Here is a 576716-nt window from a genome sequence, read left to right on the forward strand (position 1 = left end):
TCTGCTAATCTTTGCTTTATATATTTAGGCACTCTTATGTTTGGGTACATAAATATTGAATATTATATCCTCTTATTATATTGACACCTTTATCATTACCTAATTACCTTCTTTGTCTCATTACAGTTTTTGTCTTCAAGTCTATTTTGTCTGATATAAGTATAGCTACCCCAAATTTCTTTTGGTTTCATTTGCATGGAATATCTTTTCTCATTCTCTTACTTCCAGTCTGTGTGTGTCCTTCTCTCTGAAGTGAATCTCTTGTAGGCAGCAGATAGGTGGGGTTTTTAAAAACTTTTTATTTGAGTGTTACATGTAACATGTAACATGTAACGATGTTACATTAGTTTCAGGTGTACAAAATAGTGATTCGACTTTTTTATATATTATGCTATGCTCATCACGAGTGCAGACTACCATGTGTCACCATACAATACTATTACAGTATCATTGATTATATTACCTATGTTGTGCCTTTTTATTCTCATGACTTATGATTCCATAAGTAGAAGCCTGTATCTCCATCTTCCCTTCATTCTGTCCATCCTCCTACCTACCTTTCCTCTGACAACCATCAATTTGTTTTCTATATAAGTCTGATTCCGATTTTTTGTTTGTTTAGTAGATTATACATGAAGTGACATTATACAGTATTTGCCTTTGCCATTCTGACATTTCACTTAGTATAATATCCTCCAGGTTCATTGTATTGTCTAAAATGAAAATACCTCATCCTTTCTTATGACTGTGTAATATTCCATTGTATGTATATACCACATCTTCCCTATCCCTTCATCTATTGATGGACACTTACGTTTCTTTCATATCTTGGTTACTGTAAATAATACTATAATAAACATAGGGTTGCATATATCTTTTCTGATTGATGTTTTCATTTTCTTTGGGTAAATAACCCAGTAGGGGAATTATTGAATCATAGGATATTTCTATTTTTAATTTTTTGAAGAAATCTCATACTGTTTTCCACAATGAGTGGAAATTAATTTCCACCAACAGTGTATTAGAGTTCCTTTTTCTTCACATCCTCACTAACACTTGTTATTTCTTGTCTTTTGGATTTAGCCATTCTGATAGGTGTAACGTGATATCTCATCGTGGTTTTTATTTGCATTTCCCTGATGATGAGTGATGTTGAACGTCTCTTCATGTGTCTGTTGGCCATCTGTATGTCTTCTTTGGAAAAATATCCAGGTCCTCTGCCCATTTTTTAATCAGATTATTTGGGGGTTGTTGAGTTGTAGAAATTCTTTATGTATTTTTGATATTAACCTCTTATCTGATATATCATTTGTAATTGTCTTCTTCCATTCAGTAGGTTGCCTTTTTGCTTTGTTGATGGTTTCCTTCACTGTGCAAGAACTTATTCTGACATAGTCCCTTTATTTTTTGGTTTTGTGTCCCATGCCAAAGGAGGCATCTAGAAAATGTTGCTAAGGCCAATGTCAGTGACATTACTTCCTGTATTCTTCTAAAGGATTTTTATGACTTCAGGTCTCACATTTAGGTCTGTAAACCATTTTGAGTTTATTTTTGTGTATGGTGTGAGAAAGTGGTCCAGTTTCATTCTTTTATATGTAGCTGTCCAGTTTTCCCTAGGACCATTTATTGAAAAGACTATCTTTTCCCCACTGTATATTTTTTCCTCCTTTCTCATAGATTACTTGGCTATATAAGCATAGATTTATTGCTGGGCTGTCTATTCTGTTCTGTGGGTTTATGTGTATCTGTTTTTGTGCCAGTGCTATTCTGTTTTGATTACTATATCTTTGTAGTATGTCTTGAAATCTGGGATTGTGATGCCTCCAGCTGATCTTCTTGCTCAAGATTGCTGTGGCTATTCAGGGTCTTTTGTGCTCGTATACAAACTTTTGCATTATTTATTTTAATTCTGTGAAAAATGCCATTAGTATTTTGACAGGGATTGTATTGAATCTGTAGTTTCTTTGGGGAGTATGGACATTTTAACGATATTCTTCCAGTACATGAGCATGGAGGATCTTTCCATTTGTGTCGTCTTTAATTTCTTTTATCAGTGTTTTAGAGTTTTCAGAGTATAGGTCTTTCACCTCCTTGATTAAGTTTATTTCTAGGTTTTTATTCTTTTTAGTGCAATTGTAAATGGAATTGTTTTCTTAATTTCTTTTTCTGCTTTTGCACTATTGGTATATAGGAATACTACTGATTTCTGGGTATTAATTTTGTATCCTACAACTTTACTGAATTCATTTATTCAAATAGTTTTTTGGTGGAGTCTTTTTTTTTTTCTATGTATAGTATCCTGTCATCTGCAAATAGTGACAGTTTAATTTATTCCTTAACCATTTGGATGCCTTTTTTTGGTCTTATTTCTGTGGCTAGGACTGCCAGTACTACATTTTGAATAAAAGTTTGAAAGTGGATATCCTTGTTTTGTTCCTGATCTTAGAGAGAAAGTTCTAAGTTTTTCACTACTGAGTATATTAACTGTGGGGCTTTTTTATGTATGACCCTTATTATGTTGAAGTGTGTTACTTCTAAACCCACTTGTGAGAGTTTTTATGATGAATAGATGTTGAATTTTGTCACATGATTTTTCTGTATCTATTGAAACGGTCATATGATTTTTATCCTTAATTTTATTTATGTGGTATAACATGTTGATTGATTTGCAAATATTGAACCATCTTTGCATCCCTAGAATAAATCCTTTTTGTGGTAAATGATTTTTTAATGTATTTTTGAATACAGTTTGCTAATATTTTGAGTATTTTTTTTGCATCTGTGTTCATCAGGATATTGGCCTATAATTGTGTGTGTGTGTGTGTGTGTGTGTGGCATCTTTGTCTTGTTTTGGTATCAGGGTAAAGCTGGCCTCATAGAATGTATTCGGAAGCTTTTCTTCCACTTCTGTTTTTTGGAATAGTGTGAGGAGAACAGTTATTAACTCATCTTTAAATGTTTGGTAGAATTCACCTTTGAATCCCTGTGGTCCTGAACTTTTATTTTTTGGTAGTGTTTTAACTAACAATTCAGTTCTGTTGCTAGTGACCAGTCTCTTCCAATTATCTATTTCTTCTTGAATCAGTTTTGGAAGATTGTATATTTCTAGGAATTTATCCATTTCTTCTAAGTTGTCCAATTTGTTGCCATATAATTTTTCATGATATTCTCTTACAATCCTTTGTATTTCCATGGTGTCCATTGTTAATTCTTTTTCATTTCTGATTTCATTGTTTTGGGTCCTTTCTCTTTTTTTCTTCATGATTCTGGCTAAGTGTTTATTAATTTTATCTTTTCAAAGGACCAGCTCTTTCATTTTTTCTATTGTGTTTTTTAATCTTTACTTTCTTTACTTCTGCTCTGATTTATAATTTCCTTCTTCTACTCACCTTGGGCTGTATTTGTTCTTTTTCTAGTTCCTTTAGGTATAAGGTTAGATTCTTGATAATCTTTTTTTGTTGTTAATATTTTGTTTTTTAAGTAATCTTACACTCAACATAGGGTGCAAACTCACAACCTCAAGATCAAGAGCCACTTGCTCTACTGAATGAGGCAGCCAGGTGCCCCAAGGTTAGATTCTTTATTTGAGCTTTTTCTTGTTTCTTGAGGTAGGTCTATATCACTATGTATTTGCCTCTTAGAACTGCTTTCATTATGCCCCAAAGATTTTGGACCATGGTGTTTTCATTTTCATTTCCTCTATGTATTTTTAAATTTCTTATTTGATTTCTTCACTGACCCATTGTCTGTTTAGTATCATGTTATTTAGCCTACACATGTTTGTGTTTTTTTCAGTTTTTTTTTCTTGTGATTGATTTCTAGTTTCTTACCCTTGTGGTTAGAAAAGATGCGCAGTATGATTTCAGTCTTAAATTCTTAAGAATGAATTCTTGGGGCGCCTGGGTGGCGCAGTCGGTTAAGCGTCCGACTTCAGCCAGGTCACGATCTCGCGGTCCGTGAGTTCGAGCCCCGCGTCGGGCTCTGGGCTGATGGCTCAGAGCCTGGAGCCTGTTTCCGATTCTGTGTCTCCCTCTTTCTCTGCCCCTCCACCGTTCATACTCTGTCTCTCTCTGTCCCCAAAATAAATAAACGTTGAAAAAAAAAATTAAAAAAAAAAAAAAAAAAAAAAAGAATGAATTCTTAAATTTATTGAGACTTGTTTTGTGGCCTAATCTATTCTGGAAAATGTTCCATGTGCACTTTAAAAGAAGGTGTATTCCATTGTTTTTGGATGGAATGTTCTGTATGTATCTGTTAGGTCCATCTGGTCTAATGTGTCATTCAAAGATACTGTTTTCTTATTGATTTTTCTGCCTGGCTCATCTATCTACTGATGTAAGTAGGGTACCCCCTACTATTACTGTATTATCACAAATTTCTTTATGTCCACTAATATTTGCTTTATGTATTAGATGCTCCAGTGTTGGGTACATAGAGTATTACAATTGTTATATCCTCTTGTTGGATTGATCCCTTTATCCTCATATAATGCCCTTTTGTTGTCTCTTGTTAGAGTCTTGTCTTAAAGTTTGTTTTGTCTGGTGTAAGTATTTCTACCCCAGCTTTTTTTCCCCCACTTCCATTTGTGTGGTAAATGTTTTTGTTTGTTTGATTTTGTTTTTTGTTTTTATCCCTTCACTTTCAGTCTATTTGTGTATTTAGGTCTGAGGTGAGTCTCTTATAGGCAGAATATAAATGGTTGGGGTTTTTGTTGTTGTTGTTTTGTTTTGTTTTACTCATTTCACCACCCTGTGTCTTTTAATTGGAGCATGTAGGCTATTTACATTTAAAGTAATTATTGATAGGTATGTACTTACTGCCATTTTGTTAATTGTTTTCTAGTTGTTTTTGTTGGTTCTACTCTGTTCTTTTCTTCTTCTCTTGCTCCCTTTCTTTGTAATTTCTTTTAATTTTTTTAAGTTTTATTTATTTATTTTTGAGAGAGAGACAGAGAGAGTGAGTGGGGGAGGGGCAGAGAGAGAGGGAGAGAGAGAGAATCCCAAGCAGGCTCCACGCTGCCAGCACGGAGCCCGATTTGGGGCTCGAACTCACACACCATGAGATCATGACCTGAGCCGAACGAAAGCAAGAGTCGGACTCTTAACCAACTGAGCCACCCAGGCGCCCCTCTCTTTCTTGTAATTGGTAAGTTTCTGTAGTGTTATATTTGGCTTTCTTTCTCTTTAATTTTTGTGTATTCTTTGATGGGTTTTGGGTTTTTGATTACCATGAAGTTCATATATAACATATTAACTATATAGCAGTCTGTATTAAATTGATTATCACTTAAGTTCAAAAAATGTTAAAAAAAAGTTTTACTCCCTCCATGTTTTATGTATATGCTGTCGTATTTTATATCATTTTATTCATAATTTTCTTACATCTAATTATGGCCACTTCTTTTTCCTTAAAGTCCCTTTAACATTTCCTATAAGGCTGGTTTAGTGGTATAAACTCCTTTAACTTTTGTGTGTCTGGGAAACTCTTTAGCTTTCCTTCAGTTGTCCATGATAACCTTGCTGGGTAGAGTATTCTTGGTTGTAGGTTTTTTCCTTTCAGTACTTTGAATATATCATGCTACTTCCTTGTGGCCTGCAAAGTTTCTGCTGAAAAATCAGCTAATAATTTTATAGGGTTTCTCTTGTATATAATTTTTTGCTTCTCTCTTGCTGCTTTTAAAATTCTCTCTTAATAATTAAAATATTAAAGATTAAAGATAATGTGTTATGGTGTGGACTTCCTTGGCTTTATCTTGTTCAGAACTTTCTATGCTTCTTGAACCTGAATGTCTATTTTTTTTCTCATAGGTTAGGAAGGTTTTCAGCTATTATTTCTTCAAATAAGTTTTCTGCCCCTTTTTTTCTCTCTTCTCCTTCTGGGACTCCTATAGTGTCAAAGTTTATTTCCTTGATGTTGTCCAAAAGATCCTTTTACCTGTCCTCATTTTTTTCTTCCAAGATTTTATTTAAACTCAAGTTAGTTAACTTTTAGTGTTATATTGGTTTTAGGAGTAGAATTTAGTGAATCATCACTTACATATAATACCCAGTGCTCATCACAAGTGCCCTCCTTAATGCCTTTCACCCATTTAGCCCGTCCCCCCATCCACCTTCCCTCCAGCAACACTGTTTGTTCTCTACAGTTAAGAGTCTCTTATGGTTTTCCTCCCTCTCTGTTTTTATCTTATTTTTCCTTCCCTTCTCCTATGTTCATCTATTTTGTTTCTTAAATTCCACATATGAATGAAATGGTATATCTTTAACTAATTTCACTTGGCATAATATAGTCTAGTTCCATCCACATTGTTGCAAATGGCAAGATTTCATTCTTTTTGATGGCTAAGTAATATTCCATTGTATAAATATACCACTTTTTCTTTATCCATTCATCAGTTGATGGACATTTGGGTTCTGTCCATAATTTGGCTATTGTTGATAGTGCTGCTATAAACATTGGGGTGCATGTGCCCCTTTGAATCAGTATTTGTGCATTCTTTGGGTAAATACCTAGTAGTGCAATTACTGGGTTATAATATAGCTCTATCTTTAACTTTCTGAGAAACCTCCACACTATTTTCCAGAGTGTCTGCACCAGTTTGCATCTCCAGGAGCATTGTAAGAGGGTTCCTCTTTCTTCACATCTTCACCAACATCTATTGTTTCCTGAGTGGTTAATTTTAGCCATTCTGACAGGTGTGAGGTGGTATCTCATTATGGATTTGATTTGTATTTGTATTATGAGTGATGTTGAATATTTTTTCTTGCATCTGTTAGCCATTTGTATGTCTTCTTTGGAGAAATGTCTGTTCATGTCTTCTGCCCATTTCTTGACTGTATTATTTTTTGGGTGTTGAGTTTGATAAGTTCTTTATAGATTTTGGTTACTAGTCCTTTATCCAACATATCATTTGAAAGTATCTTCTCCTATTCCATCAGTTGCCTCTTAGTTTTGTTGAATGTTTCCGTTGTTGTGCAGAAGCTTTTTATCTTGATAACATCCCAATAGTTCATTTTTGTTTTTGTTTCCCTTGCTTCTGGAGATATGTCTATAAAGAAATTGCTATGGCTGAGGTCAAAGAGGTTGCCGCCTGTGTTCTCTTCTAGGATTTTTATGGCTTCCTATCTCACATTTAGGTCTTTCATCCATTTTTTAATTTATTTTTGTGTATGGTGTAAGAAAGTGGTCCAGTTTCATTCTTCTGCATGTTTGTGTTCAGTTTTCCCAGTACCATTTGCTGAAGAGACTGTCTTTTTTCCATTGGATATTCTTTCCTGTTTTGTTGAATTGACTACACAGTTATAGGTCCATTTCTGGGTCCTCTATTCTGTTACATTGATCTATGTGTATGTTTTTGTGCTGGTAACATACTGTCTTGATGAGTACAGTTTTGCAATACAGCTTAAAGTCCAGAATTGTGATGCCTTCAGCTTTGTTTTGCTTTTTCAACATTACTTTGGCTATTCAGGGTCTTTTGTGGTTCCATTCAAATTTTATAATTGTTTGTTCTAGTTCTGTGAAGACTGCTGATGTTATTTTGATAGGCATTGGATTGAATGTGTAGATTGCTTTGGGTAGTATAGACATTATTTTTTAAAATTCTTTTCTCTTTTTGCTGTTAAGCTTAGGTGCTTTTCATTACCCTCTCTTCCAGATCCCACTGATATGTTCTTCTGCATCAGCTAATCTGTTGATTAAATTTTGTTTTAAAATTTTTAATGTTTATTTATTTTTAATAGAGAGAGAGAGGGAGCATGGACAGGGGAGGGGCAGAGAGAGAGGGAGACAAAGAACATGAAGCAGGTTCTGGGCTCGCGGGGCTAGAACTCACAAGCCATGAGATCATGACCTGAGCTGAAGTCAGACACTTAACTGACTGAGCCACCCAGCTGCCCTAAATTTTGTTTTAAATTTCAGTTACTGTATTCTTCAACTCTGATTCGTTCTTTTTTTGTATTTTCTGATTTCTGCCAGTCTTTCCTCCAGCCCAGTAAGCATCTTTACAATCATTACTTTATATTCTTTATCAGGCATATTGCTTATCTCCATTCCATTTAGTTCTTTTTCTGAGGTTTTGTCTTGTTCTTTCTTTTTGAACATATTCCCCTGTCTCTCCATGTTGCTTGACTTTCTCTTTTTGTTTCTATAGATTAGCAGAACAGCTGCTTCTCCTAAACTTGAAGGAATGGTCTTATGTATGGTCATCCCCTATATAGACTGTGTGCTTGGTGACTTTTGCTGGCTTTCTGGAGCTGTGGACGGTGTGGGCCAGGGGTCTTAGGGCTCTCTGTGCTGTAGGCACCTGGAAAGACAGCTGAAGTTGAAATGGGGGCAAGCTGAGGGTCCCAGGGCTCTATGAACAGAGGGCACCTTGACAGGATAGCTGAAGCTAAAGTGGGTTTAAACTGAGGTTTCCAGGATTCTTTGCACAGAAGATGCCCTGTAGCAGTGGCTGTAGCTAAGGTGGGGTATAGGCTTGATGATCCTCCATGAAGCCAAGGTGGGGTATAGGCTAGGGTATTCCATGCAGGGGGCAACCTGACAGGATAGCTGAAGCTAAAGTAGGCATGGTCCAGAGTGGTCCCTGGGCCAATATGCCCAGGCAGGAGAGCTGAAGCCAAGGGGGAGCAAGCTGGGGTGTCTTGGGTGCTCAGCACAGTGGATGCCTTGGCCAGGTGACTGGAGCCAAGGCTGACATGAGTGGGATTGTCTCTGAACAGAGAGTGCCCTGGTGGGGTGGCTGGAACAGGCACAGGTGGGGTAGGCACAGGCGGGGAATTTCCAGGGTGCTTCATGCAGGGAGCACCCTGGTGATGTAGCTAGATTTGAAGCAGATGGAAGTCAGAAGGTACTGGAACTCTCTGCATTGGAGGTACCCTGGAAAGCTGTCTGAAGCCCAACTGGTGTAGGCCTGGAATGTTCCAGAGTGCTTTGCTTTGCACCTTGGTACAAAAGCTGTTGCTATAATGATTGCTAACCAGGGGTTTCCAGGCCCTGTGGCCACCTTGGTGGAATGAGTAGGCTGATGTGGGCTAGAAGCCCAGGGTTCACTGACAGGCAGGCTTATTAGGATGCCTGGGCTGTACCCTGGTCTGTGCTTTGAAGGTGGAGGGAGACTGTAGACTATGTCTAGCAGTTCCTCTCACCTAGAGATGGTTCCAGAAGCTCTCTTGCTGTTTGGCAGAATTCTAGGGCTCGTTCTTTTATATGATAGCTATTCTTTTAAATTGCAGGTTTGTTTGTTTGTTTGTTTGTTTTGTGCCCATGGACAGATAGATCTGCTCCCAGTCCCTCAGTACCATCCCTCCCCACTACTGTTTGCAGCAGTGGAGGGATCCTTTGCTACCATCTCTTGCTGTTCTCTTTTGCCATATTTTGTTGTGCAGAAGCTGTTCAGTTGGCCCTAGTTCTTCTTCAGGAGGAATTGCTCTATAAATAGGTATAATTTGTTGTGTTGCATGGAGGAAGTGAGTTCAGTGTCTGCCTACATCACCATCAGACTGGAATTCTAGATGGGTCTTGTAATTTTATCTATTCAGTCACTCTGTGTCTTTTGACTGGAGAATTTAGTCCATTTACATTTAAAGTAGAGCAACAGGTATGTACTTATTCCATTGTGTTAATTGTTTTATGGTTGTTTAGAAAATCCTTTATTCTTTTCTTGTTCTCTTCCTCGGTGACTTGATGATTCTCTTTAGTGGTATGCTTAAATTTCTTTCTCTTTCTCCTTTGTGTATCTACTATGTGTTTTTGCGTTGTGATTACCATGAGGCTTACATAAAACAACTTATAACAGTATTTTAAGTTGATGATGACTAAGTTCAAACACATTCTAAAGCTCTACAGTTTTTACTTCCCTCTGACTCCACAATTTGCTTTTGATGTCACATATTACATTTATCTTATGTAGCCATTAATATTTTTTGTAGTTATGGTTATTTTTATTACTTTTGTCTTTTAACCTTCATACTAGTTTTATAAATTAACTCACCATTTTTACATTAGATTATTCTGAATTGTATAATATATTTACTTTTGCCAGTGAGATTTATACTTTCATATGTATTACTCTCACTAATTAGCACCTTTTCCTTTCCTTTCAGCATTTCTTAGAAGGCATTTCTAGTAGTGATGAACTCTACAGCTTTTACTTGTCTGGAAAACTATATCTCCTTCAATTCTGAAGGACAACTTTGCTTGATAGAGTACTCTTAGTTGACACTTCGTTTCAGCACTTTGAACATATTTTCTTGCTCCTTTCTGGCCTGCAAAATTTCTGCTGAAGAATATACTCATAGTCTTATAGAGTTCCCTTGTATGACAAGTTGTTTTTCTCTCTTTGCTTTAAATATTCTCTCCTTGTTGGGGCGCCTGGGTGGCTCAGTCGGTTGAGCGCCGACTTCGGCTCAGGTCACGATCTCGTGGTCCGTGAGTTCGAGCCCCGCATCAGGCCCCTGTGCTGACAGCTCAGAGCCTGGAGCCTGTTTCAGATTCTGTGTCTCCCTCTCTCTGACCCTCCCCCGTTCATGCTCTGTCTCTCTCTGTTTCAAAAATAAATAAACGTTAAAAAAAATTTAAATATTCTCTCCTTGTCTTTAACACTTTAATTATGTGTCTTGGTGTGGATCTCTTTCGGTACATATGTTTTTGAACTTTCTGGGCTTCCTGGATCTTGCTGTCAGTTTCCTTTCCCAGGTTGGGGAAATGTTCAGCCATTATTTGTTCAAATAAATGTTCTGCCCCCTTTTCTCTCTTCTTCTGGGACCCTATAATGTGAATGTTGGTCTCTTTGATCTTGTCCCATAAGTTCTTTAAGCTTTCTCATTCTCTTTTCTTTTTGCTGCTCTGATTGGATGAGTTCCACTGCCCTGTCTTCAAGTCCACTGATTCTTTCTTTTGCTTTATCTAGCCTGCTATTAAACAATGTAGTGTTTTTGTTTTTGTTTTTTTTTTTTTTAGTGCAGTTACTGTATTTTTCAGTTCTGTGACTTCTGTTTGGTACTTTTTTATATTTTCTCTTTGTTGAAGTTCTTACTGTGTTCATCTATTCATCTCTCAAGCATGGTGAGCATCTTTATGACAGTTACTTTGAACTTTTTATCAGGTACATTACTTACCTCTGTTTCATGGAGAGCTTTTTCTAAGATTTTGTCTTAACCTTTTGTTTGGAAGGTATTCCTGTTTCTTCATTTTCTTTGACTCTGTGTTGGGTTTTTATCTATTATTTAAAATAACCACTTCTCCCATTCTTGAAGGGGTGACCTCATGTTACCTTACTATTGAAACCTATTGTTCAACCCTGCCCTAGCTCTTGATTGTCTGCCAAACCTTTGTGATTGTCTAAGCAGCCTACTATAGTCTTGGTGGCTTCCAGTAGGTGAGGGTGTACCAAGATCTCTCAGTGCCCTAAAGGAGAGTATCTCAGTCAGCACCTAGATTCAGGCTGATTGGAAGCCAGACAGACAGCAGCTTTTAAAATATGCCATTATTCCTCTTTCAGGGGAAGACTGGACATTTCTGTGTGCTCCCTCTGTGCTGATCCTTGGGATAATAGCCAGTTAAGAACTGTTTCTTTGTTTGCCACCATTAACACAAGAACACAAGCCCTGTGAACACAAGTACCTCTGGCCACGAAAGCCAGGCTATCAAGGGATGTGGTATGGCCACAAATGCTGGAAACTCTGTTGATATGGGGCAGGACAGAGGCAGGAAGATGATGACACCTGCCAGCCTCCCTGGTCTCCAGAGGGGATTGTAGTTTTCCCTTAGATGTGTTTTTAATGAGAAGTTTGCCCCTTAGGCCACAGTGATGAAGATAAGCTAATAGGCCTCTTTCACAGAAATACTAGAGGTGCATTTCAGACTGCTGTCTCTGTGTTGTGCCCTGGCGAGGAGGGAGCCGCTTAAGAACTGTTTCTCCATTTGTTGCAGTCCTATGAGACTCACAAATGTAAGTCCCCCAGGTCACCAGAGCCCAGTGTGATCAAGGGTTGCCCTTAGGCAGCAGCTGCAAAATCCACGGCACCAGATGTGTGAATGAATGCCTTTCCAGGAAATACTGGTGACACGGAAGGAGGCAGAAGGAGAGTGTGAAAATGGCTCCCACTGGCCTCTGTGGTCTTTAGAGTAGTTCAGTAGGCTGCTATGTGTGTGTTAAGTTAGAAGCCTGTCCCTCCCTCAGGACAAATCTTTAAGATAAGCACACAGGTGTTTTTCACAGGAAGACTGGGTACTTTTCAGTTGGCTTCCTCTCCGCCGAGCTCTGGGGGTGGCCAGAGCAGTCTGCATGAGCCCTTTAAGAACTGTTTCTTGGGTGTGTGAAATGGGTGAAGCCGTCACAAGGCATACACTTCCAAAAGTTTTGGGGATGTCATGTCCAACATGGTGACTATAGTTAATAGCACTGTGCTGTACATTTGTAAGTTGCCGAGAGTAGATCTTAAAACTCTTAGAATTTTCTCTATTCTCATGGACTTTTCATCTTTCAAATTAAAACTGTGAGTAGACTACAGAAAACAAAAGTACTTCTCATTTTGCTATAGCCTCCGGGTCTCATGGTCACAAACACCATTGGCTGTCAAAGCTAGATGCTTTGGGGGCTCGTCTCTTAGGTACAGATCTTAAAAGTTGGGGTGCCAGATGTGGGGTCCAGACCCTTCACTCCTCAGGAAGAATCTCTTGAGTTGTGAGTCGCCCCTGGGTGGCCGTGCTGGGCGTGGGGGGTGGTTAAGGTAAGATTGTGTCTCAGCCTCTCCTGTTTCGATGTGTGTTTTCTCATTTTCCCAATTCATAGGACTTATCTACTTGTGTTTCTTTTAGAGGACGTTATTCTGTATGTAGCTGTAGATTCAGTGCATCTGTGGGAGGAGGTAAGTTCAGGACCCTCCTATGTCACGATCTTGAACAAGAACCCTCTTGTTTATGATCTTAGTACTACAATAGTGGGTAAGAGTACAGACTCCAGGGTCCAGCTGCCAGGGTTACTGCCCTGCCTGTTCACTTCCTGGCTGGGGAACTTAGGTCTTTGTTGAATGGGGGTAAGGGTAGCAAATGGCTTGTAAGGTTGCTTGAGGACAGAGTGCTTAGGGCTGGGGGGCACTGGGGACTCAGCAAAATAATTTATCCTCTGTCTTCTCCATCTGGAGGGTCAACTTCTTGAGGGAAGACTTTTTTTCTTGGCACCCCTGCCCCCTAGAATGAATGGATGGAGACTATGGCTAAATATTCCGTATTCATTGGCCTCAGCCCTCATCCCACTGGCCTGACTATTGCATTCCAGTCTGATCTCTGCTTTTTTCTGGGCCCCTCACAGCTTTCAATCCTGTCTTTCATGCACCTTTGGGTCTTTGTAGCCTTTCTGGTCAATGGCTATGTGGTCTGTCCCAGGGAACTCCCCAAGGCTGGTGAAACTGTGTATAATACACAGACCGGTGACAGGCTTTCTTGGGTGAAATTTAATCTTTCCAGCGAGCAGCACCATTTGTGTGTAATTGCCGAAGTTCTAGTGGGAGTATTAGGACACGGTAATTGCCAAATTTTACACTATTCCAGGTGTGTACACATGAAGCATGGTAAATGTGACTATTTCACAAAAGCCACAAATGCTGTATGGAGTGTGTAGCAAGGCCCTGTGATGAGGCAGTTAGACTACCTGTGCAATGTGTGCAGCTTTGTTTTCAAAACACCGTAGATCAGTGTAAGACAGAGCAGAGGGGCAGAGCACTGGACAGGAGAAGGTGGCATCTAATAGGGGAGATACCTGAGATTTGGGAAGGAGCCAACCTCATATACTTCTAATGTTTAAGGCTTGAGAAAGCTACCTGCAGGGGTGCCTCAGTAGCTCAGTCGGTTAAGTGTCTTTGGCTCAGGTCGTGATCTCAGTTTGTGAGTTTGAGCCCCCCACATCAGACTCTCTTCTGTCAGCGTGGACCCTGCTTCAGCTTCTCTGCCCCTCCCCCACATTTTCTGTCTCAAAAAAAAACATTAAAAACAATTAAAAAAAAAAGCTACCTTCAGTTTGTGGGCTCAGTTAACCAGCTAAAATCTAGATGTGAGAGAACTTGCAATTAGAGACCAATTATTTGGTAGGCATTTTTATAAGTGTACCGTATTGCTTATTTCTCATAATTACCGCTCACTAAGTGAGAGTTGGGATTTGAACCTGGGCCTGACTGACTTCTCCTGAAGCTGAGACCCTACCCACTGCATTTTCACTTTCCACTGTTAAGTAGGAGACCTCAGCGCCGAAGTAGGGCTGGATTTTGTGCCAGCTTGACAATGCTCTGGACTGACTGGGAACAACCCAGTGGTTCGTACCTCAAATGACCCAACTGGTCTAAGGGAAAGGCTGCCTCTAGCTTATCTATGCAACTGTATTTTTTTCCCTGCCATGCTGGTCAGCAGGTGCATGGTAGCTAGTGTTAGCATCTCTCCTGGTAGGTGGTGGGTGGTGGTGATGTCAGTCTGTACGTGCTGATAGCGGGCGGCACACTTTTCTCGGGGGGAGGGGGATACAGTGCATCACATGTTCGATGACAGCCACACTGTATACATTTCTTATTGAAACTCTGATAGAATACCTGATTCTAGATGAGAAAGTAGCCACCTTTCAGCTAGGCTTGCTATGTAGTGATATATACTTGACAGAAAACGGTGTCTAATTTCAGACCTCAATGTGAAAGGCAGAGCTCTAAAGAAAAGCACAAATATGTATGATTGGAAAATCGGACTTATCTGGGGAAGTACAAGTTAATGGAATAACGAGGTGATCTTTTAAACTTTTTTAAAGTTAAGATACTTCCTACAAAGTAGTGGTTTTATTTTAGTCATCTGATGAAGCAAGACAAAGAAGAAACTGTTTTCTTCTCATAAATTAGATCAGCATTTCCCAGACTGATGCCCAAAGGAACAGTGTTTCATGAGATGTTAATGCCTTGAAATGTTATGAACTATACTTTAGGGAATGGTATATCCTCCTCCTAAAGACGTGGGGTGGCAGGGGTGAGGGACTGAAACTGTTTAAGTCTGTTCCTAAGTGGTCCGTGGGGGGAAACAGCTTGGGAAATGCTGAAATTTCTGATTTTTTTTTTTTTAATTTTTTTAACGTTTTATTTATTTTTGAGACAGAGAGACAGAGCATGAACGGGGGAGGATAGAGAGAGGGAGACACAGAATCCGAAACAGGCCCCAGGCTCTGTCAGCACAGAGCCCGACGCGGGGCTCGAACTCACAGACTGTGAGATCATGACCCGAGGTGAAGTCGGACGCTCAACCGACTGAGCCACCCAGGCGCCCCTGAAATTTCTGATTTTAAGGTAAGTTTGGATAAATGTATCTGGGTAGTTCACTCGTGTGATCTCTTAGTTTTATATGCTAGGTACTCTGATGTCCAGGATAGTTTGTAACCAAACTGATAGGTCAATAATCTGAAGCTTCTGGTCTGCTGCTTTTTAAGAAGAGGTGTCCAAAGCAAAAGAGCCCTGGCTCCGATGATCGGCTGAGTGGTTAATACAGAGGAGAGTGAGCCTGCCTCTAATGGCCGCATCACAATAAACCAGGGAGCTGGAATGGATGCACTCAACCTCTTCTCAGGGCTGGCCTTCTAGGACTTCCTTGTTTGGAAACTAACTTGTACAGAAAGGCGAACTGCTTTTCCAACACAAAAGTGATGTGATCCAGAATGCCCCTCAACACAAAGGAACCAGAAATCAAGCCTCCCATTCTTAAATAACATTTATTATTGTTGTAAAGAAGTCTTTTTCATGAGAACAGCTCTCACATTTAAAGCTATATTGGTTACTGTTACAGAAGCACATTTCACTGAGTGCTCTATATGAAGTGTGCCCGACTACGGCTCTGAATTCAGCGATCTATTATTCACGATGTGTTGGCTGCCATTTAGCTATTTATCCAAACATGCCTTTTTAATTTTTTTTTTTTTTTTTTTAAAACATGTGCCTGCACAGGGTGGAAAAAGAAACGCCAAGGGCTTGCTAAAAAGGAGAAGCCTAAAAAAGATAAAATTCCCGCAGCAGTTCTGTTCAACTGCAGTCTGTGAGTGCGGGAATAGTGTCCATGTGGGGAAGCATGATGCCCAGTGGTTTCTCCGGGTTAACGGTGTGAAAGCCCTTGAGGTTTTCCCCGGCTGTCAGGAGGGAGTGGGAAATTCCATTTACTGAATCCAGTCGATGTTCAGGCACCGTGCTATGAATGCAAACATATCCGAGACTTCTTCTATCACTTTGGCCGTGGGCTTCCCAGCCCCGTGGCCTGCCTTGGTGTCCACGTGGATAAGCAGGGGGTTGCTCTGCTTCCGGCTACGGCCCACGATGTACTGAAGGGTGGCAATGAACTTCAGGGAGTGGAGTGGGACCACGCGGTCATCGTGGTCGGCGGTGAGGAGAAGCATGGACGGGTACTGGATGTCGTCTGCCTCCGGTAACTTCACGTTATGCAACGGAGAATATCTGAAAGACAAAGGCAGTTTCGTGGGGCCAGATATCTAAAGCAAAGTTGTTTGTTCGCTAGGCTCATCAAGGAGGACTGGTGGGCCCAGTGAGCGAGGCAGTGTAGCAGCTTAACTTCTCCAGCGACGGCTGCAGCTAGCTGGCACACGGGGGACCGCCACAGACCCTGCCTGCATCGTCGGCTGGGCCCTAGCGGGCTGCGCTGTTGGAAACTGGGCAGCGGTGTCATGTATTTGCTCGTGCTTTGGAAGACTGTGTAAAAAGCAAAAAACTCACGGGGCTGTTGAAATGACCGTAACTATATATGCACACTTACGGTCTTGAATGATTCCCATACTCTTTAGACTTACTTTTTCGCGACTACAAAGCGGACTGACTTTAAACCACTGATTGTGGACGTCATAGGTGCAAGCCTTTCTTTTGTTGGAAAACTTTGAATTTCAAGTTACAGCTTTTTGCCCCTTTAATATCTATGAAACTTTTATTCCAGGCTCAGCTTGGCAGTCTTGGGAAGAACACGGGTCCCCTCTGGGCCTCTTGCCGGCTCTCACAGGCCAGCAGAAAGAAACGGCCTTTGGCCGATGCTGATGGAGTTAGCGGAGGAGCAGAGAGGAGGCGCCTTCTGAAGCACAGCCTTCCAGGTAAGCTAACAAAAGGGTTTTAAGAATAAAAGTGTAGCCAAATTAAACAGTAATTGATAGTTAGGTGAGCAAGAGGTCTTATTTTTTCTTCACATCTGACTCAATATGGACATCATGTCTTGCAGAACGTTCGGTATTAATGAATACCATCAACTATTTTAGTAGAGTTTTATTTGGAGGGTGAATAGTCAAAAACAGTAAAATTTCTGCTCACTTAACCATATCAAGACTGAAAAGTTCTGGAGGTAAGCCTCCCAACAGAAAAGAGGGGGGTGGCAATGGGTCGGTTTTCTGGTTCATTTAAGAGTGCTCTTGGATCAACCCCAGATAAGGGTTAGTTCTCGGGGAAAAAGGTTTGGAAAACTCTGCCTACTCAGAATACCAACCCCTACCTGTGAGATTCACACACATGCCACACTTATACATCAAAGATTCTGAGAAGTTCTGTAGAAAATTTATTGAAGCTATTCCCAAACTTGGAAATTCAGCTCCTTCATTGGGGAGACCCCCTTTAGTCTCCGGACGGTGCTTCATGGGACACGCTGCAGGGTTTGAGCAGCTCCCGGTAAGGCCCCCTCTGGCTCAGCTTGTGGTGTAGGGCTGAGTTCTCTGCTCATTTGGGAACAGGAGGTATGAGGAAACTACTGCCCTGCGAGTGCCAGTTTGGAAAATTAAAGTCTAAAGTAGGAGTATCCCAGACATCTTGAGAGAAAAAAATACTTAGAACCTTCTTTCCCCCCAAATTAATTTTAGAAGTATTAAGTTCCATTGAATATTTTGTTGCCTTTGATAAACAATTCAGTCAGTATTTTCAACTGAGTTTAGATGGGACTTCTCTCCCTACGTGTGTATTTTCTTTAATTTGAACTAGAGCCTCTTTAAATATTCAGCTTTTACTGGTATTTGCCAATGAGGTTATCTGTGTGTTTAAAAGTATTTAACGAAAAAACTTTAGTCATTTTAGCTGAATCTCTAAGTGAGGAGCTAGCCACAAAAAGCACTGAAAGAAAAAGTTTTTGGAGAAATTATTGTACTGAAATTTAAAGTTGACTGAGAAGGTTGGGACAGGGGACACAGAGCTCTTCCACCATCCTAAGGGCAATTCCTAACTGCTGCTGATAACGGTCTCCAAACCCCTAAATGTGGGAAGTGAAAAGAATGTAGCTTGCAGTCTCGAAGAGTCTAAACACCTGCCATTTTCTCACTGTTCTTGCCAAAGTGGTTGAAGGCAAGGAATGAAGCTGTGCAATACTTTCATAATGTGATTTGTAGTTTCAAATATACATGGTTACACTGAGAGAACAAAATAAGTTTAATGTACTTGCATACATCTCTATTTCCTTCTTAAAAAATTCCATATATAGATGTAAAGTATGATGACACCTTTTTCTATTATTTTGTGATTGCTAGGATAACAAATTACCATAAGTTTGGCAGCTTTTAAAGCAACACAGATATCTTTTTTTTTTTTTTCCTTAAGAGAAAGAATCCTGAGCAGGGAGCCTGCTCAGTGCAGAGCCTGATTCATGGGGCTGGATCCCATGACCTTGGGATTATGACCTGAGCTGGATGCTCAACTGACTGAGCCACCCAGGTGCCCCACATAGATTCTCACGGTTCTTTCGGTCAGATGTCTGGGCTGGCCCAACTGGCTTCTCTGCTCTGGGTCTCAGCTGAAATCCAGGTGTTGGCTGGCTGGGCTCTTATCAGGAAATTCTGGGAAGTAAATCTATTTCCAGACTCATTCAGTTCCCATGTGGTTACAGGACTGAGGTTTCCATTTCTTTGATGACTGAATGATGGCTGGGGACTGTTCTCAGGTTCCACAGGCCCTTCTCCCATTTTCAAAGCCAGCAGTGGCAGATCTAGCCCTCATGATTCCAATCTGACCTCCCTTTCTGCTGCATTCCCTGACTCCAGCCAGAGAAAGTGCTCTGCCTTTAAGGGTTAGTCACTAGACTGGGCCCACTTCAGTAATCCAGGATTATCTCCTTATTTTAAGGTGAGCTGACTGGTGACCTTAATTTAATCTACAAAGTCCCTTCACAGCAGCACCCAGATTAGTGTCTGATTAAAGAAACCAGGGGACGGGAATCTGGGGTGGGGTGGGGCTTATAAGTCTGCCTATCACATCTTTATAGTTTGTTGTTGTTAGAGATCAAAACAAGGAAGACACATAGGTATTCCCATCACTTTCCCTACTTTTGCAGTAAGTTATATGCAAATATGAGAAACTGTAGAGGACAAAGAGTCAAGCACTTATCTTTTTGACTCTGTTCAGTAGTATAATATCACACGGACACGGTTAGCAACACACACACACACACACACACACACACACACACACACACACACACATATACACACACATATACATATACATATATCCGTATATATACGTATATGTATATATATCAATATGAATTCAAACCTTACTTGATAAGCCATTCGAAGTGTTGTTTGCTGTCTGAGCACCCATAATCGGTGGTCCAGGCATGACCAATGGTATATTTATGGAACTTCAGCATGTCCATTACTCCAACTTGAGCAATAACACAACCGAAGAGGTCAGGACGCTGATTTGCACAAGCAGCTGAAAACCAAGATAGAAAAGGGAGGCAGTCTATCATTAAACATCTAAATAAACAAAAACAAAATAACACTTTAAATATTTTCAGAACCATGGTTATCCTTTTCCTAGAGCACAGGAAGAAACCATCATAAATCCCCTGCCTAATGGCCATAAGCTTTTCTCCCTCCTTTCACTATATCTGAGGGGTAGGGTATTCTCACCAGGAATAGAGCTTTATTCCCCAAAGTGAATCTCAATAGGGGAGTGTTATTTGGAAAAACTCAAGGACTTCCTGGAAAATCCGTGTCTCCTGCTCCCTTTCCTTTTTTTTTTTTTTTTTTGTTTTGTTTCCACGAAGAAAACTTGTTCAGGATCTATGACATAATAAGAAATATATATTTAGTCCCTGTCCCCAGTTCCTAGCACAGAACTCCTAAAACTCTTGGGATTTCCTGAGTGATAGGGGTAAGAAATAACTGGCCCCTTTCAACCATACCTGAGTTTATGCTAAAGCGGTGACTCTTGGTGGCTCCCTAGATGGCTACATGGTGGGGACTGGTGGCCGGAAGAGCCAAGCATGTGATTGGAGAGGTGGATCTTTAATCCCCACCCCTGACCTCTGGGGAGGGAGGGGTTGAAAACTGAATAACAGCTAATGATTTAATCTGTCATGCCTGCACAATAGAACCTCCGTAAAACCCCTTAACAGTGGAGTTCAAAGAGCTCCCAGGTTGGCGAACACACTGAAATACTGGATGGGTGGCATTCCCGGAGAGGGCATGGAAGTTCTGTGAGCACCCCTCTACCCCATCCCCTACTCTATGCATGTCTTCCATCTTACTGTTCCTCAGGTCTATGAACTGTTCTGGCAGATTCTCAAACCTGAGGAGGCAGGTATGGGAACCCCAACTGATAGCCAGTCAGTCAGAAATACAAGAGGCTTGGACTTGGGTGTCTGAAGTGGGGGCAGTTTTGTGAGTCGGAGTTCTTGCCTTGTGGAGTCTGTGCTGACTGTGGGCAGTATCAGAACCGAACTGAGCTGTAAGACATCCAGTGGGTGTCTGGAGAGTTGGAGAATTGGTTGATGTTGGGGGAAAACCCCACACACGTGGTGTGGGAAGTGTCGTGAGTACAAACTGTTCATACAGCCCAAGGCAGGGCCTGAAACCCAGAACGGGCTCTAATTAATCAACTAAACAGTACACATTCTTGTACTGTTTTAAAATATTCTTCTTTGTATACTTAAGTTATATAAATGTATTTCTTTGTTTTGATAATTCAACAAGTGTTTATTGAACATCCTGCTGTGTGCCGGCACTGGAGATATACCAGTAAATGTTTTAGTGGGAAAGGTAAGTGAACAAGCAATTCCAGTATGGGCAAGTCTGGGTGCTATGGAAGTGGGGGGTAGGGGTACCCAACCCGGTGTAAGGCAGATAGGGAGGCTTTGCAGGGGAGTCACATCAAAGCTGGCATGACGAAGAGTTAGTCAAGAAAATCTGGGCTTTTCCTGCCTCTGGCAAAAAACCTAGTTCGCACCCTAATTCTGATTTCAGTCCTCATTCATAATGCCAGATCCTGAGTCCTACCTCAGGGGACCCTGGGGGACCCTGATTCTCTCACTCAGATGTGAGAGGGGCTTTTCATAAGCCCCTTTTTAATAAGCATTCAACACAATGACAAAGGGAAATCCAATTCTGCAAGTTCCTCATGGGACCAGGTTTGCCAAAAGACATAAACCAGTTCCTGAATATCAAACTGAAAACATAAAGGAGTTATTGGATGAAAGAGTAAATTATAGAACAATTCTCCCACTATTAGAATCAGATGGTATTTTCAATATCCCTTCTCATTAAATCTTAGATTTGCCCTTAATGCTTCTCTTTTACACCTTCACATACAATCCATGTGCAAATTCAGTTCACTCAAATTCAGGACACACCCAGAATCTGCTCCCTTCTTGCTACCTCCATCGCCACACTCCAGGGCCACGCCACCACTGGGCCTCACTGGGATGGAGGCCTCCTCCCTGGCCACCTGCCTTTCTGCCCTCACCTCCCCTTCCGTCTGCCCTGATTGATCCCATCACAAAATAAGTCAAATTATGACACTCCCCCAAAGGCTTCTTATTTCACAGAGTAAACTGGGTCCTCTACACTGGCTACGGGGTCCTGCCTGCTTTCGCCTCCTGCCGTCTCTCACCTCTCCTGACACTCTCCCTCGCTCACCATGCCCAGCAACAGACGTGGGCCTCCTTACTGTCGCCAGAATGCTCTGTGCTCTTGCTGGCCTCAGGGCCTTTGGTGTGTTGTCTGCCTCCTCCACTAGAACAAAAGCTCCGTGGGGTCAGAGGTGGTGTCTGTGTTGTTTGAAACTGTATCAATGCCCTGTCTAAATTTGAACAAATTATTTTGGACGTATGTATTTTACCTCCATGGGAAAATTTCTTCACAAGGACTATATTCTATTTTTACAAGACTACCCCTCCTTACAAGAGGGGTAAAGAGTAAAAACAGGTAGGTATTCAGGTTTTGCAATGACTCAGTACATTTCAAGGATAAGGAAACTGAGTGAATGTGCTGTCCTCCCTGAACCCTCTTCCAAAACAGTGGATTTTCACATGTGTTTTTAACTTGTGCCTGTAAGTCCAGCCTACATTTGTACAACGGCCTGTCATATCCTAATGACGTTGGGTGTAGGACCCTAGCAAGCAAAGCCCATAAATGTTCGTTACCAAGTGAAATTTAACTACCGAAAATTAGGACAAGCCACTTTGAGCCAGTGCCACTTACAGGTGAAAGGAGACTCTAAAACCATAGTGTTGGGGTGCAACCCCAGCATCACACACTTTCCAGCTGTGTGACCCTAGGCAAGCTACTCAACCTTCAGTGCTCCTGAGTCATCAGGAAAACGGGACTAACCCAATCCCAGTCAGTTCCTGTCTCTTGGGCTGTGTGAGTGTCAAATGAGAATATGCATGAGAAGAGCTCAGTCCTGGGCCCAGCACAGGTGCTCAGCAAGTGAGAACTAACAGTATGAACTCGCTCATTACTGTTACGCTGTGCATCCATCTGTATGCTACCTCATTTTCTCCACCTCTCCTCTCGCTGCACCCACAGCACAGGTGTTCAACAAATGTTTCATGATGATCATGCAAGTTCTGAGTAGCACAACCATAGGGGTTATCAGGCTCAGTCCCGTGATGGCTGAACTCTATAAACCTGTGGATCCGTGTGGGGACAGGGTCCTACCCAGTGTGCAGCTCAGAAGAGCTCAGGGCAGACAGGTGGGACAGCTTTTCAGGCTATCATGAATCAAGTCTACGTAAGATGGGTTCAGCAGTATCTTTTTTTTAATGTTTATTTACGTTTCAGAAAGAGGGAGAGAGACAGAGTGTGAGTTGGGGAGGGGCAGAGTGAGAGACACACATAAAATCTGAAGCAGGCTCCGAGCTGTCAGCACAGAGCCTGATGTGGGCTCAAACCCATGAACTATGAGATCATGACCTGAGCTGAAGTCGAACGCTTAACTGACAGAGCCACCCAGGTGCCCCTCAGCTGGGTCTTTATGTGTCATTTATCAGGTACCTACTCCAATACAAATGGGTTTTGTTATCTTTGGACCACTGCTCCCATCCATGAGCCAAGTAAATCAAGAGCTGTCTACAGTGTATCTGAAAACCCCCAGAGTGTTAACTAGTAAGTACAATAAAATCCAGTTCTCACCCACTAAGAGGCCTCCATTTGAACCTCCATTAATAGTCAGCCTCTTGGGAGATGTGTAACCTTCCTTGATGAGATATTCTGCAGCATGCTGAAAGTCATCAAAGCAGTTCTGTTTGTTTGCCAAGATACCACCTGCAATGTGCCAAAGTGAGACTGGTTAAGAAACAAAACATTAAAAAAAGACAATTTTAACCTAAATGGAATTCAAATGATAGGGCAGAGTTTCAACTATTGATCACTTAAACACAATGGGCTGACACCACATTAAGAACATACATCATGGAAATCCATCAATACCACAATCACCAAGCCATACGGTGGATTTGTATTTTTCTAAATACAATGGCAGTGCCCCAAAGAGAAGAGATGATCTGTTATGTCAGAGAACCATGAGGACCAAAGTATGAAAGCATGTAATCAGAATGAACCCAGGTTTTGGAGAAGCTGAACTTAACCTCGAGCTGTGCTCAACCCTTTGTGAGCTCCACCTAGTGAACAATGATGGGGCTGTGTGTGCCTCCCCCACCCGGGGACGACGGCAGCGCTCTGCACAGGTGTGCTTCTCAGCCCTCTCCCCTTTGCAGGAGACTGAAATCCTAACGATGAGAAAGAAGTTCTTCGGTTTTGCTCTTAATTAAGGAATGTAAGCAGGAATTAGGTGGGAAGGTAGTGCTGCAGAGAGCAGCCTATTACAGTTCCTCAGTTCTTGAATGAAGATCTCAGACATCTCCCCAGAGAATCCGGATTTCCTCATCTAGAAGTCATCCAATGTATACAACCATGCAAATTATGTAAAGAGAGGAACATTTGTAAGGTCTTGGAATATCTAAAAGTGAAGGCCAAAAGTCAAAGATATACCCTCAAAAGAACAGATGTCTGAAATAACTGCCTATGAAATGAACAAGAAGCAGGCATAGCTCTAATTAGATATCTGAGATTAACCACTTCTACAGAAATTCAATTAAAGATGAAGCAGTGCTACGAAGAAATTTTTTCATATCAAAACAAATGTTATTAAAATTTTAATCAGAAATTATCAGTGAATTAGAACAGCTAGGATTACTTAGTTTCCAGAAATAATATCATTTTGGGTATATGACTATATTTTCTAAAGAGCACTAAATTTTAAACTCTGTACATAAACAGAACGGAATTTAGATATATCAATGTTCAGTATACTGGGGTCTAACTGGAAAAGTACATTTCTGGTCCTATGCCTAAATCTGGAGAAGTTTATGAATCAGTTTAAACACGGCACAGATCGTCTACTGTTAGCTGCCCTCAAGCTCCAAACTCCACCCAGGGCTTTTGGACAATAAGTTGGTTCTAATTAATACAGAGATGAGAAAGAGCACTGTGCCTATCATACATAGCATGGTAGACACCTGACGACCAGAGGGGTTTTATGGGGAAGACTCTGGGTTCTCCAGGAGAGGGCCACAGGACCAGGAGTCCACGTAGGGGTGTATGTGAGTTAAAACAAACGTTGTCATTAGTAAGTCAGGTGTTTCAGGTGATCCAGACTTAGCATACGGATTTGGGATATATATGGTCAAATATATGGTATGTAGAGATTTTCTTATTTGATCAATCATCTCTTAATATCACAGTATGATTTTAATGTAATTAAACTCTTAATATCAGGTCAGGGTCAAAATTACACAATGACCACTGATAGTCTTTGGGGATGACACATGGGAGTAGTTGACCTAATGATGGCAGGCAGGTCAGGAGTCCATTTGTTAATGAGAAATACTCTTGCTAAGATGCTCAAATAATTTATCTGATGTCAGCCCTTGGGGTGCTTGGTGAATGTTCAGGCAGTCAGACCTGGCCTTTCCTACATCTTGACATGTAACAGGTACTTCTGAAAAATCTCTTTACAGATCTATCCTCATCATTGCGGACTGGATTTGATGCAGAAAAGGCCTCAAATTTGGGAACAAGTAGATATACACAGATCTGCTGTTCCTACTGTGGGAAAAGACCCCTTTAACCTGGGGCTGCTGACCAAGCACTGGTGGCCACCTTTGTCCTAGCAGGCTTTCTCATAAATGATGGTCAAGGGTCAAGAGAGGGGAGAAACCTGGGGCTGTGAGGGTAAACGTGTGTTCCTGCATCCTCCTCCAGCTATTGGTTAGTCTATGAATTCCAGATACACAAAAGGCTGGGAGAAAGGATGTACCCCATATATAAAGAAAAGGAAGAGTTAGGGCTTTAAAAAATTATTACAGTCTGGAGAACGAAGTTTCATATAGAAGCAGTATTCTCAGCCAACTGGAATACACGTTTCAGGAGCCCAGAGACCGGAGCCTAAATCATTAAAACCAGAAAAGACAAAGGACGGAGCTCCTGGGTCTAAAACCTGCCCATCATGGAGTCACAGCAGCAAGGCCAGGAGGATGCTACTTCTCAGCAATCATGGGAAAATCAGAGAAAACAAGGAAAGAAATGCCCAGGAAGCTCTATTTTAGATTGCTCTTTTTCTTTTAAGAGAAAATGACCTATTTGAGAGAGCCAAATAATGCCACACAACCAACCTGGTATTTACTAAGAAGAGACAGAATAAATACCAAAAAGTACCCTGCAGATTCACTTTCGACAGTGATAGATAAAAAATGTACCTAGTGCATTGCTAAAAAACAAAACAAAAATGAAAACAAAACAAAACAAAAACCAATTCTGATTATGGTCTAAAAGGAATGTTTCTGAAAAATACATACTTCATTAGATTAAAATAAACAGATTACAAAGGGAAACAAAATGTGAAAACACAGACTTGTTTTTAGAGGGGCAGTGGTGCCTGCAACATGTTTGAAAATACCTTATTTTTCACTTGTCTAGCCAAACACTTTTCTGCTCCTGACCCCATCAGCTCATTCAGACGTAGCTTTTGCTATGCCATGTCTGTGTTTCTGTAGAGAAAATACTTCACCTTTATGCCACGTCTCTCCGTATTCGCCGCCTCCTCTGATGTTGGCCACTGCAAGGACACCGCCCATGTGTCTCACAAAGATGAGCCTGGACACACTGAGAAACAGAACAAACAGTTAACCTTCTGTTAACTGCCTGGTAAGGACCATGTTGTCTCCCTCCATCAAAAAGAAAATGTATCCCTGAAGACATTCCACATGTAAAATACTGAAATGGGAGATTCATATTTTTGTATTATTTGATTAAAGTGAAAAATATAAAAGTTCTGATTAATGTTTAACTGCAAGGTTCATACATTTTCATGAACATTCGGTTTATCTCATTTTTCTATACTGGTAAATATTTTACTATACGAAGTGGGAATACATAATTCATTTTTTAAACTTTATTTTTAGAGAGAGAGTGTGTGTGTGCAAGTGGGGCAGAGGGGCAAAGGAAGAGGGAGAAAGAGAGAGGGAGAGAATCTTAAATAGGCTCCACAGTCAGCATGAAGCCCCATGTGGGACCTGATCCCGCAACCCTGGGATCATGACCAGAGCCAAAATCAAGAGTTGGACGCTCAACCGACTGAGCCACCCAGGCACCCTGGTAATACATGATTCACAATGCAAACAGAAAAAGAACCAGAAGCCCTCATTTCATACTGAGTCCATCTTTTAAACAACCGTATCGGCAAACTGAGTATCACCAGCCACATGACACAGCCCTGGTGTGAATAGCTCTGGGCTGGCAGGAATCCCTAGTGGTGGTCTCTGCTCCACTGTTTCTGGTATCTTTCTCCTAACTATGCAAGTTGGAAGAAAGAAACCTCTTTAAAATATGGGTTTTAAAGAGTGTTTCCAGTTTTACAGACATTAAGATGCTAAATTAGGTAACACAAGGTGTGAGAGAGGTAGAGGAGACCAAGGACACAGGCCAGAAAGCAAGCATGGAGGTCTCAGGGCTGGAGAAGGTTTTCTGGAAATAAGCACTAAATAAGCACTATAAATAAGCACTAAATAAGACACTATAGCATAAAGTTGCTAGGAGAAAGAGTTAAGTAAGTCCTTTGGGAAATTTGGATTTTGTTTTCTCTTCCTCTTTCCAGTCTGACCCTCACAGTGCTGAATGACATCTATTTGCTGTTAGCTAAAATTAATTGTGTTTTGAGAAATGTTCATGAAAATTTTATCGTTCTCCCCTTTTAGTAACTGGGGAAATGCAGGTCTCTGTAACCTGGGACTCTAGATGGCCTGAGTGGTAATTTCCCGAGTCTTGAGGATGCAGAGAAAGGGAGTCTGGGGAGGCGGTCATACCACACGACTGGATTGGCCAAATGGATTTCCAATCATTTGGTCTTCTCATCAAAATTTTTCATGCACCCTTGATGGTCTCTACGGAAGCTCCCGGCCTATCTGCTGGGTCCTGGGATAAAAATGGTACAGGGACCCTCCCTTATTCATCTCTCAAATCCCCAAAGAGCAGGATTAATAACTGTTTGTACAAATGAACGAAGATAAGCAGTTTTAGCTACAACAGATCAGCGGAGAAATCCATGTTGTCTCTATCTAAGTCCCACTGTAGCGACTAAGGGAAGCGAGGCTCAGGGTGCAAGTCTCTGACTTGTTCACTGAAGCTTGGATTTCATCACTTTGAGTGATAAAGAGGGGCACACAATGACATGGCAGCCCACCTGTAGCTCAGGCCCTGCCTAGAACAATGGTTGGTGTGGAGGCGGCTTGCAGGACGTAGAAATAGCACTGTCGCTGGACAATGAATGAAGAGCAACCATTACTCCACTCATCTGACTGGCTTCCCTTCATTTTATTCACGTAATGATGCCTCACAAATCCTCTGAAAATATTGGTCTACATGATGATTTTACAACTTCATCAGCTTCTCACTAACAAAAGGATAAAATCAAACTCTTTAAGCAGATATCCAAGGCAGTTCATAATATCAAGTATTTCAGGGCAGGGACCGTGTTTCATACTTGATCAAGTCCTAAGTACTTAGCTGTCAAAGGCTCAAAACAAAGTAACAGTTTCCTTGTCTTCAAATTTTGGGCAGCTATTTGAATCTACTCTGAATTTATGTCCTGGTAGTCACCTGTCCATACATTTCTTCCTGAATATGACCAGATTTCCTATGAGGCTCTATTTAGAAGTTGGCTTAAAGCTGGTCTTGCTGGTAGGAGACTCCTCGTTTTTACCAAAAATGTTCACCACAAACTCCGTTTTATACTGTGAATCGGATACTGAAATCAAGTTTGCAAATAACTGACAGAAGATGTTTAAATAATAGCAAATGTACCAATGCAGATTTTCCCCCCTTGAACAATACTTGTTGGTAAATCATCACATAAACCGAACAGTTTAAAATGAAGTAACAGAATATACAGAAAATATACTGTGGTAGAATGTTAAGATGGTCTATTTTAAGACTCTGTGCTGCTGAAAAATATAATCATTAGCTGAAAAAACATTCCCTCTGAAAAGAATACTGAGGACAGTGGCGTGACAGCAAATGATAAACACTGAAGGTACAAGCTTCCTTTCTGTAAGACCTCAGTTGATGCTAACCTTCTGTAGCCTGGCAGCTATATACAGCCTCAGCATCTAGTTCTCAAACAACCCGTTCACTGAAGACATAAAATTAGCTTGTAAACGATCCTGAAATTCCTGACCCAAAGTATACATACTTAACACACAACCCTGCTCCTCCACAAAAACAAGCAAGAAATATACAGTTAAATATACTTTAAAAATGAGTTAATAGTCTAGTCTCTGGTCTCTTCCCACTCTATGGTGAGGATTAAATATACGCTGAAGGTCCAAGAGTATCCTGTGCTTACCTGTAGTTGGGTGTGATAGATATGTTGAAGCCGCCGTAGCCATATAAGAAAGCAGGATGAGAGCCATCCAATTTTATGCCCTTTTTATGTACAATGAACATTGGAATCTTTGTACCATCCTTACTGGGGTAGAAAATCTAGAACAAAAGAAAGTAGAGTAGATTTAGTAGAAGTTAGTCAACAAACACTTGCATGCTTTTAAATGGAAAAATGTGCAGGTAGTGAATTCTCTCTTGAAGATAGAGAGGAGCACAATGGATATCCAGTACCATTCACTGGCTATTTAGTGGTGAAGCATCTTTCAGTTTTTATGGAGATAGTGTGGAGTCAAGTGTCTGAAAGTAGGGACACCTGAACTTGAATTCTTATTCCACAACTATCTAATCAGGTGACCTTGGGCGAGCCATTTATTATCCCCTGGCCTCAGCTCTTCAGCCCCTGATGGGGCCACTGTGCCTACTGCATGGTCCACGGAAGAGAACAGGCATTCAGTTCTCTACTCCTTGTCACCCTCCCAGCACTGGAAAAGTCAGATCTGGCCATCCTACCAAACAATTCAATTTGGGGAAACTTTTCTAGGAGACAAATTTCATATTCAACTTCCTCTCTACATGTTAAGACAACTCTTCATTTCTTCTGTGTTAAGATATTAAGTAACTGTTAGCAACTACAAAGCATATATTAGGTTACAGTGTAGAACAACAACGATAAAGAAATCCTATTATTCCTGGTTAAAGACATTTTCTCCAGCATTCTTAATTAAGGCTCATCAAACTTGCCAGAGTCTGGGCAACCTTGGGCAAGTTCAGTCAACATTTCTATATTCATTACTTCTTGGATAAAAGGAGTAAGAGAAAAAGCATAAGGAAGAGAACATTGACTGCTAGTCAAGTGATAAGCCATAGAATAACTGATAAGCCACCAAAAGCTGATAATGGCTTCTTCCAGACAGAAAACCTGTAAACAGCTTTCTGTTTGGGCAAACATGGTGTGTTTACCCCAAATGACACCTGGAAAGTGTTCCAGTTCAGAAACGTCTTGCTGACCTTCCATGGTACACTCAAGGACATAAGCCTTTGCGCTCTGTGGCTTGGAGCCATATTTTATCCAAAGCTTTTTAAGGTAGTTCTATTGTAGGAAGTTGCCACAAAGTCCTTGGAAATCAACCAGGGGTTGGGAGGTAGGGGTGCAGATTTAGAGAAAAGCACTACAGGGCCACCATAAATGCCTGCAAACTTGGTAGTTTTTGGAACCCTGCCAAGAAATAATAGCAAAAAAAGAAGCATTTGTTTTTGACTTTGGAGACAAATACTAAAAGGTAAATTTGAGAGTTTAGGGATCATGGACAATACTCTGCAGGGTTCAGAATTATCAAAAGGGGCACACTTTAATTTAAAGTTGTTAGAGGCCAGTTAGCAGCCTCTAATAGAGTGTTAACTGTGTGGGTGCTACAAGTAAATGCACAGTAAGAGGAGCAAGTTCCAAGTCCAAGTTCCGAGTCCAAGTTCCAAGTCATTGGCTGGGGCTAATGAACTCAAGTGTAGGGCCTTCAGCTCAGACTTGAGGAGAATTTGGAGCAGGGGAACAAAGTGTCTCACACAATTCTTTTTTTTTTTTTCTTTAAATAAAGTTTATTTATTTTGAGAGAGATAAAGAGAGAGCAGGGGAGGGGGAGAGAGAATCCCAAGCAGGATCCCTGCTGTCAGCACAGAGACTGATGTAGGGCTTGATCCCACGAACTGTGAGATCATGACCTCAGCTGAAATCAAGAGTTGGACACTTAACTGACTGAGCCACCCGTGTCTCACGTGATTCTACCTTAAATGAGTCATCTGTTCAAAAATAGCATTCCCTCCAATTTACACCTATCCTCAAACCCCTGATCTCTCTCCAATCCAGCTCACCCGTCCTCAGGCAATACCCTCGTCTGAACCCCACTCTTCACCCAGTCAGCAGGGCTGATGGCCCTCTAGTCCCCACTAAGCTGACTCTCCTTCTGTTCTTAGAGTTCCCATCTTGTTGCTCTGTGACAGTTTGGCTGCTCTGGTACCACCCTTCTTGTGGCCGCCTGTACATCTCCAACACCTGCAAGTCTCCCCTGTCTGGCTCCAGGACAAAGGAATCCTTTTAGAAGATACCATCAGAAGCACAGAGTCCCCTTCGGGCCGTAGTTGCAAAAATATATCCAAGCTTAAGTCTGTGTCATTCGGATGTTAAAATAACAACATTTTGAACGCTGTCCAAAAGTGAAAGGGCACTGTGAGATGATTACAGTAAAATCACCTTCAAGAAAACTCCTTACAAGAAGGCTATTTCCGACTTGAAATAAATATACACACCATACAGATATGCGTGTATACAGATTTTATCACATCTCTACACACACACACACACACACACACACACACACACACACAGCAGTGTTCTATGCCATTTCTGTTTATGGAACGGAAATTGATAATAAACCTTAACCTGACTCTTCAATAAAAGGGCAAATGGAATCTTGAGTCTCTTCATAACCATGGAATGAATCCATGTGAACATTTTAGAAACAGTCATTAAAAATAGCCCTGCCATTTTCCATCATTTGCTTTGTACTTCTTTGACTTAACTGAAACTGATTTCCTCTTAAAGCCGCTTCCTTCAAAAACTTTTAAGATGCTTTGGGGTTGTCTTTCCCACTGCTCTGGATTTGCTTGGATAGGAGGAGAAGCTGGCAGACTCCTTATTTCCATTTACTTCTCAAACCCAGTCTTAGTGGGTGGGCCTCAGCATCTATGACAAACATGTTAAATATGCAGTTTCCCAAACTGCATTCCCAGAAATTCTGACTCCATAGGTCTGGGGTGGAGCGCTGAAACCTGAAGATTTAGCAGGTCTCCTACCTATTCTGGCACAGGTGGATCAGGGCTCAAAAGCTAGTCACACAATTTACTTTTATCACCCCCTCTCTCCTTGTCAACTGTGTCAACTAAAACCAGGTGTGTCCCCACCATCCTTGACAATTCAATATGGAAGGCTATATTTCTCTTCCCCCTCGTTTTCATGCGATTTTCTTTAGCGACTTTCACAGTGCAACTGAGGACCCATCCGGCATCCTGTCCTTACAGATACCTTAGCTTCCATGCCACGCTGGCCACTTGTTCAGATGTTTGCTGTGTGTCCGTTACGTGCCAGGCACTGGACAAGACCTGGCTAACTTCTTCCCTCATGGGACTCGAGGTGCATGGAGACAAACCAACGGGCAGTGCAAACACCCATCACCTGGCTCTGTCTTTGCCCTCAGAACCTGAGACTCTCTGCAAGGAACTCTGATGTTCCCCCTGTGTGACTCCAACTTGTTTTTCTACCACCTCCTTCCCTCCCTTACTCCTGGGGTATCTGTTTTTTTTTTTTTTTTCCAACTCTTACTACAACATTCAGTCCCTTATATTCTCTTGCTTTGTCAGCTTCACTTGGGCTTTCTTGCCCAACTTGAGACCCTTAGCAGCCCTCATGGTGTCACTATGCCTGAAATCCTCTAATGCTAACCTAACCCCCCTGGATCCCTTCTCCTTCTCCGAGCTGCTGGCACTCAGAAAATGTCCACTCACTTTGCTGCAAATCAGTAATACCTGAAGTCATGGGCTCTGAAGTTATGCTTTAGGTCTTTTTTTTCCCTTCCCCTAAACGAGTTCCTTGCTTCTCCTTCCTTCTTTTCCTCCCTATGTCTTTTCCTAAATGTCCTCCTTATACCCTTTTTTTGTGCCTAAATCAACTCCAGAGTAGCTGTTCCCAACACTTTCCATTTTCTTCCATTCCCAACACCACCCATTTGCATCCCCTACTCTTTGTCTTGCCTGTCGTCATAGAGGCCATCTGCTTGGAGTTCTTAAAAAACCTTCTGCCAACTTCACTCACCCTCTGAAACTCCAGAGAGAGATTCCAGTCCTTGACAACCCCCCACCACACTTCTGACTACCACAATGTTTTCTTTTTGTATTTTCTCCCTTTCCTTGGCATGCAAACACACTCCGACTTCTCCTATCCTATGTAACACAAAACGAAAACCTTTTGCATTGCCCTATGTGCCCCTAGAGCTAAATTTCCATTTCCCTCTTCCTTCCTGATCAGTCATCTCCACAGTAACCCACACCCCCAGCTCATGCCTTCCAACCTCATTCACTCTTGTCTCCACCACCACCCTTAAAGGGCATCAGCGAACGTTTCTATCTTTCTCCTTGCCCCTCTACCTTCACCTCTGCCTCGGTGGTGCATAACCTTCACAAGTTTTTCATAGGCTTATAGAGACACATCTATTCGTACATATTCGGGTTATTGTTATATGGTGATACACAGAATCAGGCGAACATTGGCCTACAGTGTACTCCTCCTCTCCTCACTTAGCAAGATATCATGGAATGCTTTCCACGTTAAAGCACCCAGACTTGCCTCATTAAAAGAAACCACAAAAAATGAAAAACAAAACAAAAATGGCAGCCTAGTATTTCATATAAATGTACACAAATACATTTAATCACTTCCTCACTGATGGATATTCAGACTATTCTTTTTCTCTCATCAACAATGGAATAAATCCCTTTTAGATAAATCTCATATACTCATTCTATGATTTCTGTAGGATATATTCTTAGAAATGAGATTGCCAGATCAAAGTATATGTCCATTTAAAAATTCAATATATTCTGAAAAATAATTCTCTAAAAACAGTGTATCAATTTAAGTCCTTAGTGACAGCAATTACCTCAGTGTACATTTCTTATCAGCAGTGGATGTTAAAATGGATTTTAATTTTTGCTGGTCTAATAGGCAAATATTACCATTTCATAATTGCTTTAAGATTAGTTTTAAATTAGCAAACATTTTCATTTTAGTCATTTTATGTCTCTTCCTCAGAAAACAAAGTGTATCTGTTCTTTTATTGTGTTACTTTTCTGATTAGTTTATAGAAACTATTTTTTTTTAATGTCTATTTTTGGGAGGTGGGGGGGGGGGACAGACTGTAAGTGGGGGAGGGGCAGAGAGAGAGGGAGACACAGAATTGGAAGCAGGCTCCAGGCTCTGAGCTGTCAGCACAGAGCTTGACACAGGGCTGGTACTCACAAACCAAGATATCAGGACCTGAGCCGAAGTCGGACGCTGCTCAACCGATAGAGCCACCAAGGCATCCTGAAACTATTCTTACATTAAAGATACTACCTTTTTTCCCCCTGCCATGTTTTGCTTGCATTTCTTCCCAGCCTATAACCTGTCTTTTAATTCTCTTTGTGGTATCTTGAATATATATACCACATATATAGACAGAAGTTTCTCACCCCAAGTTATATAAATATTTGTCTATATTTTCATTTTGAGTTTTTACATTTACATTTATAATCCAAATGGAGTTTATTTTTACATATGGTCTTTCCCCCAAATGGCCAACTATTATGTACCATTTACGGAAGAATTATCCTTTCCCCCACTGTTCAGAAATGCTATTTTTTAACTGGTTTCTTCCCAGGCCTCATCTGTTTTGATCTCTAGAATCTGGCAACTGCTTTGGGTTCTTGGGCAGAGTATCTCTTGGGTCCTTCTGTATTTCCCTAATTCTTTTCCAGCCTTCCTAACCAATCCAGACTAACTCTTCTTCTTCCCACATGCTACTGTTTTCCATACTCAGTCTCTTCTTTTCTCCCTGCAAACCCACCTCTGCCATCTCAGAGAGCTTTAATAAATTACTCTCTGCTACGGACCTTCAAGATCGCACTTGCAGGCCACACGAGGGGCTGTGATCTCACATGGCAGGTGGCCCCTCTATACCTGCAAGACACCATGCCCTGGGTGTACGTGGGATGTACTTCCTTGGGGTTCTTTTATTTTGGTTAGTAACAGTGCTCTCTCATTTCTCTCTCTTTTCAGCCACTCAACTGCCAACTCAGAATCTGGTCTTGTGCCAAGGACCTCTCAGTCCTTTCAGTTCCCACAGCCAGGCCTCCCCTCCACCATCTGTACTGGTGGACCTGCTCAGGGTTCCATACAGCACTAGCCTCAAAACCAACTGTCTCCCTGACGCCTCTCATTTGCTAAAGTGGCACTGTGGTAGGAATAGAACCTGAAACTACTATCAGTAACATACAAAAATTAGAATGTAATATATATATATATATGTACAAAAGCCATTAGTGCCTTATGAGTAGACAACTGCCAAAGTTTATTTATTTTTTTGTAATTTTTTTTTTTTAACGTTTATTTACTTTTGAGACAGAGAGAGACAGAGGATGAACAGGGGAGGGTCAGAGAGAGAGAGAGGGAGGGAGACACAGAATCTGAAACAGGCTCCAGGCTCTGAGCTGTCAGCACAGAGCCCGACGCGGGGCTCAAACTCACGAGCCACGAGATCATGACCTGAGCCGAAGTCGGGCGCTTAACCGATTGAGCCACCCAGGTGCCCCGCAACTGCCAAAGTTTAAATCCATGTGTAATTCTTCCATTATTTAATAGCCTATTGCCATGACAATACTTAGGTTCAAGTTAAAAAGCAAAACGACTTACTTTTTCCCCCCTCATACTTGTAACCAAATGAGAGGGCGCTGGCAATACACATCCATTGTTTTTGAGTGTCCACTGTGGGCACAGCCCTTTAATGGAATGCCAGGGCTCTTATGGGATCCTTAATGGACAGGAAAACAAAGTGCTCACACAAGATCTAACAGGCGGCTACTTGAGTAACAGAAAGTCTCTCTATCACCCAGCGGTAATGGCTCGTCATGTGAAGCTGATGGGCCCTGCCTTCCCTTCTTCCTGTCAGCAGCAGAGCAAATAGGTTGTGCAATAGAGCCAGTTCCACAAGAAGCCCGCGACACCAATGTAACAGGGTCTGTCCTTGGGCACACGCTTCCCCTTAACAGACTGCAAGTACCACCGAAGAAGCTCCTGGGAGATCTCATAAGAGGGTCTACTTAAGCATGTGGCCACATGAAACCTTCATCAGGGACAGCACAAGTCAAAATAAACATCATGACAGCCATTCAAAGCCAAAGTAAACATCATGGCAGCCATTCAAAGTCAGTTAGTTCTAAACATTAGTGAGCCAGCCAAAGGTTGCTCAAACACTAGATTAAGAAAGCTTCCCTCCTTAATTTTATTTCTCTCCCCTTTAAAACTTAAATGCCTCATTTTGGAGACTCTCACAGCAGTGTAATAATGTTACTCCACATCTTCAACCAAGAACATTCAGCACAACAAGGCAATGAAGGTCTACATTCTCTGTGAAGCCCGCGCTGTTTGTCGATAGAGGACAGTGACGGGTCTTTTCTGAGCAGTCCCAAGACCGTGCCACTTGGTTAAAAAAAAGCTGGTATCAGTTCTTTCTCAGCCCCGGGGAGTTAATAAGATAATCCCAAATTCTGGAGATTTGCAATGTTTTAGATACAAGGAGAGACTGTCCCTCTGGGACCTCATAAGCTGGTCACCCTCTCTTATTATATGAATGACAAACCTGAGGTCCATGAAGATAAGATACCTGCCAAGGTAACGCTGCCAGTTTATGGAAAATTACCACCATGCTCTCCTAAGTCCCTGGTCCAGGTTTTTTTCCTACTCTTATCACAAAGTAATTCACTGTGTTATTACTTCCTTGTAAATATCTTTATTGGGTGTAAACTATCTAATATTTTGCAAATGTTAGAAGCTTTGGCACTGATTTAATAGATTTTTTTTCCTCTCAAGACAATGATCACCAGTCTCTAGGGAATCCAGGGGACAAATATTCTGCCAGAGATACAGTGATTTATTGGCTTTTCTGTTTTTGTTACCCTCTTGAAAAGGAGACTCATTCAAGTATGTCAAAAGCCACATTTCAGATACAGAGGTTATAATATTTACTATTTTTTAAAGCAAAAAAGGTCTTCTTGGAAAGATAATCCTTCTCCAAGCAGTCATCAGTGTTACCATCTTGAAGGCAGATTACTAAAATAATAAAAATCTCAGTGTCTCTGCAATGTCATTCTACTAAAATAATTCAGTTTCAATGATATTTTTTTTTTTTTTTAATTTTTTTTCAACGTTTATTTATTTTTGGGACAGAGAGAGACAGAGCATGAACGGGGGAGGGGCAGAGAGAGAGGGAGACACAGAATCGGAAACGGGCTCCAGGCTCTGAGCTGTCAGCACAGAGCCCGATGCGGGGCTCGAACTCCCGGACCGCGAGATCGTGACCTGGCTGAAGTCGGACGCCCAACCGACTGCGCCACCCAGGCACCCCTCAATGATATTTTTAAAAGTGTAACAGATACAATTAACTTCACAAATGAAACACAAAAAATGCTTATGACAATCCTAAAGAAAGCAACCCCAACCTTCTAAGCAATCAATTAAATTTAAAGCAGATTCCAATTCTGTATATTGAAGCCCATATTCTAATGAATGATTATTTAACAGATAAGATTTCACAGATCCTCAAGTTGAATTCTTTAAATTAAAAAACTACTGAAGAAAAGAGACAAAGGGTTTCAACTTGTATAAAGTATATAGTAAACAAAACAAAACAAAACACCAGAAATGACTACCCTTTATTGTCAAGTATGACTTTCCAGAGGCGCCACCGAATATAAAGTAGTATCACTCTGGAAGCATGCTTAGGCATGAGATGATGGTCACTGAATACATGCCCAGTTGTCTTAATGTGTAGTTAAGAGATGGTTTTTGAAAAGATGAAATAAAAACATTTTCCTTTAAAAAAAAGTGGAGCAAGGACACATAAACAAATCAAGGAAACATTACTGCTCTTCAAGAAAACATCAGTTATGAAAAGACTAGCCATCTCCACTAAAACGATCACTTTTCTTGAGATGAATACCTTTGGTAATAAAATCAATTTTGCTGAGACATTCAAACATGGGCAACCACTGAAGCTTCTGAAAACAATCTTCAACCCACATTTGTTCTAGTTCAGATCTGGTGCTATCTGAGACAAGTGCCAGGGCTCTCAGGATCACCAGTAAAGGGACGTGCTCAGAGACGACAGAGGAAAAGTAAACTGCAGAGGGCGGGCCCTTCAGAGAGAAGAATGCACCGTGATAGCAGCTCCTTCCTAATTTTAGGGCCTGACAGGTTAAAAGGAGAATGTTCGTAAAAGGGTGCTGAGCTTCCCTTTTTATCAGAGTTGACAGAGGCCACTTGTGTGGCCTGTGCTAAGTGTGGCAAATACATGTGACAAGGAGCAGAGCTGCTCAGAAATATCATGGTCAAGGCAAACAGGGATCAAGACATTCCATTTCCCAAAGAATTGAGCAGAAGGCCATCTTTGTGCCTCCATTACCTTGTAAGATGAGTATAGGAAGGGCTTCCCAGGGTTTCGAGGGGGCACTGCTCATTTCTGTACTGTGCTTAGGTTAAAAATACCCGCCTGGCATTAGAAGGTTGTAATCCTATCTATTTTCCAGACATTTAACGTTGGAGAAGCGGGGAAGAGTCACCTTTGGGCAGAAAATATAAAAGGAAATTTCTATTCCAGGTCCTTTTTGTTTGCTTTTCGAAGGATGGGTAGACATTTTTCTAACACTGGAGATTTAAAAACTCCCATGGGGGACCTCCACAGTAGCAACATCAGTCTATTTAAAAACCTATTTTAACTTTTGGTACATTTCTTGAGCACCAACAATGTGCTAAGTGCTATACTGATAATCTCTGCAAAAATGCACTCAGCTCTCAAAGGCTGGCCATCTGTTCTTTGGAATAATAAGCCCACTCCCAGTCTCAAACTATGGAGCAAGAAGTGAAATAGAAACTGGAAGATTCTGAACACAAGGAAAGAAAGACAGTGGCACAAGTAGATCATGGTACTTTGAAGTCTGTCTGGAGTTTAGAGGCATTCTGGGCTATGATGAATAAATATGGCTTGACCACAAACATACTAGCCATCTTCAGCTCCACTGATCTGACCTCTTTGTGGTCACTGCAAACACAATCAGACCTTTTCATAAATGTGAAGGACCTACTGCATGCACAGGTTCAGAGAAAGCAGCCTCTGTTTTTGTAACAGGCATTGTTTCTGCGGGTGCTCTCGCAGAATGCATAAATTGCCGGTAATGAGGCTTACTACGGTGGCATTTAGGCTGCACGTCAAATGCACATGTGTTTGTTTTGTTCTTTATGAAAACAGCATGAGGACTCCATCACCAGGGGTTAGGAGCTCTGCACCGCTTGCATTCAATGAACATTTGCTGAATGAATAAATGGGTTAGAATTGCGTATCAAACACTCTTTCTGATCCCTCCAAAACCTATACCAGCTCACCTCAGTTCCTAAGCCTCAAAAGGTATCCTGGATGCCTCTAGCACACTATCTTATCCCTGCCTGCCTGTCTCCTAACAGGACTCCCACTTCCAGTTTTTGGGCACTTGTTACCAGATTAATCTCCCTGAGATTTAAAAAAAAAAGAAAAAAGAGAACCTTCCTTTTAATCTTGGTCACTCCCCTACTCAAAACATGCAACACACCCCCATCCTCTATAAAATGACTTTCATGTTTTAGACCAGATATTAAATCTCTCCACCCTCTAACTTCAACCTTTCTGAATCCTTCCCAACTGAAACTGTCCTCTCCACCGAAAGTGCCCAAAGTTGGCACATCTCCAGATGCCCAAAGTTGCAAGGGTTTACAGACTAAAGCACAACTGAAAAAAAAAATTTCACTGGCTCTTAGGAATTCCCTTATTTGACCCGGGTCTCATGCTCCTACCCAATGTAGGCATCCCCAAAGCTACATCTCAGGCAGGTTCAGCCTCTGCTTGGCTATTTCTAGTGGTAGGAAAGAAATTTACAAGAGCACAAGTGGCAGCTTATTTGACTTCAGGAGCCTCTCTTGTTGTTACAAAGTTCCTCCTTACCTGCAACAGCAGAATAACTAAAAAACACAGGGAATAAGTTAGCTAACGCGCTGGAGATAGAACCCAGGGCTCATAAATTTCCACACAGACTATCATCTAAAGTTCTATACTTTTAAAAACAAATACTAAAGTGCCTGCCAGTTAGTTTCTGCATTTTTCACAACAGAATTTTCTTTAGCCCTTACTTCAGTCAAAATAGATGTTATTTATTTTACTTGATTTAAAACATTTAAGCAAGTCTAACCCTGAACCAAGCACTACTGTAAGAGTTTATAAATATTCCCTCATTTAATGAGGTATATACCATGAATACTCCCTTTTTTGGGGGAGGGGGGGTCGTCACTCAGACCAAGAGAAGTAGCTAGTCCAGATCATGTATCTTGTAAGTGACAGAGTCAGGATTTGCATCTGGGCCAGCTGACTCCAGACTCCATCCTCTTAGCCACTATAAATAAAGGATCAGCAAATCCCCTGGTTCCCCTCCAGGGACCCCTCCCGAGTCCTGTGTGGCACCGCTGCTGTGCCCTCATGTGCCCCCATGGGTCTGTTACCTCTCTACAGCTAGCACAGTGCCTGAAAGAGAGCGAGCCCTGAGGCAAGTGCTGGATGAATGCACAAAGAAAAATGCTCACACTGGACACTATGCTTCAAACAACACACCAAAAAGTATTTTAAGTGGCAGATATTGAAATAAAACTCCTTACAAATAAAGCAGTCAAGAGTTTGGCGTCAAAATGCTTATAAGCTGAAAAGTAATAAAATACAAAAGAACTCTGTTTGGGGCACTCAAGAGACTGTATAAGCCTGTATGAGGTCACAAATTTCCAACGTATTACTAATGAAAAATATTTAACACCTGACATTTTCCTTATGTGTAGCTGTTAATCTGTTAATTCAGCAATGCGAGGGCGGGTGGGCTTCATGGCTCTGAAACCGTTTACTTATGGTCATTTACTGCATGGGACTGCACCTGTGTCATAAAAACCCTGGAAGAATACATGAAATCAATTTCGAATTCTCATTAACTCAAAACTAGGGTGGACCACCTATTTATTTTATTGCCTTAGGAAAGCAAAGTTAATAGGCAAAATGCTGACAAGACAAATTCTGGCTAGAATGTTCAGAAATAGAAGAGAACCACAGAGCTTTAAGGGTCTGTGGCTGGTAGCTGAGCATGCCTTCCTTAAAAGGGTGGACTAGGAAAGACAGACATGTTAGTGAGGAGGAAAGAGCAGTGTTTGTGCAATCAAGCATTTCGTGGCGGGGGGGGGGGGGGGGGTGCTGGAACAGAGCTGTACACGGCCAAGAGTGGCCCTGGACTAAGGGCAGTCCTGACAAAAGCCCCAGAACCAGGAAGCAGGCACAACTGTCCAATTGCCATTCTCTCGTCTGTAGGTATCCAAGGGGCAAGTGAGATACAGCCGAACACTGTAAGGAGCAAATGCACACAAAATCATTTCACTGCAGAAAAACGAATGACTGGAATACTAAAGAGGTGAATTTGGAAGTACAATTCTCTGGCATAAAGACATTTATGTGAGTGTCTGTTGGACACTTCCAGTGCAGCTATTATGCTGGTCTGCTTCTATCTAGCGTCTCTCAGACAATGCAAATGCAAATCACCAAAATAAACCCCTCTGGTGAGCAAGAGGCAAGAAAAACCTATCATAGAGGATTTCAAGTCGCTTTCAGAACAATCCTTAAGAAGCTCATGAGCACCTCAGTGCATTTCACTCCCCCACACCGGGAAACGTGGAGCCGGAAACGGGCCCCTGCTGGTGAAGGCAGGCTGCAAAGAAGTGGTCAGTGAGAACACGCAACACAAGGAGAGGCCTCCAGGGGCATCACAAACAGCTGCTGGAGGCAACTCACCAGGGGGCAGAAAGAGAGGAAGGGGAGCAAATGAACACCAATCACAAGGTTCAGAAATCCTGCTGCAAAATTACAGGCATAACTTCTTTGATTTACATTTTATGCTCTGCTGTGTGAAATGTTTCAGATTTGTGCAGTAGAATCGGTAGCAAAAATCGTAGCAGTGAAACCGTACATAGTATTTTTTTTCTTTTTTGATGGCTGTGAAATGCCTCCCTCCACCTTGTTCATCCCAGCAGTGTCATGACAGAAAGACAGCATTTTTAAAATGCTTTAAATTTGGAAATAGTGTAATTTTAAATATGCATACACATACACACATACCTTTTTGTGTATTTTTTTTTAATTTATTTATTTATTTTTTTTCAACGTTTATTTATTTTTGGGACAGAGAGAGACAGAGCATGAACGGGGGAGGGGCAGAGAGAGAGGGAGACACAGAATCGGAAACAGGCTCCAGGCTCTGAGCCATCAGCCCAGAGCCCGACGCGGGGCTCGAACTCACGGACCGCGAGATCGTGACCTGGCTGAAGTCGGACGCTTAACCGACTGCGCCACCCAGGTGCCCCTGTGTATTTTTTTAAATGTTTATTTATTTTGAGAGAGAGAGAGAACACGAGTGGGGGAAAGGGGGTGAGAGGGTGAGAGAGAGAGAGAGAGAGAGAGAATCACAGCTGGCTCTGCACTGTCAGCATGGAGCCAGATGCAAGGATCAAAGAACCAAAAGGCAAGATCATGACCTGAGCCAAAATCAGGAGTCAGATGCTGGTCCGACACTTAACCAGCTGAGCCACCCAGGCGCAACCCCCCCCCCCCCCCGCCACCTTTTTATTATCCCTTGTAATCAAGGTAGCGAAATACCAAAGTCGAAGGAAAATGCAAGTTTCAGATGAATAACTGAATCATGTTCGTAGAAGATCTGGAAAAGAACACTGCTGTTCTGATGATAGCATTAAGGATGGCACACAGGGAACTTGAGGACTATGAAACATCAGGGGTGTGTATAGAAAAGCTGGCTACAAAACCAGCACACTGAGGACAAAAACTTTCATCTAGTGAAGTTCTTACATTATCTCTACTGCCTAGTTACTAACACCTAAAGCCCAGGGCTGCAAGGAGACTCCTCACTCCCAGACAGCCGGGCTCAGTGGCCCCACTCACAGCCTCTTCAGTCTGCTGCTTTCCTGGCAACCTCCCTAGTCCTTAAAAGTTGTGCTCCCTTAGGTCCTCTTCCCCCTCTACATACACCGCTGGGGGTTTCAAGCTGTGCCCATGCATTCGCTGACTGCCAGCACTGCCAGGCTTCATGACTCTCCTTGACTCCTGACCCTATAGAGGGGATAAAGTCTCATCCCATTTGGATGCATACCAGACCCTGCCGGTTTTGACCTGTCTACACTTCCAGGCCCATCTCCTGCCAATAGGCTCCAACCCTGGTGCTGGCGGTGCCTCTGCTTTTGTACAAGCTCTCCTCCCTCTGGTGCCCTTCCCCTGTCTGCCCAAAGCTCCTTTCCTGGAAGCCTTCCAGGAGCAGTCTTAGATGTTCCTCCTCCTCTGGGCTCTCCCTGGACCTGGGACCACCTTTCACAGAGTTTCTCCCACCACCAAATTGCTACAAATGTTTGATCACATCCTCATTTCCCCTAGTAAATCCTATTGTTCCTTATAGTGCCAGCACTCCCGGAAACAAGGTAGCAGCTTAACAAATCTCTGTGAAATAATTATTTTCATTTACACAATCTTCTAACTTAGAAATTCCAGTTTATTTAAATTAGTATTAGTAGAACTATCACTGTCTCAGGCACCCTCTGCCTTCTATGAGGCACTGGGACTTTTGGGACCTCACTTAGGCAAACACAGGAAGGGAATACATTACAAGAAACACAAACAATGAGGACAAGAACCATACATACAAATCAATGAAACTACTGAGGACTGAAGAAGGAAAGGGAAAGTGAACGCATGAAACAAGAGGCTACTTTAGAAAACATGCTAGAAAAGCCAAAGGGAGAAAAGTAAGCTTCCAAAGTCTGAAAACATTAATTAAAAAAATCCAAAGGAAGAAAAAAATCCAAAGCAATGATCACAAACCCTCATAAAACATAGCAAGGAATTGGTCAACTGAACTTACATGTTAGTAGAATTGCTTTTTTATTGTTCAGCTTGTCTAAAAGTTTCCTGGACACTTGCAAGCAAGCAAAAAAAAACCAAAAACCAAAAAACAAACAACAACAACAACAACAACAAAAACACACACACACACACACACACAAATGTGTGCCAGGAAGATATAAAAAAAAAATTAAGTTTGATGCTCTAAAAGGAGGGGTAGTATGATTTCCTGCTTTGGTCATAGACCACGACCCAAATACACTTAAAAGACTAGATCGTACACAAATTCCATAGAAGTGCAAATGGTAATAAACATTCATTTTCTGACGCTATTTGCTGGTTTTGAATAGACAGGACCAATTACCTCTGGAAGGGAGAGGGAGATGGTCTGATAGCAATTTTACAGACAGGGAATGATCCATTCGTATAGGTTTCTGGCAGTGATAACTAGATCATTTCAGAGTGCATCATTTATCAAGGCATCTCTTATTTATCTGCCAAGTATTTATACGTATCTACTCTGCTCTGGGTTCTGGGGACACAGCAGTGGGGAAAACCACTTTCTGAAGGGAAAAAAGAGGACCACATAAATGAAAAGACAAAGCTGGATGCTGGAAGAGGGATCAGGAAGGGCCGCTATCTTACACAGGTGGGAAACCAGAAGGGATATGGGAACTGTGCAGTGGAGGAAGTGAAGGAGTGGGGGTGAGCATTCCAGGCAGAGTGAGGGGGTCAGTGTGAATGCAGCTGAGTGCTGAGCCGGAGAGGACAGGGGCCAGCCTAGGGGCGGGGGCATTACTCAAGGCTGGTCAACTAGCAGATGAACATAATCCTAAGGGAAATGCTATTTATTAAGAAGCTACGTTCTCCTATGAAACAACAGCAGTCTCTCTCTTCCTTTGGACCACTGATCTCAGAACTGGCTGCCCAGCCTGAGAACACCGACCCCAGCCATGAAGTCTGCCCGCTAATGTATCAAGAACAACATAAATCATTCCCTCAAACTGACCACACCACACATTCTCAGTACATGTACTCTGTTGACGGGAGGCTGTAACTCACAAATGTCACGGCAAGGGAAGAGTTCTGTTTTTCCAGTGACGGAAGAGCACCGTGGTAGAGGCGATCTAGCCCCAGTGTCCTCTCTCCCCGACACAGGCTGTGAATGTGGAGAGAACAGTCATGGAGGTGGGGAGGGAGACACAGCTCTCCAGCAAGATCTCTGCTTGCAAGGGTGGGTGAGGGAGGTGGCCTGAAGGGGTAGGACAAAAAGACACATGGATATGGAAGTGCTGGAGCGAGTGGATGGGGAGACTGAGGAGAATAGAGACAGGGCCCGTGCCTGCCATGCTGGGATGCAGCCCAGGGGTCACTGGTGGCCGGTGAGCCCCGTGCTGCTCGCAGCATCGCCCTGCCCTCCTAAGAATCAGCAGGGCAGACCTGCGGGACAGGACTGCACACGTCAGCCTGGAGTTATCAGCAACTCATGCCAAGTGGAAGCTCAGCTGGCAGTTCTGTACAGTGTTTTTATTAAGTAAAGTAGGATAATAAACGTTACTTAAAAAACAGTGTTTTCAGGACACAAACTGTCCTACCGTTTTGAGTCCACTAGAAAAAATAATGTCCATGGAGAAAAAAAGGTAATGAGTCACTAAGCTTTGTGTGGCTATTTATATTTTTAAACAAGATATTTGGAAAAATGAAAGCGTAGAAATAATGGAATGGATTTCTGACAGAATTTCAGGTGCTGTGGTCAAAGGATGGGGCCAGGGGCAGAGACAACCCCTGTGCTTCTCCAAGGCCCCACTCTGCCTTCTCCGGGGAGGGACATGTGATGTCACCAGGGCATGGCTATTCTCTCTGCTTCCAGCACGTGGAGGACGGCCATCACCCTCTGCTACCTCTGAAGCTGGTGCGTCCCCATCACGTGGTTGTTGGCCAATGATACGTGGCAGTGGAGGAAGGCTAAAGGGCTGCAGGGCTGGGGTGCGCTTTCTTCTGTGTCACAGGGACAGCCAATGCTTACTGGGGGAGGCTCCTCAGAGGGCCTGCAGGTGGCCCTGGCGGACAGTGTGTGGGATTTCTGACATCAGGCCTCTGAGACTGGGAAGGTGCTGGTTAACTGCAATGGCCCAGCCTATCCTGACTGATACAGAAAAGAGCAATCAGGAAAGAGCTCATTTGTAAGAAGCAGAACATTCTAAATTCTAACACTCGCTATGTGAGAGCCTTCCTGCCCCTACACTGGGTACAGGACAAAAAAAAAAAAAAAAAAAAAAGCACGTGTTTCAAAAGTTCAAAACCACTTGTTAATATTTAGTTGAAACTCAAAAATTATTTGGAAAAAAAACCCCAAAAATAGGTAAGAAGAATTCAGGTCTGAAGTGGGCTCCCAGAAGGAAAGAAAGGAGGAGCTGGTGTTTGGGAATTGCAGCTCTCATACTTCCTCTTTCTCCCTTCCTGCCCAAAGGGAAGGAAGGGCCTGCTTCCACGAAGGCCAGGCCTTCCACCGGGGCTTGGGACCTGCTCACCTTCTCAAGGAACTTGGACTCTGTGGTTGTTCCCTCCTCCTGGAGCCAACCAGCCACACACCAGAATAATCTGGTTTCTCCCCCCTTCGTAAGACAGGCCCTTGACCTCGTACACCCCTCTCAGCCCATGCAATTAAACGTCTCAAGACCATCTACACACACGGTTCCTCGCTTCCCTCTCCTCTCCTCCCTTCTCCCTGATCCTGAATTCAATGCCACAAAGGGAGGTTCCATCTTTAAAATGTCCTATGAAGTTAAAATTTGATTTTTTTGGATTGATTTGTTTTCTTAGCACAGCAGTATTCTACAGGAAGCTATTCTACAGGAAGAAAATGACAAATCTGAAAAGAAATCTGAAGGAGGATGAAGGGGGTAGGGTGTGAAGACAGAAACCACAGTTGTTAAAAGAGATGTTCAGTTAACCTCACAGGGATTATTTTTTTTTTTTAACATTTTTTTTAAGTTTTAATATGTAAGGCTTTTCAGATTACAACATTAACACAAGACTTCTAATTGGCATAATAATGCAATACAATAATGTATGAAAAGCAAAGCTAATCCCCCAATCACACCCACCCATAAGAAATCATTAAATGAACACCACGAATGTCTTCTCCCCTCTTCCTCAACACACGCCGTTCAGCCACCAGTCTGCCCCACTCTTCCAGAAAGTGTCCTTGTCAAGATCACCAATGAATCCACCTGGTCAAATCCAAGAACTCTTCTTCCTTCCTTATTTGACCAACCACACTGAGTGTCGTCTGCCACTGCCTCCTTTTAATACCCTTTCCTTGACCTCCTGGCTCCCCTGGTCTGAGGTTTGCTGGTTTTTCATGTACCTCCTTGGCTACTCCTTCTGGGGCTCCATGCTGGCTCTTCTTCCTGCAGCGTACTCCTGGCTGTGAGGCTCCTCAGGGTGCAGTCTTGAGCCTCCCTCACTCTACTCCATGTGATTCTGTCCAGATTTAAACAACACCCTTATACTGAAGATGCCCACACTTTAACTCCAACTCAGATCTCTCCTTTGAGCATGAGGCTCAAATATCCAACTCTACACTTGACATTGCCACCTGGCTGACAATGTAACATGCACCACAAACTTGACATATCCAAAATATTTTTCCTCCCAAACGTGTCCTCCCTGACCCACTGCCAACAACTTTTTGCTGCTCAGATGCAGAATCTAAGAGTATCCTTGATGTGTCCTTTTCCCTCTCCCCTCCACGTGCAATCCCTGAATGTGTCCTGTTGATTCTACCTTCCAGATGTTTTCCAAACCCACTCTTCCCCACCTCCATAGTCTCTCCTTTGGTCTAGGCCACCTTAAGCCTCCCCCAGTCTACTGCTACAGAGGTCTTCCAGCAGTCTCTGCATCCACATCTGCCCCTTGGATCTATTCTCCATAAAATGGAAGATGGCTTTCTTAAATCAGCATAGGTCACATTCCAGTGTTAAGACCCTGCAGGGACCCCCACCACACCTGGGATCCTCAACAAACCCCAACATGACCATGACCCTGTCTTCCCCCTCTCTTACCACGTATCTTCTCTCAGGTCCTCTCTGAGACCAAGTGCTTTGTTCTTAGGGTCTTCTTAGCTCTAACAACTGGGCTGCTCTACCTGAACTTCACATGGTTAGTTCCCTCCTATGTAGCCTTTATGTTTCCACTGTCCTTACTCAAGGGCACTTTGGTTGACCACTTGATTCACACTGGGCCCCTCTGTCATTCCTGGCAGCAATCCTTATTTATTTTGCTCATGGCTCTTCCCCCAAGTTAAAATCTTCACATTTATTTTCTGTTCACTTGGGTTTCTTTCTTTCTTTCTTTTTTTTTTTTTTTTTTTTTTTTTTGCCTGCACTCCTCAGAGGGGCAAAGACCACAGCTCTCCAGGTCACTGCCACATTCCTAGTGTTTAACACAATTCCTGGCACAGAGTAAGTTCTTAATAACACACAGACTGGATGAATGAGAGTGGTTCTCTTCCCCATCCCACCTCCCACACCAGTGCTGACAAATTTCTGATGGTGGGTGAGGAAGACACCCATCAGAAGCTGAAGATGTACTTGGAGGAGGAGGCAAGGTCCAGGCAGGGGAGTAGAGGTCACACCGGCAACACCCGACACTCGTGGCCCCTCCTATCTCCGAAGATTCTGAACAATGGTTCAAAGTTGGCACTTCAACAGTCAAATCTGCAGATTCTCAAGCAATGTGCCAACCACAGTTTAGAGTATTTATACTCTTCTCTGTTCTTTTCCAAATATTTAAATTAGCTATGTGCACATTAAACTTTGGAGCTGAACTAGAAATATCCTATGCAAAACACGGAAGGCTCCAAGGTCCCGATGAAGGCAGCGCATGCACAGTGACTTTTACTTGCACCCTAAATGGTTTTCTGTTTTGAGTGTCAATTTCAGAATTACCCACTACCTGATGTGGGATCAAAGAGCATATTCTCTGTTTAAAAATATGTTTGCATGCACATTAATATTTACATCTACTCAGATACATATACATGTATACAAACAAATGCAGCTGGAGGCAGGGAGGACACAGGTGTCTGCTGTTACTTAACTCAACAGAACCAACTAGCAGATGATTTTCAATGTGTTAAGAATTTATATTGGCTGTACTTATCAATACAGCTTGAGTAGACAATTTACATTTCCTTCTTTTGAGACATTAACCAAGGTAAATGACAAGGTTTCTCTGGGATCTTTATAAAGCCCCAGCATTTTATATCAATTCCTGTGTGAGACCCAGGACTGCCTACCTCAGGGGGCTCAACTGCTGGAACTGGGACAGTATGGTGATGAAGCCAGCCCAGCTTCTCAGGGCAGGGAGTACCCTGTTTAGGAGCATTGCAGCGCTGGAGACCAGAGATTAAGCTCCAGCTACGCCATCTAACTTCCCTACACTGCAGGCTCTTCATCCTGAAAACAGACATCACGAGAGTACTGATTCTCTGAAGAAATGAGATGTGCTGAGAACACGGACATACAATCTGGTATAGTGTGTGTACACATCCGTGCTATATTTCCAAGTAACAGCTGAATATCCCCTCTCCCTGTTTTTTGCTTTAGACTGAGCTTCCAAGGGCAGGGACAAGAAGAGAAGCTTCTATAGAAGTTGGGACTTAGCTGAGTACTCAAAACGTGTAGAATTTCAGACAGTGGAGTAAAGAAAATGAGCAGTGCCACAATGGAGCACAGAGGAAAGAGAGCCAAGCGGAGGAAGTACATATGGTGGTCAAGGACTTGGTTTGGAGTTGAGCCTTGATGATGCTGAGTATTTGGGAAGAGGACTTGGTGAGGCAGCACCTTAGCAGGGATGGATGAAGGAGGGCATCAAGAGTTGGGTAGAGGAGCTCACACTTGACACAATGACCAGGAATCTGTGTCTCTGTTTAGTACTCTCACAATGCCTTCCAACTGGCAATATTCTGCCATCACGTTTACCGCTATTATAACATTTCTAATCTACCACTTAAATTCAGTCAGCCCTGGGAGTGAGTAGGGAATGATCAAGTCTACTTCTCTAAACTTAGGTCGATACTTGACCCCAATCAAAAAGTTATACTTGGGGAAATGGAAAATGTCCTCCTTCTTTGTGGACCAGTGAAGTTAGGCCATAATGGTTTTTCCTCCGGGGAGATAATAGAATATCTGCAGTGCCAGGTTTATTTTTACTCACTCTATCATCCACCCGCCATCAGTGTGATGCAGGCAAAGGGGAGGGGAGGGAAGAACTGTGTAGCAGGTGGAGAGACCACCGTAAGCTCCTATGTTCTCTTCTCCCCATCTGCCTAAAAGATAGAGCACAGCAGGAAGCCAAAGAACACTTGTCTAAGTGGCAGCCTACATAAAGACATACCCCTGGGGTTTAGAAGTGATACTGTCACAGAAAAGCAGGAGAAAGATTACTCCAACCCTCTTCTATGGAGCCTTCTCAATGCAAAGAAAATCAAAGCAATTTTCAGGTTCCAGTTTCTAGACATCCACCTAATCCTCTATTAATTTTTAATCTAGCTTCACCAATTAAGAAGGCAGATATAATGGACAGACACTGGAATAGATGTACTTGTCTAAGGAAAAAAACTGAGAAGGTCATCTGCTTTGGGCATAGAAGTGTCTTTCCAGGTTCACTGCACAAGAAGCAAAGGTCCTGGGCTAGCGTGTCCAAAGGAAATCTGAGCATATTCTTCTGAATTTGAGTTAGAAGCAACCTGATGCCAGTGCTGGCATTAGGGCCAACCCTGAATAAGATCTTGGGGGAAGTCCAGCAGAGATAAGAGGACAAAAGCAAAACCATACACACTTCAAGTTTTATTTCACTTTAGAACATACTTTAAATGGAGTTTCAAGCTGCAGTATGGTGAGCAACATTTAAGACTTACATAAAACTCCTCAGATTAAAATACAAATGTATGTATGTATGTATATGTGTATATACATTATATATACGTATATTTATATATATATATATATGATACAAATAGATAAGGAAATTAGAATGTCAATTAACATGCAGTGAGAGATTAGAAGTGAACACTAAGATAAATTGTAATATTTATAAGTGATTTTAAACATATATTTATGGGCCCTTAGTGTCTTCCCTTTTACATAGAGAGTATTTTTATCGTTCAACCCGCGCCACAAGAGTCTACAAAGTAGTCGCTGGATACTTACATGATGTAGAAACATACTTTTAGAGGTAAGGGGGCATAGGAATTTAGAAACCTTTTAGTCTATTTTAGTTGCAAAAAAAACCAAAAAAAAAAAAAAAAAAAAAAAACCAACAACAACAATTGAGCTACAGAGAGTGCATCTAATTTATCCTGATAACAAAATGTGCAGATTAGCACAGTTGTGGAGTTCTGCCTTCTAGTCTTAGCTCTGTCAATTATTTACGGTGTTACTTTTGTTCAAACACATTGACTTTTAGTTTCCTCATCTCTAAAATGAGAGGTCTCAATTATATGAACCCTAATGTAAATGCAATTGAAAGGCATACAACTTTGTCCACAGCCCAAAACACATTAGTGGAAGAACAGACCACCTAGCAAAAGCAAAGAGGCAGCTATGAAATTAGAGACTTGACTCCTCCCCAAAGGCTGATCTGTGATGTGCAGGTCCTACTGAGCAGGTCCTACAAGGATGGCTTGTGCCCACATCCTTCATAGGAGGATGGTTAGGATTTGGTTTTCCCAGTCAAAAAGATAATGCTAGCATGGAGTCAAACCTCTGGAGAGTCATCTGGCCCCCAGCTTACCTGGCTTCCTCATCCTGCCACAGAGATAACCCCTGACACTTCATCTTGATTCTAATTCCCAAGAGTCTTATCTCCCCTTGCGTTACAATTGTGCTAGAGTCAAGACCAGAGTTCAGGAAGTACATATACTCATGTTCTGGAAGCAATATTAAAGGTCTTTCTTCCTGGGAGAAGAGCATCTTTAAAGGGTGCTTCTCTCTTTGTAGAGCGTGATTTCTGCTGTCCATAATTACATTTGAATATGGACCCTTTTCAAAAGTCTTTGTTTTTCGAATCCTGACCCCGAGGTTTAGGTACCTGGCCAGCAGGTGGCGTTTAGGTTCCTTGGTCTCAGGGTCCAGACCAAAAATTTATGCTGAGGGCCTATTTTGTCTTGTGTGACAGACTGCTACTTGTTCCTCAATATCTATTCTCCTGTTTCTTCAAAAAAAGGCCCCAATTTTTAGCTGCACACATTTCTTTCCTGGGACTAAAACAACATCTTTAAACCTCCTTGTGATACACGTGGCCACACGAGTACTTTTTCACCAATAAGACAAAAGCAGACATAACACATGTCACCGTTAGCACACATGCTTATAAGACAGCTGGCATGTACCTTCCGTCCCCCTTCTTCTTCTTCCCTACTGCTGCCTTCCTGTTGGCTAGAAAGTAGACATTAATATGGCTGGATGGCCAGCAGCGTTCAAGGACCACGAAGTGATGCTGGAAACAGAAGCCACATGTGACAAAGCAGCAAGAGAGGAGGAGCTTGGATTCCTCACACCTCAGATGCCATGTCAGCCCTGGACTGACTCCTCCTGCACTTCTTTTATGTGAGAGGGAAACACACATCTCTCTTCTTTAAGCCATGGTTATTTTGATTTCTCCTGCCGCTCACAGCTGAATCTAATCTGAATAACATGAGATTCAGATTCATTTTTAAAAACAATTAAAATGACAAAGGTAAGTGCCATTAGCACATATGCCGTGATTCATAGATGATACCATGCTATTGATTTAGCGCTAATAAGAAGGAAGTTACTTGCTACTTTGTTTTCTATAAGATAATGAAATAGGACATTCTTTTGGCAATCTAACTGCTAGCAGTAGCCTGGAATCTACCCACCTGCACATGAGCAAACTTTTAGGGATCTCAAAAGCCATGACTCTTAGAACAATGTAAACAAAATGTGAATCTACTTAAGTGGCTTTATTACATATAATAGCAAACTCAGTATTATCTGTAGATATCTGATATATTACAAATTGTGTATGTACTAAGGATGAACAAATCTCCAGAGTATAGTCATGACCTATGGTACTGAGTTTACACGTAGCCTAATCCCTGACATTTAGGGCCTCTAATACAACATTACTAAAGAACAATAAACCTAGATGGCCTTCCAGAAGCAAATCTGAGCCATTCAAATTAAATCAACACCTGTTCACCTCATTAATATCTCGGCAAAATAAGCTGAGCAAACACCCCTGATGCGGAGTCATCACCACGTCCCTGAGAAGAACCAACCAATAGGGCTTCCTTTTCCTGGTTGCCCATGCTTTAAGTCACCAGGGTGGGTGCAGCTGTTTTCCTGGTCCCCATCTCAATGCAAATCCCATTTCCTCAGAGTGAAGTTCAGAGAAGCTCTGAGCAAGGCCAGCACAGGCTTCGCTTTCACCCACGTTGCCCTAGTGAAGCCCCACAGAAGGCTCAAGAAACCTCCCCAGGCCTCTCCTTACGGGACTGGCTGCTCAGTTCTCAAAGCCACCTTGTGATTTCTACTGAAAGAGGGTTACATAATGGCAGGTCGCTATACAGTAATGTCCTCTTAAAAAAACATGGAAGGGGATTTATTTACGGTGGTATGGGGACTGCAGGAGCTATTGACTTGGGCCCCGGAACTTATTTCTGTATTATAAGGTAACAAGGAAGCAAACTCTTTATCACCCGTTACAAATTACTTTAACACAGCTGATACCAGAAGGGGAAAGAGACACACACACAGTACCCTCAGAATGTGAACATTATGCCCTCTGTCCAGAATGCCGGCATGACAGAGATCTAGAAGGGTGGGGATCTGTTCATGCAAGAATATCCCACTGCGAAGCTAACATCACACAGAACCTTGATGCACAGGCGCTAAATCATCACCAACAACTGGTTTGACTTAAAGCAGTTTCCTAATCACACACAAGCACAGTGACCTCTCAAAAAGTTCTTTATGAAAATGCTCCCCCACTCACTCTTCCCTGACATTTCTGAAGATTTCTGATCAATACCTAACTGTGAGAACACAGCACTAGAGAAAAACATCATCGCCAGTCCAGTGGTCAGCTCACTGAGGACGCGGATGAGTCAATATTCAAAAACTGTGATGCACCATGCGCTTAGCGTGGAACTTAACAAATGTTCAAAGACTAATTAACGTTCTGAGCACGTATTCTCTGAATGGCAAAGTCTGTATATGCTAGCAACCACAAATCAGTGATCACCAAGGTTAGAAAAATCTACACTGAAGAAAAAAATTCCCAGTCCTTCTACCCCAAGGAGTCTTGGTAAACCCAAAGAATTATTTAATTTTAACATTTCTTTTCAGTTACACAGCAAACCACCTTTGGGATGTTCCTGATGTTTCATATGCATTACTTCAGGTAAACCTCAGAAAAGTCCCTACTAAGCACCAGACAACAGGAAGTAAGATAATTCAATCTGTTAAATACTTAGAATTCTTACTATTTTCCTACTATATTGTTTGCTTTCACCCATAAAATTGGACCTTCCTTCCAATGTTTTGTCTTTTATGAAATGCAGAAACTGTTGATAATGGAGCTTATTCACAGTACACTCAGTTCACTGTTCTTTTTCAGGTCTGTAAATTTTGTCTTTTATTTGGGGAGGAAAAAGGCCAATCTCTCAGCTGGCTGGGCAAAAATGAGATACTGAGAAACCAAAAGGTGCATCTTGCTACACTACGTATTATGCCACGTTCAACCACAGGGCAAACACTATTCCATCCACAGGTGACAAAAGGCAACCTCACTGCAGAGGATACTGAGAGCATGATTTCCTTCTTTAATTTGCTGTAAAATTATGAAAGTAACCTGCAACAAAAAGGCGGAGGCAGTGTCTGAATGAGGGTGGTGGTAAAACTGGTCAGGAGTGTCCTGGGGAACTGGGAATCATGGAAGCACCAATCCTTCAAAGCCCTACCCAATGTCCACCCCTCCCCTGAAGACATCCTCCTCTGCCCAGCCAGGGTGGTCTTTAACACTGCAGCACTGACCGAAGGCTGCACCTTCCCCTTGCTCACTGAGAGAAGATGTCTGACCTTTCAGATTTATGTGTCTCAACTCTCTGTTGAGTTATAGTCTGACTGTAAATTTCCTGGGACAATGCCTTGTGTCTAGAAGTTTTCTGTATTCAAACAGTACCACCAGCATTGAAGGTCATGTCATACTTGCTGACAGACTAAATTTAACTACCACCTCCCTATTACCTCACTTTTGTTTAAAATGAAACACATGGCTGATTATAAATGTAGACAGATTTTTTCATGCAAATCACTGATCACCAAACTTATTTTATAAATGTAATTTTTTAAAAATGTTTTCACTTTTATTTTTGAGAGAGAAAGAGACAGAGTCTGAGCAGGTGAGGGGCAGAGAGAGGGAGACACAGAATCCGAAGCAGGCTCCGGGCTCTGAGCTGTCAGCACAGAGCCTGACGTGGGGCTCGAACTCACAAACCTCAAGATCATGACCTGAGCCAAAGTCGGACCGAGCCACCTAGGGGCCCGTTATAAATGTAATTTCTAATGTTCAGTATTTCAACTTTTTTTTTTAAAGATATGGGCACAGAGGTTCTAATCAATATTATGTGGATGTGGCATTCACAAAAAAAAAAGAAAGAAAGAAAAATTCAAGATTAGTCAATTGCAGATTTGATAAATCTATCTAAAACTAAACCCCCAACTGGAAGAGAAACAGTTTTTCCAGGATCTGATTTTCAAAATTATATTTCTGATACACATCAATTTTCTACTCACAGCTGTAGTCAGAAACGGATAAAGGCTGTAACAGACAGCAGCTTTGTTCTATGTCTGTTAGCAAAATACGACACCATATGGTCAACCCCACTCCCTGTCCAAATTCAAGATGGGTCCTGAGTAAATATATAGCAAACACGAATCGTCCTCTGTGGGTTATATAGCCATGTGTGTCTTTGACCCTTCCTTTTTCCTAGGCTTGGTCTATCTCACCAGCTATACCACCGGGTACATGGGCAGAGTCATGACCACCGTTAACTGCATGGACCAACCATGCAGCATAATCTGTGCCACAGTCCATGCTCCAAACCATAACATACCTCACAGAATATAAGAAGGAACAAAAAACAGCCCAGGGGAGCTTTTAAAATCACGTATGGAATAAATACAAACAGTAGACTCAAGAGGAATCAAAAGTGACATTACCCTAAAGTGACTAAAAACAAAAAGATTTTTTTTTTTTCTTCAAAATGCTGTGGTTTTTATTACACACCATCAGGATGTTTTCCATTCATGTACAAATCCCCCTCTAGGGCCTGTTTTTACAACGGTGGGTCATTGTTGGCAACACCACTGAGAGCCTAATCACAGTGTGAGAACATCTGTCACGCTCCCATTTCATGTCAAAGCTCTGCTGATACACTTGAATCTAAACCACCGCACAATGGATTTTAAAATGATACGAGTCTATGGTTTTGTGACATCAAAGGGCATTTCAAAGGCACCCCTAAATGATGAAAGAATTCTATCTTGCTAACTCAATGCAATATGTCTGATGAGTATAATCAATAGATACAAAATCTCCTATTGGCATTATACATATATTCGGCCCACAGACACATCTCTACTCTCTAAAATATGGGAATAAGGAATAGTGCATCAAGATCTGTAATGTAATGTGTTCTGTCCAGTTACCACCCTTTTTTTGTTTTTCAAGTTTATTTATTTATTTTGAGAGGGAGAGCCCACGCACAAGTGGGGGAGGGCAGAGAGAGACAGAGAGAGAGATCTCACACAGGCTCTGCACTGTCAGTGCAGAGCCCAACTCGGGGCTTGAACTCATGAACCATGAGATCCTGACCTGAGCTGAAATCAAGAGTTGGACGCTTAACTGACTGAGCCACCCAGGCTCCCTATCCAGTTACTGTCTTAAAATACTTACCATCTTTTTTTCCTTCCTATACTGCAGCAGTAGAAACAAAAGGTTGTTTTTGAGTAGCTCAACATCAGGGAAGTTTTCTTTGTGAGGCAAAGAGTTCAGTTTTCCAATGATACAAGCAACCAGCATCACCCAAGCGCATCTCTTCCCCAGTTAAATGTGGGACTGTCAGGCTATGTACCTGGCTGAGAGATTTCTACTCCAACCAAGCATTTGCTTAATTGTAAAGTTTTATCTTTTCACTTCTAAATGAAAACAATACATAATAGGTGATAACCAGCTTCTTTGTGTATCCCCTATAGAGAATGTTACTATTACCAGCACGGAAAAAAACAGCTACTTGACAGAAGAAACAACCCCAACCATCCTCACTGTAAGAAGAGTGTTACTTCTCTGTAAGAAGCCGCCTCCCTGGCAGCTGCCGTTATTACAGGTGCCTCGCCCTCACCCAAACTCCAAAGACAACCACATATTTGAGCACTAATTATTTGTGAGAGGCTGGAAAAGAGAGGAGAATAATGTGTCATTTTTTAATAGAGAGCTGCAGGGCTGCATAGTAGCGATGAGAAGACAAGGGGCTTGTCTTGGGTGACTGAACAAATTCTAGGGCAGCCACGGCTACACCCCTGGGGGCAGAGGAGTGATGGTCACTGGGGGCCACTCGGGCATCCCTGGCATTACTGATGGGAGAGGCAATGGTGTGCATTGGTGCGTGCGCACACCCTGGCCCCGGGGATACTGAGGCAAAGACTAGACATAGGCCCTGGGGAGGTCAAATGTTACATTTGATAGGAGCAAACACTCTAGACGTGGAGAAAAGGGATAACAGCAAAGAACGGCAGCTTAAAAATGATTTTTAAAGTCTAATACAGGACTAGGGTGAATTAGCGAACCATGTAAGTGCCAGACGGGCTACTGGCTCCCACAGGATATCTCCCCAGGCAACGGCTCACCTTGAAAATGAAAGAAGCAACAAGCCAAAATAGATACAGAAGACTAACAGTCTGTTATATTTATTTCTAATATTGATTGAAAAAAATCAATTTATATTCTATGTGCCAGACACTTAATATGCATCATCTCAAATAATCCTATAGGAATCCTGTAAGAGAGATATCATCCCTATTCTACAGCTAAAAAAAAATTGTGGCAGAAAGGTTAAGCGACTCACCCAATGTCACCCAACGAGTATATGCACATTTCAGGCCTGACAGAGCTTCATGACAAAGGACCTGAGCATCTACTGGGAACATTCTGATTTTATAAGTGCTTTTTACCATAGACCAGGGATCAGCAAACTCTTTCTCAGAGGGACAAATGGTAAGTATTTTACACTTTGTGGGCCATAGAGTCCCTGTTGCACACACCCCCCCCCCCCCCCCCCCCCCCCCCGTTAATGCACCAAGACAGCCATCGACACTACGTAAACAAATGAGCATGGCTGTTCTCCCATAAAACCAGAGGCCAGTCTGCCAACTCCTGTTCTAGAATGAGGGTCGACAAACTGCAGCCCTGGACCAGGTCCAGCCCACCATGGGTTTTTGTAAACAATGCTTTATTCGTTTATGATCTAGATCTAGGCCGTCATCTAGACCGTTTCTAGATAGTTGAAGGGTAACTCAAGGAGCTGAAATAATGCCCGAGTTTCACAGAAACATTCTCGGCAGCATCCAGCTCTTTGTTCTAAACTTCCTTAACAAACAGTGTTCTGATTCCTAATCTGTGGCCTGTGTGATCCAGCCCTCCAGGTGGGAGAGCCCTGATACACACCTGCTACCTGACAGGTGACCTCTCACTGCAAAGGAACAGTGACATTCTACATCCTCAATTAATAAGTCATCAGTTTCTGGAAGACTCAATGCCTTTGGGGAGCTGAAAAAACAGAAACAGAGATTCTTAACCTGAAAGGATGGGTGGTCAGAGACTGACGAATCAGTTAATATGTTCATTCTAATTTTTAGGAAGTGTCTCCTCTGTGCCAGTGGAAATACACGTGAACGCCAGACGGAAAAGACTGACTCGCAGCACTTGAGTACTTTATGTGCAGCAAATCTATGTTGTTACTTGTGACACCACAAGACCTGAGCTGAACTGTAACCCACTCTCAAGCAAGCAGACAAGTGGTGTTGCTGTGATAGCTACTGCAGTAAGATGAGGACCCTGGCTCATCTTGTTGAGAGCAGCAGCTACGGGAGCAGAGCCCACGAGCTCTAGGAGGAAGGGACTGTGCTGGCTCAATGCCCAGAGAGATCAGGAGCTCCAAGACCTGTTGTCTATATTACTATGGATTACCTCCATGGCTCCTGATGAACTAGGGTGTGAATGGCCTGGTCTGACAGTCAGATTTTTCTAACTCTCATGTTATCAGGATCAAATGCTCCATACCTGGACTGTCTGGTAATCGGAAGCATCGATCCCTTTCACGGTAACCTCTCGGAAGACTCGTGGCTCCAGCTCCTCTTTGGTGAGGTCACAGTGATAAATGATACCTAGAAGGAAGCGGAAGTCCTGATTTAGTCCACAAGCTCACTGGCTGCAAGGGGGCAAGGGCACACAGCACAACTGGATGCCATGAATCACAAGAGAGGAACATGAGTTGGGGACCTGCTGCCATGTGAGGGTCACTGTGCCAAGAGTGCTTATTAGAACAGTCTGCGCATGGAGTGTTCACTTTTCCTCACTGCCACCACACACAGCGTTTTGACGACCATCATCTGTCGTATACGTTTTAGAAGATTCCATAGCATTCCATGAGTATGAGAAGAGGTAAAAACTGTAAGAGTGAAAACTTAACAGGTCTTCCCTATGCTGGGTCACTTAGGAATGCAGGTCAAAAAAGATGGGGAACTTCATGTAGGGCCACTTCACCTTGAGAGGTGAATTAAGGTGGAAAACTCAAATGACTGGCCCCAAGTCAACAACCAGCCAGAAGCCTCCTGATGGGAACTCTGGGGCTCCTGACACCAGACACCCACCTGTCCGTGCACACACACGTGGACAGCAGTCAGGGACCAGAGATGACCAGGTACCATTTTAGAGCTACTTTAAAAATTTTTATTATCCCAGGAATTGTGCACAACACAAATGAATGAATGTACACCAAGAATGCCAGCTTATTTAAACACTAATTAAAAATCCATTTCCTGAATTTAATGCTATTACACTTTAACACTTAAGAGCTAAATCAAAGAAACAATAAGACGAGTTGTTACTATTTGAAAACTGCAATGGTTTATGAAACAGAATTAGTCATCCAGAGTGGCTGGTGCGGAAACAGCCCTCCCACACGATACATTAAACATACACTGTCAGATAGATGAAAAAATCGATTTAGCGATCCCAATACTTGCTGGAAAACTTGAAACTAAATGGTACTCCCACAGGGTACATCTGAAGTGACTGATCAGGTATTAAAATGGTGGCTCTCTTTCTTCTCAACTCCTCTGTGCATGTATTTCATTAACAGATGAGAAAGGATACTCTGCACCCCCAGTGGCAAAGAGTAATAGTTTACACTCATTAACAGCAAGGCTGCTGATCCCTATGAATGTCATTGCAATTCTCATGCTTACAGACAAATTATTTTAAGGTACTATAATTGGAAGTATGATGAATATTGACAGAGAGAAGATACGTAACATGACCCAAGTATTGGCTTTCCTGGTTTAAGTCATACTTGGGTATTTATTAAAATACATCTTCATACATACAGTACTTCCAAACTACGCTCTGGGCATACATTCTAATGTACCAGATATACTGATTACTGTCCTTGCCTAGAGGAATGTAATCTTGAAGGCAAGGCTATTTTCAGATATATGTTAATTTTTGAATAGCTTCTTGATCCGTACTTGCTTCCCTTCCTCAAAACACACAAAAAAGTCCAAATCCTTGAAAAACAAAACCCAAACAACCAAACAACTAACAAAAATGGCTGCAGACTGAGCATGTGCTATTTGAGCACCTGCCTCACTCTGGTATCGCTGCAACCTGTACTGCAGTGAATGAGAAAGCACCTGGCAGCCAGGATTCCCACCTCTGACAGTTGCTGGGCCAGTGACCTTAGACAAATCACCAAAGTATTAGAATGCAAATTCCTTTGTGAAAGACAATAAATAGGAAATGTACTCTAAGCTCCTGTTTATCTGGGGGTCCCTGGGTGGCTCAGTCAGTTAAGCGGGTTCATGAGTTCAAGCCCCTCACTGGGCTCTCTGTTGTCACTGCCCAGCCCACTCAGACCCTCCGTCTCCCTCTCTCTCTCTGTGCCCCTCCCCCAGTTGCGTGCACACTCTCTCTCTCAAAAATAAATAAACATTGGGGCGCCTGGGTGGCGCAGTCGGTTAAGCGTCCGACTTCAGCCAGGTCACGATCTCGCGGTCCGTGAGTTCGAGCCCCGTGTCGGGTTCTGGGCTGATGGCTCAGAGCCTGGAGCCTGTTTCCGATTCTGTGTCTCCCTCTCTCTCTGCCCCTCCCCCGTTCATGCTCTGTCTCTCTCTGTCCCAAAAATAAAAATAAACGTTGAAAAAAAAAATTTTTTTTAAATAAATAAATAAATAAACATTAAAAAAATAATACAAAAAAATGCCTTTTATCTGGAAAAACTACTATATCAAATCCTCTAACAGCAGAATGAAACAAGTAGGCAACAGGGGCTGGCTACTACTGTTCAGAGAAATCATGCCAAATACCTGACTTCTATCCCTCGGTCCTGTGCCAAAGTGGCACCTGGGAGGAGACTGGGTTAAACTTGAAGGTGCCAGTGCTTAATATATTTGATCAACACTTCCTTTTAACAGGTCCATCTGGGTTACCCCAAGGTTAGCCTATGGCACATTCACATAATGTGAATCGCTATAATCTAATGATGTTTTGTGTCCTGTCTGATTTGGCTTGGTAAGCCCAAGGAAGGTGGGGTTTGAAGAAGTCATCTTGGAATCATAAACCAGAGAGGACTGGTTAGGTGATCTCTAGGAAATAAATTTCCACATTTCAGGGTGAAAGAGAATTGGGTTATAGAAGAAGTCCCCTGAGGCCAGGGGAGGTGTCTGGACTTGAGGAGATGGGTCTCCTGATGAAAGCAGTGGTTTAACAAAGCCATTCTAGTAACAGGAAGGAGGCGGGGATGATTAGCTCATATATCCCCAATAATCCAAAATAAATGTAAAGGGGTAAAAGAAATGGGAGTAGGAGTTAAGAGGAAGGGATGACTCTGGGGGAAACTGTGAAAGAAAAATCCAAGGCTCTGACACACTGGTGTGTACAGGGAAGGCAAAAGAACTTTGGAAAAGATGATCTATACTGACCCACCTGTGTAGGGTGGGTTTTAAAGTTATTAAAAGAAAAAAAAAAACATAAATGTAAACTAAAACAAGTCTTGAAAATGTCTGCACTCCTTGGTATTTACACACAGGAGCTGAGAAGTTATGTCCACACAAAAATTTGCACACGGATGTTTATAGCAGCTTTATTCATAACTGCTCAAACTTGGAAGGTGCCAAGATGTCCTTCAGAAGATGAATGTGTAAATAAACCTCAGTACATCCAGACAATGGAATATTATTCAGGGCTAAAAGAAATAAGCAATCAAGCCCATGAAAAGACACGGAGGAATCTTAAATGCAGAGTAGTAAGTGAAAGAAGCCAGTCTGGAAAGTCTGCATACTACTGTATGATTCCAACCATATGACAGTCTGGAAAAGACAAAACTGTGGAGACAGCAAAAAGATCAGTGGTTGCCAGGGGTTGGGGGAGGGGTGAACAGGGGGAGGATTTTTAGGGCAGTGAAAATATTCTGTAGGATACTATTATGATGGATACATGTCATTATGCATTTGCCCAAACCCACAGAACGTACAACACCAAGAGTCAACCGTAATGAACACCAGGGACTTTGGGTGATTACCATGTGTCAGTATAAGTTCATCAACTGTGACAACTGTACCACTCTGGTGGGAGATGATGATGGGGGAGGCTGTGCATGTGGGGGCAGGAAGAATACAAGAAATCTCTGTACCTTCCCCTCAATTTTGCTGTGTACCTAAAACTGCTCTAAAAAATTAAATCTTAAATTTTTTTTGCCCTTCCCAAGGCTTCTCTGCTCATCCCGTTTCCTACCCCCATGCACCTCGGACTTGCTGTACTGGATTATTACAACGTGCAAGTCTGTCTGGAGCTAACCTTAGACAACCCTCTGAGGTTCCATGAATACAGAATTAATCAGCACAAACCACTAAGTGGTTTGAGCCAGAGGGAATAAGTGCATCGTGTTCCAAATTGCCCCGTATCCTCATTCTCTCCCAAGTTTGACTCAAGGTACAAAAGTCCTCAGCAGCTTGGGCTCAAGACACACAGTCTTCACCATGAGCCTCCAGGAGAAACAAAGTCAGCTCGCGCACAGTGGCCAGATGCACCCATGTCCTAAACAGCTGGAGTCATAGTTAATTTTGGCCCCAGGGCTTTACTTGTAATTTAGTATCTCTGTTGTTTACCACAGTAGTAGATAGCTAATCTTCAGAGACCAGGGAAAGACAGCTTCTGAGCTGGTATGTATGTGCATGTATGTATGTATGTATGTATGTATGTATATGTGTGTGTGTGTGTATGTGTGTGTACACACACACACACACACGCACACACGCCGATAATTGTTGCTTTCGAGAGATCCAGTTTACTGATCTGATGGGCCGTTTTTACTTTGGACCAGAAGGCCTAAGTCTGGAAGCCCTGTTCTCTCGTTTTAGGTATCAAATTGCATTAAGGGGAGAAAAGAGAAAGATGGAGACAAAATGAGTAAGAAAAGATAAAGGGCAAGAACAAGGCATTACAATAACAAAGCCTGTTGAGAAACTGCCCAGCGGTCTAGAACTATTCAACCTCTCAAACTTCACAGCCATAGTCGCAGCTAGTATTTCATTCCTTGGCACAGAACCCATCTTTTTACTCTAGGACAATGAGCCTCTCTCCCCCAGGTAGTGATGAACTTGTTCCTGAAATAAATGGTCACATGGAGTCACCGAAGGAGGTTTACTGGCCTTTGGGAACTCTGGCTTTTATTAAGAATGGGTGAGTCACCCCTGCCCCATTCTCCTCATCGCCCTTTGTCCGTTTAAACTGTTTAAGCTATGAGATTTTCAAAGTAAAATTTCTGGAACCAGAGTAAATTGGGGAAATACATCACAGAGCCTGCAGAACAGCAATCTGGAGGAAATGGATTTTTTTCTTGGTTCCTGTTCACTGGCAACCACTGTACCCTCAGGCCCCAGGGCAGGACAGATGTGATGCAGGATTCCCTGACACAGGGCTCCTGACCTGTCAGTTTGACTCCTGGCACTGGCCCTGGTTTCCACAGGGTTGTGGGCACTTTTCCTCACCCCCCTGGGTCCTCTGAAAGGCACATGGGACAGTAAAGCTTGCTAGGTGTTCCGGGTATACCAGCAGATCTATTTATAGAAGAACATCACTCTTTTGGTTTTAATAGCCCTAACAGCAAGCTGTCACGACGAGAAGACTCCTTGTGATTGCCTGCTCCATGACTCTGAGGTGCGCACGTGTGTACACAAATGCAAACACACGCACACATAGACACACACACACACACACACACACACACACAAGTACATGCACCATCACTGTCATCTGGCTGAACCCCACGAGGAAGAACCACTTCAGCACCTGCCTAGCTTTCTCCCCTATGTCTGCTTACTTTGCCAGGGACCGAACCATTGCCGCAAAACCAGACAGGGCTGTGAAGGAGCTCGAAATACAAACAAGGAAAGTGCGGAAATTTTTTCAGCCAGATTGCTTTTAAGACAGGGTGTGCTCGGTCAGCAGCAAGCTGCCAACAGAGCCAGGCTCCTGGGACAAATCAGAGTATGTGTGTGGCTGTGGTTACAACAAAAACCGTGCAGCCAAGTGGTGAAGCAGGAAAGACCAAAACAGCAAAATGAGCGTGACCAACTGAAAAAAAGTTAAAAAGACAACTATGTTTACTTTGGGGAAAATCAACCCAGACCATGGAACGCAGTATCACAATTTATAAGCATTTTTTTTTTCTTTTTGCCTTGAACCCAGTAACAAGTTTTTTTCCATATGATGTAAGACTATACCCTCAGAATTATATTTTAATTTGGTTTAACAACAACAAACATCACTCTCAGTCTGTTTTAGAAAACAAGTTTTTAATGTCAGACGGAACTATAGATTTTTATTTTACGTTTTTAAGTTAATCTGCACTGCGTGTGTCCTGATCCATATAGACCAAAGTTTGAATCTAAGGTTATACTTGTTCATACTAATTTTTTTAAATCAACCTAGGACAACAGTTGGTCCTGTCCCCAGAACACAGACTCAGGATATAAGATGAATGAGTTTGCTGTTTTAGGCACTCACATTTCCCTGTGTTCTAAGCATCTGTTTTACTGTTTTATTCTCATTATGTAATTCTGGCTATAATACAGCATATGTGATTTTCAATAACACAGCATTACATTTCCATTTCCCAAAAGAAACCCAAACATTAGTCTGATTTTTAAGATGAATAACATTGGTGAAAAGACTCTCTCACCTGGAGATAAAAAGGAAGTAAACTGATAGAAGATTTCGGTGTCCTTCTTCTGACCGCTGTACCCCACAACACTGCCGACCTCCAGTGGGAAGGTCTTGAGGAGAGCGCCCGTGGCCAGGTCGTGGAGCTGCAGAACGTTCCTCACATCATGGAGGTAGCATAACACCAAAAAGTTAGACCTCACACAAGCTACCCATTCTGAAAAGGGAAGAACAGATAAAAGCTTACTTAGCTTTGAAAGTAACGAGAAGCATAGTTATTTCATTGAACAATAGCTCTTGAGCTATTATCCATTGTGCTATGCAGCAATGCGACTTGCAAAGTGATCTTATAATTGACTTTAATCGTTCATCTAACTCCAGAATATTCCTTTAGTAAATGATTGTCATTGTCACGTCTGGAGGAAACAAAATATTCTATGAAAACTTCTGTGATACAAATAACCCTGGCCTACTTATTTTGTGTCCAATCTTATGGTAGGGGAGATATAAGGAAAACAACAAAAACCAAGTCATGATCCACGTCTGCTGGGAATGTTTATTTGACGAAAATATATTATGCTCTGCGTATGTGCCAGATACCCTGCAAGGCACTGGAGAAACAGGCAGGAAGATGATGTCACTTCTGCCCTTAAGACACAATCATATAAAAACATAAGTAGTAACATGTAAGCAGAGGTAAGTGAGAAGTTGGCTGGGGACCCAAAACACAAGAGCCCTCAAGCGAGCACTGAACTGCATCTTGAGCACGGGGGTGTGAGACAGTGGGTAGCTAGGGTGGTGTCAGAGACAGGACAGCTCTCTGGGGGATGAGGCGGTGGGAGGGCAGTCAACTCAAGATGACAGCCAGAGCTGGGAACAGAGAGAGAAGAGGAATACAAACAACCAGTAGGGAGGGAGGCAGACTGGTGAGGAGAACAAGCGACATCTTGTTTTCAAGAAAGAAACTTCCATTTGCAAGAAGAAAAAGGCTGCTTAGTGTGGGGTCGGTGAAAATGGTGGTGGTGGTCTGCCGAGGATCTGGTGAGCCAGATGGACAGGAGTTTAGTTCTGACTTGGCCGTTCCTGTGTGGACTGTAGGGTGACAGAAATAAAGATGGTATCTAGGAAGGAAGCCAAACAATGGAGGTATATGGAAGGATGGAGGGGAGACGAGGAGGAACACTACTGCCATGAACCTGTCCTATCACATCAAGCTGGGACAAAGGCTAGGGAGGGAAGAAACGAAAGGCATTTCCCAAGAAGAGTCATCAGGATGTGGTAACTGTGGGGAGATGAACAGTAAGGCGGAGAATTGAGTCCTCCTCAGCTCCCAGGGCTGCAGCTTCAGTAATGGTGCCGTTGGTGACAGAGCAGGGACAGGAGGTGAGCTGGGTGATGGGGAAAGGAGAGAACGGGAGGGCAGGCGGACAGCACCGCCCATCCTGGTGTGCACAAGATCAGCTTGAGGTGAGGACGGGTCCTCCCAGAGGGAGAGACACTGGAGTAAATGGAAGCAAGGGCAGGGTGGCAGGTAACCGCTCAGATGTGGAAAAGACAAGCCTTTCATGGTGTGTGGTGAGTTTCTTGACATTTACTACAACCTACGAAACTAGCAGTTCATGCTTATAACGTTATTATCAATATGAATAAGACATCGGCCAAAGGGAACCCTTGAGGATCAGCCGGGGCCTCAATGGTGCTGGGTTGTTTGGATTAGCACAGTAAGCATTTCTGCCAAGTGAGGACAGAAGAACTCTTATATCTAAAAGTAATTTGCTCATTATCCAATGCAATTTTTTTTTAAAGTGCCTCAATCAAGTGTTATATTTCAGGTGGCCTTAATGCTTTAAAGAAAGTACGGGGGTGGGGGGTGGGGAGTGGGGGGGGTGGGGAACTGAAGTAAATTATTTCTGTCAAAGAATAATCACTCTGTGTTAACTGCAAGCACATCAGAATTATAAAACGGAGACTGAATAAGAAAATGACAAGGTGATTTGCAGACTGTCATTAATAAAAGCTCTGACTTTATGACTCATCGCTAGTTTTTATTCTCAAGAGGGCATTCTGAGCTAATGATATATAGCAAATTCAACAGCGCTTCTCTTTGAATTGATGAGTCCTAGTGAATATTGAAGGTTTCCCCTTTCTAGTCTAAAGAACTTATAACCTTTCAGAAGGAAGATTATAAAAATATATCACCCCCCACCAACCCCCGCAAAATCCCCAAGCACTGATGGTACATCTCATTAGATCTACAAAGTGAAAGAGGATGTCACCTTAAGACATACTTAAAACCACTTCTTTGGGACTTTAAAAGGCAGAAAACTCACATGCCTTGGCAAATATTTCTATCTAAGATAGCTTTCTACATGAGGATCGTGAGTGCAACCTGACTTGCACCTGAAAAACGCCAAGGGCACCTTACGTGAGGATTTATAACACTGAAGGCTCACCTGGACCCACCAAATATGAAGTCAATTCACGTGGGTACTTAGGAAGCACTCACTAAACACTGGCTTTTACTATCCTTGGACAGACATTCTGTCTCAATTTGGACAGAAGCCATCAGCCTACCAATGTCAATACAAACCAGATTCCTCACATCAACAACCAAACCCCTATTCCTTGGCTCATGGATCCCTGAACAACCAACCCCCCCCCCCCATTCCTTGGCTCATGGATCCCTGAACCAAATATACATGAGGGTCAGAGGGAGAATGGAAGATTTTGAGGAGAAAGGTGGAGGAATTTCCTTGAAGAGAGCTCCTGCCATGCTCTAAGTCCCCCTCCCAATTAGAGCTTATTACCTTGTTAGCTGATGCCTAATCCAAACCTGAGAAGCTAAAGGGACTATGGCTGAACATCTAGAAAGCAAGGGGAGGGGCCACCTAAGTAGTTCTGGGGAATGGCCCAGGATGTGCTGCTGCCTCAGAGTTGCAGATGTGGGTTTTGCAGGAAAGAGCAGGCATGGGGTCATCTTGGATCCTATCCAACAGAGATGCCCAGAGCGGTATGGAGTCTCAGTACACAAGATGGTGGTGGGGTGCAGCCAGATGCCCAGGGGCTGAGGAGAATCTCAAGCAAACACCCAGAGTATTGCTTCTTCCAAAGCCAAGGGCCTAGCAGGAGGCCATCCCTGAGATGGTCAGTCGTAATCACCTGCCCACATTCCCCTTCTCCCCCTGAGCAAGGCCAGGTATAATGTGCTAAGCACAGAACGTACTGGCTTGAGCCAAGGGAGAAAGAGTCCCTTACTTTTCCAGGATACGAACCTGGACCTAACACTTGTGCTTTAATTCACTGGAAACACATTAAGAACTGCTTTATTGGCAACAGAACTGCTTTGCATATCTCAAAAGAAGTTATTTTCCTAATTTTATATCTTATACCTTCACATTTTGGGATGGCCCCAGATTTTGCCCTAGTCAATCCATTAACACAAGTTCACCTCCAATGAGTAAACTCTTCATTGGCTTGAAGGTACAGGGACTCTCCTTTTGTGTAAAAACCTGTAGCAAAATTAGTGAGCCTTATTCTAATCAAACTAGCTTTCAGGCAATGAATAATTTATAAAGCAGCATATCATTTTTCGAAAATCACAGAGAAAAAGAATAAAAGGGAACTTAAGGGCACTCTGAAACAATTGATAAAGAAGGGAGGGTCTCAGGAGGCTAATGTAGCTCACTGCACACAGCAGCAACTGCAATGGATTCCAATTAAATATGACAATAGTCTATTCTTTTTTTAAATTTTTATTCATTTTTGAGACAGAGAGAGAGACAGACAGACAGACAGAGAGAACATGAGCAAGGGAGGGGCAGAGAGAGAGGGAGACACAGAATCCGAAGCAGGCTCTAGGCCGTAAGCTGTCAGCACAGAGCCCGACACAGGGCCTGAACCCATGGACCATGAGATCGTGACCTGACCCGATGTCAGACGCTTAACTGAGCCACCCAGGCACACCCCGTCTATTCTCTCCTCTAATAACAAGACTGTAAATCCACTCTGAGATCTACAACAGGTATAATACAAACAGCCAAAGGTTATTCAAAAGCTAAAAGCTAAGAATTCTAAATAGTTTAAAAAATTAAATATTAATGATTATTATCAAACAATAATTACACAGAGACAACTGATATTTAAAAAGACTACCTTTGAAAGCCTGGATTCAGGGGCACCTGGGTGGCTTGGTCGTTAAGCGTCTGACTCTTGATTTCGGCTCAGGGCATGATCTCACAGTTAGTGGGATTGAACCCCTGCTATCAGTGCAGAGCCTGCTTGGGATTCTCTCTCCCCCTCTCTCTCTCTGCCCCTCCCCTGCTCACACACATGTGCACGCGCTCTCTCAAAATAAATTAAAAAAAAAAAAGGAAAGCCTGGATTCATACCCCCACAATTTTTACGAAGGCCCTGCATGACATTGTACTAGCCACAAAGATGTCGTCTAGTAAATACTTGGTTACGCTACTTAGACACTTCATTCTCAAAGACTGAAGGCTGAAAGTTCTTTGCCTTCTAACAGGTCACCAAAGAATGAGAGATGTAACAATGTGTTCACCTTCTCACCAAAACCCAAAGCGCGCCGTGTTCAAGTAGTATGCAATCTTACCTAAGACATCTTTCTCGTGCTCAGGCACAAGCACTTTCCACTTAGACTCCTCAGGATCCGTGAAGTCGATGTTGATCAGGCGATAGTTGGGCGAATGGCGATTTGTCTTGAAGGTGAACAGCGTCCCCTCATTGGTCACATAGTCATATTCTCCTTCAAAGTTGTCGATCAGTTTCACCCACTTCAGGATTCCTGGTGAGAGAGCAAGCATCCCTGTCACCTCTCCTATGTTTAAAATGGTGTGGTTTACATGTGGCGAAGGGAGGGCAGGTTTTCTCTGTCCACAGAACGTAAAGCAGACAAAATATCTGGAAAGATCTAAGCCTTGAGAAAGAGCAAAGACAAGTGCAGGTAAATTGTAAGGTTTTAAAAATATGAGGAAAATATTTTTCATGAGAAACCTGAAAGAGACTAAAGGACTTCTCCTCTCAGCCCCCTGCCCCAGGTAATCTGATAAATCCTCTTCTACCCGAATATCTCAAAGCCAAGCACTTCTTTCTACCCGGACTGCCACTACACCATCCCACATCTTCGCCATTCGCCTCCATGTCTTCGGTCTATGGCGGCGGCTCCCAACCAGGACGATTTCACACACCAAGACACGCACACCCGCACACTCATACCTAGACATCCCCCTCCACACACACACACTCAAACCCAGGTACAAATACAAACACAGACACACATCCTCCACACAGACACCCCTTACCCCCCCCCAGCGCACACACACACACACACATCCACACCTTAAATGCCATGTATAAAAAATAAAAAATATAATAAAAACCACTGGGAAGACATGTTTCACAATGTATCACATGTAGATATTCAGAGAGTACATTTTAAAAGTTTTATAAACAAAAGAGCTCGATGATTTCTAAACTACTAAAAGGCACTGCCAGATCTTAGCTCTTCTCTAATTAATCTCCTACCTTAAATTTCTCAGTGAAATTGCTCAATATTAATTTGGTAGTTCATTTTTATCCTTGAATCTTTCAAGGTAATTTTACATTGTCTCCTTCATCTCCATAGCATAGTATCTTTATGTGATTTTTGGTCGAATTAAATTTATCAAGAAAAATATACTCCCATGGAGGAAAGAGATTTTTTTTTTTTTTTTGGTCAGACATAACTGAATTAAAACCCCAGCTCCATTATTTAGTTGTGTGACCTTGAGCAATCTCTTTATTCTCTACTAAGCTTTATTTTCTCAACTGTAAACTAGGATGAGTAACTAAATTAAAAAATTATCGTAAAGTGATTACTAATACCTACCCCACAACAAAAACTCAACAAATATTTAAAAATGAATGACCAGGGGCGCCTGGGTGGCTCAGTCGGTTGAGCATCCGACTTCAGCTCAGGTCATGATCTCACGGTTGGTGGGTTCGAGCCCCACGTTGGGCTCTGTGCTGACAGCTCAGAGCCTGGAGCCTGCTTCGGATTCTGTGTCTCCCTCTTTCTCTGCCCCTCCCCCGCTCGCATTCTGTCTCTCTCTCGCTCTCTCAAAAATAAATAAAAATTTAAAAATTTGTAAAAAAAAAAAAAAAATGACAGAATTAAAACTAATAATAAGATAAGCTAAATAAAATCTATAGCTTTCTAATATGCCAGCAATAACCAGTCAGAAAATATGGGGTGAGGAGGGGCCCTCTTGTACAACAGAAGCAAAATTAATACTTAGGAATGCACTTAACACGAAATGTGGAATCTATATGAAGAAAGCTCTAAAATCTTCCTAAGAAATCCTAAAACAACAACAACAACAACAAAACCCTGAAGAACTAGAAACACATACCATACCTCTAGATGGGAAGACTCAATATTTCAAAGGTGCAAATAATCCCAGAGGAAATCTATAAATTTAACATAATTCCAATCAAAATTCAAATGAGATTTTTAGGGAATTTGACAATATCATCCTAAGGTTCATTTGAAAGAACATACACGTTAAAACAGTCATTTTTCAAAATAGAGTGAGGGGGAACTTTTTGCACCATGATGCTCTGAACAAGCCTCTCCCCCACCAAAGGTAACCATCATTCTGAATTTTACATTATTTACTTTATTTTTCTTTGTTCTTTTCCTGCTCCAATATGTATCCATAAACACTACAGTCTAATTTTATCTTATCCTTGAATTTCATGTATGGTGAAGTCATACAATATGTATTCTTTTGTGTCTGATTTCTTTCACATGACATGTTTGTGAGATTTTTCCATCCTGTGGTCATTACGAGTGACTTCTGGCTAAATCCAATTGTGCTCGAAAAACACACTGTATGATTTTTAATCTTTTGAAATTTGCTAAGAGAAACTTTTAGGGCCTAATTATTTTTCCTTTAAGGATTTTTAAATGTTCCTGTGACTGAAAAGAATATATATTTTGTAGATTTTGGATGTGATATGCCAAATATGTCTATTAAGTCATATGTTAATCACATTGTTCAAATCCATGTATTTACTGATTTGGGGAGCCATTTTTTTTCTAGCAGGCCGAGAAGAGGTCTTAAAATGTTCCTCTATGATTATAGATTAGATTTGTTTAATTTTTACTTGTATTTCTGTTAATTTCTGCCCTCTGTAGTTTGAAAGCATGCTGTTCAATACATACCAAATTAGAATTATTATATTTAAATAAAACCCAATTGAACTCTTTATGGTTATGAAGTTTTAACTTTAGCAATGCTTTTTACTTTTTATTTTTAAAGTCTACTTCGATGTTAAGACAACTATGTGATTTTCATAGTAACATCTTGGGCAAGTTGTCCTCTGCAGAATGACTGGTCCCAATTATGTCGTTTATCATTTCTGAAAAGATTTTTTCTTTCTCATCTCTCTTAACCAGTCATGCGTCCCACTGCTTGGTGGGAAGTAAAATTTCTTTACATCCATATTCTATTTCATTAATTCTCTCTTCAGCTGTGTCTAATTTCTTCAACCTAATAACTCAATTTTTTAACATTAATAATCATATTTTTTACAGAAATTCTACTTGGTCTTCTTCCACTCTGTTGGGTTATTCTTTACAGGATGTTGTTTCTTGCTTATGCTTCCAAGCTCCTTGTTTATTTTTTGTAAAAGTAGCATCACATTGTTTACTTTTTAAAGTGTATTTAAATTTAAAATGTATTTACGTTAGGATGTGATAATTCCACTCGGTGCTTCTGTTGCTCTATTTCTCATGCTGGTGAGTTTCTTTGTCTGATTTGTGATTTCTTTGTGTGTGTGTGTGTGTGTGTGTGTGTGCGCGTGTGTGTGTGTGTGTATGTGTGAGTTTTGACTGTGAAATGATTTCCCTTGAAACAATATCTATGGGAATTCTTGGAGGCCTGAGTTAAAGTAGCATTCTTCCAGAATGCTACCGTATTTGGCTTCCGTTTGCCTGCTGAGAGGCAACCAATCTGGGAGCGCTTTAAATTAAAATCTTAGCCTGAGGATTTTTGGACCTCAGAGGGGACAATCAAGATAACCTGTACCCATGTCAGCCTTTCTCATGTTTTAGGAGAATTCACATCCTGCCTCTCCCTCTCCTTCCCCAGTGCTAACGTAAAGATAGGTGGGTTTTCTTCCCATACCCTCCCTTTCCCCCACCTCTTGCTCCCAGCTCCACCACTGGTAGTTTATTTCTTAATCACCATTACATCGAGGATATCTCTCATTAGACTCTCCAATATGGAGAACCAGAGGCCTTTATCTTCTATCCCCCTTGCCCTGGGTGGCCATCAGATGGAAACTTAACCTGCAAAACCCAGGAACATTCTGGAACAATCCAGGATTCCTGCATTCATTTTGTCTTTGGTCTCTATGGTTTCTCTTTTTTTGTGCCAACTTTGCAATATATTTAAAAAGATATTTTATAAGCTTTTTACAGCATTTCAGTTGTTTTAATTGGGAGGTTACTCAGAATATATAATTTGCTGAACTCCTTCAAAGAGAAATCCTTACAATTAATTTTTATAAAGGTTATGCTGTGAATTTAAGTTTCAATTTTCTTTTCAGTAACAAACTGCTAACCTCAAACACAGGTGACCGCTCAAAGATAATTTCATTTTAATTTACATAAAACAATGCTTTAAAAGGGGAAAAACCCAAAAACCATTCCTTAGAAGACTAAGTAAATAAGTAAAAAATTAGCTGGCAACGCAAGAACTGCAGGTAATCAGAAAGGTACATTTGTTTATACTAAGAATGATGAATCACAATTTTCTGGACTGTGACATTTGTAGACACAGAATCTTGGTTCAGAAAAATGTCAGATTCCTTAAATGTCCCCCTGACAATAAAACATTTCCTGATGTGCAACCTTTACTTCTCAAAGTAACCATCTTATGGTTTCTGCCTGAAAAGGTCTTGCAGGCATTCTAGTGATATTTATTACGACCCTAGCCACCCACCCCCAACACAAAAAGTCATTGAAATATCTACTAAAGGCAATACACAGAAATTTCCTTCAGTACCTCTGTATAATCAGGTGAGCCTGAAGATGTGGCACACTCGTTTTAAATAATCAAGCCCCAGGGAACACCAAAACAACAAAGTTTGTGGTCATTATCTACCATCAAATCCTGGAGTATTAACCTGAGTCATAAATAAATACTACAAGTCATAAATTCATTTGAATTTAGGTATGTGGCTGGATTTATACCAATGGGATTCAAAGTACTGGCCCCCATGGGGCTGCATGTTTAAAATGGCGTTCACGGAATCTTTTTGCTCTCCTGAAAACCTTGCTCCTCAGGGATTTGGCACAAAATAATTCAAGAGAAATGGTATTTCAGTTGAACAATGGGGCTCACTCAGTTTTGCTATTCGCAAGTTAGAACGCTACTGGTTTAAATGGAAAATGGAAAAATTACTCTTAAAAAAGAAACATGGCTTAACTCCCAAACCGTCTCACTTTTACCATCCTTTCCTGAGGTTCTTTTTTTCCTAAGTGGCATTATTCACTCTGACGCCAACAGAATTCAATTCCCAAACTTCTCCCTGTGTAAGTTAAAATGACTTTTTATAGACCTGATTCTTGGTGGGAGAATGATTTGTTTGCTGAGGGAAGGTTAGCTTAAAATAAGTCATCTTATGCTTTCCCTAGAGCAAACTCATTACTTTTTATTGCTTCCTTTTAAAATCAATGGTATTAACTTTGTTTCATAGAAAATGTTTTGTAAGCTCTCTAGCAACAGGAGCTAAAAGTGCTTTTATACTTTATGAAACACTATACAATAACAACAAACAAATGCAAAGTGAAGTCAGGCTCTGAAACTTGGAGGGCAGAACGCTGTTGTTCTCCTTGGCCTGACACCTTCCTTCCATCCCAGCTGCCTCACAGTGACAGTCAGAACACGGGCTTGGGAGTGTCAACTGACCTGAGTCTGAATCTTTGCGTGGCATCAGGGAAGTGAACTGGCCTCCCCATCCCCAGTTTCCTGGAGATAACAACATGTGCTCCTTAGAGGTTGTTGAGAAGACTAAATGAATTATCTACAGTTGTAGCTCAGAATCTGGCATGCAGAAAATGTTAAATAGTCAATACTTACTACTATTCCAAATAATCCCAACATTCTTCAAATGGCAAAAATAAGCTAAATGTGGCTTCTGAACAGCATGACTTGTTAATAGTGAACTTTTAAAATCTAATTTCCATCTGTCACAGCACGTAGCTATTTTCCTAGAATAAGCCTTTAGAATCACTAATTTTAAAATTAGAAAAAAATACTAGTTTTGTCACTATTACTTATATTTTTATATCTATTTATATTTTACTTCAAAATTAATATTTTGCTTATTTTTATGCTGTCTTTTGATGTTCCAATTCTTTTTGCTTTTTTTACATTCCCACTCTGAAACACATACTATTTTTTAATAACTCCCTGCCTTTCACAGAAGCTCTCCTCGCCTGTTGGGCTGGCTCTTAACACTCAGGTGAGTTTGCTAAACTTTGGACAACTTGTTTGTTTCAAGTTTCCCAAATTTATTTCCCCCTTTCCACACCCCCCCCCCCAAAAGATGCCCAAGCCCCGTAAGGCATGAAACACGAGTCAGCGTTGTCTCAGCTACTGAGAAACAAGAGGTCACGTGCCCGGCATTAGCTAGAGACAGCTGAAGGAACAACTTCAGTGTCCGAAAACACCGAGCTTCCTTGGTATGCGTAGCATGTAGTGTAGATTAATTTTTTATGCAGAAGAGAGCCATTTTTCATTAATGACACGGAAGCACTAAAACAAAGACAGGCTGAGTGCTGAAAACTTCATCAGTCTAAAAGGATCGAATTTTCAGCAAAAAATGAAAAAGCAGAGACAGGTTAGTGAAAGTCTGGATGAAGTAAAGATAAGCTGGTATTTCCTTACAAAAATCAGTCATGTCAGCACCATCTGTCATTTCTGCCAAATGCTCCATAAATGCTGAGATAGGAGCAAAGACCAGTTCAGGGCTGTCCTAAGATGGCTACGTTGGCGTGCTAAGTGTGTTACGTTACTAACAAGGACTTTAGACATTGATAGTGCTTTTCACCTAATAATTGCTTCCTAAGGATTCTATTTCAAAACTTCTAACACAAGTTTAAATGCATTCAGAATAGGGCCAAATGGTCAGCATCTCTTTTGTTGCTGTTCACCTTAACAATAGGAAATAAAGGATCTGAACTTTCACAGAAAAGTGAAAGAACCAAAGAGAGAGGGAACAAAAGAAAGAAAACAGAGGGGAAAGGGAGGGCGTTTAGAGTCTTCAGACCGCAGAGATGTCCCAACTGTGAGCCTGCGCTGTGTGCTAGGTCACAGCACTGCTGATAAGCCCTGAAACTGTGCACTGGCGACCTCACAGAGACCATCCAGCAGGAATGACGGCGCAAAGTGGGGCACCTGATACATGCTACACACGTGCTTTGTAACTAAATATGTAACACTTAACCCAATCCCACAGTTTAGACTGAGACTTACATATATTTGTTGACAGTGTGAGACAACAGAAGCAACCAAATTTTAAAATAGTGGTCTCAGACTTTTCCAGTAAAAATATTTAGAAATATAAGTTAAATATTTATACTGAACACTAAGATAAATATGCATAAAAATATGTTGAAAACCATCATTTATATTTTTAACGTATAAATGAAATTTTAATAAAAGTTTTTTAAGTCCACATATTTGAAAAAAGAGCAAATCTAAGGCCTGATACTTAACTATAATATAGAAAATTTGTAAAAATTTATTCTGAATTTAGTTGATATGAAGTAACTTTATATATATGTTGACTCCTGAACAACGTGGGAGTTAGGGATACCAACAACACACTGCAGTCAAAAATCCACATATAATTTTTGACTCCCCTGAAATTTTACTAACATTCCACTGTTGACTAGGTGCCTTACTGATAACACAACCAACCCATTAACACATATTTTGTATCTTGTACGTATTATATACTGTATCCTTAGAATAAAGTAAGCTAGAGAAAAGTGAATATTAAGAAAGTCATAAAAGAAAATACACTTATAGTACAATACTGTATTTATTCTTAAAAAAAAAAAAAAAAAACCCAAATATCCACGTTTAGTGGACCTGCAGAGTTCAAATCTGGGTTGTTCAAAGGTCAACTGCATATTCAAATTGGATAATAAACTTAGGAAATGAAATATATATATAATTTTGAAAATTCTTAAATACAGAAAATATAACTACGAAAATCCAGACACAAATCATTTGCTTCCAAGGTTCAGGATGATTAATTTCAACTAATCTGCAGGCATGAATCACATTAAGAATCACAGGAGTCAAGACCCAGCTGTCTTTTCTCCTGCAGACTATTAAATTGTCACGCCAGCCTGGTGTCCTAAGTGGTTCTTCACTTTTGATCTTAAACAAGGAACAGAAGAAGAGAAAGAAAAACTTCTGCCCATACAATATACACAACTGGAGAAGCATGGTCTGTACTTATTCATCATTCTCAGGGTTTCATAAAGGATAAAAATTTAACTAAGAAAACTTTAGGAGGCCAGAAAAGAGAAGATTCAAAATGCTTACAGGAACATGACCAGTGACTGATGGAGGATGGCTTATAAAGCAGGGCCACCTGAGCACCATGAGCCATAAACAACAACATCATTCAAGACAAACTGGTACCCACCTTCTAGGAGTCTATATGAAAGAAAAAAAATTATCTCACGCTTGTTAAAATGGTAAAGAAGGCTTTATTCAGGACTCCCGAGAGAGGTGTTAAGACTACAGCAATAAGAGAGAGAGAGATCAGGCTTAACTCCAAATACAAAAAAGGGAGCTGGGGATTTATAGCCAATGAGCAGAATGGACAGAGGGGTGGTCACTAAGAGGACACATGGAGTAGGGGGGATGCTAGTTAAAACAACCTACTAATATTCGTGGTGAAGGCAGGTCAAGGTAATCAGATATCACATAGGGGAGGAATGAGGAATTTGATCAGATATTAAGAGCGATCAGATATGGAGGGTAGGGGATTCTCTTTAAACTGATTTAGTGAGATTCTTGCTACAACTGAGCTGTGCTGGCCCAACAAAGGAGAGGAGGCTGAGGAACCAAGGCTGAGGATTGGTTGAGAAGAGGGCTTAGGGAAGTCTGACTAACATCTGGCCAAGGACAGACTCCTTGTTATCTGTTAGGCACTGTTCTAGGTGCTGGGCACTCCAGGGAGCAAGACAAAGTCCCTGACCTCATGCAGCTCACAAACACTCACACAAAGTGTTTCTGTTGTTGTTGTTTGTTTTTGCACAGTGAAAAAAAGAAATAAGAATAGGGGAAAGGAAGAGAAAAGCCAACTGCAGAAGAAAAGGTGTCAACCCTGTGGTAACTGCTAGGGCAAAAATCCCTCCTCCCCCAGAGAAAGAAGATAGCAACTCAGAACATGTCTCTGGAAGCCAGAATATCACACAGAAGGGAGTGTGATATATATAGATTTTTAATTTTTTTATGTTTATTTATTTTTGAGAGACAGAGACAGAGTGTGAGCGGGGGAGGGGCAGAGAGAGAGATAGAGACACAGAATCAAACCAGGCTCCAGGCTCCGAGCTGTCAGCACAGAGCCTGACGTGGGGCTCAAACTCGTGAACCCGGAGATCATGACCTGAGCTGAAGTCAGATGCTCAACCGACTGAGCCACTCAGGCGCCCCATGGAGGGGAGGGGGTGTGATATTCTTTGGAAGACATTTGCTTAGCTGTTTGGAACACCTAGGAAATTGTTTAAACAAACTTCTAAGGCCTAGATGATCTGTCTGGTGCTGTTTCTACACAATGGTAAATGGGGGAGGCAGAGGAGTTTCCTGCTCAGAAAGGTCAGGAAAGGAGCAGCCACCAACCTGAAGTGCAGTTCCTGTGGAAAGGCCATGGGCGCCTTTCCAGATGTGTTCATATTATTAAGTAAAAATACTACACATATAAATGGCGGAAATGAAGTTCTCCAAAGAGAGGCAAAGGGTAACAGGTTGAGAGATCTGGCAGAGTGGTGAGCAGGAAAATGGTCAGCAGGTTGGGAAAGAGAAACAGAAATTTACACGACAAATGTAAATGACAAAGGAATCTAGTTTCAAAGGGAACTCCTTTAACTCTCAATATTCTAAGACTTTTTTTCCATCCTGTATTTATGTAGTTTTGTTTTCTCTATGTGTTTTCCCTATGATAGTATATAGCCATTGGCCACTTTTTTGTGCTTTTTGTGATTCTCATTTTGAAATGCACAGGGGTAGAGGATTTTCTTGGGAGACAAAGTTCACAGAAAAGTTACAAAGTGCTACCTAAGTGAAATTATTTAGTTTTTCTGACAAGCAATTTAGCCCCGCCCTAATAAACAAAGAATTAATTTACATGAAAATGCTGAGAATTCTCCCTGCCTTTAAGGTAAAAAGGATTAAAATCACAGCAAAAAGGCTTTAGGTTATAAAAGGGATATAAATTTCAGCAATATAAAATGAAAGATTTCAGAGGTGTCTGAGTGGCTCAGTCCCTTTTGAGCCTCCGACTCTTGATTTCAGCTCAGGTCATTATGTTCTGGTTCGGTCTGTGGGACTGAGAGCCCCGTGTCGGGTTCTGTGCTGACAGCATGGAGCCTGCTTGGGATTCTCTCTCTCCCTATCTCTCTGCTCCTCCCCTGTGGGTGCATGTGCGCGCGCGCTCTCTCTCTCTCTCTCAAAAATAAATAAATAAATAAATAAATAAATAAATAAATAAAAATTTTTTTTTAAAATGAAGGATTTTATAACATTGGATTCAGTTTTCAGTCACCGGGTATCCAAGTCTAACTCATCTAATAGTTAACTAGCACATTTAGCGTTTAAGTTAAATGTTAACTATTCTTCCCCTAGTTTAAAAGTATAACAAAAATGGAAGAGTAGGTAAGGAAAGAGCAAGAAAAAGATCCCTGGCAGTAGTCATGGTTACCAACTGGGCATATAAACTCCCAAAATTTCAATTATCAACCTGTACAATTAGACCATTTCCCACATAGTCTCACACTTCGAGGCACACCTATTTACGTTTTTGTCAATGAAAGGACCTTTTTTTTTTATTATGAATCTGGTTTTGCAGAAAATAAGTCAACACCAAGATCTCTGTTTAGAGTAGCTTTGATACTGAAGATAACCATTTATCCTAGGATATTCTCTATCTATTTTACAGTGTTACCCAAAACCAAAGTGTCCGGATTCCAAGTCTTCCTCTTTCAGGCAAGAAACAAAGGAAAAAAGAAAGGAGGACTCCTTGAGAAACTATTATATGCCAGGAACTCTGCTAAGCCCAGCCCCATACCTCTTCATTATTCCTCACAATTCCTCATGAAGTAGGTATTACTTCCCCATCTGTAGTCATGGAAATAATGGAAACATTGAGAGAAAACATTCCCATGCCTGGTTCACCAATTATTTAGTTATAGAGCTGAGACTGAAACTCAAATCTGATTTGAAAGTGTTCTGGTTATTGTTCCAATATATCCAACTGTAATTAATAGAGGTTATTTAAAAATTTTTAATGATCACTATCTCAATATGCTATGTGTTTCCTGTTATAAACTAAATATGCTTTACTTAATGTCTTCAACAGTTCAACTGACACATAGTACTTGTTTCTTTAAATAGTCATAATCCTATCACTGACTCATAATGAACAAGCAATTAATTTAAAAAACCAAAACACAAAAAAACAAGATCTCTCTGATCTTGTCCTATGCAACTGAGTTTGAACCCAAGGATGGAAATGGATTTCCATGTCATTGTATTAGCAATGGCCAATCACTGTAACTGTGGAGAGCTTTCAGAATCCCAGGACTGCCATTTGAAAGAGTAACTACTCTGAGGTTTACATTACCCACAAACTTAATGCTAGTAAAGCAATAATTAAAAAAAGATGGCAGGCCCAGCTACCCCCAGAATTTAGCAGCTATTAGTGGAAAACATTCCCTAATGCGTTCAGTATGCATATCAGTGTATAAATCAACAGCTTCAAATCCACCTATCCTATTATACACTTCAAAGTCTATAGGATATCACATATTTTTCTAAGTGCCTCAATGAATGCCAAACACTGGTCAGTTTAATAACCTTACCAGAAAATGAAATCAGGTTAGTGTTGTAAGACTTGTTAACTCTATTCTTCTCCATGTGCTTTTTCCATGAGGTCACCCGTGATGGTGTTTTTGACAAGTCAACTTGGCTAATGTCCTGAGTTAATGATTAAGATACTAATCTAGGTGTTATTGTGAACGTATTTTGTAGATGTGATTAAAGACCATGATCAGCTGACTTTAAGCAAAGGAGACTATCCTAGATAATCTAGGTGGGCCTGATTCAATCAGTGGAGCTGAGGCTTCTCTGAAAAGGCAGAAATACTACCTGTGGACAGCAGCTTCAGCCTGTGCCTGAGAGTTCCAGCCTGTTCTTCCTGATGGCCTGCCCTAATGATTTCAGACTTACCTACCTAGTCCCACAATCACATAAACCCATTTCTTGAAATACATGTCTTAATGTAGATCTCCTACTGGCTCTGCTTCTCTGGTTAAACCCTGACAGACACCTTCACAAGCCATCAATAGCTCACAAAAATACAAAACACCTAGGGATAACTTTAACAAGTAATATGTGGTTAGGGGGCACGCGGCTGGGTCAGTCAGTAGAACATGCAACTCTTGATCTTGGGGCTGTGAGTTCAAGACCCACATTGGGTGTAGAGCTTACATAAAAGTAGGAAAAAAAAAAAAAAAAAGACCAAGAACAAAAGAAATATGTGGTTCCACCGAGAGACCTAATATCAAATAAATTTATAGGTTTATACACAGTCCTAGTCAAACATACAGCTGTTCAGATCATGACAAAATAACCTTAAAGTTCCTCTGGATGAATTAAAAAGAAAAAGAGAGAACAATTTAGAAAATAATAATTGCTAACATTTACTGAATGCTTACTCTGCCCTAGGCTCTTTACCCAAGTTGCAAAAAAAACCCAAAAAAACAAAAAAACAAAACCACCTAAGAAGCAGAGAAGACAAGGTAATTCAAGGAAAAGATCAAGTTGGGAGGGCAGGCCACGACCTGGCTTATTTTGTAAATAGGATCTTCCTATCTGAATGCATCATAGCCATTTATGGTTTCTTAGATGTGTCCCTTTTTTCTCCTTCATGTTCATCCAGGGCTACAGTGTCTGGAATTTTACTCGTGATGGCCTAGTGAATCTCTGCACTGTCTTCCCTCCAGAATCTCAGTCTCTGGGTCCTATAGTCTGTTTTCTTTTTCATGTTTATTTATTTTTTTTTGAGGGAGAGAGAGAGACAGAGCGTGAGCTGGGGAGGGGCAGAGAGATCGGGAGACACAGAATCAGAAACAGGCTCCAGGTTCTGAGCTGTCAGCACAGAGCCTGACACGGGGCTCGAACCCACAAACCTGTGAGATCATGACCTGAGCTGAAGTTGGAGGCTCAACCGACTGAGCCACCCAGGCGCCACCCGACAGGCCGTTTTCTAATTCCTCAGTAAAGAGGCAATGATAAATCGTGAAATAAAAAGTATATAAGGTGAAAACAAACAGATAAGGACTGAGAGGTTTGGAAGAAAACAAGGTTTCCTCCAGTTCTGCCAGCCCTTGGAAGTTTCACTCACTGCATTACTATTATTAAAGTGGACACAGCAATCCAAGCTCAGAGTACCAGGAAGAAATTCTCTTCTCTGTATTTAGAGTAAATTAAGCAACCTGTGTTTTTTGTAACCTGTATCATTTAATAACAAGTCTATCTAATAATTTAAAGATATAACAAGGTAATAAATAGGAAATGAAACCAGCACTCTCTGGAGGGAGGTCGCTGTAACTGGAATTTTTAATAAACTGGAGAAAGGCTAAGTCCTTCCCACCATCTTGGACTCACATAGGAACACTGTCAGGATGACAGCACAGAAACAGCTAGTCACTGCTCCTTTCGGATTTCATTCTTCAGAGGTCCACTTCTGGGTACACCTAGGATCGCAACTCAAGTGAATAATTCTTGGGTGCTGGCTTTGCTCCTGTCAAAGAATGTGAAAACTAATGTGGCTGACCCAATTTTCTCTTGAGATCAAAATGGGTGCATCTTTTTTTTTTTAACAGAAAAACAAGAAACCAAACCCACACGTATCTTTATGAAATGGATATATATTTCACACCTGAATAAATCTGTGGACTTCATGCTGCTGTATCTGTGAATGGCGCTCTGCAGTATCTAAGAATGTCAGGATGCCGATCTTGCTCAGGGACGTTTAAAAATGATGCAATGCCCAATCAATAAGAAAAAAAAAACTGTATATTTTCTTATCATAATGTAATATAAAATTAGGTACCGATAATGAAGTAATCTAATTAATAATTAGAAATGTACTCAATATTGTATAGTTTGAAAATCTGTGTCACCATATCTAAAATATATTTATTTTACATTAACCATAACAGAGGGTGATTAGTTTGGTGTCCTTATCTGAGTGCCAGCATATCTGTAGAGTTGTTGGGTCTGGGAATTCTCAGCATAGTACATTAAGCAGCTGGAAAGCTTTAATGCTCGAGGATGGTGCTGGCATGACATAGATGTTCAAAGGGAACAACACTTAAAATGAGCCACCTCCACAATTTGTAACTAGCTGGTATATGCTTGCTATCATGATGTAGAAGGCTTTCCAGGAAGCAAAACTAGCTGTTATTGTGCATGCTGCTCAGTGCTAAGAAACTATAAGAACCTGTTAACCGGGCAAATTCTCACTGGTCTCTTACCTTAGCCTGTGACAGTTTGCACCATTACATCTAGACAATTATAATGCTTTACAGACCAAAGGGCTAGTTTCTCCTTAACACTCTTCAACTACAATATGCACAGGACATTTTCACATTCATATGCAAAGCATATGGTTAACCTCAATCTATGGAGAAAATGCTAAAGCCAACAAAAAGCTCCATTCAATTTTTCTTCATTTTATGGAACAATACTGAAAGAAAAAATATGAACTGAGATGATGTGGTTGAATGGAAGGTTTCTTGGGAAATCAATTAGAAGACCAAAATAATTGCTTTTTTAATTGAGCTTTCTGGAATAATTACCTGTTTGAAAGATAACTTACCAGTGATGCCATTGGATTCCTGCTGTAGGTCACAGTACCAGAGTCGGTTTACTGGATCACATCCCTCCCTTATTGATAATAAGACATAGCGACCATCGTCAGACAACTAGGAAGGAAATAAAAACAGTGCAGGGAGGGGACTGATTAGAAAATATTTTCTGCGAAAGCACGGTTAAGTAAAAACTAAAGGTTAACCTCGAATGCAATACGTTCATTCCAAATTTATGTGTGGCTAAGAAAGTTAGAAAAAAAAAGATGAACATCGACTTTAACTTATTTTACTCTTACATCACAGTTTAAAAAACAGTGAAATATTTAAGTAGAAAATATCAATAGATAAAACTGAATGTCATGACTCAATGTGATTTTGATTTAAATTTATAGTCTATTCTTTAACTGAAAATACACGCAATCTGTCATTTTGAATATCAGTATCTCTGACTTTGAAATTTTGTCACGGGTTACAGATATTAACATTGTTGTGAATGAGTAAGAATTAGCAAAATGGGCATGATGCAGTTTATCTGTGGTGCACACTGCTGGCATCAGCCGGTTGCCGTGGAACAACTCTTTCTGTGTATCTAGTCACCTCTACAGCAAGATGTCGAAGATCAAAAGCCTGTGCTTCTGTAGATTTCCTTTACAGAATCAAATACGAGAATCTCAGGCAGCAAAAAGAATCTTGGTAAACTCATAAAACAAATGATATATTATGATTTTGAGTTGTCAAGTTGATATAAGTGGTATCAAACTCTCTCTCTCTCTACACACACACACACACACACACACACACATCCTTTTGTAACTCACTTTTTTCAACAGAATTAAAAAAATTAGTCCATGTCAATATATGTGTATTTAATTCATTTGTTTTAACTGTTATGCAGTATTTCAATCTAGAAATATACCACAATTAATTGATCCATTTTCCCACGAATAGATGTTTTATTTCTATTTTCTTCCTATCACAAGCCACACTTTAGAGAAGTTTTGAACACGTTTATTTGTGGCCTTATGTGTGTTTCCAGGTGTATAACTAGAAGTAAACTTGCTCAGTGGTAAGACACTCACATACTCAACTTTCTTAGATGTGGCCAAATAATTTTCCAAGATGATTGTACCAACTTATATCTTACATTTCACAGTGAGTAACAGTTCCTGTTTTCCATATCCTACTGTGATGGCTAATTTTACATATCAACTTGGCTAGACCACGGTACCCAGGTACTTTGTCAAACATTACTCTGGATGTTTCTGTCAAGGTGTTTTTGTTTTTGTTGTTATTTATTTATTTTTGAGAGAGAGGGAGACGCAGAATCCGAAGCAGGCTCCAGACTCAGCTGTCAGCACAGAAGCTGATGTGGGGCTTGAACCCATGAACTGTGAAATCATGACCTGAGCTGAAGCCAGAGACTCAACTGACTGAGCCCCTGTGAATGTGTTTTTTAGATGGGATGAACATTTAAACTGGTGGACTCTTAAAAGGTGATCACCCTTCATAATGTGGGTGTGCCTCATCCAATCAGTCCTGAAGGCCTTAACAGAAAAACAGTGACCTTCCCAAGCAAAAAGGAATTCTGCCTTTGCACTCAAACTGAAAACTCAGGATTTCCAGCCTGCCAACCTACCCTTCACAATCACATTAGCCAATTCTTTAGAAATAAGTCTTTCTCCTATAGGTGTATACACACATTCTGTTGGTTCTGTTTCTCTGGAGAATCTTAACATACTTACTAACAACTGTTAATATGTTTTTTCAACAAATAGTTGCTAAGCAGCCATTATGTGCAAGACATTTAAAGATATATCAGTGAACAAATCAGGGAAAAAAAGTTACATTCTACTGGAGAAGATAAGTATGGAATTATGTAGCATATTATAAAATGATGAATGCCATGGAGAACATGAACAGGTGTAGGTAAGGGAGGCAGGATGTGGGGAGAGGAACTGTAACTTTTTAAATATGGTAGTCAAGGTAGGCCTAAGAAAGTGTCTTTCCATTCTGTTCTGCCTTGCATTGTTTCAGATGAGAAGTAATTTTCTATCTTTTTCTCACTGCATGTAATTTTGTGTTTTCTTCTTTCTGGCTGCTCGTGAGATTTTTTTTTTTTTAATCTTAAAACTAAGATTTTTATCTTAGGTTTTAATGCAAATTAATAATGGGCTTTGCTGTAGTAGCTTGAGATTTGTTGAACATTTTGGATCTGTGGGTTTGTCTATTTTATCAAATCCGTAACGCTTTTGGCCTTTTTTTTTTTCCTCCTTTATATTTTTGTGTCCCTTCACTTTACTGTAGGACTTCAGATACACAATGTTAGATCACTTAGCACTGCCCCATAGGTCAGTGGGGCTGTGTTCATTTCTGTTTCAGTTTTTTTCTTTTTGGTTTATTTTCAATTGTCCTGTTTTCAAATTCACTGACATTTTTGTAGTATCTAAACTGCTGTTAAGCCCATGCAGAGCATTTTTTGATTCGGATGGTTTATTTTCACATCTAGAAGAATGTTTGGTTGATTTTTGAATTTTTTGTTTCTTTGTTCATTATACTGTTTTCTTAAATCCTTTAAAAATTACTTTATAAGTTGTTTTTTAAAAATTTTTAAACATTTTATTTATTTTTGAGAGACAGAGACAGAGCATGAGCAGGGGAGGGTCAGAGAGAGACAGAGACAGAATCCGAAGCAAGCTCCAGGCTCTGAGCTGTCAGCACAGAGCCTGATGTGGGACTTGAACCCACGAACTGTGAGATCACGACCTGAGCCAAAGTTGGAGGCTTAACTGACTGAGCTACCCAGGTGCCTCTCAGTTTTTTTTTTAAAGTCTCTGCTCATTATCCTGCCTGTCACTTCGAGATCTGTTTCATTGGCTACTATTTTCCCTGGTTATAAGTCACATTTTTCTGCTTCTTTACACACTTAGCAACTTTTTAAAATTGGATTCTACACATTTTGAATGTGGTCTGGATTTTTTTAGTGTTTTGTTTTTGTGTTCCTTTAAAAAGTTTTGAGGCAGTTAATGTGTTAGTGGGTCAGCTCGATCACTCGGAACTTGTTTTCAAGCTTTGCTGGGAAACATCTACAGCCTCACTGCAAAGGCATGGCCTCTCTGGGGTAGCCAGTGAACACCCCAGATGTTCACAAGGTCTTTTCACTTTGGTCAGAAAGCGACAGTCTCTCAGACCTGTTACTTGTTGGCTTATAGCACCCTATAAGCTTGAATCACGAAGTTTCATTCTATGCATATACTTAGTAGTCCACAAAGACACAAAGGGATACCAAGGCAGATTTCTGGAACTTAGTGGTAGTTCCCTCCTTTTGGTACTCTGCCCGCAAATTCCAGTAGCTTCAGTCTTCCTGAATTCTTTGGATACCAAGTTCAATGAGACTGCAGTACTCTGTGGGTTCTTCCTTCCTTGTGCCAGGCTCCAGAAAATAGCTCCAGAGAGGCAGAAATACAGGGCAATCACAGCATCTGTCTTTCTTACAGATGGTGGTCCAGCAATGCCTGTTGACCAATATCTGCAAATGAATGCTTTATTTTGTATAGTTTTCTAGCTGTTTATGGCAGGAGGGCTGCTCTAAGACCGGTTACACCGTCATGGCCAGAAGCAAATAACTGTCATTATATACATAATTTTTTAACTCATTTAAAAAAAAAAAATTTTATGGGGTGTTGGGGGGGGGGAGAGCGAGAGAGAGCACAAGCAGGGGCAGGGGCTAGAGAGAAAGGGAGACAGAGAATCCCAAGCAGGCTCCATGCTGTCAGCGCAGAGCCCAACACGGAGCTCAAACTCACAAACTGTGAGATTATGACCTGAGCTGAAATCGAGACTTGGACGCTCAACGAAGTGAGCCCACCCAGGTGCCCCGTTAACTCATTTTTAATTCTTTATTGTATAATTACACTTTCTTTTTAGAGTATGTTACTGTGCATGATTGAAATACACAGATATAAAAATTAAGACTGTAATTAAGGTAGAACTAATTTAAAAGAGAATACCCATAATTAATAAAAAACATAACAGGGGCGGGATTCTGTCTCTCCCTCTCTCTGCCCCTCCCCTGCTTGTGCGCGTGCTCTCTATATAAACAAATAAACATAATACAAAAAGTTTTAAAAAACATAGTGATATATTTCTTTCTGTCTCATTACACAGTAAGGTATTTTTACTGCTTCTGTTTTCTATTCCAATAATACTTCTGTGAACTACCTGCAGCCTTTGGGGCATGCTTCTTTTCTTTCACGTAGAAGTGAAACCATCAAAAGTTCACTCTGACTTGTTCCGCTGCCCCCATCACGCCCACATACGCTGATTCCTTCTATCAGTGCAATGTGATGATACCGAGCGAAATGTCATCTAGACAAGAGTGCCTGAGCATGGAACACTTAGGATTTTACTTACCACCAGCAGCAAGTGCTTAGACTTGTAGGAATTAGGTTCCAGCTCTCCAAAAATGTCCATCCACTGTCTATCTACAGGGTCATTTTGGTAGACCAGCTGTTTGTCAATTTGGTTCTTTGCATTTATAAATTAGTCATAACAGCTATGCATGTCTAAAATGCCCATTGTTTTAAACACCTGGCAGCACGCTGGATGTCTTAAGTTAAGCATTGCTTTCTCAGAAAAAATCATTTTAAAGCACAGACATAATTTGTACTTGTGAAATAGAAGCGAGATTCCAAAGAAGTTAGTTTCATCAAATATTCTAGAAAATCCTGTTCAATTTGGCTGCTCTTTCTTGATGACATTTTTTTTTCTGAGTTCAGAAACAGTTTCCTTTCACAAACATGAATCATACTTTGCTGTATGGGTTTTTGCCACAAATGATACATAATACCAAATGATTCTAGATACATTCTCTTCTATCTTTTGCTGGCTCCTTATAGTCTTTTCAGATATCGTCAGTTTTGGAGAATCCTTACATAAATTTCTGATTTCCGTTAATTCTTTTCTCCATTTTCATCCTCACTGTATTTCCAATTTACCTGTCATTATGTTTTAAGTGGGTCTCTTGCAAAAGAACATTAGATTTGACTGAGTTTTAAAAAAAACCCAACTTCAGAATTTGTATTCCATTTTCATTAATTGTCATGCTGAAGTACTGGCTTCCATGTTAATTTTGAGTATTCACCTTGCTTTCCCTTCTTTCCTCTTTGCACTGTATTAATATAAATTTCTTTTTCTTTCTTTCTTTCTTTCTTTCTTTCTTTCTTTCTTTCTTTCTTTCTCTTTTTTTTTTGAGAGAGAGAGAGAGAGAGCAAGAGCTGGGGACAGTAAAGAGAGAAGGAGAAAAGTGATCTTAAGAAAATATTTTTTTAATTTTTAATGTTCGATTTATTTTTGAGAGAGAGAGAGACAGACAGACAGACAGACAGACAGCATGAGTGATGGAGGAACAGAGAGAGGGAGACACAGAATCTGAAGCAGGCTCCAGGCTCTGAGCTGTGAGCATAGAGCCTGATGTGGGGCTCAAACCCACGAACCATGAGATCATGACCTGAGCTGCAGCCAGACACTTAATTGACTGAGCCACGCAGGCTCCCCTTGAGGGAGAAAAAGTCTTAAGCAGGCTCCATGCCCAGCACAGAGCCCAACATTGGGCTCAATCTCATGACCATGAGATCATGATCTGAGCTGAAATCAAGAGTCGGACACTTAATTAAGCTACCCAATTGCCCCTAATATAAATTCATGAACGTTGTCCCTTCTTTGACTTTGGGAGTTTTATAACCTATTTCTAGGTTTTTACATACTTTCCTTAAGCATTCCATATACATAGTGAATAAACTCATGACTAGAATTTTAGTTCTACCTTATTTTTATTTTTTAATGTTGTTTTTTTAATGTTTACTCATTTTCGAAAGACAGAGAGAGAGCACAAGCAGGGGTGGGGCAGAGAGAGAGGGAGACACAGAATCTGAAGCAGGCTCCAGGCTCTGAGCTGTCAGCACAGAGCCCAATACAGGGCTCGAACCCACGAACCATGAGATCATGACCTGAGTCAAAGTCGGATGCCTAACCGACTGAGCCACCCGGATGCCCCAAGTTCCACCTTATTTTTAAATGGTCCTATATTAATGTCATCAAGCAACCTTACATCATAACTTTATTAAATATAATGAAAAGCAGCCTCATTAATACTTCAGACTTTTGTTCTCTTGTCCTTTAAATCAAGACAGAATTTTTATAGCTTAGTGCTTAAAGTATCGCAATCATAAATGGTGGTTAACTGAGTTGTAGTGATTCAGCCAACAGAAAGACAGGGCAGTAAAACTCACTGCCAGAATCGCACCAAACCTCTGATGAAAGCTGTGTCTCAAGCACATCTAATGAGGTTTTCTCAGGATTTCTGGCTGAACTAAATATTGTAGCAGTTTATATTTAATCTAAGGCAGGAAACCCCAAGGTACATTGCTGTTGGGATGCCAATTAAGTCTCTCTTTTTCACTGTAACTCTCTTCGTCACAGTCCAGTGATGTTCCATAGCCACTAAACAAATCTGCTAAACTGGAAACTCTGAATTTTCAAATGCTCAAGGTCTCAGATTTCAAAATCAGTGTCATTTCAAAATGACAGATTTCAAAATACGTGTCGTTGTTGCCCCAAAATATATAGATTAGAAATACACTTTGATCCACTAAAATTGTAGCAATGCATGTTTAACCACGGCTTCACATTCAGACTACAAGGCAATTTAAAAAATGTATTTTGGAGCTCACTGGGAGGAAAAGAGAAAAATACTATTGATGAGGAGGACACTTAAATCTCAACAGAAAAAAAGTAACTTTTCTGAGATCCACATAAAAAGAAAACAGAAAAGCAGGTGAGTCAAGGGCCCGATCTGGCCTTCACGAAACACTACAAATTCTAGTTCACAAAATACCGTTTTTTTTCTTTAAATAATGATACCAGCAAGAGTACTGTGTTCTCTGGAAGCAATTAACCTGATTCAAAAGCACTGACTTGTTGCAGCGAGGCTGGGATAACGCCAGTGTGGCCAATTATGAAATACATAATTCTTAATTCTGTGCCTTCCACAGCTTCCTTCTACTTTATGTCTATATTGTTTCAAACTAATTTTCCTTAAGTCAAAATGATCTTACTTCATGAAAATCTACCTTTTATACAAATAAACATTAACTAACAAAAAAATTCAAAGAATCACTGTAAATCACGTATTTACATTTGTGGTTATTAAATCCAGTAACTAACTGCATTCCATACAATACCAACAGGGATGAAAGCTATCATTCTTTCTTTAAAATTATTTTTAAGGTCTGTTTATTTTTGAGAGACAGAGAGAGCACAAGCAGGGGAGGGGCAGAGAGAAAGGGAGACACAGAATCCAAAGCGGGCTCCAGGCTCCGAGCTGTCAGCACAGTGCAAGACTGCAAGATCATGACCTGCGCTGAAGTCAGATGCTTAACCAACTGAGCCACCCAGGTGCCCCCATAAATAACCATTCTTTACCATGTAGCTTTTCATTATCCATAACCAGGAGAACCTTAACAGACAGAAACAAATGCAAAAGCCACCCCAGCCACCACCCCTTGCTTCTGGGTGGGTGGGACTGGAGATGGCTAATGTCACCACAGTGGTCGGTTTTCACAGGAGTTGAGGTGCCCAACAACTTGCCATCCCCTTTCCCAAAGACACGATTTAACTAACATGCCACCAACACAGCCATCCAGTATTCAGGGAGTCAGAGCTGAGGCTGTTTATTCTCCTAATATCTACTGAGAGTCTGCCGCTGCTGACCAGGTTCTGAAACACACAGATCAACAGGGCCTTCAAGAGCTCATGCTCGGGTAGGAGCACTGATAGCACGAAGTGCAAAGTGTGGCGGGAGTGCAGAGAATGCAGCTAACAGGGAGGGAAGCTGGAGAAAGAATGAGATCTGAAGAGGATATGGGGGTGGGATGGCCCCCAAAAGAGAAGATTTCTCTTTTAAAAGAGAAATAGAATTCCCCTCAAAATGGTTGCTTGAATTTTACCCTCTTACAACCGCCTCATTGGTATAGCTATCTGGCTCACAGAGCAGTACTTGACAGGAGCTACATAAACTCATTCTCAAGTGCACATCCTGCCAATGGACATCAGCATGTGCAGTGGATGCCGTGGTCTGCTGGGTGCTGGGATGCTCAGCTAAGAACCTCTCGGCCTGTCCTCCGGTCGGAGAGAACCACCTTTCCCAAGATCGAATTCTTTCGGGTTCTTCCCACAGGCAATGACTGATTAATGCAAGGGTATGAAAGCCCAGACCCCTCAGCCCCCAGTCGGGAAAATGCTGAAGGCCAACCCAACTGGAGAGCTCCCTGCAGAACTGGCTGAGGTCTTTGTAATGACTGCACACAGTTCAGCCCCTCCTCTTCTGCTCTCACTTCCCCAGCACAGGCGGAGATTTCCAAAGCACTCCCTTTCAACTTCCGAGTCTGCTTCCCCAGGAACCTGACCTGTGGCAGCATGCAAGGCACCACGACACCCTGTACACACATGGTGTGTAAACTAGCACAGCCCACAACTGCTGTGCTTCCACACAGTCCCCAGGCAGAGGCAACAAGCAGTGCATTTCTCCCAGTTCATCAGCTAGAAATGAAACGAGTCAGCAGATGCAGAACCAGATTATCAAGCTGATCCCTGATAAGGTGCTCACCTAAGAATGCAGCGCAGGGCTGTGAATCAACTAGGTTGAGAACTCCCAACCCCCCTCAGATCTAGCCCGGAAGCAGCCCTGATCCAGGAAAATTCCCAAACAAGGAGGTCACAGGAGCGTGGAAAGAAGTGTTCCCTTCTAACTTCTGTGGTTTCTCATTTTGGCATATTTTATGCTAACCGGAGAAAACCTTTGTTAAGTGTGGGCTTCTGTTTTTGAAGAGGGTACCCAGTAACAACTGCCATACTCACTGATATTTACCAAAATGGCATAAGGTATGGGGTTTTCAGACTATACTTTCATTAAAGAAGCCACAGTCACTCACGAAGAAATTTTAATTGTGTATATTGTGGTGTTAAGCTACACGGAGATAGTATTTACCAAGGAAACTCTTGACAGACACCATTCAAACTATAAGATGGAGTATGTATTTCATTATTTTATTCTGTTATGTTATATGCTGCTCCAAGAAACACAAAACTCACGTGACTCAGCACATTCAGGAATATAACTTCCACAAACCCAGGAGCCATTAACATCACAGAATTTAGAGAAATACACAGCAACCAGAATACACCTCGGGGGAATCTAGTCCCAAATAAGAATGCCTAGTGTAGGTGTGACGGTAATCCACTCAGAACAGGGTCTGGGTCAGGCTGCTCCGTATTTACAAGATGTCAGCAGCTTCACCATCCATTCATTTATAGAAAGGAGTGTGATGGGGCGCCTGAGTGGCTCAGTCGGTTGAGTGTCCGCCTTCAGCTCAGGTCATGATCTCACAGTTTGTGAGTTCGAGCCCCGCGTCAGGCTCTGTGCTGACAGCTGACAGCTCAGAGCTCAGAGCCTAGAGCCTGGTTTAGATTCTGTGTCCCCCTCTCTCTCTGTCCGTCCCCCACTCATAGCTCTGTCTCTCTCAAAAATAAAAATAACCATTAAAAAAAAAAGGGGGAGTGTGAAACAGAAGTTATATGACAATAATAGTTTCTCCAGAGAACGGGATGCTTATACTTTATTTTAAGCAATAAACCTGTATTATTATGTATTATTATTACCAGCATCATAAAAATGTTAAAGTCACTGGATTTGGCTATTCTCAGTCTCAATACTATACAATAAGAACAGCTGGGCTTTCCAAATGACCTGAATCAACTAGCTTTTCTTCATCTCATGTTAGGAGAAAACGGACAGAAGATCACTTATTAATGTTTTAAACTCCTAATCATTTATCTACAAAGTTGTCTTTCAAAATGAGAGGACACAGAGCTGATATTTATATAGAGGGAGAGAATAAGTGGACTTTCATCAAACAAATTACCATTTTCAAAGAACGACTCATGAACGATCTTATGCTAGAGCTACTGAGCTCCAGTCATGTGGTCTTGTGTTAATAACCGAATCTCCACAGACATGAAATTTCTTCGCTACATATAATAATTTCCATTTAGAACCCAGGAAGTAAAGAAAGGTTTTTTTTTCATATTTTGAATCTACATGTACCTTTTCAAACTGGGAAAAGTATTCTTTTTTATGTATTATGATAAAAGAATTGTGTATGTAAAAAAGTATGCTAAAAAGCAGTGAGACTTAAAATTGTCTGGAAAGTTAACAAAAGGAGTGAAAATGGATTTTAATAGCCTTGAGAGTTAATCATGTGCCTTCAGAGCAGGAAAAATTTATCAATTTTATTTCAGTTTCCTTTGGATTCCTCTCATAATAGTTGTGAATCATAACATCATCGCTTTAATATTAAGTATGTTTCCAAAACTTAATCTATGAAAACTTTTAAAGGTCAAACTATCATCTACATTTATGGATGTCTTTTCACTTAGGGAACCGATTAGGGATTTGTAAGAAAAACAGGAGACAGATTCGTACAGAACAACAGGAGTAGTCTTTTTTTTTTTTTTTTTTTTTTTGAGACAGAGACAGAGCATGAGCAGGGGAGGGGTAGAGAGAGAGGGAGACACAGAATCTGAAGCAGGCTCCAGGCTCTGAGCTGTCAGCACAGAGCCCAACGCGGGGCTCGAACTCACGGACCGCGAGATCGTGACCTGAGCTGAAGTCGGACGCTTAACTGACTGAGCCACCCAAGCACCCCAACAGGAGTAGTCTTAAGCTCATGTGGTATGTGTTAACAAAAACATTTTCAACAGGCAGTCATTAAACCAGATTTTGCAGCTCTCCCAATACAATGTGGTATTACAGCAATGGGGGAATAACAGAAATCGACCCAAATACTATCCGATGTGTTCCTCAATACGCCACAAACAGATGTGACAAAGAACTCTAGGAAAAGAAAACGCATTCAAAGTAAAATGAGCAATGTGGGTCTTGACATGATGTAGCTGCCACTGTTTCCAATCTACCTGGTTGTTTGTCTGGCAGAGAAGCTTGATTACTTAAGAATGTGCCGTTTGTTTTCTTTTCTCCCTTACTGATCAAGAGGGGTCAGGTGAGAAGTGACTGATCAGCAAATCCAACCCTACTACTACATAAACCAACAAACTCCAGTCAGGAGCTAGTTCACGTATATAGAGTAGCACCGCTTTCTAGCTTTTTACTCACATTCAGGTCTTTTGTGTGGTTTCCTGACTTTTCTTCCCAACCATGCTGCTGGGATTTTCCCGCACGCTAATCAGCATGATGGATATTATCACGCCATGCAGTGCTGATGAAAGAGAGGACACAGGTGATGAGCCAGGGACATGCCAAGTCTGGTTAGGAATCCACCCCAGGACTGATATAAAGACAACCACTCAGCCACTCCCGTGACGAACAGAGAGAATCATCAGTCTCTGGGAGCTAGTAGAGAGTGCATGGCTCTCTGGTACAGCACAAGGAAATGAAGGCTCACTAATGACACACTCTGACAGCCTCCAGCTCAATTACTGAAGTTAAGGTCAAGAGGACAACAGTCCCTTAAGAATGACACACAAACTGAACATGGTGGGAATTGTCATGAGCCCCTAAGCCCCTTAGTAACGTTTAAAAATGTTTATACGTAATGGTTTCCTATGACAAAAACATATTCCAAAAGGCCTGAGCATGCCTGTCTCTGCTCCCGAGCACTGCCTGGCCCTGGCACAGTGCTGCACCCAAGGCAATGGCTTATTGGGCATCTGGGGAATGGATGCAGGAACTGGGCTGACCAGGAAGAAAGCTGCTGGACAACTGCAGCTCCAAGTCCAAACTACCCAACGAGGACGGGGCAGGTGAGGCAGCATTCCCTGAGGGACAACTGGACATTACTGTGTAGGCTTCATCAGGCAGAGCTAGATGCACACCGGGCCTCGAGGGTCTTCATGTGCCTAGACCTCAGCAGAGGGAGGGAGGGTGAGGAAATTAATGTTAGCTTTGTGCCCACAGGGTCAAGCATCAGGCAGTGATTTTACATGTTAATGTAGTATAACATGTGTATATATAAAATAGTGCAACATATACGTACATTTATAATACGTGTATAATGTATGTACAATATATAAATGTCCACACAAATAGACACATATTTGAATTATTAGGGATCACAAGTGAACATATAAAAATGGCAATAGGGATATGTGATAAACATTAAGATTAGGATTACCTTTGTGAAAAGAAACTTTTTTTTCAAGAATTAGCTATGACAGAATTAGGTTCTCAATATAGAATTCAGCTAGATGGTCACAAAGAGGCTGGGCATTTTCTCCTTAATCCTTCCTAAAGGTACCGGATACATTTTCAGAATCTTCATCTAGAGCACCCTCTGCTGGGAAAAGTGCCTCAAAATACTTGATTTCCTTGTTCCCCCAAATGCTCTGCGAATCTTTAAAATAAAATAAAATAAAAGTCATTTTTTCCTGATTCGGTAGAATCTTCTAAAACATGACAATTTCTATTGTCCCACGACCCTGCCTTCCAACTAAAGCCTCACAGTCTATGTTAAATAATTGACACCACTGTCCCTTGAAGGCAAATGCTAGACAGGTTTCACATTACCCCCAAGGGAATGAGGGAGCTGAGGGGACTGAGGGCCAGAGGGCCTTGGCTGGCAGGTGAGGAGAAAGAACAGTGGTGACCACCACCCACCTTCCAGGATGGGGCAAGCCCTGGATGTCACTTTCCCTGGAATGAGAGGCACCAGGAAGGTAGCTGGCCTCCAGACATCTTGAAAGGTCTCTGCAGAATAAGGATGGAAGAGGGCAGCTGCAGAGAGGCGCAATCCCAAGGGAACCCTGCTGGGAGCAGAAGCCTTGGGAGGCAACACAAATGTGAGCCAGAGAATTTATCGTCCACATCACCGAACAGAATTGAGGGGATCTCACTACAAAAGGATGCCATGAGGGAGGCGGCACCAAGACACCCATCATGACTGCAAGTAGACTGTGGCAAGGAGATGCTGGCAAACAGCTCCAGAGGAGCAGAAATCCCCTTCCCCTCCTCTGATTCCTCCTTCTTGCATGGCGGCTGGAGAAACTAATCCATGATGACTAACTGAGGTGAGATACCTGGAGTCACCGTCATTGCTGGGAATGGCCTCACCTGCACAACATCAATTCCAATGTTCCAGTGTGATCGTCCTCCAGAGTTTCCCTCTGCCCCTTCATATTCCCTCCCTCCCATTCCCCACCCCCATCCCCAAGCAACCACTGACTGTTTTGTGCCGTTACAGACTAGTCTGCATTTTCTAGAGTGTTCTACAAATGGAATCCAACACTGTCTACTCCTCTTTTCTGGCTTCTTTCACTGAGCATAACTGAGATTCATCCCTACTGTTAAGTGTATCAACAGTTTGCTCCTTTTTACTGCTGAGTAGTATGCCATCATAGAGATGTACCACAATTAGTTCATTCATGCACTTGATGATGGATATTTGGGCTGTGCTAGCTTGGGGCTACCTTTAATAAAATCTTAATGTGAAAAAAAAAAAAAATCACCAAGCTGGGCGTTGAGTAGTCCCTCCCCCCCATCCCCCATGTGCTCACCAAACTGGAAGGAGAGGGAAGAAGCCTGTCAACTGGAGAGCCTGCTTTGGACTACGAACAGTTCTAATTCCCAAAAGCATCCAGAAAGTTATGGGTTCTGTTGCATAGAAGTCAGTCATCCTGGGGAGAGGTGCTGTCATAGGCAATGATGCAAAAACTAAAGCCACTTCCTGATTACAGGTAATGGACTGCTCAAGCAAGAAAGACCTGTTCCTACAGGAAGGCAGAGGAGCTATCGGTGAAGGAAGAGTCATAAGGAGATAGTATCAAGGATAAAAGGGAAGTCCTCAGGGAACCTGGACTGCAGCAGCCCAAGGAAAGAAGGATGGCAGCTCACCAGAGAAATTCACACACATCCACACACTCAGCCACTCACCCCAGAGGGCCCTCCAACCGTACCCACAATGCCCAAACTGCTCTCACATCCAGCAGCTACTACCACGTCGCCCAGGAAGCCTGCCTCAGCATCTATGAGATGTTGTGCTAAATCCTCTAGCCCAGACTTTCAGAGCTAAACAAGCCCTGGAGGAAATGAAGGAAACATATCTGGAGAGAAGTGATGTACTCAGGGCTACGCACACAGGACCAGAATAAAACCTCCTACTTTGTGTTACAGCACACCATCACCGTAACACCAGCTCTCTGCTCAGATGCTGGGACAGTGTTGGAGGTATTAACCAAACACAAGGTTCGAAATGACGATCCTAAAAGCAACTCCATGAAAAGTGAAAGAGCAATGCAGCACATGCACTGGTGCATGGTTATGAAGCAACCAATGCTAGCAAGTGGCGGGGTGACACCTGTTGTAATGAGACTCCCCTGGCAGCTGCAGTACAGCTTCGAGGAAGACCACATCCAGCTTGTGTTTACTAACCCCGCTCACTCTCTTATAGACTTCCTCTGCATCATCCACTTTTGAGGCTCTGATCCAACATCAAGTTCCTTAGGACTCACCGTATAGGTCTTTAGTTCTTGTGTTTTTAACAACTTTAGTACCTCTGTGCAGTAGAGATGCATCCCTTCAGTCACTGCCATCCTTTCAACAATTATTGTTGCTGTTTTTGCAAGAGCTCTTTCCTTTTGACCAAAGAGGCAAGCACGTGTGGTTAGGAAGACACAGGCTGTGGAGTCTAACACACTCAGCAGGCAGTTCCAGCCACAGGCCTGCAAGCTAATGCCTCTAGCAGGCATTTTACTCCGTCCATGCGATGGAATGATCACCTCCTTCGCAAGGCTCTGGTAAAGATTATATCAGACAATTTACATAGAGTGAATGTCTTTTTAAAGAACGGTAGAAGGATCACCTCAACTACTAAAATCTGCTTTTCTTGTCACTTGCCCGGTGGAACTGAATATACATATGTTGAATACACAGATGATAGATCTTCACTGTATTTCTTGAAAGCTGGATTACTCACAATAATGCTACGGAATGCCTCAAGCACCCATCAACAGATGAGTAAATAAAATGTGGTGGGCAACACAATGGATTATTATTCACCATAAAAAGGAAGGAAATTCTGACTCGTACTGCAACATGGATGAACCTGAGGACTTTATGCTAGGCCAAACAGCCAAGTCACAAGAGGACAGATACTGTATGATGACATTTATATGAGGCACCTAGAGTAGTCCAACATAGACCGAAAATAGACTGATGGTCAGCAGGGGACGGGGAGAGCTGGGGAGCCAGGAAGCTGGGAAGCCGGGGGGTTACTGCTTTAGCAGGCCCAGTTTCAGTTTTGTAAACTGAAAAAAGTTTTGGAGACGGATGCTGGTGATAGTTGCACAATGATGTGAATGTACTTCATGCCACTTAACTCTATGCTTAAAAATGATTAAACTAGGGTCGCCTGGGGGCATAGTCGGCTGAGCCTCAGACTTCAGCCGGGGTCATGATCTCATGTGGTTCATGAGTTCGAGCCCCGCTTTGGGCTCTGTGCTGACAGCTTAGAGCCTAGAGTCTGCTTTGAGTTCTGTGTCTCTCTCTCTCTCTCTCTCTCTCTCTCAAAAATAAATAAACTTTAAAAAATTGATTAAACTAGTAAATTTTGTTATGTCTATTTTACCACAATTTTTTTTTTTAAGTAAAAAAAAAAATTGGGGCACCTGGGTGGCTCAGTTGGTTAAAAGTCTGAGGGTTGATCTCAGCTCAGGTCATGATCTCACAGTTTGTGAGATCGGGCTCCATACTGATGGTGTGGATTCTCTCTCTGCCCCTGCCCTGCTTGCGCGCTCTCTCTCTCTCAAAATAAATAAACTTTAAAAAAAAGTAAAAAAAGAACCTAACTGCTTCATCCAAACGCTAAGAGAGATCCAAGCAACTTGAGTTGCACGTGTATTTTACTATGAAGTTTGTTTTCTTTTAGACCACTATGCTAAATCATATAAATATTCTGGCATTTATTTCCAGTACCCATGTTACTGTATCAACCAAATAAGATTACTTTAATTAAAACAGTTCTGCTGTAATGAAATTATTAGCTTTGAAGCATAAGAATTTCTCTAGAAGAGTATGTCTTTGATTTTATGAAGAATTCAGAGGGAATAAAACTGATTAAAATATACTATTTTAAGTTTTCCTCATCAATACCTTCCCCCCCACAAAAGGTAAAAAGAAACACATGAACTGACATTAAAATGTTTTGGGGCAGCATGTTTATCTCCCTAATTGTTACACCTGGATGACAGTAAAGATGTGTATTATTTTATAAACAAACACCTATTATCCATAGTAACTAGAAGACTTATGCAGGAGGAGAAGCTGAACTAAGAAGAAAAGAGTAGAAGCAATCTCCACATAGAGTCAGAAAAGCCATTAAAAACAAATAGGTGAGAAAAATGACAACAGCAACTACAGACGGAAAGCTCATGGGAGGCGGCACTTAAGTGAGAAAGAAAAAGCATGAAAAAAGGACACAGTCTCAGAGAATGTAAGTCCTAGAAATTCACTTTTAACACACTGCATTAAAGTCTGACAAGTTTTGTGTTTTTTTTCCTACGAAGGGCCAGAAAGTGTTCCCAGCTTAGTGGGTCGTGGGCCTTTTGTGGCAGCTACTCATCTCTGCTACTGAAGTCTGAAAGCAGCCACAGACAGTACGTAAAGAAATGGTGTGGCTGTGTTCCAAAATTTTATTTACAAAAGCTGGCAGGAGGCCAGGTTTGGCCTGAAGGCAGGCAATAGTTTGCCAACCCCTGGTCTACGGAAACAAAATAAATAAATGTAAGGACAACTTGGAATAAGGTGTATCAATGCACATGATCTCAAATACTGTGGATTCCTATTCTACCCCCTAGTCAATCAGACCCATGGGCTGAAGTTTAAATATACAATGTTCCTTTTTTACCAAAAAAGGTAAGTGGTTCCATGAGCTAAAGACTTCCTAGTGGATTTCTCACTCCCATTAAAAATGGGCCGAGAGCCCACCTATATCAAAACATTTAGAATGCTTTTTTTCATTTAAAAAATATTTCTCAGTATCCGGAAATGAACTAACAAGAGTTACATTTTTACTCCAAGTACCTCTAAGTTTTTCCATAGTTGATTCTCAACATACAGAGTAAAATCTAAGCCAGTAACTTCAGAAACTTCAGTACAGTTGATTATGGTCAAGACCCCCAAGGTATACATGAACTATCTATATATATGATGGGAAAATGTCCAAAAATATACATTTTAATGTAAAAGGTGAATAAAATATGAAGAGGCAAGCTGTGTAAAAAGGAAAACACACACACTCTTGCTCCCCACATTCTCATTTAAACAAAGAAAATGTTTGGAAGGATATTCTCCTCGCCTCTGAGAAATAAGATTCCGAATTTCAAAATGTTTGTGTTTTGCTTTATGTGATTCTGATTCTGTACTATTACATTTTCCACCATAAGCAGGTATGGTATTAAAGTTTTCTATGGAGGTTGCAGTTAAAAGGTTTATCACTTTCAAAACTGAAAGTCAGTTTGAATACCGATATTTTTAAGAGAATATTCACTCACAGGACTTATCCATAAGGATCACACAAGAATATTTACATACACAATTCATGTGACATCATTTTTGTGGGGCAGTTTCACAGTAGCACAATACCTCAGCTCCACCCATCCATTTGGGCTCATCAGGAAACTCAGCACACAAAATATCTTCTGACTGATCAGTCCCCAACACGTGGTAACAGAGTTTTTGGTGGAGATTGGTGGATGTCTCTGTACCTGAAGAAGTTAAAAATGTATACACTGAAGTGGCAGTTGACAATTTTAAGAAAATCTATTCCACTGGTATTGTACAATGCTAGAAATATTTAAAAACTTACTTATCTGGTCACAGGATATAAAGTTAACATGTAAAACTTAATTGCTTTCTTATACACCAAGAATGAATAGTGGAATTTGAAGTTAAAAACACAATACCATTAGGGACGTAATATACACCATGGGACCATAGTTAGTAATAGTAATACTGTATTGTATATTTAAAAGTTGCTAAGAGAAGACAGGTTAAAGTTCTCATCACAGGGTGCCTGGGTGGCTCAGTTGGTTAAGCATCTGACTCTCAGTTTTGGCTCAGGTCACGATCTCAGGTTTCGTGAGTCAGGCCCCCATCGGGCTCTGGGCTGGCAGTGCGAGCCTGCTTGGGCTTCTCTCTCTCCCTCAGTCTCCCTTCTCTCCTCACGCTGTCTCTGTCTCTCTCAAAATAAATAAATAAACTTAAAAAAAAGAAAAGTTCCCATCACAAGAAACAGAATTTTATAATTATGTATGGTGATGTGATACATGTTAACTAGATTTCAATGATCATCATTTCATAATATATACAAATATTGAATCATTAGGTTGTATACATAAAATATGTCAATTATACCTCAACAAAAAAAATTTTTTTAAACACATCACCATTTACATTAATACCCCCTAAAATAAAATGCTTAAGTACAAATCTAACAAAATATGTATTAAGACTTATATGAGAAACACTACAAAACTGATAAAAGAAATCAAAAAAGAACTAAATAAAGGGAGACATGATCCATGTTTATGGATAGGAATACTGTCATGTCAATTCTTCCTCACTTGACCTACAGATTCAATTTAATTCCAATAAAAGTCCCAGCAAGTTATTTTGTGGATACCGATGAGTTGGTCCTTAAGTTCATGCGGAGAGGCAAAAAACCCAGAATGGCCAACACAGTATTGAAGGCAAAGAACAAAGTTGGAGGCTGACACTACCTGACTTCAAGAGTTACTGTAAATAATCGAAACAGTGTGGTACTGGCAAAAGGACAGATAAATCAATGGAACAGAGTAAAGAGCCTAGAAACAGACCTACATAAATACAGTCAACTGATCTTTGACAAAGGAGCCAAGGTAACACAATGGAGCAAAGATGGCCTTCTCAACATATGGTGCTGGAACAACTAGACATCTATGTGGAAAAAATGAATCCAGACACAGACCTCACACCCTTCACAAGAGAGAATTCAAGTTGGATCACAAATCTAAACATAAATGCAGAACTATAAAACCCCTAAAAGATAACATGGAAGAAAATCTAGACGACCTCTGGTTTGGCAAGGACTTTTTAGATACTACGCCAAAGGTACCATCCATGAAAGAAAGAACCAATAAGCTGGATTTCATTAAAATAAAAAATTTCTACTCTGTAAAAGACGCTGTCAAGAGAGTAAGACATGTCACAGATGGGAGAAAATATCTGTGAAACACACATCTGGTAAAAGGACTACTACCCAAAATTTACACAGAACTCTTGAAACTCAAAAATAAGAAAAGAAACAATCCTATCAAAAAATGGGCCAAAGATCTTAACACAAACCTCACTAAAGGAGATATGCGAGGGCGCCTGGGTGGCTCAGTCAGTTAAGAATCCGACTTTGGCTGAGGACACAATCTAACAGTTTGTGGGTTTGAGCCCCACGTCGGGCTCTGTGCTGACAGCTCAGAGCCTGGAACCTGCTTTGGATTCTGTGTCTCCCTCTCTCTCTGCCCCTTCCCCGCTTGCACATGGTCTCTCTCCCTCTCTCAAAAATAAACATTAAAAAAATTAAAAAAAAAAAGAAGGTATGCAGATAGCAAAGAAGCATATCAAAAGATGGTCCACATCATAGGTCACCAAGAAAATGCAAATTCACACAATAATATACAACTATACTCCACACGCCCCCGCCCAGAACAGACAAAATCCATAACAATAGCAACACCAAATGCTGGTGAGGATGTGGAAAAACAGGAACTCTGATTCATTGCTGGGGGAATGCAAACTAGTGCAGCCACTTTGGAAGACAGTTTCACAGTTTCTTACAAAACTAAACATATTCTTCCAATACAATCCAGCAATCACTCTTTGGTATTTACTCAAAGTATTTGAAAATTTATGTCCACACAAAACCTGCACACAGCTGTTTATAGCAGCTTTATTTGTAACTGCCCAAACTTGGAAGGTACCAAGATACCCTTCAATAGGTGAATGGATAAACTGTGCTACATTCAGACAGTGGAATACTATCCAGTGCTAAAAAGAAATTAATTATCAAGCTATGAAAAGACATGGAGGCAATTTAAATGCATATTACCAAGTGAAAGAAGCCAATCTAAAAAGGCTACATAGTGTACGATTCCAACTATGTGACATTCTGGACAAGGCAAAGCTATGGAGACAGTAGAAAGATTAGTGGTTGGGGCGCCTGGGTGGCTCACTCGGTGGGTGTCTGGCTCTTGATTTTGGCTCAGTCATGGTCTCATGGTCATGGGGTCGAGCCTGGCCTCGGGCTTTGTGCTGACAGCGCAGAGCCTGTTTGGGATTCTCTCTCTCTTCCTCTCTCTCTGCCCCTTCTCCACTTGCTCACTTGCTCTCTCTCTCCCTCTCTCAAAATAAATACATAAACATTAAAAAAAGAAAGAAGATGAGTGGTTGCCAGAGGCTAGTGGAGAGGGAGGTGAATAGGTGGAATACAGCATTATGAGGCCGGTAAAACTGACACTACAATGGTAGATAGATATCAAGTAGCATACATATGATTAATCAATCACATTTTACATTTGTCTAAACCTACAGAATATACAACATGAAGAGTGAGCTGTAATGTAAACCCTGGACTCTGGGAGAGTATGATGTGTCAATGGAGGCTCATCAATCTTACCTTGTCTGGAGAGGGATGTTGATAATAGGGGAGGCTCTGCATGTGGGGACAGGGGAGGTACGGGAAATCTCTGCACTTCCTCCTCAGTTCTGCTGTGAACCTAAAAATGCTCTAGAAGGTAAAGACTTTTTTTTGTCTTTTTAAGTTTTGGTTGGGCATCACTCTGGAAGTAATTCACACATATCTGCTGGCTTTGGAGGCTGTTGTGAGACTGAACTATTCTTTTTTTCATTATGAAAAGGCACCAAGCTTTCAGGACAATGAAAAAGGTAATACCATAATATAAAAGAAAGTTGTACAGAACTTGGTGACTTTCCATAGCTTTCCCAGGAAGCACATGGTCAGAATTGTTTAGCCTCATTGTAAGTCCCTCCATCACGCAACCTGAGTGGCCGTTGAGGTCCTTGTGACAAGAGGGCAGCAAATTACAGCTGGCAAAACATGGTAGCTTTCCGAAATCAATCACAATAACTAACCTTCACTATTTTTGCCACTGAAAGCTGAGTCTAAATAATAATTTTCATGTTTTTCACAAATAACATTGTTCTCCAACAAGAAATGGCCAGTGAAATACTTTTTTGGTCTCCCACCTGTAAAGACCAACCAAGACAACAGGAAAACACCACACGCCAGAGATGGTAGAGCATGAAGAAGGTGGTGTTAAAAGCTTATATCAGCAAGGTTCAAGGTACCTGGCCCTTTCTATCTGGGAAGATGAAGAGTAAAGGGGGAAAGAAAAGAGACTACTTGAACACAATAGGATCTTTGTGCAAGTGAAAAGAAGAACAAAGGTATGTCCTGCAAGTTAACAAGGAGGAAAATGTCACGATACATCAACCAGGTGACCCATAACTTCTGATCAGAGGAAGAGATACGATCACCACAGTAGGAAAATTTCATAATCACTCAACGTCATTAAATAAATTGGTTTTGTAGAAAACAAAAAAGATCCATCTTCTCCACGACTCCTTGGGAGATATAACACATCTGTAAAGGACTGATTGCAATAATGGCTCCGTTTGTCATGGGTCCTTATATCTGTTTCTCCACCCCTTGAACTGGGGCTGCTGGCCCCACGACTTGCTTTGGCCAACAGAATGCAGCAACACGATGCAGTGCCAGTAGCAAACCTAGGCATCAAAGAGGCTTGTGCCTTTTGGCTCTCCCTCTTGGAATCCTGCTGAGCTGCCATGCAAACCAAGTGGCTAGCTTGCTGGAGGATGAGAGACCACATAGATCAGAACCCAGGGCCCGACACAGGAAATAGCCAAGCCGAGATCAGCCAACTGATCCACAGCCGAACATGGAAACATGACAGAACTCAGCTAATCCAGCAGAACTGCCTGGCCAACTCACAGGCTCACAAGCAAACAAACAAACAAACAAACAAACAAAAAAACCCAAACATGGTTATTATTCTGAGCCACTAAGTTTTGGGGCAGTCTGTTACACAACTGATACAACATCCTTTGAGGAAACTGGGTTCTACACCAAACAACTTCCGTGTAGGTTTAGCTTTTAAAGTCATATGAAGTCACACTTCTATTTCATGAAAAAGGTGCTTCACCTGATACCTTAACTTACCATCACTTTTTCCATCCTGTTGGGGATATGAGTTGTAGAACATCCCCTTCCCATCATGGGTCCATGCCATACAGCTGAACTTGACTCTCTCAAGCACATCTGGAAGCTCTTTGGCACCATCAACTTTCATGAACTTGATCGTCACCCAGTCTGAGCCGCTGGCACTCAGACCATAGGCAAAATATTCACCATCTTCACTGAATGCATAGCCTATGGGACACAGGATAAATCCTCAGTGAACCTGGGGACACAACCCCTAGACCTGCCCACTGCCCTCCGTGCTGTCTGACAACGTTCTCTGCCAGATGTGCAACAGGAGCAGGAAACCTGCAGTGAGGAACCCAGAGGGCTGAGCCCAGGCCTTACAGGGATTCGCCTCACGAGCTTGGACAAGTGTCCGAACCTCTCTGGGTCTTAGTTTTTTTAACCTGTAAAATGACATCTTGGATTATATGACCACTAAGATACTTTCATTGTTTATATTTCTATAATTCAATAAGCAGTTCGGTTAAAAGCAGAGCTCATCTGAGACTTTCAACATATTTTATTTATACTCTAAAGAGGAAGGGGAAAAAGAATAAGGAAACTACTTTTAGAGTATTGACTAGATTATGACACGTAGCATGTAACAGAACTAAACGGAAGCCATTAAGTAATTTTTGGAATGGATTCCAAACTATTTGAAATCACTCTTTACAACCTCATTTTCTGAGCATTGTTGGCACTCAAGGATTAACGTCCACACCATCTGACCAGCACAAGCCCAGGTAAATAAAGCCCAAGGGTTGCAATGAAGGCTCACACAGTGCATATTCCAAAAGTGACCGTGAAAAAGAAAAAGCAACACCATTTATGAACTGTTACGCATGTCCAATTCTTTAAGCCCATGACAGAATGTTCTAATCACTACAGAATATGTGTTGAGAAATTTTATATGTTTCTATCAGCTTTCATAAATATAAAGTAGGTATAGATAGCATTTGTTACCAGATACTGACACTAGAGATTTCCTCTTACAATGTTTGCTAAACTTTACTAGGGATTGAAAATTAATCCTCAGAAACTCAACTATTTTCAGAACTGCCCTACTATTTGACATGGAATTTCTATTAGTGGTAAATAAGTTTAAAATTTCACAAAATCTCCTTATTAATCATTTTTGATTCCTATGAAGTATGCAAGCTCATCTCTATATAAATACAGAGAAGAGTCTAGAAGGTGATGGAGAGAAAATACTTCTTACTCTATATAAATTATTTCTATATAATGAAATTTTTCAGGAAAAATTTAAATAATTGATTTGAAATGTATAAAAAAATCACATGCTATCAAAATAATCAGTATGTTTACCCACACTGTAACCTCCCTATAATATCATTTTCAGAAAACTTGAAGACTGAGGCCAGGTCCCATGTCTAATTTCCCTTTTCATCTATCAGGACCTGTATATGGCAGGCATTCCATTAAAATGTTACTGGAAAGAATTTTCAGAGACTCTCCTATAGTGAAGTTCTTCTGGATGAGTTACAAGACAGACTTTAGTTAAAATTAAATGATATCCTACACAGGGTATGTTCTTACATACCGAACCAGTGTATTAACTTCATTTACAAGTGCAAGCTCAAATTCACGGGAGGATATTTTTGGTTAGCTGGCTGGCATCTTAGTTTCAATACTGATTACTTTCAACACGAGTTAGATAAAGGACCATCATTTACATACACAGCCTATTTAGGAAGAAGAGGGGAAGACCCATGAAGTGGCTGAGTGGCTCCACAGAAGGGTCTTCCCAAAGCGCTGCTACAATAGGGCCTTTTGATTCCCACCTAATCGATTACAGGACGACCGTGTTCCAATTGCTCAATTCCGCAGGCTGAACCCCCACCTGTGCTTTCTCTACAAAACAGAGGATGCTACAGCCAGGGAACTGCAGGGAACAGTCAGGGAAATGCTGAGCCAACTTCATTAAAATCTAGGATACCAATGAGAGATGATTCCCAGAGTATACAACTATTAAAGCATAGAACCAGAGAAGAACCAACTTCCTTCCTTAGAACCAGTGCTCATGGCACAAACCAACAGTAATGGTTATGGACTGTGGTGGTTATCTTGGGGTGGAGTTATTGAGGAGACATGTGGTCACTACAGGCCAAACTTAATGATTTGGGTTTTAAACTTGCATCTTCAGGCAACAGGGTATCAACCAGTCTAATTTCTACAAGACTGTGTTTTTTTTTGTTTTTTTTTTTTACTTTTAATTCTAAAATACTGACAGCTAAAGTTTAAAACTCTGATCACTTCCTCCCCACCAAGGAAAGAGATCTTGTAAATATTCTTTCCTATTTTATATTTATAGTCAGAACATTCTTCGTAGAGCTTAAATTACTTACAGAAGATTTTTTTTCTAAACGCAGATAGGTCTCAGGGATGTTAGAAGCAATGATGTTGGTACTTAAATATCTCAGAAGCCCTGGAAGCTAATTTGGGTCCAGTGTGAATTATTCTCCAGTTCTGCTTCATGCCACCAAAACACGTGGCTACTCATGTATTCCAAAGATACTGTGCAAAAATTAGCTTTCCTGATACTGCATGTGCATCTGTTGCACAATATGGTCCATCCCGTCTGGTATTTCAGAGGTGAGGGGACTGCAGCAACGTCAGAGCCGTGAGTGAGGACCCTGGGACTCCTGTGGGCTTGGCTGTGTAGCACTCACCTCGGAGAGCCACCGTGCCATCGTCAGAGAGTATGTTGGGGTCGAGGAACACTCTGGCTTCACCTTCTAAGGAATCCTGTACGTATAATACTCGCTGGTTCTGCAAACCTGTATTGTAAAAATAGAAATACCTGGGGGACAGAGATGGTCTTTATTTAGTGGTAGAGTTTTCCACTTGTGGGGTACAATCAAATACAGACAAGCAAAAAGAAAACAACACACAAGGGTTCAATTGCAAATGGGCTATGCCAGGGACATACGTACGTGGGGACTAGGATGGAAGGTCCCACCACCTCCCTGTGCCTAGAGTTAGTTATCTGAATTGTTTTAGGTACTCAAATAATTTATCGTAATTCTGCATATTAACTAAATGGGAACAAATAAAGCCTGCTTCATTTGCTAAAATGAAAACTGATAATCAAAGAAAGCAGTAATTTTTTTTCTTTTTAATGGAAAAGAACACAGGTATTCTAAAATGACATGCTGGATCCTGCCCTCGGCAAGCCGCTAGAGCAGGGGTGGACAAACCCTTTCTGTACTGGGCAAAACTGCAAATGTTTTAGGCTTTGTGTGCCATAGAGTCTCTGCTGTTGCTACTCAATTCTGTAGTTGTACAAAAGCAGCTATGATAATATGTAAATGAATGGACAGGTCTGTGTGCCATTTCAATTTTATTTACAAAAACAAGCGGTGGGGGGGGGCAGGCATGTAGACGGTACTTTGCTGATGTGTGTGTGGGCGTGTGTGTGTGTGTGTGAAGGCGGCAGAGGGGGGTCTAAGAAATTCTCAATAAATTTACGATGATGGTTCCAGAGACTTAAAAAAAAGAACAAGAGAATATGTCTAAGTAGGTGTGAAAGGGAGAGGAACAAGAGAGGTGAATTAGTAATAGGTGCCGCCTCCTGGCCATTTCCATTCCTGGGTGAAAGACACCCATACAATAAAATCCTTTCTAGCAGTATAAGCCAAAGGGAATCTTAGAGGCAAACAAATCTCCACTGCTGTCTGCAAATCATCCTATCTCACCAATTACTAGCCATAAGACAACAATAACTTCCTATAATCTAGATATTTTTCCCTAGGAAGTATCTCTACCAAATTTCTTAATTATAATTTTAAGAATATGGACAACAGACCAGAAGTTTTTATTCTCATACTCAAGCACAGAAATGATTTGACTTGAGAGTGAATTAATTCCATCAATGGCAAGTTATTTAGAATTTGTATTTCAAGATTTAAAGAAAGCATTCAATCAGACAAGTAAAAAGAAAAATAAAAGCAACCTCACATACCGTTTTCCCTTCTTGAAGTGGCAACTATACTTGGGATAATCATACAGTTCAGTCATTCTCTCTTTGTATAAACCTCTGATAGGACATTGTTCAAGAAATGGAACAGTAATCTTGTTCTGGGCCTCAACAAAAGCCTATAGAGAAAATTTAAATGGAAAAAGCAAGTCAGACATAAAATTTTCCATATGGAATTTTATCCACTGATATATATCCATGAAAGCATATTTTTCCCTCAATAAATGATAACTAGTCCTTTCATGGCACTAACTACATACTGTTAACTCATTTAGAACTCACAATTATCTTATGGAGAAGGCTCTGTTATCAGCCCAACTTTACAGAGGAGAAAACTGAGTCTCATAGTAGATGAAAAGCTGCCCAACATCAGACAGCCAGGTAGGGGCAGAGTTTACTCTTGAATCTGTTCCCTTAATACAGTCTGCTGTACTAAGATCATGCAGTCAATCGACTACGTTCACACACTGCCAAGGTGCCAGCCTTCCTAGTCAGTAGTCTGAGATCCCACAAACCATCAGAATTAAAGAAACATATACAAAGGTGTTATTTTACCAGTTTTGCTTTTGCCTATGCTGTCTTCCTAAGGCCTCCTACCTTGTCAACTTCAGAGAACCTTGTTAAAATTTGAAACTGAAGAATATTCTTTAAAAATTGGAGAACGGGTGGCATTAGAATAGAATATCAACAAAAACAGTTTGTAAGAAGGGCAAGAAATGGTCTGCAGGAAGTCAGGGGACCCTGGCAGCAAAGCAGGGCAAGGGGCAGGTTTCACAACAGATCAACTATACCCAAGCCTACCCTGTTTGTAAGTAAGCAACTAGAAAGTTCTTCATACTATGAAAACTCAGACTCAGAATATTCACCTCTGGCTATTAGTAAGAAATGAAACAAGAATAAATATATTAGCTCTAAATTCAGTTGAAGGTTCAATCTGATGTTTACAAACGGGTAAGTTCTCAGAGGAAAACTTCAGGAAATTAAGAACATAATATATTTTGAATGACAGATGAAAATGCGCTATCATTGGCCTCTACTTTTGGATGGATCATCAAGGTCCAAGGGCCCACCCTAACTCAAAATGGTCTTCAAATGGGATCTCCTACAATAACTACCAACTGTGCTCTGGAAAACCATGATTCTGTGTTGAGAGAAAGCTGTTCTAAAATTCACTGATATTTATAATGTGCTTGAGAATATGAGAGAAAGAGTAGAAAGTAGGACTAAAATAATGAACAACCCTTTTTGCAAGATGATCCATTCAAGAAAAAAAAACTGTTATGGGGGTACCTGGGTGGCTCAGTCGGTTGAGCATCTGACTTGGCTCAGGTCATGATCTTGCAGTTCGTGAATTCAAGCCCCACCCTGGGCTCTTGGCTGTCAGCACAGAGCCTGCTCTGGATTTTCTGTCTCCCCCTCGCTGTCCCTCCCCTGCTCGCCCTCTCTCTCCCTCTCTCTCAGAAGTAAATAAACGTTAAAAAAAAAAAAACAAAAAAACAAAAACCTGTTATGGGTCACGTTTCTTATTTCGTTCAAACAGAAAATAAAATGTATTGAGTCCCAAGGAAATATAATGCCAAATGCTTATTGCCAAGGAACTGGCAATTCACCCTGGCCTGCCTTCCTACGGCACTTAAGCTAACGATAGTTTCTATACTTTTAAAGAGTCGGAAAACAAAAACAACCCAACAGAGGCCTATGTGGCTCTCAACATCTGAACCATTTAATACATAGTCCTTTATAGAAGAAGTTTGCTGATTCCACTGCGCCTCATTAAAAAGAGTGTCAAAGAGGAAACGGGCTTTTATTTTGGTTACAATATCAGTGTACAGCCGGAAAGCCACTCAGGGGCAGGACTGTGGAGATCACAAAGTGTGTGCAAGAGCATTACTGATTTCATGATGGAAGGAAATGCCTTTTCTACTTTACAGACACGGAAACTGAGGCATGCAGTATTGAAGTCACCCGGTCAAGGTGAACAGTGAGTTAGCAAGAGCACTCAAGCAGAATTACAGTTGACCCTTGAGCTACATGGGCTTGAGCCAGGCAGGTCCACTTATTTGTGGATTTTTTACAGTACTATAAATGTATTTTCTCTTCCTTATGACTTTCTCTGTAACATTTCTTTCCTCTAGCTCACGATAGTATAAGAATACAGTACATAATACAAAAAACACACAAAATACATGTTAATTGGCTGTTTATGTTATCAGTAAGGCTTCCAGTCGACAGTGGGCTATCGGTAAAGTTTGGGGGACTCAAAAGTTATAAGGAAATTTTCGACCTCACGGGGGGTTGGCACCTCTATCTCCTACATTGTTCAAGGGCCACCTGTACTCTATTCCAGTCACAGTAGGAGAGGCTGAGGCCGGCTTCATGCCTGATTCCGGATGTGGGATGAGTAAGAGCAGACACCCGGGGGAGAAAGGAAGCCAGGCCTCCTATGATTTTCCCCCCGCCTGTGTTAGGTGGGGCTGGACAGGCACGTCAGGGTCCTGGAGCATCGGAAAGGACTTAAGAGAAACCTCATGTGCATCAGCACTGATCTTGACATTGTGGATGGAGAGATGACAAGTCCAGGACAAGCTCCCTGCCTTCGTGGCGCTAACACTGTACTGGGGGAGACAAAACACAAGCCAGAGGGTTACAGAGAATGGTTAGTCCGAAGGCCACACGCAGGGTAATCATGAGCATCTGCAACCTGTGCTGGTCCTGAGCTGTATGGCACTTGCCCGGGATGAGGCCAGGACAGAGCCTGAGAGGGAGTGCTGTGAGCAATGTGACATCGCTGTGACATCTCTGCTATGTTTTTCAAAAATATCAATCCATACCGGTTTGGAAATTTAAAAACCAGTCCTTCACCAAAGAGTCTGGGAAGCACTGGGAAGGAGGAGGGAGGGTGGCCAGGGAGGCCCTTCTGAGGCGGTTCTGAATTAAGGTAGGCTAGGCGACAGGGAGCAGCCATGCAAAGACGGGAGAAGTGCTCCAGGCCAAGGAATGGCAAGTGTGGGACCCTGGGAGATGGGAGCTCCCAGGAGTGAAGAAGAGCAGGGAGGGCAGTGAGGCTGGGAATGAGTGACAGGGAGCAAAGACCCAGGCGGAAGCTGATCGTGCGGCACCTCATCACGCGGCACCTGGTGGCAGTTATGAAGTTTGAATCTTCATTCTAGGGGCAAACAAGCTATGACTGGGAAAGGAGGTAGTTACAAAATCTGGCTTATCTTTTGAAACATCTACCCTTGCTTTGGATGAAGAACAAACTAGGGAAGCAAAATTGGAAGTCAGGAAGGCGGGCCAGTGGTCCAGGGAGAGCTGAGGCCAAGTGAAATGGCTGGTCTCCAGAAGAAGCAGGAACGGCCACTGTGACGGGGCGCAGAGAAAAATGGGCACCGTGTATGCTTGTGTGTGGATTCGATGGCTATTTCCCAGAAGGGCCTCATCAGACTGCTCTAGCTCCTCGGGGCTCCCACCCTGGGATCCCCGTGTGCTGAGGCTCTTGGCTGGCCCCTCTTCTTCCACTGGAGGGGTTTCTGAGGAGGGCACTCTGCGGGCTCTGTGTCCCTCACCCTTCTGGTTTGTGTTTGTCTGAGGCTGATCGAGGCCCTATTCAGGCTCTAGGAGGACCGAGGTGGGCCCAAGACACACAGGTGTTCAGTTCCTTTGCTTTGGAAAGGTGGAACCGTCTTCTTCAACTGCTCCTCTACTTGCATCACTTCTTTTAGACGTCTCGTGGTACAGACACAACTGTGGCAACCAAATCCATCTCACACTGAAGCAGACACTTTGGCTTTTCTCGTTTCAAACGTTCATAAGACTGTTATGCCAGGCATAATGCTACTAAATAATGATACAATTCTAGGACTATTACGACCAATTTTGTCACCCCACCCATCCACCAATGATAGTCAACCAATTACTCTAAATAGAGCAGTTTTTAAAGACTATGTCCTTCCAAGTCAAAGACCTACATGTAAAACCAAACTGGTCAACTGCCTCAAAGTCTCAAATTCTTTATAACTTGGGCAAATCCTTCTCATGCTCAAGACAGCAAATGTTCTATAAAGGGGCTTTGTGAAATTTAGGGTTCTACAGACTGTCAATATGATTTCTGGTATTTTAATCAGGAAACACCTTCTTGGTCACTTACGGATTTAACAGTTTGGCTTCTTGGTCTAGAAATTAGAACAAATTGGGGGAAAGGGAGAAAAGGGGCAAGAAGAGAAGAACAAAACTGGAGGACATCCATGATGATAAAGGAGCAGGGTGAGGAGAATTAGAATTCTCTTCGTTCCTCAAGAAGCTTCGGCGTCCACAGTCGATTACAGAGTGTTGTCCAAGTGACTGGAATCTGAAAGCCCATTAATGACACCTGCAGCTGAGCCTCTGAAGAAGATCAACAGTTTGGATTTTATAGCAATGAATGGATGTGAACGCACTGAATAGCTGCTCGGGACTAAGAAACTTGGCTTATACCTCCCGCTTCCCTTGAAGATTAGAAAGCTCCACAGCAAGGCAATGTTTTAGTTATGCACACAGAGTAAATTCTAGAGATGTGCTGCATGGCACTGCGCCTGTAGTTAACAATACTGTACTGTGCACACAAAACTCTGGTGGGAGCTCATCTTTTTTTTTTTTTTTTAAGTTTATTTATTTTTGACAGAGAGAGAGAGAGACAGAGCATGAGTGGAGGAGGGGTAGAAAGAGGGGGAGACACAGAATCTGAAGCAGGCTCTAGGCTCTGAGCTGTCAGCACAGAGCCTGACACAGGGCTCAAAATCACAGACCATGAGATCATGACCTGAGCCGAAGTCAGATGCTCAACCGACTGAGACACCCAGGCGCCCCTGGTAGGAGCTCATCTTAAAGTCTCACCACCATGAAAGAAAAGGAAAGAAGAGCTACCTGGCAAAGGGTCACTCAGGTTGGGAGCTGGAGATTCCTTTACCCTGTCTTCAGAAAGAATTTCTTCAAGTTGTCCTCACATGCACTGTATTTTAATCCACAAAATACCTCACATCCTTTAATAAGCATAACTCATACATATATGAGTAAAAATGAAGCACACAGTTACTCACTAACTAGCTGTATATATATAAAACACCACAATTAACATAAGATTAAACAGATGAATCAGGGATAAAGGGAAATGCTACAAGAGAATAAAGGAGAAACTATTTCCAGGATGAGGCAGGGGTGAGAGAGAGTGGGGCAGGCAGGTGTCAAGATGACCAAGAGGGAGTCTTAGGTAGGACATTAACTTGCACAGGGCTATCAACCTCCACTCTTCCCAAATAAACAACAAAAACTAGGAATGGTGCTATCCATCACCATCATTTGAGGAGTTTCTGCTGTAAATTATACACACAGACATATGCATGCGTGTATATGACCTGGTTAAAGCAACTTTCAGGGCCTTCTGAAGAAAACAGGTTGGTGTCAGAGGAAGGTCTGGCAGAACAACACGGTCCCAGCCACGAGGAGGCTGAGTGCTTCCTGGAGGCCAGAGGGAGATGCATATGTGGGTCCCCTCTCACTGCTGGGAGTATGGCAGAATTCAGATATGACTCTCCAAGTGCAGGGACACCCTTATAAAAAAGAAGGTAAGGGGCGGCAAAGCTCATCCATGAGGCTCCAGGACTCAGGGCCCGGAGATTTGGACAGTCACACAGCAAACTGAAGGCAGGTCATGCCAAACAGAAAATTAAACACAACTGCTTCAGGAAACAGGTCTAGAAATTGAGACTATAAAGGAATGGAAATAATATATTTTATAAAACTAATATGAGAAGTTTATACAAAGAGAGAGAGAGAAATGAGTATCCCATATTTTCCAGTACTCACTGAACATTTTTAAATAATTAGCAGTACCTCAGACAACAAAGGAAATCTTAAATTCCAAGAAAAAAAGGGGATTCAGGTCACAGTAAAAGCACAATGCTACTTTCTTTTCCCAGCCCCACAAACCCATTACTTACTTATTCCCCAGGAGGAGAAAGAGTGAATTCAAGTGGTAAGAGCCCCAACTCCATGGGGCTTGTCTTTTAACATTAAAACCCCAGAGTGGGTGCACCTATTCTCTCTCGGACCGTCCACCCTCAGGCAAGGAAGGCTCACACTGAGCTTCCAGCTGCATGTGATTAACAGTACAGGTGGGGCCTTCCAGAATCCCAGCCAGGTCTCTTTTTCACCTCCTATGCCCATCCCATATGGGCGAATCAGTTTGACCTTACAGTCAAGTCTTGTTCTCAAATCTAGTCACTACTAGGAAGTCCATTCAAAGCTGAAACTTGAACTCCATTTGGCTTGGTCCTTTGGGGCACATGCTACTAACCAGAAACCTGGCAAGGACAGACAGTAGTTCAAATCTAAACCTAACTAAAAACCTGATCATGAAGAAGTTAAATGCATACACATCCTCTCTTAAATAACTATTTTTTTCAATAAGAGAATCCAAACAGCAACAATAATATTTAGAAAACAAGAAAAATAAGACTATTAAAAGAGTTAAAATTCATGAGATGTGGCAAAACATTTGAAGGTGATATCTGTATCTTGGTACCCTTGAGAAGTCCTACTGATAGAGTGGGGGAACAGTGTGTGACTTCTATTGGCCATTTGAGCACCCCAACCCTCGATCCAGGGACTGATCCAGGGCCAGGAAGAACACCCATACAGGATGAGGCTTGCACTGGGTCCAAGGGCTTGTTCTGTGACTTATGCACACAGTGCTGGTGTCTGGGTGTGCCTTGTCCTGAAGGACAGCAATCACACTGTGACGGTTGAGGTATGTCTGGCACAGGTGAGGTGCTCTGCATTCGAATAAACAAGCTGGGTCTGGAAAGTGACAGTTATGCTTTCAGGAAGTTTGTGTTTTACCCTCTCTCTCCATCAGATTTTACTGTTTTTGAGTACCAGTAGATTGCACCATCTGTCATATGACGTTACTGCTACCTCTGTCTGTATTCTAACTATGCTAACTCCTTTCTATATTCTTTATATAAGAAAACCCTATCGGATCGCCTGGGTGGTTCAGCTGCTTAAGCGTCCGACCTCGGCTCAGGTCATGATCTCATGGTTCGTGGGTTCAAGCCCTGTGTCAGGCTCTGTACTGACAGCTCAGAGCCTAGAGCCTGCTTCAGATTCTGTGTCTCCCTTTCTCTCTGCCTCTCCTTCACTCATGCTCTGTCTCTCTCTGTCTCTCAAAAATAAATAAATGTAAAAAAACAAAAAAGTGAAAAAAAAAAAAAAAAAAACCCTATCCATTTCTGTAAGCAGTCTTTCCATCCATTCTTCTCTATAGGCAAGTCAATAAAGGAGTCATGAACCCAGGCAAAGCAACCAGAATCCTTTTTCAGTGACAGGGATGCATACTGGCAGACAGAAGTTATCTTATCTTATGGGATTTGGGACCATGAGGACTGAGTAAAACTGAAAGAGACAAGGCCCATCTTTTCCTACCACATGGAAGAGGCTACTGGAAAACAAAACAATCAGAGAAAAGCAGATGACCTGAGAGACAAAGAGAAACAGGTTTCCAGAAATATCATGTGCACTCCTGGATCAGGCTGTGCCTAAAGGCTCTTACATCCTGGTCACCAATTACAGCCACTTTGCTCCTTTTTTCACATGAGCTGGAATGACTTGGGTTTCAAGTACCACTAATCCGGCATCCTAACAGCTCTTCCAGGAGTCCTGCCATCTGCTGAGCAAGGTAAGGCTGGTAGAACATGAGCAGCCTAGGAGGAGGAGGAAATGACCCAAAGTTTGCCCAAGTCCTGGTGGGCGGAGCTGAGAAAAGTGTATCTACATGAATGGTGTCTTATCAGTACATGAGAAAGTGAAATGAAACTAAACATTCAAATCAAAGTTTTAAAGTAACAAAAGAACATGAGAAGAAATTAACTAGAAAATTAAAAGAGTATAACTTCTAAGTCCTCGAATGGCTTCTTTTAAAAAAAAAAAATTTAAAAAGGGAAAAAACAGACTCAACCAAAGCTCTGGATAAGCTAATCAAGGAAAGGGGAGAAATGTTGCAGAAACTCAATATTAGAAATGATGAAGAAATATAGCCACGGACAGAGAGAGTAGAGTTGGGGACGTAAGAGATATTACACTAACCCCATGCTGGTACATTTTAGGATCTCAATGATGTGGGCAATGTTCTAGGAAATACAAAGGATAAAAATCGATCCAAAAAGAAAGAAAGATCTGAGCAGGGCAATAACCACGAAAGAAAGTGGAGGAAAAGAGCCTAAGAATTAATTGCAACAAAAGAATTTGTCCCACATAGCTTTAAATTATCAAGCAGATAATTTCCATGCTATTTAAAGTGCTCTACAATAAATGCAGTGGCAAACATTTATCAAGCACTTACTTGTGTCCACCATTTTGCTGCATGGTTCAAAATTATCACTTAATTTTCACCACAACCATACAGAGTAGTTTGCTCCAAATTATAAATCAGAAAATTGAAGTTTGGAGTGGTTAAAAAATATGACCAACATCACATCTGATGAAATTGTGGCGTAAAGATTCAAACCTGTCTTTCTACCTCCAAAGCTGCTCATTAAATGATCCTACCCACTGCCTTCCCATGAACATGCAGGTTCCAAGATCTCTAAGGGTTCCCATTAGTTGCTGGGGGGAACAGGGTAGAAAGAAAATCCTAGAAGGGAGACAAGTTAGGAAGCTACTGAATGTCTAGCACAACGGCAATGCATGCCTGAACCAGAGCAGTGTCAGTAGGAATTAAAAAAAAGAAAGAAAGAAAGAAAGAAAGAAAGAAAGAAAGAAAGAAAGAAAGAAAGAGAGAAAGAGGAGAAAGGCATGAGATTTTATAGAGGCAGAACTGGAATTCCTAAGAATCACGTGTATGATTAAACAGACAGCTGACAGAAATGGTCAGTGCCGTACAATATTACGTAGGAGAGTCCCTCAAGTCTTTATTCTAACACTTGCCTTGATATTGCCCAATGAAAACGTCAGAACCACAAACACTGTCCCTCTGATTTATAAAGATGCTATAAACAACAGTGAGGCATCGACTTGACTCTTGAAAGTGGTGTTACTATCAAAGGTGTTACCAGCTTTCCCTAACCATGTCTAAGCATTCTCTAGGGCAGTTTTTCCAAGCTTTCTGGACCTTAAGAATTATCTGGGAGACAGAGATTTCTACTGAAATCAGATGCTCCAGAATTACCGTTTGGAGACCTATATTTTACTAAGTGCCCAACGAAGGTGGTTTTTATGACTAAGTGCTTTGTTCCATGGAAATGGCAGCATGGGGTGGTGAGTGGATTTTAGATAGCTAAGTTTGGGGGCAGTGGGGAAGAGAGCCCGGGAGAAGTCAGAGTTATCTCAGTTCTTCAGTTGTTAGCTCTTTACCAATGGTTTTCCCAAACATATCTGAGACCGGCATTTCTCATAGGAACACCATGATGATTAAAAACCAAAGTCAAGTAACTGCCCACAGGCAAGATGTCACTATTAAATGTATTCAAGCACGTTAAGCATTTTGTCAGTGGTCTGGGGTCTGCTTTTCTAAAATGAGACTCAGGATGTGTCTGAGCCTCTTTTCAGCACAGAACTCTAGCAGCTCGAAGGTTAAGTGGCTTGCACACCCCCAATCGCTGGTTCTCCTGTGCTAACACATAAATTCCATGCCGGCAGGGGCCACATCTGTCTGGCTTTTGACAGAGTGTCTGCTCCTCCTCCCAGTTTGATCTAATGCTTGCCACAGTGGACACACAGGTAAGCCTGGATAGGAGAGGAAAGACAGGGAACAGGGAAGGGAACGAACACATACGGAGAAGGGAGAGAGGATGAAGCCAGCAGACCTGTGGCATTTCGGGTAGCCGGCATCCATTCCCCCTTTCCAGTGTCCTCCCTTCTTAGCAGACAGTAATTCCAGGTAGCTTCCTGACAGTACAAAAGCCAAAGAGGGTCCCTGGGGCTTCTACCAAATTTCCCATTACCACAGTTCGGCCAAGGAGTGAGCACACATTTGGAGTTTGGCCAATCAAAACTCCCTCTCCCGGGAGAGTCACTAAACAAGGGACAGGCAATTGAAAAAGTGAAGATCATTTATGCCATTAGCAGTGCAGGGTGAAAATTGGAATTTCTGCACTAGAACTATCTGGTTCCTGTCTGTGCCAAGCCTAGCCCTTCAGTCTACCCCAGGAGCTGGGCTCATCCTTGCCATAAATTCCTTATTTGCTAAAGCTGGCCAGAATCCATTTCTGCTGCTTGCATCAAAACCCTGGTTACATGGGTGCCTGGGTGGCTCAGTCGGTTAAGTGTCCGACTCTTGATTTCGGCTCAGGTCATGATCTCACAGTTCGTGGGTTCAAGCCCCACATAGGGCTCTACACTGACAGTATGGAGCCTGCTTGGGATTCTGTTTTTCTCTTTCTCTCTCTCTCTGCCCCTCCCTAGCTCATGTGCATGCTCTCTCTCAAAATAAATAAACAAACCCTGGTTATAGAAGGCATGAGAAAAGAGAAAAAAAGCCAGCAGCACTTAGAAAAGAAGATGGTCCAGTACCAGCAACTTCCTCATACTTTTGATGATTATCCCATCCATACATCAAAAGGAAGTTGTTTCCCTAATTACATATTTCCACTGTGGATTTATAAGAAGTGTATTTACAAACTACAATAAGGAAAAACATTTCCAAAGGAGGTGATGAGTGAGACATTTAGGAACCTGAGATAATATGTGGTAACATATTTACCTAAAGCGCCTCCTGTTTCCAATCAAGAAGGACAGCACAGTAGTAATTCCCAATCCAGGTCCTACATGGAACAGTAATGAATGGGTGGACGAGTGTTTCACAGGCCAGCTTTGCCAAGGGCGTTCACAAGGCCCCAGTTAAAAGAGGTACTACCAGATAGTTTGAGGGTAATCTCTGCCCTAGTTTAATCATCACGCTTTAGAACACGGGAACCTCACTTAGAAGTCACAGTCCCATGGAAAAATACCAACGCACAGAGCGTGAGCCTCTTTACCTTAAACACCTAGGATTCTAAAGGAAAATCCTTAGTTTTCTGGATGAAAATAGAAGAGTCTTTGAAGTTGGACATTCTGACTAAGCAGCTGGAGCACTAGCATCTGAAGGTCTATATCCCGCTACGGTTACGCAGCAGTGCCCCAAGCTACACCATCTTTGTGCAGACCTCTGCCGGGTACGGAAAATGAATTCTTCCATGCATTTTCTGAGGTGAAGGTCAGTAAAACCTTGGAAGTGATTTTGATAATACTCATTTTATAGGCGAATAAAATGAATCCAGGCTAGGTAGCCTGCCATGGTCATAGAACAAGAAAATGGAAGGACAAGAGCTCTGATTTGTGTGTTCTGCCTTGCAGTCCCATTTGGCAAATGTTCTCTGCCTCCACACTGCTTCCCAACAGAAGTAATATGAGGAGTGCCTGCAAGTGCACAGGATGAAAAACTATCCACGAAAAGGATATTCAGTGTGTCCTAAAGTCTTCAAAGAACATCATAAACCCAAGCCAATTAATTTCCAGTGAACTTCATCTGCTGTCTTTTGGCTCAGAGACTAGCCCTTCAAGCACTGGAAGTCCTGGGAGCAACCTTCAACTCTGCTGGCTCTGCAGCCTGACAGCGCGGTGGCCTGCTGTAGAAATGCAACTGGACAAATGAACTCTGCTCACCCAGCTCCAAGCTACTTCTTCCACAGGTTGGCTCTGGTTCCATGCTAGGGAAAGCCCAGTGTCCAGGGAGATCTGGGCCAGACTGGTACCGGAACAGAGCAGAAACTCCTCACACTACATACATTTAGGGTTAACCTTTAACAATGAAAACAAAAGCTAGCAAACGAACAAGAAAACAGACTCACAATAGGCAGGAAGGATGCCTGAAAGCAGGTGCTGACCTCCTTAAACTTTGTTCTCCACTGACCTCTGTGACACTAAAATACCTACACTGAAATCCTAGGCTGCTTCAATATCCTAGAGATGATCAGAAGTCATTTAAGATTTAAATCTTCCCTGCCAGAGAAGGAAACAGTGTAAGGACAGGGGAAGGGAAAGGTAACGTGTCCAGGTTTCTTACTCTGAAAGACTGAAGGACCCCTGCTCTCCTCCCTACGTTTCTCAGCCTCTTATCAGCAGGTGTAATGAGCTATCTCCAACTAGTCAGCCCAATGGGAGAATGGGAAGGGAGAGCAAATAATGTCATAGAGAAGACCTATGTTGTGTATTCCTTTGATCTTCTCTGACACAGATGGCAATTTTATTTTATCAGAAGGAATGAACATAAACTAAAACAACTGTTTTGTTGTTGCTGGTTCTCACTAACGTTCTTCTCTCGTGAGATCCACCAAGGAAACAGAGCTGTTTGATGTGGCTCTCATTTTGCCTAGGGCCACTCTCAGGGAGAAAACAAAATTAGTCCTTAGGTATATGCAGATCATATTCTACACTTAGCTACTGCTGTACCAAAGTCCCAGGACAGAGTTTCTGTGAAAGGCAGATTTGACAATTAGTTACAACTAAGAGGGCTATCCCTTGAAAGGTATAAATCCCTCCATTCTCTGTATCTCCCCTTCAGTAACTCAGTAACAACTTCTGGCATATGCAACTAAGAAGTTGGAGCCACAAAACGTGGGGCAAGACAGAGAGTCTCCTGAAGAGCCTACAAGGACACTGCTTCCGTCTAGACCTTGGGGCTGCAAAACCAAGCCCAATGATGTAGAGAGAAGAATTTATCACACTATCAGGAAAGGGAGCAAACAGGGTGGAATGACTGCACCGCAGTGAGCGGAGAGGCCAAGACAAATACTCGTTTAGTAGTGTCACAATGACCTCAAAGTGAGACTGCCATCTCAGCTGTGAGAGCAATGGAAGCAGAGTCTGGGGACTTGGGAGTCAACGCAGGGCCAAATGGCAGAGCAGTCTGCTGGACAGGACAGATGCAAGTCTCCACCACTCCCCCGAACATGTGGTCCACGTGCACAGTGAAGAACATAGGGTTGGGAAGTTTCTGGATTTGAGGAGGCTGGTCTATGTTGACGGGCAATATTACCGGGTATGGTGACAAAGAAAGAGGGTCAGCTATGTCACGGGGCGTGTGGAGTGACTCCTGGACAGAGGAAGAGAGGGAGATGGCACATGGTAAAATCTGAAATAACAACTGACCAGGGCACCCCTGAAGGGCCAGGACACCAACAAAGAGGAAGAAAGAGGTTGAGAAAAGCTACACAGAGGGTGGGGTTTGGGGTTTGTTTCTTGTTTCTAGGAGGGAAATCTAGAAAGTTAAAGATGAGGATGTCAATCACGTGCACGTTAACGTCAGTGGATGGAAGACAGGGGAGCAGAGCCTCGTTGTTAGATTGAAGGCTCAAGTTGACCTCAGCATCAAATACGGGTGTGCAGGAAGACTGCTCCAAAGTGCCTCCTACGATCTACAAAGGACATGCTGGAAATGCCTGTTGAAAGGAGAGTAGGAGCTAATTGCCTGTTGGGGCCTGCCTATTTAGTCTCCAAATCATTTTTAATGACTGCAAACCTCCCTCTCTAGCTCTTCATGCTGAAAACTTCCAAGGTCACCCGGGTGTTCCACTTACACCAGTGAGATTTCACTATGGATCAGATGCTTCAAGAGTCATACTTAGCTCTTCTCTAAAGTGCTTTTAACCCAGAACTTTCCCTTTATCTGATTTTTGTTGTTTAGTTTCTATCCCTATATAGGTTCTCCTACAATCATTTTACAAAGGTCGTTTTTAATGTTGTAACCATTTGGAGCACTGCAATTTTTATCCTCGCACTTAATATTCTACCACAAGCACTTTTTCACGTTAGCACGCAATCTTTATAGCTCAACATTTTAACAGATGCACCTATTACTTCATTGAACAGATTCAACATATTCTACTTAAACACTACACTATTGTTGGAAAATTTTCACTATTAGAAATAACACCCTGGGGCGCCCGGATGACTCAGCTGGTTAAGCATGTGACTCTTGGTTTCGGCTGAGCTCATGATCTCGCATTTCATGGGTTTGAGCCCCACATCAAGTTCTGTGCTGACAATGCAGAGCCTGCTTGGGATTCTCTCTCTCTCTCTCTCCCCCTTTCTCTCTGCCCTTCCCCTGCTTGTTCCCCCCCCCCAAAATAAATAAATATACTTAAAATTTTTTAATAAAAAAAAAAGATATAACACCCCAAACTGAGCCTTTGAGAAATCTCTGTATTTTCAAAGTGGCATTATTACTTTCCCAGTAGGCACGAAATCTCTTTCTCATTTCCAAGTGTTTGCTTTTTGTTGCTCTCAGATGGGTTAATTTCTCATTACTGATGGTACATGTAAGAGCTGACAGTTTTGTATTTCTTTTGTATATACTATTTTATACATAATCACTTTATGGAATCATTAATTCTGGTAAGTTTTCATTTGTTTCCCTTAGGCTTCCTAGATACATGATCATATAATCTACAATTCATGATTTTTACTTTCTTCTCTCCAAATTTTGGTTCATGTTTTATTGTACTGATCAAAGCTTTGTGAACATATAAGAATCGTAGTAACAGAGACATTTAGCCTAGTATTTAAGGTGCTGTTTTGAATGAGATGTCACCTTGATAAAGCACTGTAATTCCAACTGTACTTTTAGATTTTAATTTTTTAAAGTTTACTTACTTATTTTGAGAAATTGAGCGAGCAAGAACAGGGAAGGCACAGAGAGACAGGAGGGGGAGAGAATCCCAAGCAGACTCCACGTGTTGTCAGTGCGGAGCCTAATGTGGGGCTCAAACCCACAAACCATGAGATCATAACCTGAGCTGAAACCAAGAGCCGGATGCTTAACCGACTAAGCCACTCAGGCACCCCTTTAATTTCTTTTTAATATTAATTAGGATAATTATATAGCTTTATTTAATCTATTTCTATATTAAACTCTTCCTTAATTCCTGTGATAAATTCAACTTTCTTTTAAATCTACTAACATTCATTTATATTCTTAATACTCACAAGAAACGTTGGTCCTTACATCTTCATTGTCCCACACAGGAGCTACTAGCCACATGTGGCTATTGAGCCCCTGAAGTGTGGCTGCTGTGAACTGATACATGCTAGGGGTGTAAAATAGTCACTATATTTCAAAAACTTCATTGCAAAAAAGTGGAACGTATTTTAATAGTATTTTATATTGATTACCTGTTGAGATACTAATATTTTGAAAATACTAATTAAATATAGTACTATAAAATAATTCCATTTGTTTCTTTGTACTTCTTAAAATGTGGGTACTTGAAAAGTTTGAATTATACATGTAGCTGGTATGTATCTACTGGGTAGGGCTGGTCTGTACAAAGTATCTCAAGTTTCCATATCAAGGTTGGATTTGCTTCAGAGAGTCAAGTGAGTTGTTGTATAGGATCTTTTACAATCTGGAGCATTTCCTATAAAATAGGATTATATGGGCCTTGACAGCTTTAAGGGATTCATCTAGATTCAACAACCTCCTACTTTTAAGTTACAAGTCTGCTCTGATATTCTTTTATAAGGGATAAAGCCTTAAATGCCAGTCACTGTCAGGAATGGATAACCCATATTACATACTAGATTAAATCAAAGACCTCCTGATAGCATTTCAGAATTTAGTATAAAAGAGCTACAAATGTTCTTCACTTCCCTGACTGGTTTTTCTTTGTTTTGGAGGCTATGTGAAAATATTCCTCTTTACATCAAGGTGTAACTAATACACCTTTGTGTACATGTGTCTAACCATGAACAGGAAATATTCGTGCTGCTCTTCTGCTCGTTAGAAAAACACATTAGAAAAAAATAACTCCTCAGAAACCAGATGATATTACTAGCCTTGGTCATTAACGAACCTGTCTGGAAAGGAGGGAGATGGGTGTGTGAGAAGACTGCAGGGAGGAGGTAAAGGTTCAAAGCCACTCTGACACCCAAGGGCAGCTGTCCGCACAGGCCAGTGTGGGCACAGCGGCCACAGCCCATAGTCCCCGCAGGAGGATGGCCAAGTCCCACGGCAAGCACTGACATGAATATATTCCCCCCAAAGCTATTACACCCAGAGTCTTTTCCCTTTTATTAGTTTTTAACATAAAGTTGATAACCACCTAGCTACCTCCACACTTATTAGCTGAATGACCTTGGGCGTGTTACTTAATTACTCAGTAACTCCATTTCTTCATCTGTAAAATGGGGAAAATAAAAAGCTCTGCTTTAGGCTTTGAGAATTAAATGATAGGGGATGCAAAGCTACCGATGAAGTGCCTGGCACACAGTAAGCACCCAATAAATGTATACCGTGAAAATAATAGCATATACTCATTAGCTTCTAGCAAATGTGAACTGTAAGATCACTAGCGAAGTTTTTCATCTACTAATAAGTGGCTTGTCAACCACAGGACCAGCCAGTATCAACTAAGGAACAGCAAAGCATGTGTTCATTAACACATAAGCAAAAACTGGGTCACTCTGACACTACTGAATCCCTCAATCACCATCAAAGCCTGAAGAAATTCAGGTTGCAGCCAATACCTCAAAGTAATCATCACAGAGACAGTCTTTGGGGCAGTTTTCCAAGAGATGCACTCAGGAAGTTCACTCCTTTCCTGGTGCTTCCCATCCATTACAGGTTAGGTAGCTGCCTGTGACTCTCCATTCCCAGGCTCCATCCCTGTCTCGGCTCAGGCCAATGCCAAGTGATCAAGGTCATTCCTGGCAGGGTCGAGGTGAGGAGGCAGCCCCACATCTGCTCCCTAAGCCTCCTCGCCTTCCCTGCAGAGTTAGAGCCCCACCCACTCTCAAAGATCCCCATCTATTTCTCATCGTGGAATCTCTATCCCTCCACCTTTGTAACTAATGTTTCATGAAAGAGAACTGAAAACCTGAATACCAATAATTCTCACCCATGAGACCTTTGTCTTTCTTGAGGAGTCGGGAAAGGGAGATAAGAAGGACTATAGGTATAAGCAAAAACCATTAGAAAATCTCAAAATGGTGGTGTGCTTACTTCAAGGACAAAAGGTAGGGAAGAGGTTATAAGGGTTTCTACAGCGAGCCAAAAAGGACACACCTGCTGGAAAGAAGAGGAAAGGGTGGAAGAAAGGAAAGCAGGCAAGCTGGTGCATGGGAACGAAGGAAGAAGAAAGAGACGACATGAATTTTACTCCAGGACCACCTCTTCCTGCCTCTACTTTCTCCTCTTGCACAGACTACCGTGCCTGGCTAAGCCCTTTGCCCCATTCCTTTCCTCGTCAAGCTCTTTCCCAAGGATTTGAAAGTGGTGGAATCTGTTACCCCACAGACCGACCAGGCAGGAATGGGAGGTGGGAATGGGCAAGGGGAGAATCCCAAGCCCACTAGCCAGACCCACATCGGGAGGGAATGCTTTCCTGGCAAATCTGAACTGCCTTGGAAACCTGAGTTGACTTCTCCAGAGAACACTGGTATTTATTGGTGGCAGGGGACCACAAGACATAGGAGGAGCTAAGACATAGGCTTATTGGCGGCAGGTCTGGAAAACCACCCAGAGTGCATTTAGCGTTGCTTTTTTAAAAAATGGAAATGTACTCTGGGATTCTAAAGAAGTTCAAATAAATTTCCGGAATAGTGAGCATATTAGAAATAGCGTACATATTCCCATGCACTAAGTAATATGTAAATATAGTTATAAATTAAGAGTCAAGGAACTTGACATGGATTGGAGAAACACGATCCCTTCACCCAAGCAAACTTGATTAACAAACTTACAGTATATGTAAGGATGAATCCTACATGACAAGATCTGGGCACTCCAAGGACAGAACATCTGTGGGACATAGCACTCAGGGGTACTTTCATTAATGGAATGAGACTTCAGCTCAAAATACTATGTGTTTCTCCAAACGAACAGTAAAGATTTGCATTGTTAGGCAGAGCAGAAAATTCTCCCTTCAACCCATTACTTCCATAAAATATAAGAATGTTCTTATATTTACAATTTGGTTCATTTTGTTTTTGTTGCATTAAAATCAATAAGTGATCCAAGACCAGCACTCAGTTTTCAAGACCTGGTATTTGTTCAACATACAGTTGACACTTGAACAACATAGGTTTGAACTGTGTGGGTCCACTTGCACATGGACTGTTTACAGTATAGGACTACAAATGTATTTTCTCTTCCTGACGATTTTAATACCCTTTTCTTTTCTCTATCTTAATTTACTGAAACAATACAGCACACACTACTTTTAAAAAACGTGTGTGGACTGTTTCTGTTATTGGTGATGCTTCCAGTCACTATTAGTAGTTAAGTTTTTGGAGAGTCAAAAGGTGTAGTTGGATTTTCAGCGGTGGGGGGGGGGGGGGGGGGGGGCGGGGAGGGAGGGGGCTTTGACCCCACCCCCACCCCTCCTCCCACACTGTTCAAGGCCCAACTTTATAAGATTTTTTTTTCCTTTGGCAAAAATATTTTAGGCAACGTTTCATTCACATAATTTTTCTCTAAGTTTTCATTTTTACTTGGTAAAATCAGTTTTTTTCTTTCTCATATTTTCCTTTCAAATTCTTGCTTCATCAGTGTTACCATAAACCATAAACAGTATTGCAAACATTTTCTTTTCTCTGGGACAAAAAATGCTTTCATCTTTTTTCCCATGGATCATTTGACAAAAAGTGGTAGCACCAACAGCTATATTCACCATCCCATGGCAGAAAACACAGGAAGGTGCCAGAAAGGAAAAGCCATAGCTACTGAAGTCTAGGGTTTGGGGCAAGGTACTAAGACCACCTTATCTTTAATTATAAGCCCCAATTACCTTTGTCTGCTCGCTGTCTGGATCTTCAAGCCAAGCATAAGGGTCGTAAATTTTATGTCCATGATAATCCTGTACCTGCAAAAGACAAAATGTGGTTTTGGACAATTAGAGTCTAACCCCCAATTAAATTAGTATTTTCTGAATGTAACAGAGGAAAAATAGGATAAGGACAGGCAAAATACTCCAATTGGCTCACTGGCAATGTGTCTGCCCAAATTACCACATGAACCAAAGCTGGCAGGTTCTCAAAGGTGTCAAGCCACCCATCATGAAAAGAATGTTTTAGCTGGAGAAGGAAGAAAGATGAAAGGTCAGAATAGGGAACTGCTCTGTCTGTACAACACAAAACAAAGGCCTGCCGCTGTGCTAAAGAAACTTGAAAATGTGTGGTCAGTGGCAAAGCACGGAATCGCACAATGCACCAGGGATGCAAGAAGGGCATGTTTGTGAAGGAACCACCACGCACGTGCTGATTTGCTTCTTTTCTGTTCTTGCTGAGCTTACTAATGATGAGAAAATCTCCCTGCTATATAAAACATGATTGGTTTTTGTCTTTAAGTCTAAACTGCCAAAAAGCAGGTTACCAACGTGCGGTAGAATGATTCCAGTTGATAGCAGCTTTAAAAAAGCTGACGTAAGTGCAATGAAAGAACATTTCTAAAACTGCAGCCTTTCTTCCCTTTTGTGTATTGTTACAAAATGCTTACAAAAAGAGGCACAGAGGCATCACCCATTCAGACTACCCTGGTATTCGAAGAAAGACAACTGCTTAGTGCATGCAGCAGGGCCCAGCAGAGGGGAAGGCTTCAAGGAGCTCCCGCGGGCGGCTGAGCATCAGAGACACCTTCGAGCTCCTGAAAAGCCCAAATTCCTGGGCCTGGCCTCGGAAACTGACCCACACACTACAGGAGCAGTCGGGAGTCACCGCTCCCCACATGATTATGCCTAAAGAAAATTTCCAAAGGTAAAAATCATCACAAAATCTCTCCATTTCATACTATCCTGATTAATGTCACTGAAAGCATAGGGACATCTCCCCAGTAAATCTCTTCTGAGCAACTCCAACATTCCTGTTACAGTTTCTCATAGGTTTTTGGGAACAAGAATGCCAGGATCTCAGATGAATTTTTAATCTGTCTCCTTGCTTTGTCGATTACATCGAAAGGTAAGGGCTATTCCCTAATAGAGGCAAATAATCTCCCAGAAAAGGAAAATTTGTTGTTTCCCCAGCTGGTCTAAGTTCCAGTGTGGCTGCTGGCCAGTTTAAGAAGGACCTCTTGGTGCCTAAAACCCCAGGCTTTCTGCAAAGGGCCTTCATCTCTCCTTATCTGGTACCAGATGAGAGAACACCTGGAGAAATGCACACCTGGAAGAATGGTCAGTTAAGGCGGAACACTCAGAAACTGTTCTCATTAAACAACTGACAAATACAAGGGACATAAAACCAGACTAGAATCTCTCCTGACAAATCCTCATAAAATCACCAATTTTGAACCCTTAAGAAAACGCTCTCTAAATATTAGCTGATTGTGGGACGCCTGGGTGGCTCAGTCGGTTAAGCGTCTGACTTCAGCTCAGGTCATGATCTCGCTTGGTTTGTGGGTTTGAGCCCTGTGTCAGGCTCTGTGCTGACAGCTCAGAGCCTGGAGCCTGCTTTGGATTCTGTCTCCCGCTCTCTCTGCCCCTCCCCTGCTCACAGTCTCTCTCTTGCTCTCTCAAAAATAAATAAATGTTAAAAAAAAAAAAAAATGTTAGGGGCGCCTGGGTGGCTCAGTCGGTTGAGCATCTGACTTTGGCTCAGGTCATGATCTTGCTCGGTCTGTGGGTTTGAGCCCCAGGTTGGGCTCTCTGCTGACAGCTCAGAGCCTGGAGCCTGCTTCAGATTCTGTGTCTCCTCCTCTCTCTGCCCCTCCCGTGCTCATGCTCTGCCTCTGTCTCTCAATAATAAACAAACGTTAAAAAAAAATTTAAAAAAAATGTTAGCTGACTGTTACCACTCAATGAAAATTTTGTATCTTTTCTTATCTGCAAGTCTTTCACATTTTACACACATTGAAGTGGTTTTAAATATGCTTAAAACAACCTTCTTTTCCTCTGACAATAAGAAAGCAGAAAAATTTAGAGTTGTAAAGGATCTTCCAGTCCAACATTTTTAGGAGCAACAGCAGGCTCAAGATGGCAACGTGCCCAGGGCCATACCGAGTTCAGAACCAGAGCCGGGACTCAAAGCACACTGCCAACAGCTTTTCCCCAAATATTCCTCAGAGGTGACACACCAGACACTTTAAAAATGTTCCTCGATCATGATGTTCCTAAAACTCAGACGTATCCATTAACTTGTCATAAGAAAGCAGAAAAGATTCACAGGAAATCATGTTAGTTTTGCCTAATACTAGATCCAAAGCAACGCACATTCACTCACTATCCACACTATGGTGCCCAGTGTTGTAAAGCAACCTTGTGAGAGGGTGGATGATATTCCTATTTTTCAGATTATGGAATGCAATTCAGAGAGGTTAGCAGGAGAGAGTGAAGGCTGCAGATTTACGGCTCACTTGGAGAGAGCCGTGCCATAGACTTCAGCCATGGTACCTCACTGTGAAGCTATTACCAACTCATTTTCCAGGTGAGGAAACTAAAGCTGGAGAGAGCTAAAGCAACTGTCAAAAGTCAGGTGGCTAATAAACAGTAGAACCCATGACCCTCTTTGAGCTAACCCCAAAGCCTGTGGGGCTTGCTACTGAACTACAACGGGTGTAAACTGGCAGGCCCACACCTGGACCCTAACTCAGAACCTCCCGAACGGTGTGTGTGGTCAGGAAACCGCTCCATCTTCCCAGAACCAGCATTACCATCTGAAGCCAATTAAGGGCAGGTGTTCAGCAGGCATTTTTAAACAGGACAGGAAACTGATTCTCTCCAGGGCAATCCCACAGACAATCCCAGGAGCCTCGTGCCACCACCCTACTCCCCTGCCCCCCCTACATTTTCTTCTACAAGACCGTACCCTACAGATGGGGTGGTCTCGTAGCCATATCCCCTGAACTCAAGTTGGGCAGTACGTGGTTCTCCTTATGATTTAAGTTTGCCAGCCATTCCTCATCTCCCCAAAAGACTTTAAAAATACAGCCCTGATAAGGCACTGTTAGCATTCAATATTTTACTTGTACCATTCAATAGCTCACCTGCTGACTTCAGGATAAACTGCAGAGTCCTACACAAAGTAGGCAGAGCCCATCAAACCTGGCCCCGCTTTTTTTTTCTTTCCACCCCCCACCCAAGCTTATCCACCCATGGATGGTCACAACAGCCTTACTGCCATCCTGCAAACAGTGCAAGTCCACGAACGTCCAGCCCTACATGACTATGATTTATTTTGGTCACACAGCCAGGAATGTCCTTTCTACCTTATCCAACTGGCCAACTTCCAGGCTCAATTCGCATATGATCTCTTCCCCCTGATGGAAATTAATCCCATTCTCCTCTGTGTTCTCCACTCACCCTACACACTCTTCTAACCCCTACAGCAGGCCTGAATTTCCTGACAGCACATGCTGCCAGTACAGACAATGGCATTGCATTGGAAGCATCATGGTTTCCAAGTTTCTGCTCATTAGGGCGGAAATTCACCAAAAACGGCTGTATGCTCCAACCCCACAGGTCAACAGAAGACTGCCTGGTATTCGGCTGAAAATGTTCAAGTGACAGAGAGAGAGCTACAGCAATCTCTAACACCTGCTGGAGAGAGACAAACCCAACCTAGAAAAGAAAGCGACAATTTCAGCCAATGCCTAAATCTAGCCTAAGGTTTTAGTCATCAGGACCCTATCACAGTAAAAAGATACTTACTCCATGTAGGCTATCGGGGCTGGGATAAGTACACCGTGGGATGCACAGAGTAGGGTCCAAGCCAGACCTGAGCTATATTCCCTTGGCCATGAGGCTTAGGGTTTTCGTGAGTTTTCTGATGAGAAGAAACTGTAGAATATCAAAATCTGTGGAACCTTTTGACTTAATTGTTCGTAATCTTTTGGACGTCTTCATAAAAGCCTCACTTAACCCTTTCAAGAATGGCAGGATTTTGATAACCCAAATAGGGAAAAACTAAGCAAGAAGCAATCCCAACTAAAAACACAACTAAAATGACACTTATCAAGTCACACAATCGATAGTTCTTTCTACTTTTAATCTATCCTGAAAACTCAGAGATCCTTAAGAACCGAACTGACATAGTCACAGGTCTTCTGATTACTGAAGTCTGGCACACTGCAGGGCCAGACTGTCACGGGAATAAATGAATGATGATAGTCTTACTGCAAAAGTCAGTCCTAAGCCTTGTGGTTGGTTGGCCAAGCCAGTACTAACATTTCATATATGAGAAAGAAGGCCCATAACAGGTAAGCGATCTGCCCAAAGGCATCCAGCTAGTGAGTGACAAAACCAGCACTAGCACTCAGGTCTTCTTACTTGGTCTGCCCTCTTTTCCATTCCAGCAAGATCACTTTACTCCCATACACAAAGGGAACAACCCTTTGAAACACAGGAATACAGCTTCTTGGGCTGTTAAAGTAAATTTAATAAGCAAGCAGTTGAATAGACTGAGAAAACATGGTTACCAGATGGCCACTGGTCAAAGAAACCATGAATGCATCAGTGCCACTTGGAAGTCTTAATTTAAAACAATATGTCCTTTACTTTAAAGCCTCAGTACCTTTTAACCCAAAGTGAAATGTGCTTTGAAGTACAGACGTTCTGGCATAAATCGGGTCAGAGGAAGCAGAAAAACAACACAACCACCACCACAGATCTATATATACAAAAATTTTTTATTCTGATTCTATTTTAAGTAATCTGAGATATTTGGCTATTCCTCAGAGAATCAAGCCCACATTTGGATTCATTCCAGTTCTTAAGATGCCAAATTGATTTTTACACAAAAAGAGTGTTTGCCCAGATTTCCACCCACTAGATCTCAACAGTTACCCTGAGCTAATCCACAGCTTATGTAAATGATGGCTAACCCTTCCACTAAGCCAAACAAACTCATTCTGAAAAAGGCCATCCCCTCTCCCTTCGAAAGCCCTCCTCTCACCCGCATCAACTCCTTCTCTTGTTTAGGAAAACTTGGATCAGCACTGCAACACGACGGGGTCACCGCTCCACCCTCCCCATTCCACGGTCTTGTGTCTGCAACCCCCGCACCACACGCCCGGTACCTGGCCCGGGGCACGGCAGGCGCTCGAAGCACGTTTTAATACCGAATGAATGAACTTCAAGGATTTTAAATTTGGAAGTTTAAAAAGTTTGCCTTTGTTTTTGAATTTTACATCATCTACATACATCCCCACTTTCTCCTACCACCATATTTAAGCAGGAGCCTCCTCCAGTCAAAAAACAGTGACACGTTCTGTCTTCCCAATCCCGTCAAACGCCCATTCCTACCTGGGTGTCTGCCCTTGACCCCATTGATTTTTAGGAGGCGGCCAAGCGGCGACTGGCCTCGGGCTCTGCCGCCTCTAGGCGGCCAGTGACGGCCACCATGGCCCCCGCGGCTCGGGAGGAGCCCGGCGCCCCCGGCCCGTATCTCGCAAACAAAGGCCGAGGGGGAGGGGAAGGACGCAGGGGGCGAGGGGCTGCGGGGAGAGGGGCCGCGGGCGGCGGCACACGCGGCGCCCGCGGCGGGCGAGGGCTGGGGTACTCACGGCGGTCTCGTCGCGATACACGTCGGGGTACTGGAAGGACAGCATGGCCAGGGGCGGGCGTGGGGCGGCGTGGGGGCGCGGACTGCGGGCGCGAGCCGGCCGGGCTGGCCGCGGGGCGAGGCTGGGGCGCGGGCAGGGGCCGAGCGGGCGGCGGCGGCTGCGGCGGGCGGCTCTCGGCCAGGACTCTCACGACCCGACCGGCGGCAAGCGGCGAGGACGTGCTGGAAGCAGGAAGCAACTGTCGGCGAGGCCGGGAGCCCCTCCCCGGCGGGCGGGCCCAGCGGCGGCTGCGGCGGCAAGAGGGAGCGGGCGGCGCCGTGCGTGCGCCGGGCCGGGCGCACAGCTCCCTCTGCAGGAGCGCCGGCCGCGCCCGCGCCGCCCGGGCACACGGGCCACCCCGCCGAGGCCGCGTCGCAGCCACGCCGGCCCGCCCGCCCCGGGCTACCCGGCCCGGCACCCGCCGGAGACGGACCCGCGCGGGCCGGGGACACCCGCGCGGGGTACACGTCCGGTCTCGCCGGCCGGGGCCACCACGCCTCCGCCCTCCCCTTCCCGAAGTCCCTCGCTGTCAGTGTAGCCATTGCCGAGCTTGAGAGCGAACAGGCGGGTTTGCTTATTAATCGATTCCCCCATCTTCCTGTTCCCGGGTGTGGTGGGGAGGCAGAGAGAGAGACCTTGGCTCTCTCCAGCCTTAAGAGCAGTGGGCTTGAGGTGGCCTAATTTTTACTGGCTGCGACTCTGGACTTGGAAGGGAAGGGATAATGGATCATGATAACCATGAAGGAACCACATCTCCCTTCACTCCAAGTCTCCGGTGGGCACTGGGTGGTGGGGCATCCACATTTTAGAGGTGCGTTGAAGTGTTGGTAGCACAATGGGTAAGCCCTTATCTGAGATTTACCAATGAAGAGAGGACCCAAGTGGGAGCATCGCGGTCTTTTGTTCATCCTGCCAGTTCCTTAATTCTGTTCTTGCCAATGTGTTTGTTTATTGAGCACCTACTGTTGTCCCTGTGGGGGAAACAGTAGTTGACAAGGTGCTTGACCTCAAAGTCATGACATTGTAATAGTTCTAATTCTTTATCCTTAGGTTAGTGATATGTGTTCTGGTCTTGCTTTCTGGACCATCAGGAAGAAGCTTTACAGCCCCAAATCTTCACAGCTGTGGTGTGTGTTCCATGTGTTATGTACTCCTGGCTTCTTAGAAGTCATGGGAGGATGGCATGGGTATGACCACAAAGCCCTTCCAGTCCTGAATTCCACATGGACACGGCAATGGTTGTAAACTCATGTGTTCTGTTTCTTTTGTATTATCACCCCAGTTCCGTGGCTCACACATCATAGTTCAATTTCTCTTCATGGCAGGGTAATTGATAAACATGTCTTGCATTGGTTTCCCAAACCCCCTCCTTGGGCAACCTGAGAATCTTCAGTTTTGGGAAAGCTCACAGTTGGGGCCAAACTCAGTGCAAACAGACACAGACAATAGTGCTCTGCAGTCCAGCATTCCTGATCCCAGTTACCACCCCCTGCCTTGCCTGCCTGTCACCTGGCCTAGGGACTGGCAGGCATTTCCCAATGCTTCTACCATTTGTGTGTGTGTGTGGGGGGGGGGGGGCGGGGGGAGTGGGGGGAGGATTTTAAGAGCAGCCCAGGAGCACATGACCCAGCAGATCCTCTAATAACAACGACAGCAATAGTAGTTAATGCTTACTCAGTGCTTCTTACATGCCAGGAAATTATCTTATTTAAACTTTATAAGATAACTAATATTATCCCAGTTTTAAGTTTTATTTATTTTTTTGTTTTGAGAGAGACGGAAACAGCGCGAGTGGGAAAGGAGCAGAGAGAGAGTGAGAGAGAGAATCCTAAGCAGGCTCCGCGCTACCCACACAGAGCCTGATGTGGGCCTTGAACTCACAAAACCACAAGATCATGACCTGAGACAAAACCAAGAGTCAGACACTCAACTGACTGAGCCACCCAGGTGCCCAGTTTTATAGTTGGGGAAAACAGGGGCTGACTTTTGCCCAGAACTTCACAAATATTTATTTAAAAAAAAAAAAAAAGAGAGCCAGGATTCAAACCAAGATCTCTCTGATGCCAACACTCAGTCTTAATCACTCTTTTTTTTTTTTAATGTTTATTTATTTTTGAGAGAGTGAGAGAGAACCCAAGTGGGGAGGGGCAGAGAGAGACGGAGACAGAGAATCCCAAGCAGGCATCTTCACTGTCAGCAAAGAGCGTGACCCAGGGCTCACTCCGTCCCACAAATTGTAAGATCGTGACCTGAGCCGAAATCAAGAGTTGGATGCTTAACCCACTGAGACACCCAGGTGCTCTTTAATTACTCTTCTTCGTGAATAAATAGGAGTACTCCATGGTCTACAAGGATCCCCATAAATAGGTGAAAATTTCCCAGCGCTTAATGTTAGCAGGCAAGGTAGAAATTATGAGAATTGTGGTGCCCAGAGGACAAATCAAACCTCAGGTGTTATCCTCCGTTCATCTCTAGGCAGTTATCCTAGTGCCCAGCTCCTCCAGGTCCTGAAAGGCAAAGGTCTGTATGTGGCACAGACAGTGCAATGTGCTGCCAGCAATAGATTGCCTGCAACTGCGGCAAGCGAAGTGGAGATGAAGACCCATTCCTCTCTTTGTGGCCAGATTGCTTGTACATTACCTACCTTCGCCACCTATTAGATATGAGTTGTCTGCTTTAATCCTCCCTTAAAAAGCCCATTTTACAGATGAGGAAATGGAATCTCAGCAGCTTTAAAGGAATTTGTCTGAAGTCCTCACACAGCTAAGACAGCCAAGGTTCAAATTCGTCAGTTGACTGCAAAGCCCATGCTCTACCTTGCCCACAGAAAATGAAGAGAAGGGAAATATTTGAACTGTCGCAGAAATGGAAATTCTACCCCCAGAATAAACACCAGAGTGCTCTTTGACTTCTAACATCGAACACTATTTCCAGGAGAATTCTAAATTAACTCTGTAAAAACTCGTGCTCTAACCTACAACCATTCCCCAAACACAAGGCCCCTGGGGGCAAAGGGATAGCAGAGACATAGAAGGACCTCCAGGGAAGCCCGCAGCCTGTCCTCTATTGCCTGACCTCCAACTTTGTACCCCACTCTGTTAACCAGAGTCACCATAGTAAGGAGGCAGGTTAGCGATATTTACTACCGCTTGCCTGTCTCAAACCCACTCCAAGTACTTGTCACAGCATCCCTCCCAACCACACATAGTACCCTCCAAGAGAGGATTTCTGGTAATTAGCCAAGGGGGTAAGTGTTGGCTGAAATCCATCTTACTCTCTACTTGCCACACTGTGCACAGGGGCACTGGCTGCCTTCAGCTGGAAAAAGGGGTGCCCATATTCTCACAAAGGTCCACTGACAAGAGGCTGCATCTACCCAGGGGAAACAGTTCTAACTCACACAAGAGTGCCATCTTGTTAGCACTCCTTAAGACTGATGCTTTGGGTGCTCGCCTGGATAATCCTTTCATTTGACTAGCTAATCTACTGATTGGTGGGGTGCAGTCATTTCCAGCTACATTTCCTTTAAGATGTGTATAATTTTTTCCAGTATGATTTCTAATGAAAATTCTGATATACTCCTGTATATCTAATCTCTGCAAGGCATCATGAGGTGTGAAACAGCATCTAGAATGAGAGTGAGGTTCTCTTCCCGGCCCTGCCACTATTTCCCTGGCTTTGAATGAGTCCTTACATCATTGGTTTGTTTGTTTGGTTTTTTTAAAGATTGAATAATCTCTGCACCGAACTTGAGACTCATATTTACAACCCTGAGATCAAGAGTCTCATTCTCTACCCGCTGAGCCAGCCAGGCACGCCATATCATCAGTATTTTTTCTCTATACCATGAAAGAATTGGATCAGGTGGTGTCCAAGTTTCTTTTGTTCAGGAAGAAATAAAGTAGAGATGTAGGAGCCTCAAAACTATCTCTGGAATTCAAAATGAAATTGCCCTGGGAGAGTGCTATCCATACGTCCTGGGCCGATGGAGGGGAGGGTGGGCAGTAATTATCTACTAAAAGGGCTTTCTCCATAGTTTTCTTCTGTTTTGAAACCATCCACAAGCACAGATTTGGCTCCGAGGCCATGGCTGGGTCTGTGGTACTTACTCAGTTCATAGATTTTATCTTCCCAGGAACTGTAGCTGTTCCCTTCTAACACCCTTCTCTTGATAGAGGCATGTGGTTAAAAAGCTAGGGGAGGTGTCTGGCACTACAGCTGTGAAATCTAAGGTCTCCTCCCCTTCTCAACTTAATGTCCGACTGAATTAAACCCCAGAATGAGAGGCTAAGGCTGAATTAAATCCAGGCTAAGAAAGAAAAAAAAAAAAAAACCTGGGGCATAAAAAGTGGATCAAGAATTAATCTGGGGGCGCCTGGGTGGCTCAGTTGGTTGAGCGACCGACTTCGGCTCAGGTCATGATCTTGCGGTCCATGAGTTCGAGCCCCGTGTCGGGCTCTGTGCTGACAGCTCAGAGCCTGGAGCCTGCTTCTGATTCTGTGTCTCCCTCTCTCTCTGTCCCTCCCACACTCATGCTCTGTCTCTCTGTCTCAGAAATAAACATTAAAAAATTAAAAAAAAATAAAAAATAATTAATCTGGAGTATTTTTCTACTTTAGTTTGTAGAATTTATTTATACCATTTCTAACGAGACTCCCAAGTTAGGAGTGTTTCTAAATCAGGAGACAGGGATCTTTTTTCCTCTTCTATTATTAGAAAAAAAAATCAGGGGTGCCCCCACATGTAAAATGAAGTTATTTTATTTACGTAAGGAAAGATGAAATAATCCATTCATTGGTTTAACTTTAGAACTTAAAACTATTCAGCAAATGCAATATGCAATACTCAAAATGTGTCAGTTCAAAATTATTGGCTATAAGAACAGAAAGGAGATTAAGAAAGAACAGGAAGGGGAAAAAGTGATATATATAAAGCAGGAGAGAGACACAGCATCCCAGATTTGTTAATATTAAGAAAGGTGAAGATAAGCACAAAAAGATAATATGGAATCAGACAATAAACACATGAAAACACATGCATAAAATCAGAGTTAGATGGACAGAAAGCTAGTCTCGTATGGAACAACACTTCATCTTACAGCCTTTAAAATAATAATGTTACAAATGTTAAGTTCTACTGGAACTTTTGCAACTCTGGGATAATTAATGATGGACCCCTTGATGTTTTCTGCATCAATTTAAACCAAGCAGTATATCTGATCCACACACAAGAGGCTCTCCACCCTGTTCAGCGCCTCCATTTTCTCTAGAGTTACTGAGTAACAACCAGACTGTCTTTCCATTTATTCTTTCTGTCATGCAGTCCTCACAGGTATCAACTTGAGTCAGTTAATGCTAAAGAACTGAGCCTATATTCAAGTTCATTGAGCTGGTCTTATTTGACATTTATAGTTTCACCATTTCACTATAGACCAGTGTAGTAGTATAGCCTCTAACAAGTAACATGTGCTGTAAAGCTTTAGTCTTTAGTCCATTACGCTCTGCCCTTTCAGCGATTTAGTGTCCTATAAAACCTAGAGTTGGGTGCCTGGCTGGTAGAGAGTTTGCCCCAACTCTTAGGACAATCTAAGGTCTCTATGTTCTCTCTGGTTGATAGTGCAAATTCTACTGAAAGATAGCTGACAGAATTCCCAGTTCTCTACTGGTCTTACCATTTTTTCTCCTTTTCTGAAGGGGACGGGGCCAGGAAGAATCACCTTATTGTTTTTATAAAAGTACCACATGGAAATCTTCAGTTAGGACAATAAGGCAGACTAGATATGTCCTGCTAAAGAATGAAGAATTATTAAGGCATTGCTAGGCTTGCAGAGACACCTCCCTCCCTCCAAACAGATTAGCCATAAAAAAAAAAATACAGGAGAATGTGAAACAAAAGGGTCACCAGGATAAAGAACTCCAAGGAGGCATCATTTACATTACCTTCTATGTAAATGCCTCCTACCCTCTGGAGTTGTACAACTAGTTTCCCTGTAACACCCTCTGGAAAGATTGCCTGAAAACAAATGACTGTATCTGACTTGTCTATCACAATGGGCCATTTTTGAAGGAAAGCATCCTAAGGTAGGCCCAGAGGCCTTCCACTGATTAAATCAATCGCGACTTAACTTACAATCACAGATCTTGCAAGGAAACGATATTGGTTTTTAGTCTATTACCATTTGGCAACATTTTCATACCTGTTTGGTACCCTCTGTATTGCAAGGGCCTGTGAACCTGAAGATTGCATTTCCTAAATGCCCTTGTCAGCTGATTTCTGACTACCTTCTATCAAAGGAAGAAAACAGAGATGATTGGGGGTGGAGGAGAGACACTGCTTTTCTCCTTTTGCTTGGGTTCTGCACAGTTGGATCAGTGGTGGGGAACCTTTGGCCCCCAAAGCGTCAGCAGCAAATTTGGCAATTTCAAAGGCACTATGGCCTCCTATGTTCTTGCAGCCAAGTGCAGGCTGTGGGCTTCCTAAGGAGTATGGCAGCAATTAGTGGCTGGGGCTGGTGCGGCATCAGTGTCATTATGCTCATAGGGGCTGCATGAACCACTGAATCTTTTGTTTCTCTAATCTTAAGAGAAAGACTGATTTCTGAATCTCTAGGGAGCATTACCTTTCCTTTTTCAATCTTCCATCCCACTTGTATAACAAATTTCTTATATTAAATCCCCTCTATATGGGGCGCCTGGGTGGCTCAGTCGGTTGAGTGTCCGACTTCGGCTCGGGTCGTGATCTCACGGCTGGTGGGTTCGAGCCCCGCATCAGGCTCTGTGCTGACAGCTCAGAGCCTGGAGCCTGCTTTGGATTCTGTGTCTCCCTCTCTCTCTGCCCCTCCCCTGCTCATGCTCTGTCTCTCTCTCTGTCTCTCAAAAATGAATGAACATTCAAAAAAAATTTTTTTAAATAAAAAAATAAAAATAATAATAAAAAAAAATAAATCCCCTCTATCAGCAGTAGCTACCATGGTCCTTTCTTTTTTTTCCTTACCTAGACTTTTTTTTTTAATGATGAGTAAAAGTAAGAAAAAGATAACATACAACATATTTAGACCCTCTGAGGGTTTTAGGTACTGGAAAGATCAAATATATAATATAGACTGCCAAGATACGAAGTATTTCAAGAAAAAAAGTCATCCCCCAAAGAGTAAATTGCAAGAATGTATAAAAATGACCATTGGATTTGGAAAAACAAAATATAACTTTTAGAAATTAAAAATAGTGAAATTTTAAAAAGTCACGGAGAGGTTAAATAGCAAGTTAGAAAGCTAAAGAGAATTAATGAACTTAAAGGTTGCTTTGAGGGAATTATAATAAATGCAACACAGACAAGGAGATGGAAAATATGAAAGAAAAGAAATATAAAACATGAAAAAAGTAGAAAACCATTTGATCATCTCCTTACATTAAGGAAACAAAATTCCGTACTCATTGATTAAAAAAACAAAACAAAAACAAAACACTCAAGGAAGGGTGCCTGGGTGGCTTAGTTGCTTAAGCACCCAACTCTTGATTCCAGCTCAGGTCATGATCTCATGGTTCGTGAGATCCAGCCCCAATAACAACACAAAGCCTGCTTGAAATTCTCTCTCTCCCTCTCTCTCTGTGCTTCTCCTCCCCCACTCATGTGTTCTATCTCTCTCAAAACAAACAAAACACTCAAGGAAAAATAGGAATAGAAGAGAACATCCTTAATCTAATTAAGGTAAACACAAAAAACAGAAACAAAGACTGAAATATCTAACCCTACCACAATCAATTATTTATTTATTTATTTATTTATTTATTTATTTATTTTCATCACAGTAAGTGCCCTCTTTGATCTCCATCACCTATTTTACCCATCCCCCCACCCACCTCCCCTCTGGTCACCATTAGGTTGTTCTATATTGTTAAGAGTATGTTTCTTGGTTTGCCTCTTTCTCTCCCCCCCTCTCCTTTGCTTGTTTCTTTTGTTTCTTAAGTTCCACACATGAGTGAAATCATATGCTATTTGTCTTTCTCTGACTGACTTATTTCATTTAGCATAATACTCTCTAGCTCCATCCATTTTGTTGCAAACGGCAAGACATATATTCTTTTATATGGCTGAGTAATATATCCAATATATGCATGCCACTTCTTCTTTTTAAAAAGTTTTTAATGTTTGTTTATTTTTGAGAGACAGAGAGAGACAGAGTGTGAGCGGAGAAGGGACAGAGAGAGAGGGAGACACAGAATCCAAAGCAGGCTTCAGACTCTGAGCTGTCAGCAGAGAGCCTGACGCAGGGCCCGAACCCACGAACTACAAGATCATGACCTGAGCTGAAGTCAGTTGCTTAACCAACTGAGCCACCCAGGTACCCCTATGTGCCACTTCTTTATCCAGTCATCAATCAGTGGACATTTGGGCTGCTTTCATAGTTTGGCTATTATAAATAGTGGCTCAAGAAACGTAGGGGGGTATGTATTCCTTTGATTAGGTGTTTTTTGTATTCTTTGAATAAATACCTAGTAGTGCAATTGCTGGATTCTAGGGTAGTTCTATTTTTAATTTTTTGAGGAAACTCCATACTGTTTTCCAGAGTGGCTATTCCAGTTTGCATTCCCACCAACAGTCCAAGAGGGCTCCTTTTTCTCCATATCCTCACCAATACCTATTGTTTCTTGTGTTGTTGATTTTAGACATCCTGACAGGTGTGAGGTTATATCTCACTGTAGTTTTTTTTTAATTTTTATATATTCTTTCGAGAGGGAGAGTTCAAGCAGGGGAGGGGCAGAGAGAGAGGGAGACAGAGAATCCCAAATGAGCTCTGAGCCACCAGTGAGGAGCCCATCTCAAGGCTTCAAACCACAGACTGTGAGATCACCACCTGAGCCAAAAACAAGATCCAGATGCTCAACTGACTGAGCCACTCAGGCTCCCCTCATTGTAGTTTTGATTTGCATTTTCATGAAGATAAGTGATGATGAACTTTCTTTCATCTGTCTATTGGCCATCTGTATGTCTTCTTTAGAAAAATATCTGTTCATGTCTTCTGCCCATTGTTTAATTGGATTATTTGCTTTTTGGGTATTGAGCTTTTTAAAAAATTTTTAATGTTTATTTTTGAGAGAGAGAGAGAGCAGGGGAGGGGCAGAGAGGGGCAGAGAGAGGGAGATACAGAATCTGAAGCAGGCTCCAGGGTCTGAGCTGCCAGCACAGAGCCCAACACCCAGCTCCAACTCACGAACATGAGATCATGACCTGACCGAAGTGGGACATTCAACCTACTGAACCACCGAGGCACCCCTGGGTGTTGAGTTTTATAAATTCTTTACCTATTTTAGATACTAAACATGTAGTGAATATGTCACTTGCAAATATCATCTCCTATTCCATAGGCTGCCTTTTAGTTTTGTTGATTGTTTCCTTCACTGTGCAGAAACTTTTCATTTTGATGTAGTCTTAATAGTTTATTTTGACTTTCATTTTCCTTGCCTCAGGAGACACATCTAGAAAAATGTTGTTTTGACCAATGTCAGAGAAATTACTGCCTATGCTCTCTTCAAGGATTTTTATGGTTTCACTTCTCACACTTAGATCTTTAATCCATTTTGAATTTATTTTTGTGTATGGTAAAAGAAACTGGTAAAGTTTCATTCTTTTGCATGTGGCTGTCAAGTTTTCCCAACACCATTTGTTGAAGATACTGTTTTTTTTCCCATTGTATATTCATTCCTCATTTGTTGAAGATTAATCGCCATGTAATTGTAGGTTTACTTCTGGGTTTTCTATTCTATTCCATTGAACTATGTGTCTATTTTTATGCCAGTACCTTACCATTTTAGTTACCACCACTTTGTAATATAACTTGAAATTCACAGTTGTGGTAACCACAGTTTTGTTTTTCCAGAGATTGCTCTAGCTATTCAAGGTCTTTTACAATTCCATACAAATTTTAGGATTGCTTATTCTAGTTTTGTGAAAAATGCTACTGGTATTTTGATAGGGATTGCACTAAATCTGTAGATTGCTTTGGGTAGTATAGGCATTTTAACAATATTTGTTCTTCCAACCTATGAGCATGGAATGTCTTTTCATTTCTTTATGTCATCTTGAACTTATTTTACCAGTGTTTTAGACTTTTCAGAATACAGGTCTTTCACCTCTTTGGTTAGCTTTATTCCTAGATATTTTATTGTTTTTGGTGCAGTTGTAAATGGGATTATTTTCTCTCTTTTTTTTTTAACTTTTTATTTATTGGGATGCTGGGTGGCTCAGTTGGTTAAGTGTCCAACTTTGGCTCAGGTCATGATCTCATGGTTTGTTGGTTTGAGCTCTGCATTGGACTTCATGTTGACAGCTCAGAGCCTGGAGCCTGGAGCCTGCTTCAGATTCTGTATTTCCCTTTCTCTGTGCCCCTACCCTGTTCACACTTTCTCTCTCTCTCTCTCTCTCTCTTTCTCTCAAAAATAAATAAACATTAGAGGAGGGGCCAAGATGGTGGAACAGCATGGGTGTTTTTGCATCTCTCATCCCTGAAATATAGCCAGATCAACACTAAACCATCCTGCACACCTAGAAAACTGATCTGAGGATTAACACAACAAACTGTACAACCTGAACCAGAGAACTCAGCAGGTATGTGGTGCAGAGAAGTGAAATGGGGTAGAGAGAAGTCAAGGGAGGGCAGGGAGCTGTTTTTGTTTGCAGAAAGAGCATGGAGACAGAGGAGAGTATGTAAGCAGCTAGAGACAAAAGGAAGAGTATGCAAGGGACTGAACAAAAAAAGGGAGAAAGGAGAGGGTTTGAATTCCATTAAGACTCTATAAACAGGGGGAGTACAGAGTCTGAAACTCTGCAGCTCGATACCTGGTGGTGCTCTGGTGGGAAGGGCTAATCCCCAGAAACAGAGAGCAAGGTCCTTGGAGTCCGCAGCCCACACAGGGAGAGGTCGTTCCCCTGCTGGGAGGACATTTGGTAGAGGCTGTGTGGCTCCCCCAGAGCCAAAGGTCCCAGTGGACCCTGGAGAACAACCACATTTGCTGGTACTGGAACAAGGTTGTTAGGGGTGAAGGCTTGTGCCAGATGTGTGTTGTGATTTTCCATAATCCCTGAAATGCTGCTGCTACACAACTGCATGAACTTTTTAGGGGCGGGGTGGGGAGCTGGCACCCAGCCACAGTCTCTGGGCATTGGCAGCAGCATGGTCCTGTGAATGTTCCTGGATGCAGCTGGCACCCAGCCATTGCTCAGTGAGACCCTCCCCCAGAAAGTCTGAATGGGTCAAAGCTGCAGTCCTGATGCCTTGGTCATGGACAGTGGGGAGTGGACAGAAGCCAGATACAGGAGCGGTGTGTGATTGCTGGTTGGGGAGAGCGGAGAGCTCTGATACTACAGACTGGGTAGCTGGGTGACACCATTTTCACCCCTCACACGCATACGCATTCACACCTACATGCACCACTACAGCTAACCCCAGTAAGCTAAGCAGCGCCATCTAGTGGAGAAAGGATCCATTACACTAAGGCTCACCCAACTGGGCCAACCTCCCTCTTCAGGAACACAAGTCTCTGCCTGCTTAGTTTCTGGACTATAAAGAGCTTCACAGTCTTACTTCTAGGGGAAACTGATGTAATTTCAATCGTGTGTCAGTCTGTTTGCTGGTCCATCTATTCAATTTTTTTAAATTTCTTTCATTATTCTTGAATATAGAAAGAGAAAAAAATTATTTTTATTTTCCATTTTTATTAAAAATGTTTTTCTTTAATTTTTCTACTATATTTTTTACCTTTTTGTAAAATTTTCAAATCTATTTTATTTCCATCATTTTATTCGATTCTATTGCATTGTATTCATTTTTTCAAATTTTCAAACATTTTATTTTTTTTCTTATCTTTCCTTTTTTTCTCTAATCTATCAAGCTCCTTTCAACAACCAGACCAAAACACACCTAGGATCTAGCATCCTTTATTTGAGTTTTTTTGTTGTTTTTAATTAAAAAAAATTTTTTTTACCTTATTAATTCCTTTTCTTCCTTCAAAATGACAAAATGAAGGAATTCACCCCAAAAGAAAGAACAGGAATATATGACAGCCAGGGACTTAACACAGATACAAGCAAGATGTCTAAATCAGAATTTAGAATCATGATAATAAGAGTACTAGCTGGGGTTGAAAACAGACTATCTCCCTTTCTGCAGAGGTAAAGGTGAGTCAGGATGAAATAAGAAATGCTATAACTGAGCTGCACTCTCGAATAGATGCCACAGCAGCAAGGGTGGATGAAGCAGAGCAGTGAATCAGCGATATAGAGGACAAACTTATAGAGAAAAATGAAGCAGAAAAAAAGAGGGAGACTAAGGCAAAAGAGCACGATGTAAGAATTAGAGAAATCAGTGACTCATTAAAAAGGAACAGCAGAATAATAGGGGTCCCAGAAGATGAAGAAATAGAAAAAGGGGTAGAAGGGTTATGTGAGCAAATCATAGCAGAAAACTTTCCTAACCTGGGGAAAGACACAGACATCAAAATCTAGTAAGCACAGAGGACTCCCATTAGATTCAACAAAAATCAGCCATCAACAAGGCATATCATAGTCAAATTCACAAAATACTCAGGCAAGGAAAGAATTATGAAAGCAGTAAGGGAAAAAAAATCCTTAACCTACAAGGGGAGACAGATCAGGTTCACAACAGACCTATCCACAGAATCTTGGCAGGCCAGAAAAGAGAGGCAGGATATATTCCATGTGCTGAATTGGAAAAACATGAAGCCAAGAATTCTTTTCCAGCAAGGTTGTCATTCAAAATAGAAGGAGAGATTAAAGTTTCCCAAACAAAAATTAAAGGAGTTTGTGACCACTAAACCAGCCCTGCAAGAAATTTTAAGGAGGACTCTCTGAGGGGAGAAAAGACTGGAATAAAAAAAAAAAAGACCAGAAGCAACAAAGACTAGAAAGGAGCAGAGAACACCACCAGAAACTCCAACTCTACAGGCAACATAATGGCAATGAATTTATATCTTTCAGTACTCACTCTAAACATCAATGAACTAAATGCTCCAATCAAAAGACATAGAGTAACAGAATGGATAAGAAAACAAGATCCATCTATATTCTGTTTACAAGAGACCCACTTTAGACCTAAAGGCACCTTCAGATTGAAAGTAAGAAATGGACAACCATCTATCACGCTGATGGTCAACAAAAGAAAGCCGGAGTAGTCATACTTATATCAGGCAATCCAGACTTTAAAATAAAGACTGTAACAAGAGATGAAGAAGGGCAGCATATCATAATTAAGGGGTCTATCCCCCAAGAAGACCTAACAATTGTAAACATTTATGCTCCAAATGTGGGGGAACTCAAATATAAATCAATTAAACACAAACATAAAGAAACTCAGTGATAATAGTACCATAATAGTAGGGGACTTCAACACCCCACTTACAACAATGGACAGATCATCTAAACAGAAAATCAACAAGGAAACAATAGCTTTGAATCACACACTGGACTGGATGGACTTAACAGATATATTCATAAGGTATCATCCAAAGCAGATCAATGAAACCAGAAGCTGGTTCTTTGAAAGAATTAATAAAATTGATAAACCCCTAGCCAATTTGATCAAAAAGAAAAAGGAAAGGACCCAAATAAATAAAATCAAGAATGAAAGAGGAGAGATCACAACAAACACAGCAGAAATATGAACAATAATAAGAGAATATTATGAGCAATTATAAGCAATCTGGAAGAAATGGACAAATTTCTAGAAACATATAAACTACCAAAATTGAAATGGGAAGAAACAGAAAATTCGAACAGACCCATATCCAGTAAAGAAATCGAATTAGTAATAAAAAATCTCCCAAAAAACAAGAGTCCAGGACTAGATGGCTTTCCAGGGGAATTCTACCAAACATTTAAAGAAGAGTTAACACCTATTCTCTTGAAGCTGTTCCAAAAAAAAAAAAAAATTGAAGGAAATTTTCCAAACTCTATGAAGTCAGCATTACCTTGATTCCAAAACCAAAGACCCCACTGAAAAGGAGAACTATAGACCAATTTCCCTGATGAACATGGCTACAAAAATCCTCAACAAGATATTAGCCAAAGGGATCCAACAATACATTAAAAAAATTATTCACCATGACCAAGTGGGATTTATACCTGGGATGCAGGGCTGGTTCACTATCCACAAAACAATCAATGTAATTCATCACATCAATAAAAGAAAGGACAAGAACCACATGATCCTCTCAATAGATGCAGAGAAAGCATTTGACAAAATACAGCATCCTTTCTTGATAAAAACCTCAAGAAATTAGGGATAGAAGTCTTAAACCTTAAGATCATAAAAGCTATATGTGAAAGACCCATTGCTAATATCATCCTTAATGGAGAAAAACTGAGAGTTTTCCCCTAAGGTCAGGAATGAGACTGGGATGTCCACTCTCACCACCGTTATTCAACATAGTATTGGAAGTTTTAGCCTCTGCAATCAGACAACACAAAGATATTAAAGGCATCCAAATAGGCCAGGAAGAGGTCAGACTTTCACTCTGCAGATGACATGATTCTCTATATGGAAAATCCACAAGATTCCACCAAATTGCTAGAACTTATCCATGAATTCAGCAAAGCCACAGGATATAAAACCAATGCACAGAAATCAATTGCATTCTTATACATCAATAATGAAGCAACAGAAAGAAAAATCAAGGAATCAATCCTATTTACAATTGCACCAAATCCCGTAAAATACCTAGGAATAAATCTAACCAAAGAGGTGAAAAATCTATACACTGAAAACTATAGAAAGCTTATGAAAGAAATTGAAGAAGGCACAAAAAAAAAAAAAAAAAAAAAAAAAAAAAAAAAAAAAAAAAAACAGAAAAATATTTCATGCTCCTGGATAGAAAGAACAAATATTATTAAAATGTCAATACTACCCAAAGTAATCTAAATATTGAATTCAATACCTATCAAAATAACACCATCATTCTTCACAGAGCTAGAGCAAACAATCCTCAAATTTGTATGGAACCAGAAAGGACCCCGAATAGCCACAGCAATGTTGAAAAAGAAAACCAAAGCTCTTAAATATGGAGAATGAACAGACAGTTACTGGAGGGGTTGTGGGAGGGGGGGATGGGCTAAATTGTTGTGTGGGGGGGGATGGGGCATTAAGGAATCTACCCCTGAAATCATTGTTACTGTATGTTAACTAACTTGGATGTAAATTTTAAAAAGTTAAAAATAATTAAAAAATAAAAAACCCTCAACATTCATTCATGAGTTATAAATAAAGATATCATGATTATTTATATACGTAATTTTTAAAATCTATGCATAAATTATTAGAATTAATAGAATTTAGACAGCTGCTAGCTACCAAGGGGATATATAAAAACCAATTGTATTCTTTAAAAAAAATTTTTTTAATGTTTATTTTTGAGAGAGAGAGAGAGACTGAGAGCGTGAGAGCATGAACAGGGGAGGGGCAGAGAGAGGGAGACACAGATTCTGAATCAGGCTCCAGGCTCCGAGCTGTCAGCACAGAGACAGACGCAGGGCTCAAACCCACAAACCGCTAGATCATGACCTGGGCCGAAGTTGGACGCTTAACCAACTGAGCCACCCAGGTGTCCCCAAAACCCAATTGTATTCTTATATACAATGAATTATGCTAAACTAGTTGTATCTTAATATGCAAAAATTAAAATTGGACTTGTAGCTCATATCATTTATAGGAATAAATTCCAAGTAGACTAAAGACCTAACAAAAAAGAAAGAATGAAACACATTTTAGAAAATAAAACAGGAAAAGTATCCTCTCAGCTTTAGGATGGGGAAGTGTTTCTTAAACAAGAGCACCAACCATAAAAGAAAAGAATAATTTTTACTATATCAAAATTAAGAACCCATATTCATCAAAATACATCATTAAGAGAGTAAAAAGAAAAGCCTACATTAAGGTAATATCTATAGCATGTACAACTATCAAAATCTAGTATGCCAATATCCCTTAAATATTCTGAGAAATCAGTAAGAAAGCATTTATCAACCTAGTAGAAAATGAGTAAAAGATCTATACAGGCTATTTATGAAAAAAGAAACCTAAACGGCCAGTGAACACATGGAAAGTTGCTTAACTTCGTTAGTTATCAGGGAAATACAAATTAAGACCACACGGAGATAATATTATAAACCTCTAGTTTAGAAAAATAATTCTGAAAATATTAAGTATAGGAGAGCGTGTAAAGCAAGGGGGACTCCTCTCAGGTACTACTTAGGGAAGTGCAGACTGATAAAACCACTTAGGAAAACAGTTTTGGTTTACCTTGTAAAGTTGAACGTGCACATGCGCTACACCTAGCAATTTCACCATTCTCTGTTATTTAGAGAAACATACACATGTGCACCAGGATACACACACAAGAATGGCCAAACAGTATTTTTGCAGAATATCACCAAACTAGAAACAAAATATATGTCCATTAACTGTAGATTGAATAACTAAACTATGGTGTATGCCCACAGTGGATTATGTACTACATGTTACTTTAAGATAACTTTAAAAATTAATATTTGCTCGACTTTAACAGAAGAAGAAGAAACCAAAGTAGAGCCAGTGGGATTGCCGAAGCTTTGGCAGACATTTCTTTAAAACTAGAGGTGTTACTTCTCAGAAGAGCTCTTTGAAGGTAAGGGGGTAATACGAAAAAAAAAACAGGTCTGTATTTCCCCCCCACTTCCCAACATTTTGCAGAGGAAGCAGTTAAATAATTAACTATAGTTTGAAGAATCAAGATGGCATAGTTTTTATAGAGTTTTCATGTGTGTATGTAAGTATGTGTTGTTATATGTAAATTTAAACCTCAGGTAGTATTTGTTGATTTTTTATTCTCTGTCCACTCAGCTGAAAGTCATGCTAGGAATAAAATGTTTTAAACTCCTGTTTAACTGACCTTGAATTTCCTGGCATAGCCCTAATACCAGAGACACAAGAGGCCCAAGACTACTACTCTGGAGGTTTGTCAACTCACCTGCTGAATACTGGAGGGAATCTCTTCACTAGATAGCCCATTGAGCTGGCACCAATTCAGAGTGTGCTTTGTGGGTTTTGGGGAACAGACACTGGTATTAAGCGGCAAGCAAAGCTTAAAACCACACTACGGGACAAGATCCAAGAATCTGGTTAGAGTTTGAGGCCTGCCAAATCTGACAGGTCCAAAGACCAAAGTCAAAGTTAGGGCATGAGATTCAGAGTTTGGGGCAAGGAAATTAGAGCTTGTGTGAGTGACAAAGCGTATAATAGACAAGGGTTTCTCCAAAGAAGACATATAGATGGCCAATGGACACATGAAAAGATGCTCAACATCACTCACTAATCATCAGGGAAATGCAAATCAAAACCCCAATGAGATATCACCCCACACCTGTCAGAATGGCTAAAATAAAAAAAACACAAGAAAGAACAGTGTTGGTGAGGATGTGGAGAAAAAGGAACCTTCTTGCACGGTTACTGAGAATGCAAACTGGTGAGGTCACTCTGGCAAACAGTATGGAGGTTCCTCAAAAAATTAAAAACGGAATTACCATATGATCCAGTAATTCTACTACTGGGTATTTACCCCCCAAAAAATGAAAACACTAATTTGAAAAGCTATATGTGCCCCTATGTTTATTGCATTATTTACAATAGCCAAATTATGGAAGCAGTCCAAGTATCCATTGATAGATGAATGGATAAAGAAGAGTTCGTGTATGTATACAATGGAATATTATTCAGACATAAAAGAATGAAATCTTGCTATTTGCAACAACATATTGGATCTAGAAAGTATAATGCTAAGTGAAATAAGTCAGAGAAAGACAAATACCATATGAGTTTACTCATATGTGGAATTTAAGAAACAAAATAAATAAAGAAAAGGAGACAAACTAAAAAACAGACTCTTAACTACAAAGAAAATTGATAGTTACCAGAAGGGAGGTGTGGGGGGCATGGGTTAAGGAGGTGATGGAAATTAAGAGTACAATTACCGTAACGAGCATTGAGTGATGTGTAGAATTGTTGAATCACAATATTGTACACTTGAAACTAGGGGCGCCTGGGTGGCGCAGTCAGTTAAGCGTCTGACTTCAGCCAGGTCACAATCTCGTGGTCCGTGAGTTCGAGCCCCGCGTCAGGCTCTGGGCTGATGGCTCAGAGCCTGGAGCCTGTTTCCGATTCTGTGTCTCCCTCTCTCTCTGCCCCTCCCCCATTCATGCTCTGTCTCTCTCTGTCCCAAAAATAAATAAACGTTGAAAAAAAATTAAAAAAAAAAAAGAAACTAATATAACACTATATGTTAACTATACTGCAATTAACAACAACAACAAAAAGACGGAGATACAGAGAGGGGCAGGAAGGCTTGGAGAAGTTCCTGAATGATTGATGACTACTCATAGTACATAGAACTTTCACAATCAGCTATGGGCCCAGCAAGATAGCACGGCATAAAAGTTCAGGGGTGAAACATTAGTTAGTGTGTTGACTGCAGTGTATGTAAGGGAGGCTCCATTTTTATAAACAAATAGTATCCTATAGCTTGCCTAGAGGGAAGTTCCTTTGAACCCTCACTGAGCAGTTGCCCAGAGCCTCAGGATGTCTTTATGCACACATTTGTTTTTAGGAGCTAGTTGCTGTCCAGTGACACTTCTGGGTTTATACTGATGTCTTAGTGCTCCAGAATTCCCCTCTCAACACATGCTGTCCACCATGTTCAAGGAACAGCGACTCTGGCTGCCCCCAGGACCTCTTTCCACAGCTTAAATGGGGTTCTGGGCTCAAAGAAAAACTTTCATAGTAAATACAGCTCAGTTGTCCTCCCTTTCCAGTCCACCTATGAGGATAAACCAATCTCTCATAACCATGAACTTCTCTTTAAGATAGAAACCTACTGATTTGAAGCCCAGTGGATAAAGAATGAAGCAATGTCTTCATACTCTTTCTGCCTTGGGGCAAGGTAGTATATACTCCCAGTCCGACGGCTGACAGTAGATGCTGGGATAAGGACTTGATAGAGGTCCACAACATCACAGATTTGGTAGGCCCTAAATTCTAACCAGGTTCTTGGATCTTGTTCCACAATGTGGCTTTAAGTTTTTCTCATCCTTCCAGACCAGTCTGTGGTCTCCAAAGCCCCCCAAAGGACACTCTAAGTTGGTGCCAGCTCAGTGGGCTATCTAGTGAAGAGGTTGCCTCCATCCCCTGCTAAGCCTATGTTAAGAACGGGTGTATGGGAGGGAGTGGAGTGTCAGGATCTCACCTGGGCCAGAAGGATCCGGGGTGCCAGTTTCAGATTCCTGGAAGAGTGCCACAATCTGTTGTAGTCCTTCTCTCTTGTCTCCAACATCAGAAACAGGGGCCAACTGCTAATGAGTCCATATACTTTGAAGTGAAGGTGGAGACTAATTCCTAATGTTCATGCTTCTAATATCTACTCATCAGAAGTGTGGGCTTGCTTCTGTTGGTTTCTTTATCTTCTCAAGGCAGTCCCAATTTCACAGTCAATCCCTACCTCTCAATCACTAACAGTTGCTGGTTCATCCTGGCAGCTGCAGAACTGTCTTAAATCCCAGCTGGTTTCAAAGTTTGCTGCTCTGCCCTCTGCTGGCCTGACTCATATTTGGTAGCTCTGCTTTGACTCCCAAATTGAGGTGGCTCCTGTAGTTAAGTACTAGACTTGTATGAGAACTAGACCACTTTCTTATGCCATACACAAAGATATATTCAAAATGGATGAAAGACCTAAATGTGAAACAGGAAATCGTCAAAATCCTAGAGGAGAAAATAGCCACTAACCCCTTTGACATCAGCTGTAGCAACTTCTTACTCATATATCCCCTGAGGCAAAGGAAACAAAAGCAAAAATAAACTATTGAGATTTTTATCAAAATAAAAGGACTTCTGCACAGCAAAGGAAACAATCAACAAAACTAAAAGACAACTTATGGAATGCAAGCAGTTATGTGCAAATGACATCTGATGAAGGATTAGTATCCAAAATCTATAAAACACTTATCAAACTCAACACCCAAAAAACAAATAATCCAGTTAAGAAATGGGCAGAAGACATAAATAGACATTTTTCCAAAGAAGACATCCAGATGGCTATCAAACACATGAAAAGATGTTCAACATCACTCATCATCAGGGAAATACAAATCAAAACTACAATGAGATACCACCTGTCAGGATGACTAAAATTAACAACACAGGAAACAACAGGTGTGGGCAAGGCTCAGGAGAAAGGAGAACCTTCTTACTTTGTTGGTGGGAATGCAAACTTGTGCGGCCACTCTGAAAAACAGTATGGAGTTTCCTCAAAAAGTTAAAAATAGAACTACCCTATGAACCAGCAACTACACTGCTAGGTATTTTACCTAAAGGATACAAAAATATTGATTTGAAGGGATACATACACCTCAATGTTTATATCAGTGCTATCAACAATATCTAAATTATGGAAAGAGCTCAAATGCTCAAATGTCAATCAAGTAATGACTGGATAAAGAATTATATATATATATTATATAATTATATATTAATATATATATATAATGGAATATTACTCAGCCATAAAAATGAATGAATGAATGAAATCTTGCCATTGGCAATGACATGGATGGAGCTAGAAAGTATTATGCTAAGTGAAATAAGTCACTCTGAGAAAGATACCATATGATTTCACTCATATGTGGAATGTAAGAAACAAAACGGATGAATGTGGGGGGTGGAGGAAAGAGAGGCAAACCAGGAAACAGACTCTTAACTATAAGGAACAAACAGGGTTGAAGGAGGGGAAGTGGGCGGGGTATAGGTTAAATGGGTTCAGGAGTGCACTTGTGATGAGCACTGGGTGTTGTATATAAGTGATGAATCACTAAATTCTACACCTGAAACTAATATTACACTGTATGTTAACTAACTGGAATTTAATAAAAACTCGAAAAAGAAAAAAAAAAAAGAACTTTACCCTAGATCAACTGCTTGACCAATTCCCATTGCTCTTGGGTCCTTTTTCAATCCACAGAGAACTTGGAAATGCTTATGCTATTATACAGTTTCTGCAAATGTTGCATGAGGCTTCTGTAAAAGGAGACTTCCTTTCTTAAGGCTGCTCACCTGCTCATGGCTTCATCCCTCCGGTGAAGTCTGAGTCTTATTTTACTGTCTAAACCACTGATTCTCTCTTGGTCCTCAAATATGTTGCCCAATACTTTACTAAGATTCTTAAAGTGGAGTCAGATATCCTTCCCTTGAGGTACTATATCCTGTAAGCTTGGCGCGATACCATTTTCTTCTGGTCTATTCTGATCAGGACTGTCTCCATGAAAACATATGCATACCACTTACAACTGCCCAAAGCACTCATCCTGTGTATACAACCCATGACTATCTGCCTCCATTCTAGAATGTCTAAATTTTAAAAGTATGTTATCTACTACAAGGCAATTTCTCATCACGATACAGTATGAACACAAGATATGTTATTGAGAATTTACCTGGAAACTCAAGATTGCCAAAATAATTCAAAACCTCAGTAAGAATCAGATTTGCTTTGCTCTCTATCCCATGTTAACCTTCCCAGACTTCGTTCTTTAGAATCCATCCTCTCAGAATACTTGAATGTGTGTGCGTATGTGTACACATTTCCATAATTGAAATAAGCTTCTTTCTAACAGACTTCCACAAATCTGAGTTCTCAATCAGATTTTTAATCTGCTGGCTACAGGATTTGACAATCCACTAAAATCTTCTACCCTCATATTTTTAAAAATTTTTTTTTCAACGTTTATTTATTTTGGGACAGAGAGAGACAGAGCATGAACGGGGGAGGGGCAGAGAGAGAGGGAGACACAGAATCGGAAACAGGCTCCAGGCTCTGAGCCATCAGCCCAGAGCCTGACGCGGGGCTCGAACTCACGCACCGCGAGATCGTGACCTGGCTGAAGTCGGGCGCTTAACCGACTGCGCCACCCAGGCGCCCCTCTTCTACCCTCATATTAAAACATTAGCTTCAATTCTAATCCTGGCCTGATGTTGCTCTACTTATCAAAAGTATTTCTCTTGCATTTGCATCAGTTATCAGGCATATCCATTCCTCATATATATTTCATTGTTTCAATTATTACATTGATATTTCTGGAATTTTTTCAATTATCATTTGTAGGAAAAATTTTACCTCTCATGCATATGGAAGTGCAACCAGGAAAATGGAAAAATAGTCACTTTTAGGATAAAATGCAAGCATTGGGTCAAAAATTTGCCCAATTCTACTTAAATAGCAAAATGTAAGTCTTTCTTAAAGAAGAGTCATTTAATAGGTATGCATAGGTAACATCCGTGTATAAGGGACTGAATTAAAACAATAATTATAAAAAGATACAAAATATGTTCTTATTCTCAAACATTATTTCAGGTTATTAGGATTCTATGGTCACTTCAGAAGGTCTTTCATTTAATAACAAAATAGTATGTACCATGTTCCAGTCACCATGCTAGGAGCTGGAGATTCAGTTATAAATATGACAAACATAGTTCGTGTTCTCATGGAGCCTAGATTTTGGACTAGTGCAACAGGGTCTACAGGATAAAGTGCTGTAGGATGACAGAGGTCACCAAGCTGAGTCTTGGGGGGATGCACAAGGGTTCTGAAGGTAGTAATGTCTCAGCTGCAATCAGCAGAATGAGTAGGAATTAACCAGGTACAGAGGAAGAGGCAGGGGTGAGGTGGGAGGGGCAGCTGAAGGATATTTAAGGGCGTGCACTACGGAAATGCTTGGAACTGCAGTAGAGAGAGGCATTTGAGGGAAGAAACATGAGACCAACATTCAGTATGGTGAAGCATCTAGAACAAAGCTTCTAGAACAATCTAGAACACTCTCTGGCGAGTGCAGAGAGATGAAGCTGTAGAGGAAAACAAGTCAAATCATGTGAGTATCCCACATTCATCGCTGATGAGGAATTAGGAGAGTTGTGCACTGGTTTTATATTATAAATAACAGTACGTGAGTCAGATAATGTCATAGATGAGATAAAAACGATACGAGTCAGGGTAGGCCTTGCTGCAGTAACAGAGATCCTAGAAATTCAGTGACTTAGACATCAAGAAATGTATTCCTTTCTCACTTTGCAGGACTGAGTGATTTCAAGTCAGCAAGGGGGAAGGCTGGGCTCTACTCCTTACAGAGACCCAGGCTGATCGCAGCTATGCTGTTATTACTGCGTGGCTTCCAATGTCACTGCGAAGACAGCTAGAAGGAGGAAAGGGGATAGTGAGTAGGTGGCTTTTTTGTCCGGGCCTGAAAGTGGCACACAGTGCTTCCTCTCACATTCCATTAGTCAGAACCCAGACACGTGGCCACACTAACTATAAGGAACCTGGAAAATAGTGCCCAGCTACACACCTGGAAGAAGAGGATTCTGGGGGAGCAGCCGGCTGGCTCTGCCACAGTAATAGAGAGAAGGGCTGGTCGACTGAATCAGAATGGTTGCTCACACTTTCCCCTCAAAGCCCTTTGTCTGTTTGCCTCGGATTATCTCATTGTTCTCATCTTCTCCCTATTTCTAACCCCTCAGGCAGATGTATATAGGCCCCCTGGGATTATTTATCTCCCCTCAAGTCCCTAGTCTCTACAACTACAGTGGGTACTTTGATCCAGCTCCTCTGACTCTTGGCCCAGAGGCTGTTTGCTTGCCCAGCTCAGCCTGCTTTAGGCAAAGCGGCCAACCTTGCTGGTCACTTGGGGTAACCAGAAATGCCGGTTGGTGAGTCAGCAGGTGGCACTCTGTGTCAGCAAGACACCAGTCCCAAAGCAACACACACATAATGAGTGCAAGGTTGTAGTCACGCTCAGGAGAACACAACATTGGCTCACTTGACCTACTTCCTTAAGACTCAACTTTCAAAAAGAGTAACCACACCCAGACTGACCAGCGGGTTGTTAAAAACAGGGATGTCAACATGCTCTGAACCGACTGCCAACAAAAATATTTCCTTTGTGCGGATGCTTTCATCATATTGCACTCAGGAAGGGCAAAGAAGTTCGACCTGTCTGGATTGGAAAGCACCGTGGACTGCTCTCCCTGGGCTTCTCTTGGGAGTTACAGAAAGAAGCATGCGTGTTGTTTTAATGGGAATCGGAGCTACTAGTTTCATGACCACTGTTTAGGCCTGTTTGCTGTTAGGAAATCCCAGGCCTCTCCGTCAAAGGCCTCATTGTTTGGTTATTGCTTTCTTTCACTTGCGTCACCCTGGTAAGGTACCCTTTCACTCAGTAATGTCTTCTGGGTCATTTTTCGTAACATGCAAAGGTGTGGGCGAAAGTGGTTAGTTAAAGATTTGGAGGTCCCTTTCCTCATCGAGAGTTTAAAATTGATATCCAGCAGATAGGAGAAGGGATGGAGAACTTGTTGATGAAGAATTAGTTTTTATTTATGTCCCTTACATCTGTTTCCCTTTTGTCCAAGTTCGGATATTTTAAAATCCTATATGTGCAGTCATGATTCTTGGAGACTTCTGCTGGCATGATAAGTAAAAACAGGTGCTACCTAGAAAAAGGAAGTCTATATGTTAGGCTTTTTATTTCTCCCTTCATTTAGTATACAAGCCTTATAGAGAAGCAGGGAAAGAATTGATTTTCCTTAAAGCCAACTTAGGTATCATGGTGCATGACAGATTAGTATTTTGATGTTACCCAAAGATTTCGCATAGCTGTTATTGACCATCTGATTCTGAACCGAATATGAAACTCAGCTAGCTACTAGTTAGATGAACATGAAAGTAATGATACTAACATCATTAGTAACGCTCATTTCTTTTTTTTTTTTTTTTTAATTTTTTTTTTCAACGTTTATTTATTTTGGGGACAGAGAGAGACAGAGCATGAACGGGGGAGGGGCAGAGAGAGAGGGAGACACAGAATCGGAAACAGGCTCCAGGCTCTGAGCCATCAGCCCAGAGCGCGACGCGGGGCTCGAACTCACGGACCGTGAGATCGTGACCTGGCTGAAGTCGGACGCTTAACCGACTGCGCCACCCAGGCGCCCCAGTAACGCTCATTTCTTATCATTAGTCTTTTTTTTTTAACCTTTCCCGAAAACATCTTTATTGAGAAGCCTCCTTTCAATCATGGCCATGTTACCCAGATGGTTTCTTTTGTGTTTTACAGATGAAAAGCTAGGCCCCTGGATCAGAATAGGCCAGGTCGTGTTGAGGTTAACAATCCCTAAATCCCAGCAGCTTAAATCAATAAAAGTGTATTTCTCCTTCATCCTCCATGTCCAGAGTGGATCAGTCAGGGCCTCTGTTCATGTGTACACACTCAATCCAGACCTACGGGGGCTCCATGCTAACATGTGTTCCCTGATCACCCTGTTAGGGTAAACAATGTAGTGAGATACACTGGCTTTTAAAGCTTGTGGCTGGAAGTGGTGGGTCACCTCTGTTCCTATTTTATTGCCCAAATGGTCACAATCAACTGCAATTCGAAAAGAAGCAAAAGATAGCTTAAATGAACAAACACTACCTTCTTTTGGAATGCCTTACATCTTAAAGCACTTTGTCAGACATCTCAGGGAGGTATGAAGAGTGGGTTAATAATTTCTCATTTTACAAGTAAGGGAGCCAAGGCTTAGAGAAATCAAATAATCGAAGGTCAAACATCTTCCCTTTAGATTATCAGGGCTGCTAGATTTTTAAAAAATTAGTTATCTAAAGTTTTTCAACATCATATTTATAATGTTTGGATTATAGGGGCGCCTGGGTGGCTCAGTCAGTTGAGCATCTGACTTTGGCTCAGGTCGTGATCTCACAGTTTTTGGGTTCAAGCCCTGTGTTGGGCTCTGTGCTGAACAGCTCAGAGCCTGGAGCCTGCTTCTGTTTCTGTGTCTCCCTTTCTCTCTGCCCTCCCCCGCTCGTGTTTGTCTGTCTGCCTCTCTCTCAAAAATAAACAAATATGTAAAAAAATTAAGCTCACCTTTAAAAAATATATAATGTTTGGATTATAATCATGCATTACTGATCTTCCCTATTAATATTAAATACTAGCCTGGTCCTCAGGGTAATAGAAACCAAGCAACATTTCCCTTGCTCTGTTGTCAACAGCAAACAAGAGTTCCCGTGCCTTTAAAAAGTCTCACTTTTCAGCTAATTCTAGGAGTCATAGGGGATATTTACTCTGTGCTAATAAATATGATCACCCGGGTGTCATATGGTCCCTCTGTCCTTGCCTTGACTCCCTGGGGACTGCACCTTGATACCTGTGTTAAAGGAACTTCTCTCTCCCTTCCAGAGAGATGATGGTACCTGTGAAATGGGTTGTGAGGTCTCAGAGGAGTTGTTTCCTTTCACTTAGGAAACCGGCCCCAACAGTGCGACGAGCCCTTTTAGTTTTTAATGCACTCTATGTTTCAGCTCTTTCCCTTTCAGACTGAAACATGAGGCTTTTGCCACTCTGGGACACACATTAACCAGTCCACAGGATCTCCCATGTCCTTGTGGCCAGACGTAAGGACCTCGATTCTATTCTCTCATGAATGTAAACTTTTCCAGAAGGCCCTTCAGTCACTCAGGCAAACAGACACCTGGTGAGGCTACCTTGTCCATCTTCCTTCCAGACATGCCCGTACTTGTTTGAATGTCACATCACAACGGACCTGTTTGCTACAGTATTTTTGGAGAGGCATAGACTTGTTCCTCCATGATATGGCAAAAAGCATTACTGGTGAATGTAATGGATTTAAGCATATGAGTATTTCATGATGTGTGCCAAGGGCACCACGCATCCCAGGTGTTCTGTCTCCCCAACAAGTGGGAATCACTGGTAGAGAGAAATAAACGCTGAACTCCAAGGCCCAAACCTACATTCTAGTCTCAGGTCTGTCCCCTTGGAGTGACATTGGGAAAGTCACTTAGCCCCTCTGAGCCCCTGTACCATTCATAAACCAAAGGAAGTAGGATGGATGGATTACTAAGGACTTTTGCAACTATGCGAATTTGTGATTTGTGGAGACGAACTTTATTATTTGCAGTTATTGTCAACAGGTGGCAGCAAAAACCCAATCTTTAGTGAGCTAAGAAAGACTGGCTGCCTTTGGTTTATTCTCAGAATTTCAGAGAACATTTAGTTAATTACGTTCATTTCAAACATGATGAGCAAAGGAAACCTCAAAGATGCGATGGAAGAAAGAAAGTTATGTCTAACATATGCTGTAAAATGAACTGAAAAGCAGGGCTTTTAAAATGAAAATATTTTGTAAACAATTGAATTTGGTACTTTTCTTCCATTTTTTAAAAAATTATTTTTCTAACATGTATTTATTTTTGAGAGACAGAGAGGCAGAGCGTGAGCAGGGGAGGGGGAAAGAGAGGGGGGAGATCTACAGAATCCAAAGCAGGTTTCAGGCTCTGAGCTGGTTGTCAGCACAAAGCCTGACACGGGGCTCAAACTCAGGAACTGAAAGACCATGACTGGAGCTGAAGTCAGACGCTCAACCGACTGAGCCAGCCAGGCACCCCAATCTTCCATTTTGAATGTGGCTGTGACTAACAGTGTGAGGATACTAAACTACCACATAAAGCGATATTCAGAATGGGCCTTTATATCCTTATCTTTAACTTAGATATGGAAGGATGGCCTGAGAGCTTCAGGAGTTTCTTTTGCATGTTGTACACAAGTTTGGCATTTTTGTATTAAGTGTGCTGGGAAAAAGTGAATATATATGGCAACATATGATGTCATTGCATTTTACATTGTATCAGCTCAACTCATTAAAATAAATTCCAAAGAGCTATTAAAAAGTAAAACCTTGGGGCGCCTGGGTGGCTCAGTCGGTTAAGCGTCCCACTTCAGCTCGGGTCACGATCTCGCGATCAGTGAGTTTGAGCCCTGCGTCGGGCTCTGGGCTGATGGCTCGGAGGCTGGAGCCTGTTTCCGATTCTGTGTCTCCCCCTCTCTCTGCCCCTCTCCCGTTCATGCTCTGTCTCTCTCTGTCTCAAAAATAAATAAACTTAAAAAAAAAAGTAAAACCTTATTTATTTGTTGAATTTGGCTGATTTCAATGGTTAATGGACCAAACTCGTATACAACATGCAAAAGAAATTCCTGAAGCTCTTAGTCCATCCTTCCGTTTGTGGAATTTTGACCTTTTTAGTATACATCAGTATAATTGCAAACCAACCAATTTAAAAATGCATATGAATCATCTATAAAAATGTCAATGCAAATGTATTAATGTCACTAGATTTATCTCATTTAATATTCTTTTTTTTGTTAAAAAAAATTTTTTTTAAGTTTCTTTATTTTTGACAGAGACAGAGTGCGAGCATGAGCTGGGGAGGGGCAGAGAGAGACACACACACAGAATCCAAAGCAGGCTCCAGGCTCCAAGCTGTCAGCACAGCGGGGCTCGAACTCATGAACTGTGAGATCATGACCTGAGCCGAAGTCAGACACTTAACCGACTGAGCCACCCAGGCGCCCCTCATTTAATATTCTTAATAAAACAATGACATATGGAACTGGATAAAATGCTCTGGAAAAGACTTAAAGATAGCTATGTTGCAGGAAGTCTCTTAAAGGACTTTACAATTCTAATAATGTGAATATTTAGATATATGTTACTCTTTGAAAGTTAAAGAGAGAGTATGCAAATTATAATCTTGAGCTCCTCCTGAATTACAGACTTGTACATTTAACTGCCTACTTGACATCTCTACTTAGGCTTTGTATGGACAAAATAGGCTTACTATGGACAGGAGGAGAACTTTGTGTAAACATGTAACTTTAAGTGACTTAAGTGACTTAGATAGTTAGGCCTCCTGGTCTGGATATTTAGTTACATTATTTATTAGCAGTGTTTGAATCTTTTCTAAAATTCTTTAAACCAACTGTCATCAAGTCATTATAGTGCAACCAATAGACAGAGAAAGACTAAAGAAAATATGAGGTACAGACTCCTGTTGGTTGATTTGGAATACGTGATTCATATAATATTCTGAAAAGTACTCCTAAACTTTTACTGAAGTACATCCTTCTTGTGTGAATCACAAATTCCTATTTTACAGTTGAGGAGATTTAATGGTAAAATGTCTTCACATTTATTTTAGGGGGGGACTTAAACTAGCACTTACCATACTCTTATTTTTTCTAGAGAGGATACAACCCAGTATCTTTAGCTGCACTCCCCAGTGACTTACCCACTAGCTACATGTGGCTACTTAAATGTAAATTGAATACAATTAAAATTTAGCTCCTCAGTCACACTGGCCACATTTCGAGTGCTTAGTAGCCAGCCACAGGTGGCTAGTGGTTACTAGATTGGTCAGTACAGATACGGTACATTTCCATCGTGACAAAAAATTTTGCTGAATGGCACTGGTCTAGGATATGGAATACTATGGCCCTCGATGTACTCATTTGTCCTGTGTATAATTCCCAACTTTTACAAGTGGCTTTGAAACTGCTCTCCTTACCTGATAATTTCTCTTTGTATAGCAAAGTTTAGTGTTAGCTATCATTTGGCTGGGGTATGTCACAAGAAATAAAATACCATGATATCTTTGAAAGAAAATGTCTCTTGATGAAATCCTTTTCTAAGGTAACTTTGCATTACCTAATACGGGAGAATTCTTTTTCTTCTATCTAGAAGAGGTTTGTTATTTTCTCTTCTAGCTATTACTGGACAGTTGTGCCACCAAATAGAAAAGTTAGGCAGTTATGGTGCCTATAGGCAGTAATAGGTTACCCTTTGATCTAATTCATCTTGAACTGTTTTGGCTGCCTGTATATAAGAAATACAGGCACAAGACATTTAATCATAGTCGACCCTGTGATATCATAGTAGACCCTGTGGTATCTGGTTCCTGATCCATGAGTGAAACTTGACAATGTGACTATTATACTTTAAAATAGTTATAGTGAGTAAGTCAACTCAAATTAGCTATTTATTCTCCTTTAGGGACTTGGGTTGTGGAAACATGTTAAATTGAAGTGTTTTTTTCCACTCAAAGTATTATATGCCACATTATAAAATTATAAATAAAATATTACATGCTACATTATAAAATATACTACATTATTTTGTGTTGGTATGATATTCTAGAATACTTAAGGACACCATCGTCCCCTTTTATAGACAAAAATAACTCAGTGAGAAGCTCTCTGTAAGGATAAATACATCTTTGCTGCATGACAAAATAGTTCTGATATTTCAGATATAGTGCATGTGTGAGCGTACTCAGAATCTTTGTATCCCATACTCAATATTGTGCATTTTCCCCCTGATAAGTAACAGTGGCTGGCTTTATTTATAATTTGTTTGAAATGTTGAAGAGTAAAAAAAATAATTCCAACAATTACCCAGAGTACTGGATCAGGAGTCAAAAAACCTGACTCGTCTCTAGCACAGATTCACTGTGCTGTTGAGCTGCAGTGTTATAAAATCTGGTGATCTTGCCTAAGCACCATGATGTCCATACTTATTTGTTTGGGAAAGCAGGAGGAGTTTAGAAACCTTGCTGGGCATACAGAATTATGAAGGAATATCAAAGCATACCTCCTGTGTGTATTTTTTTAATGATCATAAACTCGGGAAGTCAATTACTACCTAACAGCGTGCTTTCTCCACGTGGAAAAGGTAGGCAGCAAAGAGCTTTCGCCATCTGTCACAAAAGCAGAAGGAAATATAAACACTTAGACCCTTTGTCACTTTAACAGTCACTTCTGATTCATGCCTGGCTCAGTGTCAGTCCTAAATGAGATAGTCATTTATGGCTGTGCTTGTTGTACAATGGCCAACATGCACAACTGTAAAAGATTATAACAACCATAAAAGGCCTTGATTAAGGAATTTGAATTACACAGAGAGCCCCAGTCACCCCAAGAAGTGATGGGAGAGTAAAGAATAATGTTCTTTCCTTGAAGACAGTGTCTGCATTTCTTTGAGGTCACTGAGGAGGGGCATATGTGGCTGAAAGGTGGGGTAACCACTTTCTCTAGGATGTTCCTGGATATATGTTGGAAACATACGTGCTGAGATTTTAAACCAGTAGAAGTCTGGATATACCTGCTCTAACACTCCAGGGATCTAGACTAGCTTCAATGCCCCAGGGATGTAGAGCAGCTTTATAGTTAAGAAATCAGGAAATATCCATGGCTTTTAAAGTACTACAGTAGTCCCTCTTCTCCAGGGTTTCTCTTTCTGTGTTTTCAGTTTCCCACCATCAACCAGCAGATGATACTCCTTTTGACCTATCCTCAGAAGTTCAATAGCAGCCTAATGCTGTGTTGTCACAATGCCTGCATCATGTACTTCATTTCATTTCATCATGTAGACACCCTGTCATCTCACGTCATCACAAGGGTGAGTACAGTACAATAAGATATTCTGAGAGAAAGACCACATTCTCATAATTTTTATTACTCTATATTGTTAGGATTGTTCTAGTTTATCATTAGTTATTTTTGTTAATTTCTTACTGCACTTACTTTATGAATTATACTTTATCATAGGTATGTATTACAGGAAAGAACATAGTATGTATAGGTCTGGTACCATCCATGGTTTCAGGCATCCACCGGGGGTCTTGGAATGTATCCCTTGTGGATGGGGGGACTACTGTATATTCAGCTATGCTGACATCTGTATCACTTTAAATTTTAAGTTATTAAGTTATTGGGAAATAGTGTGCACGTATACCAAATTTCTGGCTGTGAGGCTGGTCCTTCCTTAGGAATTAAGTGATCAAAAGTAAGGGCAGGCTGAGAGAAGACTGGTAGGTTATCTGAGAAATAGATTACTTGTTTTCAATTGGCATTTTGTTGTAGGGGGTCTTTGTAGTTTGAGGGCATAAAGACAGGACACCTGGGTTTGTCTTTTGGCTCTGCCTCTCAGTTCCTTTTTAGTTCTTTCATAAAATAAAGAGTTTGGGTGAGAATATTTCCAAGGTCTCTTCTAATCTTGAGATATAGATTCAAATTTACTGAAACTTGTTTTATTCAAATTTATTGAAAGAATATGTCATAAAAGAATATTTTTAGATGAATACTAATCCATAAAGACTGGAATATATTTCTCAATCAGAATTTTCATGCTTGAAATGATTTTTAACCTCAAACATTAGCATTTTAAATTGCTCCTCCCTTATCCCTAATTTTCTCTTAATTAAATTTTTAATTTTGGAATAGTTTTAGATTTACAGAAAAGTTGCAAAGACAGTAGGGAGAGTTCCCATCCACCTTGCCCCTAGTTTCTATTGTTAACATCTTATGTTACTATGCTACTTTTGTCATAACAAAGGAGCCAGTTTTAACATATTGACATTAATTAAAGTCCATATCCATACTTTATTCAGATTTCCTTCATTTAAAAAAAATTTTTTTAATGTTTTTATTTTTGAGAGCGAGAGAGAGACAGAGACAGAGCATGAGCAAGGAGGGGCAGAGAGGGAGGGAGACATAGAATCCGAAGGAGGCTCCAGGCTCTGAGCTGTCAGCACAGAGCCCGATGCGGGGCTTGAACCCACAGACTGTGAGATCATGACCTGAGCCAAAGTTGGATTCTTACCCAACTGAGCCACCTAGGTGCCCTGAGATTTCCTTCATTTTTACCTAATATCTTTTCTGTTCCAGGAAGAATCCGGTTCAGAATATATTATATTTAGTTGGCATGTCTCCTTAGGCAACTCTTGGTTGTCATTGTTTCTCAGACTTTCCTTGTTTTTGATGACCTTGACAATTTTGTGGAGTACTGGTATTTTGTAGAATGTCCCTCAACTGGAATCTATCTAGTGTTTTTCTCATAATTAGACTGGAATTAGGGGTTTTGAAGAGAAAGACCATAGAGATACGTAAAGTACCTGCCCTGGCATGTTGTCTCAGGTGTACATGCTCTTGGCAAGACTTAGCAAAGTTGCTGTTGACCTTGATCATCTGGGTGAGGTTGGGTTTGTTGGATGTCCCACTGTAAAGTCAGTCTTTTTCCCCTTTCCATTATTTATTCTTGGAGGAAAATCACTTTGCGAAGCCCACACACAGGAATGGAAATTTTAAATTTATTTTCAAGTCACCATAAATTGACTTTTGAGTGAAATCTCCTCAACGTTTAGCCAAATTTCTGAGACTATTAGGTATGTTTGGCAGCAGTCTTGAAAGTTCTTGCTAACCTGGAACAAAACAGCTGGTGAGGAGGAAGGGAAGGGCTATGACTTGTCCTTCTAATATTTGTTCTCTCTTCTCCAGAGGAGAGTTGTGATAACTCACAAAAGGTGCAAAACAACATGATCCCTTGCCTCTCTGTCCCCCAAGGTCGGGGGTTAAAAAATCTATTACTTTAAAGGTGGAGGAAAACCAGCTTCTTATTAATTGCTTTTTCAAAGTATTGGGGAGATCTAGGTCAACAGCATTTTTCTCAATTCTAGCTATGTGAATCTTAATATTTACATTAAACAGTTTCTGTGCACCCCTGAAACTCCCTTCTATCTCTGCCTCTTTAGGAGCAACAGATTCCTAAAATAGAATGTTCATGCCCCAACAAAACATTTTCAGCCCAATATCTTATCTCCTTTTTTAAGTTACAGAAGTAATGTGTTTTATGATAAAAAATTAAAACAATCCAGAAGTATCTAAAATATAAAAGTAGAAGCCCTGCATATGATAGAATTTACTCCATTAATACATGTTGAATTCTTTTTGGCTTTTAATTAAAATCCTGGTGTTGTTTTATTGAACAAACTCTACTATAACATAGTATATAGAAATTAGGAGAGGAAAAGAATTTGTTAAAAATCTTTGGCTTGGTCTGTTCATTTGTTACTTATTTAAACAAATAATGATTAAATGTCAATCATGTGTTAGGTGCTAGCATATATGTGGGGGTATAAATGAGGCAAAAGCAAATTATTTGTCCTTAAAGGAACTTATAGTCAAGAGAGAAGGGCAGGCTTCCATAAACAAAGAAATAAATGTCTCTATGCAGGCACATTTTTCACATACAGAACTTTAAAATACTAATTTTTGCCTTGTTAATAAGATTTTGCCCTACTCACAATGTATTTATTAGTTTTATTTGTTTGTTGATTTGGAACAATATTAAAAGCTCTTCAGCTGATTTTAAAAAGGAGTGAGAACTAAGGCGCCTGGGTGGCTCAGTCGGTTAAGGATCAGACTAAGGGTGGTCTGATCTCATGGTTTGTGAGTTCCAGCTCCACATCAGGCTTTCTGCTGTCAGTGCAGAGCCTGCTTTGGATCCTCTGTCTCTCCCCACCCACCTCCCTGCCCCCGCCTCTGCCCCTCTCCCACTAGTGATTGCTCTCTCTCTCCCTCAAAAATAAAAATTAACATGGGGCACCTGGGAGGCTCAGTCATTTAAGCATCCGACTCTTGATTTTGGCTCAGGTCATGATCTCACAGTTCTTGGATTCAAGCCCTGCATTGGGCTCTGCATTGACAGTGTGGGGCCAGATTGGGATTCTCTCTTTCTCCCTCTCTCTCTGCCCCTCCCCTACTCCCTCGTGTACCCTCTCTCTCTCTCAAAATGAATAACTAAAAAAAAAAAAAATGAGTGGGAATGGATTCTGTTTAATTACATGAGACACTACCAGTATTTTTCTGAAAGTGCTTATGATAGGAATTCTGTTTTTGTTTTTTTTAAATGATGAAAAAGATTTTTTCCACTGATCATGCCATGAAGGAAGGATACTGACTCTAACATCCTAATCTTTTCAAGCATATCGGGTATACTACACTTGAAACCTTTGATGATAAGAGAATTTCTATGGAATGAGTTTGGTGCCTAAACTCACCTAATACCCCCTTGTCTAGAATGAAATAAGAAAACGTATCCTTGCCAACAATCACTCACTCACTAAATATGAATTAATTTTATTGTAAATTATCTGTGATTAAATCAGGTTCAAAATATTATATCAGAAAATTCTGAAACATACACAGAAAATCCATAGAATTCATGTCCATTAATTTACAATATGCATAAAAATTATCTTATTGTTGTAGTCTTTTATATATTTATAGAATTTTAATACTAGCTTTTACTTTATGTTTCATAAATATTACTCTGCCTACCCATCATACTATTTTCATGGTTGCATAATATGTATAGCATTGATATTTTATTATTTAATTAGCCTCTATTGTTTAGTTATTATTGAGAGAGAGAGAAAGAGAGCATGTGTGCAAATGCAGGAGGGGCAGGGAGAAAGGGAGACAGGATCTGAAACAGGCTCTGTGCTGACGGCAAAGAGCTCGATGTGGGGCTGGAACTCATGTGAGCTGAAGTCAGTTGTTTCACTGACTGAGCAACCCATGCCTCCCCAGGTAGTCTCTATAGTTGGAAATTTATAGACTCTTTCCAGGTTTGGGTATCATATCGTATGTTACTCTAATTGTATCTCTCTATTTAGAGATACTTTCCAAAAATATGATTTTCTCCTCTTAAATTATTTCCTTAAGACATGCTTCTGAAAACAGGATATTGTATTTTCTAGTATTTGATATGCATTATCAGGTGGTTCTCCAAAAGAAATGTTACCTAATCACAAAGCTTAGAATAGTAAATGGATAAAACTCTTTCTGAAGCCCTGCAAGTACTATACTGATAAAATTCCATCAGTGCCAGGCAATAAACTCAGATTTATTTCACATTTTACTGTTAAATCTTGGACTTACTTGGAAATCTCTCTTTACTAACTTAAGACACATGGCATCAATCCATAGATCATGCTCCTAATGCTAGGACTATGTTCACAAAGAGCAAAAACTCAATGCAGGCGACCTAAGAACCCCCACTGAGACTAGACCTCTTACCTTCCTTATCTTCTTCCCTCCCTGCCTGCCTCTGACTCTTTCTTTTTCCCTTCCTTTCTCCCTTTTTCTCTCTTTTTCTTTTTCTCTCTTTTTCTTTCTTTCTTTCTTTCTTTCTTTCTTTCTTTCTTTCTTTCCCTCTTTCTTTCTTCTCTCTTTCTTTCTCTTTCTTTTTCTTCCTTTGTCCCACTTCCCTCCATTACTCTTTCCCTCTCTCTGTCTCTGTCTCTCTTTCTTTCAAATTTGATTCTCTGTGTATATATCTAAAGGAAACAAATCACTATCTGCATCCCCATGTTTATTGCAGCATTATTTACAATAGCCAAGACATGGAAACAACCTAAGAGTCCAATGATGGATGAATGGATAAAGAAAATGTAATATATATATATATATATATATATATATATATATATATATAAAGACAAATATATGATTTAATAAGTGGAGTCTAAAAAAAAAAAAACCAAAAAACCTAAACTGAACTTGTAGAAAAGGAGATCAGACCCATAGTTACCAGAGGTAGGACAGGGTGGGGGTAGGCATTGGAAGAAGGTGATTGAAAGGTACAGATTTATAATTATAAGATAAATAAGTACTAGGAATATAACGTACATGATGACTATAGTTATCAAATATGGCATAGAGTTTCAAAACTATAAACTATAGTTTCAAATATGGTATATTTGAAAGTTGCTAAAAGAATAGATCCTAAAAATTCTCATCACAAAGAAAACATTTTTAAAATTTTTACTATAAATTTTCGTTTTTGTATTTATATGAGATTGCGGATGTTAACTCAACTTATTGTGGAAATTGCAAAACACGTAAATCAAATAATTATGCTGTAGACCTTAAACTTACACAGTCCTGTATGCCAATTAGATCTCCATAAAACTGAGAGAAAAAAAATAAATTATGTTCTGATCTGAATTGCTGAAACTGGAATAGAACCAACACAGGTGAAAATAGAATAGTGAGCACCAAAGTCATACTATCTCAAAGAACCTTGGACTTCCTGAAAGTACCTGTAATTTTTTGGTTTTCTACAGGGACAGGGAGAGGACAGTGCCATCTTCCTAGCCCTGGTAGCTTTGCCTCATGAGAAGAGTCAATGACCCTCTTGTGGTAGAGATCTCCCACATGACATTCATCTCCCTCAGCGAACACGTGTATGGTCATTGGTGTTGCTTGGAAAAAGCAGCAAACTAACACAAAGGGAAAAGGGTTCCAGGATCCACTGTGATCAAAACAAATGGTTTCATAAAGTATAAACAATATGAGCTCAGACTGCCCAGAATATTCCACTGCTACTAAAGTACAACAGGTCTCCCTTTGCAGAGGCAGTTTTCTAAACAGAGCTCTAAAGTGAGTCCAGTAGGGCTCACACTCTGAACTTGGACAATTATGTGAAATCAAGGACAAAGAAAGGGTTATCAATAATAATAATTTATCAGCGGGAGTGTGTTCTCTACCTTTCAATGTGTCTTGAACCCTTCAAATGGCACCATTGTTTCCTTAGATGGAGCTGGCCAGGCAATCCCTCCCGGGAATCTTTGTTGCCTTCCTTGAAAAACATTGAAAACAAACAAGCCTTTTTCTCTTCCCATAGAGAGTACAAGCAATATTAATGGTTATCTACCTGGGATAAGCACAACAGTCTCATTTTTCCCGACTTGAAAGGGTCATCTGTACTGTCAAGCCCAATTAACTTGTCTTATTCTCACACAAAGAAGGAAGGTTACCAAAAGGCCACATCTTGCCCTACATCTTGGCTGCTCTGGTACAATGGCCTGATCAAAGGCCATCAAAGCATCAAGCCAATAAAGGCAGACCCTGCTTTTTTTGGATACTGGCATAGTGCCACACATGGCAGCCTGTGGGTTCTTACTGAAAGGCTCAGACGCCAAGACAGGATTTTATACATACACAGCCTCCTCCCAATTTTATAACATGGTTATAAATAATTGTGGTACATTTTAAGTGTGTATGGTTAATAAATTAAGGCTCTTAATACAAATGCAATGCAATGTAATTGGGCTTTTCATAAGACAATTATGGGATTTATAAAAAATATTTAAAGTGCACTATAGGCGGGGTGCCTATAATGGGACGGAAGCTTAAAATTGAATGATCAACATCTTCTGTCAATCAAAGACTTCCTTTAAGGAAAAAAGCAAGAATCCACACTCCTGGGGAAATAGGAAGTGTGAGTCAATTATAATTCAATGACTCCGCTGGCAAACTCAGAGTAGGTCCTATATGTGCATATTTGAAGCAGGTCACAAAACTCAAATTACTTGTCTGGCAGTGCTAAAAATCTATTGTACACTCAAATATCTGTTGGTATATTTGGTGCTGTTTCAAATATTTCTAATGATAGAAGGAAGTAAACAAAAAAGTCATTTATTTGTTCTCCTGTTTCTAGGAAAGCTTGACTCTAAGTCACCCTAGATGCTTAGCTACATATGCATGCCAGTGTGGTTCATTTTGATGTTTATGAATTTGAATTTCTGAAGCAAAATTAAATGGGACTGGGATTATTTGATCTAGAGAGAAGGGGAATTTGGCAGGGTTTCCAGATGTCCCATATGGATGGAGTTTGCCAGCAATTCTGTTTTTAAAAGAACACACACACACACACACACACTCAGTCACTTATATGCACTTACAGACAAAATGTCTGAGTCCAGATTAGACACTACAGGGCATCATTATCAGCATAAGTCTTGTCAAAATACATATCATATTCTCTGGATTTCAATCTGGCAAACATAGCAAGGATGAACATTGACAAGAGTCTTTAAGTATCTAAACATCTTCTATATAAAGCTGAAAACCAGATTTTAAAAAATACTTCTAAGAATACAAAAGAATAAATGGATTTAAATGAGGTTGGACCAGGAGTACATTCCAGACAGAAGAACTGTTAAACTTCAGAATATATTATCAAGGCAATTCGTGGAGTTGTATCCTCTGGTGGAATGAGGATCTTATAAACAAAACAAGATCATTTTCTTTGATATAAGTTGTTTGAACATTACTCTGACACGAAAGAGGAATGAATGAAAAAAAATCATTCAAAGTCTCTCAGAACTTTATAAAGTGCAATTTAAAAATGAAATTTACCTTTCCCTAAATATGTCTGCTTTTTGTTGTTGTTGTTGTTGTTGTTGTTGTTGTTACTACTTTCTGATGGTCCTAACTCAACTGGATAGACTGAGTCATGACCTGAATTTTGATAGTACTTGAACGTATCTCTTCTCTGGTAATGAGATCGGACTTGGAGTTCTGTTGTCTTGAGGCATTTTGGAGATGAAAGTTCAATACTTAGAAAGGAGGGAAAGCCAACAAGAAAGAAATGCACCTGGGATTATTACAAGCCACTTTAGCTGCAGTATGGAGATGGCAAACAGGCATGGTAGAGCTCTGCAGAACTTTGTGCAGAAGCTCTTGGTATTCCTTGGAGCATGACCTGTTGGTCCTTTTGAGCACGGAAAACCCTTAATGTACATGGTAAAGACAAAGAACAAATAGTTGGGTGCAGAAGCTGACACTAAAACATATTGCCGGGACTCTCTTTGTCTTCTTTCCTTGCCTCTCTCCAAGTTAGTAGGCAGAACTACTGTTCCAGGTAAGCGCCGACACCACGTCTCAACAATTTTAGTACAAAATTTGGACAAAAGAGGGACTTGTAACCCAACTAATCAGTGGATCTGTCGAAAAAATGATTTTAAAAATGCCTTTTGGCACCAATGTCTACTCTGGTAGGTAGAATCAGGGTCCCACAAAGATGTACACATCCTAATTCCTGCAACCTGTGAATATGTTACCCTACATGTAAAGGGAAATGAAGGCTGCAGGTGGAATTAAGGTTGCTAATCTGCTGACCTTAAAATAGAGAGATTTTTCTGGATTATTCAGGTGAGCCCAATATAATCACAAGGCACCTTATAAGTGGGAGAGGGAGGCAGTAGAATAGGTTAGAGTGATGTAGTATGAGAATGAATAGACCCACTTTTGCTGGCTTTGGGGAGAAAGGCAGAGGATCTGGATCCAAAGCATGTAGGTGGCTTCTAGAAGTTGGAAAAGACAAGGAAACAGATTTTTCTTCTATAACCTTCAGAAGGGAATTCTGCCCTGTCAACATGTTGACTTTAGCCCAGTGAGACCCATGTTAGACCTCTGCAGAACTGCAAAGCCATGAAATTTTCACTGTCTCAAGGCACTAAGTTTATGGCAATTTGTTAATTTTTTTTTTAACGTTTATTTATTTTTGAGACAGAGAGAGACAGAGCATGAATGGGGTTGGGTCAGAGAGAGAGGGAGACACAGAATCCGAAACAGGCTCCAGGCTCTGAGCGGTCAGCACAGAGCCCGACGCGGGGCTCGAACTCACGGACCACGAGATCATGACCTGAGCTGAAGTCGGATGCTTAACCAACTGAGCCACCCAGGCGCCCCAAGTTTGTGGCAATTTGTAACTGCAACCCTAGAGAACCACTATACCTACCCTGCAATTCCACACAACATTCCTCTCACCACACTAAGAAGTCCATCGGAGGAAGAACACCAGACCCATGGTTGTTTAGTAGCCTGTATGCATGTGCCATTCACCCATGGAAATGAAGAGTGTTTGCAATACTCCATTCTTCCATTTCCAAATATAGACACTAATCACCCTTACAGCAAGATATACTTGCCTCTCCCAATTACAACAAAAGCCGTCCTCATTGGCCCCTTAATTGGTGTTTTCATGTTCCTTTTGGTCCAGAGCACACACGATAGAAGGTTTTCACATGCGTGACACATTTTGTTGGGAGATCTCAGGGTCAGGCTCAAATCCTTATAAGTGGGCTGTGACTCCAACTGGATTCTGCTGTGACTCCAACTGGATTCCTTTATTCCTTTTTCTAAAAAAATGTTCATTTATTTTGAGAGCAAGACACAGAGAGTGAGTGGGGGAGGGGCAGAGAGAGAGGGAGAGAGAGAATCCCAAGCAGGCTCTGTGGCTGTCAGCACAGAACCTGACGCCGGGCTCGGACTCACGAACTGTGAGAACGTGGCCTGAGCCAAATGAAACCAGTCAGACGTTTAACAGACTGAGCCACCCAGGCGTTCCATGTATTCCTTTATTCCTGATTCAGGATTGGGAACACAGTGAGAGGTGAAATTTATAGAAAAGGCGGTACTAACTTAAACAAAACGCAGATCATGTACAATAGATACCTACAACCTTGCATTCTAATCAGAAAGTGAATAATCATTTACGACATTTAAGCAGTTGATTTATTTTCTTATCCTTTTAGATTTTTTGCGGGTACAGTGTTGGTTCACTGAATTCACTAATATGTACCAGTGAGAACGAAAAATTATCTTTGTGGAAGGGATAAGGAGCTTATCCACCAAATTATTCCCCAGTTTCCTTTCCTATAAAATAAGAGTGAAAAATTGTGTGCTTTAGCACAAGGAACTGTTGGCAAGGATAGCAATGCTTTTGAGTCATGTCATGTCCTTGGGAAATAAGATACTCCATGATACGAATTCGGAATACCTCCATCTACCCTTTATTCCTACTACTTGTTACATATTATTACTCTCTCTAGCATTTTTGATTCACTCATAGCTAATGTTTATTGTGTATTTACATGAATTATTCCATTCAACCATCCCATGTTACAGATGAGAAAATGAAGCAAAAAGAGATGAAGAAACTTGCTCTGACCATGAAGTTACCACTTGGTGAAACCAAGATTTAAACCCAGGCCTGTGGGACTTCACAGCCCTAGTTCCTAACCACGGAACTTTATCACATCTCAAAGGATGCCCTGTACTTGAGAAGAGATAAGCTTAAGACACAGTGATCTTGCGCAAGATACCTTCACAAGGGCAGGTCCTCTTAACCAGGAATGTTCCTAACTTTCTTCTCCACCTACCCACACCCTGCTGAACCCGTTCCATTTCCTTCCCAAGATCTCTTTCCTTACCTCTGCAAGTGGATCTATGAGAATCCAGTACTCATCGTGAGATCCTTTGCAACACCCAGAACTGGCCTTTGCACATAGTAGACAGCTGCTGGGTAGTGGAGATCCCCCCGTTCCTCATCTTGGAAGAGAGAGATTGAATCTCTGCTTTCCCACTTACTGGCAATGTGGTCTGAGATTCAGTGACCTCATCTGTAAAGAAAAAGTAAAAAGAAAAATAAGTAATATTCATCTCACAGATTCGTTATGGAGATAAAATGAGCTATTGTGTATAAAAGTACTTTGTAAATTAAAGTACCATTCAGATATGAGGGATAATAGGATTAAGTCAAATCAATTTTGTATTGCATTTCTTGAACTAGTCCTGAGATCGTTGAACTGCGTCCAATTTCGTACATGAACACATTATCATGAATGCATTATAGCGCTATTGAGGAAGGCTGCAAGATCAGAATCGTTTGCCCTGGTAAAGAGAAGGCTGAAGTGAGTTTTCAAAACAAACTCCAAGTGTTTGTCTATTCAATAGACAATTGTGAGCAACTCCACGGAGTCCCTGGCCTCAAATTAGAGCAAAAAGGGATTTGGTCCAGACATAAGGAAATGCTTCATGAACATAAAGACTGCGAAACCTACTATTAAGGGAAATTGTGGAGACAAATAACAGCCACAAATAAGTTACTTCATGCTGCCAAATTGACCAAGGAGAAAAAGAAACATGTTTATTTTTCAAAATGTGGAGGTTCTGAAGCAATTAAATATCTTCCCTCACTAAATTGACATATTTTTGGTCTTGATGGCACTATAAAATTAAATTCTTTAGAGGAGGTTTAAAATACAAGACGTGGCATCTCTTCTGGGGGAACAAAACACAATGAAGAGGCTATTAAAACTAGAACTATTCAAGACAATGTATTTGTGGACTACTCTAACGACTCGTGTAAAGAGGAAATGGCCCCAGTGAAATTAAAGCCATCCCATATATACCCGTTCTCTCTCCCCCTCAGCTTGCCTCCCCGGCTTCGACAATCACTGCCTGTATTTGAGCATCCACGTCTACTCTGCTGAAGCTGGGGGCCCCAACACCCTTCTTGTCATAGCGAATGGAAGGCAGAGTGGCCCTAAATACCGATATGGATGTTATGCAGAACAGGTCAAAGCCCTAATGCCCTCATAGGCATAGTTTCTGTTGAGCTATACTTTGTATGAATCTTTCAAGAGGTTGGGGCCTTTCTGTGGCGACTGAATACTGACAGCAAATGTAACCTGAGTCCAGTTAGAGGTCACTGACCGTGCTCCATGCTCTACAATAAGCTTATCGGGGCCATCTCTTGAAATAATAGTCACTTCCAGGTCTCCTTCATCTTCTTCACTCTTTGCTTTCCTCCCTCCTCCCCCACCAAAGCCCACCCTTCTCTCTCAGGCATGGATCCTTCAGCAAGGTTCTCTCTTTTCTTGGGCTTTTCCTGTTGCCATCACAAAGCCCTCAGTGTCCTTTATGGAGTATCTTCATCTAACCTAGAGTCAAAGGCCATTCTTGCCTCAGGAAAAAAAAAAAGTTCTAATTTAAATGTTTCCCCCAAAATATAGTTTAAAGATGCATGTTAAATACATGTAAATAGGGTATAGTTTTAAAATACATGTTAAATTAATATATGTTGAGGAAAATTGCTAGACTGAGCAATGTCACTTCATAATTGACTTAGGGATTCTGAGAGTGACACGTGTTTCTGTGAGTATGTGGAATCTGTCATGCAAGGCAGTGCTCCTTTGCAGTTTCTGGGTAATTGACTCAGGACTCAATTTTCCTAAAAGATAGAAGTAGATTATACAACAAATGCTTCTATCGAACTCTGCCAAAAGGATTACCAAAATGGACTGGTGCCATCATTGTTCCAGGTTTTATGACATTTCAGGCACTTCTTAACCTTGAGCAATCACATTCTAAGTTCCAAGGTCACATGCAAATAAAAATGATCAGCCTTTTATCGTAGCAAATGTAACCAGCTGATCGTCAGAGACAAACTTATCTTTGCAGAGTATTGCCATACTCTTTAAGGAAACTTTATATAGGTATTTTTCATGGCTGGATATACCTAAGGCAACGGTTTAGAGTTTATTCCAGAGTCATTTATTTGCAGTTTTATTAAGCAGTCTCTTCGCAGGGTGTCTGCAGTGGTAAAGCACCACACTGGACTTGGGGTGGGTGAGACCCAGCCGCTGTGCTCAGTGGTCAGGAAATGCCCTGAGAAAAATGAAGCAGAGTTCTTTACTCTAACGTATGAGACCTGAGTCATCTAGTCCCCAGACCCCTCTCTGCCTGCATCTTCACTGATATTCCTCCGGCTTTGCTGTACTCTAGCCACACAGGTCTCCTTTCTGTTCCTTAAACTTGCAAAGAGTAAGGCCCTCCTCAGGGCCTTTGTCCTTGACAATGTGCCAGCCTGGCAGTTCCAGAGCCACACTCGTGGGCTCCTGCCTCACTTCATTCAGGTCTCTGTTCAGATTTCTCTTCCTCAGTGAGGCTCTTCCACCATCCTGAGAGTGTCCCTGTCACTCACCATTTCCTATCCTTGCTTTAATCTTACACACCTTACACACCTTATAGATTTTATTTTATTCACAGCTATGTCCTCAGTGCTTGCACAGTATCTGGCACTCACTTGGTGCTCAGTAAAATTCACTAATAAATGAACAGATGGATGGGTGTTCAACCTAATAGGGTGATTGGACAGATCCACAGATAACCACATACAATCACTACTAGAAGCCTCATACAATCACTACTGGAAGCTGGAAAACTCAGCAGTTTTCTTGGAAGATTCAAATATAAGCCAGGCACTCCATCTGCACAAGCATTCAACCTAAACAAGTTATATATGTTGGGAATACATGCAATGAGACTCAAACTTTTAGTTCCCTCCTTTTTGCTAAGTTCTTATCTGAGTAGGTTTAAGCTGGAACCCAACTGTGACAACAATTTGATGATCTTCTCTGTGAGAATTTTTGAAACATCTCCAAGGCTTGAGTAAGGCAAATAATATGCCTTCAGGACACTTAGCTATCATGATTCCTGAGAAAGAAGGATCAGAGAACTAGCTAGCGTTTATTAAGTGCCCTCTGTATTCCATGCACTGACCTGGAGATTTAGAACTTCACTTAAGTCTACTGCAGGATTCTTATTATGCATTTCTTGAGAAAGCAATCAATACCAGTAGCCTACGAGTCTACATCTAGCACTTTAGGCATCTCAAGAGATCCAGAAACATACGTGCTATCTCTTGAAACGACTTAACATATTAGTGGGATGCCCACAACTGCTGTAACCAAGAGCCCATGAAATGCACCTGTTAAATTAGAGAAAAGTTATTTCTTTTTCATGTTACAGCCCAAAGAATAGTGTTCTCAAAGGGCTGGAAAGGCAGCACTGCCCTGCAAGATCACCCAGGAACCACTGCTCTGCGAGGTCATCTAGGAACCAGGGCTGTGGGTGTGTTCTGACAATGTCAACATAGTTAGATCCAAGGCGGCTGGTCCAACTGAAGAAGGAAGAAGAAAAGAGAAGGTGAAAAGGCTAAGCATCGTCATCTTTAAAAAAAAATTGAGGAGTCACACCTGCCACCTTTTCTATCATCTCATTGGTGAGAATTTAGTCACATGGTCACACTTGAACAGGAGGCTGGGAAATACAGAGTCTAGCTGAGAAGCATGTATCCAGTTGAATTTGGAGGCAGTCATCCTACTAAGAAGAAGAAGGGGAGAATCGTTCCTGGAGGATGGTTGGCAGACTTTTACCAAACTAGGTTATTAACTGGTTGAATTTTAGGCCCAAGGAATAAGTCCTCTGGGTGACGTGATGGACATTTGCACATTTTTGCCTGCCTAGAACCTTTTGAACAGCTTTCCTGAGTGTGGAGAACTTCCCACTTTACGGCCCCTGCCACCCCATGAGTAAAGGCGGTAGCTTGTTTTTCCGGCATCTCTTGTAGGTAGGGCCTGAGCATGTAACCCAGGCTCTGCTCACCTGACACTGTGCAAAGACTTCAGTTCAGAGCAAGCAGCATGAGGAGCTTTGCGGAATCCATTTTCAGGTGGGGATGGAAGCCGAGGCATTTGATTTGGGGACAGCAGTGGCACTGTTTCTGGTGTCAGTTACTTAAGCACAGTTAACTAAGAAGAGGAAGTTTGGTAGCTCATGGCCAATTAAAAGAGTTTCCTTCCCAATTTTTGACTTGGTTTGGATTTGCTTTGCTTTTCTGTGTAGTCAGAACACAAACAGAAACTGTATGTTTATTATTCCCCTCGGGCTCTTCCTAGAGGTAAGGGTTCAAACTTGGGATGGGGGTTTTGGTTAACTTTTTAATCAGCTGGGTCCTGGTAATGGTTTTTGTGGGATGAAAAACTCTACTGGTATCTCAGGATTGGTTCACGGACAATGAATCAATTTAGGACTTGGAGTGAGGTTTTTTATCTTCAGAGATTAAGGCAGGAGTTTCTGAATAATTTTATTTTTTTTAAAGATCTTGCTTAATTAAAGGGCTTCACTAGATTGTGTTCGTCGTTGTCAGAGAGCCTCACCTCTGGCTGTTATTGCCTGGGTCAAACTTCTTCTCGTCCCTCAGCTTTGCACTAGAAAAGGGCTCTTTCTCAGCCACGGCTGCTCATACCTCTTGCCAACTAGCACAAGTTGGACAGAATGTTCAAGATGACTCAGAATACATACCTGGGGTGGGAAGATCTAAGGACTCTCATTACGTTCTGTCTTGTTTAATTTATGTTTTTTCATAATCTATGACAACTATTCCCTTTGAATCTTCCATAGATTCTAGTCATAGGCCAGACTCATAACTCAACCCAAATTATTGAACATAAGAAGCATAATAAGCATTAAATACATATTGGTTAAACTGAATTAAATGAGATTGAAATATACCACCAAGACACAGACCTCTAGGGATTGCTTGATTGCAAAAGCCAGAAACCTACATGACGAGCTAAAGCCAAAAAGGGAAATTTACTGCAAGGATACATGGACTTCTTTAGGAGGGAAATGAAAGACAAGTGGAAACTTACCAGGAGTGAGGGAGAATGCTCTTAAAGGTGCTAAGTTTGCTCATTGCTGAAAATTAGCTCTATTGTTCTCTCTCTTTTCCAGACTGACTTTTCTGACTTCTCAATGTAATGACAGAAAACAGCATTCCCAACCTCATGTGAATTCTTGCACGTGCTCAGTATATGTCAACTATAGTTACTGTGTTTCCATCACATGCAACACCTGGGCACTGGCTTTCTTTCAAGTGTAGGACAGACATCATTGTCAAGCAGAATTCTTTCTCACTGACCTTGGATGTTGTCTCACATTCTTCTTCTTCTTCTTTTTTTTAATTTATTTATTTTTGAGAGCGAGAAAGACAGAGTGTGAGTGGGGGAGGGGCAGAGAGAGAGGGAGACATAGAATCCTGAAGCAGGCTCCAGGCTCTGAGCTGTCAGTACAAAGCCTAAGGCGGGGTTCAAACTCACGAACTGTGAGATCATGACCCGAAGTCAGACGCTTAACCCACTGAGCCACCCAGGCGTCCTGTCTCACATTCTTTTAAATATACAGCTCCAGATAGCCATGGCAACAACTGGTAATAAATGTTTGAGAATGACCATCTGTGTTCTAATTCCTCTTTCACAGGATAGGCCTCTAAATATTTTAAGGTAGTTAAAGGGTCTTCAGTGATTATGTTGCTCTAACACTCAGTATCTATAATTCTTTGAGTTATATGACATGGTTTTGAGCCTCCCTTGCTCTCTTAGTAACAGTGGAGTTGTTCCAAACCTCATTTAACTTACAGAAATTCAGTGATATCTGTGTTGCACCAAACAACAACAATTAAGTGTTGATGGTGGGGGGCAGGGACTGAGTGGCTTAGTACGTTGAGCATCCAACTTGGGCTCAGGTCATGATCTCACAGTTCATGGGTTTGAGCCCCGCATCAGGCTCTGTGCTGACAGCTTCAGATTCTGTGTCTCCCTCTCTCTGCCCCTCCCCCACTAGTGATCTGTCTCTCTCACTCTCAAAAATAGATAAACATCAAAAATAAAAAAAAAAAAAAAGGGGGGTTGGGGGAAATTCCTTTATCCTCCCTCCCTATTTACACTCGAACGAGAAAAAGGGAATCCATAGACAGCATACACAGGGCAACAAAAGGAGTTAATTTTTGGCTGTTGTTCTTTACATGACCCAGGTCCTGGCAATGTCAAGTCAATTCAAGGAATTCCAAAGATAAAGTTGACCATATGTGATTTGTGGTGTGGTGACTTTAGAACTCGTACCCCGCTGTCTTCTCTTCTGAAGGTGGTCCCACTTGCTTTTCTTTCACCTAGAGAACAGTCTTGGGAATTTGAAGCAGGACTTCCAATGTGGTCTTTACAGAGAAGACAATGTAGTTCTCACCTCATCAGTTCTTTTTTTTTTTTTTTTTTTTTTAATTTTTTTTTCAACGTTTATTTATTTTTGGGACAGAGAGAGACAGAGCATGAACGGGGGAGGAGCAGAGAGAGAGGGAGACACAGAATCAGGAACAGGCTCCAGGCTCTGAGCCATCAGCCCAGAGCCTGACGCGGGGCTCGAACTCACAGACCGCGAGATCGTGACCTGGCTGAAGTCGGACGCTTAACCGACTGCGCCACCCAGGCGCCCCCTCACCTCATCAGTTCTAATTTTACATATGCAGCATCTCAGCAGTATGGGGCTCACTGAACACCAGAAGTCCTGCCACTCTTCACATTTGCTGCAATAAAACCCAAAATAATGTGCCTCCTCACAACATGAATGCAAATACAGTGCATCAGGCCAGCTTCTGTTCTCATTAAGCTTGCATTATCTTACCCCACTAGGTAAAAATCATACTCCAAGGGTGTGCCTTTACTATAACTTACAAGATAACTCAAGGAAAAGCACACTGAAGGGGGCACAGTATCGGGAAAATACTCAGCAAATGTTAGCCTCTTCCACTCTCAGCAGCTGCTTCATGACACATAGGTGAACGTCTTTGCTCGAATCACTAGTATTTTTTGTTATTGTTTCTGGTCCATAGTTCAAGGCTGCCCCGGTCTTTCTGGTCCGGGTCCCACCATCTAATCTGTTTGCTCTTCCTCCCTGGTTTGCATGCTTCTCACTTGCCAACTGACTTCTTGACAGCATTTTCTTACCTTTTCTTTCACGTGTTCAAACTGGGTGGGAGATGGAAAGGTAGCACCCACCTGGAGCAAAGTGCAATACTGGTAGTTGCACACTTCTCTCACGCTGTTTTAGAGTGCCACGTGGTTAAAAACATTATAACATGTTATTTAATGATTTTTTAAAAAATCACACGTGTTGAAATAACTTTCTAGGCTCAAGATGCAGATGCTCCTGCCCAGGGCTCTGTGTCATCAAACTGAGACTTTGATAACTTTTCTGTCCCTGTAAATGTTCAGTTTGACCAGAAACAAAGTATATCCGGGCTGCCAACTCCCAAACGCCAAGCCAACTCTGAGTCCTCTCACCCCAAACAAGGTTGGCTGTGTGGCACCAGAAAACTAGATCTTTCTTATTTTTCTCTTGTTTGTTCTTGATTCTTTATCTTATAAAAGTTTCCTGTCTTCGGCTTCATTTAGCAGTTCTTGGAAAGGAGACTGTCTGCTTCATGAAGTGTAAATAAAGTTCATCTGTATCACCTAAATTATCTTCTTTCATCATTTTTTAACACATGTAGCAAGTTGAAACAAGAGAACACCATCCTATGGCTGATCTTGTTAGTAAAGACTCTCAAGTAGCAGAAGAGAAATAAAGGAACAAGAGTTACTATTTTGTTGTGGTTCATCCACTTTCTCTCAAGTTTGAGATACACTGAGTTTAAGAATGTGCTTCATTGTAGGGCTGGGTGGCTCGGTTGAGTGTCTGGCTCTTGATTTCAGCTCAGGTCATGATCCCAGGGTCATGGGATCAAGCCCTGAGTCAGGCTCCGGGCTGAACGTTGAGTCTGCTTAAGATTCTCTGTCTGTCTGTCTGTCTGTCTCCCTTGCACATGAACATGCACATGCGCTCTCTCTCTCACACACACATTCTCTCTCTCTCTCTAAAATAATCTATTTCACCACACCTCCACATCTGGCTCTGCTTCCAACTGCTTTGGTTATAGTCACACCTGTACTAAAGCAAGAAACCACATAAAAAAAAAAAATCACAGAAGGCTCTATCAGAAGATCTCCCAAATGATTAAGAATGACAACCCCATACAGAAAATGAAGCCCTTCAAGAGGTTTGAGATAACCCAAAAGAAGAGAGAATTTATTTGCCCTATTTCAGGAAGGCTTTTGATACCATGTGATACAGAAGAACAATGTCCAAGTACAGGATAGACAGGAAGAGAAAGAGAAAAATGAAGAGAGAGGGGAGCTGTAAAAAGGACTACCAGGTGAGCTCAGGCTTAAAGTGACTCAATTTGCATACAGATAATCTAAAAATAGAAAACAGAATAGGAACATGAAGCCCTAATGTGCCATTCTTTCCTTGCAATTTCCAAAGGTGAAGGTCAGTATTTGACAGAGGTTAATTAAGAAACACACATGCAGGGGCGCCTGGGTGGCACAGTCGGTTAAGCGTCCGACTTCAGCCAGGTCACGATCTCGCGGTCCGTGAGTTCGAGCCCCGCGTCGGGCTCTGGGCTGATGGTTCGGAGCCTGGAGCCTGTTTCCGATTCTGTGTCTCCCTCTCTCTCTGCACCTCCCCCATTCATGCTCTGTCTCTCTCTGTCCCAAAAAAAATAAATAAACGTTGAAAAAAAAAAAAAAAAGAAACACACATGCAAACAACACATATACACATATTCATAATGTTTTATATACATATTTATTTTATATATATTTATGTATACAAAATACCACCTACAATTTTTTGGCCTGATCTCTAATGTACAGAAGAGCAGTGTGGATAGAGAACTGTTCTAGGATAGGGCATATCCTGGGACAGAATATCCCAATTTGAGTCCTTACTTGACCACTTGCTGTTTACCTTGACTAAAATTTCCTGAGTCTCAATTTTCTCATATTTGAAACTGACACAATAACAGAGAAGTGACAACATGTTGTGTTCTGTAAAGTCTAGGCAAGTTATTCATTATTAGGAAACACCTGACCATTGACTTTATGGCTCCCAGCCAAATACTTCCACAATCCTACCAAGATCCATGAATGTCATCTCCTTTCAATTATTTATTAGAAAAATGAGCATAAAGAAAAATTCCATTTTTTGAAGAATTCCTGACTGCGCTGTTTGCGTTGATTTCACTGATTTTTCAATACTTAGGAGAACAGGAATAACGGAAACATCAGCAAAAATAACTCAGAAAAAGTACAGTGGCAGGGCTCCTGGGTGGCTCAGGTGGTTAATTGTCTGACTTTGGCCCAGGTCATGATCTCACTGTTCGAGGGTTCAAACTCCGCAACCGGGCTCTGTGCTGACAGCTCAGAGCCTGGAGCCTACTTCGGATTCTCCCTCTCTCTTTGCCCCTCCCCCCACTCACGCTCTGTCTCTCTCTCAAAAATAAACAAAACATTAAAAAATTTAAGAAAAAAAGAAAAAGAAGAAGTAGGGTGGCCCGATAACCAATTCTAATATGTATTTTCACACCTCAGAAAAAGTAATTCATTGTGTGATGCTATGGTGGGACCATCCCCTGGGCTCCCCTGTCCTAGACAAGTTACATTATTATCAGTTCAAGTTCAGAGTTGGAAATAGAAATACCTCCAAACATTTTAAGGATACAAGAGTTTTAATATAGGGAAATGGGTACTTATGCAGTGGTTCCAACACTCACCCTCCTCTTGATAGCTTTGCTTGTCAGCAGGGAGAAAAAAATCAGGAATTTCAATGTGTTACTAAGAGCAAGAGTTCAAGGTCCCAGGGGGAATGTTCATGATGGTTGGATCTGAACTCCTGAGCTGATGGTGGTACTTTGTGTTGTAGGGAGTCAGGAAGACACAAACACTGGATTGCTTTTTTCACTTATGAACCTTTTTAATGAGCGGCACTAAGGTCTGATGCCACCACTCTGGCCATTCAGTGTATAATTTTAAGAGCGATGAAAACGTTTTAAAAAGCAGAGGTGAAACAAAAATATTCTTTGCCACTAGAGAGAGAAACAAACACACAAAAAGAATTATTTAACTGCCATCTCTCCTTTTTATTATAGAAATTTCCAGATGGGCAATTTTGGTGGCCTTTAAAGAGAAGTTGAGGGAACTTCAAGATGATTACCCTGACTTGAGACTGGAAAGTACCCTTAGCACTGTTCTGGATGGAGCTTAGAGTGCCCGGCGCATGCAGCCTCACTGAAGCTGAAATTGAAAGTTGGCTCTGAAATACGGATTTTACAAAATTCGGTAGGTTGAATCTTAAAGGATAAAAAAATTTCTCTACATTTTTTATATCGATGTATTCTATGATTTTACTATCAAGATGTTTGTACTAAATACTGTTTCCTTGCTGGTACCTTCTCCTCCAAGGCTTGACCCACTTGTGCTCAGTGTTCCTCCTGCAATCCTAGGCAAACAGTTACTGTTTTTCTTAGCTGACAAACATTATTTGAACTGCCACCCCTATGGTGAGAGTCCCTGTGATGAGAGTCAGGTAAGGAACAGCCTGGGGCCGGGCAGGGAGGGAATCCATGTACATGTATAAATTTGCATCCCTTCCTGTTCTTGCTTCATGCATTTCACAGCAAGTAATGGCAATGGGAGATTGGTCACACACTCTCTCCATCTGGTACATGGGTCTCTGCTGTTGTCAGAGTGGTTTGTTTCTGACGGTTACAGCTGCTGGATCAACACTTATTTTTTTCAAAATGACTCAGATCTTTATGTTCTGTTGCTTTAGGGTAATACCTATGACAAATATTAGGATGTGATGGTGCAGGGCTAGAAAGAGTGGACGTGACAACCAGCACTTACTTTTAGGAAGTAGTATCTAAAGACCATAACTCTTGATGTCTGATGACTCAGCCACCCAAATTCCAGATACCTACGTGCCATATTCCTATAAACATCTGACATTTCCCCCTATAACGTATCGTTGTGTTAGAAAGGTGAAACAGTCGAATGCTATGACAAAAGTTTTGGCATCTCAAGAATCCCTGTGCTGGGACTACGAGGTGTAGTTGTGGTCAATTCTAAGCATGGATGGCACTGGTATTAATTGAGCGTATCTATTGGGACTTACGATGTCCCAGGCTTACAGGTTTATGTGGGACAACCCTATGAGACAGGCACTATTTTTCTAATTCCCATTTTACAATGGAAACTGGTGCACAAAGCGGTTCAGTCATTTGTTCAAGGTCACGCAACAGTGGTATCATCAGAAACTGCATCTCAGCCTTTGGGATCAGATTTCTCGCTAAATTTCTGTTAAGGTTACTACTGTGCTTGTTCTGATAACCCAGCTTCAAAGCGTTGGATCTGGGAGAGATTGGAGAAGTTTTAGAGCTACCCATTCATTCTAGGGCTGAGGACAATGAAGACAAGAGAATGTTAAGATGACTGTCCTGAGGCTCCATATCTGGGTCATGGCAACACCAAGACCATCAGCAGTGTTGTTTTTTCTATTACATCACACTTTGGCTTTTCTCTGCCCATTGTTCTTTATTGCTAATGAATCACCAAGTCTTACCTGCTTCCTTCCTAGCTTTTCCGATCTCTGTCTCCCCCTTCCTCTCCCCACTGCTGTCACCAAATCCAGGCACTGGTTACCCTCCCCTAGAAGATTATGATTGACCAGCCTCAGGACTGCCTGTCTCTCTTACTTCAGCTGGGCAGCTATGAAAACAAAAGTAATTAGTAATTACAAGCTCCACCTTTCAAAAAAATGTGTGTCTCAACCATTCAGTCATTTCCTAAATGTTGCCCAGTTTCTCCTTTGTAATTGTAATTGTTATTTTTTAAAACATCTTTAAACATTATTAATGCTCACTGCAGCAATTATTAAAACATAGTTTATGCTAAGCTAGAGCTTTGGCATTGTGCTGCGTGAGCCACACATCCTTACTAACTTGTTCCTTGTCCTTGACAAAAATTACATATTTTATTACTTTTTCCCAACCTTAAAAAAATTTAGACATAAAATATGTTCGTTACAGACAACCCATTGCATATAAATAATTACAGAAGAAATTAAAATACTTAGAATCATATTCATCCAAATCAGAGCTAACACATTGTTGTGCATTTTTCTCTTATTTGTAAATTTTTCTTTTCTTAATATAAAAATTTGGGAAATCCTAATTTTCCTCTCTGGCAAACTGTGGATAGTAAACCTCTTTCACAAGTTTGTTGGATGGATGAACTGAGAATATATATAAATATACCTGATGTATAGTATTTGCTCAATAAACGGCGGCTATGAGCTGTTTTTATACTTAACTCTCCATTCTGGAATTAGGTTTTTTTGTTAAGTTTATTTATTTATTTTGAGAGATTGGGGGGAGGGGAGGGGCAGAGAGAGTGAGAGAGAATCCCAAGCTGGCTCCGCACTATCAATGCTGAGCCTGGCAAGGACTTGATTCCACGAACCATGAGAACGTGACCTGAGCCGAAATCAAGAGTGGGATGTTCAACTGACTGAGACATCTGGGTACCCGTGGAATTAGTTTTGACTTGAAAAATGAAATAGGGGAATAACTTCATTTTTTCCCAAATGGTTAAGAAATTGATTTGGGGGTGCCTGGGTGGCTCAGGTTAAGCATCCAATTCTTAATTTCGGTTCAGCTCGTGATCTCATGGGTGGTGAGACCAAGCTCTGTGTTGTGGACCCTGCTTGGGATTCTCTGTCTCCCTCTCCTTCTCTGCCCCTCCTGCCTGCACTCTCTGTCCTCTCTGTCTGTCAAAATAAATAAACATTGAAAGAAAAAAGAAAAATTGATTCAATTTTTTAAAATTAAACTTTCGATTTTGAGGTAATTGTAGATGTGCATGTAGTTGTGATAAATAAAACGAGAGATCTCCTGCACCCCTTTTCTCAGTTTCCCCCAGTGTACTGCAGTACAATACCAACCAGGATACTGACATTGATACAATCAATATACAGAACATTTATTTCTACCACCAGGAAGATCCCTCCTGTTGGCTTTTCATAGGCACACTCACTTCCCGCTCACTTCCCTCCTGCTCCCGTCCACTTCCTTAACCCCCTTCAACCATTAATCTATGCTCTTGTTTCTATAATGTTGTCATTTCAAGAGTGTTATAGAAATGTACTCATACAATATGTAACTTTTTTGGATCAGCTTTCTTCACTTAGCAGAATTCTCTAGAATGTGCCCATTTTAAATGCAAAATTCAAGAAGTTTTTACTCAGACTGTTAGCTGTTTTGTTGTAACAATTATTTCCTTTATTGCTTACTTTAGGGACAATAGGCCCGTTTAGAAATCACAATGTCTCCATCAATTAATCTCTTTTCAATTTCACGGCAGTGTTTTGTCATTTTACTGTGTATTATTTGTTATATTTATTTTTGTGTAATATATACATAATATGTATTTTGGAATTCCCTAACTTAAAATTTATTGGAAATATATTTTTTGAGCATGGTCTGCAAAAATTCTTGATTTTAAAAAGTGCCAATTTCTCAAATTCTCTAAAATAGTTAAATTTACTGTTCTTAAAGGTTTTTAAATTTTTCTGTATTAAATTCTCATTTTGAATTGCCTGTTAGGACATGAAGGGATATATGGGGCATTGTATTGCCTCCTTGTCCCTATAGATGCATCCCCTCCCATGCTGGCTTTACTTTAATAGAAATTTAATTACACATCCTATTTGGTAAGAGAGAGAAATGAATGAATCTTGCTGACAGAAAAAAAAAACATTGAAGAATTATACCTGTGGCATGACACATTTGGCTGATATGTCCTAAAGATATAACACATTGCTTACATTGGCAAGGAGGGAAGGATAATTTATGTGGTGCTCTCTAAATACTGTGTTTGTTATAGTTAACTATTTGTGAGATTTATTTATTTTGCACTTGAAATCACTGTGTGAATCTTATGACCCCAAAGACATAAATAAACTCCATATTTCTGGCATTCTCTTACTAACCCTGATGACATATGGTCCTAACTCCAGAATTTGTGTTTTTTTTAAATTTTTTAAAAATGTTTATTTATTTTTGAGTGAGGGAGAGAGACAGATTGTGAGTGGGGGAGGGACAGAGAGAGAGGGAGACACAGAATCTGAAGCAGGCTCCAGGCTCTGAGCTGTCAGCACAGAGCCGGATGTGGGGCTCGAACTCAGAGACTGTGAGATCATGACCTGAGCCGGTCAGACACTTAACTGACTGAGCCATCCAGGCGCCCCCAGAATTTGTGTTTTTATAAATACAAATATATAAAATCAAGTTTACTGAAGTATAACTTAACACACAACAAAATGTGCCCATTTTAAGTGCAAAATTCAAGAAGTTTTGACAAATGTATATATCTGTATCACCACCAGCACAGCCAAAATAAAAAACATTTTCATCAGCCCCAAAAGTTCTCTTGTATCCCTTCCCAGTCAATTTTCTCACCCACCCCCAGCCTCTGGAATCCACTAATTTGTTTTCTGTCATTATAGATTAGCTTTGTCTTTTCTAGTGCTTTATATAGATGGATTCATACAGTATGCACTCTTTTGCATCTGGTTTCTGTAGCTCAGCATAATGTTTTTGATGTTCACCCATGTTATTGAGTGTGTCAGTTCTAGAATTTGTATTTTTATTAGGGCTACTCATGCAGTCATTCAAGAAACATCTGCTATGTGCTAGGCACGGTTCTTGACGATGAAACAATTGTGAATAAAAAGAAGACAAATTCCTGCTTGTGGAGCTTGCATTTTAGCAGAGATTTGAAGCAAAAATTTCCTATATGTACACACAACTGGAATGATTGCTATAGAGAAAGACAAAGCAGGAAACGAATAGTAGGGAATGCTTGGAGCTTCTAGAAAATATTATGTGGGAAAACATCACTGGAAGTGTATTTTTGAATATAGAAGGAGATGAAGGAGGAAGCACAAAGATATCTAGGAGAAGAACGTTACAGGCAGAAAGCAAGGACAAAAATCTTGACACCTGCCTGGAGAGTCTAAGAAACCCAGATGGGCTGAAGCAGAAAAAGGAAGGGAAGGGAAGAGAGACATGAGGTCAGAGACATGGGGCTGAGCATTACAGGTTTTTTTAAGGACCCTATAAGCAGTGTAAGGGTTCTAACTTTGAGTGACATGGGAGACATTGGAGGCTTTGAGTGGTAAAGTGACATGGTCTGACTCGCATTCTCAAAGGATCACTTTGGTTGCTGTACTGAGAAAAGACTGTAGGAAAGTAGGGAGACTGGCTAGGAAGCAGTTGCAACAATCCATGCAGGAGACGATGATAGCTTGGACGGAGTGACAGTGGTGCAGGAGTGAGAAGTGGCCCCATTTTCAACATATTTTAAAGCTAGAGTCAACAGTATTTGCCAATTGACTGAATGTGTAGTGTGGGAGAAAGAAAAGAGTTAAGGATGACTCTAGGGTTTTTGGCCTGAGTAAATGGAAGTACAGAGTTAAGACTAGGAAAGAAAAGAGAGAAATTGGTTGTGGTATAAGGAAGAAAGACACGAGTTCACTTTAGACATGTTAAATTTGAAAAGCCCATTGTTGAATGAGCAGATATGAGCCTGGACTTTAAAGGAGAGATTAGGATTAGAAACATGCATTCGAGGTCAACAGCAGCATGTAGATGGTTTTTGAAGTCACGAGAGTGGATGATATAAACAAGTGTGTGCAGAGGAGGAGGAGTCTATGGATCAAGTTGTGAGACAGTCCAACTTTTAGATATTGTGAAATGAGGATGAACCAGTAAAGGAGACTTAAAGGAGGAGCTAGGGTAATGGAGGTAATCCAAAAGAGCATGCATCTTGGAAATCAAGTAAAGATAGTGATTCCAAGAAAAGGAGTATCAACCATGTCAAATGATGCTGATAGTTCAAATAAAATAAATGAGAATCGGCCTTTTGATTTATCAACTGGAAGGGAGGTCATTGGTGACTCTACAAATCATTTAGCGAAGTGGTTGGGTGAATTCCTTACCAGAGTGAATTTTAAAAAGAATAGGTGAGGGGCGCCTGGGTGGCGCAGTCGGTTAAGCGTCCGACTTCAGCCAGGTCACGATCTCGCGGTCCGTGAGTTCGAGCCCCGCGTCGGGCTCTGGGCTGATGGCTCAGGGCCTGGAGCCTGTTTCCGATTCTGTGTCTCCCTCTCTCTCTGCCCCTCCCCCGTTCATGCTCTGTCTCTCTCTGTCCCAAAAATAAATAAACGTTGAAAAAAATAAAAAAATAAATAAAAAGAATAGGTGAGAGGAAATGAGACCTTTTTTTTTTTTTTTTTTTTTTTTTTTTAGGGATTTCGCCATAAAGGGAGCATCAATATGTTAGTATGATTGGATGGGAAAGTGGAATCAAGGGAAGGAGTCTTTGAGACGGGAGAATTTTTTTTTGCTAATGGGAATGATCCAGTAGACAGGGAAAAATTGACGAAGCAGAGAAAAAGAGGTGCTAAAGTGATAGAGAATGGAATCCAGCACAAAAGTGGAGGGTTTGGCACTAAATAGAAGCATAGACCATTGATCCAGAAGGAAAGGCAGAGTATATGGTCCCAGATGTAGGCAGGTGAAAAATGGAGAGCTTAGTGGAAGTTGTCTTTTTGTAACTTCTATTTTAAGAGTTAAGGAAGGAGCAAAGGTGGTGAAGCAGAGAGAGAGAGGGTGGAGGATGAGACCTTGGCTATTTGAAAGAGACAAGGTAAAAACTTAAGAAAGTGAAAGGTATAGCCAAGTGAGTGCATAGACTAGGGACACATAGCATTATTATTCAATAGCACTAAGTGCCTGCCCACTTGAAATTTTGGTTATGCTTTAAGGGAGGACTAGTCAACGGGGTCCTGTGCTTATCTTAAGCCTCAGTCATCTATGAGAATGTACCTGTGCCATACATGCAAAATGGAAGAGTTGTGTTCATTTAGAATCGAGGTGTTTCAGTTATCTTTTGCTGCATAACAAATCCTCAGCCATAGAAATTTTAAAGCAACAATTTGTTATTTCTCATAAGTCTGTGGTTTGACCTGTTGTTTCTTCTGTTTCACAAGGGATCGGGCAGGGCTATATTAACATGGTGGATTTGACTGGGCTGGAATGTCCACAATAGCTCCCTCCCAAGTCTGTATCTTGGCAAGATGGCTGGCAGACTGGGCTAGGATGGCTGGACTTCTCTGTCTCTGTGTAGTCTCAGGACTTTTCTCTTCCACCTGGCATCTCCAGCAAGGAGTCAGACTTATTGCATGGCAGCTCAGGGTACCAAAAGTAAAGAAGCAGAAGCTTCTAGTAGTTTTTAAGTCTGATGCCTGGAACTGGCACAGCATCACTTCTACCACATTCTGTTGGCTACCCTGAAGCTGTGTTACCTTTGGGGCTATTGTTGGAGACTAGCTATCAGAATCTATCCTGTGGCTTTCACTGATTCACATCTCTTCCATACATAAAACATATGTATTCCCTTCCCAAGGCTTTAAAACTTTACCTTATGATAGTGTCATGCTTGGGCTTTTAAGTGTAGCATGCTGTCAGTGGGTGTGTTTGATGCTCCTTGGGTGTATGTCTTCTGGATCCGAAGATGTGTGAAGAGACAATTTAAAGGTGAGTGGGGCAGGAAGCAAAAGAGTCACTGGTCCATAGCAATTCTAAAATCCAACAGGGCACGTAAACCAATTTTCTCCATCCCAGGAATGAAAAATACACATTTAGTGAGGAAGAGATTTGCTCCCTGGGAATAGTTCTCCTTGTGTCCTTACTCTCTTCTTTGAGCTCTTGGCTACACATAGACCATCCTTCCTTTTCCATAAGACATGGCCATGTTTGCATCTCAGCCTGATTGTTGCCTGTTTTATAAGTTGGGGCCTAAAAGTCTGTTTTCTTTTTGAACTATTTGTCCTTTTAGGTCCAAGCTGATATAATTCCTTTAAAAACTTGGCTGGTTTTTAAATTATCACTTATAACCCACTTCACTGAACAAAAGCCTTGTTCTGTTTGGAAATCTCCTTAGCAAGATTCACTCTTCATTAACTACCCTTTCTAACGCTCATGATAAAACAGGTGACAGTGTTTTCAGTTGATTGGCTAGTACATAACCCAGGTCCCCTGTTTTCCAGTTCCCAGTAGCAATTTTTTCGCTGTCCTTCCAATCTTCACTAATGGTGTTGCTAAGGCTCTTCTACCTTCTGGTCCCACAGATAATGCCACAGACAATGCCACCAATTTTAGGTTTCTGTTAGGTCAGCACAGAACTTGTAGGAGCAAATTTCTATTTGTCTACTGCTGCATTGTGAATAGCCCCAAAACATAATGGCTGAAAGCAACAGCAGTGTGTTATTTCTCATATTTATGTGTATTGACCCTACATCACCTGGTGTTAGCTGAGGCTGCTATCATCTGGGGCTCAAATAAGCTGGTGTCTTGGCTCTGTGAGACGTCTCTTCTCCATATGACGCCTTTGTGCAGAGTCTCCACTGAATCACTTGAGCAGGGTAGCTGAATTTCAAACAGTAGCTTAGGGCTCCCCAAAATGCAAGCAGGAGGCTGCCAGACCTTCTTAAATCATAGCCCTGGACTGGCACAGTATTACCTCCACTGTATTCTGTTGTTAAACATGAGTCACACAGCAGCCAGGTTCAGTATGGGAGGATATAACAGGACCGTGGAAGGTATGTTTCACCGGGAGCTGTCTTTGAAGATCCAGACACCATCCCAGATGGGGTGAGTGAAGTGGAGGAGCCAAGGAAGCAGAGAAAATACGTAAGTGAATAATTTTAATGATGAAACATGGAATTTAAGCTAAATAGGGAGAGAATGAAGGGTTGGTGGGATGGGGAGGGTCGGTGTAAAGGTGACAGAACCACTGGGTCCTCACAGAGTTGAGAAAGTCTTTTATTGAAATACGAGAGAGAGAGAGCTGGAAAGTTCGGAGGTACTGTATGGAGAACGAGAAGCTGAAAACTGGATTCTGGAATGATTATAGGGAAGTAGATACCAAAGACTAAGGTAGTGGTTCTCATCCCTGGCTATACATTGCCATCACTTCAAGATCTTTAAAAAGTCACTAATGCCTGGGCCTCTTTCCAAACCAGCAAATCATGATCTCTTCAGGAAATCTGAAGCATCTCTCTCATCTCCTTTTTAAAAGATCTCCAGGTGATTCTAGTATCCACTTAAGACTATGGACCATTTCTTGTAAGTAAGGCACTTAAACAAGTCCCTATCAGAGTATGTACCAAGCATAATCCTAAATCTTTACTCACACTTCCTCACATAGTATTCACTGAATTCTAGGAGATATGTATTATTATTCCTATTTCACAGATGAGGAAGCAGAGGCTCAGAGGTTAACCAGACCTGCCTGACACCAAAGCCATGTTCTTAACCTCCTAATTTATTTTCTCCAACAAATGTGTGGGTCTGGGGTAGAATAAAAGCTACTAAAAAGCTCTTAGAAATATTTTTAATTTATGCTTCTTAAACAACTATTTATGCACATTGAACATATATTATTTCTTTAGACAAAATTGCTTTATGACCAGATGACATCACTTCTTCTTAGTTCAAACCTCATGAAATTTGAACTCAATTAGACAGAAGGGATCCCAGGAGCATTCACACCAAGCACCCCTATCCCATACACACACATTAAAGTTGTGCCCAAGTGCTGTTAGAGAAAATCTAAAAAAAATATCTTGTCTTTAGCACACATCTACCTTTTAAAAGAATTACTCTTATCACAGAGATAAAATGAAAATACAACTTCTCCTTGTATTCTTTTAAATAACACTCTTCTGTTTGGATTTCCCTCTAACAAGTATTTTTAATGCAAGGCATTTTTAGAAAGTAAGGAGCTGGAGAAAAACTTAGAACAGGAAATAAAAAACCATGTAAGTGCTTAGGTATGAATTAAATTTGACCTGCACAAACAGCTGACTCCTTATGTACTATAGTTATTTTGGGTTAAATCGCAACTCAAGACTAACATTTGACACTGAAATTTTCATTCAAAAGGACCAAGAACTAAAACTAAATTTTTGAGAGATAAGAAAGGGCATTTCATTTAAAAAGATTCTCTCTGGGGGTGCCTGGCTGGCTCAGTGGTTGGAGCATGTGACTCTTGATCTCAGAGTCTTTGGTTCAAGCCCCACATTGGGTGTAGAGACGACTTAAAAAGAAGAGTCTCTCTTGGCAATCTATTGTAGTGCTGTGTTTCCTATTAAACCTTGGCTCAAATTCTACCTTCCCTAAAAAACTCTGTTGATATACTGTATCCCAAAAGGGTCATTCTCTTATGTTGTGTTGATTCATATTTATGCCAAGACTTTTTTTTCCAGTTTCATTGAGAAATAATTGTCATATATCATTAAGTTTAAGGCATACAGCATGATGGGTTGATTTACATATATTGTGAAATGATTACCACAATAGGTTCAGCACACATTCAGCTTCTCATGTGGGTACAATAAAATAAAGGAAATTAAAAAAAAAGAAAAAAAGGAAAAAGATTTCTCCTTTTTATGAGAACTCTTGGGAACCACTATCTTAACAATTTTCCTTTGTGTCATACAACAGTGTTAACTATAACATGTACAGTATCCCTAGTACTTACTTATCTTATAACTAGAATTTTGCACCTTTTGACCACCTTCCTCCAATTTTTCCTTCCCATGTCCTCCACCTCTGGGAACTACAAGTCTGATCCCTTTTTCTCTGAGTTTGTTTTTGTTTTTTAGATTCCACAAATCTAAAAAAGTTAGATAAGTGAGATCATACAGTATTCTGTTTTCTGTCTTATTTCACTTAGCATAATGTCTTCAAGTTCTATCCATGTTGTCACAAATGGTAGATTTTCCCCATTTTTTATGGTTGAATAAATTCCATTGTATATATCTACCATATTTTCTTTCTTTTTTTTTTTCTACCATATTTTCTTTACCCATTCACCCACTGATGTACACTTAGGTTGTTTCCATGTCTTGGCTATTGTAAACAATATGCTGCTATGAATATGCGGGCACAAATATCTTTTTGAGTTAGTTTTTTTCCTTTGGATATATTCCCAGAAGTGAGATTGCTGGCTTATATGGTAGTTCTATTTAATTTTTTGAGGATCCTGCATAATGTTTTCCATAGTGGCTGTTTTAATTTACAATATCATTAAGAGTCTACAAGAGTTACCTTTTCTCTATATCCATGCTAGCACTTGTTATCTCTTGTCTTTTGACAAGATGGCTTCTCTAGTGGGTGTGAGATGATATCTAATTATGGTTTTAAATTGCATTTTCCTAATGACCAGTGATGTTGTGTATCTTTTCATGTACCTATTGACCTTTTGTATATCTTCTTTGTAAAAATGTCTATTTAAGTGATTTGCTCATTTTTTAAATTAGATTTCTTCCTTTTTTGCTATTGAGTTGTATGAGTTCTTTACATTTTTTGGATATTGACCCCTTATCAGATATATGGTTTGCAAATATTTTTCCCATTTCATAGGTTGTCTTTTCACTCTATTGATGATTTCTTTGGCTGTGCAGAAGCTTTTAAGTTGATGTAGTCCCACTTGCTTTTTATTTTTTTGCTTGTACTTAGCTGTGATATTCAAAAAATCATGTCAAGGAACTTTATTCCTATGTTTTCTTCTGGCAGTTTCATGGGTTCAGGTCTTACATTCAAATATTTAATCCATATTGAGTTAATTTTTGTGAGGCGTGCAAGATATGTGTCCATTTTCAATCTTTTACATGGGACTATCCAATATCCCAGCACCATTGAAGAGACTCTTTTCTACATTGAATATTCTTGGCCCCTTGTCAAATATTAGCTGACTGTATATGCTGGGGTTTATTTTTGTGGTCTTAATTCTGTTTCCATGGGTCTATTTTTCTGTTTTTATGCCAGTACCATACTGTTTTGATTACTGTAGCTTTAGAGTATAGCTTAAATCAGGAACTGTGATGCCTCCTGCTTTGTTCTTCTTTCTCAGGATTTCTTTGGCTATTTGGGGTCTTTTGTGGTTCCATATAAATTTTAGGAGTGTTTTTCCCCCACTTTCCCCAAAATGGTAATGGAATCTTGATAGGGATTGCATTGGTTTTGGTAGTATTGACATTTTAACAATATTAATTCTTTCAATCCATGAACACAGGATACCTTTCCATTGATTTGTGACTTTAATTCCCTTTATCAATGTCTTGATGCTTTCAGAACAGAGATTTTTCACCTCTTCAGTTAAATTTATTCCTAAGTTGTTTTTTTTTTCTTTTTGAGAGAAAGAGGGAGAGAGCATGAGTGGGGTAGAGGGGCAGAGGGAGAGACAGAGAGTGAGAGAGAGAGAGAGAGAGAGAATGAATGTTAGGCAGGCTCCACACTCAGCACAAAGCCCGATGTAGGGCTTGATCCCATAACCCTGTGATCATGACCTGAGCCGAAGTCAACAGTTAAATACTCAACTGACTGAGCCACCCAGGCGCCCCTATTCCTAAGTACTGTATTGTCTTCAATGCTGTTGGGAATGAGATAGAATTCTTTATTGCTTTTTCAGAAAATTCATTGTTAGTGTATAGAAATGCTACTGATTTTTATATGGTAATTTTGTATCCTACAACTTTACTGAATTCACTGATTAGATCTAAGAGATTTTTTGTTGAGTCTTGAGGATTTTCTCTATATAAAATCATGTCAGGGGCGTCTGGGTGGCGCAGTCGGTTAAGCGTCCAACTTCAGCCAGGTCACGATCTCGCGGTCCGTGAGTTCGAGCCCCGCATCAGGCTCTGGGCTGATGGCTGGGAGCCTGGAGCCTGTTTCCGATTCTGTGTCTCCCTCTCTGTCTGCCCCTCCCCCGTTCATGCTCTGTCTCTCTCTGTCCCAAAAATAAATAAACATTGGAAAAAAAAAAATCATGTCATCTGAAAATAGGGACAATTTTACTTCTTTATTTCCAATTCTGATACCTTTTATTTATTTTTTTTAGGACTTCTAGACTATGTTGAATAGGAGTGGACACCCTTGTCCTGTTCCTGATCTTAAAGAAAAAGTGTTCAACTTTTCACCATTGAGTATGTTAGCTGTTGTCTTATTATATATGGCCTTTATTATGTTGAGAGATAATTTTTCTATGATTTTTAATTTATCAAGAATATTTGTCATAAGTAAATGTGGCATTTTGTCAAATGCTTTTTCTGTACTATTGAAATGATCATGATTCTTTTCTTTTATTCTATTAATGTGATGTATTGTATTGATTGATTTGCAAATGTTGAACCATCCTTGCATATCAGAGATAAATCCCACTCTATCATGGTGAATGATGCTTTTAATGTGCTACTGAGTTTGGTTTGCTAGTATTTTGTTGGGGATATTTGCATCCATACTCATCAGGGATATTGGCCTGTAGTTTTCTTTTCGAGTAGTGTCCTTTTCTAGTTTTGGTATCAGAAAAATAGTTTCACAAAATGTGTTTGGGGGTGTCCTCTTCTCTTCAATTGTTTGTAATGGTTTGAGAAAGATTGGTGTTAATTCTTTAAATGTTTGGTAAAATTCACTAGTAAAACTATCCGGTCGGTCCTGGGCTTTCATGTTCAGAGATTTTTGATTACTGATTTACTCTCCTTACTAGTATTTGACCTTTTCAGATTTTCTATTTCCTTCTGATTCAGTCTTGACAAATTTATGTTTCTAAGAACTTTTCCATTTCTTCTAGGTTGTCTAGTTCGTTGGCATTAAGTTGTTCAGAGTAGCCTCTTATGATCCTTTTCAATTTCTGTGGTATCAGTTGTAATGTCTCCTTTTCCATTTATAATTCTGTCAATTTGATCGCTCTCTTTGTTCCTTGGTTTAGCTAAGGGTTTGTCAATTTTGTTTATCTTTTCAAAGAACTGACTCTTCATTTGATTGTTTTTTTCTATTGTTTTTCTGTTCTCTGTTGCACTTATTTCTGCTCTAATCTTTATTATTTCCATTCTTTTGCTTACTTTGGGCTTAGTTTATTCTTCTTTTGCTATTTCCTTAAGGCATGGAGTTAGCTTGTTTATTTGGGATTTTTCTTTCTTCTTAATGTAGGCATTTATTGCTCTGAACTTCCCTCTTAGAACAATTTTGGTTGGACCCCACAAGTTCTGGTACTTTGCGTTTCCATTTTTGTTTGTCTCAAGAAACTTCTTAATTTCTCCTTTAATTTATTCTTTGATCCATTGGTTATTCAGGAGAGTGGTGTTTAATTTCCATGTGCTCATGAGTTTTCCAGTTTTCCTCTTATAATTGATTTCTAGTTTCATGCCATTGTGGTTAAAGAATATGCTTGGCAGGATTTCAATCTTCTTGAATTTGCTAAGATTTGTTTTGTGGCCTAACATATGGTCTATCTTAGAAAATGTTCCATGTGCACTTGAGAAGAATGTGTACTCTGTAATCGTTGGATAGAATGTTCTATGTAATATATCTGTTAGGTCAATTTGGTCAGTGTTGTTCAAATCTGCTGTTTCCTTCTTGATTCTCTGTATGGACGATCTATCCATCATGTATCATTATATAAGGACCTTCTCAGTCTCTTTTTACCATTTTTAGTTCAAAATCTATTTTGTCTGGTAGAAGTTTAGCTACCCTTGCTTTTTTTTTGGTTACTGTACACTTGAAATGTCTTTTTTTACCATCTCACTCTCAGTTTATATGGGTCTTTAATGCCAAAGTGAATCTCTTGTAGGCAGCATATTGTTGGATCTTGTTTTTTGTTTTTAAATCTATGTAGCTACTCTGTGTCTTTTAGTTTGAGAACTTAATCCATTTACATTTAAGGTAATTATTGATAAGTAAGGACTTACCATTGCTATTTTGTTAATTGTTTTCTGGTTATTTGGTAGATCCATTTTCTTTGTTTCTTATCATGCTGACTGTTTTTTGGTGTTTTGATGTCTTTTGGTATTAGTGTGCTTTGACTTATTTATCGTATTCTATTGTGTAGTTACTACAGGATTTTCCCTTGTGGTTTTGCTCTGCAGGCAGGGGAAATCACAGGCCATGTTCCCTGTTCAAGTGCAGCTTTGTGTGGGGTTGTTGAATAGGTATGCAACTTCCTGTGTACTCTGGTTGGGTTCCTGAGTTGGATAGGCTAAAGACTGTATTCAGTGATGGGAAGAGCTATGAATTAGATTCCCTGCCCCAGTGAAGCAAGAGAAGCAACTCTAAAACTGGTAAAGGTCTTTGTCTATTGTCTTAACTAAAGCCAACCTGCACCCCAATTTCTCTGACCAAGCAGGGCCACTAGCTTTGCTCTGCAAACTATTGGCTCTGCCTGCCTGCCTCTCAGCTTAGTGCTGCTGGGCCAAACAGGTTCCTGGAGTTGTCACCAGCCCTTCTGTTCAAATGGGGTTGGAAAGAACTCTCCACGGAGGGTAAGGCCATGATTTAGCTCCTTGCCTGGGTGTCAGCAAACCGGACTCTCACACTGCCAAATCTCCTCATTTAAGAATCCACATCAGGCAGATCTGCACTCCATTGAGTTCCTTAGTCGGAGTTTGCCCCTGAATTGGTTCTTCAGATGAACAAAACCACCAGATGGGGTACTACTTGGACACTGCAGGTATGACCATGGTCTGCTATGATTCCACATGCTGGTTGTTGCACCCCTCCCCCCTTCCCCATCATAGTCAGATTCCCAGTGGCTGAGTCCCACAGAATCCCATGTAATTCCCATGGGATGAGATCAGAGTAGGGGCTCTGTCAAAGTAAACCACAATTTTTTGGCAGTGCTGGTTGTCTCTCCTGGGTCCTCTTTTCCCACTGGAGAAGTCAGCGGTTTAGGGGAGACCTCTCTGCATTTTGCTACTGACCTGGGGAAGGGGCACAGAGTCAGAGCTGCTTCTCTTACTCTTCTAATGCAGTCTGTCTTGGTCTCTGAGGTGCATGGCGGGGGGTCCTTGAGCCTTGCCCTTATGTTCTAGGATTCTCTCAGTCGTGTCTTATTCTTGAATATTTGTTAGTTGTTCTTATGAGGAGGAATGAAGACAGGAACAACCTATGTCATCACCTTGGTGATGTCACTCCTTATGCCAAAAATTTTGTGACACCAGTCCATCCCGTAATTTGTATGTTTCTGCAACCAAACCACAAACTTCTTGGGAGTCAAAAACCCTATATTTTTCTTTTCTTTTTCTAACATTCTTGCCTTGATGCTAGATATAATACTAGGCCAATAGTTAGCACTGAACTAATAAATGTGTTGAATGAATGAATGAATGAATGATATATTGGGGACTTGGAAATATTCCTAACCATTGAGGATCACACTAGGAAAGAATGGCTGGGCACTTCTACACACAGAGCTTGCTTTAGTCATCACCATTACTCTATGACAGGGGTATTATTAATATTTATATTCCTGTGTTAATAGGAAGAAACTGAAGCTTTGAGACATTAAATGATGACTGAGTTTGCATGGCTGGGGTAGTCATGATTCAAGTGCAGAGCTGTTTGCTCCTAAGCCCTTAGCCCTTTCCACCACTATGAACCAATGCCATGTTAGTCAAGGCTTTTTCTTTGGCACAGCTGATGGAAAACCAACTTAAACTAGCTTGGGATAAAAGAAGGCTTTTATTGGAAGAATCACAAAACAACGGGAAGGTCTGCAGAAGCCAGTGTTGCTCTGGGAACATCAGAAATAGGAACTGGAAAGAAGAGACTGTCAAGCTAGGCTGTCTTTACTCAGGCTCCATTCTCTCCTTGTGAGAAGAGACTTTCTCTGCCTGTGTGTTGAGGGAGAGAGGCATGATGACCACTAGCCATCCCAGCCTCATATCTTTCCTTTTTCATGACTGGACAGGTGCTTGTGTGTGTGTATTATCTCTGATAATCTAATTTACCCACTGATTTAATGTGCATTGCAGAAAATTTCTCTTGAAGAAAGAAAGGCAAACTATTAGATGGTTTTAGAGTACATGTCAAGGAGGCACAGTGCTGGCCTGGGTGGTAAACAGCTAGCATCCTACCCCGAAAGAAGACAAAAGTGAAGATCGACCACATCCTCTTTGCCTTCATCCAATATGACTCACGTCTATTTGCCAGATCTCTGTGTTCATCCAAATAACTATTTTGTTATGATTAATTGACAGGTGTCTAGAAGGTCCACATAGAGTTTAAAACATTATCTAATATGATGGTAACAGATAACCAGGTTCTTGATGATGCTTCAAGGATGACACTGATGATACTTTTGTTTGTTATAATTGGCGTTTTTCTCTCAAATGGATTAAGTTGATTATTAGTACTGGAGAAACACGACTGAACTGATATTATCACCATGCCAGTATTTTCTAGTCATCTTAAGCCAGTATCGTATGTGGGGCAATTGCAGTGGTTTTCCACTTTTTTCCTTCTTTTTCTTGGCATAAATCCTGTTCAACTACAGATGCATCCAGTTTCTCAGCAAGTCAAGCAGATAAAAGCAAGACTGTTATTTTCTCTGAGGGAATTCAGAACAGGGTGTGGCATGCCCGTTTGCTCCCCTGCAATGCTTCTTTTAGGTGGTCTCAAAGGAGGTTCCTCAGGATAGAGTTGGTATCCCCTGGTGGATGGGACAATCCCGTACAGGAAGCCAGAAGATCTGATTCTGCTGGTAATTAGTTGTGCAACCTTCAGTAAAACATTTAACCTCTATCTTTTTCCACTGAAATAATTGGGATAATAATATTACCCATTCCAACTTCTGGGGTTGTTGTTAGGATCAAATGACACAATGGATATAAAAGTGTTTTGCAAATGTCAAAGATTAGTATAAACATGTAAAAGGCCTCATTGCACTTATATATCAGTAAATATTTGTTGATGCAGACATAACTCTATAATCTGGGACAGAATTTGTAAGCAGTGTCCATTTAAAAACTTTCTGTGTCTCCAGTAATTTTAAGATAGTTACACACAGGAATATTGAAATGGAATATCTTTTTAGCATCCATAAGCAAGCAATGCCAATTCTACTAACCATCTAATGTTAGCCAGGTGTCCTACCATGTAGGTGCTTAGTCCTAGAAACACTGTAAGGTAAGTCAAAGGAAGAAAAGATGGAGAAAATTCTGGAGCACAAGAGTAAATTGTGTGAGCAGTAATGACAAAATCTCTAAGCTTGAGGGAAAAGATCACTTGAGTTAATTGGTATCCCCATTAATCACAGGCTGTTGATTGCTCTAGGAACAGGGCGTAAATCCCATGAAATGAAAAGTGGGGCTGCAAAATATAAATCTATTTTCACCCACTGTTAAGAAAGGCAATGAGTAGCACTGTTCAAATGTTGTATTTCCTCTTGCCAATTCCAACAGTTAGACCCGCACTTTCATGAACTAATCCGTGAAGTGAACAAATCTTCTCTTTCACAGTTTCATGTCATTGGTTCAAATGGTGTAGTGTTTCTTACATAAAGAACTTAAGGAGAATAAATCCATTAGGGAAAGTGGGGGAATTTATTGTACTCCAAGGCTGTGCTTTTAAACAGACCTCAACTGTACTAGAACAAAAAATGCCCTTGTGTTGAAGGCTTGTCAATTCCAGGTTTGCAATTGGCATTGTAAGAAACCAACAAACTGGACGTGGGTTCATTTCACATCCCCTTACCCTAGAAACTGTGCTGCTTTGTGTTTGTATCTCACCTAATGCCTACTAGCCTGTTCCCAGGAGATGAGTGGGACAAGACGTGTTCCCCAGTCAGCCACTGCAGTTTAATCGCTATTTATTTTCCCAGTAAAATCTGTACTTTCTTAATTTCTACAACTGTGGTAAAAATAAAATCTGTGAGCTGACACATCATTTCTGTTGACCACCTCAGAGACTTCCTGAAAACACCATGTATAAATGATATCATTTCCTTCAAATGCACAGATTTTTTTTTTGTCTCCCTTCACAGAAGGGGCTAAAAAGAATCCCACTTTACCTTTTCCATAAATATCAACAGTTCAGTGGAAAGCTGTTTCTTTTTCTCCAGAAGCACATTAATGCTACCAACCAACAACAGGAGCTTTTCAAAACTCAGAATGCAAGACTAGAAGGAGCCAGTATGACTCTCCAGGAAAAACAAACAAACAAGTGCTTTTTCACCTCAGACTCTTTGTGAGAAAGGATTTTCCTTTTATCTTTTAGGGCATCTTTTTTCATTCACTGATATTACCCCTAACTCTATTTCAGAGAGAATAAAAAGGACTCAGGGACACTTTAAAGTTAGGCTATTGGAAAGTTAAACACGTTAAACTATAGAATGAGAGTTGCATGCAGCGGGTTATGTTTCACATCAGAATAGATCAAAATATATTTTTCCACAGCCTCTCCTGGTTGGGAAACTATTTAAAAAATAAATTTAAATAGGGGTGGCTCAGTCAGTTAAGCGTCCAACTTTAGCTCAGGTCAGGATCTCACAGTTTGTGGGTTTGAGCCCCATGTCGGGCTCTCTGCTGACAGCCCAGAGCCTGGAAACTACTTCAAATTCTGTGTCTCCCTCTCTCTCTGCCCCTCCCCTGTTCACACTCTGTCTCTCTCTCAAAAATAAACATTAAAAAAAATAATAAAAATAAATTTAAATCTACAAATTAAAATAGATTATTTTTCTCATCAATGTTTGGGAATATTCAGGCTGTAGCCAGAAAACTTTGTGCCTGGTGCTAGGAAGTCCCAGCTTTCAGGCAGGAATTAACTTTGATCTCCAGGGAACAACTGATCTCTTAAGTTCTTTAGCTATGCTAAGTTCATAGAGTTAAGTCTCACACTGTGGATTATGGCCATAACCTACCAAAGCCAAACTGCACATATGCTGGTCATTCCAGAACAGAGAGCTCTACCATGGGCGGGCAGGCAAAGCGTTCGATAGCAGATCCATCGTTATGCATCCACCCTGTTCTTTACCACCTCAGTATCTCAGTAACAATTCCTGTTGTCTTCCTTTATTTTTTATTTTTAGTTTTTGAATAACCTTGAATCCTTTCCTCTATCTTCTCCATTCCTAGGGTTGTGTTTTCCATCAATTCCAGTACTGACAACAGTTTTTTTACTAAAATTCTGAAAGATATTCAGAAAATTCATAGACTAATAAACCCAACAAGTTGCTAAAACTCTGAGCAAATCAAGTAGGCAAATTGATCTTTCTGAGGATACACAGCTAATTTTTGCAAAGTCACTGGAAAAGCCCAGATTCCAGGACTATGCCAATCCACTGCTTTTTCCATCATCGTAAGCCAACCTATAAGATAATCTGTGGGTTTAAAACGGAACTCTTTTTCTACAAATATGGACTTTTCTCCCCTGTATGTCTCTCTACTCTCTGGATTCAGATTAGAGACCATAACTCATCCATCTTTTCATGCCCAGCGTCTTGTATAGTACCCGACACGTGGTGGGTGCTCAATAACATTGTGTTTCACTCCTACTTAGTATTCATACATCTCTAACTGGCTGATGACTATGTCTCCCCAACTTGACCTAAGCTCTCCAAGGGCATAAACTATAACCTATTATTTTGAAGATATTATAGTTCCTAGTAGTATTTAGCACATGTGGGCCTTTTTAACAATTGAAAGCATTGAAGAGTGTCATAGAATGACATCAACCCAACTTTCTGAAGAACTGTGGTAGGCTGAATAACGGGACCCCAAATATGCCCATGTCCTAATCCCTGGAACCTGTGAATGTTGCCTATATGGCAAAAAGAACTTTGCAGACGTGATTATTTTAAATCTCAATTTGGGAGAGAATTGTGGGTTATCCAGGTGGGTCCACTGTAATCATAATGGTCCTTATAAGAGGAATGCAGGAAGAGTCAGAGCCAGAGGAGAAGACTCTCCTCTTGTTTGAAGACTCTCCTGTGGTTTGAAGATGGAGAAAGGGGACACAGACCAAGCAATGTAAGTGGCCATAAGAAGCTGAAAAAGACAAGAAAACAGATTTTTCTTTCAGAGCCTCCAGAAGGTACCAGTCCTCCCAACACCTTGACTTTAGCCCAACACCAGAATTCTAATAAATTCATACTGTTTTAAGCCACTAAATTTGTGGTGCTTTGTTATAGCAGAATCATGGGAGACCAACACAAGTACCATGAAGACAGTTTCTGCAGAGAAAAGTAACACATACTTGACAAACACACTGAGTAATAGAATTGGAAGGGAATTTGAAAAATTATTCTTTCTGATACCTGACCTAAGACAAAGGGCAGTCTGTAGGACAGATAGTGGATGTTTGTGCATTATGTAGGAACAATGACTACATTTTATTTTGTTTTGTTTCTTCAGCCCTGCAAGAGATAAAATTCTGCTTGCCTTTCATTCATTTGAAAGATGTATAATTTTTATTTTATTTTATTTTTTTGGTTTTTCCCCAAGAAGAAAAAAGCTGAGCTGTGTGGCTGGTAGGCAGGCAACTTCACCTGCAATCTTCCTGATAGAGATTGAATCTGGAGATACAAGCAGTAGCCATCAAGCAAAACAATCCTATAAACAGATGGTTTTGGAGGCAACATATATAGTTTTCTTTAAGCCAATTCACTTCAGCTGTGGTCTCACCCTGACCTCAACTCTACTTCCTAATCCCACAATTCATGGTATGTGTGTGTGTGTGTGTGTGTGTGTGTGTGTGTGTTATTCATCTGAACTAAGCTTACCCTTGGCTTATGAAACATGTGAATTGGAAAGCTGTTCTCAAAATGAGCTCCCTCCTGGAGGATTTCCCAAAGCTTGGCCTGCTTTAATGACTTAACCAACAAGTTTTCAATGAACTGTTTTGAACCTGGCATTCACAATACACTTGCCTTGTCCTGAGTGATAGCTTTATGACAGGAAGCTTTGTTAGCTGGACCACCCGGGGAATGGGGCTTGAATAGAATATGGCTGCCTGCAGGCTCAAGAATGTGAGCTCCTCTGGACATGTCACACCTGTGTTCCCTCAGCTGCCCCCGACTCCTGTTCATTTCCCGTGAAACTCAAGGTGTTGAACCTAATCCATAGAGCCTTGCATCAATAGCTTCATTGATGGGTCTTTCTCAGGCCCTGGCTATGCTAGAAACCCCTTTCCATGTAGTCTAACGGTGCTGGAAGGCTGTGCAGATCATGCGTCTAAATGACATCTGAGATATGATGGAACTGTGTTTATGCAACAGCTCCAAAATAGCTCAACAGTGAAATATTTAGGATTCGCTGAATAGCACATTTCAGGGTTGACTGAATTTACCATTTTCACAATCAAAAGCAAAATAAAAATATCAATTTAGGTGAAAAAACCAAACTGATTTGAACATAATTTCTCATTCTGATGGGGATTCCTATAATTTCTACCCATTTGGTTAGTGTTTCAAACACATCAACGACCTCAGCTTGCCTCACCATACTCCATTCCTTCCAGCAATGCATCTTTTGGTTTAGAACCTACTCCTTCCCCAATTTTGTGGTAGGGTGGGTCCTAAGGGTACAGCACATTAGCCAGATTTAAATTTTATTCCTTTGGTCATAGTGATTGGTTCAGGGGCAAATGTCTGATCTAAGATGGACCAACCAGTGTAAATGTTGGGCTTTTGCTGAGAATGCTGGGACAAAGATGTTTGTTCCTTTACATAGATTTAAACCTAGAAGAATGTGGTCCTGGGATGTGCTCTCAGTCATCTGCAGCCATGTGTGACCTAAGAATGGAGTCAAAACTGACACATGGAACCCCACTGAACAAAAAACTGATTCCTGGTGACACTGTTTGAATCCTGAATCAAGTCTTTTCTGGACAGTTTAGTTTCATAAACCACTAAATTCCCTTTTTGCTTTCGTCGCTTTTGAGTTGGGTTTCTGTCACTTTCAACTGGAAGAATAATAATTATTACAATAACATTAGAATGATACTGAAAGTTCAGATATTGTTCAAATCCAGTGGCTTAGTGGTGTCTATAAAAGTGTGGTGCTCATATTAACTAAGTCCCAAGTCCTTGGACATAAGTACTTTCCAGGACTCTCAGAAATCAGGGAAGTGAGAACTTTGCTATTGTTAGCATACCTAAAAATATAAAAGCCATCTATTTAGTCCAAAACTTTTAAATTCTTTTTAAAAAAAATTTTTTTTTCAACGTTTATTTATTTTTGGGACAGAGAGAGACAGAGCATGAACGGGGGAGGGTCAGAGAGAGAGAGGGAGACACAGAATCAGAAACAGGCTCCAGGCTCTGAGCCATCAGCCCAGAGCCCGACGCGGGGCTCGAACTCACGGACCGCGAGATCGTGACCTGGCTGAAGTCGGACGCTTAACCGACTGCGCCACCCAGGTGCCCCAATAAAAAATCATTTTAAGGAGCCCCTCAGATCACAATAGACACAGAATCTAGTTTTATGGGTACAGAAAAGTATCAAACTTTATGTTTTCTGAAAATTAAGAGAAATTACATTATAACTATATTAATGACTGAAAATTTCATATTAGACAAAAACCTGTAACTACTCAAAATGACACATGCCTAGTCCAAAAACGTCAGTAAGAAGCAACTGTAGATGGGCTCAAAATAATAAGTTCTATGACATTTAAAATTGAGATTTGGCATGTTTTTGAAGTAAACATAATGAGATGCACATGCGTGGGATTCTTTCCTCTCTTCTCCTTGTACTGTAACTACAAGTAACGATGACAATAATAGGGCTACAGACACGAAATAGTTTCTCTTCCTTTCTGTCACTCTTTTCTTTCAAGTGTTCACATTATTTTTTATTGGTACCAATGTTCACATTTTTGTACCTTTCCCAAGTATATTGAGAAAACATGTTAATAAAAATTTTAATTTAAAAAATAGGTAGCCTGAGGTCCAGATAATAAAGACACATTCTTTCAAAAACAGGTATAAGGAGTACAGAATGCAGGGGAGGGGACAAAGTTCTAGAACTGAAATCTTGACCTTAACAAACATACTATATATTTCTATCTCTTGTGGGCTGGACACTGAGACTTACCAAGGCCAACATGAATTTATTTATGGAGATACAACTTGCCCTTCTATAATCATACTTTTGTTGATAACATATTTCAACCAATTTTGTATTTTCTTTGGATCTCTGAATGGATTTGCTAAAAGTTATCTACTGACCAAAAAGCTAAAACTCAGAATCCTTAAGTCATGAGACTTGTTCAGAGTCCATTTTTATTTTCTTCCAAAATTTTGTGCAAGTTGCAAGAGAGGAGACACAAATTATCTTATTAATTCTACTAAAATATGGATATACTTTTTAAATACATGGACAAAAAGTAATTGATATAATCTGTATATTCTTCTTTTTTACTATTTGACCTGACTCTATTTTTCTTTGAAGAGAAGTCCCAAGAAAACTTGTAATACGTGAAAAGTCAATTTCTTTAAAAAAAATCGTCACCAACTCAACCCTGGTTTATCAGTAGGAAAAGTTATCAATTATTAAAAAACTAGTAACACTCGCAAGGTATCTACTTCTGCTACAAAGAAATTAAGAATTAACATTTTACTTGGCACCTTGAGTCTTGTGGAAATCAATTTAAAAATCCCCACCATAGTGGGAAGTTATTTGAAAATGCATATAAGGTTCAATAGTCATTAGGAAGGAATTAATCAAAGGTAAAGACAACAATGAAAAGAAAATGTTTGCATAGTCTCCTGCCTTAGTATCAATCATCTGTTTTGCAAATTTTCACGGTTACTTTCAATATCTCAGGCAACTTCCTCAGTCATTATCATTCATTATCATTTAGCTCTGATTCTATCAGACTGTGCTAAAATAGTAAGATGAGATCAAGCTAAATGCATACCAGAAGGTACAGTCATTTGAAATGCATTCTAAAATCAATCAGAAATTAACTTGGGTTATCAGTGGAGGTAGAAACATAATTACAGGCAATTGAGAATTGACTGTGTACATTGTGTTCATATGCTTGTGCTTTTGTACAGGCTGATATGATTCTGTGAAATGAGGCGAAGCTCTTAAATGATTTGGCTGCTTCTGCCTTATTTTATGGTTGGGCATTCAGTTGACATCACAGGTTACAATATGAAGTCTAGACCTGCTAGGTAGGGTGCAGCTCTGTGTTCACTCTGATGGTGGTATGGCTCACCTCCAAAACCTTTCTTATGAGTTGACCTTGTTATTCTCACTTGCATGTCTCAACCTATATTGGGCTTAAAATGTGAGTATCAACTAAATGGAAATAGAGACTTTCCCCCTTTCTGTCCTTTCTCCCCCTCTGCCTCCTCTGTCTCCTTTACCTTTAGTTTGTTTTTTGCATGCATATGTGTTATAATTCTTACTGGTCCAGGCTCCACACTGAACTTTGACAATGCCTGAAGAAATCCTAAGTCATTAACACATAGGGAACAAAAGTGGCCTTCTTTTATTTCTGGGCTTTTGCCTTCTGGAGAAAGAATGAGAAAACTCCTTATTTGAGGGATTGCTCATCCTTTTCTAAATTGACTTGCAGATTTGCTTTTATCTAGGACATCTCGTAAGGTGTATGGGAGTCTGCCTCCCTGACACCCTAAGTCAGATGAATGGCCTCTTTTTCAATAACTTTCACTTTGATATACATATTTTTGAAAGCTTTCCCCCTTTCTTCCTTCAGAAAATTGGATGTGTTAAATATGCCCTGCCTGCTTTAGCATTGCCTGTCTGGCGGAGTGCTGGAAAATTTACATTTAAACAGCACCTCCAACAGCTCTTAATGATGTGCTGAAAGGCGGCTGGCTCAAGTCCAAGTCTGGGGTTTTACTGCTTAGGCAGGAAGGTCAGTTTAGTCCTAAGGGGAAGGAAAAAAAAGTACTATACTCTATATATCCTGCAAAAGAAAACTTACAGATTCAGATGTAATATTTAAAATACTTCCTTCTTAATTTCAAAGTAATTGCTTTCAGTAGGCAGTGAACTCCCAATGGTTAAAATTATTAGCTTAAGACGTTTTGCTTTAGTTTAGACAAAAACCTCTAAGTGGCCTACTTTCATTTTCGTTTGGTTGAACAGTTTGTGGTTATAATATTTAAAATAAACTTTTAAAATGATCTTGTTAAGGGGGTAAGGGAGTTTAAAAAAAAAAACCCACCAAACCTCAATTTTCGAAACCTTTATCCTGAAGACCTCTGCCTAATTGTTCCAATAAAGATATAAAAACTTGTATCAATTATGTGAGTTTAGTATAGTCTCAGAAGCAATAGAAAGCCAAAAAAAAAAAAAAATGCAGTCACGTTATGTTTTATGTCTTAGATTAACTGCTCATTTTGTTTTTCAGAATTTTAAAGACATGGTTATGCCTACCTGAGGTACCTTAATAGCTCAGAAGGAAAATCTTAGCGACATAGGACTACCTGCCAACTGACAAGGAGATTGCTTATGGATGATGTGTGCTCTTTAGTTATCCCTGAAACTCCCCTGGTACAATTCACTGGTTGAGAGGTGAAGGCTAGGACAGGCAGATTAATGTAACAACTTTCCTTCACAACTAAGTCATTTGTTAAATAAAATCTATGGGAAAGCTAATGCCATAAAAGAAGTTAGATAGCATCACCATGGTGTTACCCTTGAACTCTAGAGACTTAATGATCTTCAAATAAGTAGTATTTAAACAAACCCCTTTACAAACGAAATGAAAGACTAGAGAGTTTATTTAATAACCACCACAAACATAAAGTGGTACAAAATTCCATTTTCTTGACTTGATTTTGATAATAATTCAATGTGCTGAGTAAGCCTTCAAATCCTGAAGTTAAACTCCTCCCCCTCTCACCCCCCTCCCCCCGCCCCCCACATTTTCCACTGCTTCATCTATTGAAAAAAATGATTGCTACTGCTCTTGGTTTTTTTGAGCACAAACCATGTCGTCTAATGCATACCAAAGAAAGCTGGTTAATGGACATCAATCAGTTCAGAAATTGCTCAGAGACATCTTGTACATTATGTTGAGGTTTGAGGATGGGACGATACCCCTATGCCATCACAACAGTGCAAAGCACAGTAGGAAACTTCTTGTAATTTTCTGCCCAAGAGTCACTCACTGCATGAAAACAAGAAGGCTGCAATCTGCTTTGCGGTATACTGAAATGTTTTGTATTTCTACTTGGTTTCTCTAAGAACAGAATTTTATGAAGTCTGAGATCATTCTGAGGGGCATCCATTAAAATGTGACTGTCTGTGTGCAGATTTCTCTATAATGATGTTTCTTATTCTTCTTTTGGGTTATAACCCCCTTTGAGAATGGGTAAAAATTACAGAGTTTACAAAAAATGCACACACGCACAGAAGTTGCATATCCACGAAGTCCCTCAGCATGTCTTGGAGCCCCTGCTTCACACAAGCTACACTTGATCTGATTGATGAATTCATCTTACATTTTTATAACCTTTCTAGGCTGCCTGCATTTTACTGGTACTTCTTGGTAAGGGAGCCAAGATTCCTTTAAAAATCCACACACACAAAAATGAGATTCCTTGGAAAGGAGCAGTAACAGACAAACAAAACTAAAAACCCAACAACCCCCAAGATTCGATTCCTCTAGGAAAATCTGTGTCATTACTTTTCCAGGTGTTGCTATCTCATTCCAGCTCACTGAGGTTCTAGTCCTTTCTTTCCCCTTGCTGCTTCCATGTGCTCTTCTACCTTCCCCTCACCTGGCCCCAACATGGACACATTCTTACGCATTTTGTTCCAAACAAGTGACACCTTTGTAACTGCACACTCGTTAATTTGTGTGACCAGATCCCTTCCCTTCCAGTGTATGCAATTTTGTGTCACAGAGTCTTTCTTCTGAAAAGACTTCTTCAGGAAGCAGAAGTTCTGAACTGAAGAAATGCTCTCCTTTCTCAAATTAGAATTTGAGATTAGCTCTGGATACAGTGTGTTGACTCATTTCAAATTTAAGAGATTATACACGTTTTCACCGGTACCAGTTTTCTCTTTCTACCTTAATGAGCCAAATATTAACCAGTTTCACATCTCCTTCCCCTTTTGCACCTTACCCTTATCTCCACATTCCAAAAAGAGTAGCATCTGTAAGATCCTGTGGGTTTTTACCTGCGGGAGGGAAGACTCGTGGTTATCTCCCATGTAAATGGTTTCTCTTTAAATGCAGGTTTCCAGTTTTCCACTAGTTGGGGCTCTATACAAAGGAAAGAACACCGAGGCGCTGCTTCAGAATTACTAACACAACAATGTTTTAAACGGTGTCTCTGAACTATTTCCTCAGTCTCTGAAGTAGGCTCCCTAATTTTCGTTCCAATGTACCAATCGCTAGGTTGGTATTATATAGCTGGATCAGTTGTGTTTGCTTCGTTTACCTTCATCAGAGAAGTCTCAACCCAGTTGATTGCTTTTGGTATCACTTGCAGGGATCCAGTTCACCCCGTGCACAGTTAGTACAAAACAGGAAAATATAAAGTACACAGATAAAACATTCAGTACATAAACAGCAAGAAGGTCTTTTCTGCAAGTTTTTTTTTTCTAGGGCGGGGTAGACCCCAGTCTTCTTTTAAAGCTCAAATGGCAAAGTTTTGCATAAATTAGACCCTTAATGAGTATGGTTTGATTTCTGTCTCTACTTAAGGACCTGAGTTTGGACAAGATTGTCCACTATCGGTTCTCTTAAAAACCCATTGGAAAACTGTCTTGGTGCATGCTAACGTTTGGCTCTCTCTCTTGGCTTTACTTACTCTGTGTCAGGTTGAAAGATTACCTTGGGTAGTCATATATAATCAAGGTCTCCCAGTGCTTTGCTTACCCTTGTGTTTTGTTTTGGTTTGTTTATCCTGTCTCTTTCCACCTCCCCGGAGATCCTTTGGCAAATCTGATAAACAATGCCTTTTTCTTGCTCAAGGCAGAAAGTCCGATCGAATACAATGGGAGGCCAGACTTGGCTGAAATGCTGGCTGCAGGTGTTCTCTGCATTGTGGTCTTGTAAACCAGATGCTGGGAGGCCAGCTCCTGCTTCCCTTCTCTGTCTACACTCCGGAGACCACCACTCCAGGGTAGGACCAGGTTGAAGAGAATAATGTACACACCACAGCATCCTTCTGACAGATAAAATGAGTTGTCCTAGAAACATTTTCACAAAGTTCTCCTTGAAGTTCTCAAACACATACAGTTTGATTGGTTTTCTCCCTCCCTTTCCTGATCTGACACGGACATCCTCTCAACACACATGTGCTGGACAATGTAGTCTACTAGAAGCAGATTCTCAGTGGCAAGTTTATTTTTCTCTGGATTATATTATCTGGAAAGACAAGACTGGCCATGGACAAGAGGGTGATGATTTTTATGGTTCTGATAACAATGACACAGATGCCAAAAGCCTTGCACAGCCTCAGATTTTATGAACATTTCTATAGGTGCCATAAATCGCTGAACCATCCAGAAAGAACATTAAATCTTCTATCTTGAATGTTGAACATTAAATAAGAGATCAGGGAGAAATTGGTCCCTGTTGGAGGGTGACTATGCTGTAAGCACTGGCTGCCAGAGAGGTTGGTTCTGGTATTTTTATTAAGCTGATTCTATGTTATATTATTTCAGTTCTAAACATTAGTAATAAATTGACTGCATGTGTATTCGAACCCTTAACAGCACACCTGAATGATTAAGTTCTGTTCCTGCTGTTAATATTTTTATTTCCAATTTCAATGTTACTTTTTGTCACAAATGCCTTTCTGGACAGAGTTAATATCTTGTGTTCATACAGAGGGATATATTTTTCTCTGTGTATCCCTGTACAGTGTTCCTAAAAGTCAACTGCAAAAGCTTTTGCCTTGAGGATTAAGGAACTGACCCCACTCCACTCTGGAGACCTCCATGCAAATGCCTCCAGTGAGGGTGTGGGGGCCATGGCCTAGAGGAGAGGCATGTTACTGGGCCTTCTCAACACCACCGTCTCCTCATCCAAGAGAACCTGGTCTCTTGTCAGTGAGCCTCTACTGACAACGACAGCTTAAAGAAGCCCTTTAGATGTGTTTCCTGTAGCTCTGTAACACGTGGAATATAGTTTTGTTCCTGCATGCTCAGACCAAGTCTAGCGTGAAGAGAATACTTTGAGATGAAGAACCTGGGGTGGGTCTGTGGGAATGACAGGAGAAGAGGGGGGGGAAGGGGTGACAAATCAGAACTAGTGGGGTTGACATGATATGAAGGATATGTGGTGTTTGCTGAAAATTCCTTGAAATAAACCAAAGGGTTCACAACACATTTTCCAAAAAAGGGACAACTTCAATTCACACCCATCTTCTTCTCAGCCAAAACCTCATTAGAAGAGGCACCAAAACCTAACACAATTAGGGGAAGAGAGAGGGGGGACTCTGGTAGGTGAGAAACTATGGAGAGATACCCTGACCTGCAGATGTGTTGTGCCCAGAGTTTGGAATCCACTTGGGGGACGCCAATGGGGCACAGCGGGTTCCTTAGATGGAGATGAATATGGAAATGGAGATTACAACCTAAGATAATGCATCTTTTATCGAATACGATTGGAACTGTTTTCACTTATCTGCACGGCTCTTTTGTGCCTCTTAATTTGTCCTTGAAGCTCTGTATCTAATCATTAGCTGAGCAACCAATAATTCTCCCTCGGTCCCCCACCCCTTTTTACAACCAACTTTAATCTTTCGACTCAGTGAAAAACATGTTTCCCCTATCATAACTGGTTTAACAAAAATTCTCTTTCAAGTTTAGATTGCTCAGATACAACGCTTTCCTGCAGCTTCATGCTGGAGAAAGGAATTTACATTAGAAAAGAGAGATTTATGATAGCATTGAATTTCCATTTGAATACGGAGAGTTAATAACATGCATATGTTTTTTTATTATTATTATTTTAAGGTTTAAACTACCCCATAGGCAAGAGGAAAGCTGGAAACTTCGGGGCTGGCAGGACTCAATGAATAATTTAATCTGGATTTCATTCACAAACAGCAGCTCACTCCTAGGGAAAGGACTGGTGTGCTTCCCCAGATCGGAACTGGAGTAAGTGCCAGGATTTCCTGATTTGTTTACATTTCTCAAAAAACTTTCCCCCCCCCCCCCCCGCCCCCGGACCAGGACAGAATTAGACTTCCTTTTCCACTTTTGGCTCCTTCCAGGCTATTCTTGCTCAAGGTATTCTCTCCCCTTTCCCTGCATTCTTCTTTGTCGAAGTCTCAGCTGGGTTCTTTTGTTTCCCAGAAACTCTGGGAGGCAGTGAAAGATGTTGGCGGAAGAACCATGGTCATCGCGACAACAATGCGCCCACTGAAGCCCGCTTTTCCTGGACCTTTTCCTGGACCTTTCCTGGCCTTTTGCTCCACCTCTGCATCTCAAGTCTTCTGATCTGTCTCTCACGAAGCCTAGGAAAGCAGTCTGGGAGGCCTGGGGTGTGATAGGCATCAAGTGACCTGGCTAAATCGTGAGGCTCCAGAAGGAGAAACTGAAATCACTTCCATTCACACGCACTCTGCTGGTGAGACCTGTCCTTCAGATAACACAATTTCATCCACATCTAAGCGTGGGGCACAAATGTTTCCCTTTCAGGGGCCAAGTTTCTGGGACCCGTGGCTAGGGGCTTCTCTTTCCCCCTGTTACCCTTTCTACTCCACTTTCACCCTCTTGACCGTCTATAGTTGTTACAAAAGCTTGTTTTGAAAATTTACTCTACGTTCATCTGTTTATAAATGTTTGGCAATCCGGGGATTAGTTCCATTTCCTAACAAGGGAAAATGTATGCTGTGCTCAATGGCCTATGTGCACGTACAAAAAGCAGGCAGATCTTGCAGGGGCAGGGGGGTGGTGGTTGGCACAAATAGGAATAAGTCAGAAACACACCAGCTGTCGGAGGGAGAGAGGACAGGTTCATTGAAGGAGAGGTGTAACTTTCTTGTTTATTTGCAGGTCTATTTCTTTTTTCCTTCTCTCTTGTTTCTGGGGCTAAAGGTCTCTTTTGATTTCACTAGTTAAGGTCATCTCTGTTTTGAAACAGGTCTGCCTTTTTGGCCCCAGGGATAATTGTGACAATTGTCTTGAAGCAACCCTATCCTCCCTTCTTGGATACCTTTCTTCCCCATTTTGGGTTCCCTGGGGCAGCCAGTGTCATCTGTCCTTTTTGCTTTCCTAGAGATCAAACCTAATTCTCAGTAGAGAAGCAGATCACTTTGTTTGTACTGGTGTATGGCTCTTTAATTAATTAGCACCATCCCAGTGTTATTTGCATCATAACAGAAGAAGAAATTTGAAGTAAAGGAATGAGTCTCTAGTGGTGAAATTTATGATACCAGTGGAGGTCCCCTAAGCAACATGTCTTCCAAGTGCTCCTGTAATCACATCATATTGAAGGTGGATTATGTTTAAAGTACGGCCAAGTCAGGCACGTGTGTTTATTTATATCCTTATATATAGGTATGTAGATCTACACTCAAACAGAACTTATCACAAAGATCTTGCGGGTGCCACTGTGCGGACTGATGAATGACCACGAGCCTTTTCTGAACCATCTACTAAAATAGTGGAGCTATGCATCAAGACAATATTTAGCTATTCTGAAATGTCATTCATGGCGTTTGTTTAATCACTCAGGTAACTGTGGGGATGCCTACCTTTTAGAAGGCCAAAATGGACTCTCTTCTATGCTCTCCTACAAAGTAAGGCTCACCAAATGGCTATGTTTTCACTATAACCTAAACACACATTAAGATGCACCCTGTGGGGGCACCTAGGAGCTCAGTCGGTTAAGCGTCTGACTCTTGATTTCGGGTCAGGTCATCATCTCATGGTTTGTGGGCTTGAGCCCCACGTCAGGCTCTGTGCTGACAGTGAGGAGCCTGGTTGGGATTCTCTCTCTGCCTCTCTCTCTGCTCCTTCCCTACTCATGGACATGCATATGCTCTTTCTCTCTCAAAATAAATATACTTAAAAAAAAATAAAAAAAGATACACCCAGTGAACTCATGTGCACAAAGAGAGTTTAAATGGACACCGACATATCTCTGGACAGCAAAAGAATACAATTTTTCTTTTTTCTCCTACTGGGTTCAGAGACAGTACTGTAGGTGTACATGTTACAGAAAGAAGCAAGGTTTAACCTTTTGATGATTTCCTTCAAATCTTGCTTTGGATTATATTCTACAACAAGCACCTAGGAAATGATCAGCTAACAAGTGTAAGTGAATGTCCTCATCAGAGTTTAGAGAAAGATAGAAAATGAGTAATGACATGAGGTCCAATATGAAATGTACCTTCTAAGGGGAACTCCCCCCACCCCAATAAACGTGTGTGATGGGAAGGGAAAAAAACAGGTTTAGAACAATGTTAATAGAAAACCTAAAAATCTCTGAAATCACATGAACATATATGCAAACTAGGTTGTAGAACAGAATACATTTATTTTTTTACTCTTTCAACTACTTCAGTGAGCTATGATTGACATAGAGAAAGCTTTGCATATTTGATGTCTGTGGCTCCATGAGTATGGGGGAGAATATGGTACGTTTTTGTACTGTGTATACAGGTACTGTGGCTATCAGTATTTTCCAGTATGTTTCATACAACGTTGCATGTTCTTAATTCCAGGTCTTCATTTCAAGAGAAGACCAGAGGTAGGCAGCTTACCTCAGACAGCTTTCCCTATGTGTATGAATATATCCAGTAATCTGTAGGACCTTCAGATTCCTCTATTGTTAGTATACAAGACCAACTGGCTCATCTGAAGGGACCCTTGGACCCTTAGGAATTCCGGCTTGAGTACTCTGTAGGCGGACCCAATGATTCTTTTGGGCTTGTCTCCAGTACTAATCTAGACTCCCGTACAGAGAAAACACGGATAGGCTCCAAGATGGCCCCAGCGTGCCAGGCACCGGAGGTGCTGAAGATGAGTTAATTTCCATGTAGCAAGTAAACGTACTGGTTCTGCCTTGTGATTGTCAGAAGCCTGAGTGGGCTACTGTGCCAGGCACTCAAGAGTAGTCTGAGTCCTGTATTATCCTGTATTACCTCCCTAGCCTGTGAGGGGAAGATTTTTCCTCTGCTGCAAAAGGTGCACCTGCCGCTTTCTCTGTAAGCTGGCGATGCTGAGAGGCTGCAAAGGTACACATTTTCTAGGGCCTGATTTCTGTCTTCTTATATACCATGTTCTTAGTTCAATAGCTACAAAGCTACTGTATGTTGAGCAAGATGTAAAAACATAGTAGTCTCCAATCCTAGAAACGTTTTCTTTTAATAACTGCCACACTTACGTGACTTCAAATGTATACATGGTGGGTGAGTAGCTGAGGTCAGATTCCAGTTATATATAAATGACTTCATTTTCTTTTTAAAGAGGTATTTTGTATTTGGTACCTGTCATGTCTCCACCACAGCTTCTGAGTCTTCACAGCTAGGTTCTCCTTGGTCTTTAGGGAGGTGCTGTAGACATGTCCGCTGCCTTCTAGGTTCCCAAAGATGCCTTAGAAAGAATCACTGCCCAAAGCCATGATTTCTGGGTAGTTTTGTTCACTGAGAGACCAGCAGACTGTCTGGGCACATGGGCAGCCGTCAGCTTGGGGTGAGGTGGTGCTGCACAGAGTAAGTTAGCAGATCTGAAAAACCATGCGATTCTGACCAATGTGCAGATTTGGCCTATTCCACACTTGGCAGAGAGTGTGAAGACCTCTGTTTCAGAGGAGGGAAAGCTGGGACATACGTGGAGGGTGTGATCACTCAAGACTACTTTGGGATCCACTGGTAAAACAAGATGAAACCACCCAGTTTCTGACTATGGGACCAGATGGGCCTAGGTGTTTTTTGAGCCAATGGCAGAGTTGTCTCTCTTATTTCCTTTACCCCACCCCACCCAGCTCTGATACCTCTTCCTACTACTTAAGCTCAACATTTTTAGATCCCCTGGAGAGCAAGGGACCTTGGCTGGGACGAAGTCCACACCCACCACGCCCACCCATCTTGGGCCATCTTGTTATCTCTTCTTGGAGTGTGATTTAGTTCCACATGACGCTAAGATATGATAACCTGAACTCTCTATTACTTTAGGAAAGACAACAGAGCAAAAAAATGCTTGTTGGAATAGCCCTGCTGATTATAGCTAGCAGGTGTTATCTTGGAAGAGGATGGAAAATGACACAGAGCCAAGAGTTGTTTTGGATAGCTAAAGTGAATTCAAAAATAGACGAAGATCTGCCCACACGTTAAGAAAATCCTCAAAGACAAGACAACTGTCAAGGTTGCACTTCTTAGCAGTTATCACCTACTTTTTGTTTTCTGCTTCATCAGCTATATAACCCTGCAAGTTTCATTATTAGGATTTCCTGCTACACTTTTAGTTTTCAGTTACAGATTGACTAGGGCCTGCCAGTATGTCTGGCCTACTGATGTTTGCTGGTAGATTATCCTTGTAAAAGCTACTATCGCAAGGGTTCATTTTTGAAAGGTAATGAGGAATGACAACTCAAATAAATTCCACAGCCTCATTGCTAGGGATGGTCTAACGACTATGAACAAAACAGAAAGATGGACTCATTTTAAATAAACCTTCGTGTTTAAAATACAATAGCAAACTAAGCAAACCAGCCAAAAAAAACACCCCACAGTTGAATTTACCAACCTGAAGAGTTCAGACTTTGCCCAAGTCAGGGACCGCCATCTAGTACAGGGATTCATTTTCCCTTTTCTCAATATTGAATGGAACTCCTTTTTTAAAGGCTTATGATTTAGTGTCTAAAATTGGAACTGGGACAAATTCAAAGCAGGATGAAAGGAAGTCTCTAAAACAATAGCATTGAAATTCTCCCAGGGCTTTTTCAATTGTGAGAATGTAGTGTAATGGAGTTGCTACACTGTGTCAAGGCAGAGGACTCCATAGACTTGCCACAAGCCCAAGTGGTGTATTTTTGAATTTCTGTCTAAGCAGGTGGCCTCCATTGATGGAATGAACATTGATAGTGGTTTTTTTTTCCTCTATTGTGTTGAAAATATTCTACAATTTTCCAGGGATTAAACATACCTAGGCTAAGCAATGAACATGAGAGTCCGTGTTCCAGTCCTCAATATAAAGCTTCAACGATCCTGTGTGCCAGGGTCTAAGCCACACATTTTGCATGCATTAGTTAATTTGAACTTCACAACAATCTTATGGGCACAGGTACTATTACTGTTTCTATTTTACAGATAAAGGAACGGAGAGGTTGAGCAACGTGCCTAAAGCCACGTGGCTTGTGAGTGGCAAAGTCAGGATTTGAAGCTGGCTAGTCTCACTCCATTGCTTCACTCATAACCACTTGGCAGCATTGCCTCCTAAGAAAAGTAAATTGCCCGATTCAAGGATGTTAGTAGGCTTAGTAGGAATTGATCTGTTGTCCAGAGAAGCCTGACATGTATAATTTTTGAGATGAATCCTGATATTTTCTGCCACTGACTAATGAGTCTGGATAGGCAGGGTCCTGCTGTGTTTTACTACACAGCTGATAATCCCGATTCAATTTCATTCTTGTCCCGGCCTGCCTGTTTCTGACAACGATTGACGTAGCTTACATGCACTGATATATTTTTCTTCCAGGCCTCTGCAGAGCTCCAGTCTCATTTCAACCACTTCCTAAACATCACTGCTGAATCCAAGCCTTCAGGTACCTCCACTATCTACACTGACCCCTCTGGCTCCACCCTAAACTCACTTTGTTTGGATTTCTCTACCTCCCTAAGGTGTCGCCCAGTCACCCAAACTTGGAAGCGCAGGGTAAGACTCATTTCCCTCTTTCCTATACCGTCCCTGACCCATCCCCTCCACAAACACATGATCCATTAGTCATCAAGCCGTGTGGATTCTCTGTGCCGCATCTCTCCCTGCGTGGCTCTGTTGCGAGGAACCAAACTGCTAAAATCAGATTTTGGAATAAGTTTCCAGCTGGTTTGCCCCCGTTCAGGCTCTCTGTCCTTGATCTAACTACCAGACTGAAGTTGTGAACCGACTCCTTTAAGAATTTTTCGTGGTCTGTGAGGTGCCAGGCACTGTTCTAAGCTGGACACATATCACCTCTCTGCCTTGCTTCTTGCTGTCCTTCCACTTGGAATATCCATCTTCACTCTCCCTCTTGCCAAAATTTCTGCTTTCAGCCACCACAGAGTTCTCTGCTTTGCCAATGGATGAGGTCGCAGTATGCACACATCCTTTCCTCCCTGAGCTGAGGCAAGAAAGATTTAAAGAGCTCTTGCCTGACACCTCACTGTGGTAGAAAGTCTCTTGGTACTGATTTAGCTGTTCACCCTCCTCGGTTTCTGCTTTGATTCTAATGCCCACCTTAGACCTTAGTCTTAGTACTTGAATTTATGCTACATGTTTGTTTTTTGAGTTCCTCATGGTAACCTTCTATTTCATACATTTTCCACAGTGTCCCCTTACTATAACCCTGCCCATACACTCCACCCCTGTGAGACCCAACTTCCCCAAAGACTCCGCAGTTTCTGATACTCTACCTGCCTCTTTGGAAACTAAATATTGTGGTTCATTGGTTCAACAATGAATAAAGGTTTATTGAAGGCCCTCTATGTGCCAGAGGCCAGTTACACAACACATAACAGGAACGATAATTTCCTCTTCCCCTGGAATTCATTCACTCTCTCACTAGGGCAAGCGGTTACCTCAAGAAGATAATTTTGGAGAACAAGAAAAACCATGGAGCAAACAAAATGGGCTGCTGAGATGGAGGAAGAGGAAGGCAGAGGCTGGTTTAGATAAGATGCTAAGGGAAAGCATCTCAGGTTGAACTCGAATGTTCAGAAAGAGCCAGCCATGTGTAAAATCAGGGAAATTGTTCCAAGCAGAGAAGACTGCAGATGAGAAAGATCCTACTGGGTCCACCAGCCTGGCATGCCCTAGAAACAGAAGAGAGGCCAACAGATGAGCAAAGGAGGGGAAAGTGGAAAGAAAGGTGGCCATAGGGGCCCAAGCACAGAGGTCTTGTTGCCATGTCCCTGAGAGGTAGTTTTGTTGGATTTTCCCCAGTTGTTGGTTGCCTGACCCTCCATATCTTTTGCACTGTTCGTCGCAATGACGTTCCCCTTAGTCCCCTCTGGGCTGATTTGTCCTCCCCCAACCCCTAGACGCACCTATTTCGGTGGCAGGATATGGTTATGGACTGTTGGATTCCACTCACTGCCCATCTCATGGTCATTACATGGGCAATACCCAGTCAGCACACGTCCAGGGAGGGATGGTGCCCAACCAAGTTCTATTTAACTTTCAAAGCCCAATTCCCATACCAGTTTCTTCAGGATGTTTTCCTAAATGATCCTAGCTAGAGAAAGACCCTTTCCCAGTACCCTGCCTTGGTCTGAGCCATCACATGCTAGTTTATACTGTGGTGTCACCTTCCCTTGCAGATTGTATGCTTTTGATAGTAGGGACCATGTCGGCTATGATTTTGTTTCGCTTGGATTAAACAGCATAGTGTCTGGCTCTCAGCAGCCATGTGATGATAACTGTGTTTTGAAGAATAAACTCTTTGTGATGGTTTCTGGCTACTGTCATGAGGATTAAGAATATCTGTAAAGCACCTAGAGCACAGTGGTTTCTAAATAAATCATAATACTGTGATCATTATCATAATTGTGTGACCTTGGGCATAACTCTTTATGTTTAAATGCTGCTGCTGGAAAGAATGATTTCTGGGGTACCTGGGTGGCTTAGTCGGTTAAGCGTCCAACTTTGGCTCAGGTCATGATCTTACGGTCCGTGAGTTCGAGCCCCGCGTCGGGCTCTGTGCTGACAGCTCAGAGCCTGGAGCCTGCTTTCTATTCTATGTGTGTGTGTCTCTCTCTGCCCCTGCCTTGCTCACGCTCTGTCTCTCTCTCAAAACTAAATAAACGTAAAAAAAAAAAAAAATTAAAAAAAGAAGAGTGATTTCTAAAATGTTTTCTGGTTCTAAAACTTGAGCATGAACTGAAGAATCTCAGGAAAAGACAATCTTTGGCTGGTGGGTAACATTTCCCCAGTGGGAAGGCTTGAGGGCATTGCAGGTTCTTTTATAATATTGGCGGTAATTCACAATAGGTTATTTTCAACAATGTGGCAAGTGGGTATTGGCTCTTAGTCATATTTCAGATGTTTTGAGTGTATAAACAGTGATAGTACTTTTTTTCAACTGTGTACCTGCAGTAGTGAGCATTGTCAGAGAGGTGGGTAAACAGAAATCCTCACATACTTCTGTTGGGTCTGTATGTCAGTACACTCTCTTTTGGAGGATTAGAAAATAGCTAGGAAAGTAAAAGGTGCATATATTACATGACCCAGCAATTCTGCCCCTAGAGAAACTCTAGCACGTTCACCAAGAAGCTTATTTTCGCAATTCAGGAGAGCTTTGCTTGTCATAATAAAATTCGAAGCACCCCAAGTGTCTGTGAATGGGAGGGATAAATACACGGTGGTGCATTTATATAGGACCATTAAGATAAGTGAGTTACATACACAAATGTCAACACGGATAAATACCAAAACCACAACACTCAGTGAAAAATCAAATTGCATAATCATAATACTTTTTCAACCAAGCTAAAAACATGTAATATACAGTTATGGATATGAACATATACTGTAAAAGTATAGCAACGTGCACGGGAAACGCCAAATTCAGAACTCCAGGAGGGACAGAAAGAGGGGGAATAACATTAGGAGAAGGGTATGTAAATGGCTTCAACTGAGTAAAGAATATGTTTTTTTCCTTAAAAAATAGTTGAAAGAAATAGGGTAAAATATTAAGATTTCACGAAGCTGGATGCATACATCAGTGCTTATTATTACTATATTCCTTTGGTAGACATGTAATAATTAATAGAAAAGAAAATATAACGATTAAAATATACTTGGAAGTAGCTGGATTTGAAAGAAAACAGGTAATTTAAGCAACTAGTGAAGTGGCTGTCTAAACCCTGTGTCTTAATGCTGGTCTTTGTGTTCGCCTAGGAAAAATCCCTGGATTTGAGACTAAGTATCAATAATCACAGTAAACATAGGGGGAGCTTGAGGGGCTCAGTGGATTAAGCATCCGACTTCAGCTCAGGTCATGATCTCGCAGTCCGTGAGTTTGAGCCCCACATCGGGCTCTGTGCTGACCGCTCAGAGCCTGGAGCCTGTTTCAGATTCTGTGTCTCCCTCTCTCTCTGTCTACCCCCCTCCCCCCACTCATGCTCTGTCTCTCCCTGTCTCTGTCAAAAATAAATAAACATTAAATAATTGCAGTGAATATAATGAAAATAATTAAGATGACACATTTTGAAAAGTATTTCTTACTATTACATCCTGGAAGTGTTTAACATTATTTTCCTTTAGACAGATCTCATCTTACCAAATGCCCACTGAAGTACTTAGTTGTGGACTGTCTTTTACTTTCATTTAAATATTTCATGTGTTTATCTTATCTTTCCAGCTGAACTGAACCAGAACCCTCATCCAGGTTTTAGTCTGGAGTTTTTCTTGGCAAAAGCACACTGCTCTCCTACTCAATAAGTGCTTTTTGAGGGGATGAATAAATAACCATAATTAAAAAAAATTTTTTTTTTCAATGTTTATTTATTTTTGGGACAGAGAGAGACAGAGCATGAACGGGGGAGGGGCAGAGAGAGAGGGAGACACAGAATCGGAAACAGCCTCCAGGCTCTGAGCCATCAGCCCAGAGCCTGACGCGGGGCTCGAACTCACGGACCGCGAGATCGTGACCTGGCTGAAGTCGGACGCTTAACCGACTGCGCCACCCAGGCGCCCCAATAACCATAATTTTAATGCACCAATCTCTCTTGTAAAAGAAACCTCGGCACTCTGAGCACAGCAGCACCATTTACCTACTAAAGAATCTGATGTGTCTCTAGGAAGTAGGACGTGACAGTATTCTTTTCCCAACATGCAGGTATCCCAGCCTGCAGAGCCCCACAAAACAACCAACTGACCTGATTTTTATTCCAGAGTTTATAAAAATGCACACTTCACTTCTTTCTGGAGAAGGCTGCTGGCCTCCCCTCAGGCCCTGAGCATAGGAAATGGTCCCTGCCACGGTCTCCGGCATCACTCAATCTCATGCAGGAAACATGCACCTGGCCCACCTCTGTTCTATTTTGATTGACACTTGTATTGCTCAAAGGCAAAAGTCAGATTTTAATATTCAGACATAAATACTTACTGAATTCTCAATGATGGCAGGAAAAAGGAGAGGACATAGGCCAAAGTTTTTCAGCAATGTGGATGAAAGCAATCTTTATTTTTTTTCTCTAATACTTGGTCCAGCTTTGAGGTTCTCTAGTTCCAGCAGATAAAACACCAAGCCTTTGTAGTGTGTTTTGTTGTGTTTTTTTTTCTCCTCTTCTTCTTTTTTTTTTTTTTTTTTTGATGTGAGCTGGCATCTCTCATGAAAAGATAAAGGCATCAATTAAGTATACTACCAACCCCCAAGGATAAAAGCTATTGTTGTGAACAGGGGTTAGGCACGCACATGGTATCAAGTAAGGGCCTGGAAACAGACGCTGCCAATGAAAACAGATGTCTGTCTCCTTCAAGGAGCCCAAATTATGTGTATATTAGCCATTGCTAATCTCCTGATTAACAATGATGGTACCGATGAACTAATTTGGTTGAGCACAATCATTGCCATTATCATTGTCACAATAAAGTTTAAAAATGATTCAATCAACCAGTAACAAACAACAACAACAATGAAGCGAGAGCCAAAGAGCCATCCCAAAAGAGACAAGGATGCATCGACTCCAGAAATGATAAAGGGTCGGACGGTCTCTGCTTCTCCACTTTGCCGTAACAGCAGAAGTCCAGATGTGGGTAGGAGAGGAATTCCCCCACAGAACAATGAGTAATAACGACTAACTCACAATCATAGGATGCTTGAGACAATGATGAATTGTATATTTCAAGCCTATAGAAGACAATCAAAATGGTTGCTTTCTTCCTAGTGGAATATACCAACAAAACTGGGACTGAAAGAAAATTCCACTTGAGGTTTTGTACGCTGTTTTTCCTGTTTTCCTGACATGGTTATAAATAAGAAAAAGTGCAGATGTTCAGATTCTCTTCACAGTCCCATGACTGTGTTTCATTCTTTTATTGGGTTGTTCTTATGGTTCCTTTTGTTGTTTTTAAACTCCCCTGCACATGCTGTCCTCAAGACCTTTCTCCTTGCCCCCTCTTTCTGTCTTTCTCCTTCATTCCTACCTTTCCTCCCTCCTTCTTTCTTTCATTTTTTCTTCTCTTCCTCATTTCTGATGCCTCAGGATTATTGAGAGAAGAGAGGCAGGCATAGATCATGAGCCAGAATCAAGAGAAGCAACCTGAGATAGAGGGCCTATCTAGAAAAAAGAATGCAGTATGTCCTGGCAAAGCCCAGTTGACTCTCTCTGTCTTCTTAGAGGCTGGCTCAGTCCTTGTTTATGTTCATACTAAGGGGGCATATCCAGAAATAGGTCAGCTTGAAGGTCAAATAGCTTCAGCATGACCAGGCTGGTCATGAGAACATGAAAAAATTTCTGAAGTCTGTCTAGAAGGTCAGCTTCACTCTTGGGAAGCAGAGGGTCCAGTTTAGTAAGTGATGCCTGCTATCAATACAAGATTAGACTCAAACTTTTACTTGCTTCAGAGGTGAGGTCCCTGCTGTCCCTTCCCTGAGATTTGAGGGATGGACATATAAAAAGGTTCACTGGCTGGGAGAGAGAATGCAAAGTCATTTGAGCTGCAGTGGGCTTTGTCATGTGTTTCTTTTCTTTGTATTAGTTACTCTGGCAAAGCCCTATTACACTATGTGTTTACCTCCAAGCTCTTTCCACTTTTTAAACTGAATCACTTTACTCTCATGAAGGTCTTATGAAATTCCTACAAACAGGAAAAATGATGCCCAAGTTCCTGGTTTTCACTGCCTAGTGGTCCAAGGCTGTTTCTGCAAGACACAAATACCTAGGTGCTTCCAGATTTTGGATGTTGGTCTGCCTGATGCCAAACATCTGGATGTTTGAAAACATCAGGATGTTTGGCATCAGGCAGACAAAACATCTGGATGACTGCTTGAGTTTTTCACTTTTTCACTGGATGTTTGGTGTCATGTAGACACAAGCTGAGGTTCTGGCTTCATCCTGTAACAGCTCCCAGGCTGCCAGGCTGGCTCCAGATTCCTTTTATTGCAACTGACATTTTTACAAGGAAACTTTGCATTCTGTGTGATGCCTGTTGCTCTTACGCTCAGAAACAGACTCATTACTCACAAAACAACAGCCCAAACCAACCCCCAAACACAACATGCTCGAGTAAGGGTTTGAAGAAGCTGGAGAATTTCAGAATCACCACTGTCTTTGTGAGCAGAATCATGACACAGCTTTAATAAGAGGGGGTGGCTGGCAAGAGAAGATCTCCAGAGTGGTAAAAGTGCCAGATCCATTCTACTAGCTCATTCCTATTTCAGCCAAGAAATATTGTTTCCATGCTGGCACAGGTGGTGCTTCCTACATCGTTGGATGTAGATTAATGACAAATGGCCAGACATTCCATAAAATATCCCAGTGATTCTACAAATGCAACAGTGGGGTAGTTTAGAAAGCATTTTCTCCAGAATTTTTGCAAATAAGATGCTCAACTGTGCCTCATTTGAGTTTCACGATCAAATGAGAGCTTATGCACATCCCCACTTTGGAACAGTTGTGCTAACGATGAAAGCAAATTATCAGCAATTATTTATTGACCACCTTCCTTGCCCGGCTGTCATGAACTGCCTGACTTCACACCCTTTCTCATCTCTGCTCTTGCCAAGTGTACTTATTAGCTTCTCTGATGAGCTCATACTTGCCCACTTGCTGTGAGTGCCCTGTTCTGAGGCACAAAGGATCCCTGGCCTTAGAAAACTATTGGAACGAGTTCAAGCTACACTCCCTCTTCTCCCTCCATGCCTGATATACAAGATCCCTTGCCTGGGACACCTCAGTCTTTGGCCTAGGTTATTTGTTTCCATTTGAGTCCCTCATTTATTTTTTAGCCTCAGGGACTGGATTCTTTAATTCTGGACTCCAATCGCACCAACTCTGGATGATGCTTATTGGCTATTGGAATTACAGGATTTGCTGCTTCCTGCCTGCCTTAACAGCAACCACTTGTTGAGTACAGGAGCTAGCACGGAGCTGACCTTTTTCATAAATTACCTTATTAAATCCTCACATGAGGTCAGTAGTGTAAACTGCTATTTCACAGAGTAGAAACCAAGGTTCAGAGCAATTTAACAACTTGCCCGAGCTCACACGGTAGAAGCTAAGAGAAGCAGAGGCAGCATGTAAACCCAAGATTGACGCCTAAGCCCAGACACAGAATCACTATTCAGTGTTGCCTCAGTTTGTCATCTAGACTTGACCTTTGCTTGCCTGGCCCAGGTACATCTCTACCTTCCACACTTTGACTTTTCCTTACTTGACTGACTTTATTTGCTTTATGCCTGACGTGGATTCACTCTTTCATTTATTAGGCAATATATCTGGAATATCCACTCTGTGGCAGGCACTGTATTTTGTGCTGAGAATAAATGATTAGCAAGATAAGACCTAGGCTCTGCCCTTATAACAGCGCCTGGTGGAGAGACAGACAAGGAAAAAGACAATTTTAATGTGGTGCAATAAATTTAGTGACCCAGGAGCTATTTAGAGCAACTGGTGGCTAAATTTCTGGTCCTGGGCCCTTCTGGTTTTCCCTGCTTCTGGTCCCGTGGGGTCCTCTTTTTCTCTCCCTGACTCAGCTGACACTGGGTTTTCTGAGTCCCCTCCCAGCAGGCTCACTCCCACCCTGAACGTAGGCAGATGGAAGGTCAGCGGTCTCGGGGCCACCATCTGGGGGAACATAGACTTGGGTTCTGTTCCCCAGATCTGACATTCAGGCAGAATTCCCAGGCTCCTACAGCTCCCTCCAGCCCTCTTTTGCAGCCTGGGAGGTATTGGTTCTGGGGTTCTAGGTACAAGCTGTCTCATTGCTAGCATCTTCCTTGGAGGCTCATAAGGTCTATAAGGATTCAACTAAAAGTCCCAAGATTTTGGCTAAGTTACCTTCCTCAATATTTTCTAGGTGTTCTCCAGGATTGGGGCCATAGTATTCCTTCACCCAGGGCAGGGGGTCCTATAACCTAAGGAATACATGACTTTTGGCTTGGACTAGTGTTCAGAACCCCTTTTTGCCATGTTTCACCTCCTGGATGGGACCTCCTGAGATCAAGGTTATCAGAATCTCATGTGAATTTGCTGTACGTCAATCTACGTTAGGCTTGGGACCACTGAGCTGCAACTTCCAGGTTCACTCACTGTAGTCTGGTCAATTTAGAAATTTTCTTAGAAATATAGAAACCTAAAAGAAAACACCATCTCTCTCGGAAAAGTGATTATACAGCTAATTAAATGCTTAACAAGTATTTGTTGAGTAAATGAAGTAAAGTGAATACAAGAACTGGTACCAGCACAGATTCACACATATTGGTCACCCAGTAACCATTTCCTGATTTGAGCTTGTTTGCATTGCATTGAACTACAGTCTATCTGGAGAGATAAGATTTATAGGTATGAAACAATTAAGAGCAATAAAAGACAGCACACTTTGGTGTCTCTGTATCATATCAACTGTCCTGTGGATAAAGGAGATAGCCCTGGGGATCAAAGCTGTCAGCAAAAACTTACAGAAGATGAGGGGCTTGAGATGGACTTTGGGCTGCTAATGCATTTCACATTTTTCCAAGTGAGTTTTTCAAATGGTTCCTTAGTAGATGTAATACCCTCATTTTATTAAAAAAAAAAAAAAGTAAAAAAGGGTTGAGAGATTATTTTAAAAGTGTTCGTATATATGGTAATACTTTTGTTCTACCTTGGCAAATATTGCCTACTACATGCCATCCTTTATTGCCAAGAATTAGTCATATGACATGGACAAGAAAGGCATGGTGTCTCCTTTGGAGCACCACATTGGTGTGTATAGGGTATAAATTAGAAATTAAAAGACAATGCCATAATCTCTAAGAAAGAATTATGTAACATGTGCTATAGGAACCCAATGAATGAATGTTATAACCTGCCTTTCTGGCTATGACAAAAAAAATGGGAAGACATCTGTAAGGAAATATTGTGGGCTCTGAGTCTGAAAGATGACCTTTAGCTCACTGTGCTGGGGAGAGAATATCAGAGTGGCGATGACTTCTACTGGGAAAGAACCTGGCATGCATGGATGTTGGACAGAGAGGTTAAGAACAGGTGATCAGGGGTGCCTGGGTGGCTCAGTGGTTGAATGTCTGACTCTTGATTTAGGCTCAGGTCATGATCGCAGGGTTGTGGGGTTGAGTTCCATGTCGGGCTCCATGCTCAGTGTGAAGCCTGCTTAAGATTTCTCTCTCTCTCTCTCTCTCGCTCTCTCTCCCTCCCTATTCCTTTCTACCCTCCCCTCCAAGAAAGAAAGATAAATAAATAAAATAAACATTAAAAAAAAAGCACCTCCATCATCTTGCTGAGGTGGCTGAAGAGGGATTTCTGAACTTTGTCCTGGCCTATCCTTCTAGATCATGGACGCTAGAGCATTTTCTCTCTACTTTTCTTCTTCTTTCTACCTTAGCTTCCAGACCTGTACTCTTTCTGCTTGGCTCTTACTGCCCAGATTCATTCACATGCCAGGACCAGCTCCGACAGAGTCCAAAGTAGGACTGCCGTCCCCATCAGCTCTCCACAAGGTCTGTGATTGCAGGCCATCTCTAAGAATCTTTCCCTGTAGTTGAAGTCTGCCTTTGCTTTCATGGAGAAATCTAAAAGAAGGATGTCCATGACCTTCCCACAGAGTCAGAATAATTGGTTTTTTCACACATTCCTTATGATATCTGGAAAAATTCAAAACTGCATACAGTTACTGCATAGAAGGGACAGAGCAGAATATGGTACACCACCCCACCCTAGTGTTCATTTCTGGCCCCTGGCTGCAGAAGCACTTATTTTTAAAGATGGTAAAGGATCAAAGCCAAGCATGTTGGTTATACCTCATATCCTATTGACTTGCGAATGCGATTCTTTTCTCCCAAGTATTAGGCAATTCCACTTTGCATTCTGGCTAGGCAACAGATTTTTAAATTCTTTCTTTTAGAAGTGGAGTGGCCGACAGAAAGAATCTCAAATTCAGTAAACCACGCAGAGTATCATCCTTCCTTCTGGCCCCATGACAATGCACTCCAAGAATCCCAGGTGCGTCTTTCTATTCTGGGAGTGGGCTCTAGTTTGGAGATTTGCACAGTCCATTAAATCATTTCTGTGTCCTGCTGAGTCTTCCTGCCATGAGCCCAAGCCCGCCACATGAGCACGAAGCTGACAGAATTCCCTGCTAGGAAAAACAGAGCCTTCACCAAGCTCAACCTGTCAGGGTTTCACTCTTTTCACAGCATTTTAAAGGAAATGGCACATGTTAGGGACGAAGTCAACATTTCGACTTAACTCCCTGCAGGCCAGACTTGGGCCACGTGGTTCACAAACCCGTCCCAGTACCGGCTGAGTTTACAAAACGGCGCTCTCTCTCCTCATGGATTTTTTTTTTTTTAATTTTTTTTTCAACGTTTATTTATTTTTGGGACAGAGAGAGACAGAGCATGAACGGGGGAGGGGCAGCGAGAGAGGGAGACACAGAATCGGAAACAGGCTCCAGGCTCTGAGCCATCAGCCCAGAGCCCGACGCGGGGCTCGAACCCACGGACCGCGAGATCGTGACCTGGCTGAAGTCGGACGCTTAACCGACTGCGCCACCCAGGCGCCCCACGGGTTTTTATTTAAAGGAAAAACACGCTTTGTCCTTCTACATTAACTGTATTGATTTTTTTTTTTTCATTTTCCCTACTATATTTTCCTACAATATCTCCTAAATATTCCCAGCTTAAGGTAGCACAGCCAGGTTTCTAGTGTCACTTGGCCTCTCACCCAATGCTTCTCAAACTGAATTTTGGGGTTTTTGTTAAAGAGCAAGAAGTTCTGAATCAGGAGATTAGGGTGGACCTGAGACTCGGCATTTTTAACAAGCTCTCAGGTGATGGCGCATTGCATTCAGGGTAGCGTGACTGTAGAATATTGAGCTCCTTCCACAGACCAGGCATCGGGAGAAGAGGACAGAGGACACTTCATATTTTTATAACCAGCGTACAATCTCAATCAGTTAATTAATGAAACCTGAGTTTATTCTCGATTGAGAATTATAAGTGACCAACAGTTAGACTCTTTCATCTATACTTATCTATAGATTATTGATTTACTTACAGGCGGAGTCTTCTAACTTCCCAGGAATTATAAAGTGGTCACCATTAACTCTGATTCCCTAAGATTTGCCGCCCTCCCACCCCCCTTTTGGGTAAGTGGAACACATAATGGTTTATCCTGAGAGGTGATAAAGGTTATCTCAACCTTTTTAATTTCATATAATAGGGAAATGCAATTGGTATGCCACCCCAAGGGAAGCCGTTTGCCTCTGGTGTGGCTAGTAGACGTTGAAAAGCAGCTGGCCCAGGAGGGGCTGCCCAATGGAGGTCAAAACCGGTTGCCTGACAGCAACCCATACACTCAGCCGCCTGATTGCCAAGCTCTGTTTTTTTGCTACAGCACTTCAGCTTCAGAAAGTCATCTTTAATATATAAATGCCAAGGGGAAGAGTAATAGCAAAGTCCCTATCGGCTAAGAGTCCGGTGGGGATTCACTGAGAGCTAACCCGAGTAAAGGACCTAGTTAGGACCTAAACCATGCCAAGGGAAAAGAGGAGATGCATAGGGCAGGACAGGAGAAAAGGGATGTTAGAAAGACATCAAAAGTGAATTCCTCTTCTTCAAATTTTGCCAAAGGCCTGCCTGTTTCAGTAGTAATCATACTTGCTCCAAATATTTCCCTTTCTCCCAGCATGGACTGTGGGTCTACATGAAGACCAAGTGAAAAAAGTAAAGTAAAGTCAAAAGTAAAGTGATAAGAAACACAGGCAGGTATCTGCTTTTGCATAGAATATATATTTTTTTCCCTCAGTGAGTTGAAAGTCAGTGACTTTAAAGTTTATTCATTTAGAGAGAGAGAGAGAGAGAGGGAGAGAGAGAGAGAGGGAGAGAGAGAGGGAGAGAGAGAGGGAGAGAGAGAAAGAGAGAGAGAAGAGAGAAATTCTCAAGCAGGCTCCATCCACACTGTCAGCACAGAGCCCAACATGGGACTCGAACTCACAAACCACGGGATCATGACCTGAGTTGAATTCAAGAGTCTGATGCTTAACCGACTGAGCCACCCAGGTGCTCCAGAAGGCAATGACTTTATATAAAAAATTCTTTTGAAATTTTTCAATGATAATTAGCATCCAAACCCCTATAAAAGGATAACCCCCTCCTACAATACATTTTCTTCCTTGCAGACCAGAGTTAGCACACATTTTCTATAAAGGGCCAGACAATAACTATTTTAAGCTCCGTGGTCCATGCAATATCTGTAGCAACTATTCAAATGTTGTAGCACCCATAAACACTACATAAACAAATGAGCATGAATGTGGTGCAATATAACCTTATTTTGAAAATCAAGTGGCAGGCTGGATTTGGCCTGTGGGCTGCAGTCTGTGACCCCTGTTATAGATGTAACCTTATATATTAAGTAGCCAAAAATAAAAGTTGAAAATGGAAAAGAACAGTGCATATCTACTTGCAGGGTAAGGTAGAGAATCACAGAAGCATGAGGACAGATCTCTTCTGAACACCAGATGCTGAACACAAATACCCTCCCATAGCTTCTAGAAAGTGGTAGTGTGTCCGGCAAATTGCCCAGGAGTAAGATATAAGGAGGAAAACTAAGAACTTAGTTGAGACAAATGTTCTATAAAATGATCTTTCTGGGTCAACTTGGTAGATAGATTTGAAACTCCACTATTTTGCATAATTTTTACTTTTTTAAGTTTTCCACCCGTTCTTTGCCATAGCAGTTGTCACACATGACATGGCACCAAGAAACAGTTGTCTACGGAAATACTACACAATGGGTACAGGTTGTGTTTTTATGTTTTATTAAAATTCTTCTTTGAGCACATACCGATTTATCTCCATCTTGGAGCCTGTGACACTATGCTAATTTGGATGCCTGGTTTATGAAGTGGGACCATCTAGCAGTTTAAATTGTAGTCTCTGAATTTCTCAAAAGAGGCCACATACACACTGTAAATATTATGATCTCAAAATACAACAGATAGATAAATGAATTTTTTTTAGGATCCTAAAATATGTATGTACATTTACTGCACATAGTATTCAAATAGGTACATATTCAGAAGTCAAACTTTTCTTCCTGTGTGGCCCTTTCTACATTAACTATTAAACTGCATTTTAAATGTAAATTAAAGGTATCCAAATGCAAGCACTTTTATGTTAATTGCACAAGTAACAATTTACTTCACTCAATTATGTTTCCATTTTTGTTTTGTTTTTACAGGAAGTGAAATCCCTGTCAGATAGAACAGTAGGTAAGACTGGGATTTCTTGTTTGTAATAAGTGTGTTGTTCACATTATGCCTTTTAACATTTATCCTAAATCAACCCTTTAATCTAGGAGTCTTTGATCCTAGTTCCTTTCTAGAGTCTTCAATACCAGAACTTCCCCCGAGTTATTCTTGTGTAAATCGATATCATGGATGTTAGAAGGCAATAAATGAACAATGCCACATCTAGTATTTATAACAACAGGGATTATTAACTTAATTACCTTATCCTTTTGAAATATCTGAAGAAGAATTATGACCTCTGGGACACCAGCAACAGTCACCTAATCTATTTCTTAAGTTATAGCAGCAAAGTCTCCAGCAGGCATCCCTATGTGGTCTGGCTTATTGCAACCACTATCGGGCAGCTAGACTGTTCCAAAGTGGATTTCTAAAGGCAGAGTGCCGACTGTAGGAGCCTTGACTTTCTTTATAAAGTAAAATTACAAAGTTAAGTTTGGGGACCAATCTGGAAGTGTTTACTTTTTATTTTGTCAAGTGAGGACAATAAACAAAATTCTTCCATTTAGCCTATCTATAACTTCAAAAAAGCAAGGACATTGGAACACCAAAATTTTAAGAAGGAAGTCCTCTCAAACTGAAGTAACAGATCTTTTTTGAAAAGACCCGCTACATTGTTTTCATCTTTCCCATTTTAATGTAGATTGGGAAACAAATGCATAAATGATAAAGAAGATGGAGAAAATTAGAAAATCTTAAAACTTTAAATAGATTTAGAAGGCTTATTTTCTGTGTTTAGACTAAATCATTTGGAACTGTTCCTTTATAGCAAGTGAATTTAAAAGAGTGAAGGATTTAAGAGTTAGGAAAGGTCTTCCCCTCATACACTTCAGGCACTGTAATTCTATGGGATATGTTCTTTTAACAGGATAGGATCTTTCTTAGAATATCATCCCTGGAATTACAGTACAGGAAAATTTATCTCAATCTTTGCTAAACTTTTCAGGTGTCAAATGAAAGCCATTATTGAAGAGCTATTAATAAGATGTTTTTGACGGCTAGTGATAAGAATAACCATATACAAATATTAAAGAATGGCCATCCTTCTATATAAAGCAATATTTCCTGGTAAATCTATTTTAAAAACATTTTAGATGGAAAATTACCATACCCCACATGACAAAAAATTTGCAGAAGATGTTTTCAGCTCCTTTCCTATCCAGTTCTCATTTCCTGTCCATTGGCCTCGGGGGTATAAAGCAAGTAAAATTTCAAAAGCTCTTGGAAAAACAGAAGCTCTGTGTGCGTGTGTGTGTGTGTGTGTGTGTGCATGTGTGTGTGTGTCTTGGGGAGGTAGAAGGATGGTGAAATCAAAACAGATGAAAACTGTCCCTTTTTCTGTAATTTGCCTATCTCTTCCAAAGGCACAGACACACACATGCTCTGGGTTTGTGAATTTCCCTGCAATAGGCAGAGGCTGATTGATAATGTGCTGTGATGAGGGAATCCAGTGGAAGCATTCACTGAAGGAACATAAATGGTTTGGGAGACACCAAAGTTATCTTATCATCAGGGTTGTCAATAAAGCTGCTATAAATATCAACACTTAATTCATTATATAGTCAAAAACATGGATGATACAAACTGGGACCTGGACTGGGTATGTCCTACTGATTCAATACCCTTTGGAGTTGGAGGGTCAGGCTGAGACAGCACCACAGAGTGGAGCTGGAGAGTAGAGATGTATGGGAGCAGCCGTGCCCAGAGTTATGAGTCAGTATATGTTGAGACACAACAGTGAGCCTGGCTGTATGGATGGGCTTACGCTAAGAGAGAAGAGACCATTAAAAAGTGAAATCCCTGCACCGTGAGATTCTACAGCAATACAGGAAATCGACATTAGGATCTGTGGTTTCCTGCAAATGGGGAATCTAAGAGAACATAACAAAGCCACATGTTTCCATTATCAATGGAGATGTTACTCAAAGATTTCTCACTCTGTTAGTGTTAGGAACAAACATGTGGGATAAAACAGGAAGTCGGAGAATAGTAATTCTAGAAGACGGGAATAGGATGTGTGTAAAATATTCTCTCAGAACATCCTTGGTAGCCTATCAGGAGGAGCGGGGCTGGTTAATGAGTTAATGAAAGAAGAATAATGAAAATCATAGGTCGTATTTACTTGAGGAATGATGCTGTTTCAGTCACTGTGAGCAGGACTCTATTCAGTTAGCTACTAAATCTGTGCTCCCAAAAAAGCACAGGGTGGATTAATAAGGACATCAGTCACGGGTAGCTGCCTTTTGTTATCGCCACTGGCAAATTTACTATCTTTATTATGCATTCCAGGTGACTAATATCAATAGATTGTCCTCTGCTTATTAGAAAGAATGAAGTCTAAATACTGACAAAGGATAAACAACATACAGATAAATATTTTGAAATAACGCAGATTTGGAAAGTCCTAATACATTGCCAAACTTTCAACATTTTCCTCACCACAGAATGACTCCTCTGAGAACAAAGTAATTGCTGACTTCAAAGAGCTCCAAGGAAGTTCAGTGGATGGAAAGAATTTGGCCAGCAACTGGGTGAATCAAATCTAGAGATTTTCTTTCAGTCACTGGTGTGGGTGCATGTACGTGTGTGTATGGGAAGCACATGAGTATTTCTACAAATTTTAACTCACTATCGAAGTATTCTCAAAGTCTAAAATTCACTGGAGAATGGTGATGCTGCCTCTGGGCTGTTCTCAGACAGTTTAATTATGGGCACCAGTGGTTCCCAAACCTAGCTGGGCCTCAGAATTGTATGTGGAGCTTTAAATGTATACATTCTGTGGGGCGCCTGGGTGGCTCAGTTGGTTGAACGTCCAACTTTGGCTCAGGTCATGATCTCATGGTTCATGGGTTCGGGCCTTGTGTCGGGCTCTGTGCTGAGAGCTCAGAGCCTGGGGCCTGCTTCAGATTCTGTGTCTCCCTCTCTCTTTGCCTTTCCCCCACTCACACTCTCTCTCTGTCTCAAAAATAAATAAACATTAAATGTATACATTCTTGAGTCCTAACAGCCCTACTCAACCAAGCTCTCCAAGGGTAGAGCTGGCATATATGTGTATATGTTTCTACAAATGATTCTGATACCAATTTGGGTGTACTCTTACATTTAATTTAGGTTGACAGGAAATCTTGTGAATTGCCCATCAAAACAGCTCCATAGACACTCAGGTGAAGTGGTTGTTCCTATTCAGTTATTCCCTTAATAACAGCAGATCTGGGTAGACCTCAAGGGCTTTAACTTTAATGGATTGACCTGTCCATCCTGCCAAATGAGACCCTGCTTTGTATTCTTGTCTATCAAAGAACATGCTCCATCATGAAATCCTAAAAGAACCTGGCCAACCTGACTTTGGAATTGCCTGGATGTTGGGACTGATGCCCCCCCCCCAAATAGATTTAGGGACCATGTCTTAATATCTGCCCTCAGCAAGATGCCAATATGGATTCCTAAGAAACAATTCAAATGGAAAATCTCCCAAATGCCACACGAGACATCATAAATAAGCTCTTAGTTCCATTGGTTCTTCTTTTAGTTTTCTACATTTTATAGTCTTTTGGCTTTAGAACTCTCCCCACTCTAAATTCAGCTTATCAGGCATTAAAGCTATCAATGGACAGAATCACACACAAGGGACTAGGGCATCAAACTTCTAGCTTAAAAATCCTGAGACCACAGCTGCTTAAATTTTTAAGCCACTAAGTCTCGTTGGAGGACAGCACACTTCAATTACTGATTTTCCTTTTTTGAAAATTATTTTGGTAAACCAACTTCCACTTGCATCTCATATGGTGTGTTTGTGAAGTTGGCAAAATAGAACAAGGTGTCTTCAAGATCTCAGACTTCATTCCTTTCCTGGAGAGACAGGGACATGGACACTTGTTCTCATCCCTGAGAAAAGGTCCCTGAGTCAAAAATGCTTTGCTCTTGGCCAGGGCAGCTTTAAAGGCACATACTTTCTGCTTCTTACTCCAATCCTTTCTTTCCTTATGGGTCTTAGCAGTTACGGAAGGTGGGAAGAGTGCATTATCCATTGAGCAGTTCACCTCAACGTTTATCTCTCATTGCTATGTGCCAAGCACTTTAAGGGATATAAGGTGAACTGTGGAGAGAATAAATTATAATTTCTCATGCAAAGTAGAAAGTGAACATGGAAGAAGAACATAAAAATTGCCATCTGAATTTCATGGTTACAGCTTATGTATCTATCATATAATGGAAGAGATGTTTATTAGGGAAGGTTTCCTTTCTTTCCCTCCCTATATCCAGTCCCCAGCTCTTCAGGATGTGGTATAACAACTCCTGAAATGGCTTTGAGTTCTGGTGTGTCAGTAGTCTCTGTTAAAATGTCAGCATCCATGAGGTTGATGGAGACCAAGGCTGGCTTTTCAGTAGAACACCTCAGACCACCTGGGAGCTTGTTGAGAATGAAGACCCCTTCTTGCACCACAGAGGTCCAGATTCACCGTCCTGGATTGACTCCCTCATGCCATCTCCAGGTGCATGTGCAAATTTCTCCTGGGGATTAGGCCAATAACTTCTCATTGAAACAGTCAACTCTTTAAGAGTCAAAACCCTGATTTAAACTGATTTTGTTTCCAATAATCCCTAATCCACAAGGAGACATGAAGGAAAGTAAAGCTGAACGTCTCACAGCAGTCACTTTGATGGCATTTAATTTCCACTGACACCTATTTCATGGATGTGAAGACAGACTGAGAAAAAGAGCAACTGAATGACCTGAGGTCATAGGAGGTGAGTGGTAGAACCTGGCTCTGGACTCAGATGTCCCTCCTCTAAGTCCAATGCTGTGTCCATGTTGCCTCCTAGGGCACATAGTAGTTAGTACCTGCCAAATGGAATTGACTCAGAAACAAAGTAGTGCTTCCAGAGTACTCAACCATGAGAGCGGCTTCATGTATTTCTTTTGGCAATTCTATGAGTTTGTGCCATGAGCACCAGTGAAGAGAGCTGTACTCTGGCACCTTTCCCTGTGTCAGGCCCCCAGGCCTTGGCGATGTGGTGCACAGGTGACCCAGACTCAGCCCATTCGGTCTGCAGCCAGTGGTGGGGGTGATGGAGCCCCGTCCAGCCCTGCCGGAACACCTTATCCCTTCTCAATTTGGTAATCGTAACAATGGCTGAGTGGCGACACAGCATGCTATTGGCAAGAGATCTTTTTCTGGCCTACTCTTTGAGACAGAGAAAAGGAAAAGCCACCTTACAAGGTTCCACTGCTTTTTCCTCAAAGTTACCTTTATTTGTCAAGGTTGCATGAGCAGGGCTCATATCGTATCGGAACCATCCAGAAAAGGCACAATCATTCTATCAGTCATCAAGGTAACTGATAAGTTTGCACCTGTAGCCACAGTTGAGTTTTCTGCAGTACATATCTATGATGTAGTTATCTTTTGAGATATTAACAGCCACTTTTATCTTTAATTTCATGTAACATCCACTAGGCAAAGTATATTTTTATAATAGTCTACAAATTAACTGCAGTAGAAAGAATACAAATTGACTATTGCTACGTTGACTAAGGGCTACATGGAAAGTTGTGGCTTGAGGTATTCAGATGAAAACTCTTTTATCAATTTAAACTATTCTTAGTCTTATCAAATATTTTCTGGGCTCTGAGATAAAAAATGTTTATAAACTTTATTTTCCCTTCATGGCTTAAAGCCTTTATCTTGATTATTTGGACCTTTTGGCTTTCTTTTTCAGTGCTGTGATTCATTGGTTTCCTGTCACTTCACTCAGCAGCGTCTGGTTTTCCCATTGACAGCCTGCCATATATTCTCAGCAATAAGAATTAGCCTGAAGTACTTTGGGGCCAAGACAGTGGCTCCCTGACTTGTTTGGGTCTACGGGGAGATGTGGCCACGACCAAACAAAACAACAACCAAAAGGAAGAGCTACCAGGTCCTCCTGTATTTGGACAGTGCAGATGTTATTTACAGCCTTGTTTATGAAGTATTTTCTTGACCCTGCTGGCTAGGATCCACACATTTTGTCATTTTAGAGCACACACGTCCTGTCACATGGTAATGATGTGCCCTGAACAAGTAAACAGGCGAGAAGACTATTATAAGGGTAGAAAAATCTTTGAACATAACATTGGGCTTCCTCACCCCACTTCCAAAAAAGACAAAGGAAAGCAAAGACAACTGAAAAGTGTTGTATTTTTAGATTTTTAATTAGCCACAGCCAACGCAGCCATTTTGAAACTCCCACTATGTGCAAAGTGCTGCAAACAAAGAAGCTGAGTAATTCATGAGCCCAACTCTCAAGGCCCTTAAGCTCCCAGTTTAGTGAGAAGTAGATATTAATAAACACAGTGAACCCCAACAAGCTAAAGGTACAGTTGTTGTCATACCTGAGAAGGGTGCAAACATTCATTTTAGAGTTATTTATAATACTGAGAATGTAGGGAATATCACATCCCTCAAATTAAGAGAAGGATTAATTAATTAAAGTCTGTCCCTACAATGGAGGGCTGTGCTGCCCTGTTCACTTCCATCACTATTCGAAGTCTCCCTGACCAACTCTACCCCCGCTCCCCTGGCCTCTTGTCTCCCACGGGTGTATATTTTGTAGTCTGATCCAGTCTCCTGCTGTTCTGATCACTTCCCAAACTTCTCCACCATGCTGCTATCAGCAGAATCCTCTGCACACCTTATTCGGATTATGCTCTGAACATTCTCCGTTTACCCCAAACCTGAATGTTCCCTGAGGACAGTGCAGCCCACTGGTCACTCTTATGGGGAGACTGTCATGTTCTCTGCCCCAGTTCCCACAGCATCCGGACGTGGGTGGGTATCCTTCTTGCTCCTCCCTCCAAATCTCCACTTCTTTTCATGCTTACCTGCCATTAGGAGCCAGCTGCTAGCCATCCTTACTGAAGTAATTAACTGACAGTCCAGTCATTCTTCCTTAGTCACTAAGGAGTGTAGCACGTGAATTATTACCTTTCCATCTGGCACTATCATTGGGGACTTCATCACCCCCATAGACAATTTAGCTAATCTGCTGTCCTCACAGTTCCTCAGTCTAAGTTGTGATGTTCTTTTCCTTTATAACACCTCCACCAACCTCTTTCATGGTTATGCTCTAGAATTTGACCAAAATTTTAAGCTTTTCATGCTGTTCACCATCTCTGCTTTTACTGTAGTAGCCTTACTCCATTTCTTTGACCAAATAGGGTCCACCAATCTATCAACCTCACCAGCTTTCAGTTCCCGTTATCTGCACCAATACATATCCCAATGTCTCTTTCTTTACCAGACTCTATGGCTCATTGCTATCATCACTTTTTTGCATATGCCCTCAACCTTGGTAGTGAGTTGAGTAGTGTCTTCCAAAAATTCATGTCCACTCAGAACCTTAGAATAGGACCTTATTTGCAAATAGGCAATTAGTTAATTACAGATGTAATTAGTTAAGATAAGGACATACCAGTTTAGGGTGGGCCTTAAATCTAATGACTGGTACCTCCTAATAAGAAGAGAAACACGTATAGCGACATAGGCACAGAGAAGATGGAGGTAGAGAATGGAATTACATTGTGCCACAAGGCAAGGAATGCCAAGGACTGCTGGAAACCACCAGAAGCTAGAAGAGAAGTATGGGATCGTTTTTTTTTTCTTAGAGCCTTTGGAAGGACCCAATCCTGCTGACACCTGATTTCAGACTTTTGGCCTCGTGAACTGTGAGAGAATATATTTTTGTTGTTTTAAGCCACCAAGATGGTGATAACTTTTCTCAGCAGCCCTTGAGAGCGAATGCAACCCTCTGTCCCTCTGTTATACCCATATGGCAAAAAAAACAACACTGATTAAACCCAGTTCTTCACTTTTCTGTGCGTGCACCTAACTGGAAGGTTTGGGTTGAAAGAAAACACACAAATTTATTAAGTGATTTCACTTGACAGTTTGACCACAGGTCTTATAGACTCTTGACATCTTCCAGTTATTCAACTACATTTTACATTTATTCTTTCTATTTGCTGGGGCAAATACTTCTCTTACTTTTTCCCACCTTCCATTCTGGTGACTCTGCCGCTGATTTCACTGAGAAAATGGAAGTAATGAGAAGAGAAATAATTATTCTTCCTTCCACCAAATCTACGAACCTACCTACATTTGTACACATATTTGTCTATTTTTCTTCCTCTTCCATTCATTTAATACACAAGTGCTTATTAAATGGGTATTATACTCAAAGCAATGTTATAAATTCGAAGGATAGCAAACAAAGTCCCTTCCCTTTGGTGATTACATTCTTGGGTAAAATACAAACAGTAAATCAATAAACACATGTTCAACATAATATTAGGTGCAAAGTGTGTTATGATGGGAAGCACCAGAGACTGAAGTCAGAGCTGTGGTCAGGAGGTAGGGTACAATTTTAGGGGAGGTGTTCAGAGAAGACACCTCCCTCTAGGTCTGAGCAGAGTTCAGAAAAAAGTGAAGGAGGGATGAGCTGTCTGTGCTACTTTCTAAGGCTTTATAACACTTTGTGCTCTGGATCCCATCTGACTTGTCCTACTTGGAACCTTTGTCTTACAATTTCCACCCACATTCCTCCTGTGTTACTAATATCTCCTTTATGGGATCATGCCCATCAACATACAAACATGGTACAATTTCTGCCATCTTGTAAAAAATGCCCCTGGAATCTACATCCCCATTACCATGCTCCCCTTTATTATAAAACTCTTCCAGTGGCACCTGGATGGCTTAGTCAGTTTAAGCATTGGACTCTTGATTTTGGCTCAGGTCATGATCTCATGGTCTGTGAGTTTGAGCCCTGTGATGGTCTCTGCTCTGGCAGTGCGGAGCCTGCTTGGGATTCTCTCTCTCTCTCCCCCTTTCTCTGCTCCTCCCCCCTCACCATACTCTCTCTCAAAAAACAAAACAAGGCAAAAAACCTTTCCAAGTTTCAATATTAGCTGTCTCGTTATGAATCACTCCCATTATGTTTTCATTCCTACCAATAACTTCCATCTTGTGAAGTGCAAAGTCAAAATTTTAGCCCTCACGTTACTTGATTTCTTAGCAAAACTGAAGCAGTCACAAACCCTCTGTTAAAAATCATTTTCTTCTATTACCTGCTCAGATAACCTAAACTCCATACCCTCCTCTACCCCCACCGAACTCTCATTCTCAATTTCTAAGTGTCTAAATATTGGAGCATCCCAGGGTTTCGTGCTCAGAGCTGTTTGCCTCTGTATCGACACACATGCATTAGGTAACCTCATCCTGTCTCACTGCTTTAAAAACCATCCATATGCTGCTCATGCAGATTTTATCTACAGGGCCTCAGAGCTCCAGACTCATGAGTATCCAATTTCCTATTCAACATTTCCACTAATAGACATATCAAATTTAAATGTGTACAAAACCAAACTTGATTTCCTTGCCTAACGAGTTCAATGCTCTCCCACTCTTTCCCATCTCATTGACCCCTGGTTGCCCAGCCCCAAACGTTAGATAGTCATTATCCTGAACTCCTTTATGTATTTCTATATCCAGGTCTAGCACCAAATCTTGTGAACACTACTTTCAGATCATGTCTTCCTTTCAGCTCCTCTACAACTGCCTCTCCTAAACCTCCACTGTCTCTCTCTGGGCTGGCAATAAGCTTCTCCAGCGGCTATCAGTCTGACTTGCTTACTTCCATCGCTTATACCCAATACGTTACCCAGAATGGTTTCGTTAATATATGAGCCAGACCACATCATTCCCTTCTACAAAATGCTCCAGTCACTTTCCATTATACTCAGAATAGAATCCAAAGTCCATATCATGACTCACAAAGGCCTACATGATTTGGTTCCTACCCATCTCTCTAACCTCAGTTCTTAATGTTCTGTTCCAACCATCCATACCTTCCCAGTGGTCCCCACCGGGACATGTGTGTTTCTAACTTAAGGTCATACTTGTACTTCTCTGCCTGGGAGGCTTTTCTCCTCTATTCTCACCTACATGGCTTGCTCGCTCGTTTCATTTAGGATTTAATTCAAATGATTTCCTCTTTAGAAAGGTTTTATCTGATTACATTATTTAAAATAGCACAGCATCTATATCCTAGTCAATCATTTTCCATCTCCTAACCTGCTTTATTTTTCTTTGTGGCATTTACCAGTATCTGATATATATTAAAATATAATATATGTATATATATATATATTTGTATTTATTTACTTAATGGTTTATTTCTGCCTTTCTTACTAGAATATAAATAGCAAAGGGTAGGGAGTTTGTCTTCATTTGCTATTTTAACTCTAAAATCTAGGAGGATGGTAGTCATTAGATAAATATTAGTTTAAGTAATTGAGTAAAAATTATTTTATGGAAAATTTAAGTGCATGGAAAAACGTATAAAATAAGATTAATAATCAAAATAAATATTAATTACTCATCAGATTCTAGGCAGTTTGCTAAGTGCTTTACAAATATGATCTCTTTAATCCCTATATTAACCTGAGAGCTAAGTGTATTGTAGTATCCATTTCAGAGATGAGGAAATAGAGTTTTAAAAGTCTAAGAAGTCTGCCTAAGTTTATATACTAGTAGGACAAAGCGCTGGAATTCAAACCTAAATTTGTCTGGTTCCAAAGTCCTAGGATACCAAATTGTAATTATATAAATGTTTATTCTTATTCATGGCAGAGAAAGGGCTGGTGCTATTTCAAAAGTATCCTGGAATAGATACCCTAGATGACATTCTAGATTAATACAAATTCTTGGATAGAATAAAAGTATTTCATTGAGCTGGCACAAAAGCAAGAAATTCACCAAGTACATAAAAGAAGAGAAACCTGGAACTCTGGGAGATGAACAAATGCTAAAAACAGGTTCCAGACATGATTTGGTCTACACCACTTGGGGTTCAGGGAATGAAAGATAAACATCAGCTCCACCAAGGTAGGAAATCCTTGCATGAAATGGGAAGTATCTCAAAGAGCTGCATCCCTTATAAAAGGGTGAATAAGAAATGAACTGTACCATACAGGAGATGTACAAAATAGCTTGTGTAATCTCTGGCTCTGGGAGGGAGGAAAAATACCCTTAGTGAGAATCCATAATCATATTATGGAAAGATTAACTTGGAATTCATGCTTTCAAGCTGAGAATTTAATTTAAATACTTTCCAGTGGGTAGCACTTCCAGGTAATTGGCAGAAGGAGACACAAATCTACTCTAGAGAACCAGAAGTTCAGTGCAGGCCTCAAAGGATTCTTATGGGAAAATTAGCAACTCACATACACAAAACACACTAAAACAACGGCATGAAAATTTTTCAAAGAGCAGATATTGGCAACAGACTCTGAAAGATTTAACTTTGATTTGTCTTATGCTGAATATAAACTATACTAGATATGTTTGAAGAAATAGAAGAGGAAAATGTGAATAGAGAACAAACAAAAAATTTTAAAAACCAGTAGAATGTCTAAAAATTTAAAAAGGTAATACTTGAAAATAAATTTTGGTTGATCACTTCATCAGCAGATTGAATACAATTGAATAGAGAATTGCTGAGCTGAAAGATGGAACTTTAGTCCAGAAGGTTATGGGGTGCACTGCTGAGCCATTAGGCTCATTAGAGGAAGTCTTGGAGAAGTAGAGGACAATCAGCCAGGGCATTCTAGCAGGCTATGGGAAGCTGCAAACATCAGATCTCAAGTTGCCCCAGCATGGAAGCCATCAGGACAAATACTTCCAGATGAGAATAGGCAGCTCTGAAAAACAGCCAATACTATCAGGAGTCACCAAAGGACCAGCATGGGACTAGGATGTCCTTTCTCCCTAATCCCACAAGGACCCATAAGCCACATCTCTCCCTCTATACACTTGGGTCCCCTGTTAAGGGACAGTGGTCTCTCTGAGGATTCAAGGATTTTTACCCAAATCAGATACTATTATCCAATTTTTTAAAATGTTTTTTTATTCATTTTTTTTTATTTTTGAGAGAGAGACAGAGCATGAGTGGGGGAGGGGCAGAGAGAGAGGGAGACACAGAATCTGAAGCACACTCCAGGCTCTGAGCTGTCAGCACAAAGCCCGACGCGGGGCTCGAACTCATAAACCATGAGATCATGACCTGAGTCGAAGTTGGATGCTCAACCGAGTGAGCCACCCAGGTGCCCCTATCCAATTTTTAAATAGTTAGCAAATTATACTAATATGAAATTACATTGAAAATGTAGTTAATTTTTATCCACAAAGTAGGTGGGAGTTGTGAATAAAACTATATTAGCTGTGGACAAAACTACAGAGCTACATTTTCTTAATACATCTAAATATATGACATTACTCCATTTGGATAATCTTTTATTTAAACTGGTTAAAATCCCATCTAATTCCATTGAAATCTAGTCAGTCTCATTCCTTCTCCATGTATAGTACAGATTGGAAGATAAAACTAAAAATATAGGGAAAAAATGGTTTTGTCACAAAGTTTGTTGCTTCAGTGCACATGACTCTAATGCAAGGTTTACGCAGCACTTAGATCATCTATTAAGTAATAAGTTGTTTGACTCCTTGTGCCTTGTCTAGAGATTTGGCTTCAATAAACCTTTTACATAATTCTACAAGTTTAGCAGGGGGAGGAGAGAGCCAGAACTAAATAATGGTTCTCATTTCTGTTGCTTATGTGAAAAATTCCTGGCATCTAAATGTCAAGAGAGCAAATCTCCTTTGGGAATGGGCCTGGGGTAAAGGTTAAGACAGTAGGGCAGTCTCAAGAATACCCTGGTGGTCATTTTAACCTGTGTTTCAGGGCAATGATTTTGTATGGAAGTGAAGGACAACCAAGTGGATAGTGAAGAGATGGGTCTTTACTCCCCAAATATGCACTCATAATAGGTGGTGGAAGGCTAGCCAATGTCTAAAGACAGATGCTGACGTAGAGGTGCCAAGTCATGATCCGATGAGTGTGATCTGATGAATGATCCATTTTGCTGACTCATTGAGGCTACCAGTTTTGCAGCCATGATTGGCTCAAGGGCTGAGGGCTGATTAAGATATGACTTGATCCAAAAGAGTACAAAAAATTACTTCCAGCAGCAGAGGGAGATGATGGGAGGGAAAGGGTTTTCCTTCTGGCATGGACTCTGGTTGTATGCTGAGTCGGGAGGAGAAACCAGGCACAAATGTTAGCAAGTTAGCTCATATATTCCATATTGCTCTCATTCCTGAGTCAGAAAGAATGGTTTACAGAAGAACTCAGGCAGGTCAGACTCTTGGACCCATACTGAGGGGACTGGTGGATGTTGTCAAATCCAGCCTCTCTCCTGCAATAAGAACTTACTCCTGGCACCATGCCTTCTGCCTCATATAGGACTTTCTCTCCACCAGCCCCACCATGACTTGGAGCACACTCTTTCAGGAAGGGACGTTGGTTTTTTTTCTGGACCAAGGACTGTCATTACACAGGGGCGCCTGATGCTTGATTCATGTGACCTGTGTCCAGCTTGACCACTGGGATCACCTGCAGTCAAGTTTTTAACTCATCTAAAGAGCATTCTTGTCTTTACCTATATTCTCTCCTCTATGTATAATTGTTATCTCTGTTGACTTTTTAATATAACCTGTCCAAATATGGCTCACATTCTATTAGAATTACCTTTCCTGACTTGTGATTTTGTTGCTTGAAATTTCATCTTTACTCTGTTAAAGTCTATATTAAATGCCACCTTTAAAAAAACTTATCTCTAAAAATCATACTAAGCAGCAATTGTACTACTAGGTGTTTACCAAAAAAATACAAAAATACTAATTCAAAGGGATACATGCACCCGAACGTTTAGGGCAGAATTATCAACAATAGCCAAATTATGGAAACAGGCCAAGTGTCCACCAACTGAGGAATGGATAAAGAAGATGTGGTATACACACACACACACACACACACACACACACACACACACACAATGGAATATTATTCAGACACAAAAAAGAATGAAATCTTACCATTTGGCACAATATGGATGGAGCTAGAGAGTATTATGCTAAGTGAAATAAGGCATTTAGAGAAAGACAAATACCATATGATATCACTCATATGTGGAATTTAAGAAACGAAACAAATGAGCAAGGGGAGAAAAAGAGAGAGAGAGAGAGAGAGAGAGAGAGAGAGAGAGAGAAACCAAGAAACAGAATCTTAACTATAGAGAGCAAACTGATGGTTACCAGAGTTGGGGCGGGGGATGGGGATTAAAAAGTGCACTTGCTGTGATGAGCACAGGGTGATGTATGGAAGTGTTCAATCACTAAATTGTACACCTGAAACTGATATTACATTGTATGTTAACTAACTGGAATTTAAATAAAAACAAAAAAATTTTAAATGATACTAAAACATTGATAATGTGTCAAAAATATGTATAATAAATTTGATCTAATTCATTGCAAACAATGTTAGATTTACCACACACTATAAGGAATAAATGAACAAAATAATTAAAATCCCCAATAAGTGAAACTTACATCTAACTGAAGACAAGGAAGATTAGCTCCTTCTTTTTTTCCTTCAGGAGGAAGTCTAACAATCATTTCTTACCTCTTTTTGGTTAATGACTAAGTCTATTGAACTTCTTAAACAGTTCTAAAAATGTATTGCTACCTCTTCATTCCTACCATGATTCTTCATTAAGACTTTATCATCTCTTGCCTATATTCTTATGAAATTAAAAGAAACCAAAGGGAAAGAGAGCAGTTATTGGAGGTAAATTATGTTCTGGAAAGCTTGTCATACGGAGGATATAGGAAGGAATAAGACACAGTTCTTGTCCTAAAGGAGTCATAGTCTAAATGGTAGACAGATATGCAAACAAGTAATTATATTGAAGTATGATTAGGACAACTAAAGCAACGATATGAGACATAGCATTAACATTGAGGAAGGAATGATTAACTTCTATGTAGGGGTGTTAGAGAATGCTTTCCAGAATTTACTCTGAACTGCCAGTTAAGGCAGTAGGGCAAGGCATTCCAGGAAGAAGGAACAGCAGCAGATACCTGGCCTGCTGTGGATGATCTGGATCCTGACTACATTTTCCAACCTGTATCTCATTCTCATGGGCCCAGGCACTATCAAACTGCTTATGGTTCCCCCGTACATTCCATGTGGTTTTATGACTTCCTACTTTTGTGTTGTTCCCTTCGTTTCCTGCCTTTATCCTGGAAGTGATGGCAGCTAGGGAAGATTTTTGAGCGGAGAAACATAGTCAAACTTTGTTTTAGAAATATTTTTTATGGCTCTGTTGAGGCTGAATTGAAGGAGAAAAAATTATAGTTAGAGAGACCATACAATAGTACTACAAGAGTCAACAAGACCCTAGTCTAGGGCAGTTGCAATAGGAAAGAGGACAGAATGGATATTAAAGATGTTAAAAAAAAGTGCACTCAGAAGTGCTTGATGATTTTTTGAGTGGGATGAGTAGGGGGAAGAAATAGGATGAGGTGAGAGGAATCTATGATGCCCCTTAGGTTTCTGCCTTAAGGTCTTGGGTGTTTGGCATTGCCACCAGCCAAGGTAGGACATACAGGTGGGACAGCACAACTGAGGACAAGATTAATTCCATTTCAGGGAGTCTTTTGGGTAGAAGATAGTAAGTGGCTAGATTTCAGGAAAGAGGACTGGGTTAGGGATTTACATTAAGAGAAATCATCAGATAGGGGCTAGTTAAAATAAAGAGAATGCATTTAAAAAGTGGAGAAAATGTGGGTGAAACTCATGGCTGACTTGTAAGGGGGAAAGATTCACTGGGGTCACTGCTATGGTAGAATCTTTTCTCAGAGTTGCCCAAATGGACAGAAAATGCTGTAGTTCCCAAAATAAAATGAGTGTCAGTTTCTCCAACTTGAGGTGACTAACAATGACCTATCCAGTGTAGGAAATGTCCATGTTCTCAGACTGAGGCCCTTAAGCACTTGTCAGCCTGAAAATATTATCTGGGTGCAGAAAGCCTTATTGGATGTGCATCTGACAATATGCTTTACAGTTTAATGAATAAGGTGATTTCCTCTCTAAGTAATTACAGTAAGACTTGCAAACTTAAGAAAGAGAACAAATTGTGAAATTATTTTGAAACAAAGGAACATGGTGTACTAACAAATGTGAAAAAAAAAAGGGTAATAGTCTTCACAGTCTGATAAAAAAGACGTGCAGAAGAATGCCCATATTTCCCCAGTTACTACCCTAAATAGTATTTTTTTAAGTAAGGTTTTACTGCCACAAATATCAGAAAACGTTTTTTATTTCAGATTCACTTTCTTTGTATGGCAATAGTCCTGTCTAGATACAAGAATGTAATCAATGCTTTTATGATAGAAAACAAGCCAAGTGGAAATCCTTCCTTAATTCCAAAGCTAAACATTGCATTCACTTACTGCCATTGTTGATTTTTCTAGATTCAGGTTATCTTTTTGAAGGAAAAAACCTTGGGCTTAGTTTGAGCAGACTGTTCATGAATGTCACTGGAATTGGGGTTGGAAGGGGAGAGGCTTCTTAGATCATCATAAGAAGCATTGTGCCTGACAGGAAGACTAGGCTCAACAATAACCAGCCCTGAGAACAACTTTTCAGAGAAGGGTGGGTCATAACCTCAAGGGAAAGCACCCCTGACAACAGACACACAGCCCCCAAATCATACACACATTGATGCTAGGGGAGATCCATGGCAAATGTTGTCTTGTTCAGTGGCAGCATAGTCCATGTATAAAAAAATATATATATCGTCTATTCAGGAAGCATCTCATATCATTAAGTAACCTGGAAGGAAAAGGGGGAGTTTTTAGGAAACATTTGTAAGATGCCAAATTAAAACTTCTGAAGGATTTTCTACACATTCCTCCTTTATGACGACTTGCAGCTTACAAATTATTGAGATTTCTGGGCATAGTTGATAACGATTCATAAGACAAACTCAGAAGAAGGAAGATAGTCATCAATATGGATTCACATTCACAAGATAATTCACATTATCTACACAAACATATGCATATTCTTTCACTAATAGGAGGGGTGATCAATAGTTATGGAAGAGCTCCTATATTTAAAACTTTCCTTCACAACTGGAGGTGGTGGTAGATTCATCAGGGTCTCAATAAGAAATCTCATGACATATTTAAAAAATATTTACCTGAAGCTAGTTTAAAGAAAGGCTTATTTACAGTGCCATGATCAAGATTAAGGAAACCAACAAGGAATGGCAAAATGCCAAGGGACTGGGAACAGAAGGAGAGTATTATCATCATTGGGCCTGAATGAACAAGGAGAACAGTGTTACCAGAACATGGGGGGCCTGGAGATGTGGGAGTCCTCCCAAAGGAGCTGTGCTTTAAGAGAAACTTGGGGAGGCAGGGAAGGAGCAGTGATGGGAGTAGGAGGGTGTCTTCATGTCTTCATTCCCAAACATCAGAGCTACTGCTGGTGCTTTCCTTTGGCCCAACCCACTGGGAAGTGGAAAGCAAGAAATTGGATAATGCAGCCCAAATAGTTAGTCCTTTAAGACCCAGAGCAAAGCAGAGAACAGATTTGGGGAGGTAAATGGCAAATAACATCTCAATGGGAGAGAGAACATACACAGAAGAGTTAACTAATTACACAAATCTATATATGGCAAACATCAGATCTAGAGAGGACAAGCAATGTGAACAATAGGCCAGAGCATAGCCTAGTAGTTAAGAACATGGAATTTGGAGGTTGGCAGGCATTCCTTCAAATCCAAGCCCTATCACCTACTACTGTACCTGTGACTATGGCAAGTTACTGAACATCTCTGTGCCTTAGATTCATTCAGATGTAAATTATAGTGTCTATGACATAGACTAGTCTTATCCTAAGACTAAAATGGAATAACATATATAAATCTTTTGGTTTGGTAACTGGCACATAGTAAGCTCTCTATCAGTGTGAATTACTATCATTATCATTATCAATAGAGTAGCTTAGCAGAAGAACTTACCAATGGCTACTGGGGTGAGAGAAGGATGGATAGGATTTGGAAAGGTAGGAGAGGAAGGAATTCTGGAAAGGTTTAGTGGGGAGGGATTGCACGAACAGATTAGGAAGCAGGGCATATTCATGAAGTTATATCAGGAGCATTAGATTTGGATTGGGAGAGACAAAATGTAGGAGGGGATAGCCCTTGAATGTCAAGTCAAAAATTTGGCTTATACCTTGTGCACTGTGGGAAACAACCAAAAAAATTTAAAGGAAGTGGCAACATAAGAGTACTATTTTTAGAGTATGATATAATGTGTGTGTTTATAATAGCAGTGTGTTCATAATGCAGCAAATTTTTGGATAAAATTAGGTAGGAGAACTAGTCAGGTTTAACAGTGAATTATCAAATTCTTTGAAAAAACATGGGAAAATTAATATAAGTAAAACGGCTGATTAATATCTATTAGTCACTGTAAGTATACCTATCCATTTACCCTCCTAATAGTTACTGCTACCTTTGTATTTTTTGGGGTCTTGGATATTGTACCCACTAAAATTTCAGTGTGTTCTCACATTTAGTGATTCTAGTCTTAGTAATGTTTGATCATTCATTTCCCACAACTTAAAATTTTTAAATAGAATAGTTATTCTTTGGTTCATAGGGGAAACAAGGGCTTTTTTGTTATGAAAGCATATCCCTTAGTTACCATGTTTTTCTTACAAGTTTAATGCATTTAATCTCCACAATAATCTTATGAAGAAATTCTATCACTATTTCCATTTTGAAGGTGAGAAAATTACAGCCCACGGCATTTAAATGACTTATGCAACACACACACTTAATAAGAACTCATAGTAGAGCCAGGTTTGTACAAAGGTAGCTGTGATACATGTTTCCCCAGAAAGACACACACAGAGTGCACAGCCTCAATTACTAAAGTTTGATCTCAATGACATCATTTCATTTTGAGCTACATTATCTACAATCTGCGTATCTTATCATTTGTTAAATTTTCAAAGTCCTTTACTATTTAAAAATTTAACATCCATGATCATCTCTGAATGTTACCATGAAGAAATACATTTGAAGGGGTTAGTGAATTTGTTCAAGGTCTCCAACTAATAGGTAGCACTGTTGGGACTTAAAGGCAGATCTTCAGACTCCAAATTCTGTATCATTTTCATCAGTCAAAAGAAGTTTGATTAAGAGCAGAAAATTTAAAAGAGGCATCTGTTTATTTATGTCTTAATAATTTACAAAGTACAAGTTGTATTTCTGAGAATATCCTGGATACTAATACAAAGGAAAAAGTAATCTCTGCCCTTAAGGTACTCATCACTTGGAGGGGAGACAGAAAAACAGATGCAGAATTTGGGGCTGTCATCCTGTTAGTACAGATAGTAGGTGAGTACTAGGAAAGGTGCTGCTTGGCTCGGAGTGGGGAAAAGTTTCACTACAGAAGTGACAGGTGTTGAATCGCAAAGAACATGTGTGTGGCGGTGGAAAAAGCAGAAAGCTTGGGCAAAGATTTGGAGGCTTAGAACACAAGGCACTAGGGAGGTACATGAAACCTGACGTGGGGGGAGCACAGGGTAAAGGGAGGAGGTCAAAGACCAAATCCAGGACCTTCTGCTCCAGGGTAAGGAACTGGGTCTTCAGCCCATCTAGTAGGAGAGTCATGTGCTCAGATATGCATTTTAACAGCCTCACTTTGGAAGCAATCTAGAGCCTGAATTGAGGTTGGAGGAGGTCATGGGGAGGACGTGACTAGCGGTTGCCCTGCAGACTGGACCTGGGCAGTCAGAGGCTCCTCACCCCTTCCCTTGTCCTTGGAATATATGTTCTCCCCACCATTCCCATGGTGGCATCCATTTTCAAGGATGCAGCCTTGACAGAGTCAGGTGTTGTTGAAATCATCTGGACTGTATACATGACTGTAACCACTTAAGATTATTAAGATGAACTTTTAAGATTCTGGCAGGTGGGTGCAGAAATCTATTTGTCTTGCAACCACCCAGGACAACCCTCCTAACTTCCCTTAACTTTTAAACCCCCCACCTCCCAGTCCAAAGTGGTCTGCATCTTTCTTTGGTCTCTCCTTGTCCTCCAGCTACAGGCGCCAGTTTGCAACCCAACAATTAGAGGCTCAGACACCATGTAACAGTCCTGAGAGAAAGCATTGCACGGAGATGGAGAGGATGCATGGAAGGGGAGACAGATTTAAGAATGAGTGAGAGGTAGAATTTTCAGGTCTGTGATACCCTCGATGCAAGAGTATGGGAAGGAGAAGGATGTCTAGAATGGTTTCCAAGTTTGTGACGTGGGCAACTGTAGAATTTAATGGAAGTAGAAAATACAGTGATGATAAAGGGGAGGGGTCATGTGGTAACGTTGAGATGTGTTCTGCACATTCTGTGGTTGAGATAGATGGCTGTTGAAAATCCAAGTCAAGCTTTTTCATAGGAAGTTAGATGTATTTGGAGGTAGAGAATAGTATGAACAGATAACAGAGGTCAGGGATACATAACTGACATTTAACAATAATAATAGTTCCAAATATTAGTTGATGACCATATGTTAAGCATTAATTTTTCTGGGCATGCTGAACATTTTGTCGTCTCATTTAATCACCATAAAAAATTTTTTATGAAGGACATTATTTTCCCCATTTTATGGAAGAGCAAACTGAGGTCCAAAGAGTTTATGATATTAGTATGGAAGTCATGAGGATGGATGAATTGGGGAGATTATGTAGAAAACAAGCTACAGAGAACAGATGCAGAGGCAGGGGAAAGGGATTGGGCAAAATGGGTGAAGGTGGTCAGAGGTACAAACTTCCGGTCATAAAATAAACAAGTCCTGGGGGGTGTAATGTATAGTGTAGTGACTATAGTTAAGAATACCGTATCATAGGGGCACCTGGGTGGCTCAGTGGGTTAAGCATGCAACTCTTTATTTTGACTCAGGTCATGATCTCATGGTTCATGATTTCGAGCCCCATGTCAGGCTCTGCTCTGACAGTATGGAGTTTGCTTGGGATTTTCTCTCTCTCCCCTCACCCCCTCTCTCTCTGCCCCTCCTGGCTCATGCACATGTACATGTGTGCTTTCACTCTCTCTCTCAAAATAAATAAATATGAACTTTAAAAAAATAATACCACACTGTATAGTTGGAAGTTGCTGAAAGTAGACATTAAAGTTCTTGTCACAAGAAAAAAAAATTGTAAACTATGTGTAGTGATGGATGTTAACTAAAATTTTTGTGGCAATCATTTCACAATATACACATATTATCAAGTCATTATGTTGCATGCCTAAGATTAATGCAATATATATGTCAATTATATTTCAATTAAAAAAAAGAAGAGACGAGAACATACAGGTCAGAATGCTAAGGAATAACAAAAACAAATACTTATTGAATGTCTGTTATGTGCCAGACATGATTCTAAGTGTTAGAAAACTTTCCTAGAATGGAAGCAAATAGTTCAATAGTTCCTTAATTTAAAAAAAAACCCTACTTCTGAAAAATCTCCAGATATTCTTTTAATTAAATATTTTAAAATGCACCTGGTCAGAATTCAAAGTGGGAATTTGTGTTTACCTGTTTAACCAAATTATTGGCAGGATTTTGAAGAGTAAGAAAATGTTAGAAAATTAATGCCAATTTATTTATTATTAGGAAAAGAAAGATTTTAGATTTGAGTTAGATGTGAAAGCCCTTTGGGGTCAAGTTAGCAGAGGATGGTGAGGTAGAACCCGGCATTTGAGCTTTTCCTCTACCCTTCATTAACTTGTCTTTACTCTTCATTAGCTTTTTCATTTACTAAGTAATCCACTTAGTAAATACCCAATAGGGTGGTAGTATAGAGTGAAATAATACCTATAATAATACATCATTTGGTACAAAGTAAACATGAAACTGAAGATAGATATTGCTAGAACCTACCTGAATCATATGTAATCTTACATGGCATTCAATGTAGATTTCTTGATTCCCAATACAATACATATCACTTATTGAAGGCTTGACCATATGCCAGATCCAGGATCAAGACTGTTATAAACATTATTTCATTTATCTGCCCAGTGATTGATGGTTCTTGGCCTCATATCATGCTTAAAAGATTGTTATTATTTAACATGAGGGTCTGGAGTCTCATAAAGGTTAAATAATTTGCCCAAAGTCATATAGCTAATAAGTGGAATCTAAAGAAATGATGATACAGTTCCATTCCAGGTCTTCTCAGAGACAGAAATCACCAGTAGGCAGGTCAAAGAAAGTCCTTCACAAGTGTATCTAAAACCACTTGCCTGTTTTGCCCACACCTTATGCTTTTCAGCAAAAGGACTTTGTATATGTGCCTTATTTTTTTCACCTCTTGACAAAGACATTTCTGTCATCTTACTCACCATCATCCTCATCATTCTCAAAATATGAATGTCATGGGCAAGGCAAGGCTGAATCAAAAACAGGAGATAAACAGACATGGCTGTGTTTCTCACAAACTTATAGCGTAAGAGGATATAAAAATTACTCAGACTGTCCACTTGTCTCTGTGTAGTTAATAAGTCGAACATTGTGCAACAGGAAGAAAGTATGTCCTAACATACAAACTAAGGGGGAAAGTGAATTCAGAGGAAATGACGGGGCTAACTTAGCTAAGGGTACTGTCAATTCTTCTAAGTAGTTAGTATAAAGGATTTCATGGAAGTGGTGGAATTTCAGGAAATATATGATAATGTCACATTTCACTGTATGAATCATTGTTGACTGGCTTCCACAGGATTTGTATGCCAAGACAATGCTAGCTTTTAAGAGAAACAAACAAACAATAAAAACCCCATGATAGTTATCTGTGGTTTCCCCAGGGTAGTAAGTCGACTACTCTCTGGTTTCCATAATGCTCACTCATATAGGTTATCTGGATTATAGTATTACAGCAGTGTATTGGATAAAATATTTCTGGTCAAATATAAAGCACTTAATCTCAGTATTTTCTATGTTTCTATTCAACAGAGTGAGTTTCCTTTGTCCATTATTTAGTAAACAGTTTAGATGGAATATATTATCATGGGAAATATTATCCATTACAATGATTAAGATGGCTAACTTTTCTTGAAGCCAGTGCCTTTTCCCTGAATTGCTAGAGGAACTTTGCAAATACTTATGATCTAGAAAACAATGTATGTTTTGCATTTAGCTTTGCTACTACAAATAAGATTAATTTTAGGGGCACCTGGGTGGCTCAGTCAGTTGAGTGTGCGACTTCGGCTCAGGTCATGATCTCTCAGTTTGTGAGTTCAAGCCCCAGGCCAGGCTCTGTGCTGACAGCTCAGAGCCTGGAGCCTGCTTCGGATTCTGTATCTCCCTCTCACTATCCCTTCCCTGCTCATGCTCTGTCTCTCTCTGTCTCTCAAAGATGAATAAACGCTAAGAAATAAATAGATTAATTTTAAATGTTCATAGAGTCAAAACTAGTTATGCTTACTTTTTACCACAACAAGCTTGACATTTTCTCTTTTTAACACACAGATATTTGTTTTGGAATTAATTTGCACAGTTTAGAGAGTTTTTCTACATTAGATTAGGAGGAGAAAACAGAACCCCAAATATAACCCAAACCAATAATGCCATTAAATGTCTTCGTGGACTCACACTCAACCATTGTGTGATTATAAAACTGTTTCTAATATTATATATATATGAGTATATACTATATTATATATATGTTTCTAGTATATATATATAAGTATAGCTAAAGATATGGCCATATACTTTCTTCATATAGCTATATAAAATTACTCTGAGAATTAAATGATATAAGATATTAAGCATAAAAATAGCAGCAAGTATTATTTTTTTCATCATTATCATATTTTCTTATCCAAAGACTGATTTTCAGCAACTGCCTTTTACAGATGAGAAACGTGCAAAGTCACTTATTAGGATAATGCTTATACTTCTTGTTTCATTACAATCATCTGTTGGTTTTAACTGAAATGTTAAATTCATTACCATCTTCAATAATGTGCTTACATTTCACAAGTATGAGTGAATTTCATTCTTTGGCAGCTCCTGGCAGAAATTTGCTCAATATGTTCATACTTAATTGTTGCAATCATGGCAAAGCATCTTCTTAAAATTAAGAAGTTATTATCCTGTATAATGTATCTATAGCAGGATACTAATTATTAACAATTCTTTTTTTTAAAAAAAACAATTCTTGATCTTTTATGACCTTCATCCTCATTGGTCATTGGTCTCCAACAACAGATTCAAACATAACAATAGATTTGCTACTCATTTGTACTAGGTTTAATACAAAATCATCTATGCATTCAAGTCTTCACATTTTTAATTTCTGAATCTCTAAGACTGCTTTTCTATTTTAATTGATTGTGCTACATAATTTCTCAGCAAATGAGTGACAGAATATTATGAAATGAATTAACTATAGATCTTAGTGTCTTGGAAAATTTTCTTCTTGGACACATCGGCTGTGACTTTTAGTGAAAATGGTTTGAAGAGTTTCCCAAGGAGTTTAAATCTAATGAAATATGGCTGTCTAAAGGCCCTTTAGATTCCTTTTTGAGGTGGTATCTATAGCAAGATGTTCTCTCCAGAACGACATAGGTGATTGCCCAGATATTGTTTCAGACTACAGTAAAGTAGGGATAAGATCATTTCCATTCCTTCAAAATATTCAACCCCAAAGAGCTGTTCTGAAGAACTGCAATGACTGAGCTCAGTCTGCACAAAGGGCAGGGAGTGGTGCTATAGATACGTTATAAGCCAGTTCTTCCTGGGAAACTCACCTAGAGTTAAAACGAAAGGAAATAAACCATGTCACAACTTGAATGTACTGTCATAAGAGTTTCCAAGTAAGAAATACTTGGCTACCAGACAGCTGAGTGAGACTGAGACTTTCAGCAGCCTACCTGAATGGCTTCTCTGAATAGCTGCACACTCACTCTTGTCAATACTTAAAAAATATTAGTGGCAGAGTGCCTGGGTGGCTCAGCTGTTGAAAGTCTGACTCTTACTTTCATCTCAGGTCATGATCCCAGGGTTGTGAGATCAAGCCCCATATCCAGTTCTGAGCGGAGTGTGGAGCCTGCTTAAGAGTTTCTCTCCCTCTCCCTCTGCCTGTTCCCAAATCACGTGTATGTGTGTGTGTGTGTGTTCGCTCTCTCTCTCACTCTCTCTCTCTCTCAAAAAATACTCTCCAATAAAAAAATTATATTAGTAGCAACACACTTTGGGAAAAAAAATTCTCAACATTTGTTCCCATCAAGTTATATTTTCTCTTAAGAAACTATAAAAAGATTGAATATCTCTGCATTTGGTAATATTAAATGGTGACAGAAATAACATTACATTATTGTTCATTAATGATTTGATGTTATTCTGAACTAATTTTGGCAGACTGGGGCAGTAAAGGGGAAAGAGAAGAAGATTATACAGTTACACAAAGTTGAAGATTTTTGAATTCATATATTGTCACATTTGAACACTCTATTGCTGCAACTTCTCTATTAAAATGTCAGTGCAATGCAGAAAAAACTTTTTCTTAAAAAAATAAAACATGGGATGCAAGGGCATGTTCTCAATAAAAAAAATGAGCAGGCAAATTCAATATCATGCAATTACATGAGAGAGGAGAATATTGTGGAAGTTTAAAATCTTGCAATCCAAAAAGGCTAGCAGACAGAATCCATGAATGGTGCTGCTGCTTTAATGGTCAAAGTTGTATGTGTGCTGATGTGTCAGATACGATGATCCACATATGATTCCAGGAAAATATCCTAATCCGTCAGCTACTCAGCTACCTCCACGACCCACCCTGCCCTCATTAAATCTATAATTTTCTCCCTTTTTTAATCTAGAAAAGGCTTTGAAGACTGGTAGGGCTTACTGGAATATTGAAGGTTTGCCCCCAAACCTGCAACTGATAAAATTATTTACATTTGATAGAAATAGATCTCACGTAATGCAGTTTTTTCCATTCATCCCATGTGCCATACATAGATCAAATCAATGTTTGATTCATGCTAAGCCACAGGTACCCATCTTTCAAGATTCAGCTTAGATATCAGCCCCTTGGGTAACTCTTTTCTTAATAACTCCAGTTTGGTTACCTGTACCTTCTATTTACCTTAACATTCTTGTTCTGTCTGTATTTTGGTTACATTTTATTTGCTTGCCTTGGTTCTAGACTGCAAGTTTACTGAAGACAGTGATTCCCACTATTAATCACTTTCTCTCTAGCACCGGAGGAAGACTGCCACAGGGTAGGTCCTCAAAACATACAGATATAAGAATTCTGACAACCATAAAGTTGGGTGTTATCAGTCGCATTAAGGTTATTTTTCCAGATTAATAACATTAAAAATGACTTTGAATACTGGAAAAGTCAGAACAAAAAATTAATAACATTATCAAATAAAATTAAATTATTAAATTAATTAATTGTAATTATTAAATTAATTAATTACATTGTTATTAAATAAAATTAACAACATTAAAAATGACTTTGAATACTGAAAAAGTCAGAACAAAAAATCATTTGATCTTATTTTTAAAAAAACTTTTTTTAAAATTTTTTTATTATTTAAAAAAAAATTTTTTTTAACATTTATTTATTTTTGAGACAGAGAGAGAACATGAACGGGGGAGGGTCAGAGAGAGAGAGGGAGACACAGAATCCAAAACAGGCTCCAGGCTCTGAGCTGTCAGCACCGTGCCCGATGCGGGGCTTGAACTCACAGACCGCGAGATCATGACCTGAGCCGAAGTCGGACGCTTAACCAACTGAGCCACCCAGGCGCCCCTAAAAAATTTTTTTTAATGTTTATTTATTTTTGAAGGAAAGAGAGACAGAGCCTGAGTGGGAGAGGGAGAGGGGCAGAGAGAGAGGGAGACACAAAATCCAAACCCAAAGCAGGCTCCAGGCTCTGAGCTGTCAGCACAGAGCCCAATGCAGGGCTTGAACTCATGAGCTGTGAGATCATGACCTGAGCTGAAGTCAGATGCTTAACTGACTGAGCTACCCAGGTGCCCCTGATCTTGTTTGTTAAAAGCTTGGAAAATCAGCAAGGAAAACAAGGGCTTATCCACAAACTTTCTAAGGTACTTTTGATACCAAAGTATACGTCATCGTGTGAGCTCATGTCCTTAAAAAAGAATAGATTTGCCATGGGTGCCTAATAGGAAGGTGTGCTTTGAATAGCTGTTTTAAATCCATGAAGTGAGAAGAATTTTGTCACAAAAAGAGTAAGTGCCCAATTAGATGACACTAATCTGGGCAAAATATTTCCTGGGGGATAAGTTCAAATCTGAATACTGAAAACTCTGCTATTTCATTTTCTGATAACCAAAGCTTGTGAACATAACTGTAAAAGGCAAATATGCTATGACATGAGGTAGAATTACACCTGATGTGATGTGGAGAGGCAGTATTACTCACTGAAAAATGGTCAGTCTTAGAGGCAAACCATTCTGGGTTCAAAATCCCAGCTCCAAACTTTAACTGCTTGAACTTTTTTTTTTAATGTTTATTTTTCAGAGAGAGAGAGACCGAGTATGATCGAGGGAGGGGCAGAGAGAGAGAGAGAGAGAGAGAGAGAATCTGAAGCAGGCTCCAGGCTGTCAGCACAGAGCCTGAGGCGGGGCTTGAACTCTGAAACTGTGAGATCATGACCTGACACAAAGTTGGATGCCTAACCAACTGAGCCACTCAGGTGCCCTTAACTGCTTGAACTTCTTAAAAAGGTGTTCAAGTTTTTCTTAATTCCCAAGTTTCTTCATCTGTAGAGTAGGAAAAATAGTACCAATTTTGCAGGGCAAAACAAACAAAACAAAAATATAAACAGGCCTTTGCACATAGTATATCTTCAAAACATATTACTTATTATCATTTTGCTTTAGCCCATTTGTCCTGTTAATTATCAACTAAGGATTCAGGCACGTATCTTAAACACTCTTTTTTGGATCTCAGTGTGAGAAGCATAGTTAAAATGATAACATCTGATTAGAAGGGTGATTATAAGACTTTTTAGGGTACCATATCCGTATGAAGCCTTAAGTATAAAGGATTATTAAATATTGACCTGGAAAATATTTTTTAAACTCAAAGAATAGAGAATGAAAATTGGCAATGACAGAGGCCCAGGGAAGGGACCAAGTTGTTATGAGTTTATTTACTATACATTCCTTTTTTGGGAACATGGATAACTTATTATTACAAATGAAAGGAAAGCCACATTTAACAGTGCATTTCAAAATAAGTTAAAATACAGACTTCAGTCTGCATGCCACATAACCAAAATAATATATATCAGAAACCCCCTAGACATCAAAGTTTCTGTTCAGTAACTAGTTATCTTATCTGTCTTGTTGGGAATCCAGCCTGTTTGCTTTAACAAGTGATCCCCAAATTTGTTTTCTTCTTTCTTATTTCAGCCAACGGACAGGGGTATTTTATCTCCTGTGTTTCTGGTGGTTCTGAACCTTGGCTCAAAAATGTACTAAGGTATAAAACAAAAACTTTAGGTTCTATCTCAGACACATTATGAGAACAGAGAGAGCATGTCCAAATGTCACATTGAGATCTTTAGAGAGATTGTAAAATTTGATGTCAGAGAAGCCCGTCTCCTGACTTGTGAACCCACTGTGCCACAACAAAAAAGTCACCCAATTTTTCTCTTATAATTTCTTTTTTTTTTTTTTTTTTTTTTTTTAATTTTTTTTTTTTTTTCAACGTTTATTTATTTTTGGGACAGAGAGAGACAGAGCATGAACGGGGGAGGGGCAGAGAGAGAGGGAGACACAGAATCGGAAACAGGCTCCAGGCTCTGAGCCATCAGCCCAGAGCCCGACGCGGGGCTCGAACTCACGGACCGCGAGATCGTGACCTGGCTGAAGTCGGACGCTTAACCGACTGCGCCACCCAGGCGCCCCATAATTTCTTTTTTTTAATAATGAAAATAATCACTAACTTACATGCAAGTTTTCTGTTGAAGAGATGCTTTCGCACTCATGATTTCATTTCTTTCTCCCCATTTCCCTGAGACAGAACAAGGATTATTCCCACCCCATATTTTCTAGGTGAGGTCTTACGATTTGTCCAAGTGACACCTATAAAAGTGAAGGACAAAAGTTTAGCCTGAAGCCCTTCTGAGTTAGATGTTGAGCCCTTCCCTCTGGTGACTGATAGTTTCCAAAGCGTATTCCACTGAATACTAGCTTTATGTGATGTTATAGGGTAAGCAGTTCCATTGTCAAAGATAGAGACCATTACATTAAAGAAAATTCAATAGTTTATTGCATTGCATTCCCCTGTGTGTGTTGTCAAGAGGAAAGAAGGAAAAATGTACCTTATTTCCTAAACTTATTTGACCAGGATTAATTGCAATTAGTCAGATAAGATGAATACATATAAGTGAAACTGCCTTACACCGTGCCTAGTGAAGAGCATAGATGTTTCAGCAATGTTTAATAATTCCAAATTCTGATTTAGCCCCTGGCTCTGCTCAGCAGCTAGCTGCCATATTGCACCCCAAATCCCCCTGACAATGAAGAGTCCTAATGAGTTCACACTTGCACAAAGACCCGAGAAAGTGGTGAAATTTATTTTAATTTTAAAATATTATAATTCGGAGAAAATAATCTACAGTTTTGGCCATGTGCATCATTTAAAAAGTTGTCTTGCTTTAGCCTTTAGTACAGAAGTCGAAATAAGCCATCCCTTATGTTTTTGAGTTGTATTGAATCTGTTTGGGGAACTTTTTGGGGCATTTTGGAAAAGGGAGATGGATGTCACCATGTGGAAATAATAGTGTTTTTGGAAAATTAATTAAAGGAATATTATTTTGTGTTATGTGCACTCATTCCCAGGGGACCTATTCAGGAAAATAAAAAAGAAAACCTTCCCACCATTGGTGAAGCAAATGAAAGATGCTGTTTTCACTGGCTTACAAAATAATCCCCCAAATATTTAGCAACAGTATTTTTATTTCTCTCATTTCAAATGCTTCGTAGGGATAAAAGACTGAATTTACAAGTGGAAAATAGCCATATATACAGTTTCAAGCATTCAAATTGAAAACTGGTAGCATCCCACGTTTTTAATGAATAACATTGGTGCCGCATTCACATTTACTCATATGGGATCAATACTGGTGAATGTGCTATAATCCCATTCCAAACAGGACTGCCAGACAAAGAAAAGGCTACAGAGACAGATGCAATAGATATGTTTCTGTGATTATAGTTTCAGCCTAAGACAATTAAAATGCAAAGCTGGTGTAAAGGAACCGTGAATATAAGGCTGCACCCATATCCTAAAAGATGACAGCCAACCTGAAGGGATACGAACCTCCCCCTCTCCCCTCCCCCAATGACAGGGCTGAAAATGATTTCAGCTACTTAACTGGATACCCAGATGGTCCTGGGTCTGAATCCTGGTCCTGCCACTTACTAGTTTTGTGACCTTTGGCACGATTCTTAAGGTTTTTCTCAGCCTCTATTGCTTGTTTGTAGGATGTAGACAATCATGGCCATTTCCCAGAGATGAAGTCAGGATGAAAGGTCATTGTATGTAAAGAGTAAATGTTCTGACATGGTCTAATAACCCAATAACGATTCTCTTTACCTGCATCAAAAACGGGGAGGGGAGAGGGAGGCTGGTAACCTGAGAAACTTTTTGTAAAACGGAGGAATCTGCCCTGTATGGTCGAGTCAAATAAGCCATGATCCCTGGAAATGCTCTGAGAAACAGTGCAGTCTATTTTTATCTCTTTCTAGAATATTATCCCCATGTTCACCATAAGGATTATCTATCAAGACACGAGGAGAAAAGATCTGTGGCCTACTTCTAAGTTGGACATTTATAGTTTACTTGATATTTCTGGTGAAATGGCTGAAACACAAAACAAAATGAGAAAGTACTCTCAGTCTGAAAAAGCAGAGGTTGAGGAGGGATTTGTGAAATCATCCAAACTGTAGGGGCAGGGGGGAAGGACATAGATTTGTTTTCAAAATCTGATTTAATAGGAGGGGGAAATAACCCGTAAAACTCCAGAGACAGAAACTGAGCTCCAACAAGAACAGACTCCCTGTGAACAGTCTACAGATACTTGTTATCCTCAAAAGATAGTTTAGACTGAAATAGAAATCACTTCATAAAGAATTAGCTAAATTCATGGAGGATGGATCCATAATGTTCTCCTGAGAGGAATTGGAATGCTTGTGGTTTATCTGGAGTCTTTTGAGGTCAGGATGATAGTGGAAAGGCACCACCCACAGAACATCTCTGGCCTACCATGGTATTAACGTTGTTATTTTTAAATTTTAATGCTTTTACTTGAAGGAGAGTTTTGGCCCATTTTCAAGCAAAGTTTTGCTGTTGTCTTAAGATGAGCAGGTTATCAGGAAGACAGTCGTGTGTTTGACTATGTTCTGGCCCTTCTACTCTCCATACACATGCTGGGTTAGAGATAAGTTACTCAAGTTCCTGGAGACAGCTGATCTCAGCCAAGAAACCATAACTCAGTTTCTACTCAGCAAGCTTGGAGTAGAGTGAACAGTGCATGACAGAGAACATTTGCTACCCGTGCTCATTTATCATGGCCAGAGCATGGGGTAGCAATTTGTTTGACATTAGCCTGCTTATTTTTAAAAAAAAAAATTAACATTTTTTTATTTTTGAGAGACAGAGAGAGACAGAGCATGAGCAGGTGAGAGAGAGAGAGAGAGAGAGAGAGAGAGAATCTGAAGCAGCCTCCAGGCTCTGAGCTGTTTGTTAGCACAGAGCCCGACACAGGGCTCAAAGTCACGAATTGTAAGACCATGACCTGAGCTGAAGTTAGATGCTCAACCAACTGAGCTAGATGCCCCTATATTAGCCTGCTTATTAACTGATGTTAGCCTAACTTGGACCTGAAACTTGGAAGTGAGACAACGAACTCCTCTAAGAACAAAGAGGTAAGATAAACGTCTTTTCTCCTGAAGACACCTGAATTGCTCTGGAGTGTATTTTCCCAAAAAAGTTGGGATTTGCCTTGGACTAACTTTATCACCACGAATAATCTTTTTTTTTTTTTTTTTTTTGGTTACATTATGCTCTTGACTGAATGGTAAATACCAGCCTTTAAGATGGAAACCACCATGGTAATGCACGAGTGACATTTCTCATGTGATTGGTTCTGTGGTCTGATGGCCCTGAGGGCTGGCCTGGGAAAGCGGGAAGGCGATTGTTCACTCCCCCACTCTATTTATATACAGCTATTGAAAGTTAAAGCCTTTCTCCAGGGCTTGGCCTCTTTAATTGGAGTGCAAAACACAATTCCCATTAAGATACCACTTGAAGCAAGGAAACCGTATTCATATCCTGTGAGCCCATGTGGATTTTTCCACTGATGCCCATTTAAATGTCTCAGTTCCTGAACGCAAGAATGGGGGTGTCAGAAGCTTAGCGTTTCCAGGATTTGGGATAGGGGAATCCTGTGAGCACTGTCTCACAACTTGAGAAAATTTATCTATTCTGAGAAACTCATAGTTATTTATCCTTATAATAATTACTCATTTCTAATTTGAGAAAGAGTCATTTGGGAGGCAAGAGTCTTGCTGCAGTGATTCATTTCTTTCTTTCATGGGGATTAATTACACTATTGGACAAAGCACAATGTGAGTTGCATCATTTCACACTACAAATGAGAGCAATATGAGATATTAAGGAATGGACATTTTCCAAAGTCGAATTCTGCTTTCTGTCAACAGCAGGACTAACTAACTTTAAGGGTGTTCTTTTTTTTTTTTTTGCTCTCCTTTTTTCCCCCTTAAGTATCTTCAATTCTAATGTCATGTGCAAGGAGCTCTCAGAACCAGTAGAAAACATGTGGTACAACCTCCTGTTTCTAATCCACAGAGGACCCTTAAATGGTGGTCCTTTGAGGTTGGCCTTGGTACGAATTGTGGGAACAAGGCTTAGGGACAGGGACTATCCCTAAGTAAAGAAGCTCAGGCCATCTGTGTGCATGGACACACATGACACATGGTGACCAGGTAGAACCCAAACACAGAACCGGCAGAAATGAAGACAGCTTTATGAAAAGGAGACTAGGCTTATGAGACAAAGGTGTGCGTGTGTGTGTATAAAATTAGGGACCAGAAGCATTGGAAGCTAGATGGTAGATGTAGAATAACAATACAGAGAGGAACCAAGAAAATATGAAGAGGTAAATGGAAACACAAAGTTGCAGAATTAGTAGAAGACAAATGCCTTCAATGAGTACAGTTTATTTTTCTAGAGCTCAAAGCACTTTGTATGTGCTTTTCATTATTGCAAGAAACCCTGGGAGTTAAGTGGACAGAATTATTATATTCCTTTTTATCACCAGTAGCAACTTGTATTGGTTTAGGAAGAGGAAATCTCTCAGGGGTGCTGGTGGTTGAATGGATATTAAGATATAAAAGTTTTTATCGTATCATTTGATAAGTCATTTGATTTGCTGGATTGATTTTTCTCATCTGTAAAATGGGTTAATGAATTCTAAAGTTCCTTCTATTACTGAGGTAATCAACATACAATTACTATTTTAAATTTTTTAAATGTTTGTTTTTTGAGAGAGAGAGAGCACAAGGAAGGTGGAGCAGAGAGAGAAGACACAGAATCCAAAGCAGGCTTCAGGCTCTGAGCTGTCAGCACAGAGCCTGACACGGAGCTTGAACTCACAGACCTTGAGATCATGACCTGAGCCAGAGTCAGAAGCTCAACCGACTGAGCTTTAAAATTACTGCTTTAAAACAGCAATTTTGACCTTTGTTCACATAAGAATGAATGTCTACTCATTCTTCTGATTCACTTTAACTTCTATACATTTCCTTCAGAACATAACTGTAAAAGGTTTCTATTTGTTTTTCAAAAAAGCAGGCCTCCATTTTAAAGATAAGATCTTCTGAAAATGAAGCAAATAGAAGTATGTGGATTTGGGATTACAAATTGGCATTATTTCTGTTATCTGATGCTTTTGTTATTTGTTTCCAAAATTTTGCATTTATATCTAATTCCTTTGCATTACTAGATTTCTTCCTGCTCACGAAAGATAATTTTTCTCTTTCTTGAGTTACAGAAGGAAGAAAGGAAGGAAGGAAAGAACTATGGAAAATTTTAGGATGTCTATTGTTAGAATTTTACATGTCTCTATCATTCTGTCACAATCATGCTACAGCAATAAAACAAATGACAGTGTTTCCTTTGGGGTGTGTGTGGGGGGGAGGGTGTTACTTTACCCCCAAACAGAAACACACAGGTGTGTAGATTTCCTAACCACTCTCTCCTTTTCTAAAGGCAGAGCCTCATGCAAGGCTACACTTCTTGTTTCCATTTCCTCACCTCCAGTGAACTCCTCACCCTACCTGCAAGCTGACTTCTGCCCCCACCCGATTCCTGAAACTGTCCATACCAAAGGACCCAATGACCTACCTCACTCACTCTCTACAGCAACTGACACTATCAACCATATTTTCCTTTCTGAAATTCACACCATCCTAAGATCCCATGACCCCAATCCTGCCTGTTTTTTGTTTTCTCTACTTCTTGTCATCTATTAGAATTCCTCTTTGTCTGCCCAGCCCTTAAATGTCTGTGTTTACCAAGGCTGTTTCCCTGACTCTCTTTTTTCCTCACTTGCTCTTGCTGGGGGATTTGCCTCACACAATGTTTTTTAATCTCAAGTCTAGATCTTTTCTCTGAAGCTCCAGGCCAATGTGTCCAGCTTCCAGAATTCTCTACCCACAGGCATCTTACATGCAAATGTTCAAATTCCAGCTCTCTATCTTTTACCAAAACTTACTTCCCTTCCTGCAATTTCTGTCTGGTTCCATGCCCCCATCATCCAACTTAATCTGGAAGCATCTTCTCAACCCGCACTGCTGTTCAATTACCCAGTCCATCCCTTCCTCTCTGCATCGTCAAGGTTCAGGACTTGGCCATTTCTCACTTACTGAGAAGGTCTCCTATTTGTAACTCTGATTCCAGTCTTTTCTGTGACCAATTCTCTACCATGCAACCAGAAAGATTCTTCTAAAACCAATCGTCTAACAATGTTATTCCACTGCTTCCTTCCCATGGCTTGAAAGCTTTATTTCACTCACGTTAAAATCTAACCTCTTTGTCCTGACTTTCTAGTACTTCGTTACCTCCCTCTTGTCTATCTCTTCAGTTTGTCTTCTGCATAAACTCTGCTCAGCCAACTTGTATTAATCACGAAGCAGCCATGCTCTTTCAAGGGCTGTGTTTTACAAATGTTCTTTACTGACTATAGAGTGACTTTTCTTCTCAGAGTGGTGGGTGGATTATCTGATAACTTTTACCTGCCTGACAAGGAACTGTTCACTGCTCAGGAGGAGGCCTTGGTCTTACCTCTCCCACCCAGTGCTCCAAGCAGTTCTGAACAAAACAAAACTAGATACAGGAGCTGAAATCTAGCTTTTAAATTTCAACTGGCTTGTAGAAGTTATTTCAAAATTGATTAAAACATGCTCTGTTTCCTCTTCTGCTCTTAGTTTTATTAAATTACATAGTTACAGCTTTGCTTTTCTGATAAAAACTAAATTTTCATTTATTCCCATGTCAAGTTCCTAACAGACGTACTCAAATCGTCTCCTCCGAGGACCATCTATAAATTCTTTTACAAGATCCTAACCAGTAATCATGAATTGTTCAGTACATTTTTCTTTTCTATTCTTATCATAGTATAAAAACTTAGCCACTTGCTATTAAACTAAGGAATGGGCAAATTATAAATTGTCACATAAAAAGTCTATGGGTAGATATTCTTCCAGGAGAATTAGATACTTAAAATTCCTCTGCCTTGTTTGGTAACTAACACCGCTTCTCAATTTATTTTATGGATAATGAACAAAACTCATCACCCTTGATTGCTTCTGCTCAGTTGTTAGCCTATCTTCTCCTTTCTCTGCAAGTTCTGTGAGGGAGGGACCATGCCTATCTTTTAGATGCTGCATCTCCAGCACCAAGACTTATCCACAGTTGGCTCTTAATAAACATTTTTAAATGAATGTTGAAATATTTAGTTTTTGTTTTATGTGCTGTCTTACAAAAGTCAACGTTAAGCTGCCAAAGATGACAGAAAATGTTACACAAGGTCACAAAAATTGCACTAGGCCAACTTTTCATCATGAAATGGCAAAAGAGGTTTGTTTCTTACCCTTGCCCCATTTCTTGTCATTCTAAACTTAATTCTTACACACAACTAGTTGAAAGTTTAATAATTCAAAGTAAACTTTTGGTCATAGGCAGTCCACTAAACGAATCTGGGATGAGTTTAATAATGATTAAACTTGGCAAATATCTCTGTGGGAAACAAAGAACAACCAAGTAGATCTCTGTCTGAGAGGCAAAGACATACTTTTCAAGAATTACTCTACCTACAACAACACAGACATTGTGTTTAGAAGTATCCATTAATTCAAATAGATTTTCAACAATAAACTCTCCCAGTATCATAAAATAAGTTTTCCTTCTGCAGTTTCTTAGTGACCATTCATCAGGAAGTTGTACCACATCAAGGGATGCCCATAATAGACTCAATATTCTCCATATAATATCATTTAAGTGAGCCTTTGTTTTCACATTTATGGTTGATAAAAAAGAAGGGAATCTTTTCAAAGTATGTGCATCTGGTTAGGAGAGAATAGGATAAACCCAGAGTTACAAAAAGTGACATTTTTGTTTCCTGATTCAGCACAAAGAAAGCCAGAATCTGCAAGTTCTGAGTTTTCCTTGGTGTGGGACCCTAGACTCCAAGCCCTGATCCAGACATGGGTATTGCAAAAACGCAGTGAGATATCCTGTTAAGGTGGCAATGCTCGGAACGGTCAAAATAGATTCCATCTTTCTGGGAAATGTCACTACGTTTTGTAATAAATCTGGAATGACTTCCCACCCAGGATGCTGTCAATGAGGAAAAGCATGGACTTCTAGTTCTCCAAATGCAAGGAGAAGAAAACAAGCTAGATAACTGTTTATAAAAATGAATCCACTGAAAATGGGGTGCTGTTGACAACAAACATCTATTTTATTCTGTCTGTTATTTTATTTAGTGTGGGAAAAGAGCACATTTAAAGTTGGCCAAACATGGTAAGTATTAGTCTGCAGAGTTCTTGAATCTTGTGTTGAGAGGGCTCTAACTAAACTTTTTCTCTTCTGTTCCCAAATGGATTAACAGCAGGCTGACAGAGAAAAAAGCGAGGGCAAACTAAAATAGCATAAATACTAGCACACTGGCTGTGCATCTTACATGACGCCATCTCCCTTTTCTGGTTCTGTTGTCTAAATTCTATCTAATCTCAAAAGCCAATTCCTCTCCAACTCAATTAGATGTCACCTCCAGCACCTTGGACTCTCAGACACACACACCTATTCTGCCTATATGACTATCACGTGTGCATTTACCTTTTGAGCTCTGGGCAGACATCCTTGCTTATCTCTGCAATACTCAGTGTAATTCCTTTCCGGTGGAATCATATATAACCTTGAGCAATTGTCCCTTTAATTTTTTAAATCTGTAAACATTTGATACTATCATTGCTATAAATCATATTAAACTATTATAATGAAACATATGTAATATAGAAACATTTGATGATATCCTTAAAGTGATTTACATAAATGAGGATAATTAACATGAAAATGGCATCATTATCCTCTTTTCTCCTTTTACTTTTTTGGTTCCTAGGCTCCACAATAAGCATTTCTGCTAATGATCTTTCCTGCTACTGTGCACTGTTGACATGTAATGGTCACTAAGTGATTCTCATGTGAGTCTAGTATCCTCCTCACACATCCGGGGTTCTCTTTGTTTCAAATCCCTCTGCTGTTGCTCCCCTAGGCATTCCATTCACATGTTTCATTCACAGCCACATTTTTCACTTGGTTTGTTCTCTGGTTCCAAGTACTCAAGGACTCCTGTATCTTAATTCAGAGGTAAATATTTGGATAATGAGTGTTCGCTACTCTGAAATAGAAGACCCAGGTTAGTGGTGACACTGCACTGCAAGGAAAGAGAAATAGACAGGATTCAAGGGAATGAACTCTGGAACCCCAGGATCTGATGTAAGAAGAGCTAAAATTACGAGAGGCTTGTTGGAAGAAGTGTCATAATCCATATGCCTTCAGCTATGAACCTTGCTGCAGTTCTTGCTGGAGAAGGGCTTAAACGCAGCGACGGCAGCGGGTCCTGGGAGAAAGTGCTGCCAGTAGTGGGGCCAGCCTCTAAGAAAGGTAGCCGGTAGAACCCTACTTCAGCAGCTACGGGTTAAACTCAGACAGGAGGCAGGCTAGAACCCATGAGTAAAGTCAAGGTTAGTAATTAGGAAGGGCAAGGCTGCAGGTATCTCTAGGTGGGGTTTGTGCTTCTTTCCCATCAGGGACAGATCTTTCTGTGCTAAGAGGGGGCCCCTGAACAGCAACTGCCTGAAGGTTTGGAGATCTTTTAATGTTTATTTATTTTTGAAGGAGAGAGACACAGAGCATGAACGGGGGAGGAGCAGAGAGAGAGAGAGACACAGAATCTGAAGCAGGCTCCAGGCTCTGAGCTGTCAGCACAGAGCCCGACGTGGGGCTCGAACTCACAGACCGCAAGATTATGACCTGAGCCGAAGTCGGACGCTCAACCGACTGAGCCACCCAGGCACCCCTCGGAGATCTTTTAATACAATAGAGGACTAGAGCGTAAATTAGGACCCAGAATATGAATCTACCCACACAAACCAAGGGACCAGGCTCGAAGATGGAGGGAAGCTTGGCTCCGGGCACACATGAGTGGCCAGGGTACGCCATAAACCATACTGGGAAGAGGGAACGGCTGTCAGCCCCACCCCCCTCAGGGCAGACAGAGTTGGAGTTCCCAATTTGTTTCTTTCCTTCCTGTTCATGGGCAAGGCTATGATCACGGGACCTTTGGCATCTGTGTTGCATGACTCAGGGAACAGGCAGGTATGGACACAAGTTAGGATGATGGGAGTTTGGTCTGGGTTTTGGACACTCCTACTGTCCCAAAGAGCCAAAGGGCCTGGAGAACTCCAGTGTACTGCTCAAGTCCCAGATGTGACGTTTCTGTCTCACAGAAGCTTTCCTCAAATTGCCTCCACAAAGTGGCCACTTGAGAAGTGAGAGCTGCCACCACCTTCACCCCTACTATTATTTCCCTCTGGGTCAATGCCAGCATGTCAGGAATTAAATGAGAACCCCTGTGCTCACTTAAAACATCGTGTTCATGACTGACTGACAGTGTTTTTAAAGTGTTTTCATTACAAAATTAGACACACCATATTTTAAATAGTATATAACTTAGAGGCACATGAAAATTCTGTGAATGGTATGTAAACTATAAATGGGGTATATCAGCACAGATGCTTTCGGATGGAGATACCAGAAAATTGGTCTCAAACTGGCTTAAATAATCAAGGGAACTAATTGGCTTTCCCCAGGGAGAACTCACTTCAGGTGGCCTGGTCCAGTGACTCAAGGATACCACCAGAGAATGGGGTTTCTTTCTTTCCTTCTTTCTTGCCTCCCATAGTTGGCTTTTCTCTGAGGTAACCTTGCCAAAATTGCTAGGCTACGGACATATTTATTTATGCACAGCAGGAAACGGAGTATCTTCGCCTCAGCATTCCTAGAAAATGTCTGGCACTCCACCATGATTAGATCATTCTCTGGGCTGTGCCCACTCAGAAACCAGTCACTTTGTTGATTGGCTAAGCAGAGGTCACATGCTCCACCCTGGCTACTGGGGTGATGCATGTTTCCCCAGAACCTCATGAATCCTCAGGTGGAAACTGGAGCAGCTGGTAAAGCAAAAAGGAAGAATGGATACTGAAAGAATTACCAGTTAGGGTCTGAAAGTACAAATAAGAAACAAACTCTAGTTCAAAAAAAGGAATTGGTTAGGAGAACCTTAAATACAATGAACCAACAGAAAGCCTGGAAAACCAAGTTGGGTAAAAGTGGATACATCATCTCCCTAGGGCTGCTGCAATGAAGTACCACAGACTGGGGGATTTACAGAAAGAAAATTCTCTCAAAGTTCATGAGCCTAGAAGTCTGAGGTCAAGCTGTTAGAAAAGCAAGAGGGAGAATCTGTTCCGTGCTTCTCTTTCCTAGCTTCTGGTGGTTTGCTGGCATTGCTTCGTTTGTAGATGCAACACCCCTGATTTCTGCTTTCAACTTCATGTGGTGTTCTTCCTTTATGTGTGTCTGTGTCCAAATGTCCTCTTTTTAAAAGGACACGGTCATATTAAATTAGGGTCTGCCCTAGTGATCTTAACTTGATCATCTGTGAAGATCCTGTTTGTATATAAGGACCCATTCACAGGTACTGTGGGTTAGGAGTTCAGCATTTTAGGGGGATGCACAAAATCCAACCCATAATGATGCAAGAATCACCTCAGACCATGACAACCACATGGGTAGGCATGGCGTTGGCACCTTAGCCACTGGATGTGTGATATTGCTTCTGCTGGCCCTAGAGATCCATGAAGCCATCTAGGCTTCACAGCATTACTGCCTTGTGCTAGCTCCTTGGCTTCCCCCAGAGGGGGAACTTCCGGCTCCTTCTCCTTCCCCTCTCCTCCCCCAAGATTCACGAAACTGGGTATTCTCCCAGCACGGGACAGTGTTTTGTTGCTAGGCAACCAAAAATGAAAACTACCCACTACAGGTGGCAACCTACAAACTACCATGTAGCAAAGGTGGATTCTTTCCTCTTTTGGTATAAGGAGAGGGTTGGGGAAAAGGTATGCGCTGAGTCCGAAAGGGGCCAGCGGATCTGATGCTGATAAAAAGTAGAAAGGAACAGAAATGGCAGGATGGAAAAGCCAAAGACAAACAACTTCTGTTCTGCATTTTGTCCTTGAGATGACTCTGTTTATCTTCCTGTACCTGTGGATGTAAAGAAGCTATGTTCCGTGGCTGTGCTCTCCTGAACAGGGCACATGAGCAGAGCTCAGCTAAGCCACACTCAGGAATGAGGGTCTCCGTTCATGGGGCTGCAGAGGAGCAGCAGAGCCCGCAGTCAGTTGTCCCGCTATCTGCACACTGACAAACTCATGGGACATCTTGATTAGCCCTAGTCCAACGCTGACCCATTTGCTTTTGAAATAACACTAAGATGCCTATGTATCCAGGATAAGCCTACCCAATGATAGGCTAAGTTTTGTGTTCTAATAAAGCTATGATTTACTCCCTTGTGGTAACACATATCATGTTATAGCCTTCTGGAGATTAGAAGGGATCTCATTTACTGTAGTATTCTCAGGGCCCAGGATGGCACGTGGCAGGCACATTTTCGTTTGTTTGTTTGTTTGTTTGTTTGTTTTATTTGAGAGAGAGAGCGTGCAAGTGGGGAGAGGGGCAGAAGGAGAGAGAGAGAAAGAGAATCTCAAGCAGGCTCCATGCCCAGCATGGAGTCCAACATGGGGCTCAATCCTATGACCCTGGGATCATGACCTGAGCTGAAACCAAGAGTCAGATGCTCAACCAACTGAGTCACCCAGGCACCTGTGGCAGGCACGCTTTTGATGCCCAGCAAATGTCAGATGAGATAGTGAACGGATGGATAAAAACATTGTGTGTGTGCAGTGATTTTGAGGGCGAGGCAGGGACAGGAGAAGATATTAAACAACTTTAAAAGGCTCAAATTTTGAGAAGGAAACTTCCTCAGAGTAGTTCTATGATCTATGACCTTGCCTGATTTGTATCACAGCCATGATATATAGTTAAACAACAGGAGATACACAGAGGTAATAGGATGTATACTCAATCTCTTAGAAATGTAGGGCTTGCTTGGTCTTGTGTTTTTACCTTAGCAGAGGTTTGTAACATAGGAGCATTAGACTAATTCTGCTCCTTCCACAATGAGAAACCCCGGAAACTAGCAGAGATTTTTGCCAACTTACACTTTCATAAAGTCACCCTGAACTAGGTTTTCATTACATCTGTTCCAGATTGATACTTATTGGTATTTTTTTTTTTTACTCATTTCCTGGAAATTAAATACAGAAGGTCCCTGACTCATGATAATTCAACCTGGGATTTTTCAACTTTACAGTGGTGCAAAAGCGATACACATTCAGTAGAAACTATACTTTGAGTGTTGAATTTGATCTTTTCCTTGGCTAGTGATATGCAACATGATCCTCTTTCATGATATTGGGCAGAGGCAGCTGCAGCCTACGGTCAGCCATCCTGTCCTGAGGGTAAACAATTGATACACTTCAAACCATTTGTACCCATACAGCCATTGTGTTTCTCACTTTCTGTCCAGTAGTCAATAAATTACATGAGATAGTCAACATTTATTACAAAATAGGCTTTGTGTTAGATGACTTTATCGGATTGTAGGCTAATGTAAGTGTTCTGAGTATGTTTAAGGTAGGCCAAGCTAAGCCTGGTAGGCTAGGTGTATTCAATGCATTTTTGACTTACAATATTTCAACTTCCATTGGGTTTATTGAGCTATAACCCTATTGTAGGTCAAGGAAGACCTGTGTACATTTGTAAAAAATAAATGAAATGCTTTAACATCTGGAGTGAGAACAGAATTTGAAATGTTTTAGCCTATGTTATAGTCACCTCTGAAAACGCATTAGCTTCGCTTTTTGAATTTGAGTCCCTTCATAGTTACAGAAGCAAACAAGAATTAATTTCAAGCAAAAATCTGTCTTTATTTGAATTATACAAGTTTAAACTTAGTTAGAAAAAAAAACCCCATGTTTTTTAAATTAAATTTCCTTTGAAAAACAAAGGCTTAAGTTAAGGGGAAAATGTTTTGGAAACTTGAAGTTTCAAAAAACAAAACTTGAAGGAAAATAAAAATGGTTTTAGGGCTTTCTGAAAAATCCCTAATACCGCTGAATCTCCTTCCTTCGTTAGTAATAGGAACTGGTCTAAACACTATTGCCTCCCCAACATGAAAATGTAACTCCTTTAGAGATACCAGTACAGTGTTAATTGTTCTTTTTCATTATTACATTGATAGCTCTCTTCTACCCTTGTTTATAATTTTCAATGAAAATGAAAATAATTTGGTATAGCATATTTAAAAATTTCAGACATCTACTTCTCAGTGTGGAACAAGTGCGTTTGAATGTCTTCAAACTAAACACATCCAACACCACTTATCCTGAATTATTCATCTGAAATTTTTTCAAATTAGAAACACACAATAGCTAACTGATCTACAATTTCTTAAAAAAATTTTTTTAACATTTATTCATTTTTGAGACAGAGAGACAGAGTGTGAGTGGGGGAGGGGCAGAGAGAGAGGGAGACACAGAATCCAAAGCAGGCTCTAGGCTCCCGGTTGTCAGCACAGAGCCCCACATGGGTCTCAAACTCACAAACCGTGAGATCATGACCTGAGCCGAAGCCGGACGCTTAACGGCTGAGCCACCCAGGCACCCCAATCTACAATTTCTTAAAGAATCATATTTTAGGGGTACCACTTGCACTCTGTCTCTATCTCTCTCAAAAATAAACATTAGGGGCGCCTGGGTGGCGCAGTCGGTTAAGCGTCCGACTTCAGCCAGGTCACGATCTCGCGGTCCGTGAGTTCGAGCCCCGCGTCGGGCTCTGGGCTGATGGCTCAGAGTCTGGAGCCTGTTTCCGATTCTGTGTCTCCCTCTCTCTCTGCCCCTCCCCCGTTCATGCTCTGTCTCTCTCTGTCCCCCAAAAAATAAATAAACGTTGAAAAAAAAATTAAAAAAAAATAAACATTAAAAAAAGAACCATATTTTAAATGTTTACTTAAAAAAAGAAAATGCTTATTTAACAAGCACGTTATTGAGTGCTCACCAGGTACACACCATCTTGCCAGGTGCATGCCTGATAAGAAAGGTTTTAAAAAAAATTTTTTTTAATGTTTATTCATTTTTTGAGAGACAGAGAGGGACAGAGCATGAGCGGGAAAGGAGCAGAGAGAGGGAGACACAGAATCTGAAGCAGGCTCCAGGCTCCCAGCTGTCAGCACAAGAGCCTGACGCAGGGCTCGAACTCATGAATTGCGAGATCATGACCTGAGCCGAAGTTGGACACTCAACCGACTGGGCCACCCAGGTGCCCCCTGGTAAGAAAGGTTTTTAAAAGATATTCCTATTCATCTCTGGTGTGTAACTTTTATTCATATCTTACTTCAGACCCAGCTCCTAGACATCTAGAATAATTTTCTGCTTCATTTTTATGCAGGTGTTCGTTTCTCCTGTGTAGCATCTATGATTTTTCCCTATTCTAAAAATCTCCATCAGTCTCATTGCATGTATCTTCTGCCTGTTACACTATGCAGCCTGTACTCAGTGAATCACCAGCATGCTCACTAGTTTATAGGAATGATACAGATTCTGTATTTACTATGAAGTCTCAGGATGGTCTGGGGAGAGGTAAACCCAGATGCATTTATTGGCTAGAAGGGTAAGAGAAAATATGAAATAAAAAAAATAGTAAGGATTGGTGGGCTTTTGGCAAACAGGGGTGATACGTGGTCTGCCTAAAAGTATTCAAATTCATTTAAGAACGTGATGCTAGCCCAACAGAACATTGCTGTTGAGTATTTTTTTTTGTTTATTGATTTTTTATTTTCTTAACATTTTGAACAATGGTAAGACAATACAGACCTCCCCTCCTTTAAAACACAAACACAGGGGCGCCTGGGTGGCGCAGTCGGTTAAACGTCCGATTTCAGCCAGGTCACGATCTCGCGGTCCGTGAGTTCCAGCCCGCGTCAGGCTCTGGGCTGATGGCTCAGAGCCTGGAGCCTGTTTCCGATTCTGTGTCTCCCTCTCTCTCTGCCCCTCCCCCGTTCATACTCTGTCTCTCTCTGTCCCAAAAATAAATAAACGTTGAAAAAAAAAATTAAAAAAAAAAAAAACACAAACACAAGGGTGTCTGGGCTCTGACGGTTAAGCATCCGACTTTGGCTCAGGTCATGATCTCGTGGTCCATGAGTTCGAGCCCTGCCATAGGCTCTGTGCTGACAGCTCGGAGCCTGGAGACTGCTTTGGATTCTGTGTCTTCCTCACTGTCTGCCCCTCTTCTGCTCATACTCTGTCTCTGTCTCTGTCTCTTTCTCTCTCTCCCCCTCCCTCTCTCTCCAAAATAAATAACATAAAAAGGTTTTTAAAAAACATAAGCACAAAGATTTGTGGTCTGTTGCTTACTCCTGAAGATGATAAACAGAAGCACCTTAAAATGTTTTCTGATGAGCGTGCTGCTAACTAAAACAATAAAAAATACTAATAACTGAAAACAAATTTTTCATCTCTAGATTGATCTATCAGAACCACATGGCACATTGAATTCCCAGTAACTCTTAGGGTTGTATTGCTCTTTTAAAATTATTATTATGAATTAATTGAGAGCTCTTGGCCAATTTTTGCACTGTGTATTTACTAGGAATCATTAGGCATGGTGTTTGTTTTCTATAGTGTTGACTCTCAATTCAACCGGCACTATTCAAATCATTATCCCCGGATTCAGCCCCAACTCAGCAGGAATGCTCAATTTACCACCACAGAGAGGTTGCCGATCTCAGAAGAATGATGGGAAAGCACAACAGCTGCTTTAAACAAATCTTACAAACACAATTTAGCACAGATACAGAACAGGAAGAGAAAATAAAGACTGACTAATTGCCAGTGGACCAGGGTGTGCCCTGAAGCCCTGAATCTGGAAATTATTAATTCTTATTTTTGCTCTCACCTCCCAAAGGTTCAGTGAGCACATTGATGTCTGGAGTAAAATCTACACAAGACGCATTTTCATCACGGCATCTGGTTCTCTGGGAACTCCATTGCCTGCTTTCTTGCTGCCTTTAACCTTTTTGTCTGAAGTATGTTCTGGCAGCCAAAGATATGTCTGAGTTACTTTGTGTTTTCAGGAATCCCACTTTCTCTTCACTCATAAAATCTGCAACCTGGTGTAGGGATGTTTGAAATCTGTTTCCTGAGTCCATACATTTTGGGGGACGATAATGGAGCTGTTTGCTGCACATCCACCCACATTTCAGTCGTCATCCTACCCAGAGGCGGAGGTTTCCTTTTGTCAATGATCTGTACTTAAAACCACAAACCTTGTGGTGATCAGTGAAATCATGTCTTGCCTGATGAATGGGGTAGCTATTAGATCTCTGTTCCTTTGTGAAAAGAATATAAAGTAAGTGGGCATAAAAAGGAAAACTCATACAATTTTTAAGAGCAAAAGGACTCATGTTTGAAGAATAACATTAGATTTATTACACTATTGTTGGCATCAAGCCTAGATGCTTTGTTATATAAAAACATCTAAAAAAAAAGCAATCATTTTAAGAAGAGTAAAAAGAGCCTAAAATATGGCTCTCTCAAGTGTCTTCCTTTATGGAGCTGGAACCAAATATGTTACGTTATGTGAATGAGATAAAACCACAGTCAGTGGCCTTCCTCCTCCAAATAGAGGTGACTTCTCAAAATGGCATGGCGCCATCACACCATTTTCCATGTTGAGGATCATTGGCTAGATCGCAGCCACAATGATGAAAGTTCCCGAAGGAATGTTTTATAAATTCTTGTGGCAACATTTTCTCTAATTCCAGGCTGTGGGAGGTTACTAATGGCTCAGTATTTCTTTTTTTTTTTTCAATCCCAAATGGTATACTCCATTTTTTTTAACATAGAATATTCAGGAAATGATCCTCCAGCAATCTGAAGAAAGTAGTTAGGTCCATTAACTTCACATTGATTAATATGTAAACGTAGGGAACTCTAGATAAGGACATATGTTCTTAGAGAAGCTGATCTGCATAACACTATGCAAATCCATTCTCCCAAAAAAACAGGATGGATGGTGTGGATATGCAGATATTTGTGAATGGGGTTTGCTATCACATATAGGTATTAAGTTAAAATCTACCTTTGTAAGGTTTGTATGTGAACCACCTATGCAAGGTAAACAACTGTATTTACTTGAAAAGAAAGACTTTATATCTCTCAAAGCACTTGAGCAAATCAGGAAATAATACATTTAAATTTTTTTTAAAGTTTGTTCTATATTTGATGGTAGGATTGGGAATCTTCAGGCACCAGTTTTACTCATTCATTTGTATGAAATTATGAGTAAAGCATCAATTTAGGCTTAACTTCATTATAACTGTTTATCCACCACTTTCACTTATCCTATTTGAACCTCCTGTATAGGAAGAAACTTGAGCTCAAAACATTTGAGTGCTGCCCTTTAAGGTCATTGAGAGTAATAGACGGAAATAGGATTAAAATCTCAGTATCTGACTCCAGAATCCAAGGGCTAGCCCTTAGAACTGTGGTTTCAGTGACCCACAGAAAGAAACAGATTTAGACATTCATATCTGAGTTACAAGTTTTATAAAATAATGCTTATCCTTATTGTATATAAATCACTATTGTTTTTAAATGATGTGTATATTCAAGCTGGCTGTGACGCATGGCTACAGTGATTTCACAACCAATGGATCACACTTCACAAATGGCCCTTACCATTTATTATACTTTGAAAAGCTGTCACAGGGCCCTTTACTGAAGGTCTGTCCCATGCAATCTCTATAGTGGCACAGGGTCCCATGCTCAGAGGGGCCCTTGATTTGATGCTCTGATGTCATCTTGAAATTCTTTGTGATTTTATCTCTGAACTTGTGTTTTGGAAATCGAAGTCAAATGGAACAATGGAATATGAACTTGAGCAGAGATACATGAACTCTGCATGTCTGCTCTATCTTGCCACCCACTCACATCCAGCATTCAGGATGCCCTATGAGCACAGAATTCCAGTGGACCCACAATGCCTGGGCATTCAGCAAGACTCAAAGTGAGTACAAGGTAAGTGTGCTATGCCTATGACTGAGTAAATAAGGGTTCTCACAGCCTTGAGAAACCATGCTTTCAATCTAAACCTGAATTTGCTTCAAATGGGAAACAAGGCAGCGACACTCTAAGAAACACAAATTCCAAAGTGGCCTAATCATATCCTTTCTTACATATATTACTTCCCTGTATTAGCCAATCACTTAGGCTGAAAAGGATGATACAGAAGGAAAGAGAAAGATGCGGCCACCCAGAGTTCCTTTTCCTTTCAGTCCTTCCTTAATCATCAGCGAGACAGAGAGAGGGTTGGTAGAAAGTGTGTGTGTCAAGAAGTGTAATAAAAACCGTTGATGTAGTTTTGTGCAGAGTTTCGACGTTCTGGTAAGAATGAAATACGTATGCATGTATTAGTTGCGAAATACAAATTGTGTAATTTTGGTGATTCTGCATATGAGCTAAACACCATTATATCTGCATTTAAAGATCACTGCACAGAACAAAGATGATCGATAAAATTCACGCAAGTAATTTAAATTTTCTTAAAATGACATTAAATAGCAAACGGAAAGCCATGACAAGTCAAGACAAGGAGACCACCAAAGAAAAAAGCTTGTTAGTACCTTCAAAGGCATGGTTTTCCTGGTTTTCAAATATGGGCCTGGCACTTTCATTTTGCTCTGGGCACTGCTAATTATGTAGCTGGCTGTAGTGGGTTAAGCAGTGGCCCTGCAAATGGCACATCTATTCCTAATCTCTGGAACCTGTGAATACTACTTTCTAAGGCCAAAGGGTGAATATTATTTCATATGGCAAGAGATGTAATTAAGTTAAGGATCTTGAGAGGAGGAGCTATGTGGGATTATCTAGGTAGGCCCTAAATGCAATCATATGTATCCTTAGAAGACAGATACACAGAGAAGAGGAAGAGGCAATATAACCTTAGAGGCAGAGGTTGGAATGATGTGGCCACAAGCCTTGAGCCATCAAAAGCTAAAGACACATGGGGTAGAATCTCTTCTAGAGCCTTGGCATGGAACGCAGCCTGGCAGACACTATGACTACAGACTTCTTGCCTCTAGAACTGTGAGAGAAAGTTCTGTTGCTCTAAGCCACCCCTGCCTCTGCCTCCGGCCGTTTATGGTAATTTATTACAGAGCCCTAGGAAACTAATACCCCAGCTCTGTTTCATCGAACCCCTTTTCTCAAACAAGATGTGTGGGCCTTGCTCTAGAAAAGCTCACACATGACAGTGGCCGGTGGAGAGCTCTCTCTTCTCTTGACGGAGTTGTACTTCGTCATCCCTAACCATGAGGATGGTAATGTCTGATCTTTCACACACACGTTTTGCTCCCTTCTCTTGAGTCTGGACTTTTCATTTCCCCTTGGAAATGAAGAGCATATCTTAATGTCCATACCCTCTAGACTGTCTTGAACAATGCTAATTTCATAGATAATTCCAATGGATTCCTGTTGATTGACTACAGGCTTGAACCGCTAATGAGGCTTTATTTTTTTCTATTTAACATTCAGAGAACTTATACCAGGGAACTAATAATCTCTTGTCCTTATTTGAAATGAACAGAGAAACCTTTAGTAATGAATTACAGCAAATATACTTTAACAAAGTGACCCTTATACAGAAACCTAAATGTGATTTAAATCCAAGAGGTCTAATAGCCTTACTTTTGTTATTGAAGAAGGCCAGTCCCAAGTGTCATGTGTACCAGAGGCTTTTTTCTTGTTTTTTTTTTTAATGTTTATTTATTTATTTTAAGATAGAATGTGAGTGGGGGAGGGGCAGAGAGAGAGAAAAACAGAGAATCTGAAGTAAGCTCTAGACTCTCAGCTGTCAGTGCAGAGCCCAATTCTGGTCTCGAACCCACAAACTATGAGATCATGACCTGAGCTGAAGTTGGATTGCTTAACCAACTGAGCCACCCAGGTGCTCCTGGAGGTCTTTCTTCTTTTTCTTTTCTTTAAAAAAATTTTTTAAAAAATATTTATTTATTATTGAGAGACAGAGACACAGAGCATGAGTGGGGGAGGGGCAGAGAGAGAGGGAGACACAGAATATGAAGCAGGCTCCAGGCTCTGAGCTGTCAGCACAGAGCCAGATGTGGGGCTCAAACCCACAAACTGTGAGATCATGACCTGAGCCGAAGTCGGATGCTTAGCCAACTGAGCCACCCAGGCGCCCCCAGAGGTCTTTCTTCTATGTCAGATATTGCTCCTTTGATTATATGTGGTGCAGTTGAAGGCTAATAGGGGAGACATCTTGGGACAAGGACTTTCTTTATCTTTTGGATTAAAACTTGGAGCAGTCTGCATAGCAGGCACAGAACACAAGACTTGTTTACAGGATATATGGACCTTAATTTAAGCTTTCTTGTAATTTGTGGAATTTAATTTCTTTTAATTTTAGAAGATGGCCCATATTAAATTTAGCTTAGCAAATATTTACTATCTTCCCTGGAAGAAGCCCTTCCTAGTAAGCTGTGGGATCTACAAAAATGAGTAAGACACAATTCCTATCCTGAAGAGATGGACTCTCTAGTAAGGTCAAGCAATTTCATACATAACTTCAACCTGGTAACTGAGTCTATTAAAATATGTGCACACACACATATACACATACATACTCATGTACACACAGCCCCCCCCATGTGCGCCAAAGGCATACCAAAGAAGAGAGTAATTAGTTCTGAGAGGCATGGCTGGGGGTGGGTTCACTGGAGATTGTGATATTTGGACCACCTCTCAAAGAATAGAAATTTTGTCACTAGCCCAATAAGTTTGAAGGAAGAATATTCTAGGAAGAGGCTCCGCACAAGCCAGAAGAGTATAAGCACTGTGGTCACTGCAGGGCTCTGCTAGTATATCGATAATGTTTCCGGAGGTAGTGTGTGTGGGAAGATGTGGCGGGAGATGTGACTTGAAAAGGTGTTTGAACTCAATCACTAGGAGACTTACACATCAGGCTAAGGTCACCCTTTATTCCATAGGATGTGAGAAAGTTGGCAGGTTTTTGAGCAAAGGAAATATGTAACCCAAACTTGTGCCATGTTAATGAGGTATGGATTGAAGAGATAACGAGTTCAGTTGCAGACACAGCTGTTACAAAGGTTGAAGGAAGAGTGGTTGGTATTTTTTCAAGATCAGGTTTATTGAAGTATCAATTTATGGAGTAAAATTGACCCTTCTTGGTATATATAGTCCTATGACTTTTGACGTAGTCAATGTCTCCCCACACCCACACTCCTGGGCAACAACCAGTTTTCTAATCCTGTATGTTTATTCTTCCAGAATGAGTTATAGACAGATTCATGTAGCCATTTGAGTTCGACTTCTATTATGCATAACATACTTGAGATTCATCCAAATTATGAGTATCAATAGTTATTTTTTATTGATAAGCAGTATTCCATTATGTGGATATACTACAGTTTGTTTATCCATTCACCAGTTGGGTTATGTACACTTGGGTCATTTCCAGTTTTTGTTGATTATGAAAAAAAAGCCATCGTAAACATCTGCATGAAGATTTTTGTGGAAAACATAAATTTTCATTTCTCTTGGGTAAATAGTAAAGAGTGGGATTACTGGGTAGTATGGCAGATGTATATTTAACTTTACAAGAAACTGTCAAACTGTTTCCCATCTGCAGTGAATGAGAATTCTATTCCTCTGCATTCTCTCCAGCACTTGGTATTGTTGTTGCTCTCTGTTAGGTGTGGGTGGTATCTCATTGCAGTCAAGTTTTTGTGCATGTTGGAACATGTGCATTCATGTGAGAAAAGGGTCCATAACTCCATCAGGTTCGCAAGGGTCCATGAACCTGAACCTGAAGGTAAAGCATCATTGAATTACAAACTTGGAGAATGAGGAGTAGTCAGGAAAGCATGCTGAGAAGATCGAAGAAGAGTTTTAGAATGTAGGGCTTGCAATGCCAAGGGGGAGAAGAAAGCTTAAAAGGTGAACGAAGGAAAGGACACTCATCAGCAAGGGAAGGTTCCTGGTGATCTTGGAGAAGCCAATTCAGTGGAGTGGGAGGGGGGAGAGGTGAAAAATAGGAGTGTGCTGATTTGAAGCACAAATAAAAAGTAAGCAAATGAAGCAGCATATACAGATCATTCCTCTAAGTATCATAATAAAAGAAAATCCAAACCAACTCCTGTTGCTAGAAAAATCACTTATAGGGAGCCCTTGGGGAGGTAATTTTGACAACAGTGAACAATGCTACTGGTATCAACATTAACTATTTTTTAAGAAATGTGGTCCTTTAGGGGCGCCTGGGTAGCTCAGTCAGTTAAGCATCCGACTTTGGCTCAGGTCATGATCTCATAGTTTGTGGGTTTGAGCCCCGCATCAGTCTCTGTGCTGACAGCTCAGAGCTGAGAGCCTGCTTCAGATTCTGTGTCTCCCTCTCTGTCTTTGCTCTCCACTGCTTGCACTCTGTCTCTCTCCCAAGAACAAATAAGACATTAAAAAAAATTTGTAATAATAAAAAAAAAAGAAATGTGGTTCCTTAATGTGCATTGGATTTTATGGGCATTTACTTCAAGTTTCCCTGAGAAGCAAATTCACTTTACCACGGATGCCACTGACTTGGCTGGAAAGAACTTTTGGGCACATGGAGTGTTGCTGTGGCCGTAAGAGCTTTCCCCAAGTACATGTCCGAGGGTTTTACAACATGCAATAAGTGTGCTGTCAGGAAATTTTACAAGTCAGCTGACGCGTGCCGCGGCGCCTCAGTCACCCTCCTTTCCCGGACTGCGAGCTGCTGTGTACGACCTCAGCTAAGCTCTCTGGGCATCTGCCTCCAGCACAGAAAAGATGAGTACACTGAAATAAGGAAATCAGCATGTGGTCAGCTAGGATTCACCACTCCACTTTGTCTCTGATTACGAGAAAAGTTGTGGAAGGAGAGGAGACGAGGCTTTACTAAAACTCAAACATATGAATTCAGAGAAGTTTTCTTTGTCATGAGGAAAAATTTAAATGTCAAAATGAACTATTCCTGTGTCTCTTTTTTTTTTATTCCTGTGTCTTCTTTGAACACATCGGAGGAACGGGGAAGCAGGAAACACCTAAACTGCACTGTCCCTACCATTTCTCCTTAGCCTGTCTCTCTCTCTCTCTCTCTCTCTCACACACACACACACACACACACACACACACACACACCTTGTCTCCATATCTTGATGCACACTACCTCAATATCCCATCCTTCAGTGCTTTTGTTTGGCAGCTACATGGTTTTAGGGCTGTGAGTAGCTTGTCTCCACGAGTGTGTCTTTTAGGGGGCTAGAATGAGGATAGCACTTTAAAACCATTAGAAGACTGGAAATCTTATCTGATGTCAGCCTCCTCCCCTTGTCTGAGATGCTAGATTCACAATTCCACTGGAATCCTTTATAAGTCAATGCTACTCCCTAGAATAGACCATAAAATGGATTGCTGCAGCAACTGTGGTCCTATGAAAAGTACAGAGGATGTGGAATCAAAGAGATGAGTTTGAGACACAGTTTTGTCACATACTAGCTGTGTGACTGTCAGCAAGTTACTAATTCCTTTTCTGCCTCAGGATTTTCATCAAAAAGATGGAAACAAATAGCTCCTAATTTATAATTTATCTTGTATTGGGCATCTAAATAATGCTGTGAAAGCTCATACAAACTCTAGAGGGTTTGACAGTTATTGGGCATTGCTATTATCACCCTTTACAAACCGGAAGCCATTGTGTCCATGCGGCGTGCTAGAAAACTTGACGGGCTCTGACGGTCTTGAGTTCACTCTGCCCTTCCTCCCTGGGAGATGCCATCAGAGCGGTCCTTGCCAGGAAGTCTGTCTCCCTCTCCTATCTGCCATGCCTTCCTTCCATCTTCTGGAAACAGACTAACTCATCTTGAAAGCTGTAATTCCTACAGCAGTGAGTTACCATATGTTCTGGGCTCTATAGCTCTCTCTTTTCTTTCCTTCACTTTCATATTATGAGAAAAGATAATTTTTTCAAAGTAACCTCTCCCCTACACCATTGAACTACTCCTTTCCCCATAGCATTGACTTCTGTCAGTTGGTGGGATACCCTTGAATAGAAAATTTAGGGAAGCACTGGTCCAAGTGAACCACCCCCCCGGCTATGAGGACGTGAACTGTGGATCTAACTGGTATCTAACTGGGCAGATAGCTATTTTCCTAAAATAGGTGGTCTTTGCCTGACACCATTACTCCACAAACATCCCCAGGATCTGCTCAACCATTTTCTGATCATGTTTCATCTGAATTTACCTGATATCAAATAAGGCACACACACAAAAAAAGCTTATGCAAACTAAAGCCCTTATCATCTCAGAGTCTTAGACAAAGCACTGTGTAGTCAGACTGGTAGAAACAGAAAACTTGTCAAGGTGTGTGATAGATAAGATAAGTTAGCTTATGAGAAGCCAGGACCTAAGATAATGTCAATGTGAATCATGTTTTTTTCTGGCAGAATTGGGGCTACAAACTGCCCTTTGCCTGTCAGAATATATCCCACTTCTTGGGCCAAGGACAGATGTGGCCCTTAAGGATTTCAAAACTGAGTGAAGACTTTGAAAGAATGGTTGAGTAGCTGGTCAATATGTTGCTCATCACATGACTGAGTTGGAGACTATGGTCTCTTCTTGCTTCAAAGTTCCCTTGAGGAACGATGTGTTTTTTTTGTTTGTGTTCTCTGATCTGCACTAAGTCAAAAAATAATGTAAAAAATGGAAAGTGGGTAGGATGATTATGTACAGAGAAATTGTGTTATCTTTTCCTTTTATGAGACAAAACTGGGTAAGTCCTCTTTCTTTTAAACCCTGATTTTGTAAGTCTTATTTCTACGTACAGAGTCTAGTAGATAAAAGGCATTGGTAAATATTACTTGAGTGAAATAATATACGATATTGGCTTTTATAAGTGCCAGGAAGGTCTGTTCTGTGACACTCACTTGGCCTTCTCCCCAGCTCTCTATTTATAAAATGATTCTTGTGCCATTCCAAATCCCAATTGGAGGGGAAAGAATGAATAGGCCCTTAAAAGAAGGCCCAGAGAGATGCAGATTCCTCGCTTCTCTCAAATCTTTAACAATTATCTTTTCCCATTTTATCTGCTTGTAAAATCTCCAGATTGCTCTGGGATTAGATTATTCTGAGGTCAGCCTGTAGCCCTGGCAGAACTGATACCAGCTCCCCTCAAGGTGGGGCCTCTTAGAGATGTGCTGTTCCAGTCCTTTTTTTACAGAAGGCAAGTGGACCCCAGAGAGGTGATTGTATTGGCCTTTCCTTGGTCATCTAGGTTTGGAAGATTTTCATTTTGGATAGTCAGTGACTGTTTAATTAAAGTGGCGATTTACTATATTCACTCATACTCACTTCCCAGGAGGAAGGGGCCAGGGTTTTCAAGTCCACAGCTGAACTGTTCTGTGGCAACCCCATTCACTAGTCAAGCTTTCTTTAGAGGCTATTTGCCAGCATGGTGATCGTCATAGGAGCTTGCTTGTGGGTGCCCTGGCTGGTCTGCATCCCTCTCACCCAAAGGGCAAGCCCTCTTTGGCACTGCAGAAAACAACAGGTTATTAAATGGATGAAAAATGAATAAATGTCATTATGGAACCTACTTCCTTAGGAGCAAAATATCTTCAGGTACATAATTCAGATCAGAAAAACACTATGTATCAGCAATGAAGATAAATACCATAGGCTGTGCATTTTCATCTGTGCTTGACTTTATGGGATTAGCTTTATTGGATGAACTCAAAGGAACTTCTCAAAGCTCAGCTGAATTTTATTTTACAGTCAGCAGGGAGTACATAACATGGAAAATTAGTTTCTGAGAAGAGATGATTCATGAATAAACATAGACACAGAGCTATCAAATGGTTAATACCCATGCTAACTACAATCCAGGGCCCTCATTTATGGTATGATTCATGAATGCCAAATAGAAGGAAAAAGTTCACTTTTAAAACCATTAGCCCAATGATAAGATCTTTGAGAATCTCATCCAAAGCACGATTTCCTGACTATTGAGAGTTTCTTAATGTTTGTGGGAGATAACCTCTTGACTTTCTTTTTCTGCAATAAGCCTTGTCTGGTGAACCTGGAGTTCGGCGGAAAAAGATAACACCTTCCCTCCTGTGGACTTTGACAAATGACAAGTTCTGAGTCTACTGGAACCACTTTATTCTTATCCAGAGAAATCTAACTGTCAGCATGTTCTTTTTAGTTAAATCACTCACTTTCTAATTTTTGCTTCACCTTTGACATAGCATTTTGTTATGTGGCTACAGCTTGAGCAAAGATTACGGTATTGTTAAAAGGTTAAATTCAGTAATGATTTTAACCTCGTGCAGGTTTGTGAAATTCAGAGATAATGACTATACCAGCTACCTTGTGATTCAGGGGCAGGGAGGCAGTTTTCACATATGAAGCTAATATCCCACAGCTACCTTAGCAGCACATTTAACACACAGGTAACCAGGGTGGTGTTATATGACCAAACATGGAGCTTGCAGTTGCACTGACCAACATTCAAATCCCAATGCTGCCCCTTTCTGGCTGTGTTTTCTGTTTGACAAATTATTCAATTTTGTTAAATTCCATTTTCTCATTTGTTGAAATGGAGCCACATTCCTACGTCATAGAGCTGTCGTATCGGTGAGATAATATGTGAAAAAAAAAAAAACCCAAAACTACACATAGCACTTGATATGTAGTAAGTACTCAATACATGCTGATTTTCCAATCTCTCCACCTTGAGACCAAAGGGGCTTGAATTATCAGAAGGTCGTAATTATTATATGGTTTCAACTATCCACTGATCCTGGAATATAAATTTCAAGGGCAGTAGGAGAATAAAGCTCACATATCCATAGCTTCAAAATGGATTAATTATTTATGTTAGCATAATTGTGAAAACCTACAATGCCTTGGAAACAAAAGTTTCATACCACCTTAGAAGGGGACTCTTTGTGGAAGCACATCTTTCCACTGCTGAGAGAGTCTGCCTTTCTTAGCCATTCTTTTTTCTCTCCAAGTAGCTTGGGAAGTTAGCCTCATTATCTCCTCTAGTACAAAAGGCCTATAATCAACAGGAGAAATTTCCCTGCTACATGAATCCACTAATGCTTTCTTTCCTCACAGAAATGAAGTGGCATTCATTTATGACATGAGGATTGAAGAGGAAAAGAAGACACATAGAGAAAGTAATGGTATTAGCATCAGTCATGATAAAGATGGCTAATGTTTATTAAGCTGTATGTCAACTATTTTGCAAACATCTCTTTTAATACCTGCAACATCCCTATGAAAAGAGTAATATTATCAATTTCATTTACAGTTTGAAGAAACTAAGGTACCTAACCTGTCCAAGGTTATCTCTCTAGGAGCGCAGAGGTGGAAATTCAAACATAGGTCATCTGAATGCAGAACCATGTTCTATAAACCATTACACTGTTGGGAGCAGTGAATTAACAAAAGGGAGAGCTACAATGGGAGCTCACTCATCATGTTAGTCTAGTGGGCAATTCCCCAGCCATGATGTCCCCCTGGGGGGACATCATAATACCCCATGAGGTTCCCAGGGGATCCTTACTGTTCTTTAAGGAAAGTGAAGATTGTATCATATCTACATCTACTGTTACACAAATAAAGAGTAGAGTTTGGGAAAGTATTACTTGTCAATGTCAATTTATCCTGGTAAGACTGAAAGGTATTTGGGAATCACCAGTACCTGGCTCATGACTTAACAAATAATAGTTAAATTTCTAACAATTGAAGAAATGGTATGTATGGAATCTCTAGTGGTTTCCTGATTAGATGGGATTCTGCCTTACTCTGAATCTATCATTTCTTTCCATTGCATGTAAAAACAAACTAATTTAAAAATGGGCAGAGAATATATTGTGCCTATAGAATAGAAGAATTAATATTGTTAAAATGTACATACTACTCAAAGCAATCTACAGATTCAATGCAATCCCTATCAAAATACAATGCGCTTTTCACAGAACTAGAAAAAGTAATCCTAAAGTTTGTATGGAACCACAAAGCATAGAATAGCCAAATCAATCTTAAGAAAGAAGAAAAAAGCTAGAGGTATCACACTTCTTGATTTCAAACTATACTAAAAAGGTATTGTAATCAAAACAGTATGGAACTGGCACAAAAACAGATCAATGGAACAGAACCAAGAATCTAGAAATCAACCCATGCTGATACAGTCAATTAATGTTCAACAAAGGAGGCAAGAACATACAATAAGGAGAAAACAATCTCTTCAATAAATGGAGTTGGGAAAACTGGAGAATGAAACTAGACCACTTTCTTTATCATATACAAATATGAACTCAAAATGGATTGAAGACTTAAATGGAAGACCAGAAACCTTAAAAATCCTAGAAGAAAACATAAGGGGGACAAATGGGACCACATCAAACAAAAAAGTTTTTTCATGGCAAAGGAAACTATCAGTGAAACTAAAAGAAAACCTACCAAATGGGAGAAGATATTTGTAAATGGTGTAATTGATAGGGGGTTAATATCCAAAATATATAAAGAATTCGCATAAATCAATATAAAAAATCAAGTTAAAAAATTGGCAAAGGACCTGAATAGACATTTCTCCAAAGAAGACATACAGATGGTCAACAGACACATGAAAAGATGTTCAACATCACTAATCATCACATCAGAGAAATGCAAGTAAAAACCACAATAAAATATCACCTCATACCTGTTAGAATGATTATTATCAAAAGACAAGAAATAATAAGTTTGGCAAGGATGTGGAAAAAAGGGAACCCTCATCACTGTTGGTGGAAATACAAAATGGTATAGCCACTGCGGAAAACAGTATGGAGGTTCTTCAAAAAATTAAAAATAGGATTAGCATGTGATCCAGCAATCTGACCTCTGAGTATTTTTATTCAAAGAAAATAAAACACTAACTTGAAAAGATATCCGCACCCACATATTCATTGCAGCATCATATATAATAGCCATGATATGGAAACAACCTATGTGTCCATCAATAAATGAATGGATAAAGAAAATGTGTGTATGGACACACACGCACGCACACACACACACACACACACACACACACACACTGGAATATTATTCAGTTATAAAAATAAAGGAAAATTTGCCATTTGCAAGAACATGGATGGATCTTGAGGACATTCTAGTAAATGAAATAAGTCAGACAGAAAAAGACAAATACTGAACGATCTCACATGTGGAATCTTAAAAAAAATTGAGCTCATATGTACAGAGAACAGATTAGTAGTTGCTAGTGGTGGGGTTAGGTAGGGGATGGGCAAAATGGAAGGGGGCAAAAAGGTACCAACTTCCAGTTGTGAAATAAATAAGTCATGGGTGGATGTAGAGGGTATAATGCTAATTAAAATAGGTCAGTCAGAGAAAGACAAATACCGCATAATTTCACTCATATGTGGAATTTAAGAAACAAAACAAAGAAAGAAAAAAAAGAGAGACCAACACCACCAACAACAACAAAAACACACCAGACTTAAATACAAAGAACAAACTGGTGGTTGTCAGATTAAGACAGGTAGGGGGACAGGTGAAATAGATAAAGGGGATTAAAAGTATCTTTATCATGATGAATGCTGAGAAAGTATAAAATTGTTGAATCATTATGTTATAAAACTGAAACTAACATAACACTGTATGTTAGTTATACTTCAGTAAATAAATATAAGTCACAGAGATGTAATGTACATCATGGGTAACTATAGTTAATAATACCATATTGTATATTTGAAATTGCTAAAAAAAGTAGATCTTAAAATGGTACTAGGGGTTCTTACCTTTTTGTGCCACGGACCCATTTAACAGTCTGGTGAAGTCCTTGGAACCTTTTCTCAGAATAATATATTAAAAAATTGTTTTATGTCTGTATTTATTTTTAAGAGAGAGTATGAGCAGGGGACAGGCAGAGAGAGGGGGACAGAGGATCCAAAGCAGGTTCTGCACTGACAGCAGCAAGCCTGATGAGGGGCTTGAACTCATAAACCACGAGACATGACCCAAAGCGAAGTCAGACACTCAACCAACTCAGCCCTCTGGGAGTCCCCCAGAATAATATATATTAAATACACAAAAGATATAATGCTACAAAACAAACTAATCAAACTTCAGTTATCCAAGTACTTTAAAAATCAAATCTGTAATTAGTAATAAATGCATTAAATAATAAGACCTAAAGGTAGGAAATTTCAAGTTTGTGATAAGTATAAATGTTAATTTGAGATAGCTAGTATAACTGAATGGAATATGAAAACATCTGAATCCCAATGGTGACAAAAACAAACGTGCTGGTAATGCTATCAAAGTTTACTGCTCATGTCTATATTTGAAAGAAATGTGAAGTTCCAGTCAAAGTTTAGTAACAATTTTGCATTGGATTTTTTTTTCGTTTAAGTTCAAAGACCCTCCTTAATTCAAGGCTCATACCTTGGCCCCAGGTACAACCTTGGATTGATGTCAGATAGGGTTTAGTATAGTGTGGCTCATAGTGAGAACTCTATAAATTACTCGTTATGCAAAGACTTCCTCTTAGGAATTGAGATGATGTAATTCCAGTAGAGTGAGCCACATGAAATTGCAAATTTTGTAGGTAAAAAAAAAAAAATCAAATTTGAGCTATTTCATGTGATTCAATCTAATATAATTTAGGAACCATATAAAGTAACTTGTGAAACTATTTTAATTCTTTAGTCTATGAGGTTTTTTTTCTTTCCTAAGAAAGTGTATATTAGCTTAATGTTTTTTTGAAAGTATAAACTATTCAGAATTATGTGTTTGCCTGTTTCTGTGGGTTCTTTCCAGTATTTGTCGACAAAGACAAATGGGTATTTGGATATTTGGAGATTTATGATTCTTCTTAACATACATCTTTATCTTCTTAATTATAGAACATTTGTTATGCCTGTGATTTACTGATTCCTAATGATTCATTTAGACCTGAAAAATCTCTCCTATGTTGCCAAAAAGTTTAGCCTTATTAATCTAGAGGAAGCCCATGACCTAGGCGCATTTAGTTTTGACATATTATTTGGAAAAATAATTTAAGGTTTTTCAGTCACCCATAAATGAGTATCAAGTGTAGTCACAGAAGTAAGGTACCCTGCGCAGCACTACACTGTTTCTGGATTGAAAGAATGGAGGCAAGGGGAAATTTCAGTTACTTGATAAAAATTTAAGTTCTTAAAACAGTGTTCCCATTGCAGGCTTCCTTCCCTATAGCCCCAATTAGTGGTAAAATCTGAGGGTAGAGATTCTCTTTCTCTTGTGCATTGTAATATCCTGGCACAGAGCAGACATTCAATAAATGTTTGTTGAATGAAAGAATGAAGAGATGACGAAATAAAGAAATACTAGCCCCACTAAGTGCTCTTCTCACCTCTGGCTGATAAAAGAGAAGAATCAGTATGTTATGTTTCTGGTTTGGTTTGCCATTAACATTCAAATGTTAACTTTATTTAAAAAAATTTTTTTTTCAACGTTTATTTATTTTTGGGACAGAGAGAGACAGAGCATGAATGGGGGGGGGGGCAGAGAGAGAGAGGGAGACACAGAATCGGAAACAGGCTCCAGGCTCTGAGCCATCAGCCAAGAGCCCGACGTGGGGCTCGAACTCACGGACCGCGAGATCGCGACCTAGCTGAAGTCGGACGCTTAACCGACTGCGCCACCCAGGCGCCCCTTCAACGTTTATTTATTTTTGGGACAGAGAGAGGCAGAGCATGAACGGGGGAGGGGCAGAGAGAGAGGGAGACACAGAATCGGAAACAGGCTCCAGGCTCTGAGCCATCAGCCCAGAGCCCGACGCGGGGCTCGAACTCACGGACCGCGAGATCGCGACCTGGCTGAAGTCGGACGCTTAACCGACTGCGCCACCCAGGCGCCCCCCCCCCCCCCAGGCGCCCCTTCAAATGTTAACTTTACACTTTCCGAAATATTGTCAGCTCAATAAAATATAATCAAATGGGAGAGAAATAATTAGCTTTGTGAGCATATTAAAAAAAAAAAACATTGCTTTTAAAGATAATCCATTCTTTTTCACACGATGCACAATAAAATCAAGCAAATAAACAAGACTGTGGAGTTTGACATAAGTAAAATACGCCACCTGTGAAGCATTACCAAGTTCTTTAGAGGCATCTGTGTCCATTCAAACTACTGACCATATTATTAAAAGTTTGGTTGTTTATTATGGAAAATATGCTCACAGGAATATTATGGAAAATATACTGATAGGAAAATACTAAAAACACATGGCACATAGTAGGCACTCAAAAATAACATGCTAATTGGATTGATTAATCTGATAAAAATACCATTTTGTTGTTTTAGTTTTTGTGTTTTAAAATTAGTGACAAAATGAGCATCTTTCACATGTTTATTAATCATTTCTTTTGCTCTGAGCTATTTCCTTTGCCCTTCTTATTAATACTGGGTTCTTCATATTTTTGTAATTGATCTATGATAGCTTAATCTTTCATCCTGAAAGTTGAGAATATTTTTCCTAGTTTAACAAGGTCTTTTGGCACTGTGTATGTGTGTGTTTGCCATGTCAAGAATGAGTATTATTCTATTTTTTAAAAGGTCTTTTCATGGGTCACCTGGGTGGCTCAGTCTGTTAAGCATCTGACTCTTGATTTCTGCTCAGGTCATGATCTTGCGGTTTGTGAGGTCGGGCACCGCATCAGATTCCGTGCCTGACAGTGCAGAGCCTACTTGTGATTCTCTCTCTCTCTCTCTCTCTCTCTCTCTGCCCCTCCCCTGCTCATTTTCTCCCTCTAAATAAATAAACATTTAAAAAAATTTTTTAAAACGGTCTTTTCAGCACAATATCATAAAAATATTTACAGTTTTGTTTAATTTTTTTACAATTTAATTTTTTTACACTCACATTTTTGATCTAACTTGGGGATAAGAAATTTGTAGAGATATAGCTTTATTATTTTCCAAATGGCTATCTAGGCATCCCTGATTTTTTCACTGTAAACCTGTTTTTTCCCCCACTCTCTGGAAAACCCAGCTTTATCAAAGTCACCCTGTCATAAACTTGTGATTATTTCTGAGTTCTTTCCATTGAACTTTCTATTGTTGCAAGCCACAATTACAGTTGGTTAATCCACACTTGCTATTTTCTTTCCCAGAATTTTCTTTGCTATTCTTGCATGTTTATTTTTCAGACAAACTTTACAGTCATTTTGCAAATTCCCATGAACTCGTGACTTTGATTAGAGTTGTAGGACCATTTAACCCAGTGCCTGATACATAGTGTGAGCTATAATAGTAGTTTTAGTACAAATTATGATTACCACACCAAATATAATGATAGATATGAAGAGGATTAACATCTTTACAATACTGAGTCTTCTTATCCAAGAGAAAATTTGGATACTTTCCATTTATTTAAACTTAAAAAAAAAAACCTACCTCAGTAGTTGAATGGTTTTTCTAGTCTACTCACTGCTTACTCTAGCTCTTCTCTCTTGCAACAATTATCTTACATCTTCCTTTTTTTCCTTAAATCTCCTTTTCCAGTGTCTATACTTTTATAGAGAAAGTCGATATGACCTGGCTACACACAGCTCCTGCATCTTCCTCCAAATTAGCGAGCCTACCTCCATTTACATTCCTTCTCCCCTTCTCCACCCCAGTTACAAATGATCTTCATGTTCCTAAGTCCAGCAGTCATTTCTATGCCTCATTCGACTTGACTTCTCAGCAGATCATTTAACATAGTTCGCTATTTATTTCTTAAATATTCTCTAACTTCCTCTTCCCTAAGATCACTTTTGGGTTTTTAACTCCTTTTGACTGCTCCTTCTAAGTTTCCTTGACCTTTAAATGTTCAATTTCATCAGGAATTTCCTCTGGGCCTCTTCTTTTCTTTCTCTTCCCTCTCTCCCTTAATGACTGTAGCTACCCCCTTGACTTTAAATATCATCTATATGCCAAGACTTAAAGCTTTATCTCTGGCCCATATCTCTGTTTCTCTGTTCCAGTTGGACATACCTACTTGACTACTTGAAATCCCCACTTGGAATTCTTGCTGGCATCTTATCCTAGATTTAAAATTGAACCAAACTACCCCCTACCCCACTTCTGATCTGTACTTCCTCTAATCCTCCCCACCTGAGAATATGGCTTTTCCATCCACTCCACTGCCCATTCCAAAATCCGGGTATAATCTATGCCATCAACAGCTCACATTCAAATCGTTACCAAACCTGTCCATTCACTGATTCCCATCTTCACCACCCCCACCCAATTCCAAGAATTGCATCACTAACCTGGACTCTATGACAGCTTCCTTTTTTCTGCATATTTGTAGGTATCCTTTCCAACCAGGCTGTTCTCTACCTGTAAGTCAAAGTAATAGTTTAAAAATATAGGCTGAAATTATTAGTGCCTTGCTTAACGCTTTTTAGTGGATCCTCATTATTCTCCAAGTAAAGTTACTATAATTCCAAGGTCCAGTATGTTTTGTTCCCACACTCTTTCTTTAGCATTGTCTTCTGTCAACCTTCCTTATGATTCTTTGCTGAAACCCCACTCCCTGAAATGTGACAATCTTCTATTTTTCTCCTCTTTTTTGTTTGACCAATTCCTATTCATTCTTAGGCTTAACGTTAAATGTTATATCATCAGGGAGGCCTTTTTTGACCCTTTAGTATAGACTAGATTCTAATACTGTATGCACTTACAGCACCTTATACTTTTCCTCTACGTTATAGTAGTTATCATATAGTTATTTTTTTATGATCTATGTCTATTATTATATTGTATTCTACATGATGTCAGGGACTATCAATTTTTAAAAACTTTTTATTTTAAGTTAATAGTAGAGTCCCATGCAGTTATAAGACACAGTACAGAGAGTTCTTGATTTCCTCTAATGGCAACAACTTGAATAACCAGAGTACAAGATCTCAACTAGGAAATTAACATCAATAGAATCTTCCAACCTGATTCAGAGATTACCAGTTTTACATGTGCTAATGTGTGCTAATGTGTGTGTGTGTGTTGTTCCTTCACGTTTGATCACATGGAGATTCATGTGACCACCATAGCAGTCAAGATGCAGAACAGTTCAGTTAATAGGATACCTCTTTATAGCCACACTCCCATCCCTCCCTATGACTTCTTATATTGCAACATGTCTAGGACTTAAGATAGAACTTGGTATCTAGTGGATATTAAAAGTATATCTGTTAAATGAATAAAATTCATAAATTACATAATTTATTAAAGCTGAAAACCATTAAAAGAACAATTAACCACAACCCAAAAGGATTTGGGAATTCATGGAAGGAAAATTTATCAAAATAGTATCCCATTACAATATTTTTAAAAAGAAGAGTTGATAGCCAAAAAATTAAAATTTTGTGTCAATCTCAAGATAAAGATTTTTTCAAAATACAGAACTATTCTTTTTCTTTTTCTTTTTTTTTATATAGAGAGAGTGCAGGTAGGGGAGAGAGACAGAGGGAGAAAGAGAATCTTAAGCAGGCTCCACACTCATCATGGAGCCCAATGAAGGGCTTGATCCTACAACCCTGGGATCATGACCTGAGCCGAAAAAGAGATGCTCAATGGAGCAAGCTGCCCAGATGCCCCTAGAACTATTCTTAATATGGTAAATGAAACTGCTCTAAAAGGAAAGCAAGTATTAATACATGGTAAAACATGTTAGCCCCTTTGAAGAGGAATGTTTGCTGTCACTGTTATTATTCTTTGTAATTTTAGAATCTTGTCAATGTAATAAGATATGAAAAATAATTTGAGCTTATCACTCCTCGCAGGGAGAGAGAGGTTTGCTGGAGAATGAAATGAATGGTGAATTGTGGAGTGTCTCAGTTACAAGGTATTGGAAAGGACTAAATAATTTGGCTTGTGTCAAGTGACTTTGGGGCGGGTTTAAGGAAGCAGGGCTTAACAGTGGACAGGATGTGGTCATGAAATGGGGATAACTCTATGAGTGGCTACCTTAATAAATCTTTTCTAGAGGTATAGGAGACTGGGCCAAGGCTAGAGCTGTAACTGGTAAAAATCAACAATCACACATATTAGTCAAAATAGGAATATATTTGGTATTTTGTGGCTTGGACATTGTTCATGTTTTGTCTGTGCTCAGACATAATTACAGAGTGGTCTTGTTTTTGTCTGGATTCATGATAGTCACAGTATGGACTTGTCTGATGCTAATGGTCTATGAAATTGTGGATATTTAATGGAAGAACACCAAGGCCTGACTTGTAGTACCAGACCAGCTCCAGGATGTCAGGGATTATTTTTTTTTCTCAAGGCAATTATCATTATTTGCAAACCATATTAATGTCTATACATAACCACTGTAATAAGAAATTAACTTTATCAAAACAGTATATTATTTGGTAATATTTGTATGAAAGACAAAGGCAAGCTATCCATATCATCTATATCAGCAATAGGTCATTAAAAATTTTTTTTAGTGTTTATTTATTTTTGAGAGAGAGAGAAAGAGAGACAGAGTCCAAGCTGGGGGTGGGGGTTAGAGAGAGAGGGAGACACAGAATTCAAAGCAGGCTCCAAGCTTCGAGCTGTCAGCACAGAGGCCAGCGTGGGGCTTGAACTCACGAACCATGAGATCGTGACCTGAGCTGAAGTAGGACATATAACCGACTGAGCCACTCAGGTGCCCCAGATCATTTTAAAATAATAAAAAATAGACTTCTTTCATAATAGAAAACAGATATATGAACTAAGATTAGACTTAGTAAGATATGTTAAGGAATTTAGTTAGAGAAAACAAAAAAATTTGTACTCATACATAGAGGATGACTCATTTTGATATGTTCTTAATAAATATGGTACCCTTCTTTTTGTATATTTTGTAGCACTCACCTACTTCAGGTATCTACTTTCCCGTGTATCAGAATGACTTATTATGAAGGGAAAGCTGTAATACCAAGAGTTCTTTGCTAAGTGCATTTGAGTGACTTGTCTATCAAATGAAAGGAACAGGAAAAAGCTGGTGAGACACTATAAATCTTTGTATTTTCTAAGAAATCAATTCTAAGGTTAACTTAAGAAGAAGAAAAACAAAAGAATGTAACTTCTAAACATCTATAGCTTATCAATAAGGACTGGCATGCGTTATAAATGAAGCAATACATGATGTTATCAAATCATGATATATTAGTGATAGGGGAAAGATTTTTTATTAACCAAGATATGAATAAAAGGGGGTAAAGTGAGAAATGACCCCAAAATCCAAAATTGTTTTATCATGTGATAACATAAGATCCTTCCCTTGTTCTATGAGAGGCAACAGTTGTGGAGGAAGGAGCATGTTTATGGAAATTAGATTTCTAGCTACATATTCCTTCTCTTCAATTTACTAGGCTGTGGAACCTTGAGCACATTATTTAAATTCTCTGAGTTTCAGGGGCACCTGAGTGGCTCAGTCAGTTAAGCGTCAGACCCTTGATTTTGACTCAAGTCATGATCTCACGGTTCTTGAGTTCAAGCCCTGAGTTGAGCTCCTAGATGAGAGTAAGGTGCTGGTTTGGGATTCTCTCTCTCCCTCTGCCCCTCCCCTGCTGGCAAGCCCAGGCTTTCTCACTTTCTCTCTGCCCCTCCCCTGTGTCCAAGCTCACATTCTCTCTCAAAATAAATAAATAAACTTAAATTCTCTGAGTTTCAGTTTCTTCATCTGGAAATGTGGTATATGTGCAACACATGGCACTTTACAATGATCACATGAGACAATATGTTAAAAATAAAAACTACCTTACTACTGACGCAGAGCAGTTCTCAGAAAAGAAAATGCTGATATCCTACATATACATTCCTCCTCTCCATTTTCTCCTGAGATTGACTTAGAAGAGAAATTTAGATTACAGTTCTGAAAAATATCTGACATTAAACATTATGAACCCTAATGCCTAACTCTAAACACAGTGTAAGTTTAGGAACTGTGCCTTATGGTGGTAAATTTAAAAGACTTTAAAAGAGGGGGACAAAACGTAAGAGACTCTTAAATATGGAGAACAAACAGAGGGTTACTGGAGGGGTTGTGGGAGGGTGGATGGGCTAAATGGGTAAAGGGCATTAAGGAATCTACTCCTGAAAGCATTGTTGCACTATATGCTAACTAACTTGGATGTAAATTAAAAAAAAATAAAATAAAATATAGTTGAAAAAAAAGACTTTTTAAAAAGACATTCAGGGGTGCCTGGGTGGCTCAGTCGGTTGAGCATCTGACTTCAGCTCAGGTCATGATCTCACAGCTTGTGAGTTCAATCACCACATCGGTCTCTGTGCTAACATCTTGGAACCTGGAGCCTGCTTCAGATTCTGTGTCTTCCTCTCTCTCTCTGCCCCTACTCTGCTTGTGCTCTGTCTCTTTCTCTCTCTTTCTCAAATAAACATTAAAAAAGAAAAAGACATTGAGACAACCACTTTAAAGGGGTTCTGGTCACCAATTCCAATATGAGGGGAGTGAGTCCTACACAACACCAAGCAATTCTCTGGCACCAGATGGGTGTCTTACAAATCAACTCAATTTTGACACTCTTTACCTGAATAGAGCATCAGATTCCACAGGTTAAGGGCTCAGTCCCACAAGACCATCCCACCCCTTCAGATGCTAATCACAAGCCCAGATGGTCACCTGTACATCTCACAGATTGGCTAGACATGAGAGGTTCCTGCAGCCCCCTCCTTGGGTTCAGTTAAGAGCTTTATACACAGAACTCAGGAAAACATTTTACTTACTAGATCACAGGTCTTTTTAATAGAGGGATATAATTCTGGAACAGCCAGATGGAAGTGATGCACAGGGGAAAATGTGGGGAAGGGGCTCAGAGCTCCCATGCCCTCTTCAGACATGTCACTCTCTTCTCATCTTCTTGTATTTATTAGCTTGGAAACTCTCTGAACCCCCTCCTCTTTGGGGTTTTTATAAAGGCTTCATTACACAGCAAAGATTGATTAAATTATTAGCCACTGGTGAATTGAATCAAGCTCCAGCCCCTCTCCCTTCCAGGGCAGACGAGGGAGGTAGGACTGAAAGTTCCCACCCTCTAATCATGGTTGGTTCTCTGGCAACCGGCCCCCATCCTTAGGTGCTTCTAAAAGCCACCTCATTAACACAAACCCAGTGATGGTAGAAAGGGGATTGTGAGGAACAAGATACCCATTTCACCTTTATGGCTCTGAAGCGTTTTCAGGAACTGAGGACAAAAGACCAAATGTGATAATAAAAGATTGCTCTTATTGCTCTGAAACTTGCAAAAGGGAGCTGAGACAGGATCTGTGGATGAATATCAAATATAGGCGAGAAATATATTTTGGTAACTTGAATAACCAAATACATAATTCTTATAAATCACCATATCGCATACCTCTTCTGAGCTTCTTTAACGTGAGGCCATTCTAAGACTTTCTGTTGCTCCTGGTGAAAAGATAATGTTCCACCTCTGGCCCACTAGCAGTACAATTAAAATACCAGATGACAATCACAGCTGTTGGAAAACGAAGCCCCTGGTGTTTCTTAATTGAAATACCAGCGCAGAAATGTGACTCTTACTACTTTCTACCAGGCTTTCATTGGAGACCTGATCAAATACCACCAGAGAATTGTCTCCCTTGATTATCTTGTGAAACTCCTGGGATCTGCCATCACACCCTGGATTTTCCTCAGGGAGGAAAGGGTTTCCTCAGAGTCAGAAAGGATTTCAAAGCATTCTTCCTCAAGGGGTGGCTTCTAAAGCACCGCCCTCCCCCCCACCCCCTTCCCCCTCAACAGGTTAGGATTTGCCTGTGGCTATGAGACACACTATTAAAGGCCAACTTTCAGTTGTCACTCAAGCCTTCTGACTCTACCCACTCCCCTTCTCTATCTGGTGACTTGCTGCCTCTAATAAGACAGAGACTGCTGTTTCCCTGGGGGGGGGGAGGGGGAGGTGGGGTGAGGGGGTGGTAACCTTGTCTGGTGCTGACTTAGTGGAGACTTTGCTCATCTCTGCCCTTCTCTAAAGCTGAACACACACCAGAGACATTTACAAACCCGACTGGGAATGAACTTGGAACCACCAAGTTCAAGTCTCTTGTGAGCCAAATCATTATTTAATCAAGTTGGTGGATGTGGAAGAAAAGAGCAAAACCACTTAAATGTGGACGATAATAGTCCCTGACTTCACCTCTACTTGTGAGAAATAATCATTCTTCTCAGTGACACATACAGTAAGTCAGAAGATTGCCATTTACTGCTCTTGCTTTTAGTGTATTCCTCATCATTATATATGGCATTCCATCATCAGCAAAACCTTAGATTTCATTGACATATAGGTTATAAATTCATCTTGGAAAAAATAAGACTACTTTTCTGGCATGGATATATAATATGTGAGTATATACAACTTAGTTCAGTCTTAATTTAATTATAATATGCAGTATCTCATAACTTATTTGTGTTTTCATCTTATCCACACTTTTTTAAAGGTCCATCTTAAAAATGCATCTCTGATGCATAACTTTCTTCCTATTCAATATTTTTTTAGTTGAGATTTTTAAAAATGAAGGCACTATTTTTGTTCATTTCTCCTTAAATATTGCTGAATTTTCTGTGAAAATATTAATTACTTATTTTTTTTTCAACGTTTATTTATTTTTGGGACAGAGAGAGACAGAGCATGAACGGGGGAGGGGCAGAGAGAGAGGGAGACACAGAATCGGAAACAGGCTCCAGGCTCTGAGCCATCAGCCCAGAGCCTGATGTGGGGCTCGAACTCACGGACCACGAGATCGTGACCTGGCTGAAGTCGGACGCTTAACCAACTGCGCCACCCAGGCGCCCCGAAAATATTAATTACTTATTGAAAGAGAAATAAATATACAGGAGGAAAAGGATTTTTATTGTAAATATTTGAATATTATAAAATCATTACTAATTGGCCTACATGAATATTAAGGTTCTTCAGCCCTAAAAAAAAGTCTAGACTGTAAATATATGATAGCTATCACTGCAGTTTCTTTGCCAGAAGCACTTTATAGATATTAATCTCCATTTATCTTCACATCACTCCCAATAAGGTAGATAATGTATTTTAGCTATTTTTAAAATATATGATGCACTTGAGACTTTTAAAAAGTGAAATACATTTTTCAAAGTTACACAGCTATTAGTGACAGAGCTAGGATCCAAAATTATATAATAATTCATTTTTAACATAGTGAGATAGATTTTTTTCCCTTCTAGGATGTGATAGACAGTAATTTTACCAAGTTTACAATTAACAGATTAATCAACTAAACAAATGTAGCAGCTATAAATTTCAACATACTCAGGTGTGCAAGAGCAGCATGTTCCCTATGGATTAAAGCAGCTTAATTTTTGATTGTTAGTCCTGTTATTTTCAATATTTCTAGCATCCTCACCTACCCTAACAATGCATCTCATACTGTCCAGGGACCTAACATGATACCATGAGAAGAGGGGCTTTTTGTAAGACCGTCCCTAGTCAGAGGTGCCTGGGTGGTTCAGTCAGTTGAGTGTCTGACTCTTGATTTCAGCTCAGGTCATGATCACAGAGTTGTGGGATTGAGCCCCACATTGGGCTCCAAGCTGAGCGTGTAGCCTGCTTGAGATTCTCCCCCTCTCCCTTTGCCCTTTCCCCCACTCGCATGCTCTTGCTCTCTCAAATAAGAAACAAAGTAAAATAATAAAAAATAACTAAAAAAAAAAAAAAGACTGTCCCTATTCAGTCAGCCTAGGGGACTGGGAATAGTCCTTGTATCCATTCCTCTTTGAGGGTTTGCTACCTCCTTAGAATTATTGCCTTCTAGGCAGGATCTGAGTCCACTCTAGTCACAGACTGTCAGAAATCTCTCTCTATTCTCCACATTCTCGGCCCCATCTTTTTTTTTTTTTGAAAGTAAGGGCAGTGAAAAAAAAGACTTGACAATCATCTGCTCTCCCCACTTATTCAGTTGCTCTGTCTATACCTAGAAATCCCATTCTTTATTTACCACACCAGAGTTTCTCCATTCACTGTTCTACTCCTGCTGCATACCTGGCCTCAACCTTTCCCTGAGACAATGAAGTTTGGAGCCAGCTGCCATATTGAATGGGAGTAAGTGAGGGGTGGGGGAAATTCAGGAGAAAATGTAAGTTAATATTTCAAAATATAATCAAAATCCATAAATATTTGGGGAGTATGGGAATTGTCTTTAGTCTGAAGAGGCATGGGGATAGGATAGAGGATGCTAAATAAATAAAAGAAATTATCCCAATCCCTAGGAACCCCCAATCTATTAATAATTAAAAGAAAAGAAAAAAACCGACCAAAACTATTACCTGTAAACCATCAGAGGACAACAATACCTAACTGTGCGATAGGAATTCAGACAGGAGAGAACTGAGGAGGAGCTGAAATACAGAAATATCAAAGTATTTTAATAATACCTACTGTCAAATTAATTAGATATTACCAATGGAATTCAAAAATATTTACTAAACATCTATTATGTACCAAGCACACTACTAGGCACCAGGAATACAAAAAGCGAACATAATTTTATCTTCCAAGTCAGGGGTAGGGGGCTGAAGATGGGGAGGAAAGGAGGCAGACATTGGAAAATGTTTTTTAGTGGATGTGATTTTGAGCTGGGTATTAAAGAAAAAGTAGAATTTTGCAATGGAATTATGATTAGAGAAAACCCTGTGTGCAAAGGCAATGATAGAATTAATCCTGCTTCAAGCTCTTCCTTTCCCCTAGGCATGGGACTGAGTTTTGTTAGGAATAGCAAACAGCATGAGTAAAGAGAGGGCAGTTTTTCATCAGATATATCTGGGTTAAAGGCCTCCTCACACAACACGAGGGAGGGTTAGTTTAGATTTCCTTATATAGATTGAGGATAAGAGCTGAAGCAAACTGTAGCTTAAAAAATAGTCTTCACTATGACTAGTAAAGTAAGCCAATGGCCTAAGGTCAAATTGTACAGTACATCTTGGTTCAGGTCCACGGGTTCCAAGATAGGACCATTGATAGAATGAGGTATCAGTAAGTCTGCAAAGGTCATATGTTCTAAAAATGAGACCACTGACTATTTCAGTAACTTGCCTGGTTTACAACTTCGGAACAATCCACGCCAAGACCATCTTAAGACTAATTCCAGCCCCCAGGTCCTATAAGTACTGTACCCTAAGCTCCTCTTTTAACCCAATCCACAGTTCCTCTGCTTTGTATTGTCTCTTGTTCCAGTAGGCTAAATCAACCTAATTTTTTTTTCTTTTACTACAGGCATGTTCCTGGTAGTCTCCAGACAGAGTTTTCACAAACAGATAATCAGGAACCCTTGCTGCTATAGAGACACACTCTTACTGATAACCACAATTTGGTCTTGAGTCTCCACTGGTTCAAAGCCAATCTACCTGTCTCACCACCAATGTGAGCTCCAAATATTTTGTTGCGCCCTTTGGTATTGGTCTTATTTTGTCTTATGGATAAGATCTCCCAAGACATTTTGGTTATTTGATTATATATGTAGTCATTCTCTTAAAGCTATCCCAAAGTATTGATTTGCCATTCCTCTACTGTTTGTGTATTGACACTCTTGTGGTACATCTGAGAGATTCATACGGCAGGAGACAGGGATAGGTCCAATGAATTTGCATTGCAATTTGATGGTTGGTGATCAAATATCACAGTTTTATGAAAGTTTTGTTTGTTTGTTTGTTTGTTTGTTTACTTCTAGGAGCAACATGGCTTCTTGTCCTTCAGGGGGATGAAAATTTGTTGAATCATTTGGCATGGTAGTTCCTGTATAGTAAAATTTAATACTCTGAAGATCACATATTTGTGTCTGCAACATGGACAAACACTAAGACAAGAATCATAATAAAAATTTAAAGTATGTTTCATATGTCTCATAATCAACTTGGATTTCTTTCTCTCTCTGGGGGAAGCCAGCTGCCATGTCTTGATGATACTCAAGCAGCCCTGTGGAGGCCCGTACGGTGAGGAACAGAGGCCTTCTGGCAAGAACCAGCAATAACTTGCCAGCCATATCAGTGGCCATGTTGGAAGTGGATCCTCCAGCTCCAGTCAAGCCTTTAGATAACTGCATCCTCCAGAGAAACACCAACACCGATAGCCTAGCTAAGCCACTCCCAAATTCCGGACCCACAGAACTCTGTGTAAGAGAGGGAGGCAAACCATAATTGACTATTAAATATGGAGAACAAACTGAGGGTTGCTGGAGAGGAGGGGGGTGGGCTAAATGGGTGATGGGCATTAATGAGGGCACTTGTTGGGATGAACACTGGGTGATATATGTAAATGATGAATCAATAAATTCTATTCCTGAAACCATTATTACACCGTATGTTAACTAACTTGGATTTAAATGTAAAAAAGGAACTCTGTGTAAGAAAACAAGTATTTGTTTGTTTTAAACCATTAAGTTTGGGAAAAAATAAGTAAACCATTGAGTTTCGGACAATTTGTTAGACAGCAATAGATAACTAATGTAACAGGTAACTATACTTATTAGATCACTGATACGATAGCTAATGTCAAGTGGACTTTCATTTAATTTGGATATGGATGGTTTATCTCTGCCAATGTCTCTAGGATTACTCCAACATCTGCTAATTGTCAAGAGCAATGGTTTTGGAAGTACTATAACCACTGGAGAGGAGTATCTACTAACAATTTAGAAACCTGAACCAGTAGAAATCTGAAATACTGCCTTTTACTGAAATCTTTTACTATTTCTTCCAGAAGACTAAATTTCTGATTATCTCTGGGGCCTTTAAGTAATTAAAAAAAAGAAACAAAGAACTCTGTGGATGATAAGTTGGTAGTTGGCTTCTAATATGGCCCCTAATGATCTCTGCCTCCTGATATTTGTGCCATTATGTAATCCCCTCCATTCAAGTGCAGATTGTATCCAGTAACTTGTTTCTAAGTGGTAAAATATAACAAAAGAGACAGGCTATCATTTCTAAGATTAGAATACAAAAAGCACATGGCTTCTATGTTGCTTGCCCTTTTCACCATCTTACTGGGATATTCTGAGGAAAATAGCTACCATCTTGTAAGCTGCCCAACAGAGAGGCCCACTTATATGAGAAAATGGTATCTCCAAACAAGAGCCACCAAATACCTAAGTACTCAGTCCAGTAGTCCATAAGGAGTTGAATCCTGCCAATGAGTGAACTCAAAGGGGATCCTCCCCCAGTTGAGCTTCAACCAACATCTGGACTGACGCCTGTAAGAGACCTTGAGCCACAGATATCCAGCTAAGCCATGCCCAGATTCCTGAACCATAGAAACTATAAGATAAATGTTTGTTGCTCTAAGCCATAAAGTTTTGGGATAACTTATTACACAGCCATAGATAACTGTGTTGAACAGTTAGATAAAATAAGACTAAATTGTCCTGGTTTATTTTTATATTAATAATTTTTATTATATTAATACAATATTATATAGCAATATGAGAATGGAGGTTTTCTCTTCTATTGAGGTTTTATACATAATCAATTTTATAGGGATTTAGTCACTAATTATCCTGCGAATAAGGATGTATTATGGATAACGAGAACATTGAAAAATCATTAATTTAACGCATAATGTCTGTTATAAATGTTACCATTTGACAAGGACATTTAAACCTACAGGAAAGAAGTCTTTTTTTCTCTCATTATTCTGTTGACAGTTATCATACTAATCTTTGTGCATAAGCATGAGTATACCTCTTTGTAACCTGAATCATGTTTAAAGTAACATTTTGCCAAACTTCTTCTCATTTGACTTGTCAAGTTTTTGTTTCTTTTATCATACATTTGATTAATAAGAGAACTACCATATCATTTTGAAATACTTTAAGGAAAAAAAATTTTTAATGCTTATTCATTTTTGAGAGACACACAGAGAGAGAGAGAGACAGAGTACAAATGGGGGAGGGACAGGGAGAGTGGGGAGGGACGCAGAATTGGAAGCAGGCTCCAGGCTCTGAGCTGTCAGCACAGAGCCCGAAGCGGGGCTGGAACTCACAAACTGCGAGATCATAACCTGAGCCCAAGTCATTTGCTTAGCCGACTAAGCCTCCCAGGTGCCCCAACTTTGAAATACTTAAAATTTAATTTTTGTTATCATCTTTCATTTTATAAAACAAAGAAGCAAACATTAGTATACAGATATCATTAACTGCTTTCCTTTGGAGCTCAAATTTGGTAAAGACAGAGTCAAGAAGAGCTGTTTTCAAAAACCAAAATGTGTTACCAAAGAGTTATCTCTCAAAAAGACACAGGGTTCATTTTACCTTCCAAGAGATTCTTTCAAATATTTAAGAAACAAATTTATGTTATATAAACTCATGGGGAATGTAGAAAAACAGAGAGTATGCTTCTTATATAAATTTATGAAGTTAGAATAACTCACAGCAAACTGAACAGAATGAATGAGCATGTTGATGGCCGCAGAAATAAGGGATTCAGAGAGCAGGGCAAGAGATTCTGTGAGAGCAACAGAATGAAGAAGGACCTCCAGGAAATTCTTACTTGAGAATCCAAATTCTAATCAAGTGTCTGCTGCAGAAGCTTTTGTGCTTGCTGAGTATGATAACGGGCAGTTGAACCAGTTCTCATGCTTTTGAACTGTTTCCACTTGGGATCTACCTTTCTTCCCACTTGTGTTCTTCCAAATGAAATGGAGGGGCGCCTGCATGGCTCAGTTGCTTAAGCGTCCAGCTCTTTCAGCTCAGGTCATGATCTTGAGGTTTGTGATTTTGAGCCCCACATCGGGCTCTGTGCTGATCGTGCAGACCCTGCTTGGGATTCTCTCTCTCTCCCAATCTCTCTGCCTCTGCCCCACTTACGCACATGTGTTCTCTCTCTCAAAATAAATAAACTTAAAAAATAAAATGAAATGCTAAATTCTGGCATCACTTACAGAATCTGAGGTTTTAGCTCTTTATTACTGAACAAAATAAAGGGAGAGATTTCCCTCACAGCCATCTTTTCTTATTTTATAGCTATTCCCTTGGCTTGGACCTCTAAGGGGCAGTTGGTGGTTTCTATGGAGGCTCTATGGAAACCAGCTAAATAACAAGGTAGCTACGTAAAGTTTTTTTCTATATGACGCAATTATTTTCATTTAGAACACAATCAGCTGCTGTCACACCTTTGCCTCTGCTTTTAAAAAATTCCTAGAGTCTTTGTGTGTGCCATGACTAACCTGAAGGAGAAAACACACACAAAACTGAACACTGGCGAAAGAGAGGGAGAATTTAGAGGGCCCATGAAGAATCATTTCAGAGGATTGCTGAGTCCTGGGAAAGTGGATTCTAAGGGATCAACATGGCAGATAAATAAAAGGTTATTTCTGGCTCTTTGGTTTTTAACATATAATCGTCAATATCCAGCTGACTTGGGAAAAATCACAAGAAATGATGCATATCAGGTACCAAATTCTAGTACACATCCAAAACTCAGCTGTGGTCTTTCCTTTCTTCTCTTTCTTCCTGTCCCTAAAACCCCAAGGCAAGGAATCAAGGTTTCTAGACACTGCCGGATGAGTCAAGGTACTGCGGCCCAGACAAGCTAAGCACTGGCCCTGTCACCACACAGACACAAAGGCATTCAAGAAACCACAGCCTTCTGGTTTTGTGGCTCCTGTCTTCTTAATCAAGTCGACGCACAGTGTGTATGCAGAGTTCACCCACAACACACACAAACACCGTGCAACACCTTGGGGCGGCTGGCTGGCAGAAATGTCCATCGAGCTGTGATTCACTGGGCAAGAGGAAGGCCTCCGGGGGCAGCCAATCAGAGTCTGGCCCAGGGGAAAAATCACTTGGCTTTTCCAGGAAGCCATCTAATTATGTTACTGTAATCCTCAGACTTGCATTTTTCAGCCTCCTCAACACGAACTCACAGACTTCACTGATTATGTAATTACGGAAAACTTCACAACAAACATGAAGATTCCTTCTGGAGGCCACATTGAGGATCGGGATGTGCATTTGAGCGTGGGAGGGAAGCACACGGCTCACAAAGGGAAGAGCAAAGAGATTTATTGAACTTAAAAGGCCGCAGTTTAAAAGAGGCCTCTACCAGACCTCCCTTTTCGTGTGCACATTTTTTGCACCTGCAACTGTTTGTGGGCTGGAAAGCAATAGCCCTCCCCCTTCTCCCAAGAGACCATGCTTTAATGCCTTGGCCCCAAATGTGTCATTTTCCTGCCGGGGGGGAAAAATCAAAAGAAACTAAGTTTTTAGAACTTTGCTGTAAAGAAAATAATAGTTCTGAAAAGGATTGGAGCCACATTTTCAGGTTAGACACAGTTGTTAGAGATATGTCAGAAGGGAAAACATTCCTCTTCACTTTCTTTCCTAACTTGAGCTCAAGTTCTCCATTTCACTGGGTTCTGTGTGACATCTGTAGCTCCCATTCCAGCGGGGGCCGCACCACACTTTCCGCTCTGCAGTGCAGGACTGTGTTCAGACCACAGCGTTCAAAGTCTAGATTCCAAATGGACCTTCCTGATTCTTCACAGAGGAGATGTTGTATAAATTATTTCCACTGAAACAAACCTTTGATACCAGAAGTGAACGGTGGCATCTTAATTACGATGCTCATGAATGAAGTGCTGACAAATGATCTTGCTTTGGATGGTGTTTAGATGGTGGGTGGGGCTTGGGTTAGAGCTGGGATCAAAACTTGATTTTGGCCATTGATCCACTTCCTCTCTCCCCCACCACCCACCTCATATGTTGAGATGAAAGTTAAGAGTCGAAAGCCTCTTTTAAGCCATTATGAACTGTTTTATTCAAAGCGGCATCTGTGAATTCTTATAAGACTGGCCAAGATTTGCCAAATTATTCCTCCAGGGAATAGAAAGTTTAAAATCAAGGGTCATAATTGAAGCAAAAGCGTTATGCTCGTGTGAGATAGAATGCATCGCTAAAGAGACGGAAGATACGACAAAGCCCCTCACTCAGCATATATAATAATAGCACAAGGATGAACTTGAATGGACAGACTGGAGTAGTAGATGCAGATCAAATAAGCCCAGTCTTCTTCAGTTTAACTTGGAAGACATTAAGGATTTTCTATATGGTATAAACCTTGATGAATATTGATGATATGGGTGGGGTGGTTCTTACATATCTTATAAGATGCCAGTGTGCCGTGTGGTCAGGGAGCTGGAGATTTTAAAGAGTAGATATATTTACTCTCCTCAAAGAGTGGGAAATAATCATCTCAGCTACAGAGTGATCATTTGCCTCTCAATCTACTGTCCAAGCAAATGTTAACATTTTTGAAGTGGGTAGGTTTGGGATTCCAAGCAAACCCCACGATGGTCTTCAGTTCAGTTGTCTCATGGGGAGGACGCAAGAGAAGGCTTAAGTGGTTCGTTGTCATTGAGGTACATTTATATCATTTTTATATTTATATTACTGAGTTACATTTATACAGACAAAATGATGGTATGGAATGGGGTGGGGCTGGTTAAAGGGAAACACGGGAAGCCTGGGGTATCAAGAATACAAGTTAAGGGATAAGGGATAAGAGAAGACGGAAGAAAGAATAGAACAAGGAACAAAGTAAACTCAGGAGCAAATAGTAAATTACTTTGGACCACTTGGTGGAGAAAATGAGCAGTTTCACCTAAATAAATATATCCTGGCCTGACCTCACTGTTGTCAAAAGGGACAGTCAGAAAGTCTGCTAGAAAATGCAAGATTGGAGATTTAGAGCCAAAGGGAAAAAGGACCAGGATTCTAGGAGGCTTCTTATCCACACAGATGAGTTCCCCAAGAGAGCCTTATTTTAAACTTCTGTTCTCAAATAAAATAATGCCTCCTTTGATGGGTTCATTTCCATGGGAGGGAAAGGGTGAGATGAAAGTTCTATGTCAAGGGCAGAATAAGGTCCACGGAGACCATTAGCCTAGGAGGAAATTTTTGGAGGACCTGATACACTTAAGAGTTAGAAATCCATATTCAAAGATCTCTGCATTTCATCACCATTTAGATTCCAAACACGCGGATTTAGGTGTCTGTGTAGAATTTTATCTGGCAGTGGGATCTGAACACATCTCTTTGCAAATCTTTTCCTATGGATGACCTTGACTTGTACAAATGATATATAGATTTGGAATAAGGGCAGTGGAGTGAAACCTCGATGCCTCCCAAACAGTTTTAATTATGGTTTCATTTAGAGGAGAAAAAGAATTTTTTTCCATTTTGTTTTTCTTCACTCCTTGAGAAAGTACATCATTGAGTTTTGTCTTCTTTAGCATTTTGGTATTTTAAATACCTCTCCCCGCCCATACAGGCAGGGCTTTCTTCCATTAAGAGGGCACCCCCCTAGGCGCTCCAGAGGCACGGTGCTGGCACTTTGTGCAGAGGCCCTGGAAATCTCTCCCACATAATGCAGTGCACACTGGGGGCCCTGAGCACCAGCAGCAGGTTCTCCAAATAAAGCCCCTTCTCCAAGTAAGTGAAACAGAAAAAGGACTTAGAGCCTGACTGTTTTACTTCCCACTCAACAAATAAAGTGTGCCAAGGGCATAAAATTCGCTCACTTTCACTATAAAGTGTGAAAACGAGAGACAAAAAAAGACGGCAGTACAGATATACTACAAGGAGTGATCTCTTCCTTCCATTATTGCAGACACCATTGACCTGTTTGTTTTTTAATTTTTAAATTTGAGTAGAGTTGACACACATGTTACCCGAGTTTCAGGTGTACAACATCATGATTCAACTTTTCCACAAGTTGTGCCGTGCTCACCACAAGTGTAGGTGCCATCTGTTGCCACACAGCACTGTTACATTATCAGTGACTATATCCTGTGTTGTGCCTTTTATTCCTGTGACTTACTTGTTTCATAACCAGAAGCCTGGATCTCCCACCCCCCTTCACCCATTTTGCCCATGCTCCCAACCCCCTTCCTTCTGGCAACCATCAGTTTGTTCTCTGTACTTACAGGACCATTGACCAGTTTTTGAATTATATTCTTTTAGTTTGAGGTCATTTCTTTCTCTTTTTATTCCAGCACCTAAGGGCTGTGGGGGTTTAAAAATTAAGTTTCTTTTGGAAGTATTACTGGGCTTCCTCTAGTCTTGTTCGGGGAAGTGAATCCCTTACGATGGTGTGCCCCTTCTGAAGACTTATGGACACTCTCTGTCATAACCCGGAGGTGATTAGCAACTCTCCACTTGCCCCAGCTACTAGATTATCTGTCTGCAGTTGGGAAATTCCACTAGCCACTTCCTGAAAACAAACTTTCTACTCTACGGCTATAGATGATAGCTGTAGAGTGCCCAGACAACTCAGTAAGCACGGGTGGGGAGAAACACCGAAGCCTCTTTGCCCAGCATAATCGCTGACCCCTTCTCCCTCCTATCTAGCCCCTGCCCACTTCATGGATTTTCCAGGGTTTTCCCTGATTTACAAGTTACAGCTATTTCTCCTTCACAGGGGAAAGTTAGGTAGACATTTCCTCAAATGTTGCTAGTAAGTAAGTACAAAATAAAAAGTAAATCATTGTGGATGTACAGTTCAGATTTTGTCAGTCTGTTCATAGGATTTATTGAGTGACCAATGTATATTGGGAAAGCCTGGCAGGAAATACTTGTGGGGGATTATAAAACAGCAGTTACAACCACCAACCGATTAGGTGCCTTGCTGCAAGATTCAGAACACTCAGGAAAAGAAAACTTATGGAGGTTTCAGAAAGTACTCCTTTATAGTCTAATACATTGATACACATAGATCTATATAGTCTAATGCCTGTAGTCTAATGTTATAGTCTATCATAACATCTATATAACAAAAGAAACCCTCTCTAAAACATGTTATTTTCTTAATGTTTATTGTTTTTTTTGTTTTGAGAAAGAGAGACAGAGAGAGCGGGAGTGGGGGAGGGGCAGAGAGAGAGGGAGACACAGAATCCAAAGCAGGCTCCAGGCTCTGAGGTGTTAGCACAGAGTCCAATGCGCGGCTCAAACTCACGAAATGTCAGATCACGACCGAAGCTGAAGTCAGACACCTAACCGACTGAGCCACCCAGGAGCTTATTTTAACTGAGCCTCCACAAGTCATTGTACATAGTTCAATGTCATAGAGTGTCATAGTTCAATGAAAGGTTCTTTCGTTTTACCTACACACATATCAACAGAAAAAGAAAAATAAACACATAAGATTTGGTATTCATCTATTTGTCACCAAAGCTAAGCTCTTAAAAACCTGGTATACTAAATACATGTATTTTTATTTAAAAGTTTTTTTTAGTGTTTATTTATTTTTGAGAGAGAGGTAGAGCATAGTGTAAGCAGGGGAGGAGCAGAGTGGCGGTGAGGGGGGTGGGCGACACAGAATCCAAAGCAGGCTCCAGGCTCTGAGCTGTCAGCACAGAGCCTGACATGGGGCTCAAACCCACCAGCTGTGAGATCATGACCTGAGCCTAAATTGGACACTTAACTGACTGAGCCACCCAGGCATCCCTAAATACGTGTATTTTTTTTTTAATTTCTTTTTTTCAACGTTTATTTATTTTTGGGACAGAGAGAGACAGAGCATGAACGGGGGAGGGGCAGAGAGAGAGGGAGACACAGAATCGGAAACAGGCTCCAGGCTCTGAGCCGTCAGCCCAGAGCCCGACACGGGGCTCGAACTCACGGACCGCGAGATCGTGACCTGGCTGAAGTCGGACGCTTAACCGACTGCACCACCCAGGCGCGCCTAATACGTGTATTTTTTTTTTTATTTTTTTTTCAACGTTTATTTATTTTTGGGACAGAGAGAGACAGAGCATGAACGGGGGAGGGGCAGAGAGAGAGGGAGACACAGAATCGGAAACAGGCTCCAGGCTCTGAGCCATCAGCCCAGAGCCTGACGCGGGGCTCGAACTCACGGACCGCGAGATCGTGACCTGGCTGAAGTCGGACGCTTAACCGACTGCGCCACCCAGGCGCCCCTAATACGTGTATTTTTAAAACATAATGCTTCTCTGTCACCTTACTAATAATAGACTCAAGGGAACACTTAAATTATATTGGTTTGTCATCTGTACGCTTCTGAATCAGAAAGAATGTTAATGAATGAAATATAAAGAGCATCCTAAAACTCTTTTGGGCCAGGAGTGACCAGCAGACAGATCAAGCAGGAAGATTTGCAGAACAATTGCTCAGGCAAGGCAACACAGATAAAGGAGAGAAAGTTCTGGAACTTGTTGGGTAGAATGAAATATTGAAACCTAAGAACTTCCCTCTGAGGAAAGAGTCTTTTCAAACACATCTGTCTTGGACAAAATTCAAACTGCCTTCTCTCAGTGATTCATTTTCCCATAATTTTATATTTGTGCATTTGCCACGTGAGGAAAAGAAGCAGAGTCTGTCAGACTTTTAAGGAAAAGTCCTGGTCAAGTTGACTCCTGGGCCCCACCAGCCCACTCCAGTCTTGAGATCAAGCCTAGGCGAAGGCAGGAGGGACCCAGGGAGCTTGAAGGGAACTCAGCACCGATGCATCAGTTAGGTTGTCCTGCCAGATCTTGATTCCTTGTTCCAATGTATGGGCTTCTGCCTTGTGTGAGCAGGCACCGTTCTGTAGTCCCTGACTCAGGGCTGCACTATTCTTGCAGCTTCTCTGGGCTGGGTTCTTGGCTTCCTAGAGAGTGGAGAACCACTCTGTTTCTAATGCCTGCTACTTTGTGTTAGATTGTGTGCTGCTGTCTGCCTCCCCAAACATCTACATACCCTCAAGATGCCCCTTTTGGTATCTAATAATCTTAGTCCTCTTTATTTGAACATTCACCTTAGAGCAAGCCCCATGCTGAGCAACTCACATGCATTATCTTAACTTAAACCTCACGAGTCAGATTATTATTCCCATTTTACAGAAGAGGAGCCCGAGGCTTTCAGAGGTCAACTTGTTATTAAGTGGTGAAACTGAGATTCAAACCTATATCTGTCTTACTTCTGTCTCCTCTCCTTGGAGTTCTAGTCTTTGCGGGCCTCCCCTCAGTGGAAGACAGCCCTCGTCTAGATCTTTCTCACTGCATGTGTGTTCTGAAATATGATGGGCTCCTTTGGACTTTTCAATGCATTTTATAAATAAATGTACTTTTGTTCATCAACTATCCTCTCCATTTCTTCTCTTACCGCTACTGCACTCATAATCTAAGTGACATTCAAGAATCTAAGCAAAATCCCAGAGCATCACTGCCTCTTGGACTTCTAACAGTCCCGCAAAGGACATCATAAAAGGAAAAGGCTGGAAAATCTCTGAAAGGAAGTTTTCGGAGAGTGTTTACGTGACAAAGAAGTCAGGAAAATATGGTATTGTTATGATTCTCTTCATCATTTCAGGATCTGAAGTGGTTCAGAAAGAAAGACATCCAAAAGGAAGATGGACTTCCAGGGGGGGATGTGACTCATAAGGAAGAATATGAAAGAGAGAAAAGCGACTTGTCAGATGGACAATGGGCTTTTATTTGAAGCATATGGAGCCATATGGAAGACTACAGAGAGGTGGAAGTTAGCAAGGAGGAGACAGAAGAAGATGTTCCTGGCTTGAGCAGGGTGAGGGGGTGGGGCCCGGAGACGGAGAGCAAAGGAAATGAGTGTGGAAGGACACAAAAACAGGAGACCTTTGTGTGCACAGTCGAGAAACAAATGCCCCACTTTTAGCATCTTGAAAAACATTGGCTATTTATTAACAAGAATGAAATAAATTTCTCTAATGCTTTCTTCCAAATTACTCAAAGAGCCTCAAAAGCTTCCTGCTTATGCCACACGTTAACCAGGAGAAAATCTCAATCTTCTCTTCTCTGATTGATAGAATGATAGCAGAAAGAGTTCCAGATTCATAAAAGGATGGTTTCCAGAGAGAGACATGAAAAGTGTGTTTCCTAAAAGATACCAAAAGTTTATTTATTTATTTTTTTGTTTTGAGCCTGCCTATGAACAGTAAGCCTTAAGGAAACCAAAGAAAACAAACCCAGGCAGAAGAAGGGAATTGGCTTCCTTGTCTGGCTCACGTCTCCACAAGGAATGGTCATGTGTATGTGGCTTCCTTTGGTGCCACTTATCAGTCCTCAAATAAAATTCTGCGAACGACTTTTCTTGTCTCCGAGGAAATGCCTGTATCAGAAATCTCTGTTTATAATACCAAGTACCTCAGAAAATGCCATCTGGTGCTCTTGAACTTAACATTCTTGTACAAGTTTATCCTGATGAAATCCTTGGCATTTTCCTGAGGCTTTTTTTGCCTTCCTGCCAAATGTTAATTGGTACCTGTTCCTGTAAGTCTTGAGTTCTCCTTTCCCAGCTGTAGAGATCAGTCTTAAGGGCACTTTTTTACTTCAAATTTTTTTTCTCTGAAACTGTCCTTGTTTCCAGCCTTGACTGGAGCCCTCTCTCCAGGCTCTGCATTGTCCTGTCTCCTAGCGGTCCTTACACTGGATTCTTCCACTCTTCCTCTGGGGACCTCCACTTTACAGAACTGACCTGCTGTAGGGGTATTTAAAGGTTTGCAAACTACATTAGGAGGTGCTGTATTATATCTACCTAGTGTTTGTCAGTCACCATAAGTGCCTAAACCTTCCACAGAATCTCAGATGGCCATCCAGCTCCTCCCAAATAAAAGGCCCATACATACTCTTCCTTCAGTATTATTTCCATTATTTCTAGCTTTGTATATAAGAGCTTAGACCCTGGAAGAAACATGATAGAGGAGAAAAAGCATTGACTTCTGATGCCAGAGAGATCTAGTTTTAAATCCTGATTCCCTCCTTTTTTTTTTTTTTTATTTTTTTTTATTTTTCCCACTGAACTTGGGCAAGGGACTTAATTTCTTATTCCTTTATCTTACTATTTTTTAATATTTTTTTTTAATTTTTTTTTTTATTTATTTTTGGGACAGAGAGAGACAGAACATGAACGGGGGAGGGGCAGAGAGAGAGGGAGACACAGAATCGGAAACAGGCTCCAGGCTCTGAGCCATCAGCCCAGAGCCTGATGCAGGGCTCGAACTCACGGACCGCGAGATCGTGACCTGGCTGAAGTCGGACGCTTAACCGACTGCGCCACCCAGGCGCCCCTTTTTTTTAATTTTTGAGAGAGCAGAAAAGCATGTGTGAGTGGAGGAAGGCAGAGAGAGAGAAAGAGAGAGAATCCCAAGCAGGCTCCATACTCAGCGCAGAGCCCAACCCAGGGCTCTATCTCACGAACTGACCTGAGCTGAACTCAATCAAGAGTCAGATGCTTAACCGACTGAGCCACCCAGGCACTCTATTTCTTTATCTTTAAAGTAGGAGTAATGGTGGCAGGTGTAAAGATTAAATAAGTTAATGCATTTAGGTGGCTGACACATAGTAGGCGCTTAAAACATTTGTTGCATAAAAGGATGGATGAAATTAATGAAAGAGAAGGGCAAAAGAAGAAAAAAAGGAGACCTTACAGTTTTTGCATATCCACCAAGTACAGGCTTTATGATAAGAGTCTCTCAGTTTAGTAAAGAAAACAGATACCTACACACAAAAGTACCAAGCAGTGCAGTAAGTATGGATGATGGAGGAATGCAGAGGAAAGGTGCCTAACCCAGCCTTATGAAGGAGGAGAGTCAGGGAAGAATCCCGGTCTTACCTCTTCTAACAGATCTGTATCTTTTGGGTGGAAGCTTTGCCCGCCCCTTGTATGGTGATCGCTTACCAAAGTATTAACATTTTATGTAACAGAAGACAATGGCTCCATGTCATATATCATACCACAGAAGTTCAACCAACTTGGGTGGTGACTTGGTGAGGTGATGAAGCTGAGGCATATTAAGGGTGTCTCAGGAAATATCCACACTTTCTTTTCCAGAGGTACAGAATATGCTTTTTGGAGACTTGATATGAAATGCCCATATAAGCCTGGAACACAGGAAAACGGAGTCGGTTCTACTGGGACAATGGAATTGGAAATGGTCTTGGTTCTATTTCCTATACTGTGTATCGTTTAGTAAGGCAAAGCCCCCAAACCTCCACATTCCTTAGTTTTGTAGGCACCAAATGTCACCAGAAGTATCTGTGCACTATTGAGACAGGGTTCATGATGAGCACCTTGAAGAATCTTGGACATGTGTCCGAAGTTAGCCATTTCTACAGGTAGATTAATTCCTAATCATGGTGGAGTTATTGGTTACCTCAATACAAACAGAAAGCTTACTTTTCTTTCTTATGAAGTTTAAAATGACACATTTTCTCCATTTTATTTCATTTACTTATTTAAGATTTTTATGTTTTATTTATTTTTGAGAGAGAAACAGAGTGTGAGCGGGGGAGGAACAGAGAGAGAGGAAGACACAGAATTCGAAGCAGGCTCCAGGCTCTGAGCTATCAGCACAGAGCCCGACAGGGGGCTTGAACTCACGAACTGTGAGATCATGACCTGAGCCGAAGTCAGGTGCTCAACCGACTGAGCCTACCGAGGCGCCCCTCATTTTCTCCATTTTAATAAAGAATTTCTCCTAAATGAAAGTTTTGAAATACTAAGACTGACCCCACAAAATCAAATGATTTAACAACCTGGTAGTGCTTTCTGGTAAACATTTCCCCCTATAGTTAGAGAATAACCCTATGTTGTAGATCAGTACTGTTCTCCTGTTTTACAGATGAGAAAACAGAGGCAAGAGTACAACATGTGATCTGCCTAAGCTTTCTCAGCACCTTAAGGAAGACCTTAGAATCTAGTCCACAATGCACATGTTTTTAAGTCTATTGTTTAGTCACGAGATATAAAGCATCTCAAGAACTACCAAAGTCATTAAAAATGTTCTCTTTGTGGAGAACATGCTTCCCTTCCCAGGATGTAAAATGTGATGAACGGCAGGGAGGAGAACAAACCACCTCAGACCAGAAAACCACACTGGAGAGTAGTAGAATCTCACCCTCAGCTCTGAATATTATTATTTGAGAGTTGGAAAATTATGCGACATGACTGCAATGGGTTTGGCCACTCTTCAGTAATGTCTGTGCTATTCAAACACTCTTATGCAAACTCAATTTCTAAAAGTTATGAAGGGAATTTTTGTTCAACAAAATGTTCTTGTAAAAGTCGTCTGCTATTAAACTCAAGACACAACTCCAAGGAATCTTTTACTAGAAAGCAATGCATTATTCCAACATGAATCACAGGCTAATTGACTATTTTCCCAGGATATTATAACTGGCTGCTGTACTCCACTGGGAACTGGGATACTCTATGACATCTGTGACTGAGATGCCCACTGAACAAGGGTCTAACCAAACCCGATTTAATGTGAGTTTGTTGTAAGTAAAAGGGAACCTAATGGGATGTGGTTAGGGAAACGTTGAATTAAAAAGACTACAAATTAGATAGAAAGTGTACAGGGGACATTAATCACCACACGTTTAACTTACATTTCAAGTGGATCTATCAAGTGCTTCTGGAACATTCTGCCTTTTTCCATTTGGATGTCAGGTGCAATAAAATTCCAGCTTGGAAAGGGGAAGTCACTCTAGAATCAAGCCTTGAGGGAATGAATCTCTTTGTGTATGCAGGTGGATCATGGCCACCACACAAGACTCATTAAGTGCCCAGATGCCCATGGCACTATAATTGGAAGCGCCTGGAATAGGAACACCCCAACCACAATTTTTATTAATGGCATTTGGGAGAGAAGGAAATCAGGAGAAGGTACTATATTTTTAATGAAACCATCTAGTATTCAAACAGTGCTTTGTTCTTTGAACATTTTATATATCCCTTCCTCACAAGAGCCAAGTGCATTAGCTCAAAAGGCATTATCATCTCCACTTTTAAAATTAGAAAACTGAGACCCAGGTAAGTGTAAGACAAATAGTAAGTTAGCAGCAGAACTTAGACTAAAATCCAGATTTCTTTTTTTTTCATGTTTATGGTTTTTGTTTAAGTTTTTAATCCTGCTGTACAATTTTCTCTATGAATTTTTTTTAAAGTTTATTTATTTACTGAAGTAATCTCTATACCCAACATGGAGCTCGAACCCAGGACTTCAAGATGAAGAGTCTCGTGCTCCTCCAACTAAGCTAGCTAGGTGCCCCTCTATGAACTTCTAAACAGACTTTAATACTTCCTGATCTCAAACAGTAAATATTTGGCAGATATTCTACACGAAAAACTTCTATCTTGGTTCTAGGAATGGAATACTTGTGGCAAACTTTTCCTTATGTAAAAACATCAGAAGGATATTTATTTCATTGACTTATAGAATAAAAAAATTTTCAGTAGAAACATGAAGCCCTTTTATTGATTTGTCTAGGTTTTAAAAGTTATAAAATAGATAGGGAGGGTACAGTAAGTAATATAACAAATATGAGTGTATCCAACACATTGTATTGGCCAATGCCGACATGTCTGGGTTTGCTTCGTGTATAAATATGAAGCTGATATATCTCCCCGCTTATTTGTTTTCTGTACACTTTAATAACACAAAATCCAGATTTTTGACCCAGAAGCTGGAGAGTGTGAGGTCATAGAGACCACGTGAAGACAGAAAGCTTCTCTCCACTCCTTGGGCGAAAAGCTTAAATTGTCAACAGGCCCCTCCCCCAAGTAAAACAAGCATAAGGCTGCTGGTATTTTCCAGAGGGAACTGGGGAGTTATTGTTACTTGCTGCATTTTTCTAGAACCTTTCTTCTAAAGTTTTAGGCAGCACCTTGGTCCATACTCAGCTTTACAAGGGCTTCTGAGTAATCATTCCTTGAAAGTTATTGATTGATTGACCGGATTGTTTAGTACCTCCCAGTGAAAGGAAAAGGGTTTGGACACAAAGAGTGACTGTTACTGTTACCTGTGCAAAGTAGAAAAGTAATTAGTTGTTTTCCCCTGTCTATTCAAGTTCCTCAGATCAGTTCTTCTGAAGGGTAATAGGGGTAGCATGTTGAGAAATTTAGGGGAAAACTGAGGTAACGCAAGACCGTAGGGGCTTTTTGTTGTTGTTGAAAGGTAAATACCACTTTATATTCAAGTTCTGTAATGTATGTGGCATATGGACTGATGGGTGACTCATTTGTTGTTGGAAACTGAATGAACTTGCCTGATGATATATTTTTCTTTTCTGTGTGTGTATGTGTGTGTGTGTGTACACAAGTGTGTATATGAGAGTGTGTGTGTGTGTGAGTGAGTATGTGAGTGTGTGTGAGTGTGTTTCCTTTCTGGGCAATGCCTCTCTTGGACTCATCTCATATTTTGAATTAAGGCATTTTTTTTTAAACTGACAAATTCATTTTCAAATTGTTTCCACCCATTCACTGGTTTCTTATCATTTTACTTATTTTTAAAATAATTAAAAAAATTTTTTTATTTATTTTGGGATAGAAAGAGAGCACAACTGGGGGAAGGGCTGACAGAGAGGAAGAGAGAATCCGAAGCAGGTTCTCCAATGTCAGTGCGGAGCCAGACATGGGGCTGGAACTCACAAACTGTGAGATCATGATCTGAGCTGAAATCAAGAGTAGGACATTTAGCTGACTGAGCAACCCAGGCATCCCTGTTTTTTTGTCATCTTAGATATGTGGCTGAAGCAACAGAACTACAAATGGAATATGCAAAAGTTTGTTAGGGACTTTGGAATATAGGTGACAAATCAGAACCATGCCAAAAGGGATATTACTAAAAATCTATACTTCAGGACAGATTGATATTTAAAAGAATTGTCTAAAAATTAAGAAATATTACAAAAGTCCTCTGCTTCATTAACCTAAAGTATTATCAACACAATATAACACACTATAACGTAATATCCCATTTATAATGATAATTCTTTACTTCCTCATACAACTCTTATTTCTTTTTCTTCTATTTTGGGCTCCCCTTTTTTTCTTGCTTGTGTAACTCACTTCAGTACTCTGCGATGAAATCAAAGATAAATGATCCTCAGTTTCAGTGTGCGTATTCAGTTGGGGCCAGCGCCTTCTTGACTGATAGGTAGAAAAGATGAACCCAGTAACTGACATCCTTATTAAGGCATCGGGGTGTTTTTTGGTTGCTGTTGTTTTTACTCATCAGTTTTTTCTTAGGGCTCTTGGATTTCCATGCCTTTCAGAGCTTTCTGGAATTCCATTCTGTGTTCCACTCCGCCACATGCATCCTTACCCCTGTGTGTGCATCTCTCCACCCTTCTGAGGTGTTATCTACCAACTCATCATCAGGCTGTAAGGCACCAACATGTGAAAAGCTTTAAGTATATCTTAGACTATTGTTTTCAAGCCTCATAGTACAGAGCAATGGAAAGTCTATTCTATAAATAAATACTTGGAAAGACTCACGAGAAGTCTGGCTCTTCTAAAAGCAAACGATGATTAACATGCCCAGATAGTTTTTTGCATCTTGATTTGGAAAAAAGAATCTATGACATTCTCCAAAACACTAAGTAGTATTAAATGAATAAAGTTGCCTTTGTTGGCATATTTAAAACTTCATAGCTTAGAGACCACAACATATCCCCAAAGTGTGATTTTTTCAAATGAATGAAAAGGTCTATCTGATGTGTATGTTCTAAAAACTTCATTAATAACATAAATGATGTCCCTGGTACTCTTATACTTTGACTAATTGATTTTGGTCCCTTTAGAGATACTTGCTTTTATTCATAGTCTTGCTATTTGCCCTGTTATAAGCACTCACATGGTTTTGTCAGCAATTTCGTGGATAACTGACTTCTTGTTTTTCAGGATACCAATTACCCTTCCCAACTTGCATCTTGTGTGGGCTTGGCAGGCATCAGCTCCTAGCACCTAGAAGGCCCTTCCTTCTCCAAACTAACTTCACAGAAACAATGTTTCTGTTGCAACTGGCTGAGGTTGGAATGAGCTCCTCGTCTGTCTGCATTACAAAATAAGTGAAGACTAACGAGCCCAGGCAGGTTCTCTGTATCCTTGGATTGATCTCTTTGCATTCTCTTTGCCTCTTTTCAAGAGCTCTTGCTGTAAGATAGCCAGACTGCATCTAAATTTAACAATGCGACATGGTACAAACAGGCTTTCATGCGTGCTGTGTCATCACGGGGATTTCAGGATTGTCTAATTGGTCTGCCTTGGTGAATCTGACGCAATCTCCCATTGGTCTGTACTCAGGAATCTGGGTGGGAAGTGAAAGTACAGACAAGCCAGCCTGGGCCATCTCTACCATGCAAGAACTTGCCGCTGTGTGTGGGTCTGACAACCCAGATTCAGGCCAATTCAAAATGAAAAGCTTCAAATGAGTGCTCTGAAAGTAAAACGAAAACTGAATCTGCTCACTATATCTCAGTGAGGCCTCTGAGACAGCAAAGGTTTTGGGGTCCAAGGTCAAGCTGAAGGGTTAAAGACAGAAAGGGCCTTTTGCCCCTCAGACTGATGAAGTGACCTCTCCCAGGGGTATGACTGTGGAAAGGTGGCACAGAGGGAGGTCAAGTGATCTGCACCGGACCTAAATTTCCACTGCCGGACTGCACCTCATCCAAGCCTTTCTCTACGACACCCCCACAGAAGGACTGGCTCCAAACTGAGCTGAACAATTATATGAAATCCTTTCTGCTTTAGGACTTACAAGGGGAAAAGAGAATGTTTACGCTTAAAAAAAAAAAAAAAGCATTCTTTGTTCCAATATTCTCTAAGTTATTTTTATTATTGAAATGAAGAGGAATTAGCTGAAGTGGTTTGGCATAAAACATATCACAACATTTTTTACTTAAAAGATCATTTTCTTCTGACCATCAATTCATGCTCACTGAAAAAGTAGTCAAATGTCACAGAAATATGCAACACAGAAAATAGAGGCCTTCCCCTTCAGTAGATCCCCTGGAGGTAACTTCCCACACCAATTTGTTTTATATCCTCAGTTGTTTCCCCACCAATTATCTATCTATCTATCTATCTATCTACCACCTATCACCTATCTCTCATTTTTACAAGAATGGAATCTTCCTTGATACACTTATAAGTTGCTTTTTCATTCTATTCAACAACACACCTTTCCGTGTTTGTTTATAAAGATATGCCTTGATGCCATGTTTGGTGTTTGAGACAAATTTCTTTAAAATTATTTTACACAGAATAAAAGCCAAGAATATAAGAGATATATTGAAAATAAAAATGCTTCCCTTCTTGGGGCTCCTGGGTGGCTCAGTTGGTTAAGCGTCAGACTTTGGCTCAGGTGACCATCTCACGGTTCATGAGTTTGAACCCCCAGTTGGGCTTGCTGTTTGTCAGCATGAAGCCTGCTTCAGATCCTCTGCCCCCTCTTTCTCTGCTTCTCCCCACCCTCCTCAGAAACAAGTAAACATTTAAAAAAATGTTTCCCTTCTCTTCTCCATTCTACAGCATTACTCTGGTCTTTGTCATGCTTTTCAAGCACACACAAGTGTATGCATATGTAGTTGTTTACTCCTGTGTTATTTTTTTCACACCAATGGAATCTCCCTATAAGCTTCCACGTCTCCATTTTTAAATTCAGTAGTCGAATTTTCTCTCAGTTGTACCAAATGGTGTTTAACTTAAGTTACAAGAGCTCGCTTCCAGTGGGAAGAGACCACGTCTGTCTGGTCCACTGATATCTGGACTTTACCTGGCATGTTGTCAACACATGTTCTATACATGGAAGCCCTGAGGGTCTTCTGCTCCAGTCAGAAAATCTCAGAGAAAAAAAACTACCCCTCAGCTCCAAGTGCTCAACAGATCTCAAAGGATCTCCATGTGGCCTTCCTCTGGTAGGCACCAGGCAGCTCTGAGCCCTGTTTCTGGGTGTAGGAACCATTTGGTGCTCCAGAGTCAAGAGGGGAGTGTGCATACCCGGCTGCAGAGGGAATAAGGAGGTCAAAGAGGTCAGCAGACCTTGAAGGAGCTGTAGTTTCCCTCAGCAATGTGTAAAATATACCCAATCTTTGTAGGAACAGAAAATCCAACTTTGATAGCAGAAAGTGGATTCTGGGTAATCAGTAAGATTATGAATAAAGAACCTTAGTAAAATTCTCAGTGGATATTGCTTTAGTAAATTTCAAAATTGTGTGTGTGTGTGGTGGGGGGGGGGGTACTGAAATAGCCAAGTAACAGTATTAAATAATGTGTGTATTTGAACTCTTATGCACATTACAATTGCTCCAGAATATTCACTGTGTGATATGCCCCCTCACCAAATTTGATTTTGGTTTTTAATTCTTCAGTGCTAAGAAAACAAAGTGATCCTTGTCACTGAATTTGAGCATCATATCAGGTTATTAAAAAAAAGCCCAGTAATTCTATTTGAGAAGAATTTTAATCATAGTTTTGTGGTTAATAGAAATTAAAACCAATATATGGTAGCCCTAAATAAGAGCAAAACTTATCTATTGGAGAGACTTCAAAGGTCAACACATCCCAGAAAGGCTCTAACTTATAACAGGAGACATTTATTATGCACTGACTTTGGGACATTAAAATGTCACTGCTAGAATTTATGGCTTTTGCAAAATGTGTACAATTTCTGTGGGGAATTTTCTTCATCCCAAAGGACAGGGATAATAGAAAGGAAGCCTTTTATTAGGGCTTACTTTTAAAACGTTCTAAAAGTGGTAAGGAGTCAGGATGACTGTTGTCCAGCTGGCTACAGGCAGTTGGTACATAAATCAGAAGGAATTGGCCTTAGTGAACCTCTGTATGGAAAAGCTCACATAAACTGGCAACCGATCATTCCCTCTCCTTTATTTCTGAATAAACTGTTTACAGAAAACTATGTGGCAGAGTGTTTGAGAATAGTGATGTTCTAATCCCCAGTAATTCTTAGGAAATGTAATTGTAGGAACGGATTTCATAAAGTGCCTTCAATCTTATATAAATCTGTGTAAATCACAGAGCCCTGTAAATGCTGTGTGGACATCAGAACTCTAGCTGGGACCAGAGAGCTTCCCAAGGGCAACTGCTGGTTCCCTAGTGGAATATTTGCCTTCTGAGCTGGCCACATCTTATCACTGCTTTCGGGGGTTTCCGGGGAACTTGGGGCAATCTCACTCCATTTGCTGTGCTAAAAATTTGCCCCCCTGAGTTTTAAAGGCATCTGCCTTTCATAAGGAAAAACCAACCTTCTGCTTCTGACTCATTGGCACAGAGACTTGCAGATGCCTAAGTTAAAGCGATGGCTTGCTGTGCCTGGCTGTGAACAGGCTCTCTCTCTGTTGAAAACTGAAAACCTGTGTGGTAGATGGCATGAGTCCTGTTTCATGGTGCTAGCCTCCCCTCCCCCAAAGCACTTTTAGCATCGAGAAAGCACGACAAAGTGAGGCTGGAAATGTGTTGCTCCCGGCTTCCAAAGCTGATGAGAATCAGTGAAAGAGCCTCTAGGAATGCAAGGAGTCCAAGTCTCTCTTTCAACTTCCCTAATGTGAAATAATAAGTGGCAATGACAATCTTAAAGATACAACTCTGGGAACACGGAACAGGGAAAGTTCTTCCCCAGTTATTCATGCCAGAGAATCGAATGGACCAATGTAGGCGTGGGCACTCGGAACTTGGTTGTTACCTAACTGGATCCACGCCGTTCTCCAAAATATGATTCCAGTCCTGCCCCCACTTCTCCGCTTGTACATCACTGTCCCACCCTGGACCTCGAGAAGCTCTCACCTGGATTATGCCTGCAGCCCCCAATTTGTTCCCCTGATTTTAATCTGGCCTCCACTAATTTATTTTTCCTCTAGACCACTGTCAAAATGTGATCCATCTATCACCTAAATCTATTAGGTCATTCCCCTATTTATAATCTTTTGAAATTTTCCCATAGCCGACAGAATAAAGTCCATCTACGTTGCCTGCCTGCCACTCCGGGCCCCGCCTCATGTGGCCATGCCTCACACTGGACACTCTGCCAACACATGCCTTCCTCACGCTCCTCATTCCCTCTCATCTCTGTGCCTTGTCGTGTTGCCCTCTCTACCTCGGTGTTCTCCTCGTTCTCTTGACTGGGGTGACTATTGTTCATTCATTAAGATTCAACTCATATACTGTCTCCTCCAAAGATCCTTCTCTGACCCACCAGATAAAGGACAGATAAGGGTGGATAAGGGACCCACTGCTCTGTGGGCTGTCTCCTTCTACAGGCCCAGCCCTCATGGCACTGACCTTATTACAACCTACTAGGCTCGTTGTGTGTCTTCTGGCCTCTGAGCTGCTGGAACACGTGAACTGTGACTTAGTCACTATTGTGTTCTCCCCCGAAGTATAGCACCATATTTATCATATATTTGATACCCTATAAATGCCTGATGAATGAATGAATGAGGTGGAAAAGGAAAAATGAATAATAAGAAGGGCTTATATTTTTATACAAGGTTTGCAAGGGTTATATAAAGTTTACGGTTGGTTTTTTATAAGACTGTTTAAGTTTTTTTTTTTTTTTTTAATGTTTATTTATGTTTGAGAGACAGAGAGAGACAGAGTTTGAGCGGGGGAGGGGCAGAGAGAGAGGGAGACACAGAATCCGAAGCAGGCTCCAGCCTCCACGCTGTCAGCACAGAGCCTGATGTGGGACTCGAACTCATGAACTGTGAGATCATGACCCGAGCCGAAGTCAGATGCTTAACTGACTGAGCCACCCAGGCGCCCAAGACTGTTTAAGTTTTGTTGGTAGCATATATATATTTATGAATAAGTAGAATAATTTAAAAAATAATTTTTAGGGCTGTAAGAGACTTTAGAGAGCATCTAGCCCAACATTTTTCTTTTACAAATGGGGAAACAGAAACTCAGAGAAATTACGACCAGCCCAAGGCTCCACGGTAAGGTAATAATAACCTGTGAACGGGTCTACACAGAGTATTTATGGGGTCTACTGTACGAATTGAGGTCTGTATTATATATGCTTTAATATTTATGTTCCAGGAAAGAATCAATATCATGATTCACAAGCGGTATATTTAGCCCTATTGATGTACAAATTTAAGAGTAATACAAAAGTGTCTAGGATTGCAAAATCCTCAGCTACCATCTGCAACTATGGTGAATATTACACTAACTCCTATTCCAGAATCACCAATTGAAACCTATAAAGGAGCAAGAAAATGGGAGCTCAGTGCTACCAGGAAGTTGTATTTGATGTTGCAATCTGAAAGGAGGGAGTTGACTAAATTAATTTGTCTTTGTCTTTTCTTATACCCAAGGGCTTTTGCCACCTATACCTTCCATATTCCAAAGCAGTGCCCATCTCTGATGTCAGCAGTGGCACAGCCCATCAGCCTGGATGGCATTTGGTCAGTCCTTTTGTCCTGAGGGACACAGAGCAAGAGAAGTGCAAGAGTGTTTCCCTGGGGCCTGGGACCCAGTCTCCCTGGGAGCAGTGTTAATCATCAAAGCAGATATTTAGGGGTGCTTGCTGTGTTGTACCAGCACCGAGCACTTACATGTTGCTTAATAAACATGGGTATTTGTGGTACGTGGATGTGGTATCCTCTAAAGCTAAGGGACCAGGGCAAGAGTCCCTCTTGCCTTGCTTTAAGAGCGGGATGAACTTTGAAAGAAAATCATACACAGTAACCATCAAGCTCCCTATCAAAATGTCCTGTGACGGTAATAAGGCATAAGGCAACGGCCTACTGGGTCCTTAATACAGGGTTTCTTACATTCTTATGGCATTGCATTTAGGATCTAAAGTATAAAGGTCTAAGCAGAAAGGCCAAGAAACTGGGAATTTGCAGTCTTGGATTGTTTTCTTAAATCTACTAATTACCTACTGGGTAACTCTGAGAAAACACAACCTGTTAAAGGTTAGCCATTTCAGTCTCTCTACCCATAAAATAAGCCATAAATTATCTATACCCTTGCAGAAATACTGGGAGAATAAGTGCTCAGACGAAAGGTATTGTATAAGGATAACATGGTTTTACAAAGTTTGAAAGCTATTCTGGCCTCCACTTAAATAGTTAGCAGGATATCAGGCTCTCATGGACAGAGTTTCCAACATAACTAGTCTTAGATGCAACAGTGTGTTTTCTTTGAGCCGCTGAAAAGAAAAACGTTTTCTAAATCCAATCTATTTTCTTGGGCAAATGAATTAAGTTTGTGTGTAACATGGAACTGTCATTTGAAAAGAATCCATCATGAAAACAAGACTGTTGCCTGGGAGTCTCTCCTAGTCTGTTCATGGCCCATCTGTCATTACCTGTCCTTTTCTGAGCTGCTAGACATTCCTCTCCCTCTTTGGCTTGTTACAAACTGGACAAATAGAGTCATCTGCCTTCCAGTGCCACACTGAAGCCGATTTGAGTCCTTGGGCCTCCTAGAACAATCTGTGATTTGGATTAAGGATATATATCAAGTAACTCAAAGACCCTGAGACAAATGTGGTTAAAAGCAGATAATTTCCTGATTTAAATGAGGGACTAATTTCACAAGCCTGATTAAGGAGGTATTCAGAAACCCAAACCATCTAATCCTGTCTTGGAGGGCTATGGGATCCCTGCTGCATGGCTGGAGTCAGATTCCTTCACCAAGAAATTTTATGCTTCAGAAGCAGAGAGAATCCCCCCTCCCACCGACAAACAGCACTGAGCTGGTCTCCAGGGACCCAAGGACTCTGGAATCACCAGACAGAGCATAGTCAGGGTATGGGCTTTGGTGATCTGTAACTTCTTGGGGTTCTAATTTGAAAAACTAGCCCTAAGAAATGGGAGATTTCTGGGAGGTGGATGGTTCATTTGTGTTTCCCTTTACCCATAGTAAGGAGGCTCTTCACCTTGAGAGAACCATCATTCCAGTGGTATGTGTTTTCCATTTTTAAAAGTTTATTTATTTATTTTGAGAGATAGACAGAGACAGTCCAAGTAGGGGAGAGGCAGAGAGAGAGGGAGAGAGAGAATCCCAAGCAGCTCCACATTGTTGGTGTGGAGCTCAATGCAGGGCTCAAAACAGTATTTGTTGAACAAATAAACAAATAAAATATTACTTCATTATTCTTCCCTTGGTAATTATTCAATTAAAAAAGTGATACCCTACTTACAAGACCCTCAGAAGTATTTTCCCATCCTAAATTTCCCAGAAATCCAAATGGACAAAGTATTTCCATTTTAATTTTTAAATATCAGAAGAATGCAGTGACCACAGTTTATATTTTCCCTCCTATTTTCCTCAGGGCCTGAGTTGCTCATTTAAATGCAATTTGCTGCGTGTTTGGGTCAGTGACTTAAGTCAGGAGGCTCTTACGGTAACTCAGCGCTGTGGAAATCCCAGACTTTTGGCTGGGGTCTGGAGAAGCCTAGGATGGGTGGCTCTGAGGACCACTGTAGTTCAGCACCAGGCAGAGTTGCTGGTCCACTTAGGGCAGCAGGTCTCCAGCTTCACCAGTTTGGTTTTGCATGGAATCAGTCAGCAATGCCTGAGAAGGCCAGGAGCCCAGTCAGGATGACTAGGAAGGTTATAAACCAGAAAACTTCCGCCATGGTATTTGAAAACCACACAGTATTTTACAACATTCCTGTCTATTAACTGCTGGGAAGGGCACTACCTTATTGCCTTTTGCATAATGGAACCAATCTTTCCCCTCAGAGGCCCTCGTGTTGCTTTGATCAAGTTCAAAAGATGAGGGAAATGATGACTAAGAACCTTGGGAAACAGACTGAAGAATCTCACAGACATACTCTCAAAGGTTTTTTTTTGGAAATTGTTGTTTGTTTGTTTGTTTTACTGATGCATCATTTTGGTAAATAATTCCTATAGTTAGTGCACTTATCAAATTCCTTACCCAAATATTTGTTATTTATAAAATAATCAAGGAAACAGACTTGTGTTTATTATTCTGAAATCAGCAGCAGTTTGATGAATTGAAAACAGTCTTACTTTTTTTCCTTTTTCCTCTCCCTTTACCAGCCTCTTGTAAAAGTGCCAACATTATACAACCACCCCTCTAAACAGTAAAAAATGAAAAATAAAAGTGACCTTGGTGAACTGTACATTCCCTCTGCCCAGGTTAGACTTTGGGCCAAGAGCCCACTCCCCTTAGCATCAGAGGTAGATGTTTGGAATCAACTGAGTTGGAAAGGGATACTGTAAATGTCTGTTTCCGGTTCACAGGGCCCTCAGCGTCATTGCATAGTTTGGACGTCTGACTAGTTTCCTGACTTTGAGAGTCTCCTACTTTAAACATGAGGGATTGACCCTGGAAAGGAAAGGAAAGACACGCACAAGTCTGCCACTGACTCCACCAACCATTACTCTCAGGTCGGGTTTCTCCCGGTGGGATTTAAATAGAACTATTGTGACACGGACAGTGCTTTCTGTGGCTGTCCTGAGGCAGGGTGGTGGTGAGGTCGTGGGTCTGCTCACATGGTGTGAGTGGGGAAGGCCAGGTCTGGGCCAGTTCTCCACAACATAGCTTCCAGGAAAGCCCCACCTCCAGTCATCGTGACCAAAGAACACAGCAAAAACAGACACTTCAAACTCAGAAAACCTTGGTAAGACTGATTCTCCTCTATATTGTCCTTAAGTGGTTCTATTTATATTTTACAAATGAAAAAGAAACACTTTGTAAAAAGGGGCACAGATCTAAACATTCCTTTCCAAAGAGCCAAACTTGCTAAATCATCACGAGAAAGGAACTGAAGCATTCCAATAATCCTTTAAAAAAATTTTTTTTAAACAGTTATTCATTTTTGAGAGACAGAGAGAGAGAGTGTGAGTGGGGGAGGGGCGGAGAGAGAGGGAGGGAGACACAGAATCTGAAACAGGCTCCAGGCTCTGCAGTGTTGGCACAGAGCCCGTTGTGGGGCTCGAATTCACAGAGCCCAAGATCATGACCTGAGCCAAAGTCGGATGCCTAACCTAATGAGCCACCCAGGCGCCCCTGAAGCATTTTATTTTAAAATAACTGCAGTTATCCTTTACCAGACTAAAACTCTAGGGCCACAGTAACTTCAGCTCTTCACAGAGTTGCCACAAAGCTTAACATACATGTTTAAACACTTGAGCTGTCTTTAAAGTCACCCTATTCTTGAATGTCCTCAACTTTGTCCTTATTTTCATGACTATGTTTCTATGTTAACAAATTCAATGGCGACTTTCACCTACCTCTAGAGGTCTTGGGTTAGATTGCTTCTATTCCTTTATAATTAATATGCTGAGCTGGCTGAAAAACAGATTGTTGTCAGTCAAGGTGCGACTGGTGGTTGCTAATTCCTGAGGCCAATGGACTCCTGTTGGCACGATGATGGAGAGAGGCCAAAGAATCCAATTTCCCAGAGGAAACACAGGAATGGGGAGAGGTACCTGGGGGGAAGGGAGTGGCAGGGCTGGGTTGGGGGAGGGTGGGACACTAGCAATGAAGGCCTACCGGCATTTGCTGGGGGAAAGGGTGCATCATATATTCATAAGTTAACGTTTCATATTCATGAATAAAAGTTTCATTTACCATTATGAAAGTAAGAATTTATGTACATAAATAAAAACTTCAGCAAATAATTTTATTATACCTAGGGGATTCCACTGGCAGGAGTCACCTCACCACCACCCCCAACACGCCCCCAAATGAGAGAAGGCAGGCAAGAGCCCTGGAAGCAATGCCGCTGTCAGCTGTCAGTCGCAGGCATCCCGCCAATGGAAGTCCAGAGAAGAGTGGGAGGGGGAAAAAGCTTTTGTTTTCCCTTTCTTCCAGCCTTATGAAACAACAAACGAAGCTTGTCCCTTAGGATTCCACTTAAGTCTAGCCCAAACTACTTTCTCTCAGGAACTTTTGCCTCGAACCACTTTTAGGCACTGAACTAGTTCCTTCTTGCTGGAAGAACGTTATTGTATTGTCTGAAATAGCGCATGCTTCCTTCCAGAAGGCCGGCGGAAAACCCCAATGATGCCTTTTCCCACTAAACTATTAGGATTTCTCCTTCCAGTAAGTGCAAAAAAGAAGAACACGCAACCGTTACTAACTGGCAGCCTAGGAATGTTTTTTGAATTGTAAAGTTACATTTTTTTTAACTTAAAATTTCTATTATAAGCTTAGTCAGTGCAGAGACCATGCCATACATCCTTGTATCCCCACAATATCCACTATTATTTATGCACGTAATTGGAGATGACTAATGATTTTTTATGAGAAGGAAATTGACCCCCAAATTTAAAGTCTTTTCCATACAGAACTTTGACCAAGCAAAGGCCCGTAATATCTGTAAAGGTGATAGAAAAGCAATGAGGATAGTCCTTATCCCAGTCTAGTATGAAACTCTAGATTGATGAGTGGTTTTTCCTTTCACTGTTTTAATGAAGCAAAGGAGGAATGTGAATAATTGAAAACCAATTTCCAATTCAAACAAAATTCATCTGAATTTGGTTTTGATTTGTGATAAATCCTGCACCTCTATAGTGACCATGATCCTCTTCTATTCGACTTGAATTTCAATCTCTGTCTCATTGATCAGGTCCTGGCTAGAAGGAGGACCCAGAAGATTCCAGACATCCAAGGAAGATACTCTGTGGGAAAAAGAGGAGAGGTGGGAGAAAGCGCTGGACTAGAGGACCCAGCAGTGGTCGTTGTTGATGCTCATTTCTGCCACTAAATCACTTTGTGTCACTCAGAAATGTTTTTTCCCTTTTAATGCCTGAGGTTTCTTCTTGACAACTGAGATGAATGGACCAGATAATGTGAAAATTTCCTGCTGGGATGGTGATAGAAATTCACATGTAAATAAAAGTTCATAGGATTTTGCATTTTTGTGCTGAATGTGGAAAAAGCTTATGAATTTAATAATAAAAACTAAAAATGGATAAACTGAGTCAAACAAAGAATTATCAAAACTCAAAGAAATTTAGGGACAAAATGGAAACAAAGTAAAACATTTACATACTTTTAATTCCAGTGTTTACCACTGTTTCCTTCTATAGCTTATTTAAAGGCACATTTCAAAGTTGTAATAATTTTGAGTAAATCCCCTCGTTGACTTGAATGTATGTAAATCTGATCTTGGTCATTTGAACTTGACACAATTCAGCAATTTTTGAAATTTGTATTCTAGCTATTCAAGTAATGAATAGTGTCATTTGCTTATTTGATGCGATTAAAAAAATGGGTCCTTTGAGAAACTGCTTCTGGGTATCAATACTAAAATGAAAACACTGGCTAAAATCATAAAAGCAAGAAAATTAATTTCAGGGCATTTTAAGCTCCCCCAGCTTCCTGGGCTCACAGGGCTTCAGAAGTTGAGAATTGCTCTCTGATGTCACTGTTCTCTGAAAGCTGATCCATTCAAATCCATATGGTGGACATCTTTGAATCACATACTGCTTACATTTTTCAGTGCCTCTGAAAAAGAATTTCCCCCTTTTAATCCTCAAAACCAAACTCAAATGAATTGTTTTACCCACCTGCAGCTTCCTCTGAGGAATATAAGTCTTTGATTCAATCCATCATTTCCTCTATTCTCCAACCCCCAAATTATCCAATTTTAGTTTTGAATTCAAATCATTATTACTGTCACAGATTCTGAGCTGCGAAAACGGAGGGTGGTTTTTTGTGATGCATCACGGAGATGTTACACAAATATAAGCCGGGAAATTTCTCATTTCTTTAATTCTCTACTACAAGCTACAACTTTATTAATTCAACAGAGTTTCAACATGGTTCTGTAGACTGAAAATCCAGAAACAAATTCAAAGACACCTGGGCAGCTCAGTCGGTGGAACATCGGACTTCAGCTCAGGTCATAATCTCATGGTTCGTGAGATCGAGCCCCGCAAAAGGCTCACCGTTATCAGCGCAGAGCCCACTTAGGATTCTCTGTCTCCCTCTCCCTCTCCCCCATTTGTGCTCTCTCTCTCTCTCTCTCTCTCTCAGAAATAAATAAACATTTAAAATTAATTAATTAAAGCCTCTATGAAAGAGAAAACTGTCTGCTGAACGACAAAGTCCATACAGAGGAATGGAGCATGGACCCCGTTGGTTTGTGCACATAGAGGACACTGGTAGCAGGAGCCTAGAAGAAGACTCTGTGTAACACAGAATTACTGCTGGCTCAAGAAGCACTCAGTGCCCAAGGGCAGGCAATCAACAAATGGTTGATGGACAGTCCTCTCCTGGCCTCTGACTCTTCCTTTGCACCCAGTTTACACTCCAATATTCTATCATTGCCTTGCTTCAACTAGACTTCAAGCTCAGCTTCTGTCCCACCCCAACACTCATTCATGTTTTTAAATATCTTTCTTACTGGGGTGCCTGGGTGGCACCAGACTCTTGGTTTCAGCTCAGGTCATGATCTCATGGTCATGAGATTGAGCCACATATGGGGCTCTGCACTGATGGTGCAGAGCCTGCTTGGGATTCATTCTCTCTCTCTCTCTCTCTCTCTCTCTCTCTCTGTGCCCCTCCCCGACTCGTGGTCCCTCTCTGTCTCTAAATAAATAAACTTATTTTTAAAAAAAGAAATAAATATCTTTCCTACTTGCATACATCCCTATTTTGTGTCATTGTATTATAAGGACATATACCATTGTAGAATTTTTAGAATGAAAATAAGATGTGGTTCTAACAGTACAGAGTGTCATCATATACTCGCAAGTTCTTTGTTTTTTAAATTTTTTCTTAAAGTTTATATATTCATTTTATTTTGAGAAAGATACAGAGAGCATGTGAGTGAGGGAAGGGTGGGGGAGTGGAGAGAGAATCCCAAGCAGGCCCTGCATGGTCAGTGTGGTGCTTGATGTGGGGCTCAAACTCACAAACTGTGAGATCATGACCTGAGTCGAAACCAAGAGTCAGACACTTAACAGACTGAGCCACCCGAACATCCTATATACTCAGAGTTCTTAATTTATATCCTGTTCCTTCTGTGGGAAGAGCCCACCATTTGCACTCAGGTCAATTGCTATATATCTTGGTAAGACCTGGTTACTCCTCAGATGCCTTGTGAAGCCACTCTGACCGTCCCCCTCTTCTGTGCTTCCCAAGCATCCTGAACAACCTCTATCATAGTTTATAATAGACTGTTATGGACTAAATTGTGCTCCCCCCAAATTCATATGTTGAAGTCCCCATCTCCATTGCCTCAGAAGGTAACTGTATTTGAAAATAAGGTCTTTAAAGAGGTGGTTAGGTTAAAATGAAGACATTAAAGTGAGACCCTAATCCAACATGACTGGTGTCTGCATAAGAAGAGGAGAAAAGCCAGAGATACATGTACAGAGAGGAGGGGCCATGTGAGGACACAGCAAGAAGGTGCCATCTGCAAAGCAAGGAGTGAGGCCCCAGGAAAAACCAAAGTTGCTAGTGATGCGATCTTGGACATCTAGCCTCTGGAACTGTGAAAAATGGATTTTTGTTGTTTAAGCCAGCCAATCTGTGGTATTTTAGCAGCCCTAGCAAGATAATACACTGTTCTGCAAGCTGTTACCTTATCCATCTCTGCTTGTGAAGACTCTCAAAAGGAATTGTATTTAATCTTGCTAGTCATAGAACCTGGCAGAGTACCTGACATATATACAAAAAAAATTTTTTGCTGAATGAAGAAAGGAAGGCTTTTCCTGACTCAATTTGATCATCAACCTCTAGTCACTTGGCATCTTATTTTGCTCCCTATTTTTATTCATCTTCTTCCATCCTAATTCTAATGGTTTGAATACATGTGTCTGTTTTGCACCTAATTCTTTAACTCTGTCGATTTATTCCTAGTTTTTAGAGGTACCACACAGGACACTAGCAATGTCTGGAACCACCCCTCCTGCACTGGACATACACATAGCAGTTGGGCGCTATGGTTTCTTATGAGGGCAATACACCCGGCCAAAAGATGCCAATTTACACAGTACAAACAGTGGAACGATGGCATACATGCCCATTTTCTAGAGTCAGGCTGGTCTCTCCATCTCAAAGAGGCTGAAACTGTTCCTAAGTGGAGCCTTTTCTGACTGCCAGTTCTGATATGATCAAAGTAAGACAGCAGGGGCACCTGGGTGGCTCAGTTGGTTAAGCATCTGACTCTTGGTGTTGGCCCAGGTCATGATCTCATGGTCGGTGAGATCAAGCCCCATGTCAGGCTTTATGCTGACAGTGTGGAGCCTGCTTGGGATTCTCTCTCTCTCCCTCTCTCTCTGCCTCTCTCCCTCTGCTCTCTCAACATAAATACACAAACATTAAAAAAAAAATAAGAGAGGAGGTCACTGGCACAGTGACCCAGTAAATGTTTAAAAGGGTGGGAAGTCAGCTTAGCAGAATTGGGAGCTGCCTCACATCCTGAAGTAATTACTCGAATAAATCACTCTTATGTCCATATATATATATATATATATGTACATATATATATATATAAATATATATATATATATATATACATATATATATATATATGTTTCTCAAATTAGGGGATAACTACATAAAACAACTCAGAAAGATCCCACTTGTGTGAATAAAAACTGATTGTACTTTGAAAACACTACATTTCAGCGTTTCTCTGCTCCAGTCTCCTGGGTCCCAGTAAACTTTGAGGAAAGAATGGCAGGGCTGGAGTATTTACACATTCATAAAGGCTGTATTTGTTTTCATATATACTTGCTGCTTCGCTGCTTGCCTCAGCTTTCTTGCTTAAGAAACATAATGTTGAAATGGAATGATATTTTATGTGAGTGAGGGTGCGTGATGAGTCCTCTTATAAAAGAGTAGCCTGTCCTGATGCAAGTAGACTCAGACTGACCTACTTCTCCGGACATTGGTTAGCAAAATTTGTAGTGGACGCTGTTTGAACCTAATGCGTGGAAGAATGTTTTCTCCTGTAAGATGGTTTGTCATGGCAAATCATTCTATCCCCAGGTTCTGTTTTGTATTGTGCATGTGTGTTTTTTAATTCCCAGTTTAAATGGTAAGTCTAGCAATTCTGTACTTTTCCATAAATAGAATGTTTAATGGTACAGAGTATCTTAATGTTACAGCTATACTGAAATACTGTGGACCAGTTTATTTCACTTTCCAAAGAAGTGTTGCAAGGCAAATTACACATTTAAAAGAAGAAATGGTCTGAGATTTAGCCCTAGATGCCTTGAGGTGAGAAATTAAGAGCCAGGAGCTCTTTTGTGATGAGATCATGATGAAGATTCTGCAGTAAATTCCCAGGACCGCCTCTTCTAGACAGTTAAGTAAACTCCATATTAAATGTCCATTGTGTGCAGGGTACGATGTAAATACCTTGAGAGCCATTAAGGATTAACATCTTTAAAAAAATTTTTTTTTAATGTTTATTTATTTTTGAGAGAGAGACAGAGCACAAGCAGGGGAGGGGCAGAGAGAGAGGGAGACCCAGAATCCGAAGCAAGCTCCAGGCTCTGAGCTGTTAGCACAGAGCCCGATGCGGGGCTTGAACTCACAAACCATGAGGTCATGACCTGAGCCAAAGTTGGATGCTCAACCGACTGAGCCACCCAGGTGCCCCAAGGATTAACATCTTTTAAATGTTTCTGGTCCTCAAGGAGTTTACAGCAAAGTTGGGGACAAAAATTTGAATCCTGATCAAGGCAAATAGAAATAAAATATTTCAATATTAGATCTAAATAAAAAGAGATGGCATTTCCCATAAGGCTATCCATGGTTAATTGCTAAATGAGTTCAACAAGCAAGCAATGCTCTGAGGCCCCAGAGAGAACAGGCTTGGGAATGTATCATCAGGACAAGTAGATGTAAATAGGCCCAGGGGAGGCCAACGAACCTACCTAGTTGTCTCCAGATTATGAGACCAGACAGACCTGAGTTTAGCTCCACTGAGGATGACCCGGATCAAGTTCTTTTCTGTGCTGAATCTGTCTTCTCAGAAGAAAATAAAAATGATAAACCTACCCTTTGAGCTGTTGTGAAGAGTATATGAGCTCTGTGTAAGTAAATTATTGGTGTAGACTCTCACACATATAGGATTTATGAGAGCCAACATCATGTTATGTACCAACTTGTCTTTTAGTTTATTGTCTGTTTCCCCCACTCAAAAGTAAGCTCTTTGAAGGTGGGGACTCAGGATTGTTCTGTCCTTGGATCCACAGTGTCTATATCACTACCCAACAAATAATAAGTGCCTAGTACATATTTGTTGAATGAATTAATCAATGAATAATTAATTTAACATAAAAAAGTAGATTAGCTAATATTATTGTTCAACCCTGTCTTTTTCATATTTCTTCTTATCCCTCTTCATTGTCTTTAACCTTAGGAGCAACAAGAGATGTTACAAGCCTCAGGCTAAATTACAAATGAGCAGGATCATTTGGAGTTTTTAAGTTGTCCCTATAAGTTCAGGCTCTGGAACTTGCATTATTTTGCTTTGAAAAGAGTAGACAATGCAGTGGGAAAATAAAGCTTTTCTTCGTGTATCTCCTTCCTCCTCAGCTTTTCCTCACTGAATCCTCATCAGATTTGTGCCCCTTGTGCCCTTCTCATGCATCAATATCTGAAAATAAGGAATAGAGACAAATCATGGGGAGGAAACAAATAATTTTGCACATAGACCTTCCATCTCCCATGGAGACAGGGTTGGAACGTAACTTGCCCTTTCTCCAACTCAACTCAATGCCCATTTTTAAGCCCGGGAAGGCTTCGTTAGCCAAAGCCTGCCAAATGAGGCATGTCTGTTAGAAAACTGTTGTGTTTGCCATAACACCAGGTCAAGCAAAAATAGACATCTAGTGTGAGATCACTTGGCTTTGTGCAAAAGTCCCTGTCACTGCCACCACAGACAGACTTATTTTGACCTAATTTTCAGTTCTGTTATGATTTTATAGACTAAAATGAAATTTGGTGTGTTTTAAGAACACTGACCAGGGTTTCTATCACTAGCAGGAGGGAAGGAATCAACAACCAACATTTTATCATCTTGTGTTGGTGTGTGACCAACTGGCGCGTCTCATTAAAATCTTATTTGCAGGAAATGGACTCATTTACAGCTCCCCACTCAGTAGTATGTTTGTTAATAGTGCAGAAGGGAGGTAAAATGAGTCACAAAAGGTCAACTCTGGATCGAGTAAGTTTCCTCCCAGACTGCAGATTGCTGACGCCTCACTATGTTTTCCGTATGTGACACAAAGCTGCGATCCATGCCCAGGGTAGCCTCTTAGATAAAATGCTATCCCCAGACCTGCAAAACCCATTATTGCCTAAGAAAAGCCAAAATTACTGAATGTTTTCCTTTTTTCGGACTTCAAATGCACGTCATCAACCACGTAAAGGAAAAAGAACAACGTGCAAAGTATTCTCTGGGGTTTCTCACCCGTTCTAAAATATTCTCACAATGAGTTCTCAGCTTAAAAATGGTTTCATCAGAAGATTTTAATGTCCCTGAATGAGCATTTCAAGAAATTCAAAGAAATGAAATCTAAACATTTCAGGGACATCTTGTGGAGAGGTTGATGCAAATACTTAGGTATTTTGCTTTTCATATGAAAAATATCTTAGAATCTACATAAGGGTCTTAATGGACCTTAAAAAATTATTTTTTTGTAACATGAATACATTAGTCAGGGTCCTAGTAAGAAACAGAATTCACCCCAGGAATTTCCAGTGAAGACATTTTAATAAATAAATACAACAAAGGTGTGGGCAGGTAAAAGGAACAAACAAGAGATGTTGAGGCACCCAGAGACCAGAGACAGTGGGAAGCTGTTATCGCTATTGGGTCTAAAGGGCAAGGGGAGGGAATGGTGCTACTTGATTCCCTTGCAAGCTGGTAGAGGCTACAGTCCTTACCAAAGACCCACCCAAGGAAGACAGGGAGCCAGGAAGAAACACCCTGATTACCATCTCCCTCCCACCTCTGATCTCCTGCTGGTGCTTCCTATTGGCCCAACTGAACTGGAAGGCAGTGGCAAAGGAGACTGGGTGATAGAGTCCCTAGGGGTTAGTTGGCTAGCACATAGAACAGAGTGGACAAAGGCAGAGGATTAATCTACAAGGGCAAATGGAACATAAAAAGCATAATGTTTTTCATAGGCAATGATTTTGCTCAATATTTATTTATCTATTGCTGGTATTCATGATAAATTTGCAGCTACTTACCCAGGATTTCTCTCTACTCTGAGCCCCTTTGAGACTCTGTAATCTGTGCTTATATTCCAGGCCATGAAACAGAGTTTCTCTCTGTGCAATGCTAACTCTTCCCTATTGGGATTAATTCTTATCTCCATGTCAATGAAATTTAAAATTATGAAAACTGGGAAGACCATTCTTCACCTTTATGAATCTTTAAATTCATAATCTCTTGATTTGGCACAGTTTCATTCTTTCAGGGACATTAAAACATTTTAGTTTTGTTATCTCATTGATTCTCTCCATATCTCTGATGGGTAGGCATCCTGGTATGTAGTACGTAGTACAGTGATACACGGAAATAGACGCTCAATAAATGCTTGCTGACAAGATGATCACCATCGAATGCCTCTTGTGCAGATAGGAGACCTTACATTGAGAAGTTAAGCAATTTAGACAATGTCTCATGATGTTCCAATGGGAATAGAAGCCAAGTCAGAGGGTTTACCCTGAATATGCTTCCTCTAAGTGGAGATTTTGCTAAGCAGGGCAAGAATTTGAACAAGAGTTTATTTTCTCCCTGTACTTTGACCCAATCTTAAGAAAAGTTGAGAAATTCAGGGCATAGTTTTTCAACTGATTTGTTTCCTAGATTGCCAGCAAGATGTACGCCCCATTATTTATTCTTAATCATTAGACATGAAACATTCTTGACAGCAGGAACAAAAAATCGAATTATTCTCTTAAAGAAAATAACTAAACTACTCTACATTTTTTTGTATTATTTCTGGGATGGGAAGGAGATGAAACCTGAGAACTACATGTGAAATCAGTTACAGCAAACTCTTATTGATGAAAAGAATAGGACCTGAAACACATAAATGTACATGGTTTTAGAAACTCTACAGTTGTACATTCCAAAGTTTGAATGGTAGTTTTTTCTTGGATATCACTGTTTTCCTGAATATTCCATGAAGGGTTCATATAGAGAAGAGAAACAGAGGGGCCTGGCTTCACTGCAAGTGAGATAAACTCTTTGTGAAATAATATTAAATCAGGTAGATTAAATTTTGTACATAAGGTACGTCATTCATCAACATGAAAACATGTGGTTGCAGGGATGATCTATAATTTTGGAAGCCTGTGTCACAACTTCTTTCAGAGAGTGTATTGCCTACCCGCTTGATCCGTAGATGATACAAGCTCTTTCCCTAGATCTGTCCTCCAAGAAGGGACCAAGAATGCGTGTGCTCACTCCTAGATCCAAGGACCAGCCAACACAGCTATTTATGAAGCATATGGACAGAACTTGTATAAACAGGCTAGACTGTCCACATGAGTGCATGCAAAGTGTTCAGTGATGAGCAGGATTAGGAGGAGAAAGCAGAAAGGCAGAGAGCTGGGGGATGGGGCCTCAAGGATTTAGAGAGTTCTAAAGTTGAACCTGGCATTCTAGGTGGTTATAAAGGTATTATTAATCATGGTGGGAGGATAGATCATATTTTGACATTTGCAACCTTGAAATATTTAGACATATGTCAATGTGAGCCTTCATTTGTACTCTAGCCTGAGCCTCTATAACTGTTAGGAGACTGATTTCTTGACTAGTACAGTGCACAACACATAGGAGATGCTTAATGCATGACCGAGGATTGGCTTACAATAAAAACATGTGGAATAATTGAGACTCAAGGGAAATAATTGTGCAGCATTTGAGTAAGAGAAAATAATAGAAGATGTTAATTATAGTTGAATTAGCAAACTAGTTAATATACTTCCTAAGAATGTTTATATTCAAAGGCCAAACTTAAACATTCTTGCTAGGAAGATGTTATTTACCAAATTAATAGTCAATTTTTAAAAGCCTCCCTTGAATTCTCCAGCATTCTTTGTATTTCCAAAACACAACACTAATCTACAAAGCACTCATAGATGGGTTAAGAACAAAGTCAAATAAAACATGAGTCAGATAGCAAGTTATACTCCATCCAAAGAGGAAGAATTAATAAAAACTAGCAACAGGGGCACCTGGTGGCTCAGTCGGTTAAGTGTCCAACTTCATTCAGCTCAGGTCATGATCTCATGGTTCATGGGTTCGGGCCCCATGTCGGCCTCTGTGCTGGCAGCTTAGAGCCTGGAGCCTGCTTTGGATTCAGTGCTTCCCTCTCTCTCTGCCCCTTCCCCGCTCATGCTCTGTCTCTCTTGCTCTCAAAAATAAATATTAAAAATATTTAAAAATAAATAAAAATTAGCAACAACATTTCTTGGAACCAGCATTTCAGGTCTCCATCACTTAAATGTCCCCTTTATCCTTCATAGGCAGATACTATCATTCCTGTAAGTGAAAGGAACCTCTGTCTTCTCGGTGGAACCTTGAGAACTAAGGTCCTGCTTGTCACAGATTTGATAATTTAAATGAACATAGGCATTTTAACTTTTTCTCCAGTATAAGAATCAATGGTTTGCCATGTTGAGTAACCAAGAACTCTTCTCTCTTTCCTAAAGATAATACTTTTATTGTCACATAAATGTGTGTTACTAACAACTGTAAAGAAATTCCAGGATAAAATATGTATCTACATATGCTTACATGTGTTTGCATGTATATATGTGTGGAAATTGAGGGGGGGGGGGTAGAGAGAATCTATTTAACCTGGAAAATCAACTAAGAAACGTCTATTGAGTGACTTCTTTATACTCAGCATTTGCCACTTTATGCTAAGCATAGGAGATGAAGAGTCAAGGTCTTCAAACAACAATGACATACCAGTGTAAAACTATTAGAATGGACAAAATTTGGAACACTTCCAAAATTTGGAAATGTTAGGATGTGGAGGAAGGAGAACTCTCATTCATTGCTGCTAGGAATGCAAAGCTACTTTGGAAGATAGTTTGATGGTTTATTAAATAACTAATATACTTTTATCATATGATCCATCAATTTTTCTCCTTGGTATTTGTCCAAAGGAGTTGAAGACATGTCCACACAAAAACTTGCACTTGAATGTTTATATCAGCTTTATTCAGAATTCAGAATTTGGAAGCAACCAAGATATCCTTCAGTCAGTGAATGGATAAACAAACTGTGGTACATCTGTGGTAATGGAATATTATTCGGTGCTAAAAAGAAATGAGCTGTCAAGCCATAAAAAGACATGGAGAAAACTTAAATGCATATTATTAAATGAAAGAAGTTCGTCTGAAAAGGCTACATATTCTATGATCCCAACTACATTCTGGAAAAGGCAAAACTATGGGGATAATAAAAATATTAATGGTTGTCATGGTTGGAGGAAGGAGAGGAGGAATGAATAAGCAGAGCACAAAAGATTTTTAGGGTAGTAAAAATACAATATTATTGTGTCATTATACATTTTATTATGCATATTATTATATATTTGTCTAAATCCATAGAATGTACATCAAGATTGAACTGTAATGTAAAATATGGACTTTGAGTGATTATGATGTGTCAATGTAGGTTCGTCAATTGAACCACTCTGATGTTATGGTGTTGGGGAGTCTGGGGTGTTGATAATGGAGGGGGCTATGCATATGTGGGGGCTGGGAGTATATGGGAAATCTCTAATTTTTCAGTTTTGTGGTGAGCCTGAAACTACCTAAAAATTAAGTCAAGAAGAAGGAGAAGGAGGAGAGAGGGAGGAGGAGAGGGAGGAGGAGAGAGAGGAGAGAGAGGAGAGGGAGGAGGAGAGGGAAGACAGGGAGGAGGAGGAGAGGGAGGAGGAGGAGAGGGAAGAGAGGGAGGAGAAGAAGAAGGCGAGAAGGGGAGAAGAAGGAGGAGGAGAAGAAGAAGAGGAGGAGGAGGAAGACGAAGAGGAGGAGGAGGAGGAAGGGGAGGAGAAGGAGGAGGGAGTCATCATAGTACTAGTAGTAGTAATACAAGGTCTTGTCCCCAGGAAAGTTTACAATATTTGATGAGAGTTGGGTCTGGAGCGATGAGAGAAGAAGTACTGCGGTCATATGTTGGTAGGGGTATGGGCACAGATTTGCCTATTACCTCCCATGAATAGACACTGTGATTAGGTGTGTTATATTAGGGCATCTCATTTAATTTGCACCAAACCAGTGCATGTAAATACTATCCCCATTTCCCAGATGAGGAAGGTTTAGAAGAAGAGCTAGGGGTGCCTGGATGGCTCAGTCAATTAAGCATCCAATTCTTAATTTTGACTCAGGTCATGATGTCACGGTGATGAGATCAAGCCCTGTGTCAGGCTTGCACTGGGCATGGGGTCTGATTGAGATTCTCTCTCTCTCCCTCTGCCCTGTCCGCCTACTTGCATTCTCTCTCTCTCTCTCTAATAAAACAAAGAGAGAGAAGAACCTAATGAAACAGCAATGTAACCGAGCAGTTTCCAAAAGAACTATTTAAAACTAACTTATAAGAATGTAAATTGGTACTATCACTATGGAAAACAGTATAAAAGTTCCTCAAAAAATTAAAAATAGAACTACTATGTGACCCAGAAATCTCACCTCTGGGAGTGTATCTGAAGGAAATGAAAACAGGATATCAAAGAGATATCTGCACTCTCTTGTTAATTGCAGAATTATTTACAATAGCCAAGGTATGGAAATAACCTAAATGTGCGTCAATGGATGAGTGGAAAAAGACGTAGTTCGTGTATATAGTGGAATATTATTTAGTCACGAGAAAGAAGGAAACGCTGCCATTTATGACAACACGGATAGACCTTGATGCTAAGTGAAATAAGCCAGATAGAGAAAGACAAATACTGAATGGTGTCTCTTAACTCTTGGAAAATCTTAAAAATCTTAAACAAACAAATTTTTTTAAAAAGCCAAACATTTAGAAAGAGTATATAAAAGTGGTTGCCAGGGACTAGGGGTAGGGGAAATAGGGAGAAGTTAAAAAAGGATACAAACTTTCAGTTATAAGATGTATAAGGTCTGAGGATCTCATGTCTAACATGGTGACTATAGTTGATAACACTGTTTTGTATAATGGAAATTTGATAAGAGAGTAGAATTTAAATGTTCTCACCAAAAAATAAAATAAAACAATTATGTGAGGTAATGGATATGGTCATTAACTAGACGGAAGGAATACTTTCACAATGCATATGTATACCAAATTATCACAATGTACACTTTAAATGTCTTAGAATTTTTTTTGTCAACTGTACTTTGATAAAACTGAAATACATAAACTTGATCAACTGAATCAGATTCCTCATACAACTCAATTATGTTGTCAAAGACATAAGTCGGTCCCTCTCAATTCATGGCAGGGTCTTCAAATGGAAAAAAATGGATGGATTTCACAGGGTGATCTTGGCTTCAGAAACAGTGATTACATGCATTGTGCTCACTTAGAGCTAGTAATGCTCAAAATCAAGAAAAAATTTAAAAGGAGAATCAAATTAATTCTTACCTATATCACAGCATCTCTTCCTTCTTAGTTGTTTTATATTAATTTTTTGGTTTTGTTTTGAAAAACATTCTACTTGTGCTTAAGAAAGATGCATAGTCTCTAATTATTGGGTGCAGGATCTGTATATATGCCTATTAGATCATGTATATTAGTTATGTTACTCAAATGTTCCATATTTGTTTGGCTTTCAAATAATTGGGAAAGATGTATTGAAATCCAGTAGATATATTGCATTTTTATATTTCTCCCTATAATCCTATGAATTTGCCTCATATATTTTGAGGTTATTTTAGAATTACTAAATCGTCTAAAAGAGTTGAAAAAACACAAGGAAAGGAATTTAAACATTTTGAAATTTATTGAGAATATGGTGTCTGTTAACTCAGAATAGTTTTATCCCATGGTTTCTTATATAACTGGTGAAATGTAAATTGGCCCCACTTCTGCTTAGCACATGTATTTATCCCTCATTTGAATTTAATCAAATAACAATACAAAATTTACATACATATTTTAACAATTTCCTTACTGCCTTATTCCTCACCAGATAAGGTCTGGTGCTGAGCCCTGGTTCTTAGGTTTGTTGAGTTCAAGGAAGTATTTACTCCCAGTGAAATGATCTTGGACATAATTGAAGACTTTTATTATTCTGTAGAAGGAAGGTGCAAGTTTAGAGAGAGAGCAGAGAGATAAAGTTAAGTTACTCTGCAAAGAAAGGGAGAAAGATTTCAGAGGGCAGAAGACCTGTGAACAGGGTGTCAGAACTGGGGAGGATGGGCATGGAAAGAGAAAGGGCAGGGGAGAAGAGGCTTGTGAGAGGGCTACATCCAAAGGAGCTTTCTTAGGTAACGTGCTGTGTGGTTTGCAGTGTGGACCTTCTCCTTATGCTCTTCTACTTGGTCTTTAATGAAGTCTACATGGCCCATTAATGCTTTTGACTTGAAAGAGCCAGAACTAAAGGACAAGGGGATGGACATATTGTTTAAAACAAAGGTATACTGAATTTTCATTAGTAGAAAATAGTTTATCTACACCCTCACTAACTAAAGATAAATATTCAGAGGTAATCAATTTTAGGAGCAGCTGGTGATCGTCCTGGCTGGGCCACTGACTCCTCTGAAAGGTCTTATGTCTGGTGAAATAACCAGGCTAGGCAGCCGGCCATTGGCAGGGTGGGGATTCACACCCAGCCCACGGTTTCTTTGTCTGAACTTGGAGAGGGGAAACTTAGTTGTAAGCTTCAGCTCTGCTACTTATTAAGGCTTAAATTAGCACAACTGGGTTTAAATGAGCCTCTCTGGATCTACATTCCCCATCTGAGGAGTGTGAATACTCAAAGCTTTTCAGTCCACCTCATCAGTCAGGCTTAAGGATCAAACAAGAAAACAAATGAGGAAATATTTTGTAGACCGTACAGAACTTTGATTGGGCCAGCTAACCTCACAGAAATACCTGAATCATCATGAGCATGCCTGACCCGAAAGAAAGGTCCTGGGTTCAGCATACACTGATATTACCAAAAAGTATTAGTCACTTGCTAAATGCGAAAATGACTGGAATGCAAAACAACGAAAACCACCTCCCCCCAAACAAATGAATCCAGTCAGTATCAAAAGTTTTTATAGTCAGTATCAAAGTTTAATCATCTGACTTCTTAAATAGTTTAATATTTTCTTGTGAACTCAATTTGGTTCCTGGGAATAGAGTGGGAAGAAAAAACAAAACAGAAAACAAAACACTAGAATTCAAGAAAGTGTTTAGCTGAAAGTTCACTGGGTTGTACCCTCCCTCCCAGTAACTAGGAGAATGCTGAAAGTCAGTTTGAACAGTTTGAATGGCATGCCTTCTGGGTTTACCAAGCTTTTAAGGTGTGAAGGATCCCACTTCGGTGTTCTGAGCAGGTGACAAGAAGTCCTCAGCATCCCTTCCATCCTGGTACTGACAGACCCATTGTAATCGCTCTTGACCTTAATTTTTGTGGCCTAACCTTTTCCTCCCCATTTTATAAGAGTTTCCAGGTATACAAAATAGAAACACTTAAAAACACAAAATCTAGTTTTTATTCCTCAGAGAGAGGAGAGCAGTGCCAGCATGAATTTATTCTGTGATCATTCATGTCCTTGTTTCCTCAGACATAATGGTCTATTGAGTCAAACTAATAACTAAGTTAGCGCTTCCCTTCCCTTGATCTGCCAAGAAGATAAAAGAGGTGTGGAGAAAAGCCATGCAACATTGTAGGTTTTTAATGTTATATCTTACAAATCCTTCTCCTTATAGCTCAGGAGATGTTAGTACCAGGAATATTTAAATCTCCCTCAGGCACATATTCCTAGAATAGACAATTTCAGATTTTGGAAAAATCATGCTTGTCCCAAAACATATGAAAGATAAATGAATCAGCTTTGTGGTCCCACTCCTGGGGATTGTGTTTGTCATGAGAAAGGATTTATATTGCACCATCTTCAGCTCCAGTTACAGTTTACATCAGGAACTTCAATATTCATGCCTAGCATATTTGGAGACATTTTCACTATGCTCCTAATTGAGACAAGGCTGAGCTATCAACTGTCAATTTGGACGGCTTTGAAGAACTAGAAGACAATCTTCATTCACCTGCTTCCAAAGCACTGTACTGAGGACATGAAAGCCATGACCACCCAAGCCTTGGAGAACATGCTCTGGGGTTGCTGGGACAAGGTTTTCCACCTCTTGTGTCTCCAACAGGGCTGCTACAGAGTTGACAATTATAAGATGTCAATAAATGCCGAATTGAATCGAATCAAGATTGTCAAAGGAGATTAGATACAAGAAAGAAGTCAAAGCAACATATGAGAAGCAGAATGTCAGAGAAATAACAACAGAAACCAAAGTATTCTTTAAATAGGAGATACAAAGGGTGCCAGTCAAGTCTATCCTACTGAACCCATGTGGACAAGTTCCTTTTCCTGTTGATCTCTCTACCTCATCTGTTCTTCCATTGGTGCTGGTGACCAACTACCCAACTCCAACCCATCCTTTAAGACCTACCTCAAAATCACCTCTCCTGAGAAGGCTTTTTTTTTTGGCTCCCCAGACAAAATGAGTTGCTTCCTTCCCTGTGGAGTTTGAACCTACCCAGCACTTTATCCTTAGCTTTGTTGCACCACTTACCTCACCAAACAGTTATGATTTGTTGACATATCTGTCTCTTCCCTCCTCCTCCCCTCCAGACCCAGACTGTAACCTTCTTGAAGATGTTACATTGTTTGTCCTGTTATCTATGACCATCATCTACGTATCCACTCCCAAACCCAGTCCCTGGCCACAGGAAATGGTCAGTAAATGTTTAGTGAACAATGACCAGTGTAGCTTCCATTTGTGGTTTTCATTAGAAGCATCAAAATGCAAAAGGAGCCTCTTGAATTCCTGCTTGAACCTCAGGAAATTTATAGTTCTTTCTCAACAGGGAAGAAGAAAAGCACTTTCGACACAGAAGGAGTGCCCTACATAAATATCATTCCTCATAAATGTGTAAGCCACAACTTCGTACCCTTAATGGTTCACATCTCTCTAGAATAAACGAAATCAATAGACATTTGTGATAGGCAAGTTCTTTCAAAAGATCCACTGTCCCTGCTTCACAACAGGAGTCCACGTGGAATTACTTTCTATGCTGCTTTCTCAAGGGTCTGGTCTAATCTGGTTTTAAAATAACCACTAAAGAGGAGGTCCCATTAATTCCCTAAAATGGCTGTCTCCTGGATTAGTAGACTTCTAGGGATCTCTTGTACAAATAAACAGTTTGTGACACTGAACCAAGGCTGGCCTGCTTTGGTATTTCTCTATGTGAAGCTTAACTGAAACATAGCTGGACTTGGAACATGTTTATACAAACTAACTAATCCTTCTAGATCATCATGACCTGCAATTACCCTGCTATTCCCAGCATGTACTCAACTTGTGCCAAATGAGGCAGTAGTTTCATAATGAAAGAAAGAGTTTCCATTAAAGAGACAGGTCGGACCCCTACACTGCTTTCCTGTTCACTCCAGTGTCCCAAGTCTCTGCATACCTAGCATTTTCAAGGAAACAACGTTTAGGGCACCAGCTTCCACAGGGCAACTGTACTGAACTTGAAAGAAAGCTTCTCTTTGTTACCAGTTGGATCAGATGTCAAAACTCTTGAGTTTCAGGTGGGCCTCACCTTCTGATAGCAGCCATTTTGCTTAAATAGGACCTTACGGCTCAAGGAGTTTTACTCCACTCATGATAACTCTAGTTACTAAATAGTTCACTTGTATACATATTAATGAAATGATATCCCTACAGGCTTGCAGAGTCAGACTTCAAGCTCACAGAATATTTTCAAATATTCTACATTTGGTATCTGATGGAACCTCAACTATATTTTCCCTCAAATATCTCCTGCGAACAGTCTGAAGATTCTACAGGGATATTAATCCATGTGTTTCTAATTCATTTACGCTCATACCATTAAAACCCTGTATTATAAGAGCTAGCTGATGTTCAAGAAACCAGTTAAACTTTTAAATAATCTTTGTAAAGTCTTTCTTCTTAACAACAGGAAGATGTGTTTGCCAAAAGAAAATGAACTGAAACACTAGAAAATCTGGGTTTGATTCAAAACTAACCCGGGAGGTTTAAAAGGGCTGTAAACTTGGTGAGTGAAATGAGTTTAGTTTCCATATACTACATATCCATATGCCATGTTGATACTTGGTGTGCACACACTTAGCTCACACGTGCTGATGTGCAGTGTTAACATTTGGAAAGTCAGAGCCAGTTGGCAGGTTAGGTTGGAACAGGGTGCTAATGAGGTCAACATTCCAGGCCCAGTCTTCCTGAGGATGGGGTGCCACTTCTCTTAAGCCAACCACTTGCCACTAATGAGCTCAGTGGCCTTGGGCTACTCTGATTCAAACTAATTTAACAAGTTTATTGAGGCCAACAAAGTGCCGGCACTGTACTCGGCACTGGGACTGCTCCCAGGGTTAGCAAGTAGTCCCTACACTAAAGGAGGTCACAGTCCACCAGGTGAAACAAGTAAGTCAACGTACCAGGGCAGCGGGGTAATACAGGAAACAAGTAGGACTTACGATCCTTGGAGGTGAAGGAAGCCTTCACGGAAAAGGCTTTTCCGTACCTTTCAAGGCTCAGCCCAAGCATTATAGTTTTCTGTGCAGATTTCTCTCAGCAAACATAGGTGCTCCTTTCTCTACAGTCCCAATGTCCTTGGAAGAGACCTCTATTAAGGACACTCAGGAATACTTGGCAAATAGATGGTGGAGATTATACAGGATTATAGACAGAGTTTGAATAGAAAAACAGCATACCAGATAAAGGAATGGGGGGGAGGGAGAGATTGGTAGGAAGAGCCAATGGATGAAAGAATAACAGGGGATGAGACTGGGGAGGTAGAAAAATAAGATGCAGCTCTTAAAGAGTTTACATGCTCTACAGAGAGGCTTCAGTTTCATTTTACAGCCTCTGGGGAGTTATTAAGGGTTTTAAGAAGAACTGGACTTATGTTTTAGCAAGACCGATTTGGTAGACTGCTTAGACAGGAAAGAAATGAGCCCAGAAACACTGGGATCAATTGGGAACCTGTTGCCACCCTCTAGGCAGGAGCCAAGGATGGTCTGAACTTAAGTGGTAGTGAGGAGGAGGAGGAGGAGGAGGAGAGGGTGGATCCCAGAGATGTCTTGAAGGCAAACTCAGTGAGACCTGAAGAATGATTGGGTGTGGGGTCAGCAAAAGAGGAGTCCTGCATAATCCCAAGCTTCTCCTTGGGGAGATTAGGTGGATAGTGGTGTCACCAGTTAGCATGAGCAATGTGGAAAGATATCTGGGGCTGAGTAGGGGAAAATGTAGGAAGTTCAACCTCAGAAGTAATGAATTTCAGTTGTTTATGGATATTTACAGGGAAAGCGTCCATTGTCCAATAAAAGATAAGCTATTTCTTCAGGAGCTATGGAACTGAGATATAAGATGAGATAAAGATGGAGATGGGTACAGGTATCCAGGTACAGCAGGTAGGATGAGAAAATAGGAACAAAATAGAAAAACACTCAGGGATCCTGATATTTGAGACACAGACAGAGAAGGTCGATCTAACAAGAATTCTTAGGAAGAGTGTTCAGATATAGAAGGTGAACCAAAAGAGGGTAGTGTCACGGAAGACAAAAGAGGCGGGAGGGAGTGGCCAGTCCTGTCAAATGTCCTAGAAAGATCCAGAAAGGAAGAAACTGAGAAGAGTCCACAGACTTTGGCATCAGGAGATAATAAACAACTTTACTGAGAACAGGTGTCACGAGTGAAGATGTGTTTCCAGGGGAGTGTGTGAATAGACTTGAGCCATGAATGGTGCCTACTGATGAGAAACTTGAGGAAACACAAAGGAGAGCACTGAGGTAAGAGCTAAGGGCCATGCTGGGAGGGCTTCCCTTCATGTAGTATGGGCCAGATTTACAAATGTGAGAGGCCGCAGTTAAAAAGCCCCTCAGGAAGGAAATAGGAAATACAATGTCCCCAAGAAGGAAGGGACATGAACAAGGGACCAACTGGCCTAACCAGGAGGCCTAACACCTCAGCCACCATAGAAAAAGTTCTTTTCAGCTTTTGGAGTATTTTGACGTTTTCATGGTGAAATCTTTTGTTCCATTATTCATCTAAAACTCTTTCCATATCCCCACGTAAAAGCATCCTTGACCTTTGTCTTTGGATATGAGAAGTAATGAATTTCAGTTGTTTATGGATATTTGTAGGGAAAGTGTCCATTGTCCAGTATGGCATGACACTGGATTGGGAGGCATGGCTGTGGTATAGGGAGATGGGTTTATGGGGAAACGTGCAGGTTGGAGTCCCAGCCCTGCCACTTATACGTTACCTGGCCTCTGAGGACCTTGTTACTTTACCGTATCCTACCTATTCAACAGGGCCCCTGCGAGGTCAGCTCAGTGAAAGCTCTTGGTAAACTAGTGCAAGACAATGTTAGCAAGGTTAGCAGTTGTACTGGTTCCCTGGCACACTACATCTGTCTTCTGTGTGACTTCCAGGGCCTTTTTTTTTTTTTTATTTATTTATTTTTTTTTTTTATTTTTTTTTAATTTTTTTTTTCAACGTTTATTTATTTTTGGGACAGAGAGAGACAGAGCATGAACGGGGGAGGGGCAGAGAGAGAGGGAGACACAGAATCGGAAACAGGCTCCAGGCTCTGAGCCATCAGCCCAGAGCCCGACGCGGGGCTCGAACTCACGGACCGCGAGATCGTGACCTGGCTGAAGTCGGACGCTTAACCGACTGCGCCACCCAGGCGCCCCCAGGGCCTTTTGTTTTAAATGAGGTAATATATGCACGCAAAGCCCTTCAAAGCTGCTTGGCACAGGCAAGTACACGATAAAAGTTCACAGTTATCAAGCTCCTCCTCCACCTCCCCCTACTTCCATTGCCATGGTGTGCCTCAACAAGCCATCCATAGACGGTGAGGCTTTCACATTTTTCTTTATCCCCTTCCAGGAGCTTCTCACCCTCCCCAAAATGAAGGCTCACTGGTGTTGTGTTATGTTTCCTCAGACCCACCTCTTCTAACAGCTATTAAAATAAAACCTACTTATCCAATTCTCACTACAGTGGTGATGACAGATAATACTACTTTAAATGATTATTTCTAAGAGTACTTACAGTTTAGTATGGTAGAACTCTTTAGCCAAGGAATGAAACCTCTATTGGTAAAATATCAGCTCATATGTTAGGCAGGCCATCACACTGCAAGTTAAATGGAGTTCAGTCTTGGTATATCTGAGATAACAAACATTTTTTAAAGTAGATGAGAAAGTGAAGCTGAATGTCCCTTGAGAATGTCCTATGTTAGAATTTTCATCATTCATATTCACATTTGTGATTTACACTACAGCCCTTTCTTAAAAAGACTTGAGTCAGCTTATAATAAAGTACGTATGTCTAAAAAGTTTAATAAAATCAAAATATAAAATCAAAACTATGTAGAGGAAAAATATAGAGACAATGTTTCAAATATAATAACTTGTGTATGTGTATTTATTTATATACGTAAATGCTACAAATCTGACTTTGGGCTTCCTTATTGCCTGGACATAAAAAAACAAACAACAACAACAAAAAAAACAGGAGCGTCTGGGTGGCTTAATTGGTTAAGCGTCTGACTTCGGCTCAGGTCATGATCTCGTGGGTTTGTGATTTTGAAACCAGTGTCAGGCTCTGTGCTGACAGCTCAGAGCCTGGAGCCTACTTTGAATTCTGTGTCTCCCTCTCTCTCTATCCCTCCCCTGCTCTCTCTCTCTCTCTCTCTCTCTCTCTCAAAAATAAGTAAACATTAAAAAATTAAAACACACACACACAAACCAAGACGATTCAATTCTGTAAGGGGGATTATAGCAGCTCACCAATGTCTATTTCTTTCTAAAAATGATATCTCACATTTTTCTTATAGCTAACCCAGCCATAAGATTAACTTCTAGGCAATGGGTTATAAGAGGAATTTATAGTTGCAGTTGATAACTTTAGTGTAATGGACATGAGACAGGCTACAGATGAAATGGCAGGAGATGCAGTAGTCATTTAGAACTCAGAAAGGCTGTGTGTGTTCAGGATGGCAGAATGTCTGTATGAGCCCTGAACTGTTTACCTTTAGGCTGCTACTTTGCTGAAGCTACTGCAGTTTTGGATCTTTTTGTTTCATTAGCTTAGATTGTACTCTACCAATACAAAATTTGGTATCTAGAAGTGGAATCCTGTAGTGACAACAGAAACCCTGAAATAATAATTTCAAATTCAATTTCAAATTCAAAATTATTGAATTTCAATAATTCAAAAATAATTGCCTTAATAATCAGGCAATAGACATTGAGAACAAAGATACTGAAATAGGTAAAGCTGTTGATCATTGTCATGCCATGACAAACATTTGCTAAAACTACCAACAGTGATAGATGACTGGTAATTGGCAACGTTAGCAAAGCCTTACAACAGAGCTTAACTCAGGTGATAGCTAGTCAGCTTGCAAGCAGATGTCTGCTCAAGGAAGTTTTCTCTTGCATGCAGTCTGCAATCTAAATGGAATGAAAGTCTGGTAATTCAAAAGGTTGAAAATGCAGCTGCTTTTGTACCACCAAATACACTTAAGCCTTCCTCAGAGCTAATACAGAGTGTTCCCTACTAGACAATGGGGTCACTCTCAAGGTAAAGATTGAGGCTGTTACCTTGTCATTCAAGCCTCCAGGGAGTTTCCAGCAATATGAGAGGGAGAGGTACGTTGAACATGGAGACCAGGAAATGAAAGAATAGAATCTTCTGACTTAAGAGGTATGGATAGATGAGATCTTTGGCAGTGGTTACTGGCATCTGAAACTGACAGGAAGCAAGTAGACCGTAAGTCTATCAGGTTTTAAGGGAATTGTATTGCCAAAGAAACCACAAAGCTGTCCTGCAAAAGCTATCTGAAACTTAAAGTAATCCTTAGCCTCCTAAACACCAGCAGGCAATGAGATATGCTCACCTCATATGTGGCCATCAAAAGATAAAGACAAGAACACATCCCAGTGAACCAGGGAGGGCAGTAAAAAGGGGAGTTGCTCCCAGCCTCCCAGCCTCAACAGGGGGCCTCTGTACTGCCAGCACATGGAATCTGCAATTTCTGGCCAGTGGGGTTTGACAGTGGCTATGGACTAGTGGCTATAGAATATTTATCATTTTTCACCTTTCTAATGGGAGTTGTTGTTGTGGTTATCCACAATCAAATGGTCATAAAGCTCTATTTGTTGTGGTATTGGGGGTGGAAGGTGGGGATGAAGGTAACTTGTCTCTTAATTTGTAGGTCTAGAGCTAGACCTGATGGAGAGGACTGTAGATTATGCAGATTCTGAAATGTAAACCTGATGGAAAATGTTCCATGTGTGAGAAGAATACACATGGATGTTTGGGTGGCTGAAAGGACAAATTCTGGCAGACTCTGTCCACCAATATCAATGCCTCCTTTCTCTCTTCTCATTTTCCTTCACAGCCAGGCATGGCCATGAGAATAATTTCTGCCCACTGGGAGGTAAACACAAATAAGCTAGTTCTGGGTTCCCTTGTCCTTTGTCCCTTGGAGCAATCACTTTGAACCCAAAGACGGAAGTCATGTGTTGATGATGGCAGAGCCTCTTATCAGCTCTAGACCTCCTATCTGTGGAGTTTTACACAAAATAATAATAAACTTCCTCCTGTTTAAGCTACTGCGATTTGAGATACCTTTATTAAAACAGCTAGGTTAACACTCTCTACTTATTAAAAAGGAGAATGTCCACCAGTTTTGTAAGAAAAGCCTTTTTGTTTAACCTAGCTCTCAACCCAAAAATAAATTTCTCAAGTGTACCTTACATTGACTGTCCTATAGACTTTATCTTTCTTTGACAACACTTTATCACAAATCAGAAGCAATTTGCACATGGCTATCCCCTGCACCTTTACCCTGTTGAAGTGCTAAAACCAAAAGCATAACTTTGGAGAGCAGCTCAATGAAAGCAATTCCTTAAGAGCTTCCACTGGAGTATTTCAAACATGGAGGCCTCTGGGGAGGAGGATGCAGAGCAAACTGGATTCAAAGATTTACGACCTTCTGGAGTAGCAGAATAACAAGTACTTCCCAACCTAAGTCATTTTAAACCTCTTCAGTAAACTCTAGCAATAGCAACTAAGGTCACGAGGGTACGTATTTATGTCAAGGATGGGCTGTTGAGTAGATGCGGGGATTGACATTCCGTAAGGAAATGGCCAGTGTTCTCTAGTGTATTAAATCTTAGCTCATCCGCACATGAAAGAGACTAAAGAGGGCCACCTGGGTGGCTCAGTTGGTTAAGTATCCTACTTCAGCTCAGGTCATGATCTCACAGTTCGTGGGTTTGAGCCGCACATTGGGTTCTGTGCTGACAGCTTGGAGCCTGGAGCCTGATTCATATTCTGTGTCTCCCTCTCTCTCTCTGCCCCTTCCCCACTCACACTCTGTCTCTCTGTTTCTTAAAAATAAATAAATATTAAAACAAAACTTTTTAATAAAAAAAAATAAAGAGACTAAAAGAGCTGCTGACACCTTGAAATCAGGAGTTTGCTCAGGAGGGCTCAAGAGCAGGTACTAAAGCTGTCTTCTGCAGCAGGCTTCTTTCCACACTGAAGTATCACACACCACTCTGTGGGCCCACAAGCAACACATGAAGCAGCCCTATGGTTCTTAAGTCCTTTAAAAACAAATCTCAGTACCCAGGGCTGTGACACAGAAAGCAAAACAGCTCACTTTTGAAGCACTGGTCTTTGACGTGTGGCTACCCAAAAAAACCTTCAAAAGCCAATCCTGTTTGTTTCACTGTCACATGAAAGCAAGTTTCTATCCTAGAAATCAGAGTGTATTTTATAGTAAAATAACATAAAACATTTTATCCATATTCTTGATTATCTTAGAAAATGATTGGGTTTTAAGCTGAAATATTTTAACAACAATTAAGAAAAACATACTAGAGGCTCTAGGTAGACATCCACTCATGGGCACATATAAACCTCTACTTCTATATGACAGCAAGACATGGATGATTCAGGCCTGGAATATTTTCAAAATGAGTATTATAGGATGCATACTTTGCCCAAAGAGCATCTATGATATTTGTGTGGATTTCAACCTAATAGTTAACCAGTGACCTTTTGGATACCTGAACATGTAGGCATGCTTTATGGGGTTATTTGGTTTTACACAATTTAAATACACAGATCATCTACCTGTGACACTGATTTTAGAATCAGTATAATATTCAGCCACATTCCTTGTTGTGTATTTAATATCTGACCATTGGCTTCTTTGGGCCACCAGAAGCTTTGAGGACAAAAAAACTGATTCAAGGATTCATCTTAATACCTTCTGGAGTAGCAGACTATACAAGTTAATTCCCAACTTAAATGATCTAAAACCTCTCTAGTAAACTCCAGCAATGATGACAAGGGTCTAGAGGGTGTGCACTTTATGATACTTTAGGTGCCTATGAAATGGATGAGGGGTTGACATTTGATCAGGACATCAGAGAAATCTCCTGATCATAACAACACTGTCTAGGAGGCTCTTTGCTTTCTGTTTGTTGCATAGGATAAATGCATCTAATTGCTGTTCTCAATTCATGTTAACTGAAAAAAGCCAGATACAAAACTATACACAAGGCATTTGTGTGTGTGTGTGTGTGTGTGTGTGTGTGTGTGTGTGTGTATTTGAAAGGTGAAATTGAGGGCAATTTTAATTTTCTTCCTAGTGTATGTTTGTATTTTTGAATGAAGCACACATTACTGATATGTTCAGAAAAACACTTTAAGACATATCCCTCTCCAATCTACCAGAATTTTTTAACAGACATATTGGGCTGACATTACTTAATCCCACTGGCTTGGCCAGTTTTAGCACCTTTAAAACGGTGATGATCAGACAATATATACTTTTTGACGTCAGGCAACAAGACACATATATCATCTTCCCATGAAATATTCTTGCCATCTTGCCCCCAAACCCCCTCCAAAAAAAAAAAAACACACACAAAAAACACAACAAACTAATGCTGAATCAGTCAAGACTCAAGATCTAATTTCCAGTTAATAGGAAATATAGGGATTAGAGAAACAAGTTGAAAGACACTACAAGGAAGAAATCTACCAAATCTAGGATATGGAGGTATTCTATAGGATAAAGAAGGAAAAATGACATTAAAAAAGGAGAATAATGTCAGAGTTTATAAGGGACTTATGAGAGTCAATAATCAAGTGCAATATGTAGACCATGTCTAGAAACTCATTCAACTATAAAAAGACACTTTTAAAGAAATTGGGGAAATATGAATATTGAGTGGAAATTGGATCTTTATTAAAAAGTTAATATGAAATGTTGATTGAGAAAGAAAAAAAAGTACAAGGAAAATAACTGTTAATCTAAACTATATACCTAGTTAAACTATCCTTCCACAGGAAGGGTGAAATGATATTTTCAGTCATGCAAACTCCTTATTCCCCAAAGCACTATGGCATTAAGGTGAAGATTAAGAGCATGAGAGAATTAAATATAACTTCCTTTTACAACAGTTGAGATGGTGATCTAATCTGGAAGTTTCCGTCCTGATGTAATTCTTGCAGAGGCATTAAAATCCAAGTACTATAGCAGTTATCACCATTGATGTAAAGTACAGAATACATTGTCCTTGCAGGGATGACTAATGTCCAAAACACCAAAGGGAAACAGCGTAGACAAATATGATAATAAAGTAATAAACAAAAGGTGAAAACAGATTCATGTTATTTTATTTAAGATGAAACGGAATATAATTTTAGTTAATATATCAATACACTTGAATTCCAATGGTTCCTCAATTAAAATTTTGGGCTAAGAGATGTAAACTTGCCTCTGTTGGGAGAATCCTACCTTAGAGCTCAGGCTTCCATAATGTATGCCCTGTTGGGGGGCAAAGATCCCTGGGAAGCAGCTAGAGGGTTAGCCCCACAACGACAGAGATTTTTGTGTTGTTCAATGATGCATCCCAAGCATCAAGAGCAGAGACAGGCACCTAATGAGCGGTCAGTATTTTGGGGTATAATTTTTACATGTGTACCACATAGAGAAAAAGAGATCATGAAAGCCAGCCTGGAGCCTGGGGCCATCAAATAGCAAAGAAGATATCAGAGGAAAAGCCCCAGAGGGTTGCTCTGTGCTTATGTGGGTAGACCTACTCTGAAGAGCTTTTAAGATAAAAAAGAACACCATAGGATTATGGTGGAGGGAAGTGATATAAAATGAAGGCATTGTATATTAATTGACTTGCTGGGTAGAGCCTCTAGGCTTCCATAACAGTATCTTATTCTCCCTTCCAAAGATGAGGTCAAGTACTATAGAAGAAGGTTGTTAGCTCACTTCATTCTGAGGATCTCTTTGCAAGAGGGTGAGGTTCATGGTCAGTGCATGTAGTGGTAGGATTCCTGTTTTGTTGGAAAAATGGAGATCTGGAGCAGTCCAAGTTAGATAAAGAGTATATTGTATTTTAAGTGAATAGCCTAAATAGGAGCACCTGTCTCTGTGCTACAGAAACCTATGTCCTCGCCAGCATGATACCCATGGTGATAAAGAAAGGGCATATTTACATATGTGTCTTGATTAACATCATATGCACATTCAACCTGCATCTGCAGACTCTTAGACCACATCTGTGGTCCATCCAAGCCTACTTATTTATATTGTGATCTGTCGACTTCATAGGGAAATCCACAAATAAGGTTGATCTGTTCTTAAAGGGTACCATCATACCCAATAAACTCAACTTGGAAAGCTCAGTATGAAAACTCCTAGGGGATTAGGAGAAGATCTGATTTGGGCACATCTCAGCACCCAACAGTCCCATTGTTGGCTTATCCCTGATACTTTAACAATTTTAAAGTTTTCCCAATTTGTGAATCATTTCAAAGATGTTGGAAAATAACCAGCATGGACCTGTTTAACATAAACACTGTATTTCCTATTAATGTGAAGCCTTTTGTATAAACATCATGGCCCTAGCAATGGCTGCAAATGTCATTAATTTTCATATATATATATATATATATATATATATATATATATATATATAATAACTCAGTTTGTGCTAATTTAAAGGGGTAAAGGCCCTTTATAGCCTGGTACAATCCAACTAATCATTCTACCTTGATTCTCCCTACCTTGTGCCAAAAGGAGTTTTCATTTTAATGGGTGTGGGATAAAAAGATGAGGGAAGTGCCCTTCTGCAGTTCTTGGAATGTTTTTGTCATTCAGTTTCCATGAATGTCTTGATTGTACCATCATGTTAATAGTCTGCTCTGAATTAGGAGGAAATTTTATTTCATAACACTTGTCACCAAAGACAAGCACATCTCACCACCCATCCATAACATGTATAAACATATGAAAAATCAAATCCAGGTGTACAGTTAAACCTGAGATCCTACGATGGAACAGGTTAGACTGGTAGAAGAAATTTTATAGGGCTTTGATATTCCTACTTTGCAAAGTGTAAATAAGAATCTGCCACTTGACATTTCAATAAAGAATGGATTATATATAAATTTACAAGTGTGGTCAAGCAGTTTTTAATAACTAAGAATTAATTTGGGTGAGAGGAAAATATATGCTATGAGATAACAGGACATTATGAGGCTATGTTAATTAGATAAAAGTAAGTGTTCAGGGACAAAAATATAAGTCAATTGAATGCAGAGTTTAGAAGTATATGAAAAAAATATATAGTTTGAGAATAAGAGAGAAAATAAATGAGTCATGTATATAAATTATGGCCCCCAAAGAAGTGGATTATCAAATATCTAAAACTCTTCTATATGGCTGTCTTCAATAATTCTTCACTGTATACTCAGGTGTTACTCAAGGATGAGCTTCCTGAAAATGTGTGTTTATTAGAAGCGAATATCAAGGGCACCAATAATAATAGCAGAGCACTGAGAGGTCAATATAAATTCTTTTGATTACTGACTTATACTTGGAGACTTAGAATCTTCTGAGTACCTTGTGGCAATGAAAATCACATAATATATCACGCAAGTTGTGATGCTGTGAAGAACAAAAGGGGAATTTTCAATAATTATTCTGACAGAACACACATAATTCTGGACCATCCTGGGAATATCAGGTCATATAGTTACCCTATCCATAGCCATATAATGCCAGGGATTGCATATTAATTCTAAAGCCCTTGGGAACACTATAATTTCCAGAGGTGCCCCAGGGATCCAGACTTAACTTTGGGTGGATCTGTATATTCCATCTTGGAACAGAGAGTGTGGATGTATTTGTTCCAAAATTACATCAATCGTTTTTTTCTCCATGCCATACCATCTTTATGTTCTTTCAGTTTGGGGTTCCCATCTGTAGGAGGCAGGAACTGGAGTACATTACTCAGGTAGGAAGATGAACTCTTGATCCCCTTGTAGCCTTCCCAAAGTGACTGGAAAGACAACATTTTCTGGAACTAATCCATTCCACTCTGATTTGAGTTAACCTGGCCAAAAAGATAGTTACAATTTTCTACATATGTTATGTGATTTTATCATTTTAAGGCCAAAATGTTTTAAAGCTGGTAAGACTCCTGGAAGCATAACAAAGGAGAGAAGGGAGTCAGTGGGGAATTAACACTTTCTGAGCACCTAGAACATGCCCTGCACTGGGTTTGATGCTTTATAAAGATTATCTCATGTCAATCATCCCAGAAACTCTATGAGATAGGTGTTCCATACTTATTTTTAAGGTGGAAATATCAAGCCTCAAAGACGGTAGATAATTTGCCTAATATAACACAGCTATTAAGAGCCATCTAAAGGAGCATTTGTTACCTTATGCTTTCCCACTTTCACCTGAGTTTCTTCATTTCATTATTGGCTTTACCCTACTCAATGTTCCAAGTGTTAATGGTGAAACTTTGTTGTAAGAACAAAACTATTGGAGGCACATTCAATGGAGAGGAAAATGCTGTATCTCCCAGCACCAAAAAGGCAGAAACATCATCATATAAACTATTTAAAGAAAGAGTCATACAATTTAGCTTTATTGCCCAGATTACTATTGGACCTAAATGGGAATTTTCTATACTGACAACAAACTTTTCTCTACCGTGACTTCAGTGTATGTTCTGATTTCTCAGAAATGATCATTTTTCTTTTCACTCTTTAGGGTCTGTCACCCTAGTGGTGAGTCTGTGCTAAAAAGCCAACACTCCCCTAGTGTCAGATGTGCTGTTTACATGTGACCACATTGGTCGCTTTGATTCTCAGTTTCCTGTGCATCTGGCTGAAGAATGGCCAGATGGAAAGTTGGAGGATGCAGTTGTGCACCATATTATAGCACACAGTGGTTGCAGCATGCTGAATTACACACAAAACTTTTAAATTGCATTCTAAAGATCAGTTCACATTCTGTGACAACTCACCTATGTTGGATTCAGGGTGCCCTGAGCCGGGCAGATAAATTTCTGTGCTTTTTTTTTTTCCTGATAGTGCTTCATCTCTGATAGTGCATCTCTACTTTCAATTCACCTCTCCTTCTCTCTGTCTCTCTCTCTGTCAATTAGGCTAGATCATACAAGAGGTATACTGAGCTTAAAACAAATGTTTATGGTTAAAATTACAGGATTATCCATTGTGCTCAGAAATTACAATTAACAGAATACTTGACAAACAAGGATAATGGAATCATAGAATAGTACCATTGTTCATTAGAGAAAACAATGACCCTTATGATGCTGTGAGTGTGGAGAACTACATTATCATTTATTCCAAACACAAGCACAAATATGGAACAGACAAACTAATGAGTTGAGATGTCATCTTAATTTCCATGGGTTATACTTACAGCTTAGAATTGTAGCTTTATTGAATGGTGCCAAAACATTCTTACTTTATAATAGCATTAGTGACAATTCACTTGGATAATCCTATTTGTTTTCATTCATTTTAATGAGGTAGCTTGGGATGGTAATCTACAGAGGAAAACTTGGGAACAGGTGACAGCATGATTTGAAATGCCTCTTGAATTGAAAGGTAGTTAAAAGCTGAACTAAATGCTTAGATGCACAGTGGTTATCCAGCACTATATACTTTATTCTAAAAACAGTGAGGCTAAAGTGCCAATTTTAAGAATATAGGACTTTATTACCTTTTAAAACTTTCCTGCGTGGATGAGTGGATAATAAGGACTAATTTGCTGCGTTTTTGTGGCCTGTTTCCACATGTTTGCATTTCCCAATTATGCTTTCTTTATGGAAAAGAGTATGCTAGGCACAACACATTTTTTTCCATGCAGTGATCATATGTCTATGATTCATTAAATCCTTCAATATATACACACAGTCAATAGTGATGCAGATGGCTAACGGGTATGGATATTTGCCAAGCCTTTTGGTGTCCCAGCTTATAAAAGGGGTTTCTAACATTGAGAACTTCAATTATGTCACTTAAACCCATCAACCCTTTTCCCTTGCCTAATGCTATAAATCTTTCCGATCTCTTATTTCTGTAACATCTGATGCCTGGAGTGAAGAGAACCCTGCTGACCATTTGAGTTTTCCATAGAAACTTTGAATGAGAGAAATGGAGACTTTGTAAGTCTTCTTTATCAATTAAGAATGAAAAGGCTTTCCTCATTCCATCTATGCAAAGGCTAACTAAGCTAGTAAGTAGACCTCTCACATCTTTTGGGGCCCAGGATAGGAACTCATGCTAAACTCTAGTCTTTTAGACCCAGTGAATAAATAGCAATAAGGTATTCCTACCCAAAGAACACCATTCTCAGCATGGCTTCAGTACACCTTGCAAGATTTAGTCAATGTCCAAGTGAGACACCTCTGAGATAATGGAAAGAACCCTTATTTTATCACTTCAGAACTGGTCAGAAGACAAACTAAATCAATGAAGAGAATTTAATAAAAAGTACACAAAGAATTATTTGCTGGGTATTAAATTACCGAACATGCACAAAGGAAACACCAAGTTGTGATAGAAATGGGATAGTTACCACCTGTAGGGCCAGGGAGCATAGGAAGAGATAAGAATTATTAAGAACAGAAGCTTGGAGAAAGGGTCCCAATGGATCCAACACCGAAATGTCTGAAGAGAGAGCACGGCTCTAATGGTGCTGGGCTTCAGACCTTAGAAAATGAGCCCTGTGAAGGGTAGACTCAGACCTCCCACTGGGAGGTGGCAGCTGGCTGCTGCTGTGGTCTAAGGCCCCTAAGCAGGGCCTGTGGTGTTGGCCCAGACACCTAAGGATGCTGCCAACTAAGACAGTGTCTCTGAGGGGGTGGCATGAGACGGGTTCTACAAGTTTTGAAAAACTGCACACTGGTATCACCTCCTGCTTATTGGAATGAACTGCTGTGGCTTGGGTAAAGAAATGTTGCTGGGTGATACTGGGGAAAAAAAAAACCAGCCAGCAAATCTGAGCTCAAAGGTAGCAGGAAGGAAGATAAACTTTCTCCTCCTCTAAGCTTCTAGTCTCCCACTAGCTTCTCTTATAGGCACAGCCTAACAGAGAACTAGCAGCAATCGAGAGGTAATTGTTTTGCAGAGACCCAGCATCCCAAAGCAGAATATAGAAGGATGGGTTTGATGCTGGGAGGCAATAACTTCCCATTAATAATGAGAGACAGTAGCTTTAAATAATAAAAATATATATTGACCAGAAGCATGAAAACACTTTGTATTTCCCCATTCCCCACCAGGTCAGCTCCTTTGGCTAAGAGCATTTATACATTTGGTAAAACTTGAGTCCAGACTTTTCTTTCTAATTTTGTTGTATTATTTCATCAGAACCAGAGTGGAATCAATTAGAGAAGGTCTTTTATAGAGGTTATCTAGATGACTTTTACTTCAGAGGTTGTTTACCATTGTGAGGAAGGGTTTTTTAAAGTCTATTTTTACTTAAGGAGGAAAAGCAAACCCTACTTGGGAAACGATTTACCATGGAGGTCTTATTTATGAACTGAGGCAGCAGTAAAATCCCATGTATCATGCCCTAGACTGAAATACCTGGTCACCCTCCCTGAGTGTGGAACAGAACTTGCAAGGTACATGGCTGCCCCTTTCCAAATCTCTAGGCTTCTTAGCCTTACTTGCCAGTTCTGAGTTGAGTTAGATAACAGAATGAGAATGCCCATTTGTCTTATTTTTTTAAGTTCTATTTTTTAAACTTTGGAACCCAACCCATTACCCAATAGATTTCCTTCTTAAGTGTATAGAGATTGGCAGTTATCTTCTAACAAGATAGCAGAACAACAGCTGGATTTTGCTGGTGACAGGGACTTCAGTTGCTGAAATGAATCTCTGATTCACATCAAGAATGACCAATCCCCTGCCACTTGGCTTAAATAGAGTGCCTAGCAAATCCCTGGAGGCTGACTTACATAACAGCCTCTCACAGTAGAAAACATGAAGGCAGTACAGAGTGGTATTGTTTTCCAGTGATTCCCTTTGAGAAATTAGTTTGCTATCTGGCAAGAGGAGAGATGTGCAAGTATTCCTAGAAATAACACTTTACCTGTGTGCTTACTGGCACTTCCACCATGGAAGGGGGTTTCTTTGTGATGGGCAGGTATTGGTGTCTGGCCTGCAAGCGTGCTAGCAGAGGGCTGCTCAAAGGAACTGGGAAAGAGTTACTTAGGTCTCATCCACAACATGAATCTGATTTTGAACCAAGTTCTAGGAAGAAGTGACTGCAGGTATTGTAAAAGATGTTTCATTCAGCAAACTAATTGAAACAGAACCACAGGCAAGATTTATGTGCATAAGAAAGGTAAATGGATATGGAAAATTGCAATCTGAGAATATTTGCAAATTACAAAAATAACATCAGCAAGTGTGAGAGTAACAAAAACAATGAAGCCAGGCCTGTGCTGACATGACAATAGGAACACCATATTGTTTACTTTGGGATGGAGGAGTGTTAGACATTGTTTATTTCAGTTCCCATAAAACTCATTTCCTCCAGAGTACAATTGGTCCCAATTGCATATTTGTTCTGGCATAGGCATTGGGCTCTCCCTAAAGTTTGAAGAGTTCAGATTACTCGTCATCCCCAAGAATAAACCTGGGACAAAGCTGCAGTTTCTAGCATGAAACAGAGGTCTTCTATATTCCTGTTGTTGGGTAAAACACCTGGAGAAGTCACAAGACAGTCTAAGTCTTAGGTGACTCTTCAAGAATGGTGCAGTCACCAAAGCTTCATAATCAAAGAGCCACTCGTGGATCCCTCACATGACCTCAAGCCAGAGAGAGAGGGCCTTTGTGAGACTCTCTCCTAGGAGTGCAGAGGTGGTGTGGATTCTGTTAACAACCTGGACAGAGCTAGCCAGACCAATACATTCACAAACATTGAAGGTTCTGAGAGCCTGTCTGAGACCAAATGCATTAATAAATGAAAAAACCTGTAAGTAACCTTCCCACCAACATTAACCACACCAAAAGTGAGCCAAACCCAGGCTTCTCATAACTGGTTCTTGTTCCGACACAAGGGTGAGAAGAGCCATTTGCTGTGGCCAACGGTTACTGTCGCTCTCCTCTGTAGAAAGCCACTGTCTTCGAAGAGCTTACTAAGGGTCTCCACTAAAGAACAAAAAAACATGGGTAAGACTGGTTTCCTCTCAAGTTATGACTCAACTTTGGTCACCGCACTTCCACTTGGGCCTATTAACATTCAGTGGCCAGAATGTCACTCTTCTTAATTGGCTGCCCTAGCAAACAACAGCCTTGCTGCCTCTCAGTCATATAGAAAGCCACAAGAATATTTCCTTTTGACTCTCTTCTCTCCACATCAGACCCACAAGTCAAGCTATTGCTGAGATCTATCTTCTCACAATCTACTAGAAAGTGGCCTGCCTTGACTTGCTTACCCTGCTAAAATGAGAGGCAAGAAATAAACAGCTTAATGTGAACTATATAAATAGAGGACCCTGCTTACTGAGCCTGCCCGTAGCATAATGGAAATTCAAGGAAGCGTTCTGCTCCATCTTTGCTCAAGTTGTGCCTTCCTCCTCAGGCACCAGGGGAAGCAATGTGAACCCAAGCAGAAGCATATGGTGGGATCCTCATGACTCCTCAGGGACTCCTGCGCTTGGGAGTTCGGTCAGAGAAAAAGAAAATGCTATTGTTTTCTTTTCTCCATCCTTCTTGGAAATCAGAAAACAATAGTAGGTTGTGAAGATCTATAAGGTCCACCCATAGATGATCTCCTTGGTGGTCATGTGTATGTCCAGACTTTACTGATGTTGCTTGGCTTTGAGATTCTATTATTATTAATATTATTTATGATTATATTAATACAATTGATACAATTATGATTAATACAATTAATACAATATAATGATTATAGTAATACAAAATTAATCATTAAGATTTATTGGGGCCAAGTACTAGGATAAGCATATTCAATATTTTCTTTCTTAAACCTCATAACTACCAGATGAATTAGATACTAATATTAACCCCAATTAAAAATCAGGAGCTTGAGGCATGAAGTGATAAACTTGTTGGAGACCATGTTTCTAAAGAAGGGCAGGGCCAGGGTTCGACCGTAAGTCCAGTGCCCCCAGAGCCCATCTTATTATCCACTCTGGGTCAGTCTTTCCCCCTTTAAAACGCTTAACTGTTTATGTTCCCAGCAAACCCAAATGCTTGGCTTAAAGAGCAGAACAAGAGTAATTATTACAAATGCCATTGTTTGGTTTCTCAGATGGTACATCTCAGGGTTTTAAAATTTAATCCCTTGTCCATTTGCTCCAACAGTGTCTTGGCTCCTTGGGAAATGTCCCTCCCATTTCTTACACCATTTCTTCACAATCCCTCACCCTACCCCCTGTTGTCATCCAGGCTGTCTGAAATGCACTCAGCTTTAAGGATATAACTCAACTTCCACCTCTCCCCAAAAGGCTTCTCCAACTCCTGTAGCTCCTACCTCTGAATTCCTATAAAAATCAGTGTTTATACTACTTATTTGATATTTATGTTTCACTTTTTACTGTCAGTTCTATTTGAGAATAATCCATCTTCAGGCTGAATTCATTGATTACTCACAACCCTTGAAGGCAAGGATCATGTATTAAAACACTTTTATATCCATACCTACATATCAAGCTCAGACACACCATAAATGACCACGGAGAGCTGGATTAGAAAGCCTGCTGCAGCCTGGAATCTGAAACAGGCTGGCTTGGTAGAGAAAGCAGCTAGTCTGTCTTCTTAGAGCTCTAGTGAGTACTGTAGAACGCATGTAAGAATAAAGTCTAAGGACCCTTAGGGGCAGAACACAATCCTCTGACCCCTCAATTCCAGGCCTCCCATATTCCAACTTCTCTCACACAGTCTGTTCAGATTCCTAAATTTTGAACTAAAAGTATATAGAGTGTCAGACTCTGGAAAACAACACCAACTTTTACTTACCAGTTTCACTGAACTTCACACCTGTGGTTTTGAAGGTGTCAAATTTCCTCTGAAGTCTTTCTGCAAAGCTTTATTTTTCCTTCATTTTCCCCACCCTGCCAGTCATCCCTGTCAACAGTGACAATCTCTTTGTCAAACAGAAGTCACTTGAGCTATCAGTTTTCATTAGCATCTGGGTTAGGATAATCCTTGCTTCCTACAAAACTGTTTTCCTTCCAGGAATTACTGGTTTCTTTTTATTTAGGGTTTCTGAAACTTCTCTAACTAAAGCCCCCTGCCCAGATGATTTCACATGGTTTTCTGAAAATCTTCAGCTAAAAAGATGTGGTAAAACTTCATTTTCTGTAATTTGAATTATGCAAAAATTTGGTATGTTACTTTTTTCCCCCACCAAATGGTGGTACCCCAGAGAGTTTAATATGTCCTAGAAAGTGGTATCTCCCCTGAAATAACTGTTCAAATTACTTTTCATTTTCAATAAGATCTGCTTCCTTATCTCTTTCATTTCCTATCCAGAGCCCATCCTTTGAGGACTTGAGCTAAGTGAAAAACCTTTTGCCAACCTCAGAATCCTGTCATCTATTTTCACTGAGATTGTTAAATTCACTAACCTAGAGGAAAGCCATAGATAGTAAATGTAATTATGCAAAAGGGCCCCCCTTCCTTCAGTGTGTGTGAGTGCTAATTTTGGGAAGAAGGAAACAAACATCCAAACCTGTCTACCTCAGTTCTCCCCCAAACCATGTTTCCATTTTCAGGGCACCAATTCTTCGTCCTCAAACCCAACATTTTAGAGAGAGTGAGTTTTAGGAAGGGATAAGTAGCTCTTCATCTTCCTGTGAGGTTGAGGTGAGCCCTGAGCTTATTGTCTCCCAACACCCACTCACTCTTACCCACTCACCCATTCCCTTTCTATTTCCATTTCCTATCCATTCACTGGGAATGAGCTGTTGGAACAGAGCTGTAGGTAGGAAGTGACAGTAATGATACTACACGGGCAACCTGGACTATCCAATGAAGGTCTAGAAGCAGATCCCTTTTCTCTGGGGGTTTGGTTTTCACCTGACCAAAATTAATGCAAAAGAACCAGGGTATTGGAGTAGCCAGATGTGTGAACCAATGCATTCTCATTGACCAAGTGCCTGGGCTGTCTGTGTTAATGTCTGAAGACAACAATTCATCTTAAAGCAAACTGTTAGAAATTTCTTTCTTTTTTATCTTCTGATTTCCCTGAAATCAGCTAATGGCAAGCAGAGGCTCTGTCTTCCTTCTTAAATCACAGAACAATCAGTCTCAAGAATCAGAAGATACATGTTCAAGTCCCAATTCAATAAGAGACTAGCCATGTAACCTTGGACAAATTATTTAGCTTCCCCAAATACCAGTTTTTCTCAAACATAAAGCACAGATTTTGCCCCAACTATTCCACAGGTATGTTGTGAGAATGGACTGAATTGATATACAGAAATACTTTATAAACTTCAAACTCTACATGTGTATAAACTCTATATAATATTATCATTCTGTTTTTATTTTCCTATCAATAATTCTTGATCTCCTGCCATTTCTCAAGTCCATTTTCTTAATATACCAATGATTCTTTTCTGGAATACTGAAAATTTTCTTTTTTGTAGTTTGAACCCCATTTCTAGTCCACTGCAAAACAAAATCCACCCCCAAAATCCAGCTCTTTCTTAAATTACTTCTGGACAAATATTCAGGCATTCTGGTCTTTCAATTTTTAAAAATAACTAAGGAGCTGGTTTTCTTGTGAGAATTTTTGAAAACATTCTGGGCCCACGAGGAGGCTGAAATCTCTTTAAACTTATTCAGAGAATGGGGCACCTGGGTGGCTCAGTTGGTTAGGAGGCTGACTTCAGCTCAGGTCATGATCTTATGGTTCGTGAGTTCAAGCCCCATGTTGGGCTCTGTGCTGACAGCTCAGAGCCTGGAACCTGCTTCAGATTCTGTGTTTCCATCTCTCTTTGCCCCTTCCCTGCTTATGCTCCATCTCTCTCTGTGTCTCTCTCTTTCTCTCTCTCTCTCTCTCTCTCTCTCAAAAATAAAAATAAAATAAAATAAACCTATTCAGAGAATATAGGGGCTTTTAGTCACAACTCATAATACATTGTTACAGCATCAACATCTGCAGATATCAAGAAACATTACAAACACTATCACCTCAACTGTTGCTTTGTATGATTACTAATTTTTAGAGCTAAAAAATGTGGATTTTAAGTAGTTGGCAAAAGCCATACATCCTACTATCATGTTCAAAAGCTCAAAATAAATGGAAAAATGATGATGGTTTGGCTAGAAGAGGAAGAAAGACTTTAACTTGGAAAAGGAAACTTGGAGGGGGTAAGACACCATCACTGAATTCATCACTCTCATTTGGTGATATCTGAAAAACTTAAAACTTTTACAGTACATTTTTCCCACCTTCTATTGGTATATCAGCTTAATAGAAAAAATCTTCTTGAATCAGCAAAATTACCATGTTATCATCTCAAACTTACCATTAATTATTTTTCACAAATACTTAATAAAATGACTAGGGCTAATGAGATTTACCTAAGCCTGAAATAGACAGTTTGTATGATTCAATCAAAGCATTTAATTTTGTAAAAGAAAAAGAAAATAAAAAAGAATCTGGACAACATAATCAAAAGATTAACTTCTTCCTGAACTCTTCAATTGATTGTGGCATTATGTAGATACAGTTCCATTTAGAAATGACCCCAGGATAAAACCATAAATCAACTCTAGCATTAATGCTTATTAACAATGATGACTCATTGTTCCCTAAGTTGATGTTAAACTTTTTACAGGGGTGGAGATGTTGTTAACCAGACCTTTAAAGAACTCACATATAGAAGCTCTGGAGTAGGCAAAAGGTTTGAGAGTGAGATGAGTTTGTGGTACAATTACAATTTAGGGGAAAAGCTGAGGGTTGGAAAATGCCAAGTAAAGGCTTTTCTTGTAAATTGAGTTGTCATTTCAAATGTAAAAGCTTTTGGCTTTAATTAGGGATACAAAACTCTCCTGAATAGAAGACAATTTTAATGACACTGTATTGCCTGATAAGCCAACTACCCATGCAAGACGTATCAATATGCAGACATATCAATTCATTTTCTTATGATAGACTGCATTGAATATTATCTACAGAAAATTGTTCTGTCATGAACAGAGAAAAGTGGGGAATTTTCATAACCTTTTTGTGAGACAAGGAAGAAACTACTCTGTAAAGTGTGGTAAGAAAAGAAAAATATAATAGGAAAAAAATGTGATTTATATAGGCATATTATATAGACATACCCCAGAGATACTGCAGGTTCACTGCTGGACCACTACAATAGAGTGAAAGTTGCAATACTGCAAGTCAAATGAATTTTTGGGCTTTCTAGTACGTGTAAAAGCTACATTTACATTATACTGTAATCTATTAAGTGTGCAAAATGTTATATCTAAAAAATGTATATTGCTTAATTTTAAAATACTTTATTGCTAAAAATGCTAATCATCATCTTTGCTTTCGGCAAATTGTAATCATTTTGCTGGTGGAGGGTCTTACCCTCCAGATGGTGACGACTGTTGACTGTTCAGGGTGGTGGTTACTGAAGGTTGGGGTGGTTGTGGCAAGTTAAAAAAGAAGACAACAATGAAGTTTGCCACCTTGATTGGCTTGTTCTTTCATGAACAATTTCTCTGTAGCATGTGATGCTGTCTGATAGCATTTTATCCATAGTGGAACTTCTTTCAAAATTAGAGTCAATACTCTCAAATCCTGCTGCTGTTTTATCAACTAGTTTATGTCATATCCTGAATATTTTGTTGTCATTTCAAGAATCTTCACAACATCTTAACCAGGAGTAGTTTCCATCTCTGGAAACCACTTTCTTTGCCCCTCCATAGAAGCAACTCCTCATCTGCTCAAGTTTTCTCATGAGATTGCAGCAGTTCAGTCCCATCTTCAGTCTCCGCTTCTTTTTTTTTTTTAATTTTTTTTTTACATTTTATTTACTTTTGAGAAAGAGAGAGAGACAGAGCACAAGTCGGGGAGAGGCACAGAGAGAAAGAGACACAGAATCCGAAGCAGGCTCCAGACTCTGAGCTGTCAGCACAGAGCTGAGGTGGGGCTCGAACCCACAAACTTCAAGATCATGACCTGAGCCAAAGTCAGACACTTAACTGACTAAGCCACCCAGGTGCCCCTAGACTCCACTTCTAATTCTAGTTCTCTTGGTATCCCCACCACATCTGCAGGACTTCCTCCACTGGAGTCTTGAAGCCCTCCAAGTTATCCATGAGGGTTGGAATCAGCTTCTTCCATACTACTGTTAATATTGATATTATGACCTTTTGCCATGAATCACAAATGTTCTTAATGGCATCTCGGATGATAAAATCTTTCCAGAAGGTTTTCAATTTACTTTGCCAAGATTATTCAGAAGAATCATTATCTATGGCCGCAATAGGCTTGCAAAATATATTTCTTAAATAACAAGACCTGAGAGTCAAAATTACTTCTTGCTCTATGGGCTGCAGAGAATGTTGTGTTGGCAGGTGTGAAAACATTTATCCTGTTATACATCTCCATGGGAGCTCTTTGGTGACAAGATGCATTGTCAATGAGCAGTAATAGTTTGAAAGGAATCTTTTTTTGTTTGTTTGTTTGTTTTTCTGAGCAGGAGGTCTCAACAGTGGGCTTAAAATATTCAGTAAACCATGTTCTAAACAGACATACTGTCACCTAGGCTTTATTGTTCCATTTCTAGAGCACAGGCAGAGTAGATTTAGCATGATTTTTAAGGGCTCTAGGACTTTTAGAATGGTAAGTGAGCAGTGGCTTCAACTTAAAGTCACCAGCTGCATTAGCCCCTAATACGAGAGTCAGCCTGTCCTTTGAAGCTTCAGATCAGGCATTGACTCCTCCTCTCTAGCTATGAAAGTCCTAGATGGTATCTTCTTCCCATGTAAGGCTCTTTAATCTACATTGAAAATCTGTTATGTAGTAAAACAGACTCATAAATTACCTTAGCTACGTCTTCTGGGTAACTTGCTACAGCTTCTACATCAGCACTGTTGCTTTACCTTGTACTTTCATGATATGGAAATCAGTTTTCCCCCTAAATCTCATGAACCAAACTCTACTAGTTTCAAACCTTTCTTCTGCCCCTTCCTCACCTCTCTTAGCCTTCACAGAATTGAAGAGAGTTAGGGCTTTGTTCTGGGTTAGGCTTCGACATAAGGGAATGTTGTGGCTAGTTTGATCTTCTATCTAGACCACTAGAACTTTCTCCATATCAGCAATAAGGCTATTTCACTTATCATTTGTGTGTTCACTGGAGTAGCATGTTTAATTTCCTTCAAGAACTTTTCCTTTGCATTCATAATTTGGCTAAATGTTTGGCACAAGAGGCTTAGCTTTTGGCCTATCTTAGTTTTTGATATGCCTTCCTCAATCAGCTTACTCATTTCTAGCTTTTGATTTCAGGTGAGAGACTTTACTTCACTTGAACACTTAGAACAATCGTAGGGTTACAAATTGGTCTAATCTCAATATTGTTGCATCTCAGGGAATAGGGAGGCTACTGGGAGTGAGAGAAATGGGAGGAATGGCCAGTTGGTAGAGCCGTCAGAAGACACACAACATTTATGTTTGCCATCTTATATGGCCACAATTTGTGGCTCCCCTCCCCCCAAATTATAATAGTGACATCAAAGATCACTGACCACAGATCACCATAACAAATATAATACAAAGGAAAAAGTTTGAAATATTGTGCAAAATACAAAAATGTCACAGAGACATGAAGTGAGCAAATACTGTTGGAAAAATGGCACCAGTGCACTTGCTCGATGCAGGGTTGTCGCAAACCTTCACTTTGTAAAAAAAACACAGAATCTGTGAAATGCAATAAAGCAAAGTACAATAAAACAAGGTATGCCTGCATTCTGACCGCACAAAGCAATTTCATCTCTCTTGGCTTTCATGCATCTTGAAAAGTAAAAATAAATGGGTGGAGTACACCTTTTATTGAGAGCATTCCTAAAAGCATGTGAATCATAGTTCATACATTTTAATTAGTTTGAATTAGAAAATGTATTCTTCATGGCCAATTATTTCTGACTCAGTTGTTTACTTACTTACTATGAGAATGACCTGTGGAATCTTTCTTGAGCCAAGACAGATATTCTGAAAAGCTCTGCCTTATAAATTAGGGGCACTTCATTCATGATGAAGTGTTCTTTCTGGGACAGCATAGTGACATCTAGATATATAGTTCAATACATTGAGGCCATTTTGAGAAATTATACATTACCTAAATGATCATTTAATATCTAGGTAACTTAATTTTCTTCCTGTAAGAATTACTCATAAGGTGTTAATTCTCACATCATCTTTGAGAGGAAGGTCAGTATCATTAGTCATAGAAACTAAAGTTAACTTTGCCAATTTACTCTTCAAAAACACAATGCTGAAAAAGTTAAGAAAGCAGTGGTCACAGTAGTAGCAAGTAAGTCATTTAAGCCTTCTTGGTTCTCCTTTGTTTAGAGATAAGAAGGAAGAAAAAAAATTGAAGAAGAATCTGGACAAGATGAAGGTCTAGTTAAGAAAAGACAGGATAAGAAAACATGGAAAAATGAAAGTTAATAGATTTGTTTCAGTGGAAGGTAAATCTATAAGTTCTGATGATGCTCTGAACCTTTGATTCTGATCTGTGATTTGGGTTAGTCCCTGAAAGAAAATACTTTTAGAAGAATTCAGGAAATGTCTCCAACTCTGATTTCCCAAACATAAAGAAAGAATTTTTCTTTTGCCGTATTAGAAGCTTAAAATACCTAGATATGTGGGATTATTCATTCCAGAGACTGCTCTTTCTAGAAGTTAAAACAATTAATGAGCACCTCCACAGTGGGATGGAATCTCTAGTGACTCCCATCCTTCTTTCCATATAGCCAAATCCAATGATACAACACATTTCCAGCAATATCACAGGTTACCCATGGCCTTGTCCACAGGGGAGTGTGGGGAGAAAGGTTTAGTCTGGCTGAGATGAATGGCAGCATTTAGGCCAGTCAGATACCATTCCAGTGTCTACACAGGAAAAAAATGAGAGAATGCAGCATACACTCCATTCCTTTCATGACAGTCATCTGACCTATGTTCACATGAGACCCTATTCTGCCCCATACTAATGAGATCAGCTTATCACTTCAGAAATCATCTCTCTCCTTGCAGTCACCCCTATGGACATGCTCCCAAGACACCAGCATCACAGCACAATATTCCTAAGCACAGGGGCCCAGAGGTGAGCCTTAGAGATGTTCTGAGAGATGAGGGGCATGGCAGGTAACAATTTGTTTGGAGTGGAGGGTTTGTCTGTAAGATCACTTGAACACAGCAGGAACAGTTTAACCCAAACCCAATAGAAGCACCAAAAGAGAGCATCATGAGGCCAGCTTCCACTTGTGTTTCCTAGGATGTGCTTATTAACAGTCACTCTCTTCAGTCCCTGGCAACCACTATTTAACTGACAGTCACTATCTATCCTGGGCCTTTCATATAAATAGAATCACATAGTATGTGGCATTTTGTGTCTGGCTTCTGTCACTTAGCACGTTTTTAAGGTTCATCCATATTGTTACATGTATCAGTAATTTATTCCTTTTTAATGCTGAATAATATTCCATTGTACAGAATTACCATATTTTGTTTATATGTTCATCAGTTGTCAGATATTTGGGTTGTTTCCACATTTTAGCTCTTGTGAATAATGCTGCTATGAACATTGGTGTACAAGCTTTTGTGTGATTATATATTTTCAATTTTCGTGGGTATATAGCTAGGAGTGGACTTATTGGGTCCCATGGTAACTCTATGATTTAACTATTTGAAGCAATGACAAACTCTTTTCCTAAATGGCTACACAATTTTACATTTTCATCAGCAATATGTGAGGATTCCAGTTTCTCCATATCTTCTCAACACTTGTTATTTTTCATTTCTTTGATTATAGCTACTCTACTGAGTATGAAGTGGTATCACATTGTAGTTTTGAATAACATTTCCCTAATGACAAGTGATGTTGAGTGTTACTTTATGTGCTAATTAAGCATTTATATTTTTTTGGGTAAATATTTATTCAAATACTTTGTCCGGGTTTAAATTGGGTTATTTATTTTCATTGTTGAATTTCAAGAGTTCTTTATATATTCTGGATAATAAATATTTGTCAGATATATGATTTGCAAATATTTTCTCCATGTCTATGGACTATCTTTACACTTTATTGGCAGCATTCTTTGAAGCATAACACTTGTTAGTTTTGATGATGGTCAGTTTATCTAATTTTTCTTTGGTTGCTTATGCTTTTGGTGTTATATTTAAGAAAACATTGCCAAATACAGGGTCATAAAAATTCATACCTATATTTTCTTTAAGAGTTTTAGCACTTACATTTAGGTATTTGATTCGTTTTGAATTAATTATTGTATACAGTGTGAGGTAGAGATCCAAATTCATTCTTTTGCATGTGGTTATCTAATTGTCCAGCAACATTTGTAGAAAAGACATTCTCCCATTGAATGGTCTTGGCACCCTTGTTGAAGATGGATTCACCATAAATATTTTAATTTATTTCTGGACTCTCACTTTTATTCCCTTCACCTATATATTTCTCTTTATACCAGAAACACAAGGTCTTGACTATTGCAGCTTTGTAATTGATTTAAAATGAGAAAGTGTGAGTCCTTCAACTTTGTTTTTCTTTCTCAAGGTTGTTTTGGCTATTCTGGTTCCCTTGCATTTTCATATGAATTATAAGATCAGTTTGTCAATTTCTTCAAAAAAGGCATCTAGAATTTTGATAGAAATTGTGTTGAATCTGTAGATCAATTTGGAGAACACTGACATCTTAACATTATTGAGTCTTTCAGTCCATGAATATGGAATGTCTTTCCATTTATTTAGGTCTTCTAAATTTCTTTCAATGATATTTTATAGTTCCCAGGCTATAAGTTTTATACTTCTTTTGTTAAATTTATCCTAAGTATTTTATCCTTTCTGTTGACTTCAAATGCAACTATTTCCTTACTTACATTTTCAGTATATGCATTGCTACTATATAGACATGCAACCCATTTTTTAATATTGATCTTATGTCCTGCAACCTTAATAAATTTATATATTTATGTATTTAGTGAATTCTTTTATTTTAAGAGATGACTTTTAAAAATTTTATTTATTTATTTTGAGAGGGAGAGAGAGAGAGAGAAAGAGAGAGAGAGAGAGCATGCTCACAAGTGAACAGAGGAGGGGCAGAAAGAGGGACAGAGAGAATCCCAAGTAGGCTCTGTGAAGTCAGCACAGGGCCTGATGTGGGGCTCGATCTCATGAACTGTGAGATCATGACCTGAGCCAAAATCAAGAGTTGGACACTTAGCTGACTAAGCCACTTACGTACAAAAATAAATAGTTTTACTGTTTTCCTAATTGGGCTTTTATTTCATTTTTGTGCCTAATTGCTAGCTAGAACCCTAGGTACAATGTTAAATTCAAGGGTTGAGATTGGATATCCTTCTCTTGGGAAAGTATACAGTCTTTCTTCATTAAGCATAAAGTTATCTGTGGGTTTTTCAGAGATGTTATCCAGTTGAGGATGTTTTTTCTACCACTAGTTGTTGAATTTTATCACAAGGATGTTGAATTTCAACAAGAGGGTTTTTTTTAATTTTTTAATGTTTATTTACTTTTGAGAGAGAGAGAGAGACAGAGTGCAAGTGGGGGAGAGGCAGAGAGAGAAGGAGATGCAGAATCTGAAGCAAGCTCCAGACTCTGAGCTGTCATCACAGAACCCGACATGGGACTCGAACCCACAGACCACGAGATCATGACCTAAGCTGAAGTTGGACGCTTAGACGACTGAGACACCCAGGTGCCCCTCGACAAGAGTTTTTTTCTCATCTAGTGAGATGATCATGTAGTTTTATCCTTCATTCTACTGATGTGATGTATTACATTAGTTGACTTTGGATATTAAACCAATCTCGCATTTTTAGGATAAATCTCAATTGGTCATTGTATTAGTCTGCTTGTGTTGTCGTAACAAAATACCATAGACTGGATGGCTTAAACAACGGAAGTTAATTTTCTGGAAGTCCAAGATCAGGATACAAGTATGGTCAGGTTCTGGTGAAGTTTCTTTTCCTGGCAGCTTGTATACAGCTGCCTTCCCACCATGTCCTTACATGGAGAAAAGAAAGAGAGTAACCCATCTCTTTCCTTTTATATTTTACTACAAACAGAAAGAACCAACCCACTTTTTGCTTAGAAATCTCCTCAGCTAAATATCCAGCTCCATTACTTTCAAGTTCTATCCTCCACAAAATATGAGAACATGGTTCAGCCAAGTTCTTTGCCGCTTTATAACAAGAATCACCTTTCCTTCAGTTTCCAAAAACATGCTCCTCATTTCTAAGATCTCATCAGAATTGCCTGGAATATCCATATTTCTAGCATGTACCTCAAAACTTTTCCACTTTCTACCCATTAACTAATTCTAAAGTCATTTCCACATTTTCAGTTATTTGTTATAGCAGCACTTAACTCCTGGTACCAAAACTTGTCTTTGCGAGCCCAGGCTGCCATAACAAAATACCATAGACTTTGTAGCTTAAAAAACAGAAATTTATTTTTCATAGTTCTGGAGGCTAGAAGTCCAAGATCAGGGCTAGTGTTGAGACGTGTGCAGAATAAAAGAAAGCTCTGAAATAGGTCCAGGATTCTGTACAAGCTGTTCTGCCACTTAGACCACACGATTAAGAAGATCCAGAGGCACTTGAAATGCCAGTGACAGATAGGGATGGTGTTTGGAGCCTTTGGCAGTTTCTGTGTATAAACTGCAGTGTAAGCCCTTAGTATTTATGGCCAAAGACTTACCATCCTCTTGGATAACTGATCTCCTTTTGAGAAGCAACTCTTGGCTTGCTTCTCGGCCTTAGTAGATACTAGACTTCATTCTTAACCATGAGCCACAAAGTTACCATGTGATCCAAGGTGTCTATGATGAACTGGGTATAATGTGACCCACCAAATCATGAAGTGGGGCATGCAAAGCAGCATTCCATCATCTAATGGAAATGTTATATACATGATCAGGGCTGATCAGGCCTTGAAGACACAAATAAGTTGCATGAATAAGTGGCCCAAATGCCCATGGTCCCCACTTCTGCTACACTTCCTTCTTTCCCTTGACCATACCTATGTCCTCATGGGCAATTCCCTATAATCAGTTGGCAGAGGAAGAAGAAGATGTACAGATGGCTCTTCACAATTTGCAGGAATGACCCCAAAATAGAGAGATATAGTTTCTGGAAGGTCCCTGAAGGACAGAGGCAAAAAGAAATCTTTCTAGGATAGAACTTCAAGCAGTACACCCAATTACTCACTTTGCCTGGAAGGAGAAATGGCCAGACATGCAATTTTATACTGATTCATGGGTTGTGGTCAATGGTTTGGCTGGAGGGTTGAAGGAAAATGGTTAGAAAATCTTTGACAAGAAAATTTAGGGAAGGGGTATGTGGATAGACTTCTCTGAACAGACAAAACCCATAAATATTTCATGTCTCGTTTTGTCACTCATGAAGAGTGACCTCAACATAGGAGGATTTTAATAATTAAATAATCAATAATTAAGTAATCTAATTGATAGGATGATCCATTCTGTGGATATCAGTCAGCCTCTCTCCCCAGCCATCTGTGTCATTGCTCAATGAGCTTATGAATATCCCAGTGGCAGGGATGTAGGTTATGCATAGGTTCAGCAACATGAACTTCCACTTATCAAGGCTAACTGGGCTCTGTCAACTGCTGAATGTCCAATCTGCCAGCTGCAGGGAGCAACACTGAATTCCTGATATCGCACCACTGCTTGGGGTGATCTGCCAACCACCTGGTGGAAGACTGATTACATTGGACCACTTCAACCATTGGAAGGGGCAGGACTTTGTTCTTACTGGAATACTTACTCTGGATATGGATTTGCCTTCCCTGTACTCAATGCTTCTGCCCAAACTACCATCTATGGATGTATAGAATGCCTTATACACTGTCATGGTGTCCTACAGTATTATTTCCAATAAAGGAACTCACAGCAAATAAAGTGAAGCAATGGGTCCATGCTCATGATATTCACTAGTCTCAATATGTTTCTCACTATCCTGAAACAGCTGACTTGATAGAATGGTGGAATCCCCTTTTTGAAGACTCAGTTGCAGTGCCAGCTAGGTGGTAATACCTTGCAGGGTTAGCACAAAGTTCTCCAAAAGGCTATATATAGTCTGAACCACTGACTAATGTATGGTGCTATTTTCTCCCATAGCCAGGCTTCAGTGTCCAGGAATCAAGAAGTAGAAATGGAATAAGCACCACTCACTATTACCCTAGTGATCCACTAGCAAAACTTTTCATCCTGTTCCCATGAACTTATGCTCTGCTGGTCTAGAAGTCTTAGTTCCAAAGATAAGAATGCTCCCACTGGGAAATGCAACAATGGTTCCATTGAACTGAAAGTTAAGGCTGCTGCCTGGTCACTTTGAACTCCCCACGCCTCTGGATCAACAGACAAAGAAGGGAGTTACTGTGCTATCTAAAGTGATTGATACTGATTACCAAGGGGGAAATTAGACTACTCATCCACCAAGGAGGGAAGGAAGGAACACAGGAGATTCCTTAGGGTGTCTCTTGGTATTACTATGCCCTGTGATTAAGGTCAATGGAAAACTACAACAACCTAATCCAGGCAGGACTACTGATGGCCCAAGATCTTTCACAAATAAAGGTTTGGGTCACCCCACCAGGTGAAGAATCACAACCAGTTGAGGTGCTTGCTGAAAGCAAAGGGAATACAGAATGAATGGTGGAAGAAGGTAGTTAAAAAATATATCAGCTATGACCACATGGCCAGTTATAGAAACAAGGATTGTAACCATCATGAGTATTTCCTCCCTACTTCTTAGGAATACGTGCGTGTGTTCTTTTCTCTCTTATTCCCTTATCATGTAACATAAGATGTATTGGCTGTATATCATAGTATTCAGTTACTGTTAATTTTACATCATAGTATTTAAGTTATAGGATATCAAGGAGAAATGTAAGCATCACTCAAGGACATTATCTCTTCTTCTGGGGAAGGGATTAGTGTGTTTTCAGTTGTACACAGGACACTTGTATCATGTTAGGCAAAATTATAACCTCATTCCTGTCTTTGTTTGGAGATTAAATTTGGTTTAAAGAGATATGTATGGGTACCAAGTTGACAAGGGGAAGACTTGGTAATGGCTAATTTTATGTGTCAATTTGATGGGGACACTGGGTGCCCAGATATTTGGTCATTTTTCTGAGTGTACCGGGTTTTTAGATGAGATTCACATTTGAATGGTAGACTGAGTAAAACAGATTTCCCTCCCTAATGAGGTTGGCCCTCATCCAATCTCTTGAAGGCTTGACTAGAACAAAAACCTTGTCTCTCCCACAAGTAAGAGGGAATTTTTCCTGCCTATTTTTTGAGCTCAGACATCAGTCTTTTTTTTTTTTTTTTGCCTTCATCTTAAACTGAAACATCATCTCTTTTGAATCTCAAGCCTGCTGGCTTTTGGGCAGGAACTACACTATCAGCTCACCTGAGTCACCACCATGCTCGCTGTATACATGTATACAGAGAGGTGGGGAGGGAGGGAGTTTGGTCATTTCTCTGTATAAGCCGGACTAATACAGTCATGGTACAGAATCCATTTTATATATTGTCAAATTCGATTTGCTAATGTTTTGTTGAAAATTTTCATATCTATCTTTATAAGAGATATTAGTCTGTAGTTTTCTTGTGATGATTTTGTCTGGTTTTGTAATCAGGAAAATACTGGCCTTATAAAATAAGTTGAGAACTGTTTCTTTCTATTCATTGAAACATTTTCAAAGAATTATTATTAATTTTTAATTAATACTCTTTTGTTTGATAGTCTTTACCAGTGAAGCCTTCTGCTCTTGGGCTTTCCTCTGTGGGATTTTTTTTTGTTGCTGTTGTTACTGACACAATCTTTTTACTTGTAATAGGTCTATTTTGATTTTTTAGTTTTTCTTGAGTCAGTTTGGTAGTTTTTATCTTTCTAGAAAGTTGTTTATTTTATCTAAATAATTTGTTGGTATACAGTTGTTCATAGCATTTCCTTCTAATACATTTTATTTCTATAAGGTCAGTAGTGATGTTGCTTTTTTCATTTCTGATTTTAGTAATTAGAGTCGTCTCTTTTTTTTCTTGGTTAAATTAGGTAGAGTTTGTCTATTTTTTTTGATCACTTCAAAAAACCAACTTTTGATTTTCTCCATTTTTTTAATCCCTCATTTTATTAACTGCTATTTCTTCCTGAGCCATTTTTAGTAATTTGTGTCTTTTTAGAAATTTTTTCACTTCATCTAGGCTGTGCAATTTGTTGGCATACAATTGTTTATAGTATTGCCTTAGGATATTTTTTATTTCATTAAGTGGTAAGATCCTCTCTTTCAGTCCTGATTTTGGGAAATTGAGTCTCACCTCTTTTTTCTCAATCAATCTAGCTAAGGGTTTGTCAATTTTGCTGATCTTTTCAAAGAACCAATTTCAGGTTTCATTAATTCTTTCTACTGTTTTATTTTTCCTGCACCAACCTGAATTCAATTAATGAACTTACTCTTTTGTTCCATTTTATTTTTCTCTAGGAATGGTAGGGAGGTTATGAACATTATGCAATCCCTAAGGATTGCATTATCTGGGTTCTCTGGTACTGCGGGCTCCTGTTGGGTTCAGCATCAGAAGCTGTGGGGAAGATGGAGAAGCTGGGGAGTATTCTTGCTCATTCACTTCTGCTTCAGAATCTTGGTTCTAGTAATTGCTGCACACTTCGTGTCAAGAGGTTCTTCTGTGGCTCCAGCTCACATTAGACTCCCAAGACATTGTTTTCTCTTCTTACCTCTTCAGGCTTGGGGTTGGTAAATGCTGCTCATTTTTGTGAGTCTCTGGACCCTACCACATCCCTTGTTGCTCCCTTTAATGTTGCCTACACTTGTGCTAAGTGTTATTAAATTCTCTTAAAAATCTCATCTAAGTGTACTTTCTATTTCTCTGTGGGACCCTGACTGATACAACCAACACTCATTGACTGGCAGTGCATAATATAATCTGCTACAATATTTATCCTCTCAGCCAACAGTTTTATTTGGGAAGTTATTATCTATACCTGTGTCTAAATATCTATCTATCTATCTATCTGTCAACATTAGCAATAAATTGTTTTTCAGGAAACATTTTAGAGAAAATAAGCTTATGAAAACAAACCCATAATGCAAAGCAACTTTAAAAGATATATGTAATTGTATGATTCTATTTTTGTAGGTTTAAAAAGAGGTAAAACTAGGGGCGCCTGGGTGGCGCAGTCGGTTAAGCGTCCGACTTCAGCCAGGTCACGATCTCGCGGTCCGTGAGTTCGAGCCCCGCGTCAGGCTCTGGGCTGATGGCTCAGAGCCTGGAGCCTGCTTCGGATTCTGTGTCTCCTTCTCTCTCTGCCCCTCCCCCCTTCATGCTCTGTCTCTCTCTGTCTCAAAAATAAATAAAAACGTTAAAAAAAAATAAAAAAAAAAAAGAGGTAAAACTAGTTTATGGAACTGGAAGTTATCAAGTGACTATTTCTGGAGGAGAGAGGTTTAGTGGTCAGCAGGGAGGATGATGAGGTCATTTGAGATGCTGATGATATTCTTTTTCTTGATCTTGGTGGTGCTCCAAGAGGTTAGTTCACTTTGTGATAATTATTGAGCTGGGTATTTAGTATTTGTATGGGTTTCTGCATGTGTATTACTCTTCCATTTTGAAAGAGCAAAAATTACAAAAAAGCTACTAGTATTTCCCATTGTATTACACAAATGAAATTTAAGAGAAGTCATTCCATCCGTTCATTACAATGAAATCAACTAAGCTGGCTTTTATGTAATAGTTGAAAGGTGTTTTCCAACCTCATTTTTGTACAAAGTTTAGACAAGCTTTTCAGTGTGTCCCAGAATAGTAACAGATCAAAATTTTTAAAACAAAATTGAGTCACTTCTTTTTTTATTAGTGCAAAAGACTCTTTTGACTCTTTGATTCATTTAATCATTTATTCTTTCATGCAATAGCCATTTTTCTGAGTGTATAGTATGGGCTGCACCTTGTGCATATACAGGGATAGTTAACAATGAAAAGAAAGTTCCATGCTACAAAGCATTCCTCTTTGAAACAAACCCAGTGAAATGAAATTTAACATGATTCTTCTTGTAAGAAGAAAAGAGACTCCTGGAGCCTGCAGGCCTTTGGAAGTGCTCCACTCAAATGAAGGGGAAGAATTTAGCAGCCACTCTGGAGGTAGGGGTGGGGAAGCATGGCTGAGATAGGAATCATAAAATTCTGGAAAACCACTCCTTTCTGGGAATTCTGGAAGCCACCCTTTTTTGAAATCATTTATTTTTATAAAATACAGTTGCCAAGCTCCCCAAATGCTTGGTGCAAATGGTTTTGATTTTTGTTTTGCAGAAATACTCATTTCATTTATTGGATTTTTTAGTTCTACAATTTCCATTGGATTTTTAAGTAGATTCTAGTCCTTAGCTAAAATTCTACATCTTATAATCTAGTTTCCTGAGTGTGTTTAACAATAGTTACTTAATATTTCATGCCTGATAACCCCCAATGTTTCTATCTACTTTGAGTCTGTTTCTACGGCCTCAGTTTGCTCTTTGTTTTGATTATTTGCTCATCTTTTCCTGGCATGTCTGGTAATTTTATTAAAAGTAGGTTTAGTACATAAAAATTGTGGACACTCTGGATGATGCATCTTCCTCCAGAGGGAATTTAATATATTTTTCTGGCAGGCAGATCACCTTGCTGAGATTGAGACTGAGGCTGCTTTATTTCTGTTTTTTTGTTTTGCTTTGTTTTTGTTTTTGTTTTTGTTTTTTGCCTGGGTAGCCCTTTAAGAATCTCAGTGAAAGCCTGAGTGTTCACCAGAACTTTTTCTCCCTTGGGTGGGAAAGGGGAGCTCTGAACTCTAATTGTTTTTATCCCTAGTTTTTCGCGATGGCAAAAAATCTCTGAAAGTTCATTTAGCCTTTTAGAAACTCCTTTCTGACTTTGATAGTCTTGAACTCTAGTTTTTCTCTTTCTAACCCAAAACACCTGCAGTAATCTCTAGGTTGCTGCTTTCTGTTTATCCTCTGTGTCTCAAGCCTCAGATTAGAGAGCTCAGAAATAGAACTACACATATATTGTCAACTGATTTTTGACAAAGGTGCCAAATCAATTCAGTGAAGAAATAATAGTTTATTCAACAAACAGAGCTAGGAAAATTGAATATTCCCATATAAAAACATGAACTTTGAGCCATACCTGAAAACAAATAATAAATCAAACCCAAAATAATATGCAAAATGAATCATGGGCTTATGTGTAAAACCTCAAACTATAAAAGTTCTAGAAGAAAACTCTAAGTAAAAAAATTTGCAAGCTTCAATTAGGCAAAGAGTTCTTAGGTATGAAACCATAAAAGAAAAAAATAGTGAGTTAGAGTCCATTAAAATTAAGAAGTTCTATGCTTTGAAAGTCACTGTTAAGAGAATAAAAATACATGCTACACAGAGACTGGGAAAAAATACTTGTAAATTAAACTAGCAAATTGCTTGAGGGGAAAAGGACCTTGACTTTACAAGTGTTGTTGCCTGGTAGCAGTTTCTTTTTAAAATTTGTCTTACAAGAGCACCTGAGTGGCTCAATCATGTGCCGACTTTGGCTCAGGTCATGATCTCGAGGTTTTTGAGCTCAAGACCTGCATAGGACTCTGTGCTGACAGCTCAGAGCCTGGAACCTGCTTCAAATTCTGTGTCTCCCTCTCTCTCTGACCTTCCTCCACTTGCTCTCTCTCTCTCTCAAAAATAAAATAAATATTAAAAAATTTTAATTTGTTTTATATTGTTTCTCAGATTTATTGAATAGCATTATTGATGTACAATGAACTACTATTTAAAGTGTACAATTTTGTAAGTCTTGATATATTTTAAGCCCATGAAACCATCACCACAACCAATATAAAGTTGGTTACATTTTCATCACCCTCAAGAATTTCTTCATTCTTCTTCCACCCCTGCCCCCAAGCAACCACTGGTCTGCTGTCACTCACTATAGGGTAGTTTAAATTCTAGAATTTTCTAAAACTGGAAACATACAATACACTGTTTTGTGCCTGGCTTTGTTCACTAAGCATAATTATTTGAAATTCATCTATGCTGCTCTGCTGTGCATATCATAGTTCATTCCTTCATTTTTTTTTTTACTAGTTCATTCCTTCTTATTGATTAGTACTATTCCATTGTATAACTATAACACAACTTGTTTACCTGTTGATGGACTTTTGGGTGCTTCTTGATTTTTACTACTACAAATAAAGCTGCTCTGAAGATTCATGTACAAGTCAATGGAGTGGAATGGTTGAATGTATTATAGGTATATGTATAACTTTTTCAGAAACTGTAAAACTGTTTTTTCAGAGTGGTTGTACCACTCTACATCCCCACCAGCAGTGTATGAGGGTTTCAGTTTCTCTGCATCCTCACCAGAACTTGGGTATAAATAGCATTCTGAATTTTATTCACTCTACTAGGTGTCTACCATTATCCTATTGTAATTTTAATTACCATTTCCCCAATAATTAATGATGTTTAGTATCTTTTCATGTACTAATTTCCTATTTGTATATTTTTGATGAATTATCTGTCCAAATCTTTTGCCCATTTAAAAAATTGGGTCTTTTTTTTTTTAAGAATTCATTTTACATTCTAGATACAGATTCTTTGTCAGATATGTATTTTGCCAATATATCCTCATAATCAGTGTCTTCTTTTTGTTTTTGTATCAATGATTTTGAAGGACGAACTTAAAAAATTTTTTTAAGTTAAGTCTAAATTATATATTAGGTTTTTCCATGTCTTGCTTTTGGTGAAGTATTTAAGAAATCTTTGTCAATTTCAAAGTTACTGAAATTTTCTCCTTTTTTCTTATAGAGAATTATATATATTACTTATGTATAATTTTAGGTTTTACGTTTAGAATTCATCTTGAGTTCGTTTTTGTATATGGTATGAGGGAGTGTAGTTGATTTTTTGCACATGACTAATTGTTCTGGCATCATTTGTTGGAAACCTTATTATTCTACACTGAATTGCCTTGGTATGTTTGTCAAATATTAATTGATCGTACATGTTTGTATTTCTTTCTAAACTCTCTATTCTTTCCTATTGATAAATATGACTCATTTTAAGCCAATACTATACTATTCTGATTACTGTAGCTTTATAATAGTATCAAAATCAGTTGTTATAAATCTGCCAATATTGGTCTTTTTCTAAATTGTTTTGACAGCTCTAAGTGGTTTATATTTCCATATAAATTTTAGAATAAACTTGTCAATTAAAAAAACTTGTCAGTTTCTACAAAGATGTTTGATAGGACTGTAACTGAGGTTACATTGAATCCATACATGAAGTTGAAAAGAAATTACATCGTGATAATATTGATTTTTCCAATTCAAAACACAACATATCTCTCTTATATTTAGTTCTTCTTTAATTTTTCTCAGCAATGTTCTGTAGTTTTTAAGTTGTACATACTTTGTCAAGTTTATCCCTAAGTATTTTTAATAGTTTGATTCAGTTGCATATGGTATTGTTTTTAAATTTTTAATTGCAGATTATGCATTACTAGTGTACAAATATATATGTATATTTGTATATAAATATATTTAATAGAATAATTTTTATTTCAATTTTCAGTGAAATTTTAATTAAAAAAAGAACATTTTAAAATCTCAATTGCTGATTGTTCATTACTAGTATACAAATATAAAAATATATACTTGGATACCTGTTTGGACATTTGTATAAAATTTGTACATATACATATATTTGTGTATGCATATACTATATACAATATGTATTTGTATATGTATGTATTCCATACAAATATATATACTTGATGTCTTGTAATCTTGAAAAACTTACTTATTAGCTCGGGTAACCTTTTTTTGTTAGATAATTTAGGATTTTCCATATAGATGATCATGTTCTTGAAGCAGGGAATTTTACTTCTTTCCTTCCAATCTGCATGCTTATTTTATTCATTTTTTTCTTTTTGGTCATAATACAGCAAAAACACAAATTTTAAAGCTAACATAAATATTATCAAAGAAAACTATTAAAAATATTAGTAAAGACAAAGTAGCTCTAAAGAAAAATCAATTATAGATACAGGATATGAAAACATTAATTTTTTAAAGTTCTTTATAGATTAGATGTATGGTTGAACGCTGCTGAAGTATGAGTTTGGGATCTGGAAAATCAAGATGAAGGACATGCCAGGCATCAGAGAAGAATAAAGAGGTACAATAAAAGTTAATAAAAAGGTAAGAAAATATGGAAAAAAGAAGCTGAAGTATCAACATTTACAAAATTGAAATATCGAAAGAAAAAAAGAAAAAAATGAATAAGATATTTGAAGAAATAATGGTTCAAAATTGACTAAAATGAAAGAAAAATATAATATTTGAGGTTGCACATTCTCATAGAATATCAACAAGTATGGACAATTAAAAACCACACCTAGAAACACTAGTAGTAACACTTAAGAACATCAAAGAAAAAATTCTAAAAGCTTCTGGAGAATAAAAGATATCACCTACCCAAAAACAAGAATCAGATTAACATGAAACTTCTCAGTAACATTCCTTGGTGTAAGAAGAGAGTGAAGAAAAATTTTCAGTGTTGAAGGAAAAGAACTATAAAACTAGAATATTATAATTAGATAAACTATTATTTACTTACAAGAGAAAAATAAAGATTTTATTATAGCTATGGGACTCAAAATTGTTTATCACACAAAAACAGTCTGAAAACACATTTGGAAGATATATTTCAAGAAAAAAATAAATGCAAGAGGAAACTATGTGATATGGGAAATAAGTGTGAGTAAACAACTTGTGTCTCTATGTGTCTATCTAAAACAAAGAGAGATAAGGTGGGGGTAGGAGAAAGAAGATGAACAAGAATAACAAGAAAAGAAGAACCAGAACCAGAAGAACTAGAAAGAGGAGGAGAAGGAAGAGGAGGAGGAAAAAAGGTGGAGAAAAAAAAAACCATAATAATTGGAAAAAAAATCTAAACATTTCCAAAATGGTGGTTAGAAGACTGATTAGGATAGGTGTAAAAGGAGGAAAATAAGAGAAAGTGGAAAAACCAAATAAAATGAAACTAAACATTTAGATAATAAAAGTATGAAATTAGACAGCATTAAGTCCTAATAAAATCAAGATTGCAATAAATGTAAATGGCTTAAACTTTGCTAATCAAAAGACAGAGTATCTCAAATTTAATAAATTAGAATAAAATTTTGACAATTATGCAGTGAAAAGAAAATGATGCATGAAAGTGGAAAGTTAAGGGACAGGAAAAGATATACCTATTTTATACCTATTAAATTGGGAAAATGGAAAAGTCTGACAAAACCAAGTGAAGGCAAAAATGTAAGGCAGTAAGAATTATTATGCACAAGGGTAGGAGTGTAAGTTAATATAAGTAGTTTGGAGAGTAATTTTATAATATCTTGTAAAGTTTCTAGGATCTAGCAATTCCACTGCTTAGTGATATTGGTCAAGGTAATGCTTGCTAGGAGCTTATGTCTCCCTCAAAATTCATGTTGAAGGCATAAGTGTCAGTACATCAGAATGTAATTATTTTTGGAGATAGGACATTAAAGAAGTAATTTTGGTTAACTGAGGCTGTATAGATGGCTTTAATTCATTCTGACTGTTGTCCATAGAGAAAGAGGAAATTTGGACATACAAACACCAGAAATATACATGCAGAGAGGAAAGGCTGTATAAGGACACAGCCAGAAGATGACTATATATAAGCCAAGGGAAAGGCCTTGGGAGAAACCAAACTTGGGCCAATATCTTGATCTTGGACTTCTAGCTTCCAAAACTGTTGGAAAAAAATTCTGTTCCCTAAGCTACCCAATCTGGTGTTTTTTTAGGGCAGCCCTTCCAAACTACTGTACTAGAATAAAAACTACCTCAAAATATAAGTACCAAAACAGAAAATTTTCAGTGCTCACATAAATCCCAATCTAATATTAAGTGATGGCTTTCCATCTAGTGATTTCAAGCCTAAGGGTATTTCTATCTAGTAGTATCACTATCACCCAGGCTTATGTTCTCCACTGCATCCTCTGCATCTGGCCAGAAAGCAAGTGAAGGGAGAGGAGCACTGGAGAATCCCCTCTGGGAAGTTTTCATGAGCCAGGATTGGAAAAATCATATATCACTTCTACACATTCTACTGGCCAGAAGCCAGTCACATGGCACCCAGCTAACAATTGTAACAGACATTGTGGAATGTGTTCTAGCCACAATGTATACAGAGGAAAAGGAGACAGGAATTGTTTGGTACATAGCAGTCTCACCCACATAGATACATAACTTAAAGAAAAATATCACACATATGAACAAAGAGATATAAAGGATGTTTAATACAGCATTGTCTGAAATAGCAAATGGCCAGAAAAACCTAACTGTCCAATAATACAAAACTGGATTAAAACCAGACTTTTTAAAAAGATTTCAAAAGCATAAACACTAATGCAAAAAGTTCATAAATTCAGCTGCATTAAAACACCAATGACAACATCAAAAGAATAGTCATACACTGGGAGAAGATATTTGCAACATCTAAACTTAAGGATATATTTGATAACAAAAGAGGGTCCTATTAATTATTAGCTAGGACAGGGGCATAAATCTGGCATATAGTCACCTTAACTGAAACCAACAAGGTGGGGCGCCAGGGTGGCTCAGTCAGTTAAGCGGCCAACTTTAGCTCGGGTCATGATCTCACAGTTTGTGTGTTCGAGCCCCACGTTGGGCTCTGTGTTGACAGCTTGGAGCCTGGAGCCTGCTTTGGATTCTGTGTCTCCCTCTCTCTCTGTCCCTCCCCTACTCTCTATCTCTGTCAAAAATAAATAAACATTAAAAATAAAATAACATAAAACCGACAAGGCATTAATCACTAGAATATCCATATAACCTCTGCAAATCAATAATAAAATATGGAAAACCCAACAGGAAAGGGGTAGAGGTGGGGAAGAATGACCATTCACAGAAAGAGAAACTGAGTGTCCAGTGATTATATAAAGAGTTTTCAACTGAAATAGTAATAAAATAAATGCAAAAGAAATAATTCCTTGCATATATGAGATTTGCAAATATCACAAAGTCAGATAATATCAAACATTTGTTAGAATGCAGGGAAATGAGAGGCTTCATGAACTTCTAGTGGGTGTGTAAATTAGTAATGCCATCTGAAGATCAACAAAGTAATGCTTGTGAAATTAAGTATACATTTACTATATGACCCAATAATTCCATTTTTGGGTATATGCTGTAAGTACACATATGTAAAGATGGTTACTACATTAAGGGTTGGAAGCACACTGGATGTTTATTACTAAGAAAAAGGAGATGCATATTGTGGAAATACTATGAAGTAGTTAGAAGGAATGAATTTTACTATATACATACATATGTACTATATACATATACATATACATATACATATACATATACATATACATATATGTATACGTATACTTAATGATGAGTTTTATTTTTTCAAGAGTTTGTTTATTTGGAGAGGGAAAGAGCATGTGTGCACACGAGTTGGGGAAGGGCAGAGAGAGAGGGAGAGAGAGTCTCAAGCAGGCTCTGCACTGTCAGCACAGAGCCCCATGAGGGCTAGATCTCAGGAACCATGAGATCATGACCTGAGCCAAAACCAAGAGGCTTAACCAACTGAGCCACCCAGATGCCACCTAATGATGAATTTTAAAAAGTAAATTAGGGGTGCCTGGGTGGCTCAGTAGGTTAAGCATCTGACTCGTGATTTCGGCTCAGGTCATGATCTCATGGTTTCTGCGATTGAGCCCTGCATCAGGCTCTGTGCTGACAAGGAAGAGCCCGCTTGGGACTCTCTTTCTCCTTCTCTCTGGCCCTACTCTGCTTATGTAGGCTCTCTCTCTCTCAAAATAAATAAAGTTAATAAAATAAAATAAAATAAAATAAAATAAAATAAAATAATAAAAGTAAATTAAAGAAGGAAACTAATAATACAGAACCATTTATGCAAATTGAGAATAGACGTAAATGCAAAATATCCTTAAAGTTTGTATGCATATCCAAGGACATATAAAGTACACAGCATGGCTGCTTGAAAAGGGGGAAATAAAGAAATGTCATAATTTGAGATGCCTTGGCTGGACTGCTGATGATAGTGAGTCTTGAACTAGTAAGACAATTATAGCTCAGAAAACTTTACCTAAAACTCCTCCCCAAAAATTAACAGGAGGGGTGGTGAGGCATGCAGGCAGGAGGGCAGACAGCCAGACTGGGTAGAAGATATGAAAAAAAGTATAAAGTCTTTCAAACTTTAGTCAGCTCTTACAAAACTGGGATGGTTTGAAAACTTAAGAACGAACAAACAGAACATTATTCTATGACACCATTGGTTTTGTAGAGTGTGAGAAGCTTTGTGGGGTTTTGGGTGAGCTTTCCTTTTTATTGAGAAACACATGGAGTGGTTTGAAATGCTAAGCATGGTTTGCCACAATGAATACCCTGTACTGTAATTAAACCATTGGATCAGAGGCCTGTTTGCCCTGTTTAATGTGCTTTGTGAAACTCAGTGTTTGCCTTTTGTTGTTGCTGAATCTTTTTGAAAAGCAACAGGAATTTTCTGTGTATTCTCCTGCACTGCACTTGGGCAAACGTTGTATGCACTGTTAATTAAAAAGCACTGCCCTACCATGCCTATTTGATTTCCACTACAAGTGTTGGCAGGAGATGCTCAAGGAGACAAAAGGTATTTAGGGTTCTGTGGCCTTTTGAGATAAAATGATAAAGCAGCCATGGAAAGGAGTCAGCCTAAATTAGGCCATAACCACAGCTAGCCATAGTGCTTCCACAGTCACCAAATACATAGCCCTTGACATGCTCCATTCTTTCTGTATCCTTATAACACCCAGAACCACATTCCCTGCACAAAGTTTCCTAAATGAATTTACTGAATAACTGCTAAGCACACACATACTTACAAATACATACGCAAATATGAATCTCAAGTCTGTGCAATCGTATTGATGTTCTTAGAGTTCTAAAATTATTGAGAAGTGGGGGCACTGGGTGGCTCAGTCAGTTAAGTGTCCAACTCTTGATTTCGGCTCAGGTCATGATCTCATCGTTCATGAGTTTGAGCCCTGTGTCAGGCTCTGTGCTGACAGTGCAGAACTTGCTTGGGATCTCCCTTTCTCTGTCTTTCTCCTGCTCATTCTCTCTCTCTCTCTCTCTCTCTCTCTCTCTCTCTCTCTCTCAAAATAAATAAATAAACATTTAAAAATAAATTAAAAATGACATAAAATAAAATGAAATACTTGGGAAGGATTAGTTATATATTTTCTTGATCAGAAAAGAGTTTGTGGAAAAGAGCACTTGACAAACACTTTGAAAGATGTAAACGACTACAAAGCGATAGATGGCAGAGTGAGACCAAGGAACCAATTTTAAAGGGCAATCATAATTAAAAAAAAACAAAAAAGCAAACTCATGAGTGGTAAGAGAAAATGCAAAACTGTCAAAATGAAATGACTTTAAAATATCACAACAAGAGGGGTGCCTGGTGGCTCAGTTGGTTGAGCATCCAACTTCAACTCAGGTCGTGATCTCACATCGTGAGTTCTAGCCCTGTGTCGGGCTCTGTGCTGACAGCTCAGAGCCTGGAGCCTGCTTCAGATTCTATGACTCCCTCTCTCTCTGCCCCTACCCCACTCATGCTCGCTCTGTCTCTCACTCTCAAAAATAAATAAAACATTAAAACATATATCACAACAAGAAATGGTGGTTCGTGAAATGTAGGAATTTAAGCACCAAGAAGTTCAACTTTCAGCTGTATTTTAAAATGTTCTTCTGGTCCTATTTACACCTACTGAAGTATTTCTCTGCTCTCTTATAGTAAAACTCCTCCAAAGAATTGTCCCTGCTCACTGTCCGGACATCCTTTTACCATTCTCTCTTGAAAACACTAACATTGAATTTTTGTTCTCACCACTCTATGACTTTGCTCTCAGCTAAACCACTGAGTTCCATGTTGCCAAATTAAATACTGAGCTCCAAGTTCTCTAAACTGACTTTTCAGCAGCATGTTTGCTCATCTTCTTGAAACTGCTTTTCACTATATTTTAAATGTCTACTTTAAAATACTTTTAGGCTCACACAGAAGTTGCAAAAATAGTTCAGAGGGTTCCTGTGTCCTGATCACCCAGCTTCCTCTAATAATAGCACCTTTCATAGTCATAGTGCAATTATGCTCAAAACTTTTAAGAACTGCTCCTGTCTCCTTTAAATTCTTTCCTCACTTGGTTTCTACTACACTGTCCTCCTGGTTTTCTTTCTTAATCTCTTATGTGGATTCTCCTCCTCTCTCTATTTCTAAATGTTGGCCTGTCCTAGGGTTCATTCTTTGTACCTCTCCTCTTTTTAATCTAAATTCGCATCTTGTGTGACCTTGTCTAGTTCTATAGCTTTAAATAGCATGTACATGAAGAAATTCCCAGATTATTATCTCCAGCCTTGAATGCTCCACTGAATGCCTGGCTTATATGCCAAACTCCCTACTCAACCTCTCCACTTTGGCATCTAATGGGTATCTCACTTTAACATGTCATAACTGATCTCATTCAAGCTCTGTCATCCAACACTTTTGCCCTCATTCCCCTTCTCAGTAAATGGTTCCATCACTTAAGCTGATCACTGGAATTGTTCTGGACTATTCTTCTCTCATATTACTGCATTCAGTCAAACAACTTCTCTTATTGGCTCTGACTTTCAAAATATAACCTCTATCTGAACAGTGCTCACAATCTTTTATCTCTACCATCTTAGGCCAAACCACCTTCATCTCTTTTTTAGATTATTGCAGTAGCCTCCTAACAGGTCTCCAGGCTCCTATCCATGCTCCCCAAAGCTCATTCTCCACAAGGCAGTCAGAGATTCTTTTAAAATACAAATTATGTCATATCACTCTTCTACTCAGAACTTCTCAGTATCTTTCCATAGATATAAATACTTTATTCCTGTAGAATAAAGTCCATGGCACTTGTCATGGCTTACAAGGTTCCACACCATCTTCTCCCACCAACTCTCTAACTGCATTTGCTTCCTCAGCTTGTACAGCCTTCCGGCTCTTCCCAGAATATCTAAGCATGTTCTCACTTGTGGACATTTGCTCTTCGGCTTCTCTCTCCCAGCTATTCCCATTTAAGATTCTATTCATCCCCTCAGAGAAACCTTCTCTGACCACCTTATCTGAGGCAGAACACTGCCCCCCCCCCCCCTTTTTTTCTGCACTTAGCTCTATCCCTATCCAGGCTTGTTGTTCTTTTTTTTTTAATTTTTTTTTTTAATGTTTTATTCATTTTTGAGACAGAGAGAGACAGAGCATGAACGGGGGAGGGGCAGAGAGAGAGGGAGACAAAGAATTGGAAGCAGGCTCCAGGCTCTGAGCCATCAGCCCAGAGCCCGACGCGGGGCTCGAACTCAGGGACCGCGAGATCGTGACCTGGCTGAAGTCGGACACTTAACCGACTGCGCCACCCAGGCGCCCCCAGGCTTGTTGTTCTTAATAGGAGTCTGCTATCTTGCTGACTGGCTGGGTGGCTGACTGGTTGTTTGGCTGTCTGTCTATCTTTCTGTCTATCTCCCATACTAGAAAATAAACTCCAGGAGAACTAATACCTTATCTGATTTTGGTTCACTACTGATTCTCTGCATGCCATATAGTAGGCAATTAATAAATATTTGTTGGATAAATAAACAAGCAAAAGAGCAGTAAAGGACTGTATATAGAAATGCCCTCAGAGAACATAAAATATTTATATTGGCCATGATAAAATTTGAAATCCAGGTTAAAAATATAAGATTTTTACAAGACAAGTTGAAATTTTTGTCATTTATGATGAAACGACTTTGTCTTTGGACACCTCAGCCTCATTGCTTAGCAAATGCCATTACGTATAAATACCCTGAATTACCATGGGTAATTATAAGTATGTAAATGTCAAATATTTCAGATGTAGAACTGTTTTAACTGATTTACCTCAAATGACTTGCAGGAGAGTTGAAGTGATAAAACGAGGTCCACCAACTTCTCAGTATATAAAACTAAAGAAACATGTAAATGGTCTAATCTCTGTCTACAATATCTCCCTCTTGTGTTATTGCTCCAAGAATAAATAGAGCCACTTGAGCAATAAAGGTGTGAGGATTTTAAATTATATCCTTGGTTAGTTTAATAGCATAAATATTTTATTTGATCTTTAAGGATATGTACGCATGAATTTATAGTCTCCATTCTTATTATCTCTATTTCTCATTCTTCCTGTGGCAGTGTTCTATCCTTATATAATTCTTAAAGGTAAAAATCAATGATACATATAACAAAAAAACAAAATAAAATCTCCTTATCCTTTCTTATTTTCACTTTGTAAATCAGCATACTATGCTACAATCTCTGAAAGTGTTTGGTCTGAATTATAATGATACTTTGGGGCAAAAATGGTCTGAGTTCTCTGTATCGATATTCCATGCAGGAGATAAAAGATTAATACCATTTACAGATACTGAAGGAAAGAAAATTTGGTCCTGCAACCTCATAACTAGAGGATATAAAGGATAAAGACAACAGCTTTCAACTAGCGAAAACTCAAGGACTGTATTCCCCATCAGCCCTTTTTGAGGATACTGTTAGAAATGAACTATAGTCAACAAAAGGATGGCCAGAAAAATTATAACAGTGGGACAGGAAACAAACACTTAGTATATTTAACTGATACAACATAGAATGTAAATGTTTTGACAAAATAGAAATGATACCAAAATATTGTGAGAAAAAAAGAGGGAAATTGATATAAAAGTAATCAGTAGAAAAGAAAAATGCAAACCTTCCTGAAATAATGTACACACATATATAAAATAAACAAATGACATAGTTAATTTTTTAATTAAAAAAAATAAACATAACATAGTATGCCAGAACTAAGGTCAAATTTATCTATCATAATGGTAACTACAAATGGGCTTAATACACCTATTATATTAGTTAGGGTCTAAACTGGAACTTCAAAGAAAACCCCAAACATAGTGGGTTACATAAGTAAAGTTTTCTCTTTCTTGTAAAACTATCTAGAAATGAACACTTCACGATTGCAGGAAAACTTTATTCCATAAGGCCATCCAGGGACTCAAGTTCTGACTACTTATAGCCTGGACACTTGTAGTATGATGTCCTCACTAGTATTATGTATGCTAGGTCACGAGGTCCATAACCCCAGGAAAGGAATAAAGGAAGGCCAGAGACAGTGGCTTCCTATCTCAAACTAAAGTCATTCAATTTCCTTCTACTCATGTACCTAGTCACATGGCCAAGTTTAACTACAAGGGAAACTGCAAAATAGTGGTATAATTTCATTGTGGCATTTCTTAGAAAATTTATATTTTTCTGAATCCCAACCCCAAAATACTTTGTCAATAAATCAGGAAAAGGGGGGAAATGCAAATGTTCTTGCAGGAATAAAATTTTTTATTAAGTAGCCTTCATGCCCAGCATGAAGCCCAACACAGGGCTGGAACTCACAACCCTGAGATCAAGCCCTGAGTTGATATCAAGAGTTGGATGCTTAACCAACTGAACCACTCAGGCACCCCAGGAATCAAAATCTTACAATCAAAATAGAGACATTACTCATTTGAGAGAATCCACTCATATCAAATTGAAAGCAATGACAAAAAATACTGACTTGTGGAATCAAAGGTTTAGGTGGACATTTCCAGGGAACCAGGACAGGAGCACATAGGAGAGAAGCAGCTGCAATCTGATCATGCAGTCTTTTTTCTTTTTTTTAAGCTATTTCTGTGTTTGGAGAGGAGTGAGGTAGGAGACAGAGAGAATTCTCTGGATATCTACAGAGGGCTCCTCTTAAGTCTTCATCTGGGAAATGATTAGCACATGCATGGGAGGAAATATTTAAGGCTGGAGAAAGAATCACCCAAGGGGATTGGAGGGAACATTCCTTGGGGCTCACACCACCAAAAATAGTTTATGTTCCCATTATCCAGAATGGAAAACTTCATAAATCAAGGGGCATCAGATAGACTACCCAGAAGGCAATTGCCTTAGATAGGAGAAAAATTAGCCCCAAGTTAAACGGTGTTCTGGTCTCACCTAACAAATCTTAAAAGAAAAATCCCAAAAATATTCACAATGTTTCTAGGTAACTTAACTATGATCCAGAAGAAAGTTCAAGAATATTTATATGCATAAAAAAATATCAAGCACACAACAAAATTCCACAATGTCTAACACCTAATCAGTAATTGCAAGGCATACAGAGAGGCAAGAAAATATAATTCATAATGAGGAGAAAAATAAATCAATTGAAACTGAACCAGAAATGATATAGGTAATAAAATTAGTAGACAAGGACATTAAAGCAGTTATTATAAATTATTTATCCTGTTCAAGAAGCTAGAGAAAACTTTGAGAATGTTAAGTAGAAACATGGAAGATACAGAAGAGACCAAATCAAAATTCTACAAATGGACAATATATTTGAGATGAAAAATATACTGGGTGGAATTAATAACATATTAGACACTATGGCAAGATTAGTGAACTTGAAGATATAACAATAGAAACTATTGAAAATGAAACACAGAGAGAAAAACTCTGAACAAATATAATTAACAGAACATCATTCAAATATACATACAATTAGGATCCCAAAGGAGGGTATAAAATACACTTAAATAAATAATGATTGAAATTTTAACAATGTGATGAAATGATAAACCCAAAGATCAAAGAATCCTGACATATAAGAAACATGAGCAAAGCTACAAAGTATATCATAATCAAACTGCTTAAAAACAGTGATAAAGAGAAAGTCTTAAAATCAGTCTTTTTTTGATAAGTAGTCTTATGGTAAGAAATAAAGCCGGCCAGAAGATAGTAGAGCAATACCTCTAAATTACTGCTGAATGAAAAAATGGCAATCTATAATTCTAAACCCAGAAATTTTTTTTCAACAACTGCACAAAAATATATTTTCAGGCATACAAAAACAGAAAGAATAACCAGCAGACATGTACTATAAGAAATGTTACAAGAGAGTCATTCAGACAGAAGCAAAAGATTAAAGATGGAAATCTAAATCTACCCAAAAGAATGGTAAGTATTGGAAATGGTATTCATGTGGCTAAACATAAAAGACTTATTCATTACCTAAATCTCTTTGAAAAATAATCGTTTAAAGTAAAATACCACTGTATTGTAGGGTTTATAAAATGAACATATTCTAAATGTTATTTAACACTAGGCTTAGGTGTTATTTAACACCTAACAAGGTTCAAAATATATGAAGCAAAAACTGATAGAACTGTAATAAGAAATAGACAAATCTACAATTACAGCCAGAGATATATCCTGACCCATCTCTCAAAAATTGGTAAACAAACTTGAAGAAAATCAGTCATAGTATAAAAGATTTAGACATGATCAATCTGATTGGCATTTGTAGAACACTACCCACCAATAGCAGAATATTTAAAATAGATCCTATTCTGGGCTGTAAAACAAATCTAGCTAAATTTAAAAGGATATAAATGATACAAATTATGTTCTTGAACATTATGGGATTGAATTGGAAATCAATAAAAGAAAGATATCTGAAATATTCTCAAATATTTATAATCTAAATAATACATACATGCAAGAGTATTGACTACTCAAAGTGAATTGAATAACAAAACTTTTAAAAACCAGTGGTATCAGTTTGCTTGTACAGATGACAAATAGTCATTAAGGTGATTTCAAACAGACATCCCTCAAATATTCTGAGCTATATTTGAATTGATACACATTTTCTCAAGAGTTAACTATTGGAAAAACAAAATTAATACTCTAGCACAGACTTGCCATGAGAGCTGTTATTCTTTGCCTCTCTCTCTGGGAAGGAAAATAGATTCTTACATTTATCCTTGCTTTTCTTAATTGTATTCAACAATACTGGGTGCTTATAGAGCACCCAGTATGTTTCAGGTACCATTTTAATTGAGCGAGAGCAAAACACTTTTCTTGTTTTCATAGAGATTACATTCTAATGGGGTGAGTGGAAGGGGTATACAATAAACAAATGAATAGAAATGTCAGGTGAGAAATGATATATAACAAAGTGCCCAGGTAGCTAGAGATGTTGATGGGAAAGAGTGGATGGAAGAAGAATGTTTCCTGACACAAGGAAACATTTTATTTTTGCGTTTTTTAAATTTAGGGTTAGTTTCAGTTGTCTTTGAATAAGGCCATCATTTAATTAAACTTTCTAGACTTTTTCAGACTTTTCTGTGGAAGCACAAATGGGTAGAACCCCAAAAAGGAAAAAAATCAAGCATTTTAAATGGCAGGTGGCAAGCAAAATCTCTAAAACAAAGAATAAAAGATGGAGGAAGCTGAGAGTTGGCTTCAAAGTCAGAAAACGGCCAACAACTTGGTCTCTGAGACTATTCTTGTTACAAGGAAGCTTATGACAAAAATCAATCTCACTTCTTTTTTTTTTTTTAATTTTTTTAAACATTTATTTTTGAGACAGGGAGAGACAGAGCATGAATAGGGGCGGGTCAGAGAGAGGGAGACACAGAATCTGAAGCAGGCTCCAGGCTCTGAGCTGTCAGCACAGAGCCCGACGTGGGGCTCGAACTCACAGACCGCGAGATCATGACCTGAGCCGAAGTCGGCTGCTTAACCGACTGAGTCACCCAGGCGCCCCTCAATCTCACTTCTTAACAAAGTATTAAATATTACTAAGATTCCTTGGAAGTCTCTTCAAAGAACTCTTTTAAAATTAGTTTCCTTTTCCTGATTTATAATAGTAATAATAAGACAATACATAAAACGATGAGAATTTTAGATAGTAGAGTATAGCATTATATCTTATTAAACATGATCAGTACAATTCATTTCCCTGATAAAGAGGGGTCTGGACATGTATAGTTTAGAAAGTCTTTTAATGTGATCTTATTAGCATCCTACCAAAGGACCACAGATTCTCATTTGAGAATTACTGACCTACTACATTGCCATCATAGGCATCACGAAGCTGAATTCAATGCAAAGAGGGGTATATGCTGTGTCCTCATTCCAATATAGCCATTATTTGGAAGGAGAGTCAGTTTGGGGTCAGATCTGATATAAACTTAACATACTGTATGGGAATTTGACTTTTATAATTACTTGAAAACACTTTTTACTGACGATAAAAAATCATAATTCTATAATTGTGCTTTTACTTGATATGGTTTCATTTTCCCTGTTTCCTTCAAACATTTTGAAAATTCTTGCCTTTTACCTGGCTAGTACAGGGTATCAAACACCCTATCCTGCAAAGATCAGATGCTAGAGGAGTCAGGGATGGCTAGGAGTGTGTGTGTGTGTGTGTGTGTGTGTGTGTGTGTGTGCGCGCGCGCGCGCGCGCGCATGCGCACGCGCCTATGCATTTAACCTAGGATTTCCATTTTTACAAATTTCACCACCACTACTACCCACTATGTCACACATACACACACTCCCACCCTTCAACACATTTTAGTCTTTGAATTGGGTAAGTAGCCTGGTGCCTGTGTAACTGAGCTTGAAGATACCCTTCCCAAACCACTTGCCCCAGTTCATATTCCAATGATTCCAGAATATCAAAGTCTAGTTCAGCATGGCATGAATAGCCCACAAACTATTTCTGGCTGGATGACACATGCGGTGGACAGTTTTCAGCTAGTGGTCTGTGCTGCAGCCATATGAGACCTACACATGTTGTCTAGGTGGATATGTAACAATGACAGAGAACTGGCTTTAAATGGATTTGGCATCTTCAGATGAGAACTTCTGAAATGGTACAGTAATTCTGCACATAGATGCATCTTCCAATTTTCTTTTTTCTTGGTGAAAAGATGTGTACAATAAATCTTATCCCTCAAACTTCTATAATTTTGAGGTCCTTAAAACTTACCATAAATGTTCAATATATATTATACGGTAAATATCATTCTTGGGAAAAGTGAGATTTTGTTTTCATTGTGATAGAAATCTAGGAGCTTTTACATCATATGGTGAAATGAAAGATCCAAAAAGTTTGAGAATCATTGGATGAAGCCATGGAATTTTCCAAATGGTTAGATTTCTTTTCAAGATTTATTATAATTAAAATGAAGCATTGGCTTTTTTCCCCCACCACAATAAAAGTGGCAAAAACTTGCCTCCCTCTCTGGGGAACTGGTGGGTCCAGGTGTAGGTTTGAATCTGTACTCCCCAAAAATTAGGAATGTGTAGGAGAAAAACTAGAGGCTGGATCATTTACCAGTGTCATTTACTCTGACCCAGTGCCCATGTTCTTTGTCTCCGTGTGTTGCTTTGTTTTGACTCTGGCAAGAACAATATACTTCATAAAGGGTTCAAAATTACAAGAAAGGGTCAGCCTGGAATCTGGGAGTTTCCTGCACCACATGAAAACACTCTGCCAGCATGCCACAGGTGTAAGTCACAGCAGTACAAAGGAAAATATGGCACTGCGAAGGGTGTGAGAGGAAAGAAACAAAGAGATACAGTGGTTATGTTCAAGAAATAAAAACAAACATTTTGACCCCTGAAAGATGACTATGACTTATCCCAAACTTAAAATCTGTATAGCTCTGAACAATTTTTTCACACACTATCTTGGTGAAAGTCACTGGGGTGAACATTGAAAATCAGAACCAGCTCACTGGTACTCTAATGTTCTGCTTACTTCTTTAAAGTTCTGGGCACCTTATCCTGAATGGGTGAGTGGCAGATACACCATTTGATTTTAACCACAAAAACCTCTGTCATAGTAACATAAAAGGGCAATGAAAAGGGCTACGAAATCAAAGTGCACGCATGACTTTGATGTGGGCAGGGTTGCTTTGTGCCTGAGAGTGCCAACTTCATAGTACATTTAACCATCTGTGACCATCAGTGGCCACTGATCCTTATCTATCCACGTTATGCATTTACAGATGCAAGGTGTTTAAGTCCAGCTTAAAATGTGTACATTCACCTATGCCGTGCCTGAACCCCACCCCAGAACGACCCCAAAATAAATAACTCAGGGTAAAGTTTGAATGTTTGTACCTCACTTAGCCTAATATAGTCAATTCAGGCTATAAATTTGCCTGATGTTTTCTTTCCACACAGAACAGAATGCCTCATCTTTAAATGTCAGCCAATACGATCATTGCTGGCTGGTTTCCAGATTTATATGGTATCAATATAATGTTCCAATACTCTGTCTGACATCATCAGCTGAAGCTGCTATGGCACTTACAGGGGCTGACTTCTTGCCTTAGTTCCCTAATTCACATGAAAGTTTAGAGAATATTTAGTTCTGTCACATAAACTAGAAGGCAGAAAAAAACCAATGGGTTGACATCACAATTCAAACCCAAATCTGCAATTGAAGTTAATCAGACTTTTAATCAAAGTCAACATCTATTAAAGTAGTGTTCTTCTGAGTTTATAAACAAAACTACTTTTAAGCTATTCTATGGCAGTTCCCCATGGATATGTAGGCAGTTTGAGCCTGTCTGAAGACTTCTGTACAGTCTGAATGTAGAAAAAGAGCAAAGAGAGATGGTTAGTGCTAAAAGGGCTAAGAAGACTGAACCTTAATCAGGATATATGATTTGTGTCACTTAGAGATAGAGTGGCCAGGCTGAACCTGAATGCCAGGTCACCTCTGTTTGTAGGATGCTCTCCTTACATATTTCTATAATTAAGTTGCCTTCTCTTTATATACACTCTCATCATCTTCTGCTTGGTGCAAATTAGAAAGCTTTTTTTTGGTTTTTGTTTGTTTTAGGAAATGACACCACACTTTCAGAACCTAAAATCAAAACACAGAGTCTAAATAAGGATTTTACGAATCAATTTACGTATAGAGTTGTACCAAGGTAAAGAAATTAAGTTACAGTTATTATACACTTAACAATTCTTCTCTACTGCAAAGAAGTGCTGCTTTAAGAAGAGACCTCAGGGGTGCCTGGGTGGCTCAGTCGGTTGAGTGTCCGACTTCAGCTCAGGTCACGATCTCACGGTCCGTGGGTTCGAGCCCCGCGTCGGGCTCTGGGCTGATGGCCCAGAGCCTGGAGCCTGCTTCCGATTCTGTGTCTCCCTCTCTCTCTGCTCCTCCCCCGTTCATGCTCTGTCTCTCTCTGTCTCAAAAATAAATAAATGTTTAAAAAAAATTTTTTTTAAAAAAGAAGAGACCTCAGAGTTGACCTTGCTAAGAGCAGTACATTATAGAGAAAGGAGTGTGGGATTTGGAATGATGAGACCTATTTAGAATCAAATGAGACCTACTTAAACCTGTCTTGGCTCTAACAGTTATTAGATGTGTGAACATTAGAAAGATCATTAATCACCCTGAGTCTTTGTGCCTTCATCTGTAGAATTAGAATGAGGATAATAAACTGTCTATTTTGGGTGACCAGCCCAGGCTTCCAAGTAAAACAGAAACTTCTTAATGTTAAGGTATAATTTCTTCTTGTTTCAGCCTTGAGGATAAATTGATATTAATGGATTTATCTGCCTAAGAAGGATCATATTCTGTCCTGAACTAAACAATCATATCAAGAACCCCAATGCTAACAAAACCAGTAATGTGGACTGTTCCCACAAACCCTGAAAACTAACAAATTCCATTTGTCAGCTCAATTAGATACATGCTTGAATTAAATATAATATAAATATAATTCAAATTCTTGAAGACTTGAGTTAAATGCAATTTTTGAAAAGCTTTTTCTGAGGATATATTTGGAGTAAAGTGTGTAGTGTTCATTTTCAAAGGACTGATAAAATTTAAATGAATATTTTACATATTTTTATACGACAGGCAATAAAATGGACCTTTCCTGAGAATTAAAATTGTTCTTAGGGAACCCATTTGTATCTGATTTATTAAAAAACTACTTATAAGGCTATAGAGAAGAAACTGATCGTTATCAGAAGAGAGGAGGGTGGGGAGATGGGTTAAATAGGTGAAGCGGATTAAGAGTGCACTTGTGATGAGCATGGAGTAATGGGCAGAACTGTTGAATCACTATATTGTATGCCTGAAATTAATATAACACTGTATGTTAACCACACTGGAATTAAAAGTTCTAAAAATTTAGGGACACCTGGGTGGCTCAGTCAGTTAAGCGTCTGACTTTGGCTCAGGTCATAATCTCACCATTTATGGGTTCAAGCTCCGCATCGGTCTTTGTGCCAACAGCTCAGAGCCTGGAACCTGCTTCAGATTCTGTTTCCCTCTCTCTCTCTACCCCTCCCCCACTCACGGCCTCTCTCTCTCTCTCTCTCTCAAATAAATAAACATTAAGAAAATTAAAATAAAATAAAGTGAAATAAAATTTTTAAAAATTTAGAAAAAAGGAAAAAAAACTACTAATAAGGTATATTTTAAGAACTATGCAGTATAGTGTATCCTCTAACTTTTCTAATGCAAAAGCACTGAGTTTCTTGGGAAAATAGTTTGAAAATAAAGATCATTTAATAATATTGTAACAATTCCAAACTCTCTATAAACCAAAGTTATATATTGTCATAGACAGAGATGGTTGTGTCAGTTCAGATTATGGATCCCTTTTTTTCCTGGAAGGGAACAACTTCCCTATGGAAAACTAGTATAAGAAATCAAAAACGGAAGCTTATTTGTGAGGGTTGTGGTTGGAAAAACTGGTAACTATTCACTTTTTGAGGTTTTTGAAAAGCCCCTTCTCTACTCCTTATTTCCACAAAGGATGAAAAATAGACATCATGTGATTGGGATGTACACAATCGGATAATATTTTTCCAGTTAGCAAATATTAATCTGATTAGTCACTGACTCCTGGACTGTGTGTGTGTGTGTACAGGTATATACACAGATACATACACATATATTTGATCTGTATGTGTATATATGCATGTTTCAACTGGCATTTTTCTCTTTCATATACATTAACATGTTGTTCAGCTATTTCTTAATTATTTAAATGGACATTGTTGACCAATTTCCTCAGCAAAATCATTGCCTTACAATGTATAGGAACAAAAAGTGTAGCAGGATTTGCTTCTTGAAGACACACAAGCAAAACTGGGTATTTTTAACTGATTCAAATTGTACTAAGAAGAAGAATCTTAGTTGGAATTGATGGACTGGATTGGAAATAACCCTAGGGAGTATCTGGAGGGCCAATCATGGCAGATGGGCAGATGATTGGGCTTCCTTAGGTAGCCTGTGTGTAATTAGAATCTTTCCCAAACTATTAGAGTGGGGAGGGTGGGTGTGTATATCACCCAACTGTGTGGCTCCAGGTACCGTGTGCACCCAACATGATGAAAACAGCTCAGTGTGGAGACCCTGGTGGAGTTTCCATCCCGCTGTCTGGGAATTAGCATCCCGGGGCTCTCTTCCTCACACTTGTCAGAGCAACAACTGAAAACTTACCACCCTCATACAAAAGGACTATTGAGGGGGCCATGAGTCAACTGGAAAACATACATGGCACTTTCTCAACTTGCTTCTTTCCATTGCTGCAAAATAGCATGTCTTTTAATTTGGATTTCCACTCAACAAAAGAAGAGCACCACTTTGACAAGCATTTACAAGTGGGCCTTAAGGCAAGGCGGAGTCTAGTTCATTAGGAACTAAATTTCTAGTAAACACCTTGATGGGCAGATCCGGTTCATAACAACAGGCCCAGTTATTTCGTGCCTATTTTATACCTCACTGAACTCTTGAGCTCCTTGAAACCATGAAGATAGGGGACAAGTAGGGGGTCCTACTCTGTTTACAGTGAGAGGCCCTACTCTGTTTACAGTGAGAGGTCTCCTCCGCCACTCCTTTGAGCATTTGAGGATGATTGCTCAATAGAAACTACTCATATGCTGCATGTCACATGTGACACGTACTTGTATCTTACTAAGTCAGTGGAGTTGATTCAAAGAGCTATGTGTAAACAATAGTCCCCCCAAAAAATTGCCTCTGGCAGATTGCAAAGGGAAATTCTGTTTCCAGTTTATTCTTTTATTGAGCTCTGTGTAAAGCACATGAAGGGATTCTGAAACCTTTTTCTCCTTTCTCTCTCTCTCTCTCCAGCTAATGCTGTTTTCCAGTCTCTGAGCTGCCAATGTACCATAAGAAATCCACTCATTGACATGACAGAAAAGGCAGTTGTACAGCAGAAATGGTATGGTCTGTTGCAATAAATTACAGGTTTCCTTTTCATGTTCAGCACAAGAGGCGGCCCTCATGCAATTAGCTACAGCTGGTTAAAGAAAGAAACCATGCATCTGCGGACAGATCAGACTGAGAACCAACTCTTATTTTTTGGCATATATCACTACAGGAACAGAAAAGAGACCTGAGTTTTGTTCCTGAGCATAAGCCATTTTTAAAACTTGTACTTCCCCCTTCTGAATCACCAAGACAGCGCACCATTTGGGGAAACAAATCTACAGTCACGTTTTTTCCGTTAAGGTCACTGGTTATGACAAAGAGCTGAGTGCCTTCCACTTGATTCTTGTCTTTTAGGCCTAGCAAGATCTTTCTTCAGAGTAGCATAGGCTAATGCTGACTCTTAGTTATACAATTGTCACTGTCTGATTGGAAACTTATATTGGTGTGCTAGAGTCCTTCTACCATGACGATTCAGTGTTTTATGTCTTTCTGCTACTCCTAAATTTTCTTTCTGCTAAAATTTTCATGATATAATTTGTAGTTGATTTCAGAAAAACTAAACATGCAGAAACTCTAGAGCTGTTCTAAGTGCACATATATGGGTGACTAGATCACAGACATATTAATATTCATGACACTATTACATAAAAGATGTAAAAATATTTTAGTGCATATACCGAATGAATAGCTTGTCCTCTAAGTGACAACCCAAGACAATACTGGCTATTATCAGTTTAAGGAAGGCATTGATATGTCCACATGATGCATGGACATTCTAATGATCTTCTTCCTCATCATCCGTGTAAGACTCTAGCTATTTTTTTTTTTTTTTCTGCAAATAAAGTTAGCCCTAGGAAGCCTGGAACTTCCTTCCCAGACCTTCCGATTTCAAGATAATGCAATTTTTAAAATCATTTCAATATTTGAAAATACCTGTATTCTTACCAATCCTGGTCGAGGAAATTTACTCTATAAATGAAAGAAGGTAAAAGTCCAGAAATTAAGACAAATAATAAGATTAAAATAGTTTGTGTTTAAAGGTCTGGAACTTTTGGGGGGCCCCTATAAAGTTATTGACCATTCATTTAGACACATTCAAATCTTATGAAAGTAAGAAGAGATTTTCTCTTGGTGTTGGTTTCTTTGTTTAGCACAGAAAAGAGAAATCATAATGGAAATCAGATGTAATTACTGACTCCCCCCTCCAAAATTGGCTCTGTTTGTCTTGCAGAAAAGCAGTTAAGCTACTGATGTTTAAAAGGGGGGAAAATAGCTTGACAGTCCAGCTAAAGATCACAGGGCATTTGTTGAGATGTCTCCAAAGCATTTGCCTGAAGATTTATTTTGAAAGTCGTGCTTAAAAGTAAAAAGCTGTTTGCCAGCTTCCCTCCCCTGTGTTGCAACCAACCTTACTGTGCCATTAGAACAAAGAAAACAATGATTCCCATATTTTTGTTCATTAGGTTTAAGAAAGGCATACAGAGCAAACAGCCTTTAAACAGCAAATCAATATTACATGTTTGGATGAAAGCAAAAGAACCAGAGTGTGGGCCCAGACAACAAATCTGTATCATCTCAAAACCTGCAATTTACTTGAAAATGTAGTTTCCTTCTACTGGACTCTCAGACTCCTTGTGTAATAAACGATTTAAGTGTGAATCAAAACAGGTAGAGGGGAGCAGAATTATAAGTTATGAAGGCAAACATTTGCACAATTGTGAGATAAACAGTATTTTTTGAACCTTTTCAAACTAGTACTTCTTTTCCCCTCTAGAAAGACAAATTTTGCTCGTGAAGGAGGAACAGGCTAGAGAGACTCCCAAGTACCAAAAACTTATATTCAAATGGCATCTGTATAGTAAAAATCATCTCCCAATAAAAGCAAGATCACCATGCAGTGAAAAAAAAAGAAAAATTGAGATGTATACCATCATAAAAACCTACTGGCAATCATGACTATTGAACTTTGAGGGGAAATAACTAATTCATCATGTCTGGCGACATTTCAAGCTGAAGAGGACAAAGCACTAAGATCTGTATTAATGCTTACAAAATAGAATTGGTAAGATTAAAAGATCTGTCTTTCTTTTTATTTTGGAGTCTAAAAATAATAAATATTCTCTACTGGCCATTTTTTAGCATCACTCCGTCAAAGAAAGGTGACAAATTGTGAAATTGTTAAATAAATATTGTCTGGCAGCCATACCAAATACAGAGAAAGGAGACCGCCTAAACGTACATCTTTTATTTAAACCTGGAGGAAAGCCGCGCAGAGCTTCTTGGTGACACTATTTTAATTATTTCAAAGGCAAATATAAATTACAGAAGAAAACCCTCCAACCTGGAATTTCAAATTCCCCTTCCGCAGATGACACAAACCGATAGCTTTGATGGCTATTTCCTTTTAAAGAACCCCTAAGGAGGACACTGAGTGGCAGGTGAGTATCAAAGAGCTAGATCTTACCGAAGTCCCTCTCTTGCTCGCGTGACCATTAAATTTGTTTTTACAGCGAAACGCATTGAGGGCTTATCACTGCCAGCCACTCTTCTGGGCTACCCTAGTACACCAGGCACACAAATATGTCTGCTCTCATGAAGTTTGTGATCTAGCTGGGCAGATAGAAGATAAACAATCAACAAAAGTAAATCATGCTAGTGGGTGATGTGTTTAAGGAAAACATCATGGAGGATGCAGGAGACTAGGAGTGTGTTGGCAGAACATTCGGGGGGAGGGGGTGATTAGGAAAAGCCTTGTTGAAAACGTGACATGTGAGCCCAGCCCAGAGGGAGGTGATTAGACATGTGGATCATTTAGTTTCTCAACCTCAGTACTACTGACATTATGGGCCAGTGAACTTGTAGCGAGGGCTGTCCAGTGCATTGCAGGAGGGTTAACAGCCTCCCTGGTCTCTACCCGCTACATGCCAGTAGTAAACACCCCAACCCTAACTGTAAAAACCCAAAATGTCGCCAAACCTTGTCAAAAGTCCCCTGGAGGAAAAAACAGAGTGGAGCAAAGGAGGTTAATTTGGAACTGAGGTCAGAGAGGTGACAGGAATGATCCTTTGGGGCTTCATAGGCCGGTGCAATCCTTCGTCTTTTACTCTGAATGAAATGAGAAGCCATTCAAGAGTTTTAGAAGGATCACTCTGGCTGCTGTGTGGAGTAGATGAGTGAGTAGATGAGTGGGCAGAAAGAGGGAGGTCAATTAAGAGGCTATTTTGATCCAAGTAAGAGATGGTGGTGGGGGCACCTGGGTGGCTCAGTCGGTTGGGCATCTGACTTCAACTCAGGTCATGATCTCACTGCTCTTGGGTTCAAGCCCCGCATGGGGCTCTGTGCTGACAGCTTGGAGCCTGGAGCCTGCTTTGGATTCTGTGTCTCCCTTTCTCTGTGCATCCCCCTCTCAAAAATGAATAAACACTAAAAGAGAGAGAGAGAGAGAGATGATGATGATGATGATGATGATGATGATGGTGGCATTACCAAGGTAGTAAGAAGTGATCAGATGCAGGGTATATTTTTCATGTAGTGAATGAGATGTCCTATCATATGAAAGAAGGGCTTGAGAAAAAATTGAGCTAAAGATCCCTAAGCAACTGGAAGGATGAGGGTGCCATCAGCTGAGATGGGGGTGCAATAGAGAGAGAAGGACGTGAGAGTAGGTCAGGGAATGCATTTAAAATAATTCCTTGGCTAATAAGAGGCAGGGGAAAATGCGTTTCTGCATGTATCATTCCCAACTAGCCCTACTGGTATTGATTTTTTTTAAATCAAAGCAGTGGTGGGGCACCTGGGTGGCTTAGTTGGTTAAGCGTCCAACTTCGACTCAGGTCATGATCTCTCAGATTGTGAGTTCAAGCCCCACATCAGGCTCTGTGCTGACAGCTCAGAGCCTGGATGCTGCTTCAGATTCTGTGTCTGCCATGCTCTGTCTCTCAATGATAAATAAACGTTAAAAATTTAAAATCAAAGCAGTGGCAACATTTTCACATGTGAATGTAATATTGGATAGGAAGAAAAAGAAAAATCTGTACCTTAATGTAGAATCTGTTTAAATGTCTCTCTTTGGTGAACTAGGATTTTTCATAATAAGTATTCTTCCTAATACAAGAATCTCCATGTAGCCATGCAAAGTGTGTGAAGCGTTTCTTGCATTGAGTACATTCAAGGGATATCTCACCAATGCTACAAGCTATCTTTCTTTTTTTTTTTTTCCTCAAGGGAAACTATAATTATTCCAAAATAAAGAGTTACTATTCTAACATAAGTGTTATTACCAGTGGAGTCCCAGAACACTAGAACTGTGTTTCTTTAGGACTTTGTTCTTACTTCTGTCACAGTAGTGACTATGTTGGATTGCTATCTGTCTGAGTGGTGTCACCCCTGCTGGACCTTGAGCTAGGAGCCGTAGTTTACCTGCTTCTGTATTCCCAGTGCCTATCACCTAATGGACACTCAATCACTATCAACTATATGAAGGAAGGAAGGAAGGAAGGAAGGAAGGAAGGAAGGAAGGAAGGAAGGAAGGAAGGGTTACAAAGGAGCCAAACTTTGTGCACACACATATAGCATTAGACACACAAACCAGTCTCACTGAGGCAGAAACTGTGTGTGAGATCCCCCACCTCTCCTCTCCTTCCCTCTCCTCCTGCTTGGTCTGATAGAAGGTAGAAGACGTGAAAATCAGTCAGACCTGAGTTGGAATCCCAGCTCTCCCATTTGGATAAATTACCACATGACAGGTAAGATTCCTTGGTAAACAGACAAGTCCCTTCATAGACATCCAGCAAACCAATGCCTGTGTGTCCAGAATTTTACAATCAGAAACTCTAAACATCCAAAAATGGTTATTTTAATTTCCACGTACATGCATATTGTTTAGGCTGTAGTGACACAATCTAGGGGGTGGAGGTTTTTCGAAATGTGTTAATCTTGCCCTGAGACTGGCACTGTGTAGGTCCTTAGGACACAATGAATAGGACAGGTCTGTCCTTGCCCTCATGGTGCTTTCTGCCCAGCAGGGAAGGCAAGCTTTAAAAAAATAATTGCACAGATAATTACTTATTTATGGTTGTGTTAAGTGTCAGGAAAGGGAAAAAATGACATATCGTACAAGAGGGATTCAGAAAAATTGGGGGGGGGGGGTAGGAGGCTTTTCTGTGGAAGTCACATTTAAGCTAAAAACTGAACCGTGAGTTGGAGTTGAGGGTACAGAAGTGGGAGGGAATAAACTGGAGAACAAGAGAGTCAGGAGGGAGAGCTGGGGAAGAAAAGTACTCCAAGCTTAAAGCATTTAAGGATCCAGAAAGGGTCTGGGCTTCAGCGTTTCTCCATCAATAAAATGAATACAATCCCTATAGGAGGTACTCAGATTATGTTTGATGGATGAACAAATTCTTGAAACCCCTCCTTCTGCACTTCATACGTACTTCACACTTCACACACACTCTCACCCATCCCCTAAAATGCCAACGTGAACCACCTGGCGAGAGTTCTAAGTTCTCGAGTTGTTCAGGTTCAGGTTTGTCAGTATTCAAAAGGCCACTTTGTCTTTCATCTAAGCTCTTCTAATCACTCTTCAACCCACAAGGCACTTGACAGCATTTGTGTTGTAAATAAGATCCTACCTTTCACCTTCCCGTTGGCCCTGGCTGATTCATCTCTGCTAGTGTGCGTTGTCCCTATGTGACTGGTGAGCTCGCCGATTCGTTGGGTGGTATGGCCACTGTTGTCCTTATGAAATTACAGCTGGTGTCTGCTTTTATTTGGCTTTTAAAGAAGCCTACAGACTAGAGGTCTTTTTCAAAGCTCTACACTTTTTCTCTTTAGCTTGAAGGAAACTAAATGAAAAAGGTACTTCCCTTTTATTTAAAGAATCATTAGAGATAAGTGGACTCAACCAAATGAGAAAATAAAATCTGAAGACCTGTTCCAGCAGTCACGTCTTCATTCCCTGGTGCTTTCATGAGAACCCCTGTGGCTCATGTATTTATGGTAACTCTATCATAAAACGTGATCTTTATTGTAACTAGGCATATCAAGTTTCAGCTCAGGGGCAAGTTTACTTCCCCACCAAACTACATTTGCAAACTGGTCCTTTTTGAAAACCATTCAAATACTAAAACAACTGAGACAAAATGGGGCAGAATGCATCCTAATCCATTCTATTGTAGTCACTTCAGTACTGTTAAGAAGAAAAAAAAGTCTGGCAGAGAATTTGCTCAACTCATCATAAGTTTCTCTCATCACTTCGGTAATTTTGAAAATGAAATTGCCAAGATATTTAGAGGTTTATGAATTGTTTGAATTCTTACAAGTTTCACACATTCTGTTCATGTCATCAAAAGACTTCAGAATCCCTATTACTCTGGATAACCAACTAACTCCGCACATTCACAAGCTGTCAGCTTTTCTGTATTTCTCTCTAAAATGGCTTAAATCTAATGTAATCAATCCGATCGTGGGGGAGGGAGTAAGTAGCATTTTATATTACAGAGCCAACAAATTAAATAGCAAATCTGGAAAATGCAGCCACGGCATATTGTTCATTCAGTCCATATTGAGTGTGAACAGTGTGCATGCCTCTATAGGAGAACACACAAAAAAATGACAATTATTCCTAGTCTCAGAAGCTTATAATTTAACTGAAGAGAGAGGATGTGCAAAAATACTACATAGCATTATGACACTTAATTTTCTCTGCTGAGGATGATGAGTTAGGAGAGGCACAAGTTTGTCTGGGTCCTGGGTCATGACATATAAGGTGCACTGAGATTGTTGCCCTCTCACCAGCTTCCCAACTAGCCCTGTTGGTATTATACCTCTCAGCTTTGGAGATCATTCAGACTGACTTGCCTTGCATGTTTCAACAGCTCTGGCCATGAGGTGCTGCTGATAATGAGCAGATTCCGGCCCCTCCTTCCCCTCCTCATCAAGTAACCTTTATAGAACACCACAAGGAGCAGTAATAGAGGCTAGCCAGACTCAAAGGGGCTGAAGGAGTAAATGAAAAGCCCCAGATCAGTCATCTAAAGGTGTTTCATGTCAGTGACTATGCTCAGGAAGTGGAAGCACTAGTAGGCGTCCGAGATATTTCGAAACCCTCTGGGGAAACAGCAAGGTGTTATGGCCTGATCTCAACTCTAAAAGAACCCTCACTGCTTTCAAACTCTATGCTTCTATTCTATCTCAACATGCCCCTAAAATCCTACACACAACAAAAATTTTTACCCGGCTTAGAAACATTCCTACCAGTAAGATCCTCTTGTTATGTAACAGCAGCTACTTCACCTGGAGACAAAATTACAAAGATGCTGAAAAATGAATGAAGAAAGCAAAGATGACATTGGGAAACTGGTAGAGAACAGTGTTCCTTACAGCACATTTTTCAAACTATGCTGAGATCCTTCAATAGGGGCTGAAATAAAGTTGGTGAAACCAAATACTTAAAAAATAAATAAAATGGATAGGACAGGAGAAAAGTATCAAAGGATATCTCATAAGAGTAAGTATTTTATAAAACTTCTGTGTATGTATGTGTAAACGTGACAAATCATGATGTCTTCCTATGGATCAAGGTGAAAAATATTTGAAAACCATTATATTATACCAACGTTTCAAGATCCTCTTCCAACTAAATTTCTCAAGAATGACCATGCTGCCATTGGTATGACATTTGGACATGCTCCATGGTTATATCCTGACTCTTAGCCATGGCAGTGGCTCCAGAATGCCATGAGTGGAATAAAAGAACACACTTAGACAAAGAGACACCAAATCCCAGCTAATGCTTGTGGCCAGATCACTCTGCAAATACTTTGGACATTTGTTTTTGCTTCCTTTTCAGGGAGGCATTTAGGTGTATACTCACTGAAGAGGCTTTGTACTGAATATTGGCTTTATACTACTATTATAACAACATGGACTGAGCACTTAGCCACATGTTTTATATGCATTATCTCATTTAATTTTTCACATCAACCCTATAAGGAAGGTTCTAACATTGTCCTCATTTTCAGATGGCAAAATAAAGATTCAGAAGGTTAAGTAATTTGCTCAAGGTCTACATATTGGTGGAGCCAACACTCAAGTCCAAGTCTGTCTGAGACAATGCTGTCATCATTCACGGTGTTGTTTATAGGCCATTCACTACTTGTACACCTTCTCCTTTGCTGATGAGGCCAATTGATCATACAATCAAACATTAATCGATGTCTTCTTTATCTTTTACTGCCATTTAAAAATTCTGTCACTAAATTTGCACTTTAAAGGTAACTGGAAATTTTCAATAAAGTAAGAATTTACGGAGAATACTAACTCATCTATGGATAGACTTGATTAATGGACTTCACAGTGATCACCTGTCTGTAGGCTATACTCAGCAGAACACAGCTCAACTAATATGATTGGGAAAAGCTGATTTGGCTTATAAGCCCAAACAAAAAGTTTTTAAAATATGTTATTTTATTGTTCCTCCGTATTAACGCCTTAAATAGATAAGTCTATAGCACATTTATTAATAATAATCATTCCTCTATGTCTAAAGTAACTATGTCTCCTTTAAATTTCCATTATACATTGAATCTTATGCTTTATTATTTATTCCAACTAGTTTTTCCTCATTTTAAAAATATGGCTTCAAATTCTGATTTTGTTTTGTAGGTATTTGGAGATCTGGTTTACTTTAAAACAATGAAGCAGACAGAATCCCCTGAGGGCAACTCATTGAGAACTGGGAGGTCCTAGTGGCACAATTAAACTGGCAACAAATCAATAGAAACAGAAGAGAAGAGAAAAGAAAACAATAATTAAAACATTCTGTCAAAAAATAGAAGGGTAATTAAAAGATGCAAACCATTGTTTTGCCCCACTAATTATATTTTAATTTTCAATAGATTGTTGAAGACTATGAAAAGACTTTGCCTTTTATAATATTCTGGTGTTTCTCACTAGGTTGATAACACTATGATTGTGTCACAACTAAATGGCAGGTATTTTCACTGAGAGGATGGGCAAAGAGTAAAATGTTACGCTGCCTGTTATATAATGTGAATAAACCCTTTATATGGTCATTCCAGTATGGTCCAACATTAATCATAGTTCATGTGTTTACATGTGTGCATAAGATGATGTATGATGATGAGGATCAAAGCTACTCTATTGAGTACCATGTAATGGGGGTACTTTGCTAAGCACTTAACAGGCATTACCTGATTTAACACACGTAAAAAATTTAATACATAGGTAATTGTACCATTCCCATATTTTGTAGCTGAGTAAACTAAAACTTAGAGAGTTAAAAAAAAAATCCTATCCACGATCACACAGCTAATAATTGGAGAAACTAGGACGTGAATCTACTCAGATCCTGAGCCAATATCATTCAAAGAGAGCTTCCCAAACTTGTGACAAGGTCAGCAAAAGCAACTACAAGTATGCTCTGTCCTTCACTACTGATGGCTAGACTCATGTAAGTAATTTTGTTTTCATTTCTTGGGTACTCTGATTCCCAAATGGTCAAAAATGTGAGGGGTGTGGGAAAATGTATGCTTTATAATTCTTCCAAGGAGTTTTTTGTTTTTACATTTGTTTGTTTGTTTGTTTATTAATTAATTTACCTATTTACTGACGGAGAGAGAGAACATGAGCAGAGGATGGACAGAGAGAGGAAACAGAGAATCCCAAGCAGTTTCCTTGCTGTCAGCGCAGAGCCCGATGTGGGACTCAAACCAGGAGATCATGACCTGAGCTGGTCATGAGTTGGATGCTTAACCAACTGAGCCACCCAGGTGTCCCATCTTCCAAGGAGTTTTACCGCAAAGGGAGGAAGAAATTAGACCTAACTGGAAGGAAAAGTATAGACAAGAGAAAGTTTAAAATTGCAAGACAGAATAGCATGTGTGTTTGCTGATGGAATGATTGAAGAGAGAAAAATGAAGAATTTCTAGAGTGATATCCTTTGGGTAAGAGGTAATGGGAACTAGAGCAAAAGTGGATGCATTGGATTAGAGGGGTACATGGTGAATTTGAGGACAATGATAGGTAAGAGGCTGAGTATATGGTACAGATGGTGAGTTTATGCATAGATATGGTAAAGGGAGTCTGTAGAAATTCTTTTATGACTTAAAATTGAAAAATTGAAACAATCAGAAAATCTCCATAAGTAATTAATGCTTAAAAAAATTGGAAATGCATTCTGAATGTATTTTCAGGTGAAATGACATCATGCCTGGTATTGCTTTAAAATACTTCAGGAAAAATTTAAAAGTGCATCTCAGAGTTAATGAATTATGGTAATAATAATACCAACTGATGACATTTATTGAGTGCTGACCATGAGCCACTGTATTAAATGCTTTACAACTAAGCATAGTTATTGGTTCTCTTGATTCTGTTCCCATTTGTACCTATTCTCTCAGGAGATCAAGAGGGATTCATCTTGGTCTCTCCTATTGTATCATGTAAACACTTCACTCCTAGACCCACAAGGCTGAAACCCCTTGGCTGTGCACTGGATACCACCAGTGAGTGTGGAGTAAGAGACTAAATTTTGCTTCCCTGCCTATGGTGGTGTTGCCATCATAGGCTGACAACAAGGCTTGTACATCCAAGTCTTTCTAACTTCGTCATTTAACTTTTCAATCCTTCTGCTTCCTTATTTTACTTTTATTCTCTGAGGTTAAAGAGTCACTGTATGGGGTCAGGGAACACAGAGGTCCATTCTGGGGCAACTGTATTGACAAATCTGTACCTATATATAGGCAGCATGATGATAAATTAAGGTTTAGGGGATTTTTTTTTCCTGGTGTTTTATATCCTCACCCCTGAGTCTTCTCATTTAGTCACCTCATTTGGCTCACATCCACTGCTTGAAGAAGAGATGTGAGCACAAAAAGCAGAGGAAAGAGGATTCTACTTCTTGGATATTGAGTTGTAGAAGTATAGATCTTTAGGTGACAAAGGTGGACCTGTGGCACAGAAACAACTTGAGATGAAGCCTTGAGAGGAAGAACAATTTTCCCAGTAGGCATGAAACTAGAAATGACTTGTGAAGGGGAAATCATGTAGCTGGCAAACCAGGGGAAGAGGGAGCTGACCAAAGGGGGTTGAAGAAATAGAAATGTCAGGATAGGTGTATTGTAGCTGCCATAACAAATTACCACAAAGTGGGGGGCTAAAACAACAGAAATCTATTGTCTCACAGTTCTGGAGGCTGCAAGTCAGAAATCAAGGTGTCAACAGGATTGGTTCCTTGTAAGGACTCTGAAGGAAGACCTGTTTCTGGCATTTTTCCTTGGCTTGTCAATGGCTGTCTTCTCTATCTCTTTACATGGTCTTCCCTCTACATTATCTTATGTTCAAATTTCCCCTTTTTATAAGGCTACCAGTCACTCTCTCTTTACAGAGAGATAAGACTAAAGGTCACATTCTGAGCTACTGAGGTTTCAGACTTCAACATATGATCTGGGGGGCGGGGGAGGTGGTATGTGACACAATTCAATCTATAACAAGCTGGAATGTGAGACTTTTCTTAAAAGGACCCTATGGATGTTCACTCACCACAGTAGCACCCAGCTTCCCCAAGAAGCCTTCTATCACTAGAGCCCTGGGTCTACATGGGAGCCAAGGCAACCTGCACCAACCACTAGATTCCTCTAACCCACTCTCTGGGCCACAGGATCTGTCACTCTTATCATCATCTGGTGACAATTTCTCTTTGTCCAGTGCAACAATTATGCACCAGCAGAAATTGCATCCATCTGTGCTCTAACACTTGGGGCCGCCTCATCCAACTTATCTACAGAGAGAATCCTCTTGTATCAATCCACAACAGAAGCAGCCATCAGGTCAAGAGGGTCCTTGTTTTGTAGCAGCATGTGACAGTGTACATGGAAAGTCTTTCCATCACTACCATAGTGGATTTACAGAGCACTAACTAACAAGTCCATCAGCCATGGGGCAATGCTAAAATACATTCCTGAAATACATAATACATAAAAGAAAGATATTTTTATTACAAACCTCTCCACCTATAAGAGTTTTCTTTTCATGGTTCTGTGCCTATATTTAAGTTAGGGGTTAAATAAAAATCTGAGAGTCTGCCTTCTAATTCCTAACTTGCTTCCATATTTTCAATGCACTGATTACATGAAATATGGTATGAAAACAGTACCAAGCACAAGGATGGAATTACCAAAAACACAAGTCTGCTTTATAATTTTATAGAGAGAAATCTCATTAATCATCACACATCATATAAAATAATAAGTGTCCTCTAATAACATGTAATAATATATAATGACAAGTAATATTCAGTGTTATGGTTTTCTCCATGATTTCTAAGGTCATGGCTGAAAAACCCAAAAGGAAGTTTGAGTGCAATTTGCTTCCCCTCTTGCAGTAATATTATTAGACACACTTTGAACACCAATTTCATGAGTTCTGCAAATTAAACCAAATTTAGTCCCTAGTTCAAACCAAGTTAATACAAGTCTTACAGGGCAGGAAGTGAGTAGGGTGAAGAAAGTATCTGAAACCAGTTGAATTTCAGAATCCTTTCATCACTGCAGTGATGATTCTGATGTATCAATTTCTACCTGGGAGGGAGATTCAGTAGCCTCGTTAACTATTCTCAGAGGCATCAGTGCTGTTGTAGACAAAAAGGCTCAAAATGCCAGTCATCTTTAAATGGCATATTCAAATGTTAGAAAAAATATAATTATTGCTTTATATAAAGTGGCTATGTCACCATATCTCAATGTAAATGAAAGTATAAGAGAAGACCCAAAGAAGTGAAATTTAGATTATTATAGAATTATAGGGATTTCTAAATTAAGATATATGTAAAAAATTAGAAATCTTTGGTTTGGCAGATAAAGCCAAAGGGATGATATGATTAAAGTCCCTAAAACAAATAATAAATGTGATTGTTCTGGAAAATGGAACTTATGCCCTCTCCCCTGCCCCCACCAAATACTGTCTATGTCCAAAACGAGTGTTATTCCCAGTTACTGATGTTATGTTGATTATAAGACATACTCTGAAAATATCTCTTGGTTCCCTAAATACAGTCATTCTCTATTCTCATTTTCCTCTGTACAATTCAAGATGGTGGTTGGGTATAATCATCCAAGCCTATGTTTACTACACAGCCAGGCCGGTTTCATTTTCCTGAGACATAGTCATCTACTTTCTCATTTGTGAGTTTTTCTTCAGCTATCCTAGCACCCTACAACACTAGGGTAGTTCCTTTAAGGATGATGAACTTCCCTTTCTTTAATCACATAGAAATTTTCTAAAACTTTCTTCCCTTTCTTTGTACCGTTGCCTTGTATAAAGGTTAAATTCCCCCTTCTTCATTCCAACTTTCTTCTTCCCTTTTTTTAAAAAAAAAAATTATTATTTACTTTGAGAGATAAAGCACAAGCGGGGGTGGGGGGTAGAGAGAGCGAGAGGGAGAGAATCCCAAGCATCCTCCTCACTGTCAGTGAGCCCGATGTGAGGCTCAAACTCACCAACCACAAGATCATGACCTGAGCCAAAGTCAGACGCTTAACCAACTGAACCACCCAGGCACCCCTCCTTCTTCTCTTCTTGACAAACTTGTTGAAAGAATAGTTTATATAGGTTATACCTACCAATTTCATTTCTACAACCTCACCCATACCCTAATCCACTGTTATCTGCTTAATTTCTTCAGTATACCCTTGAAATGTTATACATTATGGTCATTAGTGACCTAATTACCAACTCTAATACCTATATTCAGATCATCCCCTTTCTTCTTGAAACTATATATGTTTCCAGAATAAGATTCTTGCCTAAATTTTCAATTATATTTTTGACTGTTTTCTCGTGTTCTGAGTCCTCTTCTCTTCCTACTCTTATAAGTTCCCATATACATGCACTTTACTTTCAGATCTTTATGTCCTAGTCCTGCCTTTCTTCTAAATGTAGAATTATATTTTGGGAGGGTGGCTGGGTGGCTCAGGTTCAGCGTCCAACTCTTGATTTCAGCTCCAGTCATGATCTCATGCTCATGAGATTGAGCCCCACATGGGGTTCCGCACTGGGCATGGAGCCTGCTTAGGATTCTCTCTTTCCCTCTCTCTCAGTCTCTCCCCTGTTCGCATGCTCACATTCTCTCTCAAAAAAATATACATGTATATATGAATCTAGAATTATATTTTTTTAATTCTTTCACAGTATTTATTATCCTGCATTATAATTGTCTATTTATAATCTGTGATGTTCAATATACTTTAATTCCCTGAAAGCAGAAACCATATCTTCCTTTCTCTCCTCTGGTTTTTCTTCCTTCATCATCCAACAGGTCTTCAAAGTAAGTCAGCCTGTGCAGGTAAGTTTTATGAGAGGAGGACATCTGACCAAACACTGGAAGTAAGTAAAAGAATGAGGTTTATGGATATCCGGAGAAGAGCATTCCAGGCAGAGGGAATAGCCAATGTGAAAGACCTAAGTTATGACTGTGCCTGGTGTGTTCATAGCACACCACAGAAACCAGTGTGCCTAGAGTAGAGTAGTTGGGTAGGAGATAAAGTCAGAGAACTAACAGATGGTAAAAGTCTTACAGGGCTGCACAAGCACTTTGGATCTTTCTCTGAGTGAAAGTGGGAGCCACTGAGAGCCTTGAGGCATAGAAGTACCATAATCTGACTTGTGTGCCTGTGTATCTGTGTGTTTTTAAATCATTCTGGTGCTATATCAAATATGCTACATCAAGGTGCTACATCAAGACTGTAGGGAGACAAGTATGGCAGTAAGGAGATTAGTTTGCAGGTTTTGCAATAGTCTAGATAAGAAATGATGGTGCTCTGATGGAGATGGGAGTAATGATGGTGACATTAAGTGGACAGATTCAGATTATGTTTTGAAAATAGAGTTAATTGGATTTTTCTGACAAATAAAAAGAAAGGGATCAAGGATGAGACAGAAGTGTTTGCCCAGAGAACTCTAAGGATGGAATTTCCATTACCTGAGATGGTTTCAAGGAAGGGAATATAATAATCAGATTGTTGTAAGATGGGTCACTATGGAAGCTAGATAGGGCTGCTTTGAGGGAGAAAGACTGGGGTTAGGTTGTGACAAATTATTAAGTTATTGTAGTAGGCTAGGAAAGAGATAATTAGAGTTTATTTATTTTTGGGAGAGAGAGAAAGAAGGAGGGGCAGAGAGAGAGAGACAGAATCCCAACCACATCCCCACTATCAGTGCAGAGACTGACATGGGGCTTGATCCCATGAATCATGGGATCACGACCTGAGTCGAGATCAAGAGCCAGATGCTTAACTGACTGAGCCACCCAAGCACCCTTAGGAAAGAGATAATTAGAGTCTGCCTTAGAGCAAGGATAGCTGAGATCAGATGATAGAACAGATTCAAGTAATATTGGAGAGAAAACTATTTTCTTTTTTTTTTTAATTTTTTTAACGTTTATTTCTTTTTGAGACAGAGAGAGACAGAGCATGAACAGGGGAGGGGCAGAGAGAGAGGGAGACACAGAATCCAAAACAGGCTCTAGGTTCTGAGCTGTCAGCACAGAGCCCGACACAGGGCTCGAACTCACGGACAGTGAGATCATGACCTGAGCCCAAGTCAGATGCTCAACCAACCAAGCCACCCAGGCGCCCCGAAAACTATTTTCTATATTTATAGATAACTATAGCAAAAAGGAGTCATGTTGAAGGATGTACACTTGAAATTTTAATTTGGAAAAAATAAAAACAAAAATCTAACTCAATAGAATTTGTAAATTCTGTCTATATGAGAGTTCAGTGATACATATCCTTTTTTGTATGCTGGCTTAGAACCATTTTGCTTGGCTAGTTAATTTTTCTTTTCTAAGAACTTCTAACATATATTTGCTGAAAAATTATCCCCCAAGGAAAATGATAAAAGGAAAAATTTAATTAAAATGACAGCAATCATCACCAAATATTCATTGAGAATCCACAATATTTCAAAATAGTGATTTATGAATTCCAGGGAATACAATAAAATGCATCTTACCTCTACTTTTTAAAGTAAGCTTTTCATTCAAGTATAATATCCATAAAGATAAGAATACAAATCGTAAATATACAACTCAATGAAGTTTTACAATGTGAACATATCCATGTAACCAGCACCCGGGTGTTGATTACATGACCAGCTCCCAAAACTCCCTCTAGTTCCCTCTGGTCATTATACATCCCTGAGGGTAGTCAGTCTCCTGATTTCCATTCCCATGAAAGCGTTTTGCCAGTTTTCAAGCTTTGTGTAAATAAAATAATACAGGTAGTACTCTATGTATCTGGCTTCTTTCACTTGACATTTTGTTTGTGAGATTCAGTCATATTATTCAATGTATTCCATTCATTTTCATTCCTTTATATATTTCAATTGGTTGAAATTCACATAATTAATTTAAGCATTATACTGTTGGTGGACATTTGTGTTATTCTCAATTTTTAGCTATTATGAATAGAACTGCTAGGAACATTCTTGTAGTGTCCTTATTTCTATATCTAGATATCTATAGATATCTATATCTATATATCTATATCTCTGTATCTCTAGATAAAGAGATATAGGTGTAAGTCTGCTGGGTTTATACTGAAAGTAGAATTCCTAGGTTATAATTTCTATGTCTAGTCAACTTTGATAGATACTGCCAAACAATTTTCCAGAATGTTTGTTACATTGCCTTTATTTTTTCTGTTTAAATGTTTAGAAAATGCTCTGTTCTAGAACTGGTTTGACCTTTTCAGGAAATAATTTGACCATACACCAAAAATTTTGTTATTGTAAGCTGTGTATCTGAGTAGGTTACAAAAGATTCTGACTACATAGGAAACTATTTTAGAAATTTAGTTCACACAAGATATAGTAAGGGAAATAAAAAAGTTAAGAAAAAGACAAATAATATGCAGTAATAATTATAATGGTTAAGTTTGTTTTGAGCAGCTACTGGCTTCCCACATGAAGGAAACAAGATGTTCCTACAGAAGAGAGATGCAGCTTCTTTTCCCCAAATGCCCCACCATGGGTGCCCTTGTGTCTCATTGGGCCAAATGCCTATCTCTGAATTGAGCCAAATGTCTAGCCATTCTGAATGCTGGAATGAGGCCAAGTTACCAACTGGAGTAGCTATGTTATGTTTAACATGCTGTTTAGTGCCATATCCTCAGATCTCAATACAATATCTGGCATAGAGTAGGTGCTGAGTATATATTTGTCAAATGGATACATAAACAAATGATTAATAGAAGTAACTGCTAGGAAACATCTGATTGGGAAAGATGAGCCTGAAGATTTATGCTACTGACCTAATCACACCATAAAACTGTACTCTGTCTCTTTGTTCTTTAGTTACATGTGTGACCTGGAATCAGCTGGGTCATCCTGCCCTTCAGGCTTCAAATAAGTTGGCTCAAACCACCATCACCTATGTCCAGGGAAAGCCAATGTTTACACAAATCCCTCCTGAGAATCTTGGAAGAATTTCCACTTTTGTTCATCACTGATGGTTTCATACTCTCAAATCCTTTGCATTAGTTCATCTTGTGAATTATCTTGCCATATTCTGTATGCTCTCCTTTTCCTATACTGTGTGGTCTTATACTGAACACCAACTCGATTCCTTCAAAATATCACCAATGCAGTACAGTGTGTGCAGCAAAGTTTTAAGAAGGTTTAGAATAGCAGAGGAAGCTTACATCCTTGAACCACAGACAACTCACAACTGACTAGTGGACTGTTTTGTTTTAAAATGTCTCTCAGACATACTATCACTAGGAATCTCACTAGTTACTCTTTCTCAGTAGATACTTTTCTCCATGAATTCCAAGCTTCTGACTAATTGCTCAGTCTTCCTTTCCTTGACCCGTCTTCTCTTCTTTCAAATGCCTGTTAACTTTATATGCAAAAAGTTTTAATTTTCTGGATTGATCTATTCTATAGCTCTCCATCTCCCACCTTCCATTCTTTCTAGCCTAGCATAGATCTGTTATACAATAGTCAGAACAATTAAATCTCCTGCTCCCACCCCCTCAATAGCATCCCTCATGCTTGAATTAAAACACAACTCCCTTGCCAGCACTACCAAGCCCTACATGCTCTGACCCCTCTTACCTCTCACACTTCATTGCCTTCTACTCTCCTTCTTACTATGTTCCACTGCCCTGGTTTGCTTGTTATTCCTTGAGGATGTTAAGTTCATTCTGCTCTAGGGCTGTTATCCTTGATGCTTCCTTCGGCTTAGATCTTTACAGTTCTGTAACTCATCCATCATCCAGGAATGAGTTGACTCAAACCACTGCTCAAATGCTACTTCCTCAAGAGGCCTTTGCTGAATTACCTATATAAAGTAGCAACCTCCTTCCCCCCATTTTCTCTAAAGCCCTTACCATTATTTGTAATCATTAAAAAAAATTAATTTATTGTATGTATGTATATATATGTCTCCTCCAACTATGTGGATGTATGTATATATGTCTCCTCCAACAATGTGCCATGAGGATAGAGAATTTCCTGCCTTGTTTACTTGTATATCTCAGGGCCTAAAAATGTACATCCAGGCATTCCATACATATTTGTTGAATAAAGGAATGAATGAGTAAAAGAATACCTTTATGTCACTTTCTCCTTACTGAACTTACAGTTGGACTTCAACTTGTAAATCTGAAGAGATCAATGATTTGGCTGACAATAATATGATTGGCTGACAACAACAAAAATAAAAAGAACAATGGTGGAGACATGCTTCTTGACTTCAGACTATATTACAAAGCTATAATAATCAAAATGGTATGGTATTGGCACAAAAACAGACACATAGCTCGATGGAACAGAATAAAGAGCCCAGAAATAAACCCATGCTTATATGGTCAATTAATTTAATAACAAAGGAGGCAAGAATATACAATGATGAAAGGACAATCTCTTCAACAAATGGTGTCGGAAAAAACTAGACAGCCACATGCAAAAGAATGAAACTAGACCACTGTCTTGCATCATACACAAAAATAAACTCAATATGGATTAAAGACTGGAACAGAAGACCTGTAACCATAAAACTTTAAGAGGAAAACATGGCAGTGGCCCCTTAACATCAACCTTGGCAAGGATTGTTTGGATTTGATGCAAAGAGCAAAAACAGCAAAACAAAAATAAACAAGTGGGACTACATCAAACTAAAAGGCTTCTGTACAGCACAGGAAACCATCAACAAAATGAAAAGACAACCTACTGAATGGGAAAAAAACATTTGCAAATCATATATCTGATAAAGAGTTAGTATCTAAAATATATAAGAAACTCATACAATTCAATAGGAAAAAAATCTGATTAAAAAATGGGCAGAGGATCTTGAATAGATATTTTCCAAAGAATACATACAGGTGGTCAACAGCAGGTACATAAAGAGGTCCTCAACATCACTAATCATCAGGGAAATACAAATCAAAACCACACTGAGATATCACCTCATACATCTTTAGAATGACTATTATCAAAAAGATAAGAAATAACAAGTGTTGGTGAGGATGTGGAGAAAAGGAAATCCATGTGCATTTTGGTGGGAATGTAACCTGGTACAGCCACTATGAAATCAGTATGTAGTTTTCTAAAAAATTAAAAATAGAGCTAGCATATGATCCAGTTATTCCAAGTCTGGGCATTTATTCAAAGGAAATGAAAACACTAAAGTATATGGAAGCAACCTAAGTGTCTATTGATAGATGGATTTTAAAATGTGATATTACATATATTTACAATGGAATATTATCTAGCCATTAAAAAAAAGTAGAAGAAAATATTGCCCTTTGTGACAACATGCATGAACCCTAAGGGTATTATGATAAGGCAGAAAAGACAAATACCATGTAATCTCATTTATATATGGAATCTAAAAACAAAACAAACAAAACACCAAGTTCATAGACATAGAAAACAGATTAGTGTTTGCCAAAGGTAGGGGGTGGGAGGTGGGTGAAATGGGTTCAGTTATAAAATAAGTAAGTCATGGGGATGTAACATACAACATGGTGACTACAGTTAATAACGCTGTATTATATATTTGAAAGTTTCTAAGAGAGAAAATCTTAAAAATCCTTACCACAATAAAAATAATTTGTAATTATGCAGAGTAATGGATGTTAACTAGACTTACTGTAGTGATCACTTTGCGATGTGTATAAATGTTGAATCATTGTATCATACACCTTAAACTTGTATAATGTCAATTATAATGTCAATTATATCTCAATTTAAAAGAAAAGGACTTTAGAGAATGTTACTAGCAGAACTGTTATAAAAAAATGCTAAAGAAAGTTTTTCAGGCAAAATTTTTCAGGAAATTATGTCAGATGATAATTTGGATCTACACACACAAAAAATGAAGAGCTCTGCAAACAGTAAACATATGAATAAATAGAAAACATTTCTTCTTACTTTGGACTTTATTAACAGATATTTGGCTAACGCAAAAATGATAACAATGAATTTTCAAGTTTATAGTGCATTTGGCCCTTGAACAACATGGGTTTGAACTGCACAGGTCTACTTTTCTAGACTTTTTAGATGAATGCAGGACAGTACTGTAAATGTATCTTCTTTATGATTTTCTTTTTTTTTTAAGTTTACATATTTACTTTGAGAAAGACAGAGACAGAGAGAAAGCATGGGTGAAAGTGGGGGAGGGGCAGAGACAGAGGAAGAGAGAGAATCCCAAGCAGGCTCCACACTGTCAGCTCAGAGCCTGCCACCAAGCTGCATCTCATGAACTGCAAGATCATGTCCTGAGCTGAGATCAAGAGTCGGACCCTTAACTGACAGAGCTACCCAGGTGCCCCTCTTTATGATTTTCTTAATGACATTTTCATTTTCTAGCTTACTTTATAGCAAGAATACAGTATATAACACATAGAGCATACAAACTATGTGTTGTTGATTATTTATACTATCAGTAAGGCTTCCAGTTAACAGTAGACTATTGAAGTTAAGTTGAGGTGACCAAAATTTATACATGAAGTTTGGACTATGCCTCTAATCCCACATTGTTCAAGGGTCAACTATTTATGTAAAAGTAAAATGTATGACAACAATAGCAACCTTCTGGTGGTTACTGATCCTAGGACTGAACACCCCCCTCTCACAGGTCTTGTTAACCTTCCTACCATTGCTCTGTGTAATGCAGTCTCTCCTCTGCACTACATGGACACCGGCATCCCTTTTAACAACAAAGGAGCTCCCTCAGTGGGTCTGATGTGGTGGATGCTGGCTCGGAAGTTCTGTGTATGCACGGCACGCACCACATTCCATGAACACCCATAGGAGGTCACCCTTAATCTCTACCTGTACAGAAATCCCGAAGAGATTAAAAGGAAGAGCTTGTCACTGCTTCAAAGGCTGTGACCAAGAAGGAATTTCAAGGTGAATGGACGGCTCCAGCTCCTAAGTTCACTGCTACTCAACCTGAAGTCTTGGACTGGTCTGAAGGCATTACAGGTGCCCTCTGGGTCTATTCAGCAGTTCCCTACTGAGGACTGGAGCACTTAGCCTGCCACTGAAGACTGGTCTGCAGCTCCCACTACTCAGGCCACTGAATTGATAGGAATAATCACTGAGTGGTCTTAAGCTGCTTTTCCACAAAGGCAAACAAAATGGAAACAAGGTTGATGGAAAATAAACAATTTCTAAAAAACAAAAAAAAGAAAGAAAGAAAGAAAGAAAGAAAGAAAGAAAGAAAGAAAGAAAGAAAAGAAAGAGAGAAAGAAAGAAAAAGAAAGAAAAGAAAAGGAAAGGAAAGGAAAGGAAAGGAAAATAAAGATGGAATGGCTATATTAATATCCTAAAAATAGATTTTAGAGCAAAGAATAATACCAGGGATGAAGAAGGTAATTTCACAATGAGGGATAAATTTACCAAGAGGACATAACAATACTAAAGATATATGCACTTAAAAAGATGGCTTCAAAGTACTAAAAGAATATAATACATATGAAACAAAACTGATATAACTGAAGGAGAAATAAAAAAAATCCAAAATTATAGTTGGAGAGTTCAACAGCTCTCTTTCAATAGTTGAGAGAACAAGTAAACAGAAAATTAAAAAAAATGTAAAAGATGTAACTACCAAAATTTTTACCTAATTGACATTTACAAAACACTCTACCCAACAACAGCAGAAAATTACATATGCTTTTCAAGTGCACAACACTTGAAAGTCACCAAGAAAGGATATATTCTGGGTCAGAAAATAAGTCTCATAATTTTAAATCAATTAAAATCATAAAAAGTGTGTTCTTTGACCACAATGATATTGTATTTAAAAGCAATAATAGACAGCTCTATGGAAAATCTACAAAGACTTGGAAATCAATCAAAACACTTCAAACAAACCATGGGTCAATGAAGAATTCACAGATGAAATTGGAAAATATCCTGAAGTTAATAAAAACAAAAAATACAATATACCCAAGGTTGTGGGATGAACTAACACAGTGCTTAAAGGTTAATTTAAAGCATTAGCTACTTGCTTAGAAAAGAGTAAAGATTTCAAATAAATAATCTAAGTGTCTACATTAAGAAACTAGAAAAAGAGTAAATTAAACGCCGAGTTAACAAAAGAAAAGAAAGATCAGACCAGATATCAGTGATATATAAAACAGTAAAACAATACAGAAAATCAACAAAAACAAAACAAAAACTCATTCTTTGAAATTATTAATAAAATTGATAAAACTCTCACCCAGGTGTTGGTAAGTTATGGCCAATGGATAAAGTCCAGTCTGTAACCTGATTTTGTGTATCTGCAAGCTACAAATACTTTTTACATTAAAAAACATTTTTGTAATGTTTATTTGCTTTTGAGAGAGAGAGAGCAAGTGCACAAGCTGGGGAGGGACACAGAGAGAGGGAGACAGAGAATCTGAAGTGGGCTTTGCGCTGACAGCAGAGTCCGATGTGGGGCTCAAACCCACAAACCGTGAGATCATGACCTGAGCCGAAGTCAGATGCTTAGCTGACTGAGCCACCCAGACGCCCCCGTTTTACATTTTGTTTTAAACGTTTATTTATTTTTGAGACAGAGAGAGACAGAGCATGAATGGGGAAGGGGCAGAGAGAGAGGGAGACACAGAATCGGAAGCAGGCTCCAGGCTCCGGGCCATCAGCCCAGAGCCCGATGCGGGGCTCGAACTCACGGACCGCGAGATCGTGACCTGAGCTGAAGTCGGACGCCCAACCGACTGAGCCACCCAGGCGCCCCCGTTTTACATTTTAAAAAGATTTTTACATTTTAATAGGAGGAAGGGGTGGAGGATGGCAATAAGAAGGAAGAAGAAGCCTAAAGTAGTTAATATATGACATTATAGAGAAAGAAGTTTGCCAGTCTCTAATCTAGCCAGACAGACACATTACTACAGTTCCTACTGACATTAAATAGATAACTGGAAATATTATTGTCTGCCAATAAATTCAGCAATTTAGAATTAGTATTATTTCTTCCTTAAATGCTTAGCAGAATTAACTATTGAAGCTGGATATAAAGTTCTCCTCATGGGAAGATTTTTTTTTTTTTTAACTACACATTCAATGTCTTTCATACATACTCAGATTTTAAGTTTATTTGAAAATTTTTCAAAAGACACAAACTATTAAAGCTTACCCAAAAAACAAAAAGGAAGTAAATCATCTGAATATCTATTAAAGATACTGAATTTGTAGTTAAAAAAAATCTCCCCACAAGGAGAACTTTATGTCCAGCTTCAATAGTTAATTCTACTAAACATTTAAGGAAGAAATAATACTAATTCCATATAAACTCCTAGGAAATAGAAGAGGATAGAATTCCCTTTAACTCATTTATAAGGCCAGTACTGACCTGATCCAATACTAAAGATACTATAAGGAAAAAAAAAAATCACAGGATATTAAAATAAATGTACCAAGTCTAAGTGTTAGTCCTTTCAAGAATTCAAGGTTTGTTTAATGTTTGAGACTCAATTAGTGTGAATTTAGTGAATTAACAGACTACAATGAAGGATCAGTAGAGGAGGATATGGCAAGTTGCTCAGTGGGCATGAAGTTAGTTATACAAGATGAGTAAGTTTCAGAGATCTGCTATAGAGCATGGTACCTATTGTTAATAATAAGGTATGGTACACTTAAAAAAAATTTAAGAGAGTAGATCTCATGTTAACTGTTCTCACCACAAAATGAAGAGACACAAGAAAACTTTTGGAGGTAATGAATATGTTTATTACCTCGATTGTGATGATGGTGACACAAGTGTATACATATGTCCAAACTCATAAAATTGTATATATTAATTATGTGCAGTTTTCTGTATATCAACTATACATCAATAAAGCTGTTAAGAAAAAAGGATATATTACATAGTCCTCTCAAGAGGCACATACACACAAAACCTGGGAAATTTAATACCCATTTTTGATTAAAAACTTTCAGTAATTTAGAAATAAAAGAAAACTCCCTTAACCTAATAAGGGATCTATATAAAAAAACATGCAGGGGCGCCTGGGTGGCGCAGTCGGTTGAGCGTCCGACTTCAGCCAGGTTACGATCTCCCGGTCCGTGAGTTCGAGCCCCCCGTCGGGCTCTGGGCTGATGGCTCAGAGCCTGGAGCCTGTTTCCGACTCTGTGTCTCCCTCTCTCTCTGCCCCTCCCCCGTTCATGCTCTGTCTCTCTCTGTCCCAAAAATAAATAAACGTTGAAAAAAAAATATTAAAAAAACATGCAGCTAGTAGCGTAAGGATAGACATATATTGCTTCTATTGGATAGAGAGCCCATAAAGATATCCACACATACATCATCAATTGATTTTCATGATCTGAGATAAAACAATCAGGAAAGAGGAGTCTTTCCAATAAATGATGCTGGAAAACAATAGACATCCACATACAAAACAATGAACACATTCCATATTTTATGTCATCTATAAAACTTAATTATAAATGTATCATAAACCAATAAGTAAGCACTAATATTATAAAATTTCTGGGAGAAAATACAAAAGAAAATCATTGCCATCTTGAGTAAGTAAAAAATTTCTTAAATATGACACTGAAAGAATGAGCCATAAAAAAATTTAAAACCCTAAATTGTAAATTTAGACTTCTAAATTTAAGAAGTCAGACACGAAGACTCTCTACTGTATGATTTCATTATAACAGCCTAGAAAAGGCAACATTTAGTGACAAAAGCAGATCAGTGTCTTACAGGAGCTGGGGCTGGGGGAAGAATAATGAGTGCAAACGGGAATGTTTTTGAGGTGATAAAGTTCTATAACCTGATTGCAATGATGATAACACAATTGTATACATTTGTCAAATGGGAGGTACAGGCTTCCAGGTATGGAATGAATAAGTCATGGGGATGAAGCACAACATAAGGAATATAGTCAATTGTATCATAATAGCATGGTATGGTGACAGATGGTAGCTACACTGGTGAGCACAGCATAATGCACAGAGTTGTTGAATCACTATGTTGTACACATGAAACTATTGTAACATTGTGTGTCAAATATATAGCAATTAAAGAAATGTAAGGCAAAAGTATTGAAATGTATACTTAAAAAAGATTAATTTTCTTGCATCTAAAATACAGACAATTCTTTTTAAAAAGATAATTGTAAGTAAGATACTTTAATAAAATAAGAATATAGAAAAGTATATTAGTATTTCTTGGATACCTCTAAAATTTTGTAAACCTTGAAAACTATAATCTGACCTCAGGTTCTACCTTTTGAGTTCCAAGTAAAGCCATTTGTTTTGTTTGCTTTGTTAGAATGAAATATGGAATTAAAGAAATATCAAGGGGGAACAGAAAACAATTAATGAGCCATTCACACAATGAACATCCACTTCATAGGAAAGAAAATAAGCTCACACCATAAAAAAGAAGGAAATCCAGCCATTTGCAACAAATGGATGGACCTTGAGGATGTTACGCTAAGTGAGATAAGTAAGACAAAGAAAGACAAGTACCATATGATCTCACATGTGGAATCTAAAGAAACCAAACTCATAGGAACAGAGATCAGATTAGTGGTTGCCAGAGTTGAGGAGTAGGATTGGTGAATGTGGTCAAAAGTACAAACTTCCAGTTATAAAATAAATAAGTCCTGAGGATGTGTAATGTATAACATGGTGACTCTAGTTAACAATACTGTATTATATATTTGAAAGTTGCTGAGGGAGTAGATCTTAAAAGTTGTCATCATAGAAAAACAATTTTGTAACCATGTGAAGTGATGGATATTAACTAAACTTACTGTGATCATTTTGCAATATATAAATATATCAAATAATTATGTTGCACACATAGAACTTATACAATGCTATGTATGTCAATTATACCTCAATAAAACTGGAAGGGGAAAAAAAAGAAAACAGTCTCAGAGAATTTAAGCCACTTTTGTGGGAAAGCCAAACTGAAGGTAGCAGAGGTGATAACATGGCTCAGCCTAAGGTTTCTAGAACTGAGCTGGTGTTCTTTCTCTTCATCATGCTGTCTTCACATGACCAAGACGTCCAAAAAGAAGATGAGGCAATAAGAACGTTCAAAACTGAGTTTTCTTTATTTGAGGGCTTAGGTGGGGGGAACGAAATACTTCAAGCACACAAGCAATGTAGGACATTAAAATCAGACAGAATTGGAGTAAGACCTCTCGTCAGTAATTTACCCACAGACAACCTTCAGAGAGGTAAATCTCTCTATAAGTCAGTTCCTCTCCTGAAATAACAATGTATTTCTTACAAGGATATTATGATGTTTAGAGGTATGATAGGTATAGCTTAGTGTACCATCTTAACAAGTAGTTAAGTCTACTGTATAGTTTTGCACACTTAGTGAAATGGGAGTGTTCTCTGTTAAAATAAATTTAAGGAAGTGAGTTAAATAGTTTTCTTCACATCAGCATTTCTTAGACCCTTCAATATACATTTTTAACCTCCAAGAAGGGAAACATGCATAAATTATTTCTTGTATTTTCTCATAACTAAATCATGTTTCCACACTACACGAATTTCAAGACTCTGCCTTTTAAAAAGGCACATGTCTTTCCTAATGTGTTGTCCAATGTTTTCTGGCCTGTTCCTCTTGAGCATTTAAACAAGTAAAGCATGGGCTTTATGGTCAAATTTCTGCCACATCACTTCCTAGCCACATAACTTGGGCCCAGTATAATGCTCAGTTTCCTCATCTGTAAAATGAAGATAATAGCCTAACGTAAAGGGCCACTGTAGAGATTAAATGAGTTCGTAAATGTTAAGCATTTGGCACAGTGCCCAGCACATCATAAGTACTCCATAATTGTTAGTTATCACCCACCTTTGGTGTCTGGAGTTAGGAAGAAGGCTGCAGTTCAAAGTAGCCACAAAGAGAAATTGAACTGATTAGTGCTGCTCAAATAAGCAATGACTCTTCCCCTGAATACGTAGGTATCTGCTGGTTGACCGCACTCCACTTGTTGCATGCTCAGGGTGTGCCTGGACAGGAGACCCAGAACATTCACAACTACCTTAGGCATGAAGAAAAAATTTTATGCCTGCGGGGCTACCTGGCTACCTTCTAGCCAGGATGTGACCTCCATGATCTCTGTGATGACATGATATTATTGGATAGAGTTTGCTTTCTAGTTAACTGGAAGGAGTGCAGAGGAGGGCAACCAAGTTAATAAAAGGTTTGGAAATGAAACCCTATGAGAGCAGATGAAAAACCTGGGCATGTTCAGTCTAGAGAACAGGCAAATCAGCAGCATAGGTACACCATGTCATGGAGAAGACAGATTCATTATTCTTGGCTATGGATGAGGTTACCACGGATGACATGGGGTTTAGATTTGCCCTGAAACATTTTGGAGAAAATGAATACACTCCACAATGAAGTATAAGACAATATAGGGGATGCCTAGGATGACTATTAAATTATTTTCAAGAGGAATGTGTTTAGGACCACAGTAATTGACCAACTGGTCTCTTGGAGTAAATCAAAGACAAAGAAACCAACCAAACAAGAATGGAAAAGATTGTCTAGATGTAGTAGGCAAGTTTCTTTGGTTGTAAACAACACTTCAACTGGCCGATTTTTTTTGCAGAAGAGGATTTTAATAGGACATGAGTTTCTCAAAGTACTGAGTTTGAAAGAAGATAGCAATTGAGGCAGCTCTTAGAGGTCCAGACAGCAGGAATCAATGAACAATCTCCTCAGATGTCAGTAAATTCAAGATTCAAAGTCCCAAAGAAAATGTGGTTGGTTTAGTCCAGTGATATGTCCACGCTTTGCTTACACTAGAACAGAGACTTTGATTGACAATTATACCAAAAGACGGGTAAGAAAGTATGTTACCAAAAGAAGGTAAAATAAATGCTAGGTAGAAAAACAAAACAAAAAAAGCCTATTCCATTCTGTGAATTCATATGAAATGTTATAACTATCATTTATTGAGTACTTAATATAAAATGTGAGAACAATGAGTCTTAGAGGGGTTTTAAAAGGAACTCATGTAGGGTCACAGAGCTAATAATCAGTGGAGAAGAAACTCAAATTATAAATTAATACAACATAGTGCTTTCCTGTTCATCCTTTTCATAATCTCTGTTATCACTGACACTCCTTAAAGCAACTTTAGCCCCAGTCACCAACAAAAAAGAGTCATTATGACCCTCTTTCATTCTAAGGCATTATGATCCAACACAAGACTGAAAGCTCTTGTTCCTTATCATGTACCTGTCATTACCATACAGGCCCCAAATTTGGAGGACCTGGGAAGGGAAATCTGGGGGTCAATTCCCTTACAATTGGCAAGGTTTGGATTTGAGGATTTTAGAATAAAGGATTATTGGAAACAACCCTTCCAGCATCAGAACTCTCCTTATCCTCCTAAGGATCTTGAAAAGTACCTTGAAGCACCACATCAAGCTATCACACATAGACCAATTATTTCAAAAGGAGTGGTATAAAGCGAGGTTTCTCTCTATATTGTCCCATACAACCAGACTGTAACTCTCTGGTGGGTAGGAACCATGCTTCTTTATAGCCACTACAAACAGTGGGCATTTAATTATGTGGATAAAAACAAATATAGTGAAGATAGGATTATGATGACTTTGGCTTTACCAGTTTTAGAACTAGGTTAAACCTCCCACTTTTGTGGCCTATAATCTTAAAAGATCAGATTCTATGCAACCAAATCAGAGTTGTGAAAAGTTAAAAAAAAAAAATCATTATGTATGTGGAGTCAAGAAATATTACAGTGTTATTGAACTTCAGCATTAGAAAGATTGAAAAAAGGAAAAGCTGTCCAGTCCAGTTTAATGGTTAGATCACAGCCTTTGGAATTAACCGGATCTGGGCTCAAATCCCAGCTCATCTACACCTTTTGCAAATGACCTTCTAAACTTCAGTTCCTTTGCTAGAAATACAAGGGCTATCAATTTTGTAGAGAAGACTAAATGAGATTATGTGTGTAGAGGCCTTAGCTTGGTCCTTCCCATCAGTAAGGCTGAGCAAATATTAGTCATTATTTCAATACATCCATATGTATCTTTTTACTCCTGCTACAATTGTGTGCCTGGGGCCTGGAGTAGGGTGGGCTGGACTTGATTTGAAAGTTACTGAATAGGTGCGCCTGGGTGGCTCAGTCGGTTAAGCGTCCGACTTCGGCTCAGGTCACGATCTTGCAGTATGTGAGTTCGAGCCCCGCGTCGGGCTCTGTGCTGACTGCTCAGAGCCTGGAGCCTGTTTCAGATTCTGTGTCTCCTTCTCTCTCTGACCCTCCCCCGTTCATGCTCTGTCTCTCTCTGTCTCAAAAATAAACGTTAAAAAAATTTAAAAAAAAAAAAAAAAAGAAAGTTACTGAATAGTCTTAGAGGTTTTAGGCTAAAATTCTCATACATAATATCATAATTTCTGAAACGACTTCAGAGCTACTCTAGTTAATATCTTATATATGCTTATTGTTGTCACTGAAAATTATGTCTAATAATTTTTCACTTTTTATATCTGAGCAATTTTATTGCAATGTAATTCAATACGCTTTTATTCATTAGCTTTTCTGGGCCAAGCACAGCAATAGGAACTAGAAATAAACCTTTAAGTTGCTGTGAATCCAGAAGTAACAATAAGCTGCAAACAGCATGAAAAAAATATATCAAATATTAGAAGAAAAGTTACCCTGTAACTAAATTATGCAGAGATTAATAAAATGAAAAAAAAGACAACAGGTATGAAAAACAGTCCTAGAAAATTTTTTATGTATTATGTTACAATATACACCAAATATATAAGTTAAATTCCAGAAGAAAATACAGCAAATGGACAAAAAGCTAACATAAAAACCTGCAGAACTTTGATCTGAACCATAGGAAGATTTAGAATTTAGAATTTTGGATTTAAAAAGTTTGTAAAGTATGTGGCAACATTAATGAAATGACAACTGGGTCAATATTTTCAATTTCAAAGGAAAAGAAAAATTCCACAAGCCTCACGTAGGTAAATAAAAACCAGTTTCTTAGGAAAGGAAAACTTTCCAGTTATCATTGTCTTTATCCTGACATCAATAAATCCCTAAATTTGTACTCATTCCTACTGTTTCTAAATTATAAAATCAATAGCAAGACTATTCTTGGGGATATAAGGATCAAGAAAGACAAGAAATCATTTATCCTTTCTGATATTTTTAATTGAAAATACATACTAGCTGACCTAGAGATTCATAAAAAGAACAAAGTCAAAAAATATTTAGTAAGCTTAATGTAAATGTCAAAAGTAAGCTTTGAAAGTTAAATAAATTATTCGATCATTATAAAAATCAGGGCAGTAAGTCAACTGAGTAGGGAAAAAGAGGAAATCAAACAACACTACATTTTTATTTTATGCAGGGACATTAATAGTTTTAAATAAAGAGTTTTTAAAAGATATAAAATATTAACGCATGATGAGCTCGCATTCAAACCAAAGGAAAAAGGGATTACTCAACTTCTGGTTCAGACTACCAGCTAACTAGGGGCGCCTGGGTGGCTCAGTCTGTTAAGTGTCCGACTCTTGATTTTCACTCATGTCATGATCTCATGGTTGGGGAGATAGATCTCCTAAGTCCAGTTCTGCACAGACAGCGCAGAGCCTGCTTGGGATCTTCTCTCTCTCTCCCTCTTTCTCTGCCCCTCCCCTACTTGCATGCTCTTTCTCTCAAAAACAAACTTAAAAAAAAAAAAAAAAAAAAAAGACTACCAGGTAACTAAAGAGAGAAAATATAAAGTCAAATTACCACAACATACAGCAACCAAAATGAATCTCAGATAGACTAAAGATTAAAATGCAAAAAATAAAATAATTATACTAGAATGAAATCTAAGTGGCTATATGGTCTTAGGAGAGAAAAGCTTTTCAATGCGTTATATCAAAGACCAAAATATAAATGAAAAGGCTGATAAGTGTGACTATAAAAATCTTTTTTATTTTTTTGTACTTAAAAGAAACTCCATGTAAAAAATTGAAAGACAATAAACCAGGGGAAATTATTTGCAGAGCAAATGCCAGAGGTTAGTGGATTTAACATATAGAAATTTTACTAATAAATAAGAAAATGACAAATATCTCAAAACACACACACATTCACAAAGGGTATACTTGAGCAATTGACAAAAAGAAATACAAACACTTAGTAAATATAGAAAAAAAATTCCAATCTGATAATATTTAAAAGCACAGTAAATAAAAGTATGTTGACCTGTGCAAAGTGAAAACAATAAATGAGGAAATTTTAATGGTGTTTATTTTAAAAACTCAGGGCACAAAACAGATACTCAGCAAATATGTGCTGAATATTTTTCCCCCAACACCTTTATTTCTCAAATTCTTCTCTGAAAATAAGTGTCAATTTGACACTGTGCAGGACATGAAGATCAAAATATTGCTTCATTATTTCATTCTACTATTAATGGTTGGTTGCTTCTCTTCTTTGCTTGGTTCTCTTAACATGGAAAACCTATAATCACGTTGATACTTTAAAATATGATTCATTGCAACTCCATTGTAACTAAAACTGTACACCCTTAAAAGTCAATATAATTAGAAAATTAGTTTGTGGGTATAAGTTACACCTTTACAATTATGCCCTGACTTGACTGGTTTAGGACAACCCAAATTGTGTTATATGTCTGTGTGTTTTCCTTTTAAAAATTTCATTTGGTAAAGACAACTCAAAATGTTTTGCATATATTTTAATTCCCTTTTCAGGAAGAAGAGGGGGGGAAATGCCCATTCCAGACTCCACCCTGCCCCTGCAAGCCCCCAGGCCATGGATGCAAAATTTTAAGAAATTTACCATCTTCACTTTGGATTAATCTCTAGTCAGATTAATTAATTCCTCCCTTGAAAGATCCCAGGAACTCCAGCCTAGCCTTGGTTCCTAGCCAATTGGAGGATACTGGGAAGGCAGGGTCAGAACCAAGATTAACCTAGTGAAACAGATATACTCTGATGTAGGCTCAGAAAAAAGTAGGCTCAGTTGTCCTTCGGATCACTTGAAAGTGACTAGGCTTCTCTAAAAATCCTATAAACCTAAGGCATCTGAATCCTGTGTATGCAAGACCCACTTATTTCTAGATTCAATACTCAGAGGATTGGATGAGATCATAATGCCTTTAGAAAGTGAAAGGAAGAGTTGAAGATTAGTAAATACGTTAGTTTTAGAATAGGCTGGAATGAAACGAGAAAACGTTCGAACAGACTCAGTGGGCAGCAAGTAAAAGTCTATTATAACAAACCTATGAATTTGACAAATAATTTCATGAAAGGGTAGTTTTATGATGATGGATATATTGCTGGAAATAATGTTCACAGAGAAACATTATTGGAGAAAAGGGAATCAATGTCAGGAATAAGTTGTAAATTAGGGGAAAAATCGTTGAAGGGAAAGAGAGATTTCAACTTCAGACAGCTCTCCCATTTTATTATTCCTAATGCCAGCCCCAGATCTTTCCTTTTCAGGCATGGGGGATGGAGGGAAGTGCAATGTTTTGTTTTGGTGGATTGTTTGAGATTTATTATTGTTGCTGTTGTTGTTTTTGTTGTTATTTATTATTATTATTATTCTTTCCTTGTGGGGATGGTTAGAGGTTAGAATGTTTGATGTGGGAAAAGGGAAAGAAAGTTGAAAAGTTCTTACTAGCTAATGGCAGGATGTCAGGTCTGTTAAGCTGTATGTTGCAATAAGTTTTTTAGCCTTTCTCCCCAGTGCCAACTGTCAACAATTAGTTAACTTTATTATACAGACTAGCAGGCGCATGGAGGGAGACTAATAAAAATATTTTTTGAGTTTATTATGGAGAAAACATTCCAATTACTTTCCGAAAAGTACTGTTATCATAGACCAATGTCTGTCAGGTCATATAAACAGCTTTACTCTAAAGAACGTTTTCTTCTAAAGCAATCTATTGTCATGGAACTTTATTTATCTGCAAAACCAGAGACTTATCAGTGAAGAATATAAGAATGTGAAGCTTGTGATGTGTTATCCAGAAGAAATAATTAAAAAGATGTCTTCAGGGGTGCCTGGGTGTCTCAGTCAGTAGTGTCCGACTTTGGCTTAGGTCATGATCTCATGGTTAGTGAGTTCAAGCCTCCTGTAGGGCTCTGTGCTGACAGCTTGGAGCCTGGAGCCTGCTTTGAGTCCTGTGTCTCCCTCTCTCTGCCCCTTCCCCACTAACACTCTGTCTGTCTGTCTCTCTCTCTTTCTCTCTCTTTTTCAAAAATAAACATTAAGAAGAAATTTTTTTAAAGATGTCTTCAAATGTGTCTAAAAATAAGGTTAGTTTTAATAGAATAAAAGCAAATTGTACAAATCAATAATTTATAAGCATTTTTGTTTTTAATCACTCGAAACTATCTAAAGCTTGGAAGAAAAAAACAATTTTAAGACCTATGCTGATTTTATTAAATATTTATTCAGGCTTATAAAACATCTTTTGTATATAACACACACACACATACATCCAGTCTAATGGCTGTTCTTGAGGATTCAAGAATGTAAAAATTCCTATAAGTCATTTACCAAATAGTGGGATCAATATCAACTTTCCTTTTTAAATTAGTTTTTAAATGTTTTATGTTATTTTTTGAGAGACAGAGACAGAGCACGAGCAGGAGAGGGGCACAGAGAGAGAGGGAGACACAGAACCCGAAGCAGCCTCCAGGCTCTGAGCGGTCAGCATAGAGCCTGAGGTGGGGCTCGAACCCACGAATGCAAGATCATGACCTGAGCCAAAGTCAGATGCTCAACCGATTGAGCCACCCAGGTGCCCCGCAGTTATCAGTTTTCTGATTTCTTTCAGTTGGGTCTATTTTTTGTTCTTTTCTTTTTTCAGTAGTGCTGCTACCTGCTGAGGAATCCAAGATAGCCATTTCAGTAATGGAAAAAGCCTAACAGTGACATATCAATTAATAAATCTCAGGAGAATTTCCTCATTGTGCCTCAGAGGTATATTCCTTTACTCTAATATAATAAACCAATTGTACTGGACCACATCTACCCATTGGCTTTACTCAGTGGTTATAATGCTTTTGACACAATAATTTTTATTAATTTAACATGTTTTGATCTTTGAGGCACTAAGGCAATAAGGCAATGGCAACTGAACATAAATTCCAATAAAAACATCTTTTAGTAAAGAAATCAAAGATAACAGTGTACTTCAATAGATAACACTATTCCATCCATAGAAAGGAAGAATTTCTGTTTTCTGAGGGATTTTTGAGGCACATTTCTTGTGGGTTAGCCACTAGAGGGCATCATGATGCTATACACTTTAAAAATACTTTGACTATTGATTACTCTTGAATTGATTACTTTCAAAAGACTGTCCTTCGTGCTCACACTTCTCATTTAAATGGATAAAATGCAGTGGTAAAAAAACAAACTCCTCTTTCTTCCATTAAATCTTAAGAACATTTGGCAGAACTGGAGAAGAACCAAAGCTCTATATTACCAAATCCAGTGGATTACAACTGAAAGAATTCATCTGAGAAAAGAGTGGATGTGGCCGACAGAAAATGGAACACTTCACTAGGATTCTTGAAAGTAAGTAAAAGTCTTAAAAATTTATTCCTTGTTTCACCGTGTTTTCATCATAAGCATTATAAACCAAGAACCAACATTCAAATAATTGCTACTCTGGAGATAGTCATGCTCAAAGTTCAACTTGTATTTCTCATAAAATGTAACATGGTGACTGCTACTTCTTCATATAAGATCTTTGGATGTTAGCCAATAGTTCATCTTTAACCTTCCAGTTTGAGAGAAATGGTTGAGTGTTGTTAGAAGTTGGGCTTGAGTTCAGTTGATATCTGGCTTCTTTGATTTCTTTCACATAAGTTTCATGAAAACATTTGGCTAAAGATGGTCAGGCTACAGGCTACATTGCCTTTTTTGTGATGATTGAATAGCCTTAACTTTAACAGGGACTGCAACAAATTACTTTACCTAATATTTCTCAAGAAACGTGAGCTAATGCTGCTTTAACTATGTTTTATTTGCTTATTTCTTTAATTAATAAGCTTTATTTTTTTAGAGGGGTTTGTGGTTCACAGCAAATTTGAGTAGAAAATACAGAGAGTTCTCATATCCCCTGTACAACCTCCCACACATGTACAACCTCCACAACTAGCAACATCCTGTACCACAGTAGTACATTTGTTACAACTGATAAAACTACACTGACACATCATTACTCCCAAAGTCCATAGTTTACATTACAGTTCACTTTTGGTGAAACAATGAGTTTGACAAATGTTTAATGGCATGTATCCACCATTGTAATATCACACAGAATATTTTCACTGCTCTAAAATTTTTTTTATGCTCTGCCTATTCATCCCTCCCCTCTCACTCCTAATCCCTAACCCTTGGCAACCACTGATCTTTTTACTGTCTTTAAAGTTTGCCTTTTCTAGGACATCACATATTTGGAATGATATAGTATGCAGCCTTTTCAGACTATTTTCTTTCACTTAAGTAATATGCATTTTAGTTTCCCCATGTCCTTTCATGGCTTCACAGCTCACTTCTTTTTAGTGCTGAATAACAGTCCATTGCCTGGATGTACTATAATTTGTCTATCTGTTCACCTCCCAAAGAACAAAGTTGGTTGCTTCCAAATTTTGTCAATTATGAATAAAGTTGTTATAAACATTTGTATGCAGATTTTTGTGCAGACATAAGCGTTCAATTCATTTGGGTATTTTGTTTTGCTTTTAGCCAATCTGAGCTCTTTGAGCCATGCTTCCTTACAGTAGCTAATGCTTGGCCATTTCGGTTCTGTTGACTCATAAAAAGCCACGTGGCATTAGAACTGGAAGAGAATTTGGTTGGCTAATCCAATCACTCATTCTATACTTCAGAAAATTCAGGCACACATGGGAACTCATTGTTATTCTATTCTTTTTTAAAAGCCAAATATTCCTTGGTTCTGTTTTTTGTTTTGCCTTGAGATGTTTTAAAAATATGGCCACATTACTTTTTAAAAAGTTTTATTTATTTCTTGAGAGAGAGAGAGAGAGAGCATAAGAGCAAGGGAGGAGCACAGAGAGAGGGAGAGAGAGAATCTTGAGCAGGCTCTGCACTACCAGCACAGAGCCTGACATGGGGCTCAAACTCCTGAACCACGAGATCACGACCTGAGCCAAAATCAAGAGTCAGCTGTTTAACTGACTGAGCCACTGAAGCACCCCAGCCACATTACTTTTTGAATGATTAGTAAATCTTAAAGATCTCTTGTCCCTTGGGTTCAGTCTCAGATTTTACCATTAGCTTTTTCAGAAAAAAAATATAAACATAAAAAAAATACAGCAAATAACTTTTGAAATGCAAAGCTTGGAATGGGAATGGGCATGGGGAAGAAACACTATTTTAACAGTAAGCATTTCGGTTAAAAGGTAGGCCCAAGTTGATGGCTCTTCTTCAATGCTGCTGCAGACCATTCTCATCCTATTAACTGTTCAACTGGCCACCAGCCTCCCAGTCCCCAAACAACCCTCACAGCAGGGTACTGGCCTCCAATCTGGAAAATCAGACAGATTAGTGTAACTGGATGCTAAATGAGAACTCTCCTGTTATCTCCCTTTCAGCAGAGGTCCCAAAGCTGATAGTCCTAGGTGACAACTATGCCCACCTTCTTTTTTTTTTTTTTAATGTTTATTTATTATTTTGAAAGAGAGAGAGACAGTATGAGAAGGGGAGGGGCAGAGAGAGGGAGACACAGAATCTGAAGCAGGCTCTAGGCTCCGAGCCATCAGCACAGAACCCGATGCAGGGTTTAAACTCCCAGACCACAAGATCATGACCTGAGCTGAAGTTGGATGCCTAACTGACCAAGCCACCCAGGTGCCTCTCACCTCAACAGAACTTGCCAAAGAAGTGGCTCTTACCTCAGCCTGATCAGAAAAGGGTTTCTTTGAAGGTCATTTTTGGAGGAGAGTAGGGTGTGTCCCTAAATTCACGATGAACAAAGATCCACTTGTAGAGAGTGTGGGTCTTGTCAGGAAGGGATGCTGACATTTTACCAACTCACACACCTCCTAGGTCAGAGAGATTCACGAGAGAGCCTGGTTGGTTACAGAGTTCTTGGGAAAACTTGGCCTGCATTTCCCGGAATATGGAGACAAGTATCCATTCTTACCTGGTAGAGTTTAAAAAATAGAAAAAGACTGTGTGGGTGCCCTGTCAGTTGGAAAAGCTGGGCTGGCATGGCAAGCAATCAGCCAGAGGGCCATCCCCTGCTCTAGGAATGGTAGTGTTGGATCTCCTCTGGGGAAGAGAGGAGTGGTCTCATCAAGAACCCACAAAAGCACCTGCATTAGTCAGCACAAGTGCTCGCAAAATATTAGGAAGAACTGAAGGAGCAAGCCTCTCAGAATAATTTGTAGCATGATACAGAACTGACTAACTGGGGGAGCTAGCACTTCTGAGGTCACCACTCAAGCTAGAAGTAAAATCCTTATCTACCACTACTTTTCTACATACAAGAATATGGAGATGGACACGGGAGCACTGCTGCAGGAAAGCTTCATGTTTCCACCATATTGACTTATTAGAAACCAGAGTCCAAAGCCTAAGATGATCCCCACATCATTCCTGACTTCCAAATTTGGTAAGTAAATCCAATGGATAGAAATCAAGGAAGCTACCTGCAAAGGAGTCTGGAAAGTATAGTTTTTATGTGTCCAACCCCTCCTACTAGAAGCAATGTAGGAGGAAGTTGATGGGCCCACCCAGAGTACCCAAGACAGTACCCTATGAAAGAAATAACCCATAATTGGGCTCCTGACTCACAGAGAGCCTCATTGCCAGATTGCAACAGCAATGGCCAAGTAAGATATTTTTTTCTCTTTATCTCACCTCATGTTTTTCTCTCTCTTCTTTATCTTGGAGGAGTCAGAAGCAGAACCTAGCTGGGAGTAGGAGACAAGGTGAAGAAATAGTAAAGAGGCCATTTGTCTACTTACTTGCATTGCAGGTTTCTGAGACTGGGTTTGATGTGAGTGATGTGGAGAGGGAAAAGCTTTGAATTGGTATGAAATAAAAGCTTTAACATTAGATAAAGTCTAAATTTTTAATTGCTAAAACCATGACTGTTCATTAATATCAGAAGGTGGTGACCTTAGTAAGTTCATCAGCTAGGAGAGCATGGGCATTGACCAATCAGGATGCACACTAGCTATAAATAACTGCTATAACTTTGTTAGGCACTCTTCAGGCTGAACTTTGGCCCCGGGCTGAAAGTACCCTGAACTGGAGAGGGATCTTCCAAAGATACTGTTTCAGGGAAAGAAAGAAGGATACCTACAGAACAGACGGGAAAGTTAGGTGTGAGGAAAATACAGTGCTGTTTCCTACTTGTATAATATCACGTTCAGCTAATTTGATCAGCTGGTTACAATAGATTTTTCCACTTGCTGGTCACCTTATTGCTCTATAATAGTCATTCATGGCTGGAGTTTAACAAAGAGGTACCAGATTTTCCTTCTTGATTCTGAGCATAAAGAGTTGGGTTAATGTATGTCCCCTGGGCTCATTTGCCATGTAGCTCATCCCTCTTTCTATCCTTCCAAATGAACAACCCATTCAACAGAAAGTCTGTCTGGGTATCTCAGACATTGCAGGGATCCAAGCACAGAGAGAATGTCATGATGTCTATCTCAATCCTAATATTGTCTCTTAGATACAAGAGCTGGAACTTGGCAGAGATGAATGGTGAATGGTTGTAAGAACAGAATATAGAGATATCTGGGATTTCAATATGTGAAACTTTCACAGGCCTCAGACACATTTTCCCAAAGGCAACAACTCATCCTTATATCCATTCTGTGAAGCCTGGCATTTTAATCTAGTGATCTCTCTGTAAAATATAACTAAGGACCATTCCTTCTGAAAACTTTGGGATTTTTGTTGTTGTTGTTGTTGTTAGTATGTAATGCAGTAAAACCTTGGTTTGTGAGCATAATTCATTCCAGAAACATGCTTGTAATCCAAAGCACTTGTATATCAGAGTGAATTTCAAGAAGCTTTGGCTCAGTTGTGATCCTGTGACATTTAGTGTCATGTACTACTCATATTGCAAGACACTGCTCATTTATCAAGTTAAAATTTATTAGAAATATTTGCTCATCTTGCTGAACACTCGCAAAACAAGTTACTTGCAATCCAAGGGTTTACTGGACATGTAATTTTTGAGTTAGCACCATGCACTAGCAGTATATGAAAAATCAATAAACTCTCAAAAGCCTCAGATTGATTAAACAAAGTAATTAAGTGTGCTTTAGAAGATGGCCAATTCCATTTGTCATTTTAAACCTTCACTGAATTAAGGGACATTATCTCAGGAAACATTAGATTTGGGGGTTCTCCCTGTGGCTGTGTTATTTCTATACTACCAGATCCTAGTGATTTTCATAGATAGTGGGTCACTTTGAAAAACCAGTGTATAGTGTGGTATCATTGGTCCAAATTGATTCTATTCTCTGAATAAAGTGACGTATCTGCCATCTACATTGCAGGGATCCATGCACAGAGAGAATGTCATGATGACTAATGTCTGGCTGTTGCCGCTCTCCAGTTACTGCTATTGTAGGGTAAGAAGGGAAAGGGACAACACTCATTTATTAAGAATTCTGAAAGTACCTGGTTTTGATGTAGATTTCAAATAAATCTTCTAAAATCCGCGTTTAGAAAAGTTTGAAAAAGAATTCTGTGTAACTGTGTCTTCCCCCTGTATTTATAGCTTTACCTTCACCAAAAACATTCTGCTCATGGTAAAGTCGATCTTATATTGTATGGCTCTTATTTTCTTTAAAGTTATTCTTTGTTTTTCATCACAAAACCAAAGATTTAGCTGCTTCTTTTGTCATTGAGTTGGCTTTCTTCCAAATTCTGACCCACTTTTTTAGTTTGTTTATTTTATTAAGCAGAATGGATATATTAGCGAGCATTTCCTTTCAGGAAGAATAGCCTAAAAGAAATTAGTGGGATCAGGCACCAATATTCAAGAAGACAAATGAGACAATAACCAAAATTCATCTTCAGGTTGATTCCCAGTTAAATTATGATTGTAATGTTGACAAAATCCATTCTCATTCTTAGTATAAGCTGGGGTTTCCTGACTTAGACCTGAATGCACATGTGAAATTATATTCAGCAAACACTGTGTCTGTGGTGACTTTAAACATCATGGTCATCTGAACTAGCTCATGCATAATTATGCCCCATCACAGGGTTTTTTAAGCCTTAATTCTTGCCTTGTGCTCATCATCAGAACAGACAAGCTTCTATTGTTCCAATTTCTTCTAAGTAGAAATAAAAGACTCAGGTGTGGAGGCCAGGAAAGAGATTTTCGTCTCAGAAACAGTGAGGTTCTTGCCTGAGGCAAGATGTTTGAAATGTGCCATATAAAACTTCTTTTTCTGTTCCCAAATAGGCTTCATATGCCAGTTTAGATGGAAGTGGAGCACTGTTAAAATTAAAGACAGTTTGCCTTTCAACACAACAGATGAGGAGCTGACTCATCCCGCACCCTAACCAGTCTCTCTCTTTCCTTCTCTTTCTCTCTCCCCCAGAAAACCTGGCTTTGAGACGGATTTTCCATGGCGAGAGTTACAGAGCTGCACCCAGGACTTGTCATGGCTCCTCTGGTCCCACAACAGATAGGTGGACTGGAGATCAGAGAACTCAAAAGAGATGAGAATAGCAACAAGACTGACTCAAGTTGGGATGACTCCAACAGATCAAGGCACAGCAGCGTGACAGTTAGATTTAAGACCCATGATGCCACTACGGGAAATCAGCAGTTTGAATGTTGCCCAGACCCTGGATGGGTCCCAGGGCAATGCCCAGAAACTGGGTCTTTATTCCTTCGTGCGTGCAGTGTCGTTTGTGAAAGCTCTGCCCACAAAGCCATCAGATGGTAACAATTTTCAGTCACTTCCAACACGAGATGGTTTTGAACTTTAATATGCAACTTAATTATGACTGCAAACACTTTGTTAAGCAAACAAACTTCAAACCCTTCTTAAAAAAAAATAGCTCTTCTCTGGTCATTTTGTCTTGTACAAAGGCTTTAAAAATAAAACTGTGTGGAGAACTAGGGAATCCAGGGATGAAAAAAATAAAATAAAATAAAAAGCACTGAGCAAAATTAAATGACTCTAATGTAATCACCACTTGAGTCCTGAGTATTTGAAGGTTTTCTTTCAAACCAAACTCTAGAAAATTCAGTATCATATATTTCATTTCCACTTTTTAACCATTTGACTTCAGCCCCGGAATTACTGATATTTTTAAAGAAGATAAGAAAGATTTTTTTACTTGTTCAAATTTCCCTTAGCTTCCTAACCTCCTCCTTCCTGATTCTGCAATAGCTCAGGCATTGGAGGTTTCTCCTGTGCCCTGTCTCGTTACTCCCTTTTGAATGTTCTCACAGTTAACTTTTCTTTTGCCTTTCTCAGTCATTGTTCAAGAACTGGGATCATTACATAGCAAAGAAAAATCCATGGATATCCCCTTTGCAGAACAAAACCAGGGAATGAAGGAGATTTGCAGTGTGAGAGGGTTGTGGGATTGACAGACCCTGAAGTAACTCACCTAAGGACACTACACCCTTTGCATCTCCAGATTCTACAGAAGTCTGTGTTCCTCCTGTCTTTATGTCACAATTCTCCCATAGTTAATGCCTCTGCTGTTTTCTCAGTCCTTCTGCAGTTTTCGATAAGCTTCTTGAGCATTTTTTTTTCATTCTGCTTCAGAGAGAGGTTGAGACATAGACACTAGATCTCTGATTTCTACTTGTATCAATCAGTAAGTTTAAGAAAGTAAAGAGACAGTAGGTGTGTTCTCCAGATCTATAAAACACCGGGCTTCCCTTACAGAAGGGGAAAGTTATTAAGAAGAAACTAATGCTACTCCCACTTAAGAATCACCTAAGATATCACCTAAAATTCATGTTCAGTGAACAGCCCTTCTCTCCCTGGTTTTCACTTCCAAAAAAATAAATTGCTTCATCCCTTGTGAAAGTGAGAAAAGGTTGAAGCCAAAATATTGCCACTAATCAAGCACATAAGAAGACCACTCTCTCTGCAGAAAGCCCATCTGGGCTTAGCGTGTCCAACCTCAATTTTGTGACAGATACTTTTTGTTGCCTACTAAACTGCTACCCTTCCCTGGGCCTTCTTCCCCCCAACAGGGAAATGCAAAATATGTTGGGAGTTCATGGAAAACGTTCTTTATTGATAGCAAGAGACACACAAAAGGAAACAAACTGTTTGCTGCCTTTGGATCTTACTATCTGCATTTGAGAGTGGGCATAATGGCAGCCATCTTGCGGCCATGAGGAAATTCAGCTTAAAGACAATCCAATATCTTATAGAGGAGAAATGGAGAGAACCTAGGACCTTGATGATATCATTTGAACACTACATTAATCAAAGCTGGAACCACTAAACTTCCAAATACCTTGTTATGTGAGATACAGATGTTCCTTATTACTCATCATTTTTAGTTGAGTTTTTAAAGTTTATATAACCAAAAGTATTCTGACATTGACAGTTGGACTATACCTCTGAAAGCAGAGAAACGTATAAAATTATTTCCCTATAAACCTTATTGGCAAACATTCTTATTTTAAATTTTGAGTGCAACATACCTTGATATGTGATCATTAAATGCCACTGTGCATGATCTCTGATAACATGTCTTAATCCTGGTCAACCAGTGGATCTTCTTTGACTCTTCTGATCTGGATTGATTGAAAACAAGTGTAGATTCATTTAAACACTTTAAGAATGTTGTACTAAAACCATTATTTTATCAGCCTTTATAACAATAGCAATTTGGGGACCATTATCCTGAGCTTGGAGATATTCCTCCTCTCTTATTCACCATTTACATTACCTCTTCAACAAGTCAACACAGAAACAAAACCAAATTTTTACTGTGACTGTGATAAGTTTAAAATGCAATAACTTGTTCCCTATGCCAAAAGGAGGCCCCAGGACAATTATTCACATCAGTAATATGGCAATATGAGAATTCCAATAAGCTCTCCATCACTTACTTAAGCTTTGAAGGGAATTAAACAGTCAGCCTCAAACACAGTTTTACAATGAAACTCAGATAAGCCCCAAGTTCTGACTGTTCTTGTAGAATTTCTTTTTAATCAGAGCCCAAGGCTTTGGTCCTCAGCCTGCTCCTTTAGTCCACAGAGTAGAAGTTCTATCATAGGCTCTGAGCCCATTTTGGGAGGGAGGCCTGGTGAGAGGGTGCCTTGAGCTGAGGCCATGAGGGGATTCCTTCCTTCCTAATTGAGGTACCTTGACCAGACAAGGGTAGACATCTTGTTCCATCTGACAACCTAATAATGAGAGTGAAAAGGGACTGTCTTCAGGCGCTTCTCACCTAAAGCCTGTTTGAATTCAGGTTGCTGGTTGGAGAAATCTCAGGGGCATTTAAAAAAAAAAGCCACTATGTTTTCAGAATATATTATGTGGAGCATTAATTAAGAATTTATTGCTGCTCCCTAACTGTACCTTTCTGGGTTTTCTTGCACACATACATCTGGGGAACACAATCAAATGATTAACTAACCATGGAACACTCCCAAGTGGGTGATTCTGTGCTCTCATGGGACAGGGGACTGAGAAATGGGGGACTTCTCTTGGGATTCACTATAGTATCTCCTTCCTTAAACTAAACTGACTTATTTCTTCTGCTCCTGCTTGAATTCTGGGAAGCCCACATTGGCTCTCACCAGAGTCTAAACTGTACCATTTGAGACATTTTATGATCTTTCACAATTTTTTATATCCTCCTTTTTTTTGTCTCTCTTTAAGAAGAATGTTATTCTGTCTTGCTCACCATCATTCTTTTTCCTTCATATGGTTACATTAAAATCTGCTTCGGAGATGTGACTTTATTTAATTATTCCAAGGTTATAGGCACTGGGGGGAGTCATCTCAGCTTGGGGAGAAGCTTGGAAAATAGATATATCATTTAAAAGTGAACATTGGGGGCGCCTGGGTGGCTCAGTCAGTTGGGTGTCCGACTTCGGCTCAGGTCACGATCTCGCGGTCCATGAGTTCAAGCGCCGCGTCGGGCTCTGGGCTGATGGCTCAGAGCCTGGAGCCTGCTTCTGATTCTGTGTCTCCCTCTCTCTCTGCCCCTCCCCCATTCATGCTCTGTCTCTCTCTGTCTCAAAAATAAATAAACGTTAAAAATAAATTTTTAAAAATAAAAGTGAACATTGAAGGGCACCTCGGTGGCTCAGTTGGTTAAGTGTCTGACTTTAGCTTGGGTCTATGATCTCATGGTTCATGGGTTCAAGCCCCATGTTGGGCTCTGAGCTGACAGCTTGGAGCCTGGAACCTGCTTCAGATTCTGTGTCTCCCTCTCTCTCTCTCTGCCCCTCCCCCATTTGTGCTCGCTCACTCTCAAAAATAAATAAATAAACATTTTTTTTTATTTTTTTTTAATTTTTTTTTTCAACGTTTATTTATTTTTGGGACAGAGAGAGACAGAGCATGAACAGGGGAGGGGCAGAGAGAGAGGGAGACACAGAATTGGAAACAGGCTCCAGGCTCTGAGCCATCAGCCCAGAGCCTGACGCGGGGCTCGAACTCATGGACCGCGAGATCGTGACCTGGCTGAAGTCGGACGCTTAACCGACTGCGCCACCCAGGCGCCCCAACATTTTTTTTTTTTAAAAAGCAAACATTGATAGGGGTGCCTGGGTGGCTCAGTCCGTTGAGCATCTAACTCTTGATTTCAGCATAGATCATGATCCCAGGGTTGTGGCATTGAGCTCCATGTCAGGCTCCATGCATGCAGCCTGCTTAAGATTCTTTCTCTCTCTCTCTCTCCCTCTCTCTCTCCCTCTGCCCCTCTCCCCTACTTGTGCTCTCTCTCTCTCTCTTAAAAAAAAAATAACATTGCTAGTACCCAAAGAAAAATGTGTTTTCCATTCTGAAAAAAAAATTAATATGTGTTTGGTTTGGTCTGGGTACTATTAACTGGGTGTGTGGAACTGTGTTATAAGGTTTAATGCAGAGATTTACCTTGACTACTGAAGTTGAATGAAATGACTAGTAGTTGGTAGAGTCATGGAGCATAGAGCTCATTCACAGAAATGGCTACTTGATGGGTCATAAAACTAATTAAAGCCAAACTTGAGAAAAAGAAGAATGGCAATAGCATTCGGGAAGGGCATGGCCAACTTTGCTTTGTTGTATTATTCAAAATGACTCTTTCATGTGGGAAAATATTTTTACTTCAAACAAATACAGGAAAATATAATTGATCTGGGCAAACAAAATAGACAAATTAGCACATGCTCAAATTCTACAGTCCAAAATAAGTCAAGCTATAGAGCCAAAAAGAAATTCAATAAGCACTACCTTTTATTTCTGTTTCCGGGTTAGTTTTCACATAATTTTTGCATGTGAGGTGAAACTCAATAGTACCTGACTATGACCCCAGACATTAAAGATGTAATCAGGAGGTAGTGGCAAAGGGAATGTAAAAAAAAAAAAAGAAAAGAAAAGAAAAGAAAAGAAAAAGAAAAAAGAAAAAAAAAAGAAAAAGAAAAGAAAGTAAAGATCCCTGAGAGAGGAGATGGCAGTGTAGGAGGACGCTGGGCTCACCGCGTCCTGCTGATCACTTAGATTCCACCCACACCTGCCTAAATAACCCAGAAAACTGCCAGAGGACTAGCAGAACAGACACTCCAGAGCCAAGCATAGACAAGAGGCCCACAGAAGAGGGTAGGAAGGGCGGAGAGGCGGTACATGCTACACAGACTGGCAGGAGGGAGCAGGGCAGTGGAGGGGCAACCCACCTGGCAAGGCAGAGCCCCCGAGTCTGACTGACAAAAGCGGAGGGGCTGGACAGAGTGTGTTCTGACAGCCAGCAGGACTTAACATCTGGACTGTTATAAGTTAACACTTCTGCTCTCAGAGAGCAGGGAGGGCGAGAGGACATTGGGAAGGAGAGATGTTGAACCCCGGAAGACAGAGCTCAGCCCTGTCAGAAGGCACTGGCAAGCACCATCTCCCTCTCCCATCCCCCAGCTGAAACCCCAAAGGGAACCAGTTCCCCTCACAGAACTTGCTTGCACCGCGCAAACGCCCAACACTGTGCTTCTGTGGATCCATCCCTCCGATGGGTCTGCCTGCCTCCCTCCCTGTGCTGGAGGGCCCTTCCTGCAGGTGACCACCAACAGCAAAGTGAGCTAAGCCTGCCCTTCCCGCCCCTGTGTACCTTGAGGATCCACCCTGACTAATATGCCAGATCCCATCAAAGCAGCACCACAAGCCTGGCAGTGTGCAAGTAGCCCAGATAGGGGCCACACTACTCCACAGTGAGTCCTGCCCCTGGGAGAGGGGAAGATAAGGTACACACCAGTCTGACTGTGGCCCCAGCGGTTGGCTGGGGACAGACATCGGGTCTGACTGCGGCCCCGCCCACTGACACAAGTTACTCCAGACAGCACAGGGAAAGTGCCCTGCAGTTCCTCGCCACTCCAGGGACTATCTAAAATGATGAAACAGAAGAATTCTCCTCAAAAGAAACTCCAGGAAATAGCGACAGCTAACGAATTGATCAAAAACGATTTAAGCAATATAATGGAACAAGAATTTAAAATAATAGTCGTAAAATTAATCACTGGTCTTGAAAAAGTATAGAGGACAGCAGAGAATCCATTGCTACAGAGATCAAGGGACTAAGAAACAGGAGGAGCTAAAAAATGCTATAAATGAGGTGCAAAATAAAATGGAGGCAACCACAGCTCGGATTGAAGAGGCAGAGGAGAGAATAGGTGAATTAGAAGATAAAATTATGGAAAAAGAGGAAGCTGAGAAAAAGAGAGATAAAAAACATCCAGGAGTATGAGGGGAGAATTAGAGAACTAAGTGATGCAATGAAACATAACAATATCCGTATAATAGGAATTCCAGAAGAGGGAGAGAGAGAGAAAGGGGCTGAAGGTGTACTTGAACAAATCATAGCTGAGAACTTCCCTGATCTTGGGAAGGAAAAAGGCATTAAAATCCAAGAGGCACAGAGAATTCCCTTCAGACATAACTTGAATCTATCTTCTGCACGACATATTATAGTGAAACTGGCAAAATACAAGGATAAAGAGAAAATTCTGAAAGCAGCTAGGGATAAACATGCTCTAACATATAAAAGGAGACCAATAAGACTAGTGACAGATCTATCTACTGAAACTTGGCAGGCCAGAAAGGAATGGCAGGAAATCTTCAATGTGATGAACAGAAAAAAAATGCAGCCAAGAATCCTTTATCTAGCAAATCTGTCATTCAGAATAGAAGGAGAGATAAAGGTCTTCCCAAACAAACAAAAACTGAAGGAATTCATCACCCCTAAACCAGCCCTACAAGAGATCCTAAGGGGGATTCTGTGAGTGAAATGATGCAAGGACCACAAAGTACCAGAGACATCACTACAAGCATGAAAGCTACAAACATCACAATGACTCTTAACCCATATCTTTCTATAATAACACTGAATGTAAGTGTACTAAATGCTCCAACCAAAAGACATAGGGTATCAGAATGGATAAAAAAACAAGACCCATCTATTTGCTGCCTACCAGAGACTCATTTTAGACCTGAGAACAGCTTCAGATTGAAAGTGAGGGGATGGAGAACTATCTATCATGCTACTGGAAATCAAGAGAAAGCTGGAGCAGCCATGCTTATATCAGACAAACTAGACTTTAAATTAAAGGTTGTAACAAGATATGAAGAAGGGCATTATATGATAATTACAGGGTCTACCCATCAGGAAGAGCTAACAATTATAAATGTCTTTGCACTGAATATGGAAGCCCCCAAATATATAAAACAATTAATCCCAAACATAAGCAACCTTATTTATAAGAATGTGGTAATTACAGGGGACTTTAATACTCCACTTACAACAATCGATAGATCATCTAGACATAGGACCAATAAAGAAACAAGGGCCCTGAATGATACATTGGATCAGATGGACTTGACAGATATATTTAGAACTCTGCATCCCAAAACAACAGAATATACTTTCTTCTTGAGTGCACACGGAACATTCTCCAAGATAGATCACATACTGGGTCACAAAACAGCCCTTAATACATATAAAAGAATTGAGATCAGACCTTGAACACTTTCAGACCATAATGCTATGAAACTTGAAATCAACCACAGGAAAAAGTCTGGAAAATCTCCAAAAGCATGGAGGTTAAAGAACACCCTACTAAAGAATGAATGGGTCAACCAGGCAATTACAGAAGAAATTTAAAAATATATGGAACAAATGAAAATGCAAATACAACAATCCAAATGCTTTGGGACGCAGCGAAGGCAGTTCTGAGAGGAAAATACATTGCAATCCAGGCCTATCTCAAGAAACAAGAAAGATCCCAAATACAAAATCTAACAGCACACCTAAAGGAACTAGAAGCAGAACAGCAAAGACACCCCAAACCCAGCAGAAGAAGAGAAATAATAAAGATCAGAGCATAAATAAACAAAATAGAATCTAAAAAAACTATAGAGTAGATCAATGAAACCAAGAGTTGGTTTTTTGAAAAAATAAACACAATTGATAAGCCTCTAGCCAGGCTTCTCAAAAAGAAAAGGGAGATGACCCAAATAGATAAAATTATGAATAAAAATGGAATTATTACAACCAATCCCTCAGAGATACAAGCAATTATCAGGGAATACTATGAAAAATTATATGCCAACAAACTGGACAACCTGGAAGAAATGGACAAATTCCTAAGCACCCACACACTTCCAAAACTCAAACAGGAAGAAATAGAAAACGTGAACGGACCCACAACCAGCGAAGAAATTGAATCAGTTATCAAAAATCTCCCAACAAATAAGAGTCCAGGACCAGATGGCCTCCCAGGGGAATTCTACCAGACATTTAAAGCAGAAATAATACCTATCCTTCTCAAACTGTTCCAAAAAATAGAAAGGGAAGGAAAACTTCCAGACTCCTTCTATGAAGCCAGCATTACTTTGATTTCTAAACCAGACAGAGACCCAGCAAAAAAGAGCACTACAGGCCAATATCCCTGATGAATATGGATGCAAAAATTCTCAGTAAGATACTAGTAAATCGAATTCAACAGCATGTGAAAAGAATTATACACCATGATCAAGTGGGATTCATTCCTGGACTGCAGGGCTGGTTCAACATTTGCAAATCAACCAATGTGATACATCACATTAATAAAAGAAAAGATAAGAACCATATGATCCTGTCAATCGATGCAGAAAAAGCATTTGACAAAATTCAGCATCTTTCTTAATAAAAACCCTCGAGAAAGTCAGGATAGAAAGAACATACTTAAACATCATAAAAGCCACTTATGAAAAGCCCACAGCTAATATCATCCTCAATGGGGAAAAACTGAGAGCTTTTTCTCAGGTTTTAAGATCAGGAACAGAACAGGGATGTCCACTCTCACCGCTGTTGTTTAACATAGTGTTGGAAGTGCTAGCATCAGCAATAAGACAACAAAAGGAAATCAAAGACATCAAAATTGGCAATGACGAAGTCAAGCTTTCACTTTTTGCAGATGACATGATGTTATACATGGAAAACCTGATAGACTCCACCAAAAATCTGCTAGAACTGATACATGAATTCAGCAAAGTCTCAGGATGCAAAATCAATGTACAGAAATCAGTTGCATTCTTATACACTAATAACGAAGCAACAGAAAGACAAATAAAGAAACTGATCCCATTCACAATTGCACCAAGAAGCATGAAATACCTAGGAATAAACCGAACCAAAGATGTAAAAGATCTGTGTGCTAAAAACTATAGAAAGCTTATGAAGGAAATTGAAGAAGATATAAAAAAATGGAAAAACATTCTGTGCTCATGGATTGGAAGAATACATATTGTTAAAATATCAATACTACCCAAAGCTGTCTACACAATTCAATGCCATCCCAATCAAAATGGCACCAGCATTCTTTTCGAAGATAGAACAAGCAATCCTAAAATTCGTATGGAATCACAAAAGGCCCCGAATAGCCAATGTAATTTTGAAGAAGACCAAAGAGGGGGGCATTACAATCCCAGACTTTAGCCTCTATTACAAAGCTGTAATCATCAAGACAGCATGGTATTCGCACAAAAACAGACACCTAGACCAATGGAATAGAATAGAAACCCCAGAATTAGACCCACAAAAGTATGGCCAACTAATCTTTGACAAAGCAGGAAAGAATATCCAATGGAAAAAAGATAGTCTCTTTAACAAATGGTGCTGGGAGAACTGGACAGCAACATGCAGAAGGATGCAACTAGACCACTTTCTTACACCATCCACAAAAATAAACTCAAAATGGATAAAGGACCTTAATGTGAGACAGGAAACCATCAAAACCCTAGAGGAGAAAGCAGGAAAAAACTTCTCTCACCTCAGCCGCAATTTCTTACTTGACACATCTCCAAAGGCAAGGGAATTAAAAGCAAAAATGAACTATTGGGACCTCATGAAGATACAAAGCTTCTGCACTGCAACGGAAACAATCAACAAAACTAAAAGGCAACCAGCAGAATGGGAAAAGATATTTGCAAATGACATATCGGACAAAGGGCTAGTATCCAAAATCTTTAAGAACTTACCAAACTCCACACCCAAAAAACAAATAATCTGGTGAAGAAATGGGCAGAAAGCACTTCTGTCTCTAAAGAAGACATCCAGATGGACAACAGGCACATGAAAGATGCTCAACGTCACTCCTCATCAGGGAAATACAAATCGAAGCCACACTCAGATATCACCTCACGCCAGTCAGAGTGGCTAAAATGAACAAATCAGGAGACTACAGATACTGGCAAGAATGTGGAGAAACGGGAACTCTCTTGCACTGTTGGTGGGAATACAAACTGGTGCAGCTGCTCTGGAAAACAGTGTAGAGTTTCCTCAAAAAATTAAAAATAGATTTACCCTATGACCCAGCAATAGCACTGCTAGGAATTTACCCAAGGGATATAGGAGTGCTGATGCATAGGAGCACTTGTACCCCAATGTTTATAGCAGCACTTTCAACAATAGCCAAATTATGGAAAGAGCCTAAATGTCTATCAACTGATGAATGGATAAAGAAATTGTGGTTTATATACACAATGGAATACTACATGGCAATGAGAAAGAATGAAATATGGCCTTTTGTAGCAACGTGGATGGAACTGGAGAGTGTTATGCTAAGTGAAATAAGTCAAACAAATACCATATGTTTTCACTCCCGTGTGGATACTGAGAAACTTAACAGAAGACCATGGGGGAGGGGAGAGAAAAAACAAAAGAGGTTAGAGAGGGAGGGAGCCAAAACACAAGAGACTCTTAAAAACTGAGAACAAACTGAGGGTTGATGGGGCATGGGAGGGAGGGGAGGGTGGGTGATGGGTATTGAGGAGGGCACCTGTTGGGATGAGCACTGGTTGTTGTATGGAAACCAATTTGACAATAAATTTCATATTTAAAAAATAAAATAAAATAAAATAAAATAAAATAAAATAAAATAAAATAATGAGAAAAAAAAAGAAAAGAAAGTAAAGCAGAGCCCCTAAATAGTTTGAGTAGATCTGACTAGTGCAATAGAGCTAAAACACCCCAGAGACTGCATTTCAAACACAGCCAAAATTAGTATGCAAGCAGCACTTGAATCAGAGCTCTTTTTCTTCAACAAGGGTATATTTATAGAATCTGAATAGCTCTAGAAGATGCTGATTATTCACACTACTTTGGCCTAAGCTTTTATTTATTCTTTCACTCCATCAAATATTTATTGAGAATCTTCTGTATAGCAAACATTGGTGCTGTGAGAACAAGATGAGTTTCCTGGCCTCATGGAGACTATCATAAACAATTACCCAAATCATCATTTGATTAAAATTATGATTAATGCTGAAAGAAGATTGCAGTGTGCTTTAGAAGTGTACTAAAGGGACCCCTAACTGGAGCAGGGGTTCAGGGAAGGTGCCTGCAGACTTGAGATTACAACCAAGATCAGAAGACTGAGAAAGATGAACTACTTGGTGAAGAAATACTACAAAGATTCCCCAGTAGAAGACACAGAATGATGAGTGGGGACAGAAGTGTCTTGAAGCCCAGTGCACTCAAGAAAAACAAAGTGAGAGCGTGAGTGCTGGCGTGGTGAGCAGAGGATGAGGCTGACAGGTGGGCAGGGACCACAGAAGCAAGGGGAATGTTCTAAATATTTAGCAACTTGGAAAGGCACAGACCCAGCGGGTCAGAAGGGAGACTGACTGCCAACAACCTTGTGTGGTGGAACTAGCACAACTGGCTGACTGTCAGCTCAACAGAAAAGGCCTCGTAGGACAAGTTATGAGTTCCAGACTTGATACGCTCACCAGAAGGCAGTACAAAGTTTTCAACAAGGAACATCAGGATCAAATATGAGTTGTAAACATTTTCTAGGTAGAGCAATCTACAGAAGATGAATTCAGTTGACCCAGGAGCACTTACACACACATGCACAGTGGTGTTCAGCGCACTGAGATGAACAACAGAGATGGAAGTTGCTGACCCTGGGGATCTTTCAATTGATAGCTAATGCCACTCAGATATTAATCACCCGAAGATCTGCTCTGGCTAGGTAGAAAGTTCTAGAAGCTCTTCAGAGCCATGTTGGGACAGAAATACAGTCTTTGCCTCAAATTCATTATATCTTTATACAATAGATGAAAATACCATCCTAGTATCTCCGTATTACAAAAGGAAAATCACTTAATTTTGTTGTTATTGTTACTGAATGACTTTTTTTCCCCTGAGAGTCAACATATTTGTAGTGAAATCATTACCCTCCAGGCCTGCATAAATCACTCTCCCAGTACAGAAAGCCAATAGAGTCTCTCTGAAGGTTTCACTTCCCAGTGATCCAACACTGGTACTCACACCTTTGTCTCTATGTATCAGCAAGAAATTGCCCTAATCTAGAGACCATCATCTTTCCACCCTCCAAAATGTCCCTATAAACTCAAAGTGGTTTCATTTTCTCACAAGCTGTGTGAGTCTCCTCCTTATTTCCCTTCCCCAGTATATGCTTTAGCAAAGCTATGTAAATTAGTATAGACCCATAGTCAGGGTTGGGGGAGAACAGTCAACCTAATATTTAAAAAAAAAAAAAGAGGAGCACCTGGGTGACCCAGTCAGTTGAGCAACTGACTCTTGATTTCTGCTCAGGTCATGATCTCAGGGTCGTAGGATGGAGCCCTGTGTTGTGCTCCACACTGAGCATGGAGCCTGCTTGAGATTCTCTCTCTCTCTCTCTCTCTCTCTCTCTCTCTCTCTCTCTCTCTCTCCCCTTCTGTCCCTCTCCCTTGCTCACGCTCTCTCCAAAATAAAAAACAATAATTAAAAAATAGGCTAAGGTCAAACGTTAATTTTTAAATATTCATTTGATATATTTCAAAAGTAAATTCCTAAGAAACAAATTAAACAGGGATGCCTGGGTGACTCAGTCGGTTAAGCGTCCAACTTTGGCTCAGGTCATGATCTCACAGTTTGTGACTTCGGAGCCCCACCTCAGGCTCTGTGCTGACAGCTTGGAGCCTGGAGCATGCTTCAGATTCTGTGTTTCCCTCTCTCTCTCTGCCTCTCCCCTGCTAGTACTCTGTCTCTCTCTCTCAAAAATAAATAAACATTAAAAAAATTAAAAAAAGAAACAACCTAAACAAATGGAAAATTCATCGTAACATATTCAGAAAATATAAAAATGTATAGAGCATGGACAAAGAGACAGTTCTCCTTCCTCCCTTCTGATCTCACTCCGCAGGGCGATGAATGCAGTGTGTATACATTGCCATTTTTCTATGTTTATCAATACATACACATATAGAGTTTTCTTTTTAAAATGGGGCCATTCCAACATATAAGGTGACATATTATTCTCATCATTTAATATATCCTAAACTTTTTGAAGTGTTCTACATGGCAACATCTCATTCTTTTTAATAACTTGATTATAGTTCATAGTATGGATTTATCATCATTTTGTTATATGTTCCCTTATTATTGGGCACTTTATAGTGTTTCCAACTTTTTTTTTGCCTTTGAAGCAATGTTGTAATAGCATCTTTATAATTACGTCTTTGTCTGTTTATAAAACAAGATTCCTAGAAGTGGGGCTATAAGATCATAAGGGGTTCACATTTTTATTTTAAAAGAAAATGTTAAACTATACTCTAAAAAGGGTGATGTTAATTTACTTTCCTAAAGAAATCATTTTAAATGGGATCAGGGGGAAGAAAGGACCTCATATTTTTAGTGCTACTGACATTTATTCACATCATGCTAAGAGCTTTTGGATACATTATCCCCTGGGGTCACTACTCTCCTAGGAAGTGAGTAGATCAGATACTGTGTGGTCATTTTTCTGCTGAGACTTCTGGGAGTAGAAACATTGGGCCATTTGCACACAGCCATGCTGGCAACCAGACTAGGTGAGAAGGGTAGAAGGCAAGGCCACGGACTGTGATGTCAGGCTGTCTGAGTTCAAACCCTGGCTCTATTTTGCAGCTGAGTAACATAGGCTTTACTTTTCTGTGATGGCTAATTTTATGTGTCAAGTTGGCTAGGCCATAGTGCTCATGTATTTGGTCAAACACAAGTCTAGATATTGCTGTGAAGGTATTTTTTTTAGACATGATGAACATTTATATCAGTAGACTTTGACTAACGCAGATTATCTTCCCCCCCCCCATAATTTTGGTGGTCCTCATCCAATCAGTTGAAGATCTTGAAAGACTGAGTTCATTACAAAAGAATAAATTCAGCTTCCACACTGCCTTCCAACTCAAGCTGCAACATCGACTCTTCCCTGGGTCTCAGCCTGCCAAACCCTACAATTACGTGAACCAACTCCTTAAAATAAATCTCTTACTAGATAGATGAATACACACACACACACACACACACACACACACACACACACACACACATCCCTATCATATTGATTCTGTTTCTCCAGAAAACACTAACACATTCTGTTAAACCTCAGTTTCCTTATCTGTAAAATGGTAACAAAGCTATTTACTTTGTGAGATTATAGTACAGACTAAATGAAATAATCCAAGTTAGTGTGGGTTGGGTCTCTCCAATCAGTTGAAAACCTGAATAGAAAGACTGAGGTCTCCTGAGAAGAAAGAAATTCTGCCTCCAGACTGTCTTCAGGCTCAAGTGCAACATTAATTGCCAGTGCCAGGCAAATGGCCTGGAATCCAAAAATTTTGACTGCTATTTTTAGACAAATGAGCTTGAACCCACTGTTCTGTTCATTACCACCCTCCTCCCCCCAACACACAACATTAACGTACATACACCCACACTCACACTCTCACACAGAATCACACAGGTCCACACAGGAACCTCTGGAAAACTCTGAGCCCACGTTCTTCAGTCTACCATAAGAAATAAAAGCCCAAATTGTGAAGAGATGTATTCAAGAGCTTCTTGAGCAGTGTTGAAGCCAGGAATGAGATCTCCATCTTCTGGAGGCTTATTCCCTTCTGCAATACCACTTCTGCACTTTCAGCTGGGTACTTCTTGTTTCATTAATTTAAGCTGCTTGCTTCACAACCCACATAGCATGTGCACCTTAACCTCTACAACATGCATTAGTTAATGCCATGACACTGTCCTCTGCTTCTGCTTTGTGCCACCTTTAGTGAGAGTTCTCTGTCTCTGCTCCCTTTCCCCTTGGCTTTCACTTCAGTAAGTTGTACTGCAAGAGGCAGGAGGAAAAGAAGAAGAAAATCAGAGAAGGAAATATCAACGACAAACTCAGCTAAGCCTTTACCTAATACCAGACATGTTACTGCTCCAACTTGGCCTGGAGGAAGCAAGTCCTAGACTCTCACTACCTTTATTTTGTGACAATAGGCATGATTAAATTAAAGCTCCTATTGTCCTGAGGTTGCTCATTTTCCTAAATATACATGGTCTCTTGTAGCCAGCAACACATTCTGGGTCACATTTGTTCCAGCTGCAACTCTGTGCTTTCCAAAGTACTGCTAATAGGTCTTGCTACTTTAGCTGCTTCAAACAGAAGGGCTTCCCAGAATATGCCCAAACATGCAGGAGAAATTTTAAAATCTACTCATGACCGAGTTGACAACCTAGAGTGACATTCAAGAGTGGCTCAAATGAAAATTTACTCATAAAAAATTGGTGGATATATTATGGCTAATTGCAAGGGCATTTTGGTATTTTAAAATCCATTCCAAATATGGAGGTGGACACTCTCCTTGCCTGTGAGTGACTTCTTGAGAAGACAGGGTGGAGGAATGGAGAGAGACACATGCACTTGTGTGTGTAGTAGACCCACCAAAAAGCATCTCTCCATGTAATGCTGAGAAACTCAAGTCTGAGGATAAAATAGTGAGAAATAACAAATAGCTATATTTATTGCTTGTCAACACCAATCGTGCTCAGGAGGAATTTAATAAGAAAATGAACCAAATGAACTAAATTGGTGAATAAGTGGTTTGAAATGGCGAATAGGCTTTGAAATGCTTAAACCTTTCTCAAGTGAATATCTTTCTGCAAGTAATATTGTAATTTTTAGCAAAATTCATTAAAATTAAGTCTTTTGATGAAGTTCATCTTTGTGACCATGTGGAAGTCAGCAAAAAGCCCGTAACTGTTCACAGTGTGGCAGGATGAACCTAGACTGGGTCAAATCCTGACACCTGGGTTTCTGTTCATTACTATTTCTTAGATGTGGCCCCCTTGCTTACACCATCTTGGAACTTATATGGAGATAATCCCTAGTCATAAATTTAACTGGACAAGCTATTTCCCAAACTAGAAAACAAATCTTTTTTAAAAATAATTTGTTAAGATTTAACCTGCTCCATTCACCAGCCATCTGGCAATTTCCTCTGGAGCAAGAGCCACAAAAAAATTTCCGAAGTCCAGGGGCATATGCAGGCCCCAAACAGTTCAGAGATCTAGAGTCTGATAAGATCACAACAAATGTTGCCACTCAGTATAACACGGAAGCTCTGTGTGCTGTGCTCTCTTCCTGTACCCTCTGACTGGTCATTCTTGCCCACTGAGTCAGGACTGCCCAGCCCAGGGGCAGGACTCAGTCAAGTCTTCACCGCAAAGCTTTTCGTTTACTGTCACACATTGTCCTCAAAGCATACCCATAGTGCTAGAGAGGTTGTGGGTGTATGAGCTTCCTGGGACTGCTATAACAAAGCATCACAAACTGGGTGGCTTAAACAACAGAAATGTATTGTCTCACAGTTCTGGAGGCTAGATGTCCGAGATCAAGATGTTGGCAGTGCTGGTTTTTTTCTGAGGGCTGTGAGGGAGGTTCTGTTCCAGGCCTCTTGTCTAGTTTCTGGTGGCCTCAGGCACTCCTTGGCTTTTAGATGGCATACTCCACGTCTTTACATTGTCTTCCCTCTACATATCCATCTCTGTGTCCAAATCCCTTCTTTCAGAAGGCTACCAATCCTATTGGATTAGGGCCCATCCTAACGACCTCCCTTTAACTTTCTTATTTCTATATTCTTTCCAATAAGGTCACATTTACAGATAGTGGTTAGGACTTCAACATTTTGCAGGAGAATGCAATTTAACCCATAACACTGGGTCAAAATGAACATCCATATGCAGTCAAGCCAAATCCTGGAACTTCAGCACTACTGTGTGCCCACCATATTAGTTCTCCCAGACCTTGAATCTCCAGAAGCAGGAGTTATGGTCCTGATTCTTCCTCTCACAGAAGACCCTTTACTTCCTGGTTATATTAGGTCATCTCATCTTCTAAGACAAAATTACTATACCAGGCATCTGGATTATCTTTAAAGCACCACAATATTCTAACCCCAAACAATGGCTGTGGTTATTTAATGTGCATTTGCAAAACTAAGAGAGCTACTCAAGTAACAGGACATACTTGTCAACTTCTCTCAACTTGAAAAATTGCTACATAAGGGGCGCCTGGGTGGCTCAGTTGGTTAAGCGTCCGACTTCGTCTCAGGTCATGATCTTGCAGTTTTTGAGTTTGAGCCCTGTGTCGGGCTCTGTGCTGACAGCTCAGAGCCTGGAGCCTGCTTCAGATTGGGTCTCCTTCTCTCTCTGCCCCCTCCCACTCACACTCTCTCTCTCCTTCAAAAATAAATAAACTTTAAAAAAAATTGCTACATAAAATAAAGATAATGGTGTTGCTTTTGACCACCTCATAAAGTTGTAAGGACCATATGAGATGGTAGGAAAAACAAATAAACCACAATGAAACCTAACACATATCTTAGGTGTAAACTCTTGTAAAGCAGGAGTCAACAAACTTTCTCCGTGAACCAGATAGTGAATATTTCAGACTTTGTGGGCCAAGAGGTGAAATTAAAGATATCATGTAGATACTTCTACAGTAGTCCCCCATGATCTGTGGTTTCAGTTACCCACCATCAATCACCGGCTTGAAGTAGATAATCTTTCTTCTGTCGTATTGCTGGAAGGTCAATAGTAGCCCGATACTATGTCACAATGCCTATATCATTTACTACATCTTTTCATGTAGGTATTTTATCATCTCATATCACCACAAGAGGAAGTATCAATACAGTACAATATTTTGAGAAAGAGAAAAAGACCACATTCACATAACTTTTATTGTAGTATATAACTACAATAAAACTGTCCTATTTTGCTGTTGGTTATTGTTGCTAATCTATCACTGTACCTAATTTATAACTTAAATTTTATCATAGGTATGTATGTATGGCGAAAAAATCATAGTATGTATAGGGTTTGGTACAATCTGTGATTTCAGGCATCCACTGGGCGTTTTCGAATGTGTCACCTGCAGACAAGGGGAAACTACTGTGTAGCTAGAATGCAAAGTTTTTGCAATTTTGTGGGCAAAACTCAAAATATAATAATAATTGAGTATAGTTTTTTTTTTTTTTATAAATGCAGGTCTATTAATAAGAATAATGAAATTCTTTGGTGGGGGGAGGGCCTAACACTTCCTTAATCAGGGTTTAAAACTAGTGATTCCTATTATCAAAATGGGTTGCAAATGTTCATCTGTTAATGCTGATCTGGAATAAGATTTTATGCACTTCACCTCTGCATATGTCATTTCATACGTATAGGTGATCCACGTGGCATCCATAACATTGTCGGTTTATAACCATGTCACTGCAAATTTTCGCGCATGGAGTAACAACATGAAGCAATGCAGCTACCACACAGGGCTTTTGTCACAGCTCCTCAGCTTTTCTGGTGGAGCACAAAAGCAGTCATAGACAATACTTAAACAAATGAGTGTGGCTATGTTCCAATAAAACATTATTTTTTCTCCGTTTTTTTCATGAAATATTATTCTTTTGATTTTTTAAACCATGGAAAGAGATAAACATCATTCTCAGGCTGTACAACAAGCAATGGACTTGATTTGGTCCTAAGACGGCCTTGTACCAATTCCTGTTTTAGAGGATTCTTTGCCTGAAGAAAAAAATTGATCCTCTTCTGATTACTCCTTCTGGACTAAGATAATTCATCTTGATTTCCACCAACGCCTCTCCCACTAATAATTTATAAGTGTTTTCTTACTACTACAGTACATATACTTTACTCCTAAACTGAGTTGTGTGTTCTGTAAATTACTTCTCATAAGCAGCACTGGAAAGAACTCAAGTGTGTGAAAACAGGGGAACTTGCTTTGTTTTTTCAACATCTCCCAACATCCAAAACAATGTTCGTTCCTTATAAAACTCCCCATACAGGACCTTCCCAAACTATACCCATCCCTTGGGCCAGTCCTTGCTCCTGCAAAAGGCCTTCCCAGGCATTCTGGTTCGTCCTTAGGTCCACCTTCTCTGTGTTTCCATTGAACTTACGATCCATGCCACATAATTTACCACTAACCCTTGATGAGTTCTCATGCTAGTTTTGACTCCTAAATAAAACCAAAAGTATCCCAAGGAAGAAATTGATGCTATTCTTATTTTTCTTTCCCTTGGAAACTAATTAACTCCATACTAGACACAATCATATGCTGTGAGTTCCCTGTTAGTAGGACTGGCTGCTCCCCTGGCACTTCTTTAAGGATTAGATTGGATCACTGTCCACCCACCTCTCTGGCCCAGAGCCTTTTGCCAAGGCCTGACTACACTGAATCAACAGTGATGCCATCCATGTGGGCACCGAAACTCCAGAGCTCAAGGAAGGGGACTGGTACTCCAGCCATGGCTGGAAGCCAGTAATTAATACCTCAGAAGTGACAAATTAGAAAAAATATTAACTACTGAAAGATTTTCTTAAGCACAAAGTTTTAGGGAACTCTGACCAAGTTCACTCCCTATTTTGTGCCCTCTCGAAATATGTGAATTTCTAGAGTAAAGGGAAAAGTGCAGTGTCTCCCATTCCACATCAGTCTCCTCACTTGGCATTTTCATTCTTAGAAGATATCACAGTAATTGCATAAAAGTTTCTAAATGAAAAGCTTGATCCTTGATATATAATATGAGCCCCATGGCAGTAACCAGTATTTTGAAGCTTGTCAAAGCAGGGATTTAAAGTACCAGACCAACATGTTTTCCTCTATGGATGACTTATAGTGCGCGATTAATAAAACACCCCAAGATGTGGTAAGAATAGGCGATATCACCACACCTTGGGTGGGGGAAGCCACTGGCTCAGGCACACCTCAGGGGTGTGGCAGGACACCAGAGTATCACCACACCTATTGAGTGTGGCGGCTCAGTGAAAAGCAAACACTTGCGAAGGAGAAGGAGAAAGATCAATAGAGGTGCCTCAGGAAGTGATACTAGAAAATGATGTGAGGTTCAGAGGATTTTCACTGCAGGTGGAGACAAACAATCAAAAAGAGATCACTTCTTTAAGGGGTTCAGGCAATTGCTACTTGTGAATGCCACAGCCTTGGTTTTTGAGTGAGCTGGGATTGGTGCCTTTTCTGGTCAATCTCTATATAGGACATTTCCCAAATTGCTCGATCTTCTAAACACTGTAAGGATTTGGAGACTGAGCTGAAAACTCAATTAGCATTATGCAAACTGTGGGTTTCTGGTATTTCTAGTAAGTTTTGGGAGCTGCCAAATAATCCTGCCAAGTTCCCTTGAGCTTGGAAAGGCCTGGAAACACTAATCCAAGAAGATGGCTGGCTGGGACAAGTACTAATTCTTTCACAGGCTGAAAGGGAAATGATTCGGGACTGGGGAGGTGAACAATTTGTGAGGGAACAATTAGGTCCTCAGGATGTCAGCTTTGGAAAAAGCTCTGGGTGGAACTGGACAGGGTTGAGAATAGTTTGTAAGACCACAGAGACGTGAGATGTAGGCACAAGGGATCAAATGTAAATCTTCATCTGCAATAGGGTGCCTCCTCCAGACAAGCTCTAATGTCTAAGGAACTCAGAGAAATTAATCTCAGGAGGTTTCCGTTCCTCAGTAAAATTGGAAGATGTCAAGTTTTCCATACAGGTTATAGGTACGAAAATACATTACCTTCCTCGGTGGCTCATTTGGCTTTCACACAGATCTGATTTTATTTAGTTAGTACGTAGTTCTTTTAAAATGGCACCTGACTTCCTCCTTCTTTTTGTTCTACTTTATTTCTTATAAGACTGGCTAGTTGTCAAGAAGAATCTATTCTTGCAACAAGTGTTTTCAAGAATCATACATAACTGGTGTTAACAACATGGTTTTAGTAAAGAAAGGAATGGAAAGACAAAGCACATATAATGAGCACTCTTTAGGGGCCAGATTCTGTGTTAAAATATTTTGCATTTATTGTCTCACTTCCTTGAGGAAGATATGTTCTGTTAATTTTAGAATTGATACAAATCAGAAAAGTTATTAAATTTCAAAGGGCTGAAGAGTAAATGGATAATCGAGAAAAAGGTTTATCAGAAGGAAAAGTGGTTCAGCTCAAGTGTGGCTGGAGAGAGGAATTTCCACTCTCTTGATTAGCAGATAGGTAGATAATGGCACCAGGTGGGATCTCAATCCACTCTTCAAACAACTATTATCCAGATCCTCTGTAGCCTCCCCTCCCCACCACATGCCACCACTAATGAGTTTGTCATTAGATTTGAAATGGAAAATCAGCCTTTTTTTTTTTTTTTTTTTACCTTTCTGAGGAATTCATTTGTCTTCAATATCCACCTAATAAATACTGTTGATAGGTTATCATTGCATCTTCCAGTCATCCATTTATTCAATCATTATTTATTGAGTACGTACTATGTGCCAGATCCTGGGCTACACACTACATCCAGTGCACAATCGCTGCCCTCAAGAAGTCCACTGTCGATTCCCCTCTCCTTAGGAAGCAGGAGGCAAGGACACTAGCTAGAGGTGCAGCATGGCACCGGGAGGCAGAATGTAGTCAGTGCTCTGATACGTGCAGCTAGTGGTGACTCCCCTACTCCCAAATAGGAACTAGAAGACCATTACTTCTAGAGAACCAGTGTCAGAGCCAGGTATAGGAGTCTTTGATATGGAAGAAAAATCCAGTTAGTGATCAGAAATGGAAGAAAACAGAGGAGCAATTGTTCCTATTTGGGGGCAAAGAAGGATATGGAGGATTCTATAAGTCAAGGTGTCTAGTGCATAGGGAATTTTACTGGGCATAGATTCCTCCATGAACAGTGAGGGAGCTCTCAAGGATGCTGTTCATGGCTCTGAGGCAGCTCAGAAGTTCAGAGAACAGAGAGAACAGGAAATTAATAACTATGTTTAAAAGGAGCATGACATGAGTCAAATGACTATGGAATACAGAATCAAACCAGAGTATCGATCCTGGCACCACCACTTCCTTGGACAAGTAACTTCAGCTCAGTGAGTTTTAGTTTCCTTACCTGTAAAATAGGAATGATGTTTCATTGTAAAAATTAAGTGATATGATGTATATAAAGGCCCTGGCACATTCTAGATATCCAAAGAGCAGTAGCTATTTCCATTATTTTTAAGTGTGGTAGAATAAGTGGTAAATTGAAGAAAGCACCATAAAAAAGACATCTTGAAGTCCTCCCTGGAGAAGCCTAGAGGAGGTCTTCCTGGTACACAGCCCTGAAGAATGAGGAGTCCCACAAATGGTCATGGAGGGAGAACAGAAGAAACCATATGGGTGAAACATGTCTACTGCCTAACTGTGGCTGGAGCACAGAGGACAGAGTACATGAGGAAGAGAGGTGGGAGGGGAGGTGGAGCCACAGCAAGGAGCCAGCCAAGAGGAGACGCGTGCCAGGCACAAGAGATACATTTTCCCTGACCAGCTACAGACTATATGAATCAGGTAATAATAGCTTATACTTATACAGCCAGCACTTAATTAGAACTTCCTATGTGCCCAACACTATTCTAAGCACTTTATGTATATTAACTCACATAATCCTACCATAACCCTTTGAGCTAACTGCTAAGAAAATGAAGCCACAAAGAGTTAATGAACCAGCCCCAAAACATATCACATTAAAAGTCCTCAGATGGATAAGGCTGAGAGGGAGGGAATTTGGAAAGAAGACACATTAGAAAAGGAAGCCATGAGAAATGAGTCAGGAGAGACCATCCAGGTAAGAGATGAAGGTTCCACAACTAAGGCAGAGGGGAAGAAAAAGGAAAGGATACTCTTAAGTGTAAAATCCAGAGCATGGGGAGTCTGGTGACCAGCTGGATATGGAGACAAGTTATTCCTTTAGGAAAATCTCTTGTGAATTCAGTTGGTCTGCTTTTCTCTTTGAGACATTTCTATACTATTGTCCTTTTCCGAGGGGATAGTTTTACAAGAATGACAGCTTACACTTTCACCAATATCCATTCACTTGTCCCTATCCCCCAAATCTAAACAGTCAAAGGTATTAGGACTTCAAAAAAAATTCAACCTGGTGTTTTCGCTTTTGCCTTGAAATGGGGTATTTACTCTCCATCTAACAATAGACATGTTGTTTCTATCTTCTAGGAGTTTCACTTTGATGTGTCAAAGGAAATGCCATGAACTCTAGGGGAGAGTCATCACTGCGTGAGTGCAGGATAAACAGCAGGTGTGGCTGGGGCTTTAGGAGAGGTGCCAGTCCTCCTATTCCATTTTTAGGGATAAAGAAGATGAATATTTCAAATACTTTGGTTTTCAGAAGTCAAAGACCATTTCCCAAAGAGTCTTCAGATAGAAACCCAACACTTCAGAGTGAAGCTGCATAAGAGAGGGGCCTCTCACTGTCCTGATGATCATGATTAGGAGGCTGAAACCAACACAGTCTTCTTTGCATCACTTGGGTGAAACAGGTGTGAGACAGATGCACTGCCTGAACACCTGTGTAGGTTGAAGTCAGCTCATCAGTTTGAACATTAAGCAATGACCTTCCCTCTTGGAAGTTTACAAATTAAATTGTGTACTAGACACAAGTAAACAGATGATCTGCAACAGCTAGCCTCAGAGACCAGAAAGAGATAATAGCAAGAGTCCCTTACATTCTTATTGTGTCTGTAACCCTCACACAGGGGTCTCACTGAAGTGATCATATGCATATTCTTGTCTCCATTGAACAGCGCAGGGATCAGAAACTTGGAGAGCTGTCTTGCCCAAGGTGACAAAATGATGGTGATGATTCACTCCTGCTGCTAAGTAGCCTACCATCTGGGGTCATTGCAGGGAACTCTGAACTGTTCCTTTCTATAACCAGAATGGTTTCTTCTTTCCTCTTAGATTCTCAAAAAGCATGCCGTGGGTCAAGTAGGGGGCTGGGATTTGAGCTCCTGGGAGCCTCTTAGCTCTGGGAGGTAGAAGGTAAATATAAGATGGGGCTATGGAGGGTTATATACAATATTCATGGAATCAGAGGGAGAGGGTGGGTTCTGTTCATCTTACTTATCAGCACTTGGACAGCTTTCAGGGCACTGAATCAATAAAGCAGAATCCTTCACAAGACCTCCATATGGCCAGGAAGGCCCACCAGGATTTGTCTATTGGAGCTTTCTGTCCAGAGCTCTTACCCACACCTCTCATGGAGGCCAGCCCAGCAAAAACTATGACAAATTCTGTGCCCCTTCATGTCTCTCCCAAAGCTAAACAGAGACAGTGATGGGACCTAAATATGTCTGCTTTCCCTATTTCTACCAAATATACAGTGTTTCAAAAGAAATGCCTTGTGTAAACACAGTAACAAAACCTAATATGCACATAATGAAGTTGAAAGGAAACCGTGCCTTGCTTCACTACTACAGCTTACAAATTGCTTCTTTGGCAATGCTAAATTCTGAAACAACAACAACAAAAAGAAAACAACAAAAAAAAACCCTAACTATTTTGAGGCATAAATTCCAGCCTCCAAACCAAAACATGTCTCTTCTATTTCTTTTTTTTTTTTAATTTTTTTTTCAACGTTTATTTATTTTTGGGACAGAGAGAGACAGAGCATGAACGGGGGAGGGGCAGAGAGAGAGGGAGACACAGAATCGGAAGCAGGCTCCAGGCTCCGAGCCATCAGCCCAGAGCCTGACGCGGGGCTCGAACTCACAGACCGCGAGATCGTGACCTGGCTGAAGTCGGACGCTTAACCGACTGCACCACCCAGGCGCCCCTCTTCTATTTCTTTAAATAATGGCATATACAAGATTTAAGCAAAAGCTGTCTCATTGACCCTCAAGAGCATGCACACCAGAATGACGGTCTTGCTATTGGTGGGTGTGCGTTTTGACTTGCATGATCTGGTCTCAAGAACATTTCTGACATGTTGTTGTTTGTTTTACTCAGGATTAGCTGAAAATTTCTGTGGGTGTTTTACGTCACTGGAGTAGGAAGCACTGCGAAATTGTAGCTGCCTGGTTGATATTTCTGGAAAGGGAACTCTAAATTATTAGACAAAGGAGAGTAAAAAAGGGGGTAGGGTGGCCAGGAAAGAAAATAATGAGTAAGAATCCAAAAAGCCCCATCAGGAAAGCCCCACATGGAAAACCGAATTGATGGCAAACAGGATTTCTTGCATGCAGCTGCACTGGGCTCTGCGGCATGGGGAAAGAATAGTTCTCAGGGTCTCAGAGGGAGTTAAAAACAGTGTAGATCACATCTCAGTGTCTACCAATTTGTGCAACTGAACTTTGGCAAACAGCAGTGAGAGTTATTACAAAGCACTAGAATTTCCCTTTCAATAAACTACAGATCTGTATATAATTGGATGGAAGGGGCTAGTCGAGTTTAGTCTAGAAACATTTGGTATGAAGTTTGAGATTTTTCAGATAGTCCAAAGAAGTAGAACAGTCACGGAAAGTCTAGCCCACATGTCTTTTTTTTTTTTTTTTTTAAGGCACAAGAGAAAAACCAACACTGTAACACAAGAATGGGCAAAAGATGTGAATATCAATTTGCAAAAGTGGAAATACAAATGCCAAGAGTCAAAAAAAAAAACAAAAGCAAACAAATAAAAACCCTGATGTCACTTATAATCAAAGAAATGCAATATAAAATAAGGCCCTACAAAATTTTACACTATAAAATGAACAAAAATATTTTTAATGTGATAATCTCATCTTGGACAGGGTGTCAGGAGACAGGGACACTTGTGTACTGATTCAATTAATGCTACCATTATGGAAAGTAGTTTGCCAGTATTTTTTTTTAACACATGCCCCTTGACCCCCATAAGCTTACTTCTAGGAATTTACCCGAAGGACTATTATGAGAATCACACAAATATTTACATTCATAGTAGCACTGTTTAAATGTTGAAAAATGTGAAATAACTCAAATGTCTAACTAGTGAAGGGTTAAATTAATTAAAATTTACTCACATAACAATACTATAAAAATGTTTAAAAGTATTTTTTCAAAAACTTTTAGGTTCATGGGAAAATGCTTAATGTAATATTAAGAAGCAATATCCAATTCCAAAGCTATATTTAAAATATGATCTCATGGGGCGCCTGGGTGGCGCAGTCGGTTAAGCGTCCGACTTCAGCCAGGTCACGATCTCGCGGTCCGTGAGTTTGAGCCCCGCGTCAGGCTCTGGGCTGATGGCTCAGAGCCTGGAGCCTGTTTCCGATTCTGTGTCTCCCTCTCTCTCTGCCCCTCCCCCGTTCATACTCTGTCTCTCTCTGTCCCAAAAATAAATAAACGTTGATAAAATATGATCTCATATATCATTTATATAATATAGAATACTAAATGTACATTATACAGTAAATATAGTACATAATATCTAAAGTAAACATTTACACGTGGAAAATATGGGAGAAAATAAAATTTATTCAGGGTAATAGTCACTGGGTGATAAGCTATAAATTATTTTGATATATACATATTTTAAATTATCTAGTTTTTAAATATTTGAGATGTGGGAAACCTAAAAAAAAAAAAAAAAAAAGCACATTTAAGATGTAGTAGGGAATATTTCTAAGATAGCCAAATAGCAGATAGCCAGCTATAACTGGGCAAAGCATTTAGTCTTTAATGTTTGATTATTTATTTATTTATTTATTTATCTATTTATTTATAGTTTTAGAGAAAGAGAGAGTGCAGCAGGGATGGGGAAGAGGTAAAGGGAGAAAGAGAATCCTAGGCAGGCTCATGGAGCCTGATGTAGGTCTCAATTTCAGACCATGAGATCATGACATGGGCTGAAATCAAGAGTTGGATGGTTAACCGACTATGTAAATGTGCCCCTGCACTTATTTTTTAAACATCAAAACAAAGGAGTGCCTGTCGGCTTAGTAGATTGAGAATCCAACTTTGGTTCAGATTGTGATTTTCCGGGTTCGTGAGTTTGAGCCCCGCATGGGGCTCACTGCTGTCAGCACAGAGCCTGCTTGGGATCTGTCCCCCTCCCGCCCTGCACTCCCCGGGGTGTGCTTTCAAAAACAAATAAACATTTAAAAAGAAAGCAAAGCAGAGATGTTCTATGAAGTAGTAAAAAGACTACTGGACTCACAAATACATTATATGTCATATAAAACATGGTCTGTTATATACATGTATGTGATATACACATATTATACATATCTCAAAAAAGATTTTGATCTCAATAATATGAAGATGTGTGAGTAGCAGGTATTATAGATATACAAAAGGAAACTTAGAAACTCTTTGGAATTAGACAACAGTGAAAGTTGACAGTAACAGAAACATGTATGCTTGTATGAACCCTATATTTAACTCAGAGCTCCTTAGCAGTCAAGCCAAATGAGGAAGCATAATGAGTTACACAGTTCTAATTATCTGATGAAAGGAAGCACACAAGTTTATCTGGAAAGACAGACTTCTTTTTCCCACTGACTTCTAGTAGAAATTTGCTTTGTATGCCTTCATATATGAAATGTTTCATAGCAAAATAGACACTGATCTTAGATAGAAGTGAAGGACATCATATTAAACTAAAGCTCAGTGAATATTTCTATAAGGAGTCAAGCTAACACAACCTTGGTATATTGCTTTTTAGTGAGCTAGCTTGATGCAGGAATAAAACTTAAAGAATCCAGAAATAATTCAAGCTGGGTATCATAGGCTGGACTTGGCACACAGGATATAAAAATTTTAATCCATTGCCAATATTGAAAAATCAGACTTTACATAAAAATCCAACTTTGAAGTTTCTTTTAAAAGGAAAATTAAATCACTTTCTTCATAGCCATTGGATGGCTTTGAGCAGTCAATGACTCTTGGGTCATTTGTTCATCATAATCTCAATTAAAATTCTTCCTTCATTGGCCATGCTGGCCTGACCCCTGGAGACATATGCACACATGAGCCTAGATCTAGAAGAATGAACAGATAGTATACCCTTATCTCTCAAATATAAATTGTTTCATGTTGGCTAAATCTAGACAGCAGTCCATTTAATGCTGAGCTCTTAGATGGTATGTTAAAAGAGGCAGCATAATTGATTCCATAAGTCACCAAAAAGTTATGAAATAGCATGCTTGGAGCTGCGATCTGATAGACTCAGGACCCAATGAAACTATTGTCTTAAGGAGGTCAAGTGTTTAAGTGTGAGGGGATTTGGAATTCCTACTTTCTCTGAAGACCAAGGTGGTTGACACACACTCAAGAAAGCACTGCCTCTCCCACTACATCATTACTTTCCCTCCTTTCTCCTATCTCACTGCGCTGACTTTTCCCAGCACTATCATGAGGCATTTGTCTGAGTTTTCCCAGGGGCAGTTTCCAAACTTTGCACTGGCCACAAGCACTCTTACCAGTTCTCCCACCCTGCCCCCACACATGGTGATTCATGCTAGAATCTTGTGAAAAGGCAAGTGGGAATTTTGAGTTCAACTTGTGGCACAGAAATGAGAGGTGTTAGCTAATCCATATGGAGACTGAACTATGAAAAAAAAAAAAAAAACCTTTGACCTTCTTAGTCAATGTTATATCCAACCAAGCTGAGAAGTCTCCTATGCATTTGCCTACTGGACCATCTCTTCACAGCAAGAAAGAGTAGTTTTCTTTAGTCAAATTGTCTGTGGCAGAGGGTGTTGGCAGCATGGTCAATAACCATTCCTCATATTCTTTTTGGGTTTTGTGGGTCAGAAATTTGAGGAGGGTTCAGCTGAGAAGTTGTTGCTTGGAATTTCTCATGCACATGCAGACAGATGTTGGGCTAGGGCTGCCATTGTTTAAAGACTGGACATTCAAGACAGCTCATTCTTGTGGCTGGAGTTGACGTTGACTGTTGACTAGAGAGCTCAGCTGGAGCTGTTGACCATAGAGCCCACATGTGGCCTCCCCAGCAAGGTGGTCTCAAAATAGTCAGACTTCTTTCACAGCAGCTGTTCTCAGAGTAAGCATCCCAAAAGAACCAAACAGAAGATGCATGGCCTTTTGTATCCAAGCTTCAGAAATCACACAATATCACTTTTACCATGTTCTGTGGGTTGAAGCAGTCCCAAGCCTGCCCTGATTTAAGCAGACAGAACATAAGCCTCAGTTCTCAATGAAAGAAGGTCAAAGAACTTGCAAATACATTTTAAATCGTCTGCAAATTGTGATGTATCAGCACAGTGTACTCTTCCAAGATAGCTCTGCATTTACAAAGTCACATGCTGTCCAAGTCAGCTGCTCATTTTAGTGCAAGAAGGATCCACTCTAAGTTGGCCAATTTTATGAGGGAGTGTGGGTAAAAGGCTTCATTATCTGCCACCTCATTTTATGTGTCATTTTTTATTAACTGTAGAGGAGTCTGGTGACTTCTCAGGCTGCCCCAGATTTCTCTACTCCTCTATTTCCTCTTTCTCCTCTCTCCCTCTCTTTCCCTCCCTCCCGTTCTCACTCTCATTCTTTTACTCTCTTGCTCTCTCTTCCTGTCTTTCCTTCCCCTCCCTTCCTCTATCTCTCTCATTCTCCCTCTCTCTTTCCACCAAAACTAGATCTTTTGGCTCCACATCTCCAGATAAACACAACTTAGTTCAGACAGGCCACCCCATTGCCCTGACACTACCCAACTGAGACTGGGGACATTTTGTAGGTTACAATTCTAAATTTCTGGGTCCAAGCATATTATTGGTCCAGAAGAAAAAGACTTATGTGCTAATCAGCCAGACCTGTTAGAGCAGAATCTTTGAGAACAGGCATGGGCATTGAGGAAATCTAATCTATTATTTATGAGTAGCAGAAAAACAATCAATTACATATAAGTTCAGTTATAGTCACAAAAAAAAATAGCTCTCCCCAAATCAGCATTCCCTTTACAGGCTTTCTATTGCTTTCAGCATAACTGGCTGATTTTCAGTCCACTTGTGCCCTGCCCCCTGCATCCACAACATCTTCTGTGATCTCCACAGGCAATGATGCTGAAACATTGTTGTCTACTTGCCCAGCTCACTGATTCCTATCATGAGTCCCCAGTTCTACCTCATCAGAACACAACATTTCTGGTCATGTAAAAGTAATCTCAAACATTACTTGCTCCAGCAAAAGAGTTGCAAACAAATTTTTAGACTGATGGCTGGACTCAGATATTCTTGAGCTTACGGGGGAATCATGTTCTTTAGGACCCATCGTCCTTGCATCCACACTTCCACTATTAGCCACGTCAACTGACAGGTGTTTCCCTTGTGGCAGAATCCCCATCTCCTTAAATTTTTATGTTTTCTTAAAAAAAGCAATACGAAAGATAAAAATGAAACTAGCTTGTACAGCTTCAACATTTCCAGCACAGCACTGCCCTAGGCCTGTTTAGGACACTTAGTCATGGAAGTTCACAGGATGTAGGAGCTTGGTTTTATGTATATCATTACACAGGCGCTTAAGAAATACTCAAATGAATCCTTTATTGCCTCCCCCAAAGAAAAAATGTTGATACAGGTCATCCTCAATTATACAAAAAAGGATACTGTAGCAGTGGTTGTGCCCCCAATTAAGGATGCATGTGCTTTTTGAAAGGATTAGTGGAGTAATCCTTCCAAGAGCAAGAATTTGCAAGTATCAATGTCTTTTTCTTTCCTATTGAGGAGATGGAGAGACCACACCAGAATGCGAAGGATTTCAAGGCACTGAGATATAGTAGTTTTAGAATCTCCATGAATGTAACACATAACTCTGGTGAATCCAGACTCTACTAAGGCTCATAAACAAACAATGGTATCAAACATTACAAGAAATTAGAAAGTGACACTCTTTTAAATAATTTTAAGAGCATGGGGCTTTTTATATTATGCAATCTACAGATTATCAGCTGCAAGCCGCAAATTCACAAAGGAAAAAAAAATCATATTCAAAACAAGACCCAGAGTCTATGGGACAAGGACAGGGTATTTAATCCAATGAAGAATTTACAAATATTTGAGAAACCAGTCAGCAATCCAATACTGAAGATCTGAGTACAGAGTAGTAACACATTTTCTCATTAATGGGATTTTAAGTCACAGTGCCCTAACTCTGATGCCTTTCAATCAAGAGACTCAATTTGTTTATTTGCTATAATTTGGAGGTGTCTCTAGAATAAAACTTTTACTTAACCTTACATAATCTCATACATGATAGTGAGCAGAAAGAAATCAAAAGAAGTACAATGTCCTCCATTTTCAGTTCTTTTCTTCTCCCACCCTTTATTGATGAAAGGTACATAGACATGTTTTTAGTATTAACCACACCTTTATGAAGGATTCATCCTACTAACAGAAGAGATAAAGTTCTAAGGATCAGCTACTTCGCTGGACTTGGAGCAGTGGTTGAATGGAAGAGGGGTTACTGGTGTTTCCTCTGTCTGTATTTGGTGAATTCGAAAGAATGCCTGAGTCCAACTTAACCAATTTCATTATTTTATTGTAGCTTCAACTTCTTTCTGAAGATAGATCCATGTACCTACTGAATAAAGATATATTTATCCTATACGCTGGACATTTTCAACACTGTATTGCATCATGTTTTGATTTATTGTTGCTTATTTCCTTATATACTTAACTATTTTTCTTCACTCTTATTTCATTGGCACATAGATAGGACCAGTTGGTGTATTTTGTGTCTTTGATTTATTCTGGAAAACACAAAAGACTTCCCCCACTATATTCTTTTTTTTTTTTTCCCCTGTAATTGAACTTTTGAGTAATCCAAGTTCCTGGGGATTATTGAGAGCTTTTGAAGCACATGGCGCTGTCCTCAACCTGTTCCACCTTTCTCTTCTCAAGAAACATGTAATCTACTTCATGAGCTAGCCAGCAAGGATAAGAGGTGGTGTAATGAACAGGAAGCTACTAAATGCACATAATAACAAGGACAAATAATATACAAATGTTCAAGTCCCAACTTAATGCAGTTACAAATAGAGGAGGAAGTAAACACATAGTGGTCGAGAGTTCAGATTTTGTGGTCAAAACCATCTGAACACAAACCCCAGTTGTGTGATCTTGGGCATAACCAATAATCTCTTTAAGCCTCAGTTTCCTCTTCTGTAAAAGGAAAATAAGAATAGATACCCCATATAATTATCTTAAGAGTTAAGTAAAATAAACTAGCGCATTTCCTGTACATAGTAAAATATATTTTTTTAATGTATGCTGCTGTTACATTATAAAAGGCAGAATGAAATAATGGTTTGTTATAATTTTTCAAATAAAAAATAGTAGGAGCAAAGGGAAAGTAGTGGATTACATCATTCATGAAGACACTTTTCTCCAATCACCTTCATTTTTCATGCAGCACAATTAATGATGTTCTCAATCTCAAATGTGATCTCTCTTTAAAAGATTATTGCCTGTTGCCATAAGCATCAAAACATGCCAGGATGAAAACTTGCCTTGATTGCTACATATCTGGATCACCACATACCCATACCCACACACTAGTTACAGCCTACTGCCCCATTTCTTTGTTCTCCTTTACCAGAAAACTCTTCAAAACAACCTCCTATGTTCACTGACTCCATTCCCTGCCCACCCCCCCCCCCACACACACAAACTCTTCAACCCATTCCTATTGGTCTCTTGTCAGCCTCCTTCAGAAAAGCCTCTGATCACAATCAGCACCAGCCTCCATATCTTACATCCTTACTCATTTTTCAGTGGTATCTTCTAGTCCCATGGCTTTATATTGTCTATAACTTACACCTCCCCATTTTTATATTTCCAACACTGACCATACACCTATTGTCCAGATTCATACATCTGTCTTCCAACTAGACATTTCCTTCTGCTCATCTAAAGAAGCCCCAAACTTAAAATGCTCACAACCGAACACTTGATTCTCCAATCCTCCTTGAAATAAAATAAAGCCTTCACCTCCTTCAGTCTTATTCATCTCATCCAATGACAACCCTATCATTATCTTTCCAGTTGCTCAGGCCAAAGCCTTCAAGTGGGCCTTAACTTCACTCTTTTAGCATATCACTTATCTAATCCTTCAGCAAATCCTGAGGGCCTTGTCTCCAAAATATACTCAGAAGCTAACCACTTCTCACCTCTCACCACTAGACACCCAATCCAAGCCACCATTATCTCTGGGTCATTGTAACTGCCTCCCAACTGCTTTCTCTGCTGCCATCTTTGTCCCAACATCATCTTCTCTCACAGTAGCCAGAGGGAACTGTTTAAAACATGTCAGAGCAACCTTCTGGTCAAAACATTGAGGGGCTTTCCATTTCACTCAGAGGGAGTGATCCGGCCCTAGCTACCTCGGTAAGATCAATCTCTTACCAGTGTCCTTGAATATTTGGCTGTCTCAGCTTAGCTACTGCAACTGCCTCCTTTTTCTCTGCTTCCTGTCTTGCCCCTCCTCCCCTCAGTCCTGCTCTGAACTCATTGGTCTCCTTTCTGTTTCTTAAACATTCCGAACCCATCCTTTGCTATAGGCCTTTGCATTTGCTGTTCCCTCTGCCTAGAAAAGTCTTCCCTCGGATAATCTATATGATTTATACCCTCTCCCCTTAGGTCTCTGCTCAAACATCACCTAATCAGAAGGACCTTCTTTGACTACCCTAAATAAAAAAGCTATCCTTGCCCCAATCACTTTCTATCCTTGTAACCCACTTTATTTTTCTTCTTACCACATAAGAACACTAGAGCATTTATTTATTCATTTTTCTTCTCTCTGCCCCTGCATGAATGCAAACTTCATAAAGGCAAGGACTTAATTTTAATCACTGGTTTAGTCCCGGTGCGTGAAATAATGCCTGGCTGATAGTAAATGTTCAGTAAATATTTGCTGAATGAATGAATGAATGTTTTTTTCCTCAATGCACAATTTATGATAGGCAGCAAAAGTTTTTAAAAGTTAAAGGAGAAGATCAGACTCGGATGAGTTAGAAAAAATTAAAAAATCAATGAAATTGATTAATTGTCCAGTTTAAGCTGTCCATTAAAAGCTGATTTTTCCATTGCTGAAATTTCCAAAGAGTCACTCCCCTGACTAAAACCTACACAAGGCTGAGTCATATAGGACATGCTGCTAAGCCAGTTTTTCTCCTGTATGACCTGAATGACTCGAAGTGCCAATGACAATGTGGGCCTTATGTCCCAGGAACTCTACCTAGAAGGCTGGAATTAACTGTGGACTTCATTCAAGTATATCTTGCTCGACTTGGCTAACTTGAAACAGTTCATTCCTTCAACAAGATTGCTGCTGTATCTTTTGTCATCCACTTGCTGTATGGTTAATTTGAATGTTAACATTTTTAAGTGAAAATGCTTTGACGCTAAACAAAAGCTTTTGAAGATTTTCAAATGTCTGGATAGGATATATTGGTGTGGGTGGGGAGGCAACTTAAGACTTGCTAATCAGAAACTAAATATACATGATTTTAATTGAGTGCCAGGGGTCCAAACCTATCATTTAAGCATAAGAACACCTTACCAAATGCTAAGTATTGTGACACGCTATTTGTGTCCAGTTTATATTAACAAACCATACTCTAAGCTTAGTTCTAAGACATAAAAAAAAATTTCCTTCCCCACCCAACCCCAACTACATGAGATGAACAGTGGTGAAGTGCCCAACCTGATACAAACATGTTAAGAGTTTTATTATTCTTACTTATTATCATTATTATTTGTTTTGAAAAAAAAACATTTTTGCTTTAATACTTTTTAAATGTTTTAAATGTTTACTTATTTCTGAGAGAGAGAGACAGATTGTGAGTGGGGGAGGGGCAGAGAGAGAGGGAGACACAGAATCTGAAACAGGCTCCAGGCTCTGAGCTGTCAGCACAGAGCCTGACTCGGGGCTCAAACTCACAGACCAGAAGATCCTGACCTGAGCTGAAGTCTGGTGCTTATCCTACTGAGTCCCCCAGGTACCCCTGATTTAATACTTTTAACAGGGTTTGCTATGATCTTCACAATTGATTTAGAAGTCCATATTTGTATTAAATGACCAGACATAAGTCTTTTGGATAAAGGAGCCACAGAATTCATTTCTAAAAATTCTTAGGGAAACAAAGAGAACAAAGAAAGAAAATAGCTTATGTTATTATGATCAAATTTAAAAAAATATGCCTGGTAAGCCTTGGGAGATGCTATAAAATGGCACACAAACTACTCCTTCGTGTAAGTATTTGGCCTTGCCTTAGGGAAGATGTTCGTGTTCATATTTCACCTCCAGAAATAATGAAAGGAGGTGAGGAGCTTGGGACACCCAGATAAACTTTCTAAGATAGCTTCTTCAATTTCTCCCAACATGAGGTATTGGTTTACCACTTCCTAGAACATTTGTTTTTAACTCTACAAAAATTAGACCATCCTGGCAATGAGGAGCCAAGAACTAGACATAGTAATGCAGAAGGCTGTGTTAAGTTCCTCAACAATATTAAGAGAAATTGTATCCTCCAATATGATCATTTTAAAGGTGACATCTAATGATACTCAACTCTCAGGATGGGTCCAAAGTTCCCCTTCAGTAAAGTAAATTGACTTTTTTTATTCATTGATGGTATCAGTGAAACATTCCACAATCTCTCCACCTTGGTCACAGAATTTTACAACTGAAAGTCTCACTGAATCCAATCCTATTTAATCCATAAGAAGGAACTGATCAGCCACAATGCGGTATGTTGCATACTGGGAGATTCAAAGACATAGTCCAAAAACATCACAGAGTTCCCAGTCTGGGAGCTTTCTCACAGAGCTACTTGGATCCAGGAAAGACTGTGTGTCATGGGTGCAAAGATGGGACCATGGAACTCTACATGTGGCTTTAGAGGCAGAAGGTACAACCGGGTTCAGAAAGGCAAAAGGCAGAAGACCAACTCTAAATCTTGAGGAACAAGTAGGACGTGACCTGACAATAAAGATCTAGAAGTGGGGGAGGAAGACAAGGAGAGAAAGATCACCTGAATTGTGCTGTCCAATACTGTCGCCACCATTCACTTGTGGCTATTTCAGTTAGTTAAAAAACAATAAAATACAAATTTTAGTTTCTCAGTCATACTAGCCACATTTTAAGTGCTCAATACCTACGTATGGCTAGTGTTTATCATACTGGACATCATTACCAAAAGTTCTACTGAGGAGCACTGGCTCTGAATAAAAAGAAGAGTGACAGCACAGAGACCTACCAGCAGATGTTGGTGGGGATAACTGCAGGGGATACGTACAGCTGGAGGGCAGGCTATCCAAAGACGGTACCGAGGTGATGAGGTAGGAGGCATAGGCCAGCACAGACAGACCGTGGAATTCCTTGGCTGATACCACAAAATGTAGGAGGATTCAAGTCCTGGCAAGTTCTGCCTCTCATTATGAACCAGTCACTACAGCACTGGAAAGCTGCATGGCCAAAACGTTTGAACAAGCATCCTTAGTTCACCAATTGTGTATACGAAACCATATGTCTTCTGGTAATGATGGCAACTTACGACATCATGAAATCATTATTTTTCTTTGAAAAAAGGAGATTGAATTTTTTATTTGAGTATCTTATCCCCTTTTTTATTTTTTATACATTAAAAAAAATCCATGTAACATGTTGCACTTACAAAAACTGGGTTTTTATAGTTTCTTGAGTCTATAACACACAGATTTTGGTAGAGTCAAGTTTTGGCTACAGGAACACATGGTCATGCTATTAAGAATTCAAGAATAGATGTAGGTAAGCACAATCCAACCCCACAAAGAATTTTTCCTCAAACAATTAAAGATCAAAATGAGACTTTAAAAATAACATAGATAAATTTAGAAATAAGTAGGAGCATATCACTCATTTAGGATTCCCTCTCCTACAATCTTTGGCTTTCTTAGCAGACCATATGAAGGCACAAGGGGACTGGGGTCAAACATCTGTCACTTCACTATGTAGCTTTGGTTCAGTCCCTTAACATCTTCAACCTGTTTCTGCATCTGTAACAGAGTGTTAAAAATGCCTCTCTGGAGACGTGGCAGAGACTAATTAAGATATGTAGCAGCAGTTAGCACATGAAATCTCTCTGTGTGTTTGGTGGGGAAGGTAAGAAGGATGGGAGTGGCTGCTTGCCAGGCCATTTAAATACCTACAAGTTCATTCTAATACTTCTGGTAATATTTCCTGAAATGGGTTTTAAGGCTTAGAATTACACTAGAAATGCACATCAAAGATGATGAAGTAACAAAACCACAAAAAAAATAAATAAATAATTCCTATTTATTGCCAGGCACAAGAGCATAGCACCTATAAAACTTTCACGAAAATTGATGTTCATCATGGAGGTTCTCAAACTTTCTCATTCACAGCACACTTAATGACTCAGTAATATTTTTCACAGGGCCCTACACCAAAATGAATACCTAACATTTTTATTTATTAAGTAGTTAGGGCCAAAAAACACACTATAATGACTCATGCAGTGTTCAACAGATGTTTCCTAAGAAAATGTAAAATAAGCCACAGCACCCTTATGACTTCATTGCAACATCCAGGACACTTTGGTACATAGTTTGGGAACTATGGATTTAGTATTTTACACTTTACAAAGCACTTTCACAGCTATTGATTCACTTATCTTCACCACAAGCCATCTAGAGTAGATAAGAAAATTGAGATTATAAGAGAATCATTTGAGATTTCATAGCCAGGAAGGTTCAAGTCAAGGCATAAGTTGATTGGGTTCTGACTCCAGAGTCTTCCTCCTGATCCATAAGATATTTCTTCCTCCACTCAGAATGTCAATAGGATCTTTTATTAATCTTCATTATTTTTCTGTATCATTTCCTATGAAAATTTAGTAAACTGGGATACATAAGAAATATTTCTATGCTAGGCTACGCCTTCTCAAATTTATAGTTTAATGCCTTGACTAGACAAAATGCTATTCTGAAAAATTTTTTATAATAAATGAACCTCTGCCAAAAAAAAAAAAAAAAAAGGTGGGGCACCTGGGTGGCTCAGTCAGTTAAGCATCCGACTCAGCTCAGGTCATGATCTCACAGTCTGTGAGTTCGAGCCCTGCGCTGGGCTCTGTGCTGGCAGCTCAGAGCCTGGAGCCTCCTTCAGATTCTGTGTCTCTCTCTCTCTCTGCCCCTCCTCTGCTCATGCTCTGTCTCTCTCTATCTCAAAAATAAATAAAAACATTAAAAAAAATAAATGAATATTTAAAAAATTTTTAAAAAAGGTATATACATGCTTCAGAATAAAGCAAGGTACAAGTTTTCATATGAAATCATAGAAAAGCTTTCAGGCAAATTACAGAATGAAAATAATAGTGATGATGACAATAATAGTAGCTACTAATTAGTGAAAGATTAATGTGGAGTAGGAACCTTTCTAAATGATTTACAAAAATTAAACCTTTCCAATAACTCCATGATATAGATTTTAAAAGGTGAGAAACTTGAGGATCAGAAGAATAACTTAACCAATATACTACTGAAAAAGAGCTGGAGTAGCAAAAACAATCTTGAAAAAGAAAACAAGTTGAAGGACACATACAATCTGATTTCAAGATTTACTATTAAGTCACAGTAATCCAGACAATGTGATATTGACCAAAAGATAAACATATAATTTAATGGAATAGGATATAGTCCATAAATAGATCCACTCAGTGGGTCAATTCATTTTTTAAAAATGTTTAGTTATTTATTTATTTTTTTTGAGAGAGAGAGATGGGGGAGGGTCAGAGAGAGAGTCCCAAGCAGGCTTCAGCTGTGAGTGCAGAGCCCTAAGCGGGCTCAATCCCACGAACTGGGAGATCATGACCTTAGACGAAATCAAGAGTCAGACGCTTAACCAACTGAGCCACTCAGGTGCCTCAGGGTCAATTCGTTTTTAACAAAGGTGCCAAGACAATCAAATGGCAAAAGTTTAGTCTTTTCAACAAATGATGATGGAACATCCATATGTGATAATGAACCCCAAACCATACCTGGAACCACATATAAAAATTAAATTCATAATGTATCACAGACCTGAATGTTAAGTCTAAAACCATAAAACTCCTAGAAAACACACACACACACACACACACACACACACACACATATACATGTACACATAGGAAACCTTTTGTGACCTTCGGACAGGCAAAGATTTCTTAGGACACAAAAAGCAAGATCCATGAAAGAAGAAAAGTAGTAAATTGGACTTTATCAAAATTTAAAAGATACTTTAAAAATTAAAATACAAGCCACAGACTGGGAGAAAAGAGTTGTGACACATAAAGAACTTGCATCCAGAATTTACAAAGAATTCTCAAAACTCAGTAATAAGAAAACAAACAACTCAGTTTTAAAATAGGCAAAAGATTTGAACAGATAGTTCACCAAAGAAAATATATGGATGGGAAATAAGCAAAAAAATGCTCAAAATTCTTTATAAGTAGAGAAATGCCAATTAAAACCACAATGAGATACCATTACACACTTAATAGAATGACTAAACTTTGTAAAGCTGACAAAGTCAAGTGCTAGTTCTTGTAAAGCTAGACATACTTGCCATAATCCCCCCGCATAATCCCACACCTGGGTATTCACCCCTCAGAAAATAAAAACATATGTCCACACAAAGGCAAATGTTATAACAGCTTTATTCATAATCACAGAAAAAAAAAAAAAAAACAACTGGAAACAACCCAAAGCCCTTCAAATTGTAAGTGGATAAATAAATTCTGTTACATCCATGCTTTGGAATACTAGTCAGTAATAAAAAAGAATAAATAACTGATACATTCAGGGTTTTACTACAGTAACAATTTTTTACCCTTCATTTCCCTTTGAATCAGGTTTACAAAGCATCATTGCTGCCATTATATTTGTCATCATGCTATTAAGTAATGGCAACTTGCATTTTTATAATCACAGTCTTATATTACAGAACAAATGGACCAGTCACCTGATTTGTATTTGACAAATGTTCTAGTCTCTATGACGGGATTCAGCAGATATTCCCTACTCATCAACAACATATTCACAAACACCAAACCACTTGGCTGATCGCATCCCTTAGGTATTGATTTTTGCCAATTTCTATTTTGGAAGCTGAAATTACCTTCAATGTGTCCTCAAATTTTCATGGAGTGTTACTATAACCCCCTAAACACTGAATGTTGGAAAAAAGACAAAGTCTCTGCTATTGCCTAATCAGGGAGACAGAATTCATGACTTTCCTTGGAAAAACCTAATTTTGGGTCATTTTATTTTTTATAAGAAAACTGATTTAATAATTTAATTGCTATTATTTTAGCAGTATCTAATATGAATGAATTGATATATCAGAAAAAAATGTCTGTTCAATCATATGTCCCATTTTTCATGAGGAAAATATGAAATATATGATATTATATAAGACAGGATTTATAATCCATATGGCTTAGAACACGTTACCCTCTTCTTATAAAAAAAATTATAGTTCTTGTTCTAGATACACTTGAGGTAGACCATTACTTTGGTAATACCAAATGAACCGTATCTCCCAGTGGTAATGCCTTTGTGTATCTTCCTCCCACATTGACCCTGGGCTTCGTCATGTGAGTATAAGGCTTGATAGTGCTTGCATACTAGGCTTTATCTCCTTGGAATACTCACTCTGGGGATATTTCTTTGTTGGAACCCAGTTACCATGACGCTGGGAAGCTCAAGAAGCTGCATAGAGAAAATAAGTACAAAAGAACTATTTTCTCTCTACCTGCCATCTCCAATCCAGTCATGGCAGTGAACCAGATTTGACCCATGTAGACAACATCAAGACTCCAATGTAGCAGTTTCAAAACTTCTTGGTCTTAAGACCACTTTGTACTCTTGAAAATTACTAATGATGTCATAAGTTTTTGTTCATGAGTTATAGCTAGTGATATTTACTTTATTAGAAATTAAAACAAAGTTTTTAAATGTATGCATTTATTAACTCATTAATAATAAAACATTACATGTTAATATTAATAATATATTTTATTAATATTTTAAGTATTTTGTTAATATTAGTAGCAACTGTATTTCCAAAAAAAATAAACTTAGTGAGGAGATGCAGTTGTTTCCCATTTTTTTGTAAATCTCTTCAAAGTCTAGCCTAATGGAAGATGGCAAGATTCTCGTATCTAGTTCTGCATCCAATTTGTTGTGACATCACCTATCAGGTAGTTTTGGAAACCTCTACACTCAAGGAAAAGTGAGAATGAAATAAGCAAATAATGTCTTAGTATTGCTATGTTAATAGCTCTGACTCTATGAAACCATGCACTTTGAGAACCAAGGGATGCCCTAAGGGATGGCTACTGAATCACCTCCAGGTCTCTGGTCCCTAAATGTCTGGGTAGAGCAGAGCCCTCTACCAACTTGGACATACACTGAAGACCATATTTAAAAATATCCTGGGGTCTCCATTACAGGAATATATTCCCACTATGGTCTCAGGAGAGAGGATTCTGCTGTCCCTTATACTACTTTAACCTACAACCAGCTAACAACACAGCTTCACTCCCTGGTTCCTCACTATCTGATTTCTTGTTTTACTTCCAATGACCACATAGTCAGGGAGAGCTTCTGTCCACCACATGAGCCACTCCAAACTTTTTCATGCCTCAGAGTCTAGATCAAAGACATCCCTAAGCTCAGAAAGAGGAAGTATCCATACCTACCTCCCAAACCAAGACCTTTCTCTCTGAGGTTTCCTTCCTGGCCACAATATTAAACCCTCCTCAGAATGGCTGATAGGGGCACCTGGGTGGCTCAGTCGGTTAAGTATCCAACTTTGGCTTGGGCACAGTTGGTGGGTTCGAGCCCCGCACAGGGCTCTGAGCCTGCTTCGGATTCTGTGTCTTCCTCTCTCTCTGACCCTCTCTCACTCACACTCTGTCTCTGTCTCTCTCTCTCTCTCAATAATAAATAAATGTTAAAAAATTTTTAAAAAATGGCTGATAGTGGACATATTCATTCCCCTTCAGATAATCATCACCCTCATCCACAGAGTGTGTTCTGGTCCTAAAGCCTGGAAAAGACATTCACTTAACAATTGATACTGCTATTTTACCCAAAGTCTGAGTTACATGGTGTTTCCACAGTCACTTTGTTTAATATCCACAAAGATAAATAATAACAGCATTGACAAGGTCCAAATTAGTAACTTAGGCAATTCATTTCTGCTACCAGACTACAGTAATGAGAGCGATATGTTAGTGAAAGGAACTTAGTGGACCCTGATCAACACTTGTGTAAAGAAATGCCTGACTTCTGCCATTTACAAGCACTGACTTTGGGGAACTTACTAAAATGTTTCTCTGCTCAGTTTCCTCATCTATAAAGCTCAGGCAATAGTTTCTGCCACATAAGATTATGAAGATTTAGTGGGTTAGTATTTTTAATCTACTTACAGTAGTGTCTAGGTACTATAAGTATTTGTTAAGCATAATATACAAGGTGTATTTGTGTGTATGTGTTGAGTTGTGATACAAAGTTTGGAAAAACTCAGAGCTAGAGGAAGTGAAACCTAAACTAACCTTCAGTGGACATATAGGCTAGAGACAAGCAAAAGGAATCTGTGTGCTGAGGATGGGGGCTCTAGGATGGGGAGCAGCGAGGGTGGGGGTCTGGCTCTAAGTCTTTCCTTCCATCATGAGGGGCAGTTATCAAGGGAGGGGAGAACATTAAGGGGGAGAAAGTTGTTATTTTACATCATGGGGAATTTTTTTATATTCGAATCTCCTTTATCAGGACCCAGATGTTTAAAAAAAACAATGCCAAGCTGTGATGAATACATGCAGGGAATACAGCGCATCTAGCAAGGAAAACTGTAGGGTGATTCAGTTTGTTAACAACAAGTACTATGTACTAATAATTTGCAGATGATCATTAAAATATATTCCCAACAGCCATTTCTTATGGTTGTTATTGTTTTCAAAGTTTCATTCTCTAAAAAACTCTTAAAGCCACTTATCCAGCTGGGCTGAAAGCCACTTACAATTAGACTGCTATTTAGTTCTAAACTGACACAACAAGGGTATGGTTTGAAGATCTCCACTGCTATACATTGGAACCCAGGACAAAGAGAAGGGCTATGACTTCCATGAACCTGCACAATCAAATTTGGACCATGGTAAGATCACTCTGAATTGGTTAAGCCCATCTAATTTAGGTTACTGGAAAAAATTTTAAACCTCACACAATTTTGACATGAAGGCTCATCGGATGAATCATTATTTGTAATGTATAACCATCCAAAGCCATCTGATTTGCTCCTAAACAGGAACAAGGCTGAGGGATAAGAAAGATAGGGGCTGCTTGTGTTTCACTGCACTTAATTTCAGTGTCAATGAAGGATCCATTCATTTGAATCAGTTCAAAAACAAACCTGCTATGAAATTGTGTACTGGTGATAGTATAATTCAGAATGAGATCTTAAGGCACCTCAACAGATCATTATCAAGCAGGCTGTCTTGAGGTAGGTAATGTACTGTTATAGTCTCATTTTATGGATGAACCAACTAAGAGATTAAGCAACTTGGATCATGAAACTAATAAAAAGCAAGGGAAATGTAACACTCATAGCCAACAATTCCAGAGTGTTCTTCGTTCTGTATTGCTTTGGGCTTTCCTCATCTTCATTTCTATCATTCAAGAATACAATGTGTGTTACAAATCAGGTATCAGCTGTGTAAATAGGCACCCAACCTGAAAGAGACATGTGTCAATGACACGTAGAGCTGGATTGCCCATATTACAGTCCATGTGACTGAATCCATTGATGTGTTGTAAGTATACATTCACTGAACATTTCATGTGTAAGCCACACAATAACAGAACATACTTTCCTTCAGATTGCCTGGTGATTCAGGTAGTGGACATCTACCAAACTAATGGTTAGGGAAGATGTACAACAGGTTTGTCAACATTATACTTTGTGAAGTGTCAGTCACGAGCTTTTCATGAAGAAGCAAGTTGTTTTGTTTCTAATGACATATTTGCATGTGCTTAGGAAGGGGTGTGCCTATTCAGATCTGTGACTATAACACCAGGAAGGATAGCATTAGAGTGAAACCCGTGAGGCAATGACCTTAAGTACAGATGGTTGCCACCACGTCTATTATTAGGATCAATGAGATACAGTCAGAAGTGATGTTGCAAAATGGCAGGATGGAAGGCCAGTTTCCCCTGACAAAGTGCAAAGGCATGCTGTAAACACTTGCATGAACAAATAGCCTTAGCAGCAACCACAACCAGGAGAAAAATTAGAGGAGGCTTTCCACAACAAAGGAGGTATTGTTCTCCTGTGGTCACCCTTAAATTCATCCTTTGTTGAAGAAGACGCTTAGGCTCCAACATGGAACTGTGTGTCCCACCCAGCCTTCTCCCTATGGGCCAAGTGATGGAATAAATTGATTCATAATGAATTGTTCCTTTTGACTGGGGATCCCACATCTTTAGTTCAATAGTGAAGACTTCTCCAAGAAACAATGAGGTGCAGTAGGCCAGGCTGACAACTGGTAAGGCAGATGTGGACAGTGCCAATTCTCACCCAGAGGCCGGCACCCCATCTGACCTGGGGAAGGACAACTACCTCAGGGTTCCCATTTCTTCATCTTGATGGTGGGGCTCTCCATGGTGGCACTTGGTGATGATTATCAGTATACACAAGTTAAAAAAAAAAAACCTGTTTGCTAAGGGAAATCAAAAGCTTGTAAGAAAAACATTTTGGTTGTGTAACAGACATGGATAATGCCAGACAACTGTCTGGGTTCATGTAAATTCAGAGGGGGAACTACACAAACAGGGATAAGAGGGAATCTGGGTAAACCCTCCTACTGCAGAGGCCTCTATCGTCCTATGACTCCACAAATGCTCTGTCCTCACCCACCCCTGCCCCCAGTTTGGAGATTAATCATCTCTGCCATGTCATCAAGGTGTGCCTGGTCTGATTTGTGCCTTCCGGGGAGCAAAGTCCATACAATTCAAAAACATGTATTAATTCCACAAGAATGTCTATTGAGTACCTCTTAAGTCCTTTGGCAGAATGAAAAGGGATTTAGAAGATTCATAATATAATAATTTAGTAAGTTCAAACAACATTCTAGGCAGTGTGGATATAAAAGATGAATAAGACATGGCCTCAAGTTTCCAGAGGCTCACAATCTAGTGAGGAGTCTGGTAAATAGATAGTACAGGGTCAATGCTATACTATAGGGGCCAAGAGTATACAGAAGCCACAAGAAATTTCCTGCATTGCCAAGGTTTATAATTTTATGCCCTTTCTCCTGCCTGTCTTTGGACTGGCAGAAATCCTCAAGAAAAGCACGTTGTCTTCAGAGGGCCCCCACCCCACAGCCCCTCATCTGGTCAGGTAAGAAGGAAAGAAAATAATTATAGGTGGGGTTCTGAGTGATAGGATTCAGTATAAGTTCACTAAAGCTAGCAAAGCCTATTTGTGAATGAACTTCCTGTAAACAAGTTACCATGACTGTCTCCAGCTCATGATGAATAAATGAAATAATTTATCGCAAGCGGCACATTGCCTGAAAGAAAGTGGCTCACACAGTAATGTCTTTTATTTTTCCTGTTCTGGGGTGTGGTTAGGTGACTTTCCCTTGGTTAAGGGACTTTTGGATCTGAGTGTACAAGGTTAAGTGCAATTGCAATGTTGAAAGGACCTAGCCAGGAAGTATTTGTGATTTGATAGGGAAAAAAAATCCCTTGATGTTACAAAATGAGGAAACACACACACACACACACACACACACACACACACACTTTGCTGAAAACATTTTAGTCTCGCTGGCTTGAATTTTAAAATCCTGTGATTATCTTTTGGGATATCTTCTTGGAAAAGCTTTCTCCAATACTTTCTCATTAACAGATATTGTATAAAACACAATTATAGTGAAAGATACCATGTATTGCTTTACTTCCCTACTTCCTTTCCAATCTAGAATACTGCCAAACAAAGCCCTACGAATATAGAAATGTTTTTTCCATTCTCCTTTTAATCTTTTGTCCTCCAGATCTTCCAACTCTATATAGATGTTTTTTAACCCTGCAAAGTGGGTTTTCTCTGCTATGATTTCTCCTTCTCAGAACAATGAAAAACTCACCAAATTCTTACTCTTTCTCCATCATATTTTAATAGATTAATTAAGACACTATATCTGAAAATTAACTTCAAATTTAAACCCGAACTTGAAAAATCAAGGGCCAGTGTTTGTGGTTTTAAATTCTCTGCAGAAGTGAAGGAAGGGCAGGAGGAAGACAGAGACCTGGGTGAGGAGGGCCCACTCATCCAGTCTTTTCCCAAATGCTGCTTCCATTTAGTTCACTAGCACTCTTTTTCAGGGGGCGGGGGATCAACGAATTACAAGTGATGGAATTACCTGTTGGAGTGATTAGAAAATAATGGCCAATAGTCCTTTCTAAATCATAGCAGGAGTAAGAGGAAAGAGGAAGAGTGAAAATTCCTCAGGTTTGTTACTACTGTTTATCCAGCTGCTTTATTGTATGCTCCTGGCTTTTACCCTTTTGCCAATCAATCAATCAATCAATCAATCAATCAATAAAATGTTTAAAGTACTGAGAAAGGAAATACTAAAGGGAAAATTTTCTCACAATTAAGGGAGAAATTAGACAATACTAGCAGCTAAGACACTGAATAGTGCTTTCTCTTTGCCAGGCCCTCTTGTAAGCACGTTATACTTAGGAACTCATTTACTGTCACAATCCTATGAGGCTGAGAACATTATTAACCACATTTTACAGCTGAGGAAATGTGGCACAGAGAGGTTAAGTGGCTTGCCAAGGACTCACAGCTAGTAAGCTTGTATTTGAACTGAGGCAGGGAAGCTCCAGAATCTGTTCTGTTTTGTTTTTTAACCATTAGGGAGCATTACCTCTTTATGATTTAACTCCCATTGCATAAGAATTTATTGAGCTGCATGTGCATAGTAGGATGAAGAGGGGTGGGGATAGGCAGGGATTTTCTAAGGAAGCTCAAATAGGACACTGCTGAGGCTAGAAGCACCACTGATCAAAGGACGGAGGGGCTGGTCACAGATTTTCTGGGTTTCCATTTAAAGAGTCTGGCACCAATACTGATTTGGAATATCCAGGGCAACCTGGAACTTTCCAAGGCCTTACTTGCTTGGAGCTGGAGAGCAGCATGAAGCCTCCCTAGAACCTCCCAATGGAATTAGCCACATGTAGGGATCATCTGCTGCAGCCTCCCTAGGCTGCATTCCTCCAGCTCATGAGCTATGAGACCCCCACTTGACTGTTCTCACCCTCACTTGAGCTTTGGTCACTAGACAGTTTCTTCCAGAGCAGCATCTACATCAGAACCTGCGCTGAGCCCCTCTGGCTCCCTTTCCATCCTTTCTTTTATTACTGTTCTGGAAACACATCTTGTCCTTTCCCACTCATAGGACAGTCAAATGCCAGCCTCAGAAGGATCCGGGGTGATGATTTGGTTGGGAGTTCTCAGCCAAGGCTGAGAGTTATTGAAAAGGACCATTTGTCCACACCAGGGAAAGAGAGCAGAAGATTCCTAGGTTGTCCAGAAGGAGGTGGGGATTTGGTTAAAAGTTCAGAATTGATATTCTGATTCAACGTCTTCATTGCACAGCCAGGACCTGTGGCCCAGAGAGGTGAAGTGACTACAGAGAAGTCATCGAGTTAGTTAAAAGTTTCTGGGAAGCTAGGACCCAGACCCAGTGTCCCTGGGTCTCACTGCAGCTGTTACCACCACATGTTGAGGGGAGGCACCTGTCACCGCTAGGGACTCTACTCGGACTGCCTCCTGAACGCTTCCAGATACTGTCATAGCCGAGTGTTTCCACAGACCACTATCTTCAACTCTTGATCCTTTAGCCCATAAATCACCCTTTAACAAAAGAAAGAAGCTGTTCATTTCACCTTCCCCACATGTTGATTTCTATATTCGTTTTCTGTCCTACTCTGATCTTTCTCCTGGATTCTTCCTTTCACTGTCCTCCCTATTTCTTATTATTTTTTTACAACCAATTCTTGTGAAATTTGTGAGCTTTGAGATGGCCAGTGAGGGGTTTGGGCCAGACTCATCCCCACTGTACCTGCTTCTTCATAGCCAGCTTTTCACAGCCTGCCTTGGCACAGGGTGGGGGTGGGGGTGTGGGGTTGGTCTCCGATCTCCCTCTCTACTTGTCCACAAGGCAGCAGGAGGGCTCTGTGCTACTTCAGTGTCTCTGCTGAAGATCACATAGGCTACATTCTGAACCTAGTCAGCTCCCCCAACACACTTGCAGAATAACTGAGTAGTTTATCTTAACATCCACTCCCCACATTCTTACCTCATAATCTCAGACAGATCCACATCGAACTATCCTGATTCCTGCCCTACAGCTATGCTCAGCTCTTAAGTCCCCTCCACACTTGTCATTTCACTCAAAACAAGATGATAAAAACTACTGTCTAATGAATGCTCACTCTGTGGCAAGAATCTTGATAGGTCCTTTGCATAAGAAATCCATGAGAAGTTATTAACCTCACCATTCTGCAGATGAGGAAGCTGAGCTGTCCTAACAATTTGACCTCTGTCTCAAAGGTATTAAATGCTGACACTGAGGTTGGAACCCCCAGATCTGTCATGGACACAATCCAAGCTCTTTCCACCTCAGCATCCTCATCTTTGGGCCAGGGTTAGAAGTCATTCCTATTTCGGACATTTTACTAGAAGACCCTCCAGTGAATTAATCAGTCACAGCATTTCAAGATGAGGCTCTGTTCTGTCCCTCAATGGCATCTGTCTACACGTCTTGCTCTTCATGTCCTATTGCCCTTCTCGACCTGCAAAGTTCTCCCTTCCCCTGCTGGCTTGCACCTTCTTTCTTTTCCCCTTGGGTCTCTGTAGAGGAAGTAATTAAAACGGACAGACAATGACGAACTTCCTCTTCTGCTCTTGCTCTCTCCTCTCTTGCCACTTGAGTTTTGTTTTCTCCATGTATGGGGTCCTCCCACGCCTGTCTCTTCCCCTTCAAGCCTGAAATTCAGACTCTTTCCTTGGGTGCTTCAGTCAAAAATCAGCTCCTAGACACAGTTGCTCTGGCTCTTGGTCAGAACATGATTTGCCTTTCTGCCAGCTGGTTTCCATTCTGCTATCATCAAATAATGTTTGCTGGGCGATTTTCTTTAGAATTAAATCTCTCCCCTCCCTCCCAGGCCACTGACAACTCAGCTTGAATCTTAGCGTGTTGGGGGCCCAGCAGAGCAAACATCATTTTTTCAGGGAGGAATGAGGGTTGCGACTTGTTTGAAAGCCACAAGGCTTGTCAGGAACAGAGCACTGACCAGAATCTCAACTGGAGGCAGTGTATGGTTTTTCCTAGAGTCTAACACTTCATCCACTATACAAGATGTTCTCAAACCTTGCTTTAGAAATGAAACTGAGATGATTTTCCACTAAAATAGACAATGGTGGTCTTCTAATAAACAGGGGAGAAAGATAATTGGGAGGCCTTAATCATTTTTATTTCTTTCTTCCACAAAAGTCTCTAAACTTTTCTTTTTAATTTTTTTTTACATTTATTTATTTTTGAGAAACAGAGTGAGACAAAGCGTGAGCGGGGGAGGGGCAGAGAGAGAAGGAGACACAGAATCTGAAGCAGGCTCCAGGCTCTGAGCTATCGGCACAGAGCCTGATGCGGGGCTCGAACCCACAAACTGTGAGATCATGACCTGAGCCAAAGTCGGATGCTCAACTGACTGAGCCACCCAGGTGCCCCAAAAGTCTCTAAACTTTTAAAGGTACCTCCTACTACTTCTCTGAACAAAATAAATTAATAATTCATAACAAAATATTGTCAAAATGTACAAATATATCTGAGTATTTGACACACTCGTTTGTTTGACTACTTTACAAAAATACACTTGCAATAGAATTACAGTTTTTGCTAATAAAACCACTCCCTAAAATGGGATTTATTACATCCATATTTAATTTCATGATTTGCCTATGGGAGCCCCTGGACTGAATTCCCCACAGGGAAGGGTGAGGGTGCAGTGATGACTGAGTTTTCTTTTTCCTCCCTAGGAGAATTCAAATGCAAGATCTGCCTTAGGCAGCCTGGACCACAGCACCTGCTCTGGCTGCCAGGGGTACCGGAGCTTCCTCCATGGCTAGGGGGCTGCAGGGAAGGGGTGGGTAGAAGCACGCAGGAGGAGCCAAAGACAAGGAGGAGCACGCAGGAGGAGAAGAGGCCAGAGCTGGCTGCATGCAGACTGCACAGCTTCTCTTTCTGGCCTCAAGCTTTTCTGTTCCTTCTCTTTTCTCTCACTTGCCTTTTCCAAAGGATGATTATATTCAGCTCCCACTCCCCTAGAGCATTGCTGTGACAGGCCTTGTGCCCTAGGCCCTCCAGGGAGGAGCCTACACTGTGACCATTACAGTTTGGAATCACCTCCTTGCTTCCATGATGCCAACATCTTTAGAATTAAAGTGGGGAGAAAAGAATGGTTGCCTGGTCATGCATAGTTTGGACAGTTTGTGAGAACATCTCATCAGTGAGTTACAGAGACATTGAAAACATTCACAAAATAACCACCCGGACCAGCAGCAAACAGTGAAAACAGAAAGGCACCAAGAAATGCTCCTCATTCAAGGCTTTCATTGCGAGATTCTCCCGTCTTGCAGAAGTTTTAAACTCGAGAGCAAACCTACTCGATAGCAAACTGTCTCTTCTGGGTATATGAAAAATGAGAAAGGTCACCCACTGATTTCAGTAGTGAAACTTTTGCTCATGGAAGGCCAGACGTGCGATGCGGTAGGCAGCGTGCAGACAAGCAGGAAGCTACGTGTCATAGAGTTACTTGTCCTTCGCAAAGCTGGAGGTGGTGGTCACTTGCCTTGAAGGGCAGTACATTCCCTCCCCAACAAAATCAACCAGTCCTCCTTGAGATCTGGAAGCAAGACCTGTGAGGTCTTTTATAGGATGTAAGCGGGCGGCTTAAGTCCATCTTCAGAGTAAGAGGAGAGAGAGAGCAGCCACAGGCAGACTCCGGAGCAAAGCCTGCTACTCTGGTGTGCGTGCAAATTACCTGGTGTGACTTTCACACTGTCTCTCCCACTGTCACTCTGATGTAATTCATCTGGGTTTGGGGACACGATTTTCTTACCCAGACCCAGCTCGTTGGAATGGGCAGCCAGGGTTGACAACCACCTGCCTGGAATCCCTGTCTAATGGATGATTTATTCAAAGCCTCACTGAGAAGCACAGTGGCCCCTGTAAGAGCAAAATGAAAAGCCTCTTTTCACTCATTTGGTGCTAGAGCCCATGTCCCCAATACCTCATTTTATGCACAAGCTCTCAGTACAGGAAATGGTGCAGCTCCTAAAGAAGACGATGCCTGGGTTCTTAAAAAGCCTAAACCCAACCACTCACTGGTCTGGTGCACAGTATGGGACACAAACCAGCTTCAGCCTCAGACACTCAAAAACAGAGAGCCTACAGTCTTTCTTAACCTCCCTGATCTCAGGGTCTTCTGTAAAATAGAGTTTTGGACTCCCTAGACAATCCCTGAACTCCTTCTAGGTTTAAAAATGTGTAAATTTATGGTGTTTCATTCAATTCATCTGATTGTTTCAATGTGGACTAACCTGTTCTTTCCATCTACAATATAGAAATAAAACACATGAAATGTATGCATTCTTAGTTTTAGATGCCAAAGAATTTTTCAACTCTCTTTGTAGCTAAATTCCATCTTAAATGTATGAGTTGAACCAATCAAGTCTGGTTAAGGCTTACACTGGAAGAAGGGAACATGAGACCTGGCCCTGTTCTGACATGCCTCCAAAGAACATTCTGGAAGAGGGATATGGGGCTTGGGGCACATTTCACTTTTCTCTCAGAGCCCTGAGCATGCTATATTAAAACTGACTTCCGAAAGAAACTGCTAAGCATTTCCTGATGCAATTCTCTTGAAAAACTGCTAAAGAATATAGAAATCTCCCCATGGCAGATTTCAAGGCCTGGGGTTCCAGGTATGCTTCATTCATGCGGCCACACCTGCCATCTGTCACCTGGCAGGAATGGGACATGATACAGTGGCACCAAAAGCCCTAGGAATTTAAAATTTGCAAAAGTTAGACTGGCAGTGTGCCATCCTATCTATGCACATGGATTTGCTTTTCTGACTAACTTCTTTTGTAGCAAGAGTGATTAGCTTTAGTACTAACATTGCCTCTGTTACTAACTCTAGGCAAATCATTAATAGCCAGCTCTATCCTTTAACAGTAGTTATAGTGCTTGGGCTTTTACACCCCAACACTAACAATAGATAGATGTGCACAAATATATGTATTTATACATATATGCACATATGTGCATTTACATAGTTTTAAATGTGAATACACACATACACCGTCATCATCAAAATCAGCCATTCATTTTATTAGTTACCTAATACAGTCTCTGCCCTCATGAAACCTGCATTTAAAAAAAAAAAGTTTATTTATTTATTTTTGAGAGAGAGACAGAGAGAGTTGGGGAAGGGCAGAGAGAAAGGGAGAGAAAGAATTCCAAGCAGGCTCTGCATTGTTAGTGCAGAACCCAATGCAGGGCTTGAACTCACAAACTGTGAGATCATGACCTGAGCCAAAATCAAAAGTGGGACGCTCAACTGACTAAGCCACCCAGTCATCCCAAGAAGCTTTCAATTTAATGAGAGAGAGAGAGAGAGAGACAGAGAGAGAGAGAGAGAGAGAGAGAGAGAGGGGGAGAGAGAGAGGGAGGGAGGGAGGGAGGGAGGGAGAGAAAGAGAGAATAGAGAGAATACAGAATATCTATAAAAAAGGGATAGATGGATAACCATGTATAGCATAAACCATTGGTTCTCAAAGGGTGGTCCAAGGACCCCTTTGGGGGATGCTGTGTATCTCTCAGGGAGCCCACCTGGGAAAAACTACTTTCACAATAACACTAAGATGTTACTTGCTTTTGTCACTCACATTACTCATGAGTGCACAATGGAGTTGTCTAGAAGCTACGTGATCTAGGATATTGCAACATATTGAGTGCAGAGCAGATAAGGAATCTAGTTTTCTTTTATTAAGCCAGAAATTAAAGATATTGGCAAAAATGGAAAAAGAGTGTCATTCTTCTCATTAAATATTTTGGTTTTTAAAATTTTGCTTATTTTTTTAGTAACAATATGTTAGCAATGTTAAAATGTGGTGAGTTGTTATTTTTAAATGAACATCTTATTTAAAAATCTATTTTCTCAGTTTCAATTTTTAATAAGGTACATATCATCAGACACAATCCACATAAACAAAAGCTTTTGAATGTTCTCAATATGTGTGAAGAATATAAACAGTCCTGAGACCAAAATGTTTGAGACTTGCTGGTCTAGACTAAGTTCTTTCTCTCTACTCACCCAGGTTTCACTTATTTAAGATGGAAGGCCACTTCTTCCACAAGGGCTTTCATGATTCCTCTTCCCCTTCCTCAGCCACATGAAAAGGGCTTGATAATTATTCAGATGACTGGTATGCACCAAGTCCTGCCCTAGGATCTTGCTCATGTATTAGATGTTACCTCTCACTTGGGATCTCCCAGTCCTTTATTTCTCGTGGGATATTCTTACTTTGTAAAACACAGGCTACCATTTCTATTAAACTATAACGCCTTAAAAGATCTTTGCCTACCTTTATCTTTCTGTCCTGAAAATCGGTAAGTGAATAATGAATGCTAAGTGACAAAATAGTGATTTAAAGGGGCGCCTGGGTGGCTCGGTCAGTTGAGTGTCCCGACCTCAGCTCAGATCATGATCTCACAAGTTCATGAGTTCATGAGTTCGAGCCCCACATTGGGCTTGTGCTGTCAGAGCAGAGCCCACTTTGGATTTTCTGTCCCTCTTACTCTCTGCCCCTCCCCCACTCATGCTCTCTCTCAAAAATAAAAACATAAAAATAAATAAATAAATAAATAAATAAATAAATAAATAAATAACAGTGATTTAGAAATGAGCTGTAAAGGAGTGCCAAGGGAACACCTACCCTGAGGATATGTGACAAAGAAAATGAGATTTGCAGTCAAAAGACAGAGAAGGGCTTCCATTAGTAAAAAGGAAGGGGGAAGACATTTAAAATGTGGAAACAACATGATTAAGGGCACATAAATAGGAATTCTCAAAGTACATTCAAAGAACAAAAGAATCATTAATGCTAAAACTGACATGGATTCATAGGGGGTGCCTGAGTGGCTCAGTCAGTTGAGCATCTAACTCTTGATTTCGACTGAGGTCATGATTTCATGGTTGATGGATTTGAGCCCCCCATCGGGCTCTGTGCTGACAGTGCAGAGCCTGCTTGGAATTCTCTCCCTCTCTCTCTCTCTCTCTCTCTCTCTCTCTCTCTCTCTGTCTCCCTCAAATATATAAACTTTTACAAAAGATGAATTTTAAGAGAAGTAAAGAAGCAGATCAAAAATGGAGTTTGGACTGTCTGATGGAGTTTTCTGAAAGTTTTCTTTGACTAAATTTGAAGAAATGATCACATAATGCCTTCTGGTTTCCTGAAGATGAGAAAAAGAGAAGTAATAACATTCTGTAGCTTATTTCCTAACAGGAAAATTTGGCATTAAAGGTAAAACTAAGCCATAGTTTAGCAGGGAAGGATAGTAAATGAAGAGTACCTTCTCACATAGGTCAAGCCAACCCTGATCTTGTGTTAAAAGACTCAATGTCCAGCTGTCTAATACATATTATACTTTCCTTGAAATAATGTAAAGTTTGAGTTTTGAAATGTTTATGTTTTTAAAACTTGCATTTTTATTTTGCAAAAACTTGATTAAAATAAGGGCAGTAGGTCCCATAAAAATGGCATCTAATTGTTTTTTTTTTTTAATCTGTGCTCACAAAATAACTATTTGAAACACTGCAGGCACTTCAAAGTAATTTTTGCTACTAAGTAAGTACCCCTCCTTTAAAACCAAGAATAATATTTTCCTAATAGACATGCCATAGTTTCCATCCTCATGCAAAGTTCTACAAAAGTCTTGAAACATTTTGAAAATTCAAAGTATTTAGAACTGGTTAAATATTTAAGACTGTATAACCAATTTTATAGGGCAGTAAAGTTGAATTAATACATAATTTGCTTTTAGTATATTTCTAACATATTACTAATTGAGAAGCAAACAAAAGAAAGTAAAGAAAACTGACATTCAACCTCTCCGAGTGGACAGGAAAGTTGAAGAGACAGAGCCTTGATCTCAACAAGAGAAAGGGGGAGGTAGCCCACACACATCTCTCCTCATGGGAGCCATTGTCCAAGCCAATAAGAACTTGTTTAGTGTGTTCTATTTGCTTTGTGTTTGTTTTGATAATGTAACAACAACAACAAAAGATGGAGAGACAGTGGCTTAGATGAAATATGAAACCTTATGAAACTATACAAATATTTACTACCAGTAGATAAATAACAGAGTTGTAAAATCGTGAGTTTTCTTTACTATGTCTTAAACATAGAGAATAGCTAATACATATTTAACAATCAGAAGAAACATTTCCTGTACAATGTCACTCTTAGAGACATTTGCTTATAATCAGTTCATCAACACACTATTTTATTAGAGGTCATAAATCCAGGAAAAAATAAGCATATAAAATTATTTGTACTGCTATCTACTTAATAGAATGGAATTTTTCTATTATAAGTTTTCAGAAAGTGACTTTTTTGTTTTTTTTTTTTTTTTACTTAAGTGTCATACATATTATATAGGCAAACATTTGTCATTTTGCAAACCAAGACTTTTTTTTACAGTTCTTAGATTAAACAAACTTTGCTTCTCTGCACTGGCATACATATGTTTTAGTACATACACACACACACATGCACACACACACACACACACACACACACACACACACCATGCCACACAGAAGCAGCAGCAGGAGGGTGGGAAAACCATGGATTTAGAGGCAGAAACCTCAAGACCCAGTTATGATCTGTTTACAAACTGTAAGACATGACCAAAGTCACTTAATCTCCCTGAATTCCAGTTTCCTTTTTTTGATAAATTGGTTAAAATAATTACCTCTCTGCTTACCTCAGAGAATCATGGTAATACTCCAAAAAGATGACATATAGGAAAAAAAATTTGTACAAAGATCTCATTTTCACAAAATATTTAAATATATTTCTTATGCTTTGAAGGCTCAGTTTCAATAAGAGCTATCTTTGTTAGGCAAAAGTTGAGTTATGAAACTAAAAGTACAACTTTCCATATGATGTGGAGTTTCCTGTTCTGCGTTTTACAGAGCCACGTCCCAGATGCACGACTATTTATTACCATATGACCAACTCAAGCTTTGATTACAGTTATTAGGACATGAAAATATTGACAGAGGTGAGATCCCTGTTGTGAAGTATAAGAACCATGAAAATCTAAAATGTCATGGGGCATCATCCTTCACTCATGGGCTATAATGACTAAGAAGGTGGAGGATAATTTCATCAAAATGATTAGAATTGGAAATAGAAGGTGAAACATTCCTGATGAATTTACCAACTAGACTTTCCTGCTGGCACTAGGAGGTCATGCTGACATGGGGACTTTGATGCACCCATGGGGCTGAGCCAAGGCCAGTGAGAAGGAAGCCAGTCCTCCTTCCTGGGGCATCATTTCTGCATGCTGCTGGCCTCTACTGTAGGCACCCATCTGCCCCACTGCTCTGGCCTGGTCTCTTTGTGACAGCCCAGGGTCTGGGGTGTGACCTCCCTCCTGAACCTCTCCTTACTCTCAGTCCAGGCTCCTGGCTTCCCTTGATTCCCAAAGGGCTTCTCATTGTCTGTTAATTTGCTGCTCTGGATCCAGATTTCCTATGCCTTATGCAAGAAACAGTCATCTTAATTGATCAACTAGGTCCGAGGGTCTCACACTGAAATGACTACAGGGACCAGAAGGAAAAAGTAAATGGGAAAATGGGCCAGTGGAATCCATCACCCTGAAGAGTGCCTGAACCATGGGAACATGGTTCCATGGACGAATGACCTTTGAGCTGTATCCAGTTGTAACGTTATAGAAGTATAGCCCCACCAGAGGCATTCTGATAGTCTAGAGCCTCTGGGTAAGGGAGAAGAATGTACGCCAGAGGGCAGGACACACACAAATCAACAATAAGCCCAATACCCAGATGAGGAAGTCCTAGGTCATTTAGCAAGTTGTTAGCAAAGATAAAAAGAAGAGCAGAGTTTATTATTTCCAGTTAATCGAGAAGATTGTCCCTAATTTAGAGAGTCACAGAGTAGTTCTCTTAGATGGGACCTGAAGATCATCTTGTTCCGCCTCTTCATTTTTCAGATGAAAATGTTAATGCCCAGAGACATTTCTAAACTCAACTACATTAACTCCACATACACAGCTTACTGTCCAAGGCAAAAGCGTTGGAGAAAATACGTTATCCTGTACCCAGTCTCCTCCATGTAGGTATAGACTTTGCTATATGTTGCATTAATGTCAGGCCACCACTTCTCAAAAATGGAGAAGGTCAAGAGATGTTATCAAGGGTCAGTATATCTCTTTACCACTGATTATAATACCAACACCCAATAATTGTCTCCATTTCAACCAGGAAACCAGTCAAGTGTGACATAGTTGCCCTTGTTACTCAACAGGTCTCTGGAAAGCATCATTCTGGTATTTGTAACTTTGAAAACCAAAAAATGACTCAATCAAAAAAAAATGATTTGATGGAATTACCTTGCAGAAACTACCTTTAAAACCAGTGAGTCTGTAAATTGCAAAAGGGATCTCAACCATTTTGGAAGTAGACCATAATAGTCTTTCTCTAAAGAAAGCCAGTCTGCAGCCACAGAGAAAGCAAGGTCTAAAGTTCATAGATCAGTACGAAGAAATCTATTGGAGAGCTCTGCCATAGCTGGGGAAGGAGCCACTCTTATGTAACGGGAAACGGGCTTTCAACACACGGCGCCACGAGTGGCTCCCAGTGAAAGCAATGTGTGCTTTATGGTGGCTGTCACCTACAGGAACTGGTTTAACAGTCATGTCCTGCTTTGTTCACATCATGTTTTACCAGGAGGGTTTTATAGATCTTACGTTAATATTCCAGAAAAAAAGGAATTATTAATCAGGTTAGTACCTATCCTCCTATCTAACCAATGGAGAAACCAGTGAGTATTTAGCCTTTCCAGGCCCCTTCCAAGGTGAGTCACTTTGAAGCATCACACCTGGGATCCTGTGGCTCAGCTCTCTGGCCACAGCAGTGGCCTCTGAAATTGTGATAAAATGCAACAAGTGAGAAAAGGGATCTGTATTGGGGAAGGATTCATCTTTCAGTTTGGATTAATTTGGGGCAGAGGGAGGGGTCTCTATCACTTCAGAAAAGTAGGTTTTGACCTTTGTTTGTTTGTTTGTTTGTTTTCAAACCATCACAGGACTGTGTTCTCCATTATAAACAATTTCCAAGTGTGACTTCAACTGGAAATATTTGCTCATTCGGGCATGATCTGTGTCACTTAACAAAATGCTTCTTCGGTGTAGAAATAAATGTACTCTCAGGAGTGCACTATACCTGACGCACAGAGGAGTTCTTACCTCCACTTACAAAGAACTGGCCTATCACCTCTTATCACATGCTCAAAGACGAGACACACCAACAATTCAGGTCAAGTTTTGCAGATGAAAAAAAAAAAATGTGACATGCCTTATACAATCAAATCCTTCACATTTGTACAGTAAGAGGTGAAGAAGCATTTTCATATAAGTAATGTAATCCTCACACGACCCTTGTTTTAGAGATGAAGCACCAGACGCTTGGGGGTGTTAAAACCTGTCCAAAGGTCCCTGGCTTCCAAAATGCTGGAGTCAGAGTCTGGCAATGCTGTTAGCTCTGCTGCTCCTTCAGACACATACTACGCCCCCTCCCCAGCTCTACTTCCCCAAGCGAAAAAGGAAGCCAGGCTCTCTCCCCCTAGCGCTCATCTCTGATTATGAGATAAATGCCTTCATGCTCTTTTCCACAGCACAACCTTCCCCTGCTCTGCACTGCTGGTAACATCCTAAGTCATAACACCCATGACCAGAAGGGCCACCTCAGCATTCCTCCTCGCTCTCTTCCCAAACCAAGCATAATGCCCGTGTCTTATTGCAATAGATATTTGTGGAAGGAGAAAGAAGGAAGGAAGAGAAAAAGGGAAGAAAGGAAGAAAGAGAGAAGAGGGAGAGGGAGAGAGGGGAGAGAGGAAGGAAAGGAGGGAGGAATCTTAGAAAATGGCCCCCATTAACCACACAGCTAACCATATAAAAGTATTCTTAAGTACTTACTAGGTGCTTGTATTCTGCTAGGATGTAAGAGAAACAGGATCCTGTCAAGGATCCCACTGTCAGGAAAATTATAATAGAGCAGAAAGATAATAAAAAGCAATCAATTGAGGAGAAGCCCAGTGTGGGACAGACCATCAGAGTGGGGGGGTTCAGAGAGAGGGAGAGCGGTGGGGCAGGAGAACTTCAAGACTAGGGGCCCTGGGAGAACAGGAAGCTGCCAGGAGATCTCCCTGTAAGGACGGAAGAAAGCAGCCTCTCGGGAGCGCAGGCTGGCACAGGGAAAACTGGATTCCCGTGTTTTATGTGATTTACGTGTTTTACGTGCCACAGGCTGAGAACACCACAAGGTGACACTGGCCACTCTGTGGGCATGAAGTGGCTCCGTGAGTCATTGCTAGAATGTCAAAGGGATTTCTTAGTCAGGAAACCGTCTCTGCCTCGCTGTTTATGATCAACAACTTAGACAAACAGGAGCCTAAAGAGCAAACAAGCCGGCAGATGATAGCCTGGGAGGCAGGCTGGGCCCCAGTGGTGGTGAAAGCACCCTCCGCCCACACCTCAGCCTTTCTCCGCTCCATCTACACCCAGACTATGGCACACACAGCTTGCAGTCGAAAACGACATTCTTCATTGTCATGATTTAAATTGGAATAGTTTTAAAAATTAGGATTTATGTCTTGCTGGACAAACATGTATAACCTTGTAATCACTTACTACTTTTGGCCTCAATTATTTCATGATCACAATGCTTAGGTCTCCTATCCCTTTGCCTTCAGCTCTGGATTCAGTGCATCTGACCTCTTTCTATCCCTGAAGTAGAAAACAACGCCAAAGCATAAGAGACTCTTAAAAACTGAGAACAAACTGAGGGTTGATGGGGAGTGGGAGGGAGGGGAGGGTGGGTGATGGGTATTGAGGAGGGCACCTTTTGGGATGAGCACTGGGTGTTGTATGGAAACCAATTTGACAATAAACTTCATATATTGAAAAAAAAAAGAAAACACTAAAAGGCATACTGTCTCCTTTGAGGAATTTTCAGAACCCTGAATATTTTGTTTAATGTTTATTTATTTTTGAGACAGAAACAGAATGTGAGCAGGGGAGGGGCAGAGAGAGAAGGAGACACAGAATCCGAAGCAGGCTCCAGGTTCTGAGCTGCCAGCACATAGCCCCACGTGCGGCTCGAACCCACAAACTGCAAGATCATGGCCTGAGCTGAAGTCAGATACTTAACTGACTGAGCCACCCACGCACCCCTGAATATTTTGAATGATGGAAAGCAACATCAGCCCTCTCCTCAGGACTCGCTCAAATAGAAGACCATTATCTCTCCCCAGTAACTGAGATTCAGCAAAAGACCTAGAGATTTGGAGACGCTACAGGCAGATTATTTTAGCAGTGTTTGTTTTCCTAAAATATTATCAAGTCATTTTTTTGTCCTAAAAAAAAAAAAATTCATCAGATAATTCTTGCAGCTAAAGCTTCAAAATATTGGCAAAAATAGGGTCCCAATCTTTTTGACCTAGCAGACCTAGATTTTAGTTCTGGCTTTACCACTTACTGCTTAGGTGACTTTTGATCCCCAGCACTCAGGGCCTCGTACGCCTCACAGTCTTAAAAAGGGGTGGTGGCGGGAGGAGGGAAGAAAGAAAGAATGCCTCCCATGTCCAGCTCCCAGGTTTGCCTGAGGGACAGGGGAGATAACTGGTGTAAAAGTACTTCATAAAATGTAATGTGTTCTACAAATGAAAGTGATTGTATTTTTTATCATGAAGCCATTGTTCGTTTGGTTGGAGGAAGCCAGATCTATAGTGTAAACATGTATTATAAACAGAAGTCTAAATGTTAATGCCTTTAGCAAAGGGAGTGTGATTTTTGTTATTATTGTTATTGTGAGGACAGGACATTCTGAATGTTAACAGCCAGAAGAAAACTCATCAGAGGGAGTTCCACCCTTTAAAGATTATTAAATCTTGTGACCACACAGGTAACCAGGTAACTGGAACACCTCCTACCCTGACGCAATGCAGGTGACAGTGGCATAACACCCTCTCCTTGGTATCGAGTGCAACTGCCACTAAGAACACCACCATGTTCAGGTAATGACAGCACAAACATGGGTCAGCATCCCCTCCTCACGACACAACAGAGACCCAGGATGGCAAGGTGGCTCTCCATCTAAGGATCTTGGTTGATTGAGGAAACTTCCAAGAAAGCTGACCTTCAACAGCTATTTGCTCTTCCAGGCCACATGGGAACTTTTCTAGGCAGAAAGGAATACCTCTCTCACCTGAGGTGTAATCATGTGGTGTAATCATGACAAGCAGCATGGACTCACCAGTCAAAACCAGTGGTGGCTCCAGGTTACTCTTGATTTCCTGCACATCTTGCAGGGAAGAACTTTTCCTAAAAATCCTGAAGTTCAGATGTTTACAATTACAGGCAATGAGGCTCAAAGAGCCAGCCTCATGGATCACTTGTGTTTTATTTTTGGTTTTGTTTTCATTAGATGCAACACTGAGCTGAGCCATGAGCCTTCCAGGGAGTTGCACAAGCTCAGCTTTCAGAGATTGTGTTTCATGGTCATGGAAAAAAAATAATAATAATTGGATTTAATAGGTTTTCACAATCATACTATCTACTTAACCTTCCAAGATCATTACTCACTTAATTGCAAGCCCCAAGGAAAGATCAGAGGGTAGGGGCTACACTAGGCAATCGTAATGATAGAAAAGCAGATTCTTCACCACTGATGTAAAATCTAAATATAATATCAAAAATCATTTCAAGTGTTCTGATTTAAGCCCCTTGGATTTGAAATAACTGTACTCTCTTGATAATTACTCCCATGAAAAAATGGATACTTATATATTTATACAGAAATATCTATTTACACATGCCTGAAACAGACTATAAAGATCTAAGGTGACAAAATATAAGCCTCAAGCTATGGGTGACAGGCTTCTGCTCTACTCGTAGCTGTGTACAAGTACTCTCATCCCCTTAGAGAGGAGTGACTACAAATGGGAATTCTGAGGTCCGTTTGAATGTTGTGCCCCCATAGCAGAGTGGAGAGCACACAGAACGTGTCACATGTGTCCGGTAAGGGTGCTTCTGTCCTGTAGGAAGTGCATTCTTTGCTTAGCTCTATAGTACCACAATAGGTCATTCAGGTTACAGGAAGTTTTAATTAGCTGTTTACAAATGAGAGCATTCTTCAATCTCCAAGAGATGTTTTCCATCTTGACACCGTCTAAAGGAAAATCTTGAACGAAAGACTTACTCTAAATCTGGTTCTTATTCTCTCATTTACTTCTGTGGGATTAAAACAAAACAAAAGCATTTTTTTTTCTTTTTCTTTCTTTTTTCTTTTTCTTTTCTTTTTTCTTTCTTTCTTTCTTTCTTTCTTTTTTTTTTTTTTTACTCTCTATACAGAGTGGACTATAATTGGATTCCTCGTTCCCGTTCCAAGCCAAGGCACCAGATCCATGTTGCTTCTGCCAAGTTTTTTTCTTCAAGCTGCAATGTCCTTGTTTGTGTTCACTCCCAGTGTTCCAGGTTACACTGTCAAGGCAGGCCCATACTGCCCCACATCCTCCCACAGAGGTCTTGTTTTGTTGTTGAGAAGGCTCAGCGGGAGGATGGAGTCCAACGTGTTCACAGTGCAACTGAATGCAGCCCCAGGAGGACTGAGTCTCAGGGTAATGGTAGAACTGACAACTGTAGATGACCGGCTGGCAGGGGACCATCACACCAAACTGTAGCAGCCACTAGCTGCCTCTATAGGCTTCAAACAGTCCTACGAGCCAGGGCTGGGAAGGACTTTCCCAATCTACACCTGGCAGCTTTTCCTAGGTCTGTCCCCAGCCTGATAAGCAGAGACCTTCCTTCAGTTCCTCTGCAGTGACCTTCTGCAGTAGGTAGATAAAGGAAAGAAAAAAAAACCCACCCTCTTTTAAAAACCAGTCTTTCTTGGGGTGCCTGTGTGGCTCAGTCAGTTAAGTGTCCGACTTTGGCTCAGGTCATGATCTCACAGTTTGTGAGTTCGAGCCCCACCTCAGGCTCTGTGCTGACAGCTCAGAGCCTGAAGCCTGCTTCAGGTTCTGTGTCTCGCTCTCTCTCTGTTCCTCCCCCACTCATGTTGTGTGTGTGTGTCTCTCTCTCTAAAATAAATAAACCTTAACATTTTTTTAACCCAGTCTTTCTATAAGTGCAGTAGAACAAAGAAAAATTGTATGTTCCTGATAAACCATTTCTTTCAGAGGTTTTTGGAAAGGAGATAGTATTGTAACAAAATTGAAACCATACTTATTCTGTAAAATGCTAAAAATCTACTTTATATTAGGTAATCCCTTAATGAGGTGGCTCAAACAAAAATGACTCAGTTATATTACCATTCTAATTTTTAAAAGGATGCTTTCAGGGAAGGTTGGTGTTTGGTTACTTGGTTGCTACCACTGAAAGGGCACACCAGAAGATTCTGTATACCCCATACCAGCCTCCAGCTCACTCCAGTGGGACAGAACAGCCATGGTTTGCTCCAATCTTTGACTCCTCCCTACCCCACTCCAGTGCTCCCCTCCGCTAGCTTATGGCCAATAGCTCACACTCTCTCTTTTCCAAAAGCAACCTACTCTTCTCAGTGTGCCTCCCATCTTCATTTCAGGTATCATTCCTGATCCCAAGCTTGCTTTGTAGTATCTGGACATCAGTGTCCCAATAACAGAGCCACAACAAGAGATCTCATCAGGACAATCAGTTCCAGGGATAACATAGGCTGAGCTTGACAGACACACCCTATGGACCTCAGGGGGTCCTACAATTACTCCAGCCTTCCCGGGGCCCCTCCAAGAATGGGATGTTCTTCATCTCTGTATACACTATCCTCAACTACATGAAATGTTCTAGAGCCATCTTCCTTCTACTCCCCAGCCAACACCTAAGCAAGATGCAAAAGTTACTTTTAATAGCATTGGCCTTCATTCAAAAAAACATCTACTGAGAACCTACTCTGTAAAGCACTGTGCTAGTTGCTAAGGATACAGAGATGAAAAGACAGGTAGACCAAAGTGGTTGTGGGTGTTAACAATAGTCATTAAGGTCATCCTGGTTCCTTTGTTCTGACTCCATGATCACTAGTAAACTCTTAGTTTTATAAGGGCTTTAAAACACTTGGACATACCTGATCTTATTTGATCTTCACAATAATCTTGTTGGATAGGGATTGTTCATCTCATAGATGAAAGAAATGGAGGCTCGGAGGTATTGAGTGATTTAACCTCAAGTCACATAACTAGTAAGCGGCAGAATCAGAATCAAACTTAAAACTTCTGACCGAAGGTCCCCTGCTCACTCCATACATCATCCAACTTCTTGAGGGTCAAGGTGGAAAGTATTTTTCCAGAAACCTTCTGGTGGTAACACAGCAAACCAGTCTTGAGCACCTACCATATGCAAAACCAGTCCTGGAACTCTGGGAACAGAACATACAATACAAAGATGAATGCAACATGGTCCCTAATCAAAGGAGTTTAGTGAAGGGAAGAAAATCACTGGCTGTGAACTAATTCAAGGAAGCTAATAAATCAGGGGAAAGCAAAAGAGAAAGTGCCTTGTGGGAGTTGGAACCTGAAGGATCCAGATTAAACCTGGACATTGTGTTTGGGAGGGGCCATCTTTGCACTCCATCCTAGTTACTCTAGGCCAAGAAGCAAAGAATAGCAATATGGTTTTGCATGTAGACTTTTCTACAGTAGAGAAAAGGGAGCTGCTTAGTTGTTACAAGTATTCTGATTTCTAAGAATTATCTCCTAAATTAGTAAATTGGAAGAACAATTTATTTTAACAACAGCCCAAAAAATCCCTTGGAATTTGACAACTGCGCATGAGTCCTCAAGAACCTGAAAACTTTCAGGGAACTGACAAAGTTAAGTGTTTTAGCTTACAAAGCAAAAGAGTAGACTTTGGACTATTATCTCTGAAATTTTACCTAAAATGGTCACCCTGCTCTTTGTTTTTGACATCTATTTAGCTTTGAAGCTTCATATGGTAGGACAGATTGAAGTTACTACCATTTCTTCTTGGAGGATGAGGAAAAATTCAACAAGAGCTGGCAATGGCTAGATAATAGTGGCTAAGAAAGTACTATTTGTCACCAAGAGCAGCAACTCTGTTAATAAAAGAGGCCCTGGACCACAACAAGTACTTCTCAACACTGTAAAACCAGAATAGCTATTAGGAAAGGGGGAGGGTCAAAATGGATTTCCCTTGTGTGGGACTAAATTGTGCTGCCTCTGCAGACAAAATCAGTGCCTTCTTTGTGTAGGAGTGTAATTCCTGTGAAAACTCACTCATGCTGCTCACTGCTTGAAAGACCAAACAGGAATTAGAGCACCCACCAACCCCTCTCACTACTTTAGTCCACCCTGACCTCTCCAGTCTGCACCTCAGATAAGGAGCCACCATGGGCACTGGCACACACTGAAGCAATGGAGTAAAATGATCCTTGGAGACAAGAGGATCTGCTCCAAGAAGAGGGGCCTAGAACCTAGAACCTGGGAGACTTGGAAGGGGGAGCAGAGGAAAGAAAAAGAAGACTAATGAGAGGGAGTAGAAGAGGGAAAGAGATATGTGACAGCCTCTTTGTAAAGACTTTCTGCCCTTCTGCAGTGGAAGGAAATGAATTCTGATCCTGTTACACTACGGTTCTCTGAGATATATTAGATCTTTGAATAAAGAACTGTGCTTCCCTGCTTCTCTGTTCAGAGGTCTAAAAGGGAGCCAATCCCCATAGTGGATTATCAGGGGTACCATCACTGGTTATTAGCAGTTGTTTTTTTTTGTTTGTCTTGTTTTTGGGGGTTTTGGGGTTTTGTTTTGTTGCTTTTTGGTTTTTTTTTTTTTTTTTTTTTTTTTTTTTTGGCTACCCAAAACTCATCTAACACATTTATTTTTGGCTTAAGTTAACCATAGTTGGGTGCCTGGTTGGCTCAGTTGGTAGAGCATGTCACTCTTGATCTCGAGGTTGTGAGGTCAAGCCCCACACTGGGTGTAGAGATTACTTAAAAATAAAATCTTAAAAGAAACAAAAACCGAAAAATAAATGTTAACCATAGTTACTTTCTGTTGCCTGCAGCCAAAGGAGCATAGCTACTCCCTCCCTAGTCTTTCCAATACTGATAAATGTTAACCATAGTTACTTTCTGTTGCCTGCAGCCAAAGGAGCATAGCTACTCCCTCCCTAGTCTTTCCAATACTGCATTTCTTTTTTTTTTTTTTTCAACGTTTATTTTTTTGGGGGACAGAGAGAGACAGAGCATGAACGGGGGAGGGGCAGAGAGAGAGGGAGACACAGAATTGGAAACAGGCTCCAGGTTCTGAGCCATCAGCCCAGAGCCCGACGCGGGGCTCGAACTCACGGACCGCGAGATCGTGACCTGGCTGAAGTCGGACGCTTAACCGACTGTGCCACCCAGGCGCCCCTCCAATACTGCATTTCTAAACCTATCTAGATCAGCATCCACATTCTCCTCACCCTCCCGTTACAGTGAAAGAAGTGCTCCTTCTCTTCTGGAGAAGCAATCCCTTCAGTAGGTTCCAGATCCCACCCCCTTCCACACTTTCAGGGACTCTATTCATGTATCATCAGTCTCTCCCTGCTGGCTCATTCTTGGAAGCCTATAAATAGACTCAGCTAGCAACCATCCTAAATGATCCCACTTGCCCCTACTTCCCCTACAACCACTACTCCTCTCTACTTCATTTTATAGCTGCTCTTCTGTAGAGAGTTGTGCAGACATGTTATCTCCATTGCTCACTTCCCAATTCCCTCTTCAGCAAAGTCTTGTCTGGATTCTATCTCCAACACGCTGCTGACACTGAGAATGCTTTTGCTAGGCCACTCGTGACCTCCTTGCTCCAAATCCATTAGATGTTTTCCTGTTCTCATTTTATTAAGTTTTTTGGTAGCATTGGCCTTGTTGGCCACCCCCTCCTCCTTAAAGCCTCCTCTTGACTCATCAGCAGATGGCTCTTGCTGAGAGTGGGGTAAAAGAGTAGTAGCTATGGGGAGTCATGGGATCTGAGCAGCTAGGAAGCCCAAGGGAGGGAAGATGGGAGGTTCTTTCTTACAAGGCAGTATATGTGGTCTCCTTACATAACTTAGATCATTTCATCCCCACATTCAAATCTTTCACTGACATCTTATCATACTTACAGTAAAATCCACAATCTTTGAAATACCCACAAGGAAAACCCCACATCATCTGTCTGTCCTTATCTACATCCCCAACATCAAAAGTACTCTCTTGACTTGCCCAAAGTCTCTCTGTTCTTTGAAGCAAATAAAACCACAACCATCCTCTTATTATTCAATAGGCAATTGTACTGGACATGCCACCCAACCAAAGATAACACAGAGACCCTGTCTTGTAATATACCGGCTAGAAGAGACTACACGGAGTCCAGTGTTTTATCAGTGTAAGTCAAGATGAAGTTCAAGCCAGTATGCAAACCCATTAGCCAGGCTACGAAATTTGATGAAGCAGTTGACTTAAAGAGTGAGCGTTAGTGGCAGACTTGTCTTTCCCTTGTTCCTCATGCCATGAGTTTTTGGGAGTTGGCCTCAATCCTGAAAGCATATACCTCCATTTCATTGTACATTTTTGCCTTATACTACCACCCCCAGGAAAATATGTCAACATCCATGATGAAATTTATACAGAGGAACTACCCCACCATCTCAGTCTGTATTGTTTTCACATATAGCATACATTATGCTGTTTTGCAAAATTTATAAACACATGGGCAAACATTGCCCAGTTTGTCTGTGGGTTGGTAGAGGCACCTACACACTCATTAGACCAAGAAAAGAATGGTTTTCTATGAGGTGAAGAGGTGGATCAAGGGTGGTGATTTTCAAAAAATAGTAGAATTAAACTAATATTCAAATCTCCTGCTTTTGCCTGCAGTTTGCAGGGGTCTGTATTGGGGGATCAAGATGCATGACCTCTTTTTGAGCAGATATCACTTGACAAAGCTATCCAGAGGGTTTATCTAGTCAAATATTTATCTGGATGTTATCAGCTTGTATGGTTAGGAAAATAAAAATGATTTAAAGAACAAAGTAGAAAGTCACACTCCCTTTTAAAATAGAGTTTTTCAAATTCAATGGTGTTTTTTTTTTCTTTTTTCTTTTCTTTTTTTTTTTTTTTTTAGCCTCCTTCCCCCCTAAGTTAACTTACTTGGTTATTTTATTATTTTTCAACATACTTCCCCCAACATACGGATGTAACTGAATCAAAAGGTTATTTCTGGGTTCCTTTTTCTTTTTTTTCTTTATTTTTTTAATGTTTATTTATTTTTGAGAGACAGACAGAGTATGAGTGGGCAAGGGGCAGAGAGAGAGAGAGAGACACAGAATCTGAAGCAGGGTCCAGGCTCTGAGCTGTCAGCACAGAGCCCGATGTGGGGCTTGAACTCACAAACGATGAGATCATGACCTGAGCCGAAATCGGATGCTTAACGGACTGAGCCACCTAGGTGCCTCTCTGGTTCCTTTTTCTAAAACAGGTACATGTAGATGTGACTGACCTAGTATGTCAGTAACAAGGCATACACCCTGCCATACCACTGGCATTGTTACAGTATAAAACGTCTGATTCTTGATTTCAGCTAAGAATATAGTCTCACAGTTTATGAATCCGAGCTCCTGCACCATCAGCACAGAGCCTGCTTGGGATTCTCTCTCTCTCTCCCCATCTCTCTGTCCCCCCCTCATGATCCCTCTGTCTCAAAATAAATAAACTTAAAAAAATTTACCTTCAAGTAACTTGAGCTTGGGATTCAGTGATTACTGAGTCAGTGGAGGTCACAAAGAGATTCAGCAGTATCAACTATGATTAGTCAATCAAACAATGAATCAATAGGAATTTCTAAAAATTCCCAGGAGTTTAGGAATTAGTTAGCACTGTAAGATTTAAAGAACACCATGTGGTCCCTTCTACAAACAGATCATAACCTAGGAAGGGAAATATGATCAACACCAAACTTTGATAGTCTCCTTCAATGCCAGTTATTATTTTTCTGCTGGCAGGTGAATTCACCACCCTCCAGGTCTTAAGATAGCAGAGCTTTGAAATCAGCATATGTCAGTACGGAAGTATAAGTATTTGGCTCCTTGAGGCTTCCTGTTCCATTCTTAGCACGTGGCAGCATTTCTAATTCTCCAATTTCTCCCTATCCCTTCATCCTTTCTATTATTTATAAAAATTTGAAACCAAGAGGGAACCTGGGTGGCTCAGTCAGTTAAGTGTCTGACTTCAGCTCAGGTCATGAGTTCAAGTCCTGTGTCGGGCTCTGTGCTGACAGTTCAGAGCCTGGAGCCTGCTTCAGATTCTGTATCTCCCTCTCTCTCTGCCCCTCCTCCACTCATTGCTCTCTCTCTCTCTCTCTCTCTCTCTCTCTCTCTCTCTCTCAAAAATAAACAAACATTAAAAAAAATTAATAAAATTTGAAACCAAGAAAGAACAACGAACACTGTAGATGCCTCAAAAGCTGTATGCAGGGGAATGATGAGAAAATGCAGAGAGCTTAAGGAAAATTTACCAATTGAGCATATGAAATCAGATGCTCCAGAGTGTGGGAGACTAGACCCAGGCAGGTTAGCAGGAATAGGGCTATCATGACCTATCCTTGAGGTGACAAAGCCCTGAACTGGGACATGGAAAGGTAAGAAGGTAAGAAAATATGGGGAGGGGGTGGGAATCAGCAGAACTTGATGACCAGCAGACATGATGGGGATGGGACAAGCAAGAATAAAGGCAGAAGAAGCATTAGCAGTGACTTCAAAGTTTTGAGCTGCAATAACTGAGACAGTGTGCCATGGCAGAAACAAGGAACTTGGAAGGGGAACTGGTTTTGTGGGGGAGATGATGAGCTCAGTTAGAGACTATTGAATATGAGGCCATGGGAAGACTTTCAAATGAAAATGATCAGTGAGCATTCAGAGATATGGGAATAAACCTTGAGCAAGGGGCAGGATGCGAGCTGTAAATCTGTGAGTCATCAGCCCCATGTGCTCACAGCCATGAGAACAGAGACAATCTCCACACACTGCGGTGCCAGAAAAAAGAGTAGAAGACCAAGGATGGAGCCTTGGGTAATGGGGCATGAGGAGGAACAAGAGGCAGAGGGGAAACTTCAGGAGAATTGGAAATTTAGCAAGGAAATGAGGAGAGTACAATGCTGGAAATGTGAAATGATGAAAAATTTCCAAGAAGCAAATGGAAAAAATAATGAGGACTGTGGAAGGGATAGTGAGAAAGGAATCAAAAGGACATTGGATGTTATAGTTGGTCACTTCTAGGAGCCAATTTGGGCAAAGAGGTGGGATGGGGATTAGATTTCAGGGGATTAAGGAGGGATGGGGGAGAGAGGAAACAGAGATTATTAATTATATGTATATATATATATATTTTTTTAAAGTGTCAGGAAAAGATAGGATTGTAGCTAAACAAAAAACATTATTTTTGAGAAACTTTCTAGAAAATATTTTATCATATTTGTTACATGAGGTATTTGATTCCTACATCTCTTGCCAACATGGAAACTAGAAGTTCAGATGGATTTTTACTGTCTTTGAAGTGGAGCTTGATCCTCCCTCCACCACACCCCCCCCCACACACACACACACACTTAAAAATTCAGAGACCCCTCTTCTCATGCCACAAGGGTTGCGCTTCTCAGAATTTGGGCTTCTAGATAAAATCAGCCTGAAACTTGCCACAAATGGGTAATTTGGACCTCTAATGATATTAAGGCTAGGTAGCAACCACTGCCCAAAGCTGCCTACCCCTCACAAGAATGCTCCTATTTGAGCATTTTATCTCAGCCTTTGCACTGGTGTTTACAATCTACCTTTTGTGTAAAAGTGACTTATGTGCAGTGTTCATGTTTATCCTTACACTAGCCAAGCCATATTAGGGGCTTTTAAAACAATCACTAATTCCATCATTGTTGAGTGGTCAATGCTACAGTGGTTTCAACATAGTCCCTGAGAAGACTGGGAACCCAAAAGCACCAGCTGCTAAGCCTGTGCCAAGAAACAGCAGGAATACACTGACCAATATCTTCATTTTTCACACAAACACCCATTTGTCTAAAGCCATCCTATCTCCTATTACCTTGCCCCTACCTTGTCCCAAAACATAAATATCCTCTGCTTTCCTACGGTTAAGGAAGATGTGACATGTGACCCTAGAATATGTATTTATTGTTTAAGTATCTAATAGAATTTCAAATCTGGCACCTGTGATGTTGCTTGACCCTAAGCCAAACTTAGACTTGAATTCAGAATATAAACTTCCAGAAGTTTAGTTTCAAAAATATAAACAATGTTTCCTAAACCTGAGAATAATAAAAACAGATGCCTTCAGATAAAAAAAATAGAATGTTCTCATGATTTTGGTTTGGGGATTTAAAAAGAAAAACTTAAATTCTGACATACACAGAAGAGTGCACAAATTTGGAGCTTAATGAATTTTCATACAATAAACATACCCATGTAATCAACACCCAGATGGGGAAATAAAATATAATCAGCCCCATTGAAGCCCCTCTCATTGCTCTTCCCCATCACTAGCTGGCTGCAAGGAAACTTGACTTCTAAAATCACATATTCAGGGGCACTGGGGTGGCTCAGTCAGTTGAGTGTCCAACTTCAGCTCAGGTCATGATCTCACAGCTCATGGGTTCGAGCCCTGAGTTGGGCTCTGTGCTGACAGCTCAGAGCCTGGAGCCTGCTTCAGATTCTGTGTCTCCCTTTCTCTCTCCCCCTCTTCTGCTCGTGTTCTGTCTCTCTCTCTCTCTCTCTCAAAAACAAATAAACATTAAAAAATAATTTTAAATCACATATTCATTTTACCTTTTTAAAAAGTTTTATAGAAATAGAGTTACAATATATATTTTCTGGCTTATTTTGCTTGACATTCTGTTTGTGAGATTCATCTATGTTGTTGTAGTTGGTTATAGGTGGTTCACTGCATAAATACATGGCAATTTATTTATCCATTCATCTGTTGATGGATATTGGAGTTGTTTTCATTTGGGGGCTATTGCAAATAATTCTACTGGGAACATTTTTGCACATGTCTTTTGATGCCCATGTGCTTTCATTACTCTTGAGTACAATTGTGAGGTAGAATTGCCTGGCCATACAGCAGGCATACAGTCAACTTCAGTAGAAAGCGCCAAATGGTTTTCCAAGGTGTCGTCCTGATGTAGCCTCCTGCCACAGTGTACCTGAGCTGCAATTCCTCCCTATGATCACCAGCGTTCTGTATTGTCAAGGTATTCTCAAGTTTTTTCTTTGTTTTGTTTTTGCTATGCTGATGGGTTTGGCCCTTTTTAAATCCTCTGCAGAGACCGCAGTGTTAGGAACAATGGCACGATCATTCTTAGCCCGCAGTGAACATTACTAATATGGAGAATTTTCCTATTTTAAGAATTTACAATCCTGCAAATGATCCTTCCTAATATCTGAAACTTACTTTGTGTTTGTTGAATTGAATTGGGGATTTTACTAGGTCCTTAGTTTAAAAGTCATACAACTCATAAAGACAAACTGGAGTGCTAAAGTCCCTCAACTCTACGTTTGGATGTCTTAAGAATAAAGATAGGAAAGTAAGACGGAAGGAAAGCAGGTAGACAGACACTGATGATTCCTATTAGTGATCTTGTGAACATGACTTCAACAACAACAAAAGGAACAGATTCTATAGGAGAATCTTTGACTGACTTTAATTCCCTTACAAGTATATATTATTCTTTGTGGATGACCATGCTAAAAAAAATGGTTTTAATTAAATATACATACATGCATATATATGTGTATATATATAAATATATATAAAATATATATAAATAAATAAATACATATATATATGTAAAATTAAGTATAAATGTAAATAAAAACAAATGAAGTTAAGACACTGACATCAGGCTATTTCAGACTGCACATCTCTCCAGCATGTTGAGATTGCTTGATTTGGATGATGGTTTCTGGGAATGCCCCTGAAATGCCTGTAATCTTCATAGTTACCACTTGAGCTAACCATGCACAGAGTCTCAAAAACCCCCAAAAAACTTTAGGAGAAAAAGCAAAGGGAAAAGCCAATTCCAAAACCAACTTCCTAAGAAGACTCTTAAGTCACAGTCGCTCTGTCTCCTTGAGCTCCAAAAGTGCAAGGCAGGCCAGTCTCTTTCCCAGATCCCTGAACAAATGGGGCTCCTTCTCAGTCCTCCCAGGACATGCTGTGTTCAGCCCATCAGAGCCTGGATGTACCTGTAAGTTTTCCTAAAAAGGCTGTGAAATTCAGAAGGACAGAGACCAGGTCTTACTCATCTTAGCAGTCACCCAGAGTCACAAGCACTTTGCAGGCACAGAGCAATGTCCAAGAGAACTTACTGAACTGCCCCTCCCCCCCCCCACCCCAGGCCAACTGTTTTCATACTGAGTGGTGAGTTGCCCATATGATAAAGAAAGTAGGTGTTGTTTTCTATAATGTGGAACTATTTAGATCATCATTTTGGATACTTCCACCATCCCAACATACCCCTTCCTCCCTCTCCTATTCTCCCTTGCATACACACTGCAAAATCACTCTCTTTTCACTGAATATTCACAGCCTGACCAGTTTCAGCCCACTGAGAATGAGCGCACAGCTGGAAGCAGTATGGCAGAAATGGCCAAGACTGACAGAGGCACTGTGAATTCCACTCCTATCAGCCACTAACAGGCTGTGCAGCCTTTTGAGCCTCACTTCTCTCTCGCAGTAGGTCTCTCAGCCTCCTTCAATATTACAAATGTGTGTGTCTCCATAATTCCTCAGAAGGAGGGAGCATGCAGCGCTCTTCTCCCAGTTTCTATCAGGACACTGTCCCAGCCCGAGAAGGTTCTGATTTTCTGTTTGCTCAAAGCAAGTTGGTTACATCCAGGATCCATTTATTTATTTATTTATTTATTTATTTATTAATACTTATTTACTTTTGAGAGAGAGAGGCAGACAGCGTGTGAGCAGGGAAGGGGCAGAGAGAGAGGGAGACACAGAACCTGAAGCAGGCAGGCTCCAGGCCCCGAGCTGTCAGCACAGAGCCTGACTCTGGGCTTGAACCCACGATCTGAGAGATCATGACCTGATCCAAAGTCGGATGCTTAACCGCCTGCGCCACCCAGGCACCCCCAGGATCAGTTTATGAAATAAGAGTGTGATAAGAGTGCTTCTTGTCTGTTTTGGCAACAAGACACTTGGAGCTAGGAACTCAACAACTGGACTTATGGCACTTACAAGTCACTCTCCCTTTCCAAACCCTGCTTGCTTTGCTAATTGGACCAGAGGAAGGAGGAGACACTTCAAGCAAGAACAAGAGAGGGTGCACTAGAAACCCCGCAGGTAAAGAGTTGACAAGCTTGGCAATCCCCCCTTTCTATAGCTGAAGGATCATCATTTTCTAAATTACTTTTGGCCAGATTGCTGCACACAAGAACAGATGAGGTCTTGGCTTTCTCCTAATCCTGAACAGGTTGAATCTTAAGAAGTCTAAGTAGATTTTCTCCTCAGAGCTGTCTGATCCATGATGAAGTCTGCCACAACCCCATGTGTGAGCCTGTTTGCCTTTTCTCCAAAATCCAAGACAAAAGAAGTCCCTCTGGGTAGATGAGAGACATTTACTGGAGTTTCCTTTCTCAGCGCCAAGTAAAAACCTGGATATGGAGACTGATAGAATGTCCGCCGAACGACAACAACAACAAAAAAAATCAATGAAGTTGGTCCCCTTCCAAGAAGAATGGGTCTAAAGGTATGCTTGCATGTTTCAACAAGATACCTGGAGGGAATTCCAATGTACTTCCTCTTTTGGAAAAATAAAAGAGAAAATTAATTCTGGCTTCTAAGATCAGGAGTGAGGCTCTGATCAGAGCATGATTTTCTTTTTCTTTGTCTTCCTCTCTCTCTTTTTAAATTCCAGGCTGAACAAGGCCAAGCACCAGATGTTCAAAGTGGTAAACTGTTGAAGTTCCTCTGCAAAAGCCATACAGCCAATTGCACTTGGGTGCTGCTTGTCCCTGCCGCTCTCCTGGGGCCCCCATATTGGTTTTGTTGTTGTTGTTGTTGTTAAGGTTAAAGTTCAACCCCAGATAAAGCTGCATTCAGAGAGTGGGAGTAAATGTCTGGCCACAGAGGGAGATGGGGAGGATGACTTTCTCTGTAGTTGTGTGTCCTAGATTTTCTGAAATGATTACATTCTGAGGACTCAGAGGCAGCTCACACTTTCAAGTCTGAATGCTGACTCATGTCCTCCCCTTCAGGGCAACGGAAAGGAAGGGTGGAGTTGGAGGATCTGGGTTGGGGAGCAGGGTAGGAACCGCCATGGGGATGGGGGGAGCAGAGAGAGAGAGAGAGAGAGATGGAGGACACCAGCAAGACTCCTTTTCTGAATGCAAACCTTCCTTCTGGCTTTCTGCAAGACTCATGAAACTTGAGGGAAGAGCCTGCAAAAGTGGTACAGATGGCATTTTCTCCTCTTTCCTATCCTGCCACTTTCCTTGCTTTCTTCTGAGATCTTTAGGACTCACATAGTTAATAAGGGAGGATGAAAAATATCAAAAGGCTATTTTTGTCTTGTTTGCAAGGATCAGTGAAATGAGTCAAATAAATGGAGGGGAAAAAAAATCCCCCACAGCTCAGGCAGATCCAGAAGGGAATCTTTGCTGAGACTTAAAAATGTCATTTCCTCCAATGACCTAAATGGGTTCATGAAAGTTTGGGTCATTCAAGCAGCTGACCATCCACAGGCACACTGAGTAGCCTAATCATCTAAATAGCCAGCAGTTTGACAGCATCATTTATCTGATGACAAAAGGCGCACACACACACACACACCCTTTCCTAGTCTCAGGTACTATTAGAGTTCTTCCATTAGGAAACCCACCAGTGGTGGGTCCAGAACCCAGCTTACGTCTGGTGACACAGGACAGATTTAAGATTAGCATTTTATGGCATGTACAGATGTGTTTTGCACAGAATTGATGCTTTATTGTTTGAGGTGGTTTTATTATACTCAGACAATCCCTTTGTAACCACTGATTCCTTTATTCAACAAATATTTATTCTGTGCCTACTGTCAGGCACCTTGATGGGAGCTGAGAATTCATGGAGGTCATGTCTACTGGGGAGTCTGACTATAAGCACATACATTCATACATCTACACACCAGTGTATGTATTTAAACTACACATTGTGTGAGTGTTGTGAAGAAAATGAACAGGATTCAGTGATAGGACTGAATGATGAGGTGGAATCAGCTGTATGAAGGAAGAAATGACTAACTCCATTGGCTGCAGAAAAGTGCTGAGACAGAGTCTCTTTCATCTTTACAGCCCCCATGCCCAGTATAGCACCCAGCAGACATTGAATTGGGTGGCTCTTAGTCTCACCCACACTCACTACAATGCTCTGAGGATGACAGTCAGAGTGCACTGGCTGTACTAATTTTTCAGTTGCTACTGCTCAGAGACTCTGAAATCCCCTCCTCTACCCTCTCCAGGGACCATCCCCAAATCCTTCCATAGTTCAGCAACTAAAGGGGTAACGGGTCCAAAGCACAACTTCAAGACCCTGCTCTACTAGTCCCACTGGCTCTTGTTCTAGTGCGTGAGTGCTGGAGCTGTTTTGGGTGTGAAATATTTCAGGCATGAGCCCTGCTGTCAGAATTTGGGGTGGAGGAGGGGTGTGAGAAAGTGTAATTCATCTGGCTTAGAGACAGCCAGCTGTCTTGGGGAAAATGGCTAGGATTTGACAGTTACCATCTCCCTTTATCAGTCTCATTACTGCCATCAGAGGGCATCTCCCCCACCCCCCAAGGTCTGGAATAGAATCATAGAGAAATGAAACAGACATTTTTTTGTGCCTTTTTTATGTTATGTACCTAAAATGTATAAGGCAGACGGTATGCAAATAGTGGCATTGGGTGCAAAGAGATAAGACATTTGTTTTATCTCAGTAAGTCTGATTTGGGGCAAAGACAGTTGTATCAAAGTTGACTGTTTCTTCCTCAAAGACTTACTACCTGTAATAAATCAATGGAACAGTGAAACTCTCTAACTGTAGGAACAGGGAGAAGCAGGAATAGAAGAAGATCAATTTAATTATCCTTTTCCTACATAAATATAAAATACATATTTGCATGTTTAATATTAAAATATAACTATTAAAATGATAGATAAATCCATCTTTAAATTTAGGGACTTAAGATATTATTCAGAGTGAAATTTTGGAGATCACAAGTAAATCATCTTTGTCTCTTTGGCCAATCACTGCTGAATTGAAGTCTGCTTTTCTTTTCTTTTTTTCTGATTTAAGAAATCTATTTGTAGCCCCTGCTATTTCTTTCGGCTCCAGCTCCTGGTGAAATGCTTCACTTTTCATTTAGACTTTGAGAGAGCCATGGACCTACCAGTCCTCTCCCTGATCAGCTGACTCTCCCACTTCTCCCTAATGGAAAGAAAAACATCTCTTTCCTTTCATGTGGCTCAGCTGAACTCCATTCCTGCTTATTCTCTCAGCAGAGGAGGAAAAAACAAAAACAGCAAACCACTGGGTCATGACCATAAGTCAGTCCTTCCTGGTGACGTCATTCTTATCAGAAAAAAAATGAACCTCGCTTCTATAACCCATTTCTCCAGTTCCATAGAAGCTTTGTGCCTTTAAGACCAGGGTGCTGTGTACAAAGCAGAGAAGAAATGCACTGAGAGTAGTAGCCAGAACAAGCCATCTGGTGGAGGCTGCATGGCCCTGAAATCATGTTAGCACTCCACTACTCCAATGGTCATCGCTCTTGCCTTCTCCAGACCCACTTCTTTTTCTTCTTTTCTGCCAAGCCTCTACACCATAGTGGGATTGCTCAATTCAATTACCTCAGTTCATGTCAATTCAACTCACATTACTAGGTAGGAGGATATCTGTGAAAGTACTTTGTAACAGGAAAGTGCTTTACAGATATGTTATTATTACTAAGTACTCAGTATGTGCTACTCTTCATTGGGATGTAGGTGGGGTGGTGAGGACAAAAAAAAAAAAAAAAAAAAAAAAAGAAAGAAAAGAAAAGAAAAAAGAAAAGCCTTGACTCTAACGTTCCAGAAAAATACGATGACTTCAGCAAGAATTACAGAACTTGGGTCATGAATCAGAATGGATCCAGAAAGATATGTGAGACCTACCAGTAAAAATGATAAGGGCATTGAAAACACATGATATACGGTTTACCCTCTCATTTAGGAATTCACACGACATGAAAGAAGTGGATGCCTCCCCAAGTGCAAAAAAATCTCACCAGATCAATGATAATCCTGAGAGAGAGGGATGAATGAGAGATTCTCTATGATGCTGCATGTAAGAATTTAGTGTCCAGTTTTCACCTGTTTTGAAGGATGTCAAGTTACACCTGAGGTCCTTGAATAAATATGACAGAAATTCACCTCTGCACAAAAAGACCAATTGCCTTCAGTCTACTTGAGGACTTGAAGAGACTCAGGGTTTCGGTGAGCCATAGAGAATAGCCTGGGAGGGGGAAGGGGTTGGAGGTGACATTCTTTTCTAAGTAAAGTGCAAACACTCTCTTATAAAGAAAGGTGCATTTGGAAGGAATGCGGTCCTCATACATCACCTGTGATTAGCTTTTGGGCAACTTTCATGGACAGGAAGGCTTCCATTCAGGAGCAGACAATTCAGCTGATTACCTTGTGTGTCTTAGGTCATCCCTTGAGAACGGGAACAATGCCCCTCAGACCTGTGGAGGAAACTCGATCAACCAACTCAGGTGTGCAACGAAGCGTTTGAAGAGCCATTGAAGGTGCTGTTTACTCTCAGTGGGATTTTTTTTCTTCTTTGGATGAAGGTAGATAACATGATGCCTTTTCCTAGAATCTATATCTGGGAGATTTTTGTTTTTCTGCTTGGGGCTTTTACCGGTTCTGTATTCAAAGACCAACACAAAACCCCTATTTACTTTCTGTCTTCTAAGATCCTGTCAGCTCTGTGTTGAGCACTTCCTAGAAAATCTTCCCCTCCCCCATCCCAGCAAGACTCTTCAGTTTGGCTGCAGGAGGATGTTTATCTGACACTTACCATCAAGGTTCAAACCTTGTCAACGTTTTACCAGCCCTGAGCACACAAAGCCACACTCCCCTAAAAGGGCACTGAGCTCTCCCAGATGTGTTTCGATGATATTTCCCCCCTAACTTTTGCATTTGGAAAATTGCAGAGAACCAGATCTCATGCCCCACTTGAGACAATTTTGTCAGCTGTGATTTTCCTAGGTCAAGTATTTGTATTCAAAGGCGAGAACAAGAAGAAATTTTAGCCCAAACATTAAAGAGAAGAAAAAAATGAATAAATTTAGAATTACTGCGAAGTTTTAGCTTTTCCAAGAGAACGCAAGGATAGAAATGTAATCAGATTCTCAGATTATAATCTTCTAATTATATCCACTCCTTCCCCCCTCTTTCACACACATCCAGAATCACTACTTCTTTGACAACGTTGAACAACTGAGTATGTCTAACATATACTTGCAATGAGTGACTTAAAATGGAAGCCAGAGGGGGGAAATATTCTCAAAATCTGACTCAAAGCAAAACTAGAAACCAAGATGTATAAAAGAACTAGAGAGTGAAATAAATCTCCAGAAGATGTAAAAGAGAGGGAGAGCCATATAGTTTTAAAACTCTTCCAGATCTACAATTCAATGTGTTTAGCTGGCTAGTTACTCTGAAGTTAGATCTGCAAAGAAAGAACTAACAGGACAGACGGTAGGATCAGACAGCACAGGCAGTGTTTTTGTGCCAAAAGGCCTTGTAGAGAGGGAATGTTCATCATTATTCGAGGGGCGGAGGGAGGAAAAAAGAGAAACCCTTCTGGCATCCACCCACACAGAAAATTTTTGTATTTCTTACCATGGAAATACTAACCTAGAGGAAAGGAACAGAGCATTGGGGAGTTCCATCCTAAAACCCTTCTGAATGGGAAATGCCCAAAAGTATATCCAGAAAGGCAGAGACTGGCAAATGGATTTATATGGAATCAGACACTAGATGTGTCTGCATATGAGCTGCACTAACGCACCAGGGAGTCAGGCAGATCACTTTCTCACCCCATGAGGCACAGCCTTCTTGGCCACCCCCAGTCCACCCCCTCAGCAGAGCCTCTGGTTCACTGAAACACCACATTGCTGCACCCATCTCTGCTCAAAACATGTAAACTCCCTTCAGCACCTACACATCCCAGACATTCTCAGCCCAGTTGCCCTGCTTAAAAATCTTCTTGGGGGGCGCCTGGGTGGCGCAGTCGGTTGGGCGTCCGACTTCAGCCAGGTCACGATCTCGCGGTCCGTGAGTTCGAGCCCCGCGTCGGGCTCTGGGCTGATGGCTCAGAGCCTGGAGCCTGTTTCCGATTCTGTGTCTCCCTCTCTCTCTGCCCCTCCCCCGTTCATGCTCTGTCTCTCTCTGTCCCAAAAAAAATAAATAAACGTTGAAAAAAAAATTTTAAAAAAAAAAATCTTCTTGGATCCCCCAGGGACAGGACCCAAGCACTTAATACCCTTGGAGACCCTGGCTATTCTGAAGCCAAAGTCCTTCACCCCAGAGTAAATCTCTAACTTTCTCTTTCTAAAGTCTCATGAAACAGAATTTGATGCAGTAACCTTCAGGGATTGCTAATGAACTTTCCTTGTATGCAATGTCTCCACATTTCTTTTTGTTCAAAGAGGAGGATTCATGAAAGCATTTACATCGGGCTTGGCATTGATTCCTTTCCCTTTACAAATACCATTATATTCACCACAGGCTGATGACTGATCACAAGGGTAGATATGGACATGAAGTACTCTCAGAGCACCCTGCCAATTCAGTGATATGCTTTCTTCAGGTCCCAGGTGCCCATATGCTCCAGGTTCAAGGTAAAGTGGAGAGACTGAGAAAGAAATCACAAAACACATACTCCTTCCCCAGTTCAGGAGGGCTCCAGTTCCACTGGGTGCTGGGGACTACACAATCATTCAATCTAAATGTTCATCAACAGATGGAGATGAATAATTCTTGCCACGTAGCTCAAAATGATTTGAAAAGGAGGTTGTTCTTAAATGAAAGGCACTGACAAAGAAACTTTTTGTTTTTTGTGGAGAGGACCTAGGTGAGAATGTTTAAAGCCCTGAGTTCCAGGCCCAACTTTGCCTCTAACAAGCTGTCACAGAATTTTTCTAGATACAAAGATCTCATCTGAAACATGAAGGGGTAAACTCACAAGCTTCTAACAGAATTAAAAGTTCATGACCTCTTTTCTTCATATAAATATTTAATTATCCAATTTTCCATAGCCATTCAAACTGACTCTTCCCTGGTGTCCAGTCTATTGCAGCCATGGTTGTGCCCACTGCCCCAACAAGAGGGACAATTACTCTCTGCGAGCTGGGCTTTTGCTGTGTTCCCAAACCACATTCAGCTGTCTCTTTTATTAATTACTGGCATCTGTTCTTCCTTCTGTTAGTTCAAATCATTCAGAGTTACCTCTCTAGCTGATGAAGCCCCAAATCACCTGGCAGCTGTGCATCCTGGAAGGTTTACCACATACATAACAATAGGACATTAGAGCATCGAAGAACCTTCGAAACTATCAAGATGAGCGGCCTCCACAGTCTCAAGGGGATATACAAGAAGATCCATTAGAATGTGGGAAAACTAGATCATCTGTTTTTATTTATTTTTTATATTTTATTTATTTATTTTTTAATTTACATCCAAATTAGTTAGCATCTAGTGCAACAATGATTTCAGGAGTAGATTCCTTAGTGCCCCTTACCCATTTAGCCCATCCCCCCTCCCACAACCCCTCCCGTAACCCTCAGTTTGTTCTCCACATTTATGAGTCTCTTCTGTTTTGTCCCCCTCCCTGTTTTTATATTATTTTTTTGTTTCCCTTCCCTTATGTTCATCTGTTTTGTCTCCCAAAGTCCTCATATGAGTGAAGTCATATGATTTTTGTCTTTCTCTGACTGGCTAATTTCACTTAGCATAATACCCTCCAGTTCCATCCACGTAGTTGTAGCCAAAGTATGGAAAAGAGCCCAAATGTCTATCAATGGATGAATGGATAAAGAAGATGTGGTATATATATATATATATATATATATATATATATATATATACACACACACACACACACATACACACACAATGGAGTATTACTCAGCAATCAAAAAGAATGAAATCTGTTTTTATTTATTTTGTCGTATCCCTACTAAACTTCTAAACTTCTATTATTAGGGAATGTTTTATAATGTATATAGTATATAAGACACTTACAGATTCATATTATTTGTAAATTAGTACACATCTATTGAAACACACATGGTAAGCTCTTTCGTTGTTGCTACTTACAGGAGTGTGTGATCGAAAAAGTTCAAAGAGGGACTCCTGGGTGGCTCAGTCGGTTGAGTCAGCTCAGGTCATGAACTCACAGTTCGTGGCTTCGAGCCCTGCATCGGGCTCTGTGCTGACAGCTGAGAACCTGGAGTCTCCTTCGGATTCTGTGTCTCCCTCTCTCTCTGCCTTTCTCCTGCTCGTGCTCTGTCTCTGTCTCTCCCTCCCCACCCCCTCTCTCAAAAAACTAAATAAACATAAAAAAAAGGAAAGTTCAAAGATTAACCAGACCAAGTTCTGTCCACCATCAGTTTTTGTAAATAAAGTTTTATTGGAACATAGCCATGTCCATTCATTTACATAACCTCTGTGGCTGTTTCCACACTACCCACAGCATAATTCAGCAGTCGCACCAGGGATGGTATAACCCACAAATCCTAAAATATATGCTACCTGGCCCCATACAGCAAAAATCCACTGACACTTGATCTAGACCAACAAATTCATTTTTATAGATGAAGGAATGGAAGCCCAGAGATGTAGACTATATTGGCATAGCAGAATTAGAACCATGGGTCTTCTTCAAAGCATTCTTCAACTAATTCTTTGTGCATGATATTACACTCTCACCCTCATACCTTGTGTTCCTTGGAGACTTTTGACATCTAAACTAACATATTACTAGACTAAAATTCCATTTTACCCACAAAGGCTGCTTCTACCTGAGCTCCCCTTTCCCCCACCACTATACTGACTGAGTCGCATCAGCTTCCCTTATGCCATAGTGAAAGCACACCCCTGCCAAAAGATACTGTTACACTATTTATATGCCCTTTAGCTCAAACAGAAGATCACCTATTTCTTCCTTTTCTTTACACATTCTAATTAGTATACCTGAAATGCCTGGAAGTACTAATTAGTACTCTTGAAATGCCTAGAAATCCAGTGGCCAATAACATGCTTACTTATTCGGAATATCTGGCAAAGGTGCTAATACTGGTGAGATCATAAAAATCAGTCAGAACTCTCCAACTGTGAAATCATCAAGGGATCATGCTCTGCCCACCCAACGTACACTTCTTCAAGTACATGAATTTTACAGTCAGAGTCACTGAGAAAAGCAGGGGCTATATGGAAGGTCATCCTCATAAAGGATAATTTGTCTGGGACTGAGTTTCATGATGGAATTACCTAAGGCAATGATTCTCTAATTGTGGTCCAGCACCATCATATGTGAAACTTGTTAGAAATATAAATTCTTAGGTTCCACCCCAAAACTATAGAGTCAGAAACTAGGGGTGGGCCACAGAAATCTGTACTTTGACAAGTCCTCCTGTTGTTTCTAATGTTTGCTAAAGTTTGAAAAACATGGAGGCATCTCAGTGGCTCAGTTGGTTAAGCATCTGACTCTTGATCTTGACTCCAGGTCATGATCTCATGGCTCGTGAGTTTGAGACCTGTGTTGGGCTCTGTGCTGACACCATGGAGCCTGCTTAGGATTCTTTCTCTCTTTGCCCCTTCCCCACTCGCAGACTATCATTCTCTCTCTCTCTCAAAATAAATAAATATTTTTTAAACATAAATAAAAAAATAAAGTTTGAAAAACATGAATTCAAGGAATTTGGCATCACAACCAAGGACCAAAAGCCAGAGGGAAAGGACCCCCTCTACCACCAGTGCCTTCTCTGAAGTTTCCCTCCTGCCAGCCTTCACCACGTCTTTATGTTTGCAGAAATTCCAGACAGAGACACTATTATCTTGCCTTAAGTGGGGCAGTAAATATAAGAATGAGCTTTGGGTACTTAGTAGAAATAGACATTGCAGCTTGCCTAGTGATCAGCATGCTTTACCTCAATTATGGTCATTTTGCACTGCTGGATCACTGCACTTTTTAAAATATTTATCAAGGACCTAACTAAATACAAAACTCCATGTAAAAAGGGACTGTGTACATCTTCTCCATGAATATGTAACCAATACTATGGATTTACAGTCTGATGAAGGAGATTGATTTTTCACTCACACACACAAAATCACATGCAAATATTTTGAAAATCCAAGTCAGGTGCTCTGAAGAAAAGGAACACATTACTGCATGAACATATGTGTTGTGGAGGAATCTGACCTAAATGGGAGAACCAGGGGCACTTCCCAGGGGAACTGACATGGGAGCTCATCTACCTGCAAGACAAGATTGAAAATGGGAGAAAGCACTGTGCACTAAGACGAAAAAGTGTGTGCAGAAGTTCAGTAGCAGAAGGAGACTATTTTGAAGAACTGAAAGCAGACCAGTGGGGCAGGAGCACAGAGTGAGAGAGGGTGTAGCTTAAGAGGAGGCAGGGGAAGCAAGATGCACCCACACTAAGAACTTTGTGAATGGCTCTGACAGTGAGATCATTCTGGCTGCTACGTGGACAACTGTGAGGAAGCTAGAATCGAGTAACCTTAGTAGTTGTCCAGAACAGACATGAAGTAGGTTAGACCAGGGATAAGTAGACAGATTGGGAAGATATTTAGGCAACAACAGTAGATGTGGTGACATGGGATGTGAGAAAGAGGAACTTGTCAAGGAAGATTCCTTAGTTCTGGGGGTAGGAAACTGGATCCCTTCTTGCAGATACAGAGAACACTGACAGGGTAGCAGGTAGGGTAGAGTTGGGGTAGGTATGGGAAGTCTGTGAGGTCTGTTTGGAATGAGCAGATTTGCTATTCTTTTGGAGATTTATAAGTGGAGACATCCGGTAGGCAATGGTAGGGTTGTTCTGGAGTGCAGAAGACAGACATGAGCTCGACATCTAAAACTGGTATTGATATGCATAGAAATGATAATTAAAGCTACAGATGCAGATAAAATTACCCAGGGAGAGCACATATAGTGAGAAAAGAAAAGGGTCTGACAGAGAAAAATAAAAACAGAACTGGCATTTCTGAAGAAGCCCCCTGAAATGTTTACAGGTTGATGATATAAACCACCAACATCATCTCCCAGCATGTTTCTCAGCAGGGATAGCTGGAGGAGGGAACAGGCCAACTGGAAGAGTTCATTGTCCAATTTTTTTTTAAATAAAATTGGTATATAACATATTAGCTTCAGGTATAAGACATGCGGATTATGTTTCAAAGGTAGTGAGGCCATTAAATTTTCTCAGACATCTAAAAGTATTACAAAGGAAATGGTCAAATGGGGGGAGGACCTTAGACTTGAAGAAGAAGAAGTTTATTATAGTCTCAGAGGTTTCTAATTAGCTGCAAAGTAGACTCTGAGCATGCTCCATTCATTATGCAGGGTCCATGCAATACATGACTAGGAAAAGGCAGGCACGAAATCCCAAGGGACTTGGATGTTTGTTTGGAATCAAGGCAAACCTTCACACTAACGAGCATTACCAAATGAAAATAGAACTATATAAGAGAAAGAAAAAAAAAACACATTGTGAAATTACGGGGGAGTCCAAGGAGACCCAAATATACTTTTCCTAGCCAGTTCTCAGTTGCTTTTGCTAATGAGACAAACCGCTCTGTTCCATAAATTACAGCAGGGTGGAGAATGAAGCAGAAATTACTGTGTTTTTCTCCTTATCTGCAGAAAAGGCCACTGAAGGAGAGAAGTTCTGCATATGATACAGTGATTGAACCTACAGACACCACGGATCAGGAAAAGTGCCCATAGGAAGGCAGAGCATGGGGTGGAATCAGACAGCTGTGTGTGGTGTGGACAGAGGTAAGCTGAGCAGGGAGAGCCACAGGAAAGTGTCCACAGCCTGAGAGGGGCTGAAACTGATAAGACTGCTCTGAAAATATACCCATGGAACTGGCCAAGGACTCCTCACAGAGTGTTCCAACATACATATTTTTTACTTTTTTATTTATTTTTGGTGGCAAAGAGGAAAGTTCAAGGAACACAGTAATAAAAGAATGTGTGTGATTGGATGTCTTGAGAGAAAACATCTTCACCAATGCAACCATATTTTCTGTGCAACAACTTGGACTTCCCCAGGTTAGTTTTCAGACTCTTATCTATCTTCATCATCATCAATCCTTTGGGAGCTTCCCAAAGGATTATGGTCTATGGTCTTGGAAAAAAAGCCCAAGGAACAGGCCCTGTAAGAACAGGCCACATGGACCCATTATGCCCTTCCAGCTGAGGAAAACATGGCCCCTGGCCTTTCCATGCTATCTCCACCTATGCACCCCAACCTAGGTCACAAAAGGCGAACACACAGGTAAGCTCCTCTGATCTATACATACCACAGACTTCACTTTCACCACTAACCAGGGGAACAACTTCTCAGTGCACCATAGGTTTTTCGGCAATTCCCTCTTTTAATATATATTTCTGAACTTGCATGTTAACTTAGGGTTCATACACATAATAATTTTTTCTGTTTTATAGAACTAATTGCCACCGTAGCTGTTCCTACCCCTTAGGTGTCATCACAATCTTTGTCTTGAGAATGTAAGCACTCTTTCAAACTGACTTCGGAGCTATAATTTATGGAACAGACTGAGTCACTGATCTTAGCTGGCTGCCTTTGTCCTAGTTGGTGTACTTCCTTCTTTTCTAAAGGGAATTTTCTTTGAAGAAAAAAATCGCTTTTAGATTACTTGTTACAAAACTTTTTTTTGAAAGGGAGTTTTCTTGGGAAATTATATGAATGCAGTGTTGAAGTTCTCATAGAGCAAAAATTCTACCCTTTGATACATGTTGTGAGCAAAGGAGCTAGAGAAAAATTATCTGTATGGAAATTATTTTTAAGACACTTTAATACAAATATTTTTTCTTACTAAAACTGATGTGAGGATTTGCCACTACCTAGTCATTTAACTTTTCTGGGCCTCAGTATCCTCCTACCATGAAATAAATTAGTTAGACAATATGATTATATGCTATCATGCTGAGAATAAACATAAAATGAAAAGTGTTTTTAATACTAAGATTAAAAACAAGAGGTGCTCTACTAAGACAAAAAAAAATCCCAATTTACAAGCCAATAAAAGAAGAGGTAAATACAAATTTACCTTTTCATAGGTAAAGGGGTCCTTTTCATAGCCAGTTCATGCAAAATCTCTCAAAAGGTGACCCAATTCACAAGTTTGATCCAAACCACAAAAACTTATGAACGTAACCATTCTGGGGCTATTATACTGCTTGCTTCTGATATATCTATCTGTATATCTATCCATATAGATATATCCATATGTGTCTATCCATATATCAAAACATATCAGATACATTGATGTTCTAGGCATTTCAGGCATTGTCCAATTTAATCTTCATAACCAGGCATTTACAGATAAGAAAACTGAGGGTCAACTGAGTGACTATTATTTGAACCCCCACCCTAAGACTGTCTGACAAGCATTTGCACTGTGCTTTGTAGATTTTGGTTCCAATGAGTCCTTACTCTGTTGCAAAAAGAGATCTGATCAAGTATATTTGTTCCTTTAAAATAAGTTTTTGGTTTGTCCCTTTATCCTCCATTCCTTCCCCTAACGCCTTTCAATTTTAATGTTTTTTTTTTCTTTTGTGACTGGATTTGATCTTAAGCTGACTTCTCAGGAAAACTGTGTTCATGTAAAACTAGAAGGTCAAAGAACTTCCTTACTGGAATAGGCAGGTCATTTCTGAGGGTGGGGAGCTCTTGACGAGGAGAGGTAGCCTGAGAAGGGCTTTTCTTACACAATGTGTGACTGGTGATAGATCTCCATACTTCACTCTCTCTAGTTCATGTAAAATGCTATGAATGCTGTTTTCTAAGTGAAATTATAAAGGGATTTTACCTTCATTCTAACTCACTTACCTCACATAAGTGATTACCAGGAGGTTTAATGTCATTCTACAAAAGCAATTAATCCAAATGATTACTTCCAAATTGTTGTCTTCTCAGTTCTAAGTCTATAAGAAAATTGAGACCTGCCCAATATTGGCCTCAAATGTCAGTATTTTCCCTGCATGCATAGCTTTTGGCACTGAAGCTGTGGCTCGAGAACAAAGGACACTGGTGCCAGTGCCTTAGGAAGATTACTTTTTTTTTCTTATCTCTTCTTTCTAACCTGCCATTCAGAGACTAATAGGAATCCAAAGAGCTTTCTACCATAGACCTGATTTTTGAAGGAAGAAGTTGGCAGAATACGATCTAATTGGATGGGATTTATTTTAAATCGACTATTTTCTATTGAATATTCTGGACTTTTCTTTGAAAAGCGTCTTGAAAATTCCAAAAGTTGGCACATTGGTGCCTTCTTTATGTTCCACATCTTTTCCAGCACATTGGCAGTTGCTGCTTCCTATCTCTAGAGGATAACGGCTGTACCATGTTCCTTCAGCCAACACAATTGTGTTCAGATAAATGGTTCACACAGTGACACATCATCCTGACTGCAAATTATTTTCACGGCTGTGAACTCTTCCACCAAACAACTTACTTCACAGACATAAACAGTATTTTTCTTACACTGGCCCAGTAGGAGCTGGGACAAAATCCTTTCCAGAACATGTCTTTCTCTGCCACAGAGAAAGCGTGAACCCGAAAGTTTGAAACTAGCACCATTTTGTAAATGTGGGTCTCACATTACTCCAGAGTCACGATATCTTGGGAACCAGGTGTGCAGTCAAAAATAACTGCTTTCATTTCTATAACACTTAGTGTCAACTCATTTACATACATTATCTCATTTGATTCTAACAATAAGCCTATGAGGTAACAGGACAAAAACTATTATTGCTATTTTTCAGATAATGAAACCAAGATTCAATTATTATTATTATTATTATTATTATTATTATTATTATTAAACAATAGCAACTAACATGGAACGGGGTGTTTGTTGTACTTCATACGTATTACCACATTGTATTGACAACAACACTGCGAGGAAGTCAGACAAATACTATTATTCCAGTATTTTATATAAAGAAACAGATGAATGAAGGTAACCTTTTTTACTGTTTCTGCTAACAAAGTATCACTACAGAGCTTTGGGCATAACACACTCCCCTCAGTACCTGTCCCTCTTCATGGGCAACTGTGTGCAGAGGACAGGCCAGAGCTTTCTGTCATGTGTTCTGCCTGCTAGTTCTAACTCCACCCCTTTCCTCCCACTCACTCCCAAACCTACCGGTGAGCCTCAACACAGCTGTGGAGAACAACTCAATTAGACGTATTTTTATTGATAATTTGAATAAAAGTAATAAAAATAACATTACTGAAATTTTGGAAAATAGAAGAAGAAAAAACCACCAAGAAGTCCCATGACCCTAACTAAACCTCTGTTAGTATTACCTTGTTTCCTCTAGCTTTTTTCCCCCATACATCTGCTTTTCTCCTATTTGTAATTGTAAAATAAGTTTGTATACATTTTAATTTTGCATTTTCAGTCAACAACTGTATCCTACACTTTTCTTTTTAACGGCCATTAATTCTATCAAATACAATGTAAGGAATTTACCATGACCCTGTTCTTGGATACTTTTGTCATTTCTGTTTCATTGGTGCAGCTTTTCTCATATTTTGGATTGTTCCTTATGATAGATTCCCAGAAGTAGGACTACAAGGTCAAAGAGCACAGATCTTTTCCTGGCTCTTGATAGCACCAAACAACTTTCCTAACAATTTGTCCTAATTTAAATTGCCACCAGCAAAATATATGAGATCTATTTCATTAAGATAATTATTGAGTTGTGATTTTTGCTATTATATTTCTGATTGTTCTATTATTTAAATTTGTATATTGCTAATTATTAGTACATTGAAACATTTTTGTATTTTTTTAAATTATGTGTTCATGACAATTAGACTTTAACAGTATCATTTCTTTGAATAGTTAAAACTATTATTTCCCAGAGCATTAAAAAAAAGGCATAATTAGGAAAAATAATGATTTCTAAAGTCATAGTTAAATGATTTGGAAGTTCTTCTCTCAGATGTTCCTCTCACATAACGTATCAGAGGTTGATTCATGCACGTGATGTGCAAAGCACAGTAAAAACCACACCAATGTCCATAAATGATCCCAAACTAAAACATTTGCCCTTGTTTACCTTTGGCTGTTGTTCTCAGTAATTGGCACAAAAAGAGTAAAGGTATTATACCATGGAACCAAACGTAGGCCCTACATAACAAGTGGGTTAACTTATTTTAGGTAAATCAATGAAATGTTCTGAGCCTGTGTCTTCATTTGTAAAAAGGAATAATACTAATCCCTAAACACATCTGTTAAAAGGACTGGGGAAACAGGTTTACATGTGTAAACTAAAATGTGGGAAATGATCAATTTCAGCTTAGTTTTGAAATACAACTTAAATTGCTAAGAATCCCTAATAAGTTAACATTTGACACGAGACATGTCATAGATACATGGATACAACCTTTTCATTTTCTAGCCACTGAGGACACACAGCTAAGACATACAAGGAACAGATAACATTTTTTTCTTCTATGTTTGCAGTCCAATATTATTAAGAGACTTTATAAAATCTACCAGTCCTCACTGTAACAGCCCAACAGAGACTAAGCACTACATAGCTGTGGCTTCACGTGGTAAATGTTTGTTCTTAATTCTAGACTCCCATAGGACCAGAAACTGTAGACTGACTCTCCAATGTCTATTGCAATGCACAGCATAGTAGGCATTCAATAAATATGTATTACTAAATATAGAAACTAATTATATCAGAGTAACTAGAAGTTATTGACTCCTGCCTCAGGGTGGGTAGATAGTCTGACTGGAGGAACTTAGCTAGTTTGCTCAAGACAGCTGTTTGAGGAGGAGGAGGAGAAGTTAAATGACCTAACTTACTGGTGTAAAAAAGCAAAACAAAACCCCCTTTCAACACCAAGTATATGCAGTCTACTTAACTATAGCATTAAAAGGCCTCACTCTGGTGCCCTGAGTGTTCAAAAACATAAATGCAAAGCACAGAGGAACTAGCTTGTGTTTGAAATCCCATCACTGTTGGTATTGACATTGATCTTCTAAATTCTATTCTATTATTGACATTCTGCAAGAAGCAAACCCAATGAGATTCATCAGAACAACCAAAAGTTTTAATTTAAAAGGAAGAGGACTTCGTGCAACAAAAATGTCTGTGCCAAGGACAGTGAAAGGATCTAGTCCACGGACATGTTCAGGCATCTTAAGGAAAGCTATTGTTTCAAGCACATGTCAAGATGATGAGGAGGGGGTGTAATGAATTACAGAATAACCAGTGTTTATGCCTGAGAGGTCCTCGGGCCGTTCTGTACCTCCTGGAAATTGTTTATGTGCACCAGTCCTGTGATCATGGGGCTATGATTAGCGGATGCTGACAGTGTGACAGCAAAGGAAGGCATGAATCACCACTGCTCCATATAGGAGAGAACTGAGCAAAATCAACTTTGTCTTAGATATGGACTTCTTTTTCCACATTCTGCCTAAATTCTGGTGACTTGGTGATATAGGACAGGATGGGGAAAAAGTGGGGAACTGATAAGGAATGATTTCCACTATTTTGGGAAATCCTACTTCTTCCTATACTCAAATCATTTGGGGGAATTATAATTTCTTAATTTGTACCTGACAACTAATAATCTCCCACCTTTTCTCCATATTGATCCATCGATTTTCTTTGCAATTAAGCCCCCCAAAGTGCCCATCACAGCATTGTTATCTATCAAGAGGAACACATTCATTTCTCGTCACCCCATGCTTTCCCTGCATCAAGAATTCAGGATAGGAATGCCACCGGTCAAGGCAAGGTAAATAAAAGTTGGTGACTTTTCCAAATTTCTAAGAAATATTCACCAATAAATTTGACTGGATGATTGAATCATATTAAATATGTCACAGCATTAGAGATATTTTGTTATCATCTCAAAATGATAGGAAAAGGTAGGTGGGAAATGTAGTCAGAAAAAAGGTCTTTTCTGAACATAGGTGGAGACGTCCATCTTTGGCTATGTCTGTACAATATTGCTTGGTTGAGATGTTCTACCTGTCTTTAGCTACAAAAACAGAATAAGAATCTCAGTTGAAGGAAAGAACTAGAAAAAAAAAATGTGGTGATATGCAAAACTGCCTAAATCAATCACAAGATATTAGTCTGTTTCAAGTATTAACAATTTTAGATTACAAAACACTTTGTGGCTCTTAATTCCTTGGATTTTATATGCCTGACTCTGTAAGTGACACATAGCCATTCCATCTCTTACTGTCCATTCAAGAGAAGTTTGTAAACAAAAGCAGACGCACTCACTGTCATAGACACTAATGGTGGATTTGGGAACACAAATCTTCCTGTGGGTCCCTTCCTATCTAAGTCTCAAAGGCTGCCCCTGTCTAACTAATGGATGGTAAGTTGGGGAAGACCAGTTAACTACAGGTAACCAAGAAGAAAATACCTTCAGAATGACATGACATAAGACATTTAAAGATAGTTGATGCCATCTTCTGTGTCTTTCCAGTGATTTCCTTAGAAGAAATCTGTCCATGATCACTTACATAGAGGAAGAAAAAAAAACCTCTGGGGTTAGACGAGGGCCTTTATCCACAGCTGAAACTGATGAAGCCTCCTGGCAAAACCCCAAAGCACTTTGTTTCCTGTCTTCTCAAAGTCTTGACCTCCAGTATTTAAGGAACCAATAACATGTTCTCATTTCTTGAGTTATTTTTCTCATGCAACCCATGGCAGCTGTTTGCCAGCTCAGCATTCAGACTAATTTGTTACAGAAAATGGGGTTAATGTGTTTACCAAGGTCTAAAGATTAGCAAAATGCCTAAATATATGTTATATGGAACCAAATAAGATGTATAACACTTTCATTAGTTATGTGTATTGTAAAGTTTGAACCTTGAGATTCGGAACATTCAATTTCTAGCTATGCCTCAGTTTCTGATTTGTTGTTTTGTTTTTCCTTGGAAAATAGCATGACAAAATATTCTGATAATGATTTAATTAAAAAAAAACTTTCTGAAAAGAAATACAATTTCCCATACAACTACTACTTAAAATATTTTTCTTCTGTATTTACAGTAATCATGGGACTTATATTCAGTTCAACAGTCATGCAAACTTGTTTTGAGGAGTTAAACCTTCTGCCCACATAATGGGAAAGAAAAGAAGGATACATATACTGGGTTGTCTTTAAATACTAAAATTGTGCAAGTGCTCAGCTTACATATATCATGTTATATCTGCCCCCACTTGAAAAGAAATATATTAGTGGTATTCAAATACAAGGGGAAAACACTGATATTTGATTGTCCCATTGACAACTAAAATCCATTGGAGGCCACACACATCCACTTCCTTAAAAAAGAAGTTCCGGGAACTCTCAAAAGAAAGCAAGCTTCCCAAGCCATAGCCAGCACATTGTTCCCTTGTCCTGTTTGGGGTTTTATAGCACCAGCTGATGGGAGAAAAGGTACTGAGCTATGGCAACATTTTCTCAAGTTTAAAGACTTCTCAAATATTGGAGTTTGGGTCCAACTTAAGTATTGTGGTGCATGATAATATATATCCTGGCCAAATGCAACTGCCCATTTCTAAGAAGGGAAAAGGCTGGAACAGTATAGTAAAAAGGATCATAAGGCTTCTTGGATATCAAAGAGTGCTCACAAAACCACATTTTGATGAGTTAAGTGTAAATGAATCAGAAACTTATGGCTTACATTTCCCTGAAAACACACATGGATTTTAAAAAGAAATGAATGAAAAAAAGTGTCCCCAACACAATACATTTGGTATATTGCCCACTAATGTTTAAAAGAAAATAATTCAATACTTGCAGCAGACAAGGGAAAAAAGGGATTTGCCTAGGCTTGGTCTGAGAGTATGCGCATGTATCTCAGCTGTCAATACCCCAGCATGACTACCTTCAGGGCTACTTCCTATGACTCAAACCAATTTAAGCACAAAAGCACACACTTTTTTTTTTTAACTTAAAACAGTAAACAGTTCCTTTATTGCTTAACATTTTCCTCAAAGAATAAAAGCTGAAAGACACCAATAGCAATGAACAAAGTAAAACTTAATACGTTATTCTTTACCTTAAAGACCATTTATTCATTTTTTCCCACAAATACTGAGCACCTACAATATGGCAGGCACTATTAAAGGGGATTTAATAGTAAATATAGCAGATGAGGCTCTGTGTTTTTGGAGTTTACTGTGACAGGAAACCTTCCCTGTCTTGTTACGACTGTGAAGCAATTCTTCAGCAAATTGTCAAAACTTGGATTTGGATGTCTGCATGACTAACTTTGTGTATGTCCTGAACATCTGGAGAAGAAGGAAGAATGAAAGGTCCCAGAGGGCCCCAAGTGGATATTATAATAGGTGGGCCTCATGCTTACTTGGGTTGGCTGTCTAGCAAGGACACTGTTAACAAAATGATGTGAATTGATCTAATTTTCACAGAGAAGCTGATGTTATAGAAGAAGTTATGGTCTTTTTCAAAGGTCTCATTTTAATGAGCTATAAGTAATACAACCATACCTAATGGAGCATAGGTCTTTAACCAAATATAAATCAATTCAACAGGGCAAGTACCCAGATAGCATTTTATTTACTTCCAGCTCATGAGAAGTGCCATGAAGAACAGGGGAAGAAATCAGAGAACCTAAGGAATCCTGTCAGGTGTTGCCCAGCACATAGATGCTCCAGTCTACATGGGTACCACTTAATGGCAGGACATTAAGATAGATTTCTAAACTTCCAAATTGTGCACAGCTTCTATGTTAAACCACACACACCAACCCGACAGCATTGCTGTCCCAAGCACTGCCCTCTCAACCACCATCTCGTTCCTTGTGTGGCTACACAGCCCCCTACCCAAATAGATACTGCACTCCTTCCCCCCCAGATTACTTCATCTCAGCATCCTATGTGTTGTCTTCATTGTTACATTCCCCACTGCCTATTTCAATGCCTAACTCATAGTAGGCAAAACATTTTTCATTGGATGGATGGATAGATGGATGGATAGATGGGCTTCCTTGGAAAAATTCCTGACCTGAGGCTCCTGGTCTGTCAGAAAGTAATGCTTCTGTGCTAACTCCTGGTAGGAAGCCCCTGCCCAATTTTTCTCATTAGTGATTCCCTGACAGAATGTAACACAAGTGGACTTTATTGTTAAAAAGTTCAGAGTTCAAATTCCAGTTCTCCTGTTTATTAGTTCTATTACCATGGCCAATCACTTTACATCTCAAGGTCTCAGGGCCTCGTATTATACCTGTCTCCTCTGGTCTCCTCTGGTATGAGATGGGCTCCCCAAAGCACTAGGCACATGCTAAACTCTCCCTCTCAACTCATCTGTTTACTAAGGTAAATTAAAGTCAATTTACCTGGAAAAAGGAAAGCAAAAACAAAAACATGTATAATCAAATTTTACTTAAGAACTCCTGAGAAGGAAGGCTGGGAACAGCAGAGGAAAAGGGTGGAGTAGGGGGGAGTCTTAAGAAAACTGTTGCTGACATTTTCTTGAGAATGGCTATGTCTAAGGAAGGTTGCCAGAGAAAGGAAGCTGGAAAAATGGGACAGAGTTGGTGCTAAAAGGTGTTAGACTCAGAATATGTCAGGAAGCAATGACAAGGCCAATGGTCTCCAAAGTGCATGAGATGACCCATTGGAATGTGGAAATAAAGCATTAAAATCTCTGTTTATAGTTTTTTAATCCAAAAAGAAACACCTTTTATAAATTAAGCTTTACCAGTATTTACTGTATAGTTTGGCACTGGCCTTCTCATTTTATCCATAGTTAAGAGGTCAAGGCCTCAGTGACAGCTCAGGAGGGGTTCCAACAGAGAGGTTCTCTTGGTGGACAGTGGGGCCAGGAGATTGCAATGTATTGCAGCTCACATGTGCCTGGTTAAGCGGCCTTCCAGTTCATATGGTCTAGTTTTAACTAAGCTAGATTTCTCAAAACAGTCAAATGGCCCAAACAGTTTCTTTTAAAGAAAATATAGATTGAAAATAATATTAATAATATAAGGATCAGCAAACAACAAGAAACTAGCAAAACTAACACTTCTACTACAAGTAAAAGCTCTTCATCATCCACACTGTGAGACAAAAACTATAATGACCTCATCAGAAGGGACATATTAAATCACACTGCTCTCATTAAAAATATTATTAACAATATCTCATCAAGAGCAAAAAGGTCTTTTGTACCATTAAACTAAATAAAATAAATTATGCTTAAAACATTTTTGCAACCCTAGCTCATGCCTTTAAAAGTTGTACATTGTGTGGAGCGTGTGGGTGGCTCAGTCGATTGAGAGTCCGAACCGAATTCGGTTCAGGTCATATCTCATGGTTCTTGGATTCTAGCCCCACGTCGAGCTCTGTGCTGACAGTGCAGAGCCTGCTTGGGATTCTCTCTCTCCTTCTCTCTCTGCCTCTCTCTCTCTCTCTCTCAAAATAAACTTTAAAAACATAAATAAAAAGTTATGTATGCCTTGTAAAATATATACTTTGAAGTCATAGAACATGCATACATTTTACTCACAAATCAACAGACACACACTCGAGGCACACGCTCATATTTCTTTACTGACCGGGATTTCCCCTAAGCTGGGAGACCCTGCCTCAGAAAGCAGTTTGTACATGTACATATTGTAGGAAATCACCTGGATGCACTGAGCAGAGCCCTGCAAGTGTGAATCAGTGTGAGCCAAGCCCTGTCTGGGTTCCTGGAGACCACCAACAGTGAGGCATGGGACAGGATCCATGCTGGCAGATGCCAGCAACCACGTGATCAGCAGTGAGGCAGGAAGACCAGCCCATGTGAAGACCACTAACTTCAGTGGACATTTATGACCCTGTTTATACCTCTTATTCATGAAGAATATATTGAGGAGGAAGTTGAAAGAAAAATGGAATTTGGCTTTTTGAACAGGAAGGGGGAAACTTTCAATTGTGGTAAACATTCTGGGGGAATGCAACAAGATAGGATTCAAAGATAAGGATACACAGGAGGCAGTGAGATAAGATGACTCAGCCAAGGGCAGAGATGGAGAATGAAATGGACTACTATTCTAGCAAGTGAAAACAGGGAAGGAAGCTCCTTTGATGCCAGCATTCTCAGTTTGAGACATAACAATTAATAATGACATGCTTAACAATGGCGGAAAGGAATGCAGGAAAGAGGTGGGTGGTGCTCAGGATCCAGCCTGATTTAGGGAATACAAAACAGGCAGGTGCCATATTGGAAGTTGGCTGAGCCCTCTGCTGAGGGCACTAACTCAGGAGTAAGTGCTGCCAAGAAGCTCACTACACAGTGAATCAAAGTGGAAAGAGAGCAATGTTTTTGCTCCTTCAACCTCCCCACCTTCCCCCTTTCTTTCAATGCGCTTGCACATTTTTAGTAGCCAGCTAACAGGAGACAGTCTAAGGAACACTGAGAAAGGAGGTGGATATGTTTACTAAGGAGACAGAAAAGGAAATAACAATGAGAAGATGAGAAAAAAAGGAGCGGTAAAAAAGGAGAAATGGAAGTCATTCGCCACAGAAATTGGAACAAAAGTACAAAACCATTTTTAAAAAAACAATAAAATATTAAAAAGAATGATGAAAATACTGGGGCTGAGTAGAGTTACATCGAAAAAGATATGAATAAATCCAGCCAGAATTATATCATATGTTAAAGTCAAATTTCACTAATATGACTCTACAGAAGAAATAAATGCTAGACCGTTTTGTAGGGGGGCAAGCCCTCATTTTGAGAATGATAACATTGGGTCTTGTCCAGTCCCCAGGAGGCAATCAGCACGCCCTGGAGCAAAGAGAGGACCCAAGCCTCCTGCGTCTAGGCCATGACTCTCTCCTTACCCTTTTGTTATTCAAACAACCAGCCATTTTTCTTAAGGTTTATGCCTTTGAATCGTGGGGACCTTGAGACTGCCAGATTGTTGAGCTCACAATTCAGAGAATAGCATGAAAATGAAGGAAAGGAGTTGATAATAAGGGTGGGAAAAAGATGCTGAATTCCTGGGAACATTCAAAGCCAATAGCAGGAGAAACTCAGTGTGGGCATTTATTGTTTGCATAACACTTCCTCGCAGATGACAAGTGGCAGCAAGTAAACGTGGATTTAGGTGCCATCATGTCTTCCTGCATCTTGCCAGGGCAAACATGTCAGCTAATGCCCTGCTCTGGAGGATGACTTTTCCTTTTGTCACCAACTGCAATTCTTGAAACAAACCCAGCATTCTACTTCAAATCTGGGGGAAATGGGCTAGTTACATTTGGAAATGAGCTCATATACTATTTGCAGAATTCTTCCTTCAGGGAGTTCCATATTGAGTTTTGACAGTCCTATCATCACCAGGGCTGATAAACTGGATTGTTAAGTACCCAAAGGAATGCAGGACAAGTAGACAAGAAGAACTATTGTCTCAAACAAACAAATAAACAAAACTTCACAGAGCTTCATTTCCTAATTATCTTATTTAAACAAGTTATTAAATGCTAAGCAAAACATGCTGACTTAAAGATAATGAGAACACAGGGTGCCTGGGTGGCTCAATGAGTTAAGTGTCTGACTTTGGATCAGGTCATGATCTCAGGGTTTGTGGGTTCGAGTCCCATATCAGGCTCTGTGCTGACAGCATGCGGCCTGCTTGGGATTCTCTCTCTCTTTGCTCTCTGCCCCTCCCCCACTTTCCCTTTTTCTCTCTCAAAAATAAACAAACTTAAAAAAAAAGACAGTGAGAACACAACTTTTGGTGTCTAAGCTTTTCTTAAATGGTTAAGCTCATTTTTCTTTTACTAAGATCAAAAAAATGTACATGAACAATGTATCTTATGCAAATTTTTCCCTCTCTTCAGCTAATGTGGAAAAGTGACAACTTACATGAAATATGGCTTGATTTTTTGTCTAATTTTATATATTTCACAAAGGTTAATTAGATAAAAGTAACATGAATAGAAAAAGATATGTGAAGAAGGTGCCACTTGAATGTTACCTGAGATCCCAGGATATACATTTCTGAGTCTCTCCTTTGCCCTGGCTCATGGATACCCAGGTGTGAGATAAATATCATCAGAGGTGGTGTCTGTTTCACTGCTAAGAAAGTTATTCTCTATTCTGTTTGCTTTCCATCCTAACTGTATCACCTAGAAAGTCTCAGTTGGGGCTACTATGGGCTTAGCCTCTTTCTAATAATAGTTTTTCTCCCCTTTTAATTTCAAAGCAAAGGTAACCCTCAGCCTTGGGATATTCAGTAATATCTTAGCCTGTTTGGGCTGCCATAACAAAATACCATTGGCTGGTGGCTTATAAAACAAGAATTTATTTCACCAGCTCCCTCTTCTTAAAAGGACCACTCTCACGATCTCATATAAACCTAATTACCTCCCAAAGACCCCACCCCCAAACACCATCACATTGGGTTTAGGGCTTCGATATATGAATTGGGGGGGAGGGGGACACATTCAGCCTTTAGCAGCAGGTAATAATTATTAGTTTGAATTTAATAAACTTCCTTTTTTTTATAATTACTTTTGTAGTTACCTTGGATTTCTAGCAAGGGACAGTAGATTTCCACTTACAGTAAAGACAAAGTACTTACTTTTAAAATATATTTGAGGGGTGCCTAGGTGGCTCAGTCGGTTAGGCATCCGATTTCGGCTCAGGTCATGATCTCATGGTTCATGGGTTTGAGCCCTGCATCGAGCTCTGTGCTGACAGCTCAGAGCCTGGAGCCTGCTTCAGATTCTGTGCCTCCCTCTCCCTCTGCCCCTCCCTCACCTGAGCTCTGTCTCTCTGTCTCTCAAAAATAAACATTTAAATAAATAAAATAAAATAAAATAAAATAAAATAAAATTACATTTGCCAAAATGTGAATTTTCTTAGGGAAAAACATTAAGTGAAATATAACAAAGGAGGTATGAAGATATGGCAAAAATCAAGAAGGTGGTAGAAAAATGGCTGCTTGCCCTAGGGAGCCATACAAGGAAGTCACTCTTGGCTTAGATAGTCTGAATGGAGAAAACCAAAGAGACTCTCATCCTTCATTTGTTCCATAGCAGGTTGTAGCCTTCAGGGCATAAGTCACTTACATATAGGAAAACATAAGACCATTATCAAGACCTTGTGGACAAAATTCAGCTACCTGGCAATCTGAGATGGAACTAGAAAACTGTTCCAGATGTCAAGGAAACTGGTTTTCAGCAATTTCTCGTTACTGGGCTAGATTCCAAGCAGGTTTGGAAAACAGACAAATGTTCCAAAATAGATGATGGAAGAGTAGACAGAGAAGGTCATTATGAGGTTACCCTGTGAAAGAGTTCATGTATCAATCAGGAGAGCCTCATCCTGAATATCAAGGGCTTTCAAAGTCAGAAGCAGCTTTCTTTCTCACTGTTGCACAGTCTGTGGTGAGTCCTGCAGCTTTCCAGGGCAGCTCCCTTCCAACCTGTGACTGAGTAATCAGGTTGCTTCCACATTCTGGCTCCATGATTTTAACCCATGGTTTCCAGGCCAACTTGGCAAGGGAAGACAGAGCTCGAGGGTTGCAGAAGGGCCTCCCAATGACTCCACCTAGAAGTGGCACATGGCATTTCTGCTCATGAGCCACTGGCCAGAAGTGGCTGGGAAATGTTGTCTCTCATGTGCCCAAGAAGGAATGGAAACAGGATACAGGTGAGCATCTAGATGATCTAAAAGAGTATACAAGCACTCACTTTGAACTAAATTATGAATTACCTGGAGAATCAGTGAAGAATTTAGAAAATATAACCAAGAGCATGAAATAACTTACATTTTTTCATAAATATTTTTCCAGGAGGTCTTTGTTCCCCCATCAAAGGTACCTAAAATACCCTTTAATATCCTTGTAGGCAGAGCCACATAGTTGGGCAGGTGTCTCCTGTGTAAATCACCAATAGTAATAACCAACTTTTAGTTAAAGAGAAACTTCACTGTTTTTTTTTTTGTTTTTTTTTTTTTAAGGCCGGTAAGGGGTTTCCAAGAACAATAAAACTATTTCCTCTCCAAATAACTTGATGATAACTTTGCTTGGAATCAGAGGCTCAGTCAATTCAGTGAGTGATCATTTTCCATTGCCTCATCATTTCTTGGATCTTTACACTTCTGTTCCATAAACTCCCTGTTACCTTCATATCCCCAGAGACTCCTTGAATGTGTAAGTGTTCATTTACAACACTTTAATCTTGACCAAAAGCCTACAGGATAATGGATCCTGTAGTTCTAATAACAGTTCTAATGAGAACTGGAGGTTTGGTCTACCTGGTAAAGTCAACATGTCTAAAAGCAGGGGGTAGAATAACTGAGGTCACCTGCTACAAGAGAAGGTGAGCAGTGCAGCACTGCTGGTGATATTCGCAGTTCCATTGAGATTTTCCTACTGTAGCCTGTGTCTTGGGAGTGTAGAGGGAAGACACACCCCAGCAAAACCACAGTCCTTTCTTTGTTGTCCATTCTTTGGCTTGAGTTGAGCAATTATGAGGTAAACATGGAGAATGTCTCAAGTCCTGATTTCACCAGGACTTTCTAAACTATTAGTGACTCCAGGGGCCTGGACACCCTAAGGATTAGGGCAGGCTCAACTGATGAATGGATAAAGAAATTGTGGTTTATATACACAATGGAGTACTACGTGGCAATGAGAAAGAATGAAATATGGCTCTTTGTAGCAACGTGGATGGAACTGGACAGTGTTATGCTAAGTGAAATAAGCCATACAGAGAAAGACAGATACCATATGTGTTCGCTCTTATGTGGATCCTGAGAAACTTAACAGAAACCCATGGGGGAAGGGAAGGAAAAAAAAAAGAGGTTAGAGTGGGAGAGAGCCAAAGCATAAGAGACTCTTAAAAACTGAGAACAAACTGAGGGTTGACGGGGGGTGGGAGGGAGTGGAGGGTGGGTGATGTGTATTGAGGAGGGCACCTTTTGGGATGAGCACTGGGTATTGTATGGAAACCAGCTTGACAATAAATTTCATATATTGGGGAAAAAAAGGATTAGGGCAGGCTCTAGTCCCATACACAGGGAAATGCAGAGGCAGTTTGGGAGTTACATTGCTTATGTACACAGTATATGGAAGTTCTTAAGTGATTTCTAGAACAGTCCTTTCTGAAAGGCCCATAATTTGAAATCCTGGATTGGTGGGGACTAGGGAGAGTATCACATTCCACTTTAGCCACTCTACACTTCCTTTTCCTCATCTATGAAAGGAGATTTTTAAAAAATATGCAGTTCTAACAGTGCTTGTGAGAGTTCAGTAAGATAAAGCCATAAAGCACCCTTACAGGGCTCAAGTAGTATAAATTTCTAATAGGATTAGTTGAGATGGAAAATATTCCTGAGCTGCAAGGTGCAATACAGGAATTATGCACTTTGTTCCTATCTTTCTTTCTCAACTCATACGCATACTGACTGCTCTTCAAATCTGGCCATTCCGATGACATTAATCAGAGAACTACAGTGCTCCCAAATTCAGAGAAGCAGATGGAAGAAGGGTGTGAATAAAACTGGATTCAACCTAGACAGGAAGAGTCAGGAATTTTATGATTCAACTCTAATAGAGTTATTTTTTCTTCAATCCTGCAATCTTCCCCCTATTGTGGCACATCATGGGCAGTTTTGAAATGCAAGTAAAATGAGATGCAGAGACCACAATCGTGTCCACACATGACCTGAAGCCTCTGTTTGACCGAGCCTCTTCAGAGGAAAAAAGAATATTGCATCAAACTAAATGCGCTAGGACCTAGACCTTTAATTATACAGCTTCACCATCCTAAAGGAGGCCCCACTAATTTAAAATTGTCTGGCTATTGCCTGCACAAGTAATGTCTGCACGAGAACAGAGCAATCCCAAATCGGGCCATAATGACCAAAGTCTGTGCCATATAATGCCCCCAAAGAGCTAAACCGAGACCAGAAACACCTTACTTCTGTCCTGTGGGAATATAGTGCGAAGTAAACTTTCATTGATGCAGACTGTAGGCTGTCTACAAGACATTCTATTAACCAGAAACCCACCCCAGTTACTTCCATTCTGATAACATTTATTAACTATTGATCCAAAGGAAATGCTTATTCAACACAACCCATTCAGAAATTTCTAGTGAGAATTGTATGATAATAATAGCCTCACTTTGACAAGTTTTGTGCTCTTTAATAAGGTCTTCTTTGTAATTTTTGGTGTCCTTGGTAGCTTTGAAAGGAAGTCATTACTTGGTGGCCTAGCATATAATCTAACGGCACAGCACTGTTAGGATGTTATACAATCATGTATTTCTTTAAATTTTTTTTATCTTTTATTTATTTTTGAGAGAGAGACAGAGTGTGAGCAAGGGAGGAGCAGAGAGAGAGGGAGACACAGAATCTGAAAGGCTCCAGGCCCCAAGCTGTCAGCACAGAGCCCCACGCGGGGCTTCAACTCACGAACCGTGAGATCATGACCTGAGCCGAAGTCGGATGCTCAACCGACTGAGCCACCCAGGGGCCCTTCATGTATTTTTTACAGTAAAAGCAATCACTTGAAAAGTAATGCTGGTTCGTTGCAGAAATTTTAGAGAATGTGATAAGGAGACTAAGAACTCATAATCCCACTAACCACACAATCACTGTCAGTTTGGTGTGTTTTCCTTCATTTATGTCTACTAAGCTGAATAGGAAAACCATGCCCATACCCTCTATATTTAAAATTATATCAGCACTAATGATCATTAAAAATCATCTGTGAAGGGGTACTGTGTGGTTCAGTCAGTTGAGTGTCCTACTTCGACTGAGGTCATGATCTCAAGTTCAAGCCCTGCATTGGGCTCTCTGCAATCAGCACAGAGACTGCTTCAGATCCTCTGTACCCCTCTCTCTTTGCACTTCCCCCACTCGTGCTCTCTCCCCCTCAAAAACAAATAAACATTAAAAAACATAATCTGTGAGGATCACTTTTACAGCTTCATTCCTTTTCATGAAAGGCCATGCTATTATTTACTTATCCGTGTCCATTGGATATTTAGGCTATTTCCAAGTTTTTCAGTCTTACAAGTAACGTTGTTTTGAGTATCTTCTGCATATACCCTGTCAGCATTTTAAGCTATTTCCTTAAGACATGCTCCCAGACACCAAATTATTGAGGTAGAGCATATGAACATCTTATAAATACATGCTTGCTTCTACCAAGTAGTATATATACAGGGTCACACTTGCCTTTCTGATTTTTCAGCTGACCGATGATATTTGGCTGTTCTTAACAGTGGGGGGAAGATCACACATTCAAAATTAAGTTTGAGTCCCATCTGAAATAGGATGATTCATACATAAGATTGTTTTCAGATGTTTCTTCGGGAACAAGGGCTAATATCTTATATATTTAATTGATACAGTTTGTAATTAGAAATCTGAGCATCAAGGTAGAATTAAGGAATGAAACAGATGAGGTTTAGAGACAGGAGTAAGGAATGGGGAAGAGGCAAGAAGGAACCCCACACTACTTATCCCTATAAAGCATTCTGGCACCTCACCTCTGGGGAAACAATATCTATTGACCTAGCTTCTGATGACCTAGCTTATTGACAGAGGGATAGGAAGAAAGTACCAAGCTTCCTTTCTCCAGATAGAAAAGGGCCACTATGTCAGGAAGCATGGCCAGGCCATGTGGGTCTTCTGCCTGTGGGCCCCCCAAGTCTTCCAGAGAAACCCTCCTATTCACATCCCCTCCACCAGAGGAGAGAAGGTACCCCCAGTTTACATTTCCCACAACATATGCCGAAGGGCATCCACACAGCTTTCAGCTCTGTCCACATAACCCCTATGCTTTTGCATTCAGCACATGAGGAAGCAATCAGGTGACTATTTTTATATGTCCTGTATGTCTTGTGCAAGTATAGCAGGAACATCAGGACTGTTGGGAGGCAGCAATCCCTTCCAACGAGATTCTAAACTCCTCTAAGGAATGTGTTTGAATGAGGAAGAGGTCCTTCGCTCCCTTCTTTTATCCATCCATTCATTTCTCTATTTGTTCTTCTTTTTTATTTTTAATGTTTATTTTTGAGAGAGAGAGAGACAGAGCATGAGTAGGGGAGGGACAGAGAGAGAGAGAGAGAGAGAGAGAGAGAAACACAGAACCTGAAGCAGGCTCCAGGCTCTGAGCTTTCAGCACAGAGCCTGATGGGGGGCTTGAACTCGCAAACTGCCTGAGCCACCCAGGCATCCCATCACTTGTTCTTCTCTTCAAAAAATAGTTATCGAGTCCTATCTGCCACCATGCAGTAGCTACTGTGTACTGGGCATGGAGGACTGCACAGTAAACACGACGAAGGTTCTACCCCCCGTGAGGCTTATGGTCTAATCAAAGAGACAAGCAATTAAACAAGCAATGACAACACAGAGAGACTACAGTGCCATTGGCAGTGCAGAGCCACACTGGCGAAGTGGAGAGGCTTCCGGGGAAAGAGATGCTAGGCAGGAGTCTGTGGGCAAACCCAGAACAGAAGTGACCCAGGCAGAGGGGCAGGGCTGCAGGGGAAAATATGGTCTAGGCAGGGAGGGGGCATGTGCTGGAACAGCAGCTATCACCACTGCCCAAGAGACCATGCTGGGTTCCTTCAGCTCCTAATTACAATCAGAAAACAAGAAGGCAGCAGAGCAGGAAGGTGGATCTGCACGTTTCTGCCACAAGCCTACACCCCCTGCCAGATGCTGGTGGTTTTCTCAGTAATCTTTCCTTGGGGGGGGCTCAATACATACATACCCCACGAATAAATATGTCTGTTCTAGATAACATCCATACAGACACAGATGTAATAGTAACCTTTAGGTTTAAAGAGAAAACTTTGACTTCGTTACCGTCCCTCTATGAATGTGGCTGAAGTCCAATATTTGAACTGCATTAAATAAATCGTCAGGACTAGGAAAAAAGCAGCTGCATTCACCACCAAGAGGATGTGCTTGCCTCCTGCATCACTTTAAGGCAGAGGGGCAAATCCCATCATTTGTGAGCACTGAATCAATTCATAAGCAAAGATGAACAGTGAACGCAGAAAATTATGCTAAAAATGCAAATCCCTGATGCTCAGTAGCCACAAACAGAAACCCTCAGCAGTCATTGGGGGTAGTCCTCACCTGGGAGAAGGTCCAATTGAGGATGAAGCATGATGTGATTACACCTTGATGACACGACATTAACTGTCCTAAAATTGCAAAATCCCACCCCTTTGTGTTTGTCTTTCCATCCTGCTAACTGAGCCACATTAATGGAGATCAGAATAGTCCTTGCATTTTTTCCTATCAAATCTGTTAAGAGGGGAAGAGGTTCCTGTTGTTAATTGCGGGGGATCTCCCGCTCTTTGTTTTAAGGAAAGTTTAAACAAAACGATCACCCACTCTGAGGCTTTAAACAAAGTTCAAACAGAATGAAGTTCTCTTGCCAAGGTTTAAGGCAAATTTCCTCTGTCCAGATGGCTTCCTCAGGCAGGCCAACATAAGAAGTAAGACACTCAACCCTGCTGCTTTTTAATACTGCTCCTTGATTGTTGCTAACGATCCCCAGCTGTCCGGCCTCACTGGTTCCTTAACCTCTCTCTGCCGGCCACATCTGCCTGCAACTCTGAGGAAGAGGGAAAGGCTGACAAAGGGCTCCCCCAAAGCAACACAGGTGGGATCCTGAGTGGTGAGACCACGCATCTGGAACAAGGTTCAAAATCAGTTTCCAGAAGAACTTGCATGAAAAAAAACTCAAGGGTGATTTTTTGGTAAATTCCTGGTGATGGGAAATGCCACTCACTATAGCAAACCCACCAAGAATCCAGGAGGGTGGCAGTTATACTTGGTAGGGCACTTTCCCTATTGACTAGTCCACACATTGATCTAGGCAACAGCCCGGATTGGGTGGTAGCCATGAGAATTCCTGATGTGTTCTAGCAACATTCTCTTCACCCTCCTCCCGAGCTGTGCACTCGCGCCCATCACCCGCAAGACACACTCACTTCTGATGTGCAGCAGACACAATCAGGTCACATCCACGTCCTGTGTGGATTTAATGCTGTCCCTCTGTCTTCCGTGTGTCCTGCAGAATGTGGGTGATGTTAGCTGGTACGTTCAGAAGTCTTTAACACACAAGCTTGCCTGCCGGGAGGTCCATTCAATTCAGACGTTAGAAAGTGCTTTTTGATAATATCACCCCATAGGGTACATTACAGTTTTAATAGACAAATCCACCTCGTCTATTAGTCTACGTTTCTTCTCTATGCCATGTATGCTTCCTTCTCCAGATTCCATTTCTCCAGGAAAGCAGACCTATGATCTTTAGCCTAAAAGTCAAACATAAGATTTTGACTTAGCTGAAATTTCATTTGTTTCTTTTAGCCCATGTGAGGATATTATCAAGTTTTCTCTTTTTAATTCAAAATACTGGAAAAGAAGTTTGAGCTCCCTGGTTCAGCTGGTAAGCTGATGGCAGGAGGCTGATAAGAGGCAACAAATGGTCTAGTGGCAGAAGGATGGTAGGCTTTGCATTCAGACCAAGAATGATTGAGATTCTGCTTCGTTGTTTACTTATCCTCTGACACTGGCCATGTTTGATGGCATATCTAAGCCTTTGCCTTATCACCCATGAAACTAGAGTTCCAGTTTCTGGGGCGGGTCATTGTAGGGATTACAGATAATATATGTAATGCTTCTAGCCCAGTGTTTTCCACATAATGGGCACCATGGGAACTATTATTAGATGTCAAAAGGTCTTCATATTTTGTTGAAATGTGAGTCAGTTTCTTCCCAATAAGTGGCCGTTTTGTCCACAAGGAAATGATGTGGAAAAGAGCAGATGGCTTGGTTCAAAAGCAAACTATCAACAGATACAAAATGGCTGATGACCACGGTTGGTTCATGAACTGTGGAGCTGGGCACCTCCATAGTCCCTGCAACCATCTGTTGAGTTTTCTCTGCCTTAGGACAGGCATAAAACCTCAACTCCCCACCTATTTCTGATCACCATTTAAACTATCAACCAGGCTGGCAAGAGTAGAGTAATACCCTCTAAACTTGGTCAAAGATTTGACCACTGCCTCATTCACTGGGTACCTACGGCATACCTGGCAATAGGTGTAGCATACAAATATCATCCTGCCCAGAAAAAGATGAGGCTTCCCAATAAGTTGACCCTTGAGCAATTTGAGGGTTAGGGGTGCTGACCCCCCATGCAGTCAAAAATCCATGTATAACTTTTGACTCTCCCAAAACTTTACTACTAATAGCCTACTGTTGACTAGAACCCTCACCAATAACATAAACAGTTGATTAGGACATATTTTGTATGTTATCTGTATTCCATACTGTATTCTTACAATAGAGTAAAGGAAATATTAAGGAAAATCCTAAGGAAGAGAAAATGCATTTCCAGTACTCTACTATACTGTAAGATCCACGTGTAAGCAAACCTGCACAGTTCAAGCCTGTATTGTTCAAAGGTCAACTGTATACCTCAATTTTTTAAAGTTTTTATTTAAACTCCAGTTAGTTAACACACAGTTAATATTAGTTTCAGGTGTACAATGAAGTAAAGACTTGACTGTCCCTTCTCACTCATGGTTATATGAGTCCTACACGTGTACTCTAGAGTGATAGCAATTAGAAGCAGGAGCCAAATACTGTCCTTCAATAGTTATAAGCTAAAAAAAAAAAAGGCTTTTTGACAAAAGTGAGAGCAAGGTGGAAGTAGGAAGCTTTACTTTCTCACACTGTCCCAGGAAACACAAGATAAGCTCTTGGGGAACCTCCTAATCCATGATATAGTGACGAAATACATCTTACAACATTGAGGCAAGTCTAAAGAAGTTTTTCTACTGGAAAGATTGCTAAACAATCTTTCCAGGCTGCTATCAGGCAAAAAAAAAAAAAAAAAGGAACAGGCAAAGTAAGTTTAAAACATCCTCATATAACACAACATCCTCTATACACAGGCCACTATCCAATATATTCTGGATTTTACTAGTTTATGGTTTCCAGACTTTCTTCAGGTTCCAAGCATCACTCATTTTTAAAGATGATTATGACAAAGCTTGACACCATTGATGCACAGGTATATGCCTCTCCTTGAAGGTAAAGCAGAATTATCACTGGTCCCTTCTCCCAACTCTGAACTTCCTCCCCAAGAAATCCAGAGGTTTCCATGCATCTGTTGTGCCCCCAAGAAACCTGCATTCTAAAAAGAATGACAATAGGGGCACTTGTACCCCAATGTTTATAGCAGCACTCTCAACAATAGCCAAATTATGGAAAGAGCCTAAATGTCCATCAACTGATGAATGGATAAAGAAATTGTGGTTTATATACACAATGGAGTACTACGTGGCAATGAGAAAGAATGAAATATGGCCCTTTGTAGCAACATGGATGGAAGTGGAGAATGTTATGCTAAGTGAAATAAGCCATACAGAGAAAGACAGATACCATATGGTTTCACTCTTATGTGGATCCTGAGAAACTTAACAGAAACCCATGGGGGAGGGGAAGGAAAAAAAAAAAAAAAAAGAGGTTAGAGTGGAAGAGAGCCAAAGCATAAGAGACTCTTAAAAACTGAGAACAAACTGAGGGTTGATGGGGGGTAGGAGGGAGTGGAGGGTGGGTGATGGGTATTGAGGAGGGCACCTTTTGGGATGAGCACTGGGTGTTGTATGGAAACCAATTCGACAATAAACTTCATATATTGAAAAAAAATTAAAAAAAAGAATGACAACATGGTATTAAGTTTTTGTGAATGTAAATAAAACACTGTGTAATGATGAACCAACAATAGTAATAAGTCTTGTCACACACACACACACACACACACACACACACACACACACACAGAACCAACAGCAGCTGTAGCCTGAAACAGGAGGTGAGGAGCCATACCCAGAAATCAGAAACAGCCTTTGTGCTCAGGGGAACAGAGGCAAGCTGGGGACTCCCTGAGAAACCTCCTTGGACTTCTATGGCTTGGCCAACAGCTGTTGGTCTGTCCCTCTGATTAACAACAAATACAAAGTCAAAGAAAGACAGTGGTATGAAAAGTGTTTTGATCCGTTTTCCTTTCCAGCTTGGCTAGCTGCACGGCTGACACCTTTGCAGGACAGGCCTCTTTGCAGTTTCTGGCCCCATCAGTGGTTTCAGCCATTGCCTACGAGTACACAGCCCTGCACATCTGTAGGTCCAGATCTCTATTTTCAGAGATCTGGTATGGCCGGGTGTTTCCAGCATCAGCTCTAATGTGGATATATCAAGGTCAGCATGGGAGGGTGGGAAGCCTGCAGGATGACATCCTATCCAAGGTTATAGAGACCAGGAGGTCATAGCAATGGACTTAAGATAACAACAATGTTAATCTTCTCTTCTGACGTTTATGTTGTAGGGCCCAGGTCTTCTCTGAGTCAAATGTTACAGATAAGATCAATTAGGCATGGCAAAAACAGGAGAAGAAAGGTTCTCCCTTACAGACCATAAGCAGTGGCTAGCACAATACAATTGGCAAAGGGTATAATTTTTTCATTTGACTTGTTTTTTAAAATCTTTAAAGGCAATTATAAAAACTGATTATAAATGGATTTAGGTCATCATCTTTAGCCAAAAAAAAACCCCAAAAAACAAAAAAATTCTAAAACCTTGATTATGTAACTGAGGCAAATAATAAATACAACTAGACCCTTTGATACATATTAAAGCCATTTATCTTTCACTTACTAAACTACTGGGAAAGCAGATCAGTTTGTAATTGACTCTTTTAATTTTTTTTTTTTTTCAAAGATTGGGTTAATGCAAGAAACTAACACACGTCATGGGCAAGTCAGAGAACACTGTTTGCCTGCAGAGTACTATGCTGGAGTGACAAAATCGGCGATCTAGGCAGGCTTCCAGGGGGAAAAACACACTGTAGACTGCACTGGATGGCACAGATGCATGTGTACCAGGGCTGAGGGTGTGAGGACAGGTGAGGGATTTCACACCCAGATCAAAAAAAGAAAAGCAAAACAAGTTTCCATTGATAATAGGACTGAGAGTTCTCACATGGCAGTTTCCTTATCTCCTATCCTTCAGCGGAGGACTCTCTTGGTCATTTGAATCATGTCGACAGTACACTGGTCTTTGGACCTGTGAGTGATTCTCTTCCCATTAAAGAAAATGGAGGGGCACCTGGGTGGCTCAGTCGGTTGAGTGTCCATCTTCGGCTCAGGTCATGATCTCATGGCTGGTGGGTTCGAGCCCTACATCAGGCTCTGTGCTGACAGCTCAGAGCCTGGAGCCTGCTTTGGATTCTGTGTCTCCCTCTCTCTCTCTCTCTCTGCCCCTTCCCCATTCACACTCTGTCTCTCCGTCTCTTAAAAATAAATAAAGATTAAAAAAAATTTAAAAAAAGAAAGAAAAAATGTAGCTGATCGTCGAATCGTAAAAATTGTCATCAGCAGGTACTGAAATGAGTTAATATGGACTCCTTGGACTGTGCCTTGGCTGGCAAGCATCAGGGTGAAAATAGAAGAGGAGAAGAGAGAGAGGGGAGGGACAGAAAGAGATAGGCTGTTCCAAATCAGTGTTAGGCCACAGCCAATTCTTACCCAAAAACCCAGAAAATCTTCCCTTAAAAGAAAATCTTCATATAAACTCAGTTTCCCATCTCTCTTCCATTCTTCTCCCCTCTCTTCCTTCTCTTTCCTTTACTGTCTTTTCCCTCTCATTCCTCTGGTATCTCCCAACAGACTTGAAATGACTTAAAAGCAATCCAAAAAACAAACTTTTAAAACATAAATCATGTTAGAAATGCAGACGCAAGGATAATATACATCAGAATAGAAATTTGGGCCAAATTAAGAAAGCATATATATATGCAGGCTTAGAGTCTCAGTATTATGCAAGCTGAGCTCCAGACTTTTCTATTAAATTCTTGGTAGACAAAGTGAAAAAGGAAATCCAATCCCATGTTCTTTATTCTTCAGGTCAACACTAGAAAAAGTGGGAAACTAATTCTTTATTTTTTTTAATGTTTATTTTTAAGCATAAAAGGGGGGGGGAGCATGAATGAGAGGGGGAGGGGCAGAGAGACAGGGAGACACAGAATCTGAAGCAGGATCCAGGCTCTGAGCTGTCAGCACAGAGCCCAACATGGAACTTGAACTCACAAACTGAAAGATCATGACCTGAGCCAAAGTCAGACACTTAACCAGCTAAGCCACCCAGGTGTCCCAGAAACGAATTCTAAAATGTAAACTGTAGGGGCCCCTGGGTGGGTCAGTCGGTTAAGCGTTGGACTTCAGCTCAGGTCGTGATCTCGCGGTCCATGAGTTTGAGCCCCGCGCCGGGCTCTGTGCTGACAGCTCAGAACCTGGAGCCTGCTTCTGATTCTGTGTCTCCCTCTCTCTCTGACCCTCCCCCCATTCATGCTCTCTCTCTGTCTCAAAAATAAATAAACGTTAAAAAATTTTAAAAGAAATACAAATAAAAAAAATAAAATGTAAACTGTACCTGAATGGCTACATTCTTCAGAGAAACTGTGGTTTCCCATCTGCCAAATAAGAAGTATACCTGTTCCATATTTTATAGTAATAGACATAGGTAGAGTAGGAAGATATTTTATAAAAAGATCTTATGAAATAAGTAGATATTTTTCAGGGTGATTTGGAACAACAACAGCAAAAAGCACGACCTGGATATTAAATATGTATAATCAAACATGTAACCTATATATAAAACAAGAGATCAGATTCTGCCTCATTAAAATCTCAGCCTGTGCAATTGCTGCTAGGGCTTTTTGTTTGTTTTGCTATTATTATTTGATAGAGTAGGACTGAAATCTATCTAATAACTCTAGTTGAAGGTTTACAAGAGCCAAATTTCTCTACAGTGATAATGCGGGCATATTTATCCATTCTACAGTTTGAGAAGGCTGTAAGTAGCTACAAGAGAAACTGACTGCCCCGAAAGATAGAAAGGATCCGTTTCAGATTCCCATCTTAAAATCTTCCTAAATTTTAGAAGAAAGTTTTCTGGTAGTAGCAGTTTAAAACACAAAAAGTCAGGGGCACCTGGGTGGCTCAGTTGGTTAAGTATCCAACTTCAACTCAGGTCATGATCTCATAATTCATGAGTTAGAGCCCCATGTAGGGCTCTGTGCTGACAGCTCAGAGCCTGGAGCCTGCTTCAGATTCTGCCTCCCTCTCTCTCTGCCCCTCCCCTGCTCACACTCTGTCTCTCTCCCTCTCTCAAAAAAAAAAAAAAGAATAAAACATAAAAAAAATTAAGCATATTTTTAAAAAATAATAAAAAATAAAACACAAAAAAAACAAACAAAACTCTTCTGTGGCCTATTTGTACATCAACCATCCCCAGAAAAGCAAAATTGAATGGAGATTTACCAAATCTAATATTTATTTGCCTTGAAGATAATGGACACTTGTTTACTCTGTTGTTGAAGATCTTATATAACTAAGATTGACATTACAGGGACAGATATTATAAATTATAATGACATTATTATTAAGCATATTGCACATACCATAGAACCTTGAACATACTACTTAATTATCAAAACAATAAAGCATGAAACAAAAATTAAAGATACAACTGCTAGAAAGAATTATGAATTGAAGGCAATATGTTAAGTTACCGAGAAAATCAATGGGAAAGGTAATAGAAATAAGATATTTTTAAAAACTGGCTGGATACAGGAGAGCTATCAAAAAATTGCTAAGATACCTCTTTAGTCAATTACTACTGATAAAATACAATGGGAAAAACTTGTCCATTCAAAATTGCTATAAGTGATAATCAAATGCAGAAAAAACTCTAACCAACAATATAGCTATACTAATCAAGAATAAACTGATTCATTCATGAATATTAATTGGCAACCATGACTTACCAAAGACTTGTGTAAAATGAGTAACAGAAAAAGAAGGGCTAACATGACCAAATCAAAACATTGATCTCAGAAGAAACACATATTCAAAGAACTGAAGAGAATTTTTGAAACAGTGATATGGCAGTCTCAGAGACATTTAATGTCAGGTCAACTTAAAAAAAGGGAGGGGGGTGGGCACCTGGGTGACCTGGTTGGTTGAACATCTGACTTCAGCTCAGGTCATAATCTCACAGTTTGTGAGTTCGATCCCATCAGGCTTGCTACTGTCAGCATGGATCCTGGTTGGCATTCTCTGTCTCCCTCTCCCTCTGCCCTTCCCCCACTTGTGCTCACTTTTTCAAAAATAAGTAAACATTAAAAAAAAATAAAAGACTAATATAAGAAGGAGCAACCAGGAAATATGACAGAGCTTCACAAAATAACAAATGTGATTGTCAAAATAAAATATGTAAAGACTAAATAGTAAGTTGGATAGGGCAAAATCCAAGTTGGTGATCTCAATAGTCAAGTTCACACATTATCCCAGCACATAGAACAAAAATGAAAAGAGAGAAATATGAGAGAAAAGATTATCAATGGAAAGATACATCCAGGAAGTCCTTTTCCACTTTAAGGGAAAGACCATATAACTAATAATAATCAAAGAAATAATAAAATTAACTTTCACCAAACCAAGGAAAATCACAAGCCCTAAAAATAAACAGGTCCTCCAAGTGAGGAAAAAGATATACGAAAAAAAAAAAATCCACACCTAAACACAACATTGTGAGGTTTCAAAAGTCTTTAGATAAAAAGAAAATTCTAGTGGATTCTAAAGAAAAGAAGTAGATTACCTGCAAGGAATAAGAATCAGACTGACATCAGACTTCCCACCACCACACTAAATGCTAGAAGAAGTAACAATACCTACAATTTTCTAAGGGAAATTTATTTGAATGTATAATGTCTTTGTTCTACCAAATCACCAATGAAGGACTAATAAAGGTATTTTGTTTAATGTTTGTTTATTTATTTTGAGAGAGAGAGAGAGCATGAGCAGGGGAGAGGTGGGGGGGGGGGGTTGGGGGGAGAGAGAGAATCCCAAGTAAGCTCTCTGCTAACAGCACAGAGCCTGACATGAGGCTCAATGTGATGACTGTGAGATCATAACCAGAGCCAAAATTAAGAGCCAGACACCTTAACTGACTGAGCCAGCCAGGTACCCTGAAGGCATTTTTAAATGTGCAAGAACTAAGAAATCTTAACATCCAAGAATCCAGTATGAATCCATTTTTTGAGGAAGTATGATAGCAATAACAACAACAACAACAACAACAACAACAAAAACCCAAAACAAAAACAAACAAACAATGACAAACCTTGAAAAGAAAGATAATGACGAGAATCAAAAAACAGTGGCATCTGAATATAACCCAGAAGGAGTAAAAGAAGCTGAAAATTAAGAGTCTCCACTGGAGCTTGACACTCAAGACCATCTATTCTGAGCAACAAGATTTTCAGTGACACAGGATTAACTTTCCTTCAAAATGCATTCCAATCACATGGTTTCATTCTTGCTATTTGGGGTGGGATGGGGCTTAAATTTATAAAAGTCTTTAAAGCAGTAACAGAAGAGTTTAAATTTATTAAAGGAAAAAATGTAAATGACATAAACCTTGACAATGTAGAAATGATAAAAATCAGAAGTTGAAGCAGGAAAGGGAAGTGAGAGGTAGTAAAAATGCTCTTGATTCCTCCTGGGAGATGTAACATGCATTACAAAGTGATAAGGCAGGAAAGAAAGTTCAAGTGTGACTATGTTAGGTAGTCACAAGTGTGACTATGTTAGGTAATGAAATAGTGACAAAAATGGCCAAATAAGAACATGCTTCTCTTCCCTCCCCAAATGCAAGAAAACATAAAGGAAATTGAAAATCTATAAGACCATAATATCAAAGAGAACTAACTGGAGAGGAACTATAAGAACATGAGGGATTTCCAAAAGCTTCTGAAAAATGGATAATGGATACTGATGAATTAAAATGGAATGAAAGGAACTTCATCTAGAATTCATGGAAAGGGAGTTACCATAAGAGGAAGGAGCAGGACATCCAAGGTCCGAGACCAGGTGTGAAAGTCTGCAGGAGTAAGGAAAATGGTGAAACACAAAAACTAACCAAAGGTCTCATCCCGCCACCAACTTCCAATCCCTACTCCTGTACCCAAACTGACAGCCAGCCACACATTATCTCCAGGCAACCCCCCGCCAAAGCTATAGGGCTCCATGCTAAAGAAATTAAATTAACTCTCTAAGGAGAACTAGATAAGTTTACAGAAAGTTCCCCTCATTGTGATAGCTAGAGGACATCTAGGGTAAAAAGCAGCTCCCCAACCTTTCTATCTAAGTAGACAAGTTCCTGGATCCACAGAACTCCCCAACTGCCTCCTTACACAGCCCCTATACCTCAGCCTTCAACATTAACGGGTAGAACAGGTGAACTGAAGTACAACCACAGTATACAAAAAAAGAGAGCAAAATAGCCTCTCAGAAAACATATCAGAGGATGGAGGAAACATATGAGGAAGCAGAAAATTCAAACAACAGGTTTTGACTTTAAATGAATCTTCAGTAAGTATTCTCAGATTTTGAACTTTTTATTAAAATACAAAACACAGAAAAATTAGATTATTAGTGTATAGTTCAATGTAATATCACAAATATACTCATTAAATACCACCTAGATTGCTCACATTTTTAAAAATATATATATTACCAGAACCTCAGAAGCCCCTTCCATGCCCACTTCTAGTCACTATCCCCTCTCTTCTCCACAAACGAATCTGACTGCCTACACCAGAGATCTGTTCCGTCTGTGTTTGAATTTTACATAACTAGAAGCATGCAATACATAAGTTTCTGGCCTCTCTCACTCTATACTGTGTTCATGAGATCCATTCATGTGTCTGTGAAAAAGACACATATTGTCCAGCCCTCATGGAGCTTACACCTCAGTGTGTAGAGATACTCAACGATAAGCAAGTAAACAAAACAACAACGTATCTATGAGACACGCAATAATAGGGCTTTTTGATAAAGAAGAACCAGGTAACTCCTTTAGACTGAATAAGCAGAAAAGCTCTCTGAGAAAGTGACATTTAATTGAGATGTGACAAGAAAGAGTCAATCATGTTAAGGATGGATCCATAAATAAGGAATAGTTAGCACAGAATATATAAAAACATATCTCTCTCCCTCTCCCTTTCTTCTTTTCCCTTTTCTCTTTCTCTTGTTCTATACACACACATATCAATAAGAAAAAGAGTCAAAATAATAAAAAATTGGGCAAGAGAAAAGTTAGTGCACAAAAAATATTTAATAAATATATCTGATATCTAAATATCTAATAAATACATAGCATGTGCTCAACTTCATTAGTAATCAATAAAATTAGCAATTTTAGCCACCAGAAAGGCTAAAAACCAAACACACAAGAACCCCACACAATTGATTGTCCCAAGAATTGGGAAGGATGTGAGCACAACTCTCATACGTTACTGGCAGGACTGTAAATTGATAGAACCATTTCAGAACACTGTTTGCCAGTATCTTCTAAAGTTGAATTCAAGCCCACCCTGTGACCCAGAAAGTTCATTTCTACTTATATATCCAACGAAAATTGTCCTAAGTGCACCAAAACATGTTTTTAAAAATGTTTATAGTAGCACCGTTTGTAAACAACAAAAACTAGAAACAATCAAGCGACCAGCAACAGAGAATGAATAAGCTGTGGTCTATTGACATGACATGGAATGAATACTAGACAAGTAAGAATGAACAAGCTACTACTGCCCGGAGCTCAACAAAAAGGCTACCTCCAAAATCCCTTTTTTTGTTCTCTCTGGACATGGGTCTTCAGCCTCCTGCTCTTAGCTGAATTGGGAGCCTCTGCCCCCTACTCTGTGTATCCTGGCTCTGGGTCATGGAGAAGCAACATAGCTTTTCTTCCCTTGCACACTTGCTAGCAGCTGGTAAGGTCTTCACACTCTGATTCCTCAGTTTTCTGCCTGGTGACAATGACATTAAGAAGTTGGGCTGGGGCGCCTGGGTGGCGCAGTCGGTTAAGCGTCCGACTTCAGCCAGGTCACGATCTCGCGGTCCGTGAGTTTGAGCCCCGCGTCAGGCTCTGGGCTGATGGCTCAGAGCCTGGAGCCTGTTTCCGATTCTGTGTCTCCCTCTCTCTCTGCTCCTCCCCCGTTCATGCTCTGTCTCTCTCTGTCCCAAAAAAAATAAATAAACGTTGAAAAAAAAAAAAAAAAAAGAAGTTGAGGTGGGGTGGGGGTGGTGCAGACAGTCCATGCCAGGATTGTCCTTCACCATTATGTCCTAACACCAATTATGTTAGGTGTGTACTCAACATAATGCCTGATGCAGAGAAGGAGCTCAATAAACATTTGTTGAATAAAAGAATGAATGTTCAATCATTATCGTCCTTATAGATCCCACTTGGGATCTATTAAAATCTAATTGATTAAAGAAATGCATTATCTGTATAAACAGTTGAATTTAGCAGTCTTTCAGGTAGTGAGAATTGGCATTTACCATGTTGTTTTCTTAATTCTGCATGCATACACATCCGATTTTATTTTATTTTTTTACTTTCAGCTGTCTTTTCCAAGGATGAATTAAATCTGGTTTTGCAATTATAGATGGAAGCTTCCTAGAACTGAGTTTAGGAGGGTGTTCTCAGGCCCTTAAACTCAGAAAGTTTAACCAAGAATTTGGAGAAATCCTTACTCCCACAGGACTTTCTTATCTCCTAAATTTTATCCTTCTCTTACTATGTAAGGCTGACTAAGGGTTAGACATACTGAGGATCAG

At 40.1% G+C, this 576716-nt stretch overlaps 1 protein-coding gene, 2 long non-coding RNA genes and 1 other non-coding gene across 5 annotated transcripts; 1 reads left to right on the forward strand and 3 right to left on the reverse strand.

Annotated features, from left to right (window-relative positions):
* Positions 1–15711: 15711 nt before the first annotated feature.
* On the reverse strand, positions 15712–135958 carry LOC123608789 (prolyl endopeptidase). Its single transcript, XM_045499172.1, has 15 exons — positions 135609–135958; positions 129907–129981; positions 111098–111231; positions 109806–109936; positions 107092–107301; positions 102444–102565; positions 84745–84850; positions 70163–70354; positions 65573–65770; positions 59395–59498; positions 29169–29305; positions 26337–26431; positions 23402–23533; positions 19541–19697; positions 15712–16463 (listed from the first exon to the last, which is right to left on the reverse strand). Exons 1-15 carry the CDS (start codon positions 135651–135653, stop codon positions 16169–16171), a joined length of 2133 nt encoding a protein of 710 aa, XP_045355128.1. The 5' UTR covers positions 135654–135958; the 3' UTR covers positions 15712–16168.
* Positions 16985–59250, forward strand: LOC123608790. Of its 2 annotated transcripts, XR_006717441.1 has the most exons (4): positions 16985–17104; positions 54402–54499; positions 57312–57442; positions 58971–59250. It is a non-coding gene; the product is annotated as an uncharacterized LOC123608790 (long non-coding RNA). The 2 variants fall into 2 exon arrangements; XR_006717440.1 differs by lacking the exon at positions 16985–17104 and having other exon boundaries at positions 53487–54499.
* Positions 135959–177175: 41217 nt separating the features above from the next.
* LOC123608791 lies at positions 177176–459139 on the reverse strand. The gene is made up of 3 exons (XR_006717442.1): positions 459046–459139; positions 302255–302324; positions 177176–177664 (listed from the first exon to the last, which is right to left on the reverse strand). It is a non-coding gene; the product is annotated as an uncharacterized LOC123608791 (long non-coding RNA).
* On the reverse strand, positions 450072–450155 carry TRNAQ-UUG. Its single transcript has one exon. It is a non-coding gene; the product is annotated as a tRNA-Gln (tRNA).
* Positions 459140–576716: the final 117577 nt, after the last annotated feature.

This window comes from Leopardus geoffroyi, chromosome B2, assembly GCF_018350155.1.
Source record: "Leopardus geoffroyi isolate Oge1 chromosome B2, O.geoffroyi_Oge1_pat1.0, whole genome shotgun sequence".
Classification (NCBI taxonomy): Eukaryota; Metazoa; Chordata; class Mammalia; order Carnivora; family Felidae; genus Leopardus; species Leopardus geoffroyi.

Coding starts and splice junctions, on each gene's coding strand:
- LOC123608789 (XM_045499172.1), bottom strand. CDS start 135,653: ATGCTGTCCTTCCAGTACCCCGACGTGTATCGCGACGAGACCGCC. Junction 70,355..84,744: donor GGAATCCAATGGCATCACTG/GTAAGTTATCTT, acceptor CTCTCTCACCAG/GAATCCTGAAGTGGGTGAAA. Junction 16,464..19,540: donor CACTTCGAATGGCTTATCAA/GTAAGGTTTGAA, acceptor TTTGTCTTTCAG/ATATTCTCCGTTGCATAACG.